Raw genomic sequence first — 576,716 nt, forward strand, 5'->3', positions numbered from 1 at the left:
AGTTTTTGATTTTTTTTTTAAAATCCGTACAACAGTACAAAAATCCATACAACTTGTACAGAATCCATACAATACAGTCGGTATCCGTACAGTACATATTTTCAGCTTCAAGTGGGCACGAAAATCGAGGCAAAGTGAGCACAGTTTTCAAGGTGTTTTGGGCTGAAGAAGTAAGTTGTATTTTTCTGTTTTGTTTTGTCTTGTCTGCAAATGTATTTTTTCTAAACTTAAAAGATAAATAAATTTGAAGAGCTCTCTAACAGGATTTCCCTAGAGAAGATTGAAGGGGTTTTTCCTGGGTCTAAGTTGACCAAAAATCTGTGTGTATTTTTATGTGTCACTGGTCTGTTTATGTCCATATTTATTTTCAGCATGTGTTGATAGTCCAATGTGTTTTAATCTGAAAATTTCATTTCCAGAATTCTATATGTTGAATGTATGTTTATGGGAAAGGGCATTTAACTGAGTGAGAGTGATAAAGTGAAATTAGAACTGGGTTGGGATTGTAAGAAACTTTTTAATCATCAAATTTGAACAAGGTATCAGAGGTACAGGCTGAAAATTGCAGGGACATCAAACAGTGGTTTGGACAACAAACTGATTTTTTTGGACAACAAACTTAGTTTTGTAAATTTTGGGCAGCAGTCATGGCCATGTTCTTAAGGATAGAGGACAAACTAGATGGGATATCAAACTATGCCGTTTGGAAGGACAGAATTCAGACATTGTTTGAGGAGGCAGCAGTTTGGGACATAGTGCGACAAGTGGTTGTACCTCCTACTGCTGCAAATGAACTTGATGAATTCACAAAAAATAATGCAAAGGCAAAAAGGATTTTGATGGACAGTCTAAAGGATCATGTGGTTCCTCAGGTAATAGGAAACACATATGCATATTAGATGTGGAAATCTCTAACCACTCTCTATCAGAATACCAATGAGAGTAGGAAGATGGTACTCAAAGAACAATTGAAGAACATCGGGATTTCAAATGCTGAAAGTGTAGTTCATTATCTTGGCAGGGTCAAATAGGTACGTGATGATTTGACTACTATTGGTGAGGCAGTTGCACCCATAGAGTTAGCCAAGATAGATGTAGCGGGACTTCCTAAGTCTTGGGAGGTCTTTGGAGATGTTGTTACCTCTACGGAGAATCTTCCCAATTGGGACAGATTCTCTGATGATTGTGTGCAGCATGAGAGACGGAAGACTGACAGTGGCAGAGTGAAGATAGCAGATGACGAGGATGTAACCTTGAAAGCTAAGGGGAAGAACAAAGGGAAGTCCAAGAAAAGGGCCTCATCAAATGGGGCTAAGGGAAAAGAGAAGAAGAAGAAGAAAGAAACAGATATGTCCAAAGTCAAATGTTGGACACGTCAGAAGATGGGACACTATTCTGCTACGTCTCATGAGAGGAAGAATAAGGGGAAGAATATTACTGCAACTTCAACAAAGATGGAGCAGTTTGCTTCACAGTTTGACAAGGAATTTGCATTTATTACTTCTACATCTAGTAGGAGTACATCTTCCGAAGTGTGGTACATAGACAGCAGGGCTTCCCGCCATATGATAAGTGCAGGGGAGTTCTTTTCAGAGCTTGCAGAGAGGGCACTTGATATTGAGATTGTTCTAGGAGATGACCGCACTGTGAGAGTTTTTGGTGTGGGGACTGTGACCTTTGAGAGGGAGTCTTTTCCTCCTTGGAAGGTCATGGAGGTTTTGTATGTTCCAGGGATGAAGAAAAACTTGATTTCAGTGTCTGCTATGGAGGAGGAGGAGTTTGATGCCACTTTCTCAGGAGGGAAGGTAGTGATGCATCCCAGGGGAGATTCCATCACTTCAGCTAAAGTGATTGGAGTTCACTCTGGGAAACTATACAGGTTCAGGTTTCAATCGGCAGGAGCATTGGTGAGTAGCACATATGGTAGCACTCACACTAGTACCACCAATAGTAGAGACCCCTGTGAATTATGGCATTGGAGGATGGCGCATATGCATCATGGAGCTTTGAGAGTACCAAGGGAGATCACTACTGGAGTTCTTGATTTCAGTGTCGAGCATTATGAGGTCTGCAGAGGGTGTGCTTTGGGCAAGTACACCAAGTTACCATTCCCAATGAGTGACAACAGATCTACAGGTATACTAGACTTGATTGATACTGATGTCTTTCATTGAAAATTCATTCTTTGATCCCCTTCTCCTCCCTAATTAGGTCAAGTATATCATTGGTTGCTAAACCCTATCCCCTTGAACTAATATGGTTCCACTTGGTCACGTGTGGTCCCATTCTTTATCAAGGCTAGTTCTTCAAAGACCACCTGGAATCCAAGTTTCTACAAGGATTTCAAGATATAAGGATCTCCTTTTCAAGGCATATACTCTGAACCTAACCATTGAAATTCTCTTTAAGCCCTTCCTTGAGAGCCTTCCACTTTGCCTTCCAAGGCAAGCGAGCCATAAATTTGAGCCTCTCTCATGAATAGGCTTCTAGGATCACCCTTCATACTATCATTGATCCCTCATCTTTGTGATCCTCATTATATACCAGGTCTCCTCCCATCGATGAAGTTCATCAAGAGTAGAGAGCTATAGCTGAGGTGACAGTGGGCTATTGCTCCATTGTTTCCCTTGATCTAGCAATTGTCCCTCTAGGATCCCCTTCTAGGACCCCTACTAGTTTGAGTGGTAACAAGATGCAACGTCGAAGGCGAAATATATTAAGGAGACAAGAAGCATTCAAGCATACATTCAATTTTATTAGGGATTGATGTTAGAAGTTTCGGACATGGCTGAGAGGGATAGGTTGTTCAACTTTGTGATTGGACTGCAACCATGGGCACGGTGGGAATTGAAGAAGAAGAAAGTTCAAAATATTGAAGAAGCAGTTGTTGCTACAGGAAATCTTCTAGACTACCATATGGGTAAAGGAGAAGGGAAGGATCAGCATGGTGAAAAGAAGAAATTCAACAAGGGAAAAGAGAAGTCTTTGAAGGAGGACGAGTCAAAGAAAGGTGGCCTTTCAAAAGGGAAGAAATTGATGGTGTGTTGGTTATAATATGGAGAGAACAAGGTTAAGCAGTGTCCTTTGAGGCAGAAGGCCATGACATTGATGTAAACAAAAGTGAGGCAGAAAGCCCTGACATTGATGCAATCAAAAGAAAAGGAAAGAGAAAAAGATTTTCATTTGTTAGTTGGTGTTATGTAGGTTTTAGGAGCTTCTACCATGAAGGAAGCTACCTCGAAACATGATTCGAAAAGGAATAAGTTGAACTTCATAGAGATGGATGTTGGTGGGAAATCATTGATGGCTATGTTGGATAGTGGAGCTTCTCACAACTTTATGAAGGAAGATGTTGCAGGGAATCTGGGATTGAATTTTACCCCAACACATGCATCATTCAAAAATTGAACTTGGAGGGAAGCAAAGTCCTTGGAATAGCAGAAAATGTTTCAGTGAAGATTGGAGGTTGGAAAGGGAAGATTGACTTCACAATCATCAGGATGGATGATTATGAGGTCGTACTTGGCATTGAATTTATGATTGGGCAAGAATTTATGCCAGTATCACATTTGGGGAAATTGTTCATTCATGTGGGGATGGAAGAGCCTATGATCGTTCCTACTGTTGAAGGATTAGTTGGAGAATGCAGGGTGACAACTATATGTGTCTAGGAAGGGAAACATCGTGAGGATGTGGTTCATGAGAGGTTGGATTATGTGGATTCTAAGATCATTGGACACACGAAGATGATCAAAACATTGTTAGATGGTGTTCGACATTTTAAAAATAGACATAGAATTGCACGGAGGAGTGCTAGGTTGTTACTAAAGTTGAGAGGATTGATGCCCAGACATCTACTAACATTGATTGGATAAGAGACGAGGATCATGACTCATACATGAGGAGATTATAAGAAGAAGACGTTGATCGATGGAGTGAGATGTTGAGTCAAGAAGATGTGGATTAGGTTGAGGGTATGGAAACAATCATAACAACCCATGATGATCCAATCTTGATGAAATTGTTGGAGAGTGGGGGTAGGTTTTCCTATCTTTCCTTGATGAAACACATTATTGAGAAGTATGGAGGATTCATTCCAGACATAGGTGGAGTCTTCCTAATGATGAGGAGAGATGTAATTGTGATAAGGAGTGGGAAGCCATATATCTTTCCCACTCGACCATCTTTTAGAGAAATTAGAGGAGACAGGCTCATCATCATTTTCTCAGTATGGTGAGAAACCATGAAGGTAAAGTGTTATTGAAGGGTGCTTCATGATGAGCAGGGTTGAAGGATTTCTTGAAGGATAAAGATGTGACAAAGTGTCATAGAAACAACCAATGAAGGGATGAGGATGTGCATTCTCATGGGTTGGACCGATAGTTGGATTAGCTACCCAACTAGTCTGAGTCATGGGGGAAAGTAGTCTGCAGAGGCACGTTGGAGCTACGATGGATTATGGTAGTAGGTGTTCACAAGAGTTGGAGACTTGAGAGATCTTCTTACATGAAGTATTTTTTTCAGATGCAGAATTAAGGGGAGTTATGAGCCTTGATGGAGCCTCTTGGAGAAGCGAAGAGTTCATGCAGAAGGGACAAGAAGGGAGACAAATCTTTCTCCCGTGGTGTTGGAATTGGTGACACTTCATGACAGTTTGGACTTGGAAAAGAAGTTTGTTGAGTTGTATGATGTCAAGGAAGTCAACCATTTTAGAGTGGGGGATGATATAAGGCTCTGGCCTTGAACATGCCAAAAAACACACCCCAAGTGTTGAAAAATCGAAGGCTTAGTGAAAGGCGAGTTTGGCACACTGATGGCATCCACATGAAGTTAAGCGCACCAACCAAATGACATAGGGAACGAGGACACACCCGATAGACTAAAGCATTGGGTGAGACGTAAGGTGAATGTAACGAACACACCTATGATAGACAAAGATGTGTGACGAACTTGCGGATGACTTGAGAATGTGAAAAGTCCTTAAACCCGGAATCCCTACTGTAGCAACTGATGATTTCTCCTATTTGTTAGATTTACATGAACAAGTTATTTTCAGTTTCCTACGACAAACATTGAAATACATACACTGCATCCTACACCATTTAAAATAATATGCTAAAACAAGAAACTGAACAATAAAGAGATACAACACAAGTGACAGTTATTTTTGGACAAATGTCCATGGAAAAACCCAATGCGGGAAAACCGATACAACGGAATTGAGGGTTTGTATTATTAAGCAGAAGTTGTTTCCGAATACAACCTTTGGATGCCTTTTTGGCAATCCAGAGTAGAGAATATCACTTGGTGTAAGAAATTAATGAGGTTACCTCACTCTACACTACAGGTCCCGACTAATCCGGCAACTGAACAAACGAGTCCCCGGCTACTTCTGTGCTGCCCCTGCATGGGCCTGCGCCAAGCTCTAAGGAACTGCGTCACCTCCTTGACAGATTGATTTTCTCTCAAAATCTCACTCCATCCCTCCTGGTTCAAAATGTCAACCTCCTCAGCAAATTTTGGACTTTTTCGTGGAAGGATTTTGCACTGCTTTGCATGGGCCCTGCGTGAGCCCTTCCTGGCTTTGTGTCACCCTCTATGGGCACTGCGTTGCCTCCTCTGTGTGTCTCTTTGCCTCTCTGCTGAGTATTCTTGGCTCCAAAGAATATCCTCCAGCCAAAACTCTCTCTACCCCTCTCTGCGTGATCACTACGAAATCACTGTGCTGCCTCTAGCTTCAGCAATTCGATCTGACTGATCAACTCTCTGTGTGTCTTCCAAATGACCCTCAAGCCTCCTTAAATAATCTTCTCGTTGACATTCAATGGCCAGATTAGAAGCTAATCAATGGCTAAGATCATTTCTGCTTGATCCTCGTCTTCTTCTAGAAGTTACACCCACAGTTAGATTAATACCCATTAATTATTTTAATTTCCTAAGTTTAGACTTAGGTTCCCATTAAAAATAATTAATTATTTTAACAAAACTGTCTTCGGATGGAATTTCCCAAAATTCTTTCTAGGTTCTTTGGAATACATGTGCCCAAGCCTCCCTGAAAAATTTGAGACTTAGATCACATTTGATACTACCAGAAATCAACGCCCCCTCTTAGCGAGGAATATGCTCTAGCATTGCCTCCCACTACAACATCACCCTGACTTCATAACATCATCCTCTGTGCTGCTGATGTATGACATGCCGTCCACCAACTACTACGTTGCTGCTGCAACTCTATTGCTACTGATGCTGCCACTGTCAACACTGCATCCGTACTATAACTCCCTCTGAATTTCTACATTTGTGCTGATGCTGGCACTGGCACTACCAACTGCCCCTGGACTGCAAATTGTTAATGCTACTGCATCAACAATGTTAAAACATCCCAAATTTTTGAACAAGTGTTCAACATAGATGCATCTCGATGTTGAAGATCTGACTACTTCTAGTCCGAAACTATCCCTCTAAATCCACTACACTACTGCTTCTACTGCACTACTGCAACTCTAAACTACGCTACTTAGACTTGGCATTCTAGCCACTGCATTTTTCGCTCCAACACTCCTTTGCACCAATTGACACTGGTCCATCCTGCTACTTCTAATCTGGGCTCCCATAGCAAGGAATTGATCCGAGAGGTGGGCTCGTCAAGGATACTGCCCATTTGTAGCTCTTTCGATCTACAACTCTAAATCAACCCAAATCCCTCCTTGAGGTATCTTGGTTGTCATGGCAAACTCCTCCTCCTCGATCTTCACGGGTGCAACCTTACGATCGTGCTTCTCATCCTTGTCCTTCTTCCTGAGAGGACATTTTGTTGTGTAGTGACCCATTTCGCCACACCCAAAGCATTTGATCTTCAAGACGTCCTTATTCTGCCTTCACTACTCCTGTTGCCCCTTGGATGCAACGGTTGCATTCTCTTCCTCCTCCTTGGGCTTCGACCCACTGTTGCTGCTTCTGTCAAGCTTATAATTCACTAGATCTCTCCTTAGCTCTTCCTCCTTGAGATCTTCCCACATACTATCCTTGTCTAGCAAAGCTACCCTGTCCAGGATGCTTTGGACAAAGACTTGCCACTCTTCTGAGACTGATTTTAGGGCCACTCTCACCATCTCAAAACCTTGAGGTGTAGACCCCATAGATGCTAACTCATCCCGGGTCTCTTGAAGCTTTGTGAGGAATGGATCTATGCGCTCCCCCTTCTGCATCTGTGCAGATCTCGATTTCTGCTCTAAGTACATCTTCCACTGCTCAGAAAACCCTTGATACAATGTCACCAAGGAATCCCACATCTCCTTAGAAATCCCTCTGCTAGCGATGTGATAGACTACATGATCGTTTACTCCATCCAAGACCATCCTCTTGGCCTTCGCTATTTCTCCCTTGTACTTCTTCAGTTGATCTGGATTCGCGGGCTCAACTACCATGCTGCCGACATAGACCTTGAGAAAATGCTCATCTAGAAGGCATGACATCCTTTTCTTCTAGATCACATAGTTGGATGCCCCATCCAACGTGTCCTAATCTCCCAGTCCACTTGTTTTCATCTCTGCCATGAAAATGTTGAACTGCTCCTCTATGTTTCCTACTGTTGCTGCTCAAGCAATAAGAAAACAGACTTCTGGGCGGGCAGTCTACTGAGGAAAAATTCCCTCACTGTGCTTCTTCTCTCTATTCTGATTTCTTTCATCCCAACAATCTAAAACTACGTCGCGCCAACTCTTACCTCATGCTGAGGCTCTGCATTGCTCCATCTGGCACAACAAAATTTCAGTCTGGAATCCCTTCCTCTCTGTCAACTCACTCAGAGAGAGACTTTCCTTGAAAATTCAATCCTCCTGGCTTGGACCGCACAATCCCTCTGGGGATTCGAACTGCTGCCTCCTGTATCTATTCGATCTCCTTCCCTTCTCAGCGCTGGTTTCTCTAGCTCTTCTCTTCCTGTTTCACCTACACTGCTCTGATACCATGTGAAAATTCCTTAAACTCGGAATCCTTACTGTAGCAACTGATGCTATTTCTCCTACTTGTTAGGTTTACATGAACGATTTATTTATAGTATCCTACGGCAAACATCGAAATACATACACTGCAGCCTAGACCATTTAAAGAAATTTGCCGAAACAAGAAACTGCACAATAGAAAGATACAACACAAGTGACAATTATTTTTGGACAAATGTACCCAAAAAAACCCTATGCGGGAAAACCAGTGCAACAAATTTGAGGGTTTTGATTATTAGGCAGAAGTTGTTTCTGAATACAACCTCTGGATGACTTTCTGGCAATCCAGTATAGAGAATATCACTTGGCGTAAGAAATTAGTGAGATTACCTCACTCTACACTACAGGTCCCGACTGATCCGGCAACTGAACAAACGAGTCCCCGACTACTTCTGCGCCGCCCCTGCATGGGCTTGCGCTAGGCTCTAAGGCACTGCGTCACCTCCTTGATGGATTGATTTTCTCTCAAAAGCTGACTCTAGCCCTCCCAGTTCAGAATGTCAACCTCCTCAGCAAATTTTAGACTTTTTCATGGAAGGATTTTGTGCTGCTCTGCATGGGTCCTACATGAGCCCTTCCTAGCTCTGTGTCACCCTCTATGGGCACTGCGCTGGCTCCTTTGTGTGTCTCTCTGCCTCTCTGCTGAGTATTCTTGGCTTCGAAGAATATCCTCCAGACAAAACTCTCTCTACCCCTCTCTACGTGATCACTATGAAATCACTGCGCTGCCTCTAGCTTCAACAGTTCGATCTGACTAATCAACTCTCTGTGTGTCTTCCAAATGACCCTCAAGCCTCCTTAAATAATCTTCTCGTTGACATTCAATGGCCAGATTAGAAGCTAATCAATGGCTAAGATCATTTCTGCTTCATCCTCGTCTTCTTATAGAAGTTACACCCACAGTTAGATTAATACCCATTAATTATTTTAATTTCCTAAGTTTAGACTTAGGTTCCCATTAAAAATAATTAATTATTTTAATACAACTGTCTCCAGGTGGAATTTCCCAAAACTCTTTTTGGGTTCTTTGGAATACATGTGCCCAAGCTTCCCTACAAAATTTGAGACTAAGAGCACATTTGATGCTACCAGAAATCAACAGAGAAATGATGTGCGAAACAAACAAAGAGTTTCAATGGTGCGGGGAAGGACGATGCACGAAGGCGTTGTACAAAGGGTGTTCTACCTGCACGACAAGGTTAGCCATGTCAAAACCAAAGTTGAGTGGCAAAGAAGTAAATTCAGTTGAATGGTAATGTGAGGTCAGCTCAACAAAGGATCATGCCACTTGACAAAGGGTAGACGTGTATATATTTGACCGAATGATTTGGTGGATGGGTAGAACACAAGGAGCTCAAGTAAAAAAGAGAAATTGCAAGACAGAATTTGTTGTTGGGAGTCCCCCCTCCCATATTGTAAAATTTGTGCACTTGTATATTGAAGCTTATATTGCTGTTGTTATTTATTGTTGAACTATTTACATTGAATATTGTTCTATTCTCAAGTTAAGCAAAGTAAATGTGAATGAATGAAGTAAACTGAGAATTGACAAAGTGTTGAAGCTAAACGAAGGGCTATTGCATTGTGCTTGGTTAAATATTAATTCTGCAAGTACATTTACCAAGTTCGGTAACGGTGCATAGGCTAGAGGCATTGTCCAGGTGTTAGTAAACCTATGTTGGTCACATCCATTAGGAATAATGCACGTTCGTGTTGCATGCCCAGTGGATGTGAAAATTTCTGAATCTAACACATCAGAAACCCCTACTATAATATCTGGTTTATTATCTCCTAATTGTTCTTTACATTAACAAGTTATTTAAATACATAAACAATGAAGTAAACACAAATGCAGCCTTCAGAGATATACAAATCAACAACTGAAATAAACTGAGACAATAACACAAGGGACGCCGTTATTTTTGGACAATCGTCCTCGGAAAAACCCAATGTGGGAAAACCAGTGCAACATATATGAGGGTTTTATTATTAAGCAGATTCTAAATACAACTAAGGTGCCAAAAATGGCTCACCCTTCAAAGAATATACTTGGTAGAAATACCTCTATCTGGAGATAGATATTCCGGCTGATCAACAACCTGATGAACAATCCCAGAGTGACTCCGACTGTTCCTTGTGCTGGACAGCGAAAGCTGCTCCACACACTCTCTGGAAGTACGTCACGGTCTTAGGGATTGTGTCACCCTCTTTCGCTCTCCGTCAATGAATCAACTCTTATTCTGTCCCACTTAATTACCTCAGTGCAGCCTCTGAAGCCCTCTGCGTCTACTGCGTCAACCTCTACGACCTTTGCATTAACTCCTTTGGCCCTCTGCGTCCTCTGCACTGGCCTCCTTAGCCTCTGCGTCAACCCTTGCTGCTCCTATGTCAGCCTCACTAGGATCTGCACTGCCTCTTCCAGCACTCTACTGCCTCTCTGATATGCATCCTTCAGCCTTGGATTGAAATCCCTTGCTGAAATGCCCATCACTAGAACAAATCTCTAACTCAATTTCCTCAGTAAACCCAACCCCAGAAAATCGAATTCTTGATCTCTCTTTTTTGTGTCTCCAACTGACCCTCAAGCCTCCTCTTGTACTTTTCCTGTTGACGATTCAATGACCGAGATTAAGTCCATAATCAACGACTAAGATTAGACCTGGCTTGATCCTCGTTATTTAGAACTTTCTCACCCATATTATATTAATACACATTAGTATTTTAATTTTCCTAAGTTTATACTTCGGAATCCCATTAAAAATATCAGTTATTTTAATATCTCCCCATTGGGTTAGAATTTCCCCAAACTATTTTTGGGTATAGGAGATCTCATGTTCCTTAGCCTCTCCACCAATTTTCATGGCTAGAGCACATCCGATGCTACCAAAAATCAACACTCCCTCTTAGTGAGGAATGTGCTCTAGTAATGCTTCGCCATAGAAGCATCACCTTGATCCTCCGCATCGGTACCTGTGCTGATGATTGGCATGTTGCCTCATATCCCCTACACTACTACTTCCTGTACTTTTTCCCATAAAACTACCACTGCCACTGCTACATTTGTACTGCAGTGCCCTCTCAAAATGTTGCCTCATGCTGCCCATAGCACTGCCACTGCTAACCGCTACACTCAACTTAGTTACCGAGAAGTAAGTAACTGACTTCACCCAACCACTGACATCCTAGTTAGTCTGGAAGCCTCGTGATGCTAAATCTACCTCTGCTGCTATCCTGTGCACCCTCTTCTGCCACTGCGCTGTTGCAAACACCTCTGTGCCCCTTGCACTGCTGCAACCTCCACTGTGGTGCTATAGACTCTACACTCTAGCACTACCTTGCCGCTCCATCGCATCTTGCTCCACCCGACACTTGTCATCATGCTACTGTCGTTAAGGGCTCTTGTAGCCAGATGTGATCCAAGAGTTTGGGCACCTCTAGGATCCTGCCCCTGCATGTAGCCCTCCTGACTACAACTCGATGTCACCCCACCTCTTCTCTAGAGGTGCATGAGCACTCATGTCACAATCGTCATCAGTCTCGACATCCTTCTCCGCCTTTCCTGGTGCCACCTTTGAGTCGGCAACTTCTCCCTTTCCTTTCTTCCTGGGGCACTGAGATGCATAATGCCCTAGTTCCCCACAGTTGAAACACTTGACCTTGGAGATGTCTTTCTTCTTCCTCTTCTGAACCTCTTGTTGTCCCGCGGATGCTAGAGCTGCATCCTCCTCCTCCTCTTTGTTGACTTGATCTCCCTTACCCTTGGTTAACCTCCTGATCTCCTCGTGTCATAGAGATGCTCACATCTCCTCCCAATCGGGGAGAGTCGCTCTGCCCAAAATTTAGAGCAGTCCTGACCAAAAACTTTGGATCTGGTGCAGATCCCATGGAAGTAAGCTGGTTGCGAATTTCTTGCAACCTAAGAAGGAAGTGATCTATCTCCTCTCCTTTCTGCATTTGATATGACCTCATCTGATTCTCTAATAACATCTTTCGTTGCACGAAAGATCCCTAGTATAAGGTGGTCAATGTCTGCCACATCTCATTTGTTGTGTTCTTCTCAACAATATGTGGTATGACATGATCCTTGACCCCATCTAGGATCATGCATTTCGCCTTCGCCATGGCCTCGTCATACTTCTCATTTGCATCAGGGTCAACTAGGACAACTACAGTTTTCAAGGCATAGTCCTTGATGCGACGTTTATCTAGGATTGCCAGGGTCCTGGCCTTCCAGATGACAAAATTGGAAGCCCCATCCAATTTGTCCTGATCCCTCAATCCATTCACTGCCATCTTTGCTCCTCTTCTAGACTTCCTCTGAGTCTCGACTTCCCTCCTAGAAATCCTCCAGCCAATTGTCCAATCACTCCTCTCCAATCCCCCTTTGCTGTTGCAACTCGGATCTAGATTTCTTGGCTAGAAATCTGTAGACGTAGTACTTCCCTCTACCTTGGTTCCATCTCCTTAGACACTGTTATGCACCGAGAGAAAAAACGACTCACCAGCTCCTCAAATCACATTCTGCACAACTCCCTTATCCCCGACAGCTGATGAATTGGAGCCCTTCTGGGCTGAAATTGCTCCTCCCAGCCAACTGCATCAATCCTTCTTGGCTGAGAAGGATGACGTGGCTCTACTGAGCCTATTCTTCCCCTCTCTGCCTCTGTGTTGGCCCTTCTCGTGGTTTAGAATGCTGACGCAGGCTCTGCGTGAGCCGCTGCATCACCCTCTTAGCACTGCGTCACTCCTCTTGCCGCTTCATCTCTGGAACAACGTTGTCTCTCGGGATAGCTGCTTCTCTATTCCAAATTCTCAAATTTCTTCAGATGATGTATTTAGTCCTCTTGGATTTGCAATCCCTCTGATACCATGTGAAAATTTCTTAATCTAAGTCATCAGAAAACCCTACTACAATATCTGGTTTACTATCTCCTACTTGTTCTTTACATTAACAATTTATTTAAATACATAAACATTGAAGTAAACACAAATGCAACCTTCACAGAGATACAGATCAATAACTGAAATAAACTGAGACAATAACACAAGGGACACCATTATTTTTGGACAATCGTCCCCTGAAAAACCCAATGCGAGAAAACCAGTGCAACATATATGAGGGTTTTATTATTAAGAATATTCTAAATACAATTAGGGTGCTAGAAATGGCTCACCCTTCAGAAAATATCCTTGGCAGAAATACCTCTATCCGGAGATAGATATTTCGGTTGATCAACAATTGGATGAACAATCCCAGAGTGACTCCAGTTGTTCCTTGTGCTGGACAACAAAAGCTACTCCACACACTCTTTGGAATTGCGTAACCCTCTTAGGGACTGCGTTACCGTCTCTGGCTCTACATCAGCCAATCAACTCTCAATCTGTCCAACTTAATCACCTTAGCGTAGCCTCTGAAGCCCTCTACGTCTACTACGTCAACCTATACGGCCTCTTCTTGAGCTCCTTTGGCCCTCTGCGTCCTCTGCTCTGGCCTCTTTAGCACGTGTGTCAACCCTTGCTACCTCTACGTCAGCCTCACTAGGCTCTACGTTGCCTCTTCTGACACTCTGTTGTCTCTCTGATATGTATCCTTCAGCCTTGGATCGAAATCCCTTGCTGAATTGACCCTCACTACAACAGATCTCTAACTCTATTTCCTCAACAAACCCAGCCCCAGAAAATCGAATTCTTGATCTTTTTTTGGTGTGTGTCTCCAACTGACCCTCAAGCCTCCTCTTATACTTTTGTTGTTGACGATTCAATAATCGAGATTAAGTCCCTAATCAATGACTAAGATTATATCTGGCTTGATCCTCTTTATTTAGAACTTTCTCACCCATATTGTATTAATACACATTAATATTTTAATTTTCCTAAGTTTATACTTTGGAACACCATTAAAAATAATTATTTTAATATCTCCCCATCCGGGTGGAATTTCCCCAAACGATTTCTAGGTCTTGGATATCTCATCTGCCTTAGCCTCTCCACCAATTTTCATGGCTAGAGCACATCCGATGCTACCAAAAATCAACAGTGGAATGAGAGTTGTATAGTCAAAGGGTGTCTTATGGTGTCATGGGTATGCCCCTTCCACAAGAATAGGTGAATCAAGGGGATTTAGAACTTGAAGCTCCTTGCACATAGCACTTTATTTTCATGGCCATCACCAATTGAGCTACCCCTTGGGGCTTTCACATCTTTTATTATTATTACTATTATTTTAATATTTTTGTGTAATATCAATATGCATAACATAGATTGATTTCACCGGGATGACCATTTCTCGTTGGAATCTGGCCATTTTCTTTCAAAAAATCCAACCGTGGGAGTGTTTGAATCATTTTGTTATGTTGGAAATGGATTCAACGCCATCAAAAACCTGTCGGGCACCCAAAATTTTGAAGTTTGATAACTGTAACTGGAATTTCCAAAAATTTCCACCAGATTTTGTCAAAATCATGATAGAATTTCCTCCTTAAACTATTGTTGTTGATTGAGTGATGGGATTAGGATTTTCTTCAAGTAAAAGTTACTCAATCAACATTCAAACCATATAACGTTGTTGGTCACCTAATAACATTAAGTCTATCAAGACATTAGGTTTGTGCTTCTCTTGCTTTTTTCTTCCTAATCCTCACTTGCATTGGGAATATTCCCATGGCACCTCATTCCCAGTTGGATGCCTTGAAAAAGAACAATGAAAAGCTTCTGACCAAGGCATTTTAGATGTATCCTTATAAGAAAATATTTGTTAGTTAGGGAGTGTTTCAGAGTCTATTGTTTTGCAGAGGTGAATAAAAAATGGGATCTTGGGAACAGACAACAGTGCCAAGCATTGCATGGAAGTTATTCATCATTGTGTTGCTACTGATTTTCGTGGAAGATCATGCAGTGATTGCAGTGGTTGTTTCTAATTCAATGGCCCTCTTGTCTTGTAAGGCAGCGGCTGAGAAGCGTTAGAATTGGACTCTGTCCACAAATCCTTGCACCACCTCGGCGAGAATTAAGTGTATGGCCTCCAGAGTGATAGATGTGACACTTCCTGGAGTGTCTCTATTTGGGTCTAACCCCATTGGGAATTTTGGGAAACCTAAGTGAGTTAAGAGTATTGAGCTTGAGATTCAACTCGCTCTCTGGTTATGTATCTTCAGATCTAGGCAACTGCACTCAGTTAAGGAATTTGTACTTAAAAAACAATCAATTTTCTGGGTCAATACCATCATTTTTTTCTACATTTCCCAATATTGTAAGGCTGAATCTGGCCATTTGTTTAGTGGTCCTATTCCTAGATCTCTAAGCAATTTACAGAGATTGGGTACTCTATATCTAGAGAAATTTACAAAAATTGGGTACTTTGTATCTAGAAAATAAGAATGGAACTATTCGTGGGATAAATCTCACCAATATGTAGTAATTGAATGGATCAAACAATCAACTCAATGGATCCATGCCTCCCACACTGGAAAAGTTCTCTGCGAGTTCGTTTATCGGTAACTCTTTGTGTGGGTATCCTCTGGCATATTGTGAAGGTGTTACCCCAATATCAACTCCTTCAAGTGAGCACAGGGAAAAAATGAAGGTCCAACAAAATAATTCAGTGCACTTCCAGCAGAGTTATATCTGCCACAGAAAAATCCAATGTTGATCATAGGTCCAATGCAATTCAATGTTGATCATGAAGGAAGGCCCAATGTGTAGTGAAATATTTCAATATTGGTAATCTGTAAGTGTAGGCCATCACTCCTACTAAATTCTTCTGGATGGTCAATCGCTTAATCTATTTACTTACATTCCATAAAAACAATATCTTAGCAATTTCAAGACATACTCCATGCCCATTAGCTAAATAAGTTTGATCAAAATTTCAGTTTTAAACTAGCCATTTTCTTTTTTTCTCCAACACAAAATTGTAATGACCCCAGTCATTCTGCAAATATGTAAATTTGCTTGATCATCGTGCACTCGTGTAGAGAGGGTAAATGTTGGCTTGGTTACCTTACATGGCCATTGTAAATACCTTCTTAGTTAGTTTTGTGAATTATGAAAATGGTGAATATACCTATATGCCTTTTTGGGTCATTTTTATAAATACTACCTACATTTTAAAAAATGATAAATGTATATATGTCTCCTTGGTCACTTTTATACATGCCTCCTTGGTCATTTTGCAATAGTGTGAATGCCTGTTAAACATGTCCAAATTTCATAAGCTTTGTAAAGTGTATGTATATATATGTGTGTGAACCTTAAGCAGTGAGGAAAATCATTGTCTTAAAGGTAGCACACAGATACATGGAACCCATGGCAAACCTCATGAAAAGCATTGCAAAAAGGAAATATCTCATAAATAGTAGGCAAGGGACAAGGAAAAAAAAGAGGCCAAATGCCACAAAATGGATTGGTCCTCAAGAGTGACAGGGCCAATCACCATAAAAAGATCTAAAAACCAAAGGACCACTGATTTAAAAACAAAAATGTGCAACAGTGACCGTTGATGTCCCATTTCAATTTTCATATATATCTTTGACATGTTAGTAATATAATCTTTCAAGGACTTCAACCATTGACCATAACCACATCAGTTTTTGCCAGCTCTACGACATAAAAATCAGAAGCTACCTCATGATTGTTCAATATTATCTTCAGAGCCTTGCCCATTCTTTGGCACTTCATGTTTGAGCAGTCGGTGATAGAAATTTGGAAGCTTTAGAAGGGAATAGTTTTAAGAACTGTTGCTGAAATTGTTTCTCATTAGTGAAGCTATGAATGCTTCCAAAAGCAGTAAGCAAAGCCTTTGTTCTCTCCTTTACTGTGCATTTTTTCATGAGGAGTTCACGTTGGGAGATCCCTAGCATGTCTTGCAAGGAAAGCATAGGTATAGTTGTCTTCTCTGGTTTTCCCTCTATTGTATCTTAATCTGTTGTTGTATCTGTTGATGCATTGAGGAATTCAATTATGCGGATTTTGCTAGAAGTGTGGCATTTATGGCCCTTTGACTGTTACTCCTTGTGACTGAAACAAAGGCCTATGAGTCACAAATTTACCATGATCGTTGGTACCACCATTCTACTTCAGAACCACAATTGATAAAACCTTGATATTTTTAAAGTAAAAATAACATGTAAAAAAAAAATGAAACTTGAAAAATAGTTAAGTGCAAGCAGTTCTTAGTTAAGGTCACAGAAAAAGATCCTCTTGACCATCCCATACTTGCGGTGTCTGTAAGTATGGGGCACCTATTGCTATTGCATCATCTATCCACATGTGACTCTAATGTGTCCGCATATGCTTCTATAAAATATAACCTGCTTGAACTTTTCAACCATTTATCCTTGAATAATGAAGACATGAAACCATGAATCTTTGTTCTTAATATCTCATTTAACATCAGTCCTCTAACTTTGTATGAAACCAGGTTACTTTCCTTCTAATGCGATTTAAAGGACTTTGATCTAGACTACAAGACTGGGTGCAAAGGAAAAAAAAAGGAGAGTCTCTAAGAGTTTCCTTGCTCACTATTACTTAGCAGACCTGTAAGGATGGAGTTGTTTGTTGGGGTAGTGATTCCAATACAGATGTGAGTAGTTGGAAGCCATTACACTCTCCCCATCTAAAAGAAAACAATCCATGGTCTGCAAACTCATTACAACCTAGTGAACGTACAATTGGGATAGGCATCAATTTACTCCTTGTGATGGACTATTGATTAAATAGGTTGTATGTGGTTGTGTCACTTTTTCAATTAACTGCCAAGATTATGGTAGGCACTTTCATGTTTGTTTCTGGGGTCTCTTGATTGAATGCAACATAATGAAGAGATGGATGAGTTCTGGTGCAGAAATTGCAGAAGTTAAATGCATCAGAGTGATCAAGCATCGTTTACCAACCTAGTTATCAAAACACTATATGACCAGTCATGAAGATTTACTGGGTTCATAGATGCACTGCTCTCTTGATAACTCATTAAAAGAGGAAATATCGCCTTGACTCCTTCGGAGGTATCTTAGTGTAAGTTTTCACATGCTCAGAGAATCAGTCTCAGGACCGATGAATGGTGCACTAACTAGAAAAAATTCCATTCATTCTGTATGGCTATAGATGATAGCCATTTGTTGGTTCTGTACCTAGCATAATTACTTTCTTTTTAGCGGATAGCCTAGAAAATGGAGTAAGTATTCTAATATAACATGAAATGTGAATATGTTCCAGCTTGTATTAGGGTCTGTAGTCTTCTATAGGAAAAAGGGTAGTCCATAGACCTAACTGAATCCAAATAACCAGGGGGCAGTTTCCAAAAATTTATACCAGCACCTAAGTGTTGTGTATATATCGAATTTAATTCACCACTTAGACCCTTAAGTTGTGTTTAGGTCAGTGTTGATCTCAATATGTATAGAACAGTAAGAAAATTTAAGAGTTCATCATGCCGCTGTATCACGAACCTTTCAGCGGTACAATGCTAGCAATCAGAGGTGAGAGTGCCTAATCTCGAGATATTCCATACATCCTTGCAAGAGCGTGTAAATAAAATAAATGATGCTATAATGTGGAGCACACACCCATCAAAAGAAGACCAACTGAATAAGGGGCTAAGCGAGTCCTTGCGCCCAGAGTTTCACAGGAAAAAAAAAACAACAAAAAAGAAAGCACTTACCCCATTCTTGTAACAACCCTCCAATGAGAGTTGGGTAATCTACTAACCATCTCCTTAGGTTCATAATTTTAAGGGGGTGGGGGTGTGTTGCAAAAATGAATTCCACATTACAATAAAACTCTGCAATTAACATTATTTCGTATACAATTCAACCCTAAGAAACAGAGGATCTGTTGGATCTCAAGTATTTCATCTAATTGATCGGAAGCACCAGATATTTAAAACTAAAAACTAAAAATATATAAATCAATTCTTTCCCATGATTTGCCTCTGATTACTAAAAAGATAAAAATAAAAAGTTGAAGAGTTTTCAAACAATTTTAGTGACAATATTTAAATAATAGGGCTGTGACCGTCCATCGATTCCAAATTATTTGGCATATTATACGTCAGAAATTCTAATGTTTGAGGAACATGTGCTGGATATACAGCGTTACATACACGCGCCTCCTTTTTCTTTAAATTTTGATTCTGCTCGATCAGATTTTTCTCGTTAACCATTCTCTCCTTATTTTTCTTTAAATCTTGATTCTCCTCGATCAGAGTTTTCTCGTTAACCGTTTTGTCCTCCTTTTTCTTTAATTTTTTATTTTCCTCGATCATATTTTGCTTGTTAACTGTTCTCTCCTCTATGCGCCTCAATGTAGCCTGATTGTTTGTCGCCCTCACCTGCGCGATTGCCAGTCCATTTCCTCTTCTAATTGTTGTAATTGCCCAGAATCCGATTTTGCTAGGTCTTGTGCCGCCATCTGCTTCAACAACATCTACAACTGTTCCGCCTGAAACATTACCTCCGACGCCTGTATGTTCTGGTTTTTAGTGTGATTATTATCACTGCATTCAATTGCGTCACGAGATTCTGTTTGTTCGAATAATTTGTTGTAACGATGCATTACGCTTTCCATATCTGGCCCGACAATTCTGAAAAATTTATCGTCGCTAGAAAATATGAGAACCGATATTTCTGCATCGCAGAGGATAGACAATTCTTTGGCCTTCTTGAACAAAGCCGCTCTTCGCTTGTAGAATGTGTTTTTTCTGCTCGTTTGATTTTCTATCCTCTTGATCTCTATTTTTACTCTACCCATGCAACCAGTAATAAAATCTTGAACAATGTTTTGAGGTTTCTGACTTGTGACAGAAATAACAAAATTTCGAATTTATAACGAAGTGCGGTCGAGTTCTGATAAATTAGCGTGTTCTATAACGTTACATATATAAATTAGCGTGTTCTATAACGCTCCATATATAAATTTTTCTGTTTGTCCTAAGTTTTCTGTGATGATCAAGAAGAGTCTTTTCCAAAACACAACCTGCCAATGTGAGTGTGGCCGATGTGCGCTCAGCACAGCTAGAAATTGTTAGCGAGTATGCATGTCAATTTTTTAATTATTCACTTTTTGTTGGTCGGGCTAAACTAACTTTATTTAAATGGTAGAGTTTGAAAATATCTCTGAATGGATATGACGAAGTCCTTCGTTTTAAAATGTAAATTATATATAAAATAATTTATAAATTTCCGAACGTTATGAATTTTAAAAGGACAGTTAAATTACTCCAGATCAATGTAATATCTGTTGTTTTACACTACAAAGCGCAAAACATACCATGAAAGAGAATTCCTTATAAGACAGGGAAGTTTAAATTTTCTATCTAAAAATAAAATTAAAAATAATCTCTAAAGGTTTAGAATTCCATGCTGGTTGTAATTAGAATTGTAACTTGTTCCATATCATACTTATGATTGTAATTTATTCCATATCAGTACAAAAAAACAAAGATTGTCAATATAATCTTATTATCTTTAATTTTAGATTTACAAATCTTCACACAATGAATTTTTAGAATAGGCATAATCAAAAAGTGTTTTTAGCTGTAGAATATGGAGGTGCCATTTTTTCCCAAAAACAATAGAAATGTGGCACTATTTTGATAAAATATGACATAAATTTTTGGAAATCTAGGTTATAGCCTGGCTAAAGTGGGCATAACCATAATGGTCTTATTATTCGGGGTATTTTTATCTTCACAATTATGGGCATGCAAGAGGTTATGTTGTTCTCGGGGTGGTGACTCTAGGTTTAGGGTGTCGATGGACTTTGGGCATTCTTTCATTCTGGCTTCTATTTACTAGGAATTTTGGTTTTAGCTTTCTCCTCGTTGCTCTTTTTCGTCTCGAGCACTGGCTCTTTTCTACCCTTCAATCTCTCCTCAAGCATCTGCTTCTTCCTATTTGACTCACACCCTATGTGATTCTATCCTCTCTGGAATGACCTAGCATTCTTGGGTGATGAGGCTCTTGGCGTTGGTTTCCATTTTCTCTCGGGTCTGCAGTCATTCTCGGTTGGTTCTGTGTGGTTGATATCCCTTGGGTGGTGAATTTAGGGTGGTGGGGCTCTTGGCGTTGGTCCTCCCTTTCTCTCTAGTCTACAGTCAGTCTCGGTCGGTTCTAGGTGGCTAATGGTATAGCTAGATGAATCCCTCCTCTCTGATTCTGCAAGTCCCTTTGGTACTCATCAATGAAGCTCTCTCCCCGCTCCACGTGCCCAATTTCTTTGATGAAGCCAAAAAGTGCTTCCCCTCCCGCTGGGGCCCAGGGTGATGCTATTGCTATTCAGGAAGGTAGCTCTAAGCGACAAGCGAGAGGCTCTGGTCACGAGGGTCGTGGCACTAGTGGTGGTCGCGGGGGTCATGGCGGTCATTGAAAAATGCTCTCGCAACTCAATCGTGATGCAAGTGTGGGTGGTTGCAGGGATTGGAATCTCCAGGCTTGTCAAAGCAGGAACGCTCTAGCCAAGCTCACTCTGGTTCCACAAGCATGACATCTTCCAGGAGGGTAGGTCCCTCCTCGGTAATTCATGAGCTACTTCACTCCATTTTTACTCGTTTGGACACCCATGATCAAGTTTGCAGAGAGGAACACAAGGTTATCATGGAGAAATTCGAGTAGCTCCAATACTTTCGGTGATATTTTTGTGAGAGGGTGGTCGTAGTTTGGCGCAAACAAAACCTGCTAACTGAAAAGGTGGAAAAGCTTGAAACCTGGGTTGCTCACTTTGATAACCATGTCAACTGCATGTATCATCTGCTACCTCCCCTAGGTACGGGGTTGAACAACCCCGCTTCCATCACATCTAACGACTGAATATGTTCACTGGTGTATTCCTTGTTTTGTTAGTATTTTGGAATGTTAGACCTCTTAGTCTTTGGACTTCTCAGCTAGCAATTTTTCTTTTCGTATGTTGTATGGTCATCGCATTGGTCAACAGACCTGGTTAGGGTGAGACCACATGCTTTTTGATATCCATGTATATTCCTTGTGATTAGTAAAAATTTCGACTTACAAAAATAAAAAATAATGATGTCTTTTAGTATATAAACATATTCTAATTGTAAAATTAGATAATTGAAAAACTTAACTAGTCATGAGATAAGTGAAACAATTGTCTATAAATTTTTGTTGCTTTTGTGGAAGTTTACTCCTGGAGATTTTGAGCTGCGGGGAGAATGTTTCAAATATATTGCATAGTGATAATTGGATTTTGATTTTGTTGATGTAACCTAATATCTCTAGATTTTTTTTTGAGGTTGATATAAGTTGTTTCTTCTTGGGGTATTTGTTGATTCTGGCTACTAATGTAACTTTGTTTTCAAGAAAAAATTATATGGGTCTGGTCTCAAGTAATATTGTTTGTTTTTGCTGGAAAAATTATTAGTAGTTATGCTAGATTGAGCTTTCTGCTCTCGCTTGTGAAATAGTTGGGTTCTCAGGTTAGTTTCACTTTATGATGTATTATATGGACTGAAATGACACACTCTATAATCTCCTTGTTAATGCAAAAAAAGTTCAATTTACAAAAAAATAAAAATTTAAATGTGAAATAATTATTTGTTGAATATACTCTCTTTTTTGTCATGTTATTTGTGATCCTCCAGGCTTGACTTGTGGCTTGAGGAGCCACAACCTAGGGGCATCTAAGCCACCAAAGTCACTCCGGGATCGCACCTAGCCTGGGCCACACCAACCCTTAGTTGACTGGATTTTTTAGCATGTCTTCTCCCCCTAGGACATGGCACAACCACCCCCGTGAGGCTTGATCATGTGTTTCCTTGCTGACGAGGCTCATCCTCAACTGGTTGTGGTAGTGGGACTTGACGTGTTGAATATACTCTTTATTATTTTTTTATAAAACAATATTTTTATTATTTTTAATAAAATTAATATTTATTTTATATTTTTGAAATATGTTTATTTTATTACTTTTTAATAAAATTAATATTTATTTTATTTTTTTGAAATATGTTAATAACATATTTTTTATAAAATGTATGATATAATTATTATCAATTCTAAGAATAAAATAAATATTATAAAAATGAAATTATATATATAATTTTAAAATATTTACAAAATAATATTTAAAATTTATTTTTTGAAAAAAAATAAAAATAAATAAATAAATAAATTATTTTTAGGAAAAAAAATTATATATATATCAGAATATTTATTATTTAATTTTAAACATAATAAAATATAATATTTTTTATTTTATTTTTTAAAACTAAAAAATAATATTTAAATAATATAGTAATTTTTTCTATTGGTTGTGTTATCACCCCAAGAAACTCTCTTAGGTTGTATCTCAGAGATGCTCGGAACATTACAAACTCAACATAAATGTTGGAAAATGGTGGATAAATGAAAGAAATGCTACATATTCACGCCAGATAACCACTTCTACTATGCTTAACCTCAGACATGGGTGAACACCCCCAGACTACAAGGCTTTAGACCACCAATTACTCACATTTTAAGGAAAATGTGATGATGGAGAAGACTGACCACACCAGCAAATGCACAGGACCCTGTGATGGCCGGTTGCAACCAGTTAAAAGGTTTGTAAATCTATTTCCTAATACATAGACAGGATGACAGCTCTCTGGCATTAAACAAATAGAAACCTGCATACAAATTCAATGATACAAGCTAGATTCTAACACAGAGGTGGGATGACAACCCCTCTAATGCTAAACATCTACAACACATGAATAAATGCATAACAGGCACAGCCTGTAACAAAGAAGAAGAAGTGGACAGTGAGCAATTAACAACAAAAGAAGTTTGCATTAGCTGAAAATGAAGACCAGACGCTGCAGGTATCACAGTAGTTACAGTCTCCAGAATTTGAAGCCTACAACAAAATAACATTCATCAACCCTGATTACATCGGTTTTTGGGTATATATAGAGTTTCTTTACAAAGATATTCTGTTGTTCCAGGCATGGAGGGGTCATAATTGACCACCAACCGCTTTAACTCTCTGATGGAGTCTCTGCTACAATCTGTTTGCTTTAATGAATGGATTTGATCTTTCCTGCTGCTCTACTGTACTTCTCGAGCAGGTGGAGTGTAATATGGATGACCTTCCATGACTGATAAATGCGTTGATCTGCTCGAGGCACGTCCTCTTCCCCTTGGCCATCCTGTCTGTTGAATGCGGTTGTTGAGGAGTAACTGCGCAGAGTGTTGAACACTGGCCAACTTCTTCCTTCGGATGCACGGGAACAGGCTATTGTCATGGACAGTATGGTGGGTGGACGAACTAAATAGAGGAACGAGACTGGTCGTTGGATCACGTAGATGGATGGCGGATGAAGGAATACACTATCCGGAAGCGCGGAAGGCAGAAAGACTGAGTTATAGGCAAATACACTATTGGAGGCGGAAAGCAGACTTGAAACTTTATACACGGGAGCAGTGAGTCCTATCGAGTCCACCCTTCAGGTTGCTATCACATATCGCACTGCCCCAAGGCTCCTTTGTATTTCATTTATACAACGAAAACACACAAAAATACATTGAAATTGGGCTTGGCGGACGTGAAAGATTATACATTTTGCATATGAAACCCATCGGGTCCGGGTATTATCGCATTGCGCACATATACATGTAAGGATGTGCCCCATTGGTTTCCGCCGATGCGATATTGCGATGCAAAGTGATCGCAATCGCATATCGCAATATGTAAAGGCCTTGCCCTTTGGTCTCCCCATTCTGCGATCCGCCGATATGTGATATGAGATTAACCACCTAGATCTGGGCCGTTGATTGGCTAGATCTAACGGTGGCTGTGCAATGCCCAGTTTAAGCCTGCGGAAATGCTTTTGCACAATTTTAGAGTGTTTTGAGCCTCCCGATAGTGTATTTCTACTCTTCCAAGGGCTCTCCTCTTGTGATGTTTTTGACTTTGAATGATCCTTAAGAGGATTTTGAAGGCTTTTGGGGCATTTTTGGATCCATTTTTGGGCATCCTTCTGTGCACAAACAACCTGATCAGGACTGTATTTGATCCTCAAATGTTGGATTATATAGCAGAGCTAACACTGGCTCCTTCTGGGGATGAGATCCTCCCTGTGAGGTCTCAAGAACTACAGACCAATGCCTTCATACAAAACAAGCTTAAAAATATTGCCTAGTATCCATTTGGCATGGAGTCAAATTAAGCCTACTCCTAAAACTGAAAAAGAAATTTCTTACAACTATTAAGGCCTGAAAACTTAAAACTTCAAAAACTTCCCATTTGTTGGGCCATCAAAATTGTTGCCTGTCATCCGGTTCATCATAGATCAGCAAGATAGGATTTATTTGATCCTCTACCTCAAAGAGTTTAGGGCATTTGAGCTTAATAGGTAGAAATGGATCAAATTTCAATTCCCTTCTGTGTGCTCTCCTCCTTGGATGTTCTTCATGGGAGCCTTTGTACACCTGCTGAATAAACATGTTTGTTGTGTACTTCTCTATGTCTTCTGTGACCTACACAATAAATATGAATGGTGTACCAATGTGTTCATGTGTGGAGGACACAGAGACATTATCTACTCTTGAATCTTTGTTTGAACAATACTCATCCAAGGAGGAATTCCAAGACTGCACACCTTCTTTCTCTGTCTCCTGGCAAGCTGTCATTTCAATGTGTGGAGGCCACCTGAGCAGGTTTCGGAATATCAAGACTGAGATGATCAGCTTCAGCCTTGAGCATTGAATTTTGTTCTGCCTCAGTGTTTAAGTGGCAACTGTGAGGGAATTTCATTTGAGCAGACAGAGGGACAACAGATGATGGGGAACTTTCTTCTCCCTTTTTAATCACTGGATAATCTCCTGCAGGCATGGCATTCAAAGGGGTAGGCAAGACTAAGGGTCCATACCTAGCAGCAACTATTCTTTCTATCTTTGTGAGGGCTTGTTGGCCTGCCATGACTGAGGTATACGAAAGAGAAACTGGTGGACTGAGTGGAATGGATCAATGAAAGGAATGATAGATACAGAGGAATATAATGGACAACATGGCTGCTTTTTTGAACTGAGGTCCGAAAGGGAAATGAATGACTTAAGGAGTTGAATGAATCTCTGAAGGTATTTCTACACTAGCAGAGATACATAAAAATTCCAAGGCTTACTGATTCTGATGCTCCTTACTGCGATATTTTCTTTTGCTTAACAATATTTTTAGGGTCAAGCACTAGTTCAACTGGTGACTTCTAATAATTTCTCCGAGCATGCCTCACAATTACACCAGAACTTCAATGTGGAGTCGCCAAAGGTTGGTCTTCCTCCAGTGGAGTCGCCAGATAGATGATTACAACCAAAATATGTGTCCAGACCTTGTCTATCATCAAAATCTGGAACTGTGTCGTTTTCCCAAGGAAGCTGAACTTCAATTTCTTCTCTCCAACGACGGCGCCAATTAATGTTATCACCCCAAGAAAGTCTCCTAGGTTGTATCTCAGAGATGCTCGGGAACATTACAAAATCAACATAAATGTTATAAAATGGTGGATGAATGAAAGAAATGCTGCATATTCAAGCCAGATAACCACTTCTACTATGCTTAACCCCAGACATGGGTGAACACCCCCAGATTTTAGACGACCAATTACTCATAGTTTAAGGAAAATGTGATGATGGAGAAGACTGACCACACCAGCAGATGCACAAGACCCTATGATGGCCGGCTGCAACCAGTTAAAAGGTCTGTAAATCTATTTCCTAATAGACAGATAGGATGACAACTCTTTGGCATTAAACAAACAGAAACCTGCATACAAATTCAATGATACAAGCTAGATTCTAACATAGAGGTGGGAAGACAGCCCCTCTAATGCTAAACATCTACAACACATGAATAAATGCATAATATGCACATCCTGGAGCAAAGAAGAAGAAGTGGACAGTGAGCAATTAATAGCAAAAGAAGCTTGCATTAGCTAAAAATGAAGACCAGACGCTGTAGGTATCATAGTAGTTACAGTCTCCAGAAGTCGAAGCCTACAACAAAATAACGTTCATCAACCCTGACTAAATCGGTTTTTGGGTATATATAGAGTTTCTTTACAAAGAGATTCTGTTGTTCCAGACGTAGAGGGGTCATAATTGACCACCAACCGCTTTAACTCTCTGATGGAGTCTCTGCTACAATCTGCTTTCTTTAATGAATGGATTTGATCTTTCCTGCTGCTCTGCTTTACTTCTCGAGCAGGTGGAGTGTAATATGGATAAAATTCCATGACTGATAAATTCGTTGATCTACTCAAGGCACGTCCTCTTTCCCTTGGCCATCCTGTTTTTTGAATGCGGTTGTTGAGGAGTAACTACGCAGAGTGCTGAACACTGGCCAACTTCTTCCTTTGGATGCACGGGAACAGGCTATGGGCGTGGATAGTATGGTGGGTGGACGAACTGAATAGAGGAACGAGACTGGCCGTTGGATCACATAGATGGACGGCGGATGAAGGAATACACTATTGGGAAACGCAGAAGGCAGAAAGACTGAGTTATAGGCAAATACACTATCGGAGGCAGAAAGCGGACTTGAAACTTTATACACGGGAGCGGTGAGTCCTATCGGGTCCGCCCTTCAAGTCGCTGTCGCATATCGCACTGCCCCAAGGCTCCTTTCTATTTCGTTTATACAATGAAAACACACAAAACTACATTGAAAATGGGCTTTGCCGGACATGAAAGATTATACATTTTGCATATGAAACCTATCGAGTCCGGGTCTTATCGCATCGTGCACATATACATGTAAGGCTGCGCCCCATTGGTTTCCGCCAATGCGATATTGCGATGCGATTTGATCGCAATCGCATATCGCAATAAGTAAAGGCCTTGCCCTTTGGTCTCCCTGTTCTGTGATCCGCCGATATGCGATATGCGATTAACCACCTAGATCTGGGCCATTGATCGGCTAGATCTAACGGTGGCTGTGCAATGCCCAATTTAAGCCTGCGGATTTTAGAGTGTTTTGAGCCTCCTGATAGTGTATTTCTGCTCTTCCAAGGGCTCTCCTCTTGCGATGTTTTTGACTTTGAATGATCCTTAGGAGGATTTGAAGGCTTTTGGGGCACTTTTGGATCCATTTTTGGGCATCCTTCTGCGCACAAACAACTTGATCAGGACTGTATTTGATCCTCAAATGTTGGATTATATAGCAGAGCTAACAGGTTGACTCACGAGGTTTCAACCTGGAACTTCATGGGACATAAATCCTAATTATAAAGGTGATCATAAGCTATATTTAGCCTCATGGGCGTTAAAATGATTTCTTTCTTTCTTTCTTTCATCGATCGAGTTATCCCCCATGGGAAAATATTATAACAAAAATTAAATTAAAACATTTATTTATCAAATTTCTCTCACTATTCATTATTTTGATAATTCAAAATATCTTTTTCCCAAGGAAATATCCAAGTAGATCGACCCAAAGGGGTCACATTATTCACAAATATTATAATAAAAATTAAAGTAAAAAATATATTTTACAAATTTCTCTCACCATTCATTATTTTGATATTTCAAAACATTGTTTCTCAAGGAAATTGTGGGAGTGTCCATAAATTGAAGGAAAATAATGGAAAATGAAGAAAATAGAGGCCTAATTGATAAAAAGGCTTTTGAGGATCAGTTTGTAACCTTTTTTCAGTGCAGTTTTGAAGTTCTCTCATTATTCTCTCTCTCTCACTCTTGGACACTTAGATTTTTTTTGGAGCACTTTGGCATTATTATCAAGAAGGGCAAAGAAGGCAAGAGGAAGCAGAGATCAAGGAAGGGAGAGCGGGATCAAGCAGCTACAATAGTATTATTTGCATGTATCAATTTGCATGTGTATTTTCCTTGCTAGATTTGGCATGCATGGTATTGCATGTGGTTCTTTTGTTGTTAAGGCATGGGTTTTTCGAGGTGTGACAGAGTTTTCAATCTAGCCTTTCCATTTCCACATACCCATGGTATGATGGGGTTTTCATGTTCTAGTTGAAATGGATTTCCAGATGGATTCGAAGTTGAGTGAGGTGGATCTCCGAATGATGGAACACATGGCCTAGTGGTCCCTGAACTAGACTGTGGATCACGATAAATCCACTGGCCTAGTAACTCCTAAGCCATACTATGGGTTGCAGTAAAGCCAGGATTGTGTGCCTCGGTGGGCCTAGGAATCCTTGCCAGTGAACGATGAGATATACGATAAAGCCAAGAAGCGGATTTCTCTACGTTGGGCCTAGTAATCCCGAGATGGGATATGCGGTAAAGCCTATGTTGGAAATAATATTGAGAGGAGGGATGGATCAGTATTAGCAAGTCAATAATTTTTCATTTCCATAATCAGATTTATATACGCTACTTCAGTTAATGGAACTCGCGTGTATACGCAACTGTGTTTAAGGCAACTAGCGTATATCCTGCTGTTAGGTCCCTACAATACTACTGATTACCCCATTACTATTGTAGTTGTATCCTTTATTAATATTGTTGTGCCCCTATTGTCCCCATATTGTTATTACTGTGCCCCATAGAATCCCTCTATTGTTATTTTTGTGCCTTTATATTATTATTGTTAGGTCGGCTGGGTTATATTGTGACTCCTTAGTCTCCTATATATAGAAAGGAGGTTTTTTCATTTGAATCATCAAGGAATCATTCATTTGTGTAATGTAAAGGAGGTTTCCCCCTCGAAGAGGTTGAATTCTAAGGCGTTGATCTATCTTTTCTATCTTTTTGTGAGCCGGTTTCATAACATTTGGTATCAGAGGTTTGGATTCTAAGGTTTCACTGCTCCAAATAGGTCATCGTGGCATTTTCGCTATAACTTTTTTTCTGCAACGTTTCAGAAGAGGAAAAAAAACCCATTTGAGACAAAATCACACTGAACCTTGGATATGAATTTTAGAGCTTTTCACGCTATATTTGTAGAGATATGATCTGAGGAAGTTGGTCTTTTTTTAGACTCTTGAATTACATTCCAAATAGGTGACCTGGGGAAAATAATCATAACTTTCTCTCTGAGCATCATATTGAAATTTCGTAAGAAGGTATAAAAGGAGGACGAACTGCAGTTTCTTGTATATATTTTTCAGAGTCAAAGGTCAAAACAGGGACACGTGGCATGTCGTACAAGTTCGCTCTACTGAACTAGTCTATAATCAAGTTACTGTGGGAGATTTGGTATAACTCTTCCTTGGAGAATCCAATTTGGATCAGGCTGGTGGCGTTGGAAAGAGGACATAGAGGGCTATTGTAGGTCAAAATTTCAGAACTAGATGATCTGAAATTACAGAGATACATCAGAGGCAATATTGAGCTCCTACAAAGTGAAAAAAAGTGTGTAGATTTTTTTTAAATTTTTGCTTAAGCTTGGTTTGAAAAATTATTTTGAAGGAATTCAAAGGGCATAGTAGAGCATTATTATTGGTAACTGATGCCCCGAGGAAAGAAAATGCAAACACCTAGTAAGCAACTTGAAAACTCTAGCATGACTCATGAAGAAGAGGAAGAAATACTACATGATATATCAAAATTACAAGACCAAGTGCAACAAATGCCATTCTCACAAAAGCTAACAGAAGCTAAGATAAATGGCGTGGAATCTAAGATAAAGGGTGTGGAAGCTAAGATGAATGGTGTGGAAGCTAAGATGGATGATTTGAAGATAGATTTGAAGACAGACATGGCATATTTGAAGACAGATTTGACAAATTTTCTACAAGAAATACTTACTAATGGTGAAAGGGTAGTAAAGGAAACTCATGATGCGAACAAAAGAAATGTTAATCATGATTTCATAGACTCTAATGTTGGATCGAAGACCCACCATATTCCAAAAATCGATATGAGGAATTTTGATGGCAAGGATCCTGCAACATGGATATTACAGATGGAGCAATTTTTCGATCTCAATAATGTGCAAAACACACAAAAGGTACGTATTGCAACTTTATATTTGGAACCAAATCAGTTTGTATGGTATCAATGGCTTTGCTCTCATAAACAAATTATCACTTGGGCAATTTTACAGAAGAATTGACAGCACATTATGAGGATACAAAAAGCAACACTTTTTTTAGCCAATTGATAAGTCTCAAACAAAAGGGTTCAATAATGGAGCACATTGAGGAGTTCCAAAAATTGAACATAAGGGTAAAAAATATTCCAGAGGAGCATAGGATTGATGTGTTCATAGGGACTTTAAAGGATAATATCCAACATGATTTTCGCCTTTGGGAACCTGATTCATTAGAGAAGGCATTCAGGTTAGCAAGAAAAATGGAAAGCAAAATTATGGCAACCAGGAAGCATACCACTCACAACTATAAAGATGGAAGTGTTGTTGCCCCTAGTCTTCCACAACCTATAAGGTTGACACCACAACAATTGGAAGAAAAAAGAGCAAAAGGGCTTTGTTACAGTTGTGATAGCAAATACACTAAAGGTCATAAGTGTGCTGAGAAGAAATTATTCTACATAGATTGTGAAGAGGAAGAAGAAAAGGAGCAAGAAAGGTCAAAAGAAGAGGATATATTCTAGGAACAAAGCCTAGATAAAGAAGAAATGAATCCGACCATATCTTGTAATGCATTGGCGAGAATTACCACTCCTCAAACCATCAAGATAGAAGGACAAATCAAGAAGAAAAAGGTAATAGTGTTGATTGATTCAGGAAGTACCCACAATTTTATTCATTGTAAGGTAGCAAAAGAATTGAATTGCTTCCTATATCCAACACCAGAGTGTCAAGTGATGGTTGCAAATGGAGGAACAATAAATTTCTCTGGAAAGTGCCATAATATCAAGCTATCCATGGGAGAATATGTATTGACTAGCCCAATGCTTTCCATTCCAATGGGAGGTGCTGATGTTGTACTAGGAGTCCAATGGCTACAATCCTTGGGTACAATAGCTTTTAATTTTCAAGAACTTTTCATGAAATTTTCTACAGAAGGAAAGGAAGTTGAATTAAGGGGTATTACAGAGAAACCAAGAAAGATAATCAGCTCTAACGGTATGACAAAGCTTCTAAAAAAGGAACAAAGAGGTGTAATTGCACAATTATGTTCACTAGATGTTTCCACATCGAAATCATCTATTTCTCTAGATCTCAAAAAAGTCTTGAACAATCATTCCAAGGTATTTGAGACTCCCAAAGGTCTCCCACCTATTCGTGATCATGATCATGCTATTCATCTGATTCCAGGAAGTGTTCCTCCAAACATCAGGCCGTACAGATATCCCTATGCCCAAAAGAGTGAAATTGAACGTATGGTGGTAGAAATGCTAGAGGCTAGTATAATTCAACCTAGTCAAAGTTCTTTCTCTGCTCCAGTAGTATTGGTGCACAAGAAGGATGGATCATGGTGCATGTGTCCGATTATAGGGAGCTCAACAAGCTCACTATTAAAGATAAGTTTCCCATTCCTGTCATTGATGAATTACTGGATGAATTGCATGGATCAATTTACTTCACCAAGTTGGATCTTCGTTCAGGATATCATCAAATCAGAATGAAGACTAAAGACATTCCGAAAACAACATTTAGAACTCATGAGGGTCATTATGAATTTTTGGTCATGCCTTTTGGCCTTACCAATGCACCTTCTACATTTCAAGGTTTGATGAATTCCATTTTCAAACCCTTCCTTAGAAAATTTGTGTTAGTATTTTTTGATGATATACTAATCTACAACAAGTCTTGGAAGGATCATGTTGAACATGTTGACAGGGTGCTACAACTATTGGAGGAGAAACAATTATATGCAAAAAGATCCAAATGTTTCTTTGGAGTACAAGAGGTGGAATATCTGGGTCATATTGTATCTCATGAAGGAGTTAAGGTAGACCCTAGCAAAATTAAAGCCATTAAGGAATGGAAAATCCCCACATCCATAAAGCATCTGCGAGGATTTCTTGGGTTGATAGGGTATTATCGCAAGTTTGTTAAGAATTATGGGAGAATAGCAGCACCTCTAACAACATTATTGAAGAAAGATGCATTTTCATGGACTCCAGAAGCAACAAAGGCCTTCAAACATCTTAAAGAGGCAATGTGCCAAGCACTAGTCTTAGCTACACCGGACTTCACAAAAACCTTTATTGTGGAATGTGATGCTTCAGGAAATGGAATTGGTGTGTTTTAATGCAAGATGAAAGACCCATTGCTTTTGAAAATCATCCAATCAAGGGAAAGTTTTTACACAAAGCTATTTATGAGAAGGAAATGTTGGCAATACTACATGCACTTAAGAAATGGTGACCCTACCTAATGGGAAGACACTTCAAGGTAAAAACGGATCATGATAGCCTTAAATATGTTTTGGAACAAAGATTATCCTCTGAAGAGCAACAAAAGTGGGTCACAAAGATGTTGGGTTATGACTTTGAAATCATCTACAAAAAAGGGAAGCAAAATGTGGTGGCAGATGCACTCTCAAGAAAGGATGAGGATGTGGAAGCATTGTTGTGCACCATTTCTATTATCCAACCAAATTGGATAAACGAAGCAAGGGAGGAATGGAAGAATGATGAAGAAGTGTGGGCACTTATTCGAAAGTTACAACAAGATTCTAGTACATCTGATACATTTAGCTGGAAAAATAATATTCGTTATGGTACAAAGATCGCTTATACCTCTGTAAGAATTCCCAACTCAAACAAAAGATTCTTATGGAATTGCACATACTCAGGATTTTTAAAAACTTACCACAAGGTTAAGAAGGAATTTTTTTGGGATGGCCTTAAATTGGATATTCAAAAGTTTGTGGAAGAATGTTTGGTTTGCCAACAAAATAAAGTTGAAACAATTAAGACCCTGGGTCTATTACAACCTTTATCCATTCCAAGGCAATGTTGGGAGGAGGTTTAATGGATTTTATCACAGGTTTACCCAAGTCTGAGGGAAAGAGTGTCATCATGGTGGTAATTGATAAACTTACCAAGTATGCACACTTTTGTGCATTATCACATCCATTTAAAGCCATTACAATTTCTACTGCATTTATGGAAACAATTCAAAAGCTACATGGAAATCCAAAGATTATTGTAAGTGACAGAGACCCCATTTTCACTAGAAATTTTTGGACAAAATTGTTTTCTTGTCTCGGTACTCAGTTAGCTCATAGCTCATATTATCATCCTCAATCTGATGGGCAAAATGAGATAGTAAACAAATGTTTGGAAGGATATCTTCGTTGCTTTGTATATGATAAATAGACACAATGGGTCAAATGGTTGCCTCTGGTTGAATGGTGGTACAACACTTCCTTCCACGCAGTAACAAAAATGATCCCATTTATGGCACCTTATGGATATCAGCCACCATTCATCACATCATATTTAAGAGAAAATTCTAAAGGTTCAAGCAGTGGAACATCACATCGAGCATTAACAACAAGTCCTCCAACTCTTAAAGAATAACCTCGTGTTGGCGCAAAATAGAATGAACAATAGGTCGATCAACATCGCAGCGAAAGAATTTTTGATGTAGGTGATTGGGTATTCCTACGGTTACAACCATATAAACAAATGTCCCTCAAGCAAGCTAATAAGGATAATAAATTATTACCAAAGTATTATGGTCCATACAAGGTGTTGCAAAAGATTGGTACTATGGCATACAAATTGGAGCTTCCTGTAGCTTCTCGAGTGCACCCAATTTTCCATGTTTCATGTTTAAAGAAGGTTATAGGCGACAAGCTCCCACTTCAAACAATATTGGCAGAACTTGACAAGGAAGGAAAAATTATATTGGAACCGGAAGCAGTCACAGAAACAAGAAATCGACAGCTACGAAATCGATCAATTTTGGAGTATCTCATCAAGTGGAAGAACTTATCCATTGAATATTCCACATGGGAGGATGAGAATTTTATACAGAAGCATGCAGAACTACTCAAGCGTTGAGAACAAAACTTTTTTGAAGGAGAGGGGCATGTTAGGTCCCTACAATACTAGTGATTACCCCATTACTATTGTAGTTGTATCCCTTATTAATATTGTTGTGCCCCTATTGTCCTCATATTGTTATTATTGTGCCCCATAGAATCCCTCTATTGTTATTTTTGTGCCTTTATATTATTATTGTTAGGTCGACTGGGTTATATTGTGACTCCTTAGACTCCTATATATAGAAAGGAGGTTTTGTCATTTGAATCATCAAGGAATCATTCATTTGTGTAATGTAAAGGAGGTTGCCCCCTCGAAGAGGTTGAATTCTAAGGTGTTGATCTATCTTTTCTATGTTTTTGTGAGCCGGTTTCATAACATCTGCAAACTTATGATTTAGTCAATTCATCATATGTTGTTCTTTAATCAGTGCATCAGAACCATATAAACAATAACCAGGTGCAATAAAATATAGAACAGACAATCACACACATGAACACAAGATATAAGGTGGAAACCTAATGTGGGTTAAAACCACTTGCTGCAATCGTCTCTATCTCCTTTTTAATAAGAAACTTCTTTTTACAATTTTTGTATTGGTGCAGTCTTATACCAATACACAGGCTTCTACCTGCAGAAGGCTACTACCTTCTCTCGTTCTCTAGCTTCTTCTGGAAGGGAGCTACAACCCCCTAGCTCTTGTACTAGCTAATATGTTTACTAGTACGTAGGTGCCAGCGTACAGAAGGCTACAACCTTCTCTTTTCTTCCAGGGACCATGTTTCATAAATTTTTAGACTAGATCCACCAATAACATCATTCAATCATCAATTATATCTGCATCAACCAATCTCCTTTGCACCAACCATAACTGAATTATCAATCACTTTGACAACCCTTCAATCTGATCTTACTGTAACTAGAATACAGTAACCAGAACCCAAGCTAGAACCCAGAACATTGCAACAGCAAACAAAAGCAGCTAAAACATATTTTATGAAGTATATGCTACTTCCATGTGTCAAACCTGCGTGCATATGCTCTTTTCTCAAGGCGAACCTGCGTACAGATCTGCAAATCAAATTTAAGATGTATACGCTGTTTTGATATGCAGAACTAGCGTGTATACACACCTTTTATAAATTGAACCTGCGTACAGATCTATAAATGATGATTTAAACATTACAACAATTCCAAACTTCAGTGATACCCAGATCATCATATTATAGACTAAAACATGCGCCAATTATTCAGATAAATGATCAAACCACATAAAGATACTTCACTTCAAGCCTTAAGATCTTGACCTATCATTAGATCTTATCCTTCATCAAGCGCTAAGGTTCATCCTTGGTTCAGATTCAGCTATGCACCATAACCCAATAACCTGTACACTAGATCTTGCTCTTCATCTGATATTCAATGCTTGAGTGCCTTTGCCTAATGATCTTCTCCTCCTTTTATAGTCTTAGACCTTACTCAATACTATGGACCAAAACCACTTAGGACTAATACTTTGGACCAAATACCTCGAACCATATATCTTGGACCAATACCATGCATCAAAATACCATGGAACAAAATACCATGGACCAGATACCTTGGACCAAAACATAGTTTTCCAAGTTATACGCGCCTTTCATTCTATGAAAGTGCGTGTGTACGTATATGCTCCTTTTGGTATGTTAATCTGCATGTATACGCTACTTTTTCAAGGTGAACCTGTGTATACCTCTCTTTCCTCATTCTGTGAAGTCTAATCTGTAACTCTGTGCTATTAACCTGCTGAACTGTGATCTGTCATCTGAGTGAGTTGCCATCAAGGACAACACATGTGTCATAGTGCCAAATCTGTGTCATAATGCCAACAATCTCCCCCTTTGGACTTGATGGCAACCCCAAGTCACTCTCCCCCTTTGTCATCAAGGGCAAAGGGTTATGCTCCCCCTGAGTACATGCTGAATTCTCTGATATGCTAAAGTGTGTTGATTGAGCTCCATGATCGAGTCCATGCTCCCCCTAAATATAAGCAAGGTCTGAAAAAAGATGTTCTAAAAGAAGAACATGACTCTATACATACATCATAAATGACCTTCCTATCACCAATGACTCATACATACATCCATATCCCAACCAAGTGGGGATATACCAAGTTTGACTCATCCACCCAACCAAGTGGGGATATACCAATTGTTTATACATGTCAAAACAAGAACATTACATCATCCATCCCATGCATAGTGGGGTAATAAAATAGGTCATTTCATGACCTTCACATTAAAATATATAAATGACATATATAACAGAGACCAACTATCTAAAACAAGACCATGATAGTCATCAACAACTATCATCAGCAACATCAGCATCCAGATCAGCAACCTTGTTCTCCCCTTGAACCTGTTCCACCTAAATAAAAAAAAACAACTGTGTGAATCTGTACCAAGATCTTCTAAGATAATGTCAACAATGCATTATTATAAGTATATGCTCCCCCTGAACCTGTGCCAGATGATCGCTGCCATATCTGATCATTTCATATAGTAGAAGAGTTATCAAGGCATCATCATCAATCAGATATACATCAAGTTATCAACAACATATTTCCACATGTCATCTACAGACTATAACCAACATCAAGCAGAGCAGATAATTCACTTAACCATATCAGACCCCTTTCATCCTGAGTCTGGCCCACTACTTTTCCTCAAACCAACATATACGTGACTATATCCACAGAAACCGACATATGTACGTGACTACGCTTCATGAAACTCGCGTATAACCACCTTTCTCTGAAACAGATAGGTTTTAACAGTAGGATGATGCATCAACTACTCCTAGCTTCTATCTGAGATATTAAAATGTCTCTCTAGGCAGTGGTTTGGTGAATATATTAGCAACCTGTTCTTTGGAGGGAACATACTCCAATTTGACCTTTTGTTCAAGCACTTGTTCACATAGAAAATGATATTTGATGGGTATGTGCTTGGTATTGGAATGCATGACTGGATTCTTTTAAATACTGATGGCACTTGTGTTATCACATAGAATGGAGATGGGTGGAGTACATGTGACCGGAATGTCTTGCAATGTTTCCATCATCCAAAGGAGTTGTGTGCAGCAATATGCAGCAACCACATATTCTGCTTCAGTTGTAGATAATGCAATTGAACTGTGTTTCTTGTTGAACCAAGACACTAATCTGGAACCCATATAGAATGCACCACCACTAGTGCTTTTTCTGTCATCAACGCTTCTTGCCCAATTTGCATCTGTATATGCATGAAGTGTAAGATCTGTATCTCTAGGATACCATAAACCAAAATTCTGTGTTCCTTGAAGATATTTGAAAATCCTTTTGACTGCTTGAAGGTCTGATTCCTTTGGATTTTCTTGGAATCTTCCAACTATTCCTACTGCATGCATGATGTCTAGTCGGGTACCTGTTAGATAAAGTAGACTTTCAATCATGGATCTATAAGTTGGTTGATGTACTATTGTTGATTCATTATTTGAGCCGAGACTGCATCCTGTTACCATTGGGGTACATACTGGTTTAGAATCTTCCAAGCCGTATTTTTTCAAGATCTGTTTGAGATATTTGGTTTGTGACATAAAAATACCATGTTTATTTTGTTGAACTTGTAGACCAAGAAAATATGTAAGCTCACCAAGCAGGGGCATTTCAAATTCTTGCTGCATTACCTTAGGCAAAATTTTGACTCATGGCTTCTTCATTTCAACAAAAAATGATATCATCAACATACACAACAAGTATTAGCAATTTATTATTGTCAATCTTTGTATATAGATTGCTATCAACTAATCCCTTTGAAAAACCTTGTTGATGGAGATATTTGTCAAGACGGTAATACCAGGCCCTTGGAGTTTGTTTTAGACCATAGAGAGCCTTTCTGAGTCTGCATACAAGTTTTGCATCATTTCCAAGAATGAATCCACCTGGTTGCTCAATATAGACTTCTTCTAAGTCTCCATTAAGAAAGGCAGATTTTACATCCATTTGGTATACTTTGAATTTCTGAAAACTAGAAAGAGCAAGGAAAATTCTTATGGCTTCAAGTATAGCAACAGGTGAAAAAGTTTCATCAAAATCTATACCTTCTTGTTGAGCATATCCTTTACAAACAAGTCAAGCCTTGCTTCTAATAACTTCTCCATTTTCATTCAGCTTGTTTTTGAATATCCATTTAGTTTCTATGATATTCTTATCATGAGGTCGAGGAACTAATTCCCAAGTATTATTCTTTTCAATTTGCTCAAGTTCTTCATTCATGGCCTTGACCCAACATTCATATTTGCATGCTTCATTTACATTTTTAGGTTCGGTGGAGGATAGCAATGCTAGATAGCTTGAAGCTTCTGTAATAGTTCTTCTTGTTTGCACACCTGCCTCTTTCTGTCCCAAAATTTGAGTCTCTAGATGATTTTTCTAAACATACCTGGACAGAGTCTTTTCTTCTACCGTTATCTCTTCTTCTGGTGCTTCATTGGTTTCTTCTTTAGAATTAGTCTAATTTGATGTGGGAGGATAATCCTCATCTTCTTCATAATCTTCGGTTTTTATTTGTTTTGGATTTTTGCATGCTTCATCAACCACAACATCAATACTTTCAATAATTTTCCCAAGTCTTTTATTATAACATTTATATCCTTTACTTCGGGAAGAGTAACCAAGGAGAATACCTTCATCTGCTCTAGGTTCAAACTTACAAAGTTTTTCATCAGTCCTTTTGATGTAACATTTTCTTCCAAAAACTTTGAAGTATCTTACAGTGGGAGCCTTACCATACCAAAGTACATGTGGAGTTTGAGTGTTGTTTACCCAAACATTTGCTTGGTTGAGAATAGTGACAGAAACAAATGCAGCTTCACCCTAGAAGGTTGCAGGAGTTCCAAACTAATCTAGAATAGCATGAGCCATTTGTTGAACAGTTATGTTCATCCTTTCTACCACTCCATTTTGGTAAGGAGTCCTTGTAGTGGAGAATTGTCTTTTTATTCCATGTTCTTCACAAAAGTCAAAGAATTCATCCGAGGTAAATTCCCCTCCTCGATCAGATCTGAGGCATTTGATTTTGCGATCTGATTCATTTTCAACCAAGGCTTTGAAGGCTTTGAACTTTTCAAATGCTTCATCTTTATGCTTTAGAAGTCCTATCCAACACATTCTAGAAAAATCATCAATGAACAATATAAAGTATTCTTCTCCACGAGGTGACTTTTTCCTTGATGGTCCACATAAATTAGTATGAACAAGTTCAAGAGGCTTACTAGCTGATCCTTCCTTTTCAAGGAAGTGTGATCTAGTTTGCTTACCAAATTGACATGATTTGCATATTGTATTTTCTGGAATGTTGATATCAGGAAGATCACGAACAGCCTGGAATCTGCATGCTTTTCTTATTTGAGAGAAGCTTAGATGCCCCAATCTTCTGTGCCATAGCCAGTGTTCATCATTTTTGCTTAGATAGCATTGTTGTTGTCCTCCCTTGAGTATGTATAAGTTGTTTGGAGCTCTTATACTTTGATCATGGTTTCTCCTGTATCAAGCTCACGAACAACACATCCATTTGATCGAAATACTACTTCATTTCCTTGATCACACATTTGACTGACACTCAATCGATTATGCATTAGACCATCAACATACATAACATTCCCAGCTTTAACTTTTTCTTTTAAGAGAACAGATCCTTTACCTTTTATGACAGCAGGAATGTCATTTCCAAATGAGACCTTCTTTTCTTTTTATAAGGCATTATATGAATGAAGTTTTTCTTTGTCACCTGTCATGTGTTTTGAGCATCCACTATCGATGTACCACTAATTTTCTTGTCCTTCTGCATACAAGGCTATACCACATCTTTCTATTTGTGGTTCTTTCTTTCTCCATATTTTGGGACTTAATGGAGTTTGCTCCTTCTGAGATATTTGCAGAAATTTACTCCTGCATTCAGATTCTTCATGACTGAAGTTGTTGTAGATAGAGCATTATTTTTCATTTTCAAGAAGAGAAAAGTTATTGTAGGTCCTTTTCATGATCCCTGACACATTCCTTTGATTTCGTGCTTCTCTAGTCATGATGGTCTTGTAAGAAACACATTGAGCAGCCTTGTGTCCAAAGTTATGACATGAAAAGCATTGGCCATTAAAGAAGTTCCTTCGATTATCGAGTCTACTGACTTGGTGATTGTAGTTTCTATTGATATTCATTCTTGACGCAGATTGAGTATGATTTACCTGAGGTTGGTTGTAGCTTTTATTCATCCTTGAAGTAAATTTAGCTTGATTTACCTAGTGATCTACTTTATGCCTTTGCTGACAATTGTCAAATTTTTCACTGCTCTTTGCCGCATCAAGATAACTTTTAGTGGAGGTTGACGGCTTCTGTGCTTGAGATGTTTGTTCAGTATATCCAAGACCTGTCTTTATCAGAGGAGAATGTTTCACTTTGATAATTTCATTTAAGGTTTCTGATCCTTTAGAAAATCTAAGATTGAGAGCCTTTGTTTTCTCAATATCCTTTCTTAGACCCACAATTTCACATTCTAGTTTTTCATTGTGTTTTTCTCTTTCAGCAAGTTGGAATGTCAAAGTATCTATAATCATCTTCTTTTATTCTAAATAGATTTTGAGTTTAGAGATTTCTTCATAAAGGTCATCTTCATCTAAAGCATCCAAGAAATCATCATCTTCAAAAGCCATCAGAAGTCGATAGTCATTACTATTTTCATCTTCATCACTAATTGATAAACCATCGCTATCTTCATGCATATAGTAGCTCTTCTTACTTACACTTTGTTTTCTATTCCTTTTTGTTGATTCCTTACCTTTATCAAACTTATCTTTATGAGGATATGTGGCAGCATAATGACCGACTCTTCCACAAGCAAAACATTTGAAAGGTAGTTTACCTCTGAATCTTTTGGAACCCCGTTGAAGGTTCTTGACAAAGTTTGCTTCTTCCTCTCCTTCTGAAATATGTCCTGATTCATTGAGTTCTTATCTTCCTGACGCTTTAAATGTGGCTTCTGTCATATCTGATGGACCTCCTTTTCTCATCTCGAAAGCAGTTAAGATTTTGTGCAGCTATGTCATAGTAATAGTATGAAGATCCTACTTTTCTTCTATGGAAGATACTTTTGATTCAAACTTAGCAGACAAGGATCTTAAAACCTTTTCAACTAAAGTAACTTATTTTATCTCCTCACCCAAATTCTTCATGCAATTAACAATCTCATCTATACGTAGGAAGTAACTAGCTATACTTTCATCATTGTGCATTTTGAGAGTTTCATATTGAATTTTGAGAGTTTGCAGTTTTGCACGTTTTACTTGAGAGTCTCCTTCATAGCTTAAACGATTTTGTTCCATATTTATTTGGCAGATTTGAGCTGCATAAATTTGATAAATTCTGATTGTGACAGACTTCCCAATAATGTATTGACAGCCTTGGCATTGGTTTCATATTGCTTTTTATCTGCCGCCTCTGTAGGAATTGCTGATGGAAATGTATATTCTCCTTCCACGATTTCCCAAACATCTGTTCCAAGAGATTGAAGATAGGTTGTGGTTCTTACCTTCCAATAAACAAAGTTGCTTCCATCAAAGATTGGTGGTTTCATGGATCCCTCTCTTTCTTGATTACTCATGATGATGGATCTTCCTTCAAGCAATCAAGCTTCTTCTGAAGGACCTACTCTGATTCCAATTGTTGGAAATAACACTAGGAGGGGGGGTGAATCAGTATTAGCAAGTCAATAATTTTTCATTTCCATAATCAGATTTATATACGCTACTTCAGTTAATGGAACTCGCGTGTATACGCAACTGTGTTTAAGGAAACTAGCGTATATCCTCCAAGCTTATGATTCAGTATTACATCATATGTTGTTCTTTAATCAGTGCATCAAAACCATATAAATAGTAACTAGGTGCAGTAAAAGTTAGAACAAACAATCACACACATGAACACAAGATATAAAGTGGAAACCCAATGTGGGTGAAAACCACCTACTACAATCGTCTCTATCTCCTTTTTAATAAGAAAATTATTTTTACAATTTTTGTACTGATGCAGTCTTATACTAGTACACAGGCTTATACCTGCAGAAGGCTACTACCTTCTCTCGTTCTCTAGCTTCTTCTGGAAGGGAGCTACAACCCCCTAGCTCTTGTACTAGCTGATATGTTTACTAGTACGTAGGTGTCAGCCTACAAAAGGCTACAACCTTCTCTTTTCTTCCAGGGACCACGTTTCGTAAATTTTCAGACTTGATCCATCAATAATATCGTTCAATCATCAATTCTATCTGCATTAACCAATCTCCTTTGCACCAACCATAATTGAATCAATCAATCACTTTGACAACCCTTCAATCTGATCTTACTGTAACCAGAATACAGTAACCAGAACCCAAGCCAAAACCCAGAACACTGCAACAGCAAACAGAAGCAGCTAAAACATATTTTATGAGGTATACACTACTTCCATGTGTCGAACCTGCGTGCATACGCTCTTTTCTCAAGGCGAACCTGTGTATAGATCTGCAAATCAAATTTAAGATGTATAAACTGTTTTGATATGCAGAACCAACGTGTATACGCGCCTTTTATAAAGTGAACCTGCGTACAGATATGTAAATGATGATTTAAACATTACGACAATTCCAAACTTCAGTTATACCCAGATCATCATATTTACAAATTACAACATGTGCCAGTTATTCAGATAAATGATCAAACCACATAAAGATATTTCACTTCAAGCCTTAAGATCTTGACCCATCATTAGATATTATCCTTCATCAAGCGCTAAGGTTCATCCTTGGTTCAGATTCAGCTATGCACCATAACCCAATAACCTGTACACTAGATCTTGCTCTTCATTAGATATTCAATACTTGAGTGCCTTTACCTAATGATCTTCTCCTCCTTTTATAGTCTTAGGCCTTACTCAATACCATGGACCAAAACCACTTAGGACCAATACTTTGGACCAAATACCTCGGACCATATATCTTGAACCAATACCATGGATCAAAATACCATGGACCAAAACTTAATTTTCCAAGATATACGCGCCTTTCATTCTGTGAAAGTGCATGTGTACATATACACTCCTTTTGGTCTATTAACCCGCGTGTATATGCTACTTTGTCAAGGTGAACCTGCATATACCTCTCTTTCCTCATTCTGTGAAGTTTGATCTATAACTCTGTGTTGTTAACCTGTTGAACTGTGATCTGTCATCTGAGTGAGTTGTCATCAAGGACAACACCTGTGTCATAGTGCCAAATCTGTGTCATAATACCAACAGCCTAGAGAGTGGGTCTCGGTTTAGGGCCTAGTGATCCGATGTGGATTGCGGTAAAGCTTGAGAGACTAGGAGACAGGAAAATTCCTTACAGTGTAGGTGGAGAAATATGGTGGCATCCATGCTTATGTTGGCCTAGTGAACTGGTGGAGATCATGGTAAAGCATATTATTATTACATGTTTATTGTGTTGGCCTAGTGATCCAGGATGGATTACGGTAAAGCTTGGTTTCTATTAATGAGGGTGAGGTGGTTTAGCCTCGAGATGCCCTAGTTGGTTCTTTTGGTTTGGGTTCCACGTTCATGCTTGGAATATGGCATGGGGGTGAATGGATGAAGAGAGATTTGGCTTAGTAATTCTATGGTCAGGTGGAACGTGGTAGTCCCATCCCAGGGTTTGATTTCACATCATCAATATGTGGTTAATTCTCCTTGTATTTCTATGAGTATTATATTGGTTTATATGTGGATCATATGGTTGTGATTTCCTTGGTATTTGTGTTGCTATTATGTTGGTTATGTATATGGTTTATGACAGTGGTTATGTATGGCTCTCATCATGTTTTTACTTGTCAATGAATGAACAATGTATATATCACCTAATAGATCGTACTGCAACTAATGATGTAAGGGAACAATGATTCTTAGCGATTCTCAGATAAGTATAAGACCCCTATTCTTAGATCTGTTGTTTACTCTTGTAGATTTCATTCATGCCAAGTTTTTGACAGAATGTCAATCCCAATTGGGGATGGTCAAGCCTAGTCAAGGAGTTTGTTTTTGGATTATTAGTCTTATCATCATATGTTTTATGGATTCCAAAAGTTACAACAAGTTCTGGGTAGTGGCCAAAATTATGGTCTTGAAAAGTGCCTTAAATCTCGTGGACTTTGGTACAGGTCTGCTGGAAATAATCCCTAGATGCAGGCATGAATGCTTATGGGAGCATCCAAAGCTCTCTGGACGCTGGCATGCCCATAGAATGGGAGTGTCTAGAGGTTTAATAACTTAAAAACTCAGTGGGGCCCAGCGGCATGATATCTAAGTAGTTGGGATGGCTCCTAGGAGTGTTGTTGCTGATGTGGAAGGTATGTTTGATGTGTTTCTGTCGATTCCACTTCCTTAAGGTCACATAGGAGGTTGAGTCATATCATAGTAGCCTCTCGTCACATGTTTCCCTTGGTTGGTCAGTTAGTTGGGTAGATGTTGGAGGAGGGTGTTACAAATTGGTATCAGGGCATGGTTCACCCCTTGGACTAGATGGGCGGTGTGTGTTTTTCATGCATTCATGTCATTTGCACGTGTGTTAATCATTCTTGTGGTCTATATGCTTGTTGCATATGCATGGTGTTAGCCATGGTTTTAGTGATGTCGCCATGTGAATGAGGATGTTGTCGTTATGAAGTATATTGTCATGAGTGTATGATTGGTTACATGTTATTTATGCTTGCGTATTTTTAATGTACATGGGTATGGTTGTTGTTCTCATGAATGAGGTCATGATATGTGTAGTTGATATGGTCATGCATTGATGATTGGACTCTAGCTAGATCGATGGTTACATGGTTATGTGCTTATGTATTTTATGTCTATATGTTGTTATGATTATGTTTATACATGTATGATGCTAAATTGACGATTTTGCAGATGAGATATCCTCCCTGAATTATGCTAAGGTACATTGGTTTATTGTGATTTGGTTTAGCTAACATAGTATGCCTTGCAGGAGAAAGATCAAAATGACTAGCAAGATGGTAGACTACAAATATTCTCCTTATGAATCATATGAGCAACATGGTGTTGGGAACTCTTCTGATTTGGAAGACAAATTGAGAATATTGAAGGAAGAAATAAGGAGTTGTAAGGTAAAGAATGGAAAAATCATGTACGCACAAGAGAAACAAGTAGAGGTTAATGCAATACTTCTTCAAAGTTTGTCATAATTGTAGCGATAAGGGCCACTTCGGATCAACCATGGAAAGGAGGACATAACTAATGGGTCATATGGAAGTGGGCCTCATGGTGGTTACAAGATGGATAGAGATAGCAGACCGTTGGATACTCCGGATAGGAGAGGTGATGGATACATGTATTATTCTAGTTCTAGTTCTGACAGGCATCATGATTGTCATCGTTATCATCCTTACAAGAGGAGTGATAGGGGATACTTTCCAAATGAGTTTAAGAAAGAAAAACCACCTACTTTTGATGGATATGTAAAGAAGCCAGAAGATGTTGAGGCTTGGATAATTGGGATGAAAAAGTTCTTTGAGTTGCATGAGTACATAGATACTATAAAGGCTAGAATTGATATCTTCATCCTGAGAGGTAAAACAAACATCTGGTGGGAAGATGTGAAGGAGGTTAGAGACATCACGACAGATGACTTGACTTTGCAAGAGTTCCAGAGGATTTTTAGGAAGAAGTACTTGTTACAAAGGTACTACGACAGTAAGGCCAAAGAATTCTATGAGTTAAAGATGGGATCAATGACAGATGAAGAGTACATGACTAAGTTCCTGGAGCTATTGAGGTATGTACTATATATTAAAGATGAGAAGGCTAAAGTTCAGCGATTGAGTATGATGAGCCTTGGTCACTTGAGGAAGTTATTGGGAAATTGAAACATTGCTATGAAAAGTCAAAGCATAAGAATGAATCTTAGCAAGGATGGAAAGGGAAAGAAAAAGGTAAAGGTAAATGGAATCCAAAAATAACAAGGCCTCAGAATGCAAATGAGAAAGAAAATGTGGCACTGCAAAAGACGTTCAATGGAGCTAGACATGGACAAGAATCATAAGAGAAATGTAGAGGTGAGGGTACTGGTCGGTTGGAGTGTTGGACATGTGGTAAGGAGCACCTTAAGAGAGATTGTCCTAAGAATCAGGGTGGTGGGCCTCAAATATATAGTGAGAAGGAGACACAAACTATTGGGGATGTTGGTAAGAGAATTCCTTGTATTTATGCAGCATTGGATAACAAACAAGTAGACCATCAAACATATATCATTGAGATGGGCGATAGGATTTGTGATCAAGTTCTATTTTGATTGACCCTGGATCTAATTATAGCTATTTTAGTCCCGACTTGGTAGATAAGTGTGGCTTGAGTAAGGAATCTCATGCAAAATCTTGATTAGTGCAGTTGGTTATAGGTACAAAGAAGCAAGTTCATCATTGGGTAAGAGCTTGTGCATTTGAATTGAATGGTATGCCTACCACAACACATTTGACTGTATTACCATTGGGATCATAGAATATGTTGTTGGGCATGGATTGGTTGAACCTTCATAGAACCACGGTGGATTTTCATGACAAAGCCACTGAGTGTGTAGATGACAATTGGGAACCAAGAGTCTTACATGGAAAGAAGAAAGCCACATCAGTTAGGATGGTGACAACTATGCCGAAAAAACGTAGTCGCAGAAAAGGGTGTATATTATTTGCAGTGCACATTTCTAGGGACAAAGGTAAGGAAGTTGAAGATGCAGATGTTTTGAGAAGGTACCCAGCTCTAAAACAGTTTCAAGATGTGTTTCCCGAAGATATTTCAGAATTTCCACCTCACAGGGAGGTAGAATTTTCTATTGAGTTAATGCCAGGGGCAGGTCTAGCATCAAAAGCACCTTACAGGATGAGCACACCTGATTTGGTAGAGTTAAACTTGTAGTTGAAGGAAATGTTGGACAAGGGATACATTAGGCCATGTGTATCACCTTGGGGCACACTAGTGTTGTTTGTAAGGTAGAAATATGGCACTCTCAGATTATGCATTGACTAGAGGCATTTGAACAAATTGAATATCAAGAACATGTATTTGTTACCGAGGATTGATGACTTGTTCGATCAGTTGAAGGGAGCAACATTGTCTCGAAGATTGATCTGAAATAAGGATACCACCAGGTATGCATTAAAAAGGAAGACATTTACAAGACAACTTTCTGAACTAGGTATGGGCATTATGAGTTTGTTGTAGTTCCATTCGGTTTGACTAATACTCGAGCTACATTTATGTGTTTGATGAATAGTGTGTTGCATCCGTATTTGGATAAGTTTCTTATTGTGTTCATCGATGACATGCTGGTATATTATAAAAATGAGGAAGATCATGTCGAGCATTTAACAATAGTGTTGAGGTTGTTGAGAGAGCATAAGTTGTATGCTAATCTCAGCAAATGCAATTTCTTTCATATTGATGTACACTACATAGGACATTTTGTTTCCAAGAAGGGCATAACAGTGGATCCTGAAAAGATAAAGGCCATCATGATGTGGGTATCTGCCAGAAATGTGGATGAGGTGAGATATTTCATGGGATTGGCAGGTTATTATAGGAGGTTCATCAGGAACTTCTCATAGATTTTTTATCCCATTATATCATTGCAGAGGAAAGGTAAGAAGTTTGATTGGACAGAGGAGTCTGAGGCCAATTTTGAGTAGCTTAAGTAGTTGTTGACACATGCACCATTGTTACATATTACAGACCCGGACAAGGAATTTGTAGTATGCATAGATGCTTGAAAGAGAGGACTTAGTGGAGTCCTTATGAAGGAAGGAAAGGTGGTATGCTATGAGTCACGAAAATTAAACGAGCACGAGAAGAAATACCCAACACATGATTTTTAGTTAGCAGTGATCATACATGCATTGAAGATGTGGAGGCATTATCTTCTGGGTAGGAGGTTTATACTGATGAGTGATCACATTGGGTTGAGATATTTGCTTAACCAACCGAATCTGAACGTCAGGAAAGCTAGATGGTTGGCCACGATCAATGAGTTTGATTTTGAGATCAGGTACATAAAAAGGAAAGGAGAACAAGGTGGCAGATGCTATTAGCAAGTGGGTATAGGTAAATCACTTAGCAATTATGAGCTCCTATGGGATAGACTTACAAGATAGGATCTTGTAGGAAGGTCACCAAGATGTCAGGTATATGGAGATTGTGCACATGTTGCAGCAGAGTATAGGTACATGTAGTAGTATAGGTACAGGTACATGTAGTGGTACATGTACAGCTACATGCACAGGTACAAGCACAAGCACAAGCACAGGTACAGATAGTGGTACAGGTACATGTGTAGGTACACAGGATGTGGACTATTGTCTTACAACAGATGGATTAATAGATTTCGAGACAGGATATATGTTCCAAATAGCAGTGAGCTCAAGAAGGTGATTTTGAGGGAGTTTCATGTGAAACCATATTCAGGTTACCTAGGTTATCAAAAGACATTGACCGTAGTGAAGAAATTTTATCATTAGCCGAATCTGAAGAAGGATGTAGCAGATTTTGCGGCTAGGTGTTTCGATTGTCAGAGTGTGAATGTAGAGTGTAAGCGTGCAAGTGGACTGCTATAGCCAATTGCGATTCCAGAATAGAAATGGGAGGTCATTTACATGGACTTCATCATAGGTTTTCTGAGGACAGTGAGACAAGATGATCCCATCATGGTCGTTGTGGATAGGTTGACAAAGGTTGTGCACTTTATTCTAGTGAACTCTACATTCTCAGGTAGCGATGTAGCATAGGTATTTATCAGAGATGTGGTTAGACTGCATGGAGTTCCAAAGAAGATTGTGTCAGACAAGGATGCAAAGTTCACTACCAATTTTTGGAAGGAGTTGTTTGCAGGTTTGGGAACAAATTTTCCCTTCAGTACAACTTATCATCCGCAGATAGATGGATAGACTGAGAGGGTCAACAAGATATTGGAGGACATGTTGAGGATGTATGTGATGCATCAACAGTAAAAATGGGAATAGTATCTTCCATTGGTAGAGTTTTACTACAACAATATTTGAATATGAGTTTGTTTGAAGCATTGTATGGGTGAAGTTGCAATACTCCCATCAGTTGGAGCGATCCAGTTAATAGGATGTTGATTGGACCTGACATGTTGGTGGACATGGAACAGGAAATGTAGGTTATAAAGAAGAATCTAAAGGAAGCACAGGATAGGAAAAAAATCCATGTATATTGGAATAGGTTGTTCAAGGAGTTCCAGGTTGGGGAACAAGTGTACTTGTGCATCAAACCAAAGAAGAGCTCCTTACAGATTGGATCATGTGCCAAGCCGGCACCACAATTTTGTGGACCATTTATTATTATTGAGAGGATTGGGCCAATAGCCTATTGGCTTAAAAAACCTCCAACAGTGAAATTCCATGATGTTTTCCATGTATCATAGCTTAAGAAGTATGTTAAAGATGTTTATCATGTGATTGACTGGTCTGTATTACATGTGGAACTAGATGGAGAATTCTAGCCAGAGCTTCACTTCTTGTTCAATTTATGCTATATTTCATGGAAACTATTAGAGCAATATCATTTATTTGAAACAATTGTAGCTTAAAGCAATCTATTCCATTTTACTTGCCTATTTTTAATTTAATGGTGCAAACACATATGATCTAATTTACATTGTAGTCTCTCAATTTTTGCAACTATCTTATTTCTCTTTGAAGCATTTGCATGTAGCATTATTTTAATTGGGGATTAATACAATTTGCACTTCATCTAGGCATTTTAGTATAGGAAGGCCCTAAGGCTCACTAAAATTTTACCTCCAACATAAGTTGGTTGAAGTAGACGTCTTAGGGACCCGCTACTCCTCTATTGACTCCTCACTGTAAAATCCATATCTTTGGGTTGATAAGTGGTTGTCATTGATGTCAACCCAAGCAGCACCAGGGGCTACCCAAATCTTGCATGAGAATTTAACTTGACAACTTACTCTATTCTGAGTCAAGGATCTTCTATATAGATTCTAATTGTCGAGATGTTTCCCTTGATATATGGCACACCAAGTAATTCTTCACGGTTTGAGAGATATTCATGTTTGAAGTTAGTAACCCCAGTTAGTAGGCTAAAACCCTATGGGGTTGTGGCATGGCACTCATAATTGGTTGTGGTCATTGAATAGTAAATCATTAATAATGGTTTTTTTCTCCTAAAATCCCTCCAACGTTCACTTGTTGAGGACCCTCTCAACTCAAGACATTCATATAAATAATGACCCTCATATCCTCCTCTAGCAGGGATTTTGAGGCTTCAAAAAAGCCATCATGGAATTTTCACTATAACATTGTTTCTGTGAAGATTCAGAAGATGAAATTCAAACCCATTTGAGCCAAAATTGTGATGACCCTCGTGACCGAATTTCAGATCTTGGTTAACTATAGTTCCGGAGATTTGATCTGAAGAATTTAGGGTTTTTGTAGGCTCCAGAATTCCATGTCAAATAGGTGACGTTGGGAAAATCATCATAATTGTCTCTCTGAGCATTGGATTCAAATTTCGTAAATATTCACAGAAAGAGGACGGACTGTAGTTTTTTTAGAAGCGTTTCAAGGTCGAAGGCTGCAACAGTGACATGTGGCGCTTCGTACACGTTCTCTCTACTAAACCAGACTATAATCAAGTCATCGTGGGAGATTGTGCATAACTCTTTCTGGAAGACTCTAATCTTGATCAAACCTATGGGGTTGGAAAGTGGACTTAGAGGGCTACCACAAGAAGAAATTTCAGACCCTGGAGATCCGAAATTACATATATACAACATATTCAATTTCGAGCTCCTAGAAGGAAAGAAAAAGCATGCATTCAAGGATCACTGCAGTAAGGACCACACATCAACAGTCAAGGGTAAGTCTCCTATAGAAAGGTATCTATGATTAGTGTTTACATTTGAAATATGAGTATCATCTCTGGCGTATGTTTTTGCAGGACAACATAAGTACATACAAGGTCTCGGTTATATCTCTGTCTCTATATGTCAGTTAGTTTTGATACCACATTTCGGATGTCCTATTCTTGATACTACACATTTGATGCTACACCAAGTCTGATAAATCTATATGATGTTGTAAGTTCATGTTACTTGTCTTGTCATAGTTGATAGAATGGTCTCTGTTGTTGTACTTAGAACTTGGTCCATCACAAGTCTAGGGTCTATCATTAGTTTTTATTGTATATATCTTTAGGTTAGTTTTGGATATAGTCTTGCATAGAGTCCAAGCCTATATCAAGAGTGGGAGTATTTTTCTACTGCTGCAACAAGTCAACAACAAAAGTGACAAGCACACTTCAGGTATGCATTGTAATTTTAATTTGTATTTATTCATTATTATGCACTTACATGTGTTTTGCAGGCAGAGGTAAGTTGAAGGGTATTTTGTTTTGTTTTGGGATTGGTTTCGTTGGGTAAATTTTGCATGTAGGTAGAAGAAGATTCAAGTACACATTCAATCAAGAATTCAAGAGAAGATGTATCAAATTTAAGGAAGCATTGCAATTTGACATCCTTTGAAGACATGACAACCATATTTATATTGTGAAGAAGTGTCAAAGCCAAGATACATCATTGTAAAGTTGTAAAAGAGTCATTTGTAAAAGTGTCATCATTGGAAGAGTCATTATGTAAAAGATTCAATCTGCCTAGAGTCGAAAAGGTATTATTAGGAGGTATAGGAGTCTCTATTGCGATGATGTCATGGTTGGGTTTCAGGTCATAGTGTGATTGGGTGTTCAGTCAAAATCATTGTAAATCATATTGTATTGTGGATCGTTGTCCTTGGTACAAGAATCCAAACTCTTGTCTCATTTCAGTCATTATAAGTTGGCAGGGAGGTGCTAGGCTAGTGCATGAAGCCGCCTACAAGTTGGAGTCTATGAACACTTTAGGGTGGTAGGTTGGTCTAGGATGTTGGGGCATCCATTTAGTTGACTATTGAAGAAACTAGGGCGTTGGGGCATCCTTCCCGTGGCAGCTGGAGAAGAATGCTTTTCTTGAATTCTAGGAAGTTGTTGCTTTCATTTTAGTTGGGGCTGAAGATTAAATAATTTATTAGAAAAACGTTCGATGGTTTTTTACCCGAAGGGGGTTTTCCACCTAAAATTCTTGTGTGTATTGTGTTCTTTTATTTATTTTTATTACTGCATAAACATTAATAATAATTGAAGGTTAACTAATGCTCTGAAAAGACTTAAAAGTGTTAATTGCTAAGGAATATTGATTCACTCCCCTCTTAGTATTTCCAACAATTGGTATCAGAGCTTGGTTCCTTCAGTAACATCTTAACCGTAGGAAGTTAGTTTTCAGAGAGATGGGAAAGTCAAAGAAGCAGGTTACAAGGATTTCAAAGGAAGGTACAGGTACAACAAAATCTGAAGAAAGTGAGTATTATGTACCAACCCCTAATTTTGATGCAGATAATTACTGGATATGGGAATCTAGAATGGAATTACATTTGCAAGCACATGGAGTATGGGAATCAATTGTTTCTAGAGACACATCTACTCATGAACCTAAAAGGTACAATTCAAAGGCCATGAATGTAATTTTGAATGTTTTTCCAAATTCTATGAAAACAAAATTTGGTCAATGTTAAACAGCTAAAGCTCTTTGGGAAAAGCTTCATAATATCTATTCAACAAAGCAATCAAGTCAAGATGTTATTGAAAATTTAGATCCTTCTAATTATGATGAAGAAATGGGAGAAATGAGTAAAACGGAGTTTCAAAATCAAGTGATCAAGGTGATAAAGGAACTCAAAAGTCAAAAGGAAAAGACAAGACTTTTGGAAGCAGAATTGAAGACAGCAAAAGAACTCATCAAAGAAAATGAAGAGTCTGAGAAGATGATTAGTAGTCTTAGAACTCAATTGGAAGAAATAAAGAATACATTGACACAAGACCTCAAGAGAGAATTCCAACAGAAGCAACAAGAACTCGACACAACGTTTGTAGAGATTAGCAGGATCACACAACAGATGCAGGAAGCAGAAATTGAAAGGAAACAATATTATCAAGGATACATATCCATTGTTGACCAAAAGAAAAATGAATTAGAAACATCTTCATTATAAATAAGAAGGCTTAGGATTGAAAATGAGAAGTAGAAGGAACAGAAACAGGTTCTCAACAGAGAAGTAGAGAAGACCACTCTTCTCACATTGCAGGTTGACAAGGTAGAAAAAATAAGGAAGATTTGAAAAAATGGTTTCAAGAAGATCTTGATCAAAAGTAAGAATAAATTATGCAACTTGTGATGAGATCAACAAACTCAAGGGATCGAAAAAAGAACACTTACAAGATAAGACCGATGAAGAAGAAAAAATGAAGGAAATTAAAGATGGTAAAGCTCCAGTTGATGAAGGTACAAGCTCCACATCTTCGCAGGATGATTTTAACAAGGAAGTTGATCAAATTGAAAAGCCAAAGAATAATGTTGCAACTCCAAAGAGCCAGATTAAAGAAATCAAGAACAAAGGACCACAACAAACTACAACACCACCTCTAAACAAGAATGGAAAATCTTCCATGTATGTTCATTTATTTAATGGTTATTGTTTTTCATGCGCTAACTTTGGACATATGGCCAAGGATTGTAAAGTTATTGACAGGTACAACTATCAAGGACCATCGCATCTAAATGAACCATTTAGGTTTATATATTTATTTAATGGTTGTTGCTTCTTATGTGCTAACTATGGGCATATGGTTAGGGATTGTGAAGTTTTTGACAGGTACAATCATTATCTACAAAACCCTAGAAGCAAGTTTGTTGGATCACGAGACAGGTTCCACAATGATTTTGTCAAAAGAGAATACGTGCTAGTTGGGCCAAACATTGAATGTTTCAAATGCCATAACTATGGCCATAGCACTCGCGGTTGTAGATATCAGATGGAATCACCTATGGACAACATTGAATGCTTCAAGTGTCATAACTATGGGCACATGGCTCGAGATTCCAGGAATAAGAAGGTATGGAAAAGGAAACAAGGACAGTCAGACCAAGCAGATAACAAGGTTTGAATAATTATGCTTTCAAGATTTGTAAATGCTAGCAGTTGCTTTAGATAATGACTCAAGTCAAGATGGCCCGTTAGGTGACTCACTACATTGAACAATCTAGCTAGTTGACTCCTTAATGTTTGTAGAGGAGGAGTCTATATAGCAGTATACGGCACAAGTCTATGATTGGCAGGAAGGTAGTTTGAACAAGATGGTAGTTTCCTTACAGGTTAAGGGGAGAAAAAATGTTGAAGGATTACAGGTTACCAAGAACAAGGCAAGATTAATCTGCAAAGGATATTCACAGGTTGAAGGAATCGATTTTGAAGAAAAAATTGCTCTTGTTGCTAGAATGGAAGTTATCAGGATATTTCTCGCTTATGATTGCTCGAGAAAAATCAAAGATCTACCAAATGGATGTTAAGTCAGCTTTTCTAAATGGTGAATTCGAGGAAGAAGTTTATATTTAAAAACCTAAAGGTTTTCTACTCTCTAACAAAGAAGACTACATCTACATATTAAAGCAGGGTCTATATGGTCTCAAACAAGCTCCTAGGGCTTGGTATGCTCATCTTGACAGATATATACATCAATAGGGATTCAAGAAAGGAAGTGTTGACATCAATCTTTATGTGAAAGTGGATCGAGATAACCTAACAATTATCGAAGTATATGTGGATGATATAATCTTTGGAAGCAGTGATGACAAATTAAGTAAATACTTTGCCACATAAATTCAAAGTGAGTTTTAAATTTCTATGCTTGGTGAACTGACATACTTTTTAGGGCTTCAGATTTCTCAGCAGGATAAAGGAATATTCATATATCAAACCAAGTACATCAAAGAAATGCTCAAGAAATTCTCGATGGAATATTACAAGCCATTCCTTACCCCCATGGTAACAAGTTGCAAGTTAAGCTTAGAAGAATCATCAAAGGTTGTATAGATCCATGATTAGTAGTCTCCTATATGTGACAGCCTCCCAACCAGATGTGATGTAGGCAGTTGGACAAGTAGCACGATCCAAAGCAGCACCAAAAGAATCCTATATCATTGTTGTTAAAAGAATTCTTCAATATCTTAAGGGCACAATGAAATATGGTCTCTGGTATCCCAAAGGAGATGATCTGGTCATTGAAGCTTATGCAGATGTAGATTAGGCAAGAAGTGTTGATGATCGTAAGAGTACTAGTGGAGCAACGTTCTACCTAGGTGGTTGCCTTGTATCATGGTTAAATAAAAAGAAGTCTTCAATCTTTTTATCCACAACAGAAGAAGAATACATTGTGACAACAACTTGTTGTACTCAAGTTCTATGGATGAAGTAAACCTTGCAAGATCTTCAAGTTAAGTTTGATGAGCCTATTCCCATATTCTGCGATAGCACCAGTTCCATCAGTATCTCCAAAAATCCTGTGATTCATTCCAAGACAAAACACATTCCGATCAAATATCATTTCGTTAGAGAGCAGGTCGCCGATAAGAATACCAAACTTGAATATGTTGGCACAAAGGAACAAAATGCTGACATATTTACCAAACCATTACCTCGTCAATCATTTGAGTATCTTCACCAAAATATTGGTATTCTCCCAAGTTCTCATTAGAATCTTTCTCTTGTCTAACAAAGTAGAAAGGGGGGGTGAAGGTGTGTACAGGTCCGCACTATGACAGTTTGTCAGGGGGAGTTACCCTTTTCCATTGATGACAAAGGGGGAGAGAAGGTAGCAGGAAGAGGTGTCATGATCGCAGGGGGAGTACTTTTGTTGCCTTCAATGCCAAAGGGGGAGATTGTTGATCAGTGGTTTTCATTGATGTCAACCCAAGCAGCACTAGGGGCTACCCCAATTTTGCGTGGGAATTTTGACTTTACAACTTACTCTATTATGATTCAAAGATCTTTTATATGGAGTCTACTCATTGAAATATTTCCGTTGATATATGGCACACAAAGTAATTCTTCATGGTTTGAAAGATATTCATGTTTGAAGTTAGTAACCCCAATTAGTGGGCTAAAACCTTATGGGGTTGTGGCATGGCACTCATAATTGGTTGTGGTCATTGTATAGTAAATAATTAATAATGTCTCTTTTTTCCTCCTAAAATCCCTCCAAAGTTCACTTGTTGAGGACCCTCTCAACTCAAGACATTCATATAAATAATGACTCTCATATCCTCCTCTAGCAGGGATTTTGTGGCTTCAAACAGGTCAGCATGGAATTTTCGCTATAACTTGTTTTCTGCTAAGCTTCAGAAGCTAAAATTAAAACCCATTTGATCTGAAATCTTGATGACCCTCGTTATCGAATTTCAGATCTTGTTTCGCTATATTTTTGGAGAGATGATCAGAGGAACTTAGGGTTTTTGCAAACTCCCAAATTCCATGTCAAACGGGCGACGTTGGGAAAAAAATCATAACTGTCTCTCTGAGCACATTGGATTCAAATTTCGTAAATAGTCATAGAAAGAGGACGAACTATAGTTTGTTTAATGTGTTTTCAAGGCTAAAGGTCACAACAGTGACACGTGGAACTTCATACAAGTCCGCTCTACTGATCGAGTCTATAATCAGGTCATCATGGGAGATTGGGAATAACTCTTTCCTGAAGACTCCAATCTTGATCAGACCTATGGGGTTGGAAAGCGGACTCAGAGGGATACCACAAGATGAAATTTCAGATCTTGGAGATCCAAAATTACATAGATACAACAGATTCAATATCGAGCTCCTAGAAGGAAAGAAAAAGCATGCATTCAAGGATCACTGCAGTAAGGACCACACATCAACAGTCAAGGGTAAGTCTCCTACAAAAGGCATGTATGATTAGCGTTTAAATTTGAAATATGAGTATCATCTCTGACATATGTTTTTGAAGGAAAACATAAGTACATATAGGGTCTCAGTTATATCTCTATGTCTCTATATCTCACAGTTAGTTTTGATACCACATTTCAGATGTCCTATTCTTGATACTACACATTTGATGCTACATATTCTTGATGCGACACCAAGTCTGCTAAATCTATATGATGTTGTAAGTTCATGTTACTTGTCTTTTAATAGTTGATAGAATGGTCTTTGTTGTTGTACTTAGAACTTGGTCCATCACAAGTCTAGGGTCTGTCATCAGTTTTTATTGTATATATCTTTAGGTCAGTTTTGGTATAGTCTTGAATAGATTCCAGGCCTATATCAAGAGTGAGAGTATTTGTCTATTGCTGCAACAAGTCAACAAAAAAAGTGACAAGAACACTTCAAGTATGCATTGAAATTTTAATTTGTATTTATTCATTATTATGCACTTACATGTGTTTTGCAGGCAAAGGTAAGCTAAAGGGTATTTTGTTTTGTTTTGGGATTGGTTTTAGTGGGAAAATTTTGCATGCAAGTAGAAGAAGATTCAATTACAACTTCAAGCAATAATTCAAGATAAGAAGTATCAAATCAAAGGAAGCATTACAACAGGACATCCTTTGAAGACATGACAATCATTCGTATATTGTGAAGAAGTGTCAAGGCCAAGAGTCATTATTGTAAAAGATTTAATCTGCCTAGAGTCGAAAAGGAATTATTGGGAGGTATAGGAGTCTCTTTTTGGATGATGTCATGGTTGGGTTGCAGGTCATAGTGTGATTGGGTGTTCTATCAAAATCATTCTAAATCATATTGTATCGTGGATCATTGTCCCTGGTTCAAGAATGCATAGTCTTGTCTCATTTTAGTCATTATAGGTTGGCAGGGAGGTGCTAGGCTGGTGCATGAAGTCGCCTACAGGTTGGAGAATGTGAACACTTCAGGGTGGTAGGTTGGTATAGGATGTTGGGGCATCCATTTAGTTGACTACTAAAGAAACCAGGGCATTGGGGCGTCCTTCCAGTGGGAGTTGGAGAAGAATGCTTTTCTAGAATTCGAGGAAGTTGTTTCTTTCATTTCAGTTGGGGCTGAAGATTAAAAAATTTATTAGAAAAGTGTTCGGTGGTTTTTGAACCGAAGGGGGTTTTCCATCTAAGATTATTGTGTCTACTATGTTCTTTTATTTATTGTTATTACTGCATAAACATTAATAATAATTGAAGATTAACTAATGCTCTGAAAAGATTTAAAAGTGCTAATTGCTAAGGAATATTGATTCACCCCCCCTCTCACACAGATTTCAATTGAAATCTTGTTGTAGAGATAACGAATAAAATTAACCAAGAGCACTTTCCAACGCAATTACTTTACTTGTCTCTTGATGTTTTGAGTTGTTATATTGCAAAGTTTATTTTCAAGAAACATTTCAAAGCAAGTATTGTGATTCTTCAAATTGGTAAGAAGTTCTTTCATTTCATGCTCAAGTCTAATTCCATATTGACATCTTGATTTAGCATTTAGCATCTCCTATTTTACTTTTTTTTTAAGTAATTTTTCTAATTGTTGAATTTTGGCAAGATATGTTTTGATTCATGAATTGATTTTATATCTTACAAATATTTTGTACTAACATATTTTGTTTGCATTTCAGGGTAACTTTTCTTTCATTATTGGAAGCATTCTATCTTTACTTTGAGAAAATTTATCTTTTATTTTGTTGAGAAAACTCTTTATAACACACTCGTTTAATGGTTCCTCGTGTCAACGATTTTCAATGTTATTGCTCACATCATATTTTTCTCATAGATCATTAAAATTAATCCATTTTCACTATAGCACTCTCCTCAAACCTCATATCACTTTTAACTTCACTTTTCATTAGGGAACAACCCCCTTAGCTAACCTAGGAGATAAATTAGATGGAGAGAGTCAAGAACAACGTGACATCCCATTTTTTGAGTTCCCTGCCGTCAACCACACCTTGTGGGGTTGACGGATTTTTTCACTAACATGTAGGTAGGTGTAGGCGACATGAACAACATTTTTGGCGTTGCTGCTGGAGACAAGAATTCTTGTACCTGAGAAATCGACTAACTTTTGGTTTTAGGATATTAAACTTTAGATTTAGATTCTTGCTCAAGTGGCAACTCCACTAAATCCAAATTTTGCAAGAGTCTCTACTAAGAGAAATTCAAGTGGTCTAGTTAGCCCCTCTCTTGATCCTAAAAGGGTTTTAGAGAAGTTAAATAGGCTTTCTCATAGTAGAGCTCTTACTAGTCTTGGGAAAGAGGCTATTTCTGATATTCATTTTCTTTTTCAAAACAAGTAGATCCTAGCATCATGAATGATATTTTTTCTCCTTGTAATTTTCCTAACATAAATGTTTATCCTCACAATATCCTTGACAAGGCTATTAAAAGGTTGCCTTCTTTTCAAGGCAACAATGCCATTAATGTTGCATCCCATGTGAAGAACTTTAATGTTTTCATTTTTAAGTGGTGTAACGATGTTGACTATGAGCATGTTAAGATGAGACTTTATGTTCTCTCTTTAGAAGAGGATGATCTTAATTGGTTCACTGAGAAACCTGCTAACTCTTATGACTCTTTACAAACAATCATTACTGCTTTCTATGGAAAATTATAGGGGCTAATATTCGCAGGTAGGCTAATTTTCCATGATTTTTCCACAAAAAAGATTCGCCAATTTCCATTTTTTATAAAACTGATTTGCCCAAATTTTACAATACAAAATTATTTTACCTTAAAAATCACCAACATTATATAGAGACTATATATAAAATAATTATAAATTGGAATGATTTTACAAATATATCAATAAACATTTTACATTCTGCATATTAGGGATTAGTGAGATTCGCCAACGTTTTTAAACTTCAAGATAATTTTCCATCCTTAAAATTTTCCTTACTGCGTTCATAGGAAATTTTGGAGAGAGAAGAGAAAATAGTCACTTGATCAGTGCCATGAGAAACATGAAGAAAAATGAGAATGAAACCATGGAGGATTTTAACAAGAGATTCAATGAATTGGTAAAAGGCATGCTTATTTGTTAAAATTGGCAACTAGGGCCAACTTCCACCTTAGGACAACTCATATGATGGAGATGATTACTGCATTGGATTCCTCTTTTTGAGAGGTCCAATTTTTATATAAATATCATCTCATTTTGACAAGTAGAAATGGAATTTTGAATTTATTCTTTCTAATGGATAAATTGTCAAGGTCGGCCTTAGTCAAATGTTTGCTCATGAAGCCCAATGGATGTGTCTCCTAACTCACAATGAAGTGTATAAATAGAAGTGACCCTTCTCTAATTTGGACATCATCTTATCTCTCCTCTCTTGATTGTTTCGTACTACTTGGAGGCTTCTCTACTTCACAAGTGTGGAAGAGGACAAAATTCTAGACTAGTTTTGGTGGCCGAAAATTTCAGAGATTAGGGCATGCTTGACTAGCATTGACTTGGAGTATTTGACCAATGTTGACTTCAGTTTTGTGGGAAGAATTTTGATTTCTATAGGCCACATTCTTTGACATGATTTCAAGGAGTTTGGGGACTGTTTGACCGAGTTGATTGCAACGTTGACTTTCTAGTTTGACCATAGAATTATAGCAAACTTTGACTGGGTTGACCAAGCTAATTTCAAGTTGACTTTGACTCCCTTGCCATACCAGATAATTTTTTTGTTAATTGAGTTGCTTGGAGGACATTTCTGGGATAGCTTTGACCACCGTTGACTTTCTGTTTAGGGCTGCATTGACTGTTGATTTGGCATGACTGTTTTGGGCATGTAATTCTGATATTTTTACTCTCTCTCTCTCTCTCTCTTCTAAACTATTGAAGAATAATAAGAAGAATTGGTCAAATGTTTTCCACACATTTGGATTTGTCCTTGGCATCCACCACATCTTGTGTCCTCTTGTCTTGGCTTGTCTTCTACACATGTTTTTATGTTTTATCTTCATTTACTATCAATGTGTTTAAGTTAATGTGATTAATACTAGATATAACTGGAAATTGTCATTGGGTTGATAAGTAACATTGAAGTAAATTATGTTAAAGCATAGACCATACCATTTTTATCTAAAATTAACACTACTACTATTAAAACTCCTGATGAATTTCTTTTATGTTGATATTTAGATGCTTTTGGTGCTGACACTACTTATGAGTTGAGGAGGAAGGAGCCTGCAACTTTGGGTGTAGCTCAAACTGAAGTCTTGAAGATGGAAAGGGCTAGAAAGCAGTCAGGAAAATCTGAAATTCTTGGTTTCAATAGAGGGCCATGAAAATATAATAATTCTAAAGGCAAGGCTAAGGAAGAAACTACACATGATCCTATTAAAGAATTAACTCAACTCAACAAGAGCATGGAATCAAATCACACTAAAGAAATGCAAACCATGCAAAATAGGTTAGTGACCATGGAAATATCACAAGTACAAAGATTCCAACCTAGGCCAAATGATAGATGGAAAAATAATAAAGGCCCTCCACAAGATTATAGGCCTCCAAATCCATCGGAATCCACCAACATGGTTGATCAAATTACCCCTTTTTGTAAGCCATGTAATGAGTTCCATGAAGAGGCCACATGCCCATATGTGAAAAGAATCATGGAAAGTGGCATGTTAGGTGATCTGAAAATCACTCATGAATGATCCCAGTTAATTAATGTAGGTATTACAGACTCATGTGTTGGGGTATGCCTATGTTATTTTAAGCAACAGATCGATAAGATTGAGAAATACATAGGCATAACACAGTAAGCAAATGCAAAAACACAACAACTTAATAAGGAGTTCACCCAATCCTCCTAGGCTATGTCTCCTAGTCCAGCCGTCAGTGGTGGCCTTTTCTATTGTGTCTTTAAGCAGAGTTTTTACAATGAGGAGCTCAATTTGAGTCTTCTTTCATAGATGATGCTCAGTAGGGTGGTACTCGGATTCCCAAGCCTCTAAAGTACATAGAGTCCCTCTTTCTGAGTCTCGACCTCAACTAGTCTTAATAGGATGAGTCCAATTTGGTACTCATTTCCCAACAGATATCCACAGAGGGATTGCTTGAACCTCTCAAGCCTTCTCAGTTCTGTCTGCTCGATGCTGCCTTAGCTCTGTAGGTCAGCTCGACTTCTCTGTTCTCTGCTATTTGCTTCACTCTCTATTCTATCTTTCCTTCTCCTCCTCTTTTTTTCTGCTCTTTGTCTATTCGTGGCTTAAAGCCAATCTGCCCCTTGACTGTTCGCTTCCTCTTCCCGGGTCTTTGGATCGCCTACCCTTGTCCACTGGAATTTCCCTGCTTCTGTGTCATCGCCACTATGTAACATTTCACAGAGAGGTGGCCACTTGTCTCCTCACGAACTGAGCGCTAACTCTTCCTTGAATGGTCATTATTTCTGTTGTCCTGCAAAATGATTCATCTGCCAGCTCAGCGATCATGTCGGACCCCAAATCTTATATGCCTCCGCCTATTCTCCCGTCAAATCCAGTCTTCCATCAAGTTGATTCTCCATCGTTGATCTGAAGCCTCCAGATCCTACGATCTTCGCTTATATCGCGCGGGTGAGTTGCTCGATCGTTACCCCATGATGTGAGTGGTTTTCTCTCTCATCCGTCGAACACGCGTCACGTGGTTTGTGGCATCGCACAGTCCTCAGCCAAAACCGCTTACTGCTTGAAGTGCTTGTGATATCCTGCCGGTTTTGGGCACAGGACCCACCTTTTGACGGTTTGGGTGTTTCCGCATGGTTTTTCCTGTTTCCACGTGACCAAGTGCCGGGGCTTTCCTTCTCTGAGGTTTTTATCTTGCGATACGCGATTAGTGCTCAAAAATGGCCTCCATTTTTTGATTTGGACTCCCCATTTGCCAATTTTCTTCTATGTGCGGTCTCCATGGGCCAACGGTCAATGCGCTTTGACCGAAGGTCCTCATTGTTCCGTGTTGGCTACAAATTGCCACTGTCCAGAGGTCCTTCCTGATAAGCTCGTTGTTCATAAGATTTTGAAGTTGGACATAATTTGAAACAGTCATAGAAACTCTGATAATTTTCAAGGATCCAATTCGGATCATGGCCTTCCCACTGAAAAAAGGTTTTGGACCACCAAAAGTTGGTTTTCAAGCATTGACTAAGTGAGGGTATAGCTGTCTTACTTGTCCGATCTCTATCCACTTTGCACTGCTTGGTTTCGAACCCTTGAGTCCAATCCTGAGGTACTCAACATTTCCCCTGCACGTTGTCCTCACCTTCCTATCCAGAATTGTGTCTTCCTGCAATTCATTAAGATATTCATGTAACAAGTCATCAATAGAAGGCAATTGACTCTGCTCTTCGGGATCCTCAATCAGTGAAGGTTCAAACAATCTCAAACTATATGCATTAACGACTGAGTAGATGTGCATGTACGCTAGTAGATCAAGGCGAAAAGCATTCTCACCAATTTTCTCAAGTATCTTGTGTTATCACCTAGAACTACAGTCCATGTACATAATGTTTTCTCAAACAAAAAAAACAAAAAATTTCATTGTCAAAAAATGTGTGTCTAGTGGTTATATTCCTATGTGTGTCACTTAGGGATTATGTTTTAAAAAGGTATTGATGTGAATCATTGCAAAAAACCGTTAATCATCCTCCATCATAATTGTTTAAGGCATGTCTTGTCTTGTTTGCGTCATTGGTCCTTTTCGCAGTTTCGCAGCGCAGTCTGATGGGCCAATTTGGCAGCGCAATGATGTTTCCGCCTTTTCGTAGCGTGTCATTTACCAGCCATTTCGTAGCGCATTTTGTTAATTTATAACTGTCTGCGCTACGAAATCGGGGTTTCGGGGATTTTGCAGCGCGTTTTCTTGAAATGTCAAGTCTGGGGGGATGAGTCATTAGGTCCGTCCATATATTGTCAGTTGATGTCCTCTCCAGGTCATTATGGGTCATCATTCCACCATGAGGTTCAGAAACACGCACATAAACATCATTCAAAGTGATTTTATGATGTATGGTAGTGTCATGATATTTGTTATTAGTGCGTAAACTGACTTTCTTGTATGACAAGACTATTGAAGCGCAAAGGAGCCCGAGTTTTCATTTAAAGGACCTGATTGCAAGCGAGCCTGCATTCCAAAGTTCGAAGTTGCCTTTTGAGTTGAAGCTGCTGTTAGTTTTCTGTCCGAAAGTTTTCAAAGTAAAATGGAGAAGAGGGAGCATCGATCCGGTAGGTGCCAAAGAACAGAACCGGAGGGGCTTGATCTTACGTTAAAGGATGAAGGTGTAGCAAGAGCTTTTAAAAATGCTGGTTGCTGGAGGTTTTGTGAGAAGTTGCAGGGAGGGCACGCAGAGGTAACAAAAGCTTTTGCATTGAATTTTACTGGTTTAAACTCTAAGGTGTCATTGCTAGAATTCCCTGTATCTCCAGAAGCTATTTCTAATGTGACTGAGATTCCTAGAGGAGGACATGAATGGTTCAAAAATTTCAAATTCGATATGAGCCCCTGTAAGGAATTCTTGAAGGAGCCTTATGTAAATGAGGATCTCACAAAGGCTGTGCCAAGGAGTTACGTGAAGGAACATTTTGCACTGCTCCTTACATGCATCCAAAAATATTTAACATGCGAAGGGAGGTATAACAAAGTTTATTCCTATCATTTTAAACTTTTGTTACATTTCACAGGAAAAGCATCAATAGATATCCCTTTCTACTTGTTCAGAAGCCTCAGTAAAATGTGTGATAAAATTCAACTGAAAAAAGATGACTGTGAAACATCACTGTTTCACCATGGTTTGGTAAAGCTGTTAGTGTTAGATGGTTTGCAGAAGATTGGTAAAGATTGGAACTCCTTTATTTTTATGACTGGCTTTCAGAGCAAGACAAACCTCACTCCATTGCCTGTTAGGGAAAGAGAAGAAACAATTCAAGAACCTACTCTTGCTGAGCTTAGAAAGGAGGTGAAAGATCAGAAGAAGTCCAAAACCAAGTTGAGGAAACCAGTGAAGCCCTTGGTAGTCAAGGAGACACCTCAATCATCATCAAAAGAGAAGGTCAAACAGAAGAAGGATGCACCTGGACCAAGTGAAGTTGAAAGGGTATCAAGAGTGAAAACCAGAGGTCAGTTAAGCAAGGAGAAAGGCAAGTCAATTGCTGTTGAAGAAAGTCCTATGTCAAAAGCTAGTTTAACTGATTTACTTGAGGCAATTGAGCTTGAACAAGATCAGCCAGTGCATATTGAGCCAATAGAGTTTGAGCAGGACCAGCCAATGCACATTGACTTAACCCAATCCTCACCAGAGAGCATGAAGAAATCAAAGGCTTCGAAAAGGTTAAGGTTTGAAGAGCCTAGTGAAGAATATGTGTTCAAGCCACGGAGGCCAATTACAAGAAGACAAATGAAAGAGGCCGAGAAAGTGCATAAAGAGGAGGCAGCTGTAAAAATGCCCAGTATAGAGTTTCTTGAATTTTTGACTAAAACAGTGCATGCAGCCAGGCGTAAAGACAAGAGTAAAAAGGTTATTATTAGCCAAGGAGGAAATGTCATAGCTATCAGGAACCAGGCAGGAACAATCCAGGAAGAAGTGGCCCAGATAAAGAATGTTTCTAGAGAACGTGCAGTGAGATATGCAAATTATAGAAGGGCTGTATTAAAAGGCAGCACAAGCCTAGTGGGTCAAGCTGACTCGGGGTCTGATGTATTTTCGTGGATGGTACCAGCACTTAAGCAAGCAAAACTCATAAGAAAGCTGAACATGAGCCTGAGATCAGAAAATAAGGCTTTGAAGAAAGAGGTTAGCAGTTTGAAGAAGAAGCTAGGTAAACTAGCTCACTGATTTAAAAGGAAAGGTGCTTTTCAAGTTTTGATAAATTTTGGTTAAAGCTCCATCATTTTGAAACTATTTAGGTCCCTAACACCTGTACAAAATGTCTGAAGAAATCATGAGTTTAAGCAGAAAGCGCTTCAAGATAAACATGTTCTGTTTTGACAAAAACCGCAGTTTCGTAGCGCGCTACGAAACTGCTGTAGATGTTGTTTTATAAGAAAACAATGAATTTGATGATGAGGTCAGCGAATTTTGAAAGGAATGCCTCGAGGACAGGAGGGAGACCATACAAGGCTATCATAGCAATTCAAACAGTGACAGGTGTGAGTTTTGGAGAAAAGGTGAAATATTTTGTTTTTTGCTAAAGTTTTCTTAAAGGTACTTTATGACCGAATTACTAGGGTTCTGGTAGGGTTACCGGAATTTTTGGTTTGTACACCTGTTCAGTCCACAAGGCATCCAGATCATGAGGCATATGGTGTTATGCGTTGTTATTGAAGAATTAAAGAGCTTGGAGCGTGGTCTTTAAGTAGTAAAGAATAATGGAAGACAGGGACCGTGAAAGCAGGGCACTCATCTTTACTAATTAATGAGCCATCTACACAGCTAGTATCCAAGGCCAGCTCGTTCAGTGAATGCTCCTCCAACATATCTCGGCCACAACAGAAAATGTATAGGTGTCAAAGCTCAAAAAAGGCATCATGCATACGAGGAGATAGAGTTAGAATTTCAATGTGATTAGGACTCTATGTATTTACAGCACAATACCTTATGTATTTAATAAGTTTGTTTAAAAATAGATAAGGTTAGTTAATGATAGACCATCGAGCTCCCCTCATGCTGGAGGAGGAGACTCAAGGTAGTTTTAGTTTTGTTTTCCTATATATAGGAGAAACTCTGATGTAAGTAGGGTTGGAGATTTATAAAAGAAACAGAGTTTTTATATTGGCTAATGTAAAAGACTTTTGACAGTAATAGAAAGATTACTTTTTCTTCCCAAGATTCATCTTGTGTTCAAAGGCTCAGAATATATGTGGTTTTGTCTTTATCCTTTCTGTTTTACAGCTCAATAGACATGCAATCACTCTGAATTCACCTAGTGCTCAGACTTCCTGTGTATGTTTATGAGTTGAGGTTCTTTTTGAGAAATGTTCTGAGTGTTTAAACATTATATGCCTTGGCTTCCATGATTGAGTAGTTAATAGTTTACTGCAGAGGTGTTTGACTCCATGAGCCCAATGGAAGAAGTGTTATTTTGTTGTTCCAACCAGCTTATTTTCATGTACTGTTTGAAGAGTTAGCCATCTTTTCTTGTTATTAATCCATATCAAAAATCTGTGAGAGAGCCCTCTCTGACTAAGGAGGCTAAGCCTTAGTCTAAAGCCTGGTTTGAAATAGTTGCATGAGATCTTGCTAAGTAACAGCCCTTAGTACACGATTTTGTGATAACATCTTGAAAGGTCCATACCTGATAGGCTTTAGCTTTTTACCTTCACCTTGCATTCTGTCCTTGCTGATATACATCCAGACTTGATCACCAACTTGGAAACTATGCTCCATCCAATTCTTGTCATGCCTTGCCTTGTATTTTGCTTGGCTCTTTTCCAGCTGTTCCTGTACTACCCGGTGGATCTCTTGGATTTGTTCAATGAACGTGGTTGCCTTGTCCACATCACTGTGTCCATCAACTACTATGTCCTTACCAAAGACAAAATCCAAGGGTGACCTGGGTGTGAAACCAAAACAGGTCTCAAAAGGAGATCTCTGTGTAGAAGAATGTTTTGCTCGATTATAAGCATGCTACACATAACACAAATTTTCATCCCAAAGTTTGGGATGCTTGCTGCAATATCCTCCGAGTAACTGGATCACGGTCCTATTGACCACCTCTGTCTGGCCATCTATTTGTGGATGAAAGGCTGTGCTTTTCTTCAGTTTGGTGTCCATTAGTTCCCACAGACTTGACCAAAACTTCCCAACAAATCCGGTGTCTCGATCAGATACAATGGAAGTGGGTAATCCAAAATGAACCCATACACGTTGAAAGAGCAACTTTGCAAACTGTTTAGCTGTAATTTGTTTATTACAAGGTACCAAAATACACATTTTGCTAAACCTATCCACAACAACATATAAATAGTCATAACCTTTCCTAGATTTAGGCAGTCCTCCAATAAAGTCCATGGAAATACTTTCCCAAGGATGAGAAGGAGCTGGTAGTGGAGTGTACAAGCCTACTTTTCTATTGTTGGGCTTGCTTTTAGCACACATGGTACACCCTCTTATATATCTAGAAATTGTCTCATTCATTTTTGGCCAATAACAAAATCTTTGCAGCTGTGCAACTGTTTTAATTACACCAAAGTGACCTGATATTAGAGAAGTGTGTGCTTTTCAAATTATCTGTACTCTTTTAGTTTGTGGAATGCATAACTTCCCACAATGATATAAGTCGGTCCTTAACATGATCATCCAATTCTTCTATTCATTTGCCTTGACTTAAAGTTGCATATACATCTTTGAAATCTATATCTTGAGCATATTGTTCAATGTAGCTTTCATGCAATACCGAAGTATGCTTAAGTATATTAGATGCATTTATAATAGGTCTAGATAACATGTCTGCAACTTTATTATGTATGCCCTTTTTATATTTGATGACTAAATGAAACTGTTGTAGAAAACCCATCCATCTATAGTGTCTTGATTGCTGCAACTTAGTTTGGGAGTGCAGATATTGAAGTGGTTGATGATCAGTATGTATTATTGTCTCTTTGCCCATTAAGTAATGTTTCCACTTTTTCACACTCTATACTAGTGCATACAATTCTTTATCATATGTGGGATAGTTAACTACTGCAAAATTAAATGTCTCAGAATGATAACATATGGGTTTACCGTGATATATCAACACTGCTCCCATGGCATAGTCACTAGCATCCGTTTGGATCTCAAATGGTCTTTGAAGATCAGGCAGTGCTAGTACTGGAGTTGTACTAATCTTTTCTTTCAAAGTGTCAATGGCTTTCTGATGTTTGCCTCCCCACTGAAACACCTTGTTCAATCCTGTTAAAGCATGTAAGGGAGCTGCAATTGAGAAAAGTTAGAAATGAACTTTCTCCAATATTGTGTTGCTCCTAAGAAGCTTCTAACTTCTGTAGCAGATTTGGGTTTAGGCCATTTTACAATGACTGCCACCTTAGAGGGATCTATCTTCAATTCACCACCCCCTACTATATGTCCCAAATAATTTAAGGATGTTTTGCCAAATTCACATTTTGAGAGTTTAACATGAAGTTTTTCTCTTTTCAAAACATCTAGTGTCTGCTTAACATGCTTTAAATGTTCTTCCCATGTTTTTCTAAATATAAGAATGTCATCCAAGTACACAATAACAAAATCATCAAGGAAGGGTCGGAGTACATCATTCATTATTCTCATGAAAGTAGCAGGAGCATTATTTAAGCCAAAAAGCATAACCATCCACTCATACAATCCCTGCTTTGTTTTGAAAGCAGTCTTCCATGCATCTTGTTCTGCAACTCTAACCTAATGATATCCACTATGCAAGTCTAACTTGGAAAAATAAACAGCTTCTTTCAATTGATCTAATAGATCATCTATGCGAGGAAGGGGATAACGATATTTTATTATTATCTTATTCAGTGCTCGGTAATCAATGCACATTCTCCATGAGCCATCTTTCTTTCTCACTAAAACAATTGGAGATCCACATGGTGATGTGCTAGGTCTGATGAACCCTTTCTCGAGCAACTCCTGCACCTTCTTCTTGATTGCAGAAACAAACTCACTCCAGACAGAAAGAATCTTACCATGTTTCTTCATGTCAGCTTGGGTCCTGCCTTCCCACCATACCAAGGCGGTGCCTCCAAGGCGTAGACTGGCCAGTTGAATCTTACTTCTGTCCAAGTCAATATTCTGTACTCTACAATACATATCAATCTATCTAATCCAATTGTCTAGCTTCTCTGCATTTATTTCTCCATCATATATAGGCAAATCAAACTTAACATCTAATTTAATCAAAGATGTCATCTTCTTGTCTTCGGGGCTATTAGGAGGTGGGAGAAAGCTTTCCTCTTTCCCTTTACCCTTAGAGTGGTCATGGAAGAGGTTCTTCTTCTCCTTTGTCTTTGGAGTGTGATGAATCTACATCTCTACCTTTTTTTAAACTCCCTATACATTTCCTCTACCATGGATCTCAGGGACAGGAAACTGTCTATGAACTGGGGGTCTGATCCCAAAGGACTTTCTTCCGACATTTTCTTCTTGGGATAGACTCTTCCAATTTCGAGGTTTGTTTCAACCAACTCTCCTTCTCCTAATTTAAGCTTTGATCTAGTTAGCATTCAACAACAAAATCCAGCTCAAGCTTTTCTAACCTAAAGCAACCTAAGAGCTCTGATACCACTTAATATGAAAATCACTCATGAATGATCTCAGTTAATTAATGTAGGTATTACAGACTCATGTGCTAGGGTATGCCTATGTTATTTTAAGCAACGGATCGATAAGATTGCGAAATACACAGGCATTTGAAACAATAAGAAAAACATAGTAAGCAAATGCAAAAACACAACAACTTAATAAGGAGTTCACCCAATCCTCCTGGGTTACTTCTCCTAGTCTAGCCTTGAGTGGTGGCCATTTCTATTGTGTCTTTAAGCAAAGTTTTTACAATGAGGAGCTCAATTTGAGTCTCCTTTCACAGATGATGCTCAATAGGGTGGTACTTGGATTCCCCAAGCCTCTAGAGTACACAGACTCCCCCTTACCAAGTCTCGACCTCAACTAGTCTTAATAGGATGATTCCAATTTGGTACTCAATTCCCGACAGATATCCACAAAGGGATTGCTTGAACCTCTCAAGCCTTCTCGGTTCTGTCTGCTCGATGCTACCTTAGCTCTGCAGGTCAGCTCAACTTCTCTGTTCTCTGCTATTTGCTTCACTCTCTATTCTGTCTTTCCTTCTCCTCCTCTTTTTTCTGCTCTTTTTCTGTTCATGGCTTAAAACCAATCTGTCCCTTGACTATTCACTTCCTCTTCCTGGCTCTTCGGATCACCTGCCCTTGTCCGCTGGAATTTCACAGCTTCTTTGTCTTCGCCACTATGTAACGTTTCACAGAGAGGTGGCCACTTGTCTCCTCATGAATTGAGCGTCAGCTCTTCCTTAAACAGTCGTTATTTCCGTTGTCCAGCGAAATGATTCATCCACCGGCTCAGCAGTCATGCTGAACCCCAAATCTTATATGCCTTAGCCTATTCTCCCGTCAAATCCGGTCTTCCATCGAGTGGATTCTCCATCGTTGATATGGAGCCTCCAGATCCTACGGTCTTCGCTTACATCGTGCGGGTTAGTTGCTCGATCGTTACCCCGCAATGTGAGCGGTTTTCTCTCTCATTCGCCAGACACGCGTCACCCGATGTGTGGCATCACATGGTCCTTGGCCAAACTCGCTTACCGTTTGAAGTGCTTGTGATATCCTGCCAGTTTTTGGTGTGGGACCTGCCTTCTGACGGTTTGGGTGTTTCCGCACGGTTTTCCCTGTTTCCACATCACCAAGTGCCGGGGCTTTCCTTCTCTGAGGTTTTTATCCTGCGACGCGTGATTATCACTTTTGCGCTAATCACGTCACGTATCAAAAACGGCCTCCATTTTCTAATTTGGACTCCCCATTTGCCAATTTTCTTCTATGCGCAGTCTCCATGGGCAACGGTCAGTGTGCTTTGAGTGAAGGTCCTCATAGTTCCGTGCTGGCTACAAATTGCCACTGTCCAGAGGTCCTTCCTGATAAGCTCGTTGTTCATAAGATTTTGAAGCCTGACATAATTTGAAACAGTCATAGAAACTCTAATAATTTTCAAGGATCCAATTCGGATCATTAGTAGATGAACATGTAGGAACAAGTGGTCAAATAATATTTTCTCCATGGAAGATCAAATATACACCATTGAAAGAAATCAAGAAATTGACCACAGGCCTAATAATATTGGGGTTGACAATATTATTGCAAATTTTGACTAAGTCACGAGATTTTTGGGGAAAAGCCTACATCTGGACAATTTTTTTTTTAACATGATCAGTTATTGTGATTTCTATTCCAAAAAGAAGAAACTGGAGCGAGCTCCCATTACATATTGGATTTTGGGGAAAATCTCTCTTTTAGAGGGAGAAGAGGGAACACAGTCCCATTTTACCTGAGCATTGAAATCAAAATTGCTCAATTTTCCTACTAAGTTTTGATTATACTACCTTACAAACTGATTAAGTAAGAATATACATTTACATAACATAATGAAACTAAAATAGATGTCGAGTTTGCTGCAATTATGTCACTTCTGTGGTCTTCTAAAACTGATTCATAGATGGTTCTTGCTGAGACTTGATTCTATTGCCCTGGTAGTTGGAGTTCTCTCCCATTTGATTTAAGATGATGCCCTTGATATAATTGTATGATTCCTCAAGATGAGAACACTTCTTGAGCAATGTTATTTCATTGTTCTGATGGTCAATCTGCTTTTTCAAATATTAATTATCATTCTTTGCTTGCCGCTTTAAATCCTTCATAGATTCACACAGCTAGTCTATTATAAAATTGTTAGCTCTGAAAACTACACACTTATCGTTTTGAGTAGCTCTATCCAAAGCATTCATCTCCACAGCTCAGGAGAGGAATAAATTTGCACTTAACTGTTGATTTGACATTTTGATGGATCACTTCAACAGAGGGGTGAACATATTACTGGAGGAGATGATCCCTTAGAGAATAGGGTAGGAGAGAATATTGAGGGAATGAGAGGGGTCGGAGAGGAACAGGGAAACAATGGCACAAGTAGGAGAATGTGAGGCTTGCAGAGGGAGGAGAAAGAGAAAAGGAGGAGTCCACTGAAGAGAGGTAGAATGGGATCAACCGAAAAAGGAAGGTAGGGAAATGTGATCTCTAAGGCACTAGGAGGTTGATGCTCAAAGGAGGGCACAAGAGAAGGGAGGGGGAAGAAGCTGGAGCAGCAGAGGAGGACTCGGCAAGGGATGAAGGAAGAGTTGAAGAGGGGGCAGATAAAGAGGAGAGGAGGGAGAAGCGGATGAGGAGAGGATAAGGATGTAGAAGAGTCACGAGGAGAAGAAGGGGGCTCATCAAACTTAGGATGCAAGCAAGAGCAGAGAGGGATTACGATGAAGATATGAAAGGGATATGATTCCAGAGTTGGAGATTTATTTGAAGATTTGGTCAACTTCCTTTTATTAAATCGATGTGACCATGACAAGATTGGCCTGATGGAAAAATTATGGAATTGGGATTTGTAGTATGTCATTCAGAATTCGAGATTCTCCAGGAGGCCGATCCACTGCTAAGTTGGCTTGAATATCTATTATTTTGTTGTTTTCTCTTAGGATATGCATGAATGAAACTTGGATCGAATTTTGCAATTTTTTTCTAATTCGTAAGATGGATTGTTGCAATGCTGCGTCTGTTAGGCTGCTCTTTTTAACCATAGCCTATATGATTATCGTTGAATCTCCCAAAATGACCGGATTCTGGATATTCCTCTTTTTGAGAATCATTGTACCAAGTAACAACCCATATACCTCTGCCCTGTTATTTGTATTATTTCCTAGACCCCATTCATAGGTAATAGTATTGATTCCACCTTGTTCTAATAGGATGCCACCTGCTCCTACTTTGCCTAGATTTTCCTTTGAAGCTCCATCGAAAAATAGGCATGGCATGTTTATATTTTTCATCCATATGATGAAATCTTCATTCTTAAGCCATATTTTCCAAAGGGTCAGTTTTGAGATGAGGATATTTGGCGAGATATGTCTGCTTATAGCATTGTTGATCCAAATTTTCTCCTCTTGTTGAAGCTTGTTAAAGTCAGGGGATTTCATCCCTTTTGAGGAAAGGAATTTAGATGTTAGGCTCCAAGTCTTAGCCAATACTTTGTCAGTGGCTGGGGGGCGATCATTGAAGATTTGTTGATTTCTTGCTAACCAAAGCTGCAAACATAAAAAGGTAGGGAGACTTTTCCAGAACCTTTTGATGGGGTGCTTTCCTTTATGAGAGTGGGGGTATTCCCTTTTCCAGGCTATGAAGAATTCATTAAAATTTCTAGACAGGTTCATATCGATCTCCAGTGGGCTAACTAGGAGCTTCCAACATTCTTTCGCAAATGAACAATCAAGAAATAAGTGTTGAATGCTTTCTTCGGCCATTAGGCATAGAGGGCACCTGGAGGGACCATAGAATCCCTTTTTCTTGAGATTATCAGCAATTAAGATTGTTCCTTTTAGAAGAGTCCAAATGAAGATTTTAACTTTTGGCAAGGATTCAATTTTCCACACAATTTTCCAAGGTACCCACTCCTGATTATCTTGTTGGGCTTGAATGGTTAGATATCTGGATTTCACAGTGTACTCTCCTCCATTTGGCTCCTAGAGGAAAGAGTCTTGGGAATCTTGGTTAATTGGAGCAGCTCCCTTGAGAAGAGTGATTAATGTGTCCCATTGTTTTTTGAGAGTATGAGGGAGGATAGGGATCTTCCAATCAACCCAATTACTATTTTTCCAAAGAGAGATTGCTTCCAGAGTGCAAATTCCCTTTGAGCACATCCATATTCTTAAATTTTTTAGTTTTTTATGAGAGGCAAGGGGAGGATTCCCCATGATTCTATCTTCCCAAATTTTAATATCTTTTCCATTCCCCGGGAGTTTAGAAGTGTGCTCCTTGATGATAGGGAGGATTTTTTTGACTAATTTCCACACTTGTGAACATGGCCTGATCAGGGATCCTTCTTCTAGAAGGAGAGTGCGTGCATGATTCATATACTTTGATTCCATGACTTGCTTCCACCAACAATCCTTCCCTGTGATGAGACTCCAAGCTATTTTTTCCCTAGTACAAAATTAAAAAATGTTGGGAGTCTTATGGTAAAGTGACTTGATTCCATTTCACTAAGATGAACTTCCTTGTTTCAGATTTCCCTCCTTGCCATAGGAATCCCCTTATTATTAACTTTATTTTCTTGTGAATGCTAGCAGGGGCTAAAATTGCTACAAATTGGTAAATTGGGAGAGCAGTGAGCATTGACTTTATGAAGATCACCCTGCTTGCCAAATTGAGCCAGTTCATCCCCCAACTTTGAATCTATTTTTTCATTTTCTCTATATGTTTGTTCCACAGTTCAGTCTTCAATATTTCTTTTGATATTGGGAGGCCTATATAGAGGAAATGGTTCCATCTTTCTTAAAAGGGGATTTCTAGAATCTGGGATATTATTTGGAGAGTATGAGGAGGAGAGTTCCATCCATAGATTCTACATTTTTTGTTATTGAGGAGTCCAGCTAAGACCATCATAAAATTGTCCATCACTTTTTTAACCCTTCATGCTACTATGCAAGAAGCCACCCCCATCAACATTGTATCATATGCAAACAAAGAGTGGTTGATGCTTTTGACTCCTGCTGTTATTGAGAGGTCGGTTAATGTCCGATCTAATATACACTTTTCAAGAGGTCTTCTTAATGAATCTGCCATTATTATATAAAGAAAAGGGGATAAGGGGTATCCTCTCCTGAGCCCCCGAGAACTTTGGAAATACTCACACGGCCTACCATTGATCAAAAGGGTGATCCAAGGTCCTCCAATGCAGACTTTGATAACATCTATTATCTCACTTGAGAATCTGAATTTCGTAAGGACTGCTGGTAGGATACTGAGATTGGCTCTATCAAATGCATTTTCCATATCTAATTTTAGAATGATGTCGTTCTTAATACACTTGAGTGCAATGCTTCTTGGACTATCATAATGCTATCTAGAATCTGTCTATTCGACGCAGAGCCACCTTTGTTTTCTGAGATGAGATCAGGGAGGAGAGGCTTTATTCGATTGGCGAGGATTTTTGCAATTATTTTATAGGAGGAATTACATAAAGAGATTGGCTTGAATCGACTGAATGTGGAGGGCTTTGCTTCTTTTGGAATAAGAGCTAGGAATGAAGAGTTGGTGAAGCCTCCAAGATTTTTTTTTCTAAATACATTTCTTATCATTCTGATAAGATCTTTTTTTATTATGAGCTAGTTGGAGCAATAGAAAGCGATGGAGAAACCATCTGGGCATGGGGCTTTATCGGGTTGAAGATCCCAAACAACTAGTTGAATCTCATTCTCCTCGACATCTTTTGAGAGATCGAAATCGTTCTCTTCACTTATTTTATTGGGGATATGAGAAATGAATGTCTCATAATCTGTATTTGCCAGATCTGCTGTGAGAAGCTTTTTGAAGTGATTGAGAGCTTCCTTTTTCAACGCTTCTTAACCTCTGATTTATCTGTCTTCTTCTTCCTATATGATGTCAATCTGATTATTAATTCTTCAAATCTTGGTTGTGTTGTGAAAAAAGGCGCGTGGCCATGGGTAGGCGGAGCTATGTGCAACTCCACCCGTCTAGGGCCGCACCCCGAGCCCCTGGGCAGGCGGAGCTACACGCAGCGCCACCTACCCAATGCCACGGCCCACATGCCCCTAAACGGGGCTGAAATCCGATTCTCAAAATCGGATTTCAGCCCCACCCTCCAATTTTTTTTTAAGATTTTAATATTAATGTTCTAAAAATTTTAATTAATTATGTTTTTTTTAATTTGATTTTGTTTTTATGTTTATTATATTTTTTATGTTTTGTAAAATTTTAAATTTAATTTAAATAGCTTTTTAATTTTTGTTAGTTCGTTTTTTTTGTTTAATTTTCTATTTTTTTTTTTAAATCAGGGTTGTTTTTAATTTTTTTTATTAGTTTTTTAAAATTGTTGTATTTTATTTATTTATTTTTATAGTTTTTGTTAAAAAAAAAATCAAATTTTTATCGTTAAATTTTTTTGTGATTTTTTTTTAAACATGTTTTTGTTATTATATATATATATATATTCTTATCCCCTTCTTGAAATGTGTGCTCTGAACGATGTTGGTCTGCCTGTTGCTTCATTTGATTCTGAGCTTGATGGAGATTATCTTTGAGACAAGCTAGCATTGCAGCACGGTTTTGTAGGAGTTGATCAACTACTTGCACCTTAGAACATCCAGGGATATAAGAAATAGCTGAAGGTGGGAGTTAGCCATACACTGCTTCATATGGAGTCATCTTGGTGGCTTCATGATAGTTAGTATTATACCACCATTCAACTAAAGGTAGCCACTGTACCCATTGATGTTGCTTTTCTGAAGTGAAGCACCTTAGATATGTCTCCAAACATTTGTCAACTACTTCTGTTTTACCATCAGTTCGAGGATGATAGGCAGTACTTAGATGGAGTTGGGTGCCTTGTAGCTTGAAAAGTTATTGCCAAAATTTGCTGGTGAAAGTCAGGTTGCGATCAGACACAATGAAAGTTGGCATGCCATGCAGTTTGAAGATCTGGTCCGTGAAATATTAAGCCACCAAAATGGGGGTAAATGGGTGGGTTAGAGCGCAAAAATTAACATATTTAGAAAGTTTTTCCACAACCACCATGTTGACAGATTTGTTGCCCGACTTTGGAAGATCAGTAATGAAATCCATGGAAACATCCGTCCAGACAAAGGCAGGGAGTGGAAATGGTTGTAAGGTTCCTGGTAACGTCATTGTTTATCCTTTGTGGAATTGACACACATCACATTCAACTATAAAAATAAGAATGTCATTTTTCATGCCAGTCCAAAAGAAAGAATGACGAGTGCGAGCATAAGTCTTCTGAAAGCTTGAATTCCCTACAATGGGAGATGAGTACAATTCTTCCAAAATACGGGTTTTAAGGGTGGATGTTGGCGATATAACTACTCGACCCTTGTATCAAAGAATATTATCCTTCAAAGAGTAGCCGACTGAGGAATTAGGATCTTCTCTCAAGTTATTAATAAGTTGGGAGAGAGCGGTGTGAAAACCATTCCTTGCAGGCTTCTTCAATACAATCTAGTATGGGAAGAGAGATTGATAGCAGGGTGCTTTCATCCTCAAATTGGCGTGATAAAGCATCAGCTACGACATTGCATACCCTTTCGTGTAAATTATCTCATAATCATATCCCAACATCTTGGCCAACCATTTATTTTGCTATGGCAAGGATACAAAAAATATTTGAGGCTTTGATGGTCTGTGTGGATTTGGAAATGTCACCCCAATAAGTATGGTTGCTAGGTATCTACTGCATGTAAGATGGCCATCATCTCTTTCTCATAGGTAGATTGACCCAGATGTTTCCGACTTAGTTGTTGGATGGTGAAAGCAAAGGGTCAACCTTCCTGCATTAATACAGCACCAATACCAGTACTGGAAGAATCACATTCAATCACAAAATATTTGGTGAAGTCCGGTAGTGCCAATATTGGAGTGGAACACATGTCTTGTTTGAGAGCCACAAACTCCTATTATGCTGCATCAATCCAAAGAAATGATTTTTTCTTGACAAGGTTAGTGAGGGGTTTAGCAATGCGACCATAATTGCAGAAAATTTTGCAATAGTAGCTAGTGACACCCGAGAATCCCCTCAAACTCTTCAAGGTTTTTGGTTGGGGCCAATCTTACATTGCCTGTATCTTTTTGGGATCAACCTTGACACCTTGAAGACCCACAATGTGTCCCAAATACTTAACTTATTCCACTCCAAAAGATCACTTGGACAATTTGACAAATAATTTGTGATTCCGGAGCAATTGCAAGATCAGGTATACATGTTGAAGATGTTTTTCCCAGGTTAGGTTGTAGATGAGAATGTCATCAAAGAAGACGAGGACAAATTTTTGGAGATATGGTTTCAGCAGGTGATTCATGAGGCTTTGAAAACTAGATGGAGAACTATATAGACCAAATGGCATGACCAAGAATTCATAATGGCCTTCATGAGTTCGAAAAGTAGTCTTGGTAATGTCTACTTCTTTCATGCTTATTTGGTGATAGTCAGAGCGAAGATCTAGCTTGGTAAATACTTGAGCACCATGTAGTTCATTAAGCAGATCACCAACAACCAGAATAGGGAATTTGTCTTTAACAGTGAGCTTGTTGAGGGCCTGAAAGTCTGGACACATGCACCATTCTCCATCTTTCTTTAGCACCATGACCACTGGTGATGAATAAGGACTGATGCTAGGATGAATAAAACTGACTTCAATGAGTTCCTTGATGATTTTTTCAATTTCATTCTTTTGGGCGAAAGGATATCGATATTGGCACACATTAAGTGGTTGGGCCCCCGAGATTAAAGGGATGTTATGATCATGTTCACCTCTAGAGGGTGGAAGCTATTTAGTTTTGTCAAATACCTACTGGTGGCCATCTAAGACCTGTTGCATCTCGGGATGAATATGAAGAGTAGTGGATTCAATGGCCTGGAAGGCATTAAATTGGGCAATGACTCCATGATGGCCCTTTTTCAACAACTTTTCCATTCTATGCAAGCTGATGATAGAAGGAGCACCTGCCTGGAGTCCACATAGTGTATGAATGTGGTCATTCTGCTTAAAGCTCATATATAACTCCTGGAAATCCATTGTGATCGGGCCCAGTGTGCGAAGCCATTCAGCACCCAAGACAATGTCACAACCACCCATATTAATTGCAAACATGTGGGTCTTTAGGTGGTAGTCTCCCATCTAAAGTTTAATATTTTCACAGCGGCCTTCACATTTCATTGTCCCCCCATCAACGATAAGGACTTGGAAATTAGAGGTTTCCCGTAAAAAACAATGAATAGCTTCGGTGACTTGCTTATGGATAAAGTTATGAGTGCTACCACTATCAATCAATACCACTACATGGTGATATTTAAGAAAGCCTCTGATTTTGAGAGTTTGGGGCATAGAAATGCCCGCCAAAGCATGTAGCAAGATAACTGGTTCATATAGCGTAGTTGTGAGATCATAGTCATGATGGGTTTCCTCAACTTTGTGCTCTAGCCTCCCAAGGGGTGGGGCTTCCTTAGATGAGCTGTTATCAGTAACATCAATTTGAAAGAATTTTGGTTCCTTACATTTATGCCTTGGGGAGTATTTGTCATCACAGTAGTAGCACAATCCTTGTTTTCTTCATTCAACCATTTATGCTAGAGACATCTTTTAAACCTTAAGTGTTTGGGTAGGGCCCTGAGCCTAGGTGGGACATCCCTTGGCTACGAAATTTGGATGAGTAGACTGGGCAACTAAGGCAAGTTCCACCTCGACAGACTTTTTGCAAGCGTCCATCCATGTAGGTGGGTGGTGCATCTAGACATGTGCCTGGATGGCTTCTTTGAGACAACTGATGAAACACTCCAAGTATAATTCATCTCCTAGACCTTTCGTTCTGATGGGCAATGTCTCAAAGGCTACAATGTAGTATTTTACCATGCCTATCTGTTGGAGCTTAGTGAGTCGGCCCAAAAAATTAGATTCTCTGTCAAAGCGGTCACAAAGGACTTTTGAGAACATGTGTTAAGTTATGTTCCCAGGATAACCATTCAGATGCCACTGCCACCATTGCCATCTCTCTTGGTCCAAGTAAAGGGCTCCCAAGCATAGTTTAGTTTGATTGTCGCTGACATCATTAAGGGTGAAATATTGCTCCATTTGTGCTACCCATATTGCCAGATTAGAGTCATCAAATTTATACATGTCCAGCTTGGGTGGTCGAGGGTGGGAATGTTGTCATTTCCATGGAAGTGAATATGATGTCTAAATTCTCCTTCAAGGTGTTCAAAAATACTATGCTCTTCCTGATGAGACTGTAGAAATTTTGAATAATTTAACACATATTCACAGAGATTATCCTGATCATACAATTATAAGCGGAACATGTATAATACATAATCTCCTCTACGTTGATCATCAATTTATAGAAGCAGAAGCATTCACAGGCACACATAGAAGCATCAATCAAACTCATAAACACAGTATGTATCCCGAGGAAAGCATCTCGCTAAAAAACCCACACTATCTGTATATTATATTGATTGAATCATGTAACATTACAAAGCATAATACTTCTCACAAGTATCTCCACCTGTTACACACAATACAACTCAGATTTGATCTCCAAATCTCCCCCGCTGCTTGCTTGCATCCATTTCTCAATACCTGCTCAAGAACTGATGAGAATGGCTTCCCAAACTCGTATTTCACCTCAAAATAATCACTCACACTTTGTTGGACGTGAGCAAAGGCTACAATACTAGGCAAATACGTGAGCAAACTCATTGGCATACTCAATCCCTTGATTGTGCAAGATCTGGTGCACAACTATAGTCACAACTGATAGCAATCTGATTCTCTACCACCTGTCCCTGTTGAACTGAACATGCATTGAAATGCAACTGAGTTAACTGATGTATTCTATAGTTGTATTATGAGTTAATAACTTGTGAATTAATTAATAACTAATTCACCCAACTCATCTCTAGTCTATTGATCAGTTAGACTAAATACAACCAGTTTAACAAAGCTAAACTGAACACAACTCCATCAACTGCACTTCCAGTCCACTAAACTCAACTCACTTGAGTTCTAACTGAAGTCCTGCATGCAAATATTAGTCATCCCATAGGTAACCACGTATTTCCCTCTGGGATCTGCATGTACCACATCCGTAGCTCATCCTGAAGTGCTCCAAGAGAATAAGATCAAGTTTATAGTCCAAATATTATTATGAGACAATAATATTTGACTTTTCTATTTTTGACAGCCAGTCTAAAAATAGACTTTGATCACTCACACTTTCATCAAAAATAGAAGTCCATCTATTTTTCCCAACTTGACCAATCATCCATAAACAGCAACCTGCAATCCATAGACATGATCCATATGTCTAAAAATAGACATAGTCTAAAAATAGACTTGCGCCAAAAATAGCCTGCGGGCCCACTTAGTGAAGGCGACCCTTTTCACTAAGCTCCATCATCTTGTTACACTCTCAACAAGCATTTCTTGTTGCACACTTTTCAACACTCCCTCTCAACAAGAAAGGTTTCCTCTCAAACCCGATCCTGTAACTCTGGAATGTTCTCCATGCAACACATCTGGCTGGTCCACTTGCTCTGTCATCAAAGTCTCTGACTGCTATTGCCTCTGTCGATTGAAACTCTGCATCTCTGTGCTCTTCAGTATCTGACTGCTCTAGCCTCTCTCACTTTGATCTCTGACTGCATTTGTGCTGCTGCTGGTTCTATCTCCCAGCATTGCATCCGCACTGCACCTCCCAACTGACCTCCCTGTTGGGATAGAAACACCCTCTGATGCTGAAGCTCTACCTGTTGCTGACAAGTGCTCCCTCTCTGACATCTGCGCTACTCCAACATCTCCATGCATCTCGCACCATTGCACACCTCTCTGTGCCACCTAGCACTGTGCAAAACACTTGTGCCTCTCGCATTGCTACAGCCTGCTAGCTATGCGCTGTCCTGGGATTTCCTGCACTGTCGCTCTCTCTGCCGCTCCATCCGCACCTGTCTCTACCCAATCAGTTAGTTCTTGCTACTACACATCGGGGCTCCCGTAACAAGGTCTCATCCAAGAGGTTGGGTACCTCAAGGATCCTGCCCCTCCTCCTTGGGACAATCAATCCACATCACCCCACCTCCTACCTGGAGGTATGCCTGCATGCGATCCTTCAGCCCATTTGGCTCGAAGTTTCCCCCTACTGGAGGTCTCTGGATGAGTAGATGTCTCTACTCGATCTCCTCTCAGCTTCCCCTGTTGTGGCTCCTCCACAACCTCTTGAAGCTGCTGCACCAATCGTGGCTCCTCCACAATCGTCTGAGACTTCTTCTGGCTCTGCATGTTGAGAGGTAATATGCGCTCCCTCTCAACCACCAAGTCTCCATCAGTTGCCTCGCTGCTCAAGGCTTTGCATGCATCTTGAACCTCAAGAGCATACAGGTTCCTGACCTGTGAACCAATCTCATGACAACGAAAGCATCTCACCTTCGACTTGTCAACCTTCTTCCCATCACTGGAAGAACTGGATTCGAAAAGAGAAACCTTCTCCTTCCCCTTCCTCGCCTTACTCGCTAAGGCACAGTTCTCCTCATCCTGCATGGATGAATAACCGTCTCTGGTGCTCCGTCTGATCTCCTCCTGCATCAAATCCAACCATGGTTGTTCCCAATTGGGCAGTTTCTCCCTTCCATTCACCGAGTCCTGGTAGCTATGCCAACTCTTAGGAAGGTCAAGGAGTTCTAGACTCACCATCCTCATCCGACAGTCACCCCCACACTTCCCAGCTCATCCCGGCATTGGGTGAACTTCTTGAGATACTGGGGCATACTGTCTCCATTCTCACACTGAATGTTTCTGAGTTTCGCTCTTGCTTTGGAATTAAATTCGAATTCCACCAGCTCAAAACTCAGCTACTTCCGATCTAAAACTCGTGAGAACACAATATTTCTCATACAGAGATTGACTGTATGGGCATTCACCGGATATCTCACCTTCCAAAGGAAGGATGAATCCAGAGGCTACCTGGCCTGATTACAGACTCTGCCTGAAGAAATAGAATGTAAACACTTCCTGAATAGTAGATCTGATGATCAACAGCTCCGATACCATGTAGAAATTTTGAATAATTTAACAAATATTCACAGAGATTATCCTGATCATACAATTATAAGCAGAACATGTATAATACATAATCTCCTCTACGTTGATCATCAATTTACAGAAGCAGAAACATTCACAGGCACACATAGAAGCATCAATCAAACTCATAAACACAGTATGTATCCCGGGGAAAGCATCTCGCTAAAAACCCCACACTATCTGTATATTATATTGATTGAATCATGTAACATTACAAAGCATAATACTTCTCACAAGTATCTCCACCTGTTACACACAATACAGCTCAAATTTGATCTCCAAATCTCCCCCGTTGCTTGCTTGCCTCCACTGCTCAATACCTGCTCAAGAACTGATGAGAATGGCTTCCCAAACTCGTATTTCACCTCAAAATAATCACTCACACTTTGTTGGACGTGAGCAAAGGCTACAATACTGGGAAAATACGTGAGCAAAATCATTGGCATACTCAATCCCTTGATTGTGCAAGATCTGGTGCACAACTATAGTCACAACTGATAGCAATCTGATTCTCTACCACCTGTCCCTGTTGAACTGAACATGCACTGACATGCAACTGAGTTAACTGATGTATTCTATAGTTGTATTATGAGTTAATAACTTGTGAATTAATTAATAACTAATTCACCCAACTCATTTCTAGTCTATTGATCAGTTGGACTAAATACAACCAGTTTAACAAAGCTAAACTGAACACAACTCCATCAACTGCACTTCCAGTCCACTAAACTCAACTCACTTGAGTTCTAACTGAAGTCCTGCATGCAAATATTAGTCATCCCATAGGTAACCACGTATTTCCCTCTGGGATCTGCATGTACCACATCCGTAGCTCATCCTGAAGTGCTCCAAGAGAATAAGATCAAGTTTATAGTCCAAATATTATTATGAGACAATAATATTTGACTTTTCTATTTTTGACAGTCAGTCTAAAAATAGACTTTGATCACTCACACTGTGATCACTCACACTTTCATCAAAAATAGAAGTCCATCTATTTTTCCCAACTTGACCAATCATCCATAAACAGCAATCTGCAATCCATAGACATGATCCATATGTCTAAAAATAGACTTGCGCCAAAAATAGCCTGCAGGCCCACTTAGTGAAGGCGACTCTTTTCACTAAGCTCCATCATCTTGTTGCACTCTCAACAAGCATTTCTTGTTGCACACTTTTCAACAGAGACCCCGACATCCTATTGGTGAATAGTGCAAGCGCTTTTGCAATTTTGTCCAGTTGGTCTTTGAACTCATCCAACCTTCTTTCAATGTGCTCAATCTTCTCATTGGACATGACTTGAGCTCTGGTTTCTACCATACACAGATCTCGGTCACTTAAAGTCACTCTGAAAAATTATGGTACCACCAGAAGTCATGAATAAATTGTTATTTATGTTCCTAGAGTAAATTTCCATTTCTGTACTTAATTTTATTTAATGATATTTTGAATGGATATTGCTGATATATGTCTTTTGCCGGTGGATGCAGATTCCAGGTTCTTTCACACTATCACTTTGTATCTAGCATGCATCCCCAAATGGAGCCAAATGTTCACCACTAGAGAGGCACTCGATGATTATATGAAGACTCCATGCCCAAGGATGTACCAAAGGACACATGTACCATTAGATATCATCAGATCACCCGAGTTTTTAAACTCTACTTCTCATCATTTTATCTTATATTCATATTCTACATCGTGCGGGGAATTGTAATAAGTGATGCTAGTAATGAAACCTAGCCAAAAAGTGAATATTACTCTGGGAGGTTTTTTTTCACTTGGTTAATTATCATCTCCCTACCAGGACAATAATTAATCGAGTTTTTGTTTCCAAATTTACCCCAAAGCCAGAGTATGTCTTGATTGTGAGGTCTTGGATGAGTCCTAGTGTCCAGAGTCGATGTATATTACGTGGAATTTGGCTCTAGGTAGTCATTTTTAAATTTTTTAGATTTCCCGTAGGTCAAAAATCGCAATAAAAATTGTATATATAATCTAATAAGTGTTTTGTAGAGAAGTTGTATGGGGTATGAGTAATAAAAATTACACCTCTCACCATCAACTTTCTACTATGGCACACTTTGAGGGGTTAAAAATGTGTTATAAACCATCAAAACCCACATTTCCTAAGTTTAGTGGAAATTGTGGCATTTAATTAGGCTAGAACTAAATAAAATAGAGAGAAATAATTTTTTCCATGTGAGAGAATGATGTGGAAATGACTTGGAAATTATCCTCAGTCAAATATTTGAGTCAAGGGACATGTGGAGAATGACTGGGCACACTACATCATAAATACAACATTATTTCATAAAATCGAATTTCCTAGAGATAAGGTAATAGTTGCACACGTGGAAAATCAAATTTATTAGAGGACCTCATGCAATAAAGGAATATTCTATGGAACGTTTGGGCTGGAGATTATGTAGGGCCCCATCTCACAATTATCTTGGGTGCTTCTACTCTTAGCACTTCACTTGAAGGATTACAAGTTTCACTTAAAGGATTACGAGTTTCCCTTGGAGGAGATCACGTAGTTCCTTTGAGTCTACGCTGAGCTTTCTTTGAGATCATCATCTGAGGTTGTTAGCACTTAGCTCGAGTTTGGATTTGGTGGACTAGATTTGTCTCATCGCTTGGATTCACTCATGGATGAGTTTACTATGCCATATATGGAATTTGATTTCCCTTGAAGTGCACATATGGAATTCAATTTTGCTCTGGTGTCTCTATCTTATCCACATCGAACTTGACTTATCTTTCCTTGGGATTTTCTCCAAGTTCAATTCTCACATGCATTCTTCTTTGGGATTTGCTCCCAACTCTCTATATAATGAGGTTATGGGTTCTTATATTGTATCATGTTATGAGCTATTGGGCTTGAGGAAACTCTGTCATTTTGTACTTACATACTTTATTAATATAATCAAGACTTTGGGGCTATCTAACTGATGTTCTCTTAGCGTTATGAGGTGATGTCCTTTCATCCTATTACTATTGTGTTTACTTTTTTTTCATATTAAATTAATATTAGTTTATACTACATGTTTCTTAGATTGATCTGTGCAAGCTATCTTGCACATATCATTAATTTAGAGTAGTATCCTAGGGATAAGTTTGCTAAGTCATTTTAGGAGGAATGTTTGGTTTATCTTATTCATTATATTGCTCTAATATCGTTGCAAACTAATACTTGTACAAGTGTGTAGGAAAGATTTTTTTTTATTGTGTACAGAAATCCATTTGGAAGTGAGAGAAATCTCAATTAGATCAACTCACTCCTAGAACAATTAGTTTTTTGTTTCAGCTCATATGCTTGAGCATTGAACAGCAAGGAGCTCGAGGAGAATCATTGGGAAATAACTCACTCGTGTGCATGCGTGTTGCCCTCACACTCTTCAATGATTGATTTCTACGGAGGTCATAAGCACTTGAGGAAGAGCTGAAACACTGGTACAAAATTGCTAATTAGTTACTAAAAAAATGACTAAAATTTGCATATAAATGACCTTTTTCAGTCGATGACCAGTAGTTGCTAATTTACAGTATCTTATTAACGCGACCAATTTTTAGTCATTTTTACCATAGTCATTAATTGGCTATCTCAATTTCATCGTCTAGTAGTATATTTAGTCATTAATTTGGTCATTAATTTAGTCATTAATTGCCACAATTAATAACCAAATATAAAACACAATATATTACTATATGGCCACCCGAAAAAACCAATTAATGACCAAAGAAATATGACCAAAATGTTGGTCGTGTTATAAGATACTTTAAATTAACTACTAATAGTCATATGTATGCAAATTTTAGTCATTGTTTGAAACCAATTAATGACCAAATAAATATGACTAAATTTTGATCGTGCTATAAGATACTGTAAATTAGCTACTAATAGTTGTATATATGCAAAATTTAGTTGTCATTTGTAATCACAAATTATCATTTGCAGTAGTCATTTATATTTTTTCTGTAATTTCATATTCATTATATAAATGACTAATTTAGTAGTTTATATTCATTTCATTTATTTTCATTAATAATTATTGTAAACGACTAATTTAGTTGTATATTCATTTTGTTTGTGTTCGTAATTAATCAATATAAACTACTAATTTAGTAGTTTTTTATTGATTTTATGTGCTCATTCTTAATCAACATAAATTACCTAGTATGATTTTGCAATTAAATTAAAAATATGTTATACAATGTGCACTAGTTCATCTAATATGAAAATGCAAAGTTACATATGTTAATCACAATACTAAACAATATCAAGTGCATCATTTCAACCGCATAAATTATATTATATGAAATGTAAAGTATTACAAAATGAATTTACAACTTAATATTGGCTAGACTACAATTTACACATGAAATGTTGTTTCATCACTACAAAACATTTTCATTATGTTGCCAAATAATCGCAAGTGAATTCACCAACTCTGAAGACTTTACCATCAAATATCTCTATGTGTATGTCTTATGTGGGATATTGGCTTTAAGGGTATCAATAGACTGATTCTCTTCTCTCACTTTTTTCATTTTTCGTTCAAGTGTTATTGTTTTCCTCTTTCTTCAAATTCTGTTGTTGACCATCAATACTAAGTTCATTTTCTGAAAGCAAAAGAAGATATAGTGCAAAGTGTAATACATGAAATATGATGAACACTAGAATATAAACTAAAGCAGAGTATAAAGGATATATATGACATATACCTCAACATCAACAATGCTAAAGTCATTTTCCCCCATAAAAGTAAGAAGCTTGAACAAGATTTCTTTCGTTGAGCGATAGTCGCCACTATGTGGTTAGATGACCTATATAAACAAAGAAAATAAAATGTCACCATAGAAAATAGAACCTTAGTAACTTAATATTCAACATTTAAGGAAATCTTAGGCACAATCACGCTAACTAAGTTACATTCTAAAAATATCAAGCTATAAATAACTTTAGAAAACAAATAATCTAAAGTGTGATGTCTAATCCTTATCGTTTTATTTGCAACAACATCTCATTCTCTAACGCATGAAATTGGTCAAGTATATAAACAACATGTGCTCAAATAACAACATGAAAGTAAACTTTTCTAATAGTTATGAAAATATTTAACACAAAACAATTAATAGAATTTCAATCAATATCGTATAATACTAGTTTCATCTTCAAGCTTTGGTTGTTGTTTAAATGGACATGATACCAATTATTTTCAATTTCATAGTTAAAATACAAAGAAAAATCAAAAGTGACGCTTAAAATATAATCAAACAATAAAGAGAGGATATCATGGAATGGACATTGCAATTAAAAATTGTTTACCTATCAATCGATGTATTGTCAAACATTCCTAAAACATTTGCTTGCCCAAAATAACCATGAGGTGAAAGAATCATGACATTAAAAACATCGATGGACAACCTATGCTCAAATCATTTTTAATTTTGTCACTTAAAAAATAATTGAAACAAGATATAGCATTGATCTCAAACAACTTACAAAAAAAATCCTTAGTGGCACAAACTCTCCCAATATTTGTATCAGAGCTTAGAAGAATTTTGTATACTCCTTTTAGGACTATTTGCAATATGCCACTTGTCTTTAGTAAAGTTCAACAACATATTACACTCTTTAAATGGAAAATCAGATACAGTTTCAATAAACAGACTGAGAAATTAAGAGTGAAATGCATATGGACACTAATACCATTGAACAGACAATATGTTACCAATAAGAAGATTGTTTTTAAGAACTTAAAGGAGGACCAAATACCAACCTAAGCATGATTTAAGAGCCTTTTGAACATTTCCATACTTCTTTCTCGCAGACCCTTTTAGCATGCATTTGAAAGATTGGGTAACAAAGTAACTTGTAGTTCCAGCCATTGAATTAAAATAAGAAAATGTTATTTTCAGCCTCTTTCTCTTTGGAGTGTTGCTTTTAGATTGCCCTTATTTCTGAGTGTGTCATCCCACCATCCAAACTACATAGGGAAAACAAATATATTAAGTGTTGAATATATTGGAAATCAAATGTAAAATTAACTCAACTTGATCTTTACATGGCATAGGCATAATGAAATGGTACAGTAGAAGCATGCTAACTTAGAAACAGGAGATGATAAAAAAGAATAATGGAGAATTGTTTCATGCCATAGAATTTTCTCTCGCCACAATAGTCGAAAGGATGTCATGTATCAACATATGCTCCTCATTAGTACATGCATTTCCTTATTCCATGAAATCCTGCACATCTTCTACCCTCTTACTAGACATGACCCTCGATCCTAGAGCTTAAGCGCAGTGAGAATAGAGCTTCTACAAGCATGCATGCAACTTGATATTCATGGTCAAACAAATGAACGTGGCAATGACCTTGAGATTTCGCATTCTTGGCTAACATTGTTTGCCTAGAACGATGTTCTTGGTAACTGGAATTTCTTGTTCTCATTCTTGGTACATGTTTCCTGCATTCATCATCATAGACAAATTAATGTCATAAAGTCAAATAGAGATCAAAATTTAACCATAACTCATATAGTCAAATATGAAGGTCCATCTTGCATAATGAATTTTAAGGAATTTCTCATCATATCTCGGTAAATTTCTAATTTAAGATCCTAATATCATGGACTATAATCAATATGATTAACCTCACATATTTCATCACAAAAATAATTCTCCTTATATAATGACCCAATTTTAAATTAAAATCATAACTTTCAAATTTTTGATTACAATCATCCATCATTAGCCTCAAATGAGGGCATGTATATTATGGCTTTAAATGACAACTATAATCTAATTGAAAGATACAGTTTATGAAGCATGAATAAATATTTGAAGATGTAATCAATGTGAGGTATGTAATTTATACAACATATTTTAAAATTTAGAAATAAAAAATAAATAAATATGTAATTTATACTACGTGTTTTAAAATTTAAAGATAATAAGTGAAAATAAATAGTAATAAGTAAACTAGCATAGATCCATCTTTACTCTGGATCTACCAAGCACCTAGAGAGATCAAATAATTTTTCGATCTATACACTTAGTAGATCGAGAGAAAAGATGGATCTATGCTGGTTTAATTCCCCCTTTAAATAGGCTACATTCCACCCAATACCTTGGGTCAATACCATGGGTCAATACCATGTGCCATATTTATTTTTATTAATATTAATATTAGGGTTAATAATGTTTTTTTTTCATGGTATTAATAATAATTTGGCCCATGGTATTTGGCCCATAGGGTTCACCTAAATAAAACCTCTTTTTTGAGTGTTCGTAAATATAAAGTGAATTAAAGAGTAAATATAAAAAAATAATTTATTTATTTACCATACCTCTCATTATTTATAATTTTATTAATTTACCTAACCTCTTTTATAAATATGGTATTTGGCCCATGGTATTAAAATAGTATTTGGCACATAGGCTTGGCCTAAATAAAACCTCTTTTTTGAGCCTTCGTAATATAAAGAGGTTTATGGACTAAATATAAAAAGAAGTTTTATTTATTTACCATACCTCTAATTTATTTATATTTATATTTATTTATCATAGCTTTGGAGTAAGTATAAAAAGAGGTTTTATTTATTTACCATATCTTCACTTTATTTTTATTTTTATTTATTTACCATTTCTATTTTTTGAGTGTTCATAAACCTCTTTATATTTTAAATTTATATTGTGTTTATATATAATAATAATTAGATTGATTTCTAAATAGGGCGGACATTAGATTAAAAATGTTAAATGTTTACGTTTATATTTACATTTACATTTTTATGTGACATCCCCAACATACTAGGTTGTAGAACGCCTCTCGGCACAATAAATAATAATAGGTAAAAAGTAAATAATAATAAGTAATAAATAGTAACTAAATAATAATGTAATAAATAAATAATAATATGTAGATAAATAGTAACAAGTATAAATAATACATATTTAAATTTAAAAGGTTTACATAAATACATTATTTTTTTACCCAAAACTTTATAAATTACTCATAAATGTTCTTCATCTTTGTTGAAATTGAGGTGTTATAGGTGTTTGGGAGTCTAAGTGGAATTTTAGTTAAATATCAAAAAAAAATGACCAATCTACTTCCAATGTGTACGAGTTCGGGATAAAAATAAAATGATGACTCAAAGAATACCGAAATGTGTGAGAGTTCTAGATAAAAATAAAATGACCAACCTACATAAATCCAAATGTCTAAGAGTTCGAGCTAAAAATAAAATGACCACTCAAAGAATACCCAGATTCTCAATAAGAACTCATAATGTGGAAGGCTTTTAAAAATAATAAAAACTAGTTTATTTGAAAAGCACGGTCTGGGAAGATTCAGAAGTTCGAGAGATTCTGAATAAGAATTGATAATGGGGAACGCTGTTAAAAATAATGAAAACTAGGTTCTTTGAAAAGCACGATATGGGGAGATTCAGAAGTTCCAAAGGCTAGGGCGCACTATGGAACATGTTTAATCCTTTGAATATTTGGATATCTGGCTCTAGATGGTTAAAACATTTTTTATGTTGGGCATTTTATTTGCAAAAGCACCATATAAAAGATTTATCAAATGGGAAATAATATTCATACATAAATTATACCCAAGAAATGCTTAGATCCATATATATGCGAGATCTGAGGTGTAAACAAGCTCGTAATTTGTAAAAATACCGGAACTTCAAATCATGTAAGCAGAAAAAATGAAATTTATTAAAGAAATGCATATAAAGTGTATTGGAACCATGTAAGGACAAAAAATGAAATTTATTAAAGAAATTCATATAAAGTGGATTGAAACAGAATGGTGTTTTATAAAAATGCGTGGAATCTAGACTTACTCACAAAATATTAAACCCTGGCATATGCTTTGCAGGTCCAAACTAAGCTAGAATTGCAGTTTCTCCACCTTCCTCATTCTCCACATTAATGTTCAACGTACTCCTTATTGTCTAGGGATTAGGTGTATACACACACAGAGAGGAGCAAAATATCTCACCTGGCAGATGCACTCAAATAGATCCACACCCACTGCATATTCCATGAGTATAGCTATATGGGTGGGAGTCAACAATACCTCCTTGAAGCGAACTATGTTGGGATGCTACAGAGATCTGTGATTAATAATCTCCCACCTCACATTTTCATCAATCTTCCTCCGCTGCTAGGCATTGTCTTTCCCCCACCCGGCACCAACCCCCTCCCAATAAGATCGAGCAGTAACTGCACCCAACTAGTAGAAAATAGGTCGCTTCCCTATGCTCTGTTGGGAGGAGTGGGCACCATTATGGTGACACAACTTAATGAAAATAGCACAGGACAATGCTGAGCAAATCCACCAAAAAGCTAGCCTCACCAAGGAGATCTACATCAATGCTACCATCCCATAAACAATGCCAAGTTGTAAAACAATGCCAATTATCACCGAAGGATCTAATCTATAACCCCTAGGTTTTACCACCACAGCACCCTACAGACCAAATTTAACGCCTCTGATGAGAAAATAAGAGTAGAGGAAGAATAAAAAATAAAGCAAGAAAATTGAATTGCTAAAAATAAAAAAACAAAGAGTGAAAAATAACTTGGAATCTCAACAATTTAGATCTAGATCCAAGCAAGCGTGAGAAGATGGTGGGCAGAATTATGTAAACTAGAGACGCTTATTGATCTAACATGCATGTGTTGCAATAAATCCAATCTGAAGCCTTTGTTTGCTTCATATGAGCCCCTATTCATTGCTTTCCATAATCGAAATGCCAATTTTTACACGTAGCATCGGACTTGTTATAACAATTTAGTGAAATATTTATTTATACTCCTTTCACTTGCAAAAGAATTTTATTTGAGCTGATTTGGGCACACGAGCCTAAATAGTTTATAATAGGCTAGTGGATTATAATAAATTATTTTCATAGCATTTCACGCACTAAATTTTATTTGCTTACACTTTTCACATTAAATTTTATTTTACCGAGTTTCCTAAAATCAAATATTAAAATTGATTTTCAAATAAAATAAAATGGCTATATTTTTTAATATTAAAAGTTAGTTTTAATTTTCTCCATGGTGTGGATTAGTTGATGATGGAATGGGTCGTTAAGGCATTTTTTTTAATGTTATTGGTTTAAACTTAGATTAGCTTAGTGTACCACGTGTGGGTATACTTGGAGGTGATTGTGTTAAAATTGATTTTCAAATAAAATAAAATGGTTATATTTTTTAATATAAAAAGTTAGTTTTAATTTGCTCCATGGTGTGGACTAGTTGATGATGGAATGGGTTGTGAAGACATTTTTATAATGTTATTGGTTTAAACTTAGATTAGCTTAGTGTACCACATGTGAGGTAATGTGGGTATACTTGGAGGTGATTGTGGTAGTGGATAGAATCGATCGATGTTAGTTGTTTATTTTGCCATATTCAAAAATAACAATAATAATAATAATAATCTTATTTTTTTAATTTTATTGAATTAATTATTTATCAAAATTAGATGTTATTAAAATATCATGATTTTATTGGAGGTAGTTTAGGTGATGGCAATAAGGTAAACTTATTTTCTTGTAAGCATTTTCTAAACTGTTTCGTCACTCAAACACTCAAATAGAAAAAAAAAGTCTTAACCCCACCTATAATGCCTAAAATACAAGTCTCAAGCAAGCCACTCAATGTCACATTGGTGGCTTTCTCTCACTCTTTAGATTACACTGAAGGATATCCTTGTCTAAGGGGGGAATCCATAAAGATCGAGCTAAGCTAGGTCATTGAGTAATGAAGGAAAGTTCCTTAACAAAGACTAGTGATTTGACACTACTCACTCTCAAAGTAAAAGGTTAGGGATAAGTGTGCGAATAGTCAAACAAACCATGAATTATGAACCAATTTTGAGTGATTTTAATTAGAAAACTATTCTTATTCATGCAACGAAATTATACTTGAAAAATGAAAAATAAAACTTGCTCAATTAACCATATAACATGAGATGCTAGTGAAGCATATATACAATGGCACAATAAAAGTAGAAAATGAATCATAAATTGTGTCTATAAAAGTAAGGCATTAGACCATTCATTCATCATATTCATTATCATTGGAGATTGAGAGTCTGTTATCATCATCAAGAGACCATTCCATAATTAAGAGATCATACACCAATAGTATTAACTACGTTTGAGAGGTCAAAGAGTTATGTGTTTGCAATGATAAATAAAGGAAATGTTCAAACTTTTCATTGCTACTAAGGACAATGAAGACAACAAACTTGAATGTGGACCACTTACACATTTGTAACATTCAAATGTCATCCATGTATCATCAATTTATCACCATTTATAGTTGGGTTGTTTGTAAATGTAGAACTGTGACCCAAATGATGTATTTGTAACATCCCAAAGTGTGTAATTACAACTAATGAACCATGAACAATACCATTAGCATGTGAACACATTAACCACTATGTATTTAGAACAAATTGCCATTAATAGTAGAGATCAATGTAAGTTTTAAAGCACCCCTGAACAATAACAAATTCCATATCATGTCAATATCAAATATTTAAGAATTGTGTGCTTTGTCTAAATTATGTGTAGAGTGCACCAATAGTGGCACTATTGGGCTTCTATCACTATATTGTTAATGTGTGTTAAGATGTGACATTTCAAATTAGACATTGATCATACATCTATAAAAAGGAAAGCAAGTAAACCATCAAGATAATCTTAAAAATAGTGAATTGTTATCCTTATGAACCAAGTCATTTCATGTTCCCATGCATTGATTTGTGTAAGGGTGTGGTTAAAATGGAAAATGTGTTTAAAAAATGTAAGAAATAAATGTATCAAGGACAAAATTTGACCATGATGCAAATTTTTAAACCCTTTTCACAATTATTAAAGAGCTTAAATATCAAGGTGTTTCATGCATTCATGTATTCATGTGAATCTTAAGAGTGTTTACTATGTCATAGATATGTTACCTAGATATGTCAAATCTAACATGAACAAGTATAAATATGATAATGTGTCCTTACAAGTAAAGCGTTAACAATTTTCAATGTATGCTAATCATTTTTAATTGTGTCACTTATTCTCTAGTCATATATTTTAGTCTTAGACTAAATTAGTCATTTAATTTAGTCGCTTTTAGTTGAGTCACTTAATTCTAGTCATATAGTTTATCCTTGGACTAAATTAGTTGTTTAAATTAGTCACTTTTAGTTCGGTCAGTCAAAATTGATCAAATCTAGTAGTAATTCACTTGAAATAATTGTGGTGACTAACTTTTTTCGTCACGTAGTCACTAATCTCTCATTTTGTACTAGTGAAAACTCATCTAAGCCGTGGGCCTTTTGAGCCTTGTAAATCTCTTTTGGAGAGTTTTTTTTCTTCCATCTTCAAGCTTGTTGTTATTATATTTTTGGGAGAGTCTAGGTTTGTTATATTCCTACATTTGTAAATATGTCTATCATATTGTGGGCAACCCCCTTAGAGACATTTTTTTCCCATTTCAAGCGCTAAAAAAAAAAAAAATGAGGGAGCTTGGGATTTTTCCATGGCATCACCCTTCCTCACATAGAGGAGGGATGCTTATGGGTGAAATATTTTGTTCTTCTAGTTTTTCTTAGCTTTCTAGCACTTAATTTCATTTTGTGCATTCTTAAAATTAACAAATTTCACTCCACGTCAATTTTTCCTAATCTTGTATTTAAAATAATTCTCACATTCACAGGCTTCAAACTTGTAAACTTGAGCAAATCTTATCTTATCTATAAAAACTTCATACTTTGGCAAGTTTTAATTGTTTCATAATTTCTTCAAGTAAATGCTTCACTTCTTGGTCAATTTATACTATATGTCTTAATCTATTGGAGAACTATCATTTATTTGAAACAATTGTAGCTTAAAGCAATCTATTCCATTTTACTTGCCTATTTTCCATTTAAGGGTGCAAACACATGTGAACTCATTTACATTCTAGTCTCTCAAGTTTTGCAACTATCTTAGTTCTCTTTGAAGCATTTGCATGTAGCATTATTTTAATTGGGGAATTAACATAATTTGCACTTCATCTAGGCATTTTAATATAGGAAGGCCCCAAGGCTCACTAAAATTTTACCTCTAACATAAGTTGGTTGAAGTAGACATCTTAGGGATCCTCTACTCCTCTATTGTTTCCTCACTGTGAGATCTTTGGGCGAGGGTCATACCTGAGGATTGAAGAGCTCAATTGCAATATTGTTGTAGAGGTAACTAATAAAATTAACCAAGAGTATTTTCCATCACATTTACTTTACTTGTCTCTTGATGTTTTGAGTTGTTATATTGCAAAGTTTATTTTCAAGAAACATTTCAAATAAAGTATTGTGATTCTTTAAATTGGTAATAAGTTCTTTCATTTCATGCTCAAATCTAATTCCATATTGACATATTGGTTTAGCATTTAGAATCTCCTATTTTAATTTTTTTTTAAGTAAATTTTCTAATTGTTGAGTTTTGGGAAGATATGTTTTGATTCATGAATTGATTTTATATCTGACCAATATCTTGTCCTAACTTCTTTTGTTTGCATTTTAGAGTTACTTTTCTTTCATTATTGGAAGCATTCTATATTTACTTTGAAAAAATGTATCTTTTATTTTGTTGAGAAAACTCTTTATAGGGCATTGGTTTAATGGTTTCCTCATGTTAATTATTTTCATTATTATTTTTCACATTATATTTTGCTCATAGATTATTAAAAGTAATCCATTTTCACTATAACACTCTCCTAGAACCTCATATCACTTATAACATAAATTTTCATTAGAGACCACCCCCCTTATCTAACCTAGGAGATAACTTAGACAGAAAGAGTCGGGAACAGTGTCACAACCACTTTGAGTTCCCTGCCACCAACTGTGGTGAACTAAAATTATGAGTGCAGACACAAACAATTCCTCTATCCCGATAATGGGTCTAGCCACAACTGATGCATTCTATGGAATATTTCCTTAGGTTAGAACCAATTAAGAGGGCCTACCTCTTAGTACACTTATCTCATTTGATGATGTCCTTGCTTGCTCGCTCCAGCTAACTCTTGTTTCCTTCTTCAAACACCTGAAACAAGAAAACAACAGCAAAACGACAAGCATGATAATAGACAAATTGTAATTCAACCTACTTAACAAGTCAAGAAACATTAAGCCATGAATATGTAAGATGACACATCATGTAAGAAATCAATCGATAGTTGCATATATATTGAATCAAGAAGAGATTACAACCATTGTCTTGATGTTTCCATTCTCCTCCGACAAAATCAGGTTCCCACACACTTCTGCTAGCATTCCGTGATGGCCTCAACAATAATAGTTTTAAGGTTCTTCCCTTTAGGCTTCACACTAAACCGAATTCACACTTCTCCCTCACACAACTAGAGAGATACAACTATGAATAGCTTGTTGTTTACTCCAAACTTAATTAGCACTAGCACACCAACATCAACACTAGCTTGTGCTTGGGAAAAAGAGAGGTTTATATAGCATGAATGGATGAGATATGGATCCTCCCATGGGAGAAGGTCTTATCTCTTGAGGTAATTCCATCATTATAGGGGAAAGGAGCCCAAACTGACATCCTCGACTCCATCTGGCCAAACCATTTACCAAACTTCCGTTACGAAGCTTCTAGAGCTGGAAGTTTCGGCTCTTTATTTAAAAAAATTTCCATAAGAAGACCGGTGCAACTGGAACAAAGCTCAATCGCTCCGGTCGATGCTAGCGATATGTTAATCCCTGCATATCGGTGTGAGCAGGACAAGGGCCATTAGCACCGGTCTTGTAAATTGGGGAAAACAAAAGATTTTGGGAAAATGGTGCAAAAGGGAATTGTTCTACTCATGAAGAGGGACATAATAGGAGTTTCTTCATGAAGGGTAAGCATGTAGGGTTCACTGTAGAGGTATTCCAGAATTAAGGAATGGGGAGTACAAGGATAGTGACAAAATGTTGTGTAACAGATGCCCCATAAAGTGTGAAGTATGAACTAGAGTGAGGGATGAAATGCTTTATGAATCAGTGCGGGGAACCATAATCTGCCGTCAAAAAACCCGCAAGAAAGTACAGATACATATACATAACTAAGAACTCTGTCAAATGATACATGAATCATGGCATGGATGCAACCATCCAGATAATGATCATGTAAATGGATCTAGGTATGGGCACAACCATCTGTCAAAGAGGATCATAATGAAACCAAGGTATGGTCGCAACCATCCAATAATGAGAAAGATCACATATGATAACTCATGGTATGGTCACAGCCATCCATTTGAAAGAGACATGTATATCAACATAACCATGTCACGTCAATTCGCAACCTGGACTTTTTTGATCTGAGCCTAGGGTCTTGCGCTCCAACACCACCCAATCAAAGTACAAATCCTAACATGTGAATAAATGTGTTGACGTTGAACATGCTAGAAAGTCGCTTGATTACCAGTCAATGATGTAAACCATTAACAAGCACGAGAGAAACCACCAATAATGACAATGTTCCTCAACGTACTATCAGCACAATCCACGGAATGTGAATAGAGGAACTGAAGTCGAACACACGTGAAATCACTCGATCAAAAGCCAATGATGTGAACTTGTCGTCGAGTGTGAAGAACTTGCCATTAGGGAATGCAAGCTCTAAGGTACTAGAAGGGAGTCTCTCAATCAACTTCATGGATAATGAGTTGAATTCAATGGAAGGTGACCGTGTCGAAGGAGGGCCATAATGTATCCCACATCATCGACGCGAGACAAAAGGATGCAAAATGATTTTGGATGATCCACAGAATCAAAGGTAAATGAAATTGCAGAAGGACAACTCTTGAACATATCGGTGACACAACTGAATGTTTGGATCCATAGGATCGGTGGTCATGAGGACGTGGAAGAGATCAAAATGGAAGGCAAAAAAGAATGGCCCAAGCTAGGAAGTTCAACGATACAAAGTAGGATATCCCAACCTGACACGAAGCAGAAAGTGTCATGTTCAAGAGTGAATTGCTGACACAACTGATTAGATTTCCAAATATTCCCCCACCATTTCTAGCAAGTACCCCAATTATTTTTAATCGCAAGCTTGAAGTGGATAGCATATTCTTGCACTGTAAGTTCATCCTTTGGATGAATCCGACCTAGTAAGTTTACCGAGACCTAGGAAGGAGAAGCTCATGTTCATCATGATGACAAATCTGATGTCATTTAATATTTTAATGAGTCAGACAAAGGTGTAACTCAGTATCTTTTTCATGTTTAGAGAGTTTGAAAAAAACATGGAAAAGAAAACTCCACATAGTCCCTTTTCATACATTTGTGTCTCTCAAACCCAAAAAGGTAGAAAATGATACTTGAGAGAACTACTTGACCATTTCAGTCAAGGAGTACCTCTTTCATAAATAGTGCATCCCAACCCGAAAAAAGGGTAAAATTATACTAAGCACACAACATTTCGCATCCGTTAACGAGTTCCAAATGACAAGGGCTTGGCTATCTTTTCGCTTTTAAAGGGTCGGAAAAGAGCTTGAAAGTAGACCCCCCATTTTATTCTCTTTTATGAGTCAAAAGAGAAAAATACTCAGCAATATCTTCATATGATTTTTACGAGTTGAAAAAAGAGCTTAAACGTGACTCAGCATCATCATCGAACATCCATCACTTGTCACTGCACAAAAAGGTAAAGTGCATTATCCAATTCTCGAGGAAAAATAGGTCAAAATATTTACAAAAGCCTAATATTTTCATGAAAACTGAATAAAAAGGAGGAAAAGTAAATATTTTTTACCATTTACCATTTTACCTTGCTATGAAAGACATTTTACTCACTTTTTCCCTAATTGTTCCGGAGCAGATTGTGGGAGATTTTGGATCTCATTCGTCGAGCCGCCAGTTACAGGTAAGAGCCAAAGCCTTGAGATTCATTTTCATGCCTTTTATTCCTGTTTTTAACAATTTTTAGGATTTTTGAGGGAGGATTTATCAAAAGATTTTCGCCCTCGGTCGATGCAACTTCTGGGCATGGACTCGTGCCAACCGAGGGTAATTAACACGACCGATTGCATTGTTGACACAACTATTTTTAAAACAAGCATGTCGGCGCCGTGAATAGGGAAAACCCCTATTTCCTCATAAAACCACTGTTGAAACTTGAAATTTATGGGCAAAAAATGATTGTTGACTCAAATCTATGGCTTTTGCAAGAAAGAATCGCTGGAAATGGTAGATTGGAAATAACGGGAGCACGAGGATGTGGACACCCAGGCACTGCATGATCCAAATTTCCTGGGAGCTTTGAGGGCATGTGGGCTCCTGAAATTCTTTCTCACACCAGGGATGCGGGCCCAACCTAAGTTGCTTCGATACCTTATTAGTCTCTGGGACATAAATCGGGAAATATTCGCCATTGGTGACCAGGAGCTGGAGTTATAAACTTAGACATTATTTCATCACATGACTGTCTCGAAGAGGGGAGCCAGTCAACTTATACAGACCACAATCAATTGGGGCAAGCATATCCATGTTGTTCGCCGAACATTGCCCTGAAGCCCTCAAATCCAAGAGTGGCAAGATTGAGATTTCAACTATTCATGATCTGACACTGAGAGTGCTATTGTTGACTATCAACAGAGTGAGGAGGTCCCAGGCAGTGCATGAGAATAACATGTCGAAGTTCCTGTATGATATTGACTACACAACACCGATGATCTTCAACTGGGTGGAGGCCATGAAGATCAACATAAAATGTCAGCTGACCAACGCTAAGGCGGGGAATTTGAAGCAATTTTGTTTCGGATCCGTACTAGTGACCTTTCTCTTGGAACAAGTGCCACTGTTCTAGTACCAGTTGACTGAGGTAGATCCCCCCATGCCATGCGACCCGCAGATGGCCCATTAGAGTCGTTTGATGCCCAGGATCACTGGGGGTCAGCATATGTCGTACAGACCTGCGTTCCTTTCATGGCTATGATGAAAAAATTTCGTCGTGGAGGACTGGCCATACAGTGGCACCGAATTTTGTGGAGATTTAGACATGCTGCTACCAGATGGAGAGGATTTTGACGATGAAGGTAAAAAATCAATTTTTTAATTTTGTGATTTTTTAATTGTTTTTGGTATATATGTCTTTATAACATTTCGCTTTGTTAATGCTAACATTGGACCAAAGCATCCTGCAGGCATGTCCCCAATAGCCAGGCACGTCGCCCTCCCAATTGATGTTGTCACTCCTTATTAGGAGGAGAGTGACAACAAGGAGGAGATCGTGAGGAACCTTGAGGGGTTGACTCGTGGTATCCCAGAGTATGCTCGGGTAGGAGACATTCCTCGCCAATACTAGAGACACAGTGGTAATATCGGATCGGATCAACCGATTGCTAACTCGTGTTGCACAAGCCATGTCATGCTAACACGATCACCATGTTGATTGATTCCTAGGTCCAGCAATTACATTTTTTTAGGCCTACGTGCCACGAATATATGAGGCCTGCGAGCCGCCGATGTTATTTTGGACACATATTATTTTTGGGGTTTTGATGTATCAAACATTATCACCATATATATATATATATATATATATATATATATATATATATGTATGTTGTATTTTCTTGATTTTATGGTACAAATGGTTTGTTTTATCTTTTCACATGTTTTGTAAATGTCTATCCAACACATAATTAGCTAATGTGTTTGTCAATGTATTCATGCATCTAGGAATATGATGATATCTAATGTAATCAAAATGCCTTTCCAGTAGACGAATACCGATATACATTCTCAATATTTGAAGGTTTCTGACGGAAAATTGCCCGTTGAGTTGAAGGACGACAAGTTGTGAGTCCAGGTTGAAAACCAACTCTTGAATGTCAAGAGCAATGGCTTCTGACAACATTTCGATGATCGCATTGTATTCAACAATGTTGTTAGTTGTACGACCTAAATAGATACCTTGAAGGTCAATCAACTCACTGTTAGGGTCATAAATAACCCATGTCACGGATGATAGGTTTCGGGTACTACAACAAGCACCATCAACAAAACCGATGTGAGGAGTCACAGACATATGCAAAACAAGGAAAACATAGTAAACAAGAAAACTGTTTGAAAACTAACACACCAAACCACACTGCACGAAAATGAATGACTCACTAGTGTACACAAGTAACCATGCAAGATGACCTAATCATAGTAATTCTTGAGGTAAATCCTGTTTCAGGGCTTGTCCAGAGGATTTCCTTCATAATCAATAAGCTCATAGGCCCTTTTTTACAAAACACATTCCACAATGTAGGGCCCATGCCACATGGGTTCGAACTTGCCTGCCCCCAGCTTATCATTATCTTGGTCATATAGTAAGACCAAATCACCCTCAGAGAACATGCGAGGGGAGACTAACTAATCGAAATGGGACTTGACCCGTTTCTTTTGTGCTTCAATAACCAAAGTAGTGAGACGACGAGTCTCATCTAGTTGTTCTAAATATAAAAGGCGCTCTTCCTAAGGTGATGTTTCAGGGAGAAGTTTGACAGCTAGCTTGAGTGAATGAATCTCGCATTCAATCGGCAATGTTGCTTTTAGACCGTAGACTAGCTGGAATGGTGTGAAACCAGTTGCATATTTGGTTGAAGTTTGGTAAGTCCAAAGAGCTGAAAAGAGCATGCGATGCCAATTTGACTTGTGCATCCCAATAGTACGCTGAATCATTGTAACCAAAACTTTGTTCACAGATTCAACTTGACCATTGGCCTGAGGGTAATATGGGGTTGAGCCATCATGGTGCAAACCCAACATGGATGTCAGCTCAACGATTATGTAATCACGAAAATGGGAGCCATGGTATATGACAATGGATTGAGGTATGAAAAACCTGGAAATAACATGATTGAAAAGGAATTGAGCCATCGTTTTACCATCTGCAGAGTATGTAGGCATCGCTTCGGCCCATTTGGTGAAATAATCTACAACAACAATAATATAGCCATGCCCCCCGACCGAACGAGGGTTACATGTCATATAATCAATGCCCCATTTGGAAAAAGGACCAACGGTAATGACGGGGTGTAGGTGAGCGGGTGGGGCGCGCATCTTGTGTTGGTAAATTTGGCATTCATGGCACTTGCGAACAGCAAGGATGCAGTCCTTGAAAATGGACGGCCATAAATAACCAACGCGAAGGATTTTTTGAGCGGTAGCATAGCTAGACATATGACCACCACATGCCTCGAAGTGGCAGTCATTGAGAACTCTTTCAACCTCCTCAAGCATAAGGCATCGGCGAAGAACTGAATCAACACCGACATGGTATAAAGTATCGCCAATAATACGGTAGGGTTGGGAGTGATGCTGAATCCTTCAACGATCATCCTTAGTCAACGCGGACCAGAACATGGATGTTTGGAGATACACGATGATATCACCATACCATGGATCAAGGGTGCTAATTAGGAAGAGAGTCATCTGGGAGCTGTTCATTTGCACCAGTAGGGAGAGACTTAGAAGGAAGGGAACAAATCAATTCAGCGAAAACTAGTGACTTCTTAGATTTGGTAGTAGTAAATACCAAATCAAATTCTTGCAGGATGACAATCCATTTAGAATACTTGCCCCCCAGCAACTGACGAGTCAGGATGTAGGTCATGGGGTTGCATTCAGAAATCACAGTAGTCATGTGTAAGAGGATGTAGTGCCGAAAGCGTTGAACAGCCTGGACAGCAGCCAAATCCAACTTCTCGACATGGGCATAACGTGTTTTAGTGTCGAGGAGATTATGACTAAGGTAGTAGATAACATGTTTGTTGCCTTCGTCATCATCTTGGACCAAGACCATAGCAATGGTGCTAGGGGTTGCAGCTAGGTAAAGGAAGTAATCTCGATAATAATCTGGGGGATGCAACAAAGGAGCATTTACGAGGACAACCTTGAGATCATCGAAATATTTTTGGGAAACCTCATCCCATACAAAATGAGTTCCTTGTTTGAGCAGCCAAGTAAATCCTGTAGCTAGCCCAACATAATTGGGTATAAAAAACGTAGAAAATTTGCCTTTCCTTGTAGGCTCTAGAGTTGGTGCAATGAATATGGAGGGGGTAAATTTACAATGGCCTCGACTTTAAGTGGATCAAGGCAAATACCGTCCTTGGAAACAATAAAGTTGAGGAGTCGTCTGGATTCTACGCAGAAAACACATTTATGCGGGTTGAACCGAATGTTGTAGTGTCTACAGCGAAGAAAAATCTGTCGAAGATGGTTAGGGTGATCTTGGCACTTACGAGAATGAGCAGGAAGGTCATCCAAGTAAGGCTGGACAATGTTGTGAATATCATGAAATGCATAGGACATTGCCCGCTGAAATGTAGCCCCAGCATTTTTGAGGCTGAAAGGGAGCTTTTTGTACGCGAACGTACCCCATGGACAGATAAAAGCTGTGTTTTCTTGATCATCCAGTGCAATGTTGATCTGGATGTAACCAGAAAAACCATCCATAAAGGAAAAAATCTTGCTCCCAACACATTCATCAATGATCTAATCAATGAATGGAGTAGGATAGTTATCTTTAGGACAGGCATGATTGAGATCACGATAATCAACGCAAACACGGATCGTGCCTTGTTTTTTTGTCACCAGGACAATATTTGACACCCAATCTGTAAGAGGGATGGGATAGATGAACCCAGCTTTGAGAAGTTTTTCAACTTCACCCTTGATAGCGGCGGCCTTCCTAGGGTGCACTGGGCGGAGTCGTTGGCGAATGGGCTTCACGTGAGGATAAGTTGGTATTTCGTGCACAACAATTCTAGGATCAATGCCAGGCATTTCTTCGTAGGACCATGCAAACACATCACGAAATTCTTGAAACAGATGAGTATAGGTCTTGAACTCATCCGGAGAACAAGATACCCAGATATCGACATGTTCAACGATACAAGGCTTGATAGAAATATCAATCGGCAACGATTGGGTAATATTACCCAAATTTCCTTCTGACCATACTTCATGAGTCATGATTGGTGGTGGAAGCAGGAGGGAAGGAAACAGAGAAGAGAACTCTTCGAAATTGGTAGACATGACCACCGGGCGAGGCAGAAACGAGGAACGATGATGACTGTCAGCCCAAGGTGGTTCCTTGAGGGACATTACTTCCATGATACCTTCATCAACAAGGAAAGTCTCGACTACAGGATCAAGTGATTCCAAAGCGCCAAGCCACGGGGATTGAGAATACATATCAGAGAGGTCTTCGTAACAAAAGAATCAACGAAACTCGAAGCTGGAACAATTTCCACGTAATTGATTTTGGCAGGACTAAGCGACATAACCTCACCCCAAGTATCAAAAAGATTTGGTGAAGGTATGACCCAAGGATCAACTTTGACCGAGACCATGTTGACAGAGGCAACATGAGGAGGTGGGAGTGGAAAAATTCCCATTAGGGCAGAATCTTTGAAAAGACCTACCCCCACACTTTCATAAGTAGCACCAGTGTGCTTGACATATGAAACATTACCATCCGAGGAGGAAGAGGCAAAGAAGGAAAACTAGTCAACAGTGACAATCTTCCCTTGATGGGGAATACAAAACATGCAGAATAGGGAGGCTACAACATGCATAGCATGGGTCCAGCTCCAACCGAGTAGAAGATTGTAATTGAGATTGGCATCAACAGTCTCTACCTCGACTTGGACTGTCTTTCCCTCCATAGTAATGGCAAGGTTAGGTAAGACCCCAAAGGGTCGCGAATCACGCCCATCGAAAGCTTCCAAAGTGTTTAGGGATTGGTTCAAAGTAGGAGAACCAATAGCCTTCCAGCATGTGATTGACACGATGCAGGTGGAAGCACCTACATTGATGACGGCCCTATGGATGATCTTCTCATTGATGATTGCCTGAATGAGAAAGGCAATCTGGTGAGGGAGACACGGAACATGGTTCTCTAGATCAAATCATATCAAATTGGAATCAGCGGGATCAATACCCCCGATAGCTGATAGCAAAGATTTATGTTGGGATGGGAAGCTTTGGAGCACCTCGAGAGCTGACATAGTTGATGGCAACTAAGCCAAATATTCAACAATGTTATAGTGCTGAGTGGCTTGGGAGTTGGGATTATACGAGGATTTCTGCAACACACCTTGAGAGGGTGGCTGTATAGCGGAATCAGGGTTAGGGAACTCGATATGAAGAGGGCCAGAACTCGGGGCAGAAGAAGAAGGGGTGGCTTCTTTCTCTTTCCTAGCTATCGGAGCAGGAGTTTGGTAATATTTCAATCTAGTAGCCACATTAATAGGCATACTCATCATGAACACTTGAGATCCTGAGGAAGCAGATGATTGAGGTTGGTCTACCATTTGGGTCTACTGAGACGGAAATGGCTCTTTGAGGACAGCTGGGGTCCCTTTGAGCAAATGACTAACTTCAGATCATCGAGGACAATCCTTGGTGTAGTGATCCTCCTCGCAAATGAGGCAGGGATACTTAGGTTTTCATTGTGAAGATTCACCAGCAGACGATTTGGGAGGACCCTGTTTTGGGGCATCAACTTTACCCTTTCCTTTGCCTTTCTTCTTACCTTTCAAGGATTTTTCTGTTGTGGTAGACTGGATAGCATGGACCTCTAAGGTTTTACCAGGGCCAGGTGGATTCTGGGAAGAACTATTGGGAACAGCATTCGAGACCAACTTCTATTTGGAAGAAGATTTAGCAGGGGTCTAGGATACTGAACCAATAACTCCATCGACAGGAGGTGCAGCCTGTGACTTTGATGCCATGGGATCGGACGATGGCCGCAGAGCATCAGGTAATAACTCATACAAAGTTCCAGACTGAGAGTAAACTAGATCTAAGTACTGGGCACGAGCAATGGCTTGTTCTTTAGTAACACATCCACTTATAGCTATATCGCGATAAATTGGGGCCATGAATGATTTAGTGAACCATTCAGTGAGAAACTGATCAGTAATCTCGAATTTGATCAGGCGACGTCTACGTCTCCATTCATGGATGTGATTAGAGATGTGTGTCGAAGTATCTTGCTTAAGCGATGTAAGAAAATAGGTGCCAGTTTAATAGCGAACCGACAGTTGGAAATGCGTGAGGAAAGCCATGGCTAAAGAATGAAAGTCATGGTAAGCACTTCGAGGAAGCTCAATGTACCACTTGGCTGCAACACCTGTGAGGGTCCATTGGAAAAGACGGAGATGAATAAAATCATCAACGTAAGAGTTCGAAAAGCACCATAGGTGATATCTCATCACATGGGCTTGAGGATCTTCTTTTTCTTTCCCATCGAACTTTGGACAATTGCTCAGCATCTTAGATGACACCGGAGGCCAGTATGGCGAATGAATAATTAGATCATTCATAAGGCAAGACACATCTGGCAACTCTGACGTGGTCAAGAATGGAAATTGAGTATTAAAAGGCATTAGAGGTTGGTAAGCGGGTCCAAGCGGAGGAGCCCATCCCTGTTGGTAAGAATTTTGGCCCCATAGTGGGGGATTTTGGCCATAAGGCATTTGATACTGCCCCCATTGTGGGCTACCTTGGCCATAGGGAGGATTTTGACCTTGAATACCTGGGAACTCTCCAGTCATAGGTTGTTGATAAGAAATGTACGGGTTAAAAGGTTGTTGATCATGTTGACCTTGGACATATGGATATTGTACCTGTTGTCCCTTAACATACCAGTGGTGAACCTGTTCTCCTTGAAAAAGAGGATTTTGGACCTGGTGGTGGGAATGAGATCCCCAAGGACAGTTTTGGGACTAAAAGCCCATGTTTTGGGTCAAATTTTGTAATAAACTTCTAAAGACTCCACATTTTGTGGCCGTGGAGCACGAAGGTGTCATGAATCATAAAGGGTTGTCCGCCCTAAATTTTGTAAAGTAAAGTCAGCTGTAAAATACCTACCCATGGTTCGCGGACCATGGGATTGTATAAAAGAGCTAATTAAGTAAGCTCTAAGTAGTTCAAATAAGTCTTAGAGAGTCATAGCTTTGAATTAAGAAGTCTAAGATTCGGGTCATAACTTAGGTAGAGGCTCTGCAGTTGAGTGCGCACAGGCCTAGGGTGGAAGTCCGCAGCTGAGTGCGTGGACCCTTACAACTATGTGTGCAGGGCAAATAGAGTCTGTAATCACTTGAAGATATCAATAAAGAGAAGTATTCTGCAAATTTTGTGTCTTTGTTCCAATTAATGCATCTTGTCATATTATGTATGAATTTCATTTATAATGCTTATGTGATGACAGAATGTGTATAATTATGTTGGATAACTAAACGCAAATAAGAATATTTGTTTACGCGGTGCTAACTGTGATTATCTAATGATATAAGTAAGACACTTAGACGATTTGGGGAATCTCCATGGTACACTGCACTAGCAGCACGAAAGTACCTAAATCGTAGGTTAGGGCTGCGCGAAGGTCGATCGTACCCTTTCGCGAAGGTACCGAAGGCCGGAGTATAGGGCTAGTCTGGCAAGCCTTAGAACTGAGTGACCTGCACGAAAGTAGGAATATAAGGAATAAAACAAAAACACGACCATCTCAAGGTGCAGAAACTTGGTTCCAGCATCCCCCCGTACTGCTTCGGGTGATACTTCGGTTTGCGCTCCACGGGTTGATGCCGAAAGGGACATTAGTGTAGGGATTTGTTTGGCTAATTAACGTTGAACCTGGGTCAGGCCCCAACAAACCAACAAATGGTTCCATTGCCAAGACCGGAATCTGCATAAGAGATGTGTGATGTTGTATCACTGGAATCCAACTATGAAAGAGATCGAAGACTGGTTGGATAGGAAGATCCATGAATTCACGACGCAGGAAAATAGAAGTTTATGACTAACAAAGGAACAGTGGCTAGATAGGTACCTATATATAGAGATCCATGAGATCTTTTTCTATTCCTGTCCAGTTGAGCTATATGAGTGGATCGTGAAGCTAGCAGATAGCCAAGGAAGGTGGAAACTTGACGGTTCTATTGTGTGGACCCCGGAGCTAGTGCGGAGGTTGGAAGAATCTGAGGATAAGATCGTCCACGCTGTCGATCATTGGCTCGATCGCATCATAGGAGGATTTGTAACTGAATTCGCGGTCGACACCTCAATCAGCTACAGCGAGCCGGAGCGGTGCTTTTTCAAAGGTCTGCAAGGTAAGTACGTGAAATCTTTGAATACCTGGATTAAAATTTTATTGTGCGAAAAACAGGTTATGCATCTACGTGAAGCGGAAAAACTTACAGGAATGAAGAAAGAAAGGGTCCTGAATATAGTCCATTGATTTCACCTCGACGAGGTGACAAAGAGGGAATAGCGCAGGACCCTCCACGAAGTGCTATTCAATTAATAAGACAGGGATTCCTGCGACTGCCACCTCCACCCACTCCACCTCCAACTTCACCACCTTCGCCTGCAACTTCACCCATACCACCTCCACCTCCACCATAGTTCAATATGGCAACATCATTGAAGATGGCTTTGTTCAAAGGCTTGGGAAATGACGACCCAGACCAATTCTGGTTCGTTGTGAATGATGTATGGGAAGCTCAAGGTGTTACAGATGATAACATGAAGAAGGAAACCCTAGTTAGTGCTCTGCAGGATCTCACGTTAACCTGGTACATTAAGTACTCTAATAATAACCCGAATGCTGAAGTGGCAGACATCCAGACTGCGCTGAAAAAATAATTCAATAGGCCTAAATCTGAGGCACAGTCGATTGTGGGGTTCAAGGAAATCAAGATGCAACCAAGCGAGACATCTTGAGATTTAGATGAGAGGTTGAAATGTAAAATCCACGAAGCTAACATGAACTTAATAGATGGACAACATCACGAATGGTTTGTGGCTTTACTCTTGCCTCACCTGAGGATTGCGCTATCACAACAGAAGATAACGACTCAGGCAGAGGCCTTAGAGATTGCAATGAGACTACATGAAACACCAATGAAAGATCCAAATTTGGGGGTTCAGCAGATCCATGCGCAGCTAAAAAACCTTTACCTGGAGATGCAAAGTTTGAAGCAGGATAGAACAATTCGACCAGAGGTGCACGAAGAGGTGTGGTGTCTGAAATGAAAGAATCAGGGGCATGATAAGGACCATTGTCTGGTCTTTGTGAACTACATTGTAGGAGGAGGACTGATGCCTTTGAGGTCAGAAGCTCAAGCAGGACCAAGCGCAAGGCCTACATTATGGTGTGCTATATGTTAGGTGGTAGGAAAGCATGCCACGTATAACTATCATTTGTTGCAGAAGTTTGTACAAACACCGCAACAACTGTTCTGCAACTTCTGTAGGTTGGTAGGGCACGATGAGAATAATTGCAAAAGTTACTATTTGATGATGGATAAAACTCCCGCTTATAGGGTTCAGGCAGAAATACGGCCCCCTGACTAGGGCGCGGGGATGGCGCGTATAGACTTTCAGCAGTGCAGACAAGGCCGAGGCAGAGGAGGACCTAGCATAGGTTGGGAATATTTGATCTGCTACAATTTCGAAGGACCAGGACACTATGCCTGTGATTGCATTAACCCTATGCGTCTTTTGTCTAAGTATTGCACTCTGTTTGATCATGAGACAGAAGACTGTCCTACATTGATAGCGAGGATACACAACAAAGGGGCACTATTGTTATATAGGAAAATGACCTCCTCATCAACTGAGAGGACAAAGACATGATGACTGAAGGACTGACCAAGTTCACAGGCCCAGTTTTCAAGCTAACGTTGTCTAGAAACTAGCAACCTGCTTTATAAAGTTTCTCAGCAAGCTTAAGGGTGCGTTAGTGCCTAGGGTAACTCTAGTTGCTACCTCGGGAACATTGTTAGTGAACCTACATCAAGTTATATGGGTCAAAGGAGCGAATTGACTGAGAAAATATCCCTATATTCTCTCCTATGTCAGCTCATAAAAGTAGGGAAACATCTGAACTCGACCTGTTTGATGGAATTACTAATTCCTCCAAACAGGTCGAGTTCAGATGTTCCCTACTTTTATGCACTGACATAGGAGAGAATATAGGGATATTTTCTCAGTCAATTCGCCCCTTTGACCCATAGAACTTGATGTAGGTTCACTAACGTTGTTCCCGAGGTAGAAACTAGAGTTACCCTAGGCACTAACGCACCCTTAATCTTGCTGAGAAGCTTTATCAAGCAGGTTTCTAGTGTCTAGACAGCGTTAGCTTGACAACTGGGCCTTTGAACTTGGTAAGTACTTCCATCATCATGTCTTTGTCCTCTGAGTTGATGAGGACATCATTTTCCTGTATAACAGCTACCACCTCAGCCAACTCAAAACTTGCAAATGATGAGGTCTGAGCCGCACGAAGAGGATCCGAATGTAAATGTAGTGCTCCGAAGTGGAATCACAATAGGAGATGATAAGGGGAAATAGCCTAAGGAAGACACATGGGTTCGCAAAGCTCCGGCGAAGGAGACTGAGTTCGATTTGGAGCGTACACGTGAAACATTCATGGAGGCGAAGAAGAGCTTCACTGAGGCCTCCACCTCAGGGAGCAAGGATAAGCCTGATTAGGAGATGGACCCTTCTATGCTTACTACTTTCTTAGAGACCTGCATGAAGCTACTGCGCGATAGCAAGGCTGTGAAGGGGCTGCAGGAGCTCATAACTAGATGCGTTGGAAACACTCCAGCTGAGCCGTTCATATTACAGAAGATTGGTAAGAATAAAACAAGGATAGGATGGAAATGAGACTGACCACGTAGATAGGAGAGTATGAGATGGATCAGGTTATCTTGGACCTGGGGTCAGACGTGAACGTCCTAGCAAAACAGACTTGGGAACAGATGGGAAGACCCGTGCTATAGTGGTCTCCGATTCAGCTAAGGATGGCGAATCAGAAGAAGATCATCCCCATGGGGTGATTGCAGGGGGTGATGGTAGATATTGAAGGTGACAGCAACCCCTATCCTGCGCTCATTGGAATTGATTGGGCTACTGATATGAACGGGGTAATCAACCTAAAGAAGTAGAAGATGATATTTGAGAAGAAATCGTTCTGCGTAATAGTACCCCTAGATCCTGCTGAAGGATCGCGCTATACTGAACCAGTCCATGATTATGAGAGTGATGATGATCTGGACTGTATCTATAAGATAATAGCGCGAGACCAAGACTGGGTGAATCCAACAGCGGATGGACGAATTACATGGGATCGCAAGAGTTCTTGCACCTCAGACTTTGATGAAGAATTAGAGCGCTGGCAGAATCAGTTACATGAAGTAACCATGTTGAGGTGTAACATGATGACCCGATAGATGCACTGTGTGTCGTAAAAGCTAAAAAATTGTAGGTTTTAACCCCATACAGAAATTACCTGCATACAAATTCTAAAACAAAAAAATAAACAATGCGAGACCATAACACATAAAACACATATACATAGATATTTTCCCCTGGATCCCAAAACCAAGACTACTAGCTTGATTTTTCATTATGTTCCTTTCAATGTTACAATACATATTTATACATGCCGAAGCATCCAATACCATGGACTGAAAATCATCGCGTCCAAAACCATGGATGAAAACCATTGCGTCCAAAACCATGGACTGAAAACCATCGCATCCAAAACCATGTGCGAAAACCATGTACAAAACCATAGGTAGGTCTTCCCAACCTAATATAGGGTCACCCCCCTATGACCCCCCCGCTGTGCAATCGACGCAATGAAGGGGAGGCTCCGACCCCCCTCTAACTCCCCGGTTAACTACGTAGGCTAGTCATGGAAAGAATATAACACAACCCAACATTCTCCCACTTGTTGTTTTCTTTCCACAAGGGGCCACAGGAGAGATTAGTCATTTATCCAGCCTTGAAATGCCCATTGTTTCTCTACACCAAGAGAAATTCTCAGAGCTCACAGATTTTGTCAATGCATCTTCAGTATTCAACAACACCCTTTTGTCTTCTATCATATCCCTCACAAAGTGATACTGGACATCAATGTGCTTTGTCTTTGAATGGTAATCAGGGTTCTTTGCCTATAAAATTGCACTTTGGTTGTCACAGTATATCCTTATAGCTCCCTGTACTAACCCCATACTTGAACACAATCTCTGTAACCAAAATGCTTCCTTGCTTGCATGAGTGGATGCCATATATTCTACCTCTATAGTTGATAATGCCACTACAAATTGTTTCTTACTCATCCAGCTGACTGCACCTCAAAATAGGTTAAACACATACCCACTTGTAGATCTTCTCTGATCCAGATCTCCAGCCCAGTCTACATCAACAAAGCCACAGATATCCAAAACTCTGTCCAACCCTGGTCTTCCTTGGTAGCACAAGCCATAATCACTAGTGCCATGCAAATACCTGAAAACCTGCTTCACTATTGTCCAATGCTCCTTCCTTGGTTTTGACATAAACTGGCTCAATACTCACACTACATGTGCAATGTCTGATCTAGTACAAACCATTGCATACATCAAGCTTTCGACTACACTTGCATATGGAACACGGGACATGTCCTCTTCCTCTTCTTGTGTCTTAGGACATTGTTCAGCAGATAACTTTACACCTACAGGAATAGGAACCTTCACCTGTTTACTATCCTACATATTAAACCTTTGCAATATTGTCTCAACATACTTCCTCTGGTTTAACCAGAGCTTCCTATTTGCCCGATCTCTTTTAATTTCCATGCCTAAAATATAGTTTGCAGCACCAAGATCTTTCATGTCGAATTTGGATGACAATTGGGTCTTCAAATCCTAGATAATTTCTTTGTCATTTCCAACCAGCAACATATCATCCACATACAAGACAAGATAAATAACACGATCACCAATTAATTTAAAATACACACAGTGATCTGCTCTGCTTCTGGTGAAGCCAAGTCCCCATATAAATGTATCAAATTTCTGATACCGCATCTTTGGTGACTGTTTTAACCCATATAGAGACTTCTTTAACTTGCATACCAGTTCTTTCTTACCCTTCACCGCAAAGCCTTCTGGTTGCTTCATGTAGATCTCCTCTTCCAGATCCCCGTGAAGAAATGTTGTCTTCACATCCATCTGTTCTACCTCAAAATCAAAAGTAGCAATAATAGATAACAGTAATATAATAGAAGCTACCTTGGCAACAGGAGAAAAAATATCACCAAAATCAATTCCAGGCACCTAGGAATAACCTTTTTCTACCAATCGAGATTTGTATTTCTCCACCTTTCCTTCTACATTTGTCTTCTACTTGAACACCCATTTGCTTCCAATGGGTTTCCTTCCAGCCGACAACTCCACCAGATCCCAAGCCTCATTTTTGTGTAAAGATGTCATTTCATCAACCATGGCCTCTTTCCAAAGTTTGCCATCCTCTTAATCTATTGCTTCCTTCACAATTCTGGGATCATCATCAATAATAGATAAAGAAAAATTTGAACAAAAAGCAAATGGATTATACCTTTCTGGCTGCCTTCTTTCTCGAATTGATCTTCTCACACCCAGAGTTTGTGGCTCTTCATCTTCTGATTCCTCTTCGATTGTAGAGTGTGATTCTCCCTCCTTAATCTCAAACTCTATATTCTTAGGTTCCTTTGGTTGGACTTCATGTTTAATAACATCTTTCACCTCTTTGAACACCACATCTCGGCTATAAAAAACCTTCCTTATTACTGGGTTCCAAAGCTTATAACCCTTTAAACCATCCTTATACCCAATAAAGATGCACTTTTCAAATTTACTATCCAACTTGGTTCTTTTCTCCTTTGGAACATGTACATATGCATCACATCCAAATACCTTCAGATGTGAAAGATAGGGTTTCTTACCAGTCCATACCTCTTGTGGAGTCTTATCCTCCAACGATGATGAAGGTGATCTATTGACTAGGTAAAATTTTGTCTCCACCGCCTCTGCCCAGAATTCCTGTCCTAACCCAGCACCACTAAGCATGCTTCTTGCCCTTTCCATCAATGTCTTGTTCATTCTTTCTGCAACTCCATTTTGCTCAGGTGTGTATGGAGTAGCCTTCTATCATGATATACCACACTTCTTACAGAATTCTTCAAATTCCTTGCTGCAAAACTCTCCACCGTTATCTGACCTCAACACCTTTATCTTCTTCTCTGTCTAGTTTTCCACCAAAGCCTTAAATTCTTTGAACCTGTCAAAGACTTCAAATTTCTTCTTAAGGAAATATATCCATGTATTCCTTGAGAAGTCATCTATAAAGTATACATAGTACACAAACTTACCCAGTGTTCGAACCTTCACAGGTCCAAACACATCACTATGCACAAGCTCTAATATTTGTTTCGGCCTCTTACCACCAGAGGGGAAACTCACCCGATTTTGCTTCCCATATACACAATTTTCACAGAAATCAAAATCTAGAGAGCTATTATTCATACCTTTACCATGAAGTATTTGAAAGCCATTCTCTCCAATATGTCCAAGCCTTTGATGCCATAGCATGGTCTTTTCTCCAGAGACCACTAGATTTTATGCTCCACTTTCAGGAACCACAGAACTGTTGCACCCATAAAAAACAATGCTACCTTGCCGCTTGTACAGAGTTCCAATTCAAACTCCTCGCATCAATACCAGTGCTCCCCGAACCATCTTGCAAGTATCCTTCTCGAACACTGTTTTTACACTTGCATCATCCAGCTTGCTTACGGAAATCAGATTTCTAGCCATTACAGGAATATGCAAAACACTCTGAAGTGTTCTACCCCTTCCACCTTGCAACTTCAACCATATTTTTCCAAGACCAACGATTCTAGCCTTCCTGTCATCCCCCAAGAAGACATCACCACCATCATATTTCTCATACTCACAGAACCACTCTCTATGGGGAGTGAAGTAAAAGGATGCACCTGAGTCAATCAACCATGCCTCATGATCTACATGTGTACTTGAAGAAGCCAAGTACACATCCCCACCTTCACCTGAGGTGGTTTTCTCCTCTGTAGAAGGAGCATCATCAGATCCCTTTCCTTTGTCAGGAGCTTTAGATTTAAAGTCCCTTTTGTAATGCCCTTCCTTTCCGCATTTCCAGCACACCACCTTTACAGGATTTCCTGAAGATTTAGATCTCCCTCTAGATTTAGATCTCCCACTTGATGACTTAATTTTATTTCTGTTTTGGGATTGTCCTCGTACAGACAAGGCATCACCATTCTGGCTCTCCATATTTTTCCTTCTCATCTCCTCCGTCAACAAGGATGAGACTATTTCATCAAACTACAAGGTAGTTGCATTGCTACCTATTGCAATAACCAGACTATCCCATGAATCTGGTAGAGAACACAACAAACTGATGCACTTATCTTTATCTAAAATTTTAATATCAACAAATAATAACTGACTTACCACAGTATTAAATGTGTTCATATGCTCTGTCACCAAGTCTACATCTTTCATCCTCGGGTTATACAACTTTTTCATAGGAATAGTTTATTCACCAGAGACTTATACTGGTACAAAATCCCTAACTTGTCCCACAAAGCCTTCACCGTAGCTTCCCCTGATACATTCAGCAATACTGAATCCGAGACACACAATCGTATTGTGCTCTTTTCCTTCCCATCCAACTTATTCCATTCTTCATCAGACACTCTCATTGGTTTAGTACTCGGAACGACCGCAATCCACTGATCTTTGTCCACCAACAGATCCTCCATCTTGAGTTTCCACAACTCAAAACTACGACCATTAAATTTCTTGATCTCTATCTTTCCATTGCTCTCCATCTTCTTTAACCACCAAAATCGATCCCTCAGATCTCCCATTGAACAGCGTCTACCACAGGCCTGAGCGCAACCCCTCAGCAACAAAGGCGTCCCCTTGAAGCCAAAACACCTCTGACACCAAATGTAGGTTTTAACCCCGTACAGAAATTACCTGCATACAAATTCTAAAATACAAAAAATAAACAATGCGAGAGCATAACACATAAAACACATATACACAGAGATTTTCCCCTGGATCCCAAAACCAAGACTACTAGCTTGATTTTTCATTATGTTCCTTTCAATGTTACAATACATATTTATACATGTCGAAGCATCCAATAGCATGGATCGAAAACCATCACATCCAAAACCATGGACCGAAAACCATCGTGTCCAAAATCATGTGTGAAAACCATGCACAAAACCATAGGTAGGTCCACCCAACCTAATATAGGGTCCAAAAAAAATTTGCACAGGGCGCTGCCCCGAACCCCGTAGAGGGGGCTACCAACCCCCCTCAAACTCCCTGGACAAGGGGGGGCTGCTACCCCCCTACTAACCCCCCAGTGACAATCAGCACAACGAAGGGGGGGCTTTGCCCCCCCTCTAACCCCCCAGTTAACTATGTAGGCTAGTTGTGGAAAGAATATAACACAACCCAAAAGAAATCTGACTACTTATGATAGCCTGAATGATGTAGATATCTTTATGGATTCATTTGAAAGGGAGGTACCAGAAAAATAACGCTTTCAGGAGTTGGACTAGGCACTATGTGCTACGCCCGCAAGATGGTGGGGTACGCACAAGGGAAGCTTTGATGATTGGTGTGAATGAAGGAAGATGATGAGAAAACTCTTTGGGAAGCCAAAGGTGTGAATAATAGACAAATATGATGGGCAGGATGATTCGCGCACGCACTTGACCAAATGGGCTTAGGCTTATGGAGAGAAGCCCCAACCTGAATGGGTGCACTTATTCTATCACACCATGGATGTCACCCCGATGAAATGGTTTGTAGAAACAAAGCTCCACCATGGTACAGGTGAATGCAATATTCTAAACTAAGGATTTATAATGAAATTCAGTTTTGAAGATGGGTTTTATTGTATTGATGAGAAGCTACAAGAGGTGAAAGAAGCAACATTTAGGATACCACAGAATCCTTTAGACCTGATTCAACCTGAGTGGGCTACTTAGCTGAGTCATGCGCTAGAATGTTATAACGTAACTGCTGAAGAAGAGGATGAGGATCCGCAAAAATCAACATCCCTAAAACAGAAGGTCACCACGAGGTTGAAGGACCGCAGATTGATAATCCTGATATAACAACGCTAGTGAAAACAAAACAGGTAAACATTGGTATGGAGGCAGAGCCCAAATTCGCAAATATTGGAGATTACTAGGATGACGCGACAGTATATAAGGTCATTGAATTTCTCTGTGAGTACCAAGATTTATTCCCTACCAAGTTTACGGATCTAAAGGGGATAATCAAGGACCTAGGTGTTATGAAGATCACGTTGAAGCCCAACGCAAAACTGGTTAAGAAAAGGCCTTACTGTCTCAATCCGAAGTATAAGGAAAAGGTCTGCTTAGAGCTAGACAAGATGCTCACTGCAGGCATCATTGAGCCTGTGGAAGAATCTGATTGTGTAAGCCCAATGGTGGTACAAGAGAAGAAGTAGAAGGATGAAATAAAGATATGCGTGGATCTCAGAAAGTTGAATGATGCTTGCGTACATGATCCTTTCCTAACTTCATTCACTGATGAAGTGTTGGACAATGTAGATGGCCAGGAAGCATATTCCTTCACTGATGGGTTCTCTGGGTACCACCAGATCAAAATCACGCCAGAGGATAGGAGCAAGACAACCTTCACAATTGAGTGGGGTTGTTTCTAATACACTGTAATGCCGTTTGGGTTGAAGAATGCTCCTGCGATTTTCTCGCACGTATTTGTTGGTACGTTCAAAGTGTTTAATCATAAGTTCCTGGAATTATACTTTGATGATTGGATTGTGTTTAGGTTGGTGAAACGCCATGTAGCAAAGATACTAGATCACACTCAATCTGAAAAAAGTTCTTGCTTTGTGTTCCTTTTGGGACCCTGTTGGGTCATGTGGTTTGTAGACAAGGATTGATGGTAGACCACACGAAGATCATGGTGATACTGAACTTGGAGGCACCAAGGAGTGTGAAATAGCTGCGCGCTACCCTAGGACATACAGGATATCACAGAAAGTTTATCAAAGGCTATGCCCAGATCACCGTGCCTAAGGAAAAGTTGTTAAAGAATTATGTCACGTTCTACTGGAATGAGGAATATAGGAAGATCCTGGATGTATTGAAAGAAAAGATGGTCACTGCACCAATCCTAATCTTCCCGAATTGGAAGAAGGAGTTTCATGTACACGTCGACGCGTCATGTATAGCGATGGGAGCAGTACTGACACAGGCTAGTGGAGAAGACTTGGACCATCCTATAGCGTTCGTAAGCAAAAGGTTATCCAAGGCAGAGAATAACTATTCCACCACTAAGCGCGAAGGGTTAGCTATGGTATATGCGCTCCAGAAGTTTAGACACTACTTGCTAGGAGGCCATTTTAAGATGTACACAAGATCATTCCGCGTTGAAGTACCTGGTTGTTGGCATTATGAGATAAGTGTTGTCCTTGATGGCAAACCTCACTGATGACAAATCATAGTACAGAAGGTCAGCAACAAGGAATTGATGATCAGACTATAAGAAGAAGAGAAAGTTCATACACGCAGGTTCGTTAAGCCCAAGTCGCGTGTACACGCAGGTTGGCTTCAGCAAAAGCGCGTGTATGTGGAAAAGTACCTTTGGTCCATGGCGGTTATTCCTTGGAAGTTGTGCCTATGGTTTTGGACCTTGGCGTCTCGGCGGACGTGTTGATCCCTAGTTTTGAAGTTGATGGTATTGGATTTCTATGGTTTTGGCTCTTGGTATTGAACAAGGCCTAAGGCTATATAAAGGGAAGGAAATCATTAGGCAAGTGCATCTGAAATGTCTTGAATATCTGATGAAGCATTAGATCCAGTATGCAGGGTTATGGGTTGATGATGCATTGCTTGATCTGAGCTAAGGAGAGATCTCACCGGTTGATGGAGAAGTAGATCTAAGGAGAGATCGGGATCAAATGGTTTGAAATGAACTATCTTTATGATGCTTATTCTAGATCTACATACTGACGCATGTATTGTTCTATAAGTGTTATGAGTATGACTGATGTCTGGTACAGCTGCAAGTTATGAGAAATTATTTTTAGATCTGTACGCGGGTTGTCTTTGGCAAAAGCGCGTATACACGCGGGTTTGATTCATCAAAGTAGCGTATACATTGTAAAGCTTGATATTTGAAGTTGCAGATGGATCTGATGGTTATTACAGAGTTCTGTGTCTGCTCTGTGTTCTGGTGACTGTTGTTAACAGGGTTTCAGTGATTCAGAGTTTGATGATTGTTTTGAGCTTCAATGATAGTTATGGGTCCAGTATGAAAATTGGATGAAAAGTGGCCTTACAGATTATGTGTTGTGCTTCAGTGTATCCAGTCTGAAAATTGATGAAACGTGGTACCTGGAGGAGAGAAGATTGTAGGCAAGCACCTACGTACTAGTATCTAAGCTAGTACAAAAGCTAAGGGAGATCTTTGGAGCATTGTAGCAGGTAGCAGCCTGTGTACTAGTAAATGGATCGGCTAGTACAAAAGCAAAGGGGGTTGTAGCTCCCGTACTGGTATAAGACTGCACCAATACAAATATTGTAAAAGTATTTTCTTATTAAGAAGAAGATTGAGATGACTTGCAGCAGGTGGTTTTCACCCACATTGGGTTTCCACCTTATATCTTTGTGTTCATGTGTGTGGCTTTTGTGTGATGATCTGTTCTGTTATACTGCACTTGTTTACTGTTAATATGGTTAATACTGTTCTGATATATTTACTGAAGATAAGCTAACTGAATCATAAGATTTCTGGATATACGCTAGTTTCTTTAGACACAGAAGCGTGTACACACGGGTTCACTTAACTGAAGTAGCGTATATGTTTTTGAGCATTGAAAAAAGTTTTAATGATCTGATAATACTGATTCACCCCCCCCCTCTCAGTATTATTTCCAACAATTGGTATCAGAGCAGGTCCTTTGGTAGAAGCTTGATCGCTTGAAGGAGATCCGTGGAACAATGGGAAAGAAGCTTAAGAAGAAAGCTCATAAGAAGAAGAAGACATCTCAGAAGGACTATGACAGTGGGAGAGTCGATTGGGGATTAGGTATAAGAAGCTCTTCAGATTCAGAATCAGATTCAGAATCATTATCAGGTATGAATGTGTTATCCTCTGATGTTCCTGCTATATTTCCTTGTGAAAGTGATGGAAGTGATAGTGAAACTATTGAACATGCTTTTATGGGTGAGCAAGAAAAGTGTCAAATAGAGGCAGTATTTAGAAGGCTTGCAGACAAAGTTAAAGATCAACAAGATCTATTGAACAAAAGGGAATGTGCTTTCAAAGAAGAAGTTACCAAACTAAAGGCCCAACTAGAAGAAGGAAACAAGGTAAGAAAGCTACTCAAGGACAAGGAAGACCAATGTCAAAAATTGCAGCATGAAGTGACATCATTAAGAAAAGAAGTCAACGAAAGAAGATCAACCATCAAGAAACTCAAAGATAGATCCAGCTACTATGAAAATCTTGAAGCTACAATCCCCTCACTAAAAGGAGATCTTGAAGAATCAAAGAAGCAGAATACAGATCTACTCCAAGCTATTGCAAAACAAGAAAACGAAGTCACCAGCTTAAAATCTCAACTAGAATGTGCCTTTCGAGTTCGTCAAATGCAGCAGGATCTGAATGAAGAACAAGAAAAGGAGATTCTCAAACTAAGGCATCAGTTGGAAGAAGGAAGGAAAGATGGAGAAGACATGAAGAAACAATGTCTAGAAAAGGAGGAACAACTTCAAGTTGAGGTAAATATCTTGAAAGGTAAATTAGAAGAAAAGGATAAACTTTTGAGATTTCAAGATAGTACTAAAGCCTTGGATGATATTCTTAATAGTCAAAGGTCTCCTGCTATCAAGACTGGTCTTGGTTTTCATGAATCTGTTGAAAGTGAATCTAGCTCACAAGGTGAGGCAAGGAACTCTAAAGAGAAAACTAAAATGATCAACAAGGAGATGAAAGGTCAACCCCATCAACAATCAAAGAAAAAGACTCCTCAAAGAAAATCTTTTACTCCTCCTATGAATAATATTGAATGTTATGTATGTCATAATCTTGGACATGTTGCAGCTAGATGTAGAAGAAGAAGAGTTCAAGACTATTATGCGGACAGGTCATCTCAATCAAGGTACTTTAATGGATATTGCTTTGCTTGCAATATGTATGGTCACAAAGCTGCTGATTGCTACAGGAGGAATATGAAACCTGTAAGATGTTATGCATGCAACAAGCTTGGACATATAGCAAAGGAATGCAGGAGCAAAGGATGGACATCACATCAAAAGGAGAAAACTTCATCACACTTGAAGATATGGAGGAAGAAGGAAGTACAGTCAGCACAATGTACTAAGACACAGCACAGCACAAACATACCAGACTCAGGGGGAGCTGAAGGTGTAAAACTTCAGTGTTCTAATTCTCATACGCAAGTTTCATGAAGTGTAGCCGCGTATATACGCGAGTTTCACACTGCAAAGTCGCGTATATGTCAGTCTGAGGAAAAGCAGTGGGGACAGATCAGAAAAAGGATCTGATATGATTCAGTCTGTTATTTGCTCTATTGGTTACAGTCTGCTGAGGATGTGTGGAAATGTTTTGTTACTTGTATGATGTCTAGAAGTGTTTTTGATCCTAACTTGAGGATGATGATGTTTTGATGCTTATTGCTGATATATGCATGATCAGATCTAACAGATGGCACTGGTTGAGGGGGAGCATACGCCTTTAGTAATTCGTTGTTGGCATTATGGTTAATAATCCTTGGTGATGATTCTTATATGGCTAAATGATATGTCTTGCTATGATGTGGTTGTGAGTTGTCTATGATAAACTCTCATATGATTCTTGAAGTTACATAGAAGATGTTCAGATCAGATTTATGGTTGATTCTTTGATGATGCATATATGGTGCTTACATGGTGATCTTCATAAGGACAAGGAGAAGTACAAAGCTTGAATACACATCTTCCTCACTTGATGATGAGTCACTTATATACTGCTGTTGTCATATGCATAAAGATCATACAGTTATGATGCAGGCACTCATGTGGATAAGGATTGTTGCTGATGATGATATCAAGAAGCTTTGTCAAAAGAGTTGAGCTCAAGATACATAGTGTTGTACATGGATGACTCCTCAAAGTCACTGTCTTGGAGACATGATGATGAGTTCATATCTATATGATGATAGGTTGATACTTACATATGTTGATTGATGCAGATGTTCCCAAGTAATAATACTTGGATCATGTAGATCTTGACGTTGATGAAATGGCTATGGTGGTTTCACATGTAATGTGAATGATTTCATGATGATGTTCAAAAGGAGGAGTTGACATCTATGTTCAGACATACCTTGCTGCAGGACATTTACAGGTTGCTGATATGAAAATGGTTGTACGCGAGTTTCATAAGGCCTATCCGCGTATATACGCTTGTTTATGTGGATGAATACGCGTATATGGAGTTTTGAAGGAAATCAGCAGGGACAGATGTTGGTTGCAGAAAGTCTAATATGGGTCCGACAGAGATCATCTGGCACAGATTCAGGGGGAGCAGATAATCTTCCAATGATGCATTGTTGGCATTATCTTAAAGTTTTTGGTTCTGGTTCACTTTTGTTGTTGGTTTCAGATGGAACAAAGGCGAAAGGAGAACAGAAGGATCTCTTGGTTGTTGATCTGAATGGTGATTATCAGATGCTGCTGGTGACTTTCATAAGTCTTGGTCTAGTTCTTACGTCTCTATGTCATATATCTCTTTTGTGGTATCTCTTTCATGGTGTCAAGGTCATGTAACGGCCTATTTTGGTTTCCCCACTATGCCTGGGATGATTGATGCAATGTGTTTGGTTGTCAGATGTAAATTTTTGATGTATCCCCACTTGGTTGGGTGGATGAGTCATTTTCTTGTTTATCCTCACTTAGTTGGGAGATGGATGTATGTATGAGTCCTAAGTGATAGGAAGGTCTTTTATGATATATAGAGTCATGTTCTTCTTGAAGAACATCTTTTGTAGACCTTGCTTACAGTCAGGGAGAGCATGATCAGCACACTTCAGCAAGAACAGAGATTCAGCATGTACTCAGAGGGAGCATGGACAGATTGGTACACCTTGGCATATACAAAGGGGGAGACTATTCAGAGATTTCAGCAGGTACTCAGGGGGAGTATGGACAGTGGAATGATTCAGCAAAGGAAGAGAATATCTTGGTCCACCCTTTGCCCTTGATGTCAAAGGGGGAGAGTGATTTGGTGTTGTTGCCATCAAGTACAAAGGGGGAGATTGTTGGCATTATGATGCATGTGTTGTACTTGATGGCAACCCTCTCATAGAAGAATATCTCACTTATGTATAACTGGGTGAATCTTCAGAAGAGATATCAGATGTGACTGATGGAGGACAGCTCAAAGGAAGCAGATGATGAATCTTCAGAAGAGATATCAGATGTGACTGATGGAGGACAGCTCAAAGGAATTAGATGATGAATCTTCAGAAGAGATATCAGATGTGACTGATGGAGGACAGCTCAAAGGGATCAGATGATAGTTCTAAGTGTGACAAGTTAGCTTTGCCATCAAGTCCAAAGGGGGAGATTGTTGGCATTATGAGATAAGTGTTGTCCTTGATGGCAAACCTCACTGATGACAAATCATAGTACAGAAGGTCAGCAACAAGGAATTGATGATCAGACTATAAGAAGAAGAGAAAGTTCATACACGCAGGTTCGTTAAGCCCAAGTCGCGTGTACACGCAGGTTGGCTTCAGCAAAAGCACGTGTATGTGGAAAAGTACCTTTGGTCCATGGCGGTTATTCCTTGGAAGTTGTGCCTATGGTTTTGGACCTTGGCGTCTCGACGGACGTGTTGATCCCTAGTTTTGAAGTTGATGGTATTGGATTTCTATGGTTTTGGCTCTTGGTATTGAACAAGGCCTAAGGCTATATAAAGGGAAGGAAATCATTAGGCAAGTGCATCTGAAATGTCTTGAATATCTGATGAAGCATTAGATCCAGTATGCAGGGTTATGGGTTGATGATGCATTGCTTGATCTGAGCTAAGGAGAGATCTCACCGGTTGATGGAGAAGTAGATCTAAGGAGAGATCGGGATCAAATGGTTTGAAATGAACTATCTTTATGATGCTTATTCTAGATCTACATACTGACGCATGTATTGTTCTATAAGTGTTATGAGTATGACTGATGTCTGGTACAGCTGCAAGTTATGAGAAATTATTTTTAGATCTGTACGCGGGTTGTCTTTGGCAAAAGCGCGTATACACGCAGGTTTGATTCATCGAAGTAGCGTATACATTGTAAAGCTTGATATTTGAAGTTGCAGATGGATCTGATGGTTATTACAGAGTTCTGTGTCTGCTCTGTGTTCTGGTGACTGTTGTTAACAGGGTTTCAGTGATTCAGAGTTTGATGATTGTTTTGAGCTTCAATGATAGTTATGGGTCCAGTATGAAAATTGGATGAAAAGTGGCCTTACAGATTATGTGTTGTGCTTCAGTGTATCCAGTCTGAAAATTGATGAAACGTGGTACCTGGAGGAGAGAAGATTGTAGGCAAGCACCTACGTACTAGTATCTAAGCTAGTACAAAAGCTAAGGGAGATCTTTGGAGCATTGTAGCAGGTAGCAGCCTGTGTACTAGTAAATGGATCGGCTAGTACAAAAGCAAAGGGGGTTGTAGCTCCCGTACTGGTATAAGACTGCACCAGTACAAATATTGTAAAAGTATTTTCTTATTAAGAAGAAGATTGAGATGACTTGCAGCAGGTGGTTTTCACCCACATTGGGTTTCCACCTTATATCTTTGTGTTCATGTGTGTGGCTTTTGTGTGATGATCTGTTCTGTTATACTGCACTTGTTTACTGTTAATATGGTTAATACTGTTCTGATATATTTACTGAAGATAAGCTAACTGAATCATAAGATTTCTGGATATACGCTAGTTTCTTTAGACACAGAAGCGTGTACACGCGGGTTCACTTAACTGAAGTAGCGTATATGTTTTTGAGCATTGAAAAAAGTTTTAATGATCTGATAATACTGATTCACCCCCCCCCCCTCTCAGTATTATTTCCAACACTGGTCAATAACCCTATGTTGGGGGGCAAAATCTGCAAGTGGTTGTTATTGTTCCAGGAATATGACTTTGAGGTTATTGTGAAGCCTAGATGACTGAATGCAGGACTAGACCATCTGTCGTGCATCAAAACATGGGAAGAGACCACTAATTTGGAGGAAGGGTTGCCCGACGCATAGCATTTTGCAGTACACATCGTGGATCGTAATTTTGAGGATATCATACACCTCTTGACGACAAGAACTACCCCGAGGGATACACCGTCCAACAAAAAATGGAGTTAGTGGTGCGCGCGACAGATTTTTCTATCATTGCTAGGAATCTGTACAAAATGGGGTTTGATTAGATATTGCAACAATATGTACTCAAGTTTGAGAGGAGTAGCATCCTTGCGGATGGTCATGGGGGCGCCACAGGAGGAAATTATGTAGGGAGAGCGACCACGCAGAAGATTCTAGGCACAGGGTTGTGGTGGCCAACCCTCTATCAGGACTCAAAAGCGTATTGCAAAGCATGTGATGTGTGTCAAAGAACTAGCGGGCCTTTACGGAGTGATGAGATGCCTTTGAATCCACAAATGATGTTGCAACCCTTTAAGAAATGAGCGATAGATTTTGTGGGACCCATTCAGCCCCAAGGAAAAACGGGAGCAAGGTACATTATCACCGCGACGGAGTATTTGACTTGTTGGGTGGAGGCATAGCCTGTGAAGGATTGCACAGGCGCGACTGCCGCAAAGTTCCTCTTTGAGAATGTACTGACGCGATTTGGTTGTCCAAATATTTTGATGAGTGATCATGGTATGCACTTTCTGAATGGGACGATCAACGTGCTAACAGAGAAATTTCAGGTATATCACTAGAAGAGCACACCTTATCACCTGCAGGCTAACAAGATGGTGGAAGCCTTCAATAAAGTGTTGGAGAATGCACTGACCAAGGTTTGCAATGCTCAACGAAGTGATTGGGACCTACGCATACCTACAGTACTATGGTATTATCAAATGACATGCAATAAATTGACTGGACAAACTCCCTTTAGGCTGGTCTATGGCATTGAAGCGGTAATGCCTATGGAATATATTGTGCCTATTTTGCGCATAACAGCACTCACAGGTATGACAGATCATGGAGCCTTGGAGGAAAGGCTCTCACAGCTAGATGAGCTTGAGGAAGAGAGAGCTCTGGATGGATTTCACCAACAGTTCCAAAAGCAGCACAAAAAGGCATGGCATGATTGACACATTAAGCTACACACCTTTAATGTAAATGACCTGGTTTTTTTATATGACAGTAAATTTGATAAATTTCTAGGGGATTTCAGGATGCACTGGTTAGGACCCTATGTCATTAAGGGGATTACCAATGGAGGAGCGGTATAGCTAGTCAAATTGAATGGATATCCCTTCCCAGGAAAGGTGAATGGCAGTTGATTGAAACCATGCATTAGCAGTCCAACCATGTGACTAGATGAAGGTAGCATAGTCTTAGCGCTCCAGGCAGCTGAAAGGAGGTGCGGGACTATAAACTACACTACCCAAGTTGGGGAGTTGCACGATTGGAGGATTGCGCGAAGCAAGAAAGTGTCACAGGGTTCGCAACAATGCGAAGGGAGCTGCACTACCCATGGAGAAATCGCGCAGGTCGGCTGGAAAGTGACCATTAAAGTCATTGTTCATGATTTGACAGTAGAAATGCAGCCAAATGGAGCGGGTGGTCGGTATTTAAGACGAAATTTATGGCTCAGATATTTGAAAATCTGTCGCCAATCCGGCATTAATGGACCAAATTTGGGGGGAACGGTCAGATTTGAATTCAAAATGCCCTATAAATTACAAGTGGTTGTCTAGCGAAAAACACTTGGCATTTTGAGAATTGAGTTGTTGAGCTCTCAGGCACACATGAACTGAGAATTCTTCGAGGCTTTGAAAGAGACTCCAACATTTGAAAACTTACCAAAGACATTGCGAGCATTGTTGTAAAGCATTATGTCAACACCCACAAAAGTTGTAGACGCTGAAGTAGAGGAGCCGGTGCCAGAAATGGAGATAGAGGCAGAGGTAGCTGCTCCAGAAGTGGCCAAAGTATTAGCAGAAGTCCCTAAATCACCGAGGACGTCGAGACCAAAGCTGATCCCAACCAAGGAGACTGTGAAGTATAAAAAGGGAAAGCAGTCTGCTATATCAATGCGCGCATTGCCAAGAAGAAACCCACCGAAGCCCACTGCACAGGAGAAGGGAAAAACTATAAATTTGGAGCTGGAGGAGGAAGACACTAAAGACATCCCGATGGATGATGAGGATGTGGGAGTCCAAGTAGAGGAGGTTGAAGCCTAGGGTGCGCACCCTGTTACTCAGTTGCCTGAGTATGTCCCTCCGCGCAAGTCCAAGACCAAGGTGCTGAAAGACATCGGTGAAAGCAAGACCCCCTTGCAAACTCCTCTGTTGTCGAATGCGATTGTTTTTGAGGGACCGCACTTGGCGTGGGTGCCGCTGCTGAAACTTGAGGACTGGGACTTGGCCGACCATGAGAAGTTCCCACACCTAGCGACTGAGTAGCTGATGCGCCGCATCATTGATACGAACTCTAGAATGACCGCATTGGAGCCACGAAGGTGGCTCCAAGGAGCAGACAAGGCAAGGTTGCTCAACCTGCTTTGGGTGTCGCACTACAACTGCACCCCGGTGATAGTATTGGTCATCAAGCAACTGTTGTGCTTGGTGCATGAGGGGTGTCTGATGCTGGAGGAGCCAATACCGATCACAGATAGGTTGATTCACATGATAACATGATTGGCATATATAGGAGAGAATTTGGCCATGATATTTGGCGGAAAAGGCGGTGAGCAGGCCCTCGTAGAATCCATGAAAGAAAAGTTTAAGCTGGTGAAGAAGCTGTGAGAATATCCTATATCCAGCGTCTGCGACCTTGCTGTGAAGGTAGCCACACAGACCTTAGCAAGAAAAGTAATGAGGAAGTGTCGCCCTGATGAGGTGTCGGCGCCTGTCGTCGCATTAACAACTCAGTGCGCCAAAGGAGTCCAGTTCAACTAGTCGGACTACCTTCATGGAGTTCCTGGCGAACTGCCGCGAAGCACAGGAGCTCAACAAGACGTTCCACTCTGTGTGGCTCTTGCTATCAATTGTACTAGTAACATGGGAGCTGCCCGAGGATAGTCAGTTCCCTTCGGTCGCGCCAGACCTCCCAGAAGCAGTGAAGTACGATTCCCTATGGGCGACCAAGGACACACAGTGAGTCAAGGACGACAAGATCTTCTGGGTCTTGATGGAGATGAAAATCTGCATGGCCATCAATCGCAAACCACGATTGTCGCCTAAGGTGTATGCCAACCTACAGGGCTATGCAGAATTTAAAGCTTATGTCCATCATGTATCCATCAGAGCGTGGAAGGACCCTGCGTAAAAATGGTATGACTTCCCTTATCTGGCAACAAATGACGCCATTGACGCGATACTAGATCAATGGCCCGCAGAGTGGCGCGCTACAATAGACTTGGCAGTGGGAGGGAGCAAGTCCTCCACGCAGAGGAAGAAGGAGGAGGCCAAGCTTAAGATGACACAGTTGGTCGAAAAAATAAAAAAGGAGGCCACTGATAAGGTTCGGGCGGAGCATGAGGCTGCGCAGCAGAACACACAATAGACAGGTGGGACAAAGCGAGGCTCTAAAAAATGCGCAAGGTCACCTTAACCTGAGACCGAGGAGGAGACAGATGAGCAGCAGGGTGTAGACCCTCAGGAGACGTCCGCCCGCATCAAGCGCCCAAGAGAGCTAGAGAAAGGAGGGTCTAGGAAGAAATCAAAAGGTACTAAGACATCACTGGACCCCATCACACTAACAGAGGGCAATTTGCATGATATCGATGACACAGTGAGGGATGTCACCGCGGAGGCCTTGCAACAGTTTGAGCAGCAGCAACAAATAATCTTGGGGGCCATCCAAACAGGTTTACAAGAGCTGCAGACCTGCGCGTCACAGCCTGGTACAGTGTCCAGCAACCTGGCTATCGGCACTTCAAAGGCTGCCGAGATTTTGTGCGCAAAGGCCTCCAGTGCGTTCATGCTGCCTGATGGAGCACTGATCACTGAGAACGAAGCTGACATGCCCATTGTGAGCACCCTAAAGGAGTAGGGTTGAATCTGGTAGTGCTCCCTGGTGAAATGATCCACCTCTTGCAGGATGGAGCGATTGCAGAACTGAGGGTCCGTGAGCACTGTTCCCTCCAGGTAATCAGTGAACAGTGGATCAACAATGAGCAGATAGAACTACAGCGAGATTTTGCTATCATCACTGAAGCCGAGGTGACCAATCAGAGTAAGCACATCATGCAAGTCGTCAAGGAGGTCTGTCGAATGGTCCCAGAGTTGGCCATTCTTGAGGAGGAGAAAGTCAAGGTGTGCATCTATAATTTGACCACAGGGGTGTGTAACACTTGCACTGAGATGGAAAAGGTTCAATTGGAATTGAACCTACAGATCACAGAGTTTCAGTTGAAGGTCCAGCCTTCAACTCCGCCAAAATTCAAGGAGTAGTGGGCAACCGCTGTCACCGAAGCAGTAGCGGCGGTGGACAGTGCAGTAGCAGACTGCACGCAGCTATTTGAGCAGTAAAAGATGCCTTAGCATACTTCCATAGTACACATCCTCTGCATATATCATCATGCTTAGTACTAAGGACTGGAACTCCTGTAATAGTCTCTCTAAGCATCCTCAGTGCTCCATGGTGTAAGTGTCTCATTCACCTGTGCCATAGCTCATTCAGTTCCTTTTCACCATTAATATTGTTGCCTATTAGTGTCAATGGAGACTCGAGCTGCAGCCTATATAGTCTCTTTCTTAGAGATCCAATTTATTTCTTCTTCTTCCATCTTGGATGTTTGACATATACTTTCCTTCCAATGAAGCATACATCATATCCCTTGTCATGTATGTAAGAGCCCTTGTGAAAATTATATGTAAAAATATATAAATAACATGGATGATGGGACAAGTATTCCAAGCTGAATGGTGGGCAGGACATCCTAGTGGGTGTTCATTTGGTTGTTTATGGTTAAGGAAATTGGAAAAGGCAATGGCTAAGGCATTAAAGAGGAAAAAAGGTATTTTGGCACATTTATTTATGAAAATAATGGAAATTAGGAGAAAAAGGAGGTGAAAGGTCACAGGTTGCATGTGAGGAGGAAAATGAAGGAAAATAATGGAAAATGAAGAAAATAGAGGCCTCATTCATAAAAAGGCTTTTGAGGATTAGTTGGCAAGCTTCTTCCTTTCAGTGTGAATCTTTTGTCAGTTTAGTTTTGGGAGCTCTCTCATTATTCTCTCTCTCTCTCATACTCTTGGATACTTAGAGTTTTCTTGGAGCACTCTTGGAGGGTGTGGCATACTTGGATTCTTGGAGAAAGAAGGCAAAGGAAGAGAAGAAAAGCACAAGAGGGCATCGGCATCAACAACTACATCGATTTCTTGCAGGTACCGAGTTGCATGTATGATTTCTTCACTATTTTTGGCATGCATGTGGTTTCTTGGTTATGATCCGTCATTGGCATGGAGGATGGCCAAGATTGATAGTGGATTTCCTAGCCTTTCCATTTCCTGGATAGCCAGGGTGATTGTGGGTTTACCTTCATTTATTTATTTTTTGGTTGGTTCTCATGTTTCCTTAGCTTGTGTTGAGTTATTAGTCCTGGAAACCCTGTAACAACTTGGGTTGAGTTACCAGTCCAGGAAGCCTTGATTGAACAAATGCTCTGGAAGCCCTGTAACTGCTTGGGTTGAGTTACTAGTCCTGGAATACCTAGTTGGACAAACGCTCTCTAAGCCCTTTGTGAGTTGAGTTACTAGTCCTGGAAGCCTTGGTTGGACAAACTCTCTCGAAGCCCTGTATAAGTTGTGGGTTGAGTTACTCGTTCTGGAAGCTTTGGTTGGACAAACGCTCTGGAAGCCATGTATAAGTTGTGGGTTGAGTTACTAGTTCTGGAAGTCTTAGTTGGATAAAAACTCTGGAAGCCCTAGAAGGCTTGGATGGAGACCAATCTAATGATGGTTTTTGGTGATGTTTGACCGTGAGGTGGAATCACTGTTTGATAGGTTAAGGTTGGTGGCCTCTGGAATCCCTGGATGATTTTTTATTGATGTGTTCTCTAAGATCCCACATTCATGCTTGGAATATGGCATAGGGGTTATTGGCTAAAGAGAGAATTGGCTCAGCCAATCTATGGTCGTGTGGAACGTGGTAGTCCCATCACCGGTTGGTTCATTGCATTTATTAATGAAAAATTCATTCCCTTGATTTTCATGTGCAAATGTACTAAGGTATATATGGATTTGATGGCTGATATTTTTATTGTATTTTTGTTCCTATTATGTTGGTTTATATGCACATTTACCATGGAAGGTGTTACAGAGTGGTATCAGATCATTGTTCAAACACTTGGACTGGATGGGCTCTATCATAGGTGAAATAAAGAAAAAAGGTTAAATTTTAGCCCTTTCTGTATTATATGTTATAACTTTTCTTCTGTGGCATATTAGAAGTTGAAAAATTGTCCATATTGAAGTTAAATCCCACTGATAATTTGGTAAAAATTTTACATATTGGCTCACAATACTTTAGGAATTATGATCTAAGGAAAATGACCTTCTTGAATGCACCTTTAAATAGGTCATGTTGGAATTTCTGCAATCACTCATATTTTGTAGGCTTCAGAAGCTAAAAAATTGTCCACATTGAGGGTACATACCACGTATTATTTGGTAGAAATTTCAGATATTGGGTTGCAATAGTTTATGAGATATGAGTAGAGGGAGTCGAGCTTTCTGAATGCTCCTAAAATCAGTCCTCAAATAGGGCACGCTGAAATTTTTGTTATAAAATTTCTTCTGGGCACTCTCAAGAGCTGAAATTTTTTCCACAATTAGGGGAAATCCCACTCATATTGTGATAAAAATTTTAAACATTTATTCGCTATATTTTAGGAAATATGACCAGTGGAAGTCAAGCTTTATGGATACTCCTAGAATTGTTCACCAAATATGATTGTGTTGGTATTTTTGTTATAACTTTTCATCTTTGAAATCTCAGAAGTTGAAACTTGAACCATAGTGAGGTAAAATACCATTGATCATATGGTTCAATTTCCATAACTTTTACTACTACAATTTAGGATATATGCATTGAATCATTCGCTATAGTAGTTTGCATGCAAAGTGTTTGATGAAATGCTTAAATGGTTCAATGATTTATTGCATACAAACTATTTGATAAAATGCCCCAATGAGATATTTAGGATATATGCATTGAATCAGTCACTATATTAGTTTTCATGCAAAGTGTTTGATGAAATGCTTAAATGGTTCAATGATTAATAGCATAAAAACTATTTGATAAAATGCCCTAATGAGTATGTTGTTTGTGGTTGGGGATAGTATTGATCTGTAATAGTATTCTTGTAGTTGATATATGCTTACTTGTATGCAAATAGTTTGCTATATTAGTTTTCATGTAAAGTGTTTGAAGAAATGCTTACATGCAAATGTAATAGTATAATAGTTGTTTGAAGAAAAATGTAAAAGTATGGTAATTGTTTGAAGAGAATGTTATTTTTTTGGATGGGATAGTATTGTAGTAGGATAATATGGATGTAGCTCATCCGTGCCTATTTGCATGCAAAGAATTTGAAGAGTTGCATGTAGGGAATTTGAAAGGTTGCATGCAAGGAATTTGAAAAGTTGCATGTAAGGAACTAGAAAAGCGGCATGTTTTTAGTTATTATGTTACAAGTGGAATAAGTGCAATGTTTTTGACTTAGTCTCATACAAATGTATGATAAATCAAAATAAATTTCTTTTCAAGTGTTGTTAAATTTAGTAGAGCTTTGGAGATCCCATTTCCATAATTGGACATTGGAGATTGGATCATTATAGTAGCTTCCTCCTTCTACCTTAGTGTGGACCATCGATAGTAAGGGGGTATGCTTATAGGTTGTTAGTATTGGTGAATGTTTATTTCAAATTAATAGACACGATTTTTGGAACATGTGGCTGACTGTTTACGAATTATATGTCGCTTACATATTGATTTCATCATACCTACTTACATCCTTGTATGTTAGGTTACATTTTTGAATATTTTGATTACATGTATCAGTATCGTAGGTTGATTACAAGAATTGATCGCTTATGTTCGACTACATGCATTTATGCGTAGGTGTAGTTGATTTGGCATTACGTATGCATATTGTTGGTTGCATGTGGACATGTGTACAATGGAGTAATGGTTGTTGTTATGCATGTATGGTCGTGGCTATGATTATGCATATATAGTAGGTCAAACATGCCTTTGTGAAGTCATTGTATGAAATTTAGGTCATCATGATGCTATTGGTAGTTACGATGCTAATGAGATAGTTGAGATAGAGCAAGGGATGCAGATCATCATAATGAGGCTACAGCATTAGACTTTGGGATAAGAGCAGATCGTCATATAGGTAGTGTATGTTTGGCATGCAGGTATGTAAGTTAAGGATTATTATATGCATTAGGGTTATATACATTAGGTTTATGAACATGTATTTTATGTTATGGTTACAATCATGATAGGTTTTAGATGATTAGTGTGGTTATATGCACATGTCAAATGGTCAAGAATGATAGTAACTTGTAGTTGTATGCATTGCTATTGTTGTTTTATATTAGATAACCTTATGATTATGTTGTATGTTGTTGATGAGTATGATATATAGCTTATTGTTGTTATATGCTATTAACTTGATGATTAGGGTCATTTCATTGAGATATTGATGTTATAATTTGGATTGGTCATATGCGTGATGGTTATGTTCATTGCCTTGAAGATCTTGATGTTATATGTATTGTGTTAACCTGGTTTGACCTATGCAGATGGTTATGGTTGCGATATTCAGGTATGAACTGACATATTTGTGAGATGGTGTCATACTAATCTAGATTGACTTTTCATATGTGTATGAGTTTACGATGTGAACATGTTAGTTAGATATTGTTATGGATATCATGATCTTATGAGTGCTTGAGCTGATGTGTTGTAAATTTATATCGTGCTAACTAGATTGATTGTGCAGACAATATCACCTCCTCTAAGATACATTAAGGTATCAATTGCTTATGTCATATATTTGGTGCTTAACTGTTGATTATGTCATCTAGTTGATTTATTTAACATGGTATGAATGTTTTATGAATTGCATAATATGAGTATGTGTTCAAATGATATTGTTTTAAGATGATTGTACTAAAATATATGTGTTGAGACAGTTGATATGTACTTGAGTATAGTAGGTAATAGTCGTATTATTATGACTGATGACTATGAGTTGACTATGGATTATGACATGATTGGTAGTCTTGGTAATGGTTGATTTCAAATTAATAGATATGATTGTCTCGATATTTGGAACATGTGGTTGACATGTGTGAGAAATTGTAGGGTAACATGCTTGGTATTAGCATGACAAGGTAATAGTTGATGTGTCTATATAACTAACAGTTAGGTGGTGCAACTTCACATAGTAAGCCTCGATTCCAACAAGGTAAAAAGGTAAAAGAAAGGAATTGGGAAATAATTCCTTTGGATATGTTTGGAAACCCTAATTTCAAATGAATGTGTGCTTTGTGCATAGGAAGTCTTCTTAACCTTGATTTTGTCTGACATTATGTGGATATGTAATATATTCATGAACATGCACTTGATAGGTATATTAGCTAGCCTTTACCTATAGGTGGATATGTTAACGGATTGGATTCCCTTGAGAGATGGCATGGATGTATTCAGTTGCAAGCAGTGTGTTTGGCACAATTAGATGAGGTAAATGGTGTATTATTATGCTTAATTATACATTGACAGTTATGTGTTTATGGCAGCATGATGCAGGGAGTTACAAGGCAAGACAGGTTGCCATGAAATCTTGAAGATGGCTCAGGTTGAGCTTTCCTTAGGAACCATGGGGATTGAGTCGTGGTGTCAATATTGTGATTTTGGTATCTTGAGCTTGATTTGTGGTTTTGTTTATGTCTTGTGCAAGGCCTTGCCACTTTGTTGTAGTGTCATATCATTATGGGTTTTCGTGGTCTTCTTCTTGTTTTTTTATTTTCTTATCTTTTATTGTTTTGATTCTTGGGAATTGGTTGGGAAAGAAGAAAGTTGATGGAGCTTGGGGAGAGTTGTGTGGTACCCGAAAGGTGATGTAAGATTCATATGAAGCTCAGTGCATGAGTAAGCATAATGGAAGGTAAGGCTATGACAGTCGGTTGGACTAGATGGGTCCATTGTGGTAAATGGACAGTAGCAGTATAGTCATAAGAAAGGTAACATGAAAAGGTAAAGTAAATGGATTTGAGGCAGCATGTGCCTTGGCTATGTTGGGAATTGTTGTTCTCAATGTTGCACATGCGTTTCATGAATAAAGGAATTTCTCTTAACCTAGACCTTATGTTATATGGTAATTATGTTATGATCATGATTATGCTGGTGTTTATATATGTATACATGAATGTATGTATGTCGTTGTTTGAAAAGGTGATGATTGTTTTATTCTAACAATTATATATGTATATATGTATCTATGTCACTATCTAATAGGGTGATCCGGATTTAAACATGAACGCAATAAAATACAGAGATAACCATAAAGACAAATATGCAGTGGAAATAATACTTCATTTCATTACTGTAAAATACTGAAATATGCTTACAAATAGAAATGGAAATAACTCAGCTAGGGCGATGGTAGCTTATCTCTGAGAAGAGATGTGTCAGCTACATGCCTCTGAACTGTTCTCCAAAAAATGTGTTACAATGAGGCTCGAGGGCCTATTTATTGTTGAGAAACAATGGAAAACCCTTCACATTCCAAAACCTAACCCTAGAAGATGAAACGCCAAATTGTGGGCCCCGTTTTGGGGTGAGTTGGACAGCCAACTTCCCGGGGTCGCGAATTGGTCGTATTATCTCCATTTGATGTGCATGATAGCCCGTTGGAAAGATCTCTCCGAGGACTACGGCGAAAAAGATGATTTTTATCAGAAAAATTGTTAGCAGTGGATTTCCCAAAAAACGTCGTTTAGGGCCTCAAAACGGCTCCGGAAGTTTAGGACCCGAAAAAATGCTAGAAATAGTAAACTGCGCTATAATTAAGGAAACAGAAAAAACTGAAAGAGACAGTTGTGGGGGTCCAAATTAGATAGGTGGGTGGCCACCAACATCCACCTGGATCATAGGGATTGTCAGGGATCATTCTTTTGAAGGAATAATTGGTTAGACAACTGAATGGCATGAAGAGATTTCCTGGGTCATGAGGAATCAAGTGCGAAGAGTAGTCATGAAAAATATATGAGGTCAGTATCATGTGGTTATGAGTTGATATTATGTGATTATATTATGACTATGTTGTGGACATGTTATACCAAAGGATACACCAGAAAAAGGAAAACAACATGGTTTGTGGCATGCTAAGACAAGCATGCATAAGACACCAGAAGAAGGGTTTCTTGGTAGAGTCAGTGTGGTACTATTTTTATGCATATGTTGTATATGTCATACATGTTGCATCTATGATGTGTGCACTTGTGGTGTTATGTATACATAGCATGTGTACATGTTATGTATGCAATGTTATGTATAGGATGGTACAAATAGGGTTGTGTGAATATTGCATATGGGGTGTTGTATACATATTGTACTGCCTTCATGACGTATATGCGGTGTGTGTGCATATGGTGCTCTGTGCATGCTGGATATGAAGTATTGTGTACAGATAATGCTATGTACATATTTGGAATGCAATGCTATGTACAAGTGGTGTTGCATGCATGTTTTACATGTGGTGCTATGTACATATGGTGTGGTGCGCATGATTGTACAAGTGGTGTTGTGTGCATGTGGTGTTGTGCACATGTTTTACGAGTGGCACTGTGTGTGGGTGGTGCTATGTACATGTCTTGCATGTGGTGTTGTGTATATGTGGTGTCACGTACATGTCGTGCGTGTGGTACTGTGTACATGTGGTATTGTGTACACATTGTACAAGTGGTGTGGTGTACATGTGGTGTTGTGTACATTTTGTGCAGGTGGTGCCGTGTACATGTGATGTTGTGCACATGTTGTGCAGGTGGTGCAATGTACAGGTGGTACTATGTACATGTTGTACATATGGTACTGGTGCACGTGTGGTATTGTGTGCATGTCATACATGTTGTGTTGAGGGCATGTGTTATTATGTATATGCATCATGTAGTCGTGGTATTGTGGTGTGTGTACTTATTGTGTTGTACTCTGTGTAGGTACATGTATTGGGTGGTATTGCACATCGGGTATAGATGGATGCACTTTGTTGTACAATGGTTGTAGGTGTATGCGTTGTACGTCAAGTGTAGGTGCACGTGCTGCAGGGTGTTGTGCATCAGGTGTGGTTGTATGTGTGTGATGCACACTATGTGTATGTGCACCTGGTAGAGGAGAAGGCACTGGGTCCTTGCTGGGTGTGGCAACCGATCCAATGCCTATACAAAATAACAAAGGCAGAAGTAAGGATCGATGAAGGATAGGTATCGATATTGTATTTCAATTTTATTATGCATGTGACTTATGATTCTAGTATATGAAGATTACATGTGAATTATGATTTTGGTCTATGATCTATGATTTTGATTTATGATCTATGATTCTGGTTTATGATGGTTACATGTGATTTATGATTTTGATCTATGATGGTTTTGTTTGAGCTAAACTAATGTGATATCTTTGTATATGTTGATTTGCTCAAATATGCGAGTTTGACTTGTTGTGACAGGAAGCGAACAGGATTACAAATGTACCTTATTGACAAGCTACCAATGAGGTATGATGTGAATTTATTTCAGATCTAATGGAATTTATGTGCTTCATACAGGAATGCATGAACATGCCCAGTTGGGTGATTAAAATGAACTGCAATAATTGGCACCAACAACAGAAGAAATTGGAACATGCAGCAGTATGTAGGTAAAGCACTTCACGAACATGTGGGGCACTGATACCCAATAGTTTCCATTGATTGCCATGAGCATGATATGACCAATATGATGGTTTAAGGTAGGGATATCCCTTGGTTGTTGTATCTTCCGGTGCGAGGAAGCCTTACCAAGGGATGGAATTCCCAGGATGGGGGTGCTAGCGGAACTTGGAAGGTGAGTGACTAAACGGAAGGGGTGACCGAATTCCCGAGGGACTGTGTAGCAGAGAAGGGAAGGTCACAAATGGATTTGTTTTGGTCATTAGCATTGCTAGATGGAATCAGATGCACACTGGGAGTGTGACCTAGAACAATGAGTCAGTAACTGTTCGCTGAGAGGACAAGTGGCAAGGGATTATAGTGCCGGACATTGGATACAGATTTGACTTTGTAGTGGATTATGGACTTCTTAGGAAGGAGGTGAATCTTGGTATTACTTTGAGTGTGGAGGTGTGAGCTCTGGATTCCCTTATTGATTGATATGGATATCGTATCCTTTATTTGTTGGTTAAGAAAATGTGTATATGTGTATATCATTGTAAATACCATAATGAGTTGTGTTATAGAGCTCCAGTATGCGGTATGTTATCATGTTGTCATGAGGTTTTGATTTTGAGCAGATATTTCATTAGAAATACTGCAACGATATGTGTTATAAAGCTCCATGGGCAGTGTGTTTTGTTTTCAATAGTCTTGTTGGTTATAGGTGTTATTGAACATTGAGGACAGTGTTCCCCCAAGGGGGAGGGTTCTATAACAACCCTTGTGAAAATTCCATGTAAAAATATATAAATACCAAGGATGATGGGACATGTGTTCCAAGTTGAATGGTGGGTAGGACATCCTAGTGGGTGTTCATTTGGTTGTTTATGGTTAAGGAAATTAGCAAAGGCAATGACTAAGGCATTAAAGAGGAAAAAATGTATTTTGGCACATTTATTTATGAAAATAATGGAAATTAGGAGAAAAAGGAGGTGAAAGGTCATAGGTTGCATGTGAGGAGGAAAATGAAGGAAAATAATGGAAAATGAAGAAAATAGAGGCCTCATTCATAAAAAGGCTTCTGAGGATCAGTTGGCAAGCTTCTTCCTTTTAGTGTGAATCTTTTGTCAGTTCAGTTTTGGGAGCTCTCTCATTATTCTCTCTCTCTCTCTCTCTCATACTCTTGGATACTTAGAGTTTTCTTGGAGCACTCTTGGAGGGTGTGGCATACTTGGATTCTTGGAGCAAGAAGGAAAAGGAAGAGAAGGAAATCATAAGAGGGCATCAACATCAGCAGCTACATCAGATTGCTTGCAGGTACCGAGTTGCATGTATGATTTCTTCACTAGTTTTGGCATGCATGGCACATGCATGTGGTTTCTTGGTTATGATCTGTCATTGGCATGGAGGATGGTCAAGATTGACAGTGGATTGCCTAACCTTGCCATTTCCTAGATAGCCATGGTGATTGTGGGTTTACCTTCATTTCTTTGTTTTGGTTGGTTCTCATGTTTCCTTAGCTTGGGTTGAGTTATTAGTCCTAGAAGCCTTGGTTGAACAAATGCTCTGGAAGCCCTGTAATAGCTTGGGTTGAGTTACTAGTCCTAGAAGCCCTGGTTGAACAAATGCTCTAGAAGCCCTGTAACAGCTTGGGTTGAGTTACTAGTCCTGGAAGCCCTGGTTTGAAAAACGTTTTGGAAGCCCTTAGTGGGTTGAGTTACTAGTCCTGGAAGCCTTGGTTGGACAAATGCTCTGGAAGCCTCGTATAAGTTGTGGGTTGAGTTACTAGTTCTGGAAGCCTTGGTTGGACAAACTCTCTAGAAGCCTTGTATAAGTTGTGGGTTGAGTTACTAATTCTGGAAGCCTTAGTTGGAAAAAAATTCTGGAAGCCTTGGAAGGCTTGGATGGAGACCAATATCATGATGGTTTTTGGTGATGTCCAACCATGAGGTGGAATCACTATTTGATAGGTTGAGGTAGGTGGCCTCTGGAAGCGCTGGATGAGTTTTTATTGATGTGTTCTCTGAGATCCCGCATTCATGCTTGGAATATGGCACGAGGGTGATTGGCTGAAGAGAGAATTGGCTAAGCCAATCTATGGTCGGGTGGAATGTGGTAGTCCCATCACCAGTTGGTTCATTTCATTTATTAATGAAAAATTCATTCCCTTGATTTTCATGTGCAAATGTACTAAGGTATATATGGATTTCATGGTTGATATGTTTATTATATTTTTGTTCCTATTATGTTGGTTTATATGCACATTTACCCCGAAGGGTGTTACACTGTAACTGGGACACTAAAATCAGATTCATTCCTAACCCGGGTAAATGCAAAACATTAGTGTCTTGGATGCTAGTTCTTGCTTCTGTTTGAATTGTTATGGTGCCTCTCCATACTTGGGTACACTTAATTCTATTTCCCAAAGTAATTTGGAAGTCCATTTCATCTTTTTGATAGCTCGAGAAATGTTCTCGTACTCCAGTCATATGGGTTGAGGCCCCGCAATCAATGTACCAAACACCTGGTGATGTTGAACTTGAAAAACATTCATATTCTTCTTCTAATCTAGAATATAATCCAGAGACATCTTGATTTTCCATCATTTTTTGTGTTATTTTCCTATCGATCTCTGATGCTTTTCTACCTCAGCAACTACAGCAGAAACGATTGCATCTTCACTTGAAGACTACTTTGTGCTGAAGCTTCTGCATTGCTCCCTCTGTCACTAGAAACTTCAACCTCGAAATCTTCCTCTCTATCGACTAACTCAGAGAGAGATTTTCTTATGAAAAAATTTCCCCTTCTAGACTGGACTATGAAACTCCTCTATGGATTCGATTTTCTACCTATGCAGTAATTTCAAACTCCCTCCTCTCTGACGCTGGATTTTCTTATCTGCACTTCTACTTAACCTAGCTTTGATACCATGTGAAAATTTCTAAATAGAAATCCAATTGCAGTGACTGATATTAGTTCTTCTACTTATTAATTCAGAAATAAGTTATTCACAGTGTTTCTACGACAAATATCAAAATAAATTCTAATTTAGCCTTCACAATTAAACTATTGTAGAAAGTAAATGCAAGGAAAAATACTAGCACAAGTATAATCACAATGACACATTTAATTTTGGACAATTGTCCCTGGAAAAACCCAATGTGGGAAAACCGATGCAGTCGATGAAGGCTTCTTTATTAATCTTCAGCAAAAATATCATGTACAAGATACAACCAGCAGGAATAGAAGAGGAATCTCTATGAGAAATTTACTGACAATTCTCTCACACTTCTTGGTGATATTTTGATCCAAGAGAGGACCTATTGCCCCCTCTGCGTCTCATTGCATAAGCTTCTCCCAACATCACATCCTCTGCGCTATCCCTCTGCGTCATAGCCTCTGCGTTGTCCCTTATCTTCTCTGCATCTTCTGCTCCTGCACTCTCCACTGATGATGCTACCCTCTCTCTCCTCCTTCCGGTAACTCTCCCTCTAAATCGATTTCCTCTTTCCAAACTTCGACAAGTGAGAAAATCGATCTTACTTGGGTAACTGAGTATCTACCTGGTGTGTCTTCCAAATGCCCATTGAATTCCTTCTTATAATCCTCCAATTGAGAACTAACAACCCAGATTGGATTCTAATAAATGACTCAGATCATTTGGACTCGATCTTCATCTTCTTCTAGAAGTTTCACCCACATTTAGATTAATACCCTTTAATTATATTAATTTCCTAAGTTTAGACTTAGGGATCCATTACAAATAAATAATTATTTTGATAAAACTGTTTCTGGGTGGAATTTGCCAAAACAATTTCAGGGTATTGTGGAACGCATGTGTCCAAGCCTCCCTTCAAATTTTGAGACTTAGAGAACATTCGAGGCTACCATGAATCAACATTTTGATGTGTGGATATTAGTCTATCTTCTCTTGGAGCTTCTCTATTGTTAATTGTGAATGGTTGGATATACTCTATTACATGTAAGTATGTGCATTTTGATGTTATTCTTGTTTAATTTTATCATATATGTTGGACTGGGATTTTCGTTGTTCTGGGACTAATTGTTGCATGCATTTATTTATTGAATTTGTCTCTATTATAGCATCTCTCAATGTATTGGCCATGTAATATGAGAGAAATATCCTAGGGGTAATTCTATCAAATAATTTGACCTTGATAATCCATTCCTTTTGCACATTGAAGTACAAAAGTTGCAAGATTGCTTCCGCTTGACCTAGAAGGCTGGTGAAGTGATCTTGAGGCCTCCTTGATTGGGAACCAAGAAATCCTACTCATACTCAACATTTTATCCATTCTCCCAAAGATTAAGGCACTAATCTACCAAGGGTGATCACTAAAAACCATATTATTTCACCTCCTCCCAGGTCTAGCCACATTGGGGTGCCTAGGGACTCGACAAACTAGCCATCAAAAAAATTTGATCTCCTAGGGTCTCTTGTGTTGGCCTTCTTTCTATCTCTCCTCCAATTTTGAATACATTTTGACGGTGGAGTTGGGAGAAAAAGCCATCCCCTTACTCCGGGATCAAAACTTGCCCTGCCATCCCCAAGGCTAGTACCTCATAGGGTCAAAACAACATCTTTGAGTAAAATTACTTTCTTTGATCCTTTCCCCACCTTGTCTATGGTAAGCATATCATTGGTTGCTACCAAGGGTTGGTTCCTTTGTTTTTATGTTTCGATAACACCTAAGTGTAGAACTTGTTAATGGATTAAAGGGCGGTCTTAAAATTATAATAAATATATTCAATATTATTATTATATGATAGGAGGATTAATTCACTATCTAAGGCCTTTAAGAAAATAGTAGTTATTTTTTCAAAATGCTCTAGAGTTCTCTTCAATTGAATTTTTGAGCATGACAAAATTTAGAGTTAGAGTTAAAGGTTTATCATGGAGGTTGGAATTTACGATTTGGGTGTATATAGGCATATTTGATGTCATATAATCGAAAACAAGTCACTTCGTTACACCATTGACAATTATTCGATCTTGATATAGAAGGATCAAATATCTTGAGATGCAAACCTCTTTTAGAGTGAAAAGAGATTTGATATGTCTCAGTGCTTAGTAGATCTAGAGTTAAATGTGAATCTAGGCTGGTTGTATGAAAGACATTTTAAAAAGGAACCAACTTTGTCTTCAATCTCTCTAAAGTTGTATAGGTTTTTCTTTAAGGTTTTTTCCAAATAGTCTCTCAATTGATTTTTCCATGCAACTCAGGTGAGTGATTACCATTTTTTTAGACTTACAACCTTATGATGATAGAAAGGATGATTAAGCTTAGAATTAATGGTATTTTTATAATTACATAAAAAAATTTAAATCACTCTATAAAACTTTCAATACTTTATTTCAACTTCATGTTTTTGTCATAAAAAAGGATGATATCACCATGAGGATTATATTGTCATGGAAACCACAAAGTTTTCACCATTTATCAAAATCATTTTTCCAACTTCTTTTTTCTAAAGATGTATTCAACACGCTTTAAAAATGTATTCAACACAATTATGGGACACTAATGGGAAGCCTATTTTTTATAATTTTTTCCAGCTCAATCTTATATAGAACATAAGATTTTAAGGATTTGTATTCAATGGGGGACATACTAACATCCACAAAGAAAATATGGTAAGGAGTTTTTTTTTAAGTTTGTAAGGTAAAATGAAATTATTTTATATTTTCTCCATTATATTCCATGACTCCTTGGTTCAACAATTTCAAGTTCATCATAGTGTATGAAGTGTAAGAGTTTTACTTTTCATGAAGAGAAAATCTCATAGTCATGACTTCCTTGAACAAAATATATTTATAAATACACACAAAGTGAAAAAAAGGCTTAACAATGATGTAGGGTTGTTCAATACCTTTCTAACTATATATCATATGTTTGGTTTCAACTCTTAGCTATTGAGAATGAACTTTCACAAGATTGAGACTACTTTCATGGCAACAATTTAGTGATAGAGGTTCACAATTTAAAATGGGTTATTATTGAGCACCCAAATATAAATTTAGAATTTTGAAACCATAGCTTAACTTGATTGACCCAAAATTATGCAGGAACACAACATAACATAGATATAAAAATAAACACAGAGATGCAGAAAAATAAAACTTCATTTCATTAACATCAAAGAACTGAAATATAATTACATACATAATGGAAATAAACTAGCTCAATGATGGTAGATTATCTTTGAGAAGAGATGTGGTGGCTACATGCCTATAAATTTTGTTACAATGAGGCTCAGGGGCCTTTTTATTATTGAGCAATAAATTGAAACCCTAAACAACCAAAACCCTAACCCCAGGAGATGAAACACCAAGAGTTTGTGGACCCTGTTGCGGTTATTTTGGCAGCCAACTTCCGAGAGTTGTAACTTGGTCATATGATCTTTTTTTGGCACATACAATACCTCGTTAGAAAGATATCTCTAAGTACTATAAGATTTGTAGTGGACCTCAAAAAAATTTCGTTTAGGGGGTCAAAATAGCTCCGGAAGTCCAGGACCTGAAAAAATGATAAAAATAGTAAATTCTACTATAATAAAGGAAAATTATGAGACCAATTGGAGGTCTAGGTGGAATAGGCAGGTGGCCACCAATATCCACTCTGATCATTCCTCCTCCCTTAGGAATAGATGATCCCCATTGCGTGCAGAGCCTCCATGAGGTGAGGAAATTTTTGTTGAACTTGGTCCTTGGTGAACCACTTGCCCTGGTGAAGGAGTTGGCTTGCTTTGACAACTCGATATAGTTGGATCCTCTATTGGTGAGTTTTCTTGATATGTGTGTCCATGATCTTGTCAATTGTGGAACGTTCGATGTAGCTTGGGTTGAGATATGTTGGTGTCAGCTTCTCAACAATATCATATGTGTCCAACAATGGAGGAAAGTATGGTCGCAGCCGATCCACATTGAATACTAGGTGCAGGCCAAGGAACAGTGGAATGTTGAGCTCAAAGGCATTGTCCCCTACAACCTTGGTGATGGTGTACGACCCATATCAGAGTGGGTGAAGCTTGCGGTGGGGCCTAGTGAGGCGCTCCTTATGAAAATGTAACCAAACTTTGTCGCTCAACTCGAACTTGTGTGGCACCCGATGTTAATCATGATGCTGCTTGTACTAAACATTGGATTTGTCCAATATGTGATAGACATGTTTGCAGATGTGCCGAATGCACTCAATGAATTTGTTAGCCATGTCTTCTTCAGACTAGACATGAGATGAATATGCCTAATTAGATGCAGATAGTATGGCCACATTATTGGGACAGTGGTTGGAATACTAACCCCACCTGAAAGGGGTTACAGCCAATTGAGTTATGGAGAGCTCTGTTGTAGTTGTGTTGGATATAATGGATTCTTTCATCCCATGTGTGTAGATTTTTCGAGTTGTACATGCGCAGAATGTGCACAATCATCTTGTTGACGACCTCTGTTTGGGGGTGAAGGTCATGCACTTAGTGAGCTTGGTATCCAACATCGACTAGAGGCTTGACCAAAATCTACTAAGGAACCTATTGACCTAATCTGAGATAATGGACTATGGGTTCCCAAAGTGTACCCACACTTGTTCAAAGAAGAGCTTAGAAGTGGCTCTTGTTGTGATACTCTTCTTACAAGACGCCAGAATAGCCATCTTAGAGAATCTGTCGACGACCATGAAAACAAAGTGGTTTTCATGCTTAGTAGAAGGAAGGCCTAACATGAAATCCATGGATATGGATTCCCAAGGCCGTCTAGGAGTAGGCAAAGGAGTATATAGGCCTTGTTTCTTGGTTGTTAGTTTTCCAATGGCGTAGGTAGTGAAGGATCTAATGTACTTCTGAACATCTTGTCGAAGGTTTGACCAATAAAAATACTTTTTCAACACTTCCATTGTTTTCTCTACTCCAAAATGTCCAACGACCCAAATGTAGTGCTCCTCCCAAATCATCTTGGCATGCTTGCTTGGAGGAAAACAGTGTCCTAGGTGGCATAATAGTGCACCTTGGAGATGAAAGTATGGAACTTTCTTTCCTTCCAGGAGCATCTCGTATTTGTTGTCGAACTTTCGATCGCTCTTGTGAAGATGTGACCACCCTGAAGTCTCCTATCCATAAGAGTCGAGGACAGTGGTCAGTGCCATAATCGGTGGTCAGTTAAGACAATCTGCATCATTAATGATGTTGCCCTTCTTGTACTTGATGTTCAAATGGAGTTTTTGCAGATATGTGGATAATTTCTGATGGCAATCATTCTGCAACTTTCCTTGTGTCTGTATGAACTACATGGGTTGTTGGTTTGTGTGGATGACTGTTTCCTTCCCCAGAATGTAATGATTCCATTATTGATAGGCCTGCACAATGGAATACATCTCTTGTCATAAGTGGGATGCTTTTGGACTGTATCTAAAAGCGTCTCACTGTGATATGCCATCAGATGTCCCTCCTGGGTAATAACTACAATAATAGCATAGTCAGAGGTGTTTGTCTGTTATGAAACCAGCTCAAGAAAAGATAGAAAAGATAGATCAACGCCTTAGAATTCAGCCTCTTCGAGGGGGCAACCTCCTTTACATTACATAAATGAACAATTCTTGGATGATACAAATGACAAAACCTCCTTTCTATATATAGGAATCTAAGGAGTCACAATATAATCCAGCCGACCTAACAATAATAATATAAAGCCACAAAAATAACAATAGAGGGATTCTGTGGGGCACAGAAATAACAATATGGGGGTAATAGGGGCACAACAATATAAATAAGGGGTATAACTATAATAGTAATGGGGTAATCACTAGTATTATAGGGACCCAACATGCCCCTCTCCTTCAAAAAAGTGTTGTCCTCAACGCTTGAGTAGTTCTGGATACTTCTGCATAAAATTCTCATCCTCCCATGTGGAATCTTCAGCGGATAAGTTCTTCCACTTGATAAGATATTCTGAAATTGATCGATTTCGTAGCTGTCGAGTTCTTGTTTCTCTGACTACTTCCGGTTCCAATATAATTTTTCCTTCCTCGTCAAGTTCTGGCAATATTGTTTGAATTGGGAGCTTGTCACCTATAACCTTCTTTAAACATGAAACATGGAAAACTGGTTGCAATCGAGAAGTTGCAGGAAGCTCCCATTTGTATGCCATAGTACCAATCTTTTGCAACACCTTGTACGGACCATAATACTTTGGTGATAATTTATTATCCTTCTTAGCTTGCTTTAGGGACATTTGCTTATATGGTTGTAGCCATAGGAATACCCAATCACCTACATCAAAACTTCTTTCACTGCGATGTTGATCTGCCTGTTGTTTCATTCTATTTTGTGCCAACACGAGGTTATCCTTTAAGAGTTGGAGGACTTGTTGTTGATGTTCGATGTGATGTTCCACTGCCTGAACCTTAGAATTTTCTCTTAAATATGATGTGATGGATGGTGGTTGATACCCATAAAGTGCCATAAATGGGGTCATTTTTGTTGTTGTATGGAAGGAAGTGTTATACCACCATTCAGCCAGAGGCAACAATTTGACCCATTGTGTCTGTTTATCAGATACAAAGCAACGAAGATATCCTTCCAAACATTTGTTTACTATCTCAGTTTGCCCATCAGATTGAGGATGATAAGATGAGCTATGAGCTAACTGAGTACCAAGACAAGAAAATAATTTTGTCCAAAAATTTTCAGTGAAAATGGGATCTCTGTCACTTACAATAATCTTTGGGTTTCCATGTAGCTTTTGAACTGTTTCCATAAATGCAGTAGAAACTATACTGGCTTTAAATGGATGTGATAATGCACAAAAGTGTGCATACTTGGTAAGTCTGTCAACTACCACCATGATGACACTCTTTCCCTCAGACTTGGGTAAACCTGTGATAAAATCCATTGAAACCTCCTCCCAACTTTGGCTTGGAATGGATAAAGGTTGTAATAGACCTGGTGTCTTAATTGTTTCAACTTTATTTTGCTGGCAAACCAAACATTCTGCCACAAACTTTTGAATATCTGATTTAAGGCCATCCCAAAAAAATTCCTTCTTAACCCTGTGGTAAGTTTTTAAAAATCCTGAGTGCCATCCTAAGGGAGAAGTGTGCAATTCCATAAGAATCTTTTGTTTTAGTTGGGAATTCTTACAGAGGTATAAGCGATCTTTGTACCATAACGAATCATTTTGCCAGCTAAATGTATCAGAAGTACTGGAATCTTGTTGTAGCTTTCGAATAAGTGCCCACACTTCTTCGTCATTCTTCCATTCCTCCCTTGCTTCGTTTATCGAATCTGGTTGGATAATAGAAATGGCACACAACAATGCTTCCACATCCTCATCCTTTCTTTAGAGTGCATCTGCCACCACATTTTGCTTCCCTTTTTTGTAGATGATTTCAAAGTCATAACCCAACATCTTTGTGACCCACTTTTGTTGCTCTTCAGAGGATAATCTTTGTTCTAAAAAGTATTTAAGGCTATCATGATCCGTTTTTACCTTGAAGTGTCTTCCCATTAGGTAGGGTCGCCATTTCTTAAGTGCATGGAGTATTGCCAACATTTCCTTCTCATAAATAGCTTTGCTTAAAAACTTTCCCTGATTGGACGACTTTCAAAAGTAATGGGTCTTTCATCTTGCATTAGAACAACACCAATTCCATTTCCTGAAGCATCACATTCCACAATAAAGGTTTTTGTGAAGTCCGGTGTAGCTAAGACCGGTGCTTGGCACATTGCCTCTTTAAGATGTTCAAAGGCCTTTGTTGCTTCCAAAGTCCATGAAAATGAATCTTTCTTCAATAATGTTGTTAGAGGTGCTGCTATTCTCCCATAATTCTTAACAAACTTGCGATAATACCCTGTTAACCCAAGAAATCCTCGTAGATGCTTTATGGATGTGGGGATTTTCCATTCCTTAATGGCTTTAATTTTGCTAGGGTCTACCTTAACTCCTTCATGAGATACAATATGACCCAAATATTCCACCTCCTGGACTCCAAAGAAACATTTGGATCTTTTTGCATATAATTGTTTCTCCTCCAATAGTTGTAGCACCCTGTCAACATGTTCAACATGATCCTTCCAAGACTTGTTGTAGATTAGTATATCATCAAAAAATACTAACACAAATTTGCTAAGGAATGGTTTGAAAATTGAATTCATCAAACCTTGAAATGTTGAAGGTGCATTGGTAAGGCCAAAAGGCATGACCAAAAATTCATAATGACCCTCATGAGTTCTAAACGCCATTTTCGGAATGTCTTCAATCTTCATTCTGATTTGATGATATCCCGAATGAAGATCCAACTTGGTGAAGTAAATTGATCCATGCAATTCATCCAGTAATTCATCAATAACTGGAATGGGGAACTTATCTTTAATAGTGAGCTTGTTGAGCTCCCTATAATCCGGACACATGCGCCATGATCCATCCTTCTTGTGCACCAATACTACTGGAGCTGAGAAAGAACTTTGACTCGGTTGAATTATACCAGCCTCTAGCATTTCTGCAACCATACGTTCAATTTCACTTTTTTGGACATAGGGATATCTGTACGGCCTGATGTTTGGAGGAACACTTCCTGTAATCGGATGAATAGCATGATCATGACTACGCATAGGTGGGAGACCTTTTGGAGTCTCAAATACCTTGGAATGACTGTCCAGGACTTTTTGGAGATCTGGAGAAATAGATGATTCCAATGTGGAAACATCTAGCGAACATAATTGTGCAATTACACCTCTTTGCTCCTTTTTTAGAAGATTTGTCATGCTATTAGAGTTGATTATCTTTCCTGCTTTCCCTGCAATACCCCTTAATTCAACTTCCTTTCCTTCCGTAGAAAATTTGATGAAAATTTTTTGAAAATTAAAAGCTATGGTACCCAAGGATTGTAGCCATTGGACTCCTAGTACAACATCAGCACCTCCCATTGGAATGGAAAGCATTGGGCTAGTCAATACATATTCTCCCATGGATAGCTTGATATTATGGCACTTTCCAGAGCAATTTATTGTTCCTCCATTTGCAATCATCACTTGACACTCTGGTGCTGGATATAGGAAGCAATTCAATTCTTTTGCTACCCTACAATGAATAAAATTGTGGGTGCTTCCTAAATCAATCAACACTATTACCTTTTTCTTCTTGATTTGTCCTTCTATCTTGATGGTTTGAGGAGTGGTAATTCCCGCCAATGCCTTACAAGATATGGTCGGATTTATTTTTTCTTCATCTAAGCTTTGTTCCTGGAGTATATCTTCTTCTTTTGACCTTTCTTGCTCCATTTCTTCTTCCTCTTCACAATCTATGTAGAATAATTTCTTCTCAGCACACTTATGACCTTTAGTGTATTTGTTATCACAACTGTAACAAAGCCCTTTTGCTCTTTTCTCTTCCAATTTTTGTGGTGTCAACCTTATAGGTTGTGGAAGACTAGGGGCAACAACACTTCTGTCTTTATAGTTGTGAGTGGTATGCTTCCTGGTTGCCATAATTTTGCTTTCCATTTTTCTTGCTAACCTGAATGCCTTCTCTAATGAATCAGGTTCCCAAAGGCGAACATCATGTTGGATATTATCCTTTAAAGAACCTATGAACACATCAATATAATGCTCCTCTGGACTATCTTTTACCCTTATGTTCAATTTTTGGAACTCCTCAATGTGCTCCATTACTGAACCCTTTTGTTTGAGACTTATCAATTGGCTAAAAAAAGTGTTGCTTTTTGTATCTTCATAATGTGCTATCAATTCTTCCATAAAAATTGCCCAAGTGATAAATTGTTTACGAGAGCAAAGCCATTGATACCATACAAACTGATTTGGTTCTAAATATACAGTTTCCATACGTACCTTTTGTGCGTTTTGCACATTATTGAGATCGAAGAATTGCTCCATCTGTAATATCCATGTGGCAGGATCCTTGCCATCAAACTTCCTCATATCGATTTTTGGAATATGGTGATTCTTCGATCCAACATTAGCGTCTATGGAATCATGATTAACATTTCTTTTGTTCTCATCATGAGTTTCCTTTACTACCTTTTCACCATTAGTGACCCTTTCTTGTAGCAACTTCTTCAATTCTTCCATGTCTGTCTTCAAATCTATCTTCAAATCATCCATCTTAGCTTCCATGCCCTTTATCTTAGATTCCACGCCATTTACCTTAGATTCCACGCCACTTATCTTAGCTTCTTTTAGCTTTTGTGAGCGTGACATTTGTTGCACTTGTTCTTGTAATTTTGATATATCATGTAGCATTTCTTCCTCTTATTCATGAGTCATGCTAGAGCTTCCAGGTTCCTTACTAGGTGTTTGCATTTTCTTTCCTCGGGGCATCAGTTACCGATAATAATTCTTTACTATGCCCTTTGAATTCCGTTAAACCAAGCTTACACAAAAAATTTTAAAAAAACTACACACCCTTTTTCACTTTATAGAAGCCTGATATTGAATCTGATGTATCTCTGTAATTTCGGATCATCCAGTTCTGAAATTGCTACCTGTAGTATCCTTCTGTGTCCTCTTTCCAATGCCATAAGTCTGAGCCAAATTGGATTCTCCAAGGAAGAGTTATGTGAAATCTCCCACAGTGACTTGCTTTTAGACTGGTTCAGCAGAGCGAATTTGTACAACGTGCCACGAGTGACTGTTTCAACCTTTGAATCTGAAACACACACAAAAGAAACTACAGCCTGTCCTCTTTCTTAACCTTCTTACGAAATTTCAATTCGATCCCCAAAGAGAAAGTTATGACGATTTTCCCCAGGTCACCTGTTTTGAATGTAATTCAGGAGTCTGCAAAAATACCAACTTCCTCAGATCATATCTCCGCAAATATCACGCGAAAAGCTCTGAAATTCGGACCCAAGGTTCAGCGCGATTTCTTCTCAAATGGGTTTTTTTTGCGACTTCTGAAACGTCACAAAAAAAAAAAGTTATAGCGAAAATGCCACGATGACCTGTTTGGAGCAGCGAAACCCTAGAATCCAAAGCTCTGATACCAAATGTTATGAAACCAGCTCAAGAAAAGATAGAAAAGATAGATCAACGCCTTAGAATTCAGCCTCTTCGAGGGGGCAACCTCCTTTACATTACATAAATGAACAATTCTTGGATGATACAAATGACAAAACCTCCTTTCTATATATAGGAGTCTAAGGAGTCACAATATAATCCAGCCGACCTAACAATAATAATATAAAGCCACAAAAATAACAATAGAGGGATTCTGTGGGGCACAGAAAAAACAATATGGGGGTAATAGGGGCACAACAATATAAATAAGGGGTATAACTATAATAGTAATGGGGTAATCACTAGTATTATAGGGACCCAACATTGTCTCAATTAATGGTTGTTATAGGTATGGTAATTTGAGCACTAGTGTAGAGCAGAGGCAATGCTTCAACTCGACAAATGCCTTCTATTGATATTCAAACCAAAATAACTTTGCTTTCACTTCACCCTTGTGACTTGACTCAAAGGCCAAGTGAAATGAGAGAATCCCAACATGAACTTGCGATACAAATTGGTAAGACCCAGAAAGATGTGGAGCTCTATTATATTGGTTGGGGTTGGCCAATCTCAAATAACTTGTATCTTGGTTGGGTCCACATGCACACCCCGCTCATCAACAATGTACTCCAGATATTGAACCTGGGTCATACCACAATTGCATTTCTCCAAATTTGGTACACAATTTGTGTTTTCATAGTGGTCAGAAGACCTGTCGGATATGGTGCATGTGCTCTTCCCAACTTTGGCTAAAGATCAGGATGTCATCTAGGTACACTACCACGAATGAGTTGGTGAAGGGTCGCATGATGTCATCCATCAACCGCATAAAGGTTGCAGGAGAATTCGTCAACGCTAAAGGCATGACCAACCATTCAAAAAGGCTCTCTCTTCCATACATCAGAGGGTTCGATTGGTACCTAGTGATAACTAGACTTCAAGTCAATCTTGCTGAAATATTTGGCCCCCTTGAGTTGGTCTAGAAGGTCATCAATTCGTGGGATTGGATACCTGTTCCAGATATTGACCTTATTCAGTGCCAGATAGTCAATATAGAGTCCCCAGGTCTCATCCTTCTTTTGTACTAACACAATTGGACTCCCACAAGGTGATGAACTTGGCCTGATGTGCCCTTTTAGCAACAAATCCTGAATCTACCTCTCGTTTTCATTGTTCTCTAGAACAAAACGTCAATGGATCGGTTCGTTGGGTAGTGACAAACCAGGGGTTAGATCGATGGAGTGCGTGAATTGACAATGTAGGGGCACCCCTGTGGGTGAGGTGAATATGTCCTTGTACTCCTCCACAACCTTGTCCATCTGTTGCTACCATACGGAGGAGCCCTGTCTAGAGGCCATGGATATGACCATAATCTTCTTGTTACCCTGAGGGTGAATCACAAGGAAGACAAATTTCCCAGTCTAGGAAAGGATCTTACTACATTGCTTCACACATATCAAAGAGATGGCGATAGGTGGTGCTACCTCTGGTATCATGTAGGACTTATTTCCCAAAGTAATAATAATAGTGCTAGGCCATACACAACATGATGCTTCCACAAGTATGGTTTTCCTAATAATACATCACAAACTTCAAGAGGAGAAACATCACACAATACCTCACCTGTGAAGGGGTTGATGTTGCAGGGAAGGCGACACTGTTGGTTGATGCGGAGATATCGTCCTTGATGAAGCCACCTGATGGTGTAAAACTGTGAGTGTAGTGTGTTCGGTAGGCCTAATCAATTCATGATCTCTGCTGAAATGAGGTTCTTTTTGCTTCCACTATTAATAATGAACTGCGGTGGAGAACCCTTCACCCACATTTGTGAGTGGAAGAGCCACTCCCCTCGTATAGATCTTCAGGCTCAATATTCTAGACCTTGGTGGTGGCAACGGTGCCACTGGGCTTTGCGTCAATAATATTCTTCCCTTTGTCAGATTCTGACTCAAAGTTAGAACATGCATATGATTTGAAAGCCGTTAGCTCGGCTACCAGTGACTGCTTAGCTCAACACAAACTTATGTTGTGAATGGGGCTCTTATGGAACTCACACCATTTTCTCGTGCCCCTCTCTGTCTTCATGGTGTTATCCTTGGCTTGCGGCTTCTGTGGGTTTTCCTTGGTCACCTCGGCTTGGATTTATCCTTTGTTTTGTGGTTTGGGGGCACCTTTCCCTTGATTCAAATTCGCAGATCCAAAGTCTCACTTATTTTGTTTAAATTTATGCTAGACCTTGAAAGCGTATCGATAGGCGACTCCAAGAGCGGATATGTCCAGGAACTCCATCTCGTCCTGGATGCACTTATGTAGACAGTCGCGATACTTGAGTACCAAATTCTGCTTAGAATACTTGATACCCAACTTCATGCCAAGGGTATGAAAAATATTTGTGAACTTTAGAATGTCTTGGTACCTTCCCTGCCATAACATGGTCCACTTTATGTATTTATCTTCATAGCTCCCAATTGGGTAATATTGTTACTTGATGGCGTCTCAGAAATAATTCCAATTGGGTGCGGTTGAAAATAGTGAGGGTTCCCTCTCGTCCTTTTATTCATAGTAGGTTTCCCACCAATCCTTGACACGAGGGGTGACTTTGAGGAGTGCAAAAGTAATATTTTCCCGATTGAAAAAATCATGAACCGAAAAATATCCTTCCAACATATTTAACCAATATATCTACGAATCTACATCTATGTTGCCTCCAAATATGGGGATGTCAAAGTTGACTTGTACCTTAAAGGGAGTGGCACCTCCAAAGTGGTTGTTGGATGAAGATGCGTTGCCTCTGGGTAGCCTCCTAAGGATCTAGGAAAATTTGTCCATCATTGCATTCCTTTGTCGCTCGAGGGCTTCTTCAAGCAATATTTTGAAAGGATATCCTACTCCCTCGTCTTTCCTTTCTTCTACCATGGGAGGCCATTGAGGTTTGCGAGGATGGTATTGCAAAGGTTCAACCAGTTCAAGCCCTAACTCCTTAAAGTCTAACCTCGTTGGGGACATGCAAAGAAAAACAGAGAAAGAGTGGGCTACTCTGATACCACTAATCCAAACGTATGAAGGAACACAACAGAACACAGATATAAACATAAACACAGAGATGCAACAAAAATCAAATTCCATTTCATTAATATCAAAGAATCGAAATATGCTTACATACAGAATGGAAATAAACTAGCTCAAGTGATGGTAGCTTATCTCTGAGAAGGGATGTGGTAGCTACATGTCTCTAAACCATGTTACAATGAGGCTCAGGTTCATTTTTATTATTGAACAACAAAGGGAAGCCATAAACAATCAAAACCCTGACCACAAGAGATGGAATGCTAAGAGTTTGTGGGCCTCATTGGGGTTAGTTGAGCAGCCAACTTCCCAAGGTCATAACTTGGTCATATGATCTTCATTTGGTGTGTACGATACCTCGTTGGAAAGATATCTTCAAGTACTACCTCAAAAAAACGTCATTTAGGAGGTCAAAATAGCTTTGGAAGTTCAGTACCTGAAAAACTGCTAAAAATAGTAGATGTTGTTATAATCAAGGAAAATGATGAAACCAATTGGAGTTGTAGGTGGAATATGCGGGTGGCCACCAATATCCACCTGGATCATTGATACCTTTTCAACGACATATCATGTACCCCATTATGAGATGACTGACTTAGATTTATCATAAGTCCTTGAATTGGTCTTCATGTGTGGTTTAGGTAGCTTACTTAACAATGTTTCTAGATAGATATATCAAAAGGTGAAAACATAATCAAATTTCCAACTTAACATTGTCAAATCACTTATTAACATTTTTCTAGCGATATTTCAATTTTTGGGTAGTCCCGAAAGAAAATTTTCTTATAGCATAAGCTCATTATTTTTTTAAACTTCCCAACCCATGGAGGATGCAACTAAGCATTCTATTGTGTGATTAAAGAAACCAAAACCAAAACGAGGAAGAGATACAACCTTGAAATCCACAACAATATAATTCGTCCCTCTCTATCAGCCAAAATTTCTCACTAGATCATAATGCCACCAACCAAATTTTAATTAGCGCAAGTGAGCCAAACAATGCAATAATGAAAAACCATTGCCTCATAGCTATCAATTGTTTCATCATTGAATTACTTTCCAAGTCATTGGAGCATAAGTGGTTTGGCCTCTTGGGTATAAATTTGTTTTTGATTTCTCTTAGAGTGACCAAAGAATCTTCCACAACTATTGCCACATGAATCCTTCTAGACTTAAGAAGCAAGAGGCATTTATATAAGGCTAATGCCAAAGGTTCATTATTCATGGTTTTCCTAGGCCCCTACACATATTTTACTTCTTGGTTTCCCTCCAAGTCAATGGTGATTCCCCATTCACTCAACACTAGTAAATTATAATTATAATAGTAAATATAGTTATGATAAGTATTAATAATATAATAATATATAATTTTATTATAATAATTATAATAAAGGGATCTTTTGGAGACAATTTTTTATCACTTAGTTATTTTTGGGCATTTTTTCCAAAAAAATATATTTCCTAAATAGCTATTTTAATTTTTAAAATCTACTTATTTTTTACATAAAAAATGCTTAAATTGGTAATATTCACCATATTTGCAAATTTTAATACTAAATTGTACATTTTTTATGCAATTTTTTCCTACATATGTATATTTATATTTTTTCAAACCAAAATAATCATCTACGATATTATACTTCAATATAATACTTAAATCTTTAAAAAATATTATGATTATCATAATTATTTTTAACATTAATTATAATAATTATATATATTTTAAATTTTAATAACACTATAATTATAGTAAATATAATAGCATTGATTAATTTTGTAGTGGAATTATTAATGGTTAATGTGGTGCAACCATAACAATTTTACATGACAGTGTAACAACTCTTGAAAATGCCATGGTTATGCATTTGTTTTTGTCTTAGTATTGTAAAACTCAACATTGACATGACTTGATATGATTCTAAGATGATTCCATTTGATTAAGAGATGGCATGGTATGAAGCGTTGATGACATGGATGAGATGTAGGAAATGATGCATGTTAATGTGTATTTATTTTTTTCTAAGGCATATATATATATATATATATATATATATATATATATATATATATATATATATATATATATATATATAGATATATATATATATATTTCAAATGTAAACACCCTACTTCCATATTTACTCAATTTCACTAGTCTACCGAGGTAAACATGTGATGAAGAGTTACTATGATATGACCTGACCTCCTAGATACAATAAGAAAGCAGGGCTGATAACTAGAAACTTATTGATCTTTCTCAAGAGCTACAGGACCCCCAGGAGCTAACCAACCACTCCAGGTGCCCCAACCATGAGCTAGACTGCTTTTTCACTGACCTGGACTCCTAGTCGCATGAACAACCCTCCATCCATGCAATTGTAGGCATCCAGTCATATGAATAAACCTATAAGGTAGTGACTGCAATCCCAATTTCTGAGTTCTAAGCTTGCAATTATTGCATCAATGCCACATTTTTAGGGCTAGACTCCAGATCACAACCCAAAACTTGATGAGACTTTCCAAAAAAAAATGATACAAAGATAAAACATCTAACACAAAACTTGATCAAAGACTTGACCTATCCAATCTTAACCATGACATACATTTCATCAAACATATGGCAGATATGTAATCTATAGGTCATGAATGCATATATGAATATAGGGGTATGAAACTCATTTGATATTCTCCAAGAAGGTCTAATACCCTCGCATAATAGCTGCAATAACAATTTTTAGCTCATAAATTCATTTACCAATCATTAGATAAACAACTCATGACAAGAGCCATAGAAGATACACATCATATGGACAACATATAATCAGAAATCAACCAACATGTAAAACATAGAAACTCAACCATAATATCACCAACATATTACCAATATATATACAAGAATCACAATAGAAGAATAATTCTTATTAACATATGAAATTACCAACCAAGTTAGGGACTTCCACGTACCACCTGACCATAGATTGGGTTGAACCAAATCTCTCTTTCATCCAATCACCTCTATGCCAAGCATGAATGTGGGATCTCATCGAATAAATCATTCGAAACCAAACTAGGGCTTCCAGAGGCCAAACCACCTCAACCTTCAACCAATGATTCCACCTCATGGTTGAACATCACTAACACCACCATATCGATCTCTACCCAAGTTTTCCAGGGCTCTAGAGCATTTTTTCCAACTCGGCTCCAAGACTAGTAACTCAACTCACAGTTGTCGCATGGCTCTAGAGCATTTGTCCAACCAAGGCTCCAAGACTATTAACTCAACGCACCAAGGGCTCTAGAGGGTTTGTCCAACCATGGCTCTAGGACTAGTAACTCAACCCAAGCTATTCCAAGGCTTCCAGAGCGTTTTTCCAACCAAGGATCCAGGAACTAGTAACTCAACCCATAGCCATAAGTAAGATGAGAGCCAATAAGAAAACAAATGGGAAAACCCACAACACCATGGTTATCCAGGTAATGACAAGGCTAGGAAAAATTGATGTCAATCTAGGCAATCCTCCATGCCAATGACAGACTGTTATCACCAAAAAAATGATCATCTAGCCTAATTTACTAGATAGATCGAAGTACACCATGTAAAGCCAATTTTACCATAGTAAAATTGCTTTCACTGTGAGAAATGACTTAATAAACCACCTTTGTCAAGTAATTTATAGTTAAACCCATGAAGAATAACTAAAAAATCACTATTTATTTGATTTTCTTCTAGGAATAATTAATTAAACCATTGTTCAATTATTATTCCTTGTCATATTTGATCCAATTATGAGAAATCAACAGATAAATTATTAATTATATTATTTTTCTCTGGGAATAATTAATTAATTATTATTCCTTGTCAAATTTGACTAAATCCCTCAGGAATAATGAAATAAATCATTATTTGTTTATTATTCCTTAACCAATTCCCTGAGATGATAAATAAATCATTTATTTATTTATTATTTCTAAATAAAATATTAAATACTTTTTCCCTCCTAACCAAATATAATAAAATATTCCAAGTGGTTATTCCAATAATGGGGTTAATAATATTTTATTATTGTTCATTATTCAAGGATAACTCAATATTTTGTTATAAATAGAAGGGTTCTCCATTCATTATTCACTTTTGATTATTTTCATTGTTGCACTCACTGTTGTAACTCTGATTATTTTCATTGTTACACACCATATTTTTACTGGGTTTACACATTATAGAGGAGAGAGACTCTACACAAGCTAAAGACGTTTGAGGATAGCCAAGAACTCATCCCTTAGAGGGGGACTGGTAACATTTATTTGTTCCCTTTATAGGTGTTATAATAAAAACTATTCTTTGTATATCTGGTTTCCATTGGATGATTGGAGTTATTACTAATTTTTTTTGTTGTTTAACTATGATTGTGGCATAAATCAGAATTTTGGTAGGTTTTGTTTCTATCAGTTGTTGCAAATCTACAATGTTTAGCAGCCATTTATATTGTTGAGATTGTTTGTCATCCACAATATTAAGTGAGTTCTTTTCGTACATCTTTGAGAATAAAACACTACAACAAAATTGGTTACTCCACGGGGGATTTTTTTATTGTTGCCAATCAAAAAATTGGCGGCACCATTGGTTTTATACTTCAGATCCATAAACCTGGGTGACCTTTGGTTTTCAACTTAGGGTTTCTTCTTTCTTTTAGTCTCTTAATGTTTCCTAGCTTTTTAACCCTAAGCTGAAAACCAGTGGCGACAAAGATGACAATTTTTTTTGAGATATGACGACCGAGAATCAAGGAGCATAAATCACACTTTTTAGCTGTGAAAGTGTGATCTGGAGTCCAGAGCGCACCTTTCAGCCCAAAACGTGCGATCTCACCTGAAAACAAGTCAGTACCTGTGATTTTTAAGGTTTCTAGGTTTTTGTCAGATCTATTTCTGGGTTTTGTCGAGAGCTGTCTGCTGGGTTGTTTAACCTATGTCCCATCCCGCTTAGGCCCTTATCTACTCTGATTTACTCATCGAAGTGGAATTTAGCCCCCCTCGGGCTTCTAGTACGCTTCCACCATTATAGGATGAGTTTAGCTAAGTGAGTAGTCTGATTTTCTACAGCGCTTTCAGCCACATTTCCCATATCTGTACCCTTATGTTTCAGATCTATAAAGATATGTTGTCACCATCCATAGTTTCATATTAAAACATGTTTGGTCATTGGCCTTAGGGTCCCACTGGTTTCCCTAGGTGTTACACCCATCTCCCTATCTTTTTTGAAGCAATCTTCAGCTTTGGTTTTTTGTTGTTGCTACACCACTTTCCAGAAGCCTAGTGTCACTTGATCCTAGTCACACTGACAATTAGATATCTTGATATTTTTAATGTGTTTTCCGTCGATTTAGCCACCAACCAGCACAATGTTTGCAAACCCAATTTTGGTGGGGTTTAGTTAATTGTTTCGTTGTTCATTTTCTCTTGTTAATTTCAGTTTATTTTCAGCAAAAATTTTTCTTTTTTTTTACAAACACAATCTGGGCTTAATCAATAAATACACTTGCACACACAAGCACACCTTAAGCGAAGGGCGCTTGTTTTACACCGCCAAGCCAAGACTTAACATAATAAATTTATCTTCCCTCATTGAGATAAAGGCATATTGTTGATATCCCTTCACCATTTCCATTTCACATGTGTCTCACCACCATTGCGCCACCAAGGCATTTGTCATGGAGACTATTAGGCCTTCACCGCCAGTTTCTGCTTGGGCATATTACCCCTCCCCGTCAGGTTCGAGTTCATAGCCCTATGAGTCCCCATACTGACTCTTCTCCTAGTTCATCTGATTCTGAACCTCCTTCACCGCATATCGTCACCATGTCTGGACCCACAATTGGTGCAGGAACCCAACCTGGTGTTGGATCCAGTTCTATCTTGGTGGTCACATCAAGCAGAACAGTCTCAGGAACCATTCTGGTAGCCCCCATGCTCCCGTTTATGGCTAGGTTAAGTCTACCAATGTTATTTACCTTGCTTTCCCATAGTGGGTCATAGTCATCCTTTAAATAAGTGTTGTCACTCCTGGATTGAGTACTGCTAGAGGATTAGGAAGGTGTAGCCTGTCCGTATCCCAAACCATACTTAACACTTTCCATCTCTTTTTATTCCATTTCCTTACTCACGTTGGTTGTCATATATCATAACAAGGTTCGTGCTTCATATTCCGTGAGAAAAGTCTAATATTAGAAGAGTTATAAACTCAACATTGGTGTAGAAAAACTACAAAAATCAAAATCCAAAACAAAGCTTGAGCTATGCCACCTTGATATGAAGCCATTCCCTGAAGTCTCATGCTAAACAGTGTATATTGGACAAATCTAATAATGGAAAAAGAATGAAAAGGGGTAGTAAGAAACAATGTCAATGTCAAGGAAATGGTAACTCAATGTGAAATTGCTCCCTCATATTTAAAGATTCTCATGTGAATGGATATGTTTAACAAACCTATCTTGGCTATGCACGTCAACTCATGAAGTTACCCACCTAGTCATAACACTTATCACTGCGTGTACACTTCACTTAGTGTCATGGGATTTGCTTCATGTCTTAGGAGTTGTCACATGTAATAAGGATTGATGTCATCAATGCCATGTCTTGAAACATGCTATTAATTCTGAGTTATTATGAAGTTAGTAAATGATACTTAAAGTTTCTATACCTAATGGAAGTTGCATTTTGACATGACACATTCTTATATTACATTGAAATTTTTGTACAAGCCTCAAGATCTATGTACTTGCATTGGTATCCATGTCTACTTTGGGATCTATGATAAATGCATTGGGATTTATGACCACCTTAGACATTGTAAACCATGACTTGGACATTGTATGATACATGGATTGTTATGCATGGATTGTTGTGATATCATGCATAGATCATTGTGATTGCATTGGGAGTTATGGAAATTCCATTGGACAATTTATGGAGGATGTGTGCATGCTCTAAGGAGGTTATTGGGCCTTTTGAGGAGATCATTGCACTATTTGAGGGGGATGTTGCACCTTGGAGGTCCTACAAACCATGGTTTGATCATATTTGATGGATTTGACCACTTCTAAAGGGCCTACACATCCCACATGTCCACACACTTGGACTTTTTTATTCTTTTAAGGAGGACAAATTGGTGGTTGAGATAATTGGCTTGATTTGAGAAGTTAGTTAAGGATCATTTTGACTCATTTCTTCTTCATTATGGACATTGTTGTATACAAGGCATAACCACTTCATTGCGCCAAGAGGTGCTTTCCAACCCAGTATGCAAGAGATGGTGTCATGTATTGTTATGTTATGTAAACATTTTACTTGGTCAAATAAAATAAAGATAAAGATACAATAAAATAATACAATTAATAATTATATTTATTAATAAAAATAAAAATAATCCTACCTTAAACATTTTTACTTGGTCAAAAAATAAAATAAAGAAAATTAAAAATAACTTTATGTTAAAGAAAAAATAACTTTAAACTAAAATAATAAGGTAAACTTGATTTGATCAAGTTATTGGAGGTTTTTGAGCTCCAGGTTTATGAGAATACATGGTATTCATGTGGAATATAGCCTATTTAAAGGAGGAAATTAAACCATCATAGACCCATCTTAACTCTGGACCGAGAAGAATCAAATCTCTTGATTCTTGGACCGAGAAGGTATCCTTTAATTTTGTAGAGTACTAGCATAGAATTGATCAATCAAAAATGGGAAAATACTCAAATACTTTTATCATTGATTACATAATGTTAACGAGTGCATGTGTTGCAACACATAAAGTGTTCACTCTATTATTGATATTTTGATTTTAAAATTATTTGTTATTAAAAACAAATTTTTAAATAAGATAAAAATATATTTTTATTGTAAAAATAATTTTGATTACAAAATTATTATGATTATTTGTATTCTTTTTTTGGCAATTGGTTAGTTTCACACTGTTATGATATGAGATCAATTTCCACTACTACCATTATAATTATTAGGTGAACCACATCTCTCTAGTATGCTTGATAGATTTAAACTTAAAACTTCTTGAAACATAATATTTCATTTTTCACAACCATAACCATATTCTCAAAATTTATTAGTAAAAATTCCAAGTAGAATAATACCGGTTTTAATTCAAAATATTAGGAGAGAATTTTTCATGTGCAAATATCCTTATCCACTTTATTTGATTTTTGTTAGGTACTCTTACATTAACACTCTTAAAGTGAAAATGTTTTTTCATGAAATAATTGGTGGTGGTGAGTGTGAGTTTAGATTCACAACTCTCTAAGCTTAGTTTTTTTGTTTTGATTTAGAATTTAATGAACCAAATTATGATTACAAATGTCACTAGCACAACCACATTAGTAAATGTGGTTGATATAGTCTAACTACTTAATTTTCCATCATTTATATGATAACCAACCTTTATAAATAAGGCCAATTAGCATAATTTATTATTATTATTATTATTATTATTAAAAAATATTAATGTTATAAATACTATTAATATTATTAATATTAAAGTAATATAACTCCAAAGTATAAATTGAATATGATGTTTTTATTTTTCATTAATGAAAGAAAGAAAGAAAGAAATTATGTTAACGTCCACGAGGCTAAAGATAGCCTATGGGACAGATTGCTTCTTCATCTGCTTAATGTATTCGGCCCTTTTTCTGTGAAGTTTCACAATAAATGCTCCCAGCTTCTCGACAAACCCCTCGCTAAATAGATTATCCCAAGAGCTAGTTGCCAACATATCTGCATAACTTTCCCTGTTGTCTTTGAAGACCTCACTTTCTAAAATGAAATGTTTTTATGTTTCCACTTTTCCGGAAGAACAAAAAATGCACACCCTTTCCTCCCACACTTCCTTTGGCCTTTTTCTAGTGCCCTGTTTCACAATGAATTACTTTTACTTTCTCTTTCTATAATCATAACAGACCAAAAGTGACTAAATACTAAATTTTTATATAATTGACAAGAAGATAAAATTCCAAAATTTGATAAATAAATTGACATGATTCATAAAAGTATTGCAAAATTCTTTGTAAACCTTATGTGTAAATAACTATGAATACATTCTATTAATCAACAAATTATATATATATATATATATATATATATATATATATATATATATATATAAGGTTTACAAAATGAGTTAAACATATTAAATATCAAGCCCAAAATTGACCTTAGGTAAGAATTAAACTCACTAAGTCGTTTCGAACTTTATACTTTCCAAAATCTTATAAGAATGAGTTTAACGATTCAAATGTTATAAATTAATGAAGGTGAACTTAATTTCCACTCCAAATGAAGCAGAGCTACCAAAGCTACATTTGATTTTTTTCAGGTTCCATTAATTATTTTTTAATAAATTAAAGATAGGAGCAAATCAAAGAAACTAAAAGAGCATTCACATACCTTCTATACTATCCATTAGATTATGTATTAGACAAAGAATATTCTTATATTATTAAATTTTGGTCATTTATAATTTAAAATTTTGAAATTCCTCAAGCCCAATTCCAATATAGATGACGTGCATAATTAGAAATACGCATAATATTGTTATCAAAATGTATTGTAAAAGGAAAGCAACTTTGTCTTCAATCTCTTTAAAGTTGCATAAGTTGCAATTTTTATTTTTTTCCATGTTGTTTTCCAAATATTGTTATCTAAAATGTGTTGTAAAAGGAAAGCAACTTTGTCTTCAATCTCTTTGAAGTTGCGTAGGTTGCAATTTTTATTTTTTTCCATTTTCTTTTCCAAATAGTCTATCTATTGATTTTATGAGGCAACTCATGTGAGTGGTTACCATTTTTTAGGCTTGTAACCTTATAATGATCGGAAAGATGATTAAGCTTGAAATTGATAGTACTTTTATAATTACATTTTTTTCTTTTGTCTTTGATATTTTAATTGCTCCATAAAAAATTTTATACTTTATTTTTAACTTTAAGTTTTTGTCATAGAGAAAAGGATTATACCATCTTGGAAGTCATAGAGTTTTAATCACTTATCAAAATCAATTTTCAGCTTCTTTTTACACATATGTGTTCAATACGATTATGTGGCAATGATGGGAATATCATTTTGGTTAATTTTTTTCAACTTCAGCTTACATAGAATATAAAATTGTACGGATTTGCATTCAATGAGGAACATACCAACATCCATGAAGAGAATTGGGTAGGGAGTTTTTTTTTAAGTTACAATGAACTATTTTTATATTTTCTCTATTAAGAGTTTTTTTTGTAGTTACAATGAACTATTTTTATATTTTCTCTATTATATTCCATGACCCTTCAATTGCATAATTTCAAGTTCATCCATAGTCTAGGAAGTGTAAGAGTTGTGCTTTTCATGAGGAGCAAATCTCATAGTCATGACTTTATTGATTAAATTATTTATAAATTGACATAGAGTGAAAACAAGGTTTCTTAATGATGTAAGGTGTTCAAAACCTTTTCAACAAGATTTTAACCCCAATTATTGAGAATGGACTTTCACAAGATCACGACTAGTTTCATTCCGACAATTTAATGGTGGAGGTTCATAATTTAAAATGTGCTATTGTTGAGCACACAAATAGAAATTTAGAATTTGGAAACTGTAGCAATGGAATATCATATGCTCCATTATGAGATGATTGACTTAGAGTTATCACAAACCCTCAAATTAGTTTTGATAGTGTGCTTTACGTAGCTTACCTAGCCAGGTTTCTAAATAGATATATCAAAAGGAGAAAACATAAAATTAGACTTCCAACTTGACATTGTCAAATTACTCACTCACATTTTTTTAATGATTTCAATTTTTGGCTGATCCTAAAAGGAATTTTTCTTATAACCTAAGCACATTCCCTTTTTAAACTTCCCAACCCATGGAGGATGCAACTAGAGATAATTTTACTGTGTGATTAAAGAATCCAGAACCAAAATGAGGAAGAGAGACAACCTTAAAAGCCACAACAAAATGAAGTTGTCCCTCTCTATCAACTCTTCAAGCACTTGAACAAGGTTGGATCACATCTAGGCGGATAGAATCCAAACGAAGAACGAATCAAAACTTCTCACTAGATCGTAATGCTACCGAACAAATTTCAATTGGTACGACTGAGCCAAATAGTGAAATAATGAAATAGAATCACCTCATAACTATTATTTGTTTCATCATTGAATTGTGTGCAAGTAGTTGGAGCATGAATGGTTTGGCTTCTTGGATATAAATTTGCTTTTAATTGCTCGTAGAGTGACCATAGAAGCAACCACTACTATTGTCACATGAATCCTTTGGGATTTATGAATCAAATGGAATTTGTATAAGGTTAATGTCAAAGGTTCATTATTCATGGTGGTCCTAGGCCCTACGCATATTTTACTTCTTGATTTCCCTCAAAGTCAATGATGATTCCCCTTCACTTACCACTAGTAAATTATAATTATAATGATTATTGTTAATTATCATTTTACTATTATAATTATTATAAGTATTATTAATATAATAATATATGATTTTATTATAATAATTATAATTAAAGAATTTTTTGGTCTTTTTTTCATCGATTAATTAATTTTAGGGTATTTCCCCCCAAAAAATATATTTTTTAATTAGTCATTTTCACTTTAAAAATCTACCTATTTTTTACATAAGAGATGCTTAAGCTGGAAATATTCGCCAAATTTATAAGTTCTAATACTAAAATATATGTTTTATTATGGAATTTTTATGTATATTTTTTTCAAACCAAAATAATAACCTACAATATTATAATTAGATATAATATTTGAATCTTTAAAAACTATTATGGTTATCATAATTCATTTTAACGTAAATTATAATAATTATATATATTTTTTAATTTTAATAGAACTATAATTATAATAAAAATAATAGCACTGATAGTGTAGTTATTAATGGTAAATGCAATGTTACCATAACAATTTTATGATGTTATAGTGACATTGTAGCAACTCTTGAAAATGCCACGATGATGCATTATTTTTTGTCATAGTATTGTACTACACAACATTGACATGACTTTGAGCGTAGAGATTTTATTTACATAGGTTCACAAAAATGTGATGCTAAGATGACTCCATTTGACTCAGAGATGGCATGGTGTGAAGCATATATTACATGGATGAGATGGAAATGATGCATGTCAACGTGTATTTATTTTTTTCCAAGGAAAAAAATCGTATTTTTATTAGTATAAAAAAATATAGTCTAATGCCTATCACATGCATAAGTTTTGTTGATCCCTTTACATGACATTGTAATGTTTGATTTATCATCGCAAAAAAACTAAAGTTTGTTCTTGTCTAATCTCATATTTCAAAAAAAACAAATATGATTTAAAGTAGTGCATTAATCATTCATCGAATAAATTGCGAAAGTTTATCATTATACAAATATGAGATAAAACACTAAAAATATTATAGGTTTAGGGACACGATTCATGATATATGCAATGTGTCGACTCTAGATTATTGAAATAATCCAAGTCCCTTGGAACCCAACTCTAGCTTTTGAGAACTAGTTTGTAACATTGTTCGTATCCCTATAAATATGAGACAAATACGTATATGAAAAAGATGTAAGTAGATTGATAAATTCATCACATAATGGTAGTGATGTAAAATTATTGAGGAAAAATTATTTGTGTATCCATTTGATAACTAATGTTGAGTCTCCAAAGGTTTGTAATTGGGTTACGCTAAACTCTTGCACTAGTTTTAGAACTAGCTTTAAACCATTATTTCATAAAAAATATTGGTTTCTTGACCAATTATAGCTTTAAAATAAATAGTGAGATTTGAAGATAGGTAGAGTATGCCTCTAGAACCTCATTAGATGGATTCCCTTGTAAAGCACCATCTAAAAGAGACCATGGAATATTTTTATTTATTTCCACTTCCACTACTTATGAGGGGTTTTTTTCTCGCACGTATGGATAGGCATTTAAAATATTTATGGAATTCAAGAGGAAGGGTCTTTTGCCTTCAAATAACTTTATATTTTTGGCAAGCCATACTCCCAATACTATGTTGAGAGGTAGTGACTATGTCATGAAGGGCTCCTCTGAGACTTATTCCTTCCCACAATTTCCTAAAACCTATTGAACTTTCCACCTCTTTCTATACCTTCTTGGAATATGGACATTCCAGCATGAGGTAAACAATATTTTATTTTGTTCGATGACATTGAAAACACCATCTTTGTACTATAAAATTATTCTTCTAGAGAACATCCCATGTGAGTTCCTTATTGAGTAAAGTTAACCACATAAATATCTTGATTTTTGTGGGACATTTTAATTTCCATATAATTGTAGAAATTATGCAAATTCTCTACAAATCTCGCTCTGATACCATGTAGAAAATATGTTGTGTAGGTTAACCTAATAATGCAATATAAATCAAAGCAAAATACTATAACCTACTTCTACTATCAATTTGCGGAAGCTTAAAGATCGAGCTGAACAATATAACCAGAAGAAGAAGAATCAATGCACAATACACATGAAAATACTTTGGGGAAAGCCTCAGCTAAAAACCCCACTATCTTTATTATCATACAAGGTGGAAATACATAGGAATTATACAAAGCCTTAGCTCTCACAGCTAGCAAGTTCTCAGCATAATCCTCACAGATGCTCGTAGGTAATCAAAGATTCTCTCAAGCCTTCCTCTCTGCCCTCCAAGCTCCTATTTCCTTGCATTGTTCCTCTGGGATGATTCTCCTTCAACCAAGTGGAAAACCTATTCTACCCAGTGGATGATCACCTGATCTCACACACTGTCAGAACTATGCAATCCTCCAGGAACTATTCCTTCTGCATGCATGAGTTTTCTTTATAAGAAAACCCATGCAACTGATAGTACATTGTCCTTGTCTTTAATATCAATTGGGTATTTCTCAAAATAGACATGCATGAGTTTATGATGAGGGAATCTTCAGTTAACTGGAGTACACTAGTTGAGTGCATGCATGCATCAACTGACTATTAACTCTCTATTAGTTCCTCAAATAGTTTGGAACTAATTTAACTGGACTTAACTCAGTAAATTGAGTTAACTAATTACAACTCAAATATAACTCAATCTTATCTCCTTAATTTAAGGCTTATCTCCTTAATTTAAGGGATAACTCTTGCATGACTTCAGAAAGACTTCTAACTTGAATTTCTCCAACTAATTAAGTCAAAATAACTTAATTAATTATTTCCAAGTAGCTGTTAAGACTAAATTCGATTTTAATTCACAATTTAATTCAAGGACAAATTAAATTGGAATATTCTTGTTGCCACATTTCAACACTCCCTCTCAACAAGAAAGGGATTATCTGCCACCCCGATCCTGTCTCTATGGAACTCGAATTTACACTTTGATCCTCCTCACAGCAACATGATCCTCCTCGCAGCTTTCTTTATCTTGTAAAGCCAACAAGAACTCACAATTGACTTGTTCTCCAGTCTCGGAACCACATCCCGAACACTGTTACGAACTATGGAGTCATACTCCTCAACCATAACATCAACCCAAATCGGCTGCTTCACTGCTTCCTCAAAGGAAGATGGCTCAGTCTCAACACATTCCCCAACAATGGCCATGTATCCAGTGTACCTCTCAGGTGACCTCCTCTATATGTGCTGAGAAGATGGTGCTCCCACATTCTCTCTTGCATCCTTCAACAATCTGTCAGCTTCTCTTGTGTGCTTCCGTCCATCTCTGGAAGACTCTGCTTGAGTGGATGTCTCCACTCCTAGAACCTCTACATGCGGCTACTCCGCATCAGTTTGAGGATCCTCCTCCTTAGGAACCAACAGTTCCTCCACAGCATGTCATTGGAGCTCCCTCTCAAGGGAAACTTGCATGGCCTTCTGCTCATCAAACTTGAGATCTCTGCAAACTATTGTCCTCTGACTGGTAGGCAAGTACACCCGATAGCTTTGCAGTGTATCAGTGTACCCCACAAGCATCCCCAACTTTGTTGTTGGCTCAAGCTTCTTCTGTGCATCCTTTGTCACATGGAAATATATCGATGAGCCAAAGATCCAGAAGTGACCCACATCTGGTCTCTTACTGGAGAAGGCTTCCTCTGGTGTCTTCATCCCAAGTATGCGATGAGGGCTTCTATTCTGCAAATAGATCATTGTGTTGCATGCCTCATCCCACAAGTGAAGTGGTAGGCCTCGGTCATGCAACATTGCCCGTGTTGCCCCTACAATAGTTATGTTCTTCCTCTCGGGCCACCCCATTCTATTGTGGGTTATGAGGTGCCATCAACTCTCATTTAATTATGTCCGCTGCACAGAAGTCCTTAAACTAAAGGACTCTTGAGAGACATATTCTCCATCGTTGTCGCTTCTCAAGGCCTTGATCTTATTCCCTGACTCTTTCTCAACCAAAGCTTTGAACTCACAAAACTTTGTGAAGGTTTGGTCCTTCTTCTGCATGAAATAAATCCAGCATTTACGAGAAAATTCATCAATGAAAATCACATAATACCTTTGCTTCATTGTGGATGCCGTCGAGAATGGTCCACACACATCAGTATGAACTCGCTCTAAGATAACCTTCGCTCGACTGTCTCGATCATGAAAGGAAGACTTAGTGTACTTTCCCAAGGTACAACCTTTGCATGTGTCAACTTGCTCAAGTTTACCTTTGGGAGTCTGTAGATATCTGTTGCATTATCTTCAAATCCCCATGATGCAAATGGCCCAACCGCCTGTGCCACAACTCGCCAATTTCTTGGATTTGCACCAATTCTGCTTTCGTACTCAATGCTGCACAATCATCTACCTCTAGTTTATAGAGATTCTTCACCCGAATCCCTATCCTCATGGTCTGACCCGTGGCTATATGTCTTAGGAGTGCCTTTCCTTTATTGAAGGCAACATCGTAGCCTTTGTCCTCCAACATCGTGACCGATACCAAGTTCTTCTTTAGTCCAAGCACATACATCACATCTGTCAAGGTGATAGGAGGTCCAAGATCCTTCTGAAAAGCAATCGTGCCCACTCCGGAAACACTATACCTTCCGTCGTCACCCATCTCTATGCGCATCTTGAGGTCTTTCTCCTCCAAGGTACTAAATAGAATTTTATCACCGGTCCTGTGGAATGAGGCTCCATTGTCAAGATACCAAACACAACCCATCATTGATGACACCATGCATGCGATAAGGGTAAAGTCCATTTCGAAATGAGAGGCTAATGCCTCACCTTCTGATCCTTCTGAGGATCCCTTCTTGGACTTCTTCTATGGGCAATTAGTCGCATAATGTCCCATCTTGTGAAAATTAAAGCATCTCACTTTAGAAATGTACCCTTCTTCCCTCCATGAGAAGAATTCGATTTGGAATGGGAAGCCTTCCCCTTCCCTTTCCTTGCCTTACTTGCTAAGGCTAGATTTTCTTCATCATCATCCTTGGATGAAGAACCATCTCGTGTGCCCCTCTTAATCTCCTCTTGCATAAGATCTGACCACAGTGGTTCCCAATCCGGCAGTTTATCCCTTCCATTCACAGAGTCTTGGCAGCTATTCCAACTCTTTGGAAGGCCAAGGAGAGCGAGGCTCACCATATCATTATCGGCAGTAGTTATTCCCACACTGCCAAGCTCATCTCTGCAAGTGGTGAGCTTGTTCAGATATGTGGAAATAGTATCGCCCTTCTCCATCTTGATTCTTCGAAGCTTATCCTTGAGCGCCAATTTCCTCTAGTCGTTATTGTTCTAGTAAAGGTCCTTCAATGTCTTCCACATTGAAAATGGAGTATCCTTCCCATGGAGACTCGAGACAATATGGTCTCGAACTCCCTCAAGGATGATCCGTCTCGCCTTCACCACACACTTCTTCCACTCAGCCAACTCTTGTGCATTAGTTGAAGATGGCTTTGGGATTTCTTAATCAATGAAATTCTTCAAGCCATTGTCTTCTAATACAGCCTCCATTCTATCTTTCCATGCTATGTAATTCGAGCTACCTTCCAAGGCATACTCGAGTCTCAAGCCATAGAATGCCATTGGCCAACCTTGAAGTATGATAAGAATTCGATTTGCACCTACAACCCCGAACTTCAAACTTTGAATTCTCTTCTCCGTATACTATTCACAGCTCCGATAAACTTGGCTCCGATACCATGTAGAAATTATGCAAATTCTCTACAAATCTCGCTCTCATACCATGTAGAAAATCCGTTGTGTAGGTTAACCAAATAATGCAATATAAATCAAAGCAGAATACTATAACCTACTTCTACTATCAATTTGCGGAAGATTAAAGATCAAGCTGAACAATATAACCAAAAGAAGAAGAACCAATGCAAAATACACATGAAAATACTTTGGGGAAAGCCTCAGCTAAAAACACCACTATATGTATTATCATACAAGGTGGAAATACATAGGAATTATACAAAGCCTTAGCTCTCACAGCTAGCCAGCTCTCAGTATAATCCTCAAAGATGCTCATAGGCAATCAAAGCTTCTCTCAAGCCTTCCTCTCTCCAAGCTCTTATTTCCTTGCGTTGTTCCTCTGGGATGATTCTCCTTCAACCAAGTGGAAAACCTCTTTTACCTAGTGGATGATCACCTGATCTCACACACATTCACAACTGTGCAATCCTCCATGAATTATTCCTTCTGCATGCATGAGTTTTCTTTATAAGAAAACACATGCAACTGATAGTACATTGTCCTTGTCTTTAATCTCAACTAGGTCTTTCTCAAAATAGACATGCATGAGTTTCTGATGAGGGAATCTTTAGTTAACTGGAGTACACTAGTTGAGTGCATGCATGCATCAGCTGACTGTTAACTCTCTATTAGTTCCTCAAACAGTTTGGAACTAATTTAACTAGACTTAACTCAATAAACTGAGTTAACTAATTACAACTCAAATATAACTCAATCTTATCTCCATAATTTAAGGCTTATCTCCTTAATTTAAGGGATAACTCTTGCATGACTTTAAAAAGACTTCTAACTTGAATTTATCCAACTAATTAAGTCAAAATAACTTAATTAATTATTTCCAAGTAGTTGTTAAGACTAAATTCGATTTTAATTCACAATTTAATTCAAGGACAAATTAAATTGGAATATTCTTGTTGCTACATTTCAACAATAATTTTCCACCACTATATTTATTTGTCATGTTTTCCTTCTTCCACTATTGGTTTATGTCCTAATATAGGAACATATGCTCTAGATAGATTTAAAGACTAGATAAATTGATTCCTTAAGTTTAACATTATTGTCTATCATAAGGTATTTATATCTTTTCCATTCCTTTGCATATTCTATCCCCAATCCAACTTTGTTCCTAGGTTAACCACCATTGGTGCCAAGTCGTAGTCCTTGCCCAATTTGGAACTTATCAAAGACTGGTGTAATCTTTGTTAGTTAATTTTTGAATCATCCAAAGTGGAAGTATATTAATTCCTTTGCTTCCTATCTAGGGGTTAAGAGAAATTTGTAATTTATCTCCTTGTCTAATTTTCCCGACCAACTATTTTCCAACCAAATGGAAGGCATAGATAACAACTTTCCATATTAACAAGGCATTATTATATTGTTTGATATGGCATATGATCCAATCCTCCATTGGATTACAAGCTATAATCTTAGCTCTTACTATTTGGGCCTACAAACTTGTTTCTTAAATGATCCTCCACATATTTTTTACAAAAGACTTTGAAAAGAGAAAGGGATTATTTTAGGCCCCATCCTCTAAAGGATTTTCTAATGAGATTTTTCCATGAGTTTGGTGCCAAATTTTTATTTGTTTGGTCTTCATACCATATACATTTGTAGCAAAGTTTCATGTGCAGAAGTAGTTCTTGGAAAAAATTGTGTGATAAGGTGTTGAAACATATGACATTTCAGGTGAACACTTGATGTGGTTCATGTGGTATCTATAACACCTTTTAGGACCCAAGCAAACAATACCTAATATACTATAATTGCTTCTAGAAGTGGGATACTCCATTAAATATGCTCAAATCATGGCTTTAATAGTCCTTCGAGACTAGAACTTTTTTCCTTTTAAGAACTCAACAAAGTTTGACATAATTCTTCTTTCCCAACTTCCTTTATTAGGGCTCAATTATTTTCCTCATTAACAAAGTAGGAAATGAGTTTGGCATCCTTGTTGCTTCTACTATAGTAACACAAATGTCTTCCTTAAAAAGGGAGGAAAAATGCTTTATACTTTTAAAAGTCATTTCCTTGAAATTTGTAGCCCATGTATTATCTCCCTTATCAATTTTCTAGATAGAGTTTATATTATTTCTATAGTTTTCATACATGTGAAAGAATTTTGTGTTTTCATCCCCAACCTATAACCATAATTCCTTGCTCTTAAGTCTCCATTGGACAAATCTAATAACGGAAAAAGAAAGAAAAGGGGTAGTAAGAAACAATGTCAAGGAAATGGTATCTCAATGTGAAAGTGCACCCTCATCTTTAAAATTGCTCATGTGAACGAATATGTTTAACAATCCTATCTTGGCTATTAAAGTCAACTCATGAAGTTACCCACCTAGTTATAACATTTATCACTACACATACACTTTCAGTGTCATGGGAATTGTTTCTTGTCTTAGGAGTTGTCACATGTAATAAGGATTGATGTCATCAATGCCATGTCTTGAAACATGTTATTAATTCCGAGTTAATATGAAGTTAGAGGATGATACTTAAAGTTTCTAGACCTAATGGTACTTGCATTTTGACATGATTCATCTTTATATTGCATTGAGATTTGTGTATATGCCTAAAAAATCTATGTACTTGCATTGGTATCCATGTCTACTTTAGGATCTATTACACATGTATTGGGATTTATGACTGCCTTAAACATTGCGAACCATGGACTGGACATTGTATGATGCATGGGTTGTTGTGATATCATGCATGGATCATTCTCATTGCATGGGGAGCTATGGTAAGGTCATTGCACGATTTATGGAGATTGTTTCGACCCTTTTCGGAGGTTGTTGGGCCTTTTGAGGAGATCGTTGCACTATTTGTGGGAGATGTTCCACCTTGGAGGTTGTAGTACCCATGATTTGAGCATATTTAATGGAGTCACCCACCTCTAGAGGGTCTATAAATCCCACATGTGCCACACATCTAGACCTTTTCACTCTTTTGAGGAGGACAACTTGGTGGTTAAGATAGTTGGCTTGATTCAAGAAGTTAGTTAGGGATCATTTTGACTCATTCCTTCTTCATTATGGACATGGTTGTATAGGGGAATAGCGACCTCATATTTTAAACACCTCTCACTATGATCGTTGCTAGAAGTTGTGGAGAAAACTCTTTGTATACTCTTTGTTTATGTTATGGATGGTTGATTAAAGCACTCTTGAAAAGATCTCATCTTGTGAATACTTTGCAATTGATAGGTGTTTAGTGGATCAATGGTCATGTGTATCGATCTGATGAGTAAGTTGTTCTCTTTAAAACTTTGTGGTTGTTTATATGTTGTAACTATAATGTTGCTTTTCCACAATTGTTGACGCATCCTCCTCTCTTTTCTTAGTAAGTCACTTCTCAAGATTTCTAATAGAAAATCTTCCCCTTAATTATCTTAAAGCATGTAAAACAATTAAAATGATTTGATAAGATTTATAAAATAACTAAAATATTTTGATAAGATTTATGAGACAACTGAGATTATTTTATAAGATTTTATAATCTACTTATAATGTAACTAAGATAATTTGATTTAACCTTACAACTATACTCAATGTTCACTCCTTGTTTAAGATAATTTGATTTAATCTTACAACTATACTCAATGTTCACTCCTTGTTTAAGTAGAAAAGTGAGATACAGATATAACCTTTATGTTCAAGAAATAATCTAACATAATGCCATCCTTTTTTTTCCCTTGAACGCAACTACACCGAAACCATAGGTGTCTATGTAATCTAATCGTGTATCTCAAGATTTGAACTTTACGTATGGGATTTCTGTAGATATTCTTTACATAGGGATTGATGATTGCAGCAAGAATAACTGCGCAAATCGGAAGGTCGGTTGGTTAATTGATGATAAATAAACAACTATGACACGTCACCATCATTATCCACTCTTGGTAGGTCCCATTATTCGTATAAATCTTAAAAATGAATAATGTCACGCACCCCGCTTTCAATTATTTATTATTCTTTCCTTCAATTAAGGGTTTAAGTATTATTATTTCATTTATAAAAATATTCGATTCCCCAAAATCAACGGAATTTACTTTATTTCAATCATTGAGCTAGACATATTCCAAAATAATAGCTTGTTTATTTATAAAATATTCGACTCAGCGAAATCGACGCAATTGGCCTTATTCGCTTGTTGTCCTCGAAATTTCATGCATACCTTCACAATTTATTGAAAAAAATTAAATTTTTTTATTCTTGTCGTTAAAGGATTATATTACTATTTTATTTTGCTTTGCTGAACGGGCCTAACGTTCTACATGATCCTAGAAAATTCTTCGAAGGTATATTTTGTAAACTATTAAGTTAGTTTCCATTATTTATTTAAAAAATATAAAAAATAGAAATAAAGAACTAGTATGAGGTATTTTTTAATGAAATTGTTTTTACTAAAAAAATTGGAAGTTATTTTTTGTTTTTTTTATCTAATTTCTCTAAAATCTGATAGGAATTTATTAAAATCATAATTTTGATGAGTAATCCTTGCACATGTCCTAGGGTTTTTCAAGGTGTTAAATCTATATATACAAAAAAAACCAATTTAAATAACACAAATCAAAATTTCACATAACGCCTGATTCCGACACTTTATTTACTCTTTATTTACTAACTACACCAAAACCATGTATGTGACCATTCTAGTTTCTCTCATCTAATCGTGTATTCTTTACATAGGGATTGATCATTGCACCCACAATTACTGCGCAAATCGGAAGGTCGGTTGGTTAATTGATGATAAATAAACAACTATGACACGTCACCATCATTATTCACTCTTGGTAGGTCCCATTATTCGTATAAATCTCAAAAATGAATAATGTCACGCGCCCCGCTTTCAATGATGTATTATACTTTCCTTCAATTAAGGGTTTAAGTATTATTACTGGATTCAACAAAATTAACGGAATTTACTTTATTTGAAACATAGAGCTAAACATATTCCAAAATATTATCTTATTTATTTATAAAATATTCGAATCAGCGAAATCGACGCAATTTGCTTTATTCGGTCGTTGTAATAGTAACAGTCGTTGTAGCTTCACGAAAAACTCTAAATTTTCCCCTTTCCCGTCGTTAAATATAATAATTACACTGAAGGTGTTTTTTTTAAACACTTTATCACTGATTTTTGTCTTTCTACCGTGGGTTCGAGTGACAGTCGTCATTGTTTTCCACGCTCCGCATTCCCATATTGAGTCCAGTAACACAACACATTCATGGCTTTTGTGCTCATTCTTTCCACGACAATATTACTGGATCAATAATTAACTAAAAGTTGAGGGTGAAAATAGTAACAATTTACTATAAAATGAAATTAAATGATATTTTAAAGTTTATAGGGGGACTATTAGTTTTATGTTTTTTGTTTTTTGTAATTCAATTTTTTTTGTTCAAATGGATGATAAACTAACCTAATTTTCCAACAATCCCTTTATTAAAAACGCAGTGTCAAGAAATAATGTTAGCATATTCCCATAACTTTCTTCTATGTCTTTGAATGCATCAAATTCCAAAATGAAATGTTTTTCGGACTCCACTATTCCAAACGTGAAAAATGTACACTCTTCTTCCCAAGCTTCTCTAGGCCTTTTCCACCCAAGCTTCTTTAGGCCTTTTCCACGGCGCTGTTTGTTTCACACCAAATTTGACGCGAGTTGGTTCTTAATTGAAGAATAAGAACATTTTCCCTCCACGGAATGCTAACTCCAATGAACTCTTTTTATTGTAGATTAGGGTTGAATTCCTCAATGTCATACTTCTTTTTTCTACCCAACTCTTTTCCCCATACCCGTTTACTAAACTTCTCCATAACAAAATCCTTTAGCTTCTTTCTATTTGTGGGACATGCATTGAGGTAGATATTCCATTTTTGCATCCATATGTAGTTTTGTTTCATCCATGTTTTATTTCTTTCACTCATACTTTCATTGAAAATATTTATATATGCCTTCAAATATAAACAATTTTATATTTGAGAGTGGATACAAACTATGTCATAAGGGCGTCTACCTAATTCCTTGTTCATGCGGCAAGCCCTATGTAGGTGAGACTGGGAGATCCTTTAACACAAGAATCCAGCAAGCCCTATGTAGGTGAGACTGGGAGATCCTTTAACACAAGAATCCAGGAATCCAGCAGACATCAAACATAATCGATCCAAATCATCAGCTTTAACAGAACATTCCAATAAAACTAAGCAACAAATTTGTATAGAAGACACACATTCCAATAAAACTAAGCAAGCACCAAATTTGTATAGAAGACACCCGCATCTTAGCTAGAAGTGATCACTATTTCATAAGGAAATTTAGAGAAGCCATAGAAATTAACAAGCACCCTAACAACCTCAATAGAGACGACGGATGGACCATAAATGAAAACTGGATTCCAATCCTATTATCCAAACCTACCCATCCCCAACCATAATTCCCCTCTAACTAACCATGAACAAATAAAAATGACTGGGTCCATCATAACTAAAATAAATTATGACCATAATAAAATATAATTTAGCAAAAATTTAAAATTAACAATAATAAAACAATAAAAACTAATAAAATTTTATTAGAAATAACCACATTTAGAATGAATCCTAATAATTATTTGAAACATACAATTAAGAATAAAATACAATTAAAACAACAAAACTCAAAATAAAACAATTAAAATATAACATAGTTATAATAAGAAAATATAAATTAAAAACAATTAAAAAAGTAAATGAAAAACTAGTTTCAAATTAAGTAAAACATATAATTAAAATAAAATATAATAGAACACTTAGTATGTAATATAATAAGAGAATATAAATTAACAAACAACTTTAATACAATAATAGTTTAAATATAAAATAAAACAATTAAAATAGAACAACCAATAACACCATTAATATGCAAATTAATTGAAACATATAATTAAAAAACATATGTTTGAAATTAATTAAAATATGCCATTAAAATAAAATATAATTAAAAACAACAAAATACAAAATAAATAATTAAAATAAAATATAAAATTAAAAACAATAATAATTTTATAAATCAATAAAATTTCAAAACTAAAACAACATTAAAAAAAAATCACATTTATAATTACAATCGAAACATACAATTAGAATAAAAACATAATTAAGATAACAGTTAAACAATTAAAATAAAATATAATTAAAACAACTAAAACTCTAACATATATGGGCAATGCATCTCATATATCTATTTATTGAAATAATAAGAACAGTCTTTCACTTATTTTTCACATCCTGAAGATGAACCACCGTTGCTGGTTCGAAAAATGGATCAAAAGAAACCTAATGCGATGAATCTGGAAGAATCCGGAAGAAGATCTACACAATTATGACGATTACAGAAACCTAAAAGATAAAACACTCCTTTACTACTTCTTATAAAAATAGATTATATATTTCAAAATTTGTCCGAGCATTGGGTGATGATTTAGGGTATATTTTATAGAAAGAGTGCAACCATTAAGGAATTAAGTGATGAGCAAAATAATATATTTTATAGGTTTTGATACTAATATTTGTATGGAATTTCAATAATAAAATAAAGTACAGTTAATTACAGGATGATAATTAAGTTATTGTATATTATGTTTTTGAAATGTTTTTAACTAAGTGCTGAATATGTTTTTTAAAATTGATTATAATTTTCTTAATTTCTATTTTAATTAAATTCCAGTCATTTTATATAAAATATAGAAATAAATATTTTAATAGTTAGTTTGCATTTTTTTACATCTATTTATTTTGATGTCAAGATTAAGTTCCTCATCTTGTCCTGAAGATGAACTATTATAGTTTTTTTAATTTTTATTTTATTTAAATTGTAGCCATTTTATTTCAAATATAGAAATAAGTATTCTAATAGTTAGTTTGCATTTCTCTCCATCTATTTAATTTGATGTCAAGATTTGGTTCCTCGTCTTTTCGTGAAGATGAACCACACTGGGATAATATTGTCTCTTATATGATTATCACTAAAATATTTCCTATATAATTATCACTAAAATATTTATTTTCATACAAATTATGGATCACAAAAAGCTAAATTCAGAAATAAATTTCTTTAAAATATTATGTAATTTTTTCTTTATCATTATTTTATTTTATTTGTTAAATAGACGATTTTTATACTTTTATAAAATAATTATCAGCTAATAATATCATAATATTAATTGAGAATTATTTTTTTTAAATAAATGATTGAGAATTATTTTTTAAATAAATTATTATTATAATTTTGCAACATAATTATTTATTAATAAAATTTAAAAAGTAATATACATAATTATATTAGAAATTAAAAAATAATACATGTTAGTATAAGATATATAAAATTTTAAATTTTTTGAAATATCATTAATATTTAAATAAATTTTGTTATCAAAAAATTTAATTTTTTTAATCAAATCACTTTAAAATATATAAAAATATCAACTTCTTAAAAATAATATATTTAATTATTTTTAAATTTAATTTATTAAATTATTTTAATTAATCCAATAAATGACATTATATCTCCAAATAAAATAACACACCAGAAAATGGCTAAGAGATATCACCAACCCCAAGCCACATACCCAGTACGTAGCAACAGACCCCAACAATGGTTTGTAAAGCATGTTACATAGGAAATGTATCACACGATTAGAGCTCCTTCCTCATTTAGGCATGTGTGACACTCTATCTTTCAACCTAGTTTCTTATATGCAATCGCACATAGCTCACTTGCATGTCTTTTTTTTCAGAAAGAAAAAGCTTCATTGTATTATATTGAATCAATATAAAAGATCCAGATGGTACAAAAACTGGCGCAAATAGATGCAACCACGATTTTGAGACACTGTGGCCAAATACAACATCGCCGATCCAAAGAAACATCAGATAAAACAAATAAACAGTCATCTGTGCATCACTTGCCGAATCATATCATATATGAAACTGAGATATTAGAGATTGCAGGACAGTATCCAAATGGTACAAAAACTGGCGCAAAAAGATGCAACCACGATTTTGAGACACTGTGGCCAAATACAACATCGTTGATCCAAAAAAACATAAGATAAAACAAATAAACAGTCATCTGTGCATCACTTGCCGGATCATATCAGATATGAAACTGAGATTTTAGAGATTGCAGGACAGCCATAAATCATGTCATATGCAAGAAAAAACAAAAAGATAAAGAAAAGAGAACCTGTATATAACCAAAGGAGCTTCAAGATCCAGGGATAGAGAAATCCTGGATAAAACAGGAATTCTCTCCCTCTATTACTTCCATGGACCATGACCCTGTACCTAAGAGCAGACCCTTCTTTGACAGGCAGTCAGCTTGGAGATTCTGAGCACGGTAGATGTGTTGCATGGAGCAGTCTCTCATGAGCCCCCATAAGAACATTATCCTGTCCATCCAGCCTACCAAGTGAGGGCTCCTAATGTGGCAAGCTCCCTTTACATGATCGATCATTGTTTTGGAATCACCATAGATTGAAATAGCCTGTATATAAAAAAACACGCAGAAGGCAAGAAGACCCGCTAGAGCTCTCGCCTCAGCTATACTATTAGAGCCTTTTCCTCTATTCCATGAAATAAGATATTGAAGCTTCTCGTCCATAATAATGTGAACTCCGCAACCACAAATGTTTTGTTGTTCAGCACCGTCAAAAAATGCCCTAGGAAATCTGTTGAGGAAACATTCTTTCTCTTTCATGAGGCCTTTCTTCATTTTGGGCTACTTTTTTGGCACAGAATCATAGATGGATATGATATGTTGCAAAATAGACTTTAGGGAGTCCTTTGAATCTTTGAAGATTTTACAATTCCTCCATTTCCATGCGCACCATAGGACAATAATAATAAGAGATCTCCATGGCTCTCTTTGCCCACTCCACCATTCAAAAGCTGCATGGGTTGAAACAAAAACAACATCAGGGAAACCAAACCAGATCATACTAGATTTGGAGAGATGATTTGCATTGGAAGAACATGTGTAATTGGATTCCTCAGCTGATTCGTACATCGAGCATCTACTCGGTCCATGCCAGTTCCTTTTCCTTAAATTTTCCCATGTCAAATTTTTATTGTGGAACACCAACCACGAGAAGAAAATTAATTTAAGAGGGCATCCCATCTTCCAGAGGATCGGAGGATATATATAGCTAGAGTGAGAGGCCTTTAAATTAATCATATCAGAGTAAATGTCTTTTACCCGAACCGACAATTTTGCATTTGGCACCATCCAGATTAGGTGGTCAGCTGACCCTGAGCGATGAAATCCACAACTACTGAGAGCATCCTTGACAGAATTCCATAACATAACCAGAGACTCTGGCATACGAAGATCATTGGCATCCTTCCATAGAGGGGTTGGGCCGTGCCAAGCTGTTATGAGCTTGTCCCAAGTAAAAATGCCTTTCCTGTGGAAGAAAGACAAAAGTCTCTCGGGAATGGATATGTTTTCGCGCCCACTCAAAATGGGGTCGATACCAATTAAAATTCTGCTGCCAGAATGTAGGCTCCACTTCAGATTCTTTAAAAAATATTGCTCAATTTTGTGAAGACTGAGCCATATAGCAGATCCATGCTTGGCTCCAATCGATCTTGTTCTGTACCAGAATTCCAAATCGCTATGGAGAGGAATTTTCGGGGAAGCTCACTTGCATGTCATGTTGCACTGCCTCATTAATTCGACATTTATTACCTAAACATTAGAAAATTTTAGTGATGCGTGAAGTGCATGTTGTTGCTTGCTTTTTATTTTTCACTATACCAGTACTTTCTTCAATATTTTAATGAACATGAAAGTTATTTGATCATAGCTTTTCTAGTATGACGTCTAACATTGATTTTCATTGATTTTCGGTAGTGTAAATAATTGAATGTTCAAATTGACTTAATTGTATAGAAAATATATTATTGTTCTCTTCATAATTAATTGAAATTTGTTGTGTTGTTGAAAACAATTGACTCTAATGTGTTTGTGTTGTTGAGTTATCAAATTAAATTAAAGATAAGATTAGTTTTTATATGTTTCTCATATTAAACTATCATGAAGAATTTATGTTTTGTTTCTCAAATTAAGTTAGCATGGAGAATTATTTTATTTAATCTTATAACAGATATGAAAGTTTGCATGGATTGCAAATGGTTATTTGGGAAATATTGGTATGTAAGATTGTGAAAATCTTGATTAGTATTTTAAAATTCTATATTTTGAATGTAAGATTTAGGATTTTTTTTATTACAAATTTTGTGCTAAAAATGATTTTTTTGTAGATCATTACTTTGAAGGTAATTAAAGTGATTGAGTTCTAAAATTTATAAATAAAAAATTATGAGTATCTGTTATTAAAAGCTTTTTAAAAGAATGTAGCTGATTTCCAATTCTAAAATTTAGTTATGAGTATGCATTTAATAGTGGGCTTTATTTTTGATAAGATAATTTTCTCAAATTTTTTATTCCTTCAATGTAATTTTGCACGGTTAAGAGCAATTGCTAGTATTTAATTTTGCTTTACTAAACTTGAGGCTACCTTCTACATAACTTTTTCTTTAAAAAATCATTTGAAAATTTATTCTAATTTTATTAAGTATAAAAATCCTCTCCACAATTTATTTAAAAAAAATAAAATAAAATAAATACTTCACATAAAAATATCTTTTATTTTTGTAAATTATTAATAAAAATAAAATAAATACTTCACATAAAAGTACCTTTTAATTTTTCTAAAGTATAAAGATAAAATAAAACAACTCAAGTAATAATATACTTTTACATAAAACTCAGATAATTATATACTTTTATCATTGATTACATAATGTTACCGGGTACTTGTACATATATATGTTGCAACACATTAAAGTGTTCACTTTGTTATTAATATTTTAATTTAAAAATGATTTAATACTAAAAATATTTTTTTAAATAATATAAAAATGTGATTTGAATAAATAATAAATATATTTTTTAAAATAATGGTGAAAAAATTATCGTGAATATATGTATATATGGTAAGAGCGTTTTTCATGGGCGTCCATATCCATTTTATATATATTTTTTTTCAATATTCTTACATTGACACTAGTTAGAGCGAAGGAGCGAAGTGGCTTCGCTATATATTTTTTATTCAATATTCTTACATTGACACTATACTAGTTAGAGTGAAGGAGCGAAGTGGCTTCACTATATATTTTTTATTCAATATTCTTACATTGACACTACACTAGTTAGAGTGAAGGAGCGAAGTGGCTTCACTAAATATTTTTTATTCAATATTCTTACATTGACACTAGTTAGAGCGAAGGAGCGAAGTGGCTTCACTCTTCAATTATATTTTAGTTATCATGATGTAGTAAAGTTTTTTTATAAAATAATTTAGAGTAGATTTATATAATATAATGTTGATGATGATGATTTTTAATGTTTTTTAATTAAAATGATTTAAAATTTTTAACTGAACTAAAATAATTTAAGAATTTAAAAATAAATAAATCATTTTGATGTGATTTTAAATTAATCAATCTAGATCTATTTTAACTTTGGATCTACCAAGTATCAAGACGGATCAAATCTCTTTTCATTCTAAAAGAGATTTGCATATCAATAAAGTTGATCCCTCTAGGTAGAGTTAAGATGAATTTATGTTGGTTTATTTCCCCCTTTTAAATAGGTTATATTCCACACGAATACCATGGGTCAATACCATAGGTTCACATACCATGGGTCAATACCATGGAGTTATTTTTATATTATTTTTATTTTATTTTGACATAGTAAAAATGTTTACATTACATTACCTTACACATATCTACCATATTTTATCTCTACACAATAATATTGATGCATCAAGAGGTGCTCTCCATGCGAGTACGGTAGAGATGTTGTGATGTAATGTCTTTGTTTAACCCTAAAAATAAAAATAATCATGAAAACATTTTTATTCCATCCAAATAAAATAAAAATAATAACGTTAAAACAAAAATAACTTCATGGAATTCACTCATGGTATTGACCCATGGTATGCGAATCCATGGTATTGAACAATGATATTCATGTGGAATATAGCCTTTTTAAAGGGTAAAATTAAACCAAAGTAGATCCATCTTAACTCTACTAAGTGCATATAAGGATCAAATACCTTGAGATGCAAACCTCTTTTAAAGTGAAAAGAGATTTGATCTATCTACTTGGTAGATCTAGAGTTAAAGATGAATTTAGGCTGGTTGTATGAAAGACATTTTAAAAAAGAACCAACTTTGTCTGCAATCTCTCTAAAGTTGTATAAGTTTTTTTTTTTAGATTTTTTTCAAATAATCTCTTAATTGATTTTTCCATACAACTCAAGTAAGTGATTACCATTTTTTAGACTTACAACCTTATGATGATTAAAAGGATGATTAAGCTTAGAATTAATGATATTTTTATAATTATATATATATTTTTTTAAATCACTCTATAAAAATTTCAATACTTTATTTCAACTTCATGTTTTTGTCATAAAAAATATTATCATGAGGATTATATCGTCATGGAAACCACAAAGTTTTCACCATTTATCAAAATCATTTTTCCAACTTCTTTTTTCTAGAGATGTATTCAACACGCTTATAAAAATGTATTCAACACAATTATGGGGAAACAATGGGAAGCCTATTTTGTACAATTTTTTCCAGCTCAATCATATATAGAACATAAGATTTTAAGGTTTTGTATTCAACGGGGGACATACTAACATCCACAAAGAAAATACTGTAAGGAGTTTTTTTTTAAGTTTGTAAGGTAAAATGAAATATTTTTATAATTTTTCTATTATATTCCATGACCCTTTGGTTCAACAATTTCAACTTCATCCATAGTGTATCAAGTGTAAGAACTTTACTTTTCATTATGAGATTTCCATGACCCTTTGGTTCAACAATTTCAACTTCATCCATAGTGTATGAAGTGTAAGAACTTTACTTTTCATGAAGAGAAAATCTCATAGTCATGATTTCCTTGAACAAAATATATTTATAAATAGATACAAAGTGAAAAAAGGCTTAACAATGATGTAGGGTTGTTCAATACCTTTCTAACTATATATCATATGTTTAGTTTCAACTCCTAGCTATTGAGAATGAACTTTCACAAGATCGAGACTAGTTTCATGGCAACAATTTAGTGATAGAGGTCCACAATTTAAAATGTGTTATTATTGAGCACCCAAATATAAATTTAGAATTTTGAAACCATAGCTTAACTTGATTGACCCAGACTTATGCAGGAACACAACATAACATAGATATAAACATAAACACAGAGATGCAGAAAAAATAAAACTTCATTTCATTAACATCAAAGAACTGAAATATGCTTACATACAGAATAGAAATAAACTAGCTCGGTGATGGTAGCTTATCTCTGAGAAGAGATGTGGTGGCTACATGCCTATAAATTGTGTTACAATGAGGCTCAAGGGCCTTTTTTTTATTGAACAATAAATTGGAACACTAAACAACCAAAACCCTAACCCCAGGAGATGGAACACCAAGAGTTTGTGGACCCTGTTGGGGTTATTTTAGCAGCCAACTTCCTAGAGTTGTAGCTTGGTCATATGATCTTTGTTTGGCACATACAATACCTCGTTAGAAAGATATCTTTGGGTACTATAATATTTGCAATGGACCTCAAAAAAAATTCGTTTAGGGGGTCAAAACAGCTCTGGAAGTCCAGGACCCGAAAAACTGATAAAAATAGTAAATGCTACTATAATAAAGGAAAATTATGAAACCGATTGGAGGTCTAGGTGGAATAGGCAGGTGACCACCAATATCCACTCTGACCATTCCTCCCCCCCTTAGGAAGAAATGATCCCCATTGCGTGCAGAGCCTCCATGAGGTGAGGAAATTTTTGTTGAACTTGGTCCTTGGTGAACCACATGCCCTGGTGAAGGAGTTGGCCTGCTTTGACAAATCGATATAGTTGGATCCTCTGTTGGTGAGTGTTCTTGATATGTGTGTCCATGATCTTGTCAATTGTGGAACGTTCGATGGAGCTTGGGTTGAGATCTGTTGATGTCAGCTTCTCAACAATGTCATATGTGTCCAACAATGGAGGAAAGTATGGTCACAGCCGATCCACATTGAATACTAGTTGCAGGCCAAGGAACAGTGGAATGTTGAGTTCAAAGGCATTGTCCCCTACAACCTTGGTGATGGTGTATGACCCATATCAGAGTGGGTGAAGCTTGCGATGGGTCCAACGAGGCACTTCTTATGAAAATGTAACCAAACTGTGTCACCCAACTGGAACTTGTGTGGCACCCGATGTTAATCATGATGTTGCTTGTACTTCGCATTGGATATGTCCAATATGTCATGGACCTATTCGCAGATGTGTTGAATGCGCTCAATGAATTTGTTAGCCCTGTCTTCTTTAGACTAGACATGATATGAATCTGCCTAATGAGATGCAGATAGTATGGCCACATTATTGGGACAATGGTTGGAATCCTAACCCCACCTAAAAAGGGTTGCGACCAATTGAGATATGGAGAGCTCTGTTGTAGATGTGTTGGATATAAGGGATTCTTTCATCCCATGTGTGTATATGTTTTGAGTTGTACATGCACAAAATGTGCACAATCATCTTGTTGATGAACTTTGTTTGGCCATCAGTTCGGGGGTGAAGGTCATGGACTTAGTGAGCTTGGTATCCAACATCGACTACAGGCTTGACCAAAATGTACTAAGGAACCCGTTGTCCTGATCTGAGATAATGGACTGTGGGTTCCAAAAGTGTACCCACACTTGTTCAAAGAAGAGCTTAGAAGTGGCTTTTGTTGTGATACTCTTCTTACAGGACACCAGAATAACCATCTTAGAGAATCTGTCGAAGACCATGAAAACACAGTTGTTGTCATGCTTATTAGAAGGAAGGATTGACATGCAATCCATGGATATGGATTCCCAAGGCTAACTAGGAGTAGGCAAAGGAGTATATAGGCCTTGCTTCTTGATTGCTGGTTTTCCAATGGCATAGGCAGTGTAGGATCTAATGTACTTCCGAACATCTTATCGAAGTTTTGACCAATAAAAACACTTTTGCAACACGTCCAATGTTTTCTCTACTCCAAAATGTCCAACAACCCGAATGTAGTGCTCCTCCCAAATCATCTTCGCATGCTCGCTTGGAGGAAAACAGTGTCCTAGGTGGCATAATAGTGCACCCTGGAGGTGAAAGTATGGAACTTTTTTGCCTTCCAGGAGCATCTGGTATTTTTTGCCGAACTTTCGATCGTTCTTGTGAAGATGCGACCACCCCGAAGTCTCCTGTCCATAAGAGTCGAGCACAGTGGTCAGTGCCATAACCGGTGGTCGGCTAAGACAATCTGCAACATTATTGGTGTTTCCCTTCTTGTACTTGATGTTCAAATGGAATTGTTGCAGATATGTGGATAATTTCTGATGGTGATCATTCTGCAACTTTCCTTGTGTCTGTATGAACTACATGGGTTGGTTGTTTGTGTGGATGACTGTTTCCTTCCCCATAAAGTAATGCGTCCATTATTGATAGGCCTGCACAATGGAATACATCTCTTGTCATAATTGGGATACTTTTGGGCTGTATCTAAAAGTGTCTCAGTGTGATATGCCATCAGATGTCCCTCTTAGGTAAGAACTACACCAATAGCATAGTCAGAAGCATCTGTCTCAATTTCAAATGGTTGTTATAGGTATGGTAATGTGAGCACTAGTGCAGAACAGAAGCGATGCTTCAACTCGACAAATTCCTTCTATTGAGATTCAAACCAAAATAACTTTGTTTTCATTTCACCCTTGTGACTTGACTCAAAGGCCAAGTGATATGAGAGAATCCCAAGATGAACTTGCGATACAAATTGGTAAGACCGAGAAAGATGTGGAGCTCTATTAGATTGGTTGGGGTTGGCCAATCCTGAATAACTTGTATCTTGGTTGGGTCCACACCCCACTCATCAACGATGTACTCCAGATATTTAACTTGGGTCATACCAAAATTGCATTTCTCCAAATTTGGCACACAATTTGTGTTTTCATAGTGTTCAGAGGACTTGTCGAATATGGTGCATGTGCTCTTCCCAACTTTGGCTGAATATCAAGATGTCATCTAGCACACTATGTCATCCAAGATGTCATCCATCAACCGCATGAAGGTTGCGGGAAAATTCGTCAACGCTAAAGGAATGACCAACCATTCAAAAAGTCCCTCTCTTCCATACATCAGAGGGTTTGACTGGTACCTAGTGATAACTGGACTTCAAGTCAATCTTGCTGAAATATTTTGCCCCCTTGAGTTGGTCCAGAAGGTCATCAATCTGTGGGATTGAATACCTGTTCCAGACAATGACCTTATTCAGTGCTTGATAGTCAATTCAAAGTCTCCAGGTCTCGTCCTTCTTCTGTACTAACACGATCGGACTCCCACAGGGTGATGAACTTGGCCTGATGTGCCCTTTTAGCAACAAACCTTGAATCTACCTCTCGATTTCATCGTTCTCCAGAATAGAACATTGATAGATCGGTTCATTGGGTAGCGACATGCCAAGGGTTAGATCGATGGAGTGCATGAATTGACAGTGTAGGGGTACCCCTGTGGGTGAGGTGAATATGTCCCTATACTCCTCCACAACCTTTTCCATTTGTTGCTACCGTGTGGAGGATCCCTGTCTAGAGGTCGTGGATGTCACCACAATCTTCTTGTTACCCTGAGGGAAAATCACAAGGAAGACAAATTTCCCGGTCTAGGAAATGATCTTACTACATTGCTTCACAGAGATCAAAGAGATGGCGGTAGGCGGTGCTACCTCTGGTATCCTGTAGGACTTATTTCCCAAAGTAATAATAACAGTGCCAGGCCTATATTCATACACAACATGATGCTTCCACAAGTATGGTTTGCCTAATAATACATTAGAAACTTCAAGAGGAGAAACATCACACAATACCTCATCTATGAAGGGATTGATGTTGCAGGGAAGGCGACAATGTTGGTTGACGCAAAGATGGCATCCTTGATGAAGCCACCTGATGGTGTACAATTGTGAGTGTGGTGTGTTCGGTAGGCCTAATCAATTCATGATCTCTGCTAAAATGGGGTTCTTTTTGCTTCCGTTGTTAATAATGAACTGCAGTGGAAAACCCTTCACCCACATTTGTGAGTGGAAGAGCCACTCCCCCTCGTATAGATATTCGCGCTCAATATTCTGGACCTTGGTGGTGGCAACGGTGCCACTGGGCTCTGCGTTAATAGTATTATTCCCTTTGTCATATTCTGACTCAGAGTTAGAACATGCATCTGATTTGAAAGCCTTTAGCTCAGCTACCAGTGACTGCTTGGCTCAACACTCACTTATGTTGTGAATGGGGCTCTTATGGAACTCACATCATTTTCTCATGTCCCTCTTTGTCTTCATGGTGTTATTCTTGGCTTGCGGCTTCTATGGGTTGTCCTTGGTCACCTCGGCTTGGATTTATCCTTTATTTTGTGGTTTGGGGGCACCTTTCCCTTGATTCAGATTCACAGATCCAAAGTCTCACTTATTTTGTTTAAATTTATGCTAGATCTTGAAAGCATATCGATAGGCAACTCCAAGAGAGGATATGCCCAGGAACTTCATCTCGTCCTGGATGGACTTGTGTAGATAGTCGCGGTACTTGAGTACCAAATTCCACTCAGAATCCTTGATACCCAACTTCGTGCTCAGGGTATGAAAAATATTTGTGAACTTTAGAATGTCTTGGTCCCTTCCCTGCTGTAACATGGTCCACTTTATGTATTTATCTTCATAGCTCCCAACTCGGTAATATTGTTCCTTGATGGTGTCTCAGAAATAATTCCAAGTGGGTGCAGTTGAAAACAGTGAGGATTCCCTCTCGTCCTTCTATTCATAGTAGGTTTCCCACCAGTCCTTAACACGAGTGGTGACTTTGAGGAGTGCCAAAGTAATATTTTCCCAATTGGAAAAATCATGAACCGAAAAATATCCTTCCAACAAATTTAACCAAGATATCTATGAATCTGCATCTATGTGGCCTCCAAATATGGGGATGTCAAAGTTGACTTGTACCTTAAAGGGAATGGCACCTCCAGACTAGTTGTTGGATGAAGATGTGTTGCCTCTAGGTAGTTCCGAAGGATCTAGGAAAATTTGTCCATCATTGCGTTCCTTTGTCGCTCGAGGGCTTCTTCAAGCAATATTTTGAAAGGATATCCTACTCCCTCGTCTTTCCTTTCTTCTACCATGGGAGGCCATCGAGGTTTGCGAGGATGGTCTTGCAAAGGTTCAACCAGTTCGAGCCCTAACTCCTTATAGTCTAACCTCATTGGGGACATGCAAAGAAAAACAGAGAAAGAGCAGGCTGCTCTGATACCACTAATCCAAACATATGAAGGAACACAACAGAACACAGATATAAACATAAACATAGAGATGCAACAAAAATAAAATTCCATTTCATTAACATCAAAGAAATGAAATATGCTTACATACAGAATGGAAATAAACTAGCTCAAGCGATGGTAGCTTATATCTTAGAAGAGATTTGGCAACTACATGTCTCTGAACCGTGTTACAATGAGGCTCGGGTTCATTTTTATTATTGAAAAACAAAGGGAAACCATAAACAACCAAAACCATAACCACAGGAGATGGAATGCTAAGAGTTTGTGGGCCCCGTTGGGGTTATTTGGGTAGCCAACTTCCCAAGGTCATAACTTGTTCATATGATCTTCATTTGGTGCGTACGATAACTCATTGGAAAGATATCTTCAAGTACTACCTCAAAAAAATGTCGTTTAGGGGGTCAAAATAGCTTTGGAAGTTCAGTACCTGAAAAATTGCTAAAAATAGTAAATGTTGTTATAATCAAGGAAACTGATGAATCCAATTGGAGTTGTAGGTGGAATATGCGGGTGGCCGCCAATATCCACTTGGATCATTGATACCTTTTCAACGACATATCATGTGCCCCATTATGAGATGATTGACTTAGATTTATCATAAGTCCTTGAAGTGGTCTTCATGTGTGGTTTAGGTAGCTTACCTAACAATGTTTCTAGATAGATATATCAAAAGGTGAAAACATAATCATATTTCCAACTTAACATTGTCAAATCACTTATTAACATTTTTCTAGCGATATTTCAATTTTTGGGTAGTCCCAAAAGAAAATTTTCTTATAGCATAAGCTCATTCTTTTTTTAAACTTCCCAACCCATGGAGGATGCAACTGAGCATTCTATTGTGTGATTAAAGAACCCAAAACCAAAACGAGGAAGAGAGACAACCTTGAAATCCACAACAAAATAATTTTTCCCTCTCTATTAGCCAAAATTTCTCACTAGATCATAATGCCACCAGCCGAATTTTAATTGGCACAAGTGAGCCAAACAAATAATGAAAAACTATTGCCTCATAACTATCAATTGTTTCATCATTGAATTACTTTCCAAGTCATTGGAGCATAAGTGGTTTGGCCTCCTAGGTATAAATCTGTTTTTAATTTCTCTTAGAGTGACCAAAGAATCTTCCACAACTATTGCCACATGAATCCTTCTAGACTTAAGAAGCAAGAGGCATTTATATAAGGCTAATGCCAAAGGTTCATTATTTCTAGTTTTCCTAGGCCCCTACACATATTTTACTTCTTGGTTTCCCTCCAAGTCGATGGTGATTTCCCCTTCACTCAACACCAGTAAATTATAATTATAATAGTAAATATAGTTATGATAAGTATTAATAATATAATGATATATAATTTTATTATAATAATTATAGTAAAGGGATCTTTTGGAGACAAATTTTGATCACTTAGTTATTTTTGCGCATTTTTTCCAAAAAAATATATTTCCTAAATAGTTATTTTAATTTTTAAAATCCACTTATTTTTTACTTTAAAAATGCTTAAATTGGTAATATTCACCATATTTGCAAATTTTAATACTAAATTGTATGTTTTTTTATGGAATTTTTTCCTACATATGTATATTTATATTTTTTCAAACCAAAATAATCACCTACAATATGATACTTCAATATAATACTTGAATCTTTAAAAAATATTATGATTATCATAATTATTTTTAACATTAATTATAATAATTATATATATTTTAAATTTTAATAACACTATAATTATAATAAATATAATAACATTGATTATTTTTGTAGTGGAATTATTAATGGTAAATGTGATGCAACCATAACAATTTTACATGACATTGTAACAACTCTTGAGAATGCCATGGTTATGCATTTGTTTCTGTCTTAGTATTGTAAAACTCAACATTGACATGACTTGATATGATTCTAAGATGATTCCATTTGATTAAGAGATGGCATGGTGTGAAGCGTTGATGACATGGATGAAACTCATCTAATATTCTCCAAAGAAGGGGTATGATACCCCAATTTCTTATTGTATCTAGGGGTATGAAACTCATCTAATATTCTCCAAGAAGGTATAATACCCTCTCATAATAGTTGCAATAACATTTTTTAGCTCATATATTCATTTAACAATCATTAGATAAACAACTCATGACAAGAGCCATAGAAGATACACATCATATGGACAACATATAATCAGAAATTAACCAACATATAAAACATAGCAACTCAACCATAATATCACCAACATATTACCAATATATATACAAGAATCACAATAGAAGAATAATTCTTATTAACATATGAAATTACCAACTAAGTTAGGGACATCCACACACCACCTGACCATAGATTGGGTTGAACCAAATCTCTCTTTCATCCAATCACCTCTGTGCTAAGAATGAATGTGGGATCTCATCGAATAAATCAATCAAAATCAAACTAGGGTTTCCAGAGGCCAAACCACCTCAACCTTCAACCATTGATTCCACCTCATGGTCTGACATCACTAACACCACCATATCGATCTCTACCCAAGTTGTCCAGGGCTCTAGAGCATTTGTTCCAACTCATCTCCAACACTAGTAACTCAACTCACAGTGGTCGGAGGGCTCTGGAGCGTTTGTCCAACCAAGGCTCCAAGACTAGTAACTCAACCCACCAAGGGCTCTAGAGCGTTTGTCCAACCATGGCTCTAGGACTAGTATTAAGTGAGTTCTTTTCGTACATCTTTGAGAAGAAAACACTACAACAAAATTGGTGACTCCGCTGGGGATTTTTTGATTGTTGCCAATCACAAAATTGGCGACTCCACTGGTTTTATACTTCAGATCCAGAAACCTAGGTGACCTTCGGTTTTCAGCTTAGGGTTTCTTCTTTTTTTAAGTCTCTTAATGTTTCCTAGCTTTTTAACCCTAGATCTGTTAAATTTCTAACTTCCGCAAGCTTTCTGGTCTTTTCTGCAGGTCACAGGAACCAGCCGTGACAGAGATGACATTTTTTTTCGAGATTTGTCGATTGAGAATCAAGGAGCAGAAATCACACTTTTTAACCGAGAAAGTGAGATCTGGAGTCCAGAGCGCACCTTTCAGCCCAAAAAGTGCGAGCTCACCTGAAAACAAGTCAGTACCTGCGATTTTTAGGGTTTATGTGTTTTTGTCATTTCTGTTTCTGGTTTTGGCCAAGAGTTGTCTGCTGGGTTGTTTGACCTATGTCCCATCCTGCTTAGACCTTTATCTACTATGATTTACTTGTCGAAGTGGAATTTAGCCCCCCTCAGGCTTCTAGTACACTTCCACCTTTATAGGATGAGTTTAGTTGAGTGAGTAGTCTGATTTTTTGCAGCTGCACTTTCAACCACATTTTCGATATTTGTACCCTTTTGTTTCAAATCTATAAAGATAGGTTTTCGCCATCCATAGTTTCATTTTAAAATATGTTTGGTCATTGGCCTTAGGGTCCCACCAGTTTCCCTAGGTGTTACACCCATCTCCCTATCTTTTTTGCAGCAATCTTCCGCTCTAGTCTTTTGGTTATGCTGCACCATTTTCCAGCAGCCTAGTGTCACTTGATCCCAGTCACACCGACAATTAGATATCTTGATATTTTTAGTGTGTTTTCCATCAATTTAGCCACCAACCAGCACAATGTTTGCAAACCCAGTTTGGGTGGGGTTTAGTTAATTGTTTTGTTGTTCATTTTCTGTTGTTAATTTCAGTTTATTTTCAGCGAACTTTTTTCTTCTTTTTTTACAAACACAATCTGGGCTTAATCAATAAATATACTTGCACACACAAGCACACCGTAAGCGAAGGGCACTTGTTTTACACCGCCAAGCCAAGACTTAACATAATAAATTTATCTCCCCTCATCGAGATAAAGGCATATTGTTGATATCCCTTCACCATTTCCATTTCACGTGTGTCTTACCACCATTGCGCCACCAATGCATTTGTTGCGAGGACTATTAAGCCTTCACTGCCAGTTTCCGCTTGGGCATATTACCCCTCCCCGTTGGGTTCGAGTTCATAGCCCTTCAAGTCCCCATACCGACTCTTCTCCTAGTTCATCTGGTTCCTCATCTGATTCCGAACCTCCTTCACCGCATATCGTCACCATGTCTAGACCCACAGCTGGTGTAGGAACCCAACCTGGTGTTGGATCCGGTTCTATCTCGGTGGTCACATCAAGCGGAACAGTCTCAGGAACCATTTTGGTAGCCCCCATGCTCCCCTTTATGGTTAGGTTAAGTCTAATGATGTTATTTACCTTGCTTTCCCACAATGGGTCATAGTCATCCTTTAAATAAGTGTTGTCACTCCTAGATTGAGTACTGCTAGAGGCTTAGGAAGGTGTAGAATGTCCATATCCCAAACCATATGTAACACTTTCCATCTCTTTTTATTCCATTTCCTTACTCACGTTGATTGTCATATATCATAGCAAGGTTCGTGCTTCATATTCCGTGAGAAAAGTTTAATCTTAGAAGAGTTATAAACTCAACATTGGTGTAGAAAAACTACAAAAATCAAAATCCAAAACAAAGCTTGAGCTATGCGACCTTGATATGAAGCCATTCCCTGAAGTCTCATGTTGAACAGTGTATATTGGACAAATCTAATAATGGAAAAAGAAAGAAAAGGGGTAGTAAGAGACAATGTCAAGGAAATGGTATCTCAATCTGAAATTTCTCCCTCATGTTTAAAGATGCTCATGTGAATGGATATGTTTAACAAACCTATCTTGTCTATGCATGCCAACTCATGAAGTTACCCACCTAGTCATAACACTTATCACTGTGTGTACACTTCACTTAGTGTCTTGGGATTTGATTCATGTCTTAGGAGTTGTCACATGTAATAAGGATGATGTCATCAATACCATGTCTTAAAACATGCTATTAATTCTGAGTTATTATGAAGTTAGTAAATGATACTTAAAGTTTCTATACCTAATGGCAGTTGCATTTTGACATGACACATTCTTTATATTACATTGAAATTTTTGTACAAGCCTCAAGATCTATGTACTTGCATTGGTATCCATGTCTACTTTGGGATCTATGATACATGCATTGGGATTTATGACCACCTTACACATTGTAAACCATGACTTGGACATTGTATGATACATGGATTGTTATGCATGGATTGTTGTGATATCATGCGTAGATCATTGTGATTGCATTGGGAGCTATGGAAATGCCATTGGAAAATTTATGGAGGATGTTTGCATGCTCTGAGGAGGTTATTGGGCCTTTTGAGGAGATCATTGCACTATTTGAGGGGGATGTTGCACCTTGGAGGTTCTACTAACCATGGTTTGAGCATATTTGATGGAGTCAACCACTTCTAAAGGGCCTACACATCCCACATGTGCCACACACTTGGAATTTTTTATTCTTTTAAGGAGGACGACTTGGTGGTTGAGATAATTGGCTAGATTTGAGAAGTTAGTTAAGGATCATTTTGACTCATTTCTTCTTCATTATGGACATTGTTGTATACAAGGCATAACCACTTCATTGCGCCAAGAGGTGCTTTCCAACCCAGTATGCAAGAGACGGTGTCATGTCTTGTTATGTTATGTAAATATTTTACTTGGTCAAATAAAATAAAGATAAAGATACAATAAAATAATACAATTAATAATTATATTTATTAATAAAAATAAAAATAACCCTACCTTAAACATTTTTACTTGGTCAAAAAATAAAATAAAGAAAATTAAAAATAACTCTAAGTTAAAACAAAAATAACTTTAAACTAAACTAATAAGGTAAACTTGATTTGGTCAAGTTATTGGAGGTTTTTGAGCTCCAGGTTTATGAGAACCCATGGTATTCATGCAGAATATAGCCTATTTAAAGGAGGAAATTAAACCATCATAGATCCATCTTAACTCTGGACCGAGAAGAATCAAATCTCTTGAGATTTAAACCTCTTTTAGAGTGAAAAGAGATGTGATCCCTCTGTAGATCCAGAGCTAAGATGGATGTATGCTAGTATTTTACTCATTGTTAACCATATCTCCATAAACAGTTGAGGAGATAATGGTTATTATGAATTTCCAGGCTACAAAAAAGATATTTTCTATTAATAATGTTGTTAAAATTTCTCTCTTCTATAAAATAGAAACACCTCTTAGTTGTGATCATTTCTAGAAGTTGAGGAGAAAACTCTGTGTATACTCTTTGTTTATGTTACGGATGATTAATTAGACCACTCTCTCCAAAATCTCATTTTGTGAATGCTTTGCAATTGATGGATGTTTAATGGATCAATGGTAGTGTGTGTCGATTTGATGATAGTATGTGTCGATTTAATGAATAAGTTGTTCTCTTTAAACCTTTGTGGTTATTTATATGATATAACTATAGCCACAATTGTTGGTGTGTCCTCCTCTCCTCTCTTTTTCTAGATAAGTCACTTCTCAAAATTAATAGAGAATATTCCCCTTGATTATCTTAAAGTGCGTAAGAAAACTAAGAAGAGTTGATAAGATTTGATCATTTGCTTCTAAGGCTGCCAAGATGATTTGATTTAATCTTACAACTATGGTCACTCCTTATTCAAGTAGAAAAGTGAGATGCGCATATCACCATAAAACCTTTATGTTCAAGAATGAGTCATTTGCATTAATCTAACATAATATCTTTTACCCCTTGAACGCAACCACACCAAAACCCTCTTATGTGGCCACTCTAGTTTCTCTAATCTAATTGTGTATCTCGAGATTTGAGCTTATAGCCACCTCGTGGGATTTATGCACACATTCTTTACATAGTGATTGATTATTTCATCGAAAATTACTCCGCAAATGAAAAATAAGCAACTATGCCACGTCACCATCATTATCCACTCTTGGTAGGCCCCATTATTCGTATAAATTTAAAAAATGAATAATGTCACACACTCCGCTTGGAATTATTTATATACTTTCCTTCAATTAAGGGTTTAAGTGTTATTATTTCATTTATAAAATATTCGATTCACCAAAATCAACGGAATTTACTTTATTTCCATCATTGAGTTCAACGTATTCCATAATATTATTTTATTTATTTATAAAATATTCGATTCAGCGAAATCGACGCAATTTGCTTTATTCGCTCGTAGCCTCGTTGTACTAGAAGTTTCACGCATAGTTTCAGAAATTATGAAAAAAAAAAAAAAAAAAAAACTTATTTTTGTCGTTAAAAGGATTATAATAATATTTAATTTTGCTATACATGATTCTTCCTTTCTTTGAAGGTTATTATAGTTTTAGAAAGTATTAAGGTCGTCTCCACAGTTTGTGTTGCAACACATAAAGTGATCACTCTATTATTAATATTTTGATTTTAAAATTATTTGTTATTATAAACTATTTTTTAAATAAGATAAAAATATATTTTATTGTAAAAATAATTTTGATTACAAAATTATTATGATTATTTGTATATTTATTTATTTATTTTTTGGCAATTGGTTAGTTTCATATTGGTAGGATAAGAGATCAATTTCCACGGTTATCATTATTATTATTAGGTGAATCACGTCTTTCTAGTATGCTGGATAGATTTAAACTTAAAACTTCTTGAAACATAATATTTCATTTTTCACAACCATAACCATATTCTCAAAATTTATTAGTGAAAATTCCAAATAGAATATACCGATTTTAATTCAAAATATTATGAAAGAATTTTCCATGTGCAAGGATCTTTATCCATTTTATTTGATTTTTGTTAGGTACTTTTACATTAACACTCTTAAAGTGAAAAAGTTTTTTCATGAAATAATTGGTGGTGGTGGTGGTGAGTTTAGATTCACAACTCTTCAAGCTTAGTTTTTTGTTTTGACTTAGAATTTAATGAACCAAATTATGATTATGGCACAACCACATTAGTAAATGTGGTTGATATAGTCTAACTACTTAATTTTCCATTATTTATATGATAACCAACCTTTATAAATAAGGCCAATTAGCATAATTTAATATTACTTATTATATTATTATTAATATTATCTATATTAAAAAACATTAATGTTATAAATAATATTAATATTAAAGTAATATAACTCCACCGTATAAGTTGAATATGATGTTTTTATTTTTCATTAATGAATTACTTTTAATTTTACTCTTTATATAATCATAACAGACCAAAAGTAACTAAATACTAAATTTTTATATAATTGACAAGAAGATAAAATTCTAAAATTTGATAAATAAATTGACATGATTCATAAAAGTATTACAAAATTCTTTGTATACCTTATTTGTAAATAACTATAAATACATTTTATTAATCAACAAATAAAATATATCCTATCATGAAATGCATATATATATATATATATATATTTCAATATGAGTTAAACATATAAAATATCAAGCCCAAAATTGACCTTAGGTAAGAATTAAACTCACTACGTCGTTGGAACTTGATCCTTTCTAAAAACTTCTAAGAATGAGTTTAACAATTCAAATGTTATAAATTAATGAAGGTGCACTCAATTTCCATTCCAAATGAAGGAGAGCTGCCAAAGCTACATTTGATTTTTGCCACATTTCATTAAATTTTTTTAATAAATTAAAGATGGGAGCAAATCAAAGAAACTAAAAAAGCATTCATATACCTTCTATACTATTCATTGGATTATGTATTAGACAAAGAATATTCTTGTATTATTAAATTTTGGTCATTCATAATTTAAAAATTTGAAATTCCTCAAACCCAATTCTAATATAGATGACGTGCATAATTAGAAACACGCATAATATTGTTATCTAAAATGTGTTGTAAAAGGAAAGCAACTTTGTCTTCAATCTCTTTAAAGTTGCGTAGGTTGCAGTTTTTATTTTTTTCCATATTGTTTTACAAATATTATTATCTAAAATGTGTTGTAAAAGGAAAGCAACTTTGTCTTTAATCTTTTTGAAGTTGTGTAGGTTGCAATTTTTATCTTTTTCCATGTTGTTTTCCAAATAGTCTGTTTGTTGATTTTGTGAGGCAACTCATGTGAGGGGTTACCATTTTTTAGGCTTGTAACCTTATAATGATAGGAAAGATGATTAAGCTTGAAATTGATAGTGCTTTTATAATTACATTGTTTTCTTTTGTTTTTGATATTTTAATTGCTCCATAAAAAAATTTATACTTTATTTTCAACTTTAAGTTTTTGTCATGGAGAAAAGGATTATATCATCTTGGAAGTCATAGAGTTTTAATCACTTATCAAAATCAATTTTCCAGCTTCTTTTTACAAATATGTGTTCAATACGATTATGTGGCAATGATGGGAATATCATTTTGGTTAAGTTTTTCCAACTTGAGCTTACATAGAATATAAAATTGTAAGGATTTGCATTCAATGAGGAACATACTAACATCCATGAAGAGAATTGGGTAGGGAGTTCTTTTTTGGTAAGTTACAATGAACTATTTTTATATTTGCTCTATTATTTTCCATGACCCCTCAGTTGCATAATTTCAAGTTCATCCATAGTCTAGGAAGTGTAAGAGTTGTGCTTTTCATGAGGAGCAAATCTCATAGTCATGACTTCATTGATGAAATTATTTATAAATTGACATAGAGTGAAAACAAGGCTTCTTAATGATGTAAGGTGTTCAAAACCTTTTCAACAAGATTTTAACCCCAATTATTGAGAATGGACTTTCACAAGATCACGACTAGTTTCATTCCAACAATTTAATGGTGGAGGTTCATAATTTAAAATGTGCTCTTGTTGGGCGCACTAATAGAAATTTAGAATTTTGAAACTGTAGCAATGGAATATCATATGCTCCATTATGAGATGATTGACTTAGAGTTATCACAAACCCTTAAATTAGTTTTGATAGTGTGGTTTACGTAGCTTACCTAGCAAGGTTTCTAAATAGATATATCAAAAGGTGAAAACATAAAATTAGACTTCCAACTCGACATTGCCAAATTACTCACTGGCATTTTTCTAATGATTTCAATTTCTGGCTTATCCTAAAAGGAATTTTTCTTATAACATAAGCACATTCCTTTTTAAACTTCCCAACCCATGGACGATGCAACTAGAGATAATTTTATTGTGTGATTAAATCATCCAGAACCAAAAGAGGAAGAGAGACAACCTTAAAAGCCACAACAAAATGAAGTTGTCCCTCTCTATCAACTCTTCAAGCACTTGAACCTGCTTGGATCGCATCTGGGCAGATAGAATCCAAACAAAGAACGAACCAAAACTTCTCACTAGATCGTAATGCTACTAAACGAATTTCAATTGGTACAACTGAGCCAAATAGTGTAATAATGAAATAGCATCACCTCATAACTATTATTTGTTTCATCATTGAATTATGTGCAAGTAGTTGGAGCATGAATGGTTTGGCCTCTTGGATATAAATTTGTTTTTAATTGCTCATAGAGTGACCATAGAAGCTACCACTACTATTATCACATGAATCATTTGGGATTTATGAAGCAAATGGGATTTTTATAAGGTTAATGTCAAAGGTTCATTATTCATGGTGGTCCTAGGCCCTACGCATATTTTACTTCTTGATTTCCCTCAAAGTCAATGATGATTCCCCTTCACTTGCCACCAGTAAATTATAATTATAATGATTATTGTTAATTATCATTTTACTATTATAATTATTATAAGTATTATTAATATAATAATATATGATTTTATTATAATAATTATAATTAAGGGATTTTTTTGGTCATTTTTTCATCAATTAATTAATTTTGGGGTATTTCCCCCCCAAAAATATATTTTTTAATTAGTCATTTTCACTTTAAAATTCTACCTATTTTTTACATAAGTGATGCTTAAGCTGGAAATATTCACCAAATTTATAAGTTCTAATACTAAAATATATGTTTTATTATGGAATTTTTATGTATATTTTTTTCAAACCAAAATAATCACCTACAATATTATAATTAGGTATAATGGAATAGAGAGGAACGATGGCGACCGGATTAGGTTTTCGAAGCTGTGCAGACCTGTGCCCTACAACCACTGTTGCTCGTCTGCACTTGCCCCCGTAATCCTTTACGGGTTACTTCCTTCTGCTTCTTCCCTTTTACTCCTTGGATTTGGGTTTCACCTCTGACTTAACCTTGCTACTGCGGTTTACTCTTTACCTTCTCTGTTTTACCTCCTCAGCCGTCCCACTGACCCTCACCATTTGCAGTTAGCAACTGTCCCCTTCTGGCAGCTATCATTGGTATAATTTGACAGTTATGGATGAGCTGGGTGATTTCGCGGATCCTTCGGAGGATGTGCCCATCTGGACACCCACCAGGACCACTGCAGCAGGCTTATTTCCATTCATGTCTGATTTAACTGACGAGATTGATGCCCTCCCTCCCTTTTCACGCTCCTGCATACCGCCTGTATCCCTACCGGAGGACGCCCCTTCTCCTCCTGAGTACATCACACAACCTCTCTCGCCGCGCTCTCTGGCTTTCACCGACCTTCCGTCTAACCCTATCGGCCAAACGCTCGAAGGAGAACCTACCCTAAACCCTCCCTCATCTGTGGCTAGCATCCCCTCATCTGAAAGACCCTTGGGCTCTGCTGTTCTTGGCCCAGCTCTATCTGCTCCCTTGAACCCTGCGGCTCCTCCTCTGGGGAATTATACTGGCATTGGACCTATCTCAGGGTTCTTTGCATCCATTCCGTCGACAACGGTCGAGAATATTAGGGTTTCACCTTCTTTGGAATCTGCTCAACCTACCTCGGCTCCGGAATCATCGGCTGCGAGGAATTTTGGGATTTCAAGGAAAAAAAGGTATTTGAAGCTTCGGACCAGTGCGGTGCTCCTTGACCTCACAGAAGACACACAACTTCTGGACTCTATGGACACAGCTGAGAAGGTACTTGTGGGCCGGGTTCGTGGCCGACATTATAGTGTGGAGAAGCTACAACAATGGGCCTTGGAGGTTTGGGGAGAACATCTGAAAGACATCCCGAAGGTACAGACATTTGTAAAAGGGTGGTTTTCCTTACATTTCAGTTGTCTTGCGCATACCAACTGGGTATTATCCACGGTCTGGCACATCGACCAGGCCCCTGTTTTACTTCGAAGATGGACACCTCTATTTGACCCAGAGCGGGAGCGGGTTGATGCAGGTCCAATATGGGTTCGCCTTCTCGGACTGCCCCTACATTTCTGGACGGAGGACATTTTCAGGCGGATTGGAAATGCCCTAGGCATTTACCTTACATATGATGGCTCATTTCAGTCCACGGGGCGGATGGCTTATGCCAGGATTTTGGTACACCTGGATCTCTCGGAGGGTTTACTAGAACACATTGACATTCGGTGGTGGAACAACACCAGGAGACAGATGCTGGATTATGAGGGTGTGCCATTCCGCTGTCGGCGGTGCCACAAGGTAGGACACCTCTACAAAGATTGTCCTCTATTAGGCAAGTCTCATAAACAGACCCCAGTACAGGAAGCGGCGGCCCAACCACCCATCCCACAGGACGAACAACCTCGGAATCAGGCATCCACTGAACCACAAAATATGGTTGCAACCGAGGATCTGGCCGAAAAGCAGAAGTCTCCATCAGGAAAGTCCATGGCACCCCCACAACCGAAGAAGCGAGGCTGGCCGCCTCACCGTCCTCATCCGCCTCCACCAGCTCGTCCACAGGCGCCATCCGAGGGCTCCCCCTCGTCGGGTATGAATCCTCCCTTAATCTCTGCTTCCACTTGTTGCTCATCTCTATTTGACTGCATTATATCTGGAACATCTTCTGGTCTTCACACCATGAACCCATCTAGTGTTCCCTTGGGTATGGGTCCGATCTTAGAACCTGCTGCCTCCGCTCCGCTCTCATGTTAGGTTATGGATTGCCCCATTTACTCTCTTGCTCCATCCTCGCCTTCGCCATCCCCCCTCCCTCCATCTTCATCTACCTATTAGGCCCCCCCTTCTGCGGGGTACATGAATCGCTCAAAATCCAAGCGACAAGCCCAGGACCATGTCGGGCTTGATATTATCCACTCCCCCCCTCCCCCTAAGCTACGCAGGGGCAGACCCTCCTCCCTATCAAAAGCCCAATTTACGACAGGAGATGAGATCACATTGGGTATTCAATCTACTATTCCCGGGACCCTTAGAGCCAAAGAATCCCCTTCTGTACCCCCTCCATGAAGATCTTCTCATTTAATTGTAGAGGGCTGGCTAGGCTAGATAAAAAACTAGCACTCCGCCATTTACTTACATCTGTATCGCTGGATATTATCTTCCTACAAGAGACCCTGGGACCAGAATTTGACATTACACAATCTCTACAAAATATGCTTCCTGGGTGGACATTTATTGGGCTTGATGCTCATGGGAGATCTAGGGGATTAGCCTTGGGTTACAATACTCATTCTATCAAGTTTCTCAACTGCTAGGGAGGAGCTGGTCACATCGGTGCAGACATCAGATCTGCAGATCTTGGAATGAATTTCAGGATTTTTAATGTTTATGGGCCCTGCCATAATAGACCTGCTTTCTGGAAAAACCTCCTGGGTTCTGATTCATTTATGGAAGACCACCTAATCATTGGTGGGGACCTCAATTTTTCCATAGGACATGCTGAGTCCTGGGGACACAGAGCTCAATGAGACTCCCTATTGGATTACTTCCTATCTGTAATGGACTCACACCATTTGATTGACATTCCCTCTGCTAAAATTCAAGTGACCTGGAGGAATAACAGGACTGGGGAAGACAGTTTGGCTCGTAGGCTTGATCGCTTCCTTGTCAAAGAAAAGGTCCTTGATTTGGGTTTTCATATCCGACAATGGGTCAGAACAGGGGGGATCTTTGATCATCTCCCCATCTTTTTGGAGATTGATGGTGGGCGAGTAAAACCTAAAGGACCTTTCAAATTCTGCTCTACCTGGCTTAAGGAAGAATCCTACATCAGTATGGTCACTGATTTCTGGAAAGCAAACCCTCCTGGGGCGAGGGATGACTGCATCAAAGGATTTATACACAATCTTACAGTATTGAAGAAAATGTCCAAACAATGGGCTCACAATAAAAGATTACAGGAGGAACACACCCTCAGAAAGATTGAAGCTGATTTAGCTGCATTTGAAAATGATCAAGGAGGAATATTCATATCTGAGGAACATAAGGAGAAGATGGCAATGCAATACTCTGCCAGGACAAAAATACTTAAAGATAGGGAAGAAATATGGAGACTAAGAAGTAGGGCCATTTGGATGCATGAAGGGGATGAAAATACAAATTTCTATCATAAATTTGCAAATGGAAGAAAGGCGATCAACACCATATGGCAGCTACAGAATGATCAGGGGCAGATTGTCAATACCTTCCCACAATTGGCTGAGCTTGCAACATCACACTTCAAGCGCACATACAGTGCCCCAAGGGACACTAACCTGGCAGAAATCATCAAGGTAGCACAACTCTTCCCTAGATTTGTGGAACAAGAGGAGGGGGATGAATTAACAAAGGAAGTTACTCTTGAAGAATTGGAGGCCACCTTAAAATGGTTCAAAAAGGATAAAAGCCCCGGGCCTGATGGATGGTTGATAGAATTCTATTTGGCTTTCTTCGACATTATAGGTGGAGACCTGCTTAAAATTGTTGAGGACTCAAGAACCAGAGGGTATCTTGAGACTTCTATCACTTCTACCTTCATTGCACTCATCCCGAAGACAGACAATCCAGCCTCCTTTGAGGATTTTCGCCCCATATCTCTCTGCAACTGCATATACAAGATTATCGCCAAGATCATTGCCAACAGGATGAGACCTATCCTTTCCAATCACATCTCACCAGAGCAATTCGCCTTCCTACAGGATAGGCAAATACATGAGGCTGTGGGTACGACACAGGAGGTATTACATACTCTACACACCAGGCGTGGCAAAGGTATGATTTTGAAGGTCGATTTATCAAAGGCTTTCGACAGGGTAAATTGGTTATATATTAGAATGCTTTTAACTCATTTAGGATTTCCATTCTTGTTCATCAAATGGATCATGAGTTGTATAACTAACATCCCTTTCAGCATCCTGGTGAATGGAAGTGCTTCCCCCTTTTTTACATCTGAAAGGGGTTTGAGACAAGGTTGTCCCCTTTCGCCTTTGCTCTTCCTTCTAGTTATGGAAGGTCTCAACAATCTCATGAATGAAGAACATAGAAGGGGTAGATTAAAGGGCATAAAGATAACAGAGGGTTGCATCCTGACCCATCTACTCTTTGTAGATGATATCCTTATATTTCTCAATGGCAGTATTGGAGACCTTAGTAATATCAAAGCCACTTTCTCACTCTTTCAAGTGGCTACAGGCATGCTCATCAATGACAGAAAATCCACTTTGACAGCAGCTGAATGCACTCCACATGAGATCTATTTTTCTCTTCAACGTTTTCATTTTACTCAGTTGCAGCTGTCTGAAGGCTTAAAATATCTGGGATACAAGTTGAAGCCTTTAGGTTATAAGATCGCTGACTGGACTTGGCTTATCTCCAAAATGGAAAAAAGACTCAATACCTGGTATCTCAAATATCTCTCACGTGCGGGCCACCTCACTCTTATCAAAAGTGTCCTAGAAGCCACTCCTGTTTACTAGATGTCTCTGGCCTGGATTCCCAGAGGCATTCTCACTAGAATTCAATCCCTCTGTTGCAGATTTCTTTGGCAAGGGAACAAACAGGGCAAGGCATTTGCTCTAGAAAGACACATAGGACAAAGATGGCCCAAAAAATTAAAGTGTTTGGATTGTGCTCAAACTAGGACGGATCAAAGACCTCGTTGTCCTAATCGTGGTGGTGTGAACGGTTCATCAAACTGAGCTCGTATGCGAAAGATAGAGCTCTTCAAAGTTTGACATGACAGGGGAAAAGTGGGGCCCACAGCATGCCACATGGCATCCCAGTAAGCAGGTGGGACCCACATGGCAGCCCATCAGCCATTGACACTTGGCGCTTTCTCATTTGTCTCCTAAAACTGGCATAAGAGACAAAATCATTTTTTATGGTTAAATAAATAACCATATAACGAAATATGTTATAGTTATTAAAAATAACTATATAAAAAAATACAACACATGGTTTCGGGATCGGCGGCAACAAACCTCGCCGAACCCTTTGAACAACCTTATAAATCGCAATCGCATTTCTATATGGGATCGGGATCGGCGGCAATAACCTCCGCCGAACCCTCCTCCACATAACCTGCATAACAATATATATATATATATATATATATATATATATATATATATATATATATATATATATATATATATATCGCCTCGACCCTTTATACATAATATGCCGGACATATCGCCGCGTTGATCGCTGATTTGTAAAATCGCCGATGAGTATGTTGGCGTAACCCCCGATAAGGGTGCTGATACCTCCGCCGTGCCGACCGCTAATAAGAGCAATCGCCGATATGGATATTGGCGAAGTCCCAGAAATCGCGTTGATATATGCGCTAGCACCCATTTTAGTCGTCGGTTGATACTGTCGATCGCCGATATGTATAAGCGCGGGGTTTCTGGGGTTTTTGGTTAATAAAAGGTTTATATATGGGAGACGCGGGATTTGATCCCCTGACCTCTCTTTAACCATCTGTCGTTTTTAACCAGCACGCCAACCACCTAACGTTGGTAATTCCACCTATATTTCTTTATAAACTCAGAGTTTTTACCTCTGTACGGAGTTCGAGGAGGAGAGAAACTGCAGACATGGATTTCGAGGCAGAATGTAGGAACGAATTTCAAGGTAGCAGATTAATCAATATTTTAATGCAAGAAGCATGAATTTTGCAGGAGGGTAGAATTTTCACTTTGTCAAAATTTGACAGGTTTTATATGGTTTTTACACCTCTCATCGCCGCAAAAACAATGGTGCTATTTGTTTGTTCATCAGAGGTCTGCATTTTCCAGTCAGTTCCAGAATGCACGTGGAACCATGATTTCAGCAAAAACAGGTAGCGGTACCATGAGCCATGAAATTTTCCCAAGGAGGTAAAATTTTGACATTTCAAAATATAGTCAAGTTTATATTTGTTTTTCATGGTTTTCTACAGGGATCGCAATGGCAAGATCAGATTCGCCATCTGAGTTGCAGATTTACAGTCCATCCATGGAACAAAATCTTTGAGGAATCCCAGGGAATCTAGGAGATTCCTTGAGCCCAAAATTCTCAACTTCTCAGAATTCAGATTTTGGACAGTTGATTCAGCACTACTCGACGCCACAAAGTTGATAGTGGCTTCAGATTTCTTATTCTCTCATTTCTTCTTCTAGTCACTTTTCTAAGTGCCAGTGTAGATGTCCACATTCATGTGCGAGCAGCCATCTTCATGAGATCAATGCCTTGAGATAAATGGTCCGAGAAGCTTCATAAGTGAGACATCCACTTCTTCAAATGGCCCTTGGTTGTGAGGTATATGATGTGTTCATGTATTTCTCCTTTCTGCATTATGTTGTACATATCCATGATTGATGATCCAAGATCTTGTTTATTATGTGTTGTCATGATTCCTTGCTTGATTTGATGCTGAATCTTTTTATGTGATGTACTTTCTGTCATAACTTATCATGTTATGCTTTGAGATCCCTTATTGTATGTTGTTGCAATACTCTTGTTGTCGTCATGCATGTGTTTTTCTTTGACATCCCTTTTGTGCCATGTTGGCGGGATGCACACCATGCTTGTTTTTGTGTCATACTGATAGGAGTCTTTTGATTGAGAGTTCTAGTTGTGGAACATCTATTATAGCCACTCCTGCATGAGGGCATTCTTCCTTGTATGATCGAGACATCATCTTTGTGTACATCATCTTTATTGACAACACATAATGCAGCGGCCTACACCATCTTGACATCGGGGGCCGGAGACGTAGTCCCTCCTGGACGAACTCCGTTATCAGTGACTTATGTTTTCAAGTGCTGATGATTTTTATGTTCATCTTCTTTTCCGCATGCAGATGTATTCATTAATGTTCCTTTAAAAGCAATTTTAACACATCATGAAAGTAAAAGGTCTTGGAAGGGTCCTTCTTCACACCCGGACCTGGATCAAGTGGTATCAGAGCAGTCTTTACGTTGATGTGAATTGCAGCGTGAACAATGACAGAGGATGAAAGAGCAATGTACGAGACCATGCTTAACATTTCCAAGAAAGTGGAAATTATGTATAAAACTCTTCATAAAGAAACAGAGGAAAAGAAGCGGTTACAACTTTAGTTGAAAGCCACAGAAGAGGCCATGAAAGAACTGAAGCAAGACAGACATAATCTTCAAACAGAGAATGGTGAATTGAAGATGCGTCTACATGAAGAGGAGGAGGAGAAGCAAAGTTTGCTACGACAACTGAAAGCAAAGGAGGAGGCCTTGGAAAAGCTGCAACGGGACTCATGTGAGGTAAAAAGTAGTTCTCCATCTTCACGTATGTTTCCTGATGATGATTTCGCTGTGTTTGAAAATCATACCACAAGAATTGGCTCCAAAATGCTGAATAGAATGGGATATGAAGGAAAAGGCTTGGGCGTTAATGTCCAAGGCATTGTCAATCCCATCAAAGTAGAGGAATTACCCCGTCAGGCAGGACTTGGGTATGTCAAGAAAGAAGTTGGGGAATGCGATCTACCAACAACAAATGATGAGCAACCCTCATCAGTTCTTTCCAAATTGAAAGAGAAGGTAAAAGATGTTGATTTCCTTTCGATTTCATCTTCTGATAGTATGATGTTTGTTCGAGATTGGAGATCTCGATCACAAGGACAAATATGAGGCTCCTTACAAAGAAAAGGCACGAGGAGAAAGAACTTGGTGCTAATAACCAAGGCATCAGTCAACCTTTGGAGGTTGTGCATGAGCATCGATTTGTAGGCTTGAGATACACTAAATGAGAGTGCTCAAAGGTGTCAGATTTGTCCGAGACATCGTCGAGGAAAGAGACTGATGGGAAAACATCCCCATCATCCCATGGCAATTTCCATTGCAGGGAGAGAGTTGAGGTAAGCTCTCATCGCCATGATGACATCAGAAACAACAAAGGAAGTTATAATTACTTTCAATCTTCGAATGTTAATTTTGGTTATGATCATGTTGTTAATAATGAACAAAGAAAAAGGCATCGAAAAACATGCACTTTTTGTGGTTTACCTAACCATACCTTTTCCAAGTGTTGGAAAAGAATAGCAGCACTCATGAGGCGTGAAAAACCCTCTCAACAGCATGAAAAGAAACAGGTTAAGCAGGTATGGAGGAAGAAATCCTACTGCAGTTATTGCGATATAAATGGCCATCAAAGAGCCACTTGTTGGAGGATCCATCCAGAACAGCGCCTTAAAGACAAAGCGTCAGTGCGTGAACCAGGAAGAGCAGTTGTTTGACAAGAAAAACCACCTTAGAGAGGTGACCTATTCACATTGATAAGTGAAAAATGGTTTTTTTGACATGTTGTCATTTCATGGTCATTCTTTTGTAAATCATTTGTTTATTTTAAAGTGTAAAAGTGATGATGTGTTTTCCATCACTTGGTCAACAACAATGACATCTGGTCATGTTTTGAGTCGTATTTTGAGTTTCATGTTAAAACTCTGAAAGTGATGTTATGTTTCCATCACTTTTCAAAACAATAGTGTCGGGCCTTATGAATGTAAATCATGTGTTGCAGTGATGATGTGTTTTCCATCACTTTTTGAAGCAACCATGATGAGTTGGCCTTGTTTTCATAGCTGGGGTATTACATCCATCTTGTTGTAAACTTGACCACCGAGTATGTGTTATAAACTTGTGGCAAGTATGGGACGTTTGGGTCTTTAGTTTGGTCATGTCATTCAAAGCATGTCATTTGCAAGCAATGTACTACAAGTGGTAGAAGTAGCAAGTGTCGTTTTGTCGCTTAAGGCTCCTAAGAAAAAAGGTGAAGGAGATGGAAGCAAGACCTTTTCAGGATGCTTGTGATGCGGGCAGAGTACAGATAGAGATGTAGATTATTTTTCATGATTTTGGATGACCAAAAGCTCCTCAGTGGGGAGGATTGATCCTGGAGGCTCCAGAAAGACACACAAGACAAATATGGCTCAAAAAATCAGAGTGTTTGGATTGTGCTCAAACCAGGACCAGATTCAAAGACCTTGTTGTCTTGATCATGGTGGTGCGAACGGTTCGTCAAGTCGAGCTCATATGCGAAAGATAGAGCTCTTCAAAGTTTGACATGATAGGGGAAAAGTGGGGCCCACAACATGCCACATGGCATCCCAGTAAGCAAGTGGGACCCACATGGCAGGCCATCAGCCATTGACACTTGGCGCTTTCTCATTTGTCTCCTAAAATTGGCATAAGAGACAAAATCATTTTTGGTTAAATAAATAACCATATAACGAAATATGTTATAGTTATTAAAAATAACTATATAAAACAATACAACACATGGTTTCGGGATCAGTGGCAACAAACCCTGCCGAACCCTTTGAACAACCTTATAAATCGCAATCACATTTCTATATGCAATCGGGATCGGAGGCAATAACCTCCGCCGAACCCTCCTCCACATAACCCACATAACCCACATATATATATATATATACATATTGGGGTCACGATCATCACCTCCGCCGAACCCTCCACAACTGCCACAACACACACACACACACACACACACACACACACACACATATATCGCCCTGGCCCTTTATACATTATATGCCGCACATATCACCGCGCCAATCACCGATTTGTAGTATCACCGATGAGTATGTTGGCGTAACCCCCGATAAGGGTGCTGATACCTCTGTCGTGCCGACTGCCTATAAGAGTGATCGTCGATATGGATATCGACGAAGTCCAAGAAATCGCGCTGATATATGCACCAGTGCCCGTTTTAGTCACTAGTTGCAATTATCGATCGCCAATATGTATAAGCGTGGGGTTTCTGGGGTTTTTTGTTAATAAAAGGTTTATATATGGGAGAGGCAAGATTTGATCCCTTGACCTCTCTTTAACCATCTGTCGTTTTTAACCAACACGCCAACCACCTAATATTGGTAATTCCACGTGCATTTCTTTATAAACTTAGAGTTTTTACCTCTGCACGGAGTTCGAGGAGGAGAGAGACTGTAGGCACGGATTTTGAGGCACAATGCATGCACAAATTTTAGGGTAGTAGATTAATTAATATTTTAATGCAGGGACCATGAATTTTGCAGGAGGGCAAAATTTTCACTTTGTCAGAATTTGACAAGTTTTACATGGTTTTTACACATCTCATTGCCATGAACGCAATGGTGTTTTTCATTTCTTCATCAGAGGTCTACATTTTCCAATTAGTTCCAGAATGCACATGGAACCATGATTTCGGCAAAAACAGGGCGCAGAACCATGAGCCATGAAATTTTCCCAAGGAGGTAAAATTTTGACATTTCAAAATATAGTCAAGTTTATACTTGTTTTTCATGGTTTTCCGCAGGGATCGCAATGGTGAGATCAGATTTTCCATCTGAGTTGCAGATTTACAGTCCATCCATGCAACATAATCTTTGAGGAACCCCAGGGGAATCTAGAAGATTCCTTGAGCCCAAAATTCTCAACTCCTCAGAATTCGGATTTTGGACAGTCAATTCAACGCTACTCGACGCCACAAAGCTGATGGTGGCTTCAGATTTCTTATTCTCTCATTTATTCTTCTAGTCACTTTTCTAAGTCCCAGTGTAGATGTCCACATTCATGTGCAAGTAGCCATCTTCATGAGATCGATGCCTTGAGAGCAATGGTCCGAGCAGCTTCAGTAGTGAGACATCCACTTCTTCATATGGCCCTTGGTTGTGAGGTATATGATGTGTTCATGTACTTCTTCTTTCTGCATTATGTTGTACAGATCCATGATTGATGTTGATGTAGGATCTTGTTTATTACATGTTGTCATGATTCCTTGCTTGATTTGATGTGGAATCTTTTTATGTGATGTACTTTTTGTCATAACTTATCATGTTATGCTTTGATATCCCTTGTTGTATGTTGTTGGGATACTCTTGTTGTCATCATGCATGTGTTTTGCTTTGACATCCCTTTTGTGCCATGTTGGCAGGATGCGCACCATGCTTGTTTTTGTGTCATATTGATAGGAGTCTTTTGATTGAGAGTTCTAGTTGTGGAACATCTCTTAGAGCCACTCTTGTGTGAGGGCATTCTTCCTTGTATGATTGAGACATTATCTCTGTGTACATCATCTTTATTGACAACACATAATGCAGTGGCCTACACCATCTTGACACTGGGGCCCAGAGACATAGTCCCTCCTGGACGAACTCCATTATCAACGGCTTATGTTTTCATGTGCTGATGATTTTTATGTTCATCTTCTTTTCCGCATGCAGATGTATTCATTAATGTTCCTTTAAAAGAAATTTTAACACGTCATGAAAGTAAAAGGTCTTGGAAGGGTCCTTCTTCACACCCGGACCTAGATCAGGTTGTCTGGGAGAATCCTCCCAGATCTTAGGTTGATCTCTTGGATTTCTACAGCATAAGCTGCGTATGATGTCTCTCCATTGTATGCTTGTTGAGCCTACTTATTGTTTGGGTTTGGATTTGGCTGGGCATACATCTAGGGTTGCTTAGGTGGAGCAGAGTGTAGGAGTTGTGGTTGGGTAGGTGGTGGAGGCAATAGGGCTGGAACATTGTTGAACTGGGGCCTCCACCCATGGTGTGGGGTATTCCACCGATGTTGTGGTTGGACATAATGTTGAAATGACTGGCTGGTTGGCTAGGATTGATAATGAGATGCATAGGACCAAGGAGGGGGTGTAGACCAGGAAGCATGAGAAGGGGTTCCCCAAGAACGTATAGTTGTGGTTTGGTTGGGGTTGTAATATGCATGGGATGACCCTTGCATACCCTACTAGTATGGTCTAGGCCCAGGAGGTCTCCTTTGGTTGATGTAGCAAAGCTACTTAGTGACACCTTCAGCTCCTTGATATACAATTTTGAGTCTAGGTAAAGAAGGGCACTTGTCTATGGAGTGGTTTTCTCCATAAACTGAGCAAATCTTAATACAGTTTAATGGAAATTCATTCCTAGGATGTCTCCTGGTGCATCTAGGACAAAATATGGCCAAGGCTCTCTTTGCTTCCTCTTGCTTCCTTTTGATGTTCATGGTGTCTAATGACAAGGAAAGGGTTTGCATCATATCACTTTTGAAATCTTCCAACATATTTCCAATTTCACCCTTGATGGATAAGTTGGAGAATGATGTACTGGCCATAGGTTGACTATCCCTACCCTTTTTCCTAGCTGCCCTAGAATGGTTTCTAAAGACAGTATTAATATCCTCATAGGGTAATTGGTAGACATCTCCTGCTGCTATCATATGTAAGGTATCCAGAAGATCCTCCCTTACTCCTCTAATCAGGACGAGTTTTAGTGACTCAGGGTCAAGTGTGCACCTATCCCTTTTGTAACTGAGCTGGAATGTTTCTTCATAGTCTTCTAAGGATTCATCTTGGCCTATGGTCATCCTGAAAATCTCTTCTTTAGTATCCTTTGACCTACAGTAGTCCCTATATTTGTTGTTAAAGGTTTGTTGCATCTGAGCCCAAGTTGTGATGCTATCTCCAGGTAAACCCATGAACCAGTGCAATGTTGCATCCTTGAGGGTAGATGGGAATAGTTTTAACTTTTGCTCATCATCAGTATAGTCATAGGTTCAGCATATAATAGAAAAATCAAATAGGAAGGTGTCAGGGTCCTCTATGGTCAGGCCATGGAAATGAGGTAGAGTAGAGGGGCTTATATTCTTCATCTTAGTGTCCCCATTGGTTTCCCTGATGGGGAAGGCACCCTCAATTCTATCTCTATTTCCTTTGTCATTTTGGTTTTCAGCCATTGGTTTAGTAGGAATGGGTTCTTCCTCTTCTTCTTCCTCTATAGGTTCCTCAAATAAGTAAGGTTGCTCACCTAAAGGGTCTTCCAATTCACTGTCACTGAAGAAGAAAGAAGGTTGACTATTGGATGCAGTGGGGGTATTTGACAAGAATTTCCCTGAATTGTCCCTATTCCTACGAGGCGTGAAAGGAAATGTTTTTGGGTTGGTTTTTGTAAGATTTTCTTTAAAGCTAGAAAGTACTTGTAGAATGGAAAGGAAAGTAGCTAAAAACAAATGAAAGAAAGGAAGCTACTAGATTACTTTTGTAGAAATAAACTAATGGAAGAAAATTGAAGACTAGAAGTAGAAGAAAATAAAGTTGAGACTAGAAAATAGAAGAAAGCAGTAATTAATTCTACTTAGACACCTCCTGGGCAACGACACCAAAAAGTGATGAGCCTAGGTATTGCAACAAGAATGCCGCAACTCCCATGGCTACCAGCTTTACTTATCAACCAGGGGTTCATATAAACTTGGAGATGATAGTGCTATATGCATAAGTAAAAGTGAAGGTATTGCTTGTTGTCACAGCTCATCTAGCAAGAGACCCCAGGGGTTCCAAGCCAGAATTCTATAGGGTCAGAAGAAGCTTAACTCTTTAATGGAAGAAGAGAAAATTTATCCTAAGGGAGAGCTACTTCTACTACAGTATTGAAGAAAACAGAATGAAATGCTAAACCATACCATAACCTAACTAACCATCCAAACAGTTATGCTAAGCAGAATTGCTAAATTAACACTAATATAATGTTGCTATCTAAGTTGCAGAAGTAAAAAAAAAACATTAAACTAGACTAAGGTATAAGAAAGAAACTTAGGCTAAATCGAGTTTCAAGCGGAAAAAGTAATCTGAGGTCAAAATCAATGGAAAGCAGACGTAAGGACGCAGTAGCACATAGGGACCGTTGGATCGATCAATGAACAAAAGATGGATGGTGGAGATCTTATCGCTGGGTTTAAGTGAATAAATGGATGAACGGGGTTGATGAATAGGATGAACGACAGAGATTGTATCGCGAGGAGTTAAGTGAGTGGATGGATGCATCAAGGTAACAAAGGAGATGAATTCCCGAGATCTAATCGTGGGGATGAAGTCAAGAGATGGATGGACGAGGTTAATAGGAGTGATGAACAACTGAGATCTGATCACACGGGTGAAGTCAAGATATGGATGACGGAGATTGTATCGCGGGAAAACGAAACATGCGGAAATGATGGAGCGGGTTTCTAAGGCGGTAAGTAGTTTCTCGCGCACTCTTCAGGCTGTAAGAAGTATTTTGAAATTTCACATGATTAGCCTTACTGCACGACATGTAGCATGAGAAAACCACTTTTCTCGTGTGCTCTCGGGTGGATAACGTTCGTGCACTAATCCGCGTGAGATTGCGCGATAGTCGTTGGATCAGGCGGGGCTGATCAACGGTGGAGATCAGCCAAGCTAGTTGGCGATCGGGTGAAGCGACAACTGTCAAATCAGGCAAGGCAGATCGACAGTGGGGGTTTAAAGCGCCTAAGGGTGTGGAGGTGATGCAATAGCTGTTGGATCAGGTGAGGCAGATTGACGGTGGGGACTTAAAGATGATAAAGTGAGTGGAAAACTTCACACGAGGCAACAGTTAGAGAAAATAATGAATCAGACAATGATTGTGAAGGTTTGTTGGTGATCAGACAATAAGGAAGTGATGCATGAGGAACGTGCTGAAGGCGGTTTTAAATGAAAACGACAGAGAAAACCAGTGCGGGTGAACAAATAACTGCGACAAACGACAAACTCCATAGCTCATGTGAGAACCAGAAACCTATGTTTTTGGGGTTGTTGAAGGGTCCCTTCCTCATGTCATGGTCCCAGAGGAGGATATGAGGTCGAGACACCTGTGCACAACCTAATAGTGATCTTTTTCCTCAAGCTAACTTGCTAATTAAAAAAAAAACACAAATTTCTCAATGATGAGGCTCATCAGTAGTTGCCACATCTCTTCTCAGAGATAAGCTACCATCGCCCGAGCTAGTCTCATTTCCATTCTGTTTGTAAGCATATTTCATTATTTGATATTAATGAAAGGAAGTGTTATTTCTGTTGCATCTCTGTATTTATGGTTATATCTGTAATTTATTGTGTTCCTGTTTAAATTCAGATAATGTATTGTTAGAATTATTTTTGTTATAATGTGTTACACAGTTAATGATTTTGATGATTGTGATTGGTTTGATGATTGTGTGATTGTAATTGAATGGTTTATGCAATTTATTTCCAAGAGTGTATTTCCTTTTCCTAGAAGTGTGGTATAAAATAATCGAGTGTTTCTTATTCTGCAAGAGTGATTTCAATTCTAGTACTGTGTGCAGAGTTATTAAATGACGAGGGTTTAATAGTGATGATTTTGGTGTGCAAGAGTGAAGAGTTATAACGACCTTTTTTTATTGAGTATTATGATCTTATAGAGAAATTTTGGTATTGATCAATGTTATTTATTCGATGTTACCTTCATATATTTTACACAATAACCTTGAAATAAAAAGACCTACCATGGTTGAAACCTTATGTATGTGAAATTAATCTATTCTAATTAAAAATAGAATTAATTCTTTCAATATTTTGGCGTTGTTGCCAAGGACGTTATTAAAGGTCCATAAGTGTAACTAGTTTTGTTTACTTTCTTAGATGCATTGCTAAATAGAGTGCATTAGAAGTGTTCTTGGATCTGATGTGATAGGGCGATAAGACGGGAGGTAAGAACCTACATATTGCTTTGACAGATTGAAGCAGACATGGCCTCATAAGGAGTCAGGACACATATGTTGCATGAATAGAGAAGAAGGAAAACATGGTGCCCCCAAAAATACTGACGATGATGGAAAAACAGGACATGGAGGAAGGAAACCCAAGATCTAGGACGAGTAACATTTATTTGGGAGTTGATCTTAAAATCCAAGGAAAAATAATCTGGTCCAAGAACAAATTCCCATAAAATTGGATCCCACAAATTATCCAACATTGAAATTGTTCCTCAAGGGACAAAATATACAAGGTCATCTATGTTGGGAGAAAATATTTGTGCGATGGAACCTTGTGAACCTTCTACCTCAGAAGCAAGTCCAATAATTTTTTTTAATCTATATCAAGAGAGGAAGACTATCAGGACTTTCCAGAAGGATAAGGAGGTATATCTCAACATAATTTGGAATATGGAGAATTAAGTTCAGAGGATAATTATCCTAATGATAATTCAATCCCAGACTGAGGAAGAATTGTAGAGCATCCTAGGTAGCCATCAGAAAACCTTTCATTGCCAAGGGAACAACAAATACCTAAAACATTCTTGCAAAACCCTCAATTTTTATGGAAAAATTAGATGGAATATTAAATAGTTACCACCTTTGAATTCCCTATTGGGGATATTTAGGGACCGTATGCTCTAATGAAGAAGGTTCCTTTGTCAATATTCCCAATTTTCCAAGGCACAGCCAATGAATATCTAGACACTTGTATTTTTGAATTTGATGTTCTATGTCAAAGTTATGATTACACCTGAGATGCACATAAAAAAAAATTGTTCCTTTCTACTATGAAGGGAGTTGCACTAAGATGGTTCATGGGACTTTGTGGTGCATCTATTTCTTCATGGGATGACATGAAGAAATTTTTCTTGGAAAAGTACCGAGATTATTGTTGGACTAGGGATTAAAGAGAATTATTTAGAATGTCCTAGAGGGAGGAAGAAAGCTTGGAAGATTATATTGAGCACCTTCAATGCAACTTACATAGGTCTACGGATAGTAATTTGGATAAGACAAATTTGAAGACAATTATGACCTAGGGAATGAAGGATGATAGTTTGGATATGTTGAATATCATGGGAAAAGGAGACAGTACTAAGGAACCATATGATGACATAGTTGCACTCTGCTTAAGAATCTCAAGAGGATCAACAAGAAAAAAAACTTTGGAAAGAGATGCTTATGCGAGAATACATAAATCAACCAATGGTGGGGCGATAAGGGAAAAAAAACAATATTATATTTGACAATTTCAAAATTGATATTATTAGCTCTTTAACTTCTCAATTAGATATGTTATAGGTGAAACAGAAGCAGATTGAGGCTAAGAAAACTTTATCTATATTTATCCCTAGTTGTAGAAAGAAGCACCCTCTTAGAGAGTGCCCACTTGAAAATGTAGAAGTTTATAACATCTGTGAGCAAGAGCATTCTACAGGACACCACACACCATTACTAGGATTGAAAACATTATTCAAGGAACCAAGTGAAGAAGGTTGAGACAACATACTTCATCGGCTTCAAGAAACCATGGCAAGATCGACCACCAGGTATGGCTCAAGATCCTTTATTTTCTTTCAATCCATGGCCTAATATGTATAATCCTTAGAAGGTTTCTCAACATTGAAATATACTACAATTCCTTGGATTTTTCTTAATCTTACTCTGGTTTAGCACACGATGCTTTAACTCTAGTGGCCCACTCCTCCAAATAAACCATTCCCATGGACTCAAGGTTGGTGTGGAATATCTTTTCTAGGACAATTTCTTGTGCATTTACCCATGCAACAAAAACAACTACAACTTCCTTCTAATAGTCCAGTGAGTAACCCTCCTCTACGACCTCAACTACATGTAACACCTAACCCTAATCCAAATAATAATAAGGTGTAACAAGTTGAAGCAGACATTTTTCCCACTTACTAAATCTCCACTTTTGGATGTAATGAAGTGCGATTGCGGTTAGGGAGGATAGTAAATATGAGAGTTTCCTCTGTTATTACAAAAAATGAAGAGGATTGCAGTGAGGGCATGCAAGTTACTATAGGCATTTTATAGAAAAATTTTCTAAAATTGCATCCCCATTGTTTGCCTTACTTTCAAATGATGCAAAATTTATATGGACTAATAATTGCAAAAATGCTTTTGCAGGTCTAAAGAGGTGTGTAATGGAAGCTCCTATTCTATGTGGACCTAATTGGACCTTGTCATTCCATATCTCTACATATGCATCTAACACTGATATTGAGGTTATGTTGGGACATCAAGAAAAATGAAAACCTTATGCTATCTATTACATCAACAAGAATTTAACCACTGTTGAATTGAAATATATAGTAACTAAGAAGGAATTTCTTATTGTTGTACATGCTATCAACAAGTTTTGGCATTATATTACAAGGTATCAAGTTTTTGTACATACTGACCACTCTGCCATTCGATTCTTAAGGAACAAATAAGCCACCAATGGTAAGGCTACTAGGTGGTTACTCTTATTAAAAGAATTTGATATCAACATTGTGGACAAGCTTGAAAAGGATAATGTCATTGTAAACTTCCTTTCTAAACTTCACAACAATAGTAATAGTTTACTTGTTGAGTTTTCTTTTCTAGATGAATATCTTTTTGTAGTTTTGGCTTACTCACCATGGTGTGAAAAAATTACTAATTATATTTTTGCAGGAAGGCTTCCACACCACCTTTCTCCTAGGGAAAAATAAAATATCATTCAAAAATATGCCCGATACTTTTGTGTGGATGGTTATCCCTTTTAGATTCTGCCATATCATCAAATCAAGTAATGTGTAAGGGAAGATTAAATCTATGAAATTTTGAAGGCTTGTCATGATGAGCCTTTTGGTGGTCACTTTGTTGATAAGAGAACAGGTTATAAGGTGCTTTGAATGGGATACTTTTTTCCTACCATATTCTAGGATGCAAGAAAGCATGTGCAAGGCTGTGATAACTGCCAAAGGCTTGGCCAACCCATCTAATCAGATGAGATGTCATTACAACCTAAATCAGTGATAAAACCTTTTGCGAGATGGTATTTAGACTTTGTTGGCACTATCAATCCCCCATCTCATCAGAAGTCCTATATTTTGGTATGTACATATTATGGCATCAAGTGGGTTGAATCTAAGGTAGTTACCAAAGCTACTGAGCATGATTTTTCAGATTTTTTGTTTGAAGACATATTTTATCATTATGGAGTGGCAAAGGAGATAGTTACAGATAGAGGGTCATAATTCACTTCCCTATTTATCAAAAAACTTGTCATGAAATATAAGATTCATCACATAATTACTTCGCTTTACCTCCCATAGGTTATTGGACTGGTGGAAAGTACTAATAAAGTGATTGAGGAAATTCTTACAAAGATCATGGCCAGTCACCACTGAGATTGGGCTGAGAGACTTCCAGAGGCACTTTGGGCCTACATACCTATGCGGTGGAACACCATGGGTTCTCTCCATATGAGGTTGTGTATGGTAAGAGTCATAATTTTCCAATTAAGTTTGAGATCAAGACAATCAAGATTGCTTTAGAGGTGAATTTGGACTTGACTATAACACAAAAACACCATTTGGATTATCTAAATGAATTAGGAGAAATGTGCTTGGATGCCATACAACACACTGATATCATTCAACAACAACATGCCAAGGCATGATAAGTTCATTAAAAAGAAGGTGGTTTAGAAAGGAGATTGGACTCTACTAAATTATTCCAAGTTCAAGGATTTTTAGGGAAAGCTCTATACTAGGTGGTTAGGTCCTTATGAAGTGGATACAATCTTCAACAATGGGACTATTAAGTTGGAAACTATCAATGGGTTGAAAACAAATTTTCTTACTAATGGAGACCATCTTTGGTTGTATCCAAGCCATCTTCTAAGGATTCATTTGTTCACATTATCTTAGATTTAGATCTTGAAATTGTTGGGGCAAGGGAGAATCTTCTTGCACCACCAACCACTTAATTTATTTTCTTTAAATGTTCACTTAAAAAAGAAAAAGATACAAAAAGAAAAAGATAAAAAAAGAAAGATAAAATGAAAATAAAATAAAATAAATCTAAAGGTGAAAACCCCTTTAGGGTGTATCTAGAGAAGTGTCAATTGAAAACCAACTTGTCAATGGTCGATACATTATATATTTTCTTTGTAGTAACAACTTCATATTTTCAGGTGTTTTTACAATTGCTTTTGATATTCTTGTTGATATTGAAGACCAAATGTTATTGTTTATCTTGAAGATTAGATGTTGATGTTGATATTGAAATCAAGAATTACTATTGGTACTTCCATTGACAACTAGTTGCAGTTACATTTGTTGCTATATCTTTTCAATACTACAATGGACATTGTTGATGTTGAAGAGTTATCATTGTTATTTCCACTGTAATCACACAAGGGTACCCACCAAATATGCCTACCACAAGATCTTCCAATGTGCAGTCCCAATTGGGTCAATGTTGTCCTAATTAGTCGTTGCATCATCATAGTGGGTAAGCACCTGATGTGTAATCTCTCTCATTACTTGCAATGTTGTAATTAAAGAATGACATGACTACCCTGCCATGGTGGTTGAGGAAAACCTCCATTTCAGTTGCGAGGGTATTTGTATCATGATATAGTACGATAGACTATCAACACCATGACTTGGAAAGATGGATAATTAATTTTTGCATACACAGCAACATTTCCAAAAGCCATCTTTCACTCACCAGCTTTTTCTGTCACTACTACGACTTGATTTTTCAAACTCTATCCATATATTTTGGATCACTTTCCAATTATGGCACCCCAAGTACCAATTAACACTTCGATACAACTAACTTGCCAAATTTTATAAAATTTGACCTTCCTTTTCCAACAAACAATTGCATGTCACAACTGTTGCACATGTAATAGTGTTTTTCATCAACAACTAAAGTTATGGGGGGATCGATTGTGCATCATGAGCCCAACTCAACTGATTCACTAAAATATTATTCAAGAACATATATAATTTTTCAAAATGTTGGATGGCTAGCATATTTCAATAGGCTATGTGGATTTAACGAGGACATTTCCCTAGAGTTTGTACATAAACTAACAGAGCAGGGTTCAATTTCAAGGGGGATTTAAGTATAAGTTATAGAGGAGGTCATCCCTATGGTAGCAACCTTGCCTCAAATAGGGACACGCTAGTCAACATGAATACCTCGGTCCCAATAGAAAAAACTACTTTTCTGTGGGAGGGTGAATAGATTAGAAACAAAAGAAGGGGGTGGAAAAAATCTCACACCCACCCATGGGGGGACGTGGCATATTTCATATAGAAAGTACATTATCTATGAAGGTAGGTTTGAAGCCATTTTTAACTATCATTTTTCATGTGTTGGCTTGTCTTCGTAGTAGGAAATTGATTAACATGCCATATTTTCTCCTGAAGTCACTGGAACACATGTAAATTTTTGTTCAGTAGGCTAAGCACCTTGAGACTTGTGTGACAAACTATGGGCTAATCAAGTTCATTATCATTGATGCATAAAATTGACAAGGGAGAACTTAGTAGGCTTGTTGGTTGGTGCTAGAGGGCCAGTTCGAGAAGAAGTAGAAAACGATTCTAAAGAATAGAGTGAGGATGTTGAAAAAAGAAATTAGGGCCAAGTAGAAGAAGTGACACTAAAAAATTCCATGCTTACACACCTATCCAAGGCTCTTATGCTGGTACCCCTGAAGAAGCTCACCCTGCCAATGAACTTGCTAGGGATTCTTATGTTTTTTAAGGCCTTCATGTTGATGCACTAATTAACATGACTAGTGGATAGTTAGAGGGCTTGGAATTCGGGGACTAAACTTTCATAGAGGAATTACCTTTGTAGACAAACAATAAGAAGATGCCACTAAGAAAGATTATAGGTGGCAAGTTTTCAAAGAAGAGGGTTAGGGTTACTAGCATAACATTGTCTTGCTCAATTTTTTAAAACACTCATTGTTGTAGGGGAGTTGAAGGAGATGAAGGAGCATCCCGGCAAGGAGAAAGAAGAGGAGTCTAAGCAGAAACATGATGACAACTCCCCTTTTGGTAACTCTGCATTCAACCCCCTATTTAAGCAAGTTGACATTTTAAGGAAAGAAAATGATGACTTGAGAAAACAACTTGCAATGTTAAAAGATGAATTTTAGTCTAAGAAACCTTCAAGAATAGAAACCCTAATTGAGGTTGTTAAGATGATGAATGGACCTTCTTCCTCCTCTGAGACTGAAAAGACTAAAAAATCATTGTGTAAATTTTGTGTGGAAATTCTTAATGAGTTTGGGTACACATGAGATGAGGTACATAAGCCAAAATATTTCTTAGTAGGAGTACGAACAAAATTTGAAGTGGAGGACATGCATTTTTAGGCTACTATAGAAGAACCTACTAAAGATTCTACTATCACACAAGAACTAACAATTGAAGCAGAGCAACATGTGGAGAATTAACATGCTAGCACACAAGAGCCTACCAACGATGTTGTTCTCACACAAGAGCCAATAGTTGAGTTAGAGAAGCTTGAGGGAAATCAAAATGCTAGTACACAGGAACCTGCCAATGATGCTACTAATACACAAGAACTAGTGGTTGAGTCAATACAACTAAAAGATGAAGAGGAAATCGAAAATCAAGAGAATTTACAGAAATCCACCGAAAACACTGCTATAATATCATATGAGACGATGCGGCCTAAAATTCATGATCATTTAAATACAATATTCTTATTCGTAGAGTTGGGAAAGTGGAGACAATTGGTAGTTTCAGTAAAAGAAATGGGCAATCTAGTTGAGTAAGCATAGGATAATTATCCCTAATCTCAAGGAATCCCGGGCTAAATAATTGATGATTCAAATCTTGAGATAGGACAAGGTAAAGGAGGAAAGGAATAAAGAAAAGAGACAAGTGTTGGAAATTACAAGAAATATTCTAGTAGTTATAAGAGGAGAATGGGAAAATGTATAACATTGCACATAATATACCGAGTTGTAGAAATCCCTCTCCTTCTTACCGCTTATTTCTTTAAGAGAAAATTTTTCTTTTGATGTTGACATTTGTGAAAGAATGGAGGCCATATGATATAACCACCACTACATCCTTTCTTGAGGTATTCAATAAAATCATCTTTCCATAACAACATTTGTTGTGTGAGCGGTATCTTCATGAGTTTCTTTGTGACAGGAAAAATAACTTCAATATCTCACCTTATGTGGGAGACATCCAACTAAGAGAATTTACCTACTTTGTATAGAATCTGATAAGTTGGAAGTTAGCCTATGAAACAATAACAACAAACCAGGAAAGTAGAATATTGCGCTTCCTAAAAGAACCAGGCTCCGTTGCAGAAGTGGTGAAGACATATAGTAGCTTTCTATGATCTCCAAAAAGAAAGGCTGAAGTAATTGAGGTCCACATAAAGGTTTTGGATATTTGTTCTAGGAGCATTAAGCAGCTGAGACATAGTGCATTATAAAGCAACAAGCTAGGATGGGAAGCATGTGATAAGAGGAAAGAGGATGAAGATCCATGTTTCTTCCCAAATTTTATACATTCTCTTTCAAGGATCCATATATATGTTAATTGTTTCAGACACTGTGGACCCAATTGACTTGGGTTAAAATTCATATTTCCATTGATTTGGCTTCTTGCATTGAAGTATAAACATTAATTTCAGTTGAAACCAGCAGAGGTAGAGACTCATTGGTTGGACTTGATTGTTGTTAAGGATGTAGGGCCATAATAGAGGATACACCAATAGTCTATAATTTTACTGAGCTGCATTCACAACATACGTTGAGAGATGGTTGAAGGATATGCATGAGGACGTGTAGTTTCTTCAATTGAGGGGATATGTTGGGCCTTGGAATTGGCACCTTTTACATTATCATTTCCTCAACTTTTCAACCACTTTTACCCTTATAATCACGTCATTTTACTTCACTGATTACCATTTTGACCAATGTATGTTATCTCTTCATGTTACCTTAATCTATGCAGTTCTTCCTATATATTGACTAGAGGTTAACTACTTTTGGGTACCTTTACTAATGAAATGGCAAAGAAAGATGTTTTAGGGTAATCAACTTATTGGGATTGTGCTACTCATGTTTTCCGAGACCATGCAACATTGTTTCTCCAAGATTTTTAATGCTAACACATGGAGACATGTTATGTTGTTGTTATTATGATGCTACTACTTTGTTTTATGTTGATAAATACTATCTTTTCTCAGTTCCATTTTTAAGATTCAACATAGGTGCTACTACTCAACTAGGTCAACCAAGATTGTTGTGCTAGAAAAAATCATACCCCTTTTTGAAAATACAACCAACTCGACTGTGACAGTTACAATTCCCCATTTTGGTTTCTCGCTAAATGAAGATGTTGTTACAAAATTTCTTTTATTTCCAGTAAATTGTTGTAATCTATTAAACAAGACTCATAGTTTGGAGAAATTGAGAATCAAGAGATTCTCATGGCTGATTTTGGCATTGATTTTAGACTTGATGTAATTCTATAAAGACAAAAACCCTCTGCCTCGTGCAGGGATGGCATCATCATCTTTTGGAGAACTACGCATATGTATTTTTTTGAAATTAATACAAGGTTTCATGGGTTTGTGGCTCAATTGCGATTTGTTATGTTAGCTTGTGAGCCATGAATCACCAACGCACTAATAAGGAGGAAGGGCCCTCCTCTTTAGCAGGGACTGTTGTGTTAGAGAGGTAGTGTAACAATTGTATTTTAATTCACTCAGATATTATGTATAGTTTTTTGTAGCTAACATTGTTACAAACTCTTACTGATACATTGTAGTTACTGATGATTAACTAGTTTGTAGATTACTTGATATAGATTGCTTATGTGACATCATAGTCCCTGAATTGATCCCTTTTACTCGTGTGTTGATCCAGGTGGATGTTGGTGGCCACCCACCTATCCCATTTGGACCCCCACAACTATCTCTTTCAGTCTTTTCAGTTTCCTAAATTGTAGCACAGTTTACTATTTTTAGCAGTTTTTCGGGTCCTGAACTTCCGGAGCCGTTTTTGAGGCTCTAAACGATGTTTTTTGGGAAATCTGGGGCATCATGGGTCTATGGACCCATGTTGCCTCCCAAAGTGGTAGTGCTCGGATAGATCTTTCTAACGAGCTATTGTACGCATCAAACGGATATCGTATGCCAAAGTTACGACCCCGGGAAATTGATGTACCAATTTACCCAAACGGGGCCCACAATTTGGCGTTTCATCTTCTAGAGTTAGGTTTTGGGATGTGAAGGGTTTTCCATTGTTTCTCAACAATAAATAGGCCTTTGAGCCTCATTGTAACATAGTTCAGAGGCATGTAGCCACCACATCTCTTCTCAGAGATAAGCTACCATCGCCCTAGCTAGTTTATTTCCATTACTGTTTGTAAGCATATTTCAGTATTTTACATTAATGAAATGAAGTATTATTTCCGCTGCATATCTGTGTTTATGGTTATCTCTGTAATTTGTTGCGTTCCTGTTTAAGTCCGGATCAGTGGTATCAGAGCGGTCTGCTTTTTCTCTGTTTTTCTTTGCATGTCCCCAACGAGGTTGGGATATAAGGAGTTAGGGCTTGAACTGGTCGAACCTTTGCAAGACCAGCCTCACAAATCCCGACGGCCTCCCATGGCGGATGAGAAGAAAGACGAGGGGGCAGGAGATCCTATCAAAATCTTGCTCGAAGAAGCCCTCGAGCGACAACAGAACGCGATGATGGACAAATTTGCCTAGATCCTTCAGCGGCTACCCAGAGGCAACGCATCGGCTTCCAACAGCTACTCTGGAAATGCCACATCGTTTAAGGTACAAGTTAATTTTGAAATCCCCATCTTCGAGGGTAAAATAGACGCAGATGCCGTAGATAAATGGTTAAATCTGCTAGATGGGTATTTTTCTGTTCATGAATTTTCAAATCGGGAAAAGATTGTTTTCGCTCTTCTCAAAGCAACCCCCTACGTCAAGGACTGGTGGGAAACCTACTACGAGCAGAAGGATGAAAGTACAGGCTCACTATTTTCAGCCACACCCACTTGGAATGACTTCCAGGATGCCATCAAGGAGCAGTACTACCCTGTCGGAAGCTATGAGGACAAATACATCAGATGGACCACACTACGGCAGGGACGAGACCAAGATGTGCCATAGTTCACAAACATTTTTCATACCCTTCGCACACAGTTGGGTATCAAAGATTCTGAGTTGCATTTGGTACTCAAATACCGCGGCTGCCTACATAGATACATCCAGGAAGAGATGGGGTTCTTGAACATCTCCTCACTCGGCACAACATACTGATACGCTGTCAAAATCGACCAAAAGTTCAAACAGAAGAAGCGAGACTTTGGATCTGCAAATCCGAAGCCCAAAGGACAAAGCCAAGGCGGGGTGACCCAAGACAACCCGTTGAAGCCGCAAGAAAAGAACAACACCACGAAGCCGAAGAAGGACACAGGAAAGTGGTGTGAGTTCCACAAGAGTCCCACTCATAACACAAGTGAGTGTCGGACCAAGCAGTCGCCGGTGGCCGAGTTGAAGGCTTCTGAATCAGATGCATATTCTGACCCTGAGCCAGAACCTGACAAGGGGAATGGCAAAGGGAAGCAGATCATTGATGCGGATCCCAGTGCCACTGTTGCCACTGCCAAGATCCAGAAGAATGAACCTGCAGATCCAGAAGAGGGGGAGCGTCTTTTCCACTCACAGATGTGGGTGAAGGGTTCGCCGCTGCAATTCATTGTCGACAGTGGCAACCAAAAGAACCTCATTTCAGCAGAGGTCGTGAAGCGGTTGGGCCTACCGACTACACCGCACCCGCAGCCGTACAGTATCGGGTGGCTTCACAAAGGACGAGATCTGAAATTTCGCCAGCAGTGCCGCCTTCCCTACAGCATCAAACCCTTCACAGACGAGGTATTGTGTGATGTTACACCTCTGGATGTTTGTGATGTATTATTAGGCCAGCCATACTTGTGGAGGCGACATGCTGTGTATGAGTCCAGGCCTCGTGCTGTCATTATTTCTTTGAATAATTCATTATATAGGATACCGGAGGTAGCCCCACGCACCGCCACATCTTTGATCACCGCTAAGAAAGGCAGCAAGCTCATCTCCCAGACCAGGAAATTTATCTGTCTGGTTCACTTCCAAAGTAAGGGGAAGATTTCCATCACATCCATGACCCCCGCGAAGGGTTCCTCCATGCAGCAGCAACAGCAAAGGGATACAGTCATGACAAGACACAGGAACAACTTCTCCTCACCCACAGGGGTACCACACAAGTTTCAGGTGGGCGACAAAGTTTGGTTACATCTGCAGAGAGAACGCCTTACCAGAACCCATCAGAAACTCAGGCGACTCCGACATGGTCCTTACACTAGTACCAAGGCTACAATGCTTTGAAGCACAACATTCCTCCATTCCTTTGCTTGCGCCGAGTGTTCAATGTGGACCGTCGTCGACCATGCTTCCCACCATTTCTGGACACATCAGAGATTGCAGAACAACTCACCAGAGACCCAGCTCAGCAGAAGCTTCCTCATCTCAGGGAGGAACTCAATGCAATGGGGACCATTGCTTCCTAAGGGGGGAGGAATGATCCAGGTGGATGTTGGTGGCCATCCACCTATCCCATTTGGACCCCCACAACTATCTCTTTCAGTCTTTTCAGTTTCCTAAATTGTAGCATAGTTTACTATTTTTAGCTGTTTTTCGGGTCTTGAACTTCTGGAGCCGTTTTGAGGCCCTAAACGATGTTTTTTGGGAAATTTGGGGCAACATGGGTAGTGCTCGGATAGATCTTTCTAATGAGCTATTGTACGCATCAAATGGAGATAGTATGCCAAAGTTACGACCCCGGGAAATTGATGTACCAATTTACCCAAACGGGGCCCACAATTTGGTGTTTCATCTTTTAGGGTTAGGTTTTGGGATGTGAAGGGTTTTCCATTGTTTCTCAACAATAAATAGGCCTTTGAGCCTCATTGTAACACAATTCAGAGGCATGTAGCCACCACATCTCTTCTCAGAGATAAGCTACCATCGCCCTAGCTAGTTTATTTCCATTACTGTTTGTAAGCATATTTCAGTATTTTACATTAATGAAATGAAGTATTATTTCCGCTGCATATTTGTGTTTATGGTTATCTCTGTAATTTGTTGTGTTCCTGTTTAAGTCTGGATCATGTGTTGCTATAGTTTTATGAGTTACAGTTGAAACATAGTGTTAGATTGATTGTTATTATATCTTTTACCATGTGGCACAAAGTCAAAGGTTTGGATGAATGTGATTGGTTTATTGGTTGTGTGATTGTGATTGAAAGGTTTATGCAATTTATTTCCAAGAGTGTTATTTACTTTTCCCGCAAGTGTTGTCTAGAATAATTGAGTGATGCTTATTCTACAAGAGTGATTTCAATTCTAATACTCTGTGTAGAGTGATTAAATGCTTGAGGGTTTGATAGTGATGAATTTGGTGTGTAAGAGTGAAGAGTTACAAGGACCTTTATTTTGATTGAGTGTCATGATCTTATAGAGAAATTTTGGTATTGATCAATGTTAGTTATTAGATGCTACTTGCATACATTTTGCACAATTACTTTCAAATAAAAAGACCTACATTAGTTCACAATTTATGTGTGTGTAATTAATCTATTCTAATAGACAATTAATTCACCCAATAATTTGGTTGTAGCTATCGATAGTAATGCAACACATTAAAGTTGCATTTCTTTGATATTTAATAAATTTTTGACATTGTTGTTAATATTTTAACCAAAAAAATAAAGTAGTAATTTAATTAAGTAATTCAATATGGTGAATATTTGATAAGATTTTGTGGGGTCAAATTTTTGAGTTCACTAGTTTTGTAAATATTCTGGAGTTCACATGATGTCTTTAACAAATTAGATTATCAAAACAATAATTAACCAATTTATATTAAATATCATCCTGTAAGTATATATATATATATATATATGACTAAAATAATTATAAGACATAAAAATATGTATGCTAAGTGTATGTAATTTAATAATAAACATTTTTTTCCTCTTATGAAGTGCATAGCACAAGATAGATGAGGGGCAGACAATCGTCGTCCCACCAACTATAAGAGGATAGATACATGGCATCACTGCCCCTCATGAATTTAAAATGCACATCCCATCTTGTTGGTTTATCTATGCGCCATAACTGCGCTACCACACTATTATTCATGTTGCCCACGTCTGGTTCAATGGCAAATCTCCCCTAGAATTTACACTATCATCAAGTTGTTAAACCCCCCCATACTTGGAAGACTAGCAAGATTTGTAAGGTTGTTACAAAGTTGCACATTGATCATTCTAGGGATCGAATAATTATGATGGAATGTCGAGCCATCTCTATACATGTGAGAATAGTGGCTAATAATTTGTATGCATTCATCTATTGTACATTCATTTTAATGGTATTTGTTATATTTTGGAAGTTTCAGGCCCAATCATAGGTATTTAGAAGGAGCATTGGTAATTTTTTAATATTTTAAAGATTTTCTCCCTGCAACAATTCATCCTCACTCAATGAATTCAATGGTCCTCCTTATTAAACTTCCTATGTTGAGGCTAATTCCTTGGTCAATTGGAGCTCTTTCTATTACTTTTTCGTTATTTTTGCATTGCCTTCTGCTAAGTCCTTCTATGTTGGATTTTCCTCGCTCCAAGTCCTTTCTCCTATGTCGACACACAATCTTGCCCTATAACCTCATCGACCTCCTCCACTTCCACCCTCCTCTTCCTGATAGATTATCTACGTGGAATTCTCACTCCTCGCAACTCTTTCTTTATGATTTCTTACAGTCACATTCCTTGATGGAGACCATGTTGAGACAAAGAGCACAGGTTCATCATGGTGTTGCCTATTATAGGAACATTGGAAGCCCTAGATCCTAGCAATAGGTTGAAAACTTGAATGCTCACTATCATGAGTTTACTCTTCGAAGCATTCAAGAGGAAATTACCCAGTTGAACATGACATTACAAATGAGAGACAATGCATTACTATCTCGAAGGTGCTTACCAAGGTGGCGGGATGGGTTTTAGGCACTGGACACTCCCATGGTCACCTCAATCATTATATGCATAGAGTCAATCTTTACTAGTAGCTCAAGCTGTTTTTGGGTCGCATGCTGGTGAACAAGAACACTTCTAAAGAAGAGACGCATCTTCAATTGGATGAACTGTAGGTGTTTGTGTGGTCCATATTAGACAATAGACTAGGGCAAATTGTAGCCCACCTTGGCCTAGCCCTTACTGTAGGTTGTTCTCTAAGAGGTAATGGGCTCATATCCTTGTGGAAGCCTTAGACTTGGAAAATCTTGAATGTTAACTATGTTTTCTGGTTATTTACTGTCAAGTCCCAATTACCTTTTTCTTTGCTTCAATATAGCTTTAGAGGCCATGTATTTCAGACAAACTTGATGATTTTTAGTACATTATTAATAAAAAAATTGTGTGGCTCTTATGGAAAATGAAATTCCATGCCTGGTCTAGTTTCTTTAATGGCAAACCAGAAAAAATTTCAATATATTTTGATGTAAAACAATGATTTGAAGGGATAAAAACATTTTTTTTAATAATAATAACAATTCATTAAAAAAAATGTATACATTAATATATAACATTATAACGATTTTTTACTCTATGGGGCATAGAGCACAAGACGATAGGGTATTTTGTTAAGACACTACGTGGGAAAAAATCCAACCATGCTAAGGGTTGGTGTGGCCCAGGCCAGGTGTGATCCCTGGGTGATTTTGATGACTTAAATGCCCCTAGGTCATGACTACTCAGGCCACAAGTTAGTTGTGCTAGTCATCTTAGGACTGACACATTAAATAAAACAATATGATTTAAATTTCAAGAATCATTTTAGATAAAATATTTTTTCTTGGGCAAAGACATCCATCATCCATTTTTTTAATTTTTAATAAAAACTCTCAAATCAACACTCAGTAAAGTTAAACGACAAGGAGGCTTCTTAGCTATTCCATATATGGTCATCCTCCTTTTTGTTTAACTTTTAAGAAACACTTTAAGATCAACAGTAATTAGAACTAAATGACAATGTGGCTTTACTATTCCACATTAGTTCAATCTCTTATTTTCTAGTTACATTGTGTCACTATAAGTTTACCTATGAGGTGTAGTCCAAATTGTTTGTGTGGGGTTTAGTCCCCACCAGGTCATAGGTTCAAATCTCATGGGGAGGTATTGAGGATGAGGCTGCTTTTGAGGGAATTAAACTATCCCAGAGTTTGATCGAGCTTCGCACAATCCTAGTGATAACATCTCATTGGTGAGTAGATCATTCTTCTATCCAACATTAAAACTTGGCCCAACCTAAACTTAATTTAAAATTACTCATCAAAATTTGTTGAATCACATTTATATTACATAATCATATCTATTTTAAAATCTTTAAAATTATCTTATTATTAAATACTTAACCAAAAAAGATAAAATTATTTATTTAATTTGATTTAGTTAAAAGTTTATTAATCAAATTATGATTAACATTAAGCAAAAATATTATTAACATTTTAAATAATATTTATTAAACAATTTTACTTTTATTAAAACAAAAAGGATAATCAAACTTAAAATTCAGGTTACTTTTATGATAATCACAAATTTTAGTGTAAATTTGTTTGATATTATTAATATTTTAAATAATAATTCTTAAATAATTTTACACTTATTAAATTGAGATGGATAATCAAATTTAAAATCGATTTTTTTTGTTTTTTTTAGGTGGGAAAATCTATCATAACTCAGTTATCAAACCAACAGTGAAGACAATCATCTCTAACTACTGACCAAAAACACAAACTAACTCATCACTCTTACTTTTATAATAACATAGTTTTTTATTTCTTCAATTTTTCATTGCTATATAAAAATTTAAATATTTTTAATTCTCGTTTTTATTTAAATTTATTATCTATTTATTTTTGTAAGCATGGGTAGTACCTTCCTTTTCTATTTATAATAGCCAATTAAACCAAATACAACGTTTTGGTGGCCTCAACTTGCCCAAAAGGGAAACCAAATCTGTTGGCCACCTGAGTTTGCTATAAACCCTCTCGTGACAAAATTTAACCAATCTTTCCATCCAAGCTATATGCACTATGCAGTTAAAAACACTTAACAAACTAAAAACTAACATATAAACGTCTGAAAAAAGAGCTATCCGCAAAAAAACAGAAGAAACAGTGAAGGATTATTCCTTCCGGTCATCAGTGATCAAATCAGCGTTAGCAGGAGCTGCCATGGAATCCTTGGGTGCTTGGGTCATCTGAGTCAGCCTCTGTTGGATCTCATCCAGCTTGTTGTCCTGCATTATCATGATCACCTGCAAATTCTTCATTTCCTTTTTGAGGTTTGGCATTCCTTGGGCAATTTCTGCCACTTCTCTTGCCACCTGCTCAAGAGCCTTCGCAAGAAGTTGTTTTAACACCCAGTACACATGAAGTGCTTGCCTATAGAGCGTCATATGTCCTCGGGTGTTGCCAGGGTCATGGATGATGTCTGCCCATTCCTCTATCTCAGGATTTGACTGCTCTTCCATCACATTCTCCTCCATTTCTTGGATAAGTTGGCGGATGTCTTCATCCGTCCCCTCTCGGTAGGCTCTAGCTGCTTCCTGGACTGCGGTCATCATGGATCTCCTCCCCCGCCACTGACTAACAGGCGTCGTGGTTGGCTGGTCAGCTCTGTTCTGCTGGCTCGGTCGCCCTCTGCCTCCACGCCCCCTGCCTCTACCCAGGCGTGCCATTTTCCCCTTTATTGTCGCCTGTTTGCAATTTTCATCAACAAAATTTAGATTTCTATGATTTACAAACTTTCCATCCTCCTTCACTTCCTTATCCCTAATCCCTCCTACCCTACTCCAATCGTCTCCATTTTTCTGAGATTTCCATTGATTTTCTTCTCCCGGATGCAGGAAGGTAAGTAAACCCTCTGTCATACTAACCAATGCCTGGGCCAGGTTCATAGTTTTCTCAGCTTGACTCTCTACCCCCCTCCTACCATTCGTCATAGTATGAGCACTCTGGTCCTTGGTATTTCTCCCCAGACGGTCTTCTGGATCATTCATCCTCCACCCATCTTGTGCAACACCCTGCTTAACCCCCACTTCTTCTTTACTTTGCATGGTGGAGTAAAAGACTACCCCGCTCATACTCCCTTCCTCCTTGGAGGTTGCCAACAAACCTCTCTCTTCCATCATGCCATGCAAATCAGAGAGAAATTCAGAAGGAGGGCCAGAGGAGACATACCCGAATTCGCATTTTCCCATCGAAGCTCCCAACGTTTGCGCTGCACCTTGCTCCTCTTCCTCTCGACGCAGATTAAGTTTCCTTCGCCACCCTCAAGTAATTCATCCCACCTGTCCCACTTCCCATCCCACTACCGCCGCCAATTCTACACTTCTCTCTCCTCCCACTCCTTCCACTCCATTTTCTCGAGACTCGCGCTAACATGCAGTACGCCACCGTGGCATTTTGGATGGTGCTGTGGGCAGTAGGTGGTCTCTCTGTCCTGCCGCTCCCACGAGCTGTCCTTCTGCCCTTACCTTCCTTCCTTCTCACCCCGATCGGGGGCCACCTGTATCTATTATCCTTAGATCGTGTCTTCATGATAATCTTGGGTTAATATCACTTTGAGAGGTTCTAATTCTGGCTTCTCTGAGTGTGTCGCCCAGATGCTGTCCAACTTGCCTCCTTGTTCATTACTGCCCCAATTTGCGAGGAAATCCGCTGCTCTGTTGCCTTCCCTTCTTACATGCTTAATGATCATATACTCGAATCTCTTTAAGATAGTTTCCAGATCTTGGACCAGGCTAGTCGTCCTCCAGCTTTGCGTAACTTTGTCCCATGATGTCCCGTTAATGAGTTTCTTTATTATGTACGTGACCATTTGGGAATCGCCTTCAACTTCCATATTGATTTAAGTTTATTATTTTAAAATTTACAATATTTGAACTATTTATTCTCCTTGATCCCATGACAAGTGGGGTCCCATACATTTATTCCCACAAGCTACTTGGCCTAATACTGAAATGTCGTTATTGCATGAGCCACAGATTAGGGACAAGACACATGAGACCCACCGTCTGGCCGTACGCCCGGCACAGGACGAGCGGCCTTACACTTTCACATGTGCCACGTGTACGGTATGGGTATACGTAACTACCAATCACATATAGAATTTCTGTCCACCAGTACTAACCACGTGGCACCTCCGCTCCGTAAATCTGCTTGTTGGTATTACACGTCCCTTAGATTCTTCTGATGCCCTCTGTCCACCAACAGGGTCACCATTCACGTGTAGTTTCACAAAAGTTTCGCTCGACATAGTTGGCCTACCAGTGAATAATTGGCACAAAAGTTTCGCTTGACATAGTTGGTCCACGTGTAGATAACTCTATATCAACCACAAAGAAAAAGGAACCTTCAAGTAAACTAGATCTTTTTATAGCTTTATAATGCACCATTGTTGTACGCTTCAAAGTTAATCTCCTTTAAAGTATATTTATGTCTTTCTCCTTTAAAGTATATTTATGTCTTTTTTTTTTAAGAGTGTGTAAACAATTTTATATATATAGCTAAATGTCACTGATTTAAAATTTCTAATCAATTCCCTTATTCTACTCACCCAATTTGAAAAATATAAGGCAATTGAAAGTGGGCCTTTCATTTACCTATTTAATTACTACTTTTGAATTCCCAAAAGCATCTAAAGACTCCAAACATAGCCATTTGGCACAGAACAAGAATCCCCAAAGTGTAATTACCTCAGCCCGAGAATTAGTACCAGCACCATTGTTCCAATAGAAATAATAATACTGACTAAGATCTAGAACAATGAAAGCCCACTGCCGCATTTATTTGAAATAGCAACACCATAAAAAAACCCCAAAGGGTAATTGTCCTAGATATCCAATTGTTATATGCTCCTTTGTTTTCTCCTATGAGCCACAGGCCAGTCTCATTGAAGTAAGCATAGAGGTTTACACAAATCCTATTAGTGTCAAGTGGGATGTTTTAAAAAATAAGAGCATTTACGTTCATCCAAATTCTCAAAAAATATAAAATGGAAGAGTTTTGTATTCCTTAAACTCCTTCCACTCCATCAAACATTCTTCCACAGATGATGGATTCCAACTAGCTATAAAATTTAAAATTTTTGGAACATTGTTCCATATGGAAACTGCTAAGGGACATGAGGAAAAGGTGAATAATGTCCTAAATTTCTTCCTTGCACGTGACACATCTTATCAGACCTGTAAAACCTCTCTTGCATAAATTTTCCCAAGTTAAAATCTTGTTTTTCAAGACCAACCACCCAAAACATTTGAGTTTCAGTGGAAGTTTCCACTTCCAAACCTTCTTGAACCACCACCTTTCCCCTTCCTTCTCATGTGATTGAGAAATGTACATGTAGACCTCCTTAACAATTATATTCCCCTAAAATACACTTCCATCCCATCTCAAGTAATCGATGTTTCTTGTCAAGTAGATACCAACCAAATATAAATTACGCACTTGTATGTCCCAAATACTAGCTAATTCACTAATTAGCCCCAAGTGTCTAGAGCATGACCAATTCGGATGGTGATAGATCGAATAAGCTTCTATCAAAATATGATATATAAAAATAAAAAAATAAAAAAAAATAAAAAATAAAAATAAATAAATAAATAAATAAAATCTTTATCATGGATGTACCTAATGAGTTGACAAGGCAAAGAATGATTTTCCAAGAAACCTATAATATGGTCCAAATCAATTTCAACCAATGTGCCTTCCCCAATCTCCCACTTCAAGTTTCCAATCAACCAATGTTTAAGTTTCATAAGGCTATTCCATACATAAGAGGCTTTGTTGGTAACCTAAGACCCTAACTTAATCCATGCTTCCACTAGCTGTTGTTTAAGATATTTTTTCGAGACTATCCTTTGTCATATTCCTTCTCCATATAAATCCCTCCATAAGCTTTTATCAACCAAATCCCATCCAAACAATTAAATGTTCTTTAACCCCCATCCTCCATCTTCTTTCCTCTTTGATAATTCCTCCAATCTAACTAAATGTATCTTGTCACTATCCTTAGCACCTGACTAGATGAAGTTAGAGATCATAGAATTAATCTGCTTAATGATGTGTTTAGGGATAAAAAAAATATGCATCCAATATACTGGAAGATTTTGCAAGACAAATTGAGCCAATATCAATCTTCCCCCGAGTGTAAGCCATTTCAATGACCAATTTGCCAACTTTTTCTCAAATTTTTGTATCAACCATTTCTAGTCTCTTATGCCATAATTATTTGGTTTCATGTAGAAGCCTAGATATTTAAAACCATTGTCCAAATCAACCACATCAATTGCAAACAAATCAACAATCTCCAATACTAAGTCATACACTATGGTTGCTTCAATAAGCTGAGATTTTGAACTGCTCATCAAAAGACATGTTACTTCACCAAAAATAGAAACAATATGGTGTAGGTAATTCCATTCCAATGTGGAGACATTCCCAAAAATTAAAGCATCATTTACGAACATAAGATGTGTTATAGAAATATTTTTGGTGATCTTTATACCCACAAAAAAAACCCTCTATTCTTTACCTCATATACCATTCCATGCAATCCTTCTATGATAAAAAATAATAATAGGGGCGATAATGAGCACCCTTGTCTCAACCCTCTTGAAGCCTTGAATAATTTTGATGGAACTCCATTTACCAGAACAACATAATTCACATATGTAATGCAAACCATTATCCAATCAACAACCTCTATGGAAATCCCATTTTTGTGTAAAACCATCCTAAAAAATCACAAGTCTACACAGTGGTTTGCTTTTAGCAAGTCCGATTTCAATAATAATGTCTCATTTTTTCTTACCTTAATGGAATGTAAGCATTCATGTGCTATGGCAACTGCCTCATGTATTTGTCGTTGTTTTATAAACCCAAATTGCTTTGATGTTATATACTTAGACAAAATATTTTTCAACTTGAAATCTATTATTTTCAATACCAACTTGTAGGCAATATTACACAACGAGATCCATTGATAATCTTTAAAAGTAGTGGCCTTAGATGCCTTTGGAATCAATGCAATAAATCTATAATTTAAGGCTCCATAAATCTTATAAGAAGTCCTTGATTCTTCGGCCATGAGGAGTAGATATTGTCCCATGATATCCAAAAAATGTAGGAATAATTATATTATCCACCTATCTGGTTATGGATTTTGTCTCGAGCAAAATACTTTAGAACTGTTGCAACTTCTTCTATAGTGATCGATCTCCCAATAACTACAACGTCTTTAACAGAAAACATTTGTGGATATGTGTTGATTACCTCTAATTGTTTATCGATGGCAACCCCTTCCCTAGCTGAATATAAGTTCCCAAAATATCTAACAGCCTCCTTGTGTAAATCCTTTAGCTTATAAGTATGTATTCCCCCTTCATCTTCCGAGTCCCATATAGTATTATCCCTTCTTCTTTGTGACGCACATTTATGGAAAAATTTAGTATTGTTATCTCCCCCAACTATCCAAATGGATTGACTCTTGAGACTTTGTTCCTCTTCTTCTTGTGCTAAAATTAGTCTCTTCTTGGCTTCCGGGTCCAATGCCTTTTGTTTATGTTCTTTAGGGAAAAATCCAGGGTCCGAGGGGAAAGATAGAAAATCAAGCTCAAGGTCAATCTCAACAAGTTCTTGTTTGTTCCTTCTCTTTTTTTCTATTTCCCAATATTTGACTTCCTTCTATTTCCCAATATTTGACTTCCTTCTTAAGGGATTTTAATTTATGACAAACAATGTCCATTTGGGATACCACTATTTGATTTTCTAATTTTTCCCATGTATCTTGAACTAGTTTATCAAATTCACAATCCTTTAACCATGTATGGTTAAGCTTGAAGGGAAGACCCTTCCAAGAACATTCACCACACTATTGAAGAAAAATAGGGGAATAACCTGATAATTTTGAAGAGTTAACCCTTGAGCGCATAGAACCTAATTATTCTATCACATTCTCATGTACTAAAAACCTGTCCAATCTCTTAGCTACCCTAGCTTGTCTAATTCACCCATTCCTCCAAGTGGGAAGAAGAGGAACATGAGGAATATCCACCAAAAGATTTTGTGCACATAGATCCTTAAAAAAGTCACATAATGGATCCAATTTACATATCATGCCCCAACCTTCCCCGTGGAGACCATAAGATTTAAATCCCTTGCCACAATGAGAGACCCAATCTTAAGTAGCCATTATCATATAGCTTGTTCTAGAAATCGAATCTAGATTCATAGGGAGCATAACAATTCAATATATGTAATCTATCCTTTGATCCCCTTATGAATCTAGTTAATAAAATATTTGCACAAGTATTGTAGGACAAGAAATTAACAAGGATTGGATCCCACATAGAAACCAGCCCCCTAGAGAGTCCTTGAGCATTTATAGAACTTCCATCCCATACATATTTTCAAAGAATATGCACAAGCCTTGTCCCCATGGATCATAGTATCCTGGATTAAAAATAACAGAAGTTCTTTTCTCCAACAATAAATTTCATAGGGAATTCCTTTTAGGGGCATTCCCTAAACCCCTAATATTGAAGGACATGATCTTCATGGAGGGACAATGGTGATGGATGATATTCCTCTAAGAGGCCAATCATCCAAACCAAAAAGTGTAGGGGATTTTACAGAGTCCATATGATCAAAAAATTCCAAAAGTTCACGTTACAAACCCTAGTCCTCGGAGGGAACCTTTTTCTATATATCCCTATGATGATTCTTCTAATAGTTACATTCCGTGTAGACAAAAGGTTTAAGGGTGATCACTTTGGTGGTTCCACAATTGAGAAAATAGTGAGAGGTTCAATCATGAAAGTCAAGTTATGTCTTAAGATGTCTACGTCACTACAAATTGATTTGTTAGGGAATTCATCCCTACAAATGTGTCGAATTGAATTGTAGGGAAAATAAATACGACGAGGGACTACTAAACTCTTTGGAAAGTTCAGGCTCGCTTCCAACCAGTGGAGTTGCTGGAATTGTTGAACCAATACAAGGAGTGGATGACCCCAGATAAGGAAGGTCTCTAAAAATAGAAGAATTTCCTTTAAAAGACCTATACCTAATCACAAGGTTCATACAAGGAAGTATGGGTCCATATTTTTCACCCGAAGAAACATTGACAAGAATGTCTGCATCCTCCAAAATATCATCAATTACAAATTTATGAATTACAACAGGAGATGGAAAAAAGAAAAATAATTAAGACCAGCACATGCGCCAGGATTTTAAATAGGGGTGATACAACTATCTTCTACAGCATTCACTGACGAGGTCTCTTCCAAATAAAGGGGACATGGTCGATCCTTTGACAAAACAACATAAGTAGATCTTGAAACCTCAAAGGGTATTTAGAAACTAGATGTCCTATTTGGTGACACCCTAGACATATAAAAGGTATCTCCAAATATTCAATGTGTTTTCGATGTTCATTATTGTCCCATATTAAGTCTAATTCTGTAGGTAGGCCTCTAAAGAAGTCCATCTCAACTAAAATATAGGCTATTCATTTATCCTACCCACTCAAGCTATAGTCATCTAGGTAGATGAATTTTCCAATCTTATTCCCTATTTGCACTAGATCGTTTTGAGTCTAAAGCTATAAGGGAAGTTCAAGGAGCTTCACCCGGAAAAATTTTCTTCGGAAAATCTCACGTAAGGGATCTAATCCCACATAAGAATGTTGTAAACACAAGAAGCTCTTACCTTGCACCCATGGCATGTTTATAATCTTTATGACATCCCAGGATGGAGGAAATGGAAGCAATGCCAATTGTTTAAAATCATACTTGCTTTTGGCTTGTAATGCAGAATGGATTCCCAATGAGAAGCAACCCACTCCTTCATCTTAAACCCTCCAATATTTGAAAATTCCCAATGACCTACTAGGGCCCTTTTACATAAACTAGATACTTTGTCCCAAAATATTTCCTTTCCAAAAACCAGGTCCATAACTTCATCTAATGCCTTTGCAACCTATTGTTTTCAACCTCTTCGAATAAGTACCTTCTCAATGTCTGCAACTTCTAAATTTGGTCCCAGGGCGACATGTTTATCAACGCACTGAGTTTGATGCCAACTTGTGCAGTCCTTCTCTAATGGCATCAACTCTCATGAAGAATATATGGACTTATTCTTCACGTACAATGCCTCTGCTTCCAAGGTCAAGTGGATTAACTCACCGAATTTCAGGGAGTTAGGACTTCCCATGGCAGATCCCGATGTCAAGTGGATTAATGTTCTAATTAGAACCTACCAAAGACCAACCAGTGGGAATGTGTCACCAAGAACCTAGGAGAGAAAAAATGGTTCCGAGCCTTTATGTTAAAAAGTCACTCCTCATAAATACCTCTCGATAATTAGTAGCATGTCAGCCACCACAACCCATGCATCAACCAACACCTTCTAATTATAGGAAAAGAACCCAGACAATCTTAAATTATTCCATCTAACCAACAATTCCAATATTGCCAAAACCAAATACGAATCCAAAATCCAATGAAAATTTGAAATCTCCAACTCCAAGACTTCCCTCTTGTAGGCCTTGAGGTGTTGAGGCCAGAAAAAATTAGATGATCCAAATATCATATAGTTATATCTCCCCTATAAATCAATGAATCAAGAAAAACCTACACAAACCCCTAATCCTTTGTTGATATATTAAAAAAATACCTACACCCTCCAACTCGCCTATAACAACAATTGTTGAAGTGATAGAGGTAGCATATGAATAAAAAAATACAATATGCATCAAAGTGTAAACATTACATTTAATAGAGCCTCCTTAAAAAGCTATCCCATTAGATGTCTCTATCCTCCCTACCTTACCACCCTTCCATAGTACCACCTTGACCACTGAGGTCCCCAACACCCCCACCATGTTGCTATTTGCATATTCTACATTCCTAAATGTTTCTTTCTTGAACACCTTTATTGTTGTGTCCTACAATTGCAATCTTTGTGTACACTCTTCTTCATTTGGCCTTTGTATTTTTGGGGCAAAATAATTTTTTTATTCTTATCTCTCTTAAATAAATGAAGTGATGTGTGATATTACACATTGCCACAAACTTTCATATCGACTCACAAACATATTCCCTACAAATGTGTTAGAAAATAAATAACAGAGCACTGGAACACATAAATATTGCAGAAAAAACAAAAAAAAACAAAACAAATCATAAAAAATAGAGGCCTAGATATACATGGTTCACCCAATTTGGGATTTGTCCATGGAGAAACATCCAGTCCTTCATTTTATATTATCTAACAAAATAAAGGGATACAACCTACAACAAATCCACTGTAGCTTCCTCTTCGCTCTCACACAATCTCCTCTCTTCTTCTCACACAAAATCATACACAGTCGTAATACAATTCCCTCATATAAACTGAGGGTTTCCTTCTAGGGAAAAAATCTCTAAATTAGCATAACTTCTACCATCAGATCTTTTGCCTAATGAACGATTCAGATTGACTACATAATTACAATATTTTACAAGGCAAATATTCTGTAGTTTTTCGCTTCGAGGATGTTTCCCCCAAACCCCCGCTGGGGGGGGTCTAGGTGGTTTCCCCCACCCCTCCCCCCAGCGGCAATGGTGTGGGGGAATCCCCCCAATCGCAGATTGGGATCCAACCACATTTGAAACAAAAAACTTTGAACAATCAAGAAGATAATCAAGCTCCACACCTAACAAAATGGATCTCAACAAAACAATGAGCATTTGCATTGTGACTTTACCATTGATTTCTTTGTCAATAGTTGTTTAGTAATATTTTTGTTTTTCTTTGGCCTCCCAAGATGTTCATATGATCCATTTTGTAGCTTGAACATCTCATCAAGTGAACAAAAAATACAAAACAATTTTTTATTGGTGCCTTTTGAACTAGTGCATTTAAATTGCCCTTGCATGTTTTGTTTATGGTTGCATTTTGTAGGTGTATACAATATACATTATATAGCGAACGAATAATGCTTAAATTCTAAATATAGGTTGTTGATGTTCCAAAATAGGTAACAAAGACAGTCATAGCTATAAAATTGCATTATTACATGCTATGTTGTTGAAGTGCTTGGTTTTTTTTTTAATACATAATATAAAATAGAATATAAATGCCCATGAAATACATTATAGTGTAAATACTATTTTGGAACTTGTAGATGAACATATCGCCTCCAATGTGTATCATGCTTTGCCCATGCTCCAACAAAATGCTATAAGGTTATGTCAAACCAACACATTGTTGCAATGTTAACTCAAGCTAGTATTGCGAGCAAATTAAATTTATTATTGTGACTAGGCATTTTCAACTCATGATTCCAATAATGTCCATGGAATACAACATCATATATATCTAGATATAATGTTACATGACTAAAATTTCTATACTTTTCATATTTCATTTTTTAAATGTATAAATTCCATATGCATTTTAAGAATTGTAGATAAAAATTCAAATATTTGTAGTGAACACTAGAAGTCCATGTAACTAATATGTGGCTTGAGAATGCAATTTAAATTTGCTTTTGATTTTACATTATATGCTATTAATTTTCTTCCTTTTAATTTTATTTTCTTATTCTAATCATAATACAACTAATCATTTGATTTATAATAATATGAGTTACTTCATTAAAAAAAATTAGTGTGAAAAGTGAAAACATGGACATTTCCCAACAATTGCCATTGAGAATTTTTATTGATAAGAATACTTAAACCACAACCATCAAAATCATTCACACACAAATCACATCCATAAGAGCACAAATATAATTTGAACAATAATTTGCTTTAATCTTGTCTTTCACATATCATGCATGGATATAGTTAGGTAAGATTGGATAAAAAAAATATAATCCAATTTACAAATGATTTGAAAATATTATTTGATGGTTGTTCCTTAAAGGAAAGATGCATCATATTAAATTGTTTCCTTATAACATTTTCTTAATACCAATTACTTATTATCCAATTAGATGTGACACGAAAATTGATTTATTGTAATTTAATTGAATAGAAAAATTAAAAAAAAAATGAGAAAAAACACCAATTACTTATTATCCAATTAGATGTGACACGAAAATTGATTTATTGTAATTTAATTGAATAGAAAAATTAAAAAAAAAAATGAGAAAAAACATATATGAAGAAATAATAATTCATTTTAATAATTAACTTATATCCCACGTAAAAATTTTAAATAAAAAAACTAAGTATTTAATTTATTAAAATATAGTTAAACTTTTTTAATCTGCAAGCATGACTGGTTAAATTATAAGCCTGACTTGTTGCACCATATTTTCTAATTATCATTTATTATTTAAATAGAATGGAATTATGAGATATTTAAATTCAAATTATTTTATCTTTTTAAGTGGTTGAGAAAATCATATTCATTGGTTTTTATTTGAAAGTTAAAGCAACATGTTTCTTATAGATTGTTTTTTAATTAAAATTAAAATTGAAATAATTCACTTGTTTTGAAAAAGTATCATTAATATGATCCAAATTAAAATATTATTTATTAATTAAGGACCAACCAAATTCTAAAAATTAAATTAAACCATTATGAGTCAAATATGAAAATTCCCTTCTCAAATTGAAAAAGTCATGGATTTTATTTTCCTGGTCCCATGAAGCAAAGTGGTACTGATATATAGTAATTATTATAATTACACTCAATTTTACCTACAAATTAAATATATAAATAATTAATATAAAATAACACAACATTAAAAAAATATTAAAAATATTTGATATTAATACAGTTTCTTTACCACAAACCAACATGGATAACAAATATGAAAGATTGTTATCCATGTATGATAATTAACATAGATTAAACATCATTATAAGTACACTTCAATTATTTTGTTTTGTTTTTTTTTCATAATGAAATGAAAGAGTAATTTATTTATTTTTTGGTTAAGTTGTTTGTAATTTTTTAAGTTTGATTTGTGGCTTGAGAAACCACGATTTATGGGTATTGAATCTGTTAAAGTTATTTGGAGTCATTTGGGCCACTACAGCTCACTCAATTTTTTTAGCATGTCTTTTCTCCCTAGCACATGCACAACCACACGGTAAAATTTGATCTTGGATCACCTTTCTAACAAAGGCCATTCACAACCAATTATACTTAAAAAAAATTTAAAAATAAAATAAAAAATAAAAAAAAATAAAAAAAAAATTATATCAATGTGAACCTTATAATATTTAATGTTATTATCTACTTATATTTTTTTATATTTTTTAATCCTAACTCGTTTATTCATAATAATAATAAGTGAAATATCCACTGAAAACGTTAAATCAAACCGTTTGAAAATCCTCACACAAAATTTCAACTCTAGACAGTTCGGACATTATTTAAACAAAGTTCCAATTCCAGAAAGTTCAAACATCTTTTTAAGTGTACATTGCACTTTGGATTTTCTTTTAAGTATATCTACCTTGAGACTGTCTTCTAGTGTGGAATGTGTACCTAAACCCCTAACCATATTTAACCAAATACATGAGTTTGCACTAACTAACCAAGCAAAAGTCCCCCTCTCAGCTCTGTGCATACTGACCACCCACGTTGGTAGATTCCCCTCACCTTTTCACGTGGGGTACGCATTTCCATCACAGTGGGCTGACTGTCCCGTACGGCATGGAAGATGATTTTGACGGGGCACACCTTCACATTCTGATTCTTCCAGCCACTCGTACACGTGTACCGCCCACGCTGTTTTACCGAATCTTACTGCGCGTTATTACGAGGAGTTTAAGTTTTACCGAGTCAGGTAATTCCGTTGGCGGTTCAACCCTTTTAGACAAAGTAAACCAATCATGTGACCATGCATCAAAACCATTTTTAGTTTTTATCTATATCGAAATTAAAAACAATTTAAATCACATTTATTATTAGAAAAAAATAATATCATTGAATTCAAGTTTCTCTGATTTATATCACATTAAAAAAAAAGTCTTTTCAATATAATTCATAATTTGGAACCAATTAATATAATCATTATTACAAATATCAAACAAAACTCTAATTACTTTTAACTTTATTTTCAATTATACATCTAAAAGTATTAAATTGATTAATGTATATTTTATCGTATAAAATATTGCACCCAAGAAAAAAATAACATCATTGCAATGGTCATACAAAAATTCCAAGCTACTTTCAACTTTATTTAAAAATATAAATTAAATATATTAAAAAATTAATTATTTTATATTTTATCATAGAAGATATTAGACTCAGCTTAAAATAACATCATTAAATATATCAAAAAATTAATTATTTTATCTTTTATCATAGAAGATATTAGACTCAGCTTAAAATAACATCATTGCAAATGTCATTAAAAAATTCTCAACGTTTTCAACTTTATTTTCAATTATACATCTAAATTTATTAACAAATTACTTATTTTATATTTATCATATAAAATATTGCACTCGGCAAAATCATCGCAATTTCCCTTTTCCTTTTCGCCGGTCCCTTCCTCGTGCTGCATTATTGTGTTTTTTATTTTTATATTCAGAAAAAGGTGGAATATATATATGAAATTAAATCGACTCAGCTTAAAATAACATCATTGCAAATGTCATTAAAAAATTCTCAATGTTTTCAACTTTATCTTCAATTATACATCTAAATTTATTAACAAAATTAATTATCTTATATTTTATCATATAAAATATTGCACTCGGCAAAATCATCGCAATTTCCCTTTTCCTTTTCACCGGTCCCTTCGTCGTGCTGCATTATTGTGTTTTTTATTTTTAAATTCAGAAAAAGGCGGAATCTATATATATGAAATTAAATTAAATTAAATTATTGTTTATTTTCTTTCCGAGGAAAAAACATCATAGATTATATTGAGATTAAATTAAATTAGTGTTTATTGTAGTTAAGGATTAAATATTGTATATTTATTAGTGGAGTTTTAGTATTTAAAATCGATTTGCGAAAAATTTCACCAGTGTTATATATATTATTTTTAAAATTAAATAAATATATATTTATTTGTGATTGGTTGTATATATTGTTTTCAACTAGGTTAGAAAAAGAGTAAAAAATCTCTTTTAGATTTCAGAATATTCTGCACATAAAAGAAATTTATAAAAATTCAAATCTATTGTTTCTAAGTTAATTTTAGTGAGACATAACATTATTGGGTTGATTTTGTTAATAAATTTTTTTTGTTTTTAGTGAGAATTTTTGGAAATTTTTTGTGGGTTTTTCTGGTCTAATTTTTTAAAATCTGACAAGAATTTATAGAAATCACAAGTTTGATAGGTAATCTCTGGACAAGTATTCCAGGAATTTTTGAAAGTGCTAAATCGATATATATATGTAAAATAAAAAACTAATTTAAATAACACAAATAAAAATTTCACTTCAAATTTTTCCACTAAATTCTGATACTAAAAATTTAATAAATTTAAGCAACTCCCATTTTTTTTTACACTGAGTTATTATCCATTACAAAAACATCATGTTTCGTGAGTGATAATTTATTAATTTTAGATTAAGTTCAAATGATGTGGACGCTAATAATTTTTTTTTAAGTAGAATAGGGCGATTTGGAGGGAACTTAAGTCCGCAACTTTAACCGAAACATAAAGGATAGTATTGTTCGAAACAAAAAAGGTAGAAGGTAATGTCGAAAATAAAAAAGTGATGTTAACGGGAGTGAGTATTATTTAGAGAGGTAATGTCAATTGGAGCGACAGTCGTAAATTGGAGTATTTATAAAGGTTAATTAGTTAGGTTAAGTGGTGTTTAACATAGAGTAGCATGTTCTGAAAATTTGAAATTATGAATTTGTAGTGATTTTAAAGAATAGAGGGTATTGATAATGTTGTTTTAATATAAAGTTCAGGTATATTAGTGTAATTTTTAAAGGATTTTAATATTTTTTTTTGGTAAAAATGTTTTTTTGAATAGGAGATTATCTGAGAAGTTTAGATTGGTTGGTTATTGAGGAAATTAGATCAAATACAAAATATGAAGACAAGTTAATCTGAAAATATAAAATACATAAACTGAAATTCCAATTTTTGAGGCCAAATGTAATCATGGGTTATCTGAAGATCTTTTCTTCCCTTTTTCTTGCGAACATCAATCCATCCTGAGTTGTCGTGAGCGGATGACGTGGGGACAATCATTGCATTTCCTTTTGGAATTTCCAATTTTGGAGGGATTGCAAAAGTGGTTGCTTCCTTATCATTGTCGGAGTGATCTTATTCATGAAGATGTTTGTGCCCGCTTGTGGATGAAGCCAAGATCATGGTTATATATGTTTCTTCTCCATTCGGTGGATTCGAATAAGAGTGGGGAGATGACAGAGGAGGAGTAGGGACCCAAGAGTTTGTGAGATGAGATGATGCTATGTGGGGATGAGTTAAGGTCGAAGAATTAGATTTTGTTGTAGATGCTTTTTGTGGTTGCATGTTATCTTGCTTGCGAGTTGAGGAATTCTTATATACTTTTGAATCTTTTGGGTCTTTCCATCCTTGATTCTTTTTCTTAGCATAGGGGGTTGAGAATTCCCATGAGAAGAAGGGAAAGCATTTTGGAGATGACCTAGCTATTGACAAGACCTACAGTGAAAAACCATGTTTAGGTAATCCACCAACTGTGAAAAGTTTAGGTCATTCCAATTGACAAGGATCTTATCAGGTAGCCCTTTGCTAAGATCGTAGCTCACCTATGTTGGATCTACTCCTTTCTTTCCAGACATCCAATCCATCTTTTGGTTTCCTATGTAACCTACTCACCCCGAAGATGCTTAGCAAAAGCGGTCGAAACCCTAATTTCATTTTTCCCTCACCTCCACTTGTCGATGTCCCATGAACATAGAATCAGAAATGCATTAAACTATGTTGAGAAATCAAGTGTAATAGGATTAAGCGTGATTCCTCTATTTTGATAATTACTTGTGAATGTTTAATTTTTTCTTATTACTTGTTATGTGTTCTTCATCAAACAATTATACAAAATGTTTAATCTCCAAGGAAAATAAAGAGACAAGAGACACAAAAATTAGGCTCCAATCCAAGGGCAAAACCAACAATGCTTCTCTTATGGAATTAGATCAAAATGAGATATCCAAGACCCAAGACCAAGACCCAAAACTGCCACCAAAATGTCAATTCAAACCCTACTCCAAGTGATCTCCAATGTCAAAGTCAATGATGATCAAATTGTCCCAAATCAAGTCAACTCTTGAAATTTCGACCCATGAAATTTCGGGCCTGAAATAACACATAGAAATTCGTCTCGTTCACATGTGTGAGATGTGGAGGTCTGAAATTCGGTCAAATATAAACATTCTTCTCACTCCTTTGACTTCTATTCTCTCTCCCTCAAATTATGTTATTGGTTATATAATTCAAATATACTTCTTGGATGTCAAAAAAATGATCATCTCTCAAGTGAGTTGAGTTTCCTTCTATAAATATCTGTCCAGGATGTCGAATAGGTGGCCCTTGGAGGTCCAAGCTAACTTGTTCCCAAGGAGGGCCGACTTGACAATTTTTGGTGGACCTTGACTCCATAAAATTCAAAATTCTTTTTCTTGCAAATGTCCAAATGAGACGTGACTATAGTACATTTCCTTTGACTCATAACAAATCCTTTCTTACTCTTTTTGAGTCTGTAAGCATGAAGAACATGCTTTGAACAAAAACATAAATAAATATAACAATGAATATAATAAATAAATCATCAATGATTGTTTTACATTACATTATGAAGACTGACACTAGATACATTTTCAAAACTCCCTCTTAACTAGATAGGTATTCATAATGACTCAACATGGTATTCTCAAGTTGAAATATTCATATAAGAAATGATCCAGACTGATAAGCATCACTGATTATTTACATCATCATATCCAGCATTGTCAAAATACCAAGGCCTTGACAAGTATGCTCTATCTCTCCACTAAATCATAGCACAATGTTCAGAGGTATAAATTTGGACACCACTACCTCTCAAGGCACATAGCCCAAATGGGTGTTCCCAAGGTATGACCTCAAAGGAACATTTCCTAATCCAAGTAAAAGTGCGTCCTCCAAACCATTATTCACCAAGTCCATGTATCCAACTTAGGATGTTAAGCCTAGTCAATCACAATACATGACTCAAGAATGTACGTCCTTGATGCTTATCCAATTCACTATTCTCCCTACCAGTGTTCATGCACTAGGCTTACACCTGTTTGTCCTTGCCATAATACATGACACATGGAGAACACAGTGTCCACCCTCACTCCCTCTTAACTAGGGAGGAGACATCCACAAGCATAAGCTTGTCTCAAAATTCCATGAAAAGAAACTTCATCAATTCATCGATTATTGGTTCTTCAATGGATATTTGTTATAGCTTCACAGCTCCTCTGTGCATCATACTCTCGAAACAGAAAGCACCTCAACCTTCTTGGTTCTCTAAAAATATTCATTCAGCTGTGATTAATTGAATCCAATATGCCATCAAGTAGTCCATCAAACACCTTACGGAGCCAAACTTCTTCACAACTGATTGCACAAGCCTTCACATCTTCTTTCTTCATATTGCAACAAAAATTTTCTTCATGCTCTTTCAAGAAATCATATCAACTCCCAATCATCAGTAGTATCTTTGTCATCATCAAACTAGTATGTGAGGTCTTGAATCGAATATATATATCAGGGAACCAATCAGCTTCAAGTAATATTGTATTCATCTAAAATATTACAACTCCCTCTTTCTAGCTGAGGTAAGTGAGCTTCTTCCCCTTTATGTTGCCATCTAATCGACTTCTTTGATGCATACTTCAAATTGCTTCCTTCTTCTTAATCTTCATGCTTTGTCATGTTCTTCCAATTCTTTCGTCTGTTAGTCAAGTTTAGATAATTCTTGTATTGACCTGCAAGCTTTATTAGAAGACTATGAAAGAACAAATATAGACAAAGTAAAAATATAATAACAATAGTAGTAATCAAGGAGATGTAAAGTACTTATCTTTTTTAAGAAGGTCAACTCCCTCTTAATGTAAGACCTGTTCACCATCTTTGTTCCCATATCAACATGATGTAATTCCTGTCATTCTCAACAACTAAGATTTCTTTTTACAATAGAAACAATTAGTTAGGTTTTTGTTTCCAAGGTTTTTTTAAATCAAGCCTTTGCTAGGGTTTACAAACCCTAGATACTTCAAAGTCTTCAAGATTTGTCGTTTAAGAATTTCTAATTCTATAAGAAAACTAATGAGTTAGTTGCAAAACCCTAGAGATACTATTGTCAAGCTTTTTATGAGATGGGGATTATTTCATTCATTGATCACAAAAACCTAGTATTCCAATGCAAGGGAAGAATTTGAATGATACCATATCAATTAAGTCATGATTTCTAATGTATCCATGCAAACCCTTTTATAGTACATCACTATCTTTCAAAAGATCATTATCTTATTCTTATGTTATTTCCTAGATGTGACTTCATCATGACCTAGAAGATTTGGTATCATGTGCAATATAATTGACATAGGTCACTTGATGCAAGTGAGCAAAATCTATACGTACCTCTTCAATTTTACCTTATTCATCCTTGCAGAGATCAAATCCTTTGAATTTTCTTCAGTTGTCATGTACCAACTTTCTCCATTAAAGGTGCCTCAATCTTTCAACCATTGTACTAGGATACGAACCACATAAAGTTCTTTGGGATACTTGCTTTTTCTTGGTTCCTTTCAAACTTCATAGATAGGTCAACTTCATTGATGTAAATCGTCCTTCTTTTATGTATAGGAGAGTAATATTGGTAACATAGTTGTATCATATACTTGTGTCACAAAGATATATTTTCTCAGTTCTTCCACGGAGTTCACAAGGTTTCGACTTCTTGTCCCTTCCACTATACCACTAACTTTTCGATCCAACAAGATAATCCTTCTAGTTCTCTCAAACAAAATATCTTTAATCCATAAGAAAGCTACTGCAAGTGTTAGATCTCCAATGCGGTTGAATGTTTAATCTTGAACCACTACCTTGGATAAAACCCACGAAGCTTGGATTTTTGTCACCGAACTCAGATCAAACCTCAGGTCTTTGCATCAATAAATGTATCTCAAATCACATAGTGATGAGCTTATACTATCCCTCTAGGGCTTGAACCAAAGATTAACTTTAGAATGCAAATATATTTTCATAGAGTTATAAAACTTGGACAAAGAGTAAACTTTAGATCTTTGCATATAGGTTGTCACAGAGCAATGTCCTCAAAAAATATATCTCAGAGTCCTCATGAAAATGCATGTATGTGTCCGCATAGTACTTCACATATGGTGCCACAAAATTAGACTTCATGTACCTTCAAATAATAAGCTTCGGCCTTCTAGTTCACTTGAGCATAGATTAATTATAGTTTTGTTTTTAGTCCTTCAATAGTCCTTCTATGTCTTGGATATGGAGTGCTTCGGCTAAGTAAATTATGTTATGAACCTTAGAGAAGTGTCATAGAACTCAAATGCCATAGTGATAGTGTCACAAAAAAATCATTATATCATAGTGCCACAGAAGGTTCAGATGATATCACAGAAGATTTGGGTTTGTCATAGGTTTAGATCTATCAAACACACTTCTTGTATTTTGTCATTGTAAACACTTGAGAATTCTTGATGTGTACTGTAGATAAAAATATTCCCCCCAAATTAGATGCTTTTAGAAAATTCAGATCCCACAGGAAATCATTATAGGAAGTTTGATTGTTCCTTATTCTTTTCTTTATACAAATCTATACTATGGTCTTCTTGTACACTTCATAGATTGCAGAGATGGATTATGTAGTAACTACCTTCGACTACTTGAATTAGTTCAGTCCTTATTTCCATGGTAAGTAGGAGTGTTCCTTTATCTCAACACCTTTATAATAGTCTTGGTCTCTTTGCATGCTAGAATTTATAGTTTGGTTTCTTCCAGACTTAGTCTTACTTAGGGCTTCTTCAATATTGCTCCTGTCTTCAGCATAACTCTGATACCATGTTGAGAAACCAAGTGTAATAGGATTAAGATTGATTTCTCTATCTTGATAATTACTTGTGAATGCTTAATCTTTTCTTATTACTTCTTATGGATTCTTCATCAAACAATTATACAAAATGTTCAGTCCTTCAAGAAAATAAAGAGACAACAAACACAAAAATTAGGCTCCAAGCCAAGGCAAAACCCCACAAGGGGGAAAACCCAACAATCCTTCTCTTATAGAATCAAATCAAAATGAGATATACAAGACCCAAGACCAAGACCAAAAACTGCCACCAAAATGACAAGTCAAACCCTCCTCCAAGTCATCTCCAATGTCAAAGTCAATGATGGTCAAACTATCCCAAATATGGTCAACTCTTGAAATTTTAACCCTTGAAATTTCGGGTCTGCAGTAACATAAATAAATTCGTCATGTTCACAAGTGTTTGTTGTGGAGGTTTGAAATTCAATCAAACAAAAATATTCTTCTCTCTCCTTTGACTTCTATTCTTTCTCCTTTGAATTCTACTCCTTTGTATAGTTTAGATGTACTTCTTAGACATTGAAAAAATGTTGTTCTCTAAAATGAGTTGAGTTGCCTTATATATATATATATATATATATATGTTCGGGAGGTCGAATAGGTAGCTCTTGGAGGTCTAGGCTGACTTGTTCCCAAGGAGGCCAACTTGACAAATTTCGATGGAATTTGATTTAGTAAAATTCAAAATTATTTTTGTTGCAAATGTCCAAGTGGGGCATGACTCAAGTACATTTTTCTTTGACTCAACAACTTCTTTTTGACTTTATAGGCATGAAGAACATGCTTTGACCATATATATATCTATATCTATATATATATATACATAAATGATTGTTTTACATTACATTATAAAGATCGACGCTACTTACATTTTCAACAAAATAAAGGCTAGAGAGCCCTCATTGGTACTTGGTAAGGACATGTAGTTGAATGAGATTCACAAAATGGAGAAGGCGATAGTAGTTAGTTGATTTGCTAGTAGAGGAATGTCAATGGAAGCTCTCAGGAAGCGGTCAAAGAAAAAAATTTAACATTCTCTTGGTTATGACCCAAAATGCATGATATTGGATAAAGGATGCCAGATATGCTACTTGGAAAACTAAGAAGAGGATGTTAAACTTTACTAAAAGACAATTTGTTTTGAGGCTCTCACGCTTTATAACTTAAACCTTAGATAATAGAATTCGACGACCAATTGGACAAGCGGGTTCCTATGCTTATTTGAGTCCAGCTTGGAGGCCTCCCTTTGATTTTCTGGTCATGTTGTAAAGGAAATTGGAAACACCCTAGGATTTTTTAATGAAGTAGACTACTCCTTCGAGCAAATAGGATACATGGGTATGACTCACATTTTGGTTGGCATAAACCTCACTAAAGGGTTATAAACCTTAATTTCTATTAGCTCAAGTTCTCTAAAGCAACACCAAATTTTATACTATTAGGGGGTCCCTTATAAGTGTGGAAGATTCCACACAAATGGCCACTTGAGCAAGGACCGCCCCATAGGGGAAATCAAATAGGAGATGGATTAAGAATGATTTTGTGTATGTGTTTCCCCTCCTCCCTTGCGTACAAAGGATGTTCATGTTGACAGACAAATCCCTCTTGCGGACAAGAGTGATCTCCCTAAGTTTGGTACCTATACCTAGAACAAAACAAACATAAATAGAAAACTTTCACTGGGTTTATAATGATCAAATCATACATGAGTAATAATAAGATGAGTGTTTCGTACCTTGTTAAACAACTGTCCTCGCTAGTTTCTTGTAATCATTAGCTCCCAACTTAATCTTTAGTCTTCAGAGACAAGAAACCTACAAATAACACAAACAAATAAGAGATCAAAGCACTAACATACAAATATGATTTGAAAAATACCTATACAAATGAAGAACCACTTTTTACTATGAATTTACTTTTTTTTTATGCCTGATATTTCTACAACATATTTAAAATATTACTTGGGATATGGTTATCACTGATAGTGAAAACGTTACATATTCAATAATTTGGTGAACCATGTTTTATTATTCATTTACTTTGTTTTATGTCTGATATTTGTTTAAAAATCCATTCTCCACCAATCAAATTGCAATGTTACTATATTTAAACTAAGCTGCCTGTATTAGCTACTATGTAACACTTGCTTTTATTATTATATATTTATTAATATGAATATTAATGTTATCATTAATATTAGATGTATACCATTAAGGTCTATTTACGTTTTTGAGCCACATTTACTAATATGATTGTGCATGTCATTGATATACGTTTTCGGCTTATATCAATCACAGTAGTTGTGCATGTGATTGATATACCCTTTCAAAATATATCAACCACATTTATTAATGTAATTGTACTGATCTAATATTATATCTAACCACTTTCGTGTATCTGGAAATTTGAATTTTATGTAGATATTTTTTCCCTTTTGGGATTGGCCGGGGCAGCAAGAACTACTCCGGAAATTCGATGGTCGGTTATTTAATGGATGAGAAATAAGCAACTACAACACGTCACCATCATTATCCACTCTTGGTAGGGCCCATCAGACGCATAAATGAAAAAAATGGATAATGTCACACACCCCGCTTTCAATTATTTATTATACTTTCCTTCAATTAAGGGTTTAAGTATTATTATTTCATTTATAAAATATTCGATTCCCCAAAATCAACGGAATTTACTTTATTCCAATCATCGAGTTAAACATATTCCAAAATATTATTTTGTTTATTTATAGAATATTCGACTCAGCGAAATCGACGCAATTGGCCTTATTGGCAAATTTACGCATAGCTTCACAATCTATGGAAAAAAATTGAAGTTTCTTGTCGTTAAAGGATTATATTATTATTATTTTATTTTGCTTCGTTGAACTTGAGCTTATATGATTGTGAGTATTAATTTTTTAAGAAAGTATATTTTAATTTTGTAAAATATTAAAAAATTAAAGTTTATTTAAAAACAAAAACAAAAACATTACATAAAAAACTTTTAAAAAATGAAAATGAAAAAGTCAGATAATCATGTACTTTTATCATTGATTATATAATGTTAGCCATTACTTGTCTATATGTTGCCACACATGAACACTTTGTTTTTAACATTTTAATTTAAAAAATATTTATTTTAAATAAGATAAAATTATTTTATTATTATAAAAACAAGAGCCATATGTTTTAGATAGATTTGAATAAAAGTACATATTTTAAAAAATAATTGAGAAAAAGAATATATATATATATATTTCAATTCAAAATATTATAAGAGAGTTTTCATGGATCAAGATAGTCATTATCCATTTTATTTTAATTTTTGTTGGATATTTTTTACATAAACACTCGTGAAAGGGTGAATGAGTTCAATTTATGTTTAGTTAGGATGATGGAGTGTTTTTTTGTTTTTGTTTTTTTTTTTAAGATTAATTTAGATTAATTTTTTTTTTCCCCTGGAAAAATCGTAATTTTATTCAATATGAGTAAAATTACATGTTGTAGATGCTAAAATAGCATATGCGTTATCAAAACTTGTTCTGCTAAGAACATGATCTAAAAATAAGCTGTCTATGCCTTCCTACCTTTCTTTTTCTCCACTTTCCGTCAACCTTCATTGTTGGGTGTGGCTGTTACAATAGTCATTTGAAGTTCGTTTGTATCAGCCATGATTTCTTTTTCAGAATCTGAGCTTGATGAAGAGTGTGCTCTCTTGTTGCCCCCGATTTCCTATCCTGTGTTCTCATATTGCTGCTGTGGCTTGCTTTCATTTGGATCTGTAGCATATCCAATCAAATTTTCATTATTCTGTGGGTGGTGTGTGCTACTTTCATTTTTGGTTTCTGGATTATTTCCTTCCTCTACAACTTCTTGAGGTACGCTAATATCTTCCTCCTTCTGTTCCTCTTCTATATTATCTGTCCATGTGGGTGAAAACTGCCAGCATTTTGGTTTTGTGGGCTGTCTTCTTTTCCTTTCTTTTTTATTTTGTGGGCATGCACTCTAAAGATGACCAGTTTGTCTACATATACGGCAGCGAAAGGCAGTGTTTTCGTAATCAAGTGGCTGTGTCCATTGCTTTCCATTGTGGAATAAGAGGATGTGTTCTGGTAGGCCTTAACTGAGATCGACCTCCACACAGATCCTGGCGAAAGTGTAGATGTCCTTTGATAGGCGTTCGCTGTCCACTTTTAGAAATGTCCCCAAAGCATTGCCAATTCCTTCTAGTACTTTGTAGTGCCAAAAGTGTATAGGTAAGTTAAACAGTTTTACCCATACAAGCATTTTGGAGACTACCATGTTGTTGGGGTCGAAATCTGGGAACCAAGGTTTTACAAACAGGCCTGCATTGCCCCAGAACCATGGCCCTTCGTTTAATGCATATTCCTTGTCCTTTATGGTGTCAAACTTGACAATGAAGAATCCCTTGGAACATAAATGGATGTCACAATTTTCTGTCCATATGGAATAGATCCATTGACGGAGAGCTTCTGGTTTGGGCCAGAATCCATTGAACCTGCATATCACTGCTTTTGTTAGATAATCGGTGTGTATTTCATTTACCTCTGGTATGATAATTGTTAAGGCTGGGTTGTGTGATGTCTGCTCAACAATGTAAGTCCCCGGTACAGTAGTTTGTTGTTCAGATTTCATTTGTGGTTCCAACTTCCCTTTTACTGCTTCTTTAAAGGACGCAGGCCCTTTTGAGCTTGTGCCAGAACAGCCTCCGCGTATCCTTGTGCTGAGGCAGATTGTTGAATTGTTTCCAATACCATAATCCATTAGATTACGGTCCTCCTGCAATACTTTTCCTGTGTAGAGAAGAAGTTGCTTGCATGGAGGGATTCCAATTCTTTCTTGTATCCTCTGTTTGAGGGTGTTTATCGCCTCCCATTTTCCTAATTTGATGCATATTATGTTTCCTTCCATGGATCTGATAAAGAGATTATTTTTTGTCTCTTCCCGCGCATTCACCGCAGATGCTGTTTGATTCTTTAGCTCTTCCCTCGTACTCGGCTCATCTCTCTGTTCCCTGATTCGATCTATGGTCTGATTCTGAGATCCAGATCTATGAGGGATTTTCTTGTTATCGCGGATCCAGATGTGCTGATTGTCGATCCGCTCTTTTCCAGTATCCCATACTGTAGATCTCAGGGAATCCATACCCAATCTCTCGCCCCATGTTTGGTCTTTGAAAGATCTGATTGGGAGCTGCCAGAATGTAACAGATCGGGCCCGTAGCTTCCCGAGGGGGGTTAGAGGATCAGTCTGCCAGATCAAATTCCTGTAGACGCAGGCGCTGGTTCCTATCCAGGGCGTAATCCAAAATGGGGGTCGTTTAACAGTGCGCGGTTCTAGATTTTGGATTTCGCGGCTCGATCTCAGCTCCATGCCACGGATCAAGTAAAATAATGCATGATCTGGGCTCAATGGCGCTTGCTCGAGTAGGTTTTCAATGAGATCTGCAGCCTGTAGAAACAGATCCAGGTTCTGATGTGCAAAATTTTTGAGATTTCTTTTTCTTACCTCCAGGGTTTTGTTGCCGTGGGTTTCTAGTCCTCGGATCTGTATCAGCATACCGCTGCATATCAAAACGCAGTGATTGAATGCCCTCCGCTCTGCTTCCGGACGCGCTTCGCAAACATTTACGTTGCTAAATCTGCTGGGTGCCAGGTCTATTCGATGCTCAGGTATCGAACTGCGCCGAAAACCCTCTTTCACCTGTGGAGCGATAGGCAGGTACAAGGTTCTGAACTTATCCATCGCCAATCTCGTCGATCTCGCAGCCTCAGGATCGAATCTCCAAGATTAATTTAGATTAATATATTTATATAATATTATATTAATGATGATATTGATTTTTTAATAGTTTTTTATACTAAAGTAATTTAAAAATTTTAAATAATTAAAAGTGAAAAAATTAAAAAATTCTACTGGTTTAGAATTTTATTTTGATGTGAATTTAGATTAATTAATTAATTAATTAATTAATTAATTAATTTATTTTAAATTAAAGGTTTATGAAACAAATTATAATTACAAATAATACTGTAAGCACATATAAGTTGTATAAAAGAAACAAACTTTGTTTTCAATTTCAAGTTGTATAGGTTATAATTTTTATTTTTTATTAAAGGTGTTTTCCACATAGTCTTTATATTGATTTTTCCATGATTTTTCCATGCAACTCATGTGAGTGATTACCATTCTTTTAGGGTTATAATCTTTTGATGATAAGAAGGATGATTAAGTTTGGGATTAATGGTGTTTTTATAATTATATAGTTTGTTTTAATTGTTTTATAAGAATTTCGATACTTTATTTTCATTTTTTTTTTTTTTTTTGTTATAAAAGAGGATTATATCATCATAGAAGTTAGAGGGTTTTAACCATTTATCAAAATCATTTTTCCAACTTATTTTTTCTAAAGATGTATTCAACACAATTCTGGGGCAATGATGTGAAGACTATTTTGGTTAAGTTTTTCTAGCTTAAGCTAATATAAGATTCTAGAGCTTCGTATTCAATGGGGAACATACCAACATTTACCAAGAGAATAAGGTAAGGAGTTGTTTTGTTTTGATTTGTTTGCTCGTTTGTTTATATATATATATATATATATATATATATATAAGTTACAATGATCTATTTTTATATTTGCTCCATTATATTCCATGACCCCTTGGTTGCACAATTTCAAGTTCATCATAGTCTAGGAATTGCAAGAGTTGTACTTTTCATGAAGAGAAAATCTCAGTGATGACTTTATTGAATAAATTATATTTATAAATAGACACAAAGTGAAACTAGGCCTCATAATGATGTAGGACCATTCAATACCTTTCCAACAATATATCACATGCTTGGTTTTAACTGCTAGCTATCGAGAATGAACTTTCACAAGACTGGGACTAGTTTCATGGCAACAATTTAGTGTTGGAGATTCACAATTTAAAATGTGTTGTTATTGGGCACCCAAATATAAATTTAGAATTTAGAATAACTTAGCTTGATACATTTTCAACAACATATCATGTGCCCCATTATGAGATGCTTAGCTTAGATTTATCACAAGTCCTTGAATTGGTTTTGATCATGTAGTTTAGGTAGTTTACCTAGCAAGGTTTTTAGGTAGATATCTCAAAAGGTGAAAACATAAACAAATTTTCATTGTGACATTGTCAAATTACTTATTGATGTTTTTCTAATGATATTTCAATTTTTAGGTGGTCCTAAAATAAATTTTGCTTATAATGTAAGCTCATTCCTTTTTTAAGCATCCCAACCCATGGAAAATGCAATTGGGCATTCTATTGTGTGATTAAAGAATCCAAAACTAAAACGAGGAAGAGAGACAACCTTGAAATCCACAAAAGAAAAAAATCATTTGTCCCTCTTTGCCAACCAAAATTTCTTACTAGATCATAATGCTACCAACCAAATTTCAATTGGCACAAGTGAGCCAAATAGTGTAATAATGAAAAATAATTGCCTCATAGCTATCAATTATTTCATCATTGAATTACTTGCCAAGAAGTTAGAGCCTAAATGGTTTGGCCTCTTGGATATACATTTGTTTTTAATTTCTCTTAGAGTGACCAAAGAATATTCCATGACTATTGTCGCATGAAGCCTTCAGAATTTAAGAAGTAAGAGACATTTGTATAAGGCTAATGCCAAAGGTTCATTATTCATGGTATTTCTAGTCCCCCACACATATTTTACTTCTTGGTATCCCTCAAGTCGATGATGATCCCCCTTCACTCGCAAGAGGTAAATTATAATTATAATAGTAAATATAAAATTATAATTATTAATAATTATAATGATTATTTTTAATTATCATTATTATTAATAATATAGTGAGTACTACTATAGTTATTATAAGTATTAATAATATAATAATATTAATAATATAATAATATATAATATTATTATAATAATTATAACTAAGGGATTTTTTTGGGGATAAATTTTCATTACTTTTAATTTTTGGGCATTTTATCCAAAATAAAACATTTCCTAACTAGCCATTTTCATTTAAAAAATCTACTTGTCTTTCACATAAAAGATGCTTAAATTGATAATGTTCATCAATTTTACAAATTTTGATATCAAATTGTTTCAAACCAAAATAATCACTAACAATATTATACTCAGATATAATATTTGAATCTTCAAAAAATGTTATGACGATCATAATTCTTTTTAACATAAATTATAATAATTATATTTTTTTTGAAATTTTCTTAATTATATTATCGTAATTCATCTTTGGCCTTCTATTTCATGCAAACATACCATGTTAGATAAACTAAACAGAAGGCAGAAGAAAAATCATACCTCAGTGTATCTTAGGGGAGGCTATCACATATGCACAAATTAGTCCAAATTAACACGATATAGATATTGTAATAGAAACACATATCAACATCATGATTCATGCATGATAATAATACAAAACTACAACAATGACTACATGTAAGATAACCATAACCATTTGCATGTACCCCGAGGTACAATATTGTAAACCTCACTTTGATACTAATCTGTAACATCGGTACTAGAGAAAGGTTTCCAGGGAACATAACTGCTCTGATACCACCCTATAACCACCCCATCCCACATTTACCTACTTTTACAAGCTCTCCAGGGTAAACGTGAGTTGATTGTTACTATGATATGACCCAAGCTTTAAGTTCCAGTTATGGAAGTGAGGCCTACTAACCAAAAACATACTTCCATCCCTCAGGGACCTTAGATCACCCAGGTGTCTGACAAAAACCCCTGGTGATCAATCCTTAAGCTAGAACTTATTTTTCTCAGGCTTTACACCCCAATCGTAGGTATGAAACACCGTTCATGTTGTTGGAATGCTCCAACTACATGCATGAGCCTCCCTCCATGCAATTGCAACGAAGTTTTCCAGTTCAAAGCATGTGATTGCGAGATCATTGCCACTTTTTTAGGGCTAGCCTACAAACCTATGCCCCGAACAACCCATAAATTTCTAGACCTGTTTCAAAGTTTATAATAAGTCTATATAAACAATACTAAGGCTATATCTTTCCCAAAACATGTCACTCACATAATAAACATTTCGTCAAACACATGGTAAACATGGTAGTTAAAAAGTCATGAATGCATATTTGATCATGATCTTCTTAACTTCATCAAAGAATCATCAAGAAGGCTCAATGCCCTCTCAAGCTAGCTACAACAACACTTGTTAGCCCATGCATACATTAACCATTCAATAACTTATCAATTCATGAACAAGATCCATAGTAAGAACACATCATTCAATTATGCTTGTAACTAGCATATAACCATAACAAAACATAATAACTAGTACATATGCTCATTGATCATGTGTGTTAAACCAAAATAGAACCAACTAGGGATTCCAGAGGCCAAACCACCTCAACCCTCATCCACAGTGATTTCATGTAAACCGCTCCATAAATCACTAATATCAAAACAAGCTTGGATTCATCCGACCTCCTTCACTAGCTCCATAGGAATTTTCCTGTCTCCACCCATCCGTCAAGAGTTCCAAGAGAGAGCCCATCTCCACCCTTGACCCTTGGGAATTTTCCGAGACCATCTCAACTAGGATTGAAATCTACCGACCATTCAAATATTAATCAAAATACAGAACCCACTACATCTACATCATGACTATCTAGGAAATGATAAGGCAAGGTTGAAACCACTGTTAATCCAGGAAAATCCCATGCCAATGACAACAAAATAACCAAACAACCACATGCATGTACCATGCATCCAAATCTTCAACAATAAATCATACATGCAACATGTTACCTGTAATGTACTCTTGTTGTAGCTTCTGATCCAAACTTCTTTTCCATTATGCACCAATCCTTTGCTTGCTTCTCTCCAAGTCCAAGTGAATGCTAGGATTCCCCAAGAATGCTCTAAGTGTGTAGGGATGAAATAAGAGAGCTAGAATAATCAAGAGCTAAGCCAAAAAATGTCAAAATCTAAAACTGATCAAAAATTGTTAATTATTTCTCTAATGCCTTTTTGTCATTGATGTCTCATGTCTCTTCCTCTCCTTTTTCATTTTTTTCATTTTCCTTCATTTTCTCTCTAATTTCCATTGCATGCATATTTGTGTGTCTTCACCTTAATTTTCTCCTATTTTCCTTTATTTTCTTAATTAAATACCATTTATTTCCTCTTTGCCTTTGCCAATTTCCATACCCATTAATAAAACACAAGTTATGCCCACTATAATGTTTTCCCATGATTCAACTTCGAATACATGTCCCATGACCTTGGTTTTATTTTATTTACATGGAAAATAAACCAGGGGTTGTTACAAAGCCCTCCCCCTTGGGGGAACACCATCCTCAGTGTTATATGATGATTATAACCAACAAACCATAATGCTTATGGAGATTTATAAGCACAACTTGACACATTATTTACAATGACCAATTGTTAAAAACATGACCACCATACTACTTATTGGAGCTTTATAAACTCTTGCAGTAATATTTACAACACACACACACGCACACACACACACACACTTAACCAAATGACAAATACCAAACACATTTTCTCAACCAGCAAATAAAGAAGGATACATTGCCCGCATCTAATCAACCATCTCCTATGTAGCTTCATTAGGCCCAAAGTGCTTCCTTTACACTTTAACTTGCTCTATTTCTCGGTTCTGGAGCATGAGTTGTTTCCAATGTAGAATGCATTATGGCTCTAGCTAGAACGCTCCCTCTAGTTCCACCTACAATACAGAACAATCAATCACATGATCAACATCTTGTACATATCTTTTAAGCAATGAAACATGGAAAACATCACAGACTTTCACTGATGGGGGTAGTGCAAGTCTGTAGGCCATTAGTCCAATCATCTCAAGGATATCAAAAGGCCCAAAATACCAAGGTGCCAACTGTTGGGTGATAAACAGTTTACTTTTTAACCCCTATTTACCCTACATTAATTATCAATCCAGGTACGATTTTTTATCTCAAGAGTGTACTCAGTCTAAGGCGGTCACTTGTTCAAGAGTAATGTTTGCAGTATAGTGCTTGTAAAAGTAAATGAATGCTGGAAACAAATTCTAATTGTAATGCCAAGAAACTTAAATGCTTTGTAACTAAATCATTCACTCAAGAAACTACAACAATCATCAGTTAAGGATGCAGTAATGATAACTCTTTCCCCTGTAAACTGATCTAGATGAAAATCAATCACAGGCAAGATCTCCAATCTGAGAACTTAGACAGCAATAATCAATGTTCGTTACAGTTGTATATCTTTCTATCCACACCAAAGAAAATACTGGAAATAACAATTCGATTAGCATAAAAGGAACAACAACTAAATCTATTGAATAGGTCAAACAGCAAGGCTTAATCTATAGAACTGAATTGAGCAGCAATCTTAACCGAAAGGAATTGAACAACAATCTTAACTAATGAAGGAATTGAACAACAATCTTTAACTAAGAAAGGAATTGAACATCAATCTTTAACTAAGAAAGGAATTGAACAACAATTTAAGAAAGGAACAACTAACCGATTTAAGTGTAAACACACAACGACTATAGAGTAATTGAATCAGTAATCTTATTCTAGCATAATGGACATTAACCACAGGTATAAAGGAACGACAATTGCAGTTATAATTGGATGACAGTTAAATGAACAACAATCATGATTGTAAGTGAACCGTAGCTAAATGAATAGCAATTGCAACTGTAAATGAACAACAATATCAATCTGTAAATGAACAGCAGAATCCGAATTAGACAGTGCAATATTATTTGAGAATGAACATCATAACATTTTCGGTTGTAAATAATAATTTTGCTATTCCATTACGATTTCGATATAACAGAGAAATTCAATGAAATGTTCAGAAACAAAAGATTACTGAGTAAAGCGAATTAAAGAAATGCAAAGGAAATCAAACCACACACGACTATAATCGCAAAATAATGATACAAGAAGTAAGTGGATCCACTAGGGCCGGGCCCTTAGCCACCAGGGAAGCACTGTTGTGTTTACTCCAGGATCAGATAATGGAACAACAACTGAGTTATATATTAATCATAAATGGTAGAGTTACAGCTATCACTCTTTAAAGAGAGTCGATGATCAAAGTTAAGATTACAACAGTAAGTTCTACAAATTGACAAAGAATATCCGCCCCCCCGGGCTACGAGCACTGCCCCTTTTTATAATGGTGAGGCGGAAGTATAAAAAATATAGATAAGTCTTGAAGCAGCGATCCCTCAGGATCAAAGGATCCTGAGGGATTCGCCATATCTTTGATCTCCAACTTATCGTTTTGTCTTCTTGCGCTGATGCTGCATTTCCTCTTCCTTTTCCTGGATCATGAGCTCCGATCTTGATCTCCTTGTCTAGATACGGCTTCTTGTCAAAGGGACATCAATTTCTTCTGCTTTTTCTTTTCCTCTCGAATAATGATTTTCCATTTTTTTCACTTTCTGTATAGAAAAAGACAATAATTAGTCATTTTGCATCAATCACAAATCTCATTAATTCTATCATAATTCTTTAGTATATTACCATCTTAGAATGTAAAGAAGTTATGATTCAAAGGAAAAAATAAAGAAATAAATGGTAAATACATACCTTTTCCAATGCTCAACACACCCTCCTGCTTATCCTTTTTCATGTCGTCATGAAAACATTGTAATTTACATGCAAGGCAGTTAGGGAATAGGCTGGAGAAGGATTTTCATGCAGTGGTCTAAAACCATGATGTGTAGCTAAAACTTCAAAAATATGCTCTGTCTGGCTTTTAGGCAATTCATATAGGGACTTATACCCTGCTACAGGATACCAGATAATTGGACTTCGAAACCTACAACCTAGCCAATACGGGTCTTCTCTCAGGATGAGGTTACTATAGGTAACCAGGCGATCAACAACTAACTTAAAATTCTCATAATTGAATGGCTCTTTGTCTTGAATATTCCAATTGGAAGTCTTCCATCGGAGTTTAGCTGCTGCTATGGCAAGGTCTTTGATGGATAGGAAGTATTCTACCCCTTGCTAGACAACTGCTGTGTGAATGGGTCCCAATGTATGGATCACACCATTCTTCCTCATTAAGCTTCTATGCTTATTCCATAGTTTTAATGGGTTTCTTGGTTCACCCCTTACCCACAGATCTAACCCGTTTTCCTGTCTCTGAAAGGTATTATGGGCTTTAAGCCACTTTATCTGGTTAACAATAAAAGCGATGAATGCCTGAAGCTGGATATCACCCATAAAAGGACTAGGGTTCTCTTCTGTTTCACTATCCAACACAAGATTATGCAAATAAAACTCACATAGAAATCGCTGGACTTTTACCCCATAATGTTTACAACAGTTTATAAAATCATCAATAGTTTTTAACTCTTTAGGTACCCTGCCTTGATAGCCTTAATTTTTAATTGTATGTATCTTTCCATAAAAAAAAAGCATAATTTTTGGCAGGTGCCCTATAGGCTAGAACATCAATATATAGAGAACATAGGGTATCCATTTGACTCATAACTGTGTCTAGTCTATTGGTTACCTTTTTAAATTTTTCCTCTGCCCTCCACCATCTATCGAAGGCCTCACTCTCCGATGCATTGATGTTCTTTACTTGCTGCTGTAACTTCTGATATTTCTCCTGAGGAACAATTTCCTCTGTGAGCTTTTCTATCGTTTGTTGGGCATGTGCCAGATCCTTTTGAAGTCTCACTATCCTCGGATCATTGTCCATCAAAACATTTTTGGGCTAGAGATCTACCTGGATCTCCTTATTGCGACATCTAGTTCCTATAGTTTGCGTTTCCTTCTCATGAACTGTCTGGTCGGTTGTGACGCTAGAGGACAATGCCTCTGTCTGGACGTCCTTATTACAGACTGGTGTGTCTTCTGTTTGGGCCTCTGCATTTATAACAACCGCATGCTATTCCTTGTGGTCCTGAATGATAATGGGTTTAGTTTGAGTTCTTTTGGTCTTCATTTTATAGGGTTTCATCTGGGTGGCTGTATCCTTTGTTCCAGGGGTTCTTTTTTAGATTCTCCCCATTTTCAGGACCCTTATTTGTTGTCTGAGTTGTTTTACTACATTTAATAGTCCTTGTTGTTCCTTTCACAGCCTTTTGATTTCATTCGTTTTCTTCGAAGGAACAACTATTTCTTTTCTTGGGCCTGGGCTTTGTTCTTTAGGGATTGTACCCTCGCCCTGGCTTATTTCCATGTTTTCTGCTTGGAACACTTCTTCAGTGTTCTCGTCCTGCTGATCAGGTTTCTTAGGGGAGGAAATCCTGGTTTGTTCTACTATTTCCCAGGTGGCTTCTTCTTCTACTTCTTCTTCATCGTGCATTTCTTCAGATGCACCCTTACTGTGAGCAGAGTGTTCCTGTGATTGCCCTTCTTCTTCTTCTTCATTCATCTCCTCGGATGCACTCTTACTGTGAGCAGAGTGTTCCTGTGATTGTCATGCCTCAATATCGAGGTTCAGTGGGCTATGGGGTTGGATGTACTCACCCATATTGGCCAAAATTTGGGCCAATTTGTCTTCTTTTAGAGGGTTTTGTAATGGGCTTTCGCTGGGTGGTTCTGCTTCCTCCCCTTCTTACTCGTCGGAGTGCTCAATTTCCTCTTCCGATTTCTCTTCTGTATTTTCTTTTAATTCTTCTTCTTTGTTTTCCCCTCCTTCAAGTCGTGGGGGTTGGTCTCCTCTGAGTCATATATCTCTAATGGTTGGCTACTGTTTTCTTGGGGACTTCCCAACATTCCCCTGCTTCTCCCCAATCTAGTGGACTGTCTATGTTTCTGCGGTCTAATTGATGTGCTAGCAGTTCTTTTTCGTTTTGGGGCTGGTAAGGCCAATCCCCCATCTATTGAGAATACCAATTCTTCCCAACTAATATGCTGTTGAGCGAGACTATAACTGACTATTAGCCGAATTAAGCCGTGATGACTTACTACCATTTCTACATGACGAGATTTTCTTATGCTCCGAGCAGCATCATGCAATAAAAAATTTAAGTATGCGGGCAAATTTACAACACATTTTTGTTTTAACACAACTAACAATTTGAGATGGCGTGGTCTTACCACGTCTTTTCTCCCATCGCATGTGATGTAGCTTTGCACAATTCTGGCTAATTCTGCCCATGGTTCTCCTAGGGTTGCAGGTAGGACTCCTTTTCCTTTGACAGTAAGGCTCTGTCCTTCGTCCTGGAAGATGGTTATAGTGTCTTGAAGTCTCACTTTTTTCTGGGTCCATACTGGTCCAATAGCTGGCAGTCCCGATACTTCAGCAATTATCGCATCTGTTACTGTTATTTGCCTCCCCCTCACCATGGAACGATCTTCCTACAAATTCTACAGAAATTCAATGGCCACCGTCTCATTAGACTGCTGTAGTCGGTTAAGGTAGGAAATCCATCCTGCTCTTACTAAAATTTTGCGTGTAGCGTTAGAGATCATTAACACCTGCGGTTCACTGCGTATTGATCTGCCTCCCATTTTGTTCAAGCTTAGCACACTGTTAATTTTTACAGAGAAAAAACACAGAAATGACGATGGAACAACAAGTTGTTCAAGCTTTAGCACACTGTTAATTTTTACAGAGCAAAAACACAGAAATGATGATGGAACAACAAGTTGTTCAAGCTTTAGCACACTGTTAATTTTTACAGAGCAAAAACACAGAAATGGCGATGGAACAACAAGCTGTGCATATTGGGAAATATCAATACCATTAAACTTGCTATTCCTGAGTTTTGATGGAGTCATAGTACCTCCAAATAAGGATTTGACATGTATGCCAATGTATTATGGAGGTCACCCGCGCCTCCCTGAAATGTGATAGGCCGTCCTTGGCCGGAAAATAAAGGAGTAGCATGTTGGACTGCAGTCGTATAGTAAAATAAAGGAACGACGTATATATCCATGACATGATTACAAAAATCAGCAGATTACTGAAATCAAAGCTTATGATGGAAATTGCAAATAGATATGGAAATGCTGTGAAATGATGCGAAAAATAGAGGGGAGGACAGGTGACGTAAGTAAAAGTTCTTATGTGGTCATTATCCACTTTAACCATTATGATAGTTTTATAAATGATTTTTCATGTATAAGAAGTTCGAAAGGGTTATATAACATAATCTCATTTGAAATCAATATAAAGATATAAGAAAAAGGGTTTATAATGACTATTGGTGTATGAAAAGTATGACTTCAATACCATTAGCAGAGCTCTATTGCCCACAGGTGTCCATAACCTTGACAGAGTTGCTTGTTTCACCCTTGGAACCATAATCCTTCATGTATGCCTAGGAAAGTGTTGTGCGATGTCAGAATGGAGGCCATTGTGCTGGCTTGGTAACCAGATGAATCATAATGCCATTCACCAGGAAGGAGTGAAAGGTGGGCAGGCCGGCTCGTGATGAGACCTCCTGTTCCAAGGACTTTTTTTATTTTTCTAATATGCCTCTTGGATCATATCCCTGGTGTGGTGGCCATAGTGGGAATGCCACTTCACTTCTTCCTTATGATCATGGTAGGCTGGCTTTTGATGAGACCCCCTATCCTTCATCTGACAAATCATGTTAGTAATCATATAGATATATATTTTTCTCTTTTTTTTCTTTTCTTTTATATAGCACTTTCCTATTTATATACAGAGGATGGCTCAACACTCCTTAAGAGTAGGGATGGTGGAAGAAGTCTGAACATCTCAATAGAGGAAAATATGCCCTTATTCTTATTCAATAATAATGATCAAAGAGAATTATGAAGATTAAGAAAGAACCAACATGATAAAAACAATCAAACAAATTAGTTTCAATGAAAATAAAGACAACAAAGTGATATAAATAGTTGTGTCCTTTCCTCTTTTTCTTATTGATTCAAAGCAATTTCTCTAAAGATAACGATTTTTATTTGGTTTGCTGATTTCAGTATCTTCTAGTTTTTGTGTTCTTGCATAAATGTATACTTGTGCCTTAAATGAATCATCATTCACAAAAATCCTCTAAATGATGAAACACACACACATACAAAAACAAAAAATGCACTCAAAAAGTGGTGTTCCTTAGATGGAATAGCTGTTGTTCCTTAAGAGGGACAGCAAAAGAACATCTGCACGCAAAAACCGTGGTTCCTTTAAGAGGAACAACAAGAAAAAGAAAAAAAATACACTCGAAACTGTTGTTCCTTAAGAGGAACAGTAGCTGTTCCTTAAACGGAACAACAAATAAAGCAAGTGCGAAATAAAATGCTAGTCCTTTGGTGGAACAGCCTAAGATCATCTGAAATCGAAACTGCTGTTCCTTTGGAAAGAATGACAAAAAGAAAAAAAATGCAAAGGAGGGTTGTTCCTTTAAAAGGAACGGCAAAACAATGGCGGAAGTGCTGTTCCTTTTAAAAGGAATAGCAAAAACGAAAGTGTTGTTCCTTCGAAAAGGAACAGTAAAAATGCGGAAATGGTGTTCCTTCATAAAGGAATAACAAAAAGATGAAAGTGTTGTTCCATGTTGTTCCTTCGAAAAGGAACAACAAAAATGCGAAAGTGATGTTCTTTCAAAAATGAACAGCAAAAAATGAGGAAATGCTGTTCCTTTGGAAAGGAACAACAAAAAGACGAAAGTGTTGTTCCTTCGGAAAGGAACAATAAAAATGCGGAAATGTTGTTCCTTCGAAAAGGAACAACAGAATGTGAAAGTGTTGTTCCTTCGGAAAAGAACAATAAAAATGCGGAAATGTTGTTCCTTCGGAAAGGAACAAGAAAATGCAAAAGTGTTGTTCCTTCAGAAAGGAACAGCGAAAAGGCAAAAATGTTGTTCCTTCAAAAAGGAACAACAAAATGCAAAAGTGTTGTTCCTTCAGAAAGAACAACAAAAAGGCGGAAGTGTTGCTCCTTCAGAAAGGAACAACAAAATGAAAAAGTGTTGTTCATTTGGAAAGGAACAACAAAAACGCAGAAATGTTGTTCCTTCGGAAAGGAACAGCAAAATGCAAAAAAATGCAAAAATGAAAAAATCTGTACAGAAAATAGTTTATACAAGCAGAAAAGAAAAACTTATGTACAAAATTTAAGAACAATGAAATTACTTAGTGAAGCAATGCTGAGGAAGCATTATTTTCCTCAGCAAGAATCTGCATATCAGAATCTTCTTGGAGCTGCTGGTAAAAGGATTCCCAAGTAAGCGGTTTATGGTATAGTCGCACTTGGTGACCATTTGCTTTAAAGGTATGTCCAGATCCGTCAATAGTAGTCAAAGTAATGGTGCCATTGTCATGCACTTTCTGGATTTCATACGGTCCAAGCCATCGAGTCTGAAGTTTTCTCGGAAAATCCTGAAACCTGGAATCGTATAGGAGTGCCCAATCTCCTTCGTGGAAGATTTTCTTTTTGATCAGGGCGTCGTGCCATTTTGCTCCCTGCCATTGGATTAATGTAGTATGTTGAAGAGTTGAGAGCCTAATTTCATCTAGCTTGTTAATTTGTTGTAATCTGTTAGTCTGGGCCTCATTTAAATTCAGACCAATCCCCTGTGCTATTCTTAATGTTTGTATTTCGAACTCTATTGGAAAGATGGGTTCCTTTCCAAATGCTAGCTGATATGGTGAATAACCGTGGTGTTTCTCCATGTTGTTCGGTATGCCCACAAGGCCTCCGACAATATTGAAGCCCAATCACGCCTGTGTGATGCAACGATTTTTTTCAATATTGCCTCTATCACCTTATTTGTGCTCTCTACTTGGCCATTTTCCTGTGAGTGATCCGAAGTGGTAATTTTGTGCTAAATGTGATAATTTTTTAATGTTGCAGCGATTTGATTACCTACAAACTACGGTCCTCCGTCCGTGATTATGTCCCTTGGGAGGCCATATCGCACAAATATTTGGAACAGGAAATGAATCACAGAGTCCTCTATAGCTCTTGGAAGTGCCTTTGCTTCAACCCATTTGGTAACATACTCTGTTGCTACTAGAATATATGTTTTCTGATTTGATGATGGGTTGATCGGACCAACAAAATCGAGCGCCCAACGCTCAAATGGTTCGATTACTAACTGTGGGTTTAAAGGCATTTCGTCGGACTGTCCAGGGCGTCCTTCTCTTTGGCAACTGTCACAGGCTTGAACAAATTTCTTAGCATCTTTAAATATTGTGGGCCAGTAATAACCTGTTTGCAAAACCTTGTGACCAGTCCTGCGATCTGCGAAATGTCCGCCACACGGTCCGTCATGACAAGCTTTCAGAATGTCAAATATTTCGTCTTCGCGGACGATAATTTTCCTACTGCTAAATAATTTTCAACATCAGCAAACCAGGGTGTCTTAATAGTAACAACAAACAATTTTTTATATAGGAATTGATCTTCGACTGCTACTGCATCCGCTGACTTCGGCATTCGTGAGAGAAAGTCAGCTATAGGATTCTCTTTCCCAGGTCGATCTTTTATTGTGATGTCAAATTCCTGCAATAAAATCAACCATATTGTTACTCTACCATTTTTAATAGGTTTATTTGCTAAATATTTTATGGCAGAGTGATCTGTATATAAAACAACAGGATATCCAGTGATATAATGCCTAAATTTATTTACAACATGTATTACAGCTAGAAGCTCTTTTTCAGTTACGATATAGTTTAGCTCAGCAGGAGACAAATTCTTGCTAATATAATAGATTGCATATGGTTTTTTGTCTTCTTCCTGCCCAAGGACTGCTCCAATAGCTGTGTCTGAAGCACCAGATGAAATTTGAGATGGCAGGTCCCAATTTGGGCCTTTGAGCACTGGGCTATTGACACAAGATTTTTCAGATCCTCAAAAGCACGGTCGCATTTATCTGTCCAAACAAAATCAACATTCCCTATCAATGTGTATAGAGGTGCAACTATTTGAGAAAAATGTTCTATAAATCTCCTATAATAACCAGAAAATCCTAGGAAACTGCATACCTCTGTCTGTGTGGTAGGAGTAGGTATTAAAAAAATTATTTGAATTTGTGCCAGATCTACCTATATTCCAGCTGCTGAGATATAATGACATAGGATGAGCCCTTCGGTCATCATCATATAACACTTTTCATGGCTCAAGCAGAGCCTGGTGGCAATACATCGTTGCAGCACCTTTTCCAATGTGTTTAGTGCTGCCTCAAAATCATCTCCATATGGTGTGAAATCGTCCATATATACTTCGAGCCTTTCATTTATTAAATCTGAAAATATGCTGAGGATGGCCCTCTGAAATGTGGCAGGGGAATTGCATAGGCCAAAGGGTAGGACTCTGTAAGAAAATGTTCCCCAAGGACAAGAAAAAGTAGTTTTATCCTAGTCTTCAGGGGAAATCTGAATCTGATTGTATCCACTGAAGCCATCCAAGAAAGAAAAGAATTTCTTTCCTGCTAATGTGTCTAATACCTAATCAATGAATGGAAGGGGAAAGCGGTCTTTCTGGGTTGCTTTTTAATTCTCTGTAATCTACACAAATCCTCCACTTTCCATTCTTCTTTGGCACCACTACTAGTGGAGAGACCCACTTGCTATTGGAGATTGGATAAACAAAGTTTACATCCAAAAGTTTTTGTAATTCAACTTTCACAATATCTTTCAGGTGAGGGTTGAGTCTCTGTTGGGGTTGACGAACGGGTCTAACATCCTTTTATGTATAAATGTGGTGCATACACAGCTGGGGATTGATTCCCTTCATGTCCGGATAATCCCATGCAAATGCTTCCTTATATTTTCTCAGTAGTTGGACCAACTTTTCTTCTTGTTCAGGAGTTAGGTTTTTGTTAATGTTCAAGGTTTTTACTGGCTCAATCTCTATAGTTTTGCTATTTTAAATAGAGGTAGTGGGTATTGATTGATCATGAGTGTCTTTGAAGGGATCTTCTTCTAGTTCATTGTAAAATGCTGCCTCTATCATGTGACATTGTACATGGGATCTGGATTCAGATCAGTTAATGAAGTTGTTAATAACATCATCCTCTGTTTGATCTTTAAAATTGAGGGCATCTTCTATGGTTAATGGGGACCTAATGTTTTCTGTGAGGTATGATACAGGTTGTTTGTTAGTTTTCATTATTGTTAAACTTGGCTGGGCTGGAGGGTATAGGGCTAGATTCTTGATATTACTCCCTCTAGTTATAGTCATACTGCCTTATCAGCAGCCAATGTAAGCATCAACAGTCGCAAGCCAAGGTCTACCTAAGATTAAAGGGTGTCCATCGAGTTGGTTTTTGGGGTTGATTATCAGAAAGTCGGCAGGGTATTCCCAGGAATCTACAGATACCATTACATCATGTAGTGTACCTTCTGGCCTAACTACTGATCGGTCAGCCAGTTCCAATAATGTAGAGGTTGGTTCCGCTGATGTAATGCCGAGATTTTGACAAGTGGTGGTTGTTAAAATATTAATTGTAGCCCCTAAATCAACTAGGGCATTTGAAAAGGTTTGTCCATTAATTTGCACCGTCACTATAGGATTCCCTGGGTCTTCATATTTGATAGGTGCTTCTCTTCTTGATAATAGATTAGATAGGGTGCCAACTACTTGGATGGTTGGGTTAGTTGTTATTCTCCTCTTTGGATTTCTTATACATAACTCTTTGATGGTTTTTGCATATATTGGGATATCTTGGATAGCTTGGAGGAGTGGAATTTTTATACACAAATTTCTTAGTTCTCCCAGAATATCAAAGTCAGGATGTTCTATAGGGCGTGGTATGATTAATCGTTTTGGGAATGGGGGAGAAGACGTGGTTTCCTGGTCATGAGTTTGTTGTCTGACCACATCTTCTTCTTGTAGTGGTTGTTCTATGGGTAACTGATTTTCAACTCGAGCATTTTTATCTCCCTCAGTTTCTATAATGCGCCCAGACCTTAATTGAAGGTTGTTGCACTCCCTTACATCGGTTTCTAGTTCTGGTGTTTCGATTATTTGAACAGATTGAACCGGTCTGTTATTAGGGTTCGGGTTGGGTTGGGCTGGGAGTTGCGGTCTTAAGTTGGACTGGGGATTTTGTTGTATTGTATATGGCGCTGGCAGTGTGAGTTGAGGGAGTGGGATGGTTCCAGCTAGCTGATTCATCGATCTTTGTTAGTTTGTCTTTCAGGCTTGACTCTACGAAATGGGAGGGGACCATTGTGTTGGATATGCATTGTTTTTCCAATATGGTGAAGAGTAGGGAAAATTTGGCCAATTAGTTTGGCTTGTTTGGTTTGGCCATGGTGATGAAGGAAATTATTGTTGTGACAAGTTTGAAAAGGGAGGTTGATTTTGACACATTGTATTATATTGCTGAGCATGATATTGTGAAGGTTGGAAAGAAGAAGATGGATTGGAGGGCATACCTAGTTGTCATGGCTGCCATGGAAGGCGCTGATTGAGTAGGTACACTGGTTCTGATTCTTCTTCCGCTTCTTTGTACACTACTTTCAAACCCGAGAGTGAGGGGCAGTTCTCAGTGGAGTGATCTTTTGTACAGATAGCGCAGACTTGAACTGCATCTAGTGGGCACTCTTTATGGCTGTGTTTCTTTTTGCATCTAGGGCAGAATATTGCCTGGTTTTGCTCTGCTTCTGCTTGTTTCTATTTAGCTTGCATAATATCGAGCTGCGTTGTCAGAGTCCCCAATATATCAGTTTTGAAATTCTCTAGTAAATTCTCGATTTCTGCGTGGGTTACTCCTCCACCGAAGATCTTGCTGTCCCTTGTGAGCATGTCACATTCCGCTGGTTTTAGCCTTGTACTACCTCGTGAATTCCTGATGCACAAATCAATAATGTCAGCAAAATTTTCTTGATAGATGTCACCTTTTCCCATAATATTTAGTGTTTCAACCCATTGTTCCTTCATCCCTTTAATTAATGTCGTTTTTAATACATTGTCAGGTAAGGGTAATGATGCATAAGGATATCTTTGAAGATTATACTGAAAACGTTCAAAATATTCTTCTAGTGTCTCATTAGGTCTGGCTACCATCTGAAATATTTCATCCTTTAATTCTCTAGACCTATAATAATCCTTATATTTCTTCAGGAAAGCACCTTTCATCTGATCCCAGTGGTTTAGAACACCTCCACCTTGTTAGTGTCAGTCTTTCCAGCCTTCCTACAGTGATCAAATATGCTCTTACAAAGTGATTTTGAAGTGTCAAGGTCAAATTTTGTCATTTCAGTGAGTCTTCAAGCAAAATTTGGTCACTGGGCATTAGGTCTAGGGTTTGCCCAAATGTCAGTCCATGTCACCATTCAGCTGAGTTTATCATCATTCATAGGGTTGTCATTATCATGTCAGTGTCTAATGAGTCATTTCACACCTTGTTCATGCTTCAGTTGTGCCTAGGCAAGGTCATTTCCCTCTCCTAGGGTTTTGAAGGCAATTTCTCTTGGGCGGCTAAATAATCAGCAAAACTCATATCCTGATGTTCATACACCTTCCCCTATCCTTAAAGTACCTTATAAAACACTTCCCAACACTCAGATCCCCCAAAATCCTCATTTTTGCACAAACCCTAGTTTCTAGCTACAACCTGGCAATTTTCTAGGTTTGGCCTGTGTTTTGCCCTTTTCGACCCCTTCCCCTCACTCAATCTCTGAGATTCCACTTTCCCCTGCTTCCTAACATCCCTCCCCACTCCCAAAAATTTCCCCAAGAATTTAGAAGCCCCCTATCCCCTTCATTTCGCTTCATTTCGACAAAATTCCTTGTTTCACACATCGGGACAAGTTTCACTAAAATGATGTTTCAGAGCAATAAAAGATGAATTTTGGAAAACTGAGAGAGGTTTTTGTCCATAACATGCCAAAGAAGAAAAACCTCCTTCACTTTTTGCACAGGTGTCATGGTTTTAGAGAAATGCCAAAATTACAATCGCCGGATCCAAGGAGTTTGGCCAAGGCACAAAAAAGGAGAAAGAGGCCAAATCCCCTCCGTATCTTGGCTGAGGCCTCTCTCACTCACCATGATACTCATTAGCATCCTCCTAGCATCAAACTCAAGAAATTTTGAGAGTTTTGAAGCATTTTTGGCATTTTTGGGAATCTTACAGGTTTTGGCCATTTGACTGGTCTCACCCCGCGCGCGACCATACATGGGGGCAACTCAGAACGGGGAAAACTTTGCATTTTTGGAATTTTCATGCAAAAATATACTTGCCTATGGATGGGTTTCAGATTTTATGGAGATTTGGGCTTCCAAAAGCTCAAAATACATGCAATTTTTGACTTTCTGCCCCTATTTTGAGTTGCAGAAAGCTGTCTTGGGAGAAATGACTTTTGAGGGGTCAAATCAACTCCAAATTCAGCAATTCCAGTGGGGTTGGAAAGTAGACTCGCAGACCTTTCCAACGAGCTATCTTGCACCTGATTTGGACACTTGGAAGGCCCTCAAATAGAGCTATGAATGTGCGTGACCAGTCAGAGTGATGTGCGTGACCAGTCAGGGAAATTTGCCTGTTTTGACCAGTTCGGCCAGCAAAACACTGTTTTCATCTTGGTTGACTTTTGAGGCATGTAAATGATGGATTTTTGTGTAATTTTCATGGCATTTAGATGCTTTTACTCTCCTTGAACACTTCTAGAAGATTCTTTGATGTAAATGGTAAATATTTAATGCATGGATAGGTTTCCTAAGTTTTAGAGGCAAGTTGTTTTGACTGCCTATTATCTAGTGCTCAGTTTAGAATTAGTTGAAACATCTCCTAGGAAGCTGAGCTCGACCCCTAGAGGTGGGGAAAGGAGTTAGATCATCTATATTATGCCTTCTCTTGCTCATTTTCATGGTTGGACTTTTGAGGGAGAAGCTCCTATTGTATATTTTACTTGTATCTCTGCAATTTGAGGAAAAGGAAGACCAGGGTTTTGCAGACATCATTGGGATTCTTGTGGATTCTTGTGTTGATGGTGTGTTCTCTTATTGTAATTGTAAGTGTGTTTATGTGTTCCATCTCTTTCTTTACTGCAACTTATTAAACAAATGAAGTGATAAAGTTTGAATTCATGCTTGCCATGCTCAGCTTTCAAATTTGTTTAATGTTTATGTTTTCCACTGTCTAGAGAGGTTTCAAAGTCATTGTTTGCCCTCTTTAGCTTCTCTTTTTTCTTCCTTGATCATCCATCTCAGCTAAAGGCATCAGCACAAACTCCTACCTTGCCCCAAAGACCCACCTGCAGAAACTGTGTCAAATCCCCGCACCCTAAAATTGCAGATCCTCAATTTGCCACCAAAAAAACCCCAAAAACCCCCAAATCAACCTTTTAATCAGTTTACTAGCCTAATATCAGTGTTACCTTTGATTGGTCATCTCGCCCCATTGAAAATTTGCCGAGATAGACCGGAGAGAGCCTTCTCATACCCCGTAGGGCTAGCTACGAGGTGAAATGGTTTGATGTTGCCTTGAAGGTTTACCTTCCTCAGCCTAGGGTGAAATCTCAAGTGCTAACACACCTAACCCCATAAACCATCGTAAAGTTGCTCCTTTTAATGTGGAGGGAAATAATTTTAGCTATTGGGGATCGGTGGTATAGTCATACCCTCGGCATAGCATATCGAATTCAAACAAAAATGTGTCTAGATCTTCCGATGTTAGGCCATGGAAGTAGGAATATGCTGGAGAGGAATGGCCTTCATAGGTGCATTAATTGCAGTATCTACAATGGGATATTGCAGTGTGGAGGTTTGAGGTGTTTGCTAGTTCTGGGCCATTTGGTCAAATATGTGCCAATATCCTTCTGGGATTTCTAAGGGCATATTCCTAGGCTGGTTACGAGTAGGAATGGCCTTAACAACACTTCCTTTGTCTGGGATGATGAGAGTTCCTTGCTGAACTAATGTCTTGGGGGATCTTAGCTCTTCAGGTTCTTCAGCTTTATTTTGGATGATTTTGACAACACTTCCCTTATCTGGTCTACTCAGTGGCTGAACTATTCTAAGAGGAGACCTTGGTTCTTCGGTTTCCCCTGTTTCCCCTCCTCCTTCACAGAAATTACTAAGGTTCCCTTCTTGTAACGATTTTGGGCTAGAATTCTTAATTTCTTGAAAATCTTGCTCCTCTGTTTGGCTGTGCACCTCAACAAAGGTTACAGATGGTGATTCTGTGGCCTGAAGGGAACTAGTAGGTTGTCTAGAAGCAACTTTTCTAGGACCTACTGATGGCTGAGATACTGCTTTTTAAAGGATATTGTCTATAAAGGTCGATCGGCTAAGGGTCACCGGCCCCTTAAGCTTTATCAGGTTTGAGTAGTGGTTTAGGATTCTTTTTAGGATTTTTATGCTTAGTCATGCACACGAATCAAATACTTATTTCTACCCAAAATAATCAACAAATATAAAGGAAAATAGACGGGGGAGCAGGGCTGTTACATGCTCCACACGCAGGTTCTTACCTTCCGTTTTTAAAACCCAACTCTCTCCTAGTAGGTACTTACACTACTCTCTTTTCAAAAGAAACAAATGGCTACACTCTCCCCGGCAACGGCGCCAAAATGTTGGGTGATAAACAGGTGACCCTTTAACCCCTATTTACCCTAAAGTAATTATCAATCCAGGTATGATTTTTTATCTCAAGAGTGTACTCAGTCTAAGGCGGTCACTTGTTCAAGAGTAATGTTTGCAGTATAGTGCTTGTAAAAGTAAATGAATGCTGGAAACACATTCTAATTGTAATGGCAAGAAACTTAAATGCTTTGTAACTAAATCATTCACTCATGAAACTACAAAAATCATCAATCAATGATGCAGTAATGATAACTCTTTCCCCTGTAAACTGATGTAGATGAAAATCAATCACAGGCAAGATCTCCAATCTAAGAACTTAGACAACAATAGTCAATGTTCGTTACAGTTGTAGATCTTTCTATCCACACCAAAGCAAATATTGGAAATAACAATTCGATTAGCAGAAAAGGAACAACAACTAAATCTATTGAATAGGTCGAACAACAAGGCTTAATCTACAAAACTGAACTGAGGAACAATATTAACCGAAAGGAATTGAACAACAATCTTAACTAATGAAGGAATTGAATAGTAATCTTTAACTAAGAAAGGAATTGAACAACAATCTTTAACTAAGAAAGGAATTGAACAACAATCTAAGAAAGGAACAACAAACCAAATTAAGTGTAAACACACAACGACTATAGAGTAATTGAATCAGTAATCTTATTCTAGCATAATGGACATTAACCACATGTATAAAGGAATGACAATTGCAGTTATAATTTAACGGTAGTTAAATGAACAACAATCACGATTGTAAGTGAACCGTAGCTAAATGAACAACAATATCAATGTAAATGAACAACAATATCAATCTGTAAATGAACAACAGAATCCGAATTAAACAGTGCAATATTATTTGAGAATGAACAACATAACATTTTCAGTTGTAAATAATAATCTTGCTATTCCATTACGATTTCGATATAATAGAGCAATTCAATGAAATGTTCAGAAACAAAAGATTACTAAGTAAAGCGAATTAAAGAAATGCAAAGGAAATCAAGCCACACACGACTGTAATCGCAAAATAATGATACAAGAAGCAAGTGAATCCACTAGGGCTGGGCCCTTAGCCACCAGGGAAGCACTGCTACGTTTACTCCAGGATCAGATAATGGAACAACAACTGAGTTATATATTAATCATAAATGGCAGAGTTACAGCTATCGCTCTTTAAAGAGAGTCGATGATCAAAGTTAAGATTACAACAGTAAATTCTACAAATTGACAAAAAATATCCGCCCCCTTTGGGCTACCAGCGCTTCCCCTTTTTATAATGGCCAGGCGGAAGTATCTAAAATACAGATATGTCTTGAAGCAGCAATCCCTTAGGATCAAAGGATCCTGAGGGATTCACCATATCTTTGATCTCCAACTTATCGTTTTGTCTTTTTTGCATTGATGCCGTGTTTCCTCTTCCTTTTCCTGGATCATGCACTTCGATCTTGATCTCCTCGTCTGGATACGGCTTCGTATCAAAGGGACAACAGTTGCCCCTGCTTTTTCTTTTTCTCTCGAATAGTGATTTTCCATTTTCTTCACTTTTTGTACAAAAAAAAGACAATAATTAGTCATTTTGCATCAATCACAAATCTCCTTAATTCTATCATAATTCTTTAATATATTACCATCTTAGAAAGTAAAGAAGTTATGATTCAAAGGAAAAGATAAAGAAATAAATGGTAAATACATACCTTTTCCAATGCTCAACACCAACTTGGCACATGACCCAATCCCCAACGAGCTATTCTTGGGATTGATGTGCAAGTACACATGCTCTCTAGATTGAAACTCCTTGAATGCTCTATATTGATCTTCATAACGCTTTTGCCTGTCCTGTGTTATCTTTAAATTCCTTTAATAGCCTGCATCTCCTACTCCATCTCTGCCAACATATATGGTCCAGTCAATACCTTCTTCACTAAATCACTCCAGCTGATAGGAGTATTACAAATCTTCCCACAGAGAGCCTCAAATGGACTCATCCTCAAAGATTCTTGATACCCATTGTTATAAGCAAACTCCACCAATGGAAGATACCCCCCCCCCCCCCCCCACTTCCTTTGATGATGCATGACATACATCCTCAACATATCCTCAAGGATCCTGTTAACCCTCTTTGTCTACCCATCTATCTGTAGAATATAAGTTGTACTGAAAGCTAACTTTGTCCCAAGGACCAAAAAAATCCTTCCAAAACTTGGAAGTGAACTTGTCATCTCTATCTAATACATTATTCTCAGGAACTCCATGTAGCCTCACTATCTCCCTGATGAAGATATGGCCTACCTCACTATCTGAATTTGTAGACTTCACTACAATGAAGTGACCTACCTTGATCAACCTATCAACCAAAACCATGATGGAATCATGCTACCTCGATTTCATCTGCAATCCATTGATAAAGTCCCTGGAAATTACTTCCCATTTCCATTCAGGAATCAGAATAGGCTGCAACAAACTAGATGGATGCTTGCATTCTTCTTTCACTCGTTGACAGGCCAAACACCTTGCAACAAACTCAGTCACTTCCTTCTTCAAATTCGGTCAATAATAAAACTTCTTAATAATTGTCAAAGTATTTTGGTATCCTGGGTGGCCTGAATATGGCTTGACACGAAATTATCTCAAGATAAGCTTCTTCAATTCACTGTCATCTGGCACATAAATCCTGTTTCTGAATCTTACCAAGCCATCTTCCGTGAGGTGATACTCCTATTCTCTATCACCTTCACTCTGTTTTTGCAACCTATGATTCAGCTGTTGGTACCTCTCATCATGTTTCCCCGCATGCAAGGTTTGCTGCTATAAATATGTCCCATAAGAGCTCATAGCTAAAATATGATTTACCTACACTTTCCTACCGAGAGCATCTACAGCTCTGGGTTGGAATTGAGCTTACTACTGAGAGGGGGGGCTAAATCAGTAGTGTGAGGGTTTATTAACTTTCCAAATATTTTATCAAACAACAAAGTATCAATAACCCATTAGCTAACATAAGAAATCAACATCAATCATGCACACAAGAGAACACAATTTTTTTTTTGGGTGGAAAACCCTCTTAAGGGAAAAAAACCACCTGTTACTACCGCTACTCAATATTTTATTAATTGTTGAAGAAATTTTACGTAGAGTAGCTAGCACCCACTAGTTGGAAGATTTGACTCCTACTAGAGTGTGCTGACATCCGCTAGTTGAGAAGTACCTACTCACACGACTTTGTAGATAAACATATATTGGAAGCCTCCACAACCAACGAGCCTCGCCAAACAACCATTGGAATATCCAACTACCATTGAATTGGGATTCTCCCCCTCTAATCATTATCTACTAGTCTTCACAAGAATGAAGTCTCTACGCCTTCAACACCTCCATGTGAACCATGTTTCATGCATTTTCAAACTGGGCTCTCACTCTTTATCAACATGAGAAACCCAATATCCACTATGATATGAAAATAATATATGGTGAACATACACTAAACTCAACTACAAATGTACAATATGATATACACCACACTGTAGCACACACTCACTCCACCCATACACTGACACAACCAATCAATCAACTCACACACTCACACAAATATTCATCAAATGGTTATCCCAATTCCATGGACACCTGTACCATAGTACTCTCCAAGTCAATACCACAGGTAAATACCATGGTTATGCCAATACTATGGACCCTTGTACCATGGTAATATCCAAGTCAATACCATAGATATATACCATGGTTAAGCCGATACCAAGGACACCTGTACCATGGTAATACTAATACCAAGATCACCTAGACAAAAGTAATACCTGCTCCACACATATACCAATACCCTCACAATTTCCAAAGTACCCTGTGACTAACAAGCCAAGAAACATAGTCATAACATTTGTAATCCCATCCATCAAGGAGTACGTTTGTCACCCAAGCTACCTGTAACAAAATCATATACACATAAGCAACTCTTTTACAAACTGCACTGATCCATAACCATCTACCACACTCATACACACTCAAATCACCTGCAAAACATGCCCAGGTTGACATCAATGCTAACCATCAATCATCGCAACACAACAATTGCATCATCAATGCCAACAATCTCCCCCTTTGGCATTGATGGCAACCCCAATTGCACCATCCAACTAATATTTTCCTCTGAAATCGATCTTTGCAACCACTCCCCCTTTGACATCAATGGCAAAGGGCTCACCCCAATAATGATGGAACTGACAAAAACTCCCCTTCGACAATAGCTGGGTCAAGTAGTAATAAAAATAAACCACTTTATCTTGAGGCAACAACAACATACTCAACTCTCATCTAAAGCATCAACATAGTATCCACCTGGTCAGCAAGCACATTCAAGACATGCTCCCCCTAAGTATCATAACATCCAACAACAATAGCACAACTGATCATCAATATGATACATATATATACTACCAATAGAAATCTCTCCTAACTCAAGAGCAACAAAAAACAAACAAATATAATCACCATCATAGAGCAACATCAAATACATCCATAATCAATAAGAGAGTGGGCAACAACAACAACGACCTCCTAGGCAACAACATACCATAACAAACAACAATAATAGTAAGCATGTGATCGACATCAATATCAATAGAAACAAAGCATATGATGATCATCAACAACAATAACATAAACTCTCTGTCTCCTAAGGTAGCAACAACAAAAATAACCAACAATTCCGTCCATATCAATATCATTCTCAACCAAAGTAGTAGCAACAATATAACATGAGCATCAAAATCACACGCATAGATAAGGCCAAAGCAAAAATCATGGCCATCCATACTCCCACAACCAGAAAAATCACCATAACTAATCAGAAACTATACATTCTCTCCTTGAGCAACATCATCATCACCAACCTACAATCAAGGCTTTCATGATGAAAGCTCCACCTTGTGGACCAAGGGATTGAATTTGACCAAGGACTGAGTTTGACCAAGGACTTGACTACAAAATACATGGCTAAAGGAAACAACTTACTTCAAAGACTCCATAAACTCTACAATTACATCCTTCACCTAAGGCAATGGAGCTATATCAATGATAACCAAAGACTGACTTGCACTCATGTGTGCTTACACTTTTTACAGGGCTTCATCATTAAATACAAGAATTTTGCACAAGATGATTACATCTCCTCACATCCTTGACTTTTACAACAATACAAAATACATCAGAAAACATATATGCTTACACATAACCTGTTCCAGCAATAGATCACACTCATTAAGTGACTCAAAAAGCACTCATGTCTATATCAACACAATAACTCACACTAAGTCTATTAAGGAAATTGTGTTATAAATGGACATTGATGTTTTTCAGCTATATGTGTTATGTTTCTTGTTTCTGCACAACATTAATCCATGCATAATTATTTCTTTCTTTATGCATCAATATCAACAGCATATTCCACATGATAAGTTCTACAAGCAGAATAATTAGTCACTATAAAAATAATCAAGTGATAGTCTCTTCCTTTTCCATTCTTTTAATAACACAAACTATAGCTTCTGCTACAGCCACAATTTCTCTGCATATGCATTTATGCGCAACCTCTGCAATATAGATCTAGGTGGACAAAATTGGTAACGACAATATCAGTCAAAATATTTTTAATTTCATCATTTCCTTCATTTAATCTTGTGATAGTTGGCCCTGTAAAAAAAATTCTCCCAACACCAATGCAATATCTAATTTAAACCTCATTACTGATGGCTATATGGAGCATGATGATCTATCATAAAATCGATCTGTAGCTATATCTATATTTCTCCTCAAATAGCACCAGAACAATGTGTAGATTTACACAGCCACATCACAAAACTTGGGTTAACGCCCAATGCACATAACATAAAACTCTCTCAACCCTACGACTCACTCAGACCCAACTTCTCACTCGAAAATCGCACATGTACATCCACAATAATACATTCATGAAGCACAACACCATGACCAATTTGAACTTCATTATACATCCAATTGAAATCAAACCAACGTCCTCCGTAGCCTTTTCCTCTTCTTAAATGCACTCAACCTTGTAATTGAGAGTTGGAAACATTGCTAATTTGAGCCTACGACCAAGAGAGGTGGCGCAATCCTTGAGTTCCATCCAAAAAGTGAACATGGATCCGCAGTTGGTCCACCTCGATCTGAGCTTCCATAGTTCTCTGAAACAGTTACATCAGTAGTTACTACGACGATTAGATCCATCATTAAATCTTTCACCAAATCAAATGTTGATCTACCAACTAGATTGCTCGAGACTTAATACATTAAATTTTATTACTTGACTGGTGATCAGATCAATCATTATTGCATACACGCTTCCTCTTCAAACTTTGAATCAAGGCCCATTGAAGTTTCGAACCATAAAATCAATTTGACCAGATTGTGGTGCAATTTCTAAACAAGCTTGTGCATTTTTTTTGTTTGTTTGTTCAGATTTCTATTGTCTTCAACCAGTTCAAATTGGCTTTGTTGCAACAACCATCATCATTTCCTAGCCATCTACAAGGGCGAGAATCTAGTTGTTTGAAGGTAGGTTACTACGAACAGGGATCCATTCCATTAACCCAAAAAATTTGAGTTTCAGTGGAAGTTTCCACTTCCAAACCTCCTTTAACCACCACCTTTCCCCTTCCTTCCGATGTGATTGAGAAATGTACATGTATACCTCCTTAACAGTGATATTCCCCTAAAATACACTTCCATCCCATGTCAAGTAATCAACATTTCCAGTCAAGTAGCTACCAACCAAATATAACTTAAGCACATGTCTATCCCAAATACTAGCTTATTCACCAATTATCCCCAAGTCTCTAGAGTATGACCAAGTCGGATAGTGATGGATCGAATAAGCTTCTATCAAAATATGATATAAAAAATAAATTTCTTTATCATGGATGTACCTAATGAGTTGACAAGGAAAATAATGTTTTTCCAAGAAACCTATGATAGGGTCCAAACCAATTTCAACCAATGTTCCTTCCCCAATATCCCACTTCAAGTTTCCAATCAACCAATGTTTAACCTTCATAAGGCTATTCCATACATAATAGGCTTTGTTGGTAACCTAAAGGTCTGACTTAATCCATGCTTTCAATGACCGTTGTTTAAGATTTTTTTTCGAGACTATACTTTGAGATATTCCTTCTCCATATAAATCCCTCCATAAGCTTTTAACCGCCAAATCCCATCCAAACGATCCAATGTTATTTAACCCCCATCCTCCATCTTGTTTCCTCTTTGATAATTCCTCCAATTTAACTAAATGTATCTTGTCACTATCCTTAGCACCTAACCAGTTGAAGTTAGAGATCATAGAATAAATATGCTTAATGATGCATTTAGGGATAAAGAAAAACATCCAGTACACTAGAAAATTTGTAAGATAGATTGAGCCAATATCAATCTACCCCCAAGTGTGAGCTATTTCAATGATCAATTTGCCAACTGTTTCTCAAATTTTTGTATCAACCATTTCCAATCTCTTATTCCATAATTATTTGGTTTCATATAGAATCCTATATATTTAAAATCACTGCCAAAATCAACCACATCAACTACAAATAAATCAACAATCTCCAATACTAATTCATACATTATGGTCACCTCAATAACCTAGGTTTTGAACTGATCATTAAAAGACATGGTGCTTCACCAAAAATAGAAATAATATGGTGTAGGTAATTCCATTCCAATGTGGATACATTCCCAAATATTAAAACATCATCTACAAACATAAATGTGTTATAGGAATATTTTTGGTGATCTTTATACCCACAAAAAAAACCTCTATTTTTTGCCTCATATATCATTTGGCTCAATTCTTCTATGATCAAAAAAAATAATTGGGGGGATAATGAGCACCCTTGTCTCAACCCTCTCGAAGCCTTGAAGAATTTTTATGGCACTCCATTTACCAGAACACCATAATTCAAATATGTAATGCAATCCATTATCCAATCAAAAACCTTTATGGAAAGCCCAATTTTGTGTAAAACCATCCTAAAAAAGCACAAGTCTACATCGCCATTTTCTTTTATTAAGTCCAATTTCGATAAAATGTCTCCTTTTTTCTTACCTTAATGGAATGTACGCATTCATGTGCTATGGCAACTGCATCATGTGTTTGTCGTTGTTTTAGAAACCCAAATTTCTCTAATGTTATATGATTAGATAGAGTATCTTTCAACCTAAAAGTTATTATCTTCGATACCAACTTGTAGGTAATATTACACAACGAGATCGGTTGAAAATCCTTAAAAGTAGTGGCCTTAGATACCTTTGGAATCAATGCAATAAAGGTAGAATTGAAGGCTCCATAAATATTACGAGAAGTCCTTGATTCTTCGGCCATGAGGAGTAGATCTTGTTCCATGATATCCAAAAAATATAGGAATAATTTTATTATTCACCTAAGTGGTTCAAGATTTTATCCTAGGCAAAAGACTTTAGAACTATTGCAACTTCTTCTATAGTGATCGGCCTCCCAATAACCGCAATGTATTCAACATAAAACATTTGTGGATATGTGTTTATTACCTCTAATTGTTTATCAATGTAAATCCCTTCCCTAATTGAATATAAGTTCCCAAAAGATCTAACATCCTCCTTGTGTAAATCATTTAGCTTATAGACATATATGCCCTCTTCATCTTCCAAGTCCCATATAGTATTATCCCTTCTTCTCTGTGAGGCACATTTATGGAAAACAAATGTACTATTATCTCCCCTAGCTATCCAAATGGCTTGACTCTTGAGACTCCATTCCTCTTCTTTTTGTGCTAAAATCTGTCTCTTCTTGGCTTCCAAGTCCAAGGTCTTTTGTTTATGTTCTTTAGGGAAAAATACAGGGTCCAAGGGGAAAGATAGCAAATCGAGATCAAGGTCAATATCACCAAGTTCTTGCTCGTTCCTTCTCTTTTATTCTCTTTCCCAATTTCTGACTTCCTTCTCAAGGGATTTTAATTTACAACAAACCACGTCCATCTGGGATACCACTATTTTATTTTCTAAATTTTCCCATGTATCTCGAACTAGTTTATCAAATTCACAGTCCTTTAACCATGTATGGTTAAACTTGAAGGGAGTACCCTTCCAAGAACATTCACCAAACTATTGAAGAAAAACAGAGGAATGATCTGACAACTTTGAAGTATTAACCCATGAGCATCTAGAACCTAATTGTTCCATCAAGTTCTCATGTACTCAAAACCTATCCAGTCTCTCTGCTACCCGGGCCTGTCTAATGCACCCATTCCTCCAAGTGTGAAGAAGAAGAATTGTGGGAATATCCACCCAAAGATTTTGTGCAAATAGATCCTTAAAAAAGTCACTCATTAGAGAAAATTTCATCCTAAAAGTGGCCTTCTAAAGAAAAACAATAAAATAATAGTTAAAATAATAAAATAGGATTTATGAGTTTTGGAAAGAAAAGAAGAAAACTACTTTTTTTTTTAATTGTATTTTTAGCTTATCTCCTTATAGGTTTACTAAAATTTCAAGTGTAGACACTCATTGGATGTGGAATTAAATTCCACATCCAATGAGTATGTATTACACATACTTTTGAGAAGACCCACATTGATAAAAATTGAAGATGCATTAAAAAGCATGTTCAACACGTTTTTTTTAATGTATCTTCAATTTTTATCAATGTGGGTCTTCTCAAAAGTGTGCATAATGGGTACTCATTGGATGTGGAATTTAATTCCGCATCCAACGAGTGTATACACTTGAAATTTGAGTAAACCTATAATATTATAAGCCAAAAATACAATTAAAAAAATAGTTTTTCTTCTTTTCCCTCCAAAATATTTATATGCACCTCTTTTTAAATTTAAAGGATTTTGATTGGTTTACATATTATGACACGGAAATTACATAAAAATTTCATGGGAAAATTTTGGCTGAAATTTCCTCTAATGTAATGGATCCAATTTACATATCATGCCGCAAACCTCTGCCATGGATACCGTAAGATTTAAATCTATTGCCACAATGAGAGACCCAATCTTAAGTATCCACTAGCATCTAGCATATTCTAGAAATCCAATATGGATCCATAGGGAGAATAACAATTCAATATATGTAATCTATCCCTTGATCCCCTTATGGATCTAGTTAATAAAATGCCTGCACAAGAATTGTACAAAAAAAAAAATAACAAGGCTCAAATCCCACATAGCAGCCAACCCCCTAGAGAGTCCTTAAGCATTTATAGAATAGAACTTCCACCTGAGACATATTTTCAGAGAATATGCATGAGCCTTGTCCCCATGGATCATAGTCTCCTAGATTTCACAAGGAATACCTTTTGGGGAATTCCCTAAACCCCTAATATTCAAGGACATTATCTTCATGGAGGTATGATGGTGGCATGAGAAAGTCCTCTAAGAGCCCAATCATCCGAACCAAAAAGTGTATGGGATTTTACAAAGTCCATATGATCAGAAAATTCCAAAAGTTGACCTTGCAAATCCTAGTCCTCAAAGGGAACCTCTTTTTGTCCGCCCCTATGATGCTTCTTCCTAATATTTACATTCTGTGTAGATAGAGTGTTTAACAGTGAGCATTTCGGGGGTTCCACATTTGAGAAAATAGTGAGAGGTTCAATCATGAAAGTTGTGTTGTGCCTTAAGATTTCTAAGTCACTACCAATTGAATTTGTTGGGGATTTCATCAATGAAAATGTGCCAAACAAAATCACAGGGGAAATAAAAAATGACGATGGACTACTAAATTCTTTGGAAAGCTCGGGCTCACTTCCAACCAGTGGAGTTGCTGGAACCATTGAACCAATACAAGGAGGGCATGACCCCAATTATGGAAGATCTATAAAAATAGAAGAAGTTCCTAAATACCTAGACCTAATCACAGGGTTCATACAAGGAAGTATGGGTCCATATTTTTCACCTGAATAAATATTGACAACAATGCTTCCATATCCTCCAAAACATCATCAATTACAGATTTATGAATTACAATAGGAGAGGGAAAAAAAGAAAAATAATCAATATCATTACCTACTGTTGACAAAGTTAATCCTCTCTGTGGACAAAGATGATCCCTCTAGCCCAATGAGTGGGTCTAGCAACTGAAGTGACAATCAACTAGACATCTTCTTAGGTTATAGTTGAAAAGTAGAACGAAAAGAGATGACCTACCTCGTTTTGATGTTATTTTGATTTCCTTTGTTGAGGGCCTCGAACCACTTGTGTCATGGACTCGTTCCTGCTTCTCTCAACGCTTATGTACCTGCATAAGTGATCAAGAAACAACAAAGCATGAAAAAACCAATAACAAATCCAATAACAACCTACTTATTGATCAAGGAATATCAAGTTAATAAATAAATGAACATATATATTTTGGGAAGATGAACTAGAAGTTGTATATTATTTAAGGAATAAAGGGAAGCTTACAACCAAAGCCTTGATGTTGAAAGGCTCTCCTTGAGTTGTAATCCAATTCCAAGCCAAGAAACTCTCCAAGTACTCCTTCTCCAATTATAATGAATAGCCTCTAGGCACTAGCTTAGCATAAGGGTGCAAATATACATAGACCAACCCAGCCTCTAACCTGACCAACCATTTGGGAATGGGAGAAGAGGAATTTATAGGCTGGGAGAGGGAGTTAGGACTTCTCCAAAGATAGGATTAGGCCTACATCTCAAGGAGGTAGCTCATAGAGATAAGACAAAGAGGTCAATATAGGAGGATTCGACCTCATCTATGCGAAACCAACTCCAGGTCACCTCTCTGGAAGCTTCTAAATCACAAAGCTTCTCATCTCCTTTGGGAAAATTACCTTTTTGGGATCATCGTGGGTATCCAAGGGAATAGAGCGATGCCATCGCAGGTCAAACACAGTGCAACAAGTGACCATCGTTGTTTTGAGCCTCATAAGAGCAATGACCCTCATTTTAGGGTTTTAAGAGCTATTTCTTCAGGGGAAGCTCAAGACCTTTTCCAACAAATTATTAGGAGGAATATGAGTTGTATACATGGATGAGTATACTGTATAATGGTAATGTTTCGGGCACTTCGGGGTATGTCATAGGGAAGTGCAGGAGGCATGACAAAATAATGTGTAACACCGACACCAGGATGTAAAATAAGTGTGATACAACCATATTATATAGCATGCACTGATGAGGTCTCTTCCAAATAAAGGGGACACGATCGATTCTTCGACAAAACAACATAAGTAGAGCCCAAAACCTCCAAGGGAAATTAGCAACTAGATGTTCTAGCTAGTGACACCCTAGACATCTAAAAGGTATCCCCCAATAGTGAATGTGTTTTCAATGTCCATTATTATCCCATCTTAACTCCAATTTTGTAGGTAGGTCTCCTGAGAAGTGAATCTCAACTAAAATATAGGCTACACATTTATCCTACCCACTCAAGCTATAGTCATCTGGGTAGATGCATTTTCCAATATTATTCCCTATTTGCACAAGAGCTTTTTGAGTCCAAAGCTCTAAGGGAAGTTCAGGGAGCTTCACCCACAAAAATTTTATTTAGGAAATCTCATGTAAGGTATCGAATCCCACATATCAGTGTTGTAAACACAAGAAGCTATTACCTTGCACCCATGGCATGTTTAGAATCTTTACGACATCCTCTGGATGAAGGAAATGGAAGCAATACTAGTTGTTTAAAAATACACTAGTTTTTGACTTGCAATGAAAAATGGGTTCCCAATGAGAAGTGACCCACTCCTTCATCTTAAGCCCTCCAATCTTGGAAAATTCCAAACAACCTACCAGGGCCGTTTTATGTAAACTATCACTTTTTCCTAGAATATATCCTTTCCAAAAACCAGGTCCATAACTTCTTTTGATCCCTTTGCAGCCTATTATTTTCGACCTCTCTGAACAAGTACGTTCTCAATGTCTGCAAATTCCAAATCCGATTCGAGGGTGACATGTCTATCGACGCACTAAGTTTGATGCCAACCTGTGCATTCCTTATCCAATGACATCAACTCCCACGAAGAATATCTAGACTTATTCTTCATGTACAATACCTCTGCTTCTGAGTTCAAGTGGATTAACTGCTTTGGGTCAAAGGAGTTGGGACTTCCCATGGAAGATCCCAATGTCAAATGGATTAATGCTCTAATTAGCACCTATGAAAGACTAACCAATGGGAATGTGTCACCGGGAACTTTAGGAGAGAGAAAATGGTTCCGAGTCTTAATGTTAAAAAGTCACTCCTCATAAAGATCTCTCGACAATTAGCAACATGTCAACAACCACAACCCACGCATCAACCACCACCTTCTAATTATAGGAAAAGAGCCTAGAAAATATTAAATTAATCCATCTAACGAAAATTATGATATTGCCAAAAGCAAAATTTGAATCCGAAATCCAACAAAATTGAAATCTCCAAATCCAAGAATTCCCGCTAGTAGGCCCCAAGGTGCTGAGGCCAGAAAAAATTAGAAGATCCAAAGTTGATATAGTTTTCTCTCCTTTGTAAATCAATGAATCAATAAAAACTATACAACCCTCCAATCCTTTGTTGATATATTAACAAAATACCTACATCCTCCAACTCCCTATAACAATAAAGTCCAGAGAAATACATTGAAACATCCACTAAAACCTTAGCATAGCAAAATGTAAGAAAGCCAAGGAATCCCACTAGTACCCAACAATCATCCGCTTTCACTAAAACATGAATTACAAAATATAATGAACTAAAAGTCTCCATATCTAGAAATAACAACTTCATACAAAATGAAAGGAAAATATAAACTCCTGCTATCGCCACTCCATCCAGATAATGACTTCCAGGTGGTTGCATGGTTTGTGGTTTGAAATTGTTCATGTCACACACCATAATTTTTAGTGTTGTAATTTTGGGTTTATTCATGGATTATGGTTTTTCACTTTGGTTTGATTCCTTTATCTTTTTTTAGGATTTATTACAGGGTAAATGTAAGTCATGGTCATCGTTTTTTGTTCTAGGATGGAATGATTAAAAATTACTCTTGTCTTGGTTAAATTCCTTGGGCTTCTCCAAAAAATTTAGTCTCTAAGGGAATGCTTTGGTATTTTTATGAATTCTTATATGAGCTTCTTATCCTCTATTATTATGTCAATTGCTAAGATATTTGTTGGGATTGATCTTAGAGAAGGATTAGATGGAAAATGACCTAATAGAAGATAACACACTCTTTATCTTTAATGTTGGATTATTCATGGGTTCTTTCCAAATGTATCAACTTTCATTGTTATGGCCATGTGGCCCAAGATAATGAACCTCCATTTTTAAAAAATATTTAGATCAAAAAATAAAATTTATTTGAGAAGGATTGAGGATTAGGTCATTCAAGTGATTGAGGAGGTAGTAGATAGATTGGATGCTTGAGCATATTTTTATGTGGTTTCTCATGGGAGACCCTTAAGTCAGTGTGGTTGGTGGTTTTTTTTATCTATGAAAGTTCTATGTGATCAAGTTTAAAGCAGGTTTAGGTAGGGACATGAATAATTATGTTAATCTTATGGGTCTAAAGATTATGCTTCTTGTTGTTAAGATATGGGTTCAAAATATTCAAATATTTTGGGATTTCTTCTTGTGATAAACTATATAAGGACCCCATATGGTTTTGATAGTTTCTTTTTAAGGCCTATTTTTTATGAGTTTCAGTTATTCTCATCTAGTCTTACACATATATCCTTTCAACATGTCTATAAGGAAAACAACATGTTGGCAGTTAGGTTGTCTAAAGTTGAGTATTGTACATTTGTTTATCATTCGCACATTTGGGAATTTTGGGTTCATATTTGTGTTATGGGTGATATGTCCATACTGAAAGATGGTTTATATAGGTTTTTTGGGCTACTATGGGTAATTATGAAGTTTTCTAGTTATGGGATATATTTTAGGGATATAGTTCATATTGTATTTATCTTTTTGAATTTAGGATTGAGACTGATTTGTTTGATATTTAGAACTATGATGAGACTTGTATGAGGGTTGTAGATGTGATGTAATGTAATTTTGAAAAAGGCATATATATGTCAGATATGTTGTTGGAAAGGAAGAAAATTAAAGCTTATTTATTTTTTAATGTAGTTGTTCATCAAGGACATGCTATAAAACATATGAAGAATGTAATTTCATTTTTTGGATAAAAAGAATTATGGTTCTTTTCTTCACGAAAAAATGAGCTGGATTGCACTTCTCTATAGTGTGTCTATTGTTTCCAATGGTTTGCATATCTCCCTTGCCCGGCAATATTCAATGTGCTTTGTTCTCTAAGATTCTTGTTACATATCATTGCTGTGATTTTGACACTTTGCTTTCATTGATCCCATGTATATTCATCACAAGACAAGTAAAATCTTCCATGGTTATTGACATTTTGCTTAGTATTCCTTAGCAATGTTTTGCTTCACAATTGATAGCTACCAACAACCTTCTTAGTCCTTGACAAATGATGACCTACTATAATTTCCTTGTGGATAATCGTTATTGACATTGGAAGATTTGGCATAGTTAAATGAAATTTCCATGGTCAATGTTTATATGTTTTTTTTATTAATTGTTTTTTCTAAAGTAGAATAAATTTTAAATCTTCTAACTTATGATCTTGTAAAAATGATTTCATACCATATGTTTATTTGTAGCAATAATTTTTGTGAAATATATTACAATTTGGAGAAACTTAGCACATGAAATATTAAGAATAAGGGTTTAATTTCCAAAAGAGTTCAAGGAATTTATAAAATTTATTACATAGATTTTCACCACATTTAAGATTTTTTTAAAGATTTGTGTGACTTTGAATTCTATCAAATTGAAGTGTTTTAAATAGGGTGCCTTCATGGTTTCTTACACCTCCTTAAACTTTGAAATTCAAATAGGTGGAAAGAAGTAAATGTTGTATCTCATTGTTGAAAAATTCCTTACTTATATTGATGCATTTGTCAAATTTCATTGATGAGCTTCCTATTCACCTTTGATGTTTTACAATAGCTTCATTGAACAATTCTCCATGGTATTTCCAAGTGTTTGGATCTCTTTCTCATGGTCAAACTTTACAATTGTGAATAATTATGTGAGTTTTTTTTTCCAATTTCCTTCCCTTCCTATAATTTTAACACCTAATTAAAAAAAAAAAAGTTAACCCTACTCTTCATTGTTTTTACTTTTCTTTCCTATTTAAAAATTATTCATTATTAATTTCCATATTCACTAACTCTCACTATCACCATCACCATATTTTCTTACCACACTAATTTGCCTATATCTTTTATTTTATTTTTTTAAATTATCAATTATCCTAAATAAATAATTTGATTTAATCACTAAATATTTTAATTTCCAAATAAAAATAAAAACTCAATCTTATTTACTTTTACTACCATCATTTTTTTACTAGCTTGCTTTTATCAGTCATTTATTGTTATTTGTAGTCTTATGTCTTTTACATACCTTATCTCGTTAAGAGAGTATCGTGTCATGGTTTTAGTATTTACTAGCATGACATTGACATCGTTATGAATTTTTGTAATTCTTTAAAATTATATTTTTAACATTTTTTTCTTTATTAGTACTTATTTAGAAATATGAACTTACTTCTTTATTAATGCTTAAGGATGATATATGTTTTTCACTAACTTCTCAGGGGTCAAAAAGACCCCTTTGCAATTTAATCATTATAATTTATTCCTAATATAACAAAAATATCATATTCACAACATATAAATCAATACATGTACCATTATGCAATTACCATGCTTATGTTTCTGCTTCAGACCATGCTTATGTGAGATATTAGGGATGAGCTTATCCATAATATGTACACTATTTTACCATGCTTATGTTTCTGCGAGAGACATTAGGGATGAGCTTATACACAATATGTACACTATTTCAAGAACTCTTACATTTTGTTAATTTGTATGTAATTTGAATCACTTTGTTTATGTTTTAAGTAATTTCATTTTTCGTGTTGCATTGAAATTAGATGTTTACTTTGCAAATCATTTGAATTTGAATTTTTTTTAATAGTAATTGTCAAATTGTTTAAGTCAGGAGGGTTAGTTTAATTAGCTTTTGTGTTGGGTATGTTAATAAGCGTTTTTAGATAGATTTATCTAGATATTATTTAGAAAAAAAACTATTTTAAATTTTAAATTTTTAATTAAATATTATTTATTAAAAATTATTATAGATTTCATATTTTTTAATTAAATATTATTTGCTAATTAAATTAAATAGTCATAGCAAATTAATAATACATAAAATTTAATTATAAGTTCTTGATGTTCCAAAATAAATAACAAAAATGGTCATGATCATAAAATTGCATAATTACATGTTGTTGAAGTGCTTGATGTTGAATATACATAATATAAAATAGAATATAAATGCTCATGAAATACATTGTAGTGCAAATACTATTTGGGAACTTGTAGATGAACATATCACCTCCTTTACTTTGTCGAAAATATTTACCATGCTTAGCCCATGCTCTAACAAAATGCTATAAGGTTATGTCAAACTAACACATTGTTGCAATGTTAACTCAAGTTAGTATTGCAAGCAAGTTATATTTATTATTGACTAGGCATTTTCAACTCATTATTCCAATAATGTCCATGTAATAACATCATATATACATAGATATCATGTTCTTTGACTAAAATTTCTATACTTTTCATATTTCATTATTTAAATGTATAAATTCCTTATGCATGACAAAAACTCAATTTTTTGTAATTAACACTTAGAGGTCAATGTAACTAATGTGTGGCTTGAGAATGCAATTTAAATTTTCTTTTATTTTTATATCGCGTGTTATTAGTTTTTTTTTCTTATTTTAATCATAATACAACTAGCCATTTGATTTAAAATAACATGAGCTACTTCATTAAAAAATTTGGTGGGAAAAGTGAAAACATAGATATTTTGCAACAATTACCATTGAAGAATTTTATTAATGAAAAACATTCGAACCCAAATCACATCCATAAGAACAGATATATATTTTGAGCAATAAATTGAGTTAATCTTATCTTTCACGTATCATACATGGATGTTGTTAAAAAAGATTGAATAAAAAAATATAATCCAATTTACAAATGATTTGAAAATATTACTGATTTGTTGCATATTAAATTGCTTCCTTATAACATTTTCTTGATACCAATTACGTGTTATCCAATTAGATGTGGGGTGAAAATTGACTTATTATAATTTCATGAAATATAAAAAACAAAAAACAAAATGATATATATAATTAACTTCTTTCTAATTTTTTTAAAGCATTTAATTTATCAAAATATAACTGGATTTTCTTAATTTGTAAGCCAAATTTAAAGTATTTAAGTTATGGTGTAAGGGAGAGCATTGAAGTTCAAGATCAATGTGAATCTATAGCAGTAGATCTACAAAGAGATGAAAAATTTGTTGAATCCCATTGTGCTCAGTCACAAGTGGACGAAATTTTGGTGCATCCAGCAATAGAGCTTGCGGATGAAGATTTGGTAAAACCATCAACAAAGCTTGCTGATGAAAGTTTGGTGAATCTAGAAACAAAACTTGTTGATGAAGATTTGGTAAAACTAGCAACAGAGCTTGGTGATGAAAGTTTGGTGAATCCAACAACAAAGCTTGATGATGACAATGAAACTACCATTGGAGCTGTCGATACTAGGGTGAATCCAACAAATAAGAATCCAACAAATAATATTGTTGATGTAAAATTTGATGAAGAATTGTTGGTTAATGATAAATGGTTGCAGGTGATGCAACAAAAACATCATATTGACATGATGCTATTTGGTGATATAGTGGAAGACAACTTGTTTGCATCAACACAGGTTAGTATAGAAGTGGAAGAGACAAAGACAAACATAGAGATAGGGGCAGAGACAAAGAAGGAATCCCACAAAGAGAAAACAAAGACAAAGGAAGAGGCAGAAAAGGAAGAACAATAGGAGAAAGCTCTCATTGAGGAACAAAAGAAACAGAACCAGTCTAGTTTTGTAAATATTTTTAATTCTAACATTGATTTTTAGTGTGCAGGTAAACAGAACAATTATGAAGAAGAATTAAATTTCCTTGAAGCATGGCTTGCAACACCATGTCTTAATGAGGTCTGCATAGAAGCTGCATAAATGAACCTTGAAGACAGCATGCATGATGAACAAATTAATGAAATTTTTAGGTATTGGAGTCTTAAAGAGATGAAATTGTATTATGGTCTTATGTTGCAGAAGATTAAAGATGAAAGGCACACTACAGAAGATAATATGTGGTAGTAGCTCACATACAACTCATTTTTTGAAGATGTCCAGGACTTACTTAGACAATCTAGAACTATGGGAGACCTTCACCAACAACTGAATAAAATGAACTTTGAATCCTACAACAAGAAAAAATAAATTGAAACAATTTAGAGGTGATAAGATCTGGAAAAGGAGAAGAAGAAAAGTTGAAGTCAATTTTTAAATTGTAAACATAGCTGAGACATAGACCAACAGGTATCTTAATTGAATTTTTATGTGGTTGTAATTAAGGGGGAGGGTTGGAGAATCTAATTCCAACCACCTGTTAGGTGTCAAAACTATCCCTCCAAGTGTCCTAGTTCAGTTTCACTTAGTCCAGTTTAAGTCGAGTTTCACTCAAGTCATTTATTAGTGATGTTTCCAATGTAATATTATTTAAGTGATTTGTAATACTAAGAAGAGCAAGTCCTCTGCTCCATTGTTTTGATCCCTTCAATTTTTGTCAAATTTAGCTTTCATGAAAACGATTAATGTAAGACTAATTTATAAATTATTTCATTTAAAGTAAAGTTCTAGCGAATAGCCAGGTTGAAAATGATGACAAACAATCACGTTGGAAATTCCAAGTATTAACTTATAGCGTTTCCAGGTCAACCCAAAGAATTGAAAGAAACAATACAAAACAAAAATTCGGTAAACTACACCTACAACTGCTTGGTTACACACAAATATGAAATTTGAGAGTAAGATACCGTACTAATGTTGAGCATCTATATTGATTTTAAATTTGAGTCAGCTACATTCATTAAAATATCGAATTTTTAGAGACTGTGTTTCCCTTTTAATTCTAAATAAGTTAAGGTGGTGTCCGGTGGGAGGAAATGTTGACTCTTCAATTCTGAAGAAGCTAAGGCAGTGTCGGCTGTTGGATGATGCTTAAATAAAGGTGAAATAATTATCTCTAACATTCTCTCCCTTAATTATTTCACCAAATAAAAAACTTCCATGAGGGCTTTGTAAATATGGATTTTTGATCTGCATAACTCCAAAAGGCATTGTCTTGAGTTGTTATTATCTTCTCTTTGGGTTTTCTTCACAATAGGCATTATTCATATCTCTCTTGTACATGCATACAATTGATCACTGATGTCCATATAAAAAAAATCCATCTACTAAGGTACATGGGTACCATTTGTTGTACTCGCGAGTTCTCTACGAATCCTTTTCACTTACTTGGTTCATCAATCATGTTAAACTCTTCCTGGCTTGATCCCTTAAATTCTGATTCCATCTCACATTTTAACTTCCTTAACTACACATCAAGCTTAGATACGAGTACACCTACCACCCTCGTATCTACCTAGTGGCTAATTCCACAGCTTGATGTAACATCCTCTCTTTACCAAAGAGGGATAAACATTATATTCCCAACTCAACAATTACAAAACAAGCATAGATACAAGTACACCCTCTGTATCTATTTAGTGGTCAATTCCAAAACTTGATATCACATCCTCTCTCTACCTAGAGGGATAAACACTTCCTATTTGACTCAACGAGGCTCACAAAACACCCGAGAAATAAACTTTAGGATGTCGGGTACAACTAATCATGCACCCATTACAACACAATACCTTATTACAATAACCTCAAGTCAAGTACAACAAATACAAAGGTCAATAATATTCCTATGTGACAATTATTTTTTCAAACATATAAAGCCCATTTAAACTTCATCACAACGTGAAACTTTACCTCTATAATTTCTGCAACAAGATTTTTTCTCATTCTTGACCGCTCCATAAAGAATCTATTCTGCATAGCTCAGCTGCTTCAAAGCACAATACTTTACGACGTTCACAGACACTCAACACGCATCACCTTCCTTAGTTGCTACTCAATGTTGGACAGCTCTGGTATATACTCTCGATTCAACTCTAGCCACAGGCTCCAATGTTGCACTTCATGTTGTCTTCATTCTACAACTTCTAGTGTATTCAACATTCCATCGTACAAGACTTATCCCACACACAGGTAAGTTAACGTTGGTTTCGTGATGCTCTAAGTTGGTTCACATGCTCATCCACAAAACTACTCAAAATCCAATGAACTACTGGTCCCTAGACCCTCCCGTGAGGGAGTAGGCCCAGGGTCGGCTCTGATACCACTTGAAAGAAATAGTATAAAACAAGAAGTCGAAAAATTTCAGCTACAACTGCTTGATTACACAAAAATATGAAATTTTGGGAGTGGGATACCCTACTCATGATGAGCATCTATATTTATACTAAATTTGAGTTGGTTACATTAATTAAAATAACGAATTTTCCAGATGGTGTTGCCCATTCAATTTTGAATAAGTTAAGGTGGTGTGTGGTGGGAGACAATTTTGATTGTTCAATTCTGAAGAAGCTAAGGTGGTGTCGACTATGTGATGATGCTTAAAGAATGATGAAATAATTATCTCTAACAAGAGCTTGAAGTCTACACTAGTCAATCATCCATTAATAATTGTGCATCCTTTTCAATCAAATTGTGAACATACTCAACATTCTTCTCTAGTGACTATAACAGTGTGTTTATCCGTGAAATATCTTATTTCCCTCTTCTTCTTCTATTAGTCTTCTTTGGCCTTTGCTTCTTCTACCTCAGACTCTAGAATTTTCCCCTCTTTTTCTTCTTGTTCCTAGTGTGGAATCTTTGATTCCTCTTCTTCTTGTTCCCGTCGTGGAATTTTCTTCTCTTTTTCTGCATCAAGTTATGGAATATCCTTCACTTCTTCTTCTTTTTCAGGTGGAAGAAGTGAATTCAGACAATTGTCTTATGCAACTAAAATAGAGTTAAAACACAAATCAAAGCAAAGTAAAAGTAGAGTGAATGGTGCAACAATTAAAATATTTTTTATTATATTTTCAAATACATTATACGCTCATATGGAGGTTGTTGCTCCTTCACAAGTAAAAAACAAGAGTTCTTAAAGAGAGTGGAGTAACTCACTGTAAAACCCAATAACTAGTTGTTTTAAGTTCCCACCACAAATTGCTCCAGGATTTTCTCCCTTTTTCTCTCAAACTTGCATCCGCCACTAAGAAAAAGACTTCTACTTACTTGTGTATTCAAACATACAAAGTCAAAATATTAAAACATGGGATGGGAACTTGTACTAAAAAAATAGTTTTCTGAACTTGCGAGGTACATATACTAGTTGCAAATAAAGTCTAGACAATAAGTTTTACCAATCCTACACTTGCAAACAAAAATATTCTCTGTGCAAGGAAAATATGTTTTTCGATTTGTTGTTGTACTTCAAAGGAGGGTTGTTGTCAGTTCAATAAATGCGGTGGTTGGAATTAATTTTCCCAACACTCCCCCTTAATCACAACTACCACCATTAACAATCCGGAAGCAATCCCTTAGATGGAAAAAAATTTCATCTGTCAATGGCTTTGTGAAGATGTCTGCAAATTGTTCCTGTGACCTACAGTGCTGCAACACAATTTCACCATTGTTAATCAATTATCTAATAAAATGATATTTAGTGTCAATGTGCTTGCTCCTCTTATGAAAAGCAGACTTCTTTGATAGTGCAATTGCATAATTGTTGTCGCATTAAGTAGTTGGTGGTACCTCTTGTTCATGGCATAAATCCTTCAACATTCTTCTCATCCAAACTGCTTGACATGACTTTGTTGTTGTTGCGACATATTCAACTTCTACTGTTGAGAGTGACAATATCAACAACTTCTTGTAGGCCCATGAAATGGCTCTCATACCCAAATTAAAAACATATCCTGATGTGCTCTTTCTATCATAAACATTTCCTACCCAGTCACTATCAGTGTAACCAACCAGCCTAAAATCATTTGTTGTAGTATACAAAATACCATACTCATTTGTCCCATCGACATACCTCAGAATTATTTTGGTTCCCTGCCAATGTGTCTCCTCGGGTGTCTCCATGAGCCTTGACACCAAGATTACTACATACATTATATCAGGCCTAGTTTTTGTCAAATACATCAAGTTTCCAACCACACTTTTGTATAGTGTTGGATTCACATCATTGTTGTAATCTTCTTTGCTCAATTTCAACCGCATGACAGTTGGAGTTGGTGCAAGCTTGTTGTTCTACATATTAAACCTTTCAAAATGTATGCTACACACTTTGCTAGAGAAACAAAAATACCATTTTATGTTTGCTTCACTTCTATGCCCAAAAAATACCTTAACAAGCCCAAGTTTGTCATTTCAAACTTATTTTTCATGAATTCTTTGAAATCAACAATGAGGAGATCATCACTCACTGTAAAAACCAAATAATCTACATATAGAACAACAATAAGAAGCTTGCTGCCACTTTATTTGATGTAGAGAGTAGGCTCACCATCACATTTGTCAAATCCATTTTCCATTAAGTAAGCATATATTATGCTATACCATGCATGGGGTGTTTGCTTTAGCCCATAAAGATATTTCTTCAACCTATACACTTTGTCTTCTTGGCCTTCTACCTCATAACCAGGTGGTTGCACAACATATAATTCCTCTTTCAGCATTCCATTCAAGAATGTTGATTTCACATCCATTTGATACACTTTCCATTTAAGTTGCACAACAATTGACAACATTGTGCAAATTGTCTCCATCCTGGCAGTTGGCGCAAATGTCTTTACATAATCTCTTCCACGCTGATGTTTGTATCGTTTGAAAACTAGCATTTCTTTATGCCTTTCAATATTTCCTTATGTGTTTCTCTTGGTCTTATAGAACCATTTCACTTCAATGACTTCCTTCTGTTGTGGAAGGTCCACTAACTCCCATGTGTCATTCTTTTCTATTGCTTCTTTTTCTTCGTCCATTGTCGCTACCCATTTTTCTTCTTTGATTGCATCCTAAAAATTGATTGGGTCATCTACATGACAAAATTATGCAATTAAGGAATTCAAACCTGCATTCAATATCAACTTCATTTTTCTCACAAATTTCACTTAAATTTCTGAATTTTCTTCTTCTTATGCTTGCAGAAGATGGACTTGGTGTGTCACTTAATGTTTCACTTGAAGTAGATGACATTGTAGGTGTCCTATTACTTTTTGAAAGTGTCACTTGTTGACTACTTTGTTGAGTTTGAATGGGAGTAGGAGGAGTCACCATTGAGGAATTAATCGTTGCAGTCAATTCCTCTTTGTCTTCCTGTGGTATGCATGTTTTCACATTGATTGTTTTTTCCAGACTTCCATCCCATCCTTCCTCTTCTATAACTACACATCTCTACTGATTACGACCTCTTGGTTAAGGGATTATAGAGCTTGTATGCTTTTGATTCATCATTATATCCAACAAATATGCATTTTTTCCCCTTTCTATCCAAATTCTTCCTTTATTCATCTGGGGTATGTACATAAGACACACATCCAAACACTCTCATGTGAGTGACACTATGCTTTCTTCCACTCGATACCTCTTCAGGAACAATATTTTTGACACTTTTGGTTGGAAACCTATTTATTATATATGTTGTGAAAGTGACAACTTCAGCCCAATATTCATTTGACAAATGTTTTTCTTTCAATATACTCCTTGCCATTTCCATAATGGTCCTATTTTTCCTTTCCGCAACACCATTTTGTTGAGGTGTATACCTTGTTGTAAATTGTTTGTGAATTCCATGCTCCCTACAAAAACAAAGGAAGTCATTTGAGATGTATTTTCCATCTTTTTCAGTCCTTAAAACTTTGATGTAGTTTCAACTGCGCTTAGACACCTCACTTTTATGCCTTAAGAAGTAGATCCATGTCTTCCTTATCTAGTATTCTATGAAATTCAAGAAATAATAGTTGCCACTAATTGATGGTGTCTACATTGGTCCACATAAATCTGAATGGACAATATCGAAAGGTCATTTTTCCCTTATCGACTTTCCTATTGGAAATGATTCTCTATGTTGTTTTCCCACGATGCATCCTTCACATAGGTTGTCTGTTTTTTCTATGAGTGCCTTCACCATGTCTTTCCTATGTAGTAAATTCAAACTTCCAAAATTAAGATAACCAAATCTCAAATGTCATAATCAATATTCATCTTTGACATATGCCTGAAATTTTATTTCTGTGACAGCTACAACTATTCTTTCATCCTCTCGTGAATTCATCAATAGTTGTGCTTACGCACCTTCTTCCTTGTTTTGTCTTGAGAGGACACATTATATTGCTTGTCATCTGAAGTTTTTCAATAAGGTGTTTCCTTGGAGACTTATCCAAAATTGTGCACCCTCCATGTTTTAAAAATACATTGTAGCCTTTTTACATGAATTTTCCAATTCTTATGAGGTTATGCTTCAAACCAGGGACAAAATAAAAATATGAAATGTACTTCTTCTCCCCCTTCCTTGTTAGAATGTTGACGCTTCATTTTCCCATGACAGAGACTTTATTATCAGTACCTAATGTCACTTCATATTTCACACTTTCATCTAGATTGGGAAACATTTCTATGTTCCCTGTCATGTGGTTGCTACATCCTGAATCTAGAAACCATACATGTCTTTATTTTTCTTACGCTACATTACAAGCTAAGAACATGTTATCTAGGTTCTGATTTTCCTTCGTGAAATTTGCATTTGGTTTGTTACTTATATCATGTTGCTTCTTTCTACATTCATTTCCATGATGACCATACTTCTTACAATAATGACATTGAACTTGAGATTTATCATACCTTTGGCCTTGTGCTTGATTTTGGCTTTGACATTGACTTAGATTTTGATTGCAACCCCCTCCACTTGAGCTTGAAGGGTTGCCTCTTCTACTTCTGTGTGGGATTCTGCCTCTTCCTCTAGCATTTGATCTTCTTCTACCTCTACCTTGACCAATTGAAACTTGTGTCTTGAAAGCATGGTCCAATGAGGAGTTTTTTGCTCTATTCAACCTATGTTCATAAAAAATAAGTGATGCATGAAGCTCATCCACTAAAAATTGTGAGAGATCATCTCTCTCTTCTATAGTCACAACAATAGGGTCAAATCTTACTGGTAGAATTCTCAAAATTTTCTCAACTATTCTTCTTTCTTCAAGTGTCTCACTATGATACCTTATTTTAGTAACGATTCCAACTACTTGTGTGAAAAATGAGTCATATTCTTAGACTCTTTCATACAAATTGTCTCAAAATCTCTTCTTAGCATTTGTAGTTTTGTTGTCTTCACTTTTTCCATGCCTTGGTAGGTTTTCTGGAGGATATCCCATACTTGCTTAGACTTTATTGTTGTTGCAACCCTTGGGAAAATAATTTCATGGACTACTTGAAAAATGTAGAAGAGGGCTTTTGAATCCTTCTTCTTGTTGTACCTCAACAAATAATTTTCTGCTTGTGTCAATGCATTGTATGCTACTAGATCTGTTGGTTCTTGGAACCCATTCTCCACCAAATCCCAAATATGTTGAGAAGAAAACAAAGTCTTCATTGTAATAACCCAATAGTCATAATTTTTCCAATAAATTGAGGTATTTGAGAATTAGTCAAGCTTGTGTTTGATGCTTCCATTTCTGACTCTTAAAAAAATTTATTCTCACTGATAAATATTCTCCAAAAAATGCCTTCAAAACAACCTTTCTAGCAACTAAAACTAAGTTAAAAGCTCGAAATTTTATGCACAGCAAAACAGAGTAAATGGAGCAACAATTAAAATAAATTTGATTATATTTTCAAATACATGAAGATACATTCATATGGAAGTTGTGGCTCCTTCACCAAATGGCGCAACAATTAAAATACTTTTGATTATATTTTCAAATACATGAAGATACATTCATATGGAAGTTGTGACTCCTTCACAAGTAAAAAACAAGAGTTCTTAAGAATATTTACATTTCACTAGTTGTAGAATAACTCACTATAAAACCTAGTAACTAATTTTTTTATGCCCCCACCAAAAATTGCTTTACCATTTTCTCCCTTTTCCTCTCAAACTTGCATCCACCATTAAACAAAATATTTCTACTTACTTGTGTATTCAAACATACAATTTTTAATATTTTAATTCATGAAAAAGTCAAAATATTAAAACATAGGATGGGCACTTGTACGAAAAAATAGTTTTCTAAACTTGCAGATGTTGTTACCCATTGCGGAATAAAGTTTGGACAATATTGTTTACCAACCCTGTATTAAGTACTCATTTGTTCTTAGTTATTTGATTCTTCTATGTGCAAGGAGAAAATGGTTTTCAATTTATTGTTGTAATTCAAAGGATGGTTGTTGTCACTTCGATAACTGCGGTGGTTGGGATTAATTTTCCCAACATTCTTCTACTTCAGAAGGTTGTGGAATCTCTGCCGCTTCCATTTTTTTGTTCGTGTTGCAAGCTGTGTTGATGAACTTCAAGGTTGGGCGTTGAGATACTTCAGGTGCATTAGTAGTGTCATTGTTAGATATACCACGAGGAGGACCGCACCAACCCATCATAGAATCATGGATATTTTGCATGTTGCAGACATAACGTAAAGATATCTTGGTATTCTAAATGAAAGGTGTAGATGGACGAACAGGGATATGCGAAGGTGAATCGTTCTATTCATTTCTTATTTATGTGTCAGATGGACTTACAAGGGTATCCCTTATTTCTGGACTTGTAGGGGTATCCCTTATTTTTGCATCAGATGGAGTTACAAGGGTGTACCTTATTTCTGGACTTTCTTGACTTAAAGACGTGAGCATATACTCATGGTCCATAGGAAGATGGGTCGCATTGCTCGTCCTACTGCTACCTATATAAATTTTGATCTAATAGAGATGCCTCCCTATTCATTAGAAAATGATTGTCACGAGAATAGTGCATACAATTAGCAATCAGATGACCGGCTTGGTGGCTCCCAAATATCTGAAAGGGATGCCCCTAGTAATCCAAATGTTGTTGAACTGCCCCATCCAGAAAACCAAATAGCATTATATACATCATATTTCGTAATATGGCCGAAATGCAGTTCGGCCATATAAAATAGGGTGCAAATTTAGTCAAAAAGATGAAAAAGTAGAAAAGCATCCTCCAGTGCATCATTGAGGATATATACATAGTAATCCAATGTTCCCCCCACATCATTAACATCTATTCACAACATGAGGAAATGAGGCAGACATATTTTCAAAAAAGGAAAAAAACACGAGTATACAAAAAAAAACCATAGTTACCCAGGAAATGGAAACACCCCAGCATCCAGAATAGTGTCTCCCAGTTTGATTTCAATGTGCATACCGCCCAAGTGTTCCTATAGACCCCTCTTTGAAAGTTCATCTGCTTGTTGATTGTGTTCTCTTCCGATGTGCATGATTGATGAGTTACTGAACTGTGTCCATAGATTGTCAATTTTCCAGAGCCATCCAAGGAGCAATTGTTGTTTAATTTTTGCACATCCATTGACATGTTCAATAATAATCTTGGAGTCCCCAAATATATGGATGTCAAGGATGTTGAGGAAGTGTGTAAACCATAAAAGGCCCCAGAGGGCCATTGCTTCAGCCCTGGTATTTGTGTCGCTGCCCGCATTCCAATGAACCCAAAATTCCTGTTCTTTTGAAAAAGCTATCCAAAAGCCACATCCACATGTGTTTCTTTGAGCCGCGCCATCGAAGAAACCTGCCGGATACTCCATCTGAGGGCTTGGATGCTTGTGATTTTCTTTTTTATTTCTAGTATCAAGTGAAATAACCATAGAGTGACAGGATACAGAGCGCTCAAAAACCAGCATAAAGTTTTCATTTGAGTTTTCAAATATGATTTTGTTCTGCCACTTCCATATTGACCAAAAAAGAATTGGGGGAATGATCCTCCATGAATGCTTCTGTGTACTCCACCATTTCATACAAACCATGATGCTGTCAAAATGTTTATAAGGGAAACCAATATAAGTTTCCAATTTTTCCCATACCTGAACCGTGAAGGGGCATTTGAGAAACATATGTTCATTGTTTTCCTCCGCCATTCTGCAAATCACACAGATACTCGGTCCATGCCACTGCCTCTTTTGTAGATTTTCCCAAGTGAGATTTTTGTTTTTGTAAACTAGCCAGAAGAAAAGGATGATTTTGATGGGAATTTTAGTCTTCCAGAATGTATAAAAATCACATATACCCCTAGGTTGAACCTCCCTTCCACAGAGGGTGTTATATATATCAGCAACCATGATATTCCCTGCCTTCATCTTGCTCGTCCAGACAAGTTGATCATTATTCCCTTCACGACAGATTCCTAGTAATTTCATGTCGGCACATATCCGATCCCAATCCCGCGCCGATTGCCTAGCCAGACCCAGCTCCTCTGCGCTTTTCCAAGTAGGACAAGGACCCCGCCAAGTGGACAAGACTTGGCTCCAAAAGTAAATACCATGTCCATTTATGCATCGTATGAACTCCTCTGGAATGTTTCATTCCAAACCAGCACCCAGAATGCGATCAACACCAATGAGAATCCTGTGACCCAACCCCATAGACCATGCAAGATACTGTAAAAATATTTTTTCTATCTTTTGGAAGCTAAGCCAAATTGCCGAGCCCGATGGGATCCCTATACATCCTTTGCGATACCAAAACAGAAAATCATGCTCCTTCTAGTATTTATATCTAATGATCTTACCCCATGTACCAACACCAAAAATCCCCCTCCATAATGATTTCAACAATAATGCCCATCCAAAGCGACGAAGATTCAAAATCCCCCAACCCCCCATACCCTTTGGAAGAGTAATTTGGGACATCTTGGCCAAATGAAATTTATTTTGTCCACTGCTACCTGCCCAGATGAAGTTGGCCATTATTCTATTAAGACTTTTTATAATAGAAAGAGGGATATGAAACAGATGAGCCCAGTATACCCCCAACTACATGAGTACTGCTTGTGTCAGGATTATGCGACCTCCCAGTGATAGGCATCTAAATTCCCATCCAGAAATCCTTTTATAGAAACGGTCCACGAGCCACTGCCAATCGACGATCTTATAGCTGCATGGTTTGATATGATAGCCAAGATATTTCATACCACTCATCATCAGCTCCGCAACTATCCCAAAAAGACTTTTAATATAAGAAATTACCTCCATATCACATATGCCATGATAAACAATGGAATTTTGAAGATTCATATGTAATCTAGTGGCATTAGCAAATTTTGTAAAAACATGAAAAAGAGTCAGCCAAGCAAAACGGTTTAACATCCCCATAATAAGAACATCATCAATGAAGAAACTATGGGAAATTTTGATGTCATTTCCCATGTGCAGTGCTTGAAACTGTCCATCCAACACCACTTTTTTAATATGCAAACTCAACCCATCCATTGCCAAGATAAATAAGAGTGGGGAAAGTGAGCATCCTTGTCGAAGACCCTGAAGAACTTCGATGGATATCCATTAATGATCACAACATAATTTACGTTTGTAACACATGCCATTATCCATTCCACACATCTGGACTATAAACCAATCTTTTGAAGAACCAGTCTAAGGTATCCCCAGTCCAGACAGTCATATGCTTTCTGTAAATCCACCTTCATGATGGCAGCATTTAGATGCTTTGTGTGGATCGAATGCAAACATTCTTGGGAAATAGCAACAACATCATGTATTTGTTTGTCTTGTAGAAAACCGAACTGTTCTGGTGAAATAAAACGCGACAATGTACTCTTCATCCGATTTGCAATAGTTTTTTATATGACTTTGTAAATAAGGTTACAAAGTGATATGGGCTGGTAATCAGAGAAAGTGATTGATGGGCACCTCTTCGGAATGAGAGCAATATAAGTGGAGTTTATATGCGGGTGTATGTCCCCCATGGCCCTCGACTCCTCCACCATGTCAAGGAGGTCGCTTTTAAAGAGATCAAAGAAATGAGTAAATAGCTCCACCGTCCACCCATCTAGGCCCGAACTCTTATTGCCCTTAAAGGATTTTAACACCTCCAGAAGCTCATCCTCAGAGACAACTTTAAACAGTTTAGAGTTTGCATCAACATCAAACATGGTGGGATAAAGATCCACACCCCATATAAGGTCCTCCACATCTATCCCCTCAGTTTGACCATAGGCCTTCTGGAAATGTGTGACAACAACATTGCAGACATCCCTTTGCGACTGAAACTGATTCCTGTCAGCATCAATAATCTCCCAAATTGAATTAATTTTACGCCTGTGATTTGCAAATCGATGGAAATTTTTTGTGTTTCAGTCCCCTTCTCTAATCCAGATATCTCTGCTCTTCAAGCACCATGAGGCTTCATTAATAGTGAGAATCTGCTTCTTTTTTAGTTCTAATACATGAATACGATTCCAGGTAGAATCAAGGAGACAATGTGTATTCATTTGGGGCACAGAGCATCCAGTTCATGATTTATATCGAGCAAATCCTTATGCAATTGTTGATTCTTTTGTTTTTGCCAAGCTTTTACCTCCCTGCGAAGGATCTCTAGTTTATCCAGGATGTGCGCCATGGGAGATGATTCCCGACCCCCATCACGGGTCCATACTTTGCGCACCAATTCATTAAAATCTGGGTCGTCTAACCATACCCAATTGAACTTGAAAGGCAACCCATTTCTAAACTCCTCCCTCCTCCATTGTAAAGTAATGGGCCGGTGATCAGATAAAAAATTATTGATCACCTCAGCATGAACATTTCCAAGGTGCTCCACCACCTGTTCATGCAATAAAAAATGATCCAGCCTCTTTGCAACATATGCCATCCCCACTCTCCCGTTGTCCCATGTAGGAACCACCTTTTTAGGGAATATATCAACAAAGTTGTGATCCATAATAGCATCTCGGATCACCCCCGCCAAAGGGTCGATTTTCCTGGAATGTCCCCAGACTTCATCCAAGCCAACCGTACAATTTAAATCCCCCGCGATGATGAGGGATACCAACTCCAGTATCCCTGATGAAAACAACTTGTCCCAGAAAACTGCCCTATTCTTATATGGGGCATACATATTGAGAATGTGGATGTGCCCCATCAGGCCTCAGATATGTCCTTCAAGAAGAATACCAACAAAACATGAAAAGGCCCTAACCTTGACCCATCGAGGGTCCCATAGGGCCACAAGACCACCTGATAGACCAACAGCAGCCATGGTAGCCATATGCCATTCCGGGAACATTTTCCAGAAATATTGAATCACATGTGGAACCGAATGCATGGTTTCCTGTAGGAGAATGATATATGGACGAACAGAGAGAAAAAGTTGCTTGAGGGCTAGAAATTTCGGGGCAGCCCCCAGACCCCGAATGTTGAGAGATAGGATGAAAGTCATGTCAACCCCTGTGCGGGCATCTGTGCTCCAAGGGCCCGAGAAGAAGGTATATCAGCAATAGGAACCTCAACAAGGAAATGGTCGATAGGGGAATTAAGAGGGATAGGCCTGGGTCGCCCACGGAAATGTCGACTGCCATGATTTTTCTTTCGTCAGACAATGATATTGTCGGCAGAGTTAGGGCTGATGTGGGGGGAAGAGGAGCCAGGTGGTTTATGTATAGTGAGAGAGTGTAGATCCAAGGTCTTTCTCTGAAGAAGAAAGTCCAGGTCACTACCAACAGAATTTGTGGGGGAGGCGAGTGGCGAGTTAGGCGGTGTAAGGCTATGCCTAGGCCCCTAGGACTAATGAGGGAAACGTGAGGGTGACGGAGCAGGTATGTATGTAATATGCGAGGATGAGGGTGCGTCATGTGATGAATAAGGGGCCAGAAAGTCATGACGAGGAGGAGTGATTCCCGGAGGGGCATTTCTTATATGCGGGGATGGAATATTTTCGACAGGGATGTTTGACTTATCAAAGGACAAAGGGGATGATGGAACAGTGATGGGCGAGGAGCCATAATTTGAGGATCTGTTAACAGGGGGACGAATAGAAAAAGGGGCATGTGGAATACCTGATTTTCGCTGAGAAACATTTCCATGTTGAGGCGCCGCACCATTGTGTCCGGGAGGACCATCTCCATATTGTGACGACTTCGATGCACCAAAACAATTCCAGCCATGAGAATGATGACTACCACCCAGGCGGCGAGGGCAATGAGCCAGAAGGTGCCCAATACGATGACAGTTTAAACATTGGAAGGGTACTCCCCAGAAATCCAGATGCTGTGACAAATGAGTCTCCCCCCAATGCAATTCGATATGATCCAGAAAGCCACCCCTATATTCCTTCTCAATCAGAATCCAGGCGACTCTTTTATCCGGAGCCCCCAAACACCGTGGATCAACATATACAAACTTACCGATGGCATTTTCGATATCCATGAAGACCTGCTTTGTCCAGAATTCTATAGGCAACCCTGGTAGCTTTACCCAAATTAGTTTGTTTTGTGGCATGTCTTTAAGAGGATTAAACCCAATGTACTAGGAGTGAAGCACCAAAAAACTTCTGTCATTTATCCACAGAATGGCCTTAATTTTCATAAGGTCATCCTGGCTGAGAAAATGGAAGTTGTACCAACCCCGCAGCAACCGCACCACAGTCGGCATGTAACCCAACATGGATTTCCATTTTTTATCCACCCAGATACGCATCTCAACATCACTTAGCTCCGCAAAATGCCACCAACCGACGAGATCACGCTTCTGCAAACTGGTAATATGGTCGATCAACACTTCATGGTCGAAAACCAGAGCAGGTGGCAGGGTGGTAGTCCTAATAGAATGTTGTCGATGCCTAGATCACCATCCAAAACCCGCGTGATCGACACCATGCAAATCGAGGGCCGCATGCACACCATCTGGCATAGGAACATCTCCTTGAATTGTGTGCCAAGTGTCCAGAGACCGGGTGCCACCTCGTCGATCCACCCTAGTTGATTGAAGTAAATGTGACTCAGCATCCATGGTGGCACGTATGAATGCCTCATGGGCTGATGTGTCAGAGTCCAGCACATCCATACCCCCGGTATGGAAAGGATAAACAAGACCAATACAATTAAAAAAGAATTTTGTAGTGCTAGGTAGAAAAGGAGTGTTAGAGTGGTAGATGGAAATGGAGTAGTCTATAATGTGACTTTTTGGAGATTCTAATCATCTGAAAAGCGCATTATTTCGGCCAACCACCCAACCATCCTTTCCATTTCCAACCACCTCCAGTTTCACCACCACCACCATACCGTAGGAATATGTGAGGGTATACTATACGGCAATACGTTGAATTTTAAGTTTGAATTTCACAACCCCGCTCGAAATTTGAATTTTGAATTTATATTTACCGCTCAGGCAATGTTTTTTCCTCATACATCGCGGAAATGAGGTGAGCGGCACCGACGGTGTTTAATTCACAGCTGAAGCAACAAGGTTGAAGATATGCATTCAGTTTAGAGTTACTGCAATTGGGTTCTTCGGCGGATTCAATATTTAAGATCTGCAAGAATCCCAGCAGCAGCGCAGAGCGGAGAGAATACATAAAACCTCCTCGCAGGGATAACCTGAAACCCCCTCGGAGGGATAACCCTTCCCTTGGCGAACAAGAAGTCGTGCGCAGTTGGAAGCCTACGGAGTTCGCATTTTCTGTTTAGATTTTGACATATTTCTAGTCAAATAGTGCAGATTTCTGGAATTGTCCATGAAATTTTCACCTCTCAGTTAAGAAAACATCAAAATTACCAAAACTATTGGTGACCTGCAACTCAGAAAATAGGAGAAAGTTGAGAGAGCTAGAACTGTAACAAAAAAAAAAGTAGATCTGAACTGTGTGCCATACAAACTTATCATAACATTTCTGTTCGGTATAAGTGAAGAGCTATACAAGACCTGCAATGGAGGTGGATCTTTGATTTTTCGAATGAGATTGCTTTTAAATGTTTGAACGGTGTGTTATTGCTTTTAAATTTTATGTGAAAGTCTTTGCTGAGTTCAACAGGAATGAATGTGTGCAATGGACTCGTGGTTTTCAAAGACGCTCTGCCCTCGTTTTCCCCAGTGAATTCACACTTTCCTTGGAAACGCTTTTATTTGTTTCCTCCCTCACTGTATTCTGAGGTAGTTTAAATTATTTTTGTATGATAGCAGGCTGGGAGTGAGCTCGATAACGCTGTAAATAATTACTTCAAAAATTTCATTTTTACTGTGTTTTTGCTTTTACTTTACTGGGTAGTTTTGATTTTAAAAACAAGATGTAATAACCCAACAATATGTAATTGGTTATTAGTTTTCATTTTAAAAACAATACGTAATCTCATTTTCGTTTTCCATTCATCTTTTGTATTTTTGTCATTATAATTCTTCCGGCATATAGATCGCCCTAAAATTCGGGTGAGTAATGTTTGTAGAGGTTTCAAATAGCGTCGTTCAACTGCAAAATTGGAGCCAAAGAGTTCGCAAGATGGTCGAACGCGACTTTGAGTTTGTGTAAAAATTAGGAGTTAATATGATGGGGTATGTGTTGTATATATGTTCGCCAAAATAGAAAGCCTTTCATGCATGCATTAGCCATTATCCATTCATGTATATTATATATATTGTGTTGTATATATGTTGATAAAGTGTAAATTATCAAGACTACATGCCTGTGTCGTGCATATCGTATCTGGTGATTGAAGATATTTTAAGGTTAATACATGTTCAATAAGAATTGATTTAATTTTTTTAATTTTAATTTAATTTTTAATAATTATTAAGAAAGTGGTAGAGATTTAAGTTTGAAATATTAAAAATAAAAATAATTTTTTTTATTAGTAGTTATATGAATATCAATTATAATATTTTAGATGTCATAGTAATAAGTATGATATAGATTAGTTGTAGTATTTTATATATGTGGTAGTAATAAGTATGATATAAATTTTATAGTATTTTAGACATCGTATAATATTAATTCGTGGTATTGTAATAAAGTCTATTTATAAGTTAAAAAATTCATAATAAAAAGAGATAAATCTCTATAATTAAGAATATTGTTACATATTTTTTTAAATTATATATGTTTAATGATTATTATTATTATTATTTTTAAAACTGGTTTTTTTATCAACTTAGTTATATTAAATATATCATGAGATAAGTGTTTCAATGTTTATTTAAATTTATTTTATATGATTGACTAGTTATGGGGTATTTTGAAAATAATAATAAGACATTTAAATACACTTAAGTAACATTTAATTATAAAGTATTTTGAATGTGTGTAATAGAAAAATATTTTATTATGCATTGGAGTATGATTTAATTTTTATTTTTTTTACTTAGCTAAGAGATTATTTGCCTTGGATGTAAGAAAATAAGTTAACAATCCATGATTTAAAGGCATCTAGTAAGAGTGAGAGCCTACCATGCCATGAACTAGACATTTCAAGTCACATGGTTTTCCTTGGATAACAATAATGATGACGTTTCCATTCTCAAATAGTAGTTAACTATGATTTTCCTCATTACTCATTGGACAACTAAATTATGATAAATTTTCTTGTTGTGTAAATTTTTTTATTTAACTATTAAATTATAAAAATTTAAAATATATTTTATTAAATATAAAAGATAAAACATATTTTATTAAATTAAATTAATATTTAAATATAAAAATTAAAATATATTTTATTAAATATAAATTAATAAAGTGAAAAATTCTTCTACATTTTCTAAATGAGATTAGTTTTTCAATGAAAAAAACAAAACAAAACAAACATATTTAACTACACAAATTTTTTATTATTAATTTAATGGAATCGTTACATGTAAATAATAATAAGTTTACATAACATATAGAATTTATTCAAAATTAAATGAAATTAAAATTTATGATATATAAATAATATTAACTTTATATTATTGGAATTTATTAAGATTAAAAATATGTGTTTTTTAATTATATATTTTATGAAGGTAAAAAATAAGTACTCTTTAAATTATATATTTTATTAAGGTTGAAAATAATTTTTTTTAAATGATATATTTGAAATTGTAATAGTAAATTTTGAAATTGTAAAAGTAAATTATATATTTTAAGGAAAATTTAATAATATTATTTTTAATAAAAAATTAAAGATGTATATGTGTGGGGAGAGGATTTAATAATTTAATTAAATTTTATGTTTTGTAGGTTTTGGTATAGACTGCAAATTTTTGTGAGGCAAAAAAGCTCTACATATGGAGAGCTTATAACTATTTGTGGATTGGATAAATAGAAACACTGTAATTTTAGCTCCATATTTTTTTAGATTGAAAGTGAAATCAGGAGACAAGAATGGTTCAACTCTCATCACATATATAGAGAGTTGAACACTCTGGTTGATCGGTAGTTCATGATTGTTAGGCAGTTTTGGAAATCCATGAGTACTTTGAGGGATAGGCCTTGGAGGTAGTAGCATTAGAAATATGATGATATTATGAGTTAAAATGATGATGGAGAATTGATGACCTTTTTGTTTTGTGTAGATTAATCTTTCTTGATCTTTTGAAGCTTTATGCAAATATACTTTGCACGATGTATATTTCGATATGAAATATAACACACACACACATCTATGTATATATATATATATATATATATATATAGAGAGAGAGAGAGAGAGAGAGAGAGAGAGAGAGAGAGTTGCTTTTTAATTTAATATGATAAATTACAATTGGTCATAATTGTAAAGATTAGAGTCAAAATCTTGTCCACCATAAATTTTTAATAGAGAAGGTGTCTACTGACAAAGATGAAATTCCTCGGGGATTTTCAGAGATCTGTCATTACCCCGACACTAACTACCATGCACCTCCTCTTTGTAGATGGCATTCTCATCTTTTACAATGGGTCTCTATGGGAGATAAAATACTATAGAAGACTCTCTCCTTATATGGAAAAGCCACAGGTATGTCCATAAACAACCTCAACTCTCTAATATCCTACCATCATTTGGAAGATGAAGAGATTTTCGATTTCACCCAGATCCTCCCTTTTGAATCTAAATTTTTAGGGGAAGGCGCGAAGTACTTGGGGTTTCAACTTAAACCAAATTGTTACAACAAGGAAGATTAGCATTGGCTCATTGTAAAAGTGGAAAAACAATTGAAAAATTGGTGTCTAAGATGGCTTTCTAAGGTTGGTCATATATTCTTGATCAAATCTGTCTTAGAATCCTTCCCCGCTTGTTGGACATCTCTTGCATGGATTCCCGAATGTATCCTAGAAAAAATCAAAAGAATCTGATCAATTTTTCTCTAATCTAGGAAGCGAGAACATGGGTGTTGCCTTGGGTCAAATTGGATAAATTTCTATACCAAAACTCTTGGGAGGATAGTGCCTAAAGAACATCTTCTTATTTTCAAAAGTCTTGAGTTCCAAATATGGATGGAGGCTAATCCCGATGCAAAGTTTATAAACATCGGTATTCATCTAAAAATACATAGCCCCATTCTCATTGGAAGATTAGATAAGAAGGATTGATAAGCCAAGGGCCAATATCTCAGTAGTCTAGAGGGTTATCCTCAATTATTTTGATATCATTGGTAAAGGGTTGGCATGGAGGGTTAACAGAGGCGACAAAGAGAGACTTAGCCTCGATCCCATGACTAGTAGTGCCCAAAGTCACTCATTGCCACTCCCTCTAATAGAAATTCTAAGCAACAACCCTAAGCTTGGATATATCTCCCTAATGGCTGATAGAGTCTTAGCAAATCAAATATTGTGGTGGAAAGTGGTATGGAAAGCCAAGTGTCCTACTAAATCCAAATTACTAATGTTGTGTCTAGTGGAGAAGAAGGTCCCCACTTGGAATGTCTCACAAAGAATATTTATGATCAGGTTAGGATGGTGTTCCTTATCTAAAAACAATGGTGAAAATGCATCACGTCTATTCATGACCTACCCTTTCTATCAGCAGGTTTGGAAAAAATGCAAGAATGCAATGGGACACACAAGTGCATGGGAAGGAGAGGACTTTGAGGAGTCTTGGAAGGCATGGCTCGCAAACCCCAGTTGTCATGATATCAAACCCCTTCCCCTAGTCATATGTTGGAGGGTGTGGATGGCCAAAAAAAGGCCATTTTTCAGTACAAACCTTTGGTACCTAAGCATATTGTTATTAAAGCCCACACTATATTAAGTCATTTACCATAAGAAAAATTCCTAGTCCCCCCTAGAGTGATCAGGATAGAAATCATTGATCAAACAAGGTCATGGGCCTACTTTGATGGAGCTTCAAACAATAATGGACAACATAGTGGAGGAGGCTTCATCCTCTTTCTCACAGAGGCTCACTTTTATCAGGTTAAAATTGGTTTTGTCCAAGGGACCAACAACCAGGTGAAGCTCCTGGCTTGTAAAAAAATGTTGTTATTCGCTCTATGCACTCAAATTCATGTTTTTGGGGACTCTATGCTCACTATTAATTGGCTTAACAAAAATCAAGTATGCGGGAACATTATTCTCATCCTATTCTATAGGAATACATGCGACTCGTTGACTCTTTCTTGATTTTTACATGTTCTCATATTTATAGGGAGAGAAATAGGACAACAGATTGCCTCTCAAAAGAGGGCCTTGAGATGGATTAAGGATTGTGGAGTATAATGGAGATATTTAATCGACAAGCATAAAAGTTATATCATAAGTCATTTAGGAACAAAATATTTGGAACAACAAGAGCATAATACCATAGGATCCAAATATTTGCACTCTATTTTTGTATTTATTTTGTTTTTTAGCCACTCAGACAATATATATCTCATTGGATGGAACAGTTATACACCTCACTTTGGTTGTAATTAACATCACTTATGTTTTTCTTCTATAAATTTATGGTTAACGGTTAGGTTTCTAGTTGTTGATGGTGTTGGACCCGCCAACATTTAGGGGATCTCCCCGACAAGAAGTCCCAACTAGGACTCAAACCATTTGGAGTAGGAGTCCCAACAGTGGGTGGTAGTGTAATACCTTGACCGCAGTAGCATGCAGAGATAAGTAAGATAAATTTGGGTGAGAGCAAGTATGTGACCTTGTAGAGAGTCAAGTGCGATGCATGTGGTTTCTAACATACAGATGGGAAAAGGAAGTGTACCCCTTAGAAGCCTGTAATAGTACACAGATTGAAAGGAACACACGAGTCGAATGAAATCACATGCTAAAATGTGGAATAGTCCACAAATTAAAGTGACAAGTTAATCCAACAACACACATTCAATAGGTTTCGTACAATTGCATACAAATTAGTTCATAAGAAAATGTGTAAGTTAAACAACATACATTGCTAAAGAAACCAGAATAGTTCAACTACAATAACAACATATGGATGAAAGCGTCTTGGCTCTGATATTATTTTTATAAGTGAAAGTTCCATCCATACATACACCATTGACAATGACTAGCCCCAATAGTGGAACATTACAGTCAAGAACACCTGCACTTTCGAAGAAGTATACTCGCTCTACGTTGTGGAGAGGCCAAGGCTCGTCATAATACTCCCAGGCCTTTTCTAAGCCTAAGCCTAGCCAAAATCTTGGCTCCCAAAATCCTATTCTATGAGTTATGAGGTTCTATTTATAACAAAGGGTGGGGTGATCCGTGACATTCCCCTTTGTGACTCTTTGACTACCCTCATGATTCTTCAACTTCTTTACAAATAACTCATTACATAACATGATGACCTTTCACATTCCACTAATGACACTTAGAATTTCACTTACAACATATTTACAAATAATATTACATTTTCCACATGTACCCATATGAGACAAAATAAGCTAGAGACAACCCGACAAGACAAAACACTATGATTCTGAAGCTTGGGGAAAGACCAACTCGGAAACCTCCTCTTGGTGTATCTTGGTCACATATCAATGCCAAACTTGGTACTGCATGATGGTGTCTTTCTGAAGGACGACTCTTTCCTCCATGGAATTCGGGTACATGGTCTTGGAACATGTATCCAACTCGTTTTGAAGTAAGTGCAACATGGTGTTAACCTTGAACGGACCACCGACGTATTGCTGCATGTTGCATGTGTTCAACTCCAAGTCTTCTCTTATGGCCTCTCGTATTAGCTGCTCCACATACTCATCGATTTCTAGCCGGAATTGGTTCTTGTGTTTAGCATTGGTGAGGCAACCTGCATCTGTTCACTCTCTTCCTCAACTGCTGGTTGTTCCGGCTCACCAATCTATATTGGCGCTATTTCCTCTGTCATTACGCCTTACATTTTTTCTTCTTCTTGCTTCTAATTCTCTCTTGTTCTTTCCTCCTTAGCTCTCATCTTTCCTTTGGTTCTTGTTCAGCTTGTTGTGATCTCATTTTTTCTACCCGCAAGCTTTGCTTTTATCTCTTCCTTCACTCTGCTCTCTTTATCCATTGCTCCCTGTTTGCCTTCACTGCCAAAGTTTCTTTCTCCGTGATAGGATCTTCTCTCATCTTGCATCTTTTCTCTACCTCTGGGTTCTCGGAAATCTTCCTCTTTCCCTTGTCCTGCACTTGATTGCTACCTATTGCGATTTTTGTTGTTGCTTCATGTCATGCTATTATCTGTAGAGAAGATTTCCAAGTTGTTTCTATACTAACTGAATCATGGAGTTTGGAGGCATTGTAGCAGTACCTCCAAGGGTCCTCCTCGTGCCAGTGAAATGTCTCGTGGATCCATGGAAAGTACACTCTCGCATAGTGGTCCTTGAAAATACCGTGAGGATCATACAGATTGAAGTCTTTGGTGTCAAAATTGAATCTTAATATCTCCTTAGCTTCGACATCTGCATCCTTCAAGCTCTTAATCTCGTACAATTCGATCCACAGAGGAAGAGCAGACCATGGTGCTTTCTTCTTCCTATGCAGTGTTGTTGACAACCATGTGGAGAGGTGATATGAGACGAAGATCGCACCGAAGGTTCCTTGATCTCCACGGGAATTCCAGAGCTCCAAGATCAAATTTGAAAATTAGCTCTAGAGGCATCCATTACATAGAATGGTGAGAGTGCCCATAAACATGGTATCATCAATAGATTTTTGATGAGTTATTGGGAGATCCGCTCCAAATAAACAAAAACTTTTGATTTGATTCTCTGAAGTTTTTGCTTTGAGAGCTCTCCCCAACCATTCCACTACCAATATGAAGATGAAAGGTAAGAGTGATTATCCTAGTTGAATGCCTCAAGATTTTTTAAATGGATTGGAAGGGGAACCATTTAATAGAATGGACAAGAAGATTGATGATAACAAATTGGTAATGTAGTTTATCTATTCTTGATTAAATCCAAAAGCCCTAATAATGTTGAAGAGGTATTGCCAATTTAGCTTGTCAAAAGCTTTTGAAAGGTCTAGCTTACAAAGCATACCATGTTTTTCTTTAGTTTTTCAAAGAGTGTATGGTTTCATGGGTAACCATGATTCCATATAATATTTGGTGACCTTTGATGTAGCTTGTTTTCTCCGGTGAGATGAGATTTGGAAGGAGAGGTTTGAGCAATTTTTCTATGATATTAGTGATGATTTTATAAATGGCATTGTAGAGAGTGATGGGTATGTATCCATTAGGGTGTTCCACTTTATCTTTCTTTGGCACTAGCGAGAGAAAAGTTCCATCTAGTGCTTTTAAGATGGATCATGCTTTTTCGGATTTTTCATTCGCCTACCAAATATCCTAACTCATTGCGGACCAACATATTTAAAAAATTTATATTATGAAGCCATCTAGTGTAGGGGATTTATTACATAGAATTTCTTTAATTGTTTCTTGAACTTCTTCAAAAGATATTTCTCTAAGGAGGGAACCATTTTGTTCTTGTTTTACCATGGATGGGATGTGCCTAGAGATTTTTTGGATCACCTATTGTCTATTAGGAATGGGCTATGTAAAGAAATATTGATAATAACATATTAGATTTTGAGTTATATCTTGATGTCCCTACAATTTCACTCCTTTAGGATTTTTGATGGAGGAAATGTGATTGTGATGGAGATGTTGAAGCAAATATTTTTCGAAAAATGTTATGTTTAATTCACCTTTCTTGAGCCATCATACCTTTTTTTTGTTTCCAAATAAGTTCATCCTACTCATGGAGCTCCTAAATATTAGTAAGAGTGATGGTTTATTCTTTAATTAACATCTGAAATCGACCTTATAGGATGGCTTCATGTTGTATTTCCTCCATCTATTTTTCTAGTATGCACTCTTCCTCCAATATGTTACTAAATTCTATTTTTTTCTAGCATTTAAGCTATCGTTTAACGTGTTTTAAGTTTATATGGATGTCATACATTGATGTACCTTACAATGTTATATGTTCCTCCCACCACTTCATTATGTTAACTTGAAATTCTATATGGTGTAGCCAAAACTTCCCTAGGAAAAAAATCCTATTATGAGTTCAAGACATTATGTCAATATTTAGACATATAGGCCAATGGTGTGAGCCACGACTCAAACGATCAAGTTTACAAACCACTTGTTGTGATCCTCCATTTCTGTTATTCCAAGTAAAAATGACATTTATAGTTTTGATATTGACTAGGAGAGAAGACACCATTGCTTCCTAAAATTAAATGGAATTTGGATCATCTTTTTATCACTCCTCGCTTTTCTTCTAGTGTTTTTATGAGGTTTAAAACTCCATCAAGTATCCAGGGAGAGGGAGAGAGAAAAATATAGGTGCTAGAAATGGATTGGGGGAAAGGGGATTTATCCTTGGGTGATGGAAGACCATAAATGTTATACAACTAGCATGTCTCAGTTGAGCCAATGAGTTGAAATTGGAAGGTGAGAATTTTAAAGGAGGAAAACATGTTAAGAATGATAATTTCCTGAGGCTTCCATATAATGGCAAGGTTTCTTATTTGTCCCTGAGTATCAATAAAATTTCTCTACAGTCTCTTCCTTATTTCCTTGTTAGTTTTCTAATTACATCACTTGAAGTTTTGTTTTCCTAAATCATCATGATTATGGGGTTTTTAGAGTACCAATTTTCTTAAAGGGGTCTGTATTTTATTTTGCAATTGAGGTTCTAATATTCCAATAGATATTTTTTATGTCGAGGGCATGTTGGAAGTGAAAAAAACTTCCATAATTGCTTTGATTCATCCTAAGTTGACCAACATATCTCCTAATCCTGATAGGATTTGTTTATTTCCCTTCCATTTTCCTTTTTCTTCCTTGTGGGGTTTAACAAGGCCCTTGATTGGCTTGGATTAAACTCCTAATGATCCTTTGTTACATTTCCCTGATGCCAATTTTAAGGTAGATTGGTGAGATTTGAAATATGCTCAGCTTCGTACCTTGACTTGATGTTTTGGGAGAGTCTGTGGGTATTTTCCTTCCCATTCTTTAGTGATTTATATAAGTTAGAGTGAATCTTAATCCATATCACCATTAAAATCTAAGGATTTATCTAGGCCACATTCTAGAGTAATTTGATGAAGGGGAGGGGGAGGCGAGAAAGCAAGGAAAGAGAGGAGTAGCTCTGAAGAGGATAGAGGAGGTGGATTTCAATCATGCATAATTATTTTAGGTGACAACGAGGTCAAGGGGGGATTAGGTGACTCTAAGGAGGAAAGTGGGTCAAAGCGATTGTTAGTGGAAGGTTTGTTCCTTAAGGGTTAGGATGCGAGAGAGGGATTTTAGGGTCCTTACACTTGCCTCTAGTTTTTACGAAGTCATCATCATTAGGAGAAGAGATAGAATCAAGGTTAGAATTTACAACGAAAAGAGGGTAGTTATAGTAAGGATGGTCATATTTGTGGAACCTTTAGCATCAAAGAGGGATATGCTCATAATGTAAGGTTTTCTTCCAGAGCTCATCCTAGTAATAAATATTTGTTGATTCTAGGAGAAACTTAGAGATATTCATGTAAACATAAATATAGGAATAAAACATATACCTAGCATGTTTTGTTTCTTCCTAAGCTTTGACAAAATCACTAAGGGTGTTGCCAATATTAACTAGAATTTCTTCATCCCATAATTCCTACAACAACAAGTACATGATATTCTAGACTAGAGCTACTATGAAATTTTCCTTATTAGGTAGAAATCCTCCCATTGAGAAGTGGAGATATAGCCCAACCGAGTTGAGCAAGTATGGTCCATTTTAAAAGACTCAAGTTCTATCTTCAATATTAGCAAAGTGAAAAAACCTTTGGCTCCTAATTCCATTTTAATTTTCCCCAAGCTCCCATTTTAACTTAGATCTAGTGGGAAATTGCATTCTTTGAAGACTAGATGCTAGGAAATTTTCTAATTAGGGTGTGATCCCACATGTATTGGATATATTCTCCGATATGGATAGATTGAATTTTGAATATAAGGTCTATTATTGCTATAGATAGACATTACAATGACATTCATTTGCCTAATTGGGTATTGGACTGCAACAAATTTTGTTATTTCCCATTAGGGTTTTTGATCGAAGCAATGGCTTTAGCAGTAAAAGGTTTTTCGAAATGATTGTATCCTATTGTAATAAAAAATTTTGTTTCCCATTAGGGTTTTCGCTGGAAACAATGAGTTTAGTAGCAAAAGGTTTTCTAGAATGATTATATCGTGTTGTAAGAAATTTTGGTGTTTCCCATTAGGGTTTTCACTAGAAACAATGGGTTTAGTAGGAAAAGGTTGTCGAGAACAATTGTAAAACATTGTTCAGAATAATTGTATGTTGCTACAATCTTGTTGTACAAAGGAGATCCACTCCCTCCACTAGCATTAGCCATAGGAAGAGCAGTTGGAGAGCCACCAAAAACACATTGGCTAAGGTTTAGTAGCAGAACCAAATTTTGCAGACTATGTAGCAAGAAAAAATGACTCAATTTAGAGATTATTAATAACATAATTGTTTTATTAAATAGTTTAAATATGCTATATGTTTAAATAAATAATATCTTTTTTTTTTTTAATTTGTTAGAATGTGTTTTTTAATATTCCATAAATAATATATTTTTAAATTTCTTTCATTTTTATTCAATTATAAATTATAACAAAAATTAATTTTTGAATTTTTATTTAATTAAGCTCTAATCATATGAATATGGAAAATAATTAAAAAATTGTTAATGATAGAAAGAATTCAACATTTTTATTGTCTTTCTTTATGTATGTAATATTTATCACTATTGTAGTATCATTAGTTTTTTTATCTTTGAATATTCCTTGTCCCACAATGCATAAGTTCTAAATAAATCTTAAAAGAATTAAAGCCCACAATGTAAATGTAAGACATATACTCAAAAATATTACAGTGTTCAAAAACTTATTTGTGTGTGTATAGTGAGAGTAAAGGGGTATGTTTCATTCCTTTATACTCAATAGCTTTCCATTTTACTTTCCAACAACTCTTATCATCTCTTCCAAAATCATGGCTTAGCAAACTAATCATACCCACATTATCACAAACAAACTTGTGATTTATTATTATTTTTTAATTAGATCTTTTTTTTTTTAGTATAATCCTATTAAATGCTATGTTAGCAACATCTCTCAGTAGCATAATGCAACATCTCTCACTAAATGAACTGTCTCAAAGGGGAATGTCAAGGGTCACCCCACCCTTTGCTATAAATAGTACCTCATAACTCATTGTAGAGGCTTTTGGTCAGCCAAGCTTCCGATAGGAATATCTTAGAGAAAGCTTTAACAGTATTGTGATGAGCCTTGGCTTCTCCACTGCGCAGAGCTAGTATATCTCTTTGGAGGAGCAGACGGTTGTGGCTGTAACATTCTGCTGTCAGAACTAGTGGTTGGACATTGATGTATTGTATGACTGGAACTTACACTTCTTAATATAACAAAGGAAACACATTTCATGCATATGTTGTATTGTATTTCAGCTATCTTGAGTACTCTAAATGATATATGTATTTGTTTGGTTACGCATGTATGTGTAGCTATTTCTGCATATGTATGTATGAAATTCAGAGTTCTGTAGCTATTCCAGACTTTAGTTATACCCAGATCATATCATTTACAGAATAATATATGTGTCAGTATTCAGATCTAGAATATACATGAGCAAAAACACATAATGATAGTTCATTTTACGCCTTAAGATCCTGATCCATCATTAGATCTAATCCCTCATCATCCACTAAGGTTCATCCTTGGTTCAGATCCAACAATGCACCATAACCCAATAACCTGCATACTAGATCTCACACTTCATCAGATATTCGATACTTGCACCTTTGGCCTAATGATCTTCTCCTCCTTTTATAGTTTTTAGGCCTTTCTCAATACCATGGACCAAAACCACTTAGGACCAATACCTTGGACCAAATACCTAGGGTCAATACCTCAGACCAGATACCTTGGACCAATACCATGGATCAAAATACCATGGACCAAATACCTCGGACCAGAAACTTAGTTTTCCAAGGTATACACGCTTTTCCTTCTGTGAAAGTGCATGTGTACATATACACGACTTGTATATAGTGAACCTGCGTGTATACGCAGCTTGGTCAATGGTGAACCTACATATACCTCTCTTTCTTCATTCTGTGAAGACTGATATGTAATTCTTTGTTGTTTACCTACTATACTGTGATCTTTCATCTGAGTGAGTTGTCATCAAGGACAATACCTGTATCATAATTCCAACAACAACAACTCTTGCATGTATGATAGGTGTTGTAGCAACAATGTGTTTAGTTTTTCCTACTATTTTTGCCTCCTGATGAGCCTTTCATTATCTTCCTTGCAACTCTTCAACTCAACTTTCAAGCTCGTGAAGGTTTTCGCTTTATCAAGGGAACTTTTCCATTCTTGATGGACTTGGTCCATGCTGTGTTGTACCTCATTGTTGTCCATCCTTTTATTTCTTGTTGTCTTCTTATGTGTTTTCACACACATATATCTTCTAGTTATATCAGTATAAACAATTGACTTGTCACCTTGTCAAGCCAATACTAAGACGTTGATCTGGAGCATGTTGTTTATTGATATTCACATATCTAAAACCCATGTCAGTCACATATATCAAGAGGACATATAATTATCATGGAAAATTTTAGGGGCTGATATTCGCAGGTGGGCTAATATTCCATGATTTTTCCAAAAAAAAATATTCGCTAATTTCCATTTTTTATAAAAATGATTCGCCCAAATTTTACAATATATATATATATATATATATATATATATATATATATATATATATATATATATCTATATATATATATATATATATATATATATATATATATATATATATATATATATATATATATATATATATATATATATAAGCTCAATCATGATCACAACATAATTACGAGATATCATATGGTCTAGGTTAAGAGAACTCCCTTATCCATGCACAACATTGATAACAACCATTCCTGTCATAGCCAAGGCATTTGATGCCTTAGATCCATTTACTTCACCTTTCCTATTACCTTTCTCAATGATTATACTAGTTAGCATATTTGAAACCAACAATTTACAAAATTTAGCAACCATGAAATCTACAAGTTTAAAAGTATATGTTGGATTCTTTAACAACAATATAACGATGAAAAACAACTCATAAAAATACATTTTCAATAATTTGCATGTAGATGATTGAACAAGCCTCTTCAGATCTAGTGTTGAACCTTAACCTTTTATTTCATTTGCTCTTCAACCCATCCAGTCCAAACATTTAACCTAGGTGCTATGGTATTACATCCTGTAGCAATTCTAATCTTATCCTCCTAGGTCCATTCAGTCTAAGTGTTGAACCCAGGTACTTTGATAGCACTCTTTAATTCTCTCTCCCACCCCCTTAGATTACTCCAGTCTGATGGGAGGTGTTACTTTTAACTAACCTAACCTCTATGGTCTCATTATGAAGACGAGTTTATAAAAATCCTTCCTTTTGAAAGTTGGTCGAATTAACTTTGGATGACGTCATTGTATCCATCTGGTTGAGATATTTCTGGTGATATAAATTTTATCTTTATCTGATGCTTGGATCAAACATTATGGCCATTTAAAGTTTTCCCATTTAAACCTTGCCACGTAGGGGAGACCCTGCCATGTGGCACCCACATGGCACTCGCATGGTGCCCGTGTGGATCCACCACCTCACCAGGTGGTTCCACCTCATCCTTTATGCCAACATGGGTGTGACTACGTCCACGTAACCTTTGCCACATAGACTACCTGTGGACCCCACCAAGTCTGGCCTTCAAGTGTTATTTCTTCATTCCATGTTATATCTATTTCAATAGGAAATCTTGAGTTGCCAAATTTAATCATGTGGAAAACATTCCAGATTTGCAAATATGTCTAAAACCCCACAAGGCATCTAGATATTTTGTACATCTAGTGCCTTTGGAACTTAAATAATTTATGCCACCCTAAATATCTGGTTTGGCCACTCATCTAGGTTGCACGATATTTACCCAAAATCAAACTTGAGACTAAATCTAGCTCTAATGCATCAAACCCCAAAACGGGGGCCACCCTGGATGGCCTTGACTTAACCCTTTTAATTTGGCCAATCTGGTTTTAGCCAAAACTAGGCCCCACCTCAAATAACCTCTTCCTTAACTCTTGCGTGGATGTATCCAAGGTTCAATTGAATCTGGATCCTCCTCAAAGGTTCCTAAACGATAATTCCTGGATATCCTTGTGAACTAACCCCACATTCAACCTTTCGAGAGTTTTTTACCAACTAGGCCCCACTCTATATGTGCCTTCCACTTAACTTGGTCACGAATATATCTAGGCCCTTTCGAATTTGCTGCTCCCACAAAAATGCACCAAGGCAAATAATCTGGATGCTCGGATATGTCTGGGTGGCTTGCGGTGTATCCAACCTTGATACAAGGCTCTAGGATTATTTCCCAGCCTCAAATGTAAAGTGAATACAATATGGTAATAAAAAAGCTTAAATTTTGACCTATTTAATGATGGATATGTTCATTAATATAAATTTATCTCATATACTTAAAACTAATGATGGTTCTTAATCCCTTAATTGTTTGTGAAGTGTTTGCTTAAAACTTTAAGAAATTTTGCAAAATCAAACCTAATTCAATTTGAGAAAATCCTCCACAAATAAAATAAATAAATAAATTTATGATCCATAAATAAAAGACTTATACTTCAATAACATAGAACTTTTATTAAATTTGAAATTTAAAATTTGAATCATTATTTAAATTTAAAATTTAATCTATATAATTTTTATTTATTTTTATTTAAAAAAAACATTAAAATCCATTAAGAATTACAATAATATACTTATGGTAACATTTTCAATATCTTCTCATTCTTTAAAATCACTACAATCTCATAATTTCGAATTCTCAAAACATACTACTCTATGTTAAACACCACTCCACTTAACTTCACTAATTGACCAATGTCACTCTTGATTGACATTACCTATACAAATAATACTCACTCCCATTGACATTACTCTCTCTTCTTTTTTTCATCACCTTTTTGTTTGGAACAATACCACTCCAATTGAAATTATCTCTTTTTTCTGTTTTAGGTATCACCTTTTTTGTGGGGAACAATACCACCACCTTTTTTGTTTGGAACAATACCACCCCTTGTGTTTTTGGTTAAAGTTGGGACTTAAGTTCTCTCCAAATCGCCCTATCCTACTAAAAACAATTTATTAGTATCCACATTATTTGAAACTAATTTAAGATTAATAAATTATCACTCATGAAACATGTGCTGTACTATGACTCCCACCCAAAAAAAATTAATATTGGTTAACGAAATCTTTTGTGTTACGATTTCAACGCCACTGTGATGTTTTGTCTCACTAAACTTCGAAGAAGTCCACTTTATTGCTGTAGCATAGCCCTATGTAGACACGTATCTGTAAACACTCCACAAAGAATATATATATATAAACACTCCACACAAAAAATATATAAGTGGAAGTTTCTAGTTTCTTTTTTAATAGACTTTATTAAATTAATTAATTTAATAAAACGAAATGATGGATTTGAACTTTTTATAAATTTAATTATGAGTATTTTCATGTGGAGATTTTGGAAATATCCTAAGATTCGACCGGAAGTTAATTGTTTATTTAACAATTTAATAAAACGAAATGATGGATTTGAACTTTTTATAAATTTAATTATGAGTATTTTCATGTTTAGATTTTGGAAATATCCTAAGATTCGACCGGAAGTTAATTGTTTATTTAACCACAAATAAATATACGCTTATTTAATCCCATAATTTAATTTCATATATATATATTTGGATTACGCCTCTTTTTGAAATAAAAAAACACAATAATGCAGCACGAGGAAGGGACCGGTGAAAAGGAAAAGAGAAATTGCGATGATTTTGCCGAGTGCAATATGTTATATGATAAAATATAAAATATTTGGATTACGCCCCTTTAAGAAATAAAAAAACACAATAATGCAGCACGAGGAAGGGACCGGTAAAAAGGAAAAGGGAAATTGCGATGATTTTGCCGAGTGCAATATTTTATATGATAAAATATAAGATAATTAATTTCATATATATGTATATACCCCGCCTTTTTCTGAATTTAAAAATAAAAAACACAATAATGCAGCACGAGGAAGGGACCGGTGAAAAGGAAAAGGGAAATTGCGATGATTTTGCCGAGTGCAATATTTTATATGATAAAATATAAAATAAGCAATCTGTTAATATATTTAATTGAAAATAAAGTTGAAAGCCTTTAGAATTTTTTTATGAACTTTGTAATGATGTTATTTGTAGTTGATTGCAATATTTTATATGATAAAAAGGAAAGTAATTAATTTTTAATTATTATTATTAATTTTAAGGTTATCATTAAGTTAGATATCAAATTAGGGTATGAATTTTTTTGTTTGTGAGACAAGGGACTTATCAAATTAGTGTATGAGATTTTTTTGTTTGTGGGATAAGGGACCCATTTTCGCTTAGTGATTTGATTGATTTGACCGTTAAATTTTAAACCTGTAACCTTTTAAAAAAAACAAATACTCTTAACTATTAAGCAGATAGATTTTTTTAATGACATTTTACAATAATATTATTTTTTACTAAATATATATAATAAAATACAAAATAATTAATTTTTAATATATTTAGATATATAATTGAAAATAAAATTGAAAGCAGTTATAATATTTTATGACATTTGAAATGATGCTATTTTTTTTTTTTCAAATTTAAAATAATAAATGTGATTCCACAGTAACAACAATCGCAATGTGGATATACTCACATCTTCGGGGAAAGAGAATCCAAATGGCAATGTAAACTTTACTTAAAATAATGTTTGGACTTTCTAGAATTGGAACTTTGTTTAAATAATGTGTGAACTGTCTAGAGTTGAAATTTTGTTGGAGGTTTTTCAAACTATTTGATTTAATGTTTTTAGTGGATATTCATGACTATTTGTCGGAGGGTTTTTAAACTATTTGATTTCATATTTCGCTCATGATTATTTAATTCCTTTTAGAGTTTGGTTGGTACTTAATTAACAATTACTATTTTAATTCGGATCACACAACTGGCACTCTTTCTTTCAAACAAATGAATTATACGACTTCATACCCTTCTCACAGACTTTATTTATTTCAATTTTAATTAAAAATCACTAACTTTCGAATACAAACCAATAAACCAATGTATATGATTTTCTCAACCACTCTTGAAAAGGAAAATAAACAAAATTTAAACACCTCATATTTGAATAATAGATAATAATTAGAAAATATGGTGCAACAAGTCATGCCTACATTAAGAAAATTTATATATATATATAATTTAAAAAAATTATATCGAGGAAAATTTAATTATTAAAATAAATTACTATTTATATATATATATATTTATTTTTCATATTTCATTTTCATGCCATATTTTATTAGATAACAAGTAATTGGTATAAAAAAATATTATAAGAAACTAATTTAATATGACGCATCTTTTATTTATATATATATAAGTTGGATTATATTTTTTTAATCCAAACTTACTTAACAACATCCATGTATTATATGGAAAGACAAGATTGATTCAAATTATTAACAACATCCTTTTATGATATGTGAAAAACAAGATTAACTCAAATTATTGCTCAAAGTATATTAACAACATCCTTTTATGATATGTGAAAAACAAGATTAACTCAAATTATTGCTCAAAGTATATATGTATTTATATGGATGTGATTTGTGTTTGAATATTTTTGTTGGTTGTGGTTTAGGTATTCTCATCAATAGCAATTGTTGTAAAATATCTATGTTTTTAGTTTTCATATTAATTTTTTTTAATGAAGTAGCTCACATTATCCTAAATCAAATTGTATTATGATTAAAATGAGAAAAATAAAATTAAAAATTAAAAATAAAAAATTAATAGCACATGATGTACAAGCAAAGAAAATTTAAATTGTATTCTTATTCCACACATTAGTTACATCAAACTCTAAGCGTTAATTATAAAAATTTGAATTTTTATTTACAAGTCTTAACACGCATAAGGGATTTATACATTTAAATATTTGATCCGAAATTGGATCCTTAAACTCTCTTAAAGCTACCCGAACTCTGTAAAAGCTCATACCGAAGTTTAAAGTCTTATGGATGCCGAAGCCTATCAGAAATAACCTCTGAACAATGATAATTTGCAACCAGCACAAAACAACGAGGACCTTCGGTCAAAGCGCATTGACCGTTGGCCCATGGGGATTGTGCATGACGCAAAAATGGCAGTTAGGAGGCTCAAACTAGAAAACGGAGGCTGTTTCTGATGCGCGATTAGCGCAAAACCCCTTGAGAAGGAAAAGCCTTGAGCGCTCGGTCGCAAGGGAAGCCAAAAAACCGTGGGAAAAGCGCTAAAACCAAAGGCAGGTCCCGCGCTCCAAAACTAGCGGAATATCGGAAGCGTTTTGGGCGATAAGTGGAATTGTCAGGAGAACAAGCGATGCCATACAGCGATTGACGCGTGTCTGGCGGATGAGAGAGAAAACCACCTCTCATCACAGGCTAACGTCCGAGCAATTCAACCACGCGATAAGAGAAAACTCCCTAAGATCTGGGGGCTCCAGATCTAATGGCGGAGATTGCGCCTGATGGGAAACCATATTCGACGAAGAAAATAAGCTTCGGCACATAAAGGTTGAATTCTGATTGGATCGTTGAGTTGGCGGATGAATCATTTCACAGAGTAATCGAAGTAACGAACCGTTTGAGGAAGAGTTGGATTAGCTCGTGAGGAGACAAGTGGCCACCTCTCTATGAAGCGTTATAGTGATGATGACGCAGAGCAGGGAATTCTAGCATAGAGGCAGACGATCCGGACAGCCGGGAGGGGAAACGAACATTTGGGGAATGGAATGGTTCTAAGAGCCACGAACAGACAGAGAGTAAAGGAGGAGAAAAGAAAGCGAATAGTGAAAAAATGTTGAATGCACAGAGAGTATGGGGAGTCGCTCGGAGGTCGAGTGGAAAAGCCAGAGAGCTCAATTGACAGCAGCATGTTGCTGTTGGAGTAGCTTGGAAGTCGAGCGACTCACAGAAGCATGTAAAAGGCTGGGAGAAAGAGCTTAGAGAAGCTAGAGCCAGGAGCGAGAGCTGAGAGCCAGAACCAGAGCTAGAGCCACAAAGCCAGAGCTAGAGTCAGAGCCACAGCTGGAGCAAGAGCCACAGCCAGAGCCAAGAGCCAGAGCAAGCGCCAGAAGCAAGAGCTGAGAGCCAAAACCAGAGCCGGAGCCACAGAGCCAGAGCTAGAGTCAGAGCCACAGAGCCAGAGCTAGAGTCAGAGCCACAGCCAGAGCTAGAGCCACAACCAAAGCCAAGACCCAGCGCGAGCGCCAAAAGCGAGAGCTGAGAGCCAAAGCCACAGAGCCAGAGCTAGAGTTAGAGCCACAGCTAGAGCAAGAGCCACAGCTAGAGCCAAGAGCCAAAGCGAGCGCCAGAAGCGAGAGCTGAGAGCCAAAACCAGAGCCGGAGCCACAGAGCTAGAGCTAGAGTCAGAGCCACAGTCAGAGCCAGAGCCAGAGCCAAGAGCCAGAGCTAGAAAGTCAAAGAGCTCCAAGAGCCAGGGGATAAGATGGTGTTCTGAGCCCAATGTTCCTGTATAAAACATTGGAGTTAAGTGTAGGCACTTGTACAAGAACTATTGCTATAATCCCAAAGAGCCTAATCGAGTTGATTAGAGCTCAAGGAGATGTAGCCCAAGATATCAGGGTGAACTCCATATTATACTGTTGTCTTATGTGTTTGTTTTTATTGCTGCTTTAACTATTGTTATATGCATTTATATGTAATTTTAAGTACCTTGCCATATCAACACAAACAACAGCTTTTAAAGTAAATAATCAGCTGAAAACAAATACAAGCATACACCCATATTGTCAAGCATTTCTTATTTCCGCATTGGTTAATCAAATAGACTTGGGAAAATTTAAAGCTTTGGAAGTGGGAGAGGTTCTTGTAAGTTAGACAAGAAGCCTAAGAGCCCCATTTTCAGATCAGGTGCGGGTTGTTTCTTCTCTTTATGCACTTCACTTTACTTATTTCCTTGGCTTGGCCTGGCTAGTTACCGAAAGCATACGAGTAAGCACCCTGCTTATCAGTATCTAAGCTAGCAGTATTTAAGCCGACATAAAAGGCATAGATGGTTTACCGAGTGGTTTTTTAGCCATACTTAGACTTACTGCTGCATTGGACGGATAGATGGGAGGGATGGAAGCACTTCAACATAGAAGAGCTGGACGGGCTTCAGACATTTCTAGGAGAGGATAGGCCTTTTATCACACTTGCTTAATTAATGCTTTGTTGGTATGGCACTATTACTATTACCCCTTTACCCTTGCCTTACCTTTGATTAAGGGGTATCAAAGCTTAAGATTGATTAACCCCACCTTCAAAGAAGGTTGTATCAGAATTCTGGATTGACAGGGCAAAGATTGCTTGTCTGAAAGGTGTTTTGACAGTCAAGGATTGATTGCCTCATCGATTGTATGCTTGGTTGTAGGCTGACTATTGTTTGAGTTTGCAGAGGTGAAGGGAAAGCTATTGATAGCTCAGTCCAAGAAGGACTGTCACCCGGAATGAGTCGTTCTTGAGGACAAGATCGACCTCCCTAGTATCTAATGATATCTAGTGACAAGCAAGCTAATCAAAAACTATCTTTCTCTAAATATGAAATTTATAAACAAAGGAAAACAAGTGTTTTAGGCCTACCTTGGGTCCAATGCAAGTTTGTGGAAGCCTCGCTCCTTTGATCCAAATGAACTCCCTTGTAGCGAATCTGCAAACACAAACAAGCACACAAATTAAATAGCACCTGAAAAGCCAATATCATAAAGCATACTTATCATGATGATCAAGGAATTCATGAAACAAATGACATAAGACAATTTGTTGAGAAAAATGAATCTGATTGTATTAATTCAAATCAAAGAAGAACTTTACAACTTGTGCCTTGATGCTGTACAAGCTCCTCCCAGGTCCAACAAGAAGTCTCCTCTACTTTGACAAGTTTCACTCTCTTCCCAATGAAGCCAAAAGGTATGTGATCTCTCCCTCAAGCTTAACTACGAAGTCTCAATTCCACCAACATTTACCCTAAAAAATGTTCAACTTCTAACCTCCCTAGCAACTAGCCCAATGCCTTACTTTATAGTGCAATGGAGGGAAGTTACTACGTCCTCCTTCAAAGGGATAAATCCCTCCTTCAAAGGGATAACTCCTCTCATCAAGGGATTAGCTCCTTCTCTTTTGGGATGCATGAACCACCTAAGAGCGAACCATCCACATCAACATTCCTTCTAGAATTATCTAGAATTAACCCAAAGTGAGTTTTTTAGAATAAACTTGCGCCTTTTTGACTTTCACAGGGGTCCGCACCCACTCCTTTAGAGACAGAGCGGGCAGGTCCGCAGGTAATGTGAACAGGGGGTGCGGGACTGCAGGCAACAGTGAGAGAAAGTGCGGAACCAGAGCTTTGTTGATTTTTAATGTCTTTCTCTCATTTTCAAAGCTTGACATGAAGAACTGAGGTCTGAGATTTGCTTAGGAGGACAGTATAAGTGATGATAGACCTATACTGACTGCAAATAGTCATGGTGACAATATTTTTGTGTAACAGATTGCCCCCTAAAGTGCGAAGTATGTAGTAGATGAGGATTTCATTTATCATCTAGGAAGAGTGAAGTACTTTATCATTTCGAGGATCATCTTGTGGAGAGCTCGGTTGGAACCTGTAAAAACATTCAATGCAAAATATATATATGAGATCATATCATCGCTGAGGTAGGCATTCCCATACTCAGATCAAAACTGACTAGAAAACTAACTACTGCTATGATATAGGAATGATCTTGTAATACATCACAAGTATAGACACAGTATGGACGCAGCCATCTGTTTATGAATAGTCCACAGTATAATGAATACAAAATTCCTCGCAGCCTGGATGGCAGAAACTAGATCTAGGGTCTTCATTTCTACTTCCCAAAATAGTACGATTCTATCCATGCGAATGAATGTGTTGAAGTCGAACATGGTAGAAACCACTTAATTACTAGTCAATGATGTAAACTGTTAACAAGTGTGAGAGAAACCACCAGTAATGTCAATGGCTCTCAAAGTACTCAGTACAATCCATGAGATGTGAATATATGTGTTGATGTCGAACATGTCACGGAATCCTTTGATCGAAGGTCAATGATACAACCTATCGTCGAAGGTGAGAAACCTGCCATTGAGGCATGTAGATCCCAAGGTACTGACTATTTCTAGATCATATTTCTAGATAATGAGCTGAAGTCAATAGAAATCGATCCGTCGTAGGCAAGCCCACAACACGAAATCATAGATCAAGTTTGAAGAAATTTATTTGCAAGGACTGACTCAGGGATGGTCAAGATGGATGACAGATATTTTGCAGATGAATGGCTTATTTGCACTGACCTCTTGAACACATAATGACACAACAGATGGTTTGGTGACAATTGACCCAAAGTTAATACCCAGAAACCGGCTGAAGACTTTCAATGTGGTTTGATCAACTGTTAGGCAAAGGATTTCCCAATCCAGGTGAATAAAAGTGTCATGTTCAAGAGTGGTTACAAAGTATGACAAACAGGCTCATTTTCTCTCTTTTCCCCCACCATTTCTGGCAAGTACCTCTTTATTTTTGACAAGCTTGAGGAGGATAACATTTGCTTGATTATAAGCTCATCCTTCGGATGAGTCCAACTTAGTTTAAATTCGAACCCTAAGAAGGAGTGGTCCGTTCCTGTTTGTAATTTAACAGGTCCTTTACTGTTAAATTTTAACGAGTCTAGTATAGGAGAAACTCGGCGTTTTTCAATTTTAGAGAGTCTGAAAAAACTTAAGAGGACTCCATGGTTGTCCTTTTTCGTAAATTTGTGTCTCCCAAACCCAAAAAAGTATAAAATAATACCTGAGAGAACCGCTTGATCATTACGACCAAGGAGTACTTTTCGTAAATAGCGCCTTTGATCCGAAAAAGTAAAAAAGCGATCAATGACACGTCATTTTATAACCAATATCGAATTTGAAACGACAAAAATCTGGCAATCTTTTCATGTTTTTACGGTCAGAAAAAGAGCTGTAAGTGGACCGTCTTTTTAGTTCCGTTTTAACGAGTTTAAAAAGAAAAACTCGGCGATCTTTTCATGTTTTAGGAGTCAGAAAAGAGCTTAAAGGTGACTCTAATGTTTTTTCGTCGAAAATGACCGATTTCGCCTGAAAAATTCGTTATCCTGAACAAAAACTCAAACATTACTCATAGTTGTTTAAAATGGATAAAAATGCTGCAAAAGTTACCTTTCTAAAGTGAAACATAAACAAATTAACAATTCATGTATTCAAAAAACTTATAAAAAGGGCTTTCGTCAATTCATTTTTACCGTTTGAGTTTTGGGTGAGAAAATAGAGCTTTTGGTCAGAAACTTCCCGTGAAGATTGCGGAAAATCCGTCCGTTGGAATCGAGCGCCGTCTCCTCCAGGTAATCTACATCATCCTACTCTTTAATTTCATCCGTTTCAAATTGATTTTTAGGGTTTAATTTCATTTTTTAGGAGCTTTTAGGTCAAAAAACCCACGCGCGGGGGTCCGCAGGTGTAACACAGGGGACCCGCGGACCCCGACTTTTTCGCAATGGGGAAAAAGTCAAGGGTCTGCACCTGCCGTGAAGGCAAGGTGCAGACCCACGCACTGTCTCTAACAGAGAGGGTGCGTACCCCGCGCAAAGGTTTTTAAAACCTAACAAACTCAAATTTCACCCAAAAATTTCAATTTTTTATATTCTAATTCGCCTTTTTGTTGGATGTAGAGTATACATCATGCTTGATTGGCGAGAATGGGAGCATGAGGATGTAGATCTTGCCGCGATAAATCATCAACCTTCGATTGATGCATTGAAGGCATGCAGCTTATACAAATTCTGGGCCATACCTGGCATGAGGGCCCAGGTGGACTTCTTGCAGTGGCTGGTAGACAGGTGGAGCATACAGGACCAGTGCTTCTTCATTGGTGGTCACCAGCTCGAAATGGAGCTGGCAGACATTTACTTTTTGACTGGTTTGCCTAAGAGAGGTGAACACTTGACTCTATTTGGGACTAGGCCAGGTGGCTAGTCTGTCGATAGCCTCCGGCTAGAGTTCTGTAACAGCCAGACTAGAGACAAAGGGATAGATATCAAAACCATATCCCTTCCTGAACTCATGGTAATCGCGTTTACCGTTACTAGGCTTTGCGGGAGCGCAACACTACATATATCCACTGGATCCCAAATGCGGATGGCAGTTGACTGCTTTCAAGGCACCATCTTCGACTGGTGTGATTCTGTGTTGGCTAATGTAAAAGGCCAACTAACTAGAGCAAAGAACGGACAACTGAAGACCTTTGGATATGGTGCTTTAGTTGTGAGCTTTGGTCTGGAGAGGGTCCCAATGTTGGTCCCACAACACCTCACTGTTGGAGCTAGACTTCCTCGAGAGCCCAAACTGATGCGATGGGTTGCAGTTATGGCTCGTCATCCTGAGGAGGGGACAAAGGTTGTTCGATTCACACCTGAGTATTTTCATTGGTTGGAAAACCAGGTTTTTGCTATTCAGGACTTTCCTTACGCTGGGGTAGATTTTCGCGGTGACCCAGACATGGCTCTTCCACCAGGAGAGTAATGGGATGGCTCAGGTAAAATCATTTTCAACATTTTCCTAATTTAATTTTTTTTTTGTTTTTATCTCGTCCCAAAATTGATAGTAAAAGTTTCAAATGCAGATGTGGGTCCACAGCGACCAGCCGCTCTCCAGCCTTACGAGATGAAACAACCAGCTACAGCGGCACCAGCCCCACAGGACGAATCAGCAGAAACCTTGGCCGAATTGGAGAGCCATCTAGAGCGTTTGACAGGAGACATTCCGGACACTGGCATAGATGACATTCCTCGTCGACTACAACGCTATGTGATTGGGGTCCCAGGACCTTTCAGGAGGTTCCTTTGTAAGGTGGCCCGTACACTGGTTTCTTATCGAGATCATCACCAGTGATAGGATGATCGCCTATTGTAGACACATATGACATTTTTGCTTTTTTGTACTATCATTTTTGCCGATCATAAGGTGTTTTTCAACCTATGATGGGGGACGATGTATATTTTGACACACTCCTATATTATACTATATCACTATTACTGGCTTATCTTGTAAAACATGTTATGGAATGTTTTTAAATTTACTTGTATGATTATTGCAAATGTCTACTTAACATTCGAGAAGAAATTGCATCTGCCAATGTATTTAAATATCTTGGAATATGTTGATACTCAATATAATTAAATTCACGTTCCAAGAGACGCACTCCCAAAAATAATCTCAATAACACTGGATTTCTAATGGCATATACTCTATTAAGTTGTAATACAACGAGTTCAGAATCTAACCTCACTATCAAACTCCGAATCCCAAATGAAATAGATTCAGATAATAACTCAATCACTGCACTATACTCTGCAATGTTGTTCATTGTTTGACTGAGGCTTACCCCATGAATAGATACCAACTCGTCAGAGGGCAAATATATAACCCAAGCTGCGGAAGAAATGTTCCATGTATTACGACAAGCACCATCAGCAAAACCAATGTATGTTTGGAGAGGCGTCGACATCTGCAATATCAAGAGTAAAAACAAGATAAGCAGGAATAATGACGAAAAACACTCTCTAAGCTAAGCACACTTTTTAAACTAAAAACACACCAGCTAGAAAGAAAACTAGCCTAACTAAAAATCTCGACACCCATTTTTAAGCATAATACCTCTTCAGGTAAAGACCATTTATGGGTTTATCTAAAGAGACCACGTCAAAGTCTACCAATTCATAGGCTCCTTTTGCCAGCTTTCGCTTGACAACATAAGGACCATGCCACATAGGTACGAATTTCCCAGAGCCTAATTTATCATTTGCTTGATCGTACAATAAAACTAGGTCTCCTTCCGAAAAATTTCGAGGGGTCACATGTCGATCATACTGAGCTTTAATACATTTTGCATGAGTTTCGATCGCTAATGCAGCATCACGTCGATTCTCATCTAGCTGAGCCAAGTATAACAAACGTTTTTCCTCTTCGGAAGTGGCTGGAAGTAACTCGATGGCCATTTTCAATGACGGGATTTCGCATTCAATGGGTAACACAGCTTCCAGACCATAAAATAGTTGGAAAGGAGTGAACCCTGTTGACGTTTTTACTGAGGTTCGATACGCCCAAAGCACTGAAAATAGCATGTTATGCCAATTCGACCTATGAATCCCAATGATTCGTCGGATCATGATGACTAGAACTTTGTTGATGGCTTCAACCAGACCATTAGCTTGTGGATAATATGGAGTTGAACTATCGTGACGCAAGCCAAGTTGGCCTGTAAGTTCAGTCATCATAACGTTTCGAAAATGACGCCCATGATCATTGATAATCATTTGTGGAACACCAAACCTAGCAATTATATGATTGAACACGAAAATCGCAGTTGTTTGCTCTCTGCCTCAAATGTAGGCATCGCCTCGGCCCACTTGGTAAAATAATCTACCGCAAGGATGATATACGCATGCCCCCCGACCGAGTGAGGGTTACATGTAATAAAATCGATACCCCATTTTGCAAATGGACCGACGGCAATTATAGGGTGGAGAGGAGCAGGTGGAGCGCGCATCTTTCGATAAAAAATTTGGCAGTTGTGGCATTTTCGGACCGCGTTAATACAATCTTTAAACAAAGACGGCCAGAAGTAGCCAGCGCGCAATATCTTTTGGGCTGTGGCATACCCAGACATATGACCGCCACACGCTCCAGAGTGACAGTCATTCAGAACCCTTTCAACTTCCTCATGAGTTAAACAACGTTGAAAAACAGAGTCCGCCCCACGGTGATAAAGAGTATCTCCAATAATTCTGAATTGTTGGGACTGGAATCGTATTTTTCGACGTTCTGACCTTGAAATTTCTGGCCGAAAGGATTGGGTCTGGAGATAAACGATGATATCCCCATACCATGGATCTAAAGTGCTGATTAGAAACAAGGATTCGTCCGCAATGGGCTCCTCCGCCATAGTTTCCGTGTCAGCACGCGGGAAGTCACACATTAACTCCACAAAAAATAAAGATTTCTTCAACTTAGACTTTTCAAATTCCAAGTCGAACTCCTGCAGGATCACTATCCATTTGGAGTACTTGCCCCCTAGCAATTACTTGGTCAAAATATAGATCATAGGGTTGCAATAAGAAATTACTGTAGTTTTACGTAGTAAAATGTAATGACGAAAACGTTGGACAGCTTGAACAACTGCCAATGCCAATTTCTCCACATGTGAGTATTTTAGCTCAGTTGGATTTAAAGTTCGACTAAGGTAATATATCACATGTTCAGTATCGAATTCATCTTCTTGAACTAACACCATTCCGATGGTGGAATGGGAAGCGGCGAGATACAAGAAGTAGTCCTGGTTGTAGTTGGGAGGATGCAATAACGGTGCATGGGTCAACGCATGTTTTAGTGCATCAAAAGATTTATCAGCTATCTCATCCCAAAAGAATGGAGTATTCTGTTTCAACAACCAGGTAAAACCCTTTGTGATCTCGGCGTAGTTAGGAATGAATCAACGTAAAAAGTTTGCTTTCCCTTGCAAACTTTGGAGTTGGTGAAGACTCGAAGGAGGAGGCAATTTGACAATAGCTTCAACCTTCGAGGGATCGACGCGAATGCCGGCTTTCGAAACAACAAACCCCAGTAACCGACCCGTTTCTATACAGAAAACACACTTGTGTGGATTCAAACTAATCCGATAATGCCTACACCTCATAAATATTGCTCGTAAATGGATGAGATGATCAGCTCGATGTAATGAATGAGCAGGAAAACATCAAGATAGGGTTGCACAATGTGCTTGATGTCATGAAACGCGTAAGACATGGCCCTTTGAAAAGTTGCCACGGTATTTTTGAGCCCAAAAGGTAATTTGCAATAAGCAAATGTCCCCCATGGACAAATGAAAGCCTTTTTTGGTTGATCAACAGGTAGAATATTGATTTGATTGTATCCGGAAAAACCATCCATGAAGGAAAATATTTCACTGCCGGCACAATCATCAATGATTTGATCGATATAGGGAGTTGGGTAATTGTCTTTTGGACATGATCGATTAATGTCCCTATAGTCGATACATATTCTTATTGTCCCTTGTTTTTTATTAACAGGAACAATATTCGATACCCAATCCGTTAACGAGATCGGATAAATGAAACCTGCTTTGAGTAATTTTTCAACTTTTGCTTTAATAGCAGCAACTTTTCTCGGGTGGATCTGACGCAAACGTTGCCGGACGGGTTTAGCATCCGGGTAAGTTTTGATTTCATGAAAAACAATTGCTGGGTCAATTCCTGGCATTTCCTCATATGACCAGGCAAACACGTCGCAGAATTCTTGAAATAGGGCCTTATATGTTTGAATTTCATCTTCCGTACACGAGGCACCTATATGAATGTTTTCAACAATTCCAGGTTTAACCGAAATATCAATAGGAATAGTTCGAGAAATGTTTTCCAAATTTAACTCTGAATCAAGATTTTTCATTGGATTCTAAGGTTCCTTGACATATTCAGTTGTAAAAATAGATGAAAAATCATTTTCCAAACGATCACTCTCGGGTAAAAACGAAGATCTATGATGAAGATCTTCCCATGGTAAATCATCGACACATAGGATTTCACGAATTTGCTCATCAGTGTGAATAAGTTCGGAAAACGTTGTTGAATCCGAGTTTGATCTTGAAAGTGATTCCTCATGGACCACATTCATTAAGTCAATTTTGGTTGAAGATGGGTCGGTAAACGACTGCACGGTGTGATACACAAGTTCATATGGACTCAAAGGCATAACATCACCAAATGAGTCTATCTCAGATTCGGAAGGTACGATCCAAGTATCATCATAAACAATAGTGTCTGATGAAATCATATGAATGGTTGCAGTAGAAGACGATGTGTTGATAGGAGGAAAAGGAAAAGTTCCCAGTAAACCAGAATCTTTAATTAGTCCTACTCCAACATCCTTGTACGGGATAGTTGTTTTGCTGACATGCTGAATACTTTCAGAAGAGGCTGGGTCGGATGAAAAGTAAGTCAGCTGGTCTATAGTTACGATCTTTCCATTATGAGGGAACTTTATAAGCCGAAAGACCGAGGAAACGACAGCTGTCATAGCGTAAGACCAACTACGACCCAAGAGAAGGTTGTAATCTAGAGGGGCATCAACCACCTCCACATCTAGATTAATAGTTTTGCCTTCAACCCCTATAGGTAGATCCTGTAGAATGCCAAAAGGATGAAACCCACGACCATCAAAGGCCTTTAGAATCGTCGGGGATTGATTTAGCGAAGGAGAACCAAGTGATCTCCAACACTGTATCGACATAATACACGTTGAGGCTCCCTCATCAATCACAGTCCTATAACAAGGTCTATTTTTTACTAACACTGGGATCTGGAAAGCCATTTGATGAGGTAAGTGCGGTGTACTATTTTCTAGATCGAAAATTATAAGGTTCGAGTCTTGAGCGTCAACAGCTCCTAGAGCCGACAATAGGAATTTACGCTGTGCTGAGCATGATTGCAGCACTTCCAAAGCCGACATTGCTGAAGGTGAAATAGCCAAATCTTCAACAATGTTATAGTTCTGAGCCACTCTCGCATGTGGATTGAAAGCTGACTTTCGAAGTATACCCTTGGCGGGCAGTTTGATTACTAAGTCTGGGTTAGGTTTCTCGATCTGTAGCGAATCGGAACCGAGAGCTGAGGTTGATGGGTTCGAATGAGAAGATTCTGCTTCCTTACCATCAACACGACTTTTACTTCCATAATCATGCGATCGAGTCGCAATCCTAACATGGGACATCATCATTATGGGTTCTTCGTAGGTATTTGAGGAAGAACCTATCATCTTACTGTCTTGACTTGGAAAAGGATCCTTCAAAACAGTAGGCGTTTGGGAACCTTTGACAATTTTCGCAACCTCTGCACGATGAGGGTAGTCTCTTGTAAAATGCTCTTCGTCACAAATGAGACAAGGATAACGATGTTTGCGTTTCTCATCATTTGATTCCACTTTTTCTGGTTTCTCTTTCGAATTTTTATCTGTTTTATTTTTCTTCTTCCCTTTCTTCTTACCGCCGGATTTTGATTTGGCTGTAGATGACTCTACAACATGAATATCGACAAAAATTTCCACAGAAGAATCTCATGTTGGGGAATCTGGCAAGGTTATGATAGGAGAATAATTCTTAGAAGATTTCTTCTTACTTTTGGTATTGACCGTACCAATGATACCATCAGCGGCATGAGACCCTGAAGAAGCTGCAGCGATTTGATTTTGCTTAGGAAGATCAAGGATTTTCTCATGTAACGTACCTGACTGCGTATAAACTAAGTCAAGGTACTGAGCTTGAGCAATTACTTGCTTCTCAGTAACAACTCCAGCCTTAGCTACATCTTCAGTGATCTTTGGCAATAAATATTTTACAAACCATTCGGCTAAGATTTGATCCGGAATAAAAACCTTCACTAAACGCCATTGACGTCTCCATTCATGAATGTGATCTGAAATGTAAGTGGACGTAGACTACTTTAATGAAGTCAATAATTCCGAGCCATTGTCATATCTGACTAGAAACTGAAAATGAGTTAAAAACGAAGTAGCTAACTGACTAAAATTATAAAAAGTGGCTCGCGGTAACTCAATGTACCACTTGGCTGCAAGACCAATTAGAGTATGCTGGAAAAGCCTTAAACTGATTGAATCATTTGAAATGGAATTAGACGCACACCAGAGGTGATAAGTCACCACATGGTTCGACGGGTCCTCTCCTGATTTGCCTTCAAACTTAGGAATATCACTAGGCAACTTATTCGGCATTGGCGGCCAAAACGGAAGATAGTTAATTGGATCTTTCGTAAGGCGCGACAAGTCAGGCAAGTCCAAAGTTGCGATAAATGGTAACTGACGATTAGGGTCCCTAAAACTCTGGGTCATGAGACCAGCCCCAGGAGGAGGATATCCAGGATAACTAGGAATTGGAATTGCATTTGGGATATTATATCCTCCCGGAAAACTAGGATTAACATGACCATACTGGGGTTGTTGAGGTTGTTGATATGTATACCCAAGGTACGGTTGATACTGATAGGCTGGCTGCTGCACAGTAGGACCGAATTGGTACTGTCCCTGGTACGGTTGATAAGTAAATTGAGGTTGACTTGTGACAATCGTGCTTGAACCAGGTTGTCCTACAGGAATTTGAACTGAAGTTTGAATTGTGGATCCAGACTGAGGTAAAGATGTCTGAGGAGTTGATACAGGGACAGTAGAAACCGGAGCTGTCGATACTCCAGAAGTAAGCTGGGTAGATTGAACAGATGTTGCAGCAGTTGCAGCAGCTGTTTGAGGCGGAGTACGAGGCGTACTAGGCCCAGGCTGAGAAACTACACAAGGTGCAGAAGTTTGAATAGTAGACTGGACAGGTTGTTGGGGTGAACCAGAAACGAAGGGTTGTCCAGTTTGAGATGACAACTGTACATTCGGTTGCAAGACCTGTTGAGTTTGAGATGGATCCCACACTAAGTTCATTCTGGGGTACGGACCCATAACAGGTTGAGAATATTAAGGACCATAATCGGGTTGAGGGTAGGGTTGATAATTCAAAGGTACATTTCCAGTTCCTTGAACATATGATTGACCGGAAGGTGGTTGGAAACCTTGGGTTGGGTACTGACCTTGAGGTTGATAACCTTGAGGCATGTACTGATACTGGGGTTGACCTTGAGGTACATATTGAGTCTGGGGTTGACCTTGAGGAACGTACTGTCCCGTAGGTATGTACTGTCCTTGAGGTTGCCCCCCAGGCACAAATTGGGTACCTTGAGGTTGCACCCCAGGAAATAATTGAGGACTTTGAGGCTGCCCCCCAGGTGGTAACTGGCCACCTTGAGGTTGAGGATTAGGAATAGTACCTGACATCATGAGAATATCTTCTACACTCAATGGCTTAGTTCCATTATTTCCAGTTAATAACCCTTGTTCAATAGGTTGAGGAGATGCTCCCGAAAAAGTACCAGTAAGTGACTGATACCCAGAGGGAATAGAAGGACCGCCGTACAAAAAGGTTTCTAGCGATTGAGAAAACATGGACAACTGTCTTGACATATTTAACGGAGGATAGTAACCCCTAGGTGTTGGGTGAAAAGGAATACGAGGTGGTGAAAAACTTAGCCTCGGGTCCTCCAAAAAATTGGTCAATGAAAGATACCAAGCACTGCTCCTAGGTGGACTGTAAAAGATTGATTCACGCTCCCTAAGTTCTATAACAGGTTGATTTTCAGGGATAGGGATGCCTTCTTCTTCTTCCGGAGTAGCAAGTTCTTCAAAAGCTATTAGTCCAGAAGGAAGATTTTGGGTAATTATTCTTTCTACTCTGGGTGAACCAGGACCACTAGAAGTTGGAGAGGTAAACCTCGATGTTGGAGTAGCAGCAAATTCAGTTTCAGGTTCAGATATTTTAGGTTCCTCACCTAAATCACTAGTAGATGAAAAACTACCAGTAACTTTAGAAACATACACAGACTGTGGATTATAATCTGCTACTAGAGCTTGATAATCAGGATGTACCACTAAAGAAGATTCTCCTTCTTCAGGTGACCCAACTCTACTTTCTCTAGGAGTTACAAGGGCTCTTAACCCTTCAAGCTGGCTTGGTGAAAACTCAGGAGGTTGGCCCTAAAGTCTATGGGACTTCCTCGGTAATTCAGCCACGATTAAATATTTTAACTACTTCACACGCAAACAAAGTAAAATCTCAATGAAAACCACCTAAAGTCTCTAAAGAACCAAACAAATTGAATCACACGCCTAAAGAATCTAGGAGATCAAACCACACACAAACAGTAACTTTTCCGTACTGAAAACACTAGTTGGTGATGAAATCCAACGTCGCAGAGTTCAATACAGAAATGGCGGTTGGAACAGTTACCCCGACAACCTACTTAATGAATAGACTGGCACAAGTTTCTCCACTAAACCGTCTCGAGTGAAGAGAACCCCCCAGAAAATCCAAGTGAGTCTAGCCAACATCTGCTCCAGGTACAGTGGGATCTTCCCTCCACCGTCACCTTAGGAAGAATCCTATAGAATATGGTCACTATGGTTACCAACGGAAACAAATATACCTGGGGGAACAGTCTACGATTCGATACGCATGCAAGGGCAGAGTAACAAGCTCAATCCCCTTGAAGGCTCCTTGACATAATCCAAGGTTTACCAACAAGTGACCCCAGGCTTCTCGACAATGGTTAATCCGAGGTTTACTGTTTTTAATACATGAATATCTGGTGTCGTTCCCAATGAGGAAGGATTGATTCCCACACTGGTTCGAACATGATCTCGTGCTTCTCCTTTAAGAGGAGCTTTCCCAGAGCATAGATGTAACAATTGGATTTTTATCCTACCGCAAGATACAACTACTTGTTTGTTTTACTGTCTTTGAGAGTTAATTACTCCCTACTCCAAGACACTAGCCTAAGCTATGTTGGTGTAATAGAGCCCTAGAAATAAAATATTATTAGATAGATTTTACTTTAAGCGTTATTTTTATTGGTTTTGTTTAAGTCAAGAGGTGCGGAGATGAAACTTGTGGTGTGAAGACTCGACTCGAAATCAGTAAAAAATGAACTTAAGATGATAAGCAATCTTTTCCCTTCAATGAATTTCTAGCTAGGAAAGAGTTTGAGAATGCAAATGCTTGTAAACACAAATATTTTCCTTAACAAACAAATCAAAAGAAGAGCTTTTTGTCTTTTCCAATGCACTCAAAACGAGACAACTAGTTATATTCACAAAAATTTCCCTTTTCTTTCAAACACTCAAATACTACAAAAACAAACTTTTTCCAAAAGAGATTTTTTTATTTTTTATAAAACACTCAAAACTATGGAAAATTCTAATCTTGAGATCTATAAACTATAAAAAACTATTTGAAGTAAAAGCTTACAAGATGTCTTTTCAAGGATGTTTTACTTAGCTATAAGCAAACTAAGGACTAATTTGTCCAGAATCACAAATCAGTCAAAAAACAACCAATTTTTGTTTTCTTTTCTAAAAATGAAATCCAAACTTTTAACACAAGTCTTTTCGAAGTTTCGCAAAGAGAAAACACAAGATGGATTCCTCAACAAAGGTAGATTTTGCAAATGGTCAGACTCATAAGAAGGCCAGTAAAAACCAAGGTGATCTGAGGCTTATACAGCTTCTAAGCTTCGAGCTACTACAAGACCAAAATGAAAATCAAGCCCGGTAACTAAAACTTTTAGGAATTTCACCTAAAACCCTAACACAAATGGAATTAACCTAAGAAAAGCTTCTAACAAGTTACATGCAGGTCTGGGCAGGGGATAACAATATATAAACAAAAACTAAGCTGACTAAAAGAGAAAATCTTAAGTTTTTCAAAATTTTAGTAGGGTCCGCAGGCCCGCAGTTCACATAGGTGCGGTACTGCTCTGTGTGAAAAGCAAAAGTGCGGATAGGTCCGCACTGTGTTGCAAGTTGAGGGTGTGGTCCTCTCCCAAAGTTATGAAAAAAAATAATAATCTAAGATATACTAAATCTACCCAATTCCACACACAACAAGCCAAAAACAGAAACAAAAACACAGTTTCTCAGGTCAAAGTAAAGCAAATCAAGAAATCAAGTCCCCAGTGGAGTCGCCATTTTGTCACCCGGAATGAGTCGTTCTTGCGGACAACATCGACCTCCCTAGTATCTAATGATATCTAGTGACAAGCAAGCCAATCAAAAACTATCTTTCTCTAAATATGCAATTTATAAACAAAGGCAAACAAGTGTTTTAGGCCTACCTTGGGTCCAATGCAAGTTTGTAGAAGCCTCGCTCCTTTGATCCAAATGAGCTCCCTTGTAGCGAATCTGCAAACACAAACAAGCACACAAATTAAATAGCGCCTGAAAAGCCAATATCATAAAGCATACTTATCTTGATGATCAAGGAATTCATGAAACAAATGACATAAGACAATTTGTTGAGAAAAATGAATCTGATTGTATTAATTCAAATCAAAGAAGAACTTTACAACCTGTGCCTTGATGCTGTACAAGCTCCTCCCAGGGTCCAACAAGAAGTCTCCTCTACTCTCTTCCCAATGAAGCCAAAAGGTATGTGATCTCTCCTCTCAAGCTTAACTAGGAAGTCTCAATTCCACCAGCATTTACCCTAAAAAATGTTCAGCTTCTAACCTCCCTAGCAACCAGCCCAATGCCTTAATTTATAGTGCAATGGAGGGAAGTTACTAGGTCCTCCTTCAAAGGGATAAAGCCCTCCTTCAAAGGGATAGCTCCTCTCATCAAGGGATTAGCTCCTTCTCTTTTGGGATGCATGAACCACCTAAGAGCGAACCATCCACATCAAAATTTCTTCTAGAATCATCTAGAATTAACCCAAAGTGAGTTTTTTAGAATAAACTTGCGCCTTTTTGACTTTCACAGGGGTCCGCACCCACTCCTTTAGAGACAGAGCGGGCAGGTCCGCAGGTAATGTGAACAGGGGGTGCGGGACCGCAGGCAATAGTGAGAGAAAGTGCAGAACCAGAGCTTTATTGATTTTTAATGTCTTTCTCTCATTTTCAAAGCTTGACATGAAGAGCTGAGGTCTGAGACTTTCTTAGGAGGACAGTATAAGTGATGATAGACCTATACTGACTGCAAATAGTCATGGTGACAAAATTTTTGTGTAACAAGGACAAGAAGGAAGAAGAGCTGAAGGCATTCTTCTATCCCAAAGGACCTCAAAGCAACCCTTGAAGCACAAGAGGTTTGTTGCAAAAGGTTGCTGAATAAGCTCCTTATTAATCTTGTTTGAAGTTCTTTTATGCATTTTGAAAATGACAACTTCTACAAGTGAGTTCTCAAATTCTTCTTGCTCCCGAAGTTCCTTTGATGGAGACATGAAGAAAGACTTGTCCACCATGCTGGATATGGTGAGAGAAATGTATGAGGATGGAAGGAAGAGCAGCATACTTAGAGAGTAGTTTAATTCCGTGGAGGAAGAGAAGCAGATGCTTTTTGACAAATTGCAGGAAATGGAGAGCCAACTTCATATTGCAAGTATGAACCTGAAAAGGATGTGTGAGTTGGAGTCACAACTCTTTGTTGCGAAAGAAGCCTTGGCCAAGTATCAGCTTGAAGAAGAGGTAAACCATTCCTGTTTGTCTTCAAATTCTTCTATGAATGCTTATATTGGTTCTTTTGAAAAACATACCAGAGGCATAGGTTCCAAGCTAATGTCCAAGATTGGCTATGAAGGAAAAGGATTGGGCAAACATGCACAAGGTATTGTTGAGCCAATAATGGTTGAGGAAAGGCCTAAGTATTTGGGTCTTGGCTATGGAAAGTCTTATGGAGAGAGTTCCAAAGCTGCCATGAAGGCCATTGAAATAATTCCAAAAAGGAGTTTCATTGCAGGTCCTCTACCTCAGAAGTGTGAGTTTTGTATTCAAGAGGAATTCAATAGCTCGAAACATCATTCACATGATGCAGGTGTTCAGATGCACATACTTGAACCAGAGAGTTGTGGAAACTTTGACAGCCTTGAAGAAAGTGATAATGTTCCAAAGGGAGCTACTTCTTCATTTGTCTCACCTCCTCCTGAAGGCAATAAAGGTGAAAGAGGCAGGTATAAATCTAGTTCTAAACACATTCCTTTTGATTTTGTAAAGCATGGAAAAAGAATTGCATGTTCCTTTTGTGGTTTGGATAACCATTATGTTTCTAGATGTTGGAAGAGGATGGCCGCATATAGGAAACTTTTGAAGGAAAAGAAGCAAGCAGCCAAAGGTCCACAGGACAAGGAAAATCATGTTGTCAAAAGGATGCACATGTGTTGCACTTACTGCCATAAGCAAGGGCATCTTGCTGAAAGGTGTTGGACTTTGAATCCAGCACTGCTTCCACCAAAGCTGAAGGAGAAGGTGGAAAAAGAAAATGGCAGGGATGGAAATAAAGATTCCAAGATTGATGTGGTTTAGGATGATTCACATATTGATGCTGATGTGCAAACAAAGGAGGGACCTTTGAAATGGATTGGTAAGAAATGGTTAGAATTCTTATCCAATTAAGGCTGCATGTCTAGTGATGCATCTGTTTGCATTTCTTTGTGGAATAAATGCAAGTTGCAGGATCTTACCAAAATGGTAAATAGAAAGAAGTTGAGTAGGAAACTCACTTTATTGCTGCAACAGTATGTTCATTTCAACTTTGGAAGTATAGTGTACTTAAGTGAAAGTTGAAAGATGGAATGCATGCCTGAGCATGAGATGCATGTGATGCTGTCTTGGGAGAATTTAACTTGGTTCCTAAGATGGAGATAAGGATGAACTGTTTCATCTTTTGGAAGAGTCCTAAAGGTCTTTTCCTACGTGCTTGACTTGAAGGGTCATTTGTTGTAAAGGCATGTTTTATTAGCTTGTCATTTGTATGCAGATGTAAGACATGGAAGGATTCACAAGATGTGAAATTTTTTTCTTTGTTGAAGCAGGAGTTAGCCCATGCAGTTGTTGTTTGTATGCCTATTGTTGTTACAAGTTGTTGTTGGCAGCTTTTCAAATAGATACAAATGAAAGTTTTGTGGAGCAGATGTATGTCACATTTTTTTGAGCCACCTTGGATCAAGGATCAAGGCAAAGAAGCTCAAACTACCTTCTATAAACTTCACAGCAGAAGTTCTGCATGAAGTCAAGGAGGAAAATCGTACTTCTCGAGACGACCAACCCATCCAAGAAGGGGAGTGGTTGAAGATTTTGGCTCAAAGGCACTATGCAAAGGCAAGTGTAGGGAGGCTGAAAGAAGAGGGTGTTGTTACTCTCATTTACTGCTCAGATCAGTGGGAGGGAGAGGGGGGAGGGGGGCAAGGGGAGCAGAAGAACATAGTAGACAAACTTGGCAAAGTCCACTTAAATAAAATAGACAATGATATAACATCCATGAAAATGGCTTAAGAAGGGAGTTCCCTTAACCAAAATTATGCATGGCCAATAAGATTGTATGTAATATATATTATTTATTGTATAAATAAGAGAAAATGTAATGAAGGTATAATGATGGTGTTCGATCTAAAAGGTCATTAGTTGATAACCATCATAGTGGCAAGATAAGTGATCAATGTTTAAAAATATGATCACTATGTGAATGGTAGGAAAACAAAATTTGTGTTTACCATGTTTTGGGTGACATAGTTGAGCTATTTGAGGGATTCCATGCCACATGGAACACCCATTGGCAAGTATGTAAGAATGGCCTACTGATGATAATTATTATTATTAATACATTATGGTCATGTTCCTGACATTTTTGTGAGTGTGAATGAAATTAATAAAGGTTGGAAACATGTGAAAAGAATGGATGAAGACATGCTGGAATTGGATGCAAATGAGAACACCTTTAAGAAGTTTTCATTGAAAAATTGTAAATAGCTCACTTGATGAATTTATGACTAATGTATGAGGATGAGATCATTTTAGGAGTTTTTGAGTATTGCAACAACATGAATGTCATCAACTGTTGAATGGTGTTTTCCTTGAACACTCTTAATATTTATTGAGTTTACATCAATTAGAAACTCCAAATGAAAAGCGTAACAACCCCTCGTTGATTTTCCATGTAAATAAGACAAAGTTCATGGGACACGTATTCCAAGATGGATGGTGGGAAAATATTATAGTGGGCATCACTTGTGGATTAATAATGGCTATGGAAATTGGCAAAGGCATTGAAAAAGGCAAAGAGGAAATAAATGGCATTTAATTATGAAAATAAAGGAAAATAGGAGAAAAGGAAGATGAAGAGACACAAATTTGCATGCAAGGGAAATTAGAGGAAAAATTAAGGGAAATGAAGAAAAATGAGACATCAATGATAAAAAGGTATCAGAGAAATAATTTGCAACTTTTTTCAGTTCATAGCTTTTGTCATTTCACTTTTGGTTCTCTCCTTTCACACTCTCATTCTCTCATACACTATTGCACACTTAGAGAATTCTTGGAGTAATCTAGCATTTAATTAGATTGGAGAAAGAAAGAAAAGGAAAGCAAGGAAGTGCAAGGAGATAATTATATCAACAACTACAATAGGCTTACTTTGTAGGTAATAGGTTGCATGTGTGATCTCCTTGTCGGCTTTTGATATGCATGGTATATGCATGTGATTCCTTGGTTACGTGCTCTCATTGGCATGTAGATTTTCCTGGATTGACAGTGGTTTCGTACTTTCCTTGCCATATAAGGGATAGCCATGGTGTAGTGGATTCCCCATTTGGTTCTTTGATTGGTTCTCAGGTTTCCTATGGTTGTGGGTTAGAACAAATTCTTTGGAGCCCTAGAAAAACTTGGGTTTCATATTGTTGTGGGTTGAGTTACTAGTCATTGGAGCTTGTGGGTTGAGACAAATGCTCTGGATCCCTGAAAGAATTTGGGTTCCCTGGAGGCTCTGGGTTGAGTTACTAGTTCCTGGAGCCCTAGACAACTTGGGTAGAGACTAATTTTGTTGATGTTAGTGATTTCTGGACCATATAGGTGAGATCATTGTGCTTGAGGATTGAGGTGGTTTGGCATTTGGAAGCCCTAGTTGGTTTATTTTGGTTTAACCCTTATGATCCCACATTCGTGCTTGGAATATGGCGCAGGGGTGATTGGACGAAAGAGAGATTTGTTTTAGCACAATATATTTTCAGGTGGTACATGGAAGTCCCTAACGTGGTTGACATTTTCATATGTTAATATGAGTTATTTTTCTATTGTGAACTATGAGCACTTGTACTAGTTATTATGGTGATATTATGGCTAATTTTTCATAGTTTCTATTCTAGTTATATGTTGGTAATATGCATGGTTTTATAATGTTCTCTAGCTATGGATATTGTTCATGATTTGATAAGTTACTGGATGGTTGTTGAATGCATGGGATAACAAGTGTTATTACAACTAGCTAGAGAGGGCATAGAGCCTTCTTGCTGACTCTTAGATGAATTTCAAAAGGTTATGATCAGATATGCATTCATGAATTGTAGCTTATATGTTTTCCATGTGTTTGACGAAATGTCTATCTTGTATTAGGCATGTTTAGGTCAAGGTCTTTCTCAATTTTTGGTTGTTAGCATTTTTATCATCATTGTCATGATTCTAGAAAGTTATAGGCAGTGTTGGGCATTGGTCTGGAGGCTAGCCTACAAAAGTGGCATAAATCTCGTGACTGTATGCTCTGAACTGAGGAATTTGGGTCATAACCGCATGTAGGCATGTTTATGGGTGCAATTATAGCCTCCCAACCACATCCATGAATTATTACGGGTGTAGTTTGGGAGTAAACCTTGTGAAAAGGAGTTCCATCTCAGGGATTGATCACCTGGGGTGGTTGGCAGGGAAAATTTTAGGGGCTAATATTCGCAAGTGGGCTAATTTTAGGAATACAAGGGATCTTGTAGGAGCATTAGGACATCCTGTAGGACGACCTGTAGTGGCATGTTTTGAGGCCGAATTGTGGAAAAAGCATCTAGGAAGATAGGAGAAGACCCCTACTTGCCTCCCAAGCCATCTAACCTTTCACCACCATCTCTAACCCACCTGCCACATCACTAAGAGGATTTAGCATTCATACTTTTCACATAAAAGAAGGACAAAAAGGAAAAAAGAGTTATTGTGTTCATTTACATGCATAACAGTAGAGTGTTTGGTTATTTCAGATTGCATGCCTAGGACAGTAGGATTACACACATGTTAACTTAGCATTCTTTTGAAGCAAAGCCTCTTAGCAATTAGTTAGATGAGTGGTGTGTTTAAGCATTTGATTTCAGTCTTTCCTTACTACAATAGACAAGATTTCAGTAGTGCAAATTTCCCCTTTACTCATTGGTAATCAAGCTTCTTCTGAATCAATAATAGGTTGGTTTGAGAAACCATAGTGGTATATCACCAACTTAGTAGTGACGAAGAGTGGACCCATCACATCTTCTTGTGTATACATCACTATCACCTCCAAGTTTGTACGAACCCCGGGTTGATAAAGTAAAAGTTGGTAGCCCTGGGGTTCGTACAAACTTGGAGGTGACAGTGCTGTATACACAAGAAGATGTGATGTGTCCACTATTTTTCACTACTAATCTGGTGATAGACCACTTAGGTTTCTCAAACTGGCCTTCTATTGATTTAGAAGAAGCTTGATTACCAATGAGGAAAGGGGAAGTTTGCACTACTGAAATCTTGTCTACTGTAGTAAGGAAAGACTGAAATAAAATGCTTAAATACACCACTCATCTAACTGATTGCTAAGAGGCTTTGCTTCAAAAGAATGCTAAGTTAATATGTGTGTAATCCTATTGTCCTAGGCATGCAATCTGAAATAACCAAACGCTCTACTGTTGTGCATGTAAATGAACACAATAACTCTAAATTAGACATAGATTAAGGCACATGCCTTTAAATTAAACATAAATTAAGGCCTATGACCATATTTCAACACATTAAACCTCTCTTTTGTCATTATATAATGTATTTTTAACTTTAATATATTCATTAGGAAGGTTTATGAATAATTACATATTTGTGCCTAATATTATTTATTTTTGTGGAATAATATGAGAATATTGGGCAGATTATGAAGATTTAGAGGAGGAGATAATTTAGGGATTTGCTCCCTACTACAAGAGTATCACATAAATAATAAATCAACAAGATATTATGAAATTATGGCACAGATTGTGGAACTCCAATGATTGAGAAAATCTAGGAATGTGTTCCCTGCCATTTAATGCAGATTCCTAGTATTGGGAACCAGATCCACTAATCAAGGGATTTTGGTGGGGAAAGCTTCCTCCATTCATGGGGAATGATTCCTAATCATTTTTTATAAGTACCAAGTCAAATTTGCCTCTAGGGAGAGATTTTTTAGTGTTCTTGTGGAGAGAACTCGTATTTCTACAGCTTCATTGTATTTTCTTGTGGGGATGTAATTGTATTGATGAAAATAATGAAGATTGGTGTCATGTTCAGCTTCTAAATCTTGTTATCCTCCATATGTCTCTGATTTTCTTTGGGCTTGGCCATCCCAGGAGCCTCAGAGCCCTTTTGTATCATTTTCTTTCCTTCTTTTCACTTCTTATTCACATGCATCTCTTGTTTTTATTTCTTTCTATTTCTGCATTTAGTATTAATGATTTCTTGTTGTATGGTTGGGTTAAATGGTTGATGTAAGTTCTTTTGTAGGATCAAAAACATCATTTCATCATTTTAAGATCTTTGGAAGGTAATAGTAATCATTGAGCTACTTGGATTAGCTTTCTTATTCCAAATCTAGATTTCTGGAACTCCTTTGTGGCAAAGAACATTACATTTTTGCTATTTTTTAGAGCATGCTAACGAGCTTCAATCGAGTGATTCCACGTGCATTCGATCAAAATTTTTTTATATTTAATAACAAAATTTACCTCATTGAATTTTCACTTGATTAAGTTAGGAATTTGATGGATTTACTAGCTCACTAGTTCTCGAATTTCTAGATTTTAGACTAGTAATTTTCTGCTATTTTTTAGCATGGGTTAACAATGGTCTTTTTGGGTGACTCCACTTGGAATGGAGAACTAATACATCCTATTCAATAAAAAAATTTGTCCCATCCAATTTGGATTTGATTTTCTTGGTCATTCGATGAATTATAAATTCGTATAGTAAATCTGTAAAGGGATCCTGTAGGAGAACTAGGGGATCCAGTAGGAGAACTAGTACATCCTGTAGGAAATCTTGTAGCGACCTGTTTTGAGCCTGAATTGAGAAAAATCATCATTGAAGAAGGGATTAGGCCCCTACTTTACCTTCAAGGCATCATTTCACCCCTCTTCCTCCACACTTGTCTCCCCTGCCAAAGATCAAAGAAAAATTAGCATTTGCATTTATAAAGCAAAAAGATTAAAAAAATGAGTTCTTTTATATTTACACATGTACACAACAGTTAGTACTCTCTAGATCAGATTTTATGCCTATATTAGTTAAAACATCACATGTGACAAATAGGGTTCTTTTGCAAGCAAAGTGTGTTAATAAGTAGATAGAGGATTTCATGTTACTTTACAAACATTTTTAAATTCAGTCTTTCATTCTTGCAAATAGGTAGCATTTATTTTCTCTCATGACAACAAAGGAAGGACACATTGTATGATGCACATATAGTGCCGATACCTCTTAAGTTTGTACGAACCCTGGGTTGATAATTAAAATCGGTAGCCTTGGGAGTTGCAACATTCTTGTTACAATACCGAGGCTCATCAGCAAGGAAAATTTTAGGGGCCAATATTCGCAAGTGGGCTAATTTTCTATGTTTTTTCCAAATTTTTTTTTGCCAATTTCCATTTTTCTCTAAAATGATTCGCCCAAATTTTATAGTACACCATTATTTTACCTTAAAAATTGCCAAAATATTATATCGACCAATATAAAATCATTAGAAATCTAAATGTTTCTACAAAATATCAAAAAAAGCTTTATAATTTGCATATTAGGGACTAGTAAGATTCGGCAAGGTTTCTAAACTCTACAATAAACTTTCATCCTTAAAAGTTGCCCTAGTGGTTAGTAGGATTCTTAGTGATTTGTAGTCCCCGATGGATGTTAGTTTAATTCTGGTTTATAGGCCCCACTTCCATAACTATAATTTGGAGGACAAGTCATATCATAGTGACACTTAGCTCATGTTTACCCTCGAGGGCTTGTCAAAGTGGGTAAATTTGGGAGGGGTAGTTATAGATTAGTATCAGAGCTTCCAAGTTCAAAAACTTGGACTGGATGGGCTAAATGCATATTGTTATGCATGCATATTAATTGTATATATGTCTACTATGCATGCATTATCATGGTTATGGTTATTAAGCATAAGATCATTATTGCAGTTTTGTATTATCATGCATGATGATTGATATGTTGATGTCATTATGTATCTATATCGTGCTATTCTAGATTGTTTGTGCAGACGAGATATCTTCCCATGAAATATACTAAGGTATGATTTTGATTATATCTCTATTTGGTTTATCTACATGACATGTTTACATGATATAGAATATTAGAGATGAAGAGAAGAATGGTGGACTACAATTCACATGACTCCCCATATAGGCCTAATGTGAATTCAATGGAATGGGATAGGTTAGTTGAGAAGCAAGGAGAAGAGTACTCTCGTGATATAGCATATACACTGAGAAGTTTGAAGGCATAAATTAGAAGTAGTAAGGGAGATAAAAATAGGTTGATTGACACACAGGAAAGGCTTTCCAGAGATCAAGTAAAGCAAGCAAAGGTTAATGCAACAATCCTTTAGACCCTTTCATATTTTAAGAAGCAGGGAAAGTTGAGGATCAGTCATGGACATGAGAAAAAGATTAATGGGGCATATGGTATTAGGTCTTGATCATGATATAGGTTGGATAAATATCATACAGTCAGAGGTAAAAGATCTTTGGACACCTGATAGGCAGGCTAGCACTCATGGATTTTATTCTAGTTCCGGTTTTGGGAGACATCATCATTATTACTGCTAGCATCCTTATAGGAGGAGTGAGAAGAAATATTTTCCAAAAGAATTTAACAAAGCCAAGCCTCCTACTTTTGAGGGGGATGTGAAAAAATCAAAAGATGCAGAGGCATGGATGATTGGGATGAAGAAGTTACTAAGATTGCATGATTATTCAAAGAATATGAAAGCCAAGATAACTATCTTTGCTCTCAAGGGAAAAATAGATATTTGGTGGGTAGATGTGAAGCGTGTCAAATGCATCAGGGTAGAGGAGCTTTATTGGCATGATTTTAAGAGACTCTTCAGGAAGAAGTACTTATCTAAGAGATATTATGAATAAAAGGCTAAGGAGTTCAATGAGTTGAAGATCGGTTCCATAACAGATGAAGAGTACATGAACACATTTCTAGAGTTGTTGAGGTATGTGCCCTACCTCAAGGATGACAAGAAAAAGGTCCAAAGGTTCATCAGTGGATTTCCTTTAGCATTTAAAGATCACATTGAGTCTAATGAGCCTGAGGAATTGGAGGAAGTCATTGGGAAGCTGAAGCATTGTTATGAGCGGTCTAAGCACAAGTCTAAGCCTAAGCGAGATTGGAAATGGAATGAGAATACTAAAGGAAAGTGGGTTAAGAAGCGAGGAATACCTTGTGATGCAAGTGACAAGGAGACTGTAGTGCTATAAAAGAAGTTCAATGCAGTTGATAAAGGACATGGATTTCAACTTGAGGATCATAATAAGGGCGATGGTAGGAATCCTTTGATATGTTGGAATTGTGGTGGAGAGCATCACAGGTGTGAGATCCCATCACATGAGGGTGGTGTTAGTGTCAGTCTTTGCAGCCTTCCACCAGCGATCAAACATGCTCTTACAAAGTGGTCTTGGGGTGTCAAAGTCAAATTTTTGTCATTTCAGTGAGTCTTCAAGTAAAAATTTGGTCACTGGGTATTAGGTCTAGGATTTGTTTTCACTCCTTCCAAAGTCTTCCGAGTATTGGTTCATGTCACTATTTGGCTGAGTGTACCATCATTCAAAGAGTTGTCATCATTTTTTCAGGTTCCAATGGGTCATTTTACACCTTGTTTGTGCTTCGATGGTGCTTAGGTAAGGCTCATTTCCCTCTCCTAGGGCTTTGAAGATAATTTTTCTTGAATGGTCAAATCATCAACAAAACTTGTATCTTAATGCTCATACACCTTCTCCTACCCTTAATATACTTTCTTAAACACTTCCCATCGCTGATATCCCTCAAATTCATCATTTTCCCATAAACCCTAGCCTATTGCTACAATTTCACACTTTTCTAGGTTAGGCCTGTGTTTGCCCTTTTGGAATGCTTCCCCTCACTCGATACTTGAAATTAAACTTTCCCCTATTTCCTGACATCCCTCCCTACTTCCAAAAATTTTCTCAAGAAATTAGAAGCCCCTCATCCCCTTCATCTCCCTTCATTTCTACAAATCCCTTGTTCTACACATCGGGATAGGTTTTATTCAAATGATGTTTCTGAGAAAGAAAAGATTAATTTGAAAAAAGTGAGAGAGATTTTTGTCCATAATAAACCCAAGAAGAAAAACCTCCTTCATTTTTTACACAAGTCTCATGGTTTGGGAGAAATGTCCAAACAATAATTTGCCATAGGAGAGTTGTTACACTTCTGGAGTGACCTTGGGAAAATAACATTTTCTCCTATATGTAATGATCAAATGAATTTCTTTATGAGTCAAATGATAACTAGACATAGGGATCTTTCCAATGAGCTATCATGAGCTCAATTTTGAGTTGAGGAAGACCTCCTAAAGTTGACTGAAACAACACTCTGCATTTTGGAAACCTCATTCTTCACATTTTGACCAGTATTGGGAGATTGAGCTTTTGACAGGGAAAATGAGCTCCAAATTGAAAAATTAAAGATGTTCTAGAAATTAGACTCGACAAGCTTTCCAATGAGCTATCCCATGCCCAATTTAGACATCGTGAATGCCTCCAAAAGTGGCCTTCAAAAAGCGCTGTGTGTTTGGCAAAATTTCACAGTGTTATTCTACATTGGCGCTGCGCGTTGAGGCTGGTGCTGCGCATCTGTGCAGCGGCACTGCACGTTGAGGAGAAGGGTCTTGAATCCATCAAAACTTCAAGAAACCTACAAATTTCTCTCTCTTACCCTCATTGCAAGTAATTTGACCCCCTTTGCCTCATTTTTGGTTTGCATATCAACATCATAAGCATCATTCTCAATACTAAAAATCAAACCCTAGTTTCACTCCATATCATCCTAAAAACCCTAAACCCCTCTGTTTGTTCCCATCACCTATCATTAAAACTTAAAACTTTTCTCTACATCACTACATATCCCCTCATTCATATCCTCTCATCTTAAAACCCCTCTCCCTCACTTCACATCTTACCCTTCATTTTCTAGTCTACCCTGACACATCCTAAGGTCATCTCCCATTCCTTCACTCCTAAAACACGCCTGCTCATTCCCCTTATCCCTTTTCTAGGAGTGTACAACCTTAGACCTTGCAAACATGGACAGGAGGAAGACCTTGATGATGAGGAGGAAAGAGACTTTGATCTGGCAGAGTATGATGAGCTTGAGCAGCATGACACTCAAACCATTGATTTAGAGGCTCAGGATGAAGAAAAAATCAAAGACATCATCATTCGGGAAAAGGAGGCCCAAGTACAGGCTCTGATGGACAATTTGGAGAGGGCCAAGTATGTCATCACATACTTAGAGCAAGAAAACAAACAGTTGAGTGACAAACAAGTCCTCATGGAGCTGGAAATGCTCAAGGTGAAACGACAAAGTGGCAAAGAGACACAAGTCACTTTGACCCCTATTGAGCAGGAAATTGAAAATGATAGAGAGACTTGGCTTGAGAGAGTCAACTTGCACCTTGGGAAGCTACTACATAAGGCCAACGGAGACAATCAGATGATCAGACACATGGCCTATCATTACAAGACCCGAAACAAAATTTGCAACATGAGGGTCAAGAAAATGAAATTTAGGCTAAGGTGGTTCCTAAAAGGGAAAAAAAAGAGGAGTATAGGCTTATGTTGCTTGCTGAAGCTTCCTTGACTCATCAGAGCATATGATGGTGAGGCATCACACAAATTTTGGGGAAATTTTGAGCAAATTTTAACATTTGCAATTTTTGGAAATTTGACACACAAAAAAATGGCCTAGCGCTGCGCTTTTCCTAGGGGCACCCAAATGAGAAATGGTTTGCATTTTTTGATTTAGAGTGATGAGGACATGCACCCTAGCAAGTTTCAAAGTTTTTGGGGCAAACTGGTCCACCAAAAGGTCAAAAAACACCCTAAAAATGACCTTTCTGCCACTTTTTGGACACACAGAAGCAGTCTTGGGAGAATCAAGTTTTGAGGGGTCAAATAAGCTTCAAATGCATAAATTCTAGGTGTTTTGGAAAGTAGACTTGAAGAAATTTCCAATGAGCTATCATGGGCTCAATTTGGATGCCGGGAAGGCCTCCAAAAGGGACCTGAAAGTGGCATTGCGCGTTGGGCAATTTTGCTCAGGATGATCATTTTCTAAGTTTTTGACTGTTTTTCATGGATTCTCTCTCATGGTGGATAATTTACCTATGTAAATGATGTCATGGCTTGTAAATATGATGGATAAATAGTAATAGAAGGTAGATTCATTTCTTAGGAGTTAGTTTGAGCCCAAATGAATCAATTTTTCACTTTTAGAGGCAAGTTGTTGAGATGCCTATATTCCTGTTTTCTTGTTCAGTGTTGGTTAGATTAGCTCCTCATCTTGGGGATTCAACCCCTGAGGATGGGAGGAGGTTGAAAAAATGCCTATATATTCTTCTTCTTCCTCATTGTAAAGGGTTGGACTTAGCTGGATGCTCAGACCTTGATTGTACACCATTTGTAAGCAGTTTAGCAGGAGACTAATAAGAATTGTAGCTATTTTTATGGGATCCCTGTGGTATGGAGTTTTAGTATAGTTTCTTCTTATGTGATTATATGTTAATGTGTTTTGTGTATGCCATTAATAATTTCATTGCTTCTAGTTGAATGTTTTCGAGTTTGATAGGCAAAATTCAATGCATCAGTGCTCTGCCTTGGGAAACCATTCACCATTTCATGTTTTCTGCAGTCTAAGAAGGATCCATGGTTTTCACATGCCCTTCTTAGCTTCTCACTGGTCTTAAACATCTCACCTCATCAAGCCCTAGAGTGCTGAAGCCTATGTCTACCTTGCCCCATTGAACACCCTACAATTCTGACCTAATTCCCTAGACCTAAACTGTCGAGCTCCTCCTGATCTGGCAAAAACCCTTGCAAATCCAATCAAAATTTCGTGATACTATACCTAGCCTAATATCCTTTACCTGATCCATTCATTTTGGCTGTGATCCTTACGGAGAGAGCCCTCTCTCGGCCTAGTAGGGCTAGCTACTTGGCTAAGCATGGTTTGTGGTTACCCTGGCATTCCCTTTCTTCAGCGTGAGGTTCAATCCAGGTGATAACATAGTGGCGACTCCACTGGGGATGTAGTTTAATGTTCCTCAGAAAAATGTATCAAGTTTGGATTTGATTGTTGATGGTGGACAACGATCAGACACCAGAAGGCTGAAATGATTCACCTGGCGACTCCAGTGTCGAAAAATCCCAAGGTTCAGAATTTTTATGGCAACTCCACTCTTCAAGAACCAGCAGCCTGAAGAATTTCTTGGTGAATTCATTGTTATCAAAATGGATTCGCTTGCTCGTAGGTATGCTCCCATGGGCTGAGATCACATTCTAGGTTTCCCAAATAAAATTCCTAAGGTAGATTGGCAAAGGAATTTGCCTATGTTTAAAGATGATGATAGGAATGATGCTGCTTTACATCTGGTTAGATTTCACATGCATACTCGCAAGTTGAAGGTTGATTTTCCTGAAGACTTCTTGATGAAGATATTCATGGCCACTCTGTAAGGTGAAGCCCGATCTTGGTATGAAATTTTGTTGCCTGCTTGTATTTACTGTTTAAAGGATTTTCATGCCATGTTCTTTGAACTGTATAAAGAATCTTGTCCATCCTTAATATTAGTTCAGAACTGTTGTAAACATTCTCATAGTTTTATTGAAAATCTTGAGAAAGTTTATGAAGATGATGACTTCATGGATGGTGAGATCATGGAAGCCCTGTATGAAAATCCATTTTTACAACATAAAGAGAGCTTAGAGGATACCTATCAAGATGCTCAGGAAAATTTGTAGCAGGTTCAAGATCTTAGTACAATTGAAAATGATGGAAGACAAGGTCTTATTTCAAATCTGATCATAGCAGAAGACAGTATGCAGGAAAATCAAGTTCCAATTTCAGATTGTGATAAAGTCAAGTTGGCTATTTCAGATCTAGATTCAGATCGTGATGATGAAGAGTACCTTGTTCTGAATCCCATGAAGGAGAGCTCTGTTGTTGAGATCATCTGGAATGAAGAAAACAAAGTTATTGACCCCAGTGTTCTCATTTCATTAGAACAAAGCCTTCACGAGGAGGTAATCCAGTCATTTTATGAAAAACAAGATGAGATCTTTGTTCAAGTAAGTGAAAAATCTTCTTTGGATAACTTAGTGGTAAATGATAGAAGTGTTAGTTTTGAGTTTCAAGAACTATCTGAAGTTTTCCCTCGTATGACTGATGAGTGCGATAAGAAACATGACAATCTGGTTGCCATGTCATATGAAGATGATCAACAATGTATTCAAATTGCAGAAGACCAGGGAATTAAGGACTGTCATTCAGATTTTTCTTCTCATATTTCATGTTTTGAATTGTTATTTCAAGAAGAAAATTATTGTTTTAGCAAAAGAAAACAAAATGTACTATCTCCTCTGTCTGAGGATGAGATCGTTCAACACCTGAAAGGTCATGTTACAGCCCAAGCTAATGCAGGTTTGTAGTGTTCACATAGTCAAGAAGGTGTTAGTGAAGCTTCTTCCACTTTTGAAAATGAGGACAGTCTTGAAATTAGATTTATAGATCAACGAACATATATTGTTTTCTTTCATGAAGATGATAGCGCTGTCAAGTTTGATAATTTTGAAGAATTTTTTCTGTTTAAGAATGACTTAGACTATGAAATTGAGGAGTATGAGCCTGAGAGAGACAATATGCCAGAAATTGAGTCAGAATTTCTCATGCTCGAGGAATTTACAACCAACACTCAGATAGTAGAAGCTTATACTTCTCTATGCCTTCCTATCAATCAACAACCAATTGTTCTTTCAGATCAGAATGAAGGGAGTACTTGTATTTTTGCTGTTGGATCTCAAGACAAGCTAGTGCTTCAGGATTTTCAAGATCCCTTCGGCATTCTTTTGCAAGCATTAGAGAAGATGAATGTTGCCTGGTTTGTTAGCATAAGCCTTGGTTTCAGTTGTTATTGTGAGTTGCCTACATGTACATCGTTCTGCCTGCTTGAGGAAAGTGAGAGCAGAATTTCAGTGAGTAGCCATCTACTGGATTGGTTACATTGGAAGGTTCACTTCACATGATTGTACATATTTCTTCAGTAGGCAGGTGGTTGTCATCAGTATTTGAAGCCCTCAAATCTCGATGGTCTGCTGCCATTAATAAGTTTTGTAAGTACTTGTTTCAACTAAGTAAGTCTTGAGTCATTTTTTCAGTCAATTTCAAGTTAGTTTCGAGTTAGTTTGTGTCTTTGAGTCATCAGTATTCAGTCATGTATTTCAGATTGAGTTTTTTATTTACTCCATGCCCAATGGATAAGGCTACTTGGTCTATGGTGTTCTTGGCACCTCCAAGGAACTACTATCCCCAATGGAGCCAATGTTAGTGTCAGTCTTTGCAGCCTTCCACCAGCAATCAAACATGCTCTTACAAAGTGGCCTTGGGGTGTCAAAGTCAAATTTTTGTCATTTCAGTGAGTCTTCAAGTAAAAATTTGGTCACTGGGTATTAGGTCTAGGATTTGTTTTCACTCCTTCCAAAGTCTTCCGAGTATTGGTTCATGTCACTATTCGGCTGAGTGTACCATCATTCAAAGAGTTGTCATCATCTTTTCAGGTTCCAATGGGTCATTTTACACCTTGTTTGTGCTTCGGTGGTGCTTAGGTAAGGCTCATTTCCCTCTCCTAGGATTTTGAAGGTAATTTTTCTTGAATGGTCAAATATTCAACAAAAATTGTATCTTGATGCTCATACACCTTCTCCTACCCTTAATATACCTTCTTAAACACTTCCCATCACTGATATCACTCAAATTCATCATTTTCCCACAAACCCTAGCCTATTGCTACAATTTGACACTTTTCTAGGTTAGGCCTGTGTTTTGCCCTTTTGGGCCCCTTCCACTCACTTGATCCTTGAAATTCCACTTTCCCCTATTTCCTAACATTCCTCCCTACTTCCCAAAATTTTCTCAAGAAATTGGAAGCCCCTCATACCTTCATTTCTACAAATCCCCTGTTCCACACATTGGGATAGGTTTTATTCAAATGATGTTTCTGAGCAAGAAAAAATGAATTTGACAAAAGTGAGAGATTTTTTTGTCCATAATAGACCCAAAAAGAAAAACCTCCTTCAGTTTTTACACAGGTCTCATGGTTTGGGAGAAATGTCCAAACAATAATTTGCCACAGGAGAGTTGTTGCACTTCTGGAGTGACCTTGGGAAAATAACTTTTTCTCCTAGATGGAATGCCCAAATTACTTTCTTGATGAGTCAAATGATAACTAGACATAGAGATCTTTCCAATGAGCTATCATGAGCTCAATTTGGAGTTGAGGAAGACCTCCTAAAGTTGACTGAAACAACACTCTGCATTTTGGCAGCCTCATTCTTCACATTTTGACCAGTCTTGGGAGATTGAGCTTTTGACAGGGAAAATGAGCCCCAAATTGAAAAATTAAAGCTTTTCTGGAAAGTATACTCGGCAAGCGTTCCAATGAGCTATCCCATGCCCAATTTGGATACCGAGAAGACCTCCAAAAGTGGTCTGAAAAAGCGTTGTGCGTTTGGGAAAATTTCACAGTGTTATTTTACACTAGTGTTGCGCGTTGAGGAGAAGGGTCTTAAAGCCCTCAAAACTTCAAGAAACCTCCAAATTTCTCTCTCTTACCCTCATTGCAAGTAAGTTGACCTCCTTTGCCTCATTTTTGGTTTGCATATCAACATCATAAGCATCATTCTCAATACTAAAAATCAAACCCTAGTTTCACTCCATATCATCCTAAAAACCCTAAACCCCTCTATTTGTCCCCATCACCTATCATTAAAACTTAAAACTTTTCTCTACATCACTACATATCCCCTCATTCATATCCTCTCATCTTAAAACCCCTCTCCCTCACTTCACATCTTACCCTTCATTTTCTAGTCTACCCTGACACATCCTAAGGTCATCTCCCATTCCTTCACTCCTAAAACACTCTTGCTCATTCCCCTTATCCCTTTTCTAGGAGTGTACAACCTTAGACCTTGCAAACATGGACAGGAGGAAGACCTTGATGATGAGGAGGAAAGAGACTTTGATCTGGCAGAGTATGATGAGCTTGAGTAGCATGACACTCAAACCATTGATTTAGAGGCTCAGGATGAAGAAACAATCAAAGACATCATCATTCGGGAAAAGGAGGCCCAAGTACAGGCTCTGATGGAAAATTTGGAGAGGGCCAAGTATGTCATCACATACTTAGAGGTAGAAAACAAACAGTTGAGTGACAAACAAGCCCTCATGGAGCTGGAAATGCTCAAGGTGAAATGACAAAGTGGCAAAGAGACACAAGTCACTTTGACCCCTATTGAGCAGGAAATTGAAAATGATAGAGAGACTTGGCTTGAGAGAGTCAAATTTCACCTTGGGAGGCTGCTACGTAAGGGCAACAGAGACAATCAGATGATCAGACACATGGCCTATCACTACAAGACCCAAAACAAAATTTGCAACATGAGGGTCAAGAAAATGAAATCTAGGCTAAGGTGGGCCCTAAAAGGGAAAAGAAGAGGAGTATAGACTTAGGTTGCTTGCTGAAGCTTCCTTGACTCATCAGAGCATATGATGGTGAGGCATCACACAAATTTTGGGGAAATTTTGAGCAAATTTTAACATTTGCAATTTTTGGAAATTTGACACGCAGAAAAATGGCGGTGGCGCTGCGCTTTTCCTAGGGGCACCCAAATGAGAAATGGTTTGCATTTTTGGATTCAAAGAATGAGGACATGCACCCTAGCAAGTTTCAAAGTTTTTGGGGCAAAACTGGTCCACCAAAAGGTAAAAAAACACCCTAAAAATGACCTTTCTGCCACTTTTTGGACACACAGAAGCAGTCTTGGGAGAATCAAGTTTTGAGGGGTCAAATAAGCTTCAAATGCAGAAATTCTAGGTGTTTTGGAAATTAGACTTGAAGAAATTTCCAATGAGATATCATGGGATCAATTTGGATGCCGGGAAGGCCTCCAAAAGGGACCTGAAAGTGGCGTTGCACTTTTGTGCAGTGGCGCTGCGCGTTGGGCAATTTTGCTCAGGATGATCGTTTTCTGAGTTTTTGACTGTTTTTCTTGGAATGTCTCTCTTGGTGGATAATTTACCTATGTAAATGATGTCATGGCTTGTAAATATGATGGATAAATAGTAATAGAAGGTAGATTCATTGCTTAGGAGTTAGTTTGAGCCCAAATGAATAAGTTTTTCACTTTTAGAGGCAAGTTGTTGAGATGCCTACATTCCTGTTTTCTTGTTCAGTGTCAGTTAGATTAGCTCCTCATCTTGGGGATTCGAACCTTGAGGATGGGAGGAGGTTGAAAAAATGCCTATATCTTCTTCTTCTTCCTCATTGTAAAGGGTTGGACTCATCTGGATGCTCAGACCTTGATTGTACACCATTTGTAAACAGTTTAGTAGGAGATTAATAAGAATTGCAGCTATTTTTATGGGATCCTTGTGGTATGGAGTTTTAGTATAGTTTCTTCTTTTGTGATTATATGTTAATGTGTTTTATGTATGCCATTAATAATTTCATTGCTTCTAGTTGAATTTTTTCAAGTTTGATAGGCAGAATTCATTGCATCAGTGCTCTGCCTTGGGAAACCATTCACCATTTCATGTTTTTTGCAATCTAGGAAGGATCCATGGTTTTCACATGCCCTTATTAGCTTCTCACCAGTATTAAACATCTCACCTCATCAAGCCCTAGAGTGCTAAATCCTGTGCCTACCTTGCCCCATTGAACACCCTACAATTCTGACCTAATTCCCTAGACCTAAACTTTCGAGCTCCTCCTGATCTGGAAAAAACCCCTTCAAATCCAATCAAAATTTCGTGCTACTATACCTAGCCTAATATCCTTTACCTGATCTAGTGATTTTGGCTGTGATCCTTACGGAGAGAGCCCTCTCTCGGCCTAGTAGGGCTAGCTACTTGGCTAAGCATGGTTTGTGGTTACCCTGGCATTGCCTTTCTTCAGCCTGAGGTTCAATCCAGGTGATAACAGGTGGTAGGCCTCATATTTACAGTACTCAAGAGGCACTAATAGTTGGAGATGTTGGTCAGAGTATTCGTCGGATTTATGTAGTAGTGGATAACAAGGAAGTCAATCATCAGAAATCCATTATCGAGATGGAAGGTAAGCTCCATGATCAAGTTGTTTCCTTTTTTATTGATCTTGGATCTATTTATAGTTATGTTAGCCCTGACTTCGTGTATGAGTGTGGCTTGAAAAAAAAAAGTGCATGGAGAATCTTGGTTGACGCAGTTGGCTACAGGGATCAAGACAAGATTTCATAATTGGGTGAGATATTTTGCATTTGAGTTGATTAGTATGCCTACATCAACACATCTAAATGTGCTTCCTTTGGGATCATATAGTATGTTTTTTGGCATGGATTTGTTTTTCATTCACGAGATCAAGGTGGACTTCTATGGCAAGGCTATTGAGTTTCCGGATGATGATGGGGAAATGTGAATCTTGCAAGGAAAGAAGAAGCCTATATTAGTGAGAATGGTTACAACTATGTAGGAAAAGTGCAGTTGCGGGAAGGGATGCATATTGTTTGTAGTGCATATTTTCAGTGACAAAGGGAAGGATATTGAGGATGATGAAGTCTTGAAGAGGTATCCTATTTTGAAGCAGTTTTAGGATGTGTTTGCAGTAGAGATTCCAAGGTTTCCTCCTAATAGGGAAGTGGATTTTTTTATTAAGTTGATGTAGAGAGAACCACCTGAACCTAAGGAACCTTACAAGATGAGTACTCCAGAGTTGGTGGAATTGAAGTTGCAACTTAAGGAAATGCTTGATAAAGGATACATAAGGCCAAGTGTGTCACCTTGGGGTGCACTAGTATTGTTTGTAAAGAAGAAGGATGGTACTCTCAGATTGTGCATTGATTACTGGAAGTTGAACAAGGTGACTATCAAGAACATGTATGTCATGGATTGATGACTTGTTTGATCAGTTGAAGGGAGTTGCAGTGTTTTCAAATATTGATTTGAGATCAGGATATCATCAGGTGCGCATCAAAGAATAATACATCTACAAGATTACATTTCATACAAGGTATGGACATTATGAGTTTGTGGTGGTTCCTTTTGGTCTTACCAATTCTCCAACCACTTTCATGTGTTTGATGAACAATGTGTTGCATCCTTACCTGGACAAGTTTGTGATAGTGTTTATTGATGATATATTGATATACTCCAAGAATGAGGAAGATCATGCAGAGCACCTGGCAACAGTGTTGAGATTGTTGAGAGAGCATTAGTTGTATGCCAAGCTCAACAAGTGTAGTTTCTTTCAGTCTCAGATTCACTACTTCAGACATGTTGTTTCCAAGGAGGGGATATCAATTTGCCTAGATAAGATTAAATTTATCATGGAGTGGCCAACTCCTAGGAATGTAGATGAGGTCATATCATTCATGGGACTAGCAGGTTATTACAGATGGTTCATCAAGAACTTCTCATGGATTGGCTATCCTATTACATATTTGTAGAGGAAAGTGAAGAAGTTTGAATGGACCGAGGAGTGTGTAATTAGTTATGAGAAGTTGAAGCATTTTCTTACAAATGCTCCAGTTTTGAAGATTGAAGATCCTAACAAGGAGTTCATGGTTTGTATAGATGCTTGCAAGGAAGGACTTGGTGGAGTCTTGATGTAGGAAGGGAAGGTGGTATGTTATGAGTCAAGGAAGTTGAATGAGCATGAGCGGAACTATGTGACAAATGATATTGAGTTGGAAGTTATCATTCATGCATTGAAGATGTGGAGACATTATCTTCTTGGTAGGAGGTTTGTTATAATGAGTGATCATAGTGGGGTGAGGTAGTTGTTTGACCAACCCAATACGAATTCTAGGAAATCTAGATCGTTAGCTACCCTTAGTGAGTTTTAATTTTAGATCAGGTACATTAAGGGCAAGGAGAACAGGGTTACAGATGCTCTTAGTAAAAGAGTGAATGTGAATTGCATTTCAACTATGAGCTCTTATTGGACAGATTTGTGGGAGTGAATCTTGCATGTAGGGCAACATGATGAGAGTTATCAATAGATGAAGAAGAGATTTCAACAACATGGCGAAGTTGATAGGGATGAGGAGTATCACCTCACGATAGATGGCTTGGTGAGATTCAAGAACAAGATTTATTTTCCAGATAGCATTTAGCTCAAGAAGCTTATCTCAAGGAAGTTTCATTTCAAGCCATATTCAAACCATCTAGGATATAAGAAGAGTTTAATTTTTTTTAAGAAGTTCTATCATTGGCCGAAATTGAAGAAAGAGGTGGTTGCGTTTGTTGTGAGATGTTTGAACTGTCAGCAAGTGAAAGATGAGTGTAATCACCCAACTGGTTTGTTGTAGCCTATTCTGATTCTAGAATGGAAATGGGAGGTCATTTCCATGAACTTCATTACAAGTTTGTTGGGGACATCTAGATGGCATGATTCCATCATGGTTGTAGTTGATATGTTGATCAAGGTAGCTCACTTCTTTGTAGTGAAGTCTACAAATTCATCTAGTGAGGTAGCTCATATCTTCATTAGGAAGATAGTGAGGTTGCATGGTGTTCCCAAGAAGACTATATCAGACAAAGATTCCAATTCCACTTCCAGGTTTTGGAAGGAGTTATTTGCAGGTTTGGGGAAAAAGTTAGCTTTCAACACAACTTATCATCTGTGGACAAATGGAAAAACAAAGAGGGTTAACATGAATCTTAAGGACATGTTGAGGATGTATGTCATTTATCAACAACAAAAGTAGGAGGAGTATCTTCCACAGGTAGATTTTGCTTATAATATTGTATATCAGGAATCCTTCAGGATAGGGCCATGTGCCAAGCTAGCACTTCAGTATTGTGGTCCTTTTGAGATCCTTGAGAGGATTGGATCAGTGGCCTACAAACTTGCATTGCTGCCAACAATGAAATTCCATGATGTTTTCCATGTTTCATTGCTTAAGATATATGTGTAGGATGTTGATCATGTGATTGATTTCTCTATATTGCAAGTAGAACTAGAGGGAGAATTCCATCCAAAACCTAAGTGCATTTTGAAACAGAAACAACCCATGCTTCGGAACCAAGTAATAAAGCAAGTTAAAGTGCAATGGAAGCACTTTGGGCCTGATGAAGCTGCATGGGAGATGGTTGATCAAATGCGAGTTGTGCCTCCTTCCCTATTCGCTGATTGAGAAAATGTTTTTGGTATATATATCATATGTGTATTGTAAATACTGCAATGAGTTATGCTATAAAGCTCCAATAAGTGGTATGTTGTAAATATTGGATTGAGTTGTGTTATAAAGCTCCAATAAGAAGTATGGTGTTCATGGTTTCAACAATTTGGTATGATGTAAATGTTGCATTGAGCTATGTTATAAAGCTCCATGGGTAGCATGTTTTGTCGGTTATAAGCATCATTGAACACCAAGCATGATGTTCCCCCAAGGGGGATGGGTTTGTAACAGACCCTGGTTGATTTTCCGTGTAAATAAATATGACCAAGGTCATGGAACACATATTCCAAGCTGAATGGTGGGAAAATATTATAATGGGCGTCACTTGTGGATTAATAATAGCTGTAGAAATTGGCAAAGGAATTGGAAAAGGAAAAGAGGCAAAAAATGACATTTAATTATAAAAATAAAGGAAAACTAGAGAAAAGGAAGGTGAAGAGACACAAATTTTCATGCAAGGGAAATTAGAGGAAAAATGAAGGAAAACGAAGAAAAAGGAGACATCAATGATAAAAAGGCATAAGAGAAACACTTCACAGCTTTTATCAGTTCGCGAATTTTGTAGTTCAGTTTTGGTTCTCTCCTTTCACACTCTCATTCTCTCATACATTATTGCACACTTAGAGCATTCCTAGAGCATTCTTGGAGCACTTTAGAATTCACTTGGATTGGAGAAAGAAAGAAAAGGAAAACAAGGACTTGCAAAGGGATAGTTGGATCAACAACTATAGTAGGTTTACTTTGCAGGTAATAGGTTTCATGTGTGATCTCCTTGATAGTTTTTGAAATGCATGGTATATTCATGTGATTCCTTGGTTATGTACTACCATTGGCATGGAGATTTTCCTAGATTGACAATGATTTCAGCCTTTCCTTGCCATTTCCTAGATATCCATGGTGTAGTGGGTTCCCTATTAGGTTCTCTGGTTGGTTCTCAGGTTTCTTATGGATGTGAGTTGGAACAAATTCTCTGGAGCACTAGAAAAACTTGGGTTTCCTATGGTTGTGGGTTGAGTTACTAGTCCCTCAAGCCTGTAGGTTGGGACAAATGCTCCGGAGCCTTGAAACAACTCAGGTTCCCTAGAGGCTATGGGTTGAGTTACTAGTTCCTGGAGCCCTGGACACCTTAGGTATAGACCAATGTGATTGATGTTAGTGATTCCCAGACCGTATTGGTGAGATCATTGTGTTTGAGGGTTGAGGTGGTTTGGCCTCTGGAATCCTTGGTTGGTTTATTTTGGTTTAACCCTTATGATCCCACATTCATGCTAGGAATATGGCATGGGGGTGATTGGATGAAAGAAAGATTCGGTTCAACCCAATATATGGTTGGGTGGTATGTGGAAGTCCCTAAATTTGTTGCCATTTTCATATGTTAATATGAGATATTTTTCTATTGTGATCTATGAGCACTTGTACTAGTAATTATGGTGATCTTATGGCTAATTTCTCATAATTTCCATTCTGGTTATATGTTGGTAATATGCATGGTTTTATGATGTGCTCTAGTTATGGCTCTTTTTCATGATTTGATAAGTTACTAGATGGTTGATGAATGCATGGGCTAACAAGTGTTATTTCAGCTAGCTAGAGCGGGCATAGAGCATTCTTGGTGATTCTTAGATGAAGGATAGAAGGTTATGATCATATATACATTCATGACCTGTAGCTTATATGTTTTTCATGCTTTTGACGAAATTTATATCTTGCATTAGCCATGTCTAGGCCCAGACCTTGTTCAAGTTTTAATTGTTTAGCATTGTTATCATCATTTTCATGATTCTGGAAAGTTATAGAAAATTTTGGGCAGTGGTATGGAGGCTAGCCTAAAAAAGTGGCATAGATCTCACGATTGATTGCTCTAAACTAAGGAATTTGGGTCATAACCACATACAGGCAGGCTTATGGGTGTGGTTATAGCCTCCCAACTACATGCATGAAGTGTTATGGGCATGGTTGGGGCATAAATCTTGTGAAAAGGAGTTCCAACTCAAGGATTGGTCACCTGGGGTGGTTGGTAGGCTCTTGAGTGATATGCAGTGCTTGAGGGATATCAATTTACTTCCGCTTTGTAGGTTACACTACCATAACTGGAATTTGGAGGTTGGGTTATATCATAGTGACATCGAGCTCATGTTTACCATGGAGATCTTGTCAAGGTGGGTTAATGTGGGAGGGGTAGTTACAACAAGAAGCCCTATAAGCCTCTCCTTTTATGACAAAGATGAAAATCAAAATCAAGGCTTTTGAGGCCATGGTCGTCTTCATTAGATGCTCCTCATCGTGTCGATTCCAACAATATATGGCATGCCTCATGGTTCATCTCGGATAGGGAGTTATGCTTGATCAAAGGTTAAAGCCCCCTTCTTATGGTCAAAGCTCCCAAAATAAGATGATGTGGCAACTCATCATTAGCCTAGAAGGATTTTCATGAGAGGTCTTAATAAATTAATTGTTGTTGAAATTTTTAATTGGAGGGATATTCATCAAAGGCCCATTATCAATTTTTTATAAATTAAATTGGTCCTAAAGGTTTTTGGCTACAAAATGAAATTTCAAAATTTATTTTTCCCTCCAAAAGATAGGTCGACTTCCCTCTCAAAGGTATTCTCAATTAGTATATATTCAAGAAACTTTATACTTCTAGGTGTGGATCTAATGCGTTGATCTTGTGCTAATACTTTCTGTGATTTTGTGGAGTAATGTTTTATCTTGATAAGAGGTTTGAATTTACATTTTGTTTTAGGGCATTTTATTTGTTTTCATCATGGCTATTCCTTGGTAAATAGGATCTCTCTTTGAAGGAATTCGGCCTCTCTTCTGAGGAAGATTTGGGATAAATCATGTGCATATATAGGAGGGACTTCTTTAGCCCCTTTAAGGCACAAACCCGAGCACATTGAGACCTATTTTGATCCAGGTGGTAGAGACAAGTTCGTTGGTTAATTAGTCCCTTCTTTGGAAACAAGTTGTGATAATCTTAAGGCACCATTTGAGGGTTTATTCTGTTCATTTTGATATGGAAATGTCCTGATATTTTCAGCTCTATGGTAGGGAAAAATCTGAGGTGCTATCCAAGGGTTTAAGGTCAGATTCATGGCTTATGTTGTACATTGTTAATAAACTTTGATTCTCTCACAACTCTAACAAATTGATATGTGTGACGTCCCTTATGTTTAATTGTTGAAGTTTTGTGCCCTATTTTATGGGGTCTTGTGGAAAATTTTTGAGGTAATTTTTTTTTTGCAAGGAGAATAAAAGTCCTAAACAATGAATCTTTGTGAGCAATTAAAGCCCTAATTCAAGAAGCGATTTTGTGGAGAAGTCTCATCATATTCATGAAAAGTATGAAGTGAAATTTGTGGCATAATTTCTGAGGTTTTAATCTACATTCATGAGCATGTCTATGCACATATGAGCTAGTAGTTCTAAAGTATATTTAGTGTTTTCAAACCTAACTTGCTAGGACATCAATCCTTGATTAAATCATTCTTGCTTATTATTTGGTTGGTGATTTGTGCCCTAAACAAGAGGTGGCTTGAAAAGCAACTTTTAAAATTTGTGGCTATCTAGGTTTTAATTCCGAAGTATTATTTTGACGTGTGTTTGCATTTTCTATAACGTCCCTAGTTAAAAATCCATGTAAAAATATATAAGGTCACAATTAATGGGACACGTATTCCAAGCTGAATGGTGGGAAAAACATACTAGTATAGGTGTTCATTTCAGTTATTATGGCTAAAGGAAATTGGAAAAGGCAATGGAAAAGGATTTGGAAAAGGAAAAATGGCATTTTGGCACATTTATTATGAAAATAAAGGAAATTAGGAGAAAAGGGAGGTGAAAGGTCACATGTTGCATGCGAGGAGAAAATTGAAGGAAAATAATGGAAATTGAAGAAAATAGAGGCCTCATTGATAAAAAGGATTTGGAGGATAAGTTGGAAAGCTTTTGCCTAGGTTTTGCATTAGATCAAGAAAGGAAAGGAAGGCAAGAGGAAGGAAAGACAAGCAAGGAAGAGCAGGATCAAGTAGTTATAACTATATTCTCTATAGGTATCGAATTGCATGTGTGTTTTCCTTGCTAGATTTTGAATGCATGGTGTTCCATGTGGTTTTTTGTTGTTATGGCATGGGTTTTTCCAGGTGTGACAACAATTTCAGCCTAACCTTGCCATTTCCAAATAACCATGGTGTGATGGGCTTCTCATGTTTTGGTTGAGTTGGATTGTCATATGGATTCAAAGTTGAGTGAGGTGGATCTCTGAATGATAGAACACATGGCCTAGTAACCCCTGAACTATATTGTGGGTTGTGATAAAGCCAGATTTTGTGTTGCCTCGGTGGGCCTAGGAATCCTTGTTGGTGATTGGTAGGATATACGGTAAATCCAAGAGGTGGAATACTCTCCATCAGGCGTAGTAATCCCGGGATGGGATATGCAGTAACACCTGGAGAGTGGGTCTCGGTTTAGGGCTTCGTGATCTGGTGTGGATTGCGGTAAAGCCTGAGAGGTTGGTGTCTTGGTTTAGGGCCTAGTGATACGGTGTGGATTGCGGTAAATCCTGAGAGACTAGGAGACAGGAAAATTACTCACGGTGTGGGTGGAGAAATCAGGTGGCATCCATGCTTTTTTGGCCTAGTGATCTGGTCTAGATCATGGTAACGCCTATTATTACATGTTTATTGTGGTTTCCTAGTGATCCGAGATGGATTACGGTAAATCCTGATTTTTATTGATGAGGGTGAGGTGGTTTAGCCTCCAGATGCCCTGGTTGATTCTTTTAGTTTGAGTCCCACATTCATGCTTGGAATATGGCATGGTGGTGAATGACTGAAGAGAGATTTGGCTCAGCCATTCTATGGTCAAGTGGAACTTGGTAGTCCCATCCGGGGTTGGATTTTGCATCATCAATATCAAATTATTTATCCTTGTATGTCTATGAGTATTATACTAGTTTATATGTGGATCATATGGCTGTGATTTCATTGGTATTTTTGTTACTAGTATGCTGGTTATGTATGGGTTTTATGACAGTGGCTATGTATGGCTCTCATCATGCTTTTACTTGTAAATGAATGGATAATGTATCTATGACCTAATAGATGATAATGCAACAAATGATATGAGGGAACAATGGTTCTTAGCAATTCTCAGATAAGTATGAGATCCTTATGCTTAAATCTATTTTTTACACATGTAGATTACATATTTGTGATATGTTTGACGAAATTCCTGTCATGGCTAGTAGGGGTCTGGTTAAGGGCTTGTTCAAGTATTTACTTTTGCATCATTGTTTCCCTATTATCTTACTGTTCTGAAGGTGTCATTCAATTCTGGGCAGTGACCTGGGCTCTGGGCCTGAAAAAGTGGCTCAAATCCCGGGGATGCTAGCACAACACTAAGAAAAATAGTCCCTAGACACTGGCATGCCTTGTCATGAGAGCGTCCAGAGCCTCCTAGACGCTGGTAGGCTTATAGCATGAGAGCATCCAGAGGTCAAGTGGTCAAAAACTTCAGTGGGACCCAGGGGCTAGCTACCTAAGTGGTTGGGATGGTTCCTAGGAGTTCTGTAGTTGATGTGGAAGGTATGTATGTTGTGTTTCCATCAATTCCACTTCCTTAAGGTCACATAGGAGGTTGAATCTAATCATAGTAGCTCTCACCACATCTTTACCTCGGTTGGCTGGTAACTTGGGTAGATGTGTGAGGAGGGCGTTACAGAGTGGTATTAGAGCATTGTTCACCCTTGGACTGGATGGGTTGTGTGTTGGTCATGCATTCATGTCAATTGCATATGTGTTCCTTATGCTTGTAGTCAATGTTCTTGTTTCATTTTCATGGTGTGATCATGGTTGAAGTGAGGTCGCCATGTGAAGGTTGATGATGTTGTTGTGGGATGTGTCATCATGAGTGTATGGTTGTATATGCATTAATTATGCATGTCGGTATATATATGTTGTTGTGCATGCATTGTCATGGTGAAGGTTGTTGTGCATAAGGTCATTGTATGCAATTTGGTAATCATGATGATATTGGTCTGTTATGATGCTAATGTGATGACTGAGATAGAGTAGGAGATGCAGACTATCGAAGTGAAGTTGTAGCATTGGACCTCGAGGCAAGGGCATGTCATCATATATGTTTGTATGTTGGGCATGCAATTATGTTAGTTACATGATTGTTATATGCATTAGGTTTATGTACATGTCTATTGATGTTATGGTTACATACATGATAGATTCTAGTTGATTAGTGTAGTCACATGCACATGTGTTGGATAGTCATGAATGACACTAATGTGTGGTTGTATGCATTGCTATTGTTGTTTTATGCTAGTTAACTTGGTGATTATGTTATATGTTGTTGATGAGTATGTTATAGGTTAACTTGTTGTTGCTATATGATAGTTAGCTTGATGATTAAGTTATAAGTTGTTGATAAGCATGATATATAACTTGTTGTTGTTATATGCTAGTAAATTGATGATTAGGGTTATGACATTTAGGTATGAGTTAATATGTTGTGATATTATGTCATACTAATCTAGAATGACTATGTAGATGTGATTATTATGTATGAATGATAAATGTTTATGAGCTTATGATGTGTACATGTTATCTAATGACTATTATGGATATCATGACCTTATTTGTGGTTGAGTTGATATGTTGTGAAGTTATATCGTGCTAATCTGGAATGATTGTGCAGACAAGATAGCCTCCCCTGAGATACATTAAGGTATGAGTTTGTGCATGTCATATATTTGGTGCTTGATTATTTGATTATGCTGTCCATTTTATTTTTGGGTGTTTGATTATGTCATCTAGTTGATTTATTTAACATGTCACGTTTATAGTTTGTTTGAATGTTTGATTAATTGCATGATATGAGTATGTGTTTGTAAGATTGCATGAAGAAATGATCTTGTTTTAAGATGGTTGTACTAACACATACATGTTGAGACAACTGATATGTACTTGAGTGTAACATTATGTATTATGACTCATGAATGTGAGTTGATTTTGATTATGAAATGATTGTTAGTCTTGGTAAAGGTTGATTTCAAATTGATAGATATGATTGTCTTGATATTTGGAACATGTGGTTGACATGTTTAACAGTTGTAGGAAACATACCTAGTATTAGCTGGACAAGGTAAAAGGTAAAAGAAAGGAATTGGGCAAGAATTCCTTTGACTATGTTTGGAAACCCTAATTCCAAAAAAATGATTGCTTTTCATATAGGAAGTCTTCTTAACCTTGATTTTGTCTGATATTATGTGGGTATGTGCTATATTCATGGACATGTATTTGACAAGTATAACAGTTGGTGTCTAGTTATAGGTAGATAAGTCAAGGGCATTAGAGTCCCTTGAGAGATGGCATGGATGTGTTCTGTTATAGGTTAGCATGGTTGGGACAACAAGATAAGGTAATTGGTGTATTGTTATGTTTATTGATGCATTGATAGTTATGTGTTTATGGCAGTATGATGCAAGGGATTGCATGACAAAGAGACTGCCATGAAATTCTAAAGAAGGCTCGAGTTAATATTTCCTTTGGAAGCATTGGGAACCATGGGGATTGAGTCATGACATCTATTTCTAGTTTTATGCTTTCAGTATTTGTGATTTCGTTGCACTTGATTGCATCTTTGTTATGTCTAGTGCAAGGCCTTGCCACTTTGTTTGTGGTGTTGTATTGTTATCGATTTTCATGGTTTTCTTCTTGTTTGCATTTTTTATTGCCTTTATTATTTTGAGAGTGTTGGGCATTAGTTGGGGAAGGAGGAAGTTAATGGAGCTTGGGGAGAGTTGTGTGGTAACCGACAGGTAAGGTAAGACCTGGATGAAACTCAGTGCATGTATAAGGGAAGTTGAATGCAAGAGTATGATAGCCAGTTGGACTGTTTGGGTCCATTGGTATAAATGGACAATGGCAAGACAGTCATGGGAAAGGTAATCAAGAAACGTAAGGTGAATGGATTCGAGGCGTCACATGCCTTGGCTATGTTGGGAACTGTTGTTCTCGATGTTGTGCATGTGTTGCATGCATAAAGGGGGTTCTCTTAACCTTGACCTTATGATATTTGGTAATTATGTTGCGATCATGATTATGTTGATGTCTATTTATGTATACATGTATGTATATATGTATGTCATGTATGACAGGGTCATCATGGATCATGATAGTTTTATGCTAATGTTTATATGTACATATGTATGTATGTATTTCGTTGTCTGACTAGATCATTATTATTTTATGTTGATGTTTATATGTATATATGTGTATGCATGCATATCATTGTATGACTGGATCATGATTGTTTATGCTAATGTTTATATATATGTATGTATCTATGTATCTATGCCATTATTTGATAGGGTCATCGGGGATCATTCTTGTGCAGGAATGATTTCTTATGCAGGTGAATGGCATGAAGAAGTTCCTAGTTTACGAGGTATAAAGTGGGAAGAGTAGTCATGAAAAATATATGAGGTTAGTATCGTGTGGATATGAATTGATATTGTATGCTTGTATTATGCCTATGTTTATGTTATGACATGTAACATTGAAGGATACCTCAGTGAAATGAAAACAATGTGATTCACAACATGCTACGATAAGCATGGATAGAAAAGATACATTGAAAGCAATGTTGCTTGGTAGAGATAGTGTGGTTTTGGATGTGTGGTACTGCTATTGTGCATATGTTGTACATGTTGCATCTATGATGTTGTGAGCATGTGGTGTTGTGTATATATAATGTGTGTACATGTTGTTTATGCAATGATATGCACAGGGTGGTACAGATAGTGTTGTGTGAATATTTCATTTGCAGTGCTGGGTATAGATGGTGCTATGTACATGTTGGTTATGTGGTGTTTTCTACATATTGAACTGCGCGCTTGATGGATATGCGGTTTTGTGTGCATGTTGGATATGTAGTGTTGTGTACACATCGTGCATATGGTGTTGTATACAAGTGGTTTTGTGTACATGTCATGCATGTGGTGTTGTGTACATCTAGCGTTGTGTACACATTGTACAGGTGGTATGATGTACATGTGGCATTGTGTACACATTGTGCAGGTGGTGTCGTGTGCATTTGATGTTGTGTACACATTATGCATGTGGTGTTGTCTATAGGTGGTACTGTATACGTGTTGTACATGTGGTACTGGTGTACATATGGTATTATGTGTAGAAATTTTGAATAATTTAACACATATTCACAGAGATTATCCTGATCATACAATTATAAGCGGAACATGTATAATACATAATCTCCTCTACGTTGATCATCAATTTACAGAAGCAGAAACATTCACAGGCACACATAGAAGCATCAATCAAACTCATTAACACAGTATGTATCCCGGGGAAAGCATCTCGCTAAAAACCCCACACTATCTGTATATTATATTGATTGAATCATGTAACAATACAAAGCATAATACTTCTCACAAGTATCTCCACCTCTGTTACACACAATACAGCTAAGATCTGATCTCCAAATCTATTCCACTACTTGCCTGCCTCCACTGCTCAATACCTGCTCAAGAACTGATGAGAATGGCTCACCAAACTTGTATTTCACCTCAAAATAATCATTCACACTTTGTTGGACGTGAGCAAAGGCTACAATACTGGGCAAATACGTGAGCAAACTCATTGGCATCTTCAATCCCTTGATTGTGCAAGATCTGGTGCACAACTATAGTCACAACTGATAGCAATCCAATTCTCTACCACCTGTCCCTGTTGAACTGAACATGCACTGACATGCAACTGAGTTAACTGATGTATTCTATAGTTGTATTATGAGTTAATAACTTGTGAATTAATTAATAACTAATTCACCCAACTCATCTCTAGTCTATTGATCTGTTAGACTAAATACAACTAGTTTAACAAAGTTAAACTGAACACAACTCCATCAACTGCACCTCCAGTCCACTAAACTCAACTCACTTGAGTTCTAACTGAAGTCCTGCATGCAAATATTAGTCATCCCATAGGTAACCACGTATTTCCTTGTGGGATCTGCATGTACCACATCCGTAGCTCATTCTGAAGTGCTCCAAGAGAATAAGATCAAGTTTATAGTCCAAATATTATTATGAGACAATAATATTTGACTTTTCTATTTTTGACAGCCAGTCTAAAAATAGACTTTGATCACTCACACTGTGATCATTCACATTTTGATCAAAAATAGAAGTCCATCTATTTTTCCCAACTTGACCAATCATCCATAAACAACAACCTGCAATCCATAGACATGATCCATATGTCTAAAAATAGACATAGTCTAAAAATAGACTTGCGCCAAAAATAGCCTGCGGGCCCACTTAGTGAAGGCGACTCTTTTCACTAAGCTCCATCATCTTGTTGTATTCTCAACAAGCATTCCTTGTTGCACACTTTTCAACACTCCCTCTCAACAAGAAAGGCTTCCTCTCAAACCCGATCCTATAACTCTGGAATGTTCTCCATGCAACACATCTGGCTGGTCCACTTGCTCTGTCATCAAAGTCTCTGACTGCTATTGCCTCTGTCGACTGAAACTCTGCATCTCTGTGCTCTTCAGTATCTGACTACTCTAGCCTCTGTCACTTTGATCTCTGACTGCATCCGTGTTGCTGCTGGTTCTATCTCCCAGCATTGCATCCGCACTGCACCTCCCAACTGACCTCCCTGTTGGGATAGAAACACCCTCTGATGCTGAAGCTCTACCTGCTGCTGACAAGTGCTCCCTCTCTGACATCTGCGCTACTGCAACATCTCCATGCATCTCGCACCATTGCACACCTCTCTGTGCCACCTAGCACTGTGCAAAACACTTGTGCCTCTCGCATTGCTACAGCCTGCTAGCTATGCGCTGTCCTGGGATTCCCTGCACTGTCGCTCTCTCTGTCGCTCCATCCGCATCTGTCTCTACCCAATCAGTCAGTTCCTGCTACTACACATCGGGGCTCCCGTAGCAAGGTCTCATCCAAGAGGTTGGGTACCTCAAGGATCCTGCCCCTCCTCCTTGGGACAATCAATCCACATCACCCCACCTCCTACCTGGAGGTATGGTTGCATGCGATCCCTCAGCCCACTTGGCTTGAAGTTTCCCCCTACTGGAGGTCTCTGGATGAGTAGATGTCTCTACTCGATCTCCTTTCAGCTTCCCCTGTTGTGGCTCCTCCACAACCTCCTGAAGCTGCTGCACCAATCGTGGCTCCTCCACAATCGTCTGAGACTTCTTCTGGCTCTGCATGTTGAGAGGTAATATACGTTCCCTCTCAACCACCAAGTCTCCATCAGTTGCCTTGCTGCTCAAGGCTTTGCATGCATCTTGAACCTCAAGAGCATACAGGTTCTTGACCCGTGAACCAATCTTCTTCACCTGTCTGGTGATGATGTGTCTAAGGAAAACCTTTCCCTTACTGAAGACTACATCATAGCCTCTGTCTTCCAGCATCGCGATCGACACCAAGTTTCTCTTCAGTCCTGGTACATACTTGACATCGGTCAAGGTAAGGCGAGCTCCATGCTCCCTCTGAAAAATAACCGTGCCTACACTTGAGACACTATACTTCTCATCATTACCCATCCCTATGAGTATCTGGAGATCTTTCTCCTCCAAAGTACTGAACAAACTTTTGTCACCGGTCATGTGGAAAGAAGCTCCACTGTCAAGAAACCAACCACTTCCCATCATGGATGAAACCATGCATGCGAAGAGTGTGAAGTCCAACTCAAACTGTGAAGCAAGTGAGGCTGCCTCACCTTCAGATCCTTCCCTGGATCCCTTCTTGGACTTCTTCTTTGGGCAATTAGTAGCATAATGACCCAACTCATGACAACGAAAGCATCTCACCTTCGCCTTGTCAACCTTCTTCCCATCATTGGAAGAACAAGATTCAGAAAGAGAACCCTTCTCCTTCCCCTTCTTCACCTTACTCGCTAAGGCACAGTTCTCCTCATCATGCATAGATGAAGAACTGTCTCTGGTGTGTCGTCTAATCTCCTCCTGCATCAAATCCAACCATGGTCGTTCCCAATTTGGCAGTTTCTCCCTTCCATTCACCGAGTCCTGGTAACTATGCCAACTCTTAGGAAGGTCAAGGAGTCCTAGACTCACCATCCTCATCATCAACAGTAACCCCCACACTTCCCAGCTCATCTCGACACTGAGTGAACCTCGTGAGATACTGGGGCATACTATCTCCATTCTCGAACTGAATGTTTCTGAGTTTTATCTCTTGCTTTGGAATTAAATTCGAATTCCACCAGCACAAAACTCAACTGCTTCCGATCTAGAATTCGTGAGAACAAATTATTTCTCGTACAGAGATTGACTGTATGGGCTTTTACCGGATATCTCACCTTCCAAAAGAAGGATGAATCCAGAGGCTACCTGTCCCGATTACAGACTCTGCCTGAAGAAATAGAATGTAAACACTTCCTGAATAATAGAACTGAGGATCAATCCTCGCTTGATATCCTGTAAAAATCTCTTCTACAAATCAAGCAGCTCTGATACCATGTAGAAATTTTTTCTACAAATCATATAGCTCCGATACCATGTAGAAATTTTGAATAATTTAACACATATTCACAGAGATTATCCTGATCATACAATTATAAGTGGAACATGTATAATACATAATCTCCTCTACGTTGATCATCAATTTACAGAAGCAGAAACATTCACAGGCACACATAGAAGCATCAATCAAACTCATTAACACAGTATGTATCCCGGGGAAAGCATCTCGCTAAAAACCCCACACTATCTGTATATTATATTGATTGAATCATGTAACAATACAAAGCATAATAATTCTCACAAGTATCTCCACCTCTGTTACACACAATACAGCTAAGATCTGATCTCCAAATCTATTCCACTACTTGCTTGCCTCCACTGCTCAATACCTGCTCAAGAACTGATGAGAATGGCTCACCAAACTCGTATTTCACCTCAAAATAATCACTCACACTTTGTTGGACGTGAGCAAAGGCTACAATACTGGGCAAATACGTGAGCAAACTCATTGGCATCTTCAATCTCTTGATTGTGCAAGATCTGGTGCACAACTATAGTCACAATTGATAGCAATCTGATTCTCTACCACCTGTCCCTGTTGAACTGAACATGCACTGACATGCAACTGAGTTAACTGATGTATTCTATAGTTGTATTATGAGTTAATAACTTGTGAATTAATTAATAACTAATTCACCCAACTCATCTCTAGTCTATTGATCAGTTAGACTAAATACAACCAGTTTAACAAAGTTAAACTGAACACAACTCCATCAACTGCACCTCCAATCCACTAAACTCAACTCGCTTGAGTTCTAACTGAAGTCCTGCATGCAAATATTAGTCATCCCATAGGTAACCACGTATTTCCTTGTGGGATCTGCATGTACCACACCCGTAGCTCATTCTGAAGTGCTCCAAGAGAATAAGATCAAGTTTATAGTCCAAATATTATTATGAGACAATAATATTTGACTTTTCTATTTTTGACAGTCAGTCTAAAAATAGACTTTGATCACTCACACTGTGATCATTCAAATTTTGATCAAAAATAGAAGTCCATCTATTTTTCCCAACTTGACCAATCATCCATAAACAACAACCTGCAATCCATAGACATGATCCATATGTCTAAAAATAGACATAGTCTAAAAATAGACTTGCGCCAAAAATAGCCTGCGGGCCCACTTAGTGAAGGCGACTCTTTTCACTAAGCTCCATCATCTTGTTGTATTCTCAACAAGCATTTCTTGTTGCACACTTTTCAACATTATGTGCATGTCGTACACGTTGTGTTGTGTACATGCAGTACTACGTATGTGCAATTTTTAGTCATGGCATCATCAAATGTGTATTAATTGTGTTGTATGCTCTGTACATGTGTATAGTGTTGTACATCTGGTGTAGCTGTATGTATTGTGTGGTGGTGTACACCGAATGTAGGCGTATGTATTGTGTTTTGTTGTACAGTGGGTGTAGGTTTATGTGTTTTATGTCAACTGTAGGTGCATTTATTACATGGTGTTGTATGTCGTGTGTGGTTATATGTGTGTGATGCACACTATGTGTATGTGCACATGGTTGAGGAGAAGGCATTGGGTGTTTTTCGGGTGTGGAAACTGATCCGGTGTGTGTACGGAATAAGGACAAAGGTAGAAGCTAAGGATTGATTAAAGGATAAGTATCAGTATTTTATTTCAGATTTATCATGCTTGTGATCTATGATTCTAACTTGTGACGGTTCCATGTGATTTATGATTATGGTTTATGATGATTTCATGTGATTCATGATTTTAATTTATGATGGTTGAGTTTGAGCTAACCGGATGTGATATGTTTATTCATGATGATTTGATCAAACAATTAGTTTGACTTGTTGTGATAGGAAGTAAACAGGATTGCAAGTGTACCTTATTGACGAGCTACCAATGAGGATGGTGTGAATTTATTTCCATTTATATTCAAACTAATTGAAGTTATATGCTTGGTACAAGAAGCACAGAAATTCCTAGTTGGGTGGTTGAAACTACCTACAAGAATTAGTAGTGTTAGTGAAAGGAATTGGAACAAGAAGTACTATGATGGTAAAGTACTTCAGGAGGAGGGCCATTGTGGGACATTGGTACCCAATGGTGTCCATTGATTTCCATGAGCATGCTATGACTAGTATGATGGTTTTGAGGCGGGTATATTCCTTGGTTTTTTTACCTTCTGATGCGAGGAAGCCTTGCCAAGGGATGGATCGCTCGAGATAGAGGATGACGAGAAACTTGGAAAGTGAGTGACTGCATGGAACGAGGTGACCAGATTGCTTGAAAAACTGTGTAGCAGAGAAGGGAAGGTCAAGGATGGCTTTGTTTTGGTCATTAGCATTTCCATATGGAATCAAATGCACATTGGGAGTGCGCTCTAGAACGACGAGTCAGTAAATATTCACTGAGAGGACAACTGGTGCAGGATTATAGCGTTGGATATTGGATGCAACTTTGACTTTGCAGTGGCTTATGGACTTCTTGGGAGGGAGGTGAATCCTGGTATTACTTTGAGGGTGGAGGTGTGAGCCGTTGGATTCCCTTGTTGTGGATGCAGGAATCATATCCTTTATTTTATGGTTTATAAAATGTGTATGTATGTATATGTGGTTATTATTGTAAATATCGTAATGAGCTATGCTATAAAGATCCAGTAAATGATTTGATTTTCATGTTTCAGCGAATCAACAATGGTCATTTTAAATACTACAATGAGTTATGCTATAAAGCTCCATGGGAAGTATGTTTTGTTTTCAGTAGTCTTATTTGTTATAAGCATCATTGAACAACAAGGACGGTTTTCCCCCAAGGGGAAGGGTTCTGTAACATCCCTGGTTAAAAATCCCTGTAAATATATTTAAGGCCATGGTTGATGGGACACTTATTCCAAGATGATTGATGGGTAAAACATCCTAGTATGGGTGTTCATTTCGGTTATTATGGCTAAAGAAAATTTGCAAAGGTAATGGAAAAGGCTTTGGAAATTAGGAGAAAAGGGAAGTGAAATGTCACATTTATTTATGAAAATAAGGAAAATTAAGAGAAAAGGGAGGTGAAAGGTCACATGTTGCATGTGAGGAGGAAATTGAAGAAAGTAGAGGCCTTATTGATAAAAAGGATTTTGAGGATCAGGTAGAAAGGTTTTTCTTAGGTTTTGCATTGGATCAAGAAAGGAAAGGAAGGCAAGAGGAAGGAAAGAGCAAGCAAGGAAGAGCAGGATCAAGCAACTACAACAATATTCTCTCCAGGTATTGATTTACATGCTTGCTTTCCTTGCTAGATTGGAATGCATGGTATTGCATGTGGTTCTTTTATGTTATGGCATGGGTTTTTCGAGGTGTGACAGTGTTTTCAGCCTAGCCTTTCCATTTCTAGACAGCCATGGTGTGATGGGGTTCTCATGTTTTGGTTGAGATGGATTGTCAAATGGATTCAAAGTTAAGTGAGGTGGATCTCTGAATGATAGAACGCATGGCCTAGTAACCCCTGAACTGAACTATGGGTTGCGCTAAAGCCAATTTTTTTTTTGCCTCGGTGGGCCTAGGAATCCTTGCCGGTGATTGGCAGGATATACGGTAAAGCCAAGAGGTGGATTTCTCTCCATCAGGCCTAGTAATCCCAAGATGGGATATGTGGTGAATCCTAGAGAGTGGGTCTCGGTTTAGGGCCTAGTGATCCGGTGTGGATTTCGGTAAATCCTGAGAGACTGGTGTCTCGATTTAGGACCTAGTGATATGGTGTGGATTGTGGTAAAGGTCAAGAGACTAGGAGACAGGAAAATTCCTCACAGTGTGGGTGGAGAAATTTGGTGGCATCCATGCTTGTTTGGCCTAGTGATCTGGTGGAGATCATGGCAAAGGATCTTATTACATGTTTATTGTGTTGGCCTAGTGATCTAGGATGGATTATGGTAAAGCCTGATTTCTATTGATGAGGGTGATGTGGTTTAGCCTCGGGATGCCCTGGTTAGTTCTTTTGGTTTGGGCCTCACATTCATTCTTGGAATATGTTACGAGGATGAATGGTTGAAGAGAGATTTGTCTTAGCCATTATATGGTCGCGTGAAATGTTCTAGTCCCATCTCGGGTTTGGATTTTGCATCATCAATATGAGGTTATTTATCCTTGTATGTCTATGAGTATTATACTAGTTTATATGTGGATCATATGGTTTTGATTTCATTGGTATTTTTGTTGCTATTATGTTGGTTATGTATGTGTTTTATGACAGTGGCTATATATGGCTCTCATCATGTTTTTACTTGTAAATGAATGGACAATGTATCTATGACCTAATAGATGATAATGCAACAAATAATATGAGGGAACAATGGTTCTTAGCGATTCTCAGATAAGTATGAGATCCCTATGCTTAAATCTATTGTTTAAACCTATATATTACATATTTGTGATATGTTTGACGAAATTCCTGACATGGCTAGTAGGGGTATGGTTAAGGGATTGTTCAAGTATTTATTTTTGCATCATTGTTTCCCATGTTATTTTATTTTTCTGAAGGTATCATTCAATTATAGGTAGTGACCTAGGCTCTAGGCCTGAAAAAGTGGCTCAATTATGGGGGACGCTAGCACAACACTAAGAAAAATAGTCCCTATATGCTAACATGCCTTTTCATGAGAGAATCTAGAGCCTCCTGGATGCTGGCAGGCTTATAGCATGAGAGCGTCCAGAGTTCAAGTGGTCAAAACTTTAGTGGGACCCAGGGGCTAGCTATCTGAGTGGTTGGGATGGTTCCTTGGAGTCCTGTAGCTACTGTGGAAGGTATGTATGTCATGTTTCCATCAATTCGACTTCCTTGAGGTCACATAGGAGGTTGAATATAATCATAGTAGCCTCTCATCACATATTTACACCAGTTGGCTGGTTACTTAGGTAGATGTGGGAGGAGGTTGTTATATTTTCTATCACACTTAAGAATTTTTGTTCCTTATTTGTAGGTAATTTATTATTAATACTAAAACATGAGGAGTAATTTTACAATTTTTTGAAGTTATAATAGGTCTATTTGAAACTTGGACTAACAACTTCCTGAAGCCTTCTTCTGATGGCACAAATTCAGCTGTGTGTGATTGGGAATTTATTGGCACATCATTATCAAGTTACTGTCTAAGGTTTTCCAGATTCTCAAACAACATATATGGTCTACATTTTTTCTTGTTCAGATTAGGGTTGACACATTCAAGTCATGAAGTAGTAGTTGTAAATCATGGCTTGTCAACTGAGAAGTAAAGCTTTGTAAACTGATAGTGGATAGATCAAAGTTGCATCCTTAGGCATATTTTTGGCATCATCATCAGGTACACCAATATCATTCTGTAATAACCCCTGGTTAATTTTCCATGTAAATAAAATAAGACCAAGGTCATGGGACACTTATTCCAAGTTTAATGGTGGGAAAACATTATAGTGGAGATCACTTGTGATTTAATAATGGCTATGGAAATTGGTAAATACGTTGGAAAAGGAAAAGAGACAATAATTAGCATTTAATTAAAGAAAAAGAGGAAAATAGGAGAAAAGGGAGATGAAAAGACACATCTAGAAAATCAATAGAAATTTGTTACTACTGATGAAATCAAACTGAAATAAAGAGATTATAAATTTCCTCTACTATTCTACGGAATGGAAATCATAATTTAGAAACACATGTAATGACATGCAACCATTAAAATCACAAGAACACAATGATTTACAGGGGAAACCAATTGGGAAAAACCCCTTCGCTACCTTTTATTAATCATATGAGAGTAAGAAGCTATTACAATGTATTGCTTTGAATATGAAGCACAACCTACACGGTAAACATATTCTCCTACTGACTTTCCTAATTTGACCAACACTGCACCAATTCAAGGCTCCAGCTTCCTCCTATTTACTTACATAATACTAGAGGAAATTAGCTCCTAAAAGATAGGAATTTCCTCCTATTTTCTTGTGTAATTCCCAAGGAATGATTCACCTACTCAATTACCAAGCCTATACACTCATCTAGTATACAATTGATAATTACAATGTGCCTTTTCATCCACTCTATTAAATTATGAAACTACAGTAAAAATTCCAATTTGGACATATCATTTGATGGAGATTATGATTGCACTGAATTCCTCTTTTCTAGAGGACCAAAATCAACCTAAAGATCACTTAAATCGGATAAGGGAAAGTGTACTTATGAAGGAAAGCCCACATATGCACATTTGGACAATTCGGCCCCAAAACAAATCAGAAACCCATGGAAGCCTATAAATACAAGTGATCTCAAGCTCATTTGGATATCATCAAGCATATTATTCTTCTCTTCTTCATTGATTGGTTCACACAGGTTTGAGGCTGGGATGACAAAAGAAGTTCACAAAGGTCTGAAATTACAGGGTCTGAGGCTCACATCTATTTTAGGGTTTTGGGTTACATTTGTTGGGTTGCCATAGGGTAGATTCGACCACATTCACAAGAATCACAAGACTCAAGGGAGTGACTTGAAACCTTCAATCACATGCACATATCCTCATCCATGTTACTGAGAAGTTTGACTGAGTTTTGACCATTGAACGTAAATAGGAAAAGTTGTCTTTGATATATCTTGGTGCTGGAATCATATTTATGAATGTGATTGGGTTATTGAATGATATTGTAATAATTTCATTATACTCTTTGTTGAACATTTTATGACAATCTAAAAGAAGAAGATTTTTCAATGGGTTTTCCCCCTTAGTGGGGTTTTTCCCGATCCTTGACCAAATCCGACGTCTCTTGTTAATGTGTTGATTTTCTCCTTTGTCATTGCATTTATTGTTCTATGTTCAATTACTATTGATGAATGAAAAGACTAATTGTATTTGAAAATACTGATAATTTAAGTATTGAATTGAGCTAAATTTATTGATACAACATAGAAAAATATGAAAAATTAACAGGAAATCAGAGCGAAGGTGAAGGAAAAGCCCAAAAGAAGACAACCATTGAAGAAATAATATTTGGAAAGTTAAAGGATCTAATCTATTGAAGTCAAGATGTCTTCCTTCTTCAAGGAAAATGAAAAGTTGGGTGACTCATCTAATTTTTCTACATGGAAAGGAAGGTTGGAGATCGTAGCTAATAATAATGATGTTTTGGATTATATTCAAGGAAAAGTACCTGAGCCTCTGGAGAATGTTGTTGCTGTTTTCAAGAACAAGCACAAGAAAGCGAATTGGTGATCATAACTCTAAGAGGTCTCCCTCTTGTTTGGGAAACCTTCATCACTACCATAAGCAACAACAATGTCCTCACATCATTTTTTGAAATTGTTGGAAAGCTTACTCAAGAAGAATCCAGGATGATGTCAAGAGGAAGGATTCAAAGCATGAAGAAGGAGAACCCGTTGCATTTGAGACACAAAATAATAAGAAGAAATGAAAAGAAGGTCCATCAAGAAAGCCTCCACCTCGAGATACAAAAAGAAGGAATGATAGAACATCATCTCACATTGAATGCTACAATTGTCACAAGAAGGGTCATTATGCTCGACATTGCCTAAAAAAAACAATGGTTCATGCTACAACACTAGAAGCAAGAACAGGTTTAATGATTGAAAAAGAAGAGATGACTGAAGGAATGATCAAAATGAAAGAGATGAAAGAATAAGAAGAGATGCTCCAAGTGACCATGAAGAAGATAGTTGTCCTCAAAAGAAGTCAAGATACTCCAGGTATGAAAGTAATGTTGGCAAACAATCTGAATATATTCTTATTTCCGCTCTTACTAGTTCCTCTCCTCCAGATTCGTGGGATAGTTGGTTGGTTGATAGTGGGGCCACTCATCACTTATCTGATTATAAGGAAGTTCTCTCTAATTTGGTGGAGAGGGATTTAAATTTGAAAATAATTGTTGCAGACAACTCCACTCATCTCATTAAAGGTTTTGGGTCTATCAAATTTCATTTGAATTTAGGAGAATCTATTTATCTCCATGATGTGATGTATGTACCACGATTAAAGAAGAATTTGGTATCAATGTATGATTTGAGATTTTTCATTCATTAGGGTAAAGGTTCTTACTTGTCTTGTTGGATCACCTATGAGAGATGCATTCACATTAGGATCAAGATATGAAGGACTCTACAGGGTTACTGGAAGACCACTTATAACATTGGTTCATGATACTAATCATCTGAGCGAGCTATGGAACTGAATATTGGCCCATATACATTATGATGCTCTTTGGAAAGTAGAGAAATTGGTCTCAGGAATTCCCAAGGTTCAAGCCCAACATGATGGAGTATGTATATGATGTTCCAGTGGGAAGGAGACAAGGGGACCATTCCCCTCCAATGAAAATAACACAAATGAAATCCTCCATCCCATTCATTCCGACTTGGGTGGTATAATTCTTGTACACTCTCTTGGTGGCCATCTCTATTATGTCACCTTCACTGATGATTTTTCAGGAAATACGTGGACATATTATTTGCAGCACAAGGATGAAGCCTTCAAAAAGTTAAAGGAGTTCAAATCTTTGATTAAAAATATAACAGGGAAGAAAATCAAGATATTCAGGTTTGACAATGGTGGAGAGTACACTTCAAATGAATTCATTGATTTTTTCAAAAAGGAAGGTATCAAGAAGGAAATGACCATGCCCTATAATCTTGATCAAAGTGGAATAGCTGAAAGGAAGAAAAGGTCTATTGTGGAAGTCACTTGTGCCATGCTCCATGATCAAAATTTGTTGAAGTTCCTTTGGGGAGAAGCAAAAAATGTGGTTGTATATGTTCAAAAAAAGGTGCCTCGTTAAGAATTGGATAAAAGGACCCCAGAAGAAGTGTTCACAAGTTTCAAGCCTAATGTTAGCCATCTCCGTATCTTTGGCTTCCCAATATACTTTCATGTTTCGAAGGAAAAAAGAAACAAGTTGGAAGCCACAGGAAGAAAATGTATGTTTGTTAGAGATTATGAAAAAGTTAATGCATTTAGATTATATATTATTGGCCAAAGGAAGGTTGAGATTAGTAGGGATGTAACATTCGATGAAGATGTTTCCCTTGGAAAAGAAAGGGACCTTCCTCTACCTCCTCCTCCTAAGAATAATGATGATATGGATATTTTGGATGGTCCTTCTGTCCTCAAATTTGACACATATATTGTTGATGATCCCATGGAGCTCATGGATCCCTTGTATCCTCCTCCATGTGACCCTCCTACCAGGAAGAGGCCACTTTGGGTTCGAGACACATTACAAGATGATGAGAGACGAGATCCCATTCGAAGATTATTTAGAGAAATGAAGAAGTCATGAAGGTATCAGGGATATGTTCCAGCCATGAGCACTATGATTAAAGTTAAACCTCCCACATCCGAAGAAGCCTTAAAAGAACAAGTTTTGAAATATTCTATTTCCAAATAATATGAATGGATTATGAAGAATTATGTATGGGATGTTGTGCCGAGAACAAAGGGGAAATCTATGGTGACTTCAATGTAACACCATCCTCCCACTTCTACCCAAGTAATAGGCCAACCAGGGTAAACATGAGATGAGAGGCCACTATGATATGATTTGCCCTCCTAAGTTACGTTAAGGAAGTGGAACTAATGGAAACACGCCATATAGACCTTCAACATCAGCATTAGGACCCTTAGGAACCATCCCAACCTTTATGCCAACCAACCCCAGGGTCCCACTAAGATTTTGGACCACTTGATCCTTAGATGCTCCCATGATATAGGTCTACGAGTGTCCAAGAGGCTTTGTATGCTCTCATGACAAGGCATTCCAGCATATAGGGACTATTTTTCTCAACATTGTGCCAAAGTCCCCAGGATTTGAGCCAGTTTTTTAGGCCCATAGCCCAAGTCACTGCCAAAAATTGAATGACACCTTCAGAATAGTAAGATAATAGAGAAATGATAGTACAAATGCAAATAGTTGAACAAGACCTTGACTAGACCCCTTGTTATAGCATAATTTATCACCCTTGTATACTTGATGCTCTAAGTTAGGCCTTGGGAAGCCCTTTCCCTCCAAACTTGGTCCTTTTACTAAAAAACATTATTTTAAATTCGATATGTGATACTTCCCTTTAAAAAGTGCATACACACGTGAGTCCATCTATACCCAACCCATGTATATAATTTGAAATATAAAAAAATTATAAAATCTCTGTTTTATGGGAGGGGTTTATGGGTTACACCGGAAGCCCACCTGAAGGAGCTCGTGGCCTAAATATATCCCAATTGAAACAAATGTTTTGAAGTGGTATAAATACACCTCATGGGAAGGCCTAAGGGGAGAGAAATATAGGATATTGATAGTATATCCAATTGGTCCTTGATCAAGTCTAATTTATCCCTGTGCCTCCAGCGCTCCCAAGTATAGGAAACCTTTGTTTCCTCATAGAGATATTCATATACTTTATATGAAATATATGTGTATCCATTTGAAAGAGGATTGTTGAGGCTTGGGCTGGACGGATTCGGAGGAAGGTTTCGCTTGGAGTCGTGGTCGAATCAGGTTGTATTCTTCCAGATTTCTTTGCAAACATCAATAAAGAAGCTCTATCATGTTCCTAATAGTTATGATCTTTATGATTTAACTCATGTTATGATCTAATTATGTATGATCTCATGTTTTATATCCATATGCTTATATGATCTAACATTCATATCTTGAACACGCTTCAAACCACTGCTAGTATTTATGATTTTCTGGAAAGATTTGCAGGTTTTGAAGCATTGGAGGAAGTAGTGGGTTTGAAACCTACCAGAACATCTTCAAACGTAGGACCTACGAGAACTCTCTCTTCATCCCACTTTAGTAGTTTAAGCATTAGGACTACTTTTTTGCTTGCTTCTTGTTGGTGTATTCCCTTCGATCTGTTGGGGTTTTCAACCCAGACACTAGGGTGTTTTATCCCGTAACACCCCTACTAGTCATGACAAGAATTTCGTCAAACATATCACGAATATGTAATCTACAAGTTTAAACAACATATCTGAGCATATGGGTCTCATACTTAGTTGAAAATTACTAAGAACCATTGATGTCTCAACACATTAACTGCCATTTCATCCATTAGGTCATAGATACATGGTTCATTCATTTACAAATAAAAACATGTTGAGAGCCATACATAGTTACTATCATAAAACATACACATAACCAGCATAATAGCAACAAAAATACCAAGGAGATCACAACCATATAATCCACACATAAACCAATATAATACTCATAGAAATACAAGGAGAAATAACATCATACTGATGATGCAAAAACCAAACTCAGGATGGGAATTCCACGATCCACTTGACGTAGAATGGCTGAGACAAATCTCTCTTCAACCATTCACCCCCATGCCATATTCCAAGCATGAATGTGGGATATCATATAACACATCAATCCAAAACCATACAGGGCTTCCAGAGGCCATCCACTTCAACCCATCAAACAATGCTTCCACCTCACGGTCGGACATCATAAAACCATCATCAGCTTGGTTTTATCCAAGCCTTCCAAGGCTCTAGAGAGTTTTTCCAACCAAGGCTTCTAGGACTAGTAACTCAACCCAAGCTGAGGAAACATGAGAACCAACCAGAAAAACAAAGAAATAAACCAACAACACCATGGCTATCTAGGAAATGGAAAGGCTAGGGAAATCTATTGTCAATCCAAGAACTCCTCCATGCTAGTGATATATCATGACCAATAACCCTCATGCATATTCCATGCACGCCAAAACTAGTGAGGAAAACACACATGCAACTTGGTACCTACAAGAAAAACCCGTTGTAATTGTTGATCCAGATGTCCTCTTGTGATTTCCTACTCTTACTTTTCCTTCTTTCTCCAAAAATACAAGTATGCCACACTCTCCAAGTGTGATCCAAGAAAACTCTAAGTGCCCAAGAGTAGGAGAGAGAGAGCTCCAAAATTGAATTGACCAAGCTTACCCACTGATCCTCAAAAGTCTTTTTATCAATGAGGCCTCTATTTTCTTCAATTTCCATTATTTCCCTTCAATTTCCTCCTCACATGAAACCTGTGACCTTTCACCTTCATTTTCTCCTAATTTCCATTATTTTCATAAATAAATGTGCCAAAATGCCATTTTTCTTTTCTAAAGCCTTTACCATTGCCTTTGCCAATTTCCTTAGCCATAATAACCAAAATGAACACCCACTAGGATGTTTTCCCTAGTATTCAGCTTGGAATATGTGTCTCATCAACCATGGTCTTATATATTTTTACATGGAGTTTTAACCAGGGCTATCACAGAATCCTCCCCCTTGGGGGAAACCGTCCTTGGTGTTCAATGACACCTATAACCAACAAGACTGCCAAAAAAAACATACTACCTATGGAGCTTTATAACATAGTCCATTGCAGTATTTACAATGACCATATGCTAAAACATGACAAACATACAATTTAATGTAGCTTTATAACATATCTCATTACGATATTTACAATAATAACCACATATACACACATACACATTTGCTTCAACCAGAAAATAACCATACTGTCTATGGAGCTTTATAAATCAAGCCTGATACATTATTTACAATGATATACACATCCACAAATGAACATTTTATTCAACCAACAAATAAAAGCATACGATGCCTTCATTCGCAACAAGGGAATCTAGAGGCTCACACCTCCAGCCTCAAAAGTAATACTAGAATTCACCTCCTTCCTAGGAAATACAAAATCCACTGCAAGGTCAAATCTGCATCCAATGTCCAATGCTATAATCCTACGCCACTTTTCCTCTAAGTGAATAGTTATCAGCACATTGTCTCAGGGCACACTCCTAATGTGCAACTGATTCCATCTAGAAATGCTAATGACCAAAACAAATATATCCCCATCCTTCCCTTCTCTTGTACATAGCTCCTTGGGAAATCTAATCACCTCCTTATGTGCAGCCACTCACCTTCCAAGTTCCTCTGGCATCCCCATCCTGGGCAGTCCATCCCTTGGCTAGGCTTCCTCACATCAGAAGATACAAAAACCAAGGCATATCCCTACCTTACAACCATCATACTGGTCATAGAATGCTCATGGAAATCAATGGACACTATTGGGTACCAGTGTCCCATAATGGCCCTATTCCTGAATACTTTACCAACATACTGCTGCATTTTTCAATTCCCTTTGCTATTGCAAATTCTTGCAATTTATTTAAACCACCCAACCAGGCATTTCATGCTTTCCTATACCAAGCACATAATTTCCATTAGATTCAAAGTAAATTGAAATAACTTCAAATCATACCTCATTGGTGGCTCGTCAATAAGGTACACTTGCAATTTTGTTCGCTTCCTATCACAATAAGTCAAACTAGCATCTTTGACCAAATCATCATGTATAAACATATCACATCAGGTTAGCTCAAAACACAACCATCATAGATTAAAATCATAAATCACATGTAACCATCATAAACCAAAATCATAGATCACATGTAATCATCATAGATGAGAATCATAAATCTCATGCATAATAAAACTGAAATAAAAAATTTATACTTATCCTTTAATCAATCCTTAGCTTCTACCTTTGTCCTTATTCTTTACTCACACCGGATTAGTTTTCACACCCAAAAAACACCCAGTTCCTTCTCCTCAACCATGTGCACATACACATAATGTGCATCACACACATACAACCACACACAACATACAACACCATGCAATACATGCATCTACACCTAACACACAACACATACACCTACACCCTGTGTACAACACAACACAATACATGCCCCTATACCCGATGTACACCACCACACAATATATACACCTACACCCAGTGTACAACACACCACAATACATGTGCCTACACCCGGTGTACACCACCACACAATACATACACCTACACTCGACATACAACAAAATACATACATCTACACCCATTGTACAATCCCACACAATACATATATGTACGCAGAGTACAACATACCGAATACACATTTCATGATACCATGACTACATCATGCACATACATAGTACTGCATGCCCGCAACACAACATGTACGACATGTGCATAATACCACATGTACACCAGTACCATATCTACAACAGATACACACTACCACCTGTACAAAGCACCATCTGCACAATGTGTGCACAACATCACATGTACATCGCACGACCTGAACAATAAGTACGCAACTTCATATGTACATTGTACCACCTGTACAACATGTAAACAATGGAAGACATACACAACACCACATGTACACAACACAATATGCATGACATGTACACAGCACCACTTGCACACAACACCACATGTACAACATGTACATGACACTACATGCTCACAACACCACTTGTGCAATCATGCACACAACACCGTATGTATGTAGCACCACATGTACAATATGCACACAACACCAAAGTACATAGAACCCTATGTACACATCACTAGATATCTAACATGCACACAAAACTGCATATCCATCATGCACACAGTACAATATGTACACAACACCGCATATCCAATACGTACATAGCACCATCTATACCCAACACTGCATATGTACTATTCACACAACACTATCTGTACCACCTTGTACATAACATTGCATAAACAACATGTACACACACTATATATACACAGCACTGCATGCGCACAACATCATAGATGCAACATATACAACATATTCATAACAGTAGTACCACACATCAAACCACACTGTCTCTACTAAGAAACCTTTCTTCCATCATATTATCCATGCTTGTCTCAACATGTTGCATACCACACCGCTTTCATTTCGCTGATGTATCACTCGGTATAGCCTGCCCATAACATACACCTAATATAATCACATAATATCAACTCATAACCATGTGATATTGACCTCATATATTTTCCAGGGCTACTCCTCCCAATTAATTCTTGTAATATTAGGAACCTCTTCATGCCATTCACCTGCATAAGAAATCATTCCTCCACAAGAATGATCCTTGACAACCCTATCAGACAACAATATGCATAAATACATATATACATATAAACATTAACATAAAAACAATCATGATCCATGATGACCCTGTTATACATGACATATATACATACATACATGTATATATATAAACATCAACATAAAAAAATCATGATCCCTGATGACCTTATCAGAAAACAATGTACATACATACATATATGCATACACATATAGACATAAGCATAATCATGATCACAATATAATTACTAGATATCATAAGGCCAAGGTTTAGAGAAATCCCTTTATGCGTGAAACACATGCACAACATCAGGAATAATAGTTCCCAACATATCCAAGGCATATGATGCCTCATATCCATTCACCTTACCTTTCTTGTTTACCTTTCCCATGATTGTCCTGTCATCGTCTATTCACACAAATGGACCCAACCAGTCCAACTAGCTATCATACTCTTGCCTTCAAATTCCTTTATACATGCACTGACTTCATATGAGTCTTACATTGCCTACTGGATTTCATTCATCTCTATTCGAGCTCCACTAAATTTCCTATTTCCCAACCAATTCCCAAGACTCTCAAAACAATAAAGGTAAGACCGAGAAGAAAACAATGGAAAACCATCAACAATACGACACCACAAACAAAGTGGCATGGCCATGTACAAGACACAAACAAAACCCCAATCAAGCACAACAAGTCACCAAAAGACAAAAAGACAAGACTGACAACAGACACCATGACTCAATCCCCATGTTTCCCAGTGCTTCCAAAGGAAAGTTCAACTTGAGCCTTCTTCAAGATTTCATGGCAGTCTCTTTGCCATGCAATCCCCTACATCATATTGCCATGAACACATAATTGTCAATGCATAAATAAACATAACAACATACTAGTTACCTTACCTTGTTGTGCCAAGCACATTTCCTTGTAACTGAACACGTCCATGCCATCTCTCAAGGGGCTCCAATTCCCTTGATGAATCCATCCATAACTGGAAACTAGCTGATATACTTGTCAAATACATGTTCATGACTATAGCACATATCCACATAATTTCAGACAAAATCAAGGTTAATAAGACTTCTTGTATGCAAAGCACTCATTCGTTTGGAATTAGGGTTTCCAAACATAGCCAAATGAATTCTTTCCCAATTCCTTTCTTCTACCTTTTACTTTGTTGGAATCGAGGCTTACTATGTGTTTTCACATCACCCAACTGTTAGTTATATAAACACATCAACTATTACCTTGTCATGCTAATACCAAGCATGTTTCCTACAACTCTTCACACATGTCAACCACACGTTCCAAATATCAAGACAATCATATCTATCAATTTGAAATCAACCCTTACCAAGACTAACAATCATGTCATAATCCATAGTCAACTCATAGTCATTAGACATAATGCTACAACTATCACCTACTACACTCAAGTACATATCAATTATCTCAACACATATGTATTAGTACAATCATCTTAAAACAAGATCATTAGAACACATATACTATGAAATTCATCAAATATTCAACCAACTTGCAAACATACCATGTTACATAAGTCAACTAGATGACATAAAAAACACCAAACACTAGAACACCCAATAGACGTCAGAATCAAACAATCAAGAACAAAGTAGATGACATAAAAAAGTTCATACCTTAATGTATTTGAGGGGAGGCAATCTTGATTTCACAATCAATCCAGATTAGTGCGATATAACTTCACAACATATCAACTCAACCACAAATAAGGTCATGATATCCATAATATTCACTAGATAACATTTCCACATCATAAGCTCATAAAAATTTATCATTCATGTATGATAATCACATCTGCACAATCAGTCTAGATTAATATGGCATAATATCACAACATATTAACTCAACCCTGAATGTCATAACCCTAACCATTCACATAGACCATTCCAACTTACTATGATACATATAACATCAATACCTTAATGTAATAACCCTAATCATCAAGTTACTAGCATATAACAACAACAAGTTATATATCATGTTCATAAACAACATATAACCTAATCATCAAGCTAACTATCATATAACAACAACAAGTTATATATTATATTCATCAACAACATATAACCTAATCATCAAGCCAACTATTATATAACAACAACAATTTAAACTATAACATATTCATCAACAACATATAACATAATAATCAAGTTATGTAACATAAAACAAAAATAACAATGCATACAACCACAGGTTACTATCATTCATGACTATCTGACACATGTGCATATGACTACACTAATCAACTAGCATATATCATGTATGTAACCATAACATCAATAGAATTAAGGCATACACATAACCATAATGCACATAACAATCCTTAACCTACATACCTACATGCCCAACATACAAACATGTATGAAGACATGCTCTTTCCCCGAGGTCCAATTCTACAACTTCACTTTGATGATCTGCGTCTCCTTCTATATCTCAACCAGCACATTAGCAACATAACATACCAATATCCTCATGATGACCTAATTACATACAATTACCTCATGCACAACGACCTTCACCATGACAATGCGTGTAAAACAAATACATATACCACCATACACTCATGGTGACACATCCCACAACAACACCATCAACCTTCACATGGAGACATCACTACAACCATGACTGACACCATGCATATGAAACAAGAACATAGACCATAAGGATGATTAACAAACATGCAACCGACATGAATGGATGACCAACACACACCGTCCATCCAGTCTGAGGGGTGAACCATGCTTTGATACCACTCTGTGGTATCATATATGACCGAAAGAGAGTGAAACCCACTCTGATACCACTATGTAACACCCTCCTCCCACATCTACCTAGGTAACTATCCAACCGGTGTAAACATGCGACGAGAGGCCACTATGATATGATTTAACCTCCTAATTTCTGTTAAGGAAGTGGAACTGATGGAAACACACCATACAAACCTTCAACATTAGCATTAGGACCCTCACAAACCATCCCAAGCTTTCTGCCAACCATCCCCTGGGTCCCACTGATATTTTGGACCACTTGACCCCCAGACGCTCCCATGCTATAGGTCTACCAGCGTCCAGGAGTCTTTGGACACTCTCATGACAAGGCATTCCAACATCCAGGGACTATTTTTCTCAGTGTTGTGCTAGCACCCTCGTGATTTGCACCTCTTTTTTAGGCCCAGAGTGTAGGTCACTTCCTAGAATTGAATGACACATTCATAACAGTAAGATAAAAGAGAAATGATGGTACAAATACAAATAATTGAACAAGACCTTGATTGGATCCCTGCTAGCCATGATAGACATTTTGTCAAACATATCATGAATATGTAATCTACAGGGGTAAACAATAGATCTCATCATAGGGGTCTCATACTTAGCTGAGAATCACTAAGAAGCATTGACGCCTCAACACATTAACTACCATTTCATCCATTAGGTCACAGATACATTGTTCATTCATTTACAAATAAAAACATGATGAGAGCCATACATAGATATTGTCATAAAACATATACATAACCAAATAATAGCAACAAAAATGCCAAGGAGAACATAGCAATATAATCCACACATAAACCAGTATAATACTCATAGAAATACAAGGAGAAATAACCTCGTTTTGATGATGCAAAATTGAAACCTGGAATGGGACTTCCATGTTCCACCTAACTGTAGAATGGCTAAGCCAAATCTCTCTTCAATCATTCACGATCGTGCCATATTCCAAGCATGAATGTGGGATCTCATAGAACACATCAATCCAAAACCATCTAGGGTTTCCAAAGTCCATCCACCTCAACCCATAAAACAGTGATTCCATCGCATGGTCCGACATCATAAAAACATCATTAGATTGGTCTATATCCAAGCCTTCCAGGGCTCCAGAGTGTTTTTCCAACCAAGGCTTCTAGGACTAGTAACTCAACCCACAACTTATTCCGGGCTTCCAGAGCATTTGTCTAACCAGGGCTTCCAAGACTAATACCTCAGCCCACTTAGGGCTTCCAAAGCGTTTTTCCAACCAATGCTTCTAGGACTAGTAACTCAACCCAAGATGAGGAAACATGAGAACCAACTAGAAAAACAAATAAATAAACCCACAACACCATGGCTATCCAAGAAATGGAAAGGCTAGGTAAATCTACTGTCAATCTAGGAAATCCTCCATGCCAGTGACAGATCATGACCAATAAACCACATGCATATTCCATGCATGCCAAAACTAGTGAGGAAAACACACATGCCACTCGGCACCTGCAAGAAAAACCTGTTGCAGTTGATGATCCCGATGTCCTCTTGTGCTTTTCTGCTCTTCGTTTGCCTTCTTGCTCCAAAAATCCAAGTATGCCACACTCTCCAAGTGTGCTCCAAGAAAACTCTAAGTGCCCAAGTGTATGAGAGAGAGATAGAATAGAGACAGAGCTCCAAAACTGAATTGACCAAGCTTATCCACTGATCCTCATGTTATGTTCCTATACCAATAGGAGTCATAATTTTTGAATGGCTGAGATCAAAACTGTAATATGTACATACCTTTGCTTTCTGCAAATGTTTTCCATATTCAAAAAATAAAAAAAAAAATGTAAAGAGGGTATGTCCTAAAAGAAAAATCAAAGGACAAAAAGAATAAAGAAAAAGGTCAAAAAAGATGAAAATATGAACCCCAAAAACAAAAAGACCATGAAAGTGTGCAAGTCCAAATGCCACTACTATTTACTTTTCTGCATAATAATGATTGTGTGCAACTTGTTATTCATGCCACAATCCATGGTAATCAAATAGTTTAATCTTGGTTATTCCATGTTTTGAATTTCATGCTTAGAGATAGAGAATAAAATCTGACCAAACTGTTTAATCTTGGCAGATAAGTAGATAGGTAGAGTAAATAAAAGGAGCTCAACAGTTTAATTTGAGCCCTGGACGTAATAAGGTTAGACTTAGATAGATTACTTCTGTAAAATAAAAGAAAAAAAAAAGTTTTGATAAGGGTTTGCCAACTTAAGTGCACCCTAATAAAGAGTAGAAAAAATGGTAGGATGAGTAGATGGGTAAGTAGTTGCATGGTTGTAGAATTGTGATGATTGATTAGATAAAATCATATCATTTACTTTCATCATCAAGTTGCTAAAGTATGGATGATAATTGAGCATTTACACAAAGTCAAGTGATTAATTTCCCCATTCATTTTACCCTTAATTTTACTAATTTCCCATAAGCAAAGTCAAAAGTACCTAAAACCCTAAGTTAAAGGGGCTCAGAGCATTTCTCTGACTTCTGGAGGGACCGGACCCTCGGCCCAATAACTTATAGGTTCTAAGTACTAAAGTTCCCTCATAAACATTCACCCCCTCCATAATTCACTCATTTCCCCTAAAAAATCCCTTTTCCTAAGGTAAAAGCACCATTTTCCTAGGGAAAGTAATCACCCCCAAGCAAACCCCTTTTCCACAAAAACCCACAAATGCGCATTTAGCCTAAGTTATAATGTTTTATGTGAAAAGTAAATAAAATTCAACACACATTATACTTAGCGCACTTCGTTTTTCCGCCTTCATTTCATATTAACTTCTAACTTTATTTATTAAATCCCAAAAAATACCCCTTTCCCGTATATTTTATTAAAAACCCCTATGTTAATATCCCACCCCGAAGGTTTGAAACATAAAATTTATTAATAAACTGATTAATGAGTTAATTAAATCAATCAGTGATTAATTAATAATCTGTCCCCACCAATGAAATTGCTCCTGACTTCATTAAATCTCCATAATCCTTCATTAATTAATCTCTCTGCGCATTAAAAACCCCGTCAGGCCCCTCCATTAAACCTCATCTCAAATCATCACCCCAATCACCGTACGATCTGACCCATTTTGATCCAACAGTCGACGCTCATATCGGGCGGCTTCCGAAGGCCGACCTTTACTCGCTCGATATGGGTGGTTTCACTATTCACCCCACTGCTACGTGGCGCCCAATGAATGGCATCGAGTGGCCTCCCCCCAAAACCACTGTATCCCAAAAGTGGTGCTGTATGATCCCACTTACCGCCTCCCACTAAATGGAAAAATGTCACATCCCCCACTTAACACCAAATGTTCTTTTCCCAGTGTACCCACCAAAATCATTGACTTTACGAATAAAACTAAAAAACTCATTGTTTTTTGTTTTATCATGAAAAAGACCGCTCAGACCTCCATGCAAGCACCAGAGTACGTGAAACCGTCAACCCACGTTCAACTACCAACTTGCTGAAGCTGCTAAAACTCCAGACCACCTTTTAGTCACTCGCGCTTCCTGCAAATAGTGCATAGTCGCCATTTCTCTATTCAAAGCCGAAAACTAGGTATTTACCCAAATTCGCTAAGAAACCCTGTTTTATTCCAAAACCTAGACTAAATTGCTTCCAATTACTAAGTAATTCAGTGAAATAGTTGCCCAGTGACTCCAAAATACTTTGAATTAGACCAATTTTCCCCAATTTCACTGAAAACCCTTTGCCCCTGTCCTTGAATCCACAAGAACCAAGGATGTCTGCCCCAATTGCATTAAATGTCATGCCCATTTCTACTCCTCACAGAGATTTAGACCATCTCCCATTGGCAGATAAAGATTTTCAGATTAAAGATACCTCTGTCCAAGAATCCCCTTTGAAACTATACTGCAGGTACAGAGACCAGTACCTGAACCATGCAGACTATATAGGGCTTTGGGAATCAGGTTTACCCAAATACCAGTTCCCCAGAGTTCATATCTTCCCAGAGATTATCCATTACTGCCATATGAACTATAATCCTAGCCAAAGGGCAGTGATGACCCCTGATCATTCTGTATTATTTACCATCACTGCTGAGTCCATAAATGAAATGCTGCAATTACAACCAAGCCAAAGCCTGACCCCTCTTTCTGTTGGAGATTTGCTGAACAGATACCCTACACTCACCTTAATCAAACTTGCTTGGTTATACTAGACCTTCATCAGGGAAGAATAATACATTCCAAAAGACCCTCCACCATACATATCTACCATATTCTCTAATCTTGGCTGAGACATCATAAACATGATATCCAATCTGTTAGGCCAGACTACAAGTGAATTTGTTGATGAAATTGTTATAGCCTTTATGTCCATCTACTCCTCTGGGTAGCCCCCAGCCATCATGTTTGACTATGCTAAGTTCATTGCTGATAAGATGCATGATCAATTCATGAGGTTGGATAATGAAAGAGTGTTCAAATATTCTTCAGTTTTATATCATCTTTTCTTGTATTATCAAGCTGACAAATTCCCAATCACACTCCAGAAGCTTGATACTAGAGGCAACCCTCGATCAGTGGTTTTCTGGACTTCATTAATCCACCTACATGACTCAATATTCTTATACTGATTTCATAGATCTCTTTGTACACCTAGTGGCAACTATGCTATTAGGAAGCCCTCCCCCCAAAGTCAGTGTAGATATCAGGAGGGTCCTACAGTTATCCAAACAATATAGAGTGGGAGATTGGTACTTGTACCAAAACCACACTGAAATCAGAATATATGGATGTGAGTTGGCTCCCTACAAATTGCCCAGATACCTCCCCTTGAGATTGTTTGCTTTGGAGTACTACAGGGAAATGATTAATTCAGATGAGGTGCATTTTGTGAAGGCCAAGAAGAAAGCTCAACTTAGGATAAAAGATTATCTTGGCCCATTTATATGTAACAGTAGGGAAGCAGGAAAGGAAGCAGAGGAAATCCTCCAAAGACTGAGACTGAAACAAAGTTTTATCTAGAATTATGACCCTTTAGACTTCATTTGCAATAGGAGACAAAAGAACAAATTATCTCCTTACATCCACCACAGGATTCTTGAAATTGAACAATATGCTAATCAACTTGAATGGGTGGAAAACACTTTGGTAGACCAAGATAGCACAAAAGTTGTTGTCAATAATGTATTGATTGATTTAGAAAGAAGACTTGATGAAGATTCATTTGTACAGGTGCCAGGAGAGTCCCAATCTCAAAGAGAATCACAGGGACACAATGGGCAAACAACAGAAGAAGGACCTCAAGAGTAGCAACCATTAGAGCAGCCAGAGGAATCAGAACAACCAGAGATTTTAGAAGAACTTGCTCAACCAGAACATATCATGAGAAATCCTCCTATTTTATAGACTCCTCTAAATGAGGAGAGGAATCCTAAAAGAGATAGAGAGGAGGCCACTCCTTCTAGCAGACATGTTGCCCAAACTTATGTCAAGAGGAAAAGGTTGAATCCATTTTTAGAACAGGAGTTTACTGAAGAAATAGCAGGAACTATAGGTGCAGAAAGAGTAGACAATAGACATACCACTCCCTCAGGAGGTACACAAGAACCTTCCACCTCACAGGCTCAAATTCTAGAAAGGCAACAAAGCGTGGAAGTATCCTCCTTCAGGGCTCCTACTGGCCAGAGCCAAGACATCAGAGAGAAATATAAAGAAATAAAGGCTAGGAATGAAAGATTGAAGGCACAAAGCTATGCACATTACCTAAAGATGGCTCCAACTAATTAGACAAGGCTAATGTCAGCCTTTGATGTGAAAGAAGGAAAAATGCAGATGAATTTTATGAAGCCTAATACACAGCAACCTAGGTAAATTGCAAATTATCTGAAAATAGACTTTGAAGTATCAGAAAAGGATATCCATCCTATTAACCAAATAGAATTACACAAGCAGACTGGGGAAATGGTCTACTCCACCTTGACTAGCAAGGCAATTGCCGCTCACCAACCCCAAAATTCGCTGAATAATATGTCAGCGCAATTCTAGTTAGAGAAGGCCTCTTCATAGGCCAAAGATACCAAAATAAAGTCCTTATAGGACTTAGTCATAGAACTGGGCCATGATCCCAAAGATGTGAAAGCTGCAAAAAATCTTATTAAAAATAAAAATGATGACATAGTTACACTAAAAAATCAGCTCAAGATTCCTCCCCTGCATCATCCTCAGACAGCTTAAATATTGGAAACTCAGAAGGAGGAAGAGCTTATGGATTTAGTCCTTAAGCTAAATGAACAACTAAAAGAAACAGAGAAAGAACTGGATAATTTGATATAGTCTAAACAGAGTGAGTTGGCCACCACTCCTCAGACTGTAATTCCTACAGTTTCTACAGTAGTACCCTCCACATTGGCTGCTTCATTAGCACCAACAATTCCACTAGCTACTGCTCTGCCAGTTACAGGTACATCAACAAGCACAGGGACATCCATAGAAAAGACAGCTGAATTGGTAAAAGCCATGGAAGAAAAGACCATCCAGGCTACTAAGCTCAAGAAACTTAGAGAAAAAGTGTCAATTTTGGAGATTGATTGCAAACTTCCATAGATACAACAGAAAGAAGAAGTTCATAAGAATCAAAGAATGGGAGAAAGAATAAAAGTCCTTGAAAAGAACTTGACATTGCAACAACCACTTGGAGACATGAAATAGATTCTTTGGACCAACATCATTGATTCCATCAATGATGTTTGGCCATCTATTCAAGTAATTTTTGAACAAACTGAACTAGTAAAAGTGGCAACAGAAGCAATTCGCAAGACAACATAAGAATTAGGAGACAAACCAGAAGAAGCCAACCAATTGATAGAATTTTTGAACAGTAGAAATAGGTACCATCTAGATGAACTGGGCATAGAAGACAAAACATGAACAATCATAGAAATCAAGAAGGTTCTCACTAAGAGGAACCTCATGCTCAGTCTTGAGAAAAAATGCCAGAGTATCCAAGCAGACATTGATAGATTTATGACAAAGTATGGTATTTTAAGAGAAAAAGGACTCCCTAGTCCCATGGTAATACATGACAAGCTGATGACCCAAGATGATTATATTGAAAGACTAAACAAGCTAGCCAGAAGCCAAGCTAGTACTTCAGGGGTAAAATCTTTGCCCACTAGAAAGGTATTATATGATAGTCTGGAAAATCTGTTTTTCATAGAGCATGAGGTCAAGCACTTGTTCGTCAATAGGCCAAATTTTTCCAAGTATACAGAAGCTGATGAGATATATAGAAAGATGATAAGGATGAAATTACTTGACAGTGAATGGTGGATGAAACATACAGATTTACTATAAAGTTACTGTAGTAAATCTGTATGGTAGCCAGGTAAAACAGGTAAAACAGAGTCAAAGTGTAGCAGGTAAAGAGTATTAGTAGGTAGAAGACATAAAGTGAATCTAGCACATAAGTATCAAGAAACTGAAAGAGCCAAATCCGAATTACAACAGCCAGCACAGTCACAATAAAAGGGACAACAAGAAGACAGTTCTCCATCTGTCTCTATCTTCATGCTTGAAGATATTTTCGGTTTCCTAGAATAATTCTCGTATTGTTATGAGATATTTTGTAACATTTTTTGTATAAATACTTCACAATTTGAAGTAATTAGGGTGGTGTGGATTAAAATACATTTCTGTAGACATTTTATATTGAGCCAAGGAGCTTTTGTATTCAAGACTGCACTGGTTTTGTTGGATTATGAAATAAAGCTAAGGACATTTCATTGGATTCTTGTGCACAGTTGGAACAAATAAGTATTATCTTTTCATGTTTAAATATTGTTTTCTCTTCATGTTATAAATATTCATATGTGTCTCTTATGAAATCTGTAAAGTAAACAAGGAATGATATCTCAGAACTAGCTTAAATGCTCTCTGTTTTAATTGTTTACTTTCTATATGTTTTCTACTAAACTATCTTGGTCTGGGAATTCTTAATTGCTCCCTTACTTCTATAGTTTACCCCCCCTTTGGTCCATAGTAAAGGATTCTTCATTGCCCTTTGCCCTGGTTAGGACTACCTCATCCATTTGAACCTGCAGATTTGCTTTTGTTGTGCTAGCCTGCCCTGTGAACTCTTACCTTAGTGATTGATCAAATCCAGTTAAGCCACTCTTGATTGACTCCATAGCCCAATGGCCTGAATACTTGTTCTGCCCATCTGTTTTCTTAATTCCACCACCCAATCAAAACCAAAACATCATAAGCATTAAGAACTAGCTTGAAATCCTACTTAAAACAAAGTTAAATTATAAAGAGAGAGCCCTCTCTGGACTTAGGTTGGCTAGAACTTGAGTCTAAAAGATTAGGTTTGTGGTTACCTCATACTATTCCTTCTTCGATAAATTCTGGGGAAAACATCTGAGTGATAACACCTCATAAGCCTTTTTTCAATGAGGCCTCTATTTTATTCAATTTCCGTTATTTCCCTTCAATTTCCTCCTCGCATACAACCTGTGACATTTCACCTTCCTTTTCTCCTAATTTCCATAAATAAATGTGCCAAAATGTTATTTTTCCTTTCCAAATCCTTTATCATTGCCTTTGCCGATTTCCTTATCCATAATAACTGAAATGAACACCCACTAGGATGTTTTCCCCACCATTCAGCTTTGACTACGTGTCCCATCAACCATGGTCTTATATATTTTTACATGGAGTTTTAACAAGGGTTGTTACATTCAAAGTGGTTATTTAATATCAAGCATGGAGTTGATGGTAGCATTGAGAAATACAAGACAAGGTTCGTGGCTTGAGGATTATGCCAGAAAGAGGGAGAAAATTATGACGATATATTTGCACCTGTGACTTTATATACAACCATCGTTTGATAGTTTCCCTTCTTGCAATTTAGGGATGGACCCTTCATTAGATGGACATAAACACAACATCCATCCATGGTATGTTACAAGAATAAGTGTACTTTGAGAAGCCACAAGGATTTTAAGTAGAGGACCGAAGGACACATGTTTGTAGATAGAAGAAGGAATTGTATGGTTTGAAGCAAGGCCCAGAGCATGGTACGCACACATAGAAATTTATATGGTAAATTTGGGATTCACAAGAAGTAACTTTGATCCCAACCTATACTTTAAGGTAGTCCAAGATATGTCGTTGATTTTGGTTTTATATGTTGATGATCTATTCTTCACAGGTAGTGAGCCCCTGATTATAGAGTGTAAGAAGGATCTAGCCTCTGAATTTGAGATGAAGGACCTTGAAATCATGCACCACTTTCTAGACCTTGAGGTGTGGAAAAGGCCTAGTGATATTTTCCTTTCGCAAAAAAATATATTGGGAAGTTGTTGGAAATATTTGGAAAGAAAGAATGCAAGTCACTACCCACACCAATGGAAATGAACTTCAATAATTTATGTGGAGAATCTACAAGACCTGATTTGGCGAATCCATTTGAGTATAGATAGTTGATTGAGGATTTGATGTTCTTAGTGAACACCCATCCAGACATATGTTATGCATGAATACATTGATTCAATTCATGACTAATCCTCTCCATGCACACTGTATCACTTCTAAACACATTTTGAGATATTTTCATGGGACTATCACACTTGGTTTGAGATATTCTGCCGGAGATGTTAGACTTCATGAATACACTGATCTTGATTGGGTAGGAAATGTTGTCAACAGGAAGAGTATGTATAGATGTTTTTTCAGTCTTGGATATGCCATGATACCATGGATGAGCAGGAATCATAAGTTTGTATCATTGATTACCGTTGAGGCAGAGTGTTTTCCGCTAGCATGGCTAGTTGCGAAGAAGTTTGGTTGAGGAATATATTTAGAGAGTTATTTGAGTAGGTCCTAGATACTACAGTGATATATTGCAACAACAAGAGTGGGATCCATCTAGCAGAGAATCCCATATTTCATGACAAGTCCAAGCACATAGAGATTTGATATCACTTCATTCAAGACATGGTGCAGAGAGGAGTCGTTCAACCCCATCACATATCGATAGATGAGAAGATTGTAGATAATATCACCAAGGATTTGTTGTAAGGGAAGTTCTTGGTCTTCAGATAACAACTTGGACTGATGGATGTGACCCCTCCTGAAAAGAGGCATCACTGCTCAAGAACACTGAGCCAAATCTTCCCCCCTGTTTGAGCTCCCAGTGTGAGGAATTGAGATAGAGGGCTCATAGGGTTGAGGGATCTATGGAAAATAGGGTCATAGATGTTGCTCCCCTATCTGTTACCCATAGGGTTGGATATTTTTTTCCCCTATATTGGTATTTGCAGAGTATACCCCAATTAGCATCATACCCACAAGCTCAGCTTGTTGGGATTATCGCTCCCTATCTGACCAATGGGTTGAGAGTATACTTGGGGTTGTACAACCCAAGTTGATTATGATGCAAGTGTTCTACCACATGACTCTTGAGGGTCATCGTTGGGAAGATTAGTGAGCAATAGGATGGGTTGAGATGTGTTCCCCTATATCACGTATTTCTCTATATGGGGTTGTAGATGTTTAGCTCCCCCATGAGATTTTGGGTTGAGATGTGCTCCTTGATGTAGATTCAGGTTGAGATGTGCTCCCTGATATTGTTCTCAAATTGATATGTGCTCTCCAACATTATAGAGGGTGGAAGCTAATGCTCCCTGATTCTTATTCTTTAGATTCAAATTTTTTTTAGCAGACAGAGTTGATCAGAGATGGGACATGTCAATAGGATGTTCGATGGTTAGATATTGACAGGTGGAATTCTCCCTAGTTGAGAGGGAGTGTTAAATTATTCCAGTGTGTTCAAATTCCACTTTAGACATCTCATTTTATGGAGATGATGATTTCATTTAATTTTTCCTTTTGAGAAGATCAAAATTGACCTAAAGATCACTTAAATCATATAAGGGAAAGTGTACTTATGAAGGAAAGACCACATATGCACATTTGGACAAGGTTGGTAGAGATCGACATCTACTTCAATTTTGGTGAAGCCCAATCCTCTGGGATATGTATCAATCCGAGTATACCATGCTCGGGGTGCCTGTTTGAGACCATACAAGGCTCTCCCGAGTCTACACACATGTGTCTCCCTGTCATATGTCTCAAATCCCTCTGGATACTCTATGTAAATTTCTTCCTCAACAACACCATTGAGAAAGGTGGTATTCACATCCATTTGGTGGATCTTCAACCCTATCTGTGCAACTAATTATAGAATGGTCCTGACTGAGGAATATCTTGCCACTAGTGCAAATGTTTCTTCATAGTCCACTCCCTCTACCGGTGAGAAGCCTTTGGCAAAAAATATGGCCTTGTACTTATCGATTCTCTCATCAGCTACATGCTTCACTTTGTAGATCCATATGGAACCAACCACTGACTTATTTTATGGTCTCAACACCACCTCCCATACATTGTTCTTCATGATGGAGTCATACTCCTCCACCATGGCATCAACCCACACTAGCTGATATATTTCTTCCTCAAATGAAAAAGCCTATGTATTAATGAGTTATGTCATGAGAGCCATATATCCAGTGTACCTTTTTGGTGACCTCCTCTACCTACGCTGTGATGTAGGAGCTCCCACATGCTCTCTTGCATCCTGTAAGCCATATATCCAGTGTACCTTTCTGGTGACCTACTCTACCTACGCTGTGATGTAGGAGCTCCCACATGCTCTCTTGCATCCTGTATCAATCTTTCAGCTTCTTTGGTTCTCTTCCTTCCCTCTTTGGAATATTCCGGTTGAGTGGGTGCCTCCACTCAGCCTCCTCTTCTATCCTCCACTTGTGGCTACTCCACAACATCCTAAAGCTTTGCATGAGGCTCCTCCTTAGTAAATATAAGCTCATATTCCCATGGGATACTAAACTCTTGTCCTAGAGAGCATCTCATAGCCTTCTCCTCATCAAATTTGACATATCTCCTCACTACTGTCACCCTGAGTGAGGGAAAATAGACCCTATAGTTATGAGGAGTGTTTTTCTATTCTAAGAATATCCTTGTCTAAGTTGTAGTCTCAAGTTTCTTCCTACTATCCTTGGAGATATGAGAATATATAGTAGCTCCAAAAATTTGAAAATGATATACATTTGGGTTCCTCCTAGAGAAAGCTTCTTCAGGTGTGATCATGCCAAGTATTTTGTGAGGGCTTCGGTTCTATAAATAAACTATGGTGTGGCATGCTTCTACCCATAGGTGTAATGGCATCCCTTGATCATGCAATATGGCTCTTGCTTCTCCCACGATGCCTCTGTTTTCCTTTCCACCAACCCATTTTGCTGTGAGTTATGGGGTGCTAAGAGTTCTCTTCCGATACCCTCTTTGGCACAAAATTCCTTGAAGGTGCTAGAAACAAATTCTCCTCCATTGTCACTTCTCAAGGCTTTCAATTTCTTCATAGTCTCCTTTTCAATCGATGCTTTGAATTTAAAAAAAAATTGAGAAAACTTCATCCTTCTTCCGCGTGAAGAAGATCCAACATTTTCTATAAAAGTCATCAACAAAAATCACATAATACTTGTTTTTTGTTGTAGAGGCCATAGAAAATGGTCCAGATACATCAAAGTGGTCTCACTCCAAGATTTATTTAGCTCTTCTATCTCATCCCTCGAAGGTGGATTTGACATATTTCCCCAATGTGCATCCCTTGTAGACATCATGCTAGTCAAGGGTGCATTTCAGGAGATCAGAGGTAATCTACTGCATGATTTTTAAGGCTCCATGGTGTAAGTGTCCCACGCGGTTGTGCCATAGTTCTCCAACATCTTGAATCTGAACTTTTTCTTCCTTGCTACAGTTCAGTGCAAGATTCCACCTTAATTTTGTATAGGTTCTTCGCACGAACTCTAATCTGTTTCACCTGCCCGGTAGTTACATGTCTTAGAAAGGTTTTCCCCTTATTGAAAACAACATCATAGCCTCTATTATCTAATACAAATATATAGATCAAGTTCTTATTTAGAACAAGTACATAAATAACATATTTCAGATGAATATGGGAGCCTAAATCCCTATTAATGGTTACGGTACCAATTCCTTTGGTATTGTACTTCTCATCATCATCAAGTTCTATGTGCATCTGGAGATCATTCTCCTCTAGGTTGCTAAAGAAGCTTTGCATCTTGTCATATGGAATGAAGTACCTAAATATAGATACCGCACATTCCTTATTATAGTGTTCACCATGCATGCAATCAAGTTGAAGTCTAATTCGAATAGTGAGGCAAGTGCTTCACTTCTTGCTCCTCCTAAAGGATTTTTGTTAGATTTCTTTTGTAGACACTTGGTTGCATAATGCCCATATTCATGGTAGTGAAATTTTTTTATCTTGCTTAGGTCCTTCTTCTTTCCATTGTTCTGGCTAGACCCTGGCTTTCTTTGGGCCTTCTTTCCCTTTCCCTTATTTCCCTTCACAACCAAGGAAAGAATTCTCTTCCTCAGATTTGGATGTTACTCCAACTCTAGTGTTCCTCTGAATTTCTTCTTGCACCAAATCGAACCAAAGTCTCTCCAAATTTGGAAATTTGTCCCTTTGATTTACAGAGTTCTAGTAGTTGTGCCAAAATTTTGGAAGGCCTAGGAGAGATAGGCTCACTAGTTCTGAAGAGGGATTAATTTATCCAACTCCTCCAAGCTCATCTCAACACTGAGTGAATATCAAGAGGTAATGTGGCATAGTTTCACCTTTTTGCATGTGGATGTTTCTGAGCTTTTCCCTAAATTCCAATTTCCTGGCATCACTACCATTTTTTAATAGTTCGTGAGGGTCTTCACATAGAAAATGGAGTCTCTTTTCCATGTAATTTTGATACTATGTGGTCTCTCACACTCTCCAGGATTATCCTCCTAAATTTTGTGGTATCCTTATTCCACTAGGCTAATTGTTGTGCATCTAATGCTGCTAGCTTTGGAATGTCAATTTTGGTGTACTCCAACACACCATTATCATTGAGAATGGCTGATCTGTAAACTTCCATGGATATTCCATTGGATAGTTCTTCACAACATACCTGATAATATTATATTAAAAATATGAGATTCTACACTATTATAGTTTTATTTAATTTCTAGATATGTAAAATTAATTGTAATTAGTGCATGCATGTAAAGGTAAATCAAGAAGAAATGTAGAGAATGAAAAAATAATCCCACACACACATAATACACAAGATATTCTCTCTAGGAAACCCTTTTAGGAGAAAACCTAGCTGGAAGGTGAGGCCGCTTCACTCTCTTTCTCTGTCTGGAAATATGGCTGCAGATACAAAGAAGTAATGTATGTGGCCTGTGGGCTGCTACAGTGCACAAATCCTCTCTATGTTCTCTACCTCCTATCTCGCCTGGCTATCTTTTCTCATATATGGAACAAAATTCTCTTGAAAGAATGGAATGCCTCTTTCTCCTAGTTTGCTAATTATAACACATCTCAATAGCCTGCTAGTGTTTAAGTTTGACTACATCAAGTCTTAATTAGAGTTACAAAATAGAATCTTCTAGAGTCTTTTACGTCATAAAAACGTGACTAGCCCCTTTTCCATGAGTAATAAGGGCTGTCGCGGCATCCTCCCGAACTATAGGTGTGCAAATAGGAAGGTCAACTTCTGAGTGGCATACCTTTTGCATACAGACTCTGATTGATGTGATTCTTGCGCTGTTGGAAACATTTATGTGTGTATAATAGATGTAAAGGTGTTTTTCTTAAGAAGAAAATTTTTACCCCCAAAAAAGGACGTTTGATGCCTCAAAACGTTCCCGGAAGGTTTCAGACCCCGTTTCACCAAAATGGGTCCTGCTGGTAAAATCGGTCCCGTGAGCTGATTCCTCCATTTTCTTCCACTCCAAATGCATCGATATGGATGAAAAAAAATATAATGATTCAATTCGAATCAACTGCTTCCACCCTATCCTTCTGAGCTATGAAATTTGAGTTTCCCTCAAGGGCATACTCCAATCTCAACCTGTTGAAAGACATTTTCCCGCATGAAAGAAAAACTGCTTCACTAAATATACAAATCGAAATCTATGAAGGAAAGGATTTATTGACCAGTTTCTAGTGTGATTTCTACTCTTATACCATGTAGAAAATCAATAGAAATTTTCTACTCCTATTGAAATTGAACTAAAATCAAGAGATTACAAATTTCCTCTATTATTCTGTGGAATGGAAATCACAATTTAGAAACACATGCAATGACATGCAACCATTAAAACCAAAAGAACACAATGATTTACAAGGGAACCAAACCGGGAAAAACCCCTCCACTATTTTATATTAATCATATGAGAATGAGAAACTATTACAATGTCTTTCTTCGAATCTGAAGCACACCCTGCACTATAAACTTGTTCTCTTTTTTACTTTCCTACTCTGGCCAACACTTAGCCAATTCAAGCCTCCATCTTTAACTCCTAAAATATAGGAATTTCCTCCTATTTTATTGTGTAATTCCCAAGAAATGATTCACTTGTTCAATGACCAATCTTGTACACTCAACTAGTATACAATTGATAATTACAATGTACCTTTTCCTCCGCTCCAGCTAAGCAATTAGAATTCCATGCATGTCTGGGCTATTTTTAGTTGATTGAATAATTTACATGAGATATCATTGAGTTAACAAGAGTTCTACTACTCAACTGATCTTCAACTGAATCAACTAGGTACTTGAGCTCAGTTAACTGAGTCAAACTAAAAATAATTGGCCTAGATTACTAAATTATAGCAACCGTCACATGCACAACTCTGTTTCTGGCCTATAACTCGACTTTACTGAGCTAACTAGTAGACTAGGGACATGTCACACAAGTCAGCTGCCATCCAAGCCATCCTGCTGATGTGGAAAATAAAATTACTAAATTTTACTAAGGCGTAAGTCAAATTTGGCCTTTCTTGCTACACTTTCTAACAACACAAATATGCATGCAAGGGAAATTAGAGGAAAAGTAAGGGAAAATGAAAGAAAAAGGAAAAATAAAAGGAAGAGAATAAAAGTCAATGAAAAAAAGGCATAAGAGAAACAGTTCACAACTTTTTCCCAGTTTTTGAGCAGTTGTGCCAAAGGTGAGAGAACAAACACTTGGACAAGTAAGCAATGGAAAGCAAGGGAGTGCAAGAGGAAGTTTGGACAATGGAAAGTAAGGTTAGAAATTAGTTTTGGATTGCATGTAATAGTGTGCATGCAATATTTAGCATGTTGGGATTCAAATGCATGGTGCATGCATTGGTTTGTTGTTTACGTTTAATGTTAGTGGCATGGAGATTTTCCTGGATTAATAGTGGTTTTATCCTTGCCTTTCCATTTCTTGGATAGTCATGATGTAGTGGGTTCTTTATTTGTTTTAGCTTTGGATAATGGTCAGTAGACTTGGATCTTGGTTGAGGTTGTCTCGGGAAAATTCCCAAGGGTCAAGGGTGCAAATGGGCTTTCTCTTAACACTATTGATGGATGGGTGGAGACAAGGAGATTCCTTTAACGTTGGGAAGGAAGTCAGAGGCATCCATGCTTGTTTTGGTGTTAGTGATTTTTGGACCGGTTTAGGTGAAATAGATGTGGTAGAGGGTTGAGGTGGTTTGGCCCTGTTGTGCTCTACAACAACCCCCCATTTCTTATCATTTTATTCACAAAATGATCATATGAAATGGGTCCCTTTAGAGTTTGATTGGTATCAATATAACATTATTCAAAAAAGATCCGAAAACCAAATGAAAACATTATAAAACCCTTTTCGGAAAATCCCACTTTTGTCAAATAAATCAATCTTTATCATTGCGATAAAGCGATCGCAAGATCACATATCGCAATGACATAAGGTACATAAATAAGTGGCACATTGGTCCCCGCCGATGCGATATCGCTATCGGCTATCGACAATACTCTATGCATATTTTAAAGCGCCCCCATGCCATTGGCCCCGATGCGATGCGATATCGGCGATCGGCGATCGGCGATATACTATATATGTCTCATATGATGCCATTACTCCCAATGTGATGCGATATTGTTATCGGCGATCGGGATTTTCAAAAGATGTCAATATAAAGGGTTTAAGCTTGCCCCGATCGCCGATTGCGATAAAGCGCAGATTTCAAAAAGCCGTTGGAATAAAGGGATATCATGATTTATTCATATTAAAGGCTTGATCCATCCAACAATGATTCGCCTGCGCTCAATCGCCAAAACATCTAGAGCACGCTTAAATGAATCATTCGGCCGATTAATGATATAATGGGCATTTAAAGATTGGCAGGTTTTAAACGGCCATTTAATGTAATCGTAAGTCCTAAAATCCTCCCATGGATTGTATCTGCGCCCATTTTAAAAGCTAATCCCTTATCACGCATCAGTCAATATATCTCATCACTTTGAAGTTTTCATTGCCAATTCTCCGTGTTACGTTTATTTTCGCCTCTGTGCAGAATTCATCCAAAGGAGAAAGCTCAAGGAAAATGGGGAAGAAATCCAAGAAGACCACAGGCACTTCCACTGCACCAGCTGCAGGACAAGTTGTCGCTGACAAAAAGAAAGGATTGATTTCGGATACCACATGTTCTGGTCTCGGCAGAACTACTTGGCAGAGTACTTACAACTTGATCGAAATCGAAGAACCTAAAGTGACAACAGTAGAAGCTACTGCCGATTCTACTCGGAAATTTGAGGGTACTCTCAAGGACTTAGCTAACTCCTTCCTTCACCGGATAGCAGCTAGAGAACAAATCCTCCCATACACAGATGTAGTGCGGTGGGCAATTGAAGAAATCCCAATCCTGGATAGAACCTTCAGCACCAGAGACGGGATAATTTTCGGGTCGTTCAAAGCTGATGATTTGAGGCAAATGTATCATTTGCCTGAGCCAGAGAAGATATACAATAAGGCGTTCCTGGAAAAATTCTCAAACGAGAACGAAGTTGAATCCGAACCCATCCGGGATTGGAGACAAAATCCGGCAAAGCACAAACATGAGTCTTCCGGTAAGTACTCAGTTGATTCCGTAGCTTCTCCTTATTGCTACGCGAGAATAATGATGTGTAGATTGTGGGGATTGCATGACTCTTCTAATTTCACTATAGAAATGGTCCCTTTAATGGAAGCTGCATGCAACAGTATAATAATGGATTGGGCCACTATTCTCTCAGATAAACTAGCCAAAGCTGTTGTTGAGTTTAGGAATAAGACTCGCATCTCTGAAAGGATAATTCCCCCATTCTATTACAGTGCATATATTTTAGATACATTGTGTTTCAATTCTGAATTTCCCGTGCTCGGCTGGAGGTGGACGCCACTGGGGGCTATCCACATATACCATCAGAAATTATGGAAATCCTCTTACAAGCACCATCTGTACCAAGTCTGCAATGGCTTTATGGTGCCTATTTATTATTCTATTTTTGATAAACCCATTCCCAAGATTTCCTACCAAGCTGGGATTGATTTAACAGCGGTAGGGAGATGGTTTGGAGAGGAGGAATTCACTTATATAAGAGTTTTCGGTAGCCAAGCCGAACCTCATGTTCTCCCTTTATACATACCAGATAAACTATTGGCAAGAGAAATCTCTTACCAGATTATGGCTGAGAGTGTTACAAAGACTCTCAAGAAAAATAAGAAGCAGGGTTGGCCCTCTTTTCCCTTGAGATGTGGTGTCTATACTCTGCATGATCTCAAACATGCAGAAAAGGAAGCCACGAAGATTAAATCATTAACTCTGGAGACTCTCCCAAATAGGCAGTTTGATCCAAACAAAGTTGCCTATGATGCACTAGAACAGGCCAAATTGACAAAATTTGATCATAAAGAAGATATGTTTGACGACCTGTTCTCTTCAGCTGAGACAATAATGCAGGTTAAAGCATTGGCCAAAATGAAATATAATGATGAAGGGTTGACAGAATTTAATAAACTTAGAGAACAGAGGTTGCAAACTCTGCCTCTAGATCTACTAGCGACAACCCCAGCGACATCATCAAGCGAGCCTGATCGGCAACAGTCAAAGGAACCTCCAGTTATAACAAAAGAACAAGAGAAGCCACAGGAGGAAAATCAGAAGAAAGAACAGGAGGAAAAGCAGAGAAGAGAGAAAGAGGAAAAGCAGAGAAGAGAGCAGAAGGAAAGGAAAAAGAGAGAGCAGGAAAAAGTGCAGAAGGAGACCCAAGCTGAAAAGGAAAAACAAACCACCATTAATGTCAATGTGGATACTCATATTGACCCCAAATTGCTCCAGGAATGGAAGCAATTTGATTCCATTATCAGTGGTTTGGAATGTTCAAAGGACACAGACACTTCTAAGGTAACGGACACACAGGAAATCACTTCACCACAGGTTCTGAGTGGAACCAGCGGCCCACCCATTTCTAAAGAGGTAGAGATAATACCAAAGGACCCCTCCGACCAAATCATTTTGCAGGTAGAAGATATTCCTCAACTGGATGTCTTCTACAACCCAAGGCATAAAGTGGTGGTTAAACGACAAAGGAAAAGAAGAAGGACTGATCAACCATCCCTTTTCCCAGAGCAAACTGTCACGGGCAATGTGGTTTGGAAGGAGGAATTTGATCCCTCCGATGATCTGACAAAACTATCACAGTTTTGGGGAGCTTATTCCGCAGTGACAATAGATAAGGCATCAGAGGTAAGCCTTTTACTGAAAACAAAGGATCAGGAGATTTTCTCATTACAGGCACAGCTAAGTGAAGCAGAGCAGAAAGCGGAGCAGGCGGAGCAGCAATTGTTGACGCAACAGCAAGTGAACAGTCAATTAACTCAACAATTGCAAGCAGAAAAACAAAGGATCGACCAAAGCGCAATCCAGAAGCAGAAAGAATTATCAGAGGCATTGGCACAATTGAAGGCAGCAAACGAGCAAATGGTGAAAACAAAAGATGAGCAAATCACTCAATTATCATCACAGCTCGAGAAAACAAAGGGCGTTCCACAAGTGGCTGAATTTAGAGCAAAAGCATTACAAATAAATACTGCATTAATATACCAAATTAAGCTTCTGTGTCAACAAATAGCCCAGACAGAGCCACTATGTGTATTAACGGCATCTATAAATAAGCAAGTAGAAAAGGCCAGAACTGAATTGGATCAAGCCGAAGAAACAATAGCTGCATTTCTCGACTGGCAAGATTCTGATCAAGGACAGGCGGCCAATTTACCCAGGATCTTAGAATCACATAAAGATATACTCTTCACGGAATGGCAGTCCCAGTTAATGAAAGCAGAGAGGGCGGCTTCAAGATGTAAATCAACTTCTAGCAATTTAGTTGAATTAGTCAATAGCACTCTCTACTTATCAAACATGATTTCCCAATGCACACCAGGAAAGTTGACAACGATGAAAACATTGGAGCAATCATGTTATCCAGAGCTAGAAGAAAAGGGGAGATTAATCACTGGGATTAACAGTTTAACCTGGGACACCTATTGGTTCTTCCTGGTAAAGCCACACACACAGAGAGCCGCCCTCAAATGCCTTACGGATGCAATCAGGTATATTATCCCCGATATTCAGGATGCCACCTATGCCGCCCAGCTCAGCTCACGCCTCAACAAACCACCTGAAGTGGAGCCAATGCTTGCGATAAGTCAGCTCAGATATAAAGGCAAGCAGCCTACTTGATGAATCATGCCGCCGACTGCCAGATCGCTGAAGAAAATAGGATCAAGATTTATTGATACCAATTAAGTAGGATTTCTGTTTTATAGATAGGTAGATTAATTAAGTATTTATAGACCCTTTCATTGTTTTGGAAAGGGTCGTAAAGTTTTGTACCTGACTTAAAGACTGAAGTTGCACTATTGTGCTTCAGTCATATTCTTTTATGAAATTGGACCAGTTGTTCTTAATTTGACAAGGAAGCTTTTTATGCAATTGTGCACTATTGTCTTTGTTTGAAAGTGTTTCTGCGTTGAAGGAAGAATTACAAGTAGCGATTGATATTGGGAGTGTCAAGCAGCTCATATGGTATTTCTATCTATGTCTGAATTCATTCCTTTCATATGAATTGTTATTTGATTATCTTTGCTATTATTGATTATATGCATGTGCTTTAACAGCAGATCTATATTCCCTCCACTATTGGATGTTTTATGATGTGCTTTTGTTTTAATCATGTATGTGTCGATAATATAAATGATGAGTGTAGTAATATTGCTTTAATCTCTTTGCTTAACTATTTAAGCATAGTAATCCCGAATGAAATAATGTTCATGTTTGTTAGATGGAGTCATCTATATGCCTGTTTATAGACACAGACCATCAAGCGCTACACTACAAAGCTCAATAAGTTCCCGGGATAAGTCATAGTTCTTATATTTTTGTTGATATATTTAGTTATCCGCCCATCAATAGATTAGTCAATCAATTATCTTTTCATCCCATTTATCCATTGCTGGGAAACTGGTCCCATTATCCCCAGTCGGAGCCACCATTCCAAACGGAAAAGGAGCTGTACTAAGGTCCGGACCGGGTGGTTATCCCCAATGTTGTTGCAGCGATTTTCGAGGCTTCAACATTTTTGGCGCTAGAAGGAGGGCCTGACTGTGAATGGCACACAAATCAAAATCTACAAGCCATTCCAAGAGTAATTCTCCCTCCGTATCCCCTCAATCTTCCCATTTGCATGCTGGTTCTCCAGTATCCAAACAAGAAGAAGAGGAATCAACTACCACTGCTCAAACCCATCATACTATAGAACAATTAAGTCTTGAATCACCTGAAGTCCAGTCTCTTATCCACAAACTCCAGAGCTTCTCGATTTCACCACAGAAATCTGAGGTATCACAAAGCAGTGCGACTTCGCAGTTCAATTTACCCCACCCTCTCACCAGACTTCAGAGAAAAAAGCTCGGTATTGAACCCACTGAGTTCCCTTTACCCAAGAGGAAAAAGGCAAAGAAATATACTGAAGAATCTGGCAGTGAAGAGCTTTCATCCACATCCTCCATTGCATCCTCTCCTCTTTGCAGGTCTTTGGCTACCCTAATAAATGATCTCTCCAATCTTAGGATAGAGCATCGGGAACCAATTAAGGAATTTAATGCTCGATTCAATAAACTCCTGAAAAAAATCCCGACGGCCTCCAAACCAAGTGAACAAATTCGAAGCGAATGGTATATAACCGCCCTACCTGCCAATATAGCCATTTTTGTAGATAGGGCTGGGAAACCTACCCTAGCCGAAAACATGAAAGAAGCACTTGCTGTGGAAAAACGCATTAATGCTCTAGAGAAGAAGGCTGCTCTGGAAGACAGAAAAGCCAAAAAAGTCTCTTTTAAATATGACTCAAGAAAGAAAACCCCAAAAGACCCATTTGACATGGAGGGTTTGCAAAAGGTCCTAAAAACTTTATCAAATGAAATGTTTGAAATAAAAAAACAGGTAGCCGAAACCTCAACCAAAAGACCCTTTAGGAATTTTAAGAAAAATGAATCAAAGCCACCAAATGTCATATCTAATGCAGATTCAGAGCAAGAAGAAGAAGAGGAAGAGGAAACAATCTCACCAACTGATGATGAAGAAGAAGTAGTAGAATGTCATGGAATGTGGGATTTTATACTCCCCAACTCCGATACCGATAATGAAGAAGAAGCGTTCCCAGTCACTACTAGGAGCAAAAGTACTTCTGAACCTGTTCAGGTAACGTCAAAGAAAAGGAGTGCAGGTGCCGCTACAACCAAAGAAAAAATACCTGCAAAGAAATCACCTGCAGCAGTTCCCCAAAACCAGCCTTCAACTTCTAATACTCCTTCAACATCTAAAACACTAGTGGTATCCGATTCAATGGAGTACAACATTGTTGATGACATGAAGAAAACTAAAGCAAACATTACTATGTTTGAACTTAGTAAATTAAAACATCAGCAGAAATTGCTTCTCAAAGAATTGAATGTTGTTCCTTCTACACCTCGTCCCAGTGCTAAAGCTACTAATGATTCAGGCCAACCTCCTCCCGGTATGGTTGAAGCTACCGATTCAGTTCTGATTGGAGATTGATCAAATTCTCATACTCCACCTTTCCTTCTAACCTATGAGATCTATAACAGAAACCTGCACAACTGTTTGATTGACTCACGAGCATCTTCTAACATAATGCCAGCTTCAGCTTGTTCCAAACTGAACATAGAACCCCAGAAGTCTGCTATTCATATTGTACAGTTGGATAGGACCAAAGTGCAGGTTGTGGGAGAAATTAATTCCGTAACTATCAGGTTATCTGCTAATCCTAGAGTAGTACAAAGGATTGATATCTTGATAGCCGATATACCTGAACTTTACGGTTTAATCTTGAGTAGGGATTGGTCTGAAAAATTACATGGGTATATTTCTATTGATTGGTCACATATGTGGCTTCCCTATAAGGGTAAGCCAAATCAAATAAGGATTGATCGAGAAAAACATATGACCCATACAGTTACTGAATTTGAGCAAGAAAACCAACCTGTAGCATTTAATAACAACATTTTGGGAAATTATTCATCTGAGTCATTCTTTGGTAACTTTACTGCCCATTCATCCCCTTTCTCAGTCAATCATTTTTCATCTCAGATTGAGAATTTTTCACAAACTGATAGGTCTAGATGTTTCAATGATGCTGAGAAAACTGTAAATACATTTGTTAATACCTCTTTATTTTGGTCATTATATTTCGATGGGTCCAAATCTAGTGAGGGCTCAGGAGCAGGATGTATTTTGGTTAGCCCACTAGGAGAAAAAACAATGCTGTCTTGTAGGCTCGAATTTGAATGCACTAACAATACAGCCGAATATGAAGCCTTAGTCCAAGGACTGTATAAAGCGATCGGCCTTAAAGTGCAATATTTAAAAGTATTCGGCGATTCTGAAATTATTATCAAACAGGTGAGAAATACAATTCATTGTCTTTCAAATCATCTTAAACATTATCAATCGCTAGTACAAGAACTCACTTCACACTTTTTGGCATTCAATATCTCCTCCATTCCTAGGTCTCAAAATTCGGCAGCCGACCTGCTAGCCAATGTAGCTTCCAAACTCCTACCTTCTGAAGTCTACAGCCCAGATAAATTTTCAGTAGAATTGCTTTTTAGGCCTTCAATTCCTGACAATGTCACTAATTGGAGAGTATTCAACCATGATGAGGATATTTTACAATTCTTAACTTCTGAAAAGTCCTATGATAATCAAATTATTGAGGAAAATGAGCATGACTCCCAAATGAGAGAAATACCCCAGGAAAATGCAATTCCTAAACCTGTGGTAAAGCTGGAGGATCTTTATGATATTAAAGATAGGTTTAAACCTGTGACTAATGCAAAGCTCCAAAGCTCTACCCTAAGGTTTGAGTTGATAAATCTTGGTACTGAGCAAGCTCCTCAAAATATTAATTTAGGATTAGGACTTTCCTTCGAAGAGAAAGAGGCATTCATTAAACTGTTAAGGAAAAATAAACAGATTTTTGCTTGGAAATATGATGATTTGAAGACATATGATACATCCATTATCCAGCATACCATTCCTGTGCTTCCTAATCAGAAACCAATTCAACAGAAGTTAAGAAAAATGCATCCAAGTTTAGAGAGTCAAATAAAGACTGAACTTAACAAACTCTTGAAAGCCAAGATTATTTTTCCAGTCCGACACTCAAACTGGGTCTCCAATATGGTGCCAGTCAGAAAGAAAAATGGCGACATTCGGATTTGTATTGATTTCAGAAATTTGAACAAAGCAAGCTTAAAAGACAATTTCCCATTACCTACCATGGAGCAAATACTCCAATCTGTAGCAGGCTCTGAATTAATGTCCTTTCTAGACGGTTTCTCAGGATATAACCAAGTTTTGGTCCATCCTGATGACTAGCTTAAAACCACATTCAGAACCAAATGGGGAACATATGCATATCAGAAAATGCCCTTCGGACTTATTAATGCAGGAGCAACATTCCAAAGAGCGATGGATACAGCTTTTAGAGGGATGATTAATAGAACAGTGGTCTTCTATCTAGACGATATTACTGTATTCTCTAAAAAGAAGTCCAATGATTTGCATGACCTAAATCAAATCTTTCAACGCTGCAAAAGATATGGTATTTCTCTTAACCCTAAAAAATCTTTCTTTGCTCTTGACCAAGGAAAGCTCCTAGGCTTTATTGTGTCTAAAAATGGCATTTATATTGATCTTGATCGGATCAAAGAAATCTCTGAAATCCCTTTCCCGCATAATAAGAAATCCATGCAGTCATTTTTAGGCCAAATCAATTTTGTTGAAAGATTTGTTCCAGACTTTTCTCAGATTATTTTGCCACTTCAAACTATGATCAAGAAAAATTCAGTCTTTAAGTGGGGATCAGCGGAAAAAGAAGCATTTGATTTAATCAAACAATCAATAATCGATGCCCCAGCCTTAAATACTCCCAATTTTTCTAATCATTTTACATTATACACTATCGCCTCCACCTCGTCTTATGCAGCAGTACTCACGCAGCGCAACGATCACAATTTGGAAGCACCCATTTCATTTTTTAGTTCAAATCTTTAGGGTGTTGAATTGAATTACTCCGAAGTAGAAAAACAAGCCTTTGATGTATTTAAAGCAGTAAAACATTATAGACCCTTCCTTTTGAAAACCCACACTAAAATTATAGTTCCTTTCCCTGCAGTTAGGCAACTATTAATCCAAAAAGAACTGGGTGAAAAAAGGGCAAATTGGGTCACAGCGGTTCAAGAATATGACTTAGAAATTAGGCCAGCAAAGATTGTTAGGGGCCAAGGTTTTCGCAAGTTATTGGCAGGAGCATCCAATATTCCAGATTCAAGTAATACAGATCAAACCGAAGAAATCAACCAGATAAGTGTTACTGATTCTGAGTCTCAATATGCAGATTTAATCTTTTATTTGAAAAATGGTTATGCACCTCCTAACCTGTCTTACAAAAACAAAAGGGCCATTAGGTTAAAAGCAAAGAATTTTACAATTATTGATGATGTGCTTTTTAAACAGAATTATGATTCCATCTTATTAAGATGCCTTGAGAAACCTGAAGCACAAAAGGTTTTGCAGGAGTTACATGATGGACCAGCAGGAGGACATTTTGGAGCTGATACAACAGCTCACAAAATTATTCATGCTGGATATTATTGGCCCACTCTGTTTAGAGATGCCCACGAGTATGTAAGGAAATGCCTCAATTGTCAAACTTCTAGTGGAAGACAACGTAAACCAGCTTTCCCTCTGCAACCAGTCAACATTGAACAACCATTTGAGCAATGGGGATTGGACATCATTGGGGAAATTACTCCACCGTCTTCCAAACAGCATAAGTATATCCTTACTGCTACCGATTATTTTACTAAGTGGGTTGAGGAAATTCCTTTGAATACAACAAATTCTGAAGCAATCATTGAGTTCATAGATAAATTCATCATTAGCAGGTTTGGTGTCCCAAATGCTCTTGTTTTTGATAATGCATCTTATTTCTCAGGCAATGCTATGTTTGATTTCGCTATTAAAAGAGGATTTAAATTGAAATATTCTGCTAATTACTATCCCCAGGGTAATGGTTTAGCAGAGTCTATAATAAGAATCTGATCAAAATCATTAAGCGAACTATCAAACAGAATCATAAAAACTGGCACAAATCCTTAATGTTTGCATTATGGGCTGATAGGATAACGCATAAAGCTTCCATAGGATCTTCCCCATTCAACCTTGTGTATGGAAAAGAAGCAGTACTGCCCACAAATCTTGTTCTTCCTTCTCTAGCCCTAATTCAGTTCATTGAGGAAAGTCCTTCCTCCTCTATTCAGCTTAGACATGATCAAATTCTAAAATTATAAGAGGAAAGAGAAAAAGCCAAGGTTATTCATGCCAAACATCAGCAAATCATCAAGGCAACTTTTGACTCAATCTCATCCAGTTCAAAACAATTTAAAGTCGGTGATTTAGTTCTGAAATGGGACAAAGCCCATGAGGACAAGGGAAAACACACCAAGTTCCAGAAAATGTGGCTTGGACCATTTCAGATCTGTGAGAAGATAGGCCATTCAACCTTTATATTGCAAGATTTATCAGGTTTGAGGGATTCTCTCCCTGTTAATGGCCTTATCTTGAAGAAATTCTTTAATTGAGGAGGTAACCCCTTATCCTTTCAGTTTGATAGAGTTTTGTAGTTTGTAGGATTTGTAGAAAATAATGTTGTAAGGTATCTTCCATTGACCTTTGCTGTGTTTGAAAACTTGATCCACAGAAGTATTGTGATATTTGCTTCTAAAATAATAGAAGTCCTAACCAAAAGGGATAATTTCTAGGAAGCTAGGTATCATTGTATTCTAAAACCATACTTCAAGTTTTGTGAACCCCTCTCAGAGTTGCAAGTATTATAAATCATTTTCTGTTTTCAAATTGGTCACAAAAGGTTATCAATATCAAGATAGAAGCTAATCCAACTTCAGCATCTTCAACTCTTACCCTGTCATCCATCTACTCTTAAAAGAGAAAATTGTCCATCCCATTCACCAAAGTTTATGATTACTCAGAGTGTAATTTTAAAATTTTGATATAAAAGATAAGAGGTCTTATTACAAGCCTGCTTACCATGATCATAGGGAAATAATTTAACCGACATTACCAATACTGCATACCATAACAGGGTAATGGCTTAAGAATTATAAGACAAGGGGTCTCATCACGAGCCAACTTGTTCGGTTAGATTACTACCAGTGAATGGCATTGTCGATAGCTGGCTACCAAACCAGGACAATGGCTTTTTATCTTATCAATAACAAGAAAAAGAAAGAAATACAAAATATGTAATCACACTCTCAAATTGGATGGGACAATGGACAATAACATGGTTAAAAGGTATCCCTGTCAAAACTATGAATGTTTGCTGGCAACAGAGGCTCTACCTATGACAGACGAGTTCACTATAAAAGCTGATTTGGAAAGGTTTTCTGTTTTATCATTATAAACCAATAAAGGCCTATTTAAAACTTAAAATGTATCTATTGTCTTAAGAAAAGAGAGGAAATTAACAAAATAATTTCATTTTACTCAAAATGCATTTATACCTAGTTATATTAGATTTTTCCCTTTTGATTAGAACTCTATTTTGAAAACGTTTAAGTATTTCTATACTTTTCAGAGATAACTGCTTCTTCCAGCGAATCGCCAATTGTTGTGCTCTACAACAACCCCCCATTTCTTATCATTTTATTCACAAAATGATCATATGAAATGGGTCCCTTTAGAGTTTGATTGGTATCAATATAACATTATTCAAAAAAGGTCCGAAAACCAAATGAAAACATTATAAAACCCTTTTCGGAAAATCCCATTTTTATCAAATAAATCAATCTTTATCATTGCGATAAAGCGATCGCAAGATCGCATATCGCAATGACATAAGGTACATAAATAAGTGGCACATTGGTCCCCGCCGATGCGATATCACTATCGGCTATCGGCAATACTCTATGCATATTTTAAAGTGCCCCCATGCCATTGGCCCCGATGCGATGCGATATCGGCGATCGGCGATCGGCGATATACTATATATGTCTCATATGATGCCAATACTCCCGATGCGATGCGATATCGCTATCGGCGATCAGGATTTTCAAAAGATGTCAATATAAAGGGTTTAAGCTTGCCCCGATCGCCGATTGCGATAAAGCGCAGATTTCAAAAAGCCGTTGGAATAAAGGGATATCATGATTTATTCATATTAAAGGCTTGATCCATCCAACAATGATTCGCCTGCGCTCAACCGCCAAAACATCTAGAGCACGCTTAAATGAATCATTCGGCCGATTAATGATATAATGGGCATTTAAAGATTGGCAGGTTTTAAACGACCATTTAATGTAATCGTAAGTCCTAAAATCCTCCCATGGATTGTATCTGCGCCCATTTTAAAAGCTAATCCCTTATCACGCATCAGTCAATATATCTCATCACTTTGAAGTTTTCATTGCCAATTCTCCGTGTTACGTTTATTTTCGCCTCTGTGCAGAATTCATCCAAAGGAGAAAGCTCAAGGAAAATGGGGAAGAAATCCAAGAAGACCACAGGCACTTCCGCTGCACCAGCTGCAGGACAAGCTGTCGCTGACAAAAAGAAAGGATTGATTTCGGATACCACATGTTCTGGTCTCGACAGAACTACTTGGCAGAGTACCTACAACTTGATTGAAATCGAAGAACCTAAAGTGACAACAGTAGAAGCTACTGCAGATTCTACTCGGAAATCTGAGGGTACTCTCAAGGACTTAGCTGACTCCTTCCTTCATCGGATAGCAGCTAGAGAACAAATCCTCCCATACACAGATGTAGTGCGGTGGGCAATTGAAGAAATCCCAATCCTGGATAGAACCTTCAGCACCAGAGACGGGAGAATTTTCGGGTCGTTCAAAGCTGATGATTTGAGGCAAATGTATCATTTGCCTGAGCCAGAGAAGATATACAATAAGGCATTCCTGGAAAAATTCTCAAACGAGAACGAAGTTGAATCCGAACCCATCCGGGATTGGAGACAAAATCCGGCAAAGCACAAACATGAGTCTTCCGGTAAGTACTCAGTTGATTCCCTAGCTTCTCCTTATTGCTATGCGGGAATAATGATGTGTAGATTGTGGGGATTGCATGACTCTTCTAATTTCACTATAGAAATGGTCCCTTTAATGGAAGCTGCATGCAACAGTATAATAATGGATTGGGCCACTATTCTCTCAGATAAACTAGCCAAAGCTGTTCTTGAGTTTAGGAATAAGACTCGCATCTCTGAAAGGATAATTCCCCCATTCTATTACAGTGCATATATTTTAGATACATTGTGTTTCAATTCTGAATTTCCCGTGCTCGGCTGGAGGTGGATGCCACAAGACCCCACACTATCCACATATACCATCAGAAATTATGGAAATCCTCTTACAAGCACCATCTGTACCAAGTCTGCAATGGCTTTATGGTGCCTATTTATTATTCTATTTTTGATAAACCCATTCCCAAGATTTCCTACCAAGCTGGGATTGATTTAACAGCGGTAGGGAGATGGTTTGGAGAGGAGAAATTCACTTATATAAGAGTTTTCGGTAGCCAAGCCGAACCTCATGTTCTCCCTTTATACATACCAGATAAACTGTTGGCAAGAGAAATCTCTTACCAGATTATGGCTGAGAGTGTTACACAGACTCTCAAGAAAAATAAGAAGCAGGGCTAGCCCTCTTTTCCCTTGAGATGTGGTGTCTATACTCTGCATGATCTCAAACATGCAGAAAAGGAAGCCACGAAGATTAAATCATTAACTCTGGCGACTCTCCCAAATAGGCAGTTTGATCCAAACAAAGTTGCCTATAATGCACTAGAACAGGCCAAATTGACAAAATTTGATCATAAAGAAGATATGTTTGACGACCTGTTCTCTTCAGCTGAGACAATAATGCAGGTTAAAGCATTGGCCAAAATGAAATATAATGATGAAGGGTTGAAAAAATTTAATAAACTTAGAGAACAGAGGTTGCAAACTCTGCCTCTAGATCTACTAGCGACAACCCCAGCGACATCATCAAGCGAGCCTGATCGGCAACAGTCAAAGGAACCTCCAGTTATAAAAAAAGAACAAGAGAAGCCATAGGAGGAAAATCAGAAGAAAGAACAGGAGGAAAAGCAGAGAAGAGAGAAAGAGGAAAAGCAGAGAAGAGAGCAGAAGGAAAGGCAAAAGAGAGAGCAGGAAAAAGTGCAGAAGGAGACCCAAGCTGAAAAGGAAAAACAAACCACCATTGATGTCAATGTGGATACTCATATTGACCCCAAATTACTCCAGGAATGGAAGCAATTTGATTCCATTATCAGTGGTTTGGAATGTTCAAAGGACACAGACACTTCTAAGGTAATGGACACACAGGAAATCACTTCACCACAGGTTCTGAGTGGAACCAGCTGCCCACCCATTTCTAAAGAGGTAGAGATAATACCAAAGGACCCCTCCGACCAAATCATTTTTCAGGTAGAAGATATTCCTCCCCTGGATGTCTTCTACAGCCCAAGGCATAAAGCGGTGGTTAAACGACAAAGGAAAAGAAGAAGGACTGATCAACCTTCCCTTTTCCCAGAGCAAACTGTCACAGGCAATGTGGTTTGGAAGGAGGATTTTGATCCCTCCGATGATCTGACAAAAATGTCACAGTATGCGGGAGCTTATTCCGCAGAGACAATAGATAAGGCATCGGAGGTAAGCCTTTTACTGAAAACAAAGGATCAGGAGATTTTCTCATTACAGGCACAACTAAGTGAAGCAAAGCAGAAAGCGGAGCAGGCAGAGCAGCAATTGTTGACGCAACAGCAAGTGAACAGTTAATTAACTCAACAATTGCAAGCAGAAAAACAAAGGATCGACCAAAGCGCAATCTAGAAGCAGAAAGAATTATCAGAGGCATTGGCACAATTGAAGGCAGCAAACGAGCAAATGGTGAAAACAAAAGATGAGCAAATCGCTCAATTATCATCACAGCTCGAGAAAACAAAGGGCGTTCCACAAGTGGCTGAATTTAGAGCAGAAGCATTACAAATAAATACTGCATTAATATCCCAAATTAAGCTTCTGTGTCAACAAATAGCCCAGGCAGAGCCACTATGTGAATTAACGGCATCTATAAATAAGCAAGTAGAAAAGGCCAGAACTGAATTGGATCAAGCCGAAGAAACAATAGCTGCATTTCTCGACTGGCAAGATTCTGATCAAGGACAAGCGGCCAATTTACCCAGGATCTTAGAATCACATAAAGATATACTCTTCACGGAATGGCAGTCCCAGTTAATGAAAGCAGAGAGGGCGGCTTCAAGATGTAAATCAACTTCTAGCAATTTAGTTGAATTAGTCAATAACACTCTCTACTTATCAAACATGATTTCCCAATGCACACCAGGAAAGTTGACAACGATGAAAACATTGGAGCAATCATGTTATCCAGATCTAGAAGAAAAGGGGAGATTAATCGCTGGGATTAACAGTTTAACCTGGGACACCTATTGGTTCTTCCTGGTAAAGCCACACACACACAGAGCCGCCCTCAAATGCCTTACAGATGCAATCGGGTATATTATCCCCGATATTCAGGATGCCACCTATGTCGCCTAGCTCAGCTCACGCCTCAACAAACCACCTGAAGTGGAGCCAATGCTTGCGATAAGTCAGCTCAGATATAAAGGCAAGCAGCCTACTTGATGAATCATGCCGCCGACTGCCAGATCGCTGAAGAAAATAGGATCAAGATTTATTGATACCAATTAAGTAGGATTTCTGTTTTATAGATAGGTAGATTAATTAAGTATTTATAGACCCTTTCATTGTTTTGGAAAGGGTCGTAAAGTTTTGTACCTGACTTAAAGACTGAAGTTGCACTATTGTGCTTCAGTCATATTCTTTTATGAAACTGGACCAGTTGTTCTTAATTTGACAAGGAAGCTTTTTATGCAATTGTGCACTATTGTCTTTGTTTGAAAGTGTTTCTGCGTTGAAGGAAGAATTACAAGTAGCGATTGATATTGGGAGTGTCAAGCAGCTCATATGGTATTTCTATCTATGTCTGAATTCATTCCTTTCATATGAATTGTTATTTGATTATCTTTGCTATTATTGATTATATGCATGTGCTTTAACAGCAGATCTATATTCCCTCCACTATTGGATGTTTTATGATGTGCTTTTCTTTTAATCATGTATGTGTCGATAATATAAATGATGAGTGTAGTAATATTGCTTTAATCGCTTTGCTTAACTATTTAAGCATAGTAATCCCGAATGAAATAATGTCCATGTCTGTTAGATGGAGTCATCTATATGCCTGTTTATAGACACAGACCATCAAGCGCTACACTACAAAGCTCAATAAGTTCCCGGGATAAGTCATAGTTCTTATATTTTTGTTGATATATTTAGTTATCTTCCCATCAATAGATTAGTCAATCAATTCTCTATTCATCCCATTTATCCATTGCTGGGAAACTGGTCCCATTATCCCCAGTCGGAGCCACCATTCCAAACGGAAAAGGAGCTGTACTAAGGTCCGGACCGGGTGGTTATCCCCAATGTTGTTGCAGCGATTTTCAAGGCTTCAACATTTTTGGCGCTAGAAGGAGGGCCTGACTGTGAATGGCACAAAAATCAAAATCTACAAGCCATTCCAAGAGTAATTCTCCCTCCGTATCCCCTCAATCTTCCCATTTGCATGCTGGTTCTCCAGTATCCAAACAAGAAGAAGAGGAATCAACTACCACTGCTCAAACCCATCATACTACAGAACAATTAAGTCTTGAATCACCTGAAGTCCAGTCTCTTATCCACAAACTCCAGAGCTTCTCGATTTCACCACAGAAATCTGAGGTATCACAAAGAAGTGCGACTTCGCAGTTCAATTTACCCCACCCTCTCACCAGACTTCAGAGAAAAAAGCTCGGTATTGAACCCATTGAGTTCCCTTTACCCAAGAGGAAAAAGGCGAAGAAATATACTGAAGAATATGGCAGTGAAGAGCTTTCATCCACATCCTCCATTGCATCTTCTCCTCTGCAAAGTCAACCATCCACTCCCCCATTACATATTTTTGTTCATCAGGGATTAGGAGCTTCAACATCCCAACCTGCTCATTCCTCAATATTATTCCCTTCCCAGACATCTGGAATTCCAGCAGTAGTATCAAACACTACTGCTATTATAATGGCAGATCCGTGGACCAGACCTGGTGCAGTCAATATGCCTGCACCATTGCATCCATTACCAGATGCTCCTGAAAAATGGCTACCCAAATTTAATCCAGATGATGGGACCCAGGCTGAGGAACACATTAATAATTTCATGTTGGCAGTCAACTTGAAAGGAGTAACAGAACAAGATGTTGTTGTTAGACTTTTCCCTTACACCTTGCAAGGATCAGCAGGATCCTGGTATTTTTCTTTACCCTCTGGTTCCATTACCAGTTGGAACACTTGCCAAGAGCAGTTTCTTACTAAATATGGAGATGATAGGTCTTTGGCTACCCTAATAAATGATCTCTCCAATCTTAGGATAGAGCATCGGGAACCAATTAAGGAATTTAATGCTCGATTCAATAAACTCCTAAAAAAAATCCCGACGGCCTCCAAACCAAGTGAACAAATTCGAAGCGAATGGTATATAACCGCCCTACCTGCCAATATAGCCATTTTTGTAGATAGGGCTGGGAAACCTACCTTAGCCGAAAACATGAAAGAAGCACTTGCTGTGGAAAAACGCATTAATGCTCTAGAGAAGAAGGCTGCTCTGGAAGACAAAAAAGCCAAAAAAGTCTCTTTTAAAGATGACTCAAGAAAGAAAACCCCAAAAGACCCATTTGACATGGAGGGTTTGCAAAAGGTCCTAAAAACTTTATCAAATGAAATGGTTGAAATAAAAAAACAGGTAGCCGAAACCTCAACCAAAAGACCCTTTAGGACTTTTAAGAAAAATGAATCAAAGCCACCAAATGTCATATCTAATGCAGATTCAGAGCAAGAAGAAGAAGAGGAAGAGGAAACAATCTCACCAACTGATGATGAAGAAGAAGTAGTAGAATGTCATGGAATGTGGGATTTTATACTCCCCAACTCCGATACCGATAATGAAGAAGAAGCGTTCCCGATCACTACTAGGAGCAAAATTACTTCTGAACCTGTTCAGGTAACATCAAAGAAAAGGAGTGCAGGTGCCGCTACAACCAAAGAAAAAATACCTGCAAAGAAATCACCTGCAGCAGTTCCCCAAAACCAGCCTTCAACTTCTAATACTCCTTCAACATCTAAAACACTAGTGGTATCCGATTCAATGGAGTACAACATTGTTGATGACATGAAGAAAACTAAAGCAAACATTACTATGTTTGAACTTAGTAAATTAAAACATCAACAGAAATTGCTTCTCAAAGAATTGAATGCTGTTCCTTCTACACCTCTTCCCAGTGCTAAAGCTGCTAATGATTCAGGCCAACCTCCTCCCGGTATGGTTGAAGCTACCGATTCAGTTCTGATTGGAGATAGATCAAATTCTCATACTCCACCTTTCCTTCTAACCTATGAGATCTATAACAGAAACCTGCACAACTGTTTGATTGACTCAGGGGCATCTTCTAACATAATTCCAGCTTCAGTTTGTTCCAAACTGAACATTGAACCCCAGAAGTCTGCTATTCATATTGTACAGTTGGACAAGACCAAAGTGCAGGTTGTGGGAGAAATTAATTCCGTAACTATCAGGTTATCTGCTGATCCTAGAGTAGTACAAAGGATTGATATCTTGATAGCCAATATACCTGAATTTTACGGTTTAATCTTGAGTAGGGATTGGTCTGAAAAATTACATGGGTATATTTCTACTGATTGGTCACATATGTGGCTTCCCTATAAGGGTAAGCCAAATCAAATAAGGATTGATCGAGAAAAACATATGACCCATACAGTTACTGAATTTGAGCAAGAAAACCAACCTGTAGCATTTAATAACAACATTTTGGGAAATTATTCATCTGAGTCATTCTTTGGTAACTTTACTGCCCAGTCATCCCCTTTCTCAGTCAATCATTTTTCATCTCAGATTGAGAATTTTTCACAAACTGATAGGTCTAGATGTTTCAATGATGCTGAGAAAATTGTAAATACATTTGTTAATACCTCTTTATTTTGGTCATTATATTTCGATGGGTCCAAATCTAGTGAGGGCTCAGGAGCAGGATGTATTTTGGTTAGCCCACTAGGAGAAAAAACAATGCTGTCTTGTAGGCTCGAATTTGAATGCACTAACAATACAGCCGAATATGAAGCCTTAGTCCAAGGACTGTATAAAGCGATCGGCCTTAAAGTGCAATATTTAAAAGTATTCGGTGATTCTGAAATTATTATCAAACAGGTGAGAAATACAATTCATTGTCTTTCAAATCATCTTAAACATTATCAATCGCTAGTACAAGAACTCACTTCACACTTTTTGGCATTCAATATCTCCTCCATTCCTAGGTCTCAAAATTCGGCAGCCGACCTGCTAGCCAATGTAGCTTCCAAACTCCTACCTTCTGAAGACTACAGCCCAGATAGATTTTTAGTAGAATTGCTTTTTAGGCCTTCAATTCCTGACAATGTCACTAATTGGAGAGTATTCAACCATGATGAGGATATTTTACAATTCTTAACTTCTGAAAAGTCCTATGATAATCAAATTATTGAGGAAAATGAGCATGACTCCCAAATGAGAGAAATACCCTAGGAAAATGCAATTCCTAAACTTGTGGTAAAGCTGGAGGATCTTTATGATATTAAAGACAGGTTTAAACCTGTGACTAATGCAAAGCTCCAAAGCTCTACCCTAAGGTTTGAGTTGATAAATCTTGGTACTGAGCAAGCTCCTCAAAATATTAATTTAGGATTAGGACTTTCCTTCGAAGAAAAAGAGGCATTCATTAAACTGTTAAGGAAAAATAAACATATTTTTGCTTGGAAATATGATGATTTGAAGACATATGATACATCCATTATCCAGCATACCATTCCTGTGCTTCCTAATCAGAAACCAATTCAACAAAAGTTAAGAAAAATGCATCCAATTTTAGAGAGTCAAATAAAGACTGAACTTAACAAACTCTTGAAAGCCAAGATTATTTTTCCAGTCCGACACTCAAACTGGGTCTCCAATATGGTGCCAGTCAGAAAGAAAAATGGCGACATTCGGATTTGTATTGATTTCAGAAATTTGAACAAAGCAAGCTTAAAAGACAATTTCCCATTACCTACCATGGAGCAAATACTCCAATCAGTAGCAGGCTCTGAATTAATGTCCTTTCTAGACGATTTCTCAGGATATAACCAAGTTTTGGTCCATCCTGATGACCAGCTTAAAACCACATTCAGAACCAAATGGGGAACATATGCATATCAGAAAATGCCCTTCGGACTTATTAATGCAGGAGAAACATTCCAAAGAGCGATGGATATAGCTTTTAGAGGGATGATTAATAGAACAGTGGTCATCTATCTAGACAATATTACTGTATTCTCTAAAAAGAAGTCCAATCATTTGCATGACCTAAATCAAATCTTTCAACGCTGCAAAAGATATGGTATTTCTCTTAACCCTAAAAAATCTTTCTTTGCTCTTGACCAAGGAAAGCTCCTAGGCTTTATTGTGTCTAAAAATGGCATTTATATTGATCCTGATCGGATCAAAGAAATCTCTGAAATCCCTTTCCCGCATAATAAGAAATCCATGCAGTCATTTTTAGGCCAAATCAATTTTGTTAAAAGATTTGTTCCAGACTTTTCTCAGATTATTTTGCCACTTCAAACTATGATCAAGAAAAATTCAGTCTTTAAGTGGGGATCAGCGGAAAAAGAAGCATTTGATTTAATCAAACAATCAATAATCGATGCCCCAGCCTTAAATACTCCCAATTTTTCTAATCATTTTACATTATACACTATCGCCTCCACCTCGTCTTATGCAGCAGTACTCACGCAGCTCAACGATCACAATTTGGAAGCACCCATTTCATTTTTTAGTTCAAATCTTCAGGGTGCTGAATTGAATTACTCCGAAGTAGAAAAACAAGCCTTTATTGTATTTAAAGCAGTCAAACATTATAGACCCTTCCTTTTGAAAACCCACACTAAAATTATAGTTCCTTTCCCTGCCGTTAGGCAACTATTAATCCAAAAAGAACTGGGTGAAAAAAGGGCAAATTGGGTCACAGCGCTTCAAGAATATGACTTAGAAATTAGGCCAGCAAAGATTGTTAGGGGCCAAGGTTTTTGCAGGTTATTGGCAGGAGCATCCAATATTCCAGAATCAAGTAATACAGATCAAACCGAAGAAATCAACCAGATAAGTGTTACTGATTCTGAGTCTCAATATGCAGATTTAATCTTTTATTTGACAAATGGTTATGCACCTCCTAACCTGTCTTACAAAAACAAAAGGGCCATTAGGTTAAAAGCAAAGAATTTTACAATTATTGATGATGTGCTTTTTAAACAGAATTATGATTCCATCTTATTAAGATGCCTTGAGAAACCTGAAGCACAAAAGGTTTTGCAGGAGTTACATGATGGACCAGCAGGAGGACATTTTGGAGCTGATACAACAGCTCACAAAATTATTCATGCTGGATATTATTGGCCGACTCTATTTAGAGATGCCCACGAGTATGTAAGGAAATGCCTCAATTGTCAAACTTCTAGTGGAAGACAACGTAAACCAGCTTTCCCTCTGCAACCAGTCAACATTGAACAACCATTTGAGCAATGGGGATTGGACATCATTGGGGAAATTACTCCACCGTCTTCCAAACAGCATAAGTATATCCTTACTGCTACCGATTATTTTACTAAGTGGGTTGAGGCAATTCCTTTGAAGACAACAAATTCTGAAGCAATCATTGAGTTCATAGATCAATTCATCATTACCAGGTTTGGTGTCCCAAATGCTCTTGTTTTTGATAATGCATCTTATTTCTCAGGCAATGCTATGTTTGATTTCGCTATTAAAAGAGGATTTAAATTGAAATATTCTGCTAATTACTATCCCCAGGGTAATGGTTTAGCAGAGTCTACTAATAAGAATCTGATCAAAATCATTAATCGAACTATCGAACAGAATCATAAAAACTGGCACAAATCCTTAATGTTTGCATTATGGGCTGATAGGATAACGCAGAAAGCTTCCATAAGATCTTCCCCATTCAACCTTGTGTATGGAAAAGAAGCAGTACTGCCCACAAATCTTGTTCTTCCTTCTCTAGCCCTAATTCAGTTCATTGAGGAAAGTCCTCCCTCTTCTATTCAACTTAGACATGATCAAATTCTAAAATTAGAAGAGGAAAGAGAAAAAGCCAAGGTTATTCATGCCAAACATCAGCAAATCATCAAGGCAGCTTTTGACTCAGTCTCATCCGGTTCAAAACAATTTCAAGTCGGTGATTTAGTTCTGAAATGGGACAAAGCCCATGAGGACAAGGGAAAACACACCAAGTTCCAGAAAATGTGGCTTGGACCATTTCAGATCTGTGAGAAGATAGGCCATTCAACCTTTATATTGCAAGATTTATTAGGTTTGAGAGATTCTCTCCCTGTTAATGGCCTTATCTTGAAGAAATTCTTTAATTGAGGAGGTAACCCCTTCTCCTTTCAGTTTGATAGAGTTTTGTAGTTTGTAGGATTTGTAGAAAATAATGTTGTAAGGTATCTTCCATTGACCTTTGCTATGTTTGAAAACTTGATCCACAGAAGTATTGTGATATTTGCTTCTAAAATAATAGAAGTCTTAACCAAAAGGGATAATTTCTAGGAATCTAGGTATCATTGTATTCTGAAACCATACTTCAAGTTTTGTGAACCCCTCTCAGAGTTGCAAGTATTATAAATCATTTTCTGTTTTCAAATTGGTCACAAAAGGTTATCAATATCAAGATAGAAGCTAATCCAACTTCAACATCTTCAACTCTTACCCTGTCATCCATCTACTCTTAAAAGAGAAAATTGTCCATCCCATTCACCAAGGTTTATGATTACTTAGAGTGTAATTCTAAAATTTTGATATAAAAGATAAGAGGTCTTATTACAAGCCTGCTTACCATGATCATAGGGAAATAGTTTAACCAACATTACCAATACTGCATACCATAACAGGGTAATGGCTTAAGAATTATAAGACAAGGGGTCTCATCACGAGCCAGCTTGTTCGGTTAGATTACAACCAGTGAATGGCATTGTCGATAGCTGGCTACCAAACTAGGACAATGGATTTTTATCTTATCGATAACAGGAAAAAGAAAGAAATACAAAATATGCAAACATATTTTGAATTCATTCTGTTAATCACACTCTCAAATTGGATGGGACAATGGACAATAACATGGTTAAAAGGTATCCCTGTCGAAACTATGAACGTTTGCTGGGAACAGAGGCTCTACCTATGACAGACGAGTTCACTATAAAAGCTGATTTGGAAAGGTTTTCTGTTTTATCATTATAAACCAATAAAGGCCTATTTAAAACTTAAAATGTATCTATTGTCTTAAGAAAAGAGAGGAAATTAACAAAATAATTTCATTTTACTCAGAATGCATTTATACCTAGTTATATTAGATTTTTCCCTTTTGATTAGAACTCTATTTTGAAAAAGTTTAAGTATTTCTATACTTTTCAGAGATAACTGCTTCTTCCAGCGAATCGCCAATTTTTGTGCTCTACAACAACCCCCCATTTCTTATCATTTTATTCACAAAATGATCATATGAAATGGGTCCCTTTAGAGTTTGATTGGTATCAATATAACATTATTCAAAAAAGGTCCGAAAACCAAATGAAAACATTATAAAACCCTTTTCGGAAAATCCCATTTTTATCAAATAAATCAATCTTTATCATTGCGATAAAGCGATCGCAAGATCGCATATCGCAATGACATAAGGTACATAAATAAGTGGCACATTGGTCCTCGCCGATGCGATATCGCTATCGGCTATCGGCAATACTCTATGCATATTTTAAAGCGCCCCCATGCCATTGGCCCCGATGTGATGCGATATCGGCGATCGGCGATCGGCGATATACTATATATGTCTCATATGATGCCAATACTCCCGATGCGATGCGATATCGCTATCGGCGATCGGGATTTTCAAAAGATGTCAATATAAAGGGTTTAAGCTTGCCCCGATCGCCGATTGCGATAAAGCGCAGATTTCAAAAAGCCGTTGGAATAAAGGGATATCATGATTTATTCATATTAAAGGCTTGATCCATCCAACAATGATTCACCTGCGCTCAACCGCCAAAACATCTACAGCACGCTTAAATGAATCATTCGGCCGATTAATGATATAATGGGCATTTAAAGATTGACAGGTTTTAAACGGCCATTTAATGTAATCGTAAGTCCTAAAATCCTCCCATGGATTGTATCTGCGCCCATTTTAAAAGCTAATCCCTTATCACGCATCAGTCATTATATCTCATCACTTTGAAGTTTTCATTGCCAATTCTCCGTGTTACGTTTATTTTCGCCTCTGTGCAGAATTCATCCAAAGGAGAAAGCTCAAGCAAAATGGGGAAGAAATCCAAGAAGACCACAGGCGCTTCCACTGCACCAGCTGCAGGACAAGCTGTCGCTGACAAAAAGAAAGGATTGATTTTGGATACCACATGTTCTGGTCTCGGCAGAACTACTTGGCAGAGTACCTACAACTTGATCGAAATCGAAGAACCTAAAGTGACAACAGTAGAAGCTACTGCAGATTCTACTCGGAAATCTGAGGGTACTCTCAAGGACTTAGCTGACTCCTTCCTTCACCGGATAGCAGCTAGAGAACAAATCCTCCCATACACAGATGTAGTGCAGTGGGCAATTGAAGAAATCCTAATCCTGGATAGAACCTTCAGCACCAGAGACGGGAGAATTTTCGGGTCGTTCAAAGCTGATGATTTGAGGCAAATGTATCATTTGCCTGAGCCAGAGAAGATATACAATAAGGTGTTCCTAGAAAAATTCTCAAACGAGAACAAAGTTGAATCCAAATCCATCCGGGATTGGAGACAAAATCCGGCAAAGCACAAACATGAGTCTTCCGGTAAGTACTCAGTTGATTCCCTAGCTTCTCCTTATTGCTACGCGGGAATAATGATGTGTAGATTGTGGGGATTGCATGACTCTTCTAATTTCACTATAGAAATGGTCCCTTTAATGGAAGCTGCATGCAACAGTATAATAATGGATTGGGCCACTATTCTCTCAGATAAACTAGCCAAAGCTGTTCTTGAGTTTAGGAATAAGACTCGCATCTCTGAAAGGATAATTCCCCCATTCTATTACAGTGCATATATTTTAGATACATTGTGTTTCAATTCTGAATTTCCCGTGCTCGGCTGGAGGTGGACGCCAGAAGACCCCACGGCTATCCACATCTACCATCAGAAATTATGGAAATCCTCTTACAAGCACCATCTGTACCAAGTCTGCAATGGCTTTATGGTGCCTATTTATTATTCTATTTTTGATAAACCCATTCCCAAGATTTCCTACCAAGCTGGGATTGATTTAACAGCGGTAGGGAGATGGTTTGGAGAGGAGAAATTCACTTATATAAGAGTTTTCGGTAGCCAAGCCGAACCTCATGTTCTCCCTTTATACATACCAGATAAACTGTTGGCAATTGAAATCTCTTACCAGATTATGGTAGAGAGTGTTACACAGACTCTCAAGAAAAATAAGAAGCAGGGCTGGCCCTCTTTTCCCTTTAGATGTGGTGTCTATACTCTGCATGATCTCAAACATGCAGAAAAGGAAGCCACGAAGATTAAATCATTAACTCTGGCGACTCTCCCAAATAGGCAGTTTGATCCAAACAAAGTTGCCTATAATGCACTAGAACATGCCAAATTGACAAAATTTGATCATAAAGAAGATATGTTTGACGACCTGTTCTCTTCAGTTGAGACAATAATGCAGGTTAAATCATTGGCCAAAATGAAATATAATGATGAAGGGTTGACAGAATTTAATAAACTTAGAGAACAGAGGTTGCAAACTCTGCCTCTAGATCTACTAGCGACAACCCCAACGACATCATCAAGCGAGCCTGATCGGCAACAGTCAAAGGAACCTCCAGTTATAACAAAAGAACAAGAGAAGCCATAGGAGGAAAATCAGAAGAAAGAACAGGAGGAAAAGCAGAGAAGAGAGAAAGAGGAAAAGCAGAGAAGAGAGCAGAAGGAAAGGCAAAATAGAGAGCAGGAAAAAGTGCAGAAGGAGACACAAGCTAAAAAGGAAAAACAAACCACCATTGATGTCAATGTGGATACTCATATTGACCCCAAATTACTCCAGGAATGGAAGCAATTTGATTCCATTATCAGTGGTTTGGAATGTTCAAAGGACACAGACACTTCTAAGGTAACGGACACACAGGAAATCACTTCACCACAGGTTCTGAGTGGAACCAGCGGCCCACCCATTTCTAAAGAGGTAGAGATAATACCAAAGGACCCCTCCGACCAAATCATTTTGCAGGTAGAAGATATTCCTCCCCTGGATGTCTTCTACAGCCCAAGGCATAAAGCGGTGGTTAAACGACAAAGGAAAAGAAGAAGGACTGATCAACCTTCCCTTTTCCCAGAGCAAACTGTCACGGGCAATGTGGTTTGGAAGGAGGAATTTGATCCCTCCGATGATCTGACAAAACTGTCACAGTATGCGGGAGCTTATTCGGCAGCGACAATAGATAAGGCATCAGAGGTAAGCCTTTTACTGAAAACAAAGGATCAGGAGATTTTCTCATTACAGGCACAACTAAGTGAAGCAAAGCAGAAAGCGGAGCAGGCATAGCAGCAATTATTGACGCAACAGCAAGTGAACAGTCAATTAACTCAACAATTGTAAGCAGAAAAACAAAGGATCGACCAAAGTGCAATCCAGAAGCAAAAATAATTATCAGAGGCATTGGCACAATTGAAGGCAGCAAACAAGCAAATGGTGAAAACAAAAGATGAGCAAATCGCTCAATTATCATCACAACTCGAGAAAACAAAGGACGTTCCACAAGTGGCTGAATTTAGAGCAGAAGCATTACAAATAAATACTGCATTAATATCCCAAATTAAGCTTTTGTGTCAACAAATAGCCCAGGCAGAGCCACTATGTGAATTAACGGCATCTATAAATAAGCAAGTAGAAAAGGTTAGAACTGAATTGGATCAAGCCGAAGAAACAATAACTACATTTCTCAACTGGCAAGATTCTGATCAAGGACAAGCGGCCAATTTACCCAGGATCTTAGAATCACATAAAGATATACTCTTCACTGAATGACAGTCCCAGTTAATGAAAGCAGAGAGGGCGGCTTCAAGATGTAAATCAACTTCTAGCAATTTAGTTGAATTATTCAATAACACTCTCTACTTATCAAACATGATTTCCCAATGCACACCAGGAAAGTTGACAATGATGAAAACATTGGAGCAATCATGTTACCCAGATCTAGAAGAAAAGGGGAGATTAATCGCTGGGATTAACAGTTTAACCTGGGACACCTATTGGTTCTTCCTGGTAAAGCCACACACACAGAGAGCCGCCCTCAAATGCCTTACGGATGCAATCGGGTATATTATCCCCGATATTCAGGATGCCACCTATGCCGCCCAGCTCAGCTCACGCCTCAACAAACCACCTGAAGTGGAGCCAATGCTTGCGATAAGTCAGCTCAGATATAAAGGCAAGCAGCCTACTTGATGAATCATGCCGCCGACTGCCAGATCGCTGAAGAAAATAGGATCAAGATTTATTGATACCAATTAAGTAGGATTTCTGTTTTATAGATAGGTAGATTAATTAAGTATTTATAGACCCTTTCATTGTTTTGGAAAGGGTCGTAAAGTTTTGTACCTGACTTAAAGACTGAAGTTGCACTATTGTGCTTCAGTCATATTCTTTTATGAAACTGGACCAGTTGTTCTTAATTTGACACGGAAGCTTTTTATGCAATTGTGCACTATTGTCTTTGTTTGAAAGTGTTTCTGCGTTGAAGGAAGAATTACAAGTAGCGATTGATATTGGGAGTGTCAAGCAGCTCATATGGTATTTCTATCTATGTCTGAATTCATTCCTTTCATATGAATTGTTATTTGATTATCTTTGCTATTATTGATTATATGCATGTGCTTTAACAGCAGATCTATATTCCCTCCACTATTGGATGTTTTATGATGTGCTTTTATTTTAATCATGTATGTGTCGATAATATAAATGATGAGTGTAGTAATATTGCTTTAATTGCTTTGCTTAACTATTTAAGCATAGTAATCCCGAATGAAATAATGTCCATGTCTGTTAGATGGAGTCATCTATATGCCTGTTTATAGACACAGACCATCAAGCGCTACACTACAAAGCTTAATAAGTTCCCGGGATAAGTCATAGTTCTTATATTTTTGTTGATATATTTAGTTATCCGCCCATCAATAGATTATTCAATCAATTATCTATTCATCCCGTTTATCCATTGCTGGGAAACTAGTCCCATTATCCCCAGTCGGAGCCACCATTCCAAACGAAAAAGGAGCTGTACTAAGGTCCGGACCGGGTGGTTATCCCCAATGTTGTTGTAGCGATTGTCGAGGCTTCAACAGGCCCCTAGAAGCCCTAGTTGGTTCTATTTTGATTTAACCCATATGATCCCACATTCATGCTTGGAATATGGCATGGGGGTGATTAGCTAAAAGTGAGATTTGGTTCATCCCAATATATGGTTGGGTGGTACGTGGAAGTTCTTGACTTGGTTGGATTTTGCAAATTTTGCATATGTAATATAAGTTATTTTCTTATTGTGATTGATGAACACTTGTACTGGTTATTATGGTGATCTTATGGTTATTTTTTCATGGATTCTACTTTGGTTATATGTTGGTTATATTCTTGGTTAGATGATGTGCTCTTACTATTGATCTTGTTTATGATTTGATAAGTGATTGAATGATTGATGCATTCATGGGCTAACAAGTTTTGTTGCAACTACCTTGAGAAGGCATTGGACCTTCTTGGTGATTCTCAGATGAGTTCAAAATTTTATGATAAGATATGCATTCATGACCTTTAGCTTTTTGGTTCATCATATGTTTGATGAATTGATTATCATGTATTAGGCATGTCTAGGTCAAGATCTTACTCAAGTTCTGAATGGTTGGCATTGTTATCATTGTAGTTATGTTTCTGGAAAGTTATAGGCAGTTTTGGGCCGTGATCTAGAGTCTATCCTTAAAAAGTGGCATAGATCTCACAACTGTTGGCACAAAACTAAGGAATTTGGGTCATAACCATTGGTAGGCAGGCTTATGGGTGTAGTTGGAGCCTCATAAATTCTTACACAATGTTTGAAGGGTGCAGTTGTGGTGTTAGGCTTGTGAAAAAGCAATTCCATCTCAAGATCTAATCATCAGAGGTTGTGGACTCGCATCTGGGCGATCTATTGCTCTTGAGAGGTATCAATAAATTTTTGGATTGTAGGCCCCACTTCCATAACTAGAAATTTGAGGTCAGTCATGTTATAGTAGCGGTCAACTCATATTTACCCTAGGGAGATTGTAAAAGTGGGTAAATGTGGGAGGATGTGTTACAGAGTGGTATTAGAGCGAGGTTGTAGCACTAGACCTCAGGGTAAAAGTAGATTGTCGTGCAGGTCTATATGTTTGACATACATGCATGATGGTTAATTGATCCTTTCTATTGTAGTTACATGCATGATATATGCTAGTTAATTAGTGCAGTCATATGCATGTGCATCAGTTACTCATGCACGATAGTTAATTTGTTTTTGTAAGTGTTATAAACCTATTTTCCACTCCATTATAGTGAGAGAAACCCAATATCAACTTACCTCAATTGTTTGGCTAAAATGCATCCCTTTTCACCTTTTCTTTACTTATGTGAGATTTATCCCATGATAAAAGGGTGAAATTACATATGAGAAATTTCTCATAATTATTTCATCAAAATATTATAATTATGAGATAATTTTTATTTCATAATTGAGATAATTGACAAAAAATATCATAATTGTGAAAAAGGTTTCTAGAGTTTTCCATTCCCAAGGAGATCAACTTGACCCACTTGTGTATGAGTTGGATAGGGGTCCATTATTGTAGAAGTTTCCTAACTTCTCAAGCCCCTAGGTGTTTAGATACATTCTCTTGGAGGATAGAATGAACCTATATAATCTCACCAAGAGGAAAGGGGGTAAGGGGGAGTATCCAAACTATAACATGAGAGCTCTGTTGTATTGGGAGAGGATACTATACTACAAGCTAGAGGAGAGGATATTATTTGTTGAAGGTATATTTATGTACTTTCACTTATATGATTAATAGAAAAATATGTTCCTTCCCTATATCTATTTGTATTCAACATGATTTATAGTTGTTTCTATGATATTTTGATCTAACGATCTTCCGAGGAATGCCATTTGTTGTCTCTTTTTGTCTGTGGTTGTATGTAGCAATAGAGATCAGGGGTGGACGAGGTAGATTTCTCAAGTGGATCAAGAGAATCTACATTAGACCCAAAATCCTTCCCCAACTTGCGAGGAGGCCAGGTGCACACATATTTCCTTGTAGTATATAGAACCAACTGCCTGATGCATGTTTGATCATTTGGGTTGGGACACTATTATATCTCTATTGGTATTTCCTTTTGCGATATGGTGATCTCAATTAGGCATGAGATTGCGGAGCAATAGCTTATTGCATAATTAAATGCAATAGTATGAATTGTGGTCATATGCATGTTGATTATTGTCATGGCGGTGCTTGCATGGAAGTTAAGTTCTTGGTATTATTATGTATCACACTAATATGGATTGGCCTGTACAAATGCAATAGCCTCCTCTGAGATACCTTGAGGTATGATTTTGATTATGTTTTTATTTAGCTAAAAATTGTATATTGCAGGAAATAAAAGGCCAAGAGATGAAGAGAAAAATAGTTGAGTACAGTTCACACGACTATCTATACAGGCCTGAAGAGACATTGGTAGTATGGGAGAGATCAGTTGAGCAGCAGGGAGAGGGATATTCCCATGGTTTGGTAGACATATAGAGAGGTTTGAAGGCATAAATTGTGAGTTACAAGGCAAACAATGAGTAGTTGAATGAAGCACAGGAAAGGATTTCCAGAGCTCAATAAAAGCAAGCCGAGTTTAATACAGTGAGTTCTTCATAACCTTGTATATTTGCAAAAGCACAGATAGCTGGGGATCAATTGTGGACAAGAAGAAAATAAAAATGGGGCATATGGTAGCAGGTCCCAGAGGAGACACATAATGAACATAAATGATATAATGAGAGGTGTAAGATCCTTAGATACATCTAACAAGAGGGATAGCACTCAGGATTTTACTATAGCTTTGGTTCTGAGAGACATCATCACCATCACCACCAGCATCTATATAAGAGGAGTGAGAAGGGATACTTTCCAGGAGAGTTCCAGAAATCCAAGCCTCCTACTTTTGATGGTGAGTTGACTAAATAAGAAGATGAAGAAGCATGGCTGCATGAGATGAGTTTGAAATAATGTTCAGGAATAAGTACCCATTTGAGAAATATCATGATGGAAAAGCCAACGAATTCTATGAGCTTAGGATGAGAAATACAAGATGCAAAGGTTCATCAGCATACTGCCATTATCATTTAAATATCGGATCAAGTTTGATGATCCTCAGTCATTAGAGGAAGCCATCAGAAAGTTGAAACATATTTATGAGAAGTCAAAATGAAAAACTTAGTTCAAGCATGAGTTGGAAGGGTAAAGGAAAATGTGGGACCTCATAAGATGTTCAATGCACCTGAAAGAGGACATGGGTCTCAACTAGTGGAGAAACAGAGTAAAGGTCATGGCATAGAACCATTGTGGTGTTGAACCTATGATGGAGATCATCACTTGAAGGATTTCCCTTTGTATCAATGTGTCACGGTGAGATTATGACAGGCCTTAGATCTATAAATCACAGGAGGTGTGGACAGTTGGGGATGTATGTCAGAGAATTTCCTAGATCTAATTGCAGAAGTGGATAAAAAGTAGGCAAGTCACTAGGCATCCATCATCGAGATGGAAGGTGGAACTAGAGGGAGAGTTCCAGGGAGAGCTTCAATGCATACTGCAGAAGAATAAGCTCATGCTCTGGGATCCAACAATAGATCAAGTTAAATTGCATGGAAGCACTTTGAGGCTGAGGAAGATACATGGTAGACGGTTGATCAGATGCAAGCATAATAGTTGGTTTCCAATTACTTTTTTATTCGTCAAGGGAATTGGAATTCCTTGAGAGATGATATGTGCGGGTATTCATTTGCAGGGAAGTCTACTAGGTACAATGAGGCAAGGTAACTAGTATATCGCTATGTTTATTTATACATTGACAGATGTGTGTTTATGACAATATGATGCAGGGAATTGCATGGAAAAATAAACTGGCATGAAATCTTAAAGAAGGTTCGAATTGAGATTTCCCTTGGAAGCACCGGGAAACCATGGTGATTGAGTCATGGTGTCTGTTGAAATTTTTGTGCTTTCGGTGCTTTGTGATTTATTTGTGCTTGATTTGTGGTTTTGGCTATGATTGGTGCATGCCCATGCCAATTTTTTTGTGGTGTTGTATTGCTGTTTGTTTTTCCTTGTTTTCTTTATGTTGTCTTCTTATTCTTTCATTTTATGTTCTAAGGTCTTGGGAATTGGTGGGAAAGAGGAAATTTAATGGAGCTTGGGGATATTTGAGTGGTACCCAATAGGTAATATAAGACCCAGATGAAGCCCGGTGCATAAATAAAGGGTAGTTGAACGCAATAATATGACTTCCATTTAGGTTGGTTGGGTCCACTGGGGAAAATAGACATTGGCAGGATAGCCATGAGAAAGGTAATCAGGAAAGGTAAAGTAAATGGAATGAGGTATCATAAGCCTTCAATAAGTTCGGAACTGTTGTTCTCAATATTGTGCATGAAATGCATGAATAAAGGAATTTATCTAAACCTTAACCTTGTGAACATTGTTAATTGTGTTGTGATCATGATTATTCTAATGTTTTTATATATATGTATGTATGAATATAATTGCTTGATTGTAGTATACCTAGGGGGGATAGTATTGGGTACCTCCCTCAGTACCCCATACAGGGGGGATATTATGGGGTACTGAGGGAGGCACCCAAGGGAATAATTTAATAATGGGTACCTCCCTCAGTACCCCATACTATCCCCCCTAGGTATACTACATTGACAAGGCTGTCAGGGATCATTCTTGCGGAAGAATGATTGCTTTATGTAGGTGAATGGCATGAAAATATTATTGGTTTTATAAGGAATCAAGTGGGAAAAGTATCTCTAGAAGACCTATCAGGTTAGTATCATGTGGATATGATTTTGATATTATGTGCTTATAACTATGCATATGTTATGCAACCAATGTTAAAGGATACATTAGCGGATTAAAAGAAAGGTGATCTACGACATGCTGGGACAAGCATGGATAGTGGAAAGAGCCACAGACCTAAGACTTGGGTTGTGTATGCATGCAGTAAGGCATGGGGAAGACACTAGAGGAAAGGTTTCCTAGTAGAGAAGGTGTGGTATCTAGATGTGCAACACTACTATTGTGTATATGTTGTACATGATGTGTTGTGTACATGTGGTAATATGTCATGAGTATTGTGTAGTCATTGTATCATGACATATGTATTCATTGTGTTGTACTATATGTACATATATGTGTTGTTTGGTACACCATGTGTAGGTGTATGTATTGTGTGGTACACCGTGTTTAGGTTTATGTGTGGTGTTATACACTGTGTGTGGGTGTATGTTTTGTGATGTACATTGTGTGTATGTGTACATGTTGGGGGTTGGTTCTCAAGATCCTTGGAGGCTGTGGGCTGAAGCCATGTAGCAGATTGGGCTCCTTGGAGGTTGTGGGTTGGAGCCCTATAACAACTTGGGTTCCCTAGAGGCTTTGGGTTGATATAGTATTCCTGGGAGCCCTAGAAAGCTTGGGAAGAGACCAATCTTAATTTGTTGATATTGATGGTAGAGGCGGTATAGTCTCTAGATGCCCTTGTTGTTGATACTACATATGTAAGAGAAGAGAAGCCATTGGTTGCTTGTCGGGTTTGGAAATTGATTCGGTGTGTGTATGGAAAGGACAAAGAACAAAGGTAGAAGAAAAGAATAGTTTGAGAAATAAGTATCACTATTTTATTTTTAATTATGCTCATAGTCTATGATTTTGATTTATGATGGTTGAGTTTTGAGCTAACCAGATGTGATATGTTTATAGATGATAATTTGATTAAGGAGCTAATTTGACTTGTTATGACAGGAAGTAAACATAATTGCAAGTGTACCTTATTGGTGAGCTACCAATGTGGTATGATTTGAATCTAGTATAATTCCTTTTGAGTCTAATGGAAATTATGTTCTAGATACAGGAAAGCATGGAAAATGTCTGGTTTGCATGGTTGGAATATGTTGCAAGAGAATTAGCAGCAACAACAAAAGGAATTGGAACATGCAACAATATGATGATAAAGGACATCAGGAGAAGGGTCATTGTGGGGTAATGGTACCCAATAGTGTACTTTAATTTAAATGAGCATGCTATGACCATTATGATGGTTTTGAGGCAGGGATATGCCTTGGTTTGTGGAACTTCCAATGTGCAGAAACCTTGCCAAGGGATGGATCGCCCAAGAAGGGGATATCGAGGAACTTGGAAAGTGAGTGACATCATGGAAGGGAGTGTTCATATTTCCCAAGGGACTGAGACGAAGAGAAGGGATGGCCAGGGGATAAATATGTTTTGGTCATTAGCATTGCCAGATGAAATTAGAAGAACATTAGGAGTTTTCCCTGAAACAATGAGTTGGTAACTATTCGCTTAGAGAACAAGTAGCTCAAGGATTGTAGCACTAGACATTAGATGTGAACTTGATTTTGGCAGTGGATTCTGGAATTCCTGGGAAGGAGTTGAATTACTAGAACTACTTTAAGGGTGGAGGTGTGAGCCTCTAGAATCCCTTCTTTCCAATGCAGGAATCGTATCCATTTATTTTTTGTTTAAGGAAAATGTGCATAAGTATATGTGTTGTCAATGTAAATATTGCGTCGAGCTAGGTTTATAAATCTCAATAGGAAGTATGTTTGTCATGCTTTCAGCATTTTGTCTTTGTAAATATTGCATCGAGTTGTGTTTATAAAGCCGCATAAGAAGTATGTTTTTCTAGTCATAAGTGTCATCGAACATTGGGGATAGTGTTCCCCCAAGGGGGAAGGGTTTATAATAGCCCATGGTTGATTTTTCATGTAAATAAAATAATACCAAGGTCATGGGACACATATTCCAAGCTGAATGGTGGGGAAACATTGTAGTGGACATCACTTTTGGTTTAATAATGGCTATGGAAATTGACAAATCCAAAGAGGCAATAATTGGCATCTAATTAAGGGAAAATAAGAAAACAGGAAAATACAGAGATGAAGAGACACAAATATGCATGCAAGGTAAATTAGAGGAAAAATGAAGGGAAATGAAAGAAAAAATAAAAATAAAAGGAAGAGACTAGACATCAATGGTAAAAAAACATCAGAGAAATAGTTCACAACTTTTCACCAACGTTTGAGAAGGTGTAGCAAAGGAGAGAGAACAAGCACTTGGACAAGCAAGGGAGTGCAAAGGAATTTTGGACAATGGAAAGTAAGGTTAGAAATTAGTTGTGGATTACAGGTAACAATGTGTGTGTGAGATTTAGCATGTTGGGATTCAAATGCATGGTGCATGCATTGGTTTATTGTTTATATTTGTTTTTATTGGCATGGATATTTTCCTGGATTGACGGTGGCTTTACCCTTGCCTTGCCATTTCTTAGATGGCCATGATGTAGTGGTTCCTTTATTTGTTTTAGCTTTGGGTCACAACTAATAGACTTGGATCCTCATTGAGGTGGTCTTAGGAAAATTCCCAAGGGTTAAGGGTGGAGATGGGATTTCTCTTGGAACACTTTATAGATGGGTGGAGATTGGAAAATTCCTCTGGAGCTGGGAAGGAGGTCGAAGGCATCCATGCTTGTTTTGATGTTAGTGATTTATAGACTAGTTTAGGTGAAATCATTATGGTAGAGGGTTGAGGTGGTTTGGCCTCTAGAAGGGTTGAGTTGGTTTTGCCTCTAGAAACCTTGGGTTGTTCTATTTTGGTTTAACCCATATGATCCCACATTCATGCTTGGATTATGGCACAGGGGTGATTGGCTGAAAGAGAGATTTGGCTCCACCCAATATATGGTTTAGTGATACATTGAAGTCCCTGACTTAGTTGGCTTTTGCATATGTTAATATAATTTATTTTCTTATTGTGATTGATCAACACTTGTATTGGTTATTATGTTGTCTTATGGTTGATTTGTCAGGGATTCTAATCTGGTTACATGTTGGTTATATGCTTGGTTAGATGATGTGCTCTTACTATGGATCGTGTTCATGATTTTCCAAGTGATTTAATGATTGATGTATTCATGGGCTAACAAGTGTTGTTGCAACTACCTTGAGAGGGAATTGGACCTTCTTGGAGATTCTCAAATGAAGTTTATAAGTTTATGATCAGATATGCATTCATGACCTGTAACTTCTATGTTCATCATATGTATTATGAAATGAGTATCATGCATTAGGCATGTATAGGTCAAGATATTGCTCAAGTTCTAGATGGTTGGCATTGTTATCATTGTATTTATGTTTCTGGAAATTTATAAGCAGTTTGGGCAGTAGTCTGGCGGCTAGCCTAAAAAATTGGTGTAAATCTCGCAGTTGTTGGTGCAAAACTGAGGAATTTGTGTCATAACCACTGGTAGTAAAGCTTATGGGTGCATTTGGAGCCTCATAACCAAATGCACAATGTGTCAAGGGTGCGGTTGGGGTCTTAGGCTTGTGAAAAATAAATTCCAGCTCAGGATTTGATCATTAGAGGTTGTGGACTAACTTCTGGGCGATCTAGTGCTCCTAAGAGGTATCAAGAAGTTTTTGGATTGTAGGCCACACTTCCATAACTAGAACTTGGAGGTCGGGTCATGTCATAGTATCACTCAATTCATATTTACCCTAGAGAGCTTGTAAAAGCAAGTAAATGTGGGAAGAGGCGTTACACATTCTTTACATTTGAAGACTTGAGGTACAAAGATTAGTGCTCAGTTACATTGTTAGAAGCGGTTCAGAATTTTTGTAGAAGGTAGATCTATAGCTTACATTAGAATTCTAGAATATAGATTGAATATTGAATTGTCTACTTTAGTATCATTATTGGTCAGGCATGTGTCAAGAATCTACTAGGATTTTGTGGGATGTCGACCACTACTAGGGTTTCATGTTGGGTTGTGTCAAGGTTGATACAGTGGAGCAGAGGTCTTGCTGCTAATGTGATGATGACAAATGTTATACTTTTGAGTAGAGTTATACTTTTTGATGTTATAGCGTGATCTAGGTGGATCTCCAGACACCAGTGGCATGGAAAAAGCTCAAAATTCAAAGTGGCGGAAAGATGATGAACATGACATCAGATCGAAGTGCTCGTCACTCTGATACCACTTGATCCAAAATCTTTTGCTAATAGATGTGTTAAAGAATTACATGCATAAATTGTAGCTTAACATAGAAAACTTAATGTGCACATGAGAGAAGAGGAGAAACACATAAAGCATGAAAGAAGACAACAAGACTTGATAATGGAGCTCATCTGACTTGGACTACATCTCTGGGCCCTTCTCAATCAATGGGGAGGCCTTGTTTCATTAAGTGGCATGAGAAAGAAGAGTACAAGCATCAGTTACAAAAAAGGAGTTTTATACCTCCATACTGAAAAATGGCTGAAAAATGTGTAACTTTGATGGATAAGCAGACAGCGCCATTGCGTTCGTGGTGTTGAGAAGTGATGAAACCATATACAATTTGTCAAATTCTGACAAAGTGAAAATTCGGCCCTTCGGCAAAATTCTCCCTCGAATTGCGTGCATTGCCTCCTTTGCCTGGGCGCAGTGACAAACTGTGTTTAAGTATAAAATGGGTGGCGAATTTCTCAATGAAGTTGTTATGGTGCGTTGGTTGGAGATCTGTTTAATAGGGAGGAGGTCGGGCAGTCAAACCCCGCCTCCTTTTTTTATACACCGAATTTTTTTAAGTTTCAACAAACCCTTTAATTAAGTTATGGGTTGGGTTGGGCCCGCCCACCGCACCCACCTCTCGCCAGTCATCATGGATTGGTGCATTATGCATTCCCTTTGGAGTGTGGTCGGGTCCATGCCCCAAGGACTGGCCCACCACCCGTTTCATATAACGGTGACATGTTCTGTGGTTCTGTGGGACGGTTGTGGGGTGGCGGGGTCATAGCCGCCCACCCCGTGTTTTATTGCTGCATTCCGTGGGCTGTGGGGAGGGGCCGGGGGTCATGGCCTGCCCCTCCATATTTAACATTGCAGTTATGTAGGGTTGGTGGCCCGCCATCCCCTTTTTTAAATATTTTTTTGTTTAAATAAAACAAATTGTGTGTTTTTGAAAATTTGGTTTTGAACCGAAGGAGTCTTTTTAATGAGGCAACAATCTTGCTTGGAATCTGGCCGGAGTTGGCCGGATTCTATTCGTTGGTAAAAATTCCAAATTAAGCCTTCATTAATCCTGCCCAGTCATCAAAAAGTCAACCCAACTTTGACTGCGTCTATATCCTTCATCCAGACTCGAATTGGAGTGTCGTTCACACCGTTGGAATCAGGGCGACGAGCACTTTGATCTGATGTCAAGTTCATTGTCTTTCTGCCAATTTGAGTTTTGACCTTTTTCCATGCCACTGGTGTCTGGAGATCTCTTGGATTACATGTACCCTTTTTCCATGCCACTCGTGTCTGAATTTTGAGCCTTTTCCATGTATCGTTACCCTATTCCCCACATTGATGACTTACTAGATCAGTTAAAGAATGCTATCTATTTCACCAAATTGGATTTGCGTAGTGGTTATCTCCAGGTCCGAATTGCAGAGCAGGATGTGTGGAAAACTACCTTTAAGACCAAACAGGGGTTGTTCGAATGGATGGTGATGCCATTCGAACTTTGCAATGCTCCAGCCACTTTCATGAGGGTCATGAATGATCTCTTTAGGCCTTTCATTGATGAATTTGTTCTTATATATCTAGATGATATCGTTTTCTTTAGTAAAAGTTGGAATGAACATGTATGTCATGTGAAGAATGTGTTTGATGTATTGAAAAATGAAAAACTCTATGTAAAATTGTCAAAGTGTGAGTTTGGGAAAACCTCTTTGGTTTACCTAGTTGGTCATGGTAAGCTAAAAATTGATCCTTCTAAAGTTGAAAGCAGTTGTAAATTGGCCTAAGCCTACTAGCGTAACCGAGGTTCACAGCTTTTTGGGTGCAGTACAATATTGGAGGAGATTTATTGCCAATTTCTCTATTATTGCAACACCTTTACACGCGTTGACAAGTGTAAAGCAAGTCTTTCAATGGGGAGGAAAGCAGCAGAAGTCCTTTGAAACATTGAAAGAAAAGATCAGCACCATATCGATCTTGGCCTTACCAGATCTCCAACAGCCATTCGAGATCGAGACAGATGCCAGTGGATATGTTGGAAATAATACTGAGAGGGGGGGTGAATCAGTATTATCACATTAATAAAACTTTTTCATTTCCAAACTCTGATTCATATATGCTACTTCCGCAACTTCTTATGATTATGTTAATTGATATTCTATGAGTGCATTAGAACATTATCAACCATATTATCAGTTAACAGATGCAGTAACATAGAATAGATCATCACACATAAGGCACACACATGAACACCATGATATAAGGTGGAAACCCAATGCGGGAGAAAACCACCTGCTGCAAGTCATCTCAATCTTCTTCTTAATAAGAAAATCCTTTTACAATATTTTGTACTGGTGCAGTCTTATACCAGTACGGGAGCTACAACCCCCTTTGCTCTTGTACTAGCCGATCCATTTACTAGTACGCAGGCTGCTACCTGCTACAATGCTCCAAAGATTTCCTCTAGCTCTTGTACTAGCTTAGATACTAGTACGTAGGTGCTGGCCTACAATCTTTTCTCCTCTAGGTACCACGTTTCATCAATTTTCAGACTGGACCCAACAACAACATTGAAGCTCATAATCAAACAACCTTCTGAATCACCCAATCACCAGATCAATACATATACAATGAGAGTTATCAATCAGATCTAGTCCACTAGATCATATAAGGATAAGTCATTATGAACCCGATCCATTCATCTATCAATACTGAAGCTAATCATGATCATTCAATCAATCACTGCTGTTATAAGAACATAATACCAGAACTCACTTCAAAACCCAGAACACAACAATAATAAACAGGGGCAGCTAAAATAGATTTCATGAAAAGTCCGCAGCTTCACCCATAGAACACCTGCGTACATCCGCACTGTTTCCAACTGCTTTCCTGCGCACCCACGCACTGCGTCTCATGGACTTCCTGCGTACCTCTGCATCTGCATCGCTTCTGGGCCTGCGTATCTGCGCACCTGCAGCGCTTCTGCGCCTGCGTATCTGCGCACCTGCAATGCTTCTGCGCCTGCGTATCTCCGCACTTTTCTTTCGCTGCACTTGCGGTCCTGCGGGTATAGACAATTTTCAGACTTCAAGGATAACCCAAACTATCATATCTACAGATCTGATCATGCGCCGAAGAGATCTCAACCCATTAGTAGAACCGACATGTAACCCTCATGTTTCTCCTTGATTTAGATTCAACTATCTCTCACAAACCCATCACTAGAATTTCAGATCTAGCTTCTCTTAAGATCTCCTTCTTTCACAAGTGTCTAGCCAAATGATCTCCTTTGCTTTATATAGGCAATCTCTTCCTAAAAACATGGATCAATACCATAGATAACCAAAACAAGGGGCCCAAAAACATGGGGCTCAATAATAATAATAATAATAATATAAAACAATACCACTGACCAAACCATAGGATCAAATACGTCGGGCTAAATACTATGGTCCACCATCGAATTCCCACGTGAGAGTACTTTTTCACTGCATGAAAGTGCGTGAACTAGGGTCCGCACCTTTTACACAGGATACCTGCGGGTATGTATGCACTTTATCTAAGACATGTCTGCGTGTACGCACCTTTTGTACGGTCTACCTGCGTACCCCTTATTTTCTTCAATATTTGAGAGCTGATCATCAATCTCTGCTACTGACCTGAAGTACTGTGATCTATCACCTGTATGGGTTGCCATCAAGGACAACACTTTAGCCATAATGCCAACAATCTCCCCCTTTGGACTTGATGGCAAGGCTTACTTGTCATACTAAGGACTTGTCATTTGATTCCTTTAAGCTGTCTTGCATCCCATGTATTTTGTCATATCTGATATCTCTTATGTGGATTCATCTGAATGTATACAAGTGAGATGATCTTCTATGAGAGGGTTGCCATCAAGTACAACACATGCATCATAATGCCAACAATCTCCCCCTTTGGACTTGATGGCAACAACACCAAATCACTCTCCCCCTTTGACATCAAGGGCAAAGGGTTTTGCTCCCCCTAAGAACATGCTCCCCTTGACTATAGACCAGGTCTGCTGAAGTCTCTGAATGAGCTCCCCCTTTGTATATGCCATGGTGCACCAATCTGATAATGCTCTTTCTGAGAACAAGCTGAAATATCTGCTCTGCTATATAGTGCTGTTCATGCTCAAGCTCCCCCTGACTGTAAGCAAGGTCTGCAAAAAGATGTTCTACAAGAAGAACATGACTCTATATATCATAAATGACCTTCCTATCACCAAAAGACTTAATACATACATCCATCACCCAACCAAGTGGGAATACATCAGGAACTAAATACATTACATCTTCATCCCAGGCATAGTGGGGAAACCAACATAGGTCGTTACATGACCTGAAGAGATGACTACAATAGATAGAGACATAATATTACATCATGAGTCGTGATATGACATTTATAACAGAGACCAATCACCTAAGATAAACATCAGCAACAACACTGTATGATCTGCTCCATAGTATCTGTCAACAACAACTAGATCAGCAACTTGCATTAGTGCATGAATCATCAAGGTATGTCTGCATCAACTCATTCATAGCCATTATGAACCAAGTATCATCAATTTGGAATATCTGCATTAATGCAACTTTGAATAGTCAACCATGAATCCAGCCAACAATCCTCATCCATATATGTGCCAAGAACAATAAAGACTCCATGCAAGCACCATTAGAGAATCAACCACAAATCTGATCCAAGAACCATGTGAACAACTCATAACCATAGCAAGATGAATCATAAGCATCGTCACCAAGGACCATAATGCCAAAAATGCATTAAGAGCATATGCTTCCCCTAAACTTGTGCCATCTGTCAGATCTTATCAGTAAGAAAATTCAGCCAATAAATGCCTTAAGACAGATCTGCAGTTTCTCATTATATGGCCTGCGTGGCTCCGCACTTCACCTTCCGCTCCTCTGCGTATCCCCGCACTTGACTTTCTGTGTTTCTGCACATTCACGCAGAGAGCCTTCTACTACAGCGTGTACCCACGCACCTGTGCCATCAATCGCGCCGCGTATCTACGCACCTGTGGCTTCTGTAGCGCCGCGTACTTTCATTGTGCCTCCGCAACTAAACCTCTGCCACGTCGCGTACCTTTACTTTTCTTCCGCACCTGAACCTCTATTACGCCACGTACCTCCGCACTGGCACTTTTGCTTTGCTGCGTACCCTTGCACGTTCTCGGTGTATCACCTGCGTTCCTCCGCACCGGAACTTCCGCTCTACTGCGTACGCCTGCACTTTCACAGTGAATGGTCTGCGTACCTCTGATTAGAACCCAATTAACAGTCCTCCTTTGTGCCACTGACAGTCAGATTCCCAGATCTGATCTTGTGCTCGAGAGATCATACTTCATAGATTCGCTTCCAACTTCACTTTCCCTACTGCCTTTCTTCAAATAATCATATACACGATTGTGCAGTATCCAACTCGCATATATACGCGACTTCCCTTTATGGAGTTTGCATATGAGATTCAGGACACTGAAGTTTTGTACTTTCAGCTCCCTCTGATTCTGGTATGTCTGTACGTTGTGCTGTGCCGCCTTTTTCTGACTGTACTTCCTTTTTCCTCCATATCTTCAAGCGTGATGATGACATTTTCTCCTTTTGATATGGTGCCCACACTTTGTTCCTGCATTCCTTAGCTATATGTCCAAGCTTGTTACATGCATAACATCTTACATGTTTCATATTCCTCCTGTACAGTCAGCAGCTTTATGACCATACATATTGCAAGCAAAGCAATATCCATTAAAGTACCTTGAATGTGATGATCTTTCTGCATAATGGTCTTGAACCCTTCTTCTTCTACATCTAGCTGCAACATGTCCAAGATTATGACATACATAACATTCAACATTATTCATAGGAGGAGTAAAGGATTTTCTTTGAGGAATCTCTTTCCTTGGTTGATGATGAGATTGATCTTTCATTTCTTCGTTAATCACTTTAGATTTCTCTTTAGAGTTCCTTGCCTCACCTTGTGAACTAGATTCACCTTCAACAGATTCATGGAAACCAAGACCAGTCTTTATAGCAGGAGACCTTTGACTACTAAGAATATCATCCAAGACTTTAGAACTATCTTGAAATCGTAAAAGCTTATCCTTTTCTTCTAATTTACCTTTATAGATATTTACCTCAACCTGAAGTTGTTCTTCCTTTTCAAGAGATTGCTTTTTCAAATCTTCTTCAACTTTCCTTCCTTCTTCCATTTGTTCCCTTAGTTTGAGAATCTCCTTTTCTTGTTCTTAATTCAGATCTTGCTGCATTTGACGAACTCTGAAGGCACATTCCAGTTGGGATTTTAAGCTGATGACTTCGTTGTCTTGTTTTTCTATTGCTTGGTGTAGATCTTCATTCTGCTTCTTTGATTCTTCAAGTTCTTCCTTTAGTGAGAGGATCGTGGCTTCAAGACTTTCATAATAACTGGATCGATCTCTGAGCTCCTTGATTGTTGTGTTCTTTTCAATGACTTCATTTCTTAGAGATGTTGCTTCAACCTGCAACTTTTGATACTTTTCCTTGCATAACTCTTGATGAGCTTTTTGTCTAGTAACAACTTCTTTGAGGGCACCACTCTTTATGTTCAGAAGTTTTTCTTGTTCACTAATTTTGTTTGTCAGCCTGTTAAATTCTGCCTCTATTTGATATCTTTCTTGCTCACCCATAAGAGCAAATTCAGTAGTCTCACTATCACTTTCATCTTTTCCAAAAGGAAAGATAGCTGGAACATCAGAGGATAGCAAATTCATACCTGAATGGTCATCTTCATTCTGAACTGATTCTGAATCTGAAGAGCTTCTTATACCTAATCCCCAATCGATTCTCCCACTGTCATAGTTCCTCTGAGATGTCTTCTTCTTCTTATGAGCTTTCTTCTTAAGCTTCTTTCCCATTGTTCCACGGATCTCCTTCAAGCGATCAAGCTTCTACCAAAGGACCTGCTCTGATACCAATTGTTGGAAATAATACTGAGAGGGGGGGTGAATCAGTATTATCACATTAATAAAACTTTTTCATTTCCAAACTCTGATTCATATATGCTACTTCCACAACTTCTTATGATTATGTTAATTGATCTTCAATGAGTGCATTAGAACATTATCAACCATATTATCAGTTAACAAATGCAGTAACATAGAATAGATCATCACACATAAGGCACACACATGAACACCATGATATAAGGTGGAAACCCAATGCGGGAAAAAACCACCTGCTGCAAGTCATCTCAATCTTCTTCTTAATAAGAAAATCCTTTTACAATATTTTGTACTGGTGCAGTCTTATACCAGTACGAGAGCTACAACCCCCTTTTCTCTTGTACTAGCCGATCCATTCACTAGTACGCAGGCTGCTACCTGCTACAATGGTCCAAAGATTTCCTCTAGCTCTTGTACTAGCTTAGATACTAGTACGTAGGTGCTGGCCTACAATCTTTTCTCCTCTAGGTACCACGTTTCATCAATTTTCAGACTGGACCCAACAACAACATTGAAGCTCATAATCAAACAACCTTCTGAATCACCCAATCACCAGATCAATACATATACAATGAGAGTTATCAATCAGATCTAGTCCACCAGATCATATAAGGATAAGTCATTATGAACCCGATCCATTCATCTATCAATACTGAAGCTAATCATGATCATTCAATCAATCACTGCTGTTATCAGAACATAATACCATAACTCACTTCAAAACCCAGAACACAACAATAATAAACAGGGGCAGCTAAAATAGATTTCATGAAAAGTCCACAGCTTCACCCATAGAACACCTACGTACATCCGCACTGTTTCCAACTGCTTTCCTGCGCACCCACGCACTGCGTCTCACGGACTTCCTGCGTACCTCCGCATCTGCATCGCTTCTGGGCCTACGTATCTGCGCACCTGCAGCGCTTCTGCGCCTACGTATCTGCGCACCTGCAACGCTTCTGCGCCTGCGTATCTCCGCACTTTTCTTTCGCTGCACTTGCGGTCCTGCGGGTATAGACAATTTTCAGACTTCAAGGATAACCCAAACTATCAGATCTACAGATCTGATCATGCGCCGAAGAGATCTCAACCCATTAGTAGATCCGACTTGTAACCCTCATGTTTCTCCTTGATTTAGATTCAGCTATCTCTCACAAACCCATCACTAGAATTTCAGATCTAGCTTCTCTTAAGATCTCCTTCTTTCACAAGTGTCTAGCCAAATGATCTCCTTTGCTTTATATAGGCAAGCTCTTCCTAAAAACATGGATCAATACCATAGATAACCAAAACAAGGGGCCCAAAAACATGGGGCTCAATAATAATAATAATAATAATACAAAACAATACCACTGACCAAACCATAGGATCAAATACGTCGGGCTAAATACTATGGTCCACCATCGGATTCCCACGTGAGAGTACTTTTTCACTGCATGAAAGTGCGTGAACTAGGGTCCGCACCTTTTACACGGGATACCTACGGGTATGAATGCACTTTATCTAAGACATGCCTGCGTGTACGCACCTTTTGTACGGTCTACCTGCGTACCCCTTATTTTCTTCAATATTTGAGAGCTGATCATCAATCTCTACTACTGACCTGAAGTACTGTGATCTATCACTTGTATGGGTTGCCATCAAGGACAACACTTTAGCGATAATGCCAACAGGATATGCCGTGGGAGCTGTACTGATGCAACAAAAGAAGCCGATATGTTACCATTCAGAGAATTTCTCTCAGGCTGTGATAAACTATCCCACTTATGACAAGGAATTATATGCCTTGGTCTAGAGTGTGAAAAAGTGGAAACACTACCTGATCGGTAAGGAGACCATCATCCATACAGATCATCAGCCCTTGCAGTATCTTCAGTCACAAACCAAGTTGCAGCAATCTCGTCATTTCAGGTGGATGGGTTTTCTTCAGCAATTTCATTTGGTAATAAAGTATAAGAAGGGCACTAGCAACAAAGTGGCCGATATGCTATCTCGCCCTCCTATTTCTGCTTCTGTTATTTTGCATAATGCTTTGTTATCTTTTGAAAGTTATGTTGAACAATATGCTAACGATGATGACTTTAAGGAGATTTATGCAAAACTAACCCATGGTTCACAAGTGGACAACTATCACTTGCAGGGGAAACTGTTGTATCACCTTGGTAAATTGTGCATACCCACAGGAGAAAGGGTACATGTAATCTGGGAGGCCCACACCTCCCTTGTGTTTGGTCATTTTGGTATTGAAAAAACTTTGTGTCATGTACAAAGATTTTTCTTTTGGCCTCATATGAAGAACATTGTGACTCGCTATGTAAATGGATGTGTGATGTGTTCTATTTCAAAGCCCTCTAATAGAAAACTCGGGCTCTACACACCACTCCCTATTCCGAGTCGTCCATGGGAAAGTGTGTCGATGGATTTTGTAGGAGGTTTGCCTTTGTCTAGAAAAAGTCACGACTATTTGTATGTCGTCGTTGACCGTTTTAGTAAGATGTGTATTTTAATGCCTTGTAAAAAGTAGATCACTATAGAGAAGACTGCTTATCTTTTCTTTCAGCATGTTTGGGTCCATTTTGGGTTGCCCACATCGATTGTGTCAGATCGGGACTCTCGCTTTCTCGGAGAGTTTTGGACCAGCTTGTGGAAGATGATGGACACCAAGTTGAAAAGAAGCACGACATTCCATCCATAGACTGATGGAAAGACAAAGGTTGTCAACCGCATCGTGGTACACTTGTTGCGAGGCTATTGTGGGAAACATCCTAAGTTGTGGGATGAGCATCTTCCATATGTGCAACATTCCTATAATTGAGCAGTGCACTCATCTACACATCGTTCACCATTTGAGACATGTTTTGGCTACTTGCCAAAAGACCCTTTTGATATGGTCTTTGGAAGGGAAGATGACTCCAGTGGATGTGATGATAGGGACAAAGCGCAACAATTCATTTAACGGATCCAATTGATTCACCAAGTAGTACAGGAGCAGTTGGAGAAAAGTCAAGCCCAGTACAAGGATCAACATGACAAACACTGAGTTGACCATCAATTTCAAGTGGGCAACAAAGTGTGGTTCTACATTAGCAAGGATAGGATGAAGGGAGAAGGGAAGAAGTTGCGACCAATCCGGTATGGTCCATTCACCATTTTGGAGAAGATTGGAAACAATGCCTTTCGTCTCGATTTGCCGATATATATGCAAATGTACTCCATAGTGAATGTGGAGAACTTAAAGCTGTATGAGCCACCATTGATTATGGACACCGAAGAGGTGGGCACAGTTCCTACAGTTGATGACTTTGCACCAGAGTATCTCGATGAGTTACCTGAAGACATCATCCTTGACAAAAGAACCAGGACTTCACGACGGGGAGATGTGGAATACCTTTGAGTTGGTTTCAAGGGGATGCACCCTAGCAAGGAAAAATGGCTGGAAAAAGAAAGAGTGAGGGAACAATTCCCTCACTTGCCAATTGACTGATAAAGCTTTTAGCGGTCCAAAAGCTCCTCAATGGGGAGGATTGATCTAGGTGGATCTCTAGACACCAGTGGCATGGAAAAGCTCAAAATTCATAGTGGCGGAAAGATGATGAAATTGACATCAGATCGAAGTTCTCGTTGCCCTTATTCCAACGGTGTGAACAACACTCCAATCTGAGTCCGGATGAAGGAGATAGAGGTAGTCAAAGTTGGGTTGACTTTTTGATCACTGGATAGGATTAATGAAGGCGCAATTTGGAATTTTTCCTAGCATACGGAATCCGGCCAACTCCGGCTAGATTCCAGGAAATATTGTTGCCTCATTAAAAAGACTCATTTGGTCCAAAAACAAATTTTCAAAAACGCACAATTTGTTTTATTTAAACAAAAAAATATTAAAGAAGGGGGTGGCAGGCTACCAACCCCGCCACCCGAAACCAACCCTACGTAACTACAATGTTAAACATGGAGGGGAGGACCATGACCCCTAGCCTCTCCCCACAGCCCATGGAATGCAGCAATAGAACACGGAGTGGGAGGCCATGACCCCGCCACCCCACAACCGTCCCACGGAACATGGCACCGTTATATGAAACGAGTGGTGGGCCGGCCCTTGGGGCACGGACCCAACCACACTCCAAAGGAAACACACAACGCGCCAATCCATGATGACCAGCGGGAGGTGGGTACGGTGGGCGGGCCACCCAAGGCAGGCCCGACCCAACCCATAACTTAATTAAAGGGTTTGTTGAAACTTAAAAAAATTCGGTGTATAAAAAAAGGAGGAGGTGAGGTTTGACCACCCGACCTCCTCCCTATTAAACAGATCTCCAACCAACGCACCATAATAGCTTCATTGAGAAATCTGCCACCCATTTTATACTTAAATGCAGTTTGTCAGTGCGCTCAGACAGAGGAGGCAGTGCACGCAGTTCGAGGCAGAATTTTGCAGGAGGGCCGAATTTTCACTTTGTCAAAATTTGACAAATTTTATATGGTTTTAGCACTTCTCGATGCCACGAATGCAATGGCGTTGTCAATTTCTCTGTCAGAGTCACGCATTTTTCAGCTATTTTTCAGTATGGAGGTATAAAACTCCTTTTTTGTAACTGATGCTTGTACTCTTCTTTCTCATGCCACTTAATGAATTAAGACCTCCCCATTGATCGAGCAGGGCCTAGAGATGTAGTCCAAGTTGGACAAACTCCATTATCAAGTCTTGTTGTCTTCTTTCATGCTTTATGTGTTTCTCCTCTTCTCTCATGTGCACATTAAGTTTTCTATGTTAAGTTACAATTTATGCATGTAATTCTTTAACACATCTATAAGCAAAAGATTTTGGATCAGAGCATGTTATTGATGTACTAGGTCAAGAAATGTTTATGGGTAGGACCATGTACAATTCTGGGCTATGAAGCAAGTATGTAGATTAAATGAAGAAATGATTGCATATCTAACAATATATTGATGTAGAGATGTTAAGTTGATTTTGAGCAGGATCAGATGTTTGAGTAGAGAATATATTTGTAGAGGATTTATTACTTTTGTATTAATTTTAACTGAGCACAAGTGGGTCCAGTCTGAAAATTGTGAAATGTGGTCTGTTTTTTAAATTGGATGGCAAGGTGGTGCAAGGTAGGAGAGTGGATTCTCCTTCAAGTTGGATCCTAAGAACACTTTAGGGAAGTTGGGTGGTGTTAGGGCAGGTTGTATCCTACATTGGGCATTGGGGAATCCTTTTAGTGGGAGCTTATAAAGCTAGGGCATTGGAGCATCCTTCTAGTTGGATCTAGTAAATCATGGTGTTGGAGCATCCCTCTAGTTGGAGCTTGTAAATCAGGGCATTGGAGAATCCTTCAGGTTGGAGCCTATAAACTAGGGGTTTGAAACCTCCTTAAGTTGATGTTGTAAATATTGGAAGTTGGATCTTCCTAATTGATGTAAATTTTAAAGACTTAAATTAAGAAGCATTATGTGGTTTTTATCCCGGAAGGGTTTTCACCTTAAAATATTGTGTCTACTATCTTTGATATTTTAAATTGTTAAAAATTACCTAATTGAAGAGGAATAATAATTCACCCCCCTAGTATATCCAACATCAACCAATTAGACCCTTAAACATACTTCAGTTGAAAGTGCTAGTAGTGACAACTAAGGAAATAAAGTAGTAGAAAACCAAAAGGGGTAAAGGAAAGGAATTGGGTAAGAATTCCTTAGCTTAATTTGAAAAATAATGTTTCCAATTATTGCAAGTTTTTCATGATATCAAGAGATGGTGTGGTGAAGACGAGGAGCTTTCGACAAGGAATATAGCAATGCCTTTTGTAATGCAATCCAAGTGGAATAATTGTAGAGATGTTTGTTTCTCATTTTTTATTCATTGGTCCATTGGAGTAAATGGTGGTTTGTAATAGGAAATGTGTGGAATAAATGTGATGCACATATACAGTGCAATGTTAATGTCATTTCAAGTCATTTGGATTCAACTAGAGTGATAGAATTATTATGAGGATAATAAATTTAAAATCACTTTAGGATGTTGTAAATTGTTGCAGTTATGTATATATTGTTTGTGTGTTTGTGCATCTATATCTATATCTATATCTATATATATATATATATATATATATATATATATATATATATATATATATTATATATATATATATATATATATATATATTATATATATATATATATATATATTATATATATATATATATATATATATATATATATATATATATATATATATATATATATATATATATATATATATATATATATATATATATATATATATATATATATATAGATAGACACACACACACATATACAAGTATTGGTTGATTGAAAAATTAGATTGCAAGAAAGGTATTGAATGGGGTGGAGGATCAAAACCACCATGATAAATAAAACTACCAGTAAAAGAGCCAAAAAAAATGACTAGAGATATCACACCTGTGAGATGGGATCATGCTTCTGAATGTAGCAAAGCTAGGCAAATTAAAATTTCTAGTTCGAAAGTTTTTACATCTCATGGAAAATTAATGTTGTGACATCGGTGAAATGATGGAGCTGGGAAATCATGAAGAAGACTTTCATGAAGGCAAGGAAAGCATTATATTTATCTCATGGGAGAAAGTCATAATCGATACCTTGACTATGAGACTCCATGAGTAGCATAGTGGAGCATAATAGATGGGTAATTGGCCACAATAAACCATGCATAAGTCATTAGAGCATGCCAAATGGCTACATGGGGTTAATACTCTAATGATTACTTCATGCAGGAAATCCTTGGGATAGGTAGACTACCTAGACTAGTGGTTAACTGCGATTGGATAGGTAGGTATTTGATGGGGGGCATACAACAAATCCTTGGGATAGGTAGACTTCCCAAAATGATGGGTTACTTGGGCTTGGATAGATGAGTAACTGGTGGGATAATAAATATTCCCATGCTCACCGAGATGTGAGCATGAGGAAGTCGATTGGATCTATATGAAAATACTATGTGGAGCAGTGTGACCGCCACTAATTTTTTGCCTCAAAGTTGAGAACCACTCAATGAGCTATACTTGAAGATGGAGTTGTACGAAATGGCTAAACAGGGTATTATAACCACCACTAAGTGCTTTCCTTGGGTTTTAGATTCACTCAGTGAGTTGGACTTAAAAACAGAGCTAAAGGATGCATAGAGCTATGGAGCATACATACCACTAAGAACTTGTCAAGTATGACAGACTAATCAATGCTTTCAATGTCAAGGAAGCAAAGAAAAACTAAAGAGATAAGTATTAATTACAAGTTGAACAATTTCTTTGTTATAGTTGCAATTCAATTAAATTAAAAAATTTATGGTTAGCCTCATAAATAAATATTCTCATGAAAGCATGTTTTAAATTGACTTGTAAATTCTTATGATGAATCTCATAAAACTCATATTAATGAAGTACAAGAACCAATGAACTATCCAACACAAGTATATGAGGTTGACTACAAGGAAAGCAACATCATCTTAATGATATGATAATGTGCAACAACATGATCAAGTTGAAGACTTCAGGAACTAGGCCATTATGGTGACACTGGAAACCTGTGATACGCAATGATCGCCATGAGGTATCCCCTGACTGGAATGTTGTGTTATTAAATCAAGGAAGAGGGATGTCTTGGTTGTGAAGACTCTTCCTATGTGAGGAAGCCTTTCAAAGGAATGGATTGCTTGAGGGATTGACAACATAGAGAAGGGTATGCCTAAACTTGGAAGGTGAGTGACTGCACGAAAGAGAAAGTGGATCGCAAGACGGGCTAATGAAGCAGAGAAGGGGATGCGAGGACTTGGAAAGTGAAATAGTTTTCAAGGAGTCTTGTGCATACTCATTGGGATTGGAGATGCATTGGGTGTGCGCCAAGAAAAAATGAGCTGAATAGTTCTTTGAAGGAGCATTGAACATAGTGGAAGGCATGGATAGGATTTGGAGGCAAATCACGCTTTGGAATTGAGTAATCAAGCATGTAAATGTGCACAGGAGGCACTTTGGACTGGAGGTAGCCACTTTGGAAACAAGTGACCGGAGGAGGGTATCATACCCATTTTGGTTGTTGTGTAATAAAATGTAAATGTAATAGAGTTGTGTATATAACGATCATTGTTGAAATTTTGTGTTCTGTGTATAGAATATCGAGGATGGTGTTCCTCAAAGGGGGTGGGTCTGTGAACACCCTTTTTTATTTCCCCCTCATGTAAATATTTTTTATGTGAAAATGTAGTTAATTATGAAAAACATAAAATAGTTGGGTTGAGGAAGAGGACAAGGATTCAAAGCTCGAGAGGAGACGTCGCTTGGGAATTTCTTAGGGAAATGATCAACCTCAGAAATCAACATTTAATTTCCACCCATATCCATGTTGAATTGAAGACAAGTTGGTATAGACATTAAAATGGAGTCTGGGCCAAGTACAAGCTTGTTTGCCCTCGTGGGATGTGTTGTTTGGTCAACATGCAACAAGAAGTCGAAAAAAGGAAAAAGGATACAATATGATATACACAAGGGATGACCAGGGAAAGAGAGAGAAGTGCATAAGGAATGGCAGTGGAGAAAAATAGCGCCAACACACAAAAATTACAACACAAAGGGCTGGGAAAATACCATATTATGAGAAGGAAAAGCGAGATAATTCAGAAGTCTCAAGCACAGTGGTAGCATAGTAGCAAATATAGAATGCACAAGAGCAAAAGTATACGTGAATTGTGCATGGTGAAAATGGAGAATATGTTAGATTATAGGTGAAGCACTGTGTGCTATGGATTCCCTAAAGTGTTTTTTTTGGTGGAGACACTGTATGCTCTAGAGTCCTGCTAGACTGCAGGTGGAGGCACTATGAGCTCTGGATTCCCATGTGGATTGGTGAACTAGATTGGTATGAATTTTCCTTGAGCACTTCACTCCGAACGCTCTGAATATGGCTCGAGGGTGGTTAGCTGCAAGAAATATTGCAGTGTAGTTGGTCTATGGTTGGGTGGAGAGTTGAAGTCCCTCCCTTAGTTTCCAACCATCTTTAAAATATTCATATAAGTATTTCTTGGTTATGCATGACAAATTACACGCTATATGATGCCTATTGTGCTTATGATAATGATTAAACTTGTGTTGTTCATGAAAGAACTTTATTCACTTTTTAATTATGGGTGACCAAATAACTTTCCTATCTATGGTGATTTTGAGCTAATGAGTTACATTGATCTAGGAGGATCCAAAAAGGCTCAAAATTTGAAGTACCCAAAGCTCATCATAACTAGCACCAAGTTGTAGATCTTGTCGAGATGATTACAATGATGCAAACAACACCTCAAACTGAGTCTGCATGACAAAGTTATGCTCATTTGAATTTTTGTGTAAACAAACAAAAGGAATGTAGTGAAAGGCCATGTGGCACACCCAAGAAGTTCCATGTGGCACACCCAGGAGGTTCCATGTGGCACCCCCTCAAGAGCACCATGTGTCAACCCTCGAATGCTCCATGTGGCATGATGTGGCATCTTGTTGGGCAGATGACATAGAAAGACAGAGTTAATCGACACATACATGGGCCAATAGGAAGGTGCCACATGGCCCAATCGAATGGTGCCTCATGGCACCCAGTTGATATCCAAAGAGGCTCAACCAACCTGTGGGCACATGTCATTAGCAGAATTTTGGTGGAATGTGCTAAATGGGTTGGTAGACCACCAATTTGTAGTCTTTCCAAACCCCAATTGTATATTGTTATAACCATCCAATGAACCATTCAAACAAAAAATCCAATTAAAATAATAGATCGGGGTCTAGCAAGGTTTGACCTCATGACCTTGCTAAACAACAATGGACTCACACACATATGCCAAACAGTGCACCTTGAAGGGGGCCTTTGTAATATTCCCCCCCATATGTATATAAACCATACCTTTTCATTTGGAGGGGAGCGATGGAAGAATGAAGAGCGATGGAACTCAAGGCATAGGCTGAGATGGGACTCGCACCCAGGTGGGCATAAATCTTGAGGTTGATTTTAGGAATATTCTAGGGAATATTATAAGGGAATATTCCAAGAATATTTTGATTTGTTGTGGCACAAAATTTGCGGAGGTCACAATTATAGAACCTTGTGAATTTATACTCATTTTTATCGAAATTTCATAAGGAATCCACCAGTGTAGACAAAATTGGGATATGAGCAGTAGATTTTTGGGTCATCCCTAGAAGTGAGGTATTGCCATGTATTTACCATTATTTTTCTGAGACAATAAAGAGACCTCTCCTCTTTGAAGCTTGGCCTAGAGATATAGATAACACATTGTGAGTGAAAGCCATTATCAAGTCTTGGTGCTTTGTTTACATTTCCCTCTTTTTCTTTTCTTTCTTCATGGATATTGAATTTATGGTATTTTCATTCTCTTTAAGAAACTTTGTTTAACATCACCAAAGAAAAGATCTCGAATCATGTTGGTATCCGAATGGTCTTCTTTTATGTTAATTTCGAGTGTGGGTGCTTACAAGGGGCAAACTCAAATAGGGTGAAGGAAAACTCAAGTATTTTAACCCCAAGGTTGGACATGCAACACGAAGAAAGAAAACGGAGGATAAGGACATGTGCATGGAGAATGATAAGGCTTTCCAAGATGCACTCTACCAGATGGAAAATTAGGTGGAAAATTTGTCCGCAAATTATGAAAGGAGAATGGAAAAAGAGGGCAAGAAAGAGGGAGCTCCAACAAAAGATAATGAGTCAATACACCAAGGAGGTGGAGGAGAACTCCCAAAATATCCATCTTCAATTTCTAGCTCTTCCTCTTTTCAAATAGTCATCATAAAAATGCTTCTAAAAAGCCATTGTTAAAGTTAGATGTGAAATTTGATTAGCCCATGCTTAATGGAGAAGCTAATGCAGAGAAGCTAAATAACTGGATTAGAAATATCAAAGTCCATTTCCGTATACAATAGATCGAAGAGGACGAAGCAAATATTCAGTTGGCATATCTTTGGTTGGGAGGCACTGTTGAAATTGTAGAAAGAAAAGGCTTCATTTGACTTGAGCCTTAGTCAAATGGAGAAATTTGAATTTCCACATGAGCAGGATGACTTAGATTGCAGTTAGCTAGAGTGGCATGGCTTTGTCTCCTAGTTAAATCAGTAAATTCAAGTTTGTAGGTTAGAAGTAGAGTTGTTCATGGGTTGATTGCTAAAATTTAGCAATCTAGTTAAGTTATTGTTAGCTAAACTCAATTATCTAAGTTCTAGGCTAGAATGGAGTCACCAGGAGTTCAGTTGAGTAGTTATAATAGTTTTTAACTCATTGATTTATCAGCTAACTCATAAATTTACTAAAAATATCCCTATTCATGCATGGAATTCGAATTGCAAAGTTGAGTGGTGAGAAAAGGCATAATTTTATTTATTGTTGTATACTAGTTAAGTGTATAGGCTTTTTCTTTAGAGAAGGTGGTCAATTCATATAGAAATTGTTCAAGGAAATAGGGAATTTCCCTATATTTTAGGAGCTAATTTCCTTAAGGATTGCACAAGGAAATAGGAGGGAGGTGTTATCACTCTGATATTTATTTTGAAGTATGAAGAAAGAAAAACCAAAGGTAGCCACAAACCACTTTTGGAGATCAGGAACTAGCCTTCCTGATGCTCAGAGAGGGCTCTCTCTTTAAGATTTAACTTTGTTTTAGTTAAGATGATTTTAGGTTAGTTATGGCTAGCACTTGGGTTTTGTTTTGAAAATTTGGTGGTGGGCTCACTTTACTTAGATGGAAAGAGGTTTGGCTTCTACCATTGGGATATGGAGTCAGATGTCTGACAAACAAGACTGGATTCAGTTCTAAAAACAGGGTCTACAGGGCAAGATAGATGAGTTACTGCAGATCTCAGAGGCTAAATGGTGAATGGCTTCAAATCAGATCCAGGGAGAAATTAAGGGTTCCCTAGACCGGACTTTGGAAGGAATGAAAGAAGTCAACTGGGATGGGAGAGAAATTAAGGGTTCTCAAATCCGAGTATCAGAAGAAAACATGTAAATAAATAACTATGCAAAACAGAGTGTAATTAAAAAAATTCTGAGTGATATTTCCAGTTAATTCATTTAGATTTTAGAACACATTTAATATTATGAAAACACAAAAGAAAGGTAACACAATCACACAAAGAAAGTACTTCACTGCAAATGGCTCATCTCATGAATCCTGTAGCGAAATGCTTTTATTACTTGCTCCAATCTGTTGACTTGAAAATAGTACAATCACCCTTAGGTGCAAGATCACAATAACTCTATGAATGTAAAATAATCCACCCTAATACTTCAAATTTTGAAGTATTTATACAAAAGGAATTACAAAATATATGAAACTGTATTCAAAACTAATCTAGGAAAAAGGAAATATCTTCTTGCAAGAAGATAGAGACAGCTATTGAACTGTTTCATGTTGTCCCTTTTATTTTGGTTCTGCTGGCTGTAGACTTTGATTTTTAGCCCTTTATGCTGCTAGGCTGTTTGGCTTTCATGCTGGATGCCCTGTTTTACTTTGACCTTTCACCTGATACTCTTTCATCTGATACACTTTAACCTTGCTGACTTGTCAATATCCTTTTACCCTGTTGTTTTACTTTTTACTGTACATGTATAATTTACTGTGTTTTTACTACAATAAATCATTCAATTTTTCCCATCTTTCTTGATCTGGTAATTAGATATTGATCATTTTTCTATATACATCATATGCCTTTGTGTATTTGGCAAAAGTGGGCTTATTAATAAACAGGTGTTTTACCTCATGCTGGAGGTAAAACAAGTTTTCAAATGTTTGGTACAAGACTTTGCATGTTGGCATGCCCTTCATAGATGCAGTCATCACCTGTTCTTTGGCTACTTCCCTGATCTTCTTGTTGTAATTTTCTTGTGTCATTAACTTGTCATTTATAACTAAGGGATTAGGTAATCCCTTTTCTTTCAACAGTTCAAACTTAGCCATGAACCTGTCAATGGCTAGCTGCATGTTCTGACACTTATCTTCTAAATTCAACATTAAGTTCCTCTTGGTGAGGACTCTCCTGACTTCTAAAATGGTACCTATCCTATCAGGTATCTCAAGCTCTTGTAGTTCATATTTATTCTTGGAGTTGAGGAAGTGAATGATTCTTGCTGCTTCCTCTGGCATATCTCCAAGTTCTGTTTTCACCCTTTCAATGGCTTCTGTTGCCTTCTTAATTAAATCAATTTGCTAAAAAATGACCTGGATAGATGGACAAATATCATTGACAGAGTCAATGATATTGGCCCACAGTTGCTCTTTAGCCTTTCTTATTGGCTCAGTCAAGGTCAGTTCTTTCTCCAGGCCTTTAATCCTTTCATTCATTCTTGCAGCCTTTTGTTGTTCTTCCTTATGCATAATCTGGGCAAGTTTGTAATCTGTCTCAAGGCTGCTGAATTTCTCTTTCAATTTGTTCATCTCATTGGTCTGAATGGACATTTCTTCCATTGCTTTGACCAGCCTGTTTTCTTCTTCACATATGGTACCTATTGTTGTTGATGTTGTTGTTGATGTAGTTGAAGTTGATGTTGGAAATGCAGTGTTCTTTGGACTAGTGGGAGCTAATGATACTGCCAGAGTGGAAGGTACAACTATGGTCACTATTGGAATGATAGTTGGAGGAGAATTATCAACACTAGATAGCTTGAGTTGAATCAAGCTTTCTAGTTCCTTTTCCATCTCCTTCAACTGGTCATTGAGTTGCAGCACCAAGTCCATCATCTCTTCATTATTTTTTTGGCTTTCCAAGACTTACTTTGTTTGTGGGTGCCATAACTGAGGCAACTTGAGTTGTTTCTTGAGGGCTGCAATATCCTTATTCTTCTTTTTGATTAACTGCTCAGTAGCCTTGATGTCCTTTGGGTCATGGCCCATTTCAATAACCAGGTCCTCCAAGGACTTTATCCTGGTGTCTTTGGCGCTGGAGGAGGCCTTTTCCAGTTTATATTGGGTTGTCACATTGTCCAATGAATCTTTCAATTTGAATGCTGCTATGGCATTTTCTATGAGGGTGGAGTAGATCATTTCTCCAGCCTGTTTATGGAATTCTATTTGATCAATGGGATGAACATCCCTAGCCAAGACCTCAAAGTTGGCCTTCTTGTAATCTGCTTAGGTTTTGGGTTGTTGTACAATGGGCTGTAGGAATGACACCTGCATTCCTTCTTTGATGTCAAAGGATGACATCAATTGTTCTGGTTTGGTGGTGTCATCTTCAGGTACTTGGCACATGTCTCTGCCTTGAGCTTTTCATTCCTCATTTTAATTTCCTTAAATCTTTCTTTGATGTCTGTTTCCTTGTCAGCTGGCCTGACAAAGGAAGACACCTCCACGCTCTTGTGTCTCTGTATGACCTGTGTGTTGGAAGTAGATGGTTGTTGAGTTTCTGCTGATGCAGTTGTCTTTGTTGTTCGTTTACTGCTCTGCCCATTTCATCAATGTCAATACTTTCATCTGAAGCAATTTTTTCTTCATGCTCAGACACAGGATTCAATTTGGGTCTTTTGTTTAGCTTGAACTGCTCATCAGTGGTCTCCATGGTAGAACTTGATGCTTCCTCCCTACTTCTTTTAGGATTCCTCTCCTCATTGAGAGTGGTCCAAATGACAGGAGTGATGTTCATTGGCTCTCCCAACTCTGGAACCTGCAGGAAAGAGCTCTGGTCAAATTGTTTCTCTAAATCAATCATGGTGTTCTCCACATCCACAATTGTGTTGTCCATGTCAATCAATGTATTCTCTACCCATTCTGACTTATTAGCATACTGTTCAATGTCAAGTCTTGGGTAGTGGATGTAAGGTCCCAACTTGACCTTTTATCTGAGCTTGTTTATAATCCCATGAGGGTCACAATGCCAAATGAAACTATTCTTGAATTTCAATTCCTGGAGCATCTTATCAGCCTCAGGTCCAACCTCTCTGGTGTTGCAAATGAAAGGGCCCATTTGGTTTTTCATCTTAAACTGTGTCTTCTTCCTAGCAACTAGGAAGTTGACCTCATTTGCACTTATCATTTTCCTGAAGTATTCAAGGGAAAATATCCTCATGGGGAGGTATTTAGGCAATTTGTAAGGGGCTAGCTCACAGCCATAGATCCTGATTTCAGTGTGATTCTGGTAGAGGTACCAGTCTCCCACTTTGCTATTCTTGGCTAATTACAACACTCTTTTAATTTTTGGGCTGATTCTAGGCTGAGTCTTAGAAGTCAGCATGTTCATAACTAGGTGTAAAAAAGAGTCTATGAAGTCTTTGTATGAGGTGGAAAACTTGTGGACTAGGGGTGTCCAGAAGATGGCTGATCTTTCCTTTCCCTTGGTGTCCAATTTTTGGATCTTCAAAGGGAATTTATCTGTCTGGTAGTAGAGGAACATATGAAACAACACTGAAGAGTATTTGAAAACTCTTTTAGTGGGTAGTCTAGTGAGCTGTCCATGCATTCTATCTGCAATGAACTGGGCATAATCATACAAAATGGCAAGAGGCTTGCCTGGAGGGAAAATGGACAAGAAGGCTATGATGACCTCATCCACAAACTCGTCTGATGTGCATCTGAGGATGCATGACCTGCCAATCTCTGAAAAAACAATAGCAACATAGGTGGAATGTATTTAGGAGTATGACACTCCTTAATGATGAAGTTCTGAAATATTTGTTTCATCTTGTTTGGGCCCAGCGTGATGTATAGATCCAACAGGTTTTCAATGGAAAAAGGAGTCAAATTAGGACTAGGCTAGATTTGCAGCATCTGGTTGATGGATTCAACAGTAATAGTGAATACAATATCATGGTTTGGTGCCTCAATAGCCCTATGGCTTCAAACATAATAGGCTTGGCAGAAATGTATTATGTCTAGGAAAGGGTGGACTTCTGGGAATGTATACTTGGGGAGATTAGATTCCCAAAGGTTTATATCATCAGCATGGTTTAGGAACCTATCTTTGGCCCAGCAGTGGATTCTCATAAGATGGCATGGGGTGGCTGTATCTTTGATTTGGAAGTCTCTGTCTGCTAGGGACAGGTGGTTGATGTATAAATGAGGGGTTGTCACTGGTATAACATCTAGAGAATTCTGGGCAACCATTTTTGCAATAAAGTATGGAAATTTGGGTTATATGGCTATCAGAAGTGAAGTTTTGACAATTTTGTAATGGGAGTAGGGTATCAGCAATTTGTAGGTAGGGGTTTTGGTAGTTTAGGAGGGGAATACTCTCAATTTAAAAGGGAATTCAATCAAATTCATTCAATTATTTTATGAATTTAGTGTACATTTTTAAATGAGAGGGCAATTCTTGGTTTTCTGCTTAAATACCTAGAATTTTACGGTCGGGGTTGCAAACTGGTTTAAAATTGAGGTCTACAGAGGTTTCTACGGCTTTGAGGTGTGCAGTGATGGTGTTTTGGAAGGTTCTGGTAGTTGGTAGCTAGTTGCAGGAGCTGTGAGGGCGCTGGTGTGCTTCGGAGGCTTCAGCAGTGCAAACGGGTGAAAAAAGGCCAAAAATGGGGTATGCGGGCTTTTAACGGGGAGCAGTTAGAATTGGTGGGAAAATTATATGAATAGTGACAGTTTTGCTTTATGGTGTGGAGACGGTATTACAGGGAATCGAACCACTTATGAGGGTTGATCGGTATTTTGCAAAGGGAACGTGATGTATGCGAGAGGCTGACACGTAGCAAAATGGGCCCGAGAAAAACCGCCCATATCGCATGCTCTCAGGCCAGTAAAGGTCAGGCATTGAGCGGGCGCGATATGGGCGAGGGTCGTTGGATCTGGGGGTGGATGATCCAATGGTCATCGCATGGTGGAGATGCATGGCAGGAGATGGGGGTGGGATTTAGCGGGGCCCATGGGATTAATTATGGTTAAGTATAATTAACCCATGATTTACTGCGGGTTTATGAAATAATGTGGGTTTATGGAATATAATGGGTGAAAACAAATTTTCAAGGTTAATAAAGTAATGCGGGGGGGGGGGGGGGGGGGGGGGGGGGCGCGGGGGAATAAAAGTTAGGATAAGAGGTTTAGTGGGTTTTTCGGGGTTTTTAGGGAGTTCAACAAAGGGAAAGTTATTTTTCCAAGGGGAAAAAGGGTTTCACACTAGGGGAAAGGGATTTTTGGGAAGGGGGATGAATGTAGAAGGTAAATTGGCTAGGGAATGTGTGAAACCAAGGGGTAGGAGTCAAAATGAATGGAAATGGTGTCTTCACAAGCCATGAAGGGGTAAAAGGGAAATTAGTAAGTATATAGTGGGGGGTGAAGTGCAATGAAGGGGAAGTTAGGCAAATCAGCTTATGAATATGCTTTTCACTTTGATAACTGCTCCTACACACTGAAACACATAGTTAAGCATGATAGTAGTGCTTATGCTTCAAATGACTTGTATTTCTGCAACCTTTCTTCTACCTACCCTTTTACCTATCCTAACATTTTTTGCTTCACTTTGGTGGGTGCACTTAAGCTAGCAAACCCATTTCCTTCCTTTTTCTTTTCTGTAATAAACTATCTACTTATAACCTTATATCTTCCTAGGGCTTAGATTAAACTTGATGAGCTCCTTTTATTTATCTACCTATCTACTAATATGCCAAGATTAAATTGTTTGGTTAGATTTTTATTCTCTAACTATAAACATGAAATTCAAAGCATGAAGTAGTCAAGATTAAGCAGTTTGACTATCATGGGTTGTGGCATGTATGACAAGCTGCACACAACCATTATTTAAGACAGTAAAGTAAAGAGTAGTGGCACTTGGACTTGCACACTTTCATGATATGTTTTTTGTTTGGGGTTCATATTTTTTCATTTTTTGATCTTTTCTTATTTTTCTTGTCCTTTGATATTTCTTTTAGGACATACCCTCTTTACATTTTTAATTTTAATATGGAAAACATTTGCAGGAAGCAAAGGTATGTACAATATTACAAGACTTAACCTTAGCCAATTTTAAATTATGAATCCTACCACTATAGGACTCTAACAGAAGAGAGGCATATTTTGGCTAAGTGTTGATCACTGCGGGTCAGTCAGCAGGAGATCAAAATTGCAGTGTAGGGTGTGCTTCATGTGTGAAGCAGTCATTATAATTGATAAATATTCTCATCTAAATTAATGCAAGGCATCAAAGGGGTTTTTCCCAGTTGGTTTCCCCTGTAAAATCATTGTGTTCCTTGTGTTTTGATGGTTCCATGTTATTGCATGCATTTCTATCGTATGTTGTCATTTCCACAAAATAATTGAACCTATAGGATGATAAAAGGGTTTATAGGGGTAACCATAAACCACTTTTGATTAGAAAAGTGGCCTTTTCCAACCAGAGGGGGCTCCCTCACTTGAAATAAGGTCAAATTATGCAATCAATAATTCTCAAGGACATTTGATAGAGGCCAGATCTGTATGGATAAATAGGATTTAAAGAAAATGGTTGATAGACTTGAGAGGGAGGTTCACTGAATAGGGATCCATCATTCAGATTTTTTTATAAAATTATCATATTTTTATATGAAACACTTATGAACACAGAGGTAGGGAAAGTACTATTTCAAGTCACATCATTTGTCATAGCATAGGATGAATTTTGAAAATAACCAGAAATTACACAAAGATATTTAACCACGTGTAACAGAGCATAAATTGAATTCCGAGACATATATTTTATGAACAAATATCTCGAAGAATACCATAAAGGAGCACGTAGCTAAAGGTGAATTCCATTATGGTTTAGAAGGAAAACAATCATTCAGAGCATCTGCATAAATGAATTTTGAAACAAAACTGTGAAAACTACAAAGACACAGTGAATAACATACACATAAGAAAGTCATAGAAACTTGAAATTCATACCACAAGAATCTTTGGTCAAGTGGAAAATTCACTACACTGAAAATTTTAATCTAACAAAGAAAATACATGCACAAACCTTCTCTCAAAATCCAAACCCTCTTCTCATGTTTTGCTCAGTTTAAATATATTTAGGAAGAATGAAAAATCAAAATTAGATACAATGTATCCTTTCATCCACTTGAGAGGATCAAATCATCTTCAATTTAGAAACATCAAGTTTTAAAAGCTAAAAACTAAGATAAAGCTAAAATAAAACTAAAAAAACCTTTTATGATAAAATCAGCTTTATCTTATCTACTTCTTTGATCCCTATCCATGTTTTCCTGTCCATATCACTATTATTATAATATCAATGTCTAAAACTGACTTGAAAAGACAAAACAATGAAAGATGAGTTGTGTAGTAGGCTCCAACTTAGCATAGAAACGGGCTACACCTAGTGAATCCGAGTTGATGAGGATGATGAAAAGGTTGCTAAGTTGGAGTAGGACCCATCTGATACCTCCTGTCGTGCATGCAAAGCTCAAAATTGCCCAGTCAGCACTTGCGTGACAGTTGCACGACAAAATTTCAAATTTATGAGTTTATCTTTCTCTTCCCGCTCCAAAACAAAATAGTATCAACCAAATCATCACCATGTACCTTATGACTCCCAGAAAGCATCAAAAATCCAAAAATCTTCACATTTACAAATCGATTTCAAAAATTTCAAAATCATGTTAGCAAGGAATTGTGACAATGGGTCTCCAAGTGACACCTATAATTCCCAAAATATACCCCCAGTGTAAAAACTGAGATAGGTTTTTGTATATTGACTTGCTTTTGAGATAACACTCTCTCATTTTGGGTAAACCTCACACAACCTCTATTAGTGGGCAAACAAAATATCTAGGGAAACTTAAATTATTTAAGTGTGGGAGGCACCATATGAAACACATAACCAGATGCCTTGTGGGGCTCTAGACATATCCGAGAGTCCAAGATATTTTTCATGCGATTAAGTTTGGGAACTTTGGATTTTCAATTGAACCAAAAATAAATTATAACAAAGAAATAACACATGAAGGCTAGACCTTGTGGGGTCCATGAGTAGTCTATTTGGAAAGGGTTACATGGACATAGTCACATCCACATTGGTGAAAAGGATGAAGTGGAACCACATGGAAATATGGTGGAGCCATGAAAGTGCCATATGGGTGCCACATGGAAGGGGATTTCTTATTAGGCGAGGTTTAAATGGGGAAAATTTAAATGGCCATAACATTTTAATCGAACATCGAATTGAGATAAAATGTATATCATTGAAAAGATCTCAATGAGCTAGAAGCAAAGATGTTATCCAAAGTTAATTGCACAAACTTTTGGGAGGAAAGATTTTTAAAACCACATCTTCATAATGAGACCATGGAGGCTAGGATAGTTAAAAGTAGCATCTCCCATCAACATGGATTAATCCAAGGAGGTTGTAAGGAGCGTTACACCCACACTCTACATTGTGTTGGCCAATGTGTTGTCATTGATTACAACTTATGTCATTGATGTCAAAGGATGTATGGAATCCTAAGAATGTTTTGTGTTTATTGAGTATTTGTTGTGGTTATGACAATCAAACGAGCATGCAAAGATATTTTTTGGTTAATCCTCTCAGAGACTTTTTCAATAGTATATGTCACTTGATATAACTCCTTAGGAACATTGAGAAAATTAATTTTGAAGGTTTGTGGTTCAAAATAGGGTTCCAATCGATAATGGTTCTGCATATGCCAAAATTTGGACCCCCTCCCTGTTGAAAATAACAACAAGAAATGTTAAAAATAGAATCCAAAAATTCCAATTTAATTTGTCCTTGAATTAAATTGTGAGTTAAAATTGTAATTCTTTTCTGATAGCAACTTGTAATAGTTAAATAAGTTAAGTTGACTTAGTTAACCTAGGAATTTCATGTTGGTAGTCTTTTGGAAGTCATGTATATGTTCTCCCTAAGTTTTAGGGGTCCAGGATGAGTTTAATTATGAGTTGTAATTAGATAACTCAATTTACTGAGTTATGTTCAGTTAAATTAGTTCCAAACTGTTTGTGGAACTAATAGAGAGTTAACAGTCAGTTGGTCCACTACTGGATCCACAAGTGTCACTCTGGTTAACTGAAGATTCCCTCATCAGAAACTCATGCATGCCAGTTTAGAGAAAGACCCAGTTGAGACTAGAGTGCACAGTCATTGTACTATCATTTGTATGATTTTATGAGTTGTAAATATTATGCATGCAATCAGAGAAGGACCTAATTTTGGATTGCGTAGTTATGGATGAGGAATTTGCATTTAAATACGGGCTAATTCTCTTAGGAATTGTGTAAAGAATTAGAAGCTTGGAAGCTTGGAAATTTGGCTAAGTATTGGCCAAACGAAGTCATCAGGTGAAGGATAGGAAATACTTGTTCAGGTTAAGCTCAAGGTTGAGTAGAGCATATTGTATTCATCCAAATTATTTAACCAAGGGCACAAGAAAATAGGGGTTTGGAGGGCTGCGGAATTGGCTAAGTGTTGGCCAAGAGCTTGCTTGTGAGCTGAGAGAGTTGATCATACTTGTGCAGAATTGTTCTAGTGAGAACAAGATTTGTATCTTCACTCATATTTTTGATATATGCAATATTGATAGTGGGTTTTTGAGTAGTGGCTTTTACCAGATACATCTTGTGTTATGTGCCATTGATTTATCTTCATCTTGTTCTTATTATTTTCATCGATCTACTGGTTTCTGCTGGTTAAAAGTAGAATTAGATATTTGTCCTGTGCTTTAGTACATTGCATGAGCTTGTGAATCTACAAGATTTTCTACACTCCCCTCATTATAATTTTGAAAAGTTTGGGGGGATTTGAAGTATGGTCATGCTTATCTGATATGTCAAGCCAACAAGAAGTGTGTGGTGTGCTTGGGAAATGCACAAAATTTTTAGTCACATATGCAACAAATTTAGACCCCCCACCTTTTGATAAATATGGGCTAGGAAAGGGTGCCCCAAAATTATTCTTAGCCTTTAATCGAACAAGGATTTTAGAAATAAATGGCTAATAAGGCTCAAGGACGTGAGTGAATTAAAGTACGTTAAAAATTTAGGTGGTGAGTGGCAGGAAATAGGGCAGAAAAAGACTAGGTCTCTCTCGAGCTACATAATCCTTCCATCAAGGTTCTATGTTCTATTCATACTACTATTGATCAGTTATTGTCATTGATGTCCACCCAAGTAGCACTAGGGGCTGCCCCGATCTTACATGGGCATTTTGACTTGAAAACTTACTCTATTCTGAGTCAATTATATTTTAGATGGATTCTACTCATCAATATGTTTCCGTTGAAATATGACACACCACATAATTCTTCATGGTTTGAGAGATATTCATGTTTGACGTTAGTAATCCCATTTAGTGGGCTAAAACCCCATGGGGTTGTGCATGGCACTCATAATTGGTTGTGGTCATTGAATAGTCAATAATTAATAATGTTTTTTTTTGCTCCTAAAATCCCTCCAACGTTCACTTATTGAGGACCCTCTTGACTCAAGCCATTCATATAAATAGTGACCCTCATATCCTCTTCTAGTAGGGATTTTGTGGCTTCTAACAGGCCATCATGGAATTTTCACTATAAATTTTTTTCTACAAAGCTTCAGAAGATTAAATGAAAACCCATTTTAGCCGAAATTTTGATGAAGCTCGTGACCTAATTTCATATCTTTGTTCGCTATATTTTCGGAGATATGATCTTAGGAAGTTAAGGTTTTTGCAGGCTCCTGAATTCTATGTGAAATAGGTGACGTTGGGAAAATTGTAATAACTTTCTCTCTAAGCATTGGATTCAAATTTAGTAAGTAGTGAAAGAAATCAGACGTAATGCAGTTTGTTGGGTATCGTGTTCAGGGTTGAAGGTTGCAACAGTGACACGTGGCACTTCATACAATTTCACTCTACTGAACCAGTCTATAATCATGTCATCATGGGAGATTGGGAATAATTATTTATTAAATAATTCAATCTTGATCATGCCTATGGGGTTGGAAAGAGGACTCAGAGGGCTACCACATGATGAAACTTCAAACCCTAGAGATCCGAAATTACATAGATACACAAGATTCAATATCGAGCTAATAGTAGGCAAGAAAAAGCATGCATTTAAGGATCACTACAGTAAGGACCACACATCAATGAGGTATGAATGATTAGTGTTTACATTTTAATTTTGAGTATCATCTCTAACATATGGTTTTTTAGGACAACATAAGTATATACAGGGTCTCGGTTATATCTCTATGTCTCTATATGTCAGAGTTAGTTTTGATACCACATTTTAGATGTCCTATTCTTGGTACTACACACTTGATGCTACATATTCTTGATGTTACACCAAGTCTGCTAAATCTATATGATGTTGTAAGTTCATGTTACTTGTCTTGTCATAGTTGATAGAATGGTCTCTGTTGTTATACTTAGGACTTGGTCCATCACAAGTCTAGGGTATGTCAGAATTTTTTATTGTATATATCTTTAGGTCAGTTTTGGATATAGTATTGCATAGAGTCCGAGCCTATATCAAGAGTGGGAGCCTTTGTCTACTCTTGAAACAATTCAACAACAAAAGTGACTAGCACACTTCTGGTACAGATTGTAATTTTTATTTTTATTGATTCATTATTATGCACTTACATGTGTCTTGCATGCAGAGGTAAGTTGAAGGGTATTTTGTTTTGTTTTGGGATTTGTTTTGCCAGGCAAATTTTGCATGCAAGTAGAAGAAGATTCAAGTACAACATCAAGAAATAATTCAAGAGAAGAAGTATCAAATCAAAGGAAGCATTGCAACGAGACATCTTTGAAGACATGACATCCATCCAGATATCGTGAAGTATTAAGGCCAAGAGTCATCATTGTAAAGTTGTAATAGAGTAATTTATAAAAGAGTCATCATTGAAAAAGAGTCATCATTGTAAAGTTGTAAAAGAGCCATTTGTAAAATATTCATCATTGTAAAGATTGTAAAAGAGTCATTTGTGAAAGATTCATTCTACCTAGAGTCGAAGAGGCAGTGTTAGGAGGTATAGGATTCACTGTTGGGATGATGTCATGGGTGGGTTGTAGGTCATAGAGTGATTGGGTATTTGGTCAAGTACACAAAAATCATTGTACATCTTATTGTATCATGGATTGTTGTCCCTGGTTTGGGAGTCTATAGTCTTGCCTTATTTCAGTCATTATAGGGTGGTAGGGTGGTGCTAGGGTGAGTTGTGGCTCGCTAGGGTGTTAAGGCATCCATTTAGTTGATTACTAAAGAAACCAGGGCATTGGGGCGTCCTTCCAGTGGGAGCTGGAGAAGAATTCTTTTCTATAATTCTAGGAAGTTGTTGCTTTCATTTCAGTTGGGGTGGAATATTAAAGAATTTATTAGAAAAACGTTCAGTGGCTTTTGACCCGGAGGGGTTTTTCCACCTAAAATTCTTATGCCTATTGTGTTCTTTTATTTACTATTATTATTGCATAAACATTAATAATAATTTAATATTAACTAATTCTCTGAAAAGATTTAAAAGTGCTAATTGCTAAGGAATATTGATTCACCCCCCCTTAGTATTTCCAACAACTACCAGTGCTTTGAGGGCCTCCATCTGCAAGCCACCATTCATAGCCCTTGGTTACAGGGTGTTTGAACTAAGCACCAAACTTCTTATCAACCCACTGGGTGAAAAATAAACTAGACTCAACATTGTAGTGTGGTGAGAAGTGGCCAAAACACGTGGAAGGAAAAGTGGCATCTCCTTGTAAGTGCCAAGCGGCAGGACAAGTGGAAAAGATGATGATGTGGCCCCAGACACGTGGTTGTATGGGAGAGTGACATGTGCCATGCAATTTTGGAATTTTTAGGTGGCCAAGTGGGTCAGATCTAGGTGACATGTGGCACAACCCAGAGGATGCCACATGTCACAATGACATCACCATGATGAAAATGTAACATCAATCAGACGTATACACCATATAATAGGTCAAAAAGCATGTTTTTTGATATGGATTGACACATCGAATATCATGATGCAACATTTGTATGATGGTGAGGTCATCGCCCCTACCCAATGATCGTGGGAAAAATCATGGTGAATGGCTATGAGCGAAAGAGTGATGTAATAGTAAGTGATTTTAAAAAAAATTGGTGACATTGTAAAATGATGGTTCAATCTAACAGACCACCTAGTTGGTAAACTATTGTACACACCAACAAGTATCCAACAACGAGCAATGAGTAGTGACCAATAGGGCAAGGTCACAGACCTCGGTTGTAGGAGATCGATGGACAAGCATCAAAGGTCCTATTGACCATCGACGATCAGAGCATAAAATATGTAAATAAAGGCTAATGAGAAGCAAAGTCGTAGGTCAACAAAGAATAATTCGTCAATAATGGCTCTTATTCCCATGTAATAAAGAATTAATTTTTTGGTGATGTAGTGTAATTTGGATCTAAAAGAATCTAGGTGCACCATTATTTTCAATGCTCACAAGGATATGAATATCAATTTTGTTTAATAGAATCACATCATATGGTTTTGTATCTAATCCCTAAAGAGCCAACTAATCAAGTTATATATGGGTCATCCAAACCATATTTTAAGAAAAAAATTGAAATAATAATACAAATTGTTCAGTTAATTACTAGCCCTACCACAGATGATCATTTTGAAAAACTATAAATAAGCTTGAACACTTTGGAGTTGTGTGGGAAGTCATCAAAAAAGAAGAAGAAGAATTTTTGGTGAAATGTGGGTAAGAGTTGCAAAGGAAGTGAAATAATTCAGTGGAATGAAGTCTGTAGAGGATGTGTGATTGTAGAAGAGATTAGAAGACAAACTAATATGGTGTCCATGAAGTTGTGCTAAAGATTCAGAAGTTAAACCTTCTATTGAAAATCAAAATTAGAATATTTGTTGTTACAGGGGTAAGTTAAAATTAAATCAAAAGGGTGATTTTTTTCTTTTAGAAGTTTGAAATGAAGGTTTGTGGATCCAAGTGTGAAAATGTTATGAAAAGGAGGTCCATGATGATTTCATAGGTTGGTGCCTCAATCTGGTTAAAACCTATAACAAGTTGGTGCTTGCATATTTTTGAGGTTGGTGCCTCAATCGGGTTGTAGCCTAAAGCAAGTTTGTGCTTGCATATTTTAGGGGATCAATATCTCTTTTTGGTTAGTGCTAGTAAATTATTGTAATCAAAGATTGAAGATAAGAAAATTTATGGCTTTCTCCTGCAAATGTTTCCATGTATATCTATTTTCTCATATTTTGATGTGATGATTGATGCATTGTTGTGTTTTCAATTTATGATGAATTGTGAAATTATTTGAATTAGACATTATATTAATTCACCCCCCTCTCAATATAATCATAATTACAACACATAGTTATTCCAGAAGCAAGAAGACTGGTAATAGATAGTTCTTTTAGGAGGAAATGTAAAATGATTATAAATAAAATTTTGTTTTTAGTTTTTTTTCAAATAAAGTATTATCAATTCCAATTATGAAAAATATGTAAATATAAGAGAGAAATTTTCATTTGTCATGTTAAACATTGTCCCTTTTATTTAATATTTAATATTCTCTTATATTAACACTTGTTAAACTGGAACGGTTAGGTGGCTTGACTCTTTTACACATAAGTTTAAATTATCCATTTTCTAGTAACAATGATGTGGTCACAAGTTTTTTCATGAAATAATATGGGACACATCTATACTACATGCAATTGATGATGATGACGATGATGTTTTATGAACCTTAAACCTTAAAAATGATAAGAAACCAATAATTATAGTCCTCTTCAAGGGAGAAACCTGCTTTTTCAATGAACATAATGTACAAGACAATATTTTATGATACTAAGACTAGGTATGCTTAGCACACACACAGATATATATATATATATATATATAGATATATATATATATATATATAGATATATATATATATATATATATATATATATATATATATATATATATATATATATATATATATATATATATATATATATATATATATATATATATATATATATATATATATATATAACAGAAAAAAAGTACAATAATAGTAAAATGGGACCATGAGAGGTCTTAGCCTACATAACAATATAACAATAGAAATGTAATCATTCAATATTTAGGGCTTAATAAGGGGTTTAAGGGTTAAGATGGGGCTTAGATAGGGCTTAACATGCCACTCCCCTTCAAATAAGTGTTGTCCCCAAAACTTGACATATGTGAGTTCTTTTGCATGAACAACTCATGTTCCCATGTTTCTTCTTCCACTAGTAGGTTCTTCCATTTGATGAGGTACTCAATAATATATCATTTTCTCAATTGCTTAGTCCTTGTTTGCAAGATATTTTTTAGTTATATTATTATTTTCCCTTCATCATTATATCTTTGGTAGAATAGTTTTCACTGGGATCTTGCCACCAATTACCTTCTTTAAGCACGAAACATGGAATATTTGAGGTACATGTGAAGATGGAGGCAACTCAAATTTGTAATCCATACTTCTAATCCTATTCAACACCTTATAAGCACCATAATACATTGGTGCTAATTTATTATACTTACTTTTTTACTTAAGGGAAATCTATTTATATGGTTTTAGTCTTACAATTACCTGATCCCCCACTTCAAATTCTGTTTCACTACAATGTTGATCTACTTGTTGTTTCACCCCATTTTATGCCATAAATGAGCTATCCTTTAATACTTTGATAACCTCTTGTTGGTGTTCTATGTAATCCTCCACTGCTTGAGCCTTTATATTTCCTTTCAAGGGTAATGTGATGGAGGGAGGACAATATCCATAAAGTGCTATAAATGGTGAAATTTTGATGAGGTATGGAAGGATGTGTTGTACCACCATTCTACCAAGACCCATTATGTATGTTTATTAAATTCAAAGAAATGTAATATCCTTCTAAACATGTATTCACAATCTCAGTTTTCCCATGAAATTGAAGATGGTAAGATGAGTTGTAAGCCAATTGAGTACCCAAACAAGAAAATAATTTAGTCTAAATTTTTCCAATGAAAATTTGATCTCTGTCACTTACAATAATATTTGGTTTTCCGTGTATATTTTGGACTATTTACATGAATTCTTCTACCACTATACTTTCTTTAAAAGGATGACAAAGAGAGAAAAAATGGGAATACTTTATCATTTGATTTACCACTACCATAATGGCATTCTTTCCTTTAGATTTGGGTAAAACTACAATAAAATCCATTTAAACTTATTCCCAATGCTAGCTTGGTATGGCTAATGTCTAAATGAGCCATGGGGTCTTGATTGTATCTCTCTAATTTTTTTTTCATACCACACATTCTACCACAAACTCTTGTACATCTACTTTAATACCTTCCCAAAAAACACTTTCTTGATCTTATGGTATGTCTTCAATGACCCTTAATGTCCTCCTACATGACAAGTGTGTAATATAGAAGGATCTTTTGTTTGAGTTGAGAATTTTTACATAATTATATTAAGAATTCTTAATACCATAAACAATCATCTTTGCACATAAAAGAATTCTATTACATCAAGGTCCTCCTATTGTTGTTGAATTATCTTGTATATCTTCTTGTCTTTCTCCCATTATTTCCTTGCTTCTTCCACCCAGTCAGTGCATAGTAAATCATTTGTGCCTTCCTCTTTCCTTAAGAGTGCATCTACCAAAATATTTTGTTTTCACTTTTTGTAGATAATTTCAAATTCATAACCCAAAATATTGGTGACCCATTTTTGTTTCTCTTTAGAAGATAATATTTTCTCCAAGAGATACTTCAAACTATCATGATATTCTTTTACTTTGAAGTGTATTCCTATTAGGTATGGATGCCATTCTTAACTACATGTAGTGTGAAAAACATTTCGTTTTCATGCATGGGTCTAGGTAAGTTATTTCATTTAAGTTCAGTACTTTCAAAGGAAAGGAGCATTCCTTTTTGCATCAAAATTGCACCAATTCCATGGCATGAGGTATCACACTCCACAAGGAAGGTTTTTGTGAAGTTAGGTGTCACCAATATACGAATTGTGAAAATATCCTCTTTAAGTTCTTTAAAAGCTTTGGTTGCTTCTTTAGTCCAAGAAAATGCTTCCTTATTCAATAATTTCTTAGAGGTATTGCTATTTGACCATAATTCTTAACAAACTTGTGGTAATATCCTGTTAATCCTAAGAATCCTCTAAGTTTCTTCAAGGTATTTCGAAATGGCCATTCCCTCATATATTTAATTTTGTTACGATCCACCTTGACACCTTCGTATGATAAAATATGACCCAAATATTCCACTTCTTGAACCTCAAAGGAATACTTAGAAGGCTTTGCATATAGTTGTTTCTCTTCCAATAGTGTTGAGACCATGTTAACATGTTGTAAATCCTCTTCCCAATATTTGTTGTAAATTAGTATGTCATGAAAAACCACTAACACAAATTTTATAAGGGTGGGTTTGAAAATAGAATTCATCAAACTTTGAAATGATGAAGGCACATTTGTAAATCTAAATGGCATAATAAAAAATTCATAATGACCTTCATGTGTTCTAAAGTTTGTTTTGGGAATGTCTTCTTGCGTCATTCTGATTTGATGATATCCATAATGAACATCCAACTTATTGAAAAAATTGCTCCATGCAATTCATCTAATAATTCATCAATGATAGGAATAGGAAACTTATATTTGATTGTTATTTTGTTGAGTTGTCAGTAATCTGGACACATATCCCATGAACCATCTTTTTTTATAGCCATCGCCATTGGTGAAGAGAAAATGCTTTGGCTAGGTTGAGTGATTCCTTCCTCTAACATTTCATGAACCGTGCACTCAATATCACTCTTCTATTCACAGTGGTTACCTGTAAGGCCTAATGTTAGGTGGTACACTTCTAAGTTTCAAATTAATAGGATGGTTATGATATTTGGTAAGTGGAAGACCCTTATGCATCTCTCCAAATACCTTAGAATGATTGTGATAAATTTTTGGAGATCCACTAGAGAAGAGGATATAGATGTTTGAACATATAGTGAACATAATTATGAAATTATGCCTTGGTGTCCCTTGTTTAGAAATTATTTCAAGCTATTAGAAATCATCACTTTACTAAGTTTCCCATGGATACCTCTAAGCTAAATTTCCTTATCTTCTAAGAAAATTCTTATGAAAATATCTTGAAAATTAGGGGCCATTGTTCCCAATAATTGTAACAATTAGACCCCTAATACAACATTAGAACCACCCATTTGGATTCAATTCATGGGAATAACAAATAAATACTCCCCAATATTCAACTTAATATTATGGAAGTTCCCTGAACAATTTATGGTAACTCCATCTATAGTCATTACTTGAAATTTTGGTGTTGGATATACAAAGCAATAGGAATTTTTTCCAATTTGTAATTGATGAAGTTATAGTGTACTACCCGAATCAATCAATATTTTTATATTTTGTTTTTTGGCATATCCTTCTATGTTAAGGGTTTTTTGGGTACTAATGCAAGCCAATGCATGACAAGATATTGTTAGAGTAGTCTCTTCTAGCTCTAGATCTTGTGAAGTTTCCACTTATTGATCTTATTCATCTTCAGTGTCTATGTAGAATAATTTCTTCTCATTTCATTTATGCCCCTTACTATACATGTTGTCATAGTTGAAACATAGTCCCTTTACTCTTGTTTCATCCATTTGTTGAGGGGCTAACCTTGTCGGTTTAGGTGAGGGGGCATGCTTTTCTCTATAGTTATTAGAGACCGATTTTCTAGTGGCCATATTTTTTATTTCATTTTTCCTTGCTAAACTGAAAGCATGCTTTAGAGATTTAGGTTCTAAGAGATGCACTTCATGTTGGATGCTTTCCTTTAAAGATGGCATAAAGTGGTCTAATACATTTTCCTCTGAATTATTATTTACCATGAGACTCAACTTTTGGAATTGTTGAATGTGATTTGTAATGGTACCTTTTTTACGAATATTTACCAATTGAATAAAGAATATATTTCTCTTAATATCCCAATAATGTGTTCTAAATTCCTCTGTAAAAATAAACCAAGATATGACAAAGCCATCTTTTATTTCACAAAGCCATTGATACCATACATCTTGGTATTTTTCTAAAAACATGGATGCAATATTTACCTTTTGTAAAGTTGCGACTTAGTGTAAATAAATGTATTGCTCCATCTAAAATATCCATGTTGTAGGATCATCACTATCAAACTTCCTCATATCGATCTTTCAAACGTAATAGTTCCTTGGTGTTGGCTTGAAGCCCTAATGGTGTGGACCTTGGATTGAAAATTTAATATTCATGCTCTCCAATTGTGATAAAATATTTCCCATAGGTGATTGAGTTTGATGACAATGGTTCTTCTTGCTTTCATGATTTCCTGGGATCTCAATATCCATTTTAAGAAGCCTCTCCAAGAGAATATTTTCCATGGCATCCACATATTTTGGTATTACTTCCTTATTTTCGTTCATCTTCTTTTCTATTTCTTCCTTATTTTCATTCATCTTTGTGCTTATTCCTTCCTTATTTTCATTCATATTCTTTCCATTTTTATTTTAAGCCTCTCTTGAGAACCTGATAAGTCCACCTTTTTCAAGATACTACAATCCATTTCATCAACTTTGTACTTTAGTTGACATAACCTAAATTCTAAGTCTTCACTTTCTTCATCAATCGAGGATAATAGATTTAATTGGTGTAGTAGCTTTCTTTGGAGGCATGTTGGAAAATAATAATAGTACTCCTCTTTATCAAACTTTTGAGTCACCCAAAAAAATGGGATCTTATAATCAATAGTACACTCACTTGTAAGTTACATACCTTTAAAACTTTAATTTGGATAATATCTGAATGGTTTTTTCTTGATATATATTAGAGATTTGAGTCCTTATATATCTAAAACATTGGTATGTAGTATTATTATGTGTCATTTTTACAATTCCATAGGTGTGACCAAAATTTGACGTTTCAAGTGAAAGTTATGGTAACTTTCCAAAAAAAAAAACTTTGGCCTCTTCCCACAAGTAAACATTTATAGTGTGAAATAAGCCTAATTCTTCAAATATAATTCTATAATTTGTACTTCAGATAATTTTGTATGTATCTTGAAATCCTTAAATATTTCACAATATGAAATTTCCCAAAAGAGAGGATATAGGAAAAATACCAAGTTGGCCTATTTAAAATTCATCTCAGGATCATTCACGAACCCTAACTTCCACATGGTATAACTCCAAAATTATTGTGCACCACAATTCTAAAATTTGAACCAAACATTCCCCAAGATTTCTCTTTAATATGGTCCAAGTTTCACTATCTAAAACCTCCCATAAAAAAGTAAAAATAAAAATTATTGTGAAAATTCCAAACTGACATGTTTGAAACTAATTTCAGGGGGATTTAGGAACTTGATCTTACTTAGAGCATATATCTGAAATTATAGCAAACCAAGATTTGGAATTTGAATCATATGTTCACTAATAATTTTCCCCAATGTGGTTCGAGTTTCACTATCTAAAACCTCCCAAAAAAAATCTATAGAAAAAATTATGAACTACCCTTTTTGAGACTAATTTTATGAGCATTCAAAAACCCTAACTTCCTGCGATTGCATCTCTAAATATATAGTGAACCAAGATATGGAATTTGAACTAGATGTTAGCAAAGGTTTATCCTCAATATTATTCATTTTTTACCATATGAAACCTCCTAGGAAAAAATCTATAGTGACAGTGCCACAATGACCTGTTTGAAGCAACAAAACCCTAGGATCATGAGCTCTTATACTAAATGTTATGAAAATTATGCCTTAAAAATGATAAGAAACCAATAATTATAGTCATTTTAGAGGGGGAAACCTCCTTTTACAAATAATATAATGTACAAGACAATATTTTATGATTCTAAGAATAGTTCTACTTGTGTGTGTGTGTGATTATAATAAAATGGGACCATGAAAGTTCCTAGCCTACATAACAATATAACAATAGAAATGTAATCATTCAATATCTAGGGGTTAATAAGGGGTTTTAAGGTTAACATGAGGCTTATATAGGGTTTAACATGATGATGATGTAATCGTTTAATTCCTTTAATGTATTTTAGACTAGCTTGATCTAATGGATGTAGACAAATAGAGATGAATAAAGAAAATTTAAAATTTACTTATTTAGACATTTCTTTTAATGCTAGTGTAGATTCATAATAATATCTCCAAGCCTAGATTCATTGTCTTGGCTTATAATTTCATGAACAAAATTGTGATTGCAAATATCACTATAAGTGTTAAATTGTAGCAAGAAAAGGCTTCATTTGACTTGTGCCTTAATCAAATGGAGAAATTCGAAATTCCATATCAACATGATGAATTGAGTTGTAGTTAGTAGGAGTCACATGGCCAAGTTACTTAGTTAAGTCCGTGAATTCGAGTTTGTGGGCAAGAAGTAGAGTTGTGCATGAGTTGATTGTTAAGATCTAGAAATCTAGTGGAGTTATAGTTAGTGAATCTCAATTATCTGAGCTTTAGTCATGAATAGAGTCAGTACGAGTTTAGTTGAGTAGTTTTAATTGTTTTTAACTCACTAATCTCTCAGTTAACTAGTCAATTTACTAAAAATAGCGCTAGTCATGCATGAAATTTGAATTTGTTGAGAAATGGCAACAAGAAATTCCAGTTTAAATTTGTCCTTGAATTTAAACTATGAATTAAAATTGAATTATATTCTCATAAAAACTTGTAAATAGTCAATTAAGTTTAATTAACTTAATTAGCTTAGCAATTTCAAGTTGGAAGTCTTTATGAAGTCATGTATATTTTCTCCCTAAGTTTTAGGGGTCCAGGATGAGTTTAATTGTGAGTTGTAATTAGATCACTTAGTTTACTGAGTTATGTTCAGTTAAATTAGTTCCATACTTTTTGTGTAATTAATAGAGAGTTAACAGTCAGTTGGTGCACTACTGCATCCATAAGTGTCACTCTAGTTAATTGAAGATTCCCTCATGAAAAAATCATGCATGTCAGTTCTGAGAAAGACCCAATTGAGACTAGAGTGTAGGGACATTGTACTATCAGTTATATGATTTACTAAGTTGTAAATATCATGCATCCAATCAGAGAAGGAACTATGTTTGGATTGCACAGTTTTGGAAGCATGAATTCCCTTTAAATATAGGCCATTCATCCTAAGAATTACGTAAGGAAATAGGGGTTGGAGAGCTCCAAAATTGGCTAAGTGTTGGCCAAGATCTTGCTTGTGAGCTGAGAGAATTGAGCATACTTTTGCGAAATTGTTCTAGTGAGAACAAGATTTGTATCTTTACTCATATTTCTGATATATGCAATACAGATAGCGGGGTTTTGAGAAGTGGATTTCCCAGATACATCTTGTGTTATGTGCCATTGATTTATCTTCTTCTTGTTCATATTATTTTCATCGATCTATTGGCTTTTGTTGGTTGAAAGTAGAATTAGATTCTAGTCCTATGCTTTAATAAATTGCATGAGCTTGTGAATCTACAAGATTTTCTACATGGTATCGATGTTGAAGATAGTATACTAAAGGAGATTTCGAAGCTTTGAGTTTTGGGTTATAGGTGAAATTCGAATTTGGAATACATACTTCAGGATCGACAGATGGCATTCTACGGTTTGTGGCTCGAACATGCAACTCACATTTTATAGCCTGGAGGGACAGAATGGAGATTGTGGAAGAGGATAATGGCTTGAAGGAATTCGTTGATTAAGAAATTCCTAAACCAGCAGCATCAGATGCACAGAATTTGGCTGAATGGAAGAAGTATGTGATGAAAGCGAGGCGGATAATCCTTGAGGTAGTTCGAGACCACATTGTCTACAGTCTCCATGGAAAGGAAACTCCATATCTATGTGGAAAATATTGATGGACTTGTATCAGAACAGTAGTGACCAAAGGAAATTGGCACTGAAGGAAATCAAAATGGAGAAAAGCGAGACTATTCCAAAATACTTGACCAAGTTCACTCAGTGTCGTGATGAACTTGGAAGTTTTGGAATCACGGTTGCCGAGGATGGTATGATGAGTCTTGCTCTTCTAGGACTCCCAAAGAGTTGGCATAGTTATCAGAAATTTTTCCATGGTCGAGAGAAGCTTCCAGATTGGGTACGAATGTGGTCAGATTTGACGCTGGAGGAGATCAGGAGGAACACTAGGGATGGCTCTTCATCAAAGACTGATGATGAGGAGAACTGTGCCTTAGCGATTAAGGCGAATAAGGGGAAAGGGAAAGCTTCCCATTCCAAATCGGATTCTTATCATGGAGGTAATAATAAAGACATGATGAAATTTAAGTGCTTTCATTGTCATGAGCTGGGCCATTTTGCTACAAATTATCCACTCAAGAAGTGAAAGAAGAAGACACCAGGAGGAGCGGCGGGTGAGATTTTGGCCTCTCAATTCGAATTGGACTTTTCCCTCATTGCATTCATGGTGTCATCAACGCTGGGAAGTGTATGGTAATTAGACAATGAAGCTTCATTCCACATGACTGGAAATAAAGAGTTATTTAGTGACCTAGAGGAGAAATATCTCCAGATGCATATTGAGATGGGTGACAACGGGAAGTAGAGTGTTACTATATTGGGCACGATTACTTTTTAGAGGAAGCATGGGGCTCCACTCACCTTGAAGAACATTATGTACGTGGAAGAACTTGGTATCCATTCCCATGCCTGAGGATAGAGGCTATGATGTGGTCTTCTCGAAAGGAAAGACATTCCTTTGACACATAGCCACGGGTCAAGTGAAGAAGATAGGGATTCCGGTGAAGAATCTCTATAAGATGGAGGTAGAGGAGTGTGTTTCTTTGAGAACAAAAGAAGAAAGGGTGCAGATCCAAGATGTTGGCAAGTTGTGGCATAGGTGATTAGGCCACTTGCATCATGGGGCTTTGAAGATATTGCAGCATATCTCTACTGGTCTTCCCAAAGGTACACTTGAACAAGTTGATACATGCAAGGGGTGTACTTTGGGAAAATACACCAAGTATTCCTTTCACGATAGAGAGAGTTGAGAAGAGGTTATTCTAGAGTGAGTCCATTCATATGTGTGTGGACCATTCTCAACAGCATCCACGACAAAACACAAGTATTATGTTATATTTATTGATGACTTTTCTCGAAAATGTTGGATATTTTTCATGCAGAAAAAGGATCAAAATTTGACAAAGTTTTGTGAGTTTAAAGCATTGGGGGAGAAAGAGTCAGGCAAGATTGTTAAATATATATGGAGTGATAATAGTGGTGAGTATGTCTCAAATGATTTTAAGAACTTATGTGCAGTGGAAGGGATTAAACGAGAGTTGATAGCACCCCATAACCATCAGTGGAATGGGGTGGCCGAGAGGAAGAATAGAAGCATAGTAGGGGCAATGAGGGTGATGTTGCATGATCAGGGCCTACCACTACACTTGTGGTCTGAGGCATGCAACACAGTGGTTTATGTTCAGAACTGTTGGCTTGTTGGGGCCTGACCCAGGTTTAGAGGTGATTTAGCCAAACAAATCCTCGTACTACTGGCCTTTTCGGCAACAGTCCATGGAGCGCAGATTGAGGTCTCACCCGAAGTAGTATGGGATGGTGTTAGAACTAGGTTTTCGCACCCTGGAGATGTCTGATGAGTCCAAGTGGTTCGCGGCTTGACCCTGAGTGCCTGTCACTATGTGCACTTTCCCGTACCTCGCAGCCTGAGATGCTGCCTTTGCGCAGCCCTACTCGGGGGTCGAACGTTGTTATTACCCAAGTCCTTACTGATATTCCAGTGTTAGTTGATTATCTTAGTCTACTTGCATGCTTTAAGTTATACTTAACAATATACACCATTCATACAGTTGTGCACAGTAAATAAACAATATATTTGCAATTTATATCAAACATGCAATAACCCAAGAACAGATACACAAAATTTAGATAAAACTTCTCTTTATTATTCTCTTCCTTGGTTACAGACTCGACTCTACCCTGCGCACTCAGCTGTAGGGGTCCGCGCACTCAGCTGCAGACTACTAGGCCTCTGCACACTCAGCTGCAGAGCCTTCTCCTACCCTATGACCTTAGACACTTAGACTCTTCACTTCTCGCTTCTACTTCTGCTTAGTTCTTCGTTATCTTTTACACTTAGAGCCTCGCTCTATTTATACAATCCCATGGTCCACAGACCATGGGTATGCCGACATTACATTAAAAAACTAGGGCGGACAACCCTGTGACACTATCATACATTTCGCACTCCACGCCCGCAATTCGTGGAGTCTTTACAACAATATCGAGTCAAAACTTGGGCTTTGAGCCCCAAAACATGCCTTGGGGGAGATTCCATGCCCAACAAGCCCCCAACACAAACATCATGACTCGCCTTCAAGTCACTTGGTTGGTGCAGTGTCCCTCCAACTTTTCTCGAACTATGTTGAGGTTTGCAGCGCACTGAGCTGCTGCTTCCTGGATCTGCTACATCCGTTGTTCTAATACCTCTGTGTCTGAACTACTTCCATACATTTGTATTGGTATCTTCTACATATGTTTATAGTCCCGCACCTTTTTCCTGCTCCTTGGAGCATGAAGACTGTGCTTTTGTTGGCTAGTCAGATAGTCGACCCACCCATGTAGGGATTCAAGCAGCTGCCATTCACTTTGCCTAGGAAGGGTTCCCCATTTAGTTTGATTAGCTGGACCGCGCCTCCGTCTGTGACCTCCTTAACCACGTATGGTCCCAGCCAATGCATTCTGAACTTCCCTGGGAATTTTTCAAACTTACTTTCATACAGCAGCACTAAATCATTTACCTTGAAGGTGCGCAACTTGATATGGCGGTCGTGCTAGGCCTTTTCATGCTGCTTTTGTACCTATTGATGAAAACCATCCAAGAAACGTTCCTTCTCAAGTTCTTCCAATTGCGTGAGCCTTTCTTCCAAAGCTTCGCAGTCCGTCATCCCTGTGAGCACTGCTATGAGCAAACTAGGTACAATATATTCCATCGACATGACAGCTTCCACGCCATAAACTAACTGGAAAGGTTTTTGTCCCATCAGTTTCTTGCACGTTGTCCTGTAAGTCCATAGCACTACAGGTACATGCAGGTCCCAATCACTTATCTGCGTGTTGCACACTTTGGTTAGCACAGTCTCCAGTATTTTGTTGAATGCTTCTACTGTCCCATTGGCTTGTGGGTGATATGCTGTACATTTCTGATGATACACTTGGAACTCTTCTGTGAGCGTGATGATGGTTTCGTTCAAGAAATGTGTATTGCGATCACTCATTATGATTTTCGGACAGCCAAATCGGGTCAAGACATGTTCAAACAAAAACTTTGCAACTGTAGCAGCCATGTAGTCTTTGACCGGCTGCACTTCCGCCCATCGTGTCAAGTACTCCGTCGCAGTGATGATGTAACGTGTGACCATTTTTCCCTAAGGTTTTATATGTCCCACAAATTCGATTGCCCATTTCTCAAACGGCTGCAGCATCATTTGTGGATTCAATGGCATCTCATCCCTCCACGCTGGTTTTTTGGTCCTTTGACATATATTGCAGGCCTTACAGTGTGCCTTTGAATCCTGATGAAGGGTTGGCCACCACAACCCTGCGTGAAGAATATTTCGTGCGGTTGCTCATCCTGCATAGTGTCCTCCTGCAATGCCCCCATGTGCTTCCGCAAGGATCTGACTTCATTCAAATTCAGGTACATACATTCTCAATATCTCATCATTTCCCATTTTATATAGGTGCCCCGCGATGACAGAAAAGTCCTCCGTGTGCATAACCAATTCCTTCTTCTGTTGGATGGAGTATTCCTTCAGCGCGGTCCTTATTGTCAGAAAGTGGATTATATCTTCGAAGTGTCCGTCCGCAACGCACACAACAAAGAGTTGCGCGCCAAGTAATCCTTCCTCCAAACTAGTAGGTTCCTCACCTGTCTCAATACGCGGCAAGTGATCCGGTCCTGTATTCAGGCATCCAGGTTTTACCACGACCTCAAAGTCATATTCTTGGAACAATAAGAGCCACCTACATATGCGCCCCCCCAACACAGGTTTATTGACCAAGTACTTTAGCGTGGAATGGTCTGTATACATCTTGAAATGTCCTCCTAGCAGATAGTGTCGGTATTTTTAGAGCGTGTACACCATCGCCAACCCCTCACACTTGATTGTGGAATAGTTCTTCTCAGCTTTGGACAATCTACAACTTGCAAACACGATCGGGTGATCCAAGCCCTCTCCTCCCTATTGTGTGAGCACTTCTCCCAGCACGATACATGATGCATCAACATGGACATGAAACTCCGCATCCCATTTTGGAAAGACCGGGATTGGAGCAGAGGCTAATTTCCCCTTTAGGACATCCAAGGTCTTCATGCAATCATCATTCCAGGAAAAGGTGACATCATTTTTAATTAGTTTCTCCATTGGTGCGGTGATTTGGGCATAGCTTTTGATGAACTTCCTGTAGTACCCTGTATGTCCCAAGGTAGCGCACAACTGTTCAACACTTCACAGTGCTTCCAAATTTAGAATCACTGCAATCTTCACGGGGTCCACCATCAGTCCCTGTTTGCAGACCACATGTCCCAACAGGTTTCCAAAGGGAACGAGGAATGTGCACTTCTTAAGATTTAGCACAATTAGGTGTCATTGGCAAGTATCCAGCATCAAGCATAATCTTGCTACGTGGTGCTTAACCAATCCAAAGACAGTCCAATCATCTAGATAGATCTCCAAGAACTTGTGGATGTATTCTTTGAATTCAGCAACAACGATGCATGAAAAGATGGCTGGTGCGTTATTCAACCCAAACGGCATAACGGTGTATTGAAAGCAGCCCCATTCCGTTGCGAAGTTCGTCTTGCTCTTGTCTTTCGACGCGATTTTGATCTGGTGGTACCCTGAGAACCCGTCCGTGAACGAGTATGCTTCTTGTCCGCCAACATTTTCCAATACTTCATTTGTGAATGGTGTCAGGAATGGATCGTGTACATAGGTGTCATTCATCTTCCTGAGGTCCACACATATTCTTATTTCACCCTTCTGCTCTTTCTCCTGCACTACCATAGGGCTCACCCAGTCAGATTCTTCCACTAGCTCAATAATTCCTGCTGCGAGCATCTTGTCTAGTTCTACGCGGACCTTTTCCTTATATTTTGGGTTCAAGCAGTAAGGCCTCTACTTGATTGGCTTCGTGTTGGGTTTTAGGGTGATCTTCATCATCCCTAAGTGGCCAACGATCCCTTTTAAATCTGTGATTTTGGTCGGGAATAAGTCTTGGTACTCACGGAGTAACTTAGTGACCTTATCCACCATGGAATCATCCCAATAATCACCGAGCATTGCATACTTTGGTTCAGCCTCCATTCCAATGTTTACCTGCTTCATTTTTAGCAGCACGGTGATGTTAGGATCTTCAATCAATGGTCCTTGAACTTCGTGATAGCCTTCAGTTTCTGGAATGTTAATGTTCCGTGGATTCTCATCATCCTCCTCAATATTTACATTGTAACACTCCAACATGCAGCTTAGCTGGGTCACCCATTCTAGCTTAAGCACTTCCATTGGCTCCTCGGGTATTTTGAAGATAACTGCTTTTACTACTTGTAGCACAGCATCAACAGTATCCAACCAATGATCTTCAAATGTGAAGGTTAACAGGAATCCTTCACGCAAAATATCCGATTCGCTCGTGCCATGGAAGAGCTCCGTCTTAGTATACCAATTCATGGGTATGATATCCAAGGTATGACAGAACAGATGCACCCACTCAGGTTGGGGTTCTTCCCTATAGACCTTGGTCCATTTCATGAGGTGTGCACGTGGATCATCCCATCCATCATACTTGTCTGTTAGCTACATCTATGGTTTCCCAAATCGTAGGTGCATCATCCTTCTGCATCCCTGCCAGTCCTCAAAATTCTGCTGGTGCGTACCCCACCACCTTGCGGGCGTAGCACACAGTACCCATTTCAAAGCATTAAAACGCTACTATTCTGGCACTTCTCTCTCAAACTTGTTTAGGAAATCATCCACCATTGTCAACCCATCATACATAGGCAGATCTCTTACCTCTGTTGTCACGCAGCGCAATGACCTTATCATCATGTTGCAGTTGAGCGTGGTTACCTCGTGTAACTGGTTCTACCATCGTTCTATTTCCTCGTTCAAGTCTGAGGTACAGGAGCTTTCGCACTCCCATGAAATCCTGCCATCCGATGTAGGATTCACCCAATCTTGTTCCTGAGCAATTATCTTGTAGATACAGTCTAGATCATTGTCGCTCTTGTCGTCACGCACTGGCTCTGTGTAGCACGATCCTTTCGCAAGGTCTAAAGGTACCACTACGCATAGTGACTTTTTCTCAAAAATCATCTTATGCTTCTTTAGATTTATTACTCCATTCATGTAAGTGGCCCAATCTATTCCCAGTAGCGCAGGATAGGGATTGTTGTCATCAAAAATCTCTATCACTTCGAAATCTGCAAGCACGCTCGCACCTTCAATATCTACCATTATTCCCTGCAATCTTCCCATCGGGAGGATCTTTTGCTAGTTCGCCATTCACAACTGAATAGGAGACCATTGCAACGCAGACCTGCCCATGCACTCCCATGTCTACTTTGGTAAGACGTTCGCGTCTGATCCCAGATCAAAAATCACTTGATCCATTTCATATTCTTCGATTTGCATAGTTAATCTCATCTCCCTTCCTATTTGTGTTGTGTGTTTCTCAAGCTTCCGGACTACGTGCGGTTCCTCTGACCCAGCACATCTGGTGATCAGTTCTTGTAGCACTTTCACCGCTTTGTTGTCACGCAACAACTTCATGCATGTCTCCAGAAAGGTAGTGAGAATTGATGGATCCATCTCCAGTTCTAGTTTGTTTTTACTACCTGAAGTGGAGGCCTCCATGAAGCTCTTCTTAGCTACCATGAATGTCTCCTTCGTGCGCTCCAAATCGAACTCTGGTTCCTTTGTTGGAGCCTTGCGAACCTAGGCACTTTCTTCAGGCCGCTTGCCCTTGCCATCTCCTGTCATGATACTGCTTCGGAGCACGACATTTACATTCGGGTCCTCCTCACATGGCTCAGACCTCATCATTTGTAGGTTCTGAGTCAGCGGAGGCTAGAGTGTTCCTTTATCGCACAACCTGGATATCAGTGTGGGGCAGTCCTCTATCTCATGATCAAACTGGGTACAATATAAACATGATGCTCTCGCCAGATTTGTACAATCACAGGCGTAATGCCCTGGCCCTCCGCAATTGAAACAAATCAGTTGTCTGCGACCCCTTCGTGGTCCCATTCTGCCTCGACCTCATCCGCGCCCCTGAAATCCATCCCTGCATTTTGATCGAGGGCTCGTGTTTTGGTCTGAACTCTGTAGTTAGGAGTCCAATCCATATTCAATTCATAACTTCTACAGGTACACTCATCATGGCCTACGGACTTGAAAAAATTACAGAACAACTGCTGGGACATCTGCGTATACTTCTGTAATAGGTGGCAGTTATCTGTAGCATGATCTCCTCCTATCTGAAAAATCATGCAACATAATGCAGGCACCACGCTCGGTCCTACTTATGCCTCTGGTCTCAATGGAATCGACCCTCCTCCTGCCAGGTAGTTCGCGAAGACTGGACAATGGTCCTTGTCATGTCCTTAGCCTTTGCACTTTATGCACCATACCTCCTCGCGCGCTTCTGGGCTAGTTGTCCTATCTTGTTTCAAGCTCTACATCTCCAGACAAAAGTTCTTCAACTGCGCAAGAATCTGTTGGACTCCCAGGTTAGGATCTTGTATGAGGATCTTCTGCGGTCTCATTGCAATCTCCAACGCTTCGGCCTGAGTGGATAGCTTCTGTTGTGACAACGCGGTCCTTAGATGCGGCGTTAATGACGCTATGAACCATGTGCAGTGCTGCCCGTCCATTAAGGTCATATTGGCTTCACAAATCATACCCTTCAGTCTTTGATCCAGTTCCTAGGGGGTCTCGCCTGGAAGCATCACAATTTCCTTAAACCTAATAATCGACTATGTCTCCAATTTTGGCCCGCTAAATTTCTTGTTTAGCGCATCTTGGATATCCGCGATTCTGACGTATGGATTGTCATTGGAATGCTTAATGTACCATGTTAGTGTGTGAGCATGTAAGGCACTGACCAACGTTGCTTTCTTTAGGTTGTCAGCTGTGACCCCTTGTGCTTCCCATACAATTTTTACCACAAACCAAAACTGGTCCGGATCTTCATTCCCTACTCCTTTGAACACTGGCAACTTTATTGTGCTCACCATATTGAATTGTGGTGGTGGCAGAGGTGGTGTGGGCGGAGATGGGGGTGAAGATGGTGAAACTGGTGGTGGTGTAGGTGGGGGTGGTATGCGCTGAATTCGTTTCCTTATCAAACTAATCGCACTTCTTGGTGGAACTTTCATGAGTTCTGCCTCACTTTCTCATCGAGGTGAAATCAAGGGGCTTGTTTCTATCTCTGTGCTACCTTCATTTCTATAGATCCTCCCACTTCGCAGATAATAAATTTACATGAGTTAAACTTTGTTAAAGCCAAAAATAAAGCCCAGCTCAAGATCAAAAACCAATTGAGTCACTTTATTTGTAATAGCAGAGAAGCTGGAAAGGAGGTAGACCTAATCCTTCAGAGATTAAAACTAAAACAGAGCTTCATATGGAGATATGATCCCTTGGATTTCATCTGCAAAAGAAGGCAGAAAAACAAGATGGCTCCCTATATCCATCACTGCATCCCTGAGATAGAAAAGTATGCCAACCAATTGCAATGGGTGGAAAACACTTTAGAGGACAGGGATAGTACTGAAGTTGTTGTGGAAAACACATTAATAGATCTGGAAAAACAACTTGATGAGGATTCTTTCTTGTAGGTGCCAGAACAGTCAGATAGGCTAGAACAATCAGATAGGCCAGATCAGTCAACCAGGACAGAACCATTAGAAGAACCAACAACTACTTCTAGTGCCCATCCAGTCATGCAAACTCCTCAGAATGAGGAGAAGGTCCCAAAAAGAAACAGAGAAGGGGCTTCCACTTCAGGAATGCCCACTTCTAATGTACAACAAGAGTCAAACAAAAGGCAAAATCCCAATCTAGCCTCTGAGCAAGAGTTCACTTATGACTCAGCTGAGGTCACCAACACAGATTTTGAAATAAGTAAGCCCACCACTCCATATGGGAGTATGCAGGAGCCCTCTACATCACAAACTCAGATGTTGATGAGGCAGAAAAGTGTTGAGGTATCCTCCTTTAGGATGCCTACAGATAAAGATCAAGATCTTAAGGAGAAATACAAAGAAATCAAGGCTAGGAATGAGAGGCTTAAGGCCCAAACATATGCACAGTATCTGAAAATGTCCCCCACTAATCAAACAAGGCTAATGTTAACCTTTGATATCAAAGAGGGGAAAATGCAGATTACTTTCATCAAGCCAACCCCTCAGCAGCCAAGGACAGCATCAGATTTCAAAAAAGTGGATTTTGAAGTACTAGCAAGGGATATTCATCCCATTGACCAAATTGAACTACATAAGAAAATAGGGGAGATGATATATTCCACATTAACAGGGAAGGCCATTGCTTCCCACCAATTACAAAACTCCCTAAACAATATACCAGCCCAATTCTAGTTGGAGAAGGCCTCCTCATAGGCCAAGGATAATAGAATCAAGTCCTTAGAAGACTTAGTAATTGAATTGGGACACGATCCCAAAGATGTAAAGCTACAGAACAGAGAATTAAGAAGAAAAATGATGACATTGCTGCACTCAAGAAGCAACTAAAGATCTCCAGCTGCATCACCCACAGACATAGGAAGTCCTAGAAGCACAACAAGGACATGAAGAGCTCATGGACTTGGTCCTGAAGCTAAATGATCAACTCAAGGAGACCGAGAAGGAGTTGGACACTTCAATTTAGTCGAAGCAAAGTGACCTGGCCACAACTTCTAAAACTGTCATCCCCACAGTATCTACAGCAATTCCTTCCACAGTGGCAGCATCACTAGCACCCACAGCTCCACATGCCACAATATTGCCAATAACTGCAGAATCTACAACAACAATAGGTACATCAACAGACAAAGCAGCAGAACTTGTGAAAGCCATGGAAGATATGTCTATCCAGGCTACAAAGCTAAAGAGATTAAAGGAAAAAGTGGCAAGTCTGGAAACTGACTGCAAACTTGCCCAACTCCAGTAGAAAGAAGAAACACAGAAGGCCCAGAGAATGGGTGAAAGAATCAAAATCCTGGAGAAGGATTTAACATTACAGAAACCTCTAGGGCAAACCAAAGAAATGCTTTGGGCCAATATCATTGACTCTGTCAATGATATTTGGCCATCAATTCAGGTTATATTTGAGCAGACATAATTAGTGAAGATAGCCACTGAAGCTATCCAAAAGGTGAAGGAAGAATTGGGAGATAAACCAGAGGATGCAAATTGACTCATCCACTTCCTAAACAACAAGAATAGATATGAGCTCCAAGAGCTTAACATAGAAGATAGGACTGAAGCCATTCTGGAGATTAGAAAGGTTCTTTCCAAAAGAAACCTCATGCATAACTTAGAAGAGAAGTGCCATAACATGCAGGTAGCCATTGACAAGTTCATGGCTAAGTTTCAGATTTTAAGGGACAAAGGTCTTCCTAGTCCTATGGTCATCAATGATAAACTCATGACCCAATTGGACTATAGTGATAGACTCAGGAAATTGGCCAAGGAACAAGCTAGCTCTTCGGCTATTAAGGCTTTGCCAATAGGAAAAGTATTATATGATACATTTGAGAACTTGTTTTTCATAGAGCATGAAGTGAAACATTTGTTTCTCACCAAACCAAATTTTGCAAAATACATAGAGGTAGATGAAATCTATAGAAGGATGGTAAAAATAAAGTTACCTGATGCAGAATGGTGGGAAAAAATGAAAAATTTACTATGATAAATTTACATCAGAAAGTTACTGCACAGTAAATCTGAAGACAACCAGTGAAACAGGTAAAAGCAGAGCAGCAGGGTCAAAAAGTAGCAGGGTCAAAGAGTATTAGTTGAAAGATGAAAGAAAATAAGATTCCAGTGTAGAAGTGCTACAAATATCAGCCAGCTTAAAGGGCTCCAACTCAACAGAAACAACCAGCAATGCCATAATAAGAGGGAAATCATGAAGCAGTTTAACATACATCTCTATCTTCATGCAAGAAGTTATTTTAATTCCCTCGATTAAATCTCAAGTTGTTTTGAGATATTTTGTACATGTTTTTGTATAAATACTTCACATTTCGAAGTATGTAGTGTGGATTCTTGTACTTTCAATAGATTTTTTGTTCAAAAGGACTGTAAAGCTTTGTATCACTGATTGGGCCAGTGTGTTGGATTGATGAATAAAGATCAGACATTTCAAGGGATTCATTTGTAGAGCGGAGCATAAATGAGTAATCTTCTTGTGTTGTTTTATTTCTCTTTCAGTTGTTTCATGATATTAAATGTTTCAGAAGTCTGAATGTTGTAACTTTGAATAATATTTCAGAATTTGCTTAGCTGCACTCTGTCTTACTGTTATACATTCTTAATGTTTTCTCTTAAACTATCTTAGCTAGGGAATTCTTAACTGCTACTTAGTTTCCGTAGTTTCTCCTCTGGTCTATACTAAAGGATTCTTAATTTCCCTTTACTCATGATTCACTGTTGTTCCCCCATCTTAGCCTCGGTCTGAGGATTCTTGATTTCCCTCTCACCTCCATTAAGACTCATTCCACCATTTAGTCCAAGGATTTGTACTTCACTCTGCTATCTTGCCCCTTGAACACTCCCTTTAGTGAGTTAACTCCAGCTTTTCTACCCATTCTTTGACTCCATTGCCCAATGGCCTAAAGGCATCAACCTATCTACTTGTTCTAAGGATTCCACCACCAAATCTTCGTACAAATCAAAAACCCCCTTGAACTCCAAAACTAGCCTAATATCTAAGCAAACATAGCTAAATTATATAGAGAGAGCCCTCTCTGAGCCATAGGTTGGCTAGAGCCTATGCTTAAAAGTTGGTTTGTGGTTACCTCGGATGCTTCCTTCTTTTGATAACTTCTAGGGAAAACTTCTGAGTGATAACACATTGCATGCATGGTGTCATCAACGATGGGAAGTGTATGGTACTTAGACAGTGGATATTCATTCCACATGATTGGAAACAAAGAGTTATTCAGTAACCTAAAGGAGAAAGATCTCCAGATGCATATTGAGATGGGTGACAACGGGAAGTAGAGTGTTACTGGATTGGCACAATTACTTTTTAGAGGAAGCATGGGGCTCCACTCACCTTAGAGAATGTTATGTATGCGCCCGGGCTGAAGAAGAACTTGGTATCCATTACCATACTTGAGGATAGAGGCTATGATGTGATCTTCTTGAAAGGAAAGACATTCCTTTGACACATAGCCACGGGTCAAGTGAAGAAGATAGGGATTTGAGTGAATAATCTCTATAAGCTGGAGGTAGAGGAGTGTGTTTCTTTGAGAACAAAAGCAAAAAGGGTGCAGAGCCAAGATGTTGGCGAGTTGTGGCACAGGTGATTAGTCCACTTGCATCATGGGGCTTTGAAGATATTGCAGCATAAGTCTACCGGTCTTCCCAAAGGTACACTTGAGCAAGTTGATACATGCAAGGGGTGTACTTTGGGAAAATACACCAAGTCTTCCTTTCACGACAGAGAGAGTTGAGCAGAGGTTATTCTATAGTGAGTCCATTCAGATGTGTATGCACCATTCTCGATAGCATCCATGGAAAAACACGGGTATTATGTTATATTTTTTTATGACTTTTCTCGAAAATGCTGGATATTTTTCATGCAGAAAAAGGATCAAAATTTGACAAAGTTTTGTGAGTTTAAAGAATTGGTGGAGAAAGAGTCAGGCAATATTGTTAAAGCTATATGGAGTGATAACGGTGGTGAGTATGTCTCAAATGATTTTAAGAAATTATGTGCAACGGAAGGGATTAAACGAGATTTGACAGCACCCCATAAGCCTCAGTGGAATGGGGTGGCTGAGACGAATACTAGAAACATAGTAGGGGAAACGAGGGTGATGTTGCATGATCAGGGCCTACCACTACACTTGTGGTCTGAGGTGTGCAACATAGTGGTTTATGTTCAGAACCATAACCCACATCGGATACTTGAGATGAAGACACCAGAGGAGGCTTATTCTGGTAAGAGGCTAGATGTTGGTCACTTCGGTATTTTTGAGTCATTGGTATATTGCATGTGACCAAAGATGCATGAAAGAAGCTTGAGCCGACAACAAATTTGGGCATATTTATGGGGTACACTGATACACCTCACAACTATTGGTTGTACTTTCCGACCAAGAGGATGACAGTGGTTCGCAGGGATGTCAAATTTTATGAGGAGAATGCCATGCGAGTTTCCCTTGAGACGGAGCTTGAGCTACATGAAAATGAGGAGATTTTATCTCCTAAGGTTGACGAGCCTCAGATTGATGTGGTGCAGCCACATGCATAGGATCCGGGAGTGGAGACATCCAATCAGGCAAAGTCTTCCAAAGAGGCAAGAAAGCACACTAGAGAGGCTGACAGATTTTTGGATGATGCACGGGAAAATGTGGGAGCACCCACTTCTCAGAATAGGTAGAGGGGGTCACATGAGAGTTACACTGGATACATGCATCTTATGGGCGAATGTGTTGTGACAGAGCCATCTTCCTTTAAGGAAACAGTGCAGAAGATAGTTTGGGTTGATGCCATGGTGGAGGAGTATGACTCCATAGTTTGTAACAGTGTTTGGGATGTGATCCCAAGACCGAAGGACAAGTCAGTGGTGAGATCTTGTTGGCTTTACAAGGTAAATCAAGCTGTAGATAGTAGTGTGGAGAAGCATAAGGCTAGATTTGTGGCCGTGGCTTTTCACAGGTAGACGGGATTGACTATGATGAGACCTTTGTTCCTGTTTCAACGTACTCATAGATCATATCTATATTGGCAGTATCAGTACAGATGGGTTGGAAGATACATTAGATGGATGTAAAGACAACCTTCCTTAATGGTATGATTGAGGAAGAGGTGTACATAGAGCAACCTAAAGGTTTTGAGACCTTCAACCATCAGTCCCATGTGTGCCAGCTCAAGAGAGTGATGTATGGGATGAAGAAATCATCTTGTGCTTGGTACACCAAGATAGATAGCTACTTCACTGGGTTGGGCTTCACGAAGAGTGAAGAGAATGCGAACATGTACCACATATTGGTGGAAGGTAAATTGTTTATCATTATACTTTATGTTGATGATCTCATACTAACAGGTGATGATCAGTTGATCAAGTCTTGCAAGGAGGACCTTGTAAGAGAGTTTGAGATGAATGACATGGGGCTCATGCATTACTTTCTTGGCATGGAGGTATGGTAGGGAGATGGGGAGTTGTTTGTGTCTGGGGCAAGTATGCCAATGAAATACTTAGGAGATTCCGCATGGAGAGCAACAAACCCATGGAGACTCCTCCAACAGGTAACTGGAGGAAGGAGGATGCTACTTCAAGGGAAGTAGTGGAAGCTACTATTTACAGGTAACTTTTGGGTTCACTCATGTACTTGGTGAACACACGACTGCATATGTGCTATGCAGTTAACCAGCTTAGTCAAGCGATGGTTAGTCCTACCAAGATATATTGGAAGGTAGTAAAGCATGTGTTGAGATACCTCAGGGGCACTTCTCAATATGTATTATGGTACAGACAGACAGAGGGTGTGAAGCTTCAAGGTTTCACCGATGCAGATTGGGTAGGGATTCCATCCAACCAAAAGAGAACCTCAGGAGGGATCTTTAGTATTGGGTCAACGATAGTTTCGTGGTACAACAAGAAACATAGATCGGTTGGACTCAGTTCGACAGAGCCAAAGTACATGGTTGTGAGTTAGGCAGCATGTGAGGCTATCTAGATGAGGAATATCTTGGTTGGTTTGTTTGGTCAGCAGATGGATCCAACTGTGATTTACTGCGATAATCGGAGTTGTATCAAACTCTCTGAAAATTCAGTTTTCCATGATCGGCCCAAGCATATTGATATCTGATATCATCATCTCAGAGATTGTGTATTGAGGTGGATTATGTTGTTAGAGTATATTCCCACAGAGGAGCAAGATGCTGAAATTTTGACAAAGGCATTGTCAAGATGTAATTTCGAGTTTCACAGAGACAATATCGGGGTAGATGATAATCCCTTTCTTGTTGAGATGGAGTTTTGAGAAATGGCAGCAAGAAATTCCAGTTTAAATTTGTCCTTGAATTTAAACTGTGAATTAAAATCGAATTCTATTCTCATAGCAACTTGTAAATAGTTAATTAAGTTTAATCAACTTAATTATCTTAGGAATTTCGAGTTGGAAGTATTTCTGAAGTCATGTATATGTTCTCCCCAAGTTTTAGGGGTCTAGGATGAGTTTAATAGTGAGTTGTAATTAGATCACTCAATTCACTGAGTTACATTCAGTTAAATTAGTTCCAAACTTTTTGTGGAACTAATAGAGAGTTAACAGTCAGTTGGTGCACTAGTGCATCCACAAGTGTCACCCTAGTTAACTGAAGATTCCCTCATGAGAAACTCATGCATGTTAGTTCTGAGAATTGATTTACTGAGTTGTAAATATCATGCATGTAATCAGAGAAGGACCTATGTTTGGATTGCGCAATTTTGGAAGCATGAATTCCCTTTAAATACAAGCTATTCATCCTAGGAATTACGCAAGGAAATAGGGGCTTGGAGAGCTGCATAATTGGCTAAATGTTGGCCAAGAGCTTGCTTGTGAGGTGAGAGAGTTGAGCATACTTGTGCGTAATTCTTCTAGTGAGAACAAGCTTGGTATATTCACTCATATTTCTAATATATGCAATACAAATAGCAGGGTTTTGGGTAGTGGATTTCCCTAGATACATCTTCTGTTATGTGCCATTGATTTATATTATTCTTGTTCATATTGTTTTCATCGATCTATTGGCTTCCGTTGGTTGAAAGTAGAAGTAGATTCTTGTCCTATGCTTTCATAAATTGCATGAGCTTATGAATCTATAGGATTTTCTACAAAATTGCCTAGTTGAGTGGAGGAGAAAGGCATCATTGTAATTAACAATGTATACTATTGAGAGTACATATTTTTCATTGGTGCAGGTGAGAAATTTCTCGAGGATTTATGCAAGGAAATATGAGATTTCCCTATCTTTTAGAAGCTAATTTCCTCAGGAATTGTACAAGGAAATAGGAGGAATTTGGAGGCATATTTTCGATAATTGTTGGTTAGAGCAAGTAGAGAGGGAGGATATCAATATTACAGTGTAGGCTGAGCTTCAATGATTGAAGTTTTCATTGTAATAGATCCATATTCTCGTCTAATTTAATACAAATAGAGGAGGGGTTTTTCCCATTTTGGTTCCCCAGTAAAAATAATGTGTTCATTGTGATTGAATGATTGCATGTGTTTCTATTGTAAGTTTCCCTTTGCGCAAATTGAGTAGAAGAATTTTGTGTCTATTATTTTCAATCTAGATTCTATAGCAGCTACAAATTTCAAGCTAGTTCTACATGGAATGAAATATATTGAAGACTACATAGAAACTAGGTTCCAAATCATCTCTCAGAAAATTTTTGAATAGCATATCTTTTGGTCCATATAATATTTAGTGTAGAAACAACGTATTTAAATGGATTGAGGCTTAAGTATGGATTCGATGGAACCTTGAATTTATGTTCTTAGAAATACAATATGAAATCTATGCTGGATGACAATGGAATACTAGAATACACACAAACTGATATTCCAAAACTAGCAGCATCAAATGCTCAGTAGCTGGCACAATGGATGAAAGACACAACAAAAGCTAGGAGGATTATTCTGGAGGGAGTTATAGATCATGTGGTTTCTAATTTGCATGGAAAGGATACTCCATTTTCAATGTGGAAAACTCTCACATATCTATTCCAAAGTAGTAGTGATGCCAAGAAATTGGCATTAAGAGACAATCTCAAGAACATTTGAATGGGAAAAGAAGAAATTGTTGTTCAATACATATCCATATTCACTTGGGTGAGAGATGAACTTGGAGGAGTTGGAGAAAATGTGTTGTCATTTCAACTTGTGAGCTTAGCACTCCTTGGCCTTCCAAAATATTGGCACAACTATTAGGATTCAATTAATGGAAGAGACAAGCTCCCAGATTGGGAGAGACTTTTATCTGATTTGGTGTAGGGCGAGATTAGAAGAAACACTATAGATGGTGTCACATCCAAAATTGATGATGAAGAAAAATTTTCCTTAGCGGGAAAAGGAAATAGATCCAAGGGCAAGGAAAAATCCAGCCACAACCATGGCAAGAACAAATATCTAAGTAAAATAAAAAAATTTCACTGCCATGAGTATGGACACTATACAAACAAGTGTCTGCACAAGAAATCTAGTAAGGAGTTTGTAGGAGCAGCAAGAGGTGATTCTCTCACATCACAATTCGAGTTGGATTTCACCCTCATTGCATGCATGGAAAGTATTGTACAAGGCAATGTATGATACTTAAATTTAGGGGCTTCATTTCATATGACAAGAAATAAGGAGTTCTTTAGTGGCCTAGAGGAGAAGGACCTACAATTACACATATAACTCGGAGATGATGGGAGGTATAATACCAAAGGGATTGGCATTTTCACCTTTAAGAGGGAGTCAGGATCTCATCTTCACCTAATGAATGTAATGTATGTGCCTGGTTTTAAGAGAAATTTAGTTTCTTTAGCTATAATTGAAGACTATGGATTTGATGTGGTGTTCAGTAAGGGGGAATATTATCTTAAGCATGTTTCTAATGGACAAGTAAAACAAATTGGTGTTTGGGTTAAAAATATCTACAAGATATAGGTGGATGCATGGGTTGCATTGAGCAGCAAGTTAGAACATGTTCAAGGCCGAGATGTTGGAGAAATTTGGCATAAGTGCATGGCACACCTATAACATGGAGATTTGAAAATAATGTAGCAAATCACCACTAGACTTCCAAAATGCACCCTTAATCAACATGACGTTTGCAAGGGATGCACTCTTGGAAAAAATTTTAAATCCTCCAGAGCTGAGATAACAGAGCTAGATCCATCTTGGAGTGAGTTAACTCAAATGTGCGTGGATCTATTTTATGAATAATAAAGATGAGGTTTACTCAAAATTTGTTGAATTCAAAGCCTTAGTTGAAAATGAGAATGGACAGAAAATTAAATACCTGAGAAGTGATAATGGAGGATATTTTGTTTCTAATTCCTTCAAAGAATTATGTGCCAAGGAAGATATTAGAAGGGAGTTGATTGCGCCTCACAACCCACAACCAAATGGGGTGGCAGAGTGGAAAAATAGAAGCATTGTATGGGTTGCAAGAGAAATGTTGCATGATCAAGGACTGCCACTATACCTATGGACATAAGCATGCAATATAGTTGTTCATTTGCACAACAAGAGCCCTCAAAAAATTCTTGGAATGATCACACCTTAAGAGGATTTCTTTGGGAGGAAGCCAGATGTCTCCCATTTTCACATTTTTGGATCCATGGTCTATTTCCATGTCTTCAAATATAGCAAGAAAAAGTTGGAGCATACTGCAGAGAGAGAGATATTTGTAGCATACACAAAGATGCCTCAAATTTACCGGGTCTATATGCCTTCACCCAGGATGACTGTGATGAGGAGATGTGTCAAATTTAATGAGGAGAAGGCGATCAAAATCTCTTTAGAGCAAGAGCTGAGCATTCCACCAAATTAGGAGCTTCTAGCTCCAAAGGAGGAGCCCCAGTCATATCCACAAGATGTTGTGGAGTAGCCACATGTGGAGGAGAAGAGAGGAGGTAGAGTGGAGGCACCCACTCACACAGAGCCTTCCAGAGAAGGGAGGAAGAGAACCAGGGAGGTACACAGATTGGTACAGGATTCTCTGGAGCATGTGGGAGCTCCTAGATCCTTGCATAGATAGAGGAGATCAACAGACGTGTATATCGTATATATGGCACTCATGAAATAATTGATTGATTTTGAGCCTTCTACATTTGATGAGGCAGTTTCCTAGCATGTGTGGGTAGATGCCATGGTTGAGGAAATTGACTCCATCGTGAAGAATGATGCTTGGGAGGTTGCTCCTAGACTTGAGGGAAATTTTATTATTGCCTCGAGGTGGGTGTACAAGGTGAAAGATGCAACTGATGGTAGTGTTGAGAAGTAAAAGGCCATATTTGTGGCCAAATTCTTCTCATAGGTAGAGGGAGTTGATTATGAGGAGACATTTTCCCCTGTGGAAAGATACTCTTCTATCAGGACCATACTAGCATTGGTAGCACAGTTTGGGTGGAAGATCCACCAAATGGATGTTAAGACTACCTTCCTCAATGGAGTGGTTGAGGAAGAGATCTACATTGAGAAGCTTGAGGAATTTGAGACATTTGACAGGGAGACACATGTGTGTAGACTCAGGAGAGCCCTCTATGGTCTCAAGTAGGCACCTCGTGCTTGGTACACTCACATAGATTCCTATCTCAATGGATTGGGCTTCACTAAGAGTGAAGCAGATGCCAATCTCTACTACATTTTGGTAGATGACAATCTTCTCATCCTATTCATGTATGTATATGATTTGATATTGATAGGAGATGAGAGGTTGATCCATTTTTGCATTGAGGACTTTTCAAGTGAGCTCGAGATGAAGGATATGGGCTTGATGCACTATTTCCTTAGTTTGGAGGTGTGGTAGGACGATGGAGAGCTATTTGTTGGTCAGGGGAAGTACACCTACGAAATCCTTCAAAGATTCCATATGTAGGACTTCAAACCCATGGACACTCCTCTAGCTACTAACTGGAGGAAAGAGGATGCTTCTATAGGAGAGGCAGTAGATGGCACTATCTACAAACAGTTGGTGGGGTCCTTGATGTAGTTGGTGAACACAAGGCTCGATATTTTTTGTGTAGTTAATCAACTTAGTTATTTTATGGTTGAGCCTACCAAGCTTCATTGGAAAGCAGAAAAACATGTTCTCAAACACCTCAGAGGCACAGTAGATTTTGGTTGATGGTACAGGAGGACTGATGGAGTGAAACTCCAAGGCTTCAAATATGCAAATTGGGCAAGGAGTCCATCATATAGGAAGAGCATATTGAGAGATATCTTCAGTGTTAGGTCAACAACATTTTCTTGGTATAGTAGGAAACAGAGATCTGTAGCACTCAACTCAACAGATTCTAAGTATATGGTTACTAGTCAAGCAGCATGCGAGGCTATTTAAATGAGGAAGATCATGGTTGGTCTCTGTAGTCATGGGATGGACCCTACATTGATTCATTGTGATAATCATAGTTGTATAAAACTCTCTCAAAATCTAGTGTTTTATGATAGGTGCAAGCATATAGACATAAAGTGTCATCACTTGAGAGATTGTGTGCAAAGGAGGGTCATCATGTTGTAGTGCATTCCCAAAGAGGAGCAGTATCCAGACATTTTGACAAAGGCTTTGTCCAGAGGCAAGTTCAGGTTCCACAGGAATAGCATAGGGATGGTTCAGAACCCTTTTCTTGATAAGAGGGAGTGTTAAATTCTAGTAAGAAAAGGCTTAATTTGACTTGTGACTTAGTCGTATGGAAAAAAAAAAATAAATAAATAAATTCCACATCAGCAGGATGACTTGAGTTGTAGTTAGTAGGAGTGGCATGGCCAAGTCACTTAGTTAAGTCAGTCAATTCGAGTTTATATGCAAGAAATAGAGTTGTGAATGAGTTGATTGCTAAGATATAGAAATCTAGAGGAGTTATAGTTAGTGAAACACATTTATCTGAGCTTTGGTCATGAATAGAGCCAGTAGGAGTTCAGTTGAGTAGTTGCAATTATTGTTAACCCACTGATCTATCAATTAAATAGTCAAATTACTAAAAATATCCCTAGTCATGCATGGAATTCGAATTGCCTAGGTGAGTGGAGGAAAAAGGCATCATTGTAATTATCATGTATACTATTGAGTGCACAAGTTTTGCATTGGAGAAAGTGAGCAATTTCTCTAGGATTTGAGAAAGGAAATAGGATATTTCCCTACATTTTAGGAGCTAATTTCACTAGGAATTGTGCAAGGAAATAAGAGGAAGTTGGAGGCTTGTTTTGGCTAAGTGTTGGTCAAAGCAATAAAAGAAGTAGGAGATCAATATTGCAATGCAGGTTGAGCTTCAAGGATTGAAGTTGTCATTGTAATAGATCCATATTCTCATATGATTTAATACAAATATATTGCAATTTATCTTTTTCTTGATGATTTTTTTGAAGAGTCCATATGTTTATTTTACTATACATATCATGTGAGTTAGTTATTATCCTTGAAATCATAATTTTGTTAGGCTTGAAACCTTATGAGGATGTGAAGGATGATTAATCTTGGGATCGGTGGTGTTCTTATAATTACATAGTTTTATTTTTCCTTTGTTATTTCAATCACTCAATAAGAATTTAGATAATTTTATTTTCAATTTTAGTTTTCCATCATAAAATAACATTATATCATCTTGGATGTCACAAATTTTTAACCATTTACCAATATCTTTTTTCAGAGATGCATTCAACATGATTTTTCAACAATAATAGGAAACCTATCTCAATTAAGTTTTTCTAGGTTAAGATTATATAGAAGATAACATTTTATGGCTTTAAAAATTGGGAACATACCAACATCCATGAAGAGAATATGGTATAGGGTATTATTTTTAATTTTGAAGTTGAGTTACAACAAAAAATATATATCTTTACTTAATTATGTTCCATTTCAAGTTCATGCCTAGTCTATGAAGTAAGTACACAAGTTGCACTTCTCAAGGGGAGTAAATTTCCTAGTCATATTTCAATTATTTAGAATATATTTTGAACTAGACCTACAATTAATATTGGGCTCTGTGATGATATATGGTTGTTCAGTGCATTCAATGGTATCATGTGCTTAGTTTTGACCCCTAGCTATTGAGAAGGGACTTTCATAAAACCATGATGAAGCTCAAGGAAACAATTTGGTGGTGGAGGTTCTTAATTGTAGATTAACTTGAGGTCTTTCCAATGACATATCATTTTCTCATTTCGAGATGACTAACTCAGAGATAGCATGATAATTCACATTTCTTTCAAGGGGATGGTTTGGGAAACTTACTTAACAATGTTTCTATGTAAAGAAATCGGTAGGTGGTAGCATCAAATCAAATTTATAACTTGACATAATCAAAGTATTTATTGACACCTTTAATATGATATTTCAATTGTCGGGTGGTCCTAAAAGGGATTTTTATTATAACAATGAGATCATTCCTTTTTTTAAACTTTCCAACTCAATAAAAAATGCATTTGAATGTACTATTATGCAATTGATATTCTATAACCAAAACCAGGAAGAGCGACAACCCCAAATACCACACCAAATATGTATGGCCATCACTATCAACCCACATTTTTCACTACATTGTAAAGCCATACATCAAATTACAATTAGCATAATTAAGAAAAAGGGTCTAATAATGAAATGGCATTGCTTGATAACTGTTGAAAATAGCAATAATAAATTTTAAAAATAACATCAAGAAAGATCATAATTTTATTTTGTCCTTGAATTAAATTGGGAATAAAATTGTAATTCCACATCTCATGACAACTTGTAATATTTAACTAAGTTAATTTGACTTAGTTAGCTTAGTTAATTTGAGTTGAGAGTCTAACTAGAGTCATGTAGAGCGTCTCCTACAATTAGGAGCACTAGTTGAGTTTATTTTGAGTTATAATTATTTAATTCAGTCTAACTGAGTTAAAGTCAATTAAACTAGTTCCAAATGATGGAGGAATTAGTGGGAGGTCTAGTAGTGGGGTGCAACCTGCTGTAGTTGGATGTGGCCTACAGTAGTGGGTGAAACCTACAGTAGTGAGGTGCAACCTACAGTAGTGGGGTGCAACCTGCAATAGTGGGTTGCTACCTGCAGTAGTGGGGTGCACCCTGCAATAGTGGGGTGTTACCTGCTGTAGTGGGATGATTCCTGTCAAAAAATGGGGTGCTCTCTGAAGTGAAGTGTGGTGCTTCCTACAGTGATCAACCAGTAAACTGGAGATTTCACTCATAATTGACTCATGCATGTCATATCAGAGAAAGACCCAATTAAGATTGGTGTTCAGGGACAATGTACTATCAATTGTAAAATCATCTAAATTAGGTCGATCGTGCATGAAGTCAGAGATAGGCCTATGAGGATTGAAAAATTAATAATTGAGGAATATCCCCATTAAATAGGGGCTAATTCCTTGAGGAACAGTGCAAGGAATTAGGAGCTTAGAGGCTTGGAAATTTGGCTAAGTATTGGCCAAAAGCAGTGAGTTAGGCAGAGGATAGAAAATACTTGTGCAGGTTGAGCTCAAGGTTGAGTAGAGCATATTGTATTCATCCATATTATTTGACTAATGAAATATACAGATAGCAGGGGTTTTTAGTTCTGGATTTCCCTAGAAAATCATTTTGTTATGTGTGATTGAATTCTCTCTCTTATATGCTTTGTGATTTCATCGATCATTTATTGTTTCCGATGATGAGTAGAGTATATTCAAGTCAGTTTTTTTAGCATATTACAATTTGATGTTTGAATCTACAAGGAATTTATACATGGTATCAAAGATGAAATAACTATAGAAGAGGAGAATACGAGTTTGTCTTTTGCAAGAGAAATCAAATTTGCAGTATCACACTTCAAAGCCAGCAGGATGTCATTCTACGAATTGAGACTCAAATATGCCCTTGAGGGTAGTTTGAACTATATTACTTGGAAGGACAGGATGGAGGTAGTATTGGAAGACAAAGCGCTTGAGGAATTCATGGACAAAGATATGCCTAAGCCTCCGGAAGCTGATGCTCAAGGTCTGTCAGAGTGGGGAAAGTGTGTGGCAAAGGCGAGAAGGATTATCCTAGAAGGATTTAGAGATAATATTGTCTCGAACCTCCATGGTAAGGAGACTCCTTTTGTAATGTGGAAGGCCTTGAAAGACCTATTTCAAAATAGAAATGACCATAGGAAGTTGGCACTAAAGGACAAGCTTAGAAAGATCAAGATGGAGAAGCATGAAACAATACTGAAGTACTTCACCAAGTTCACCCAATGTCAAGATGAGCTTGGAAGTTACCAAGACTCAGTTAATGGGAGAGAGAAGCTACCGGGGTGGGAGCATTTGTGGTGCGACTTGGTGCAAGAAGAGATTCGGTGGAACACCAGCGATGGGAACTCATTCAAATAAGTGGAAGAGGATTTTTAATTATTCAACAAAGAAAATAAATCCAAAGGAAAGCAATCCCAAGGCAAGGAGGGCAGCAAGAAGAAGGATTTTTCGAATATGAAGTGTTTACATTGTCACGATTTTTGGCATTATGTCGCGAAATGCACACAGAAGAAAGCAATCAAGAAGGAACCTGCAGTATCTATAGCAGGTGAAGCTCTGGCTTCACAATTCAAACTTGATTTTACTCTCATTGCATGCATGGAAAGCATTGTAATGGGAAGCATGTGGTATCTCCACAGCGGTGCCTCGTTTCATATGACAAGGAATAGATATATCTTCAATGACTTGGAGGAGAAATACATCAAGGAGAACATAGAGTTTGGGGATTATGGGAGGTATAACACGAATGGTATCAGTACAGTTACTTTTCAGAGGGAGTTTTTCTCCCCTCTTAGACTCACAGATGTGATGCATGTTCTAGGACTAAAGAACAACCTTGTTTCCGTCGTAGTATTTGAAGATCGTGGCTACGATGTAATATTTAGCAAAGGTAAGGTTTTCCTTAGACACATTGCCATGGGATAGGTGAAGCAAATTAGTGTTCAAGCCAAGAACCCATATGCACTTTAGGTACAAGATGCATGAAAATCCTTGAGGATAAATGCAAAGTTTAGAGACTTGGTGGTTGAGAGGGAGCATAAATTACCTCTTAACATGCAGCCTTAGAAGAATCCTCAACAAGTTGTGGAGCAGCCATAATTGGATCACGGGAGATTCACTGGGGAAGCAATACCATATCACATGGGTTCATATTGGGGGATATAAATTAAGGAAAAAATGACATAATATATTGGGGGATATATAGGGGGTAAATGGTTTTTATATTAGAAAGTATAAAAATGGAGTTCAAAGTTAATGAAAAAATAGAAAGGCGTATTAAAAATGTTAATGAAAAAATGGATACCTATGATATCTAGTGAAAGTAGGGATTTTATAAATTGGGAAGGTGTATTGAGTTCGTATTGGTAGGGGTTTAAATAATGCGATTTTAGAGTTATTTTCCAATATGTAGTCAAATTAAGGGTATTATTTGATATTCCATGGACGCACATGATATTTTCAGAGGTTCATTGAGTGAATCCCCCATGAATTGGATAAGAAGAGAGGAGACTGAGTGGATACATCCACTAAATTAGAGCCCTATGGTAGGGGGGAATTTCAAGAAAAGTGAGCAGAGGGATCACATGCAACCATAAGTCTAGGTGAGAGGTGGGGCGATGTGAACCAATAGTCCCAAGAGTGCAGAAATTGGGCAAGGTCCATTGAGGTGTTTTTTGCCTCGTGGATCATTACCTTGCTATGGGGGCCCACAGTCTTCAATAGAAGGAGGATCAGTGTCAGTTAGATACTAAGGAGTGCATAGAAGTATTGACATCAGAGAAGTATGCTCAGTATCAGAGTCAGCAACAACACAATTTTCCTAGTAAATATTTGGAAACACAGTTGATTGAGTGTTTTTTTTATGCTTTTCAGTTGCAGATGTTGTAGTAGCAACAACAACAGTGACAAGAGTTGCATGTAGAACATTCCAAAGGTACTTGAATGTGATATATGTGAATCCTTTTATTTTTTAGAGGGAGTGTTGAAAATAGAAACAAGAAATGTTAAAAATAGCATCAAGAAAGATCTTGATTTAATTTTGTCCTTGAATTAATTTGGGAATAAAATTATAATTCCACATCTCATGACAAATTGTAATAGTTAACTAAGTTAATTTGACTTAGTTAGCTCAGTTAATTCAAGTTGAGAGTCTAACTAGATTCATGTAGAGTGTCACCTACAATTAGGAGCACTAGTTGAGTTTATTTTGAGTTGTAATTATTCAATTCAGTCTAACTGAGTTAAAGTCAGTTAAACTAGTTCGAACTGATGGAGGAATTAGTGGGAGGTCTAGTAGTGGTGATCCAGGTGGATGTTGGTGGCCACCTGCCTATCCAACTTGGACCCCCACAACTGTCTCTTTCAGTTTTTCAGTTTCCTCAATTATATCACAATTTACTATTTTTTGCAGTTTTTTCGGGTCCTGAACTTCTAGAGCCGTTTTGATGCCCTAAATGACATTTTTTGGGAAAACAGAGGCCAACATGGCTACTTGGCTGATGTTGGCCATTCAAAATTCACAGTCCTCGGATAGATATTTCTAACAAGGTACTCTGCATGTCAAACAGAGATCGTATGCCAGGCTTAGGACCCTGAGAAGTTGATGTACCAATTTAACCAAACGAGGCCCATAGTTTGGCACTTCATCTCCTAAGGTTAGGTTTTTGGATGTTTAGGGTTTTCCATTATTTCTCAACAATAAATAGGCCTTCGAACCTCATTGTAACAGAGTCCAAAGGCATGTGGCTACCACATCTCTTATCAAAGATGAGCTACCATCGCCCGAGCTAGTCTTATTTCCATTTATGTTTGTAAGCATATTTCAATGTTTTACATTAATGGAATGAAGTATTATTTCTATTGCATCTCTATATTTATATTTGTATCTGTAACTTGTGGCGTTCCTGTTTAAATCCAGATCAGTGGTATCAAAACAATCTGCTCTTTCTCTGTTTTTCTTTCCATGTCCCCAACGAGGTCGGGATATAAGGAGTTAGGGCTAGATCTGGTTGAACCTTTATAAGGTTAGCCTCACAAATCCCGATGGCATCCCATGGAAAATGAAAAGAAAGATGAGGGGGCAGGAGATTCCTATCAAAATATTACTCGAAAAAGCCCTCGAGTGACAAAGGAACGCGATGATGGACAAATTTGCCCATATGCTTTAGCGGCTACCGAGGGGCGACGCATCTACTTCCAACAGCTACTCTAGAAACGCCAAACCCTTTAAGGTACAAGTTAACTTTGAAATCTCCATATTCGAGGGTCAGATAGATGCAAATGTCATAAATAAATGGTTAAATCTACTAGAAGCGTATTTTTCTGTTCATGATTTTTCCAGCCAAGAAAAGATTACTTTTGCACTTCTCAAAGTCGCCCCCCACATCAAGGACTGGTGGGAAACCTACTGCGAGTAGAAGGATGAAAGTACGACCTCACTCTTTTCAAACACACCCACTTGGAATTCATTTTGGGATGCCATCAAGGAGTAGCACTACCCTGCCATAAGCTATGAGGATAAATACGTAAAGTGGACCATGCTGTGGCAGGGAAGGCACCAAGACGTGTCAGAGTTTACCAACATTTTTCATATCCTTAGCACAAAGTTTGGTATCAAGGATTCTGAGCGGAATTTGATACTCAAATATTGTGGTTGCCTACACAAATACATCTAGGACGAGATGGAGTTCTTGGACATCTCATTTCTCAGCACGACATACCGATACGCTATGAAGATCGAGCAGAAGTTTAAACAGAAGAAGCAAGACTTTGGATCTGTGAATCCTTAATAAGGGAAAGGCTTCCCCAAATCGCAGAACCAAGCAAAAATCCAAGACGGTGTGACCCAAGACAACCCATCAAAGCTTCAATAAAAGAAAAACACCACGAAATTAAAGAAGGATACGGGAAAGTGGTGTGAGTTCCATAAGAGCCACACTCATAACACAAGTGAGTGTTGGGCCAAGCAGTCGCTAGTGGCCGAGTTGAAGGCTTCAAAATAAGATGCATGTTTTGACCCTAATTCAGAACCTGACAAGAGGAATGACAAAGGGAATCAGATCATTGATGCGGAGCGCAGTGCCATTGTTTCCACCACCAAGATCCAAAAGAACGAACCCGAAGATACAAAGGAGGGGGAGCATCTTTTCCACTCACAAATGTGGGTAAAGGGTTTGCCATTGCAATTCATTATTGATAGTGGCAACCAAAAGAACCTCATTTCAGAAGAGGTCATGGAGCAGCTAGGCCTTCTGATAATACCACACCCGCAATCGTATAACATGGGGTGGCTTCACCAAGGACGAGATCTCCCAGTCCACCAATAGTGTCGCCTTCCCTACAACATCAAGACCTTCACAGATGAGGTATTGTGTGATGTTTCACCTCTTGATGTTTGTGATGTATTACTATGCCAACCATACTTGTGGAAGTGACATGTTGTATATGAGTCAAGGCCTCACGTTGTTATTATTATTTGGGTAATTCATTATACAGGATACCAGAGGTAACCTCACCTACCGCCACCTCTATGATCTCTACTAAGAAATATAGTAAGATCTTCTCCCAGAATAGGAAATTCATTTTCTTTCTGGTCCACTCTCAAAGTAAGGGAAAGATCGTAGCCCCATCCATGGAACCTAAGAAGGGTTGCTCCATGCAGCAGCAGCAAATGGATACAATCATGAAAGAATACATGAACATCTTCTCCTCACCCACAGGGGTACCGTTGCACTGTCAGATCAAGCATTCGTGCGATCTGATTCCCAGTGCACCTCTACCCAATGAGCCAATATATCATCTCTCCATTCTAGAAAATTCCAAGTACAAGCAGCGACATGGTCAACATCGGGTGCCACACAAGTTTCAAGTGGGCGACAAAGTCTAGTTTCATATGTAGAAAGAACACCTTACAAGAGCCCATCGGAAGCTCAGACCACTCCAATATGGTCCTTACACCATTACCAAGGCTTTGAGAAACAATTATTTGGAGCACAGCATTCCCCCATTCCTTGGCTTTCACCGAGTGTTCAATGTGGACTGACCACAACTATGCTTCCCACCATTACTAGACACATCAGAGATTACAAAACAGCTCACTAGGGACGAACTTCAGCAAAAGTTTCACCATCTCATGGCGGGACTCAATGCAATGGGGACCATTTCTTCCTAAGGGGGGAGGAATGCTCTAGGTGGATGTTGGTGGTCACCCGCCTATCCCACTTGGACCCCCACAACTCTCTATTTCATTTTTTCAGTTTCCTTAATTGTAGCACAATTTACTATTTTTGGTAGTTTTTTTGGGACGTGAAATTTTGGAGCTGTTTTGAGGCCCTAAACAACGTTTTTTTGGAAAATGGGGGCCACCATGGGGCATTTACCAATGTTGTCCATTTGAAAGTTGTATTCATCGGATTGATATTTCTAACAAGGTGTTGTGCACGTCAAATGGAGATCGTATGTGAAAGTTAGGACCATGAGAAGTTGATGTACCAATTTACCCAAACGGGGCCCATAGTTTGGCGCTTCATCTCCTAGGGTTAGGTTTTCGGATGTTTAGGGTTTTCCATTGTTTCTAAAAAATAAATAGGCCTTCGAGCCTCATTTTATTAGAGTTCAGAGGCATGTAGCCACCACATCTCTTCTCAAAGATAAGCTACCATTGCCCGAGGTACCCTTATTTCCATTTCTGTTTGTAAGCATATTTCAGTATTTTACATTAATGGAATGAAGTATTATTTCTGCTACAACTTTGTATTTATGGTTGTATCTGTAAATTCTGGCATTCCTGTTTAAATCTGGATCAATGGTATCAGAGCAGTCTGCTCTTTCTCTGTTTTTCTTTGCCTGTCCCCAACGAGGTCGGGATATAAGGAGTTAGGGCTTGATCTTTTTGAACCTTTATAAGATCAACCTCACAAATCCCAACGGAATCCCTGGGTGGATGAACAGAAAGATGAGAGGGCAGGAGATCCTATCAAAATCTTGCTCAAAAAAGCCCTTTAGCGACAAAGGAATGCGATGATGGACAATTTTTCCCAGATCCTTTAGCAACTACGCGGGGGCAACGCATCTACTTCCAGCAACTACTCTAGAAACGCCAAACGCTTTGAGGTACAATTTAACTTTGAAATCCCCATATTCGAGGGTCAGATAGATGCAAATGTCATAGATAAATGGTTCAATCTGCTAGAAGGGTATTTTTCTGTTCATGATTTTTCCAGCCAGGAAAAGATTACTTTTGCACTTATCAAAGTCGCCCCCCACATCGAGGACTGGTGGGAAACCTACTGCGAGTAGAAGGATGAAAGCACAACCTCATTGTTTTTAGCTACACCCACTTGGAATTCATTCTGGGATGCCATCAAGGAGCAATACTATGCTATCAGAAGCTATGAGGATAAATACATAAAGTGGACCAGGCTGCAACAAGGAAGGGACCAAGACATGTCAAAGTTTACCAACATTTTTCATACCCTTCGCACAAAGATGGGTATCATGGATTCTGAGCATCATTTGATACTCAAATATCACGGTGGCTTACACAGGTCCATTCAGGACGAGATGGAGTTCCTGGACATCTCTGATGAGCCTCAGAATTGTGTAATTATATGGGCCTTAATTCACCTCCTAGCTTAGTCAAACCAACTATTCTCACAACTTATTGCATACTTTTGATTATATTTTGTTTATGAGATGAGTTAGAGTTGGATATTTTGTTTTCTGATCTAATGTGCATTTAATGCAGGATTAAAGGATAAAAGCAAGGAATTTTGGCAAATACATTGGTCAAAACTCAAATTGGACAAGGGAGAGAAATTATAGGAGGTAAATCCTCCTCATTTACTACCCCCCCATTCGAATATTCCTCCATCAGAAGGCAGCCGAGCAAGTGAAAGTCAAAGCACCAATTTATTTCGAGTTTGGGATCCAAGCCTCCCTAATTTTAAGGAAGTAGTTGGAGACTTCAGATGTATAAGTAGAGAGGCTAGGACCTCAGTAAGATTTAGATTTTTGATTGTAATACTTTACTCTATTTTCGAGCTCCAAGACTTGTGACAGTTTTTGATGTAATCCATCGTTTTGATAATAAAAATGAGTTTTGTTTTGAGTTAGCAGTGAGTTAACTCAGAGGGATGAAGCTCTTGGGTTAGGGCCCAACCCTAGCAACCAAAGCTCCTCTTTATTGTACATGTATGCTATCATAGATTCATGGTTTAATCGTTCATTTTCTTAAGTAGTTGCATTTTCATTATAGTAGTGTAGCGTAGATTGGTTGTGTTTTAGTTTGCTTCCATTTGTGCCTCCTTTCAATTAGTAGGTTAGCAAGGAGAAAAAGATCACCATAAGGTTGTCAGTAGATGTCTCGACCTCACCTCCTACCTCTGGGACGATGTCTTGAGGAAGAGACCCTTTAGCAACCCCAAAAACACAGATTTCTAGTTCTTGCATGAGCTTTGGAGTTTGTCGTCTTGATTCAGTACTTGGTCCATTTCATCGTTATCTTTTTCCCTCACTCCCTTTCTGTAATAAGATCTCACTCATATTCTCATTTCCTTCAGTACTTTCTTCATGCATAATATATGCGGAAGCTAATAAATCTCGTCTTAATCATATTATACCTGTAGATTTCCTTACCGTCCGATCCACAACAAACCTAACCAATCACCGTCAACCATGTGTCGCATATTCATTTCAATGTTTGACCTTAGGCGGTCCAAATCTCCACCGTCAATCTATTTTGCTTGATCTAATGGCTATCGCATCACCCACTCACCAACTAACTTGGCCAGTCTCCACCGTTGATCAATCCCGTGTGATCCAACGGCTATCGCGCAATCTCGCGTGAAGTCTAGCATGACCGATATCCGATCGAGAGCGCGTGAGAAGAGTGGTTTTCCTGTGCTATGTGTCACCCACTTAGGCTAATCATGTGAAATTTAGGAATACCGTTTACAACTCTTAGGGCATGCCAGATATTGCTTACCACATATATGCATTTCAATGTTTGACTTTAGGTGCTCCAAATCTCCACCATCAATCTATTTTTCTTGATCCAACGGCTATTGCATCACCCGCTCGCCAACTAGCTTGGCCGATCAATCCCGCATGATCCAATGGTTATCGCGCAATCTTGCATGAATTCCTACACGACCCATATCTGACCGAGAGCATGTGAGAAAAGTGGTTTTCCCATGCTACATGTCACTCACTTAGGCTAATCGCATGAAATTTAGGAATTTCGCTTACAGCTCTTAGGGCGTGTGAGATACTACTTACCACCTACGAAGACTGCTCCATCATTATAAATGTTTTCTACCCTTCTAACAACACATGACTTGATGTGATCCATCCATCTACTAACGTAATATCCTGCGATAAGATCTCCGCTGGTCATCTTTCATTAATATTGTTCGTTGATCCGACTAACCCAACAGTTCTTGTGCACTGCTGCTTTGTTATGTCTTCCTTTCGCTGAATTCGATCTTCGATTGCTCTTCCACTTGACTCCTTCTCAAACGTTGTTCTGCATATTATTTAAACGTTGCCACTCCTAAGCTTTGATTTGGTTACTCAATCAGACTCCAACACTATCCGATCATTGTAATACTCCACTGAGCAGTGTCCTCTCTCTCAGATTCTCTTTGAATTCCCTGCACACTTATGTTATGCAGAATTACTCTAATCCACACACAGTTCATAATTCAATTACTCAATACACACCACACAACTTAGAAATCACACTTCTATATTAATAAATAAATATTTACACAAAAAAATACCAAAAAAGTGAAAACAGATTTAGTTTAGTTTCCTTGCTTACACATTAGTATGGTTTGATGCTCTTTACTTCTGTAACTTAGATAGCAGCATTAGGTTAGTGTTGATTTAGCAATTCTGCTTAGCATAGTTGTTTAAATGATTAATTAGGATATGGTGTGATTTAGCATTACATGTTGTTTTCTTCATTACTGCAGTACAATAGTTCTCTTAGAATAGATTTTGTTAGGCCCCTATACTACTAGTGTAACCCCTTATTGTTATTAGTACAACCCACTTATTATGTTGATGTACCCATGTAGTGCCCATATTGTTACTATTGTGCCCCATAGAAGCCCACTATTGTTATTATTGTGCCCTTACATTATTATTGTTATGTCGGCTCTGATTATGTTATGACACCTTAGACTCCTATATATAGAAAGGAGGTCTTTTCATTTGTATCATCCAAGAATTGTTCATTTATGTAATGTAAAGGAGGTTTCCCCCTCGAAGAGGCTGAATTCTAAGGCGTTGATCTCTCTTTTCTATCTTTTCTTGAGTTGGTTTCATAACATTTGGTATCAGAGCTTTGGATTCTAGGGTTTCGCTGCTCCAAACAGGTCATCGTGGCATTTTCGCTATAACTTATTTTCTGTGATGTTTCAGAAGTCGCAAAAAAAACCCATTTGAGAAGAAATCGTGCTGAACCTTGGGTCTGAATTTCAGAGTTTTTTGCGCGATATTTTCGGAGATATGATCTGAGGAAGTTGGTCTTTTTGCAGACTCCTGAATTACACTCAAAACAGGTGACCTGGGAAAAATCGTCATAACTTTCTTTCTGAGCATCGGATTGAAATTTCGCAAGAAGGTACATAACTCTTTCTTGGAGAATCCAATTTGGATCAGACTAGTGGCATTGGAAAGAGGACACAGAGGGCTACTACAGGTAGTAATTTCAGAACTTAAATATCCAAAAGTATAGAGTTACAGTCATTTCAAGATCGAGGTCCTAAAACCAAGAAAAAGCAAGATGAGGAAGTTTGATGGCAAAGATCCGGTAAATTGGATACTTCAGATGGAGCAATATTTTGATCTACATGGTGTACCACTGTTACAAAAGGTATGTATTGCATCTTCATATTTAGAACCGGATCAATTTTTATGGTATAAAGGGCTTTGTTCTCGTAAAAAACTTGTTACGTGGTCAATTCTCACGGAGGAAATGATAGCACATTATGAGGATACAAAGAGCAACACCTTCTTTAGAGCAACACCACAACAATTGGAAAGAGTAAAAGGGCTTTGTGACATATTGGAAAGTAAAATTATGGCAACAAGGAAGTCTACCCCTCACAACTATAAAGAGGGAAGTGTTGTTTCTCCTAGCCTTCCACAACCTACAAGGGTTACACCACAACTTTAGGAAGAAAAAAGAGAAAAAGGGCTTTGTTACAATTGTGATAGCAAATGCACTAAAGGTCATAAGTGTGCTAAGAAGAAATTATTTTACATAGAGAATGAAGAGGAGGAAGAAAAGGATCAAGAAACATCAAAAGAAGAAGATATATGCCTAGACCCAACCCCAGAGAAAGAAGAAATGAATCAGACCATATCTTGTAAACTATTGGCAAGAATGACCACTCCTCAAACTCTCAAGATAGAAGGACATATCAAGAAAAAAAAGGTGCAAGAAGTGAAAGATCACATCAAGAAAGAAGAAATGAATCCAACCATATCTTCTAATTCATTGGTCGGAATTACCACTCCTCAAACTATCAAGATAGAAGGACATATCAAGAAGAAAAATGTTCAAGAAGTGAAAGATCACATCGAGCATCAAGAAATGAATCCGACCATATCTTGTAAAGGATTGGAAGAAATTACCACTCCTCAAACTCTAGAGATAGAAGGACATATCAAGAAGAAAAAGGTTCAAGAAGTGAAAGATCACATCAAGCATCAACAACAAGTTCTCCAACTTTTAAAGGATAAGGCCACTTCCGTGCAAAATCAAATGAAACAACAGGTAGATAAACATCGTAGTGAAAAATGTTTTGATGTAGGTGATTGGGTATTTTTACTGCTACATCTCAAGCAAGCTATTTATGAGAAAGAAATATTGGCAATACTACATGCACTTAAAAAATGGCGACCTTACCGAATGGGAAGACTCTTCAAGGATAAGGATGTGGAAGCATTGCTTTGTGCTATTTCTATTATCCAACTAGATTGGATAAACGAAGAAAGGGATGAATGGAAGAAGGACGAAGAAGTATGGCCACTTATTCAAAAGTTTCAAAAGATCCCAATTCAAACAATATTGCCAGAAATTGAAGAGGAAGGAAAAATCATATTGGAACCTGGAGCAGTCACAGAAAAAAGAACCCGACAACTACGAAATCAATCAATTTCAGAGTATCTCATCAAGTGGAAGAACTTACCTGCTGAAGATTCCACATGGGAGGACAAGAATTTTATACAGAAGCATCAAGAACTACTGAAGCGTTGAGGACAACGCTTTTTGAAGGAGAGGGACATGTTAGGCCCCTATACTACTAGTGTAACCCCTTATTGTTATCAGTACAACCCACTTATTATGTTGATGTACCCATGTAGTGCCCATATTGTTACTATTGTGCCCCATAGAAGCCCACTATTGTTATTATTGTGCCCTTACATTATTATTGTTATGTCGGCTCTGATTATTTTATGACACCTTAGACTCCTATATATAGAAAGGAGGTCTTTTCATTTGTATCATCCAAGAATTGTTCATTTATGTAATGTGAAGGAGGTTGCCCCCTCGAAGAGGCTGAATTCTAAGGCGTTGATCTCTCTTTTCTATCTTTTCTTGAGTTGGTTTCATAACAGATTTTCTCTTCTTCCATCAAAAAATCAAACTTCTTCTGACTCTATAGAAGTCTGTCTTCGAACCCCCTGGGTCTCTTGCCAGATGAACAGTGACAACAAGCAGGACATTCACTTTTACTTGTGCATATAGCACTATCACCTCCAAGTTTGTACGAACCCCAGGTTTATAAGTAAAGTTGGTAGCCTAGGAGTTGCAGCATCCTTGCTGCAATACTGCCGCTCATCAATCTCATCACTCGGCACGGCATACCGATACACTTTCAAGACTGAGCAGAAGTTTAAACAGAAGAAGCGAGACTTTGGATCCATTAATCAAAAGCAAGGGAAAGGCTTCCCCAAACCGCAGAACAAAGGAAAATTCCAAGACAGTGTGACCCAAGACAACCCGTCAAAGTTGCAATAAAAGAACAACACCACAAAGTCAAAGAAGGATACAGGAAAGTGGTGTGAGTTCCATAAGAGCCCCACTCATAACACAAGTGAGTGTCAGGCCAAGCAGTCATTGGTGGTCAAGTTGTAGGCTTCAGAATAAGATGCATGTTTCGACCCTGAGTCAGAACCCGGTGCCATTGTTTCCACCGCCACGATCCAGAAGAATGAAATAGAATATCCAGAGGATGGGGAGCGTCTTTTGCACTCACAAATGTGGGTAAAGGGTTCGCTGCTGCAATTCATTGTCGACAGTGGTAGCCAAACGAACCTCATTTCAACAAAGGTCATGAAGCGGCTGGGCCTACTGACCATACCACACCCCCAACCATATAGCATCGGGTGGCGTCACGAATGACGATATCTCCATGTCTGCTAATAGTGTCACCTTCCCTATGACATCAAGCCCTTCGCAAATGAAGTATTGTGTGATGTTGCACCTCTTCATTTTTGTGATGTATTATTAGGCCAACCATACTTGTGGAAGTGACATGTTGTGTATGAGTCAAGGCCTCGCGCTGTTATTATTTCTTTGGGTAATTCATTATACAGGATACCGGAGGTAGCCCCACCTACCACCACCTCTTTGATATCTTCTAAGAAATACAGTAAGATCATCTCCCAGACTAGGAAAGTCATTTTATTTCTGGTCCGCTCTCAAAGTAAGGGAAGATCGTAGCCACATCCATGGTCCCCGGGAAGGGTTCCTCCATGCAATAACAACAGATGGATACGGTCACGAAAGAATACAGGGACATCTTCTCCTCAGCCACAGGGGACCGTTGCACTGTCAGGTCAAGCATTCTTGTGATCTGATTCTCGGAGCACCTCTACCCAACGGGCCAATATATCGTCTCTCCATTCTGGAAAATGCCAAGTACAAGAAGCGACATGGTCAATATCGGGTGTGTTTGGTCAATTTGGTGTGTCCTAAATTTCTATATAAATTGTCAATCCGGGAGTCGTAAACTGCTGAAGTGAAGTGCACTATATATGCAAGATAACCGATTTTTTACTTCTTTGTCGTTATTTATTTTTTTGGTTTGTTTTTGGGTTTATCTTTTGTTGATTCCCTAATGTGAGATGGCAAAATTAAAAGTCAAGTATGGATATAAGTGTTCAAGGCAATGGTGACCTCTAAAATAATTTCCAAACTTCAAAGTTTTCAAAAAGGTTTTCAAACTTGCAATGATGAAATCAATTACTAAGAGAAAATAAAAATGTACCTAAATTCTAATTAAACCAAACAGTGAGCTAGTGACTATGAAACCCAGTATCCTTGCTGTTGTATAAAAAGAAAACTGAACTCAAAGCAATTCAAAAACTGTAAGCAAAGTAAACTAAATCATATTACATCAACTCATATTGTTACCCCTCACCATTCGACTCGCTCTGGCTATAGGAGGTAATCATAAACAAATTGAGTAATCTAATATCTAAATTGCATAAAATGAAACTAAGATCAAACTACACATTCATACTTCAATCCCTCACCATTCGACTCACTCTGGCTATAGGAGGTAACTAAAAATGACATGAGTAATCCAATCACTAACTTGCAGAAAAAATAAACTAATATCAAACTACGCATTCATACTCCAATCCCTCACCATTCGACTCGCTCTGGCTATAGGAGGTAACCGAAAATGACATGAGTGGTCTAATATCTATCTTGCAAAAAAGTAAATGAGCAAAACAACACTGAAAGAAATAAACAGTGCTGGAATTAGAACAAGAAAATAAATCAGCAGAAGGACAAGATAATTTCATGTCATTAGTCATAAAAAAGCTATGTGTAATTGCTCGGGCTGTCTATTAGAACCTGAAAGAAAAACACTGATCAGTTAACAGTCATTAGAAAGCATAAAAGAAACTATGGACAACAACTAACATGAATACCATAAACAATGTAATATATACAAGCAAACAATTATGGCATCAAGAACGTAAAGGAAGAAAGCATGAAACTATACAGTAATTACAGAACCTTGGTGTACAGGGGCCCTCTGCAACCTCGGCCAATCAGCAATCAATCACAAATTGAACTTAAGAACACTGTCTTCTCATGTATTAAAATGCAGTCATAATATAAAGATAGAGTCACGACACAGTGGGCTCGTAAAACAGTCAAAATTACATACACAAAAGCTAGCTAATATGCGTATGATAACGCGTTATTTATAACTGAGGATGATACAACTACTTCCTAAATTCTGCGCTGCTAAACAAACACGTGAATAACCACGTCCGGAAATCTAGCATGATGGTAGCCGTGACAATTAAATCCAAGGAGGGTGGCTGTTAGATTTGGTTCACGGAGCAATCCACAGGTGTTAGCATGCCTCCTAAGATTGAGGAATTTGCCACACAAGTCTTCATGTGGTGAAAAATAGAGTTCTGCCACCGTAAAACTCTTAGGTTGACCACCGCTTTGACTGTTCTTGACCATGGCCTTTTGTGAGGGATTCGGTTGAACCAAGGGGACACGTTCCATTTCCACATCATTTGCAACTCGCCCATGTGGCCGGATTCTCCAGTAGACACCTATAACATAGACTTCAACAAAAAGGCTGCGGAAAGTTGAGCTGGCTACGGAAAGTGACAAGATTCTGCAGCTGACTGAGCAAAAATCTAGATCAAACAGCAGTCACAAGACATAGTTAGGAAACCATTTTATATGCTCTTTTTAAACTAATATGCAATGATTTGACAGCTTGGTGGTTCAGGTAACTGGAGAAAAAGGCTAAAAAGGTGTATAGGGAAGATGCAAGTTTGGGACTCAACAGGGTGCCACACAAGTTTCAAGTTGGCGACAAAGTTTGGTTTCATCTGCAGAAAGAACGCCTTACAAGAGCCCATCGGAAGCTCAAACCACTCCGATATGGTCCTTACACCATTACCAAGGTTATGGGAAACAATTCTTTGGATTATAACATTCCCCCATTCCTTGGCTTGCACCGAGTGTTCAATGTGGACCGCCCATGACCATGCTTTCCACCATTATTGAATGCATCAGGGATTGCAAAACATCTCACCAAGGACGAAGTTCAACAGAATTTTTACCATCTCATGGAGGCACTCAACGCAATAGGGACCATTTCTTCCTAAGGGGGGAGGAATGATCCAGCTAGATGTTGGTGGCCACCCGCCTATCCTACTTGGACACCCACAACTGTCTCTTTCATATTTTCAATTTCCTTAATTGTATCACAATTTACTATTTTTGGCAGTTTTTTCGGGTCCTGAACTTCCGAAGCCGTTTTGAGGCCCTAAAATACGTTTTTTGGAAAAACGAGGAGCAACATTGGTCATGAACAAATGTTGGCCATTCGAAAATTGTAGTCCTCAAATAGATTTTTATAGTGAGGTACTATGCGTGTCAAACGGAGATCGTATGCCAAAGTTATGACCCCGGGAAGCTGATGTAACAATTTACCCAAACGGGGCCCATAGTTTGGCGCTTCATCTCCTAGGGTTAGGTTTTTGGATGTTTAGGGTTTTCCATTGTTTATCAACAATAGATAGGCCTTTGAGCCTCATTGTAATAGAGTTTAGAGGCATGTAGCCGCCACATCTCTTCTGAGAGATAAGCTACCTTCGCTCGAGCTAGTCTTATTTCCATTTTTGTTTCTAAGAATATTTCAGTATTTTACATTAATGTAATGAAGTATTATTTCTACTACATCTCTGTATTTATGGTTGTATTTGTAACTTGTGGTATTCCTATTTAAATCTGAATCAGTGGTATCAGAGCGGTCTACTCTTTCTCTGTTTTTCTTTGCATGTCCCCAACAAGGTCAAGATATAAGGAGTTAGGGCTCGATCTAGTTGAACCTTTGTAAGATCAACCTCGCAAATCCCGACGGCCTCCTATGGTGGATGAAAAGAAATAAGAGGGAACAGGAGACCCTGTCAAAATCTTGCTCGAAGAATCCCTCGAGCGATAAAGGAATGCAATGATGGACAAATTTTCCTAGATCCTTTAGCGGCTACCCAAGGCAATGCATCTATTTCCAGCAGTTGCTTTGGAAACACTACACCCTTTAAGGTACAAGTTAACCTTGAAATACCGATATTCGAGGGTTAGATAGATGCAAATGTCGTAGATAAATGGTTAAATCTGCTAGAAGATTATTTTTCTATTCACGATTTTTCCAGCCAGGAAAAGATTACTTTTGCACTTCTCAGAGCCGCCCCCCATGTCAAGGACTGGTGGGAAACCTACTGCAAGCAGAAGGATGAAAGTACGGCCTCAATATTTTCAGCTGCACCCACTTGGAATTCGTTCTAGGATGCCATCAAGGAGCAGTACTACCCTGTCAGAAGCTATGAGGATAAATACATAAAGTGGACCACCCTGCGGCAGGGAAGGGACCAAGATGTGTCAAAGTTTACCAACATTTTTCATACCCTTAGCACAAAGTTGGGTATCAAGGATTCTGAGGTGCATTTGATACTCAAATATGATGGTTTCCTACACAGGTACATCCAGGATGAGATGGAGTTCCTGGACATCTCATCGCTCAACACGACGTACGAGACGCTATCAAGATAGAGCAGAAGTTTAAACAGAAGAAGCGAGACTTTGGATCCGTGAATCTGAAGCAAGGGAAAGGCTTCCCCAAACCGCAGAACCAAGAAAAAATCCAAGACGGTGTGACCCAAGACAACCCATCAAAGATGCAATAAAATAATAACACCACAAAGTCAAAAAAGGTTACAGGAAAGCGGTGTGAGTTCCATAAGAGCCCCACTCATAACACAAGTGAGTGTCGGGCCAAGCAGTCGCTGGTGGTCGAGTCGAAAGCTTCAGAATAAGGTGCATGTTTTGACCTTGAGTCAATACTCGACAAGAGGAATAACAAAGGGAATCATGTCATTGATGTGGAGCCCAGCGCCACTCTTTCCACCGCCAAGATCCAAAAGAATGAACATGAAGATCCAGAGGAGGGGGAGCGTTTTTTCCACTCACAGATGTGGGTAAAGGGTTCATTGCTACAATTCATTATCGACGATGGCAGCCAAAACAACCTCATTTCAGTAGAGGTCATGAAGTAGTTGGGCCTACTAACCATACCACACCTGCAACCGTACAACATTGGGTGGCTTCACCAAGGATGATATCTCCGAGTCCGCTAGCAGTGCCGCCTTCCCTACAACATCAAGCCCTTCACAAATGAGGTATTGTATGATGTTGCACCTCTTGATGTTTGTGATGTATTATTAGGCCAACCATACTTGTGGAAGCGACATGTTATGTATGAGTCAAGGCCTCAAGCTGTTATTATTTCTTTGAGTAATTCATTATACAGGATACCGGAGGTAGCCCCACCTACGGCCACCTCTTTGATCTCTGCTAAGAAATACAGTAAGATCATCTCCGAGACTAGGAAATTCATTTTAGTTCTGGTCCGCTCTCAAAGTAAGGGGAATATTGTAACCACATCCATGGTCCCCGAGAAGGGTTCCTCCATGTAGAAGCAACAGATGGATATGATCATGAAAGTATACAGGAACATCTTCTCCTCACCTACAGGGGTATCGTTGCACTGTCAGGTCAAGCATTCGTGCGATCTAATTTCCGACACAACTATACCTAATGGGCCAAGATATCACCACTCCATTCTGGAAAATGCCAAGTACAAGCAGCGACATGATCAACATCGGGTGCCACACAAGTTTCAAGTGGGCGGCAAAGTATGGTTTCATCTGCAAAAAGAATGCCTTACAAGAGCCCATTGGAAGCTTAGACCACTCCGATATGGTCCTTACACCATTACCAAGGCTATAAGAAACAAAATTATTTGGAGCACAACCTTCCCCCATTCCTTGGCTTGCACCGAGATTTCAATGTGGACCACCCACGACCATGCTTCCCACCATTACTGGACACATCAGAGATTGCAAAACAGCTCACCAGGGACGAAGTTCAACAGAAATTTCACGATCTCATGGAGGCACTCAACGCAATGGTGACCATTGCTTCCTAAGGGGGAAGGAATGATCTAGGTAGATTTTGGTGGCCACCCGCCTATCCCACTTGGACCCCCAGAACTATCTCTTTCAGTTTTTCAGTTTCCTTAATTGTAGCACAATTTACTATTTTTGGCAGTTTTTTCGGGTCCTGAACTTTCGAAGCCATTTTGAGGTCCTAAACGACGTTTTTTTGGGAAAACGGGGGCCAACTTGGAAAGTATCCCAATGTTGGCCTTCCGAAAGTTGTAGTGCTCAAATAGATCTTTCTAATGAGGTATTTTGCACGTCAAATGGAGATAGATTGCCTAAGTTACGACCCGGGAAGTTGATGTACCAATTTACCCAAATGAGGCCCATAGTTTGGTGTTTCGTCTCCTAGGGTTAGGTTTTTGGATGTTTAGGGTTTTCCATTATTTCTCTACAATAAATAGGCCTTCAAGCCTCATTTTAATAGAGTTTAGAGGCATGTAGCCGCACATCTTTTCTCAGAGATAAGCTACCATCGCCCGAGCTAGTCTTATTTCCATTTCTGTTTGTAAGCATATTTCAGTATTTTACATTAGTGGAATGAAGTATTATTTCTGCTGCATCTCTATATTTATGGTTGTATCTGTAGCTTGTGGCGTTCCTGTTTAAATCTGGATCAATGGTATCAGAGCGGTCTGCTCTTTCTCTGTTTTTCTTTGCCTATCCCCAACGAGGTCGGGATATAAGGAGTTAGGGCTCGATCTGGTTGAACCTTTGCAAGATCAACCTCGCAAATCTTGACGGCCTCCCATGGCAGCTGAAAAGAAAGATGAGGGGGCAGGAGATCTTATCAAAATCTTGCTCGAAGAAACCCTTGAGTGACAAAGGATCGCGATGATGGACAACTTTGTGTTGATTTGGGGTAGCATCGTGTATTCTCTAGCCACGAAAAGTGGTGGAGAGGCTAAAGCACATGAGATCTCCAATACCCATAAATGGTTTGGGCAGAATCTAACCAGTTTGGGAGATATTAAAATAATTAATATTTTTAATGGAGTCCCTAAGTCCAAACTTAGGGAAAATAAAATATTAATGTTAATTACTATAAAACTAAGTTATAATGGTGAAAAAGTCATGGATCAAGCCATATCTAATGTTAGCCATTGATTAGGGACTTAATCTTGGTCGTTGAATTGTCAACGAGAAAAGTATAAGAGGAGGCTTGAGGTTCACTTGGAGAACACATCGAGTTGATCAAGAATTCAATTTTCTAGGGCAGGGCTTGCTGAGGAAATCAAAGGAGTGATCAGAGTTGTAGCTGAGGGGTAATGAATGCAGTAGTAAAGAGGAAGATATAGTACCGGGAACATCAGCGCAAAAGTCGGGAGAGCGTTGACGTAGAGTCAGCTAGAGACCACAAGAGGCCACGCAGAAGCGGCCAGAGGCCACGCAGAGGCATCCATGAGCTGCGTAGATCCTAAGGAGGGCCAGCATGGGACACGCAGAGGCTCTAGAGGCTGACGCAGAGCCACGAGAGGATGATGTTGGGCTAGAGAGGCCGACACTGGGCCAAAGAGGCTGACGCAGTCCCTAGAGGCTGACGCAGACCCTAGAGGCTGACGCTGGGAGATTTTGTGGGGCAGATTGGGGCTGATATATGTCTCTAACTGAGAGGTACTACTTCTGAGGGCATTCTCTATTGGGTGAGCCAGTTTTGGCACCCAGATTGTATTTTGAAACTGCTTAATAATAAAACCCTCAAATAACTGGACTGGTTTTCCCGCATTAGGTTTTTTCGGGGACATTAGTCCAAAAATAAAGGTGGCACTTGTGTGCTTGTTATTCCTTCAGTTGATGATCTATATGTGTTGAGACTGTACTTGTATTTATTTTTCAGTATTTACATGGTAAATAACTTGTTAATTAACATAACAAGTAGGAAGAAATAAATCAAAAAGTATAAGAAGGATTTCTAACAGTTGGACTTAGAAATTCCAACATGGTATCAGATCAAGGTTGTAGATCATAAGATAACTGAAGGCATCATTCGAGCGGAGCAACAATAGCAGAAACAGTTGTCTCGAGTGGCAAAATTTGTTCCTAGCGGAAAAGCAGTAAGGAAGGGGTGACATAATGCATGTGTCATCAGTTTGAGCTGGGAAGAGGATCAACGCAGTGGCAGAGAGGAGAAAATCTAACCTACGCAGTGCTCGGTCATTTTCTCAGTGAGGAAGGATTGACGCCCTTGGCCAGGAGGTGATGATTTTTCTCGTGTTGGGATTGTGCAGATCTTACAGGCTCTAACCTTTAGTTTGTTGGGGCATAGGAGGTTGTGGGTAAGTTGCAGAGTGAAGCTGGTGGGGTACTATGGTAAGAAAAATACCTAACAGGGCAAGACCAAGGAGGAGGGAGTTGTTGCCAAGGATTTCTAGCCAAGAAATCTGGATCGGTGGTGCAGCTACACTACCGATCCGAATGGGGGCATCTCAACATTGGCAGAGGGGTTTCCAGGAGGGAATTGAGGCTTAGAGGGAGTCACACCAAGAACTTCCAGTAGGGAAGTAGAGAGACTTGGAAAAGTCGAAATAGGAATAGCAAAATGGCAGTGAATGGGGTAAGAGATCAGGACAGACTGGACGGAGCCTCAAACTTCATAGTCTAGAAGGCCAGGATCTTGTTCATTCTAGATAGGAATCATCTCAAGCACTTCGCCTTGAACACAATAGGGATCCCATTTGACTCGGCTGAGAACGAAAAGTATGAGGAGGCAATGGCGAGGGCCAAGAGCATTATCCTTGACGGGGTCAAGGACCATGTCATACCACATATTGCCGAAATGGACACGGAAAATGTGATGTGGGAGGCCCTGGCAAAATTGTATCAGCGTACTTCCGTGCAGAGGAAGATGCTACTATAACATCAGCTACGGTCATACCAAATGAAGAAAGGAGAACCGATAGACACCTTCCTCGGTCGATTGAAAGATATCCAAGATCAGCTGACTTCCATAGGGGCCACACCGGATGAGGAGATGATGATGAGGACCACATTGAATGCAGTCTCAGAGGATTAGGAAGTATTTTTCCAGAGCATACTAGGTAGGTCTACCCTTCCATATTGAGAGGAACTGTGGACGGCTCTTCGTCAAGAATAGATCAAAAGGTTACCCAAGGTAGGAAGCAGTGGGAAGGGGGTCAGAATCAAGAAAGAGGAAGAGGAGGATTCTCCCATAGCATTTGCGGGAAAGCAGGAGAAAAGGAAGAAGAAGGACCTCTCCAAGTTCAAATGTTTCCACTGCGGGGAACTGGGTCACCATGTGAGCCAGTGTCTGAGGAAGAAGAGCAAGGGAGAGACTTCTGAGGCCAAGGTTGTGCCAACTAGGGTGGAGAAACAAGTGGAGACAAATGATGGTTGTGACATGAGTGCCCATGTGCCACTTGAGAGGAAGTGGGGAGACATCGAGCTGTAGTCAGAAGGACTTCAGGCAATGAGGGGCAGGATCCTCGACATACCCAACCTCTTGGATTATACCCTACTACGATAGCCCCAAAGAGGAGTAGAAGGACTGGCAGATGTCGGTAGAGATAGATGCAGATGGAGCGTCAGAGTGAGCTACAGTGCAGGAGTCTTAGGATAGTGTAAGGCAGAAGTACAAGATGCACAGAGTTGTTGTAGCAGCACAGAGGTCAGAGAGGGAGCACTTGTCAATGACAGAGGCAGCTTACGCATCGAGAGTGTTTCTAGCCTGATGGAGATGTCATAGTTGGGAGATCAGTTACTTACTTCTCAGTAACTAAGTTGCAGTGCAGCAGTTAGTAGTGGCAGTGCTATGGGTAGCACGATGCAGCATGATGAGAGGGGCTACAGTGCAGATGCAGCAGTGGCAATGGCAGGGCCATGGGTAGCAGCACAGATCCAGAGGATGTTGAGCAACAGGCCTAGCATCAGCACAGGGACCAATGTTAAATGACCAGGGTGATGCTCAGTGAGGAGTATTACTAGAGCACAATCCTCGCTAAGAGGGAGTGTTGATTTGGGGTAGCATCAGATGTTCTCTAGCCACGAAAATTGGTGGAGAGGATAAAGAACATGAGATCTCCAATACCCAGAAATTGTTTGGGAAGAATCTAACCAGTTTGGGAGATATTAAAATAATTAATATTTTTAATGGAGTCCCTAGGTCCAAACATAGGGAAAATAAAATATTAATGTGAAATCATATAAAACTGAGTTAGAATGGTCCAAAAGTCATGGATCAAGCTAGATCTAATCTTAATCATTGATTAGGGACTTAATCTCGGTCATTTAATTATCAACGAGAAAAGTATAAGAGGAGACTTGAGGGTCACTTGGAGAACACATAGAGTTGATCAAGAATTCAATTTTTTGGGGCAGGGATTGCTGAGGAAATCAAAGGAGTGATCAAATTTGTAGCTGAGGGGTAGTGAATGCAGTAGTAGAGAAGGAGAGATAGTACTGGAAGCATCAGTGCAGAAGCCTTGAGAGGGTTGACATAGAGTCAACTAAAGGCCACGCAGAAGCAACCAAAGGCCACGTAGAGGCAACCAGAAGCTGCGAAGAGCCTAAGGAGGGCCAGCGTGGGACGCGCAGAGGCTCCATAGGCTGACGCAGAGCCCTGAGAGGCTTGCACCAGGCCGGAGAGGCTAATTGGGCCAGAGAGGCTGACGCAGACCCTAGAGTCTGACGCTGGGAGATTTCGTGGGGCAGACTGGGGTTGATATCTGTCTCCAAATGAGAGGTACTACTGCCGAGGGAATTCTCTATTGGGTGAGCCATTTCTGGCACCCATATTGTATTCTGAAACTCCTTAATAATAAAACCCTTAGATAGCTACACTTGTTTTCCTGCATTGGGTTTTTTCGGGGACATTAGTCCAAAAATAACAGTGTCACTTGTGTGCTTGTTTTTCCCTCATGATCTATATGTGTTGAGACTGTACTTGTATTTATTTTTAGTATTTACATGGTAAATAACTTGTTAATTAACAGAACAAGTAGGAAGAAATAAATCAGAAAGTGCAGGAAGGATTTCTAACAATTAGACTTAGAAATTCCAACACTTTGCCTAGATCCTTCAGCGGCTAACCAGGGGTGATGCATCTACTCCTAGAAGCTACTCTGGAAATGCCACACACTTTAAGGTACAAGTTAACTTTGAAATCCCAATATTCGAGGGTCAGATAGATTCAAATGTCATAGATAAATGGTTAAATCTGCTAAAAGGGTATTTTTCTGTTCATGATTTTTCCAGGCAGGAAATTATTACTTTTTCACTTCTCATAGTCGCCCCCCACATGAAGGATTGGTGGGAAACCTACTGTGAGTAGAAGGATGAAAGTATAGCCTCACTATTTTTAGTCGCACCCACTTGGAATTCATTTTGGGATTCCATCAAGGACTAGTAATACCCTGTCGAAAGCTATGAGGATAAATACATAAAGTGGACCACACTGCGGCAGGGAAGAGACCAAGACGTGTCGGAGTTTACCAACATTTTTCATACCCTTCGCACAAAGTTGGGTATCAAGGGTCCTAAGTGGCATTTGATACTCAAATATAGTGGTTTCCTACATATGTGCATCTAGGATGAGATGGAGTTCTTGTACATCTCATCGCTCGACACGGCGTACCGATACGTTGTCAAGGTCGAGCAGAATTTTAAATAGAATAAGCGAGACTTTGGATCCGTGAATCCGAAGAAAGGGAAAGGCTTCCCCAAACCGCAGAACCAAGGAAAAATCCAAGACGGTGTGACCCAAGACAACCCATCAAATATGCAATAAAAGAACAACACCACGAAGTCAAAGAAGGATACAGGAAAGTGGTGGGAGTTCCATAAGAGCCCCACTCATAACACAAGTGGGTGATGGACCAAGAAGCCACTGGTGGCCGAGTTGAAGGCTTCAGAATAAGTTTCATGTTTCGACCCTGAGTCAGAACATGACAAGAGGAATGCGGAGCCTAGCGTCACTATTTCCACTACCAAGATCCATAAGAATGAACCCAAAGATTTAGAGGAGGGGGAGCGCCTTTTCCACTCACAAATGTGGGTAAAGGGTTCGTTGTTGCAATTCATTTTCGATAGTGGCAGCCAAAAGAACCTCATTTTAGCAGAGGTCGTGAAGCGGTTGGGCCTACTAACCATACCACATCCGCAACTATACAACATCGGGTGGATTCACCAAGGACGAGATCTTCGTGTCCACCAGTAGTGTCGTCTTCCCTATAGTATCAACCCCTTCACAAATGAGGTATTATGTGATGTTGCACCTCTTGATGTTTGTGATGTATTATTAGGCCAACCATACTTGTGGAAGTGACATGCTGTGTATGAGTCAAGGCCTCGTGGTGTTATTATTTCTTTGGGTGTTTCATTATACAGGATACCGAACGTAGCCCCACCTACCGCCAACTCTTTGTTCTTTGCCTTGAAATGCAGTAAGATCATCTCCCAGACTAGGAAATTCATTTTCTTTCTGGTCCACTTTCAAAGTAAGGGGAAGACCGTAGCCACATCCATGGACCCCGAGAAGGGTTCCTCCATGCCGCAACAGTAGATGGATACAGTCATGAAAGAATACAGAAACATATTCTCCTCACCCATAGGGGTACCGTTGCACTATAAGGTCAAGCATTCATGCGATCTGATTATAAAACCACCTCTACCCAATGGGCCAATATATTGTTGCTCCACTCTAGAAAATTCCAATTACAAGTAATGACATGGTCAACATCAGGTGCCACACAAGTTTCAAGTGGGCAACAAAGTCTGGTTTCATCTGTAGAAAGAACACCTTACAAGAGCCCATCGGAATCTCATACCACTCCGATATGGTCCTTACACCATTACCAAGGCTGTGGGAAATAATTATTTGGAGCACAACATTCCCCCATTCCTTGGCTTGCACTGAGGATTCAATGTGGACCACCCACAACCATGCTTCCCACCATTATTGGACACATCAGAGATTGCATAACAGCTCACCAGGGACAAAGTTTAGCAGAAGTTTTGACCATCTAATGGAGGCACTCAACATAATGGGGACAATTTCTTCCTAAGGGGGGAGGAATGATTGAGGTGGATGTTCGTGGCTACACGCCTGTCCCACTTGGACCCCCACAACTGTCTCTTTCAGTTTTTCATTTTCCTTAATTGTAGCACAAATTACTATTTTTGGCAGTTTTTTCGGGTCCTGAACTTTCGGAGCCGTTTTGAGGCTCTAAACAAATTATTTTCAGAAAACAGGGGCCAACATGGGATATTTCCCAAAGTTTGCGATTCTAAAGTTGTAGTCCTCGGATAGATCTTTCTAATGAGGTATTGTGCATGCCAAACAGAGATTGTATGCCAAAGTTACGACCCCGAGAAGTTGATGTACCAATTTACCCAAACAGGGCCCATAGTTTGGCGCTTCATCTCCTAGGGTTAGGTTTTTGGATGTTTAGGTTTTTCCATTGTTTCTCAAAAATAAATAGGTCTTTGAACCTCATTATAATAGAGTTCAAAGACATGCAGCTGCCACATCTCTTCTCAGAGATAAGCTACCATCACCCGAGCTAGTCTTATTTCCATTTCAGTTTGTAAGCATATTTCAGTATTTTACATTATAATGCAATGAAGTATTATTTTTGCTGCATATTTGTATTTATTGTTGTATCTATAAATGTGGCCTTCCTGTTTAAATCTTGATTAGCGATATCAGAGCGATCTACTCTTTCTTTTTTTTTCTTTGCATGTCCCCAACGAGGTCGAGATATAAGGAGTTAGGGCTCGATCTGGTTGAACCTTTGCAAGATCAGCTTGGAAAATCCTGATGGCCTCCCATGGAGGATGAAAAGAAATATGGAGGGGTAGGAGATCCTATCAAAATCTTGCTCGAAGAAGCCTTTGAGTGACAAAGGAACGCGATGATAGACAACTTTGCCCAGATCCTTCAGCGGCTACCCAGGGGAAACGCATCTACTTCCAGCGGCTACTCTGGAAACGCCACACCCTTTAAGGTACAAGTTAACTCTGAAATCCCCATATTCCAGGGCTAGATAGATGAAAATGTCATAGATAAATGGTTAAGTCTGCTAGAAGGGTATTTTTTTGTTCATGATTTTTCCATCCAGGAAAATATTACTTTTGCGCTTCTCAAATCCGCCCCCCACATCAAGGACTGGGGCAATGCTACAGCGAGCAGAAGGATGAAAGTATGCCCTCACTGTTTTCAGTTGCACCCACTTGGAACTCATTCTGGGATGCCATCAAGGAGCCGCACTACCCTTTCGGAATCTATGAGGATAAATACATAAAGTGGACCATGCTGTGACAAGGAAGGGACCAAGACATGTCGAAGTTTACCAACTTTTTTCATACCCTTCGCACAAAGTTGGGTATCAAGCATTATAAGCAGCATTTGATACTCAAATATCATGACTACCTACACAGGTACATCCAGGACGAGATGGAGTTCCTAGACATCTCATCGCTCGACACGGTGTACTGATACGCTGTCAAGATTGAGCAGAAGTTTAAATAGAAGAAGCGAGACTTTGGATCCATGAATCCGAAGCAAGGGAAAGGCTTCCCCAAACCGTAGAACCAAGGAAAAATCCAAGACGGTGTGACCCAAGACAACCCGTCAAAGCTGCAAGAAAAGAACAACACCACGAAGTCAAAGAAGGATACAGGAAAGTGGTGTGAGTTCCATAAGAACCCCACTCATAACACAAGTGAGTGTCGGGCCAAGTAGTCATTGGTGGCTGAGTTGAAGGCTTCAGAATAAGATGCATGTTTTGACCCTAAGTCAGAACCCAACAAGAGGAATGACAAAGGGAAGAAGATCATTGATGCGGAGCCCAGCGCCACTATTTCCACCACCAAAATACAGAAGAATGAACCTGAAGATCCAGAGGAGGGGGAGCATCTTTTCCACTCACAAATGTGGGTAAAGAGTTCGTCGCTGCAATTCATTGTCGACAGTGGCAGCCAAAAGAACCTCATTTCAGCAGAGGTCATGAAGCAGATGGGACTATGACCATACCACACCTGCAACCGTACAGCATCGGGTGCCTTCACCAAGGACGAGATCTCCGAGTCTGCTAGCAGTGTCGCCTTCCCTACAACATCAAGCCCTTCATAAATGAGGTATTGTGTGATGTTGCACCTCTTGATGTTTGTGACATATTATTAGGCCAACCATACTTGTGGAAGTGACATGCTGTGTATGAGACAAGGCCTCGCGTTGTTATTATTTATTTGGGTAATTCATTATTCATAATACTGGAGGTAGCCTCACCTACTGCCACCTATTTGATCTATGCTAAGAAATACAGTAAGATCATCTCCCAGACAAGGAAATTCATTTTCTTTCTGGTCCGCTCTCTAAGTAAGGGGAAGATTGTAGCCACTCAATGAAATGGGGACCATTTCTTCCTAAGGGGTGAGGAATGATCCAGGTGGATGTTAGTTTCCACCCGCCTATCCCACTAAAACCCCGACAACTTTCTCTTTTATTTTTTCAGTTTCCTTAACTGTAGAACAATTTACATTGTTGGCAGTTTTTTCGGGTCCTGAACTTTCGAAGCCATTTTGAGGCCCTAAAGGACGTTTTTTGGGAAAACAAGGCCCAACAAGGGTAGGTGACTAATTTTAGCCATTCAAAAGTTTCAGTCCTCAGATAGATCTTTTTAACGAGGTATTGTGCATGTCAAAGGAATATTGTATGCCAAAGTTGCGACCCCAGAAAGTTGATGTACCAATTTACCCAAACGAGGCCCATAGTTTGGTGCTTCGTCTCCTATGGTTAGGTTTTTGGATATTTAGGGTTTTATATTGTTTCTAAACAATAAATAGGCCTTCAAGCCTCATTGTAATAGAGTTTAGAGGCATGTAGCCGCCACATCTCTTCTCAGAGATAAGCTACCATCGCCCGAGCTAGTCTTATTTCCATTTCTGTTTGTAAGCATATTTCAGTATTTTACATTAATGGAATGAAGTATTATTTATGCTTCATCTTTGTATTTATGGTTGTATCCGTAACTTGTGGTCTTCCTTTTTAAATCTGGTTCAGTGCTATCAGAGCAAACTGCTCTTTCTTTGTATTTATTTGCATGTCCCCAACGAGGTCGAGATAGAAGGAGTTAGGGCTCGATCTAGTTGAACCTTTGCAAGATCAACCTCTCAAATCCCAATGGCCTCCCATGGCAGATGAAAAGAAAGATGAGTGGGCAGGAGACCCTATCAAAATCTTGCTCAAAGAAGCCCTCAAGCAACAAAGGAATGCGATGATGGACAACTTTTCCCAAATCCTTCAACGGCTACCCAGGGGTGACGCATCTACTTCCAGCAACTACTCTGGAAATGCAACGCCCTTTAAGGTACAAGTTAACTTTGAAATCCCCATATTCAAGGGTCAGATAGATGCAAATGTCATAGATAAATGGTTAAATTTTCTAGAAGGGTATTTTTCTATTCATGATTTTTCCAGCCAGGAAAATATTACGTTTTCACTTCTCAAAGCCACCCCCCACGTCAAGAACTGGTGGGAACCCTATTATGAGCAGAAGAATGAAAGTACGACCTCACTATTTTCAGTCGCACCCTCTTGGAATTCATTCTCAGATTCCATCAAGGAGCAACACTACCCTATTAGAAGCTATGAGGATAAATACATAAAGTGGACCACACTGTTGCAGGGAAGGGACCAAGACATGTCGAAGTTTACCAACATTCTTCATACCCTTTGCACAAAGTTAGCTATCAAGCATTCTGAGTGGCATTTTATACTCAAATATCATAGCTACCTACACAGGTACATCCAGGACGAGATGGAGTTCTTGGACATCTCCTTGCTCGGCACGGACTACCGATACGCTGTCAAGATCAAGCAGAAGTTTAAACAAAAGAAGTGAGACTTTGGATACATGAATCTAAAGCAAGGGAAAGGCTTCTCCAAACCGCAAAACTAAGAAAAAAACCAAGACGGTATGACCCAAGACAACCCGTCAACGCTGCAATAAAAGAACAACACCATGAAGTTAAAGAAGGATACAGGAAACTGGTGTGAGTTCCATAAGAGCCCCACTCATAACACAAGTGAGTGTTGGGCCAAGCAGTTGCTGGTGGCCAAGTTGAAGGCTTCATAATAAGATGCATGTTTCAACCCTGAGTGAGAACCCGACAAGAGGAATGATAAAGGGAAGCATATCATTGATGCAGAGCCCAGCGCCACTGTTTCCACCGCCAAGGTCCAGAATAATGAACATGAAGATCCAAAGGAGCGGGAGAGTCTTTTCCATTCACAAATGTGGGTAAAGGATTTTCCACTGGAATTCATTATTGACATTGGCAACCAAAGGAACCTCATTTCAGCAGAGGTTGTGAAGCGGCTGGGCCTAGTGACCATACCACACCCCCAACCATACAACATCGGATGGCTTCACCAAGGATGAGATCTCTGAGTCCGCCATCAGTGTCGCCTTACCTATAGCATCAAGCCCTTCACAGATGTGGTATTGTGTGATGTTGCACCTCTTGATGTTTGTGATGTATTATTAGGCCAACCATACGTGCAGAAGTGACATGCTGTGTATGAGTCAAGGCCTCACACAGTTATTATTTCTTTGGGTAATTCATTATACATGATACCGAAGGTAGCCCCACCTACCGCCACATCTTTTATCTCTGCTAAGAAATGCGGTAATATCATCTCCCATACTAGGAAATTCATTTTCTTTCTAGTCCGCTCTCAAAGTAAGGGGAAGGTCGTAGTCAATCAGCGCAATGGGGACCATTGCTTCCTAAGGGGGGAGGAATGATCTAGGTGGATGTTGGTGGCCACCCGCCTATCCCACTTGGACCCCGACAACTATCTCTTTTAGTTTTTCAGTTTCCTTAATTGTAGCACAATTTACTATTTTTGGCAGTTTTTTGGGGTACTGAACTTCTGGAGCCATTTTGAGGCCCTAAACTATGTCCTTTTGGAAAACAGAGGCCAACATGGGTCAATGACTAATGTTGGCCATTCGAAAGTTGTAGTCCTCGGATAGATCTTTCTAACGAGTTATTGTGCACATCAAACATAGATCATATGTGAAACTTACAACCCTGGAAAGTTGATGTACCAATTTACCCAAACGGGGCCCATAGTTTGGCACTTCATCTCCTAGGGTTAGGTTTTCTGATGTTAAGGGTTTCCCATTGTTTCTCAACAATAAATAGGCCTTCGAGCCTCATTGTAACAGAGTTCATAGGTATGTAGCCGCCACATCTCTTCTTAGAGATAAGCTACCATCGCCTGAGCTATTCTTATTTCCATTTCTGTTTGTAAACATAATTCAGTGTTTTACATCAATGGAATGAAGTATTATTTCTGTTGCATCTCTGTATTTATGGTTGTATCTGTAGCTTGTGGCATTCATGTTTAAATCCAAATCAGTGGTATCAGAGTGGTCTTCTCTTTCTTCGTATTTCTTTGCGTGTCCCCAACGAGGTCAGGATATAAGGGGTTAGGGCTCGATCTGGTTGAACCTTTGCAATATTAGCCTTGTAGATCCTAACGACCTCCCATGGCGGATGAAAAGAAAAATGAGGGGGCAGGAGATCCTATCAAAAGATTGCTCGAACAAGCCCTCGAGTGACAAAGGAACGCGATGATGGACAAATTTTCCCAGATCCTTTAGCGGCTACCTAGGGGCGACGCATCTACTTCCAGCAGCTACTCTGGAAACGCCACACCCTTTAAGGTACAAGTTAACTTTTGAAATCCCCATATTCGAGGGTTAGATAGATCAAAATGTCGTAGATAAATGGTTAAATCTGCTAGAAGGGTATCTTTTTGTTCATGATTTTTCTAGCCAGGAAAATATTACTTTTGCACTTCTCAAAGTCGCCCCCCGCGTCAAGGACTGGTGGGAAACCTACTGCGAGCAAAATGATGAAATTATGACCTCACTGTTTTTATCTGCACCCACTTGGAATTAATTATGGGATGCCATCAAGGAACTGCACTACCCTGTCGAAAGCTATGAGGATATATACATAAAGTGGACCACCATGCGGCAGGGAAGGGAACAAGACGTGTCAAACTTTACCAACATTTTTCGTAGCCTTAGCACAAAGTTGGGTCAAGAATTCTAAGTGATATTTGATACTCAAATATCGTGGCTGCCTACATAGGCGCATCCAGGACTAGATGGAGTTCTTAGACATCTCATCGCTTGGCACGGCGTACCGATACACTATCAAGATCGAGAAGAATTTTAAACAGAAGAAGCGAGACTTTGGATCTGTGAATCCGAAGCAGGGAAAAGGCTTCCCCAAACCGTAGAACCAAGCAAAAATCCAAGACAGTGTGACCCAAGACAACCCATCAAAGCTATAATAAAATAACAACACCACGAAGTCAAAGAAGGATAAAGGAAAGTGGTGTGAGTTCCATTTGAGCCCCACTCATAACACAAGTGAGTGTCGGGCCAAGCAGTAGTTGGTGGCCGAGTTGAAGGCTTCAGAATAAGATGCATGTTTTAACCCTGAGTCAGAACGCGATAAGAGGAATGAAAAAGGGAAGAATATCATTAATGTGGAGCACAACGCCGCTATTTCCATCGCCAAGATCCAGGAGAATGAACCCAAAGATACAGAGGATGGAGAACTTCTTTTCCACTCACAAATGTGGGTAAAGGGTTCGTCGCTGCAATTCATTGTTGATAGTGGCAGCCAAAAGAACCTCATTTTAGCAAAGGTCATGAAGTGGCTGGGCCTACTGACCATACCACATCTGCTGCCATAAAACATCAGGTGGCTTCACCAAGGACGAGATATTTTTGTTTGCAAGCAGTGTCGCCTTCCCTACAGCATCAAGCCCTTCACAAATGAGGTATTGTGTGATGTTGCATCTAATGATGTTTGTGATGCATTATTAGGCCAACCATACTTCTGGAAGTGACATGTTGTGTATGAGTCAAGGTCTCGTGGTGTTATTATTTCTTTGGGTAATTCATTATACAGGATACCAAAGGTAGCCCCACCTACCACCACCTCTTTGTTCTCTGCTAAGAAATGTAGTAAGATCATCTCCGAGACTAGGAAATTCATTTTCCTTTTGGTCCACTCTCAAAGTAAGGGGAAGATCATAGCGACATACATGGCCCCTGGGAATTGTTCCTCCATGCAGCAGCAGCAAATGGATATGATCATGAAAAAATACAGAAACATCTTCTCCTCGCTCACAGGGGTACCGTTGCACTGTCAGGTCAAGCATTCTTGCAATCTGATTCACAGAGCATCTCTACCCAATGGGCCAACATATCTTTGTGGCATTATGAAAAATACCAAGTACAGGTAGTGACATGGTCAACATCGGGTGCCACACAACTTTCAAGTGGGCGACAATTACGAAGTCTTGTTTCATCTGCAGAAAGAATGCCTTACAAGAGCCCATTGGAAGCTCAAACCACTCTGATATGGTCCTTAAACTATTACCAAAGTTTTTGGAAATAATTCTTTGGAACACATCATTCCCCCATTCCTTGGCTTGCACCAAATGTTCAATATGGACCACCCACAACCATGCTTCCCACCATTACTGAACACATCATAGATTCTAGAATAGCTCACCAAGGATGAAGTTCAATAGAAGTTTCACCATCTCATGGATGCACTCAACATAATAGGGACAATTGCTTCCTAAGGGGGGAGGAATGATCCAGGTGGATGTTGGTGGCCACTCACCTATCCCACTTGGGCCCCCACAACTGTCTCTTTCAGTTTTTCAGTTTCCTTAATTGTAGCACAATTTACTATTTTTGGCAGTCTTTTCGGGTCCTGAACTTCCGGAGCCGTTTTGAGGCATCAAACAATGTCTTTTGGGAAAATGGGGACCAACATGGACCATACACCAATGTTGGCCATTCGAAAGTTGTATTTCTCGGATAGATATTTCTAACGAGGTATTGTGCTTGTCAAATGGAGATTGTATGCCAAAGTTGCGACCCTGAGAAGTTGATGTACCGATTTAACCAAACGGGGCCCATAGTTTGGCGCTTCATCTCCTAAGGTTAGGTTTTTGGATGTTTAGGGTTTTCCATTATTTCTCAACAATAAATAGGCCTTCGAGCCTCATTGTAACAGATTTCAAAGACATGCAACCGCCACATCTCTTCTCAGAGATAAGCTACCATCGCCCAAGCTAGTCTTATTTCCATTTCTGTTTGTAAGCATATTTCAGTATTTTACATTATAATGGAATGAAGTATTATTTGTGCTGCATCTCTGTATTTATGGTTGTATCTGTAACTTTTGGCCTTCTTGTTTAAATCTGGATCAGTGGTATTAGAGCAGTCTGCTCTTTCTTTGTTTTTATTTGCATGTCCCCAACGAGGTATATAAGGAGTTAGGGCTCGATCTGGTTGAACCTTTGCAAGATCAGCCTCGCAAATCTTGATGGCCTCCCATGGCGGATGAAAAGAAAGATGAGGGGGCGGGAGATTCTATCAAAATCTTGCTCGAAGAAGCCCTCGAGTGACAAAGGAACGCGATCATGGACAACTTTTCCCAGATCCTTTAGCGACTACCCAGGGGCGACGCATCTACTTTCAGCAGCTACTCTGGAAATGCCACACCCTTTAAGGTACAAGTTAACTTTGAAATACCCATATTCAAGGGTCAGATAGATGCAAATGTTGTAGATAAATGGTTAAATGTTCTAGAAGGGTATTTTTCTGTTCATGACTTTTCCAGCCAGGATAACATTACTTTTGTACTTCTCAAAGTTGACCCCACATCAAGGACTAGTGGGAAACCTACTGCGATCAGAAGGTGAAAGTACGACCTCACTGTTTTCAACCACACTAACTTGGAATTCATTCTGGGATGCATCAAGGAACAGCACTACCCTGTCGGAAGCTATGAGGATAAATACATAAAGTGGACCACGGTGCGGTAGCGAAGGGACCAAGACGTGTCAGAGTTTACCAACATTTTTCATACGCTTCACACAAAGTTTGGTATCAATCATTATGAGAAGCATTTGATACTCAAATATTGCAGCTGCCTACACAGGTACATCTAGGACGAGATGGAGTTACTGGACATCTCATCACTCAGCATGGCGTACCGATAAGCCATGAAAATCGAACAAAAGTTTAAACAAAAGTAGTAAGACTTTGGATCCGTGAATATGAAGCAAGGGAAGGGATTCTCCAAACCGCCAAACCAATGAAAAATCCAAGACAGTGTGACCCAAGACAGCCCGTCAAAGCTGCAAGAAAAGAATAACACCATGAAGTCAAAGAAGGATAGAGGAAAGTGATGTGAGTTTCATAAGAGCCCCACTCATAACACAAGTGAGTGTTGGGCCAAGCAGTCACTGATGGCTGAGTTGAAGGCTTCAGAATAAGATACATGTTTCAACCCTGAGTCAGAACATGACAAGAGGAATGACAAAGGGAAGCAGATCATTATGCGGAGCCCAACGCCACTGTTTCCACTGCCAAGATCCAAAAGAATCAACCCGAAGATCCAGAGGAGGAGGAGCGTCTTTTCGAATCACAAATGTGGGTAAGGCGTTCGCCACTGCAATTCATTGTTGACAGTGGCAGCCAAAAGAACCTCATTTTAGCAGACGTCGTGAAGTGGTTGGTCCTTCTGACCATACCACACCCGCAACCATACAACATCGGGTGGCTTCACCAAGGATGAGATCTTCGATTCCACCAGCAATGTTGCCTTCCCTACAGCATCATGCCCTTCACATATGAGGTATTGGGTGATGTTGCACCTCTTGCTTTTTGTGATGTATTATTAGGCCAACCATAATTTTGGAAGCGACATTTTGTGTATGAGATGAGGCCTCGCGTTGTAATTATTTCTTTGAGTAATTCATTATACAGGATACTGGAGGTACCCCCACCTACCGCCACCTCTTTGATCTCTGCTAAGAAATGTAGTAAGATCATCTCCCATACTAGGAAATTCATTTTCTTTTTGGTCTGATCTCAAAGTAAGGGGAAGATCCTAGCCACATTCATGGCCCTCGAGAAGGGTTCCTCCATGTAGCAGCTACAGATGGATATGGTCATGAAAGAATACAGGAACATATTCTCCTCACCTATAGGGGTATCATTGCACTGTCACATCAAGCATTCATACGATCTGATTCTCGGAGCACCTCTACCCAACGGGCCAATATATCACCACTCCATTCTGGAAAATTCCAAGTACAAGTAGCGAGATGGTCAACATTGGGTGCTAGACAACTTTCAAGCTGGCGACAAAGTCTAGTCATCTGCAGAAAGAACACCTTACAAGAGCCCATCAAAAGATCGAACCACTCTGATATGGTCCTTACACCATTACCAAGGTTGTGGAAAACAATGCTTTGGAGCACAGCATTCCCCATTCCTTGGCTTGCACCGGTGTTCAATGTGGACCACCCACGACTATGCTTCCCACCATTACTAGACACATCAGAGATTGCAGAACAGCTCACTAGGGATGAAGTTCAACAGAAGTTTCACCATCCCATGCAGGCACTCAACGCTATGTGGAAAAATGCTTCTTAAGGGGGGAGGAATGATCTAGGTGGATGTTGGTGGCCACTCTCCTATCCCACTCTGACCCCCACAACTGTCTCTTCCAGTTTTTGGTAATTTTTTCAGGTCCTGAACTTCCGAAACTGTTTTAAGGCCCTAAAAGATGGCTTTTGGGAAAACGGGGGCCAACAAGGGTCCTTCCCTGATTTTAGCCAGTCAAAGGTGTAGGCCTCGAATAGGTATTTCTAACGAGGTATTGTTTGCGTGAAACGGAGATCGTATGTCAAAGTTACAACCTCGAGAAGTTGATGTACCAATTTACCCAAACGAGGCCCATAGTTTGTCGCTTCATCTCCTAGGATTAGGTTTTTGGATGTTTAGGGTTTTCCATTATTTCTCAACAATAACTAGGCCTTCGAGCCTCATTGTAACAGACTTCAGAGGCATGTAGCCACCACATCTCTTCTCAGAGATAAGCTACCATCACCCGAGCTAGTCTTATTTCCATTTATGTTTGTAAGCATATTTCAATATTTTACATTAATGGAATGAAGTATTATTTCTCTTGCATCTCTGTATTTATGGTTGTATCTATAACTTCTGTCGTTCATGTTTAAATTCAGATCAATGATATCAGAGCAGTTTACTCTTTCTCTATTTTTCTTTGCATGTCCCCAACGAGGTCAAGATATAAGGAGTTAGGGCTCGATCTGGTTGAACCTTTTCAAGATCAGCCTCACAAATCCCGATGGCCTCCCATGGCGAATGAAAAGAAAGATGAGGGGGTAGGAGATCCTATCAAAATCTTGCTTGAATAAGCCCTCGAGCGACAAAGGAACACGATGATGGACAACTTTGCAGAGATCCTTCAGTGGCTACCCAAGGGTGACGCATCTACTTCCAGCAGCTACTCTAGAAACGCCACACCCTTTAAGGTACAAGTTAACTTTGAAATCCCCATATTCGGGGGTCAGATAGATTCAAATGTCGTAGATAAATGGTTAAATTTGCTAGAAGGGTATTTTCTATTCATGATTTTTCCATCCAGGAAAAGATTACTTTTGCACTTCTCAAAGCCGTCCCCCACATCAAGGACTGGTGGGAAACCTACTGTGAGTAGAAGGATGAAAGTACGACCTCACTGTTTTCAGCCACACACACTTGGAATTCATTCTAGGATGCCATCAAGGAGCAGCACTACCCTATCGGAAGCTATGAGGATAAATACATAAAGTGGACCACGCTGTGGCAGGGAAGGGACCAAGACGTGTCAGAGTTTACCAACATTTTTCATACCCTTCACACAAAGTTGGGTATCAAGCATTCTTAGCAGAATTTGATACTCAAATATCATGGCTTCCTACACAGGTACATCTAGGACAAGATGGAGTTTATGGATATCTCATCACTCGGAATAGTGTACCGATACATTGTCAAGATCGAGTGGAGGTTTAAATAGAAGAAGCAAGACTTTGGATCCATGAATCCAAAGCAAATGAAAGGCTTCTCCAAACCGCAGAACCAAGGAAAATTCCAAGACGGTGTGACCCAAGACAACCTATCAAAGCTACAAGAAAAGAACAACACCATGAAGTCAAAGAAGGATACAGGATAGTGGTGTGAGTTCCATAAGAACCCCACTCATTACACAAGTGAGTGTCGGGCCATGTAGTCATTGGTGGCCGAGTTGAAGTCTTCAAAATAAGATGCATGTTTTGACCCTGAGTCAGAACCCGACAAGAGGAATGATAAAGGAAAGTAGACCTTTGATGCGGAGCCCAGTGCCATTGTTTCCACCGCCAAGATCCAGAAGAATGAACACAAAGAACCAGAGGAGGGGAGCATCTTTTCCACTCATAAATGTGGTTAAAGGGTTCACCACTGCAATTCATTGTCGATAGTGTCAGCCAAAAGAACCTCGTTTCAGAAAAGGTTGTGAAGCAGCTGGGCCTACTGACCATACCACACCTGCAACCATATAGCATTAGGTGGCTTCACCAAGGACAATATCTCTGAGTCCTCCAATAGTGTCGCCTTCCTTATAGTATCAAGCCCTTCACAAATGAGGTATTGTGTGATGTTGCACCTCTTGATGTTTGTGATTTGTTATTAGGCCAACCATACTTGTGGAAGTGACATGCTATGTATGAGTCAAAGCCTCACGCTATTATTGTTTCTTTGGGTAATTCATTATACAGGATATCGAAGGTAGCCCCACCTACCGCCACCTTTTTTATCTCTACTAAGAAATATAGTAAGATCATCTCCCAGACTAGGAAATTCATTTTCTTTGTGGTCCGCTCTCAATGGTAAGGGGAAGATCGTAGCCAAATCCATGGCCCCTGGGAAGGGTTCCTCCATGCAGCAGCAATAGATGGATACGTTCATGAAAGAATATAGGAACATCTTCTCCTCACCCAAAGGGGTACCGTTGCACTATCAGGTCAAGCATTCTTGCAATCTGATTCACAGAGCACCTCTACCCAACGGGCCAATATATCACTGCTCCATTCTGGAAAATGCCAAGTACAAGCCACGACATGGTTAACATCGGGTGCCACATAAGTTTCAAGTGGGCGACAAAACCTAGTTTCATCTGCAGAAAGAACGCCTTACAAGAGCCCATCAGAAGCTCAGACCACTCCGACATGGTCCTTACACCATTACCAAGGTTGTGGGAAACAATGCTTTGGAGCACAACATTCCCCCATTCCTTGGCTTGCACCAAGTTTTCAATGTGGACCGCCCACAACCATGCCTCCCACAATTATTGGACACATAAGATATTGCAGAAGAACTCACCAGGGACGAAGTTCAGCAGAAGTTTCACCATCTCATGGAGGCACTCAACGTAATGGGGACCGTTGCTTCCTAAGGGGCAAGGAATGATCCAGGTGGATGTTGGTGGCCACCCACCTATCCCACTTGGACCCCCACAACTATCTCTTTCATTTTTTCAGTTTCCTTAATTGTAGCACAGTCTACTATTTTTGGTAGTTTTTTCGGGTCCTAAACTTCCGGAGCCTTTTTGAGGCCCTAAACGACGATTTTTGGGAAACGGGGGCCAACATGGATTGTTGACTAATGTTGACCATTTGAAATTTGTAGTCCTCGAAAGATACTTGTAATGAGGTATTTTGCGCATCAAACAAAGATCGTATGCAAAAGTTACAACCCTGGGATGTAGATGTACCAATTTACCCAAACGGGGCCCATAATTTGGTGATTCCTCTCCTAGGGTTAGGTTTTTGGATGTTTAGGGTTTTCCATCGTTTCTCAACAATAAATAGGCCTTCGAGCCTCATTCTAACAAAGTTCAGAGGCATGTAGCTGCTACATCTCTTCTTGGAGATAAGCTACCATCATCCGTGCTAGTCTTATTTCCACTTCTGTTTGTAAGGATATTTCAATATTTTACATTAATGCAATGAAGTATTATCTTTTCTACATCTATGTATTCATGGTTGTATCTGTAACTTGTGGCATCCCTATTTAAATCAGGATCAATGGTATCAGAGTGGCCTCCTCTTTCTCCTTTTTTCTTTGCTTGTCCGCAATGAGGTCAGGATATAAGGAGTTAGGGCTCGATCTGGTTGAACCTTTGCAAGAGTAGCTTCGCAAATCCTGATGGCCTCGCATGGCAGATGAAAAGAAAGACAAGGGGGGAGGAGGTCCTATCAAAATCTTGCTCGAAGAAGCCCTCGAGTGACAAAGGAACGCAATGATGGAAAACTTTTCCCAGATCCTTCAACGGCTACCCAAGGGCGACGCATCTACTTCCAGCAACTACTCTGGAAATGCCACACCCTTTAAGGTACAAGTTAACTTTGAAATCCCCATATTCGAGGGTCAAATAGATGCAAATGTCGTAGATAAATGGTTAAATCTACTATAAGGGTATTTTTCTACTCATGATTTTTCTAGCCAGGAAAATATTACTTTTGCACTTCTCAAAGTTGCACCCCATGCCAAGGACTAGTGTGAAACCTACTGCGAGTAGAAGGATGAAAGTACGGCCTCACTGCTTTTAGACACACCCACTCGGAATTCATTCTGGGATGTCATCAAGGAGAAGTACTACCCTATCGGAAGCTATGAGGATAAATACATAAAGTGGACCACATTGTGGCAGGGAAGGGACCAAGGCATGTTAGAATTTACCAACATTTTTCATACCCTTCACACAAAGTTGGGTATCAAGGATTCTGAGCGGAATTTGATACTCAAATATCGCGGCTGGCTACATAGGTACATCGAGGAAGAGATGGAGTTCCTGGACATCTCATCGCTTGTCATGGCGTACCAACACGCTGTCAAGATCGAGCAGAAGTTTAAACAGAAGAAGCAATACTTTGGATATGTTAATCCAAAGCAAAGGAAAGGCTTCCCCAAACCACAGAACCAAGAAAAAATCCAAGATGATGTGACCCAAGACAACCCGTCAAAGCTGTAAGAAAAGAACAACACCACGAAGTCAAAGAAGGATACAAGCAAGTGGTGTGAGTTCCATAAGAGCCCCACTCATAACACAAGTGAGTTTCGGGCCAAGCAGTTGCTGGTGGCCGAGTTGAAGGCTTCAGATTAAGATGCATGTTTTGACCCTGATTCAAAGCCTGACAAGAGGAATGACAAAGGGAACCAGATCATTGATGCGGAGCCCAACGCCACTATTTCCACCACCAAGATCCAAAAGAATGGACTTGAAGATCCAAAGGATGGGGAGCGTCTTTTCCACTCACAAATGTCGGTAAAGGGTTCACTGTTGCAATTCATTGTTTACAATGGTAGCCAAAATAACCTCATTTCAGCAGAGGTCATGAAGTGGCTAGGCCTACTCACCATACCACACCCACAACCGTACAACATCGGGTGGCTTCACCAAGGATGAGATCTCGAATTCCACCAGCAGTGTCTCCTTCCCTACATCATCAAGCCCTTCACAGATGAGGTATTGTGTGATGTTGCACCTCTTGATGTTTGTGATGTATTATTAGGCCAACCATACTTATGGAAGCGACCTATTGTGTATGAGTCAAGGCCTCACGCTGTTATTATTTCTTTGGGTAATTCATTATACAGGATAGCAAAGGTAGTCCCACCTACCACCACCTCTTTGATCTCTGCTAAGAAATGCAGTAAGATCATCTCCCATACTAGGAAATTCATTTTCTTTCTGGTCCTCTCTCAAAGTAAGGGGAAGATCGTAGCCACATCCATGGCCCCCTGGAAGGGTTCCTCCATGCAGCAGCAACAGATGGATACGGTCATGAAAGAATACAGGAACATATTCTCCTCACCCACAGGGGTACTGTTGCACTGTCAGGTCATGCATTCGTGCGATCTAATTCCTGGAGCACCTCTACCCAAAAAGCCAATACATTGTCGCTCCCTTCTAGAAAATGCCCAGTAAAAACATCGACATGGTCAACGTCGGGTGCCATACAAGTTTCAAGTTGGTGACAAATTCTGGTTTCATCTTCAGAAATAACGCCTTACAAGAGCCCATCAGAAGCTTAGACCACTCTGATATGGCCCTTAAACCATTACCAAGGTTTTTGGAAACAATGCTTTGGAGCACAACATTCCCCCATTCATTGACTTGCATAGAGTGTTCAATGTGGACCGCCCACGACCATGCTTCCCACCATTACTGGACACATACGAGATTGCAGAACAGCTCACGAGGGACGAAGTTCAGCAGAAGTTTCACTATCTCATGGAGGCACTCAACACAATGGGGACCATTGCTTCCTAAGGTGGGAGGAATGATCCAGGTGGATGTTGGTGGCCACCCGCCTATCCCACTTGGACCCCCATAATTGTCTCTTTAAGTTTTTCAATTTCCTTAATTGTAGCACAATTTACTATTTTTGGCAGTTTTTTCGAGTCTTGAACTTCCGGAGCCGTTGTGAGACCCTAAACGACGTTTTTTGGGAAAATGGGGGAAAACATGGGTCGTTGATCGATGTTGGCCATTCGAAAGTTTTATTCCTCGAATATATATTTCTAATGAGGTATTGTGCACGTCAAATGGAGATTGTATGCCAAAGTTACAACCTCAGGATGTTGATGTACCAATTTACCCAAACGGGGCCCATAGTTTGGCGCTTCATCTCCTAGGGCTAGGTTTTTGGATGTTTAGGGTTTCCATTGTTTCTCAACATAAATAGGCCTTTGAGCCTCATTGTAACAGAGTTCAGAGGCATGTAGCTGCCACATCTCTTCTCAGAGATAAGCTACCATTGCCCGAGCTACTCTTATTTCTATTTCTGTTTGTAAGCATATTTCAGTATTTTACATTAATGGAATGAAGTATTATTTTTGTTGCATCTTTGTATTTATGGTTGTATCTGTAACTTGTGGTGTCCCTGTTTAAATCCGAATCAATGGTATCAAAGCGTTCTACTCTTTCTCTGTTTTTCTTTGCGTGTCCCCAACGAGGTCGGATATAAGGAGTTAGGGCTCGATCTAGTTAGACCTTTGCAAGATCAGCCTCATAAATCCCGATGGCCTCCCATGGCGGATGAAAAGAAAGATGAAGGGGGAGGAGATCCTATCAAAATCTTGCTCGAAGAAGCCCTCGAGCGACAAAGGAATGCGATGATGGACAACTTTGCCCATATCCTTCAGCAGGTACACAGGGGCGACGCATCTACTTCCAGTGGCTACTCTGGAAACGCCACACCCTTTAAGGTACAAGTTAACCTTGAAATCCCCATATTTGAGGGTCAGATAGATGCAAATGTCATAGATAAATGGTTAAATCTGCTAGAAGGGTATTTTTTTGTTCATGATTTTTCCAGCCAGGAAAAGATTACTTTTGTACTTCTCAAAGTCGCTCCCCACGTCAAGAACTGGTGGGAAACCTACTGCGAGCAGAAGGATGAAAGTACGACCTCACTATTTTCAGCCACACCTGCTTGGAATTCATTCTAGGATGCCATCAAGGAGCAGTAACACCCTATTAGAAGCTATGCGGATAAATACATAAAGTGGACCACATTGCGGCAGGGAAGGGACCAAGACGTGTCAGAGTTTACCAACATTTTTCATACCCTTCACACAAAGTTGGGCATCAAGGATTTTGAGCGGCATTTGATTCTTAAATATTGCAACTGTCTACACAGGTACATCCAAGACTAGACGAAGTTCCTGGACTTCTAATCACTTGTCACGACATACCGATACGCTATCAAGATCGAGAAAAAGTTTAAACAGAAGAAGCGATACGTTGGATCCGTGAATACGAAGCAAGGGAAAGTCTTCCCCAAACCACAGAACCAAGAAAAAATCCAAGACAGTGTGACCCAAGGCAACCCGTCAAATCTGCAAGAAAAGAACAACACCACAAAGTCAAAGAAGGATACAGGAAAGTGGTGTGAGTTCCATAAGAGCCCCACTCATAACACGAGTGTCGGGCCAAGCACCAGTTGGTGGCCGAGTTGAAGGCTTCATAATAAGATGTATGTTTCGACCCTGAGTCAAAACCCAACAAGAGGAATGAGAAAGTGAAGGAGATCATGGATGCAAAGCCCAACGCCACTATTTCCACCACCAAGATCCATAAGAATGAACCCAAAGATCCAGAGGAGGGGCAGCGTATTTTCCACTCACAAATGTTGGTAAAGGGTTCGCCGCTGCAATTCATTGTGGACAGTGGCAGCCAAAAGAACCTCATTTCAGCAGAGGTCGTGAAGCAGCTAGGCCTACTGAACATACCACACCCGCAACCGTACAACATCGGGTGGCTTCACCAAGGATGAGATCTTCGAGTCCGCCAGCAGTGTCGCCTTCCCTATAACATCAAGCCCTTCACAGATGAGGTATTGTGTGATGTTACACCTCTTGATGTTTGTGATTTATTATTAGGCCAACCATACTTGTGGAAGTGACATGATGTGTATGATTTAAGGCCTCGTGCTATTATTATTTCTTTTGGTAATTCATTATATAGGATACCGGAGGTAGCCCCACCTACCACCACCTCTTTGATCTCTGCTAAGAAATGCAGTGAGATCATCTCCCATACTAGGAAATTCATTTTCTTTCTGGTACACTCTCAAAGTAAGGGGAAGATCGTAGCCACATCCATGGCCCCTGGGAAGGGTTCCTCCATGCAGCAGCAGTAGATGGATACGATCATGAAAGAATACAAGAACATCTTCTCCTCACCCACAGGGGTACCATTGCACTGTCAAGTCAAGCATTCGTGCAATCTGATTCCCGAAGCACCTCTACCCAACGGGCCAATATATCACCGCTCTACTCTATAAAATGCCAAGTACAAGCAAGGACATGGTCAACATCGAGTGCCACACAAGTTTCAAGTGGGCGACAAAGTCTGGTTTCATCTGCAGAAAGAACGCCTTACAAGATCCCATTGGAAGCTCATCCCACTCCGATATTGTCCTTACACCATTACCAAAGAAACAATGCTTTGGAGCACAGCATTCCCCCATGCCTTGGATTTCAGCAAGTGTTCAATGTGAACCGCCTACAACCATGCTTCCCACTATTACTGGACACATCAGAGATTGCAGCACAGCTCACCAGGGATGAATTTCAAGATAAGTTTCACAATTTCATGGAGGCACTCAACGCAATGGGGACCATTTCTTCCTAAGGTGGAGGAATGATCTAGGTGGATGTTGGTGGCCACCCGCCTATCCCACTTGGACCCCCTCAACTGTCTCTTTCAGTTTTTCAGTTTTCTTAATTGTAGCACAATTTACTATTTTTGGCAGCACTTGAAATGGTATATGAAAAAGCAAAGGAATCTATGACTTATGTCCCATATTTTTTCGAGAACTTCGTGTCCTGAACTTCCGGAGTTGTTTTGAGGCCCTAAATGACGTTTTTTGGGAAATCGGGAGACAACGTGGGATGGGTTGCTGACCCATGTTGGTCATCTGAAAGTTGTAGTTCTCGAATAGATCTTTCTAATGAGGTATTGTGCGCGTTAAACAGAGATCGTATGCCAAAGTTACGACCTTGGGATGTTGATGTACCAATTTACCCAAACGAGGCCCATAGTTTGGCGCTTCATCTCTTATGGTTAGGTTTTTGGATGTTTAAGGTTTTCCATTGTTTCTCAACAACAAATAGGACTTAGAGCCTCATTGTAACAGAGTTCAGAGGCGTGTAGCCACCACAGCTCTTCTCAGAGATAAGCTACCATCGCTTGAGCTAGTCTTATTTCCATTTCTGTTTGTAAGCATATTTCAGTATTTTACATTAATGGAATGAAGTATTATTTTTGTTGCGTCTCTGTATTTATGGTTGTATCTATAACTTGTGGCGTTCCTATTTAAATCTGGATCCAGTGGGGTGCAACCTACAGTAGTGGGGTGCAACTTACAATAGTGGGATTTTCAGTAGTGGGGTGATGCTTTTCAAACAGTAGGGTGTTGGCTGAATTGAAATGTGGTGCTTCCTGCAGTGATCAACCAGTAAACTGAAGATTTACTCATAATTAAGTCATGCATGTTAGATCAGAGAAAGACCCAGTTGAGATTTGATTTCAGGGACAATGTACTATTAATTGTAAAATCATCTAAATTAAATTGATGGTGCATGCAGTCAAAGAAAGGCCTATGAGGATTGGGAAATTCATAATTGATGAATTTCCACATTAAATAGGGGCTAATTCCTTGAGGAACAACACAAGGAATTAGGAGCTCAAAGGCTTGGAAATTTGGCTAAGTATTGGCCAAAAGCAATGAGTCAGGCAGAGGATAGAAAATACTTGTGTAGGTTGAGCTCAAGGTTGAGTAGAGCATATTGTATTCATCCATATTCTTTGACTAATACAATATACAGATAGCAGGGGTTTTTAGTTGTGGCTTTCCCCAGAAAATCATTGTGTTATGTGTGATTGAATTCTTTCTCTTATATGCTTCGTGATTTCATCGGTCGTTTATTGTTTCCAATGATGAGTAGAGTAGATTCAAGTCAATTGTTTTAGCATATTACAGTTTGCAGTTTGTATCTACAAGGAATTTCTACAATAACAATATATATATTTTATCCTTCAATTTCCTACCAAGTAACTAGAGCATAAATGGTTCAGCCTCTTGGGTATATGTTTGTTTATAATTACCCTTAGAATGACCATAGAATCTGTTGAAAATGTAGTAAGAAAATCTCAATTTTGATGTTTTCCTTAATTAAAATTGAGAAAAATCGAATTTCCACATCAGTAGACAACATGGAGGAGTTAATTGAGGTGACATAACACTTTTCACTCAGTTAAGAACACTCAATTAGAGTTAATGAGTTGAAGTTGAGTTTGCTTGAGATGATTCCTAAAAAATAAGAGGCTAGCTCAATTAATTCGAGTTAGGGACATGAAATTCAATTGTGTGTGGTGGGTTCCTAAATTTTAGGAGACTAGGTTGAGTTAATTTCAGTTGTATCAATTTAATTAAGTTAAATTGAGTTATGATCAGTTAAGCTAGTTCTAACTGTTGGAGGAACTAGTGGAAGGTCAAGTTGTGGAGTAGAACTTCAACCACACTCAGTGATCATCCAGATAATTAATCAATCGGCCTAAATTAGCTCATGCATGTAGAGAATTCAAGTTACCTAGTTGAGATGGAGATTACAAGGAAGTGTACTATTAGTTGTAGCATATTCCAATGTGTATAGATGGTGCACGCATTCAAAGGAAGGACCTAGAAGAATTGCGCACTCCATATGAGGGAATTTCCTAATTAATAGGGGCCTAATTCCCAGAGGAACAATGCAAGGAAATAGGAGCTTGGAGGGATTGAAAATTGGTTGTGTTGGCCAGAGCCAGCCAATTAGGGAGAGGGATAGACTATACGCTTGTAGGGTCTGCTCAAGCTTGAGAAATCATATGTATTTCTTCTCTATTATCTGATTAATGAAAGATAGATAGTAAGGGGTTTTGAGTAGTTGCTTTCCCCTAGATAAATCTACGTGCATGTGTGATGTTTCATTTTGCATGTCTATGATTCTTGTTCTAGTTGGTGAATTAACTTCTGCAGATTAGTAGAGTAAATTAAAGTCTTGTGATTTAGTAAATTTCATGAACAATATTGAATCTACACATTAATTTATACATGGTATCGAAGCTGGAATCACTATAGAACAAATATTTCAAAGTTGTCATTGCAGGAGATTCGAATTTGCAAATCAGGGTTGCAAGTTTTCTTCAGGACTGAGAAGATGGATTTCAATGGACTAAGGCTCGAGTATGCCCTTGAGGGAAGCTCAAATTATGTTGCATGGAAGGACCACATGGAGGTAGTACTAGAGGATAATGGGTTGAAGGAATTCATTGATAATGACATTCTGAAACAAGCAAAATCCGATGCTAAGGATCGAGAAGAATGGAAGAAGTGTGTTGCAAAGGTGAGTAGAAACATATTGGAGGGAGTACGAGACCATATTGTCTCAAATATCCATGGGAAAGAGGCTTTGTATGCAATGTGGAAAGCATTGACAAGTTTTTTCCAAAATAGTAGTGATCACAGGAAATTGGCACACAAGGACAAACTTTGAAATATTAAGATGCAAAAGAATGAGACTATTCTGCAGTACCTGAGTAGGTTCACACAATGTCATGATGAACTTGGTCAAGTTGGTGTTACTATCATAGAAGATGATTTGGTAATCCTAGCCCTTCTAGGCCTTCCCAAGAGCTAGCACAACTACCAAGATTCAGTGAATGGGAGGGAGAAAATACCAAATTGGGAGTGCCTATGGTCTGACTTGGTGCAAGAGGAAATAAGGCAGAATACCAGAGATGGGACCTCATCCAAAGAAGAGGAAGAGGAATTTGCATTAGTCAACAAAGGAAGGAAGGCCAAGGGGAAGAAGTCCCAAGGTGAGGCTAATTCCATCCAAGAGGGAAAGAAAAAATACTTGTCAAAAATCAAGTTCTTTCATTGTCATGAATTCAGGCATTATGCCATGAAGTTTCCACACATGAAGGAAAGAAATAAGGATCCTGTAGTAGCAGCAACAAGTGAATATTTGGCTTCACAATTCAAGCTTGGCTTCACTCTCATCACATGCATGGCGAGCACAGTGATGGGGATCATGTGGTACCTAGAAAACATCGCCTCATTCCACATGATGGGGAATAGAGAATTTTTCAGTGGCTTGGTGGAGAAATATCTCTAGATGAACATTGAGTTTGGAGATGCTGGAAGGTACACTGTGACCGGGATTGGTATATGATCCGAACTTAAACAGGAATGCAACAAATTACAAATATAACCATAAATGTAGTAGAAATGACACTCCATTTCATTAATATCATAATACTAAAATATGCTTACAAACAAAATGGAAATAAATTAGCTTGGGCAATGGTAGCTTATCTCTTAGAAGAGATGTGGTGGCTACATGCCTCTGAACTGTGTTACAATGAGGATCCAAGGTCTATTTCTTATAGAGAAATAATGGAAAACCCTAAACATCTAGAAACCTAACCTTAGGAGATGAAGCGCCAAAACTATGGGCCTCGTTTGGGTAAATTAGTACATCAATTTCCCAAGGTCGTAACTTTGGCATACAATCTTCGTTTGGTTATCATGATACCTCATTTTGAAGATATCAAAGAGTAGGTAGAAAGAAAACCTTAAAACCCAATTGGGGCTTTTCTAGTCTCTTCGTTTCCCTAAAAACGACTCCAGAAGTTCAGGACCTAAAAAATGCCAAAAATAGTAAATTATGCTACAATTAAGGAAATTGAAAAACTAAAAGAGACAATGTTGGGGGACCAAGTGGAATAGGATGGTGGCCACCAATATCCACCTGGATCAGTCCCCCCCCGCCTTAGGAAGCAATGGTCCCCATTGCATTGAGTGCCTCCATGAGATGGGGAAACTTCTGTTGAACTTGGTCCCTGGTGAGCCACTTGCCTTGGTGCAAGAGTTGGCT

Source organism: Pinus tabuliformis, chromosome 7 (genome assembly GCF_031772625.1).
Source record: "Pinus tabuliformis cultivar Carrire ecotype Pingquan chromosome 7, CPIR1, whole genome shotgun sequence".
Classification (NCBI taxonomy): domain Eukaryota; kingdom Viridiplantae; phylum Streptophyta; class Pinopsida; order Pinales; family Pinaceae; genus Pinus; species Pinus tabuliformis.